The 576,716-nt window shown below is 47.2% G+C and overlaps 4 protein-coding genes across 14 annotated transcripts; 1 reads left to right on the forward strand and 3 right to left on the reverse strand.

Moving 5' to 3' along the window:
* The first annotated feature begins 28,746 nt into the window (after positions 1-28,746).
* Positions 28,747-275,146, forward strand: ATG7 (autophagy related 7). Of its 3 annotated transcripts, none has more exons than XM_065933893.1 (19): positions 28,747-28,881; positions 30,900-31,072; positions 31,536-31,590; positions 39,772-39,889; positions 41,602-41,679; positions 45,438-45,554; positions 46,792-46,941; positions 58,534-58,622; positions 60,202-60,323; positions 65,017-65,107; positions 65,861-66,005; positions 74,187-74,345; positions 79,606-79,800; positions 81,327-81,530; positions 81,970-82,085; positions 87,094-87,169; positions 104,068-104,148; positions 150,120-150,242; positions 273,764-275,146. In XM_065933893.1, the coding sequence occupies exons 1-19, from the start codon at positions 28,766-28,768 to the stop codon at positions 273,794-273,796; spliced, it is 2,241 nt and encodes a 746-aa protein (XP_065789965.1). In that variant the 5' UTR covers positions 28,747-28,765; the 3' UTR covers positions 273,797-275,146. The 3 variants fall into 3 exon arrangements, with proteins under 3 accessions (XP_065789965.1, XP_065789967.1, XP_065789966.1); XM_065933895.1 differs by lacking the exon at positions 273,764-275,146 and adding an exon at positions 252,490-252,526; XM_065933894.1 differs by lacking the exon at positions 273,764-275,146 and adding an exon at positions 155,768-155,806.
* A 1,166-nt stretch (positions 275,147-276,312) lies between these two features.
* Positions 276,313-426,980, reverse strand: VGLL4 (vestigial like family member 4). 6 transcript variants are annotated; one of them, XM_065933902.1, is made up of 6 exons: positions 426,630-426,980; positions 413,441-413,517; positions 310,432-310,621; positions 280,417-280,639; positions 277,527-277,647; positions 276,313-277,247 (listed from the first exon to the last, which is right to left on the reverse strand). In XM_065933902.1, the coding sequence occupies exons 2-6, from the start codon at positions 413,502-413,504 to the stop codon at positions 276,982-276,984; spliced, it is 864 nt and encodes a 287-aa protein (XP_065789974.1). In that variant the 5' UTR covers positions 413,505-413,517; positions 426,630-426,980; the 3' UTR covers positions 276,313-276,981. The 6 variants fall into 6 exon arrangements, with proteins under 6 accessions (XP_065789974.1, XP_065789975.1, XP_065789971.1 ...); XM_065933903.1 differs by lacking the exon at positions 426,630-426,980 and adding an exon at positions 425,561-425,737; XM_065933899.1 differs by lacking the exons at positions 413,441-413,517; positions 426,630-426,980 and adding an exon at positions 347,307-348,072.
* A 58,412-nt stretch (positions 426,981-485,392) lies between these two features.
* Positions 485,393-534,776, reverse strand: LOC136166919 (phosphatidate cytidylyltransferase, mitochondrial). 4 transcript variants are annotated; one of them, XM_065933906.1, is made up of 9 exons: positions 534,383-534,776; positions 531,587-531,769; positions 528,770-528,862; positions 519,257-519,407; positions 504,221-504,366; positions 494,973-495,138; positions 493,653-493,715; positions 493,454-493,573; positions 485,422-485,524 (listed from the first exon to the last, which is right to left on the reverse strand). In XM_065933906.1, the coding sequence occupies exons 1-8, from the start codon at positions 534,515-534,517 to the stop codon at positions 493,482-493,484; spliced, it is 1,029 nt and encodes a 342-aa protein (XP_065789978.1). In that variant the 5' UTR covers positions 534,518-534,776; the 3' UTR covers positions 485,422-485,524; positions 493,454-493,481. The 4 variants fall into 4 exon arrangements, with proteins under 4 accessions (XP_065789980.1, XP_065789979.1, XP_065789981.1 ...); XM_065933907.1 differs by lacking the exon at positions 493,454-493,573 and having other exon boundaries at positions 485,398-485,524; XM_065933909.1 differs by lacking the exon at positions 519,257-519,407 and having other exon boundaries at positions 485,411-485,524; positions 528,766-528,862.
* A 39,044-nt stretch (positions 534,777-573,820) lies between these two features.
* TRH (thyrotropin releasing hormone) lies at positions 573,821-575,382 on the reverse strand. Its single transcript, XM_065932321.1, has 2 exons — positions 575,175-575,382; positions 573,821-574,341 (listed from the first exon to the last, which is right to left on the reverse strand). Exons 1-2 carry the CDS (start codon positions 575,380-575,382, stop codon positions 573,821-573,823), a joined length of 729 nt encoding a protein of 242 aa, XP_065788393.1.
* Positions 575,383-576,716: the final 1,334 nt, after the last annotated feature.

A 576,716-nucleotide genomic window follows, 5' to 3' on the forward strand; every position in this document is an offset into this window, starting at 1 on the left:
CTCTACTTTGCACCTCCCAAAGCTCTTCTCCCTCAAAATTGGAGGGAGCCAAAGAGACTTTTATCCTGCTTTGGGTTATCCTGGTCTGTTTCCATGTCAGAAACCAGGAAGAGTTGCTTCCTGGGTCCCCTCCAGACCAAGGAGCACTTTTAAGTCTTTCTAAAGACCACCCACACAGGCAAATGGCTAAGTGCCCATTACTGATATTGATGAACAGTTGAAGCAACTAGTGAAGCCAAGTGGTTACAAGCTCAGACCTTGGTCAGCGAGATCTGGATTTGAATCTGACAAGAACAAAAATGGTCAGTATAATTTGCCAGAGCATAACAAACAAGATTCCACGCATTGTTGTGCATGGTGTTTATGGGGCTTGCGGAGTAAATGGTACCCAGTGGGGACTCGGAGCTTTAAAGTATACTGAGCATATACTTCGTGCTTTACCACTTTTATCTGATCTTTACAACAACCTTGTGAGGCAGATTTCTGTGGTTTTACAAATAGGTAAACCATAGCACAGAGGAGTTAATAAGAACTGAGTCTAAGACCTGATTCTGGAATGGGCTTCCTTTCCACAGTATCAACCTGTTCTTCCTCCAACTCTCTGTATGATTGAATTAACTGTTGAATTCATGAAAGGCAGTGGACTAGGGTGCAGATGTAACTTAGCCCTAGCCCACTCAAGAAAGAATTAGTGGCTGATGACTTAGACAAAATCCAGTGGAAACCAGGCTCCCTGCTCCAAATACGAAAATGTCTTCTTGGAAAAGGCTATTAGAGACCTTGATTACAGATTAAAACTTGATTACACACTTTAGATTAAAAAGAAGCCACCCCCTTGGGTTTCTCTTTATGGACTTAAAGCTGATGAGCTTGAAGTCAATTCCTCCACTGACCAGTGTGTGAAGCTTACCAAATATTGGCTTCTTTTTAACAACTTACAAGGTTTACAACAATGCATGTTGGATGAGCTTTTTAAGGGCAGTTTTCTCCAAGTTGTTAAGTTAGAGTAACAGAAGCTTGTTTTTCTTCACTGCTGCATGTTGAGGAAGGTTCAATATGCTTTGTCCCCAGATCACTGCTATTCCAGGGAAAGGCCAAGTGGCAGAGAGGGGACCGCAGGTGAGGTGGGGAAAACAATGGGTCAAAACAAGAGGAAACCAGGGGAGGTGGGCATGTTACCGAGTCCAAGCTCCTGCATGACAGGCCAGTAAATCAAGAGTTGAGTTGTTGGAGCAAAGAATACTGACTTTACTTTGAAAGCCAATGGACCAAAAAGAAGGTGGATTAGTGTCCCAAAGAATTGTCTTCCTGAGTTAGAATTCAGGCTTATTTTAGACTAAAAAGGGAGGGGATACAAGAATATATTCTTCACTAATGTGTTCATAGCTTAAATATATTCAAAGGAAGAATAAACCCATCTTTAGCATTTATTTTCATCCTTCAGTTCAATTCGGTTCAGTCACTCAGTCATATCCGACTCTTTGCGACCCCATGGACTGCAGTGCACCAGGCTTCCCTGTCCATCACCAGCTCACAGAGCTTATTCAAACTCATGTCCATCGAATTGGTGATGCCACCCAACCATCTCATCCTCTGTTGTCCCCTTCTCCTCCCACCTTCAATCTTTCCCAGCATCAGGGTCTTTTCCAATGAGTAAGTTCTTTGCATCAGGTGGCCAAAATATTGGAGTTTCAGCTTTAGTATCAGTCCTTCCAATGAATATTCAGGACTGATTTCCTTTAGGATGGACTGGTTGGATCTCCTTGCAGCCCAAGGGACTCTCAAGAGTCTTCACCAGCATCACAGTTCAAAAACATCAATTCTTTGGTGCTCAGCTTTCTTTGTAATCTGAAGGCAATATGAAAACCATCAATTACATCATCATATAAATCTATAAAAGCTTACAAAGCCATTCCATCCGGTAGAAATTGCCATAGATTTTCGACATTGCTAAGTTAATGTTACTGCAAAAGCTGGGTTTGCCTCTTGGTGCATGTTGAGCCAAAAGACACAAGCAAACCCAAGAGCAGGAGAAGGAAGAATTTATTCTCTGCAGAATAAGTATTTATTCCTTGTTGTAAGGAGAACACCAGAGATCTTTCCCAAGGCAGTGTCTCCCAACAGCAAAATTGGGGAAGATTTAAGCTACGGTCGTTTGCATATTCATGAAGGAGCTTGGGTGTTGATTGAGGTCACAAGAATCAGAAAAGGTCAACATCATCATCCTTCAGGTTGCAATTGATCTGGTGGCTGAGCTCCTGGGGCAGGGGGGTGGGGGGTGCAAATTAAATTCTGCAAAGCAGCTCAAGAAAGTGCTTCAGGCTAGTATTTACCATTGAAACAGATCTGGGAATCTTTACAACAGATATTATTTTTGCTTATCATTACTTCTCTTGCTTGATAATAGTCAAGGTGTTCCTGCAGGGGTTGTTGTTGTTGTTGTTGTTCCCTTAAGATCATTAATTACTGAGACCTGTTCAATGATAAGCACTGTGGCTGGGCTCAGATCACAAAATGACTAAGGCCAAAAATAGCTTCTCTTATGTCAAGAAACCCATGCCTGGTTCTCTTTCCCTGGGGACCCCCTACCCTATCTGTTTACACTTACAAAATGTCTGTTCAGAGTAATCCATGAGTCTCCCGATTGGCCATTTGATAGATTGGTCATTAGGTTACTTAGCTGGCAGAAAACAGCTTGTCTCTCTTTTGAAGATGGGTCTCCTAGGACAGAAATGTAAGTCTCAAGGGAAAGGCGAAGAAGATTATGGGCTCTCCTGGCTGTGATGCACTAGAAGAGCTGTAAAGAAACAATGCTGCTAAGACCTACATTGCCAACACTTCATGCCACAATTTCTTGGGCTTACAAAACCTAGGTTGTGAACGGTTCCCATTGTGCAGGGATGTGTGATGTCCTCAGCTGAGCTGTAAGAGAAGTGATGAAGGTACCCTGACTTGGATCGCTGGTCTTGAATAAGTGTGATGCGCCTCCCTGCCCCACTATGTCTGAGGATGTTCTCTGTCTTTTTATGGCGCCTGGTCATGCATCTTCCTTGAGGCTCACCATCTTGGTGCCCCAGGGGTCTGCCTCCCCAATATTGGGCAGCTGGGGGTGATCTGCTCTGAGCCTCACCCCAATTCCCTGCTAACATGGAGGCCACATTTGTGACCTAGGTGACCATCTGCTCGGGATGCCCAGACCTCATCTAATAATTTAACAAATGCTTTTGAGCACTTCTTGGGCCAGTCCTTGGGATCAGGCCTTAGGAGACAATAGAGGTCATGTCAGATATGGTTTCCACCCCATGGATCTACTACAGGCTTGCAAGTGACAGAAACAAACTTTGTGAATGGCTACTGGCATGTTTTGTGGAATCCAGGAACACTTTGGATGACCTCACTTCTGAAAGGCTTAAGCCAAGTCAGTTTTTGGAACCTCATCAACCAGAATCTGAGGACATTCCCACTAGAATGTTGCCATTGATCTATATGAATCATTCCTATCTCTACTTGCTATGAGCATCAGTTCAAAAGCCCAAAGCTAGGGTGAAGAATCGTCTTAGATCCACCTCTGCTGCAATCAGCTTTAAAGGGAGGTGGGGGCCAGTTGGCATAACACGGGCAGAGGACCAACAGTTTCCAGAGGAGCAGGAATCACAGTGAGCAGAGAAGAAACTCTAAAAAAAAAAAAAAAAAAGGATGCATTACAAGGATCTTGCAGTCCAGCAGAGGAAATCTTATAAAGAACTACATTCAACTCAGCCTCATAGATGCTTAATTAACTGAAACTCAGGGGTAGGTGGGTGTTAGGCACATTTTCACTTAGGAGGTGACATCTCCACTTATCTTTTTTAAAATCAAGTTTATTATATTCAATATATATAGTAATGCATGTGTGCTCAGTCATTTCAATCGCGTCCAACTCTTTGCAACCCCATGAACTGTAGCCCATCAGACTCCTCTGTCCATGGAGTTCTCCAGGCAAGAATACTGGAGTGGCTTGCTGTTTCCTACTCCAGGGGATCTTCCCCACCCAGGGATCGAACCCAAGTCTCCTGTGGCTCCTGCATTGCAGGTGAATTCTTTACCGCTGAGCCACTGGGGAAGCCCAATGTATACAGTAAAATGCACCTATTTTAAATGCAGAGCTCCATAAGTTTTGACAGATGTGTACACCCATGTCTTCTCCATCTCAATCAAGATATAGAAGACTTCTATCACCTTAGAAAGAATCTCACGCCCCTTTGCAGATAATGCTCTCCTTTACGCCCCAGGCAACCACTGAAGTGACTTCTGTCACTATAGATTAGTTTTTCTGATTCTAGAGCTTTCTGCAAGTGGAATTGTACAGTATGGACTCTTTTTCCGTCAACATTTTGCCTAAGATTCAACCACATTTCAAAACTGTGTTTTGGAGACGAAGAGAAAGAGAGAGGATGTTGTCGGGATGGAGACATGAAAGCAGAGTGTGCTTTAAACACCAGAATTAGTTTAGTGTGACTGATACATGCAGTCTGATGGGCAGTGGCAGAACAGCAGCCTGATAAAGTGGAAAGAGATGACAACGTTGAATTCTACCTGAGCCCTGCACTCTTGAAAAAAATGGATGGTGAAGAAATCTCCCAACTCTTTTGTCCTCTGGCAATGGTTTACTGCAAAGAAACACCTCGTCCGGTAGGACCTACATAAGATTCCTGATTGCTTCACTAGAGTACTTGGGGTAAGGCGACACACCATCCTTCTGAATTCCTATTCTTTACCATATAAAAGATTCCCTGAACTACTGGTTTCCACTGATCAATAGAACAAAATGCTGGTCAACAAAATTTTAAGCTTCTCTCATTTTTCCAGTCTCCTTAATTTTGACACACACTAGGCCTGAGTCTGTGCAGTCAAAGCTATGGTTTTTCTAGTAGTCATGTAGGGATACGAGAGTCGGATCTCGAAGAAGGCTGAGTGCTGAAGAATGGATGCTTTCAAACTGTGGTGTTGGAGAAGACTCTTGAGAGTCCTCTGGACCAGAAGGAGATCAAACCAGTCAATCCTAAAGAAAATTAATTTTAAATATTCATTGCAAGGACGGATGCTGAAGGTGAAGCTCCAGTACTGTGGCCACCTGATGCAAAGAGTCAGCTCATTGGAAAAGACCCTGATGCTGGGAAAGATTGAGGGCAGAAGTTCTGAGAAGGGGGTGACAGAGGATGAGACGGTTTGATGGCATCACCGTCTCAGTGGACATGAGTTTGAGCAAATTCTGGGAGATAGTGAATGACAAGGAAGCCTGGCATCCCGCAGCCCATGGGGTCACAAAGAGTCAGACATGACTTAGTGACTGAACAACTGAACAAGAGCCCAAGGTGAGCTTCCCAGGTGGCTGAGTGGTAAAGAATCTGCCTGACAGTGCAGGAGACATAAGAGACGTGGGCTTGATCCCTGGGTTGGGAAGATCCACTGGAGGAGGTCATGGCAGGCCACTCCAGTGTTCTTGCTGGAGAATCCCGTGGGCAGAGGAGCCTGGTGGGCTACAGTCCATGGGGTCACCAAGAGTTGGACACAACTGAAGCAATGTAGCACACACACACAGCCTGAGTCAGCATATGACTCCTTCTGAGAACATGGAGAAGCTCTACACAGTCAGCAAAAACAAGACCGGGGGCTGACTGTGGCTCAGATGATGAACTCCTTATTGCCAAATTCAGACTTAAATAGAAGAAAGTAGGGAAAACCACTAGACCATTCAGGTATGACCTAAATCAAATCCCTTACAATTATACAGTGGAAGTGACAAGTAGATTCAAGGAATTAGATCTGATAGATAGAGTGCCTGATGAATTATGGACGGAGGTTCGTAACATTGTGCAGGAGGTGATGTTCAAAACCATACCCAAGAAAAAGAAATGCAGAAAGTCAAAATGGTTGTCTGAGGAAGGCTTACAAATAGCTGAGAAAATAAGAGAAGTGAAAAACAAAGGAGAAAAGGAAAGATATATCCATTTGAATACAGAGTTCCAAAGAATAGCAAGGTGAGATCAGAAACCCTTCCTGTGAAAGAAATAGAGGAAAATAACAGAATTGGAAAGACTAGAGATCTCTTCAAGAAAATTAGAGATATCAAAGGAATATTTCATGTAAAGATGGGTTCAATAAAGGACAGAATCAGTATGGACCTAACAGAAGCAGAAGATACTAAGAATAGGTGGCAAGAATACACAGAAGGACTATTCAAAAAAGATCTTAATGACCCAGATAACCACGATGGTATGATCACTCACCTAGAACCAGACATCCTGGAATGTGAACTCAAGTGGGCCTTAGGAAGCATCACTATGAAAAAAGTTAGTGGAACTGATGGAATTCCAGTTGAGCTATTTCAAATCCTAAAAGTTGTTGCTGAGAAAGTGTTGCACTCAATATGTCAGCAAATTTGGAAAACTCAGCATTGGCCACAGGACTGGAAAAGATCAATTTTCATTCCAATTCCAAAGAAAGGTAATGCCAAAGAAAGTTCAAGCTACCACACAATTGCACCCATCTCACATGCTAGCAAAGTTATGCTCAAAATTCTCTAAGCCAGGCTTCAACAGTACATGAACGAAGAACTTCCAGATATTCAAGCTGGATTTAGAAAAGACAGAGAAACCAGAGATCAAATTGCCAACATCCGTCGAGTTATAGAAAAAGCAAGAGAATTCCAGAAAAATATCTACTTCTAGTTCATTGACTATGCTAAAGCCTTTGACTGTGTGGATCACAACAAACTGTGGAAAATTCTTAAAGAGACGGGAATACCAGACCACCTTATCTGCCTCCTGAGAAATCTGTATGCAGGGCAAGAAGCAACAGTTAGAACTGGACATGGAACAACAAACTGGTTCCAAATCGGGAAAGGGGTATGTCAAGGCTGCATATTGTCACCCTGCTTATTTAACTTATAAGCAGAATACATCATGAGAAATGCTGGACTGGATGAAGCACAAGCTGGAATCAAGATTGCCAGGAGAAAGATCAATAACCTCAGATATGCAGATGACACCACCCTTATGGCAGAAAGTGAAGAGGAGCTAAAAAGCCTCTTGATGAAAGTGAAAGAGAAGAGTGAAAATGCTGGTTTAAAACTCAACATTCAAAAAATGAAGATCATGGCATCTGGTCCCATCACTTCATGGCAAATAGATGGGAAAACAATAGAAACAGTGATAGACTTTATTTTCTTGGGCTCGAAAATCACTGCAGAGGTTATTGCAGCCATGAAATTAAAAGATGCTTGCTCCTTGGAAGAAAAACTATGACCAACCTAGACAGCATATTAAAAAGCAGAGACATTACTTTACTGACAAAGATTCATATAGTCAAAACTACGATTTTTCCAGTAGTCATGTATGGATGTGAGAGTTGGACCATACAGAAAGTTGAGCACTGAAGAACTGAAGCTTTTGAACTGTGGTGCTGGAGAAGACTTGAGCATCCTTTGTACTCCAAGGAGATCAAACCAGCCAATCCTCAAGGAAATCAGTCCAAAATATTCATTGGAAGAACTGATGCTGAAGCTGAAGCTCCAATACTTTGGTCATCTGATGCAAAGAACTGACTCATTGGAAAAGACCCTGATGCTCAAATGATTGAAGGCAGGAGGAGAAGGGGATGACAGAGGATGAAATGATTGAATGCTATTACTGACTTGATGGACGTGGGTTTGAGCAGGCTCTGGGAGCTGGTAATGGACAGGGAAGCCTGGCATACTGCAGTCCATGGGGTCGCAGAGAGTCAGACATGACTGAGCGACTAAACGGAATGAGACAGCTTTTGGTTGGAGTTGTCTCCACACTGCTGTAGTCCTCCACTCTCCCACCCTCTGCAATAAATCTTCCGAATAAAGTATCTCCTTAATAAGTCTTGGAGAAGAAAATGACAACCTACTCCATTCTTGCCTGGAGAATCCCATGGACAGAGGAGCCATGCAGGCTGCAATTGGAAAGAGTCAGATATGACTGAGTGACTGAGCACATTAATAAGTCTGGATTTATTTTCTTATTTGGCAGTCAAATATGTTTCCATTAGAATCATAGCCCCAAAGCTCTTTAACCTTCAAAAAGTCAAAACTTTTCCTATCCTCTGTTCTTTCGTGTGTAAAATGGGGATGATATAATTTTTACCTTGTAGGACCTTTGTGATGATTAGAGACGGGAAACCATGGAAATATGATGTATAATCAATAAATAGTATTCTATAGAGTTACATTAGAGTCCTGGCCTTATATGTCAGATTAAGTTTACACTCACTGCTGTGTCTTTAACACTGTCCAGTGCTTAGAACATAATATACCCTCAATAAACAATTTGGAATGAACAACTTTATCTCTTCATACCAGGAAGCTGTAAGAAAAATACCTGGTTTAGAAAGAAGAGGTTGGTCACTATTGACTTTCATCGGGCCCTAAATGGCTTTCCTGGTAGCTCAGCTGGTAAAGAATCCACCTGCAATGCAGGAGACCCCGGTTCGATTCCTGGGTCGGGAAGATCCGCTGGAGAAGGGACAGGCCACCCACTCCGGTCTTCTTGGGCTTCCCTGGTGGCTCAGCTGGTAGAGAATCCACCTGCAACGTGGGAGACATGGGTTGGATCCCTGGATTGGGAAGATCCCCTGGAGAAGGGAAAGGCTATCCACTCCAGTATTCTGGCCTGGAGAATTCCATGGACTGTATATCATCCATGGGGTCGCCAAGAGTCGGATACCAACTGAGCGACTTTCACTTCACTTAATGCACTAAAAAGGGCCTGTCTCTCCACACGTGACTCCCTAAGGGTCCCTGTCATACAAAATGAAATGCTGCCTGGAAAATGGAAGTGATAATTCCTGTCATCCTCAAATCACCAGAGGGGCGGAGGGACACTTTTAACAGCCTGGGGGACATATATACACATTGCCAACCCTGATAAAGAGAAAGGCTCTCCCTCGGGCTCTACTAAGGGGGCGTGACCAGCCTCCTGATGACCCGCCTTCCCCAGGGCCCGAGTTCCTCCCATTTCGCCAGGTGCTAGGGGCTCCTTCACTGGGTCAGCGGACCCTTGTGCGCATGCGCGCACCACCCCCCCCCCGCCGGCGGGGGCGGGGCCACTGCGTCATCGGGACGCGCGCCGCGGACAGCGCCGCGGTTGCCGGAAGTTGAGCGGCGGTAAGTGAGCCGCGCCGTTGAGGAGGACAGGGGTCCTGCGAGGTCGGTTTCTGTAGCCCTGGGACTGAGGGGTGAGCTCGGCGGTGAGGTCGAGGGTCACGGCGGGTCTGAGGAGCCTCGTTCAAGAGGCGGGCCTCCCTCCTCTCGGGAGACACACCGACTCTGGCTCTCGCCTTCTGTCTCCGGTCACGTCCACCTCAGGCTGGTTCAGCCCGGGGTCTTCTGACTAGGAAGCACTTTTTGCTAATTAACGAAGTAATTCCCGCCTGTCCGCTGGCAGCGAGTGCTCTGAACATCCTGTGTGGAAACACGGGGGCCAGGACGCCTGGGCTCTCTCCCTCCTGGCTTTGCCCCGTTTCGCTGTGACGGGCGCGTCTTTTCTGGCCAGCTCTTCTCCTCCCTTCATGTGACATGATGTTGAAACCCTTTAAGGAGCTGAGTACAGGGCTCACATGCAACCGCAGGGTCCCTTTTCTGTTCGAGCCAGTTTCTCGTGGTAGAGAATAAGTATAAGTACTGGTCGAGCTGCTGCTGCACACCCAGCGCTGCTCTGCAAGCTGGGGACACCAAAGTGAGTAAGGTAGACATCCCTGTCCTCGAGTTAATTTGTTTTTTTTTTTTCAAAGTCAAGGAGATAGCAGCACTACAGTATGAAACCGTTGTAGGGGTTTGCTGACGGACTTAGGGTGCTCGCAGGTCAGGCTGAGGCATCAGTAGGCTTCGGTCCTAAAGGATGAGCAGGATTAGTCAGGTGAAGAGGGCAGGGAGGTGGGACGATATTCCAGACATTGGGAGTGTCATGAACAGAAGGCTGTCCAGTGAGTGACCTGCAAGTAGTTCACTCAAGCTGGAAGGCCCAGTTGTGGAAGAGGCGACTCTGGAAAGCCGGGTCATGAAGGATCGTGTGGGCGACAGTGTGAGGAGCGCAGACTTTGGAAGCTGAGGTCCTTGTGTGCCATGTCTGGCTTTGCTACTGAGCTAGTTTGTGAGCTTGGGCTGGTCACTCCCTTTCTTGGCTTCAGTTTCCTCATCTGTAAAAGGAGCAAATAGGGAGTTCCCTGGGGGCCTAGTGGTTAGGATTCTGGGCTTTCACTGCCTTGGACCGGGGTTCAATCCCTGGTCAGGGAACTGAGATCCTATAAGCCGCATGATGTAGCCAAACATCCCGCCCCCCCCCCCCAAAAAAAAAAACCAGAACAAAAATAAAGGGCAGACATTAACCCACCTTCTAGGGTCGCTGTGAGAAGTGAATTAGAGGATGTTAGCACTTGGCACTGCTGCTGCTGCTGCTGCCAAGTCACTTCATTCGTGCCCGACTCTGCGACCCCATAGACGGCAGCCCACCAGGCTCTGCCGTCCCTGGGATTCTCCAGGCAAGAACACTGCAGTGGGGTGCCATTGCCTTCTCCGCCACTTGGCACTAGGAGATAGTCAGCAGTAAACTGTTGCAGTTACTATTTCCATGTTAAGACATGTTAAGAAGCTTTGTTTGGAAGTGTGGGTGTGAAGAGCAGAGCCCTGAGGAATGTGAAGCAGGGTTGTGACGTGGTTTCATCTCTTTTAAATTAGCCAGCCAGTGATGTGCTGATCAGAGTGGGCAGGAAGGACCGGCAGGTAGACTGGTCAGGGCACTGTTGCGGAGGAGGGGGCCCTGCACCAAGGGAGCACCTGTGGGGATGGAGAGGGGTGTGTGGATTCAAGAGACAAGGAAGTGAGATTCGCTGGACTGGTTAACTGGTTGGATGATGCTGGGGGAATCAGGATTTTGGGGTTCGAGGAGGGAGAATGAACCCTCTACGTGGAAATAAAAATGATTAAGTTGTTTGATTAGTATCCTTGACCTCAGAGATTCTATTTGGAAGTCAGAATGACCTCTGTCTTCCTCTTTTGCCCATTGAAATAAGATTCTCTGATGCCTTTCTCCTCTCTTTCTTCCGGTCCTGCCTGCTTTTTCTAGGGTAAGTAACGCCCCACAGTGTTCAATTCAGTTGCTCAGTTGTGTCCACCTCTTTGTGACCCCACGGACTTCAGCACGCCAGGTTTTCCTGTCCATCACCAACTCCTGGAGCTTGCTCAAAGTCATGTCCATTGAGTCAGTGATACCATCCAACCATCTCATCTTCTGTCATCCCCTTCTCCTCCTGCCTTGAATCTTTCCCAGCATCAGAGTCTTTTCCAGTGAGTCAGTTCTTTGCATCAGGTGGCCAAAGTATTGGAGTTTCAGCTTCAGCATCAGTCCTTCCAATGAATATTCAGGACTGATCTCCTTTAGGATTGACTGGTTTGATCTCCTTGTGGTCCAAGGGACTCTCAAGAATCTTCTCCAACACCTCAGTTCAGAAGCATCAATTCTTCAGCATTCAGCCTTTATGGTTCAGCTCTCACATTCATATGTGACTACTGGAAAAATCATAGCTTTGAGTATAGGAACCTTTGTCAGTAAAGTAATATCTGCTTTTTATTATGCTGTCTAGGTTAGTCATAGTTTTCCTTCCAAGGAGCAAGCATCTTTTAATTTCATGGCTGCAGTCACCATCTGCAGTGATTTTGGAGACCAAGAAAATAAAGTCTCACTGTTTCCATTGTTTCCCCATCTATTTGCCATGAAGTGATGGGATCAGATGCCATGATCTTCATTTTTTGAATGGTGAGCTTTAAGCCAACTTTTTCACTCTCCTCTTTTACTTTCATCAAGAGGCTCTTTAGTTCTTCGCTTTCTGCCATAAGGGTGGTATCATCTGCATATATGAGGTTATTGATCTTTCTCCTGGCAGTCTTGATTCCAGCTTGTGCTTCATCCAGCCCAGCATTTCACATGATGCACTCTGCATATTAAGTTAAATAAACAGAGCGACAGTATACAGTCTTGATGTACTGCTTTCCCAGTTTGGACCCAGTCTGTTGTTCTATGCTCAGTTCTAATTGTTGCTTCCTGACCTGCATACAGATTTCTCAAGAAGCAGGTCAGGTGTCTGGTATTCCCACCTATTAAGAATTTTCCACAGTTTGTGGTGATCCACACAGTCAAAGCCTTTGGCATAGTCAGTAAAGCAGTAGATGTTTTTCTGGAACTCTCTTGCTTTTTCTATAACCCAGCGGATGTTGGCAATTTGACTTCTGGTTGCTCTGCCTTTTCTAAATCCATCTTGAACATCTGGAAGTTCTCAGTTCACGTACTGTTGAAACCTGGCTTGGAGAATTTTGAGCATTACTTTGCTAGCATGTGAGATGAGTGCAGTTGTGCGGTAGTTTGAGCATTCTTTGGCTTTGCCTTTCTTTCTTTGGGATTGGAATGAAAACTGACCTTTTCCAGTCCTGTGGCCACAGGGTGTTCAAGGGTGAACCAACAGGTGCTGCTCCGTCACCAGGCTGGCAACGGGCATCTCCATGGTCGTGGTGGGCTGCGTGTCAGCCGGTCCACCTGGTCTCAGAATGATCACCTCTGGGGCTTTCACACCTTCTTTCTGCTTACCCTCCTTTGAACTTGTCCCTATGTGTCAATCTCTCCGTGAGTGTGTGGCATGGAAAGCAAGTCCTTTTTCCTCCAGGAGTCTGGCCATGTGGAGCAACACTGTACTTACTGTCCTTGCCGTAACCCAAGACCTCACACGACTGTGCTCGGCTTCGTCGTGGACACTTCATGCTGTTGACACAATCACACTATCTGAGAGTCAGTGTGATGCTGTCTACGCATCCCTCCTTATCTCTCACGTATTCCTCCCTCTCCCAGCCGCCTGTGTTGCTTTTGACTTCACTGCATTGCAGCCACCAGTCAAGGCTCCTCAGCTTGTATCATTACAAACTTAAATCCAGCCAACCCTATCGCTTTGCCTTTTATTCTAATTCCGTGGGGAAAAAATGGTGTTTGTTCTAAGATTAATTTCTTTACTTGTGCCAGATCCCTTTATCACTTCCTTTTCCTCAAGACCTGGTTCCCATCATTGTTCCCTCTTCTCTCCTGTTTAACTAACCCGTCTTAATACTATCCATCCCCCCGTTTATGCTTTCATCTTTGCAAAAACAAAACACCCCCCATTAACCTCTGCTCCACCCTGTCACAGCCACGTTTCTCAGACAAGTTGCTGCCTCTGCTGCTTGAAGTCAGCATTCACTGAAATTCTACTTCTGCAGCAGCCCTCCCCGCAAACCATCTCCTCAGAGTCACCAGGCCTCGGTGGCACCAGAACCCCTGAACTCTTTTCCCTTCCTTCTCTTTTTTGCATTCTCAGTACGCCTGACATTGATACTACCCCTTCACTTGTGAAAAAGCACTCCTGGTTTAAACTCTTGTCTCTGGCCATTTCCCCTCAGTTTTCATTGCAGGCTCTTTTCTTCCTTTTGTCCCTTAAATGCTGGTTTTCTCCAAGGCCCTGTCTCATACTCACGCTCATCTCATGCACAGCGTAAACTCTAATCCCTGGGCCAGTGACCTCTGCTCAGGCTCTTGAGTCCAGATCTCTCCTGAGCCCTCCATCTCAGCGAGTCCCAAGCTAAGGCCATCATCTTCTCTCCAAACCTGCGACTCTTCCTGTCTGTTCTCTCGCTCATTCCCCTTCTGTATTTATTCATTCCAGGCAGAGCCCTGCGCGTCCTCTTGGACTTCTCCCACTCACACCATGCCTCCCGTCCTCCTTCCCAGCCTGGCAGTCGTCAGAGTTCCACAGCTTCTCCTCCCTCCATACCGACTGGACACGTTTTCATCATTTGCGTTTCCTCTCCCCCTGCCTCAGATCAGGCCCCTTCTCACTTCCTGCCTGTGTTCCTGCCCGGCCTCTGAGCTGGTTGCCTGGCCTCAGCAGCCTGGCCCTGACTGTTTGGAGTGTCCTTTCTGAAAATACAGGTCTTTGCGGTTCTTCCCTGGCAGTGCAGTAGTTAAGACTCTGTGCTCCCACCTCAGTGGGGGCGGGTTCAGTCCCTGGTCGGGGAACTAAGATCCTATATGCTGTGTGCTCCCAAAATGTACAAAGCAAACAAAACCCCCCAGTATTTGCTAATTACAAGTCAGTAGCTTCTCATGGAAGGCCTGTGATTTGGCATTTGCCTACTTTACAGGCGTGGTTTCCAGCTCCCGTGGCACACGAACCTTGCCTTCTCACCACACAGAACTCTCGGTGTGTTCTGAAATGGACTGTGCTGTTTCCTTTGTTCGTAGACTCAGTCATCAGGAAGTATTTATTGGGCACCTTTCTGGGGCTAGGACCGAGGCAGGCGCTGGGGAAACAGCGATGGATGGAGGAGAATGAGAAGCTGACACAGTGCCTTTCTCAAAGAGCTTTTCTTCTAGCAGGGAAGATCGACGTTCACACTGCGTGTGTGCTCTGGAGGGGAGGTGGTGGTGCCCTTTGTGAGGCGGATACAGAAATATTGACCTGAGTAGGAGTTGAGGGAGTCAGGGAAGGCTCCTCTCTCATGATGGTTGAGCTGAGATCTGAAGGGAAAAGAGGAATTAAGCAGACAGTGGGCACGTGGATGGATAAGAACATTCTCAGCTTGTGCAGAGACTGTTAAGTGTTACCAGAATTGCAGATGTGGAACTGAGACAAGCTTTCTCCTTTTGCCTGGAGTGTCCCCACTCCCCAGCATAACCTTCCTCATCCAACGGGACTGGCTTGGGCTGCTGCCACCGACCACTCCCCTCTCCTAGTCATCCAGAGGATGTTTGGAAGAGGGGGGAGCTGTTTTACTTTGTGATATAGCCACAGGCGCGACTGTGTTTAAGAGGGTGCCGTGGCTGATAGGCACTCTGCAATGTGTGATGGTGGTGGTCATTCAGTTGCTAAGTTGTGTCTGATCCTGTGACCCCATGGACTGCAGCACATCAGGCTTCCCTGTCCTTCACCATCTCCCGGAATTTGCTCAAACTCTTGTCCGTTGAGTCAGCGATGCCATCCAACCATCTCATCCTCTGTCGCCCCCTTCTCCTCCTGCCCTCAACCTTTCCCAGCATCAGGGTCTTTTCCAACGAGTTGGCTCTTCGCATCAGGTGGCCAAAGTATTGGAGCTTCAACTTCAGTCTTCCCAGTGCATATTCAGGACTGATTTCCTTCAGGACTGACTGGCTTGATTTCCTTGCTGTCCAGGAGACTCTCAAGAGTCTTCTCCAACACCAAAGTTCAAAAGCATCAATTCTTTGGCACTCAGCCTTCTTTATGATTCAACTCTCACACCCATACATGATTACTGGAAAAACTATAGCTTTGGCTATACGGACCTTTGTCAGCAAAGTGAGGTCTGTCTTTTAATATGCTGTCTAGATTTGTCATAGCTTTCCTCCAAGGAGCAAGTGTCTTAATCTCATGGCTGCGCTCATGGCAACCTACTCCAGTATGCTTGCCTCTAGAACCCCAGACAGTAGGGAAAGACAGTGTGTGGGGCCAGCACCAAATGAGAAAGAGCTGTCCCACCCAGCATGTCAAGTGGTGCCCTTGTTGAGAATCCACTGCCAGTTCTCTTAAAAGCCTGGGCCCGAGGGTTTTATGGGAAACACCCCTGCCTCTTTAGGCTAATTTAGCTGTCCCTCCCTCCTCCTCCCATTACATCCGGTGCAAATGCTTACACCAGACACCGGTGCTCGTTTTACCTGTAACCTGCTGTATTGTCATTCCTGGTCTTTCTTACCCTTGAGATTGTTAGCTCCTTAAACTCAAGGACCATGGCTTTTTGCTGTTGAGTCCTGAAATTCAGCACAGGGTCTGGTACATCAGGACTTTCCTGGTGGCCCAGACGGTAAAGTCTGCCTGCAACGTGGGAGACCTGGGTTCTATCCCTGGGTCGGGAAGATCCCCTGGAGAAGGAAATGGCAACCCACTCCAGCATTCTTGCCTGGAGAATCCCATGGACAGAGGATCCTGGCAGGCTATAGTCTGTGGGGTTGCAAAGAGTTGGACACGACTGAAGTGACTATGCAGCAGCAGCTGGTACATCCTACCAGTGTCTACTGAAGGAACAATGAAATGGAAAACATGGAAACCCCATGTTTTGGGTGTGTGTTTTATTGATGGTATGTTCTTTTTGAGTGCCTCCTATGTGTCAGATTCATGCACTTTCTAGTTGAATCCTCTCAATAATTCTGCACCGCAAATGGTTTCCCATCTTACAGATGAGGAAGGCTCATAGAAGATAAATGACTTGCCCAAGGTTGTGTGGCTGGAAGTTTCAAAGGTGGGATTTGAACTTACGTCTCTCTGGATCATGAAGCTACACCTGTCTACCATATATCTGTCTCCAGTGTATCATCAGATTGCATGGTTGTCCAGGTGTTTTTGTGGACTGAGACTGAAGACCCTAGATATGAAAATTGTGTTGTTGTTCAGTCACCCAGTCATGTCTGACTCTTTGTGACTCCATGGACTGCAGCATGCCAGGCCTCCCTGTCCCTCACCATCTCCCAGAGTTTGCCCAAGTTCAGGTTTGTTGCATCATTGATGCTGTCCAGCCATCTCATCCTCTGACGCCCTCTTCTCCTTCTGCCCTCAGTCTTTCCCAGCATCAGAGACTTTGCCAGTGAGTCGTCTGTTTGCATCAGATGACCAAACTCCTGGAGCTTCAGCTTCAGCATCAGTCCTTTCAGCGAATATTCAGGGTTGATCTCCCATAAGATTGACTGAATTGATGTCCTTGCTATCTGAGGGACAGTTCAAAGGCATCAGTTCTTTGGCATTCTGCTTTCTTTAAGGTCCAGCTCTCACAACCATAGGTGACCACTGGGAAGACCAGAGCCTTGACTATACAGACCTTTGTTAGCAGAATAATGTCTGCTTTTCAGCACACTATCTAGGTTTGTCATCACTTTGCTGCCAAGAAGCAATCATCCTCTGATTTCATGGCTACAGTCACCATCCACAGTGATTTTGGAGCCCAAGAGGAAATCTGTCACTACTTCCACCTTTTCCCCTTCTATTTGCCATGCAGTAATGGGCGTGGATGGCATTATCTTAGTTTTTTTTTAGTATTTAGTCTTAACCACTCTTTCACTCTCCTCCTTCACCCTCATCAAGATGCTCTTTAGCCTCTTCACTTTCTGCCATTTAACAACCGGAAAATTGTAATCTTGATAAATAGGCTTGTCATTCCAGGTGGTCAGAATCTTTTATTCTAAATTTCTGTTATGTGTCATTGCCTCTTCCTATTCCTGTCATGTGTAGAATTTTTTTTTTTTAAATTTTGGTTGGGGTGGGTCTTGGTTGCTGTTCACAAGATTTCTCTAGTTGCCCTGAGTGGGGACCACTCTAGTTGTGGTACTTCGGCTTCATACTGTGCTTCTCTTATTGCAGAGCACAGGCTCTAGAGCATGCCGGCTCAGTAGTTGTGGTACATGGACTTGGTTGTTCCGTGGCATGTGGAATCTTCTCAGGCCAGGGATCAAACCCATGTCCCCAGGATTGGCAGGCAGATTCTTAACCACTGGCCCACCAGGGAAGCCCCAGTGTAGAATTAATAAGCAAACCTGTATAGTTATCTTAGTCCCTGGTGAGATGTGATTATAATAATCAAAAGTGGGTCTTCTGCATTGCAGGCAGATTCTTTACCATCTGAGCCGCCAGGGAGTTCCCTTGCTCTAGCAAGGTTTGGTTCAGTTCAGTCGCTCAGTCGTGTCTGACTATTTGTGACCCCGTGGACTGCAGCATGCCAGGCTTCCCTGTCCATCACCAACTCCTGGAGCTTACTCAAACTCATGTGCATCGAGACAGTGATGCCACCCAACCATCTCATCCTCTATCGTCCTCTTCTCCTGCCTTCAGTCTTTCCCAGCATCAGGGTCTTTTCCAGTGAGTCAGTTCTTCACATCCAGTGGCCAAGGTATCGGAGTTTCAGCTTCAGCATCAGCCCTTCCCACGAATATTCAGGACTGATTTCCTTTAGGATATAGACTGGTTGGATCTCCTTGCAGTCCAAGGGACTCTCAAGAGTCTTCTCCAACACCACAGTTCAAAAGCATCAGTTCTTTGGTGTTCAGTTTTCTTTATGGTCCAACTCTCACATCCATACATGACTACTGGAAAAACCATAGCTTTGACTAGATGGACCTTTGTTGGCAAAGTAATATCTCTACTTTTTAATATGCTGTCTAGGTTGGCCATAGCTTTTCTTCCAAGGAGCAAGCCTCTTTTAATTTCATGGCTGCAGTCACTATCTGCAGTGATTTTGGAGCAAAAATAAAAGTAAAGTCTCTCACTGTTTCCATTTTTTCCCCATCTGTTTGCCATGAAGTGATGGGACCGGATGCCATGATTTTAGTTTTCTGAATGTTGAGTTTTAAGCCGACTGATTCACTCTCCTCTTTCACTTTCATCAAGAGGCTCTTTGATTCTTCTTTGCTTTCTGCCATAAGGATGGTGTCGTCTGCATATCTGAGGTTATTGATATTTCTCCCAGCAATCTTGATTCCAGCTTGTGCTTCATCCAATCTGGTGTTTCTCATGATGTACTCTGCATATAAGTTAAATAGGCAGGGTGATGATATACAACTTTGACGTACTCCCTTCCCGATTTGGAACTAGTCTGTTGTTCCATGTCCAGTTCTAACTGTTGCTTCTTGCCCTGCATGCAGATTTCTCAGGAGGCAGATAAGGTAGTCTAGTATTCCCATCTCTTTAAGAATTTTCCACAGTTTGTTGTGATCTACACAGTCATAGGCTTTGGCAGTCAATAAAACAGAAGTAGATGTTTTTCTGGAACTCTCTTGCCTTTTTGAATATCCAGTGGATATTGGCAATTTGATCCCTGGTTCCACTTCCTTTTTCTAAATCCAGCTTAAACATCTGGAAGTTCACACTTCATGTACTGTTGAAGCCTGGCTTGGAGAATTTTGAGCATCACTTTGCTAGTGTGTGAGATGAGTACAGTTGTGCGGTAGTTTGAACATTGTCTGGCATTGCCTTTCTTTGGGATTGGAATGAAAACTGACCTTTTCCAGTCCTGTGGCCACTGCTGAATTTTCCAAATTTGCTGGCATATTGAGTGCAACACTTTCACAGTATCATCTTTTGGGATTTGAAATAGCTCAGCTGGAATTCCATCACCTCTACTAGCTTTATTCATAGTGATGCTTCCTAAGGCCCACTTGACTTCACTTTCCAGGATGTTTGGTTCTAGGTGAGCGATCACACCATCGTGGTTATCTGGGTCATTAAGATCTTTTTTGTACAGTTCTTCTGTGTATTCTTGCCACCTCTTAATATCTTCTGCTTCTGTCAGGTCCATACCATTTCTGTCCTTTTGAGCCCATCTTTGCATGAAATGTTCCCTTGGTAGCTCTAATTTTCTTGAAGATACTTCTAGTCTTTCGCACTCTATCATTTTCCTCTATTTCTTTGCATTGATCACTGAGGAAGGCTTTCTTATCTCTCTGTGCTATTCTTTGGAACTCTGCATTCAGATGGGTGTATCTTTCCTTCTCTCCTTTGCCTTTAGCTTCTCTTCTTTTCTCAGCTATTTGTAAGGCCTCCTCAGACAGCAGTTTTGCGTTTCTTTTTCTTGGGGATGGTCTTGATCACTGCCTCCTGTACAATGTCAGGAACGTCTGTCCATAGTTCTTCAGGCACGCTGTCTATCCGATCTAGTCCCTTAAATCTGTCACTTCCACTGTATAATTATGAGGGATTTTATTTAGCTCATACCTGAATGATGTAGTGGTTTTCCCTACTTTCTTTAATTTAAATCTGAATTTGGCAATAAGGAGTTCATGATCTGAGCCACAGTCAGCTCCGGGTCTTGTTTTTGCTAACTGTATAGAGCTTTTCCATCTTTGGCTACAAGGAATGTAGTCTGATTTTAGTATTGACCATCTGGTGATGTCCATGTGTAGAGTCTTCTCTTGTGCTGTTGGAAGAAGGTGTTTCCTGTGACCAGTGCATTCCCTTGGCAAAACTCTATTAGCCTTTGCCCTGCTTCATTCTGTACTCCAAGGCCAAATTTGCCTGTTACTCCAGGTATCTCTTGACTTCCTACTTTTGCATTATAGTCCCCTATGATGAAAAGGATATCTTTTTTTGGTGTTAGTTCTAGAAGGTCTTGTAGGTCATCATTGAACTGTTCAACTTCAGCTTCTTCAACGTTACTGGTCGGAGCATAGACTTGGATTACTGTGATATTGAATGGTTTGCCTTGGAAACGAACAGAGAGCACTCTGTCATTTTTGAGAGTGCACCCAAGGTCTGCATTTCGAACTCTTTTGTTGACCATGTGGGCTACTCCATTTCTTCTAAGGGATTCTTGCCCACGGTAGTAGATACAATGGTCATCTAAGTTAAGTTTACACGTTCCAGTCCATTTTAGTTCCCTGATTCCTAGAATGTTGACATTCACTCTTGCTATCTCCTGTTTGACCACTTCGAATTTACCTTGATTCATGGACCTAACATTCCAGGTTCCTGTGCAGTATTGCTCTTTACAGCATCGGACTTGACTTCCATCACCAGTCACATCTACAACAGGTGTTGTTTTTGCTTTGGCTCTGACTCTTCATTCTTTCTGGAGTTATTTCTCCACTGATCTCCAGTAGCATATTGGGCACCTACTGACCTGGGGAGTTCGTCTTTCGTGTCCTATCTTTTTGCCTTTTCATACTGTTCATGGGGTTCTCAAGGCAAGAATACTGAAGTGGTTTGCCATTCCCTTCTCCAGGGTGGCCCTACAAGGCATGACTCATAGTTTCATTGAGTTAGACAAGACTGTGGTCCATGTGATCAGTTTGGTTAGTTTTCTGTGATTGTGGTTTTCATTCTGCCTGACCTCTGAGGGATAAGGATAAGAGGTTTATGGAAGCCTCCTAATGGGAGAGCCTGATTGAGGGGGAAACTGGGTCTTGTTCTGTGGGTGGAGCCATGCTCAGTAAATCTTTAATCCTATTTTCTGTTGATGGGTGGGCTGTGTTCCCTCCCTGTTGTTTGACCTGAGGCTGAACTATGGTGGAGGTAATGCAGATAATGGGGACCTCCTTCAAAAGGTCCCATGTACGCACTGCCGTACTCAGTGCCGCTGACCCTGCAGCAGGCCACCGCCACCCACATCTCCGCCCGAGACCCCTGGACACTCACGGGCAGGTCTGGGTCAGTCTCTTATGGGGTCACTGCTCCTTACTCCTGGGTCCTGGTGCACACAGGTTCTGTTTGTGCCCTCCAAGAGTCTGTTTCCCCAGTCCTGTGTAAGCTCTGGCAGCTCGATGGTGGGGTTAACGGCGACCTCCTCCAAGCGGGCTTGTGCCACACCCAGGTCTGCTGTGCCTAGCGCCCCGCCCCTGAGGCAGGCCGCTGCTGACCCGGACCTCTTCAGGAGATGCTCAGGCAGGAGACGCTCAGACACCGTTCTGGCTCAGTCTCTGTGAGCTCTCTGGGGCCTGGTGCACACAGAGTTTGTTTGAGCCCTTTGAGTGTCTCTGGCGAGTATGGGGTTTGATTCTGAGTGTGATATCGCCCCTCCTACTGTCTTGCTGGGGCTTCTCATCTGCCCTTGTACGTGGGGTATCTTTTCTTTGTGGGATCCAACATTCTCCTCTCGACGATTGTCCAGCAGCGAGTTGTAATTTTGGAGTTCTCGCAGACAACATGAGCGCATGTCCTTCTACTCTGCCGTACTGGTAGAGCACACGAGATTCAGCACACATGAAACACTTTGTAAACGTGATGAATATTCATTCACATAGATAATAAAATACAGATTCAACAGGCCCCGAGACTGAACCAAAGACATCCCTGTTAGCTCCTCTCTGATTGACATCAGTTCAGTGCTTAACCAGCATCCTTTGAATAAGAGTATTTTACCAGTTTTAAGTCCTTCTAATTGTGTCAGTTCTTACATCTCCATCTTGTCTACTCTGCTGTCTGGAGACGCCTTGTCAGAGACCTTGCTGAGGCCCCCATAACCTGCTGCCTCTGTCTGTGGTTCTTCCATAACCACAGCAGAAGTGCAGTAACTCTGTCATGACTTGTTCTTGGAGAAACCATGGTGGCCTTTGTGAATACTCAGGGTGGCTGCATACAGTTGAGCAGGTTGTACACTGCACATGGGGCCACATCTGAGAGGGTTCTGTTTAGATCATAGGCGTCATGGGTGTATTTTGTAATGACGGTTTTCTGGCAGAGAAGGGCAAAGATGTCTTGAGCTAACTTAATGTATTACAATGGTTTTCTCAGGAAAGGAGGTAAAATGTTTTGAGGAAGTGGTGCAGTTTTCTTATTGTACAGAGGTGCCATGTGAACAGGAATGGCTGTGTGACGCCTCCCCTGGGAGCAGAGTCTCTCTCTGGTGGGCTACAGAATCCATCTATATTTTCATCTTTGAAAATTATTTTCAAAAGCTGAAGTCAAGTAATAGCTTGGTCCAGTTTTTCAGCACCTCTCATTTTCCAGGACTTTTTAAAGATCACCAGAAATGAAAACAAAAAGACTGTTACTCAGACGCAATCGTTCATACCTCAGCCAGCTTTTAGGAAACCATCACGGATTTTGGCTGTTGGCTGACCTGAGGGCTCCTCTGTGGTTTAGGTAAATCCAGTGACTGTCACTCAGGTAAAGATGGAACAGGTTGACACTACTGATGGGCGGATGTAGCGCAGAGGCCTCAAAAGTGGGCATGGTGTTCACCCCCTTCCTCGTATGATCTCTTTGTCTCTCGCTCCCTCCCTGCCTGTGTTTTCTCAGCCTCCACTCTCTCATGGGCTCGCCATACCCCACATTACTGGTATCCAGGGCATCCGTTCTCAAATCTGAGACCAAACAAGAGAGCAGGTCGCATGTGAAGTTTGAGGTTATTACAGCAGGAAGAACAAGTCCCAGAAGTAACTGTGGAGACTGAAGGTTACAGTCTGCAGCCTGTGGAGGTGATTGCCAGTTCCCTGGTTGACCTCCGGAAGAAGCAAATCACGTGGGTCCTTCCAGGGCAGAGGTGACCCAAGGAGGCGAGAGGGACAACCTGACCTTCCTAGCAGTTATCCTGTCTGCTCACATCAGCTATCAGTGCCTAATAGTACTGTCGCCAAAAAAGCCATTTGGGGTGACTTAGTGTCTTGTGGAGACATCATCAGTTTGGCTCAGGGAACATCTTGACTCTGATGCTGTTTTTAAAAGAAATCGAGGCTTCTGTACCAGCTGGTTCCCCTGTAGGTGTCCCGAGTTTTCATCTTCTGGTAAAACCTACTCTTTCTTCTAAGTTTGGAACTTTGTGCCCGCCTCCTTTTTGGAAGGGAGAGCTTTTTAAACACTTTCTTCTTTAACAGCCTGGCAGATGACTTCCGTACCTCATGAAGTTGCAGCAGCATCGTTACCCAGCAAGATGGGCATCGGCCCCATATGCCAGAGGGGCCCCTCCCCGCTCCAGTGGTCCGCACTGCCTTCTTACCCGTCAGCAGCTAAGCGCATACTCGGCTTGTCAGTGGGGCTTGCTCGTGTGCCTCGTTGCTTATTTTAATGACTGCCAGAGCTCGCAAGCCCCGCAGCTGGGAACCTGAGAAGTCTGCTCCCTTTTTTTGGCGCAGAGGTGGTGCCTCAGGGCCAAGTTGCGGTGGTGGCGGCAATTCTGCTAAGTGAATGGCCCCGTGTGGCCTCGGAGAAACTGAACACAGAGCGCTCCCGACCTCTGAGCACTCACCTCTCTGAACTTCCCCCGGATGACCTATAGCCGGAGACCATCGTTTCCTTGTAATTAAACCTCTGCCCCGGTGAGGGAGGGAGGCTTAGCGAGGGCTGCTCGAGGCGCGGGAGGATCTGGTGGTGAGTGCCTGAGGAAGGGCGACTGCATCTGGCTGGTGGCGGGGGAGGGGGAGGCGACAAGGAAGACGAGGAGCGGCTGCCCTGTGTGGGCTGCTGACTCTCAGCCAGACACCCATTTAGCCCTCCCTGCAGCCTCGTGGGCTGGGTATGATTATCTGCAGATGACGAAGCAGAGGCACGGGGCACGATGTTACCCACCCTGGGCCGCGCCGCCAGTGAGACGTGGGGCCAGAACTCCCAACGTCGGTTAATCTGACTGAGGACCCAGCTCCCAGCTACCTTAGCTTTCAGCATCCTTTCTCCGAAACGTTAAAAACCAAAAAAAAAAAAAAACAATAACAAAATCTTCCCTGCCTTCCCAAAGCAAACAAACAAAACCCCAAGAACACACAGGTGAAAAATCCTAGCGAGAGATGTTTACATAGTCAGGCTGGTCTGTTTTTCTATTCTCCCCCCACCAAGGGGGGCCTAGTGTCCCTAGAGGTAGGTCTGTTTGTTTTTTTAATCTCTATGATTGTTGTTGTCCTCCACCAGTTTTACTCCTTCCTTTTCCAGAAATCCTATACTGACTTGCTGTTTGCTGTGTCTAGTCCTCTCGGCACGCGCTGAGGGAGAAGGGCTGGGCAGACTCATTCCAGGAAAACGCCTCTGCTCCAGTTAACTTGATAAGCAGCGAAGCCAAAATACATCCATCTTGAGCATCTTGAATAACCAAATGCCAGAGCGTCTGTGGAAATGATATTTCATTTTCAGGGCTTATTCAGAGGGACCCACAGCACTCGCCGTCGAGGGGGCCGCGGGGTAGCGGTGTTCACTGTGGCCGATGGAGGGGTGCGGGGGAGGGTGGCGTGAGCAGCAGCTCCAGGAAGGCCTTCCGGAGCGTGTCACCTCGTGCAGGGACACAGGGCAGAGCGCCTTTCAGACAGGGCGCTGAGGCAGGTCGGCAGGCAAGTTAGCCAAGCACCGAGCAGCTTGGTTTTCTGCAGCGTCGGTGGAGGTGCGGAGGGGCAGGCCCCCCAGGGTGGCACTGGAGAAGCTGGGAGGCAGTTGCAAGTGTCCAGGAGATGGCGTGGAGGAGCCTGCCAGCGGTGTGGCTGTGTGTCGGCTGAGGACGCGGAGTCCTGCTATTGCCGCGGGCTTTCCCGTGTGTGATGAGCCTGGGTGAAGACCAAATGCGCCTTGTCTTGGCTTAGATGCTCCCATCTGTGTGAGACTGGTCTATGGAGGCTGCGTTCGCCAGTCCCTCAAGATAGATTGGTGCCGTAGATGGCTCCCGTGGCCTAGGACTCCAGCCCTGTCATCTACCTTACCCTCAGCACATCTCTCCTGCCCTCTGAGAAGATTCTGCCCCAAATCTCAGTCACCCGAGAAACAAAATGCCTTACCGGCACCTTCCAAGGATCAAAACAACAACAGGTTTTGAAGATCATCTAGTCCAGGGTTGACCAACTACGGCCCACAGGGCACACCCAGCCCAAGGCCTTTCTTTGTGCAGTCCATGAGCTAAAGATTTTTTTAACGTTTTTCAAGAGTTGTGAAAAAAGAAGAAAATAGGACAGAAACTGTTTCGGCCTGCAGTGCCTAAAGTATTTACTATTTGGCTCTGTTCAGAAAAAGCTTGCCAACCCGTGTTCTTGTCTGGCCACCTCTGTGCAAAATGGCTTGGCTAATGATTGCCTGATGCGTGCTCGAGTACTTCCACCAATGGAAAATGCATCACCTTTCTGGTCAGCCTGCTTCCTGTTTGGACAAGTCAGGTTATAACTGTTAAACTCTGCCCAAATCTTGCCTCCTGTTTGTTGTTCAGTTGCTCAGTCGTATCCGACTCTGCGACCCCATGGACTGCCAGGCTTCCCGGTCCTTCCCTATCTTCTGGAGTTTGCTCAGACTCATGTCCATTGAGTCAGTGATGCCATCCAACCATCTTGCTTTCTGTTGCCCGCTTCTCCTACCTTCAGTCTTTCCCAGCATCAGGGTTTTTTCCAATGAGTCGGTTCTCCACATCAGGTGGCCAAAGTATTGGAGCTTCAGCTTCAGCATCAGTCCTTCCAATGAACATTCAGGGTTGATTTTCTTGAGGATTGACTGGCTTGATCTTCTTGGTAGTACAAGGGACTCTCAAGAGTCTTCTCCAACACCACAGTTCAAAAGCATCAGTTCTTCAGTGCTCAGCCTTGTTTATGGTCCAACTCTCACATCCATACATGACTACTGGAAAAACCATAGCCTTGACTAGACAGACCATTGTTGGTGAAGTAATATCTCTGCTTTTTAATATGCTATCTAGGTCAGTCATAGCTTTTCTTCCAAGGAGCAAGCATCTTTTAATTTCATGGCTGCAATCACCATCTGCAGTGGATTTGTAGCTCAAGAAAATAAAGTCTGTCACTGTTTCCATCGTTTCCCCATCTATTTGCCATGAAGTGATGGGACTGGATGCCATTATCCTCATTTTTTGAATGTTGAATTTTAAGCCAGCATCCATCCTTTGGCTCTTTCGGGGAGAAGAAAGCTGTTATTTCACGTCAGCAGGTTCTGGGTGCCTAATCTATCCTAGGCACTGTGCTGAGTGCTGGAGAAAGATAAGTAGGACAAGGTTCTTGCATTAGGGTTTTCCAGGAGTTATTTCTGTGAACCAAAACAGTTGAACTGGTCTTCTCAGCTGTCTCTCATTCCCGCTCTTCTTGCCATTGGGTCAGGGCTTTTCTCTTTCCTTGTTTTACTTATTTCTGTGTTACTGTTTCACATTAGACAGTACAAAACTCAAAAGGCGAAAAGGACATACAATGAAAATAAGCCAGTCCACAGCCCTGTCTCTGACCCCTGGAACTTCTTTCCTGGGAGGCAGCCACTATTCCACATGTCCTGTGGGGGTTTCATGGTGAAGAACAGCACTGACACAATGCTTAGGTCCATTTGGACAGGAACTTCTGAAAAGTACCACAGGGTAGTGTTTTTTGAGCTCTTGTTTAAGTTGATGAGTGTGGCTTAGTTTTATTTCTAGAAAAGCCTAAAATTGGTAAGTTTGGGTGATAGATGCAGAGGGTTCATATTGCTTGACATGCATCTGCATTATTTCAGGTAACTCCTCACTGGATATTTTGGTTACCACTGGGTTTCTTCTGCTGCTGGAGTTCTTGTTCATTACAGTCTCAAGTCCTCAAAGCCTTTCCTCTTCCACCGGAAGTGATGCAGTCCCATCTTGTGTGAAACTCTTAGGTTTCACATCCTGAATGAAACGTTGAAAATCAATGGAAATAAGCTTTCAGCTTTGTAAGCTGAGCCGAAGCCTGAAGTCTCTCCTGCACCATTTGGGGTTACATGGGCAAGCCTCACTTTTCAGGACGCAGGTACTGTTTGTGTCTAGGTTGGTTACATATGAATGACTTTGTTCCTGGGACTCACGTCCTCCCCCTCCAGGATTCCCTCCTGATCGTTACCTCTTAGATCTTCCCTTCTAGTTTAGGGACAAAGTGACACAGATGTATAGGTTGTTAGGCAATACCTTTTTACTCTAGTATCCTGTTTAGATGTTTCCAGCAGCTTCCTAATCACCCGTTGCTGGCGTTGCTTAAGACCGTTCCGTCGCCCTAGCCAGTAAGGCGGCACTTCAGCGGCTGGACACCAACCACATCCTCTTGTGAAATGGGCTCTTGGCTTCTGTTCAGAATTTCTCAAAGACCAAATATGTCAGAAATGAAGCCTGGGCCTCTGATTTGTTTTAATATTATTTATTTGGCTGTGCTGGATCTCATTTGTGGTGTGTGGGATCTCGTTCCTGGACCCATTCCCCACAGGCCGCCTGCGCTGGGAGCTCTGAGTCTTAGCCACTGGTCCACCAGGTAAACCCCGAGGATGTGCCTCTCATGCAGATTACTTTCTAGTCCATACTCTTCTACGGTCCTCCTGTTTTTCCTGGTGCTCAAGTGCTGTGTGGAATAGAGTTTTCTCTTTTGCCTTTGGCCCTGGTAAAATTTCATCTTGGTGACCTTTGATGCCCTGGAGAAGGGGCTGACTGCCCACTCCAGTATTCTTTCCTGGAGAATTCCATGGACAGGGGAGCTTGGCCGGCTACATTCTGTGGTTCTTCAACATCTCGGTGACCTTAGCAGGTCATCAAAATGATGATGAGTTACTGTCGACTTTTAAGACTAACTTGCGGTTGATGGTGAAGCATGTGTAGGGGTCTGATGCCCTCCCACGGAGGATTTCGGATGAGATCTGTTTGTACTGCTCTTCTGCGGTGGTGTTGAGTTTTTACCTCTCTGAACCTCAGTGTTGTCCTCTGTGAAACCAGAACTGTCACGTCTTAGGGCTTTGGGGAGGAGCTAGTTCAGGCGCCCACCCCTGCTGCAGTGCTGGCCCTGGCCAATACCTCATAACTACCACTTCCGTCTCGTGGCGGAGGACTGTTGATCCTCTAGCCTGTAGTAGTTTATTGTATGTGAGCAAGAGAAGAATTGAAGGTGACTTTGAGGTTTCTTCGTGGCTATATGATGGTGCTGTTTAATAAACTAGGACATATAGGAAAATAGACAGAATTTTAGTGAAAGGGACATTCAGTTTTCAATTTGTCAAGCTGAAGATGCCTGTGAGAAATTCAATTCCAGCCTTTAAAAGACTTTAATATACGGTTGGAGGTTAGCGCTAGAAATACCATCCTGGGATTCATCGGCATCTAAATGGAAATGGGTGTATAAAATGAAAAATTTGCTTTGGGGAAAGCTTGTAGACGAAGGAGAGGGCTGAGCACGGAAGCTTTCAAAAGCCAGCAGCAGAAGGAGAATACCAGCTGTGTTGGGGGGGGAGAGAGGAGAAAGGAGTGATGGAAAAACCTGTGAAACCAAGCAGGAGACTGTGAGGGTGATCTGCTCCAGCGTTTCTCATCATGTGTGCCCCAGGCCACCAACCTGAGGGTCTGTTTCTCCACTGGGCCCTGAAGGCACAGTGCGTAGGATCCACACGCTTTTCTGGGGCCTGTGAACACAGGAGTGACCCAAAAAGGTGAGCATTCTGCAAGCGCAAAGCTATAAAGAGCCTTTCAAAGAAAAACCAGAAATTGTTTAATATGGGCCAAGGGTTCATTTAAATCTGTTTGAAACGGTTTAGAGGTCGGTGTGTCCGCATGTGTGTGCACGCTCAATCGTGTCCGCCTCTTTGTGACCCCATGGTCTGTAGCCCACCAGGCTCCTCTGTCTGTGAGGATTCTCCAGGCAAGAATACTGCAGTGGATTGCCATTTCCTTCTCCAGGGGATCTTCCTGACCAGGGGATCGAACCCATGTCTCTTGCATTTGGCAGGCAAATTCTGACTCCAAAAGTAAGAGTGCCGGTGTCCCAAAGGCTTCTAGATAGCGTCAAACCCGAATCAGAATCCCCTGGGGCACCAGTCCCCGCCACCCTCTCTGTCCTTTCTCCCTATCCCACCCCCCCCCACCCCCCCGCCTCCCCAGCAAGTGGATCCGAGGCATCTTCATTTTTTAATAAGCCCACAAGGAGCTGGAAACACTTGTTCAGTGCTGGCTGATGTGTGATGTTGCGAATTCATGCCAAGGCCGCAACGTGCCCAGGCTCTGTTCAGAACTTTCACCCTGCTCTGACCCACCCTCACCTCCTCTTCCTTGATTTTCACCAGGTTTAGGTAGTGCTCACTTGCTTTTTACCATATAATTACTATTGGACCAAAGCTCCTTGTCTCTCTGATATCCAACACGTTTAGAAAACTGAAAGGTTTTAAAAAAAAGAAAACTGAAAGGTTTTAAAAAATCTTTGCACGAAACTCACTCAAAACTTCACTGAGTAGACATGACCTGTCTTCTTTTATTTGTCCCCTCTTGTGTGACTGTTCATACATCCCACTGCAGACATACTCATCTCTCTCGGGGTAGTTGGAGACTCAAGTGACCTCATCAGCGTATGCCTTTGAACTACAAGTTCCTTTAGGATTTTGCCTCCCTGACCACCACCACCCCATCACCCCAGGGTCTGTGTCCCCTCCTCGCCCACCCCCGAGAGCGTGCAGGGGACATAGGGAATTTGAATGTATGCCTGCTGGCTGGAATGGTTAAATTTATTTGATGATTTGAATCAGTGATGCCATCCAACCATCTCTTTCTCTCCTGCCCCCTTCTCCTGCTCTCAATTTTTTCCAGCATCAGGGTCTTTTCCAGTGAGTCAGCTCTTCACATCAGGTGGCCAAAATATTGAAGCTTCAGCTTCAGCATCAGTCCTTCCAATGAATATTCAGGGTTGATTTCCTTCCAGATTGACTGGTTTGATCTCCTTGCTGTCTGAGGGACTCTCAAGGGTCTTCTCCAGCACTACAGTTTGAAAGCATCAATTCTTCTGCGCTCAGCTTTCTTTATGGTCCAGCTGTCACATCCGTACACGACTGCTGTAAAGACCATAGGCTTGACTATATGAACCTTTGTCACCAAACTCATGTCTTTGCTTTTTAACACACTGTCTAGGTCTGTCAGCTATACCCTAATACAAAGTAAAAAGTCTATAGTAAAAAAATTAAAAAAATAAAATACATAGAGTAAAGTGCAAATCTCCCTCATTTGTTGGATAAAATGTGAGACTTCAAAGCAGCTCTGATACTGTGGTTTGGGTAGGGGAACTTCTTCATCCTTCTTGGCTGGGGTGCTCAAGTGCTGCCTCACTCAGAACCCTGACAGTTGGCGTTGCTACGTTGCTCACTGGCTGGACTTCGGGTTTTTGTGCTTGTAAAGTTCCCTGGGGCCACACAGGATGGCTCGAAGAAGGGATAACACTAGCATCAGTCAGACTGGCTCGAGAGAAAGAAAGATGCCCCGAAGTGAAGGCCAGAAGGTCAGTTGTGTCGCCCAGAGGCTGAATGTGGCAACGGAGCCAGGATCCCCGGGTTGCTTTCCAAAGCTGTGTCTTCAGGCAGCTTGTCGACCTCTCATCACTTTCTGTTGCTCTGCCTGTTTGGAGTAAGTGTGGTTACCGATGTCCTTTCTCACCCTACTCTGCATTGTTGCCGTGTTTTGTTTCCAGCAGGCGACAAGGAATGGCGGCAGCTATGGGGGACCCCAGCCTCTCCAGACTGCAGTTCGCCCCCTTCAGCAGCGCCTTGGATGTTGGCTTCTGGCATGAGTTGACCCAGAAGAAGCTGAATGAGTACCGGCTAGACGAAGCTCCCAAGGACATTAAGGGTTATTACTACAATGGTAGGCGATAGGAAACTCCATTCTTCTCTCACCTTCTCTGCCCAGTGTAGGGTCAGCTGTCCTTCAGAATGGGATGTCCTTGACTTTTACCATTAATGCTGTCCCCTGGTTTCTACTTTACTTCCTGACTTTTTAACCCATGTTCACTTCTTTTCTCCTTATTGGGAAAAGAAAGGGAGAAGCCAGTGTATTAATCGAAAGAGTTAATACCCTTTACTGAGTATTGCTGGGGGAGGGGATTGGAAACATTCTCCCCAGTGAATCTTTGCTTCAGTATTCTTGGCAAATACCTTGGATTCAAGGAAGCCGTCATCTGCTGCTGAGTCCTTGCTCAGCTTGGGTGGCCGGAAATTGGATGGAGCCCTTTGGGCTTCCCCAGAAGAGAGAAGTGACCCACAGATGTTTTTGTTGCAAAGGCTGCCATGACTGACTCATGACTGAGTGTGTAAATGCCTCCTTCCAGGTGACTCTGCGGGGCTGCCAGCTCGCCTAACGTTGGAGTTCAGTGCTTTCGACATGTGAGTGTTTTCTTATCGAAGTCTCAAATAGAGAACACTGATTTTTGCAAGGAATGAGGGTTCTTAACTTTCGTCGTAGGTGGGCCGCAGGGTGATCCACAGAGGCTTCCAGTGAGCAGGGCTAGCGTCTCGTGGTTCTCTTGTACCTCCCGTGGCACAGAGACAAGTTTGGGTGCTCAGGACTGTCTGGTTCATTTTTTCAGCACGTATTTGTCAGAGCCTATTAGGTGCAGCAGTGAGCATTTGTTAGACTACTTCTGTATACAAGTTACTGTGCAGGGCGTTGTAGGGATGTACAAAGAAATGCGACATGATGTCCTCACAGAGGTCTCTTTAACTAGCTGGGGACCATGGGGAGTTTCTGGAGAGAAGAAACACATTTATTGACTTAATTACTGACTTATTTTCTAGACATAATCCTTTCAGACCTGCCAGGCCTGGTTTTCTTCCCTTCCACAGGTGAGGAAACCACGAGTGCAAAGGTGAAGTGACTCACCCAAGTCATTTAGACAAGGCTCAATTTAGGAAGCAAGGGTGAGAGAAAAGTGACCAGTGTTTCTGAGCTTGTGGTCTGAGTAGCTGGGGGCAATTTCTTATTTTCTGTAGAAACCGAGAAGCCAGGAGGTCGCTGCAGTTTGGGGAGGGGGTAAATTTGGTTTAGGACATGTTGAGTCAGAGATGACAGAGTCCAGTAGAAACGTCTGGGAGGCACTGGCCCCCGGGAGGGTGGGTCGTCCACATAGATCCTGAGGCTGTGAGAGAGGAAGAGACTGTAGCAGAAGGAGAAGGAAGGGCAGTGACAGGGACCAGACCTGATCAGGGAGGGCAGAGACTCAGAACTCGCCAAAGAGACGTGACTTGCTGGAGAAGAAGAACCAGAGGTGATGTTTTCAGGAAGGAAAGAGGGTCAACAGTGACAGAATCAGAAAGGTTAGAGTTCAGGGCTGGAGTCACCGGAATTGTTGATTGGGTTGTGTGAGAAACTAAATTCTGTGCCTGGGGGCAGAGCAGAATCCATGTCAAAAACTGAAGGATTGAAGGCTGCCGGGAGGGAGGCATCTTTTTCTGCTCCCTCATGTGTTTGCTGTGTGAGGGTGGGGGATAAGGGGAACATGAAGAGGTATTTGTAAAGACTACCTGAAAATGGAGATAATCAGAGAATCGTTGTTCAGTCAGTCATGTCCGACTCTTTGCGAACCCTTGGACTGCAGTATGCCAGGCTTCCCTGTCCTTCAGCATCTCCCAGAGCTTGCTCAAACTCATGTCTTTTGAGTTGGTGATGCCATCCAACCATGTCATCCTCTGTCATCTCCTTCTCCTCCTGCCCTTAGTCTTTCCCAGCATCAGGGTCTTTTCTAATGAGTCAGGTCTTCGCATCAAGTGGCCAAAGTACTGGGACTTCAGCATCAGCATTAGTCCTTCCAGTGAATATTCAGGGTTCATTTCCTTGAGGATTGACTGGTTTGATTTCCTTACTGTTCAATCGACTCTCAAGAGTCTTCTCCAACACCACAGTTCAAAAGCATCAATTTCTTCATCACTTAGCCTTTGTTATGGTTCAACTCTCACACCCATACATGACTACTGGAAAAGCCATAGCTTTGACTAGATGGACCTTTGTCGGCAAAGTAATGTCTCTGCTTTTTAATATGCTGCTTAGGTTGGTCATAGCTTTTCTTATGAGGAGCAAACGTCTTTTAATATGAAATTAAGATGGCTGCAGTCACCATCAACAGTGAGTTTGGAGGCCAAGAAAATAAAGTCTGTCCCTGTTTCTATTGTTTCCCCATCTATTTGCCATGAAGTGATGGGACTGGTTAGTCAAAGATTAGGGTATTTCAAATGAAGTTTCCCTGGAATTTGAAAACAAAAAATCTCTTGAAAAGTCAATACATTTTATTCCTCTGTCACAATCAAATTGTGAAACTAAATTGCACAACTTGAATTGAAAATGATGTTAGTCTTTGCACCTTTAAAAGATGTGTTTTGATGTTTCTTGTTCCCTTCAGAGCTTTCTTGCTCCATAATAAATCCTTGTGATTGCGCGTCAAAGCAAAAAATCCTAGTCATCTCTCTCCTGCATCGGCAAAGACTGACTGACTTTGGAGCAATCACAAAATAATGAGGAAAATGCATTCAGTGTACAGTCGTAAATTACCTGAGGCTCATAAATGGGGTAGTGTAGTTCTAGTATAACCTGGAGGGTCCAACATTCCTCAGAAGCTGCCCTCACTCCCATCTATTCTTTTTTTTTTTTTTAATGTATAATTTGATTTATTTATTTATGGCTGTGCTGGGTCTTCGTCACCGTGTGGGCTTTTCACTAGTTGTGGTGAGTGGGGGCTCCTCTCTAGTTGTGGCGAGTGGGCTTCTCACTTCGGGGGCTTTTCTTGTTGCGGAGCACAGGGTATAGGGCGCATGGGCTTCAGTAGTTTCTGCCCTGGGCTCTGGAGCACAGGCTCCATCGCTGTGGTGCACGGGCTTAGGGCTCAGTTGCTCTGCAGCAGATTGGGGGTCAGACCTGTGTCTCCTGCGTTCGCAGGTGGGTTCTTATCCACTGAGCCACCGGGGAAGCCTGCTCCTGTCTCTTCTGACACTAGTTGAAAGGTTATTATTTTTTTGAGTTTCAATAATTTTATTCTTCGGCAAAACTAATTATAGGGAAAAAACTATTCACAGAAGTTAGGCTTGATTTTGTTGCAAAATCCAGGTTTCTTAAACCTTACAATCCAGAAATTTTAGCTGAAGGAGATTAAGTCTATGATCCTGTGGCTGTGGTCTTCTCCCAGATGGCCTGATTTTCTTGGTCATCGTTTGTCAGTTAGCTGTTGAATAGTCACCGCGTGTATAGGCTCCGTAGTAGGCCCTGGGGGAAGTGACTAAGAATTAAGACATGGGAGTCCTGGATTGGAAGCTTGACGGCTTGGAATGTACCCCTGATTAACTGCCCTACCTGGAATGAGTCTTTTTCATTTTCTCAGCTTCAGTTTTCCTCATCTGCAGCTTCCAGCTTCTAAATGTTCCTTTCAGTTTTAAAAGTCTGATTTTCTTCCTTTTTTTTTTTTTTAATTCAACTTTTTTTGTAAAAGTCTGTGATTTTCTGACTCCCCCTTTCTTAGGATTGTTGGTACCATGGTCTAAATGGTGTTCTTCAAAAGCACATATGTTGAAAACCCAGGGCCCAAGGTTATGGTCTGAAGAAGTGGGCCTTTGGGAGGTGGTGAGGGCAGGGCCCTCATGAATGGGGTTAGTGACAGGGACCCCAGAGACCTAGCTCACCCCCTCCACCCTGCGAGGACACAGCTGAAGCGGAAGAAGCTCTTTGCCAGGAGCTGGCGCTTTGATCTTGGACTTCCAGCTTCCAGAGCCGTGAGGGAAAAACGTCTGTTGTTTGGCAGCCCCCCAGTCTGTGGTGTGGTACAACCTCTGCTCAGGCAGACTGAGACAGTCAGTATGTTTACTGAAAGCCCTTGGAGCTCCTCCGAAGAAACGAGGTCTTTGTATCCAAATTGTTTTGGTCATGATTGTTCTTTGCGTTTATTGCTGAGCATGTGTGTGGGTTTGTAGGGAAAATCTCCCTGCATTTATTCATCAAACACTGAATGTTTCTTGTGTGCAGACATGTAGGTGGTAGGAATACAAAGCCTTAAGCCAACAGGGGACTCTGGAGGAGCTCTGCATGGAGGTGGGAGACACGTATTAGCATCACAGGGTATGCAGTAAGCATGGGGGGGCTGATGGTTGGTTCAGAAATGCTTGTTGATTGCTTCCGCTGGGTCCTGATGATAGAATGTGCCGGGCCCCAGGCATACAGAGAAGCACAAGATGCCGTTTGGAGAGCTAACAGCCTGAGTCCTCCTCTGTAGATGCCAGGTGTAACTCAACTTTGCACAGCGCCAGTGAAACCCCTCTCACTCTGAGATCCCGGAAGCCAGATGAATCTCGGCCAACAGTTGGCATCACAGGGTCCCGTTTTCTGCCTTGTTTCGGCTGAATTATCGGTCACACTTGGCTGATTTGACCCGGCACCGACTGTCCTGCGCTGGAGCAAGCTGTCTAAGTCTGGCGCGCCGATGAACCAGACCCCGGTGCGTAATGGCCCTAACACAGAGGGCTCTGTTTCTTACCCGCTTAGTACTCCAGGCGGGGGCCGGGGGGCGGCGGCGGTCCAGTCTTTCTGTCTCGTGCCTCCGTCGTCCTGCAGGGCTTGCCTCTGTGTGCTGCTGAGAACGGAATTGTCACCTTCCGGTGGCAAGAGAGAGGAGGCGCCAAGAGAACCAAAGTGGAAATCTGAGGAGACAGCCCCAACTCTCTTGAAGACCCTTAACAGCCGGGGTGAGCGTGCGGTGGGGGCATGTGGCACCCCACTCACGTTCCGTCAGGCAGAGCCAAGGCCTCACCATCCTGCAGGGGAGGCTGAGACATGGGGCCGAGCTACCGGCATCAGAGCATTCCTTCTGCATAAAGAGAGAGAAATAGACTTCGGTGGACAATCTCTGTACAAGTTTAAAGCTAGTGAAAAAAAAAATCCTTTGAGGAACATTTACCTAGATTTTTATTTTTAAAATATACAGCATCTTTTCAGAATGGTTTTTAATGAGTTAACTTTTTATTTTTGGCGTGCTGAGTCTCTGCTGCCGCACGGACTTTCTCTAGTGGTGACGAGTGGGGGGCTGCTCTCTGGATGTGGTACGCAGGCTCATCATTGTTGTGGAGCATGGACTGCAGGACTTGTGGACTCAGGAGTTGTGATACACAGGCTTTATTGCTCCGTGGTATGTGGGATCTTCCTGGACCAGGGATTGAATGGTTGTCTCCTGCATTGCAAGGCAGATTCTTAATCACTGGACCACTAGGGAATCCCAACATTTACCTAATTAGTGATGAGACATATTTTCCTTTTCTAAGCTTCAGGTTGGGCTTAATAAGACAAATAGAAGGCATAACCCTTGCGTTCAGAGACCTTAAATAGTGACTGAGGAAATATGGCTCATTTGCTAGATCATCTGTGCAGGACACAGGCCCTCTTATTTTCCACCATCTTACCAGCACCTGACACAGGTCCGACATGGACTGGCCACTCAGATAGCCGTTGGCATCAATTGCAAGAAGTCTGAGGGCCTGGCTGTCAAAATGGGAAGTGGCATGGCTGGTGGAAAGGCACCCATGGACCCCATTAGAGGACGCAATGACCAGAAGCTCAGAGATGGTTACAGAAAGCAGGAGATCATGCAGTCGGGTCCCTGGACTGAGTGTGACTTGGATTCCAGAGCTCCCTGCGGGCAGGTGAGACTGTGCACATGTGATAAAGGCTTCTCCAGATTCATTCCATCCCGGCCACCTTCACCACCTGTCTGTCCTCGAGAATCTGGCCATGTGTCTGCCTTTGCCCAGGAAGTTCCATAACCGCCCTCGTACTTTCCTGAGTCCTCATCACTGTGAGGCTGAGTGATGTTGGAGCCTGGGGTCCAGCGAAAACATGCCCGGCTTCAGGCCTTTGTAGGATCTGATCTTTTCCCCGACTCGGGTTAGTGTGTTCACCAGCTAGCTAGAGTGCACTGTAGGCTGTAGCGTATGGGGCAGACGTCTGACGCTAGTTTTCTAAAACAGCTCTATTGAGGTTTACTTCACGTACCGTGTGAACTCCCCTGGTGGCTCAGAAGGCAAAGCGTCTGCCTGCAGTGCAGGGGACCCGTGTTCTGTTCCTGGGTCGGAAAGATCTCCTGGGAAAGGAAATGGCAACCCAATCCGGTACTCTTGCCTGGAAAATCCCATGGGCGGAGGAGCCTGGTAGGATACAGTCCATGGGGTTGCGAAGAGTCGGACATGACTGAGCGACTTCACTTCACTTTACGTACCATACAGTTTACCCATTTAAAATGTACAGTTCAGCACTTAGTATATTCATGAGGTGCAGGCGCCACCACTGCACACTTTCGTCACCCCAAAGAGAAGCCCTGTACCCTTAGCAGTCACTCCCCATCCCTCCCTTCTGCCTTCCCCTCACGCTAGGCAACCACGACTCTGCTGTCTGTCTCTATGGATTTGGCTGCTCTGGACTTTTCACAGCAGTGGCATCACACCAACCTAAACTCATACATGTCCAGGTGCAGGATTTGGACTAAGCTCTCTAGTTTCCAAATCTAGGACTGTTTCCAGTCCTCCTCTGAGCCACCTCTTTCTGCAACAAGTGGAACTTGAATCTGGAGAAACTACTGGAATGACTTTCCCTCCCACTGTCACATTTTAAGTTCTTTCCTCTGGCCACCTCTCCAGGTGGAAGTTTAGCCTTGAAAAATGCTTCTCCTCTGAAACTCTCCTCTGAAACTCACTAATGAGGTCACACAAGGGCTGACGTCCTAGCAGCTGCTTGACTTCTCATGCTTTAGTTTCCTCCGCTCTCAGCTCTTACAGCAAGGCTTCGGCCTGGCATCCAGGGCATCTGGACGCTAGGAGGGCGGGTACCAGATTCGATCAGAGCATCCTTCTCTGTTTCTCTAGTCATTTCATGAAGCCATGTCTGCGTGTAGAACCATGTCTGCCTGTAGAAGCCTGGTTTGCCAGCTGCTCAGCTTCCTTTTTCTTCCCTCTCAGTCTGGTCTTGTCCTTTTCTGATTTCTTTTTTCTCCTCAAGTCTATCCTTGATGTCCTCATCTCACCTAAGTGAAGAATATTCTTCTATTGTGGTAGAGTGGTGACACATACAGCCTGTGAGCCACTGACTCATCAGCCCCCAGAGGCAAGCTCTGGCCTTTGAAAGTTGCTTCTCCCAGGACTTGGCATTTGAGCCTTAGAGACAGCATTTGGCAGAACCTCCTCACCCGTCACACCCCTCCACACCTGCTGCAGGTTTAGATCTCTCTAAACCTGCAGCCCCACCCTCCTTCCCGAACCCCATTTTACTTACTCAAAAGGGAGAAGCGCTAGGTCTGAAGAGCTGCCATCAGTGTAAGCAGTGAGCATACTCTGCGCTGGTTGTGACCACAGTATGCATCTTGTCATAAGATGAGTACTGTTTTCAGTAAACATCTGTGACCTCTGAAGGGCTTCCCAGGTGGTCAGTGGTAGAGAACCCTCCTGCAAATGCAGGAGACGCGTGTTCAATCCCTGGGTCGGGAAGATCCCCTGGAGAAGGAAATGGCACCCTAGTCCAGTATTCTTGCCTGGAGAATCCCATGGACAGAGGAGCCTGGCGGGTACAGTCAATAGGGTCACAAGGAGTCAAACACGGACTGAGCAACTGAACCCACACACACAACCTCTGAAATGCAAATTAATCATTTCGGTGGCGAGACCAAGTTTTCCCACATCAGGGTTGTGTTCAGAGTCATCTCATCTTTCTCCTCTCCTGACCTGGATTACTCTGGGCCTGGGGGGACAGTGTAGAATGCGACACCCAGGAGGCACGACATGGCCACACAGGTGTCCGGGGTGCGGTGCGGGGCGTCGCGTGGCTCACACGCTCTCAGGGACGCGCTCTGTGGCGGCTGCACGCGCAGCCTGTGTGCGGTGGTGAGGTCAGCGCCGGCAGGAGGAGGAGGCACACCCCTGCCTTTGGAGAGCTTCCTGTCCTCCAGGGTGTGTGAGTGTTGGTCTTGAAAACACTCTAAAATACTGTGCTCATGATCAGAGAAGGGGGGATGGATGGATGGCCTCCTGGAAGAGGAGGATTTGCAGCAGGGCGCTGAAGCCTGGAGTGCTTGGGTGGGGAGTGGGCAACACAGACCCTTACAGTCAACAATTCTGAGTTGAGATGCCAGCTCTGCCTGTTATGTGACCTTAAGCAAGTTACTTAATCCTTCAAGTGGGAGAACAAACTCCTTTCAGAACCGAACTCTTATATCCAGGTTCAGTAGAAGCTCAGTAAATAACGTCTCCCTTTCAGTTTAAAGATGGGAAAGAATTTTTTTGAATAGGGAAAGAGCTCATATCTGGGGGGCGGTGGAAAGACAGCATGCAGAGACATTAGGGGATGGGGAGTAGAGAGGCTTTTACGGGGTGGAGTGCCTGGTTTTGCTTCTTATGCAGTGATATTCGTCGTTTTCCAAAGAGACGTAAGCCAGTCTTCTCTTTGCCCTGCAGAGCGCGGTCCTTGTGTCTGACTGTCTTCTGGCCTGTCTGTAGTCAGCTGCCTCTCCGAGTCCCAGCTGTGCCCATTAACCACGTTTCTCTCGTACCCAGGAGTGCGCCCACCCCAGCCCGCTGCTGCCCGGCGGTCGGCACACTGTATAATACCAACACCCTGGAGGCTTTCAAGGCTGCAGATAAGAAGCTACTTCTGGAAGAAGCAGCAAACGAGGTTAGCTGGGAAATGCGATGTACCCATTGTCTTGTCCACGGTCCCACGGGCACGCAGTCGCAGACCAAGTGCCTGACTCTGACGGAAGCTAGCGTGTACCCGGCACTCAAGCGCACTCAGGCCTTCTGCAGTGGTGGGTGGGTCAGGGAGGAGCCAGCCAGGCTCTTGCCTGAGGAGGAGGTCACAGCAGAGAAGAGAAGCGCTCGCCTGCTGGCCTCCAGTTAGCATTCTGCAGCAGCTCAGCCTGAGTGTGCCAGCTCCGTGCCCGTACCTCATGCACTCGGGTTCTCTGTTCCCAGTGCCCCCCGAAGAGGCCTTCTAGTCCTGAGTGCTGTCACGCTGTCAGAGCCCATCATGTCTCTTCCACGTCCTCAGGGCTGAACAGAAAGGCTCTGTGGGACTTCCTGGGGCCCCCGTGACCCGGCCTCTGCGGCCCCATGGCCTTCCGTCCCGTCACTCTTGCTCTCGCCGTCTCTGACCATTCAGGGCAGATCAGGGAGCATTCCTCCCTTCACTGCTTTCTGCAGCCCCCTCTCTGTCTGGGACACATTGGTTTTCCCTGCCTGGAATGTCTCTCCTTTCCTTCTTCACGTCTGAGTTAGTGTGAGGAATAAGTGGGGACCGGTTTATCCCGGCCCTCTCTACCACCTACTTCATCGATGAGCTTCACCCCGGTGAGTCTTACGTACAACGGGACCATGATCAGAGAGGGGTGTCCCCTGCCTCGGGCCTGGGGAAGGCGTCCCTCCCACCCCTCGTAATGGGGGGCGATGGTTGTCTTCCTCGGCCTGCGGCGTGACGGCTCGTGGGCTCCTGCGTGTTTCAGAGCCCGTCTCGAGAGAGTGGGTCGGCTCATAGGCTGTCATTGGAAACAGCAGGCTGCTCCCCAGGAATCCCAGCCCCGTCCCGTGTCCGGGCTCAGCCTCCCCTCCGGTTTGTCGGGAGTGGGGCCGGCTCTCCTGGGCTCCAGCTCCTCCAAGCTCGGTGTTTCCACAGCAGGACCTTCTCTCTGCTTGTTCCGTCTTCCGCTCACGTGTGTGCCGGGGTTTCTGGTGGCCCAGCTGTCAGTTTCCTCAGTGGCCCAAGGTTTAGCCTCCAGTCTTAGTTCCTGAAACGTCTGACCGGGACCCGCTTCTGCTCCCGGTCACAGTCCTTCCTGAGTATCCATAAACTTGATTTTTCCTTTTTTCTCTTCAGGGAAAGATTATACCAAATAAGACTTTTAGAAAATGCCCTGTACATAGTTCAGATCACGGCCTCTGGAGCCCGTCCCTGGCTGTGTCCCCTCCGCTGTCCTTAGCCGAGGTCAGGGTTCCCCCCCAGTACTGTCCGCCCATCTGTGAGATCCCCTGCTGTCTGGCGGCATACAGACACGGGTGCCCGGCTCTCTCCCAGGCTGTTAGCTTCTGAAGGGCGGGGACTGTGCCTCTTTCTTCTGTATCCCTGATGTGCTTGCTCTGTAGTTGACATTAAGTAAACATCTGTGGAAGGCAGTAACCAAGGCACGAACGGGCCGGGTTTCCTCCTTGACACTGAGACCCAGCAAGAGAGAGGATGCTTCTGGACTTTCCTGTGTCTCTGCAGGGGGCCCGGGATGAGTGTGCTGGGCCTGTGGGCAGGAAGGCTCGCTGCCCTGCAGCTCCGCATGCTCCTGGGAGGGAGGCGGGAGGAGACCCTGGAACCTGCCTTGACGCTCTTCCTCCTCCTGGCAGATCTGGGAATCCATCAAATCGGGGGCTGCCCTGGACAACCCTGTGCTCCTCAACAAGTTCCTCCTCTTGACGTTCGCGGTAAGTCCACGGGCTCGGCGGGGTCTGGACTGTGGACTGCCCTGGCCGAGCCCAGGGTGCTGGTGGGACAGTCAGCTCTCTTCTCTCAAGTCACGTCTGTTGAACAAATCCTTGGGTGGTTAGTGACCTGGTATGGCTGGCATTTCTCACTGATGCAAGATTATTTCATTCTCACCGACCGTACTGGTGGTGGTTGCCTGGTTTATGTGACAGGGAGACACAATTGTCGTCATTTGAGGACATGACGAAGTCCGTTTCCAGGAGCTGGGTCCATTGCTGCTAACGTCTTTGTTTAGTTCAGCGCCGCAGAGTTCAGTTGCTGGGTCCATCGACGTAAGGAACAGGTGACGACTCGAGGATCTAAGCCATCCCCAGGTGACTTCTAGACGAGAGGGGGTCACCCTGCATAGCTTGTCCACACAGCTGTGTTTTGTTTTGTTTTTTAACAAAGAAAATATTTTATTTAAGTGAGAGCTAATTAAAATGAACTTTAAGGGCAGCTTTGAAGAGGAGAAGAAATCACATTAGGGGAACAGCTGCTGCCCAGGGAAGCAGGGGGAGGGAGCGTCAGTGATGGGGCACATGGGGAGACGGTGAGGGCTGGTTTTAATAGAAGTGCCAGGCCACCCCACGCGTGTGCATGTGTATACACACATACGCGTGCGTGTGTGTAGCTCCACAGAACGCTCATTTACCTTTATAATTATGGGCATTATAGTATTCTGTCAAATATATGTTCTGTAGACCTTTTTATATCTAAGTTGTTTTCAGTATTCACTATTTTATTTTACTTCTGACTGCACCACGCAGCATGTGGGATCTTAGTTCCCTAACCAGGGGTCGAACCCACGACCCCTGCACTGGAAGCAGTCTTAACTACTGAACTGCAAGGCAAGTCCCCAGTTTTCACTATCATTAAAAAAAAGTTTCAGTGAACATTGTCATCCACACTGATTTTATTTTCCCGCTTATTTCTTTAGAAGATAGCCCGTTGGAGTGGGCATGTAAATGTACTGATGTTGACACGTGTTAAGCACGCTGGTTGTTCACCCCAGCTTTATCAGCTTCGGATGTTAAATCCTCTTCCCTACATTTTTCTTCTCTTTTTTTGGTTTGCCAAGTTAACAGGTCTTGCCTGCCTTCCTCCCCCACGAACTCGTCCTCCATTTCTTCCTCCTGCTGCCTCTCTGATACACCACCGGAGGCAGAGGGGAGAGAGAAAGGATTCAAACTGGGGGTGGTACCCAGAGTCGGGGGCGATGGGCATGGGGGCCCTACAAGGAGCACATTTCTTAACAAGTTAAATTGTTTTCTGTGTCTCAGTGGTGAGATGGAAAAGCACCAGATGCTTCAGGGGATTACTAGACACAATTTGGCTTTGATTTTGTAAATTTGAGTAATTTTGTAAGGATAAATAAAGGCAATGCTAATTAAAGTGTTTTTTTTTTTAACTTTACCGTCTATACATCTTCTGTATTAAGAGTTCTGGCTAGAAAATCTAATAGACAACTTGTGTTTAATGAGAAAACAGCACTGGGTCTCACTTAAAGCTTTAAGGCATCTCCCAGAGTCATTATGTGAGTTGGCCATGTTGCCCTTTCTGCTGAATGTTCTTAGCCTGCGTTTAAAAAAATTAAAAGTCTCTGTCTTCAGAAACCTGTCAGACACAAAGGGCTTTGTGTTTGATGTAATCGAGGTCTCTTGTATCCTGAAAAGCATCCTAAGAAATTCAAGCCTTTTGACTCTTGAAGATGACCTGATAAGAGCTCTTAGAAGCAGCCAAGGCCTTCATCTTGAATCGTTTAACCTTTTGCTAAAGATCAGTTACGACAAATCATTTAAGCATATGGAAGAGAGAAAAATCTCTAGAGGTGTTTTTCTTTCCTTTCTGCTCTTTCTAGGATTCCAAGGTACAGACACTTTATTAATTTCCATTTTGCAGTTTGCTTTGCTGTTGTTAAAGGGAATTTGTCCTTAGTTGATCAGTTAGTGGCAGAAATAAAAACTGTGGAAGCTATAATGACTAGTCTTCTTCATCTGGACATGTGTTTATGTGTAAGTTTGTTTTTAAAAAGTCACCTAGTATGACTCCATTTGTTTGGAAAGTCCAGAATAGGCAAAGCTATAGTGACTGGACATAGGCTAGGGGTTTCCAGGGGATGAGAGTGAGGTGAATGAAGAGTTTCTGTGAATGGTATTTCTAACTAATAAACCAGTGGGGAGTTTCTGCTATTGGGGTTTCTTTTCGGGGGCGATTAATACTTTCTGAAATTGGTAGGGAAGGTGGTACAGCCTTGTCAGTGTGCTAGAAAACCACTTAATATGCTTTAACATCTTTAACATGGTGACTTCTTTTTTCTGGCTTCATTGCCTTGTGTGGGCTCCCTCTAGTTGCAGCGAACGGAGGCTCCTCTCTAGCTGAGGTGCCTGGGCTTCTCACCGCAGTGGCTTCTCTTGTCGGAGCACACGCTCCAGGGCGTGTGGTCTCAGTAGTCGCGGCTCCCGGGCTCTAAAAGCACAGTCCAGTAGTGTGGCGCTCCGGCCCTTGGGATCTTCCCAGACCAGAGGCCAAACCTGGGTCCCCTGCATTGGCAGGCAGATTCTCACCCACTACGCCACCAGGTGAGTCCAACATGGTGGCCTTTATGGTACATGACTCATACCTCAATGAAGGGTGGTCAAGCATCCATCCCCTCCTGATTCCTAGCAAGATTCAAGAGGAAATGTCAAGAAGTGAAATAAACTACAAAGTGGTCCATGGTAACAGGCTGGTGGGGAAGCTGGCAGGTACCCACATGACCATAGGATCCTCCCACATGAGTGACTCAGGCCACACCTGCTGCAGAAATTCAGAGACGAGAACATTGGACCTGAGTGGGGACAGCCTCACAAGTCACTGGCCCATTATCACCTCCCCTGGTTGGGGAGCAGTCACATACACCCCTGAAGGCACAGCCTCTTCTATCTTCCGTGCACCTTAGTTCTTGGAACCTCTTCTGTGACTCATCCAGCTACTCAAGTGCTTGTTTCATCTCTGTTCCCTGCAGTGACTGAGCTACCTGAGCACTGGGCTGAATTTTCTTCATCTTCTTACTGCCGGAGTATCTAACATTTTGCCTTGTACACAGCAAGTGCTTAGTTAGTAACTTGAATTTCACCAATACGACATTTCTGAAAACCCTGTTATATTATCTCAGGTTATGTGTAGCATGTTCTAATAACTTTAGTAGCATGCTTAGTTCATTCAGTTGTGACAAGAGTGGTAACTGGAAGTCGTACCTCCACAGATGGCATGCTGGGTACGCCTGGTACCATGGACAAGAGCTTACATTTTGGAAGTAGAATTCTACTCTCTTCTCTGCCACTTAGTATCTATGTTCAAGCATTCCACCCCTCTCTAAGCTTCAGTTTTCTGTCTATGAAATCTGCTGATAATAGTTACCTCCCGTGGTAATTTTATATGTTAAACAATGATGACAATAACATCAGTTACTTATTGAATACTTTCTATTAGCAAGTGGTCGATAAAATATATTATGTCTATCCTGATACATTAATGTTAATGTGTGGGAACATTTCAGATAAACATGGAGGTTCTGTTGTCTGTCATGAGTTCTGTTGGGAGATTTCTGAGAAGCTGGTCCTTTCTCGTGTGCATTAGTTTTTCTTCTTATGTAGCTCTTGGGAAGTTAACGTTAGTAGGCTCATTTCCGTGTGATCACCGGTGCTATTCTGATATGTTGTATTGTTTCTTCCAGGATCTAAAGAAGTACCACTTCTACTACTGGTTCTGCTCCCCCGCTCTCTGCCTTCCAGAGAGTATACCCCTCATTCAGGGGCCAGTGGGCTTGGATCAATGGTTTTTGCCAAAACAGGTATCAACAAATAAAATGCAGATCAAACTGGGTTTCAGTGTGTATCTGGCTCATTCTAAAGACAGACCTGCACTTGTCTGGATGAGGAGGCAGTCTCTGGAATCCTCCAAAGATGGCACTAGGAGCAGACTTACTTGCAGTGTTTTGTAAACGCGTTTGAAGCGTGGTCAGCAGCACTTGTCCAGGTCCTCGTGACCTGTGTTGAGATGCTGAGCCAGTAGGGAGGAATTACAGAAACACTTTGAAAGACTGTGGGGATTTGCCAAAGCGTGATCTCCACTCTCAGTGGAGAGAGTCTTTGCAACCAAAGAGAAGACTTCTTCCTTCCTTTGTGCCAAGTTGCAGAACTTCTACATTAAGGATGGTCCCTACAGAGCTAGTCGTTGCAGTTTAAGGAAGATAATAAGGTCATTAGACGTGGTTCCCAGAAGAGCAGTGAAAACCATCAAGTTGGTAGAAGACAGATCCTCAGCCCCCAAATTCTGATTGTTATCGAGGCAAATACTGAGTGTCAAGATGACTTGAATTCACGAAGCATGTCACTCATTAAAGCCCAGAAATCCAAAGCCAGGAAGAGCCCTTGTTAATTAAAAAGCTCATTTGCTAAGATAAATCAAAGGTTGTGGTTCTGTGGATTGAATTTTCTAAGGAGAAATGCAAGTGGGAACAAAAGCATAGGCCTGGGGATTGAGTGCTGATGGGTTGGAGGTTTCTCTTAATGGGGACAAAATGTTCTCAAATTATTGTGACCAATTCCTGTGAATGAGCTACAAACAGCCTTGAATTGTGCTTTGTGAATGAGTCAGTTGTATGATAAGTAAGAGAAAGCGTGTCTCAAGGGAGCTATTGAAGATTATAGAAGGGGTCAGGGCAAAATCCATCCATGGTAGACTCATGCTTGTTTATCACAGGTGAGGCTTAGTGTCTGGATGCCTCGCTAAACCTTCGTGGTGGCATCTTAGGGAACTGGGAGCCATCATTGCTAAGGGTCCTGTAAAGTATTTGTGTATGCTCCTGTCTGAGACACTCCAGCATGCACATGGGAAGCATTATCTCAAAGTGAGGTGGTATGATTTGGGGCACTCTTAGGTTTGGTTGCTGCAAAAGAGGAACAGGGGTATGGTCAATCACTTCCGGTCTTCTGGCCTGAAAGTATCTTTTATCGTATGTTTTTTTTCTCAATTCAGAGCTAGGTAAGTAGTTGTCTGGAGAATAACTCAGTGTTTCCTGATTTCAGATTCAAGCCCTGGAACACGCGTATGATGACCTTTGTCAGACAGAAGGAGTCCCCGCGCTGCCTTACTTCCTAATCAAGTATGATGAGACCACGGTGCTGGTTTCCTCGCTCAAACACTACAGCGATTTCTTCCCAGGTCAAAGGACAAAGGTCAGAGAAACTTTGAGGAGCGTTTTATTATCCAATAAGAAAATCTGATGTTCATGTTATGAGAGACCACTGTGAAATTCCAGCTCATTTAGGTTTCTTAAGCCTTCCAGAGAAGGTTTCAGGACATCTCCTCATCTTCACCGGCCCCCACCCCTTCACTTCCCAAATCAGGACCTCCTCCAGGCTTTCTTAGCTCTGTGGCGCCTCAGAGTACTTGTGGATTCCTCGCGTCCTCAGTTTTTCTTTCTGATACACTTTCTATCTATGTTTTAATCATTGCCAGAGCTACGGCGGCAGTGCAGACTCTGGTCCTCTCGCTCCTGGTCGGTGACGGTCTCCACCCCGCAGGGGTCTCCCTCGGCCCCGTCTCGTTCCCTGTGCCGCTCACTGAGCAAGAGCTCAAGACGCCTGCCCTCGGCCCCCGGGCCAGCTTTCCTGCCTCGTCTTCCCCTGTTGTCCTCATGAACCACTGCTCCCGCTAAGCTCCTCTGTTTTCACCACAGCCCCCTAAGCTAACAGACCCAGAGGTGTCCCCGTGTCTGTCTTTGCCCTCGTGTAGTTTGGTCCCTGAAGTAGGTCCTGCCTGTGGGGCTGCTAAGAGACTGTCCCGTTGTCAAAGCCCTGCGTTCATGGAGAGGCCCTCTCGTGTTCAGGTGTGACCTGTCCCCTCAGCTCACCGCCCTGGCCCCGGCCTGCCCCACCTCACTCCCCTTCTCACTCCCTTGCACGCACTGCCTTTCGTGCTGTTGGACTCTGCGCTGCCAGAGGGCAGGGACCGAGTCCCACAGCATCTGCCTCAATGTAGTGGCCAGCCCTCGCCTCGGGCCCTCAGTAAAACTCTTTTGAATGAGGGAAGGAGTACTGTAAGTGTCTTTTAGATGTGATGAGATAGATAGGAAGCTGTCCTTGCCATATTAAGACACTGAAAATTAAAAATAAAATATTGATGATGAGTATCATGCAGGTTTGAAAGCAAGTGGGAGAATTTCAGTCACCGTGCAGGGACGTCAGAGCTGAGACGAGACAGGCCTCTCGCTGGTGCCTCTTCCTTGGCCTGAACTTCAGGTGCCTTTTTTTTTTTTAAGTAGATTTTTTCTTTCTCACCTACACTAGCATTTTCTTTGTCAGAGGGAGCCCTCTTTAGATTGATGACTGAGGGTTGGGTTTTTATTATAATCCTTGCCCCTGGCCCCACACCAGTCAGGTTCACAGACCTGTAGCTAACTTAGCAGCAGCGAAACCATTCATTGGTGCTTCAAGGCCCCACCATTGTGACAGCAGATGGGGCAAATCAGCCTGGCTTTGAACGCGGCTGGACTTCAGATTGTGCGTGGTGAAGACATGGTCTTCCCCCAGAGGGCGGCTCTGCCAGAGCAGCAGTTGGCAGAGCACTTGGCAGTTTGAAGGGGGCTTTCACGTGCTCTGTCGTGGAATAACGTCGTGGCATAGGTATTCTCAGTACCTGCGTTTCCTGTTTTTATTTAGTTTTGGCTGTGCCGGGTCTTTCGTTGCTGTGTGCCTGCTGTGTCTGGTTGAGCTTGCAGGGGCCGCTCTCTAGTTGTGGTGGGCAGGCTTCTCCTTGCACTGGGCTTCTTTTGTTTTTGGAGCACCAGCTCGAGGGTCCGTGGGCTCCATAGTCATGGCACATGGGCTTAGTTGCCCCGAGGCATGGGGGATCTTCCCAGACCGGGGGTCGAACCCATGTTCTCTGCCTTGGCAGATAGATTCTTAATCACTGGATCACCAAGGAAGTCCTGCATTTTCTCTGACAAAAATGAGACTCAAACGGCTGAATTGTCTGGTTCCGAAGCCCATGCACTTTCTTCCAGTTCGTTCTCATGTCACTGGGGGAGAGGTGGACCCTGCGTGCCATTTGGAATCAAGTAGGTCTGGCTTCCAGTGTTGCCACCTCGTAGGTCTGTGACCTTGGGGAATGCGCACACCCTTGCGTCGCCAAGGTCTCACTGTCCATGGTGACGCTACTGCCTGTGTGTGCATCCTTGCTCAGTGGTGTCTTACTCTTTGAGACCCCGTGGACTGTATAGTCTGCCAGGCTCCTCTCTACCCCGACACTGCTGACAAGGAAGAAATGCGATGACGTGGATAATGTGCCCAGCGTGCTGCAGGTGGGCAGTGCGTGTCCACTTCCTTTCCTTCTCAGCAGCAGCCGGTTTTTAAAGCCTGAACAGCTCTCTGGCGTCTCCTGTGAAGTGGTCTGGGCGAGTTGGCGAGGCTCCTGACCCAGAGGCCAACCACCACCCAATTTGGACACGGCATCCTTCACTGGGTTAAGGTCGTATCTCAGGAAAGCCTGACATGGCTCAGCGCATATCGTGAGCACCTCCTGTGAGTCAGAAATTGTGAAGTATGATTGCACCTGTTCTTGTGGGATCCGAGCCCTTGTAGGAGCAATGAGACATCGACTTGTGGAAAGTTCACTAGAAGTTCAAGTCACGGAAGAGAAGGGCCAGCGAAGTGACACGGATACTTGGTGGTTTATCTGTGCCTCTGTGTCCAGTCTTGCTCTAGGAAGGGTTACCAGAAGCTGCACAGACTGGTGGGCCCTCAGGAGCTTCGTGGCCTCGCGGCCGACCTCCCTTGGGTGGTCCTGGGTCCCGTCCACCCACGCCGTGTTGTCGTGTTGTCGGATGCATTTTCTCACGTAGCGATTGGATCGTGTCCCTCTGCTACCTGAAACCCTGCCGTGGCTCCTGTGGTCTTCAAGACAGAGTTAGAAAGGCTTAGCGTTCAGGGCCTCCTCAGACCTGGTGCCTGCCGATCCCTCCCACCTCACCTTCGATTGCTCCCCAAGCTGTGCCCTCCAGACGCCCCTGCCCGCCTCTCCTTCTCCCTGTCTTCCCGCCCTAGATCATGCCCAGCCGGTGTTCCTCCTGCCGCTGGCCAGTGCCTCACCCCCGCCTTCCCAGTTCACACCCTGGAAGCGCTGGCGGGTCCCGGCACTGGTTGACACCTCTCTTCTGGGTGCTGGTCGCGGTCCCTCTCCGGGCACCTGCTGGGCTCGCGTGCCATCGCTGGTTTGCCACAGGTCGTCTCAGCTGGGATCCCTGACCAGCCCGTGAGCAGCTGTCACACCGAGACCGTGTTACACCCCACAGCACAGGCCCCACATGTAGCGTGATGCCAGACACTTGACGGGCACACGGTGTGTGCGTGAATTTAGAGAGGAGACAGCTGCTGATCATTGTGGACAAGCGCGAGGCTGGTGAGCATGGAGACTTCCCAGGAAAGCAGGACTGGAGCAGAGCCCTGAAGACATGAGGGGTTCCCAGGTGGCTCAACTGGTAAAGAATTCAGTGCGGAAGACCGGGTTCGATCCCTGGGTTGGGAAGATCCCCTGGAGAAGGGAGAGCCTACCCACTCCAGGACTCTGGCCTGGAGAATTCCAGGGACTGTCCATGGGGTCGCAAAGAGTTGGACCTGACTGAGTGACTATTTCTTTCTTTCTGGAGATGTGGTGTCTGTGAAACCTAGCTCTCACTTCACTCAAGCCTGTTCCTGCCTCATGGTGTGAACCCTGCTCACTTGCTTTCACATAATTCCACTTTCTCTTTCGTGTTCCTTGAGTCATAAACTTTCCTTGAAATTTTTTATCCTGTCCTTTGAGAAATAGGCATTCTTTTCTACATGAATTCCTGCCTTTGTGCTCCAGCTTCCTGTTTTACTCTATTTCGTGCCTCCTCCTCTTACCAGGGACTTTGACCCTCGAGAAGCCACTGCTCCTCTGTCAGCCCTGCCGTGGTATCTTCACACAGAAGCTGGAGAACTGTTGGAATCCCTCTAGGTTTCTCTCCTTTTAGTCTGCTTTCTCTTCTGGGAAACCTGGTGCCCACAACCCTACTGACCACCTTCTCCAGCCTGAACTTCCCTCTGGACCCTGGCCTGCGTTATCCAACCCCCTGCCTGCCTTCTCCAGCACCTCGAATTCAATATGTCTGAGTTGAACTCAAGGTCTTCACCCCAAGTCTGGTCCCCTCCTGGGCATCGCTGTCTTGTAGCGACACGGTCATCTATCCGGTCACGAGGGCTGGGAATCTGGGCAGCCAGCTGGACACCTCTCTGTCCTCTACCAGCACCATATCCGTGGGTTTCACCTCCTAAACTTCTCTCTGTCTGCCGCCTCTGCTATTCTTCTGCCACCTTCCCGGCCTGAGCTTTGCGACCTTTCATCTGCTTTCCTGCAGTCGCTTCCCAGGGGGCTCTGTGTGCCTGCTCAGGCCTCCCCCCAGTCCGTCCCCATATCATCCCAGGAAGTCCCTGAAAAGCAGATCTGATCATGTCACTCTCCAAACGAGGCAGATCAATGCTGTCTCTCCTGTGCTCTAAGAACCCAAGTCCCCCATGTGACGTGCAGAACCCCACGTGGCCCGGGCCCTGTGCGGATCTGTCCCCGGGTCCCCCATGCAGAGGACCCCACGTGGCCCGGGCCCTGTGCGGATCTGTCCCCAGATCCCCCATGCAGAGGACCCCACGTGGCCAGGCCCTGTGCGGATCTGTCCCCGGGTCCCCCATGCAGAGGACCCCACGTGGCCCGGGCCCTGTGCGGATCTGTCCCCGGTTCCCCCATGCAGAGGACCCCACGTGGCCCGGGCCCTGTGTGGATCCGGCCCTGGCTCCCTTGGTGCTCCCCTCGGAGGTGCTGACTGCCCTCCGCCTGTAGGCTTGTGCCTGGAACTCCCGTCTCCTTTCCCTCCTTCTGCCTCCTCTCTTCTCAGTTTCTTCAGAGTGAAACCTACTCATGATTCTTTGAAGAAACCCGCCCCCAACTTCCGTAAAATGGTTTATTCTGCCCACAGTGGGCACTCATAGCGCTCCATTTACTGAAAATCGTTTAATCTCCTGTGCAGTTTCTAATGACTCAGATTATACTACCTTCTGTTTTATTTTAGCATAATATTAAACTGTGCATCAACATCTTTTTTAACAAATACGTATCATTGTGAATTTCTCAAGTTTCGGACATTTAGGTTTCCCGTAATTCTTCACTATTAGGAGCTTCTTTATGCCTGAAATCCCACCCTCCCTGCCCTCCTCTTTGTACTTTGAATTATTTGTTTCCTTAGGAAAGATTTCTAGATGTGGAATTTCTCGGTTAAGGAGCTGGGCATGTTAAGGTTTATCCTCAGTCGTGCGCTGGCCGATGTCCGATCAGGCTCTCGGGGTGGGGTGCTGTGCTTTCGTGATGTCTGCTTACTTCCGTGGCCTCAGCTCTCTCACCGTGCCCCCCGCCCCCCGCCACTCTTGGGCTTCCAGTGCGTGGAGTCACGGGCTATGGAGCCGGGAAGGGCCAGTACCCGGTGGCCTCCCCCTGGGGGGCCAGCTCCCGCACCGCTGCTTCTGGTGACTCTGCCCGCAGACTGCCGATCTCCCTCAAGCTCGCAGTGTTCCCTGAGCAGCACTGAGTATTATATGCACTGGGCTGGCTGAGAATGGGCTTTGTCTAAGCTCTTTTTGCCCTCCAGTGTGGGTCCTGGTGGTGGCGCTGCTGCAGCTCTTCTGGGGTTCATGCTGATACAGCCCCTGACGCTGGCCCACCGCCCATCGTCAGGGAAAGCTTGCTTGATTGAGTCTCATTCTTTCTTCAGGACAGCTATTCGAGATTGAATGTTTGGGAAACATTTTGTCATTTTGGCAGCGTGAGCCTTCAGTTCTCGGGCTGTGAAATCTTAGGACGAGAGCACTAGCAAAGGAGCAGTAATTGGTCTACTGTGAGTTAGGGGCTGTTTCTTCATTCAGCGGTCTCCACATCATGGCCTCCATCGGTGACATCGCCACGCATGAGATCTCGGAACTTTTTTCCTATACTTTTAAAACACATGATCCCCTTTGTGCATTTCCTGTTACATTGAGCGTGTGGGTAATAGACAGCCATTTGTCAGATAAGCCTGTTTTATGGCATCAGTGTGGAAATTTCTCCAGACGCTCAAGTTGGCAATTTTGCCCTCTTTCTTTTCTCTCGTTGTACTTTTTTCGGCAAATTTCTGGGTGGATGGTAGCCAGATTATTACTGAACAACTTCAATGAATTGTATGCTCTCAGCCAAGGAGAAAGGAGTGTTTATTTCATAAACCTTCTAAACAGATTTTTTTTTTTTTTGCAATTACATTTTCTTTCTGCTGATTTCTCTTGTAAAAGGAAGTGATTTGCCCAAGTTCACACAATGAATTTGTGGCGAAGCCAGTTCTAGAATCCAGATCTCCTAGCCAATGGTTATTTCTGACTGCCATTTACAAAGTCTGTTTACCAAAATAGTTAAACTGGCTTGCTCAGCCTCATTTGGACTGAATCCTATAGTGATTAAGCTTGCAGGTTTGATTCCTAAAGCACTGAAAGATTTTGGGGTCACTTTTGAATCATCAGAGGACTATTTCATTGTGCTCAGCGTGGCGTCAAATGGATTCTGTCATCTTCCTCTCTGGACGCTTGCTCTTTGTACTTATGCGTGCCTCCTGTGGGTAGAGGAGTTCCTTTAAAACAGATTTGAGCTAACCTCTCTTTATAAATAAGTGGTAAATTTCTCTTTAGTGGTTTATTCCTTCTCTATAGCTCATTTTTAGGTCAGGTTGCTCTAAGAAACTTCTTCCTGGTCTTATCTAAAAGGATTTTTTTTTCTTACTACCTTCCTGCCTGGTTGCCTTTGTATTTAGTGTCAGAAATATGCTCATTTTTTGAAATTAAGCATCCACTTGTACTATCTAATGTCACATGCTAATTTATATAATTTAAATATCATTTAGTCTCAGCTCTACAGTTTCAGATGATGAAACCTAGACCCAGAGAATATTTGATTAAACTAGAACTTACCCTCCTTTTTCTCTGCCAGCTAAGAATTGATAACTTTGAAGCTGAAGGTAGGTGACCAACGGTGATAGACTGAACTGAACAAAGAGGTCGATGAATTTACTACCGTGGAATTTTTGTGGTTATAGTTATCGTTGGTTGAGTGCTTATCTTGTTCTTGGTCTCTGTGCCAAGTGCAGGTGAGTGTGACCCTATAGATGAGAATTTAAGGCGTAGAGAGGTGTAGGAAATTGCTGAAGATCAAAAGAGAGTAACTCAGAACATTTGATAACAGCCCAGGTTTATGGAGTTGTATTTGAAAATTGAAATGCAACATCTCTGTATGAATGGTATTTTCTGGATTGACATGTCTGGGTTCTTCCCAAATAAAAATTAAAGAGCCTTTAGACACCAGGTAAAATTGAACCTTAATATAGTCTGTGTTGTTTTGTAACCTATATAAGTTTTTTTTTTCTCCCCTCTTTAATGGCCTATAAAGCTTTATAATTCTGGAGTTAGAAGGACTCCTTTGAGATGGAATGATTTTACCACTTCATTTTACAGGCGAGGGAAGACCTTCCCCAAGGTCTTAGAATCAATTAGCGGCAGGATTAGAACCATACCCACTGGGGCTATAGCCAGCACTTTTTTTTTCCGCCCACCATCAGGCCATTCTCTTCTCTAAGCTCTTTCCAATGGTACAGTCGTTGAATGCCAGCTTCTCCCTTCTCCCCATTTTCTTGCTGGATAACAAAGTGATTAATGCCTTTGGTAAATTTTTTTAAGTGTGAAGTTGAAGCGATGATGACTTATTAAATGTAGTCAGCCTGACAGATGCCGTCTATCGCCGTCTATATGGGGGAACAAAACAAAAAGCTGCCCCCCATGTTGGTGATGGCCAGCTGGACCAGGAAAACTCCCGGAAGGTAGCGTGTCCATTCAGAGAGAGCGCGAGGCGGGGGCCTCCTCGGAGTGCTCGTGCTTGTCATAGGAAACGGTCTCTCAGACCATGCCCTCACCGTCTCACCCAGGAGAATCCCAGGGTTAAAACATCGCTGAGTGGAGAACCTGTAGTGTTGAGAAAGGAAAGAGTGGGGGCATCAGGGAGGAACTAGCCAGGTACTAGTTGTTGTTCATTTGCTCAGGCATGCCTGACTCTTTTTTGACCCCATGGACTGCAGCACACCAGGGTTCCCTGTCCATCATCATCTCCCAGAGCTTGCTCAAAGTCATGTCCATCGAGTCGGTGATGCCATCCTCTGTTGCCCTTTATCCTCCTCCCCTCCATCTTTCCCAGCATCAGGGTCTTTTCCAATGAGTCAGTTCTTCACATTAGGTGGCCAAAGTATTCAGCTTCAGCATCAGTCCTTCTAATGAATATTCAGGACTGATCTCCTTTGGGATGGACTGTGTGGATCTCCTTGCAGTCCAAGGGACTGTCAAGAGTCTCCTCCAACACTGCAGTTCAAAAGCATCAATTCTTAGGCGTTCAGCCTTCTTTATGGTCCATCTCTCACATCCATACATCCTCTAGCCTGGTACTAGGGGTGGAAAATTGAATACAGTTGATGCTAATAAGTTAATGGGTTTCTGCCAGCCACCGTCCTTCCCACCCTTTCACCACCCTTTCCCCCTCCCCCTGCTCCCTCTCTTCTTCCTCTCTTTTCACCGTTCATTTGCCTTCATTTGGTATATGCTGTGTATCTGTGAACTCATCATGGAGACCTGGAAGCTACTCCCTGCTCTGTAGATGCTCGCTCTCTTCTCTTTTTCTAATGACCTTGGAATAATTTTAGATTTACAGAAAAGCTGAAGTATGGTGCAGAGGCTACCCTCACCCATTTTAGTTTTCTCTGGTGTTGTCACCTTACATTATCACAGTACATTTGTCGGAAGTGAGAAACCAACGTTAATCCATAACCATTAACTGCACTCTGGAGTTCGTTCAGATTTCACCAGTGTTTCCATTCGCATCCTCCTTCGTGCCAGGATCCCATCCAGGAGACTGCATTCTGTTGTCATGTCTCCTCCTCTGGTCTCTAACTGTTCCTCAGACTTCTGTTGTTTTTAGTGACCGTCACAATTTTGAAGAGTATTGGTTCAGTTATTTTGGTCAAATGCCTCTTGGTTTGGGTTTGCCTGATGTTTACTTATGATTAAATGGGGTTATAGCAGTTGGGATTATTTTTGGAAAGAGTGCCCCAAAGGGAAGTGCCCTTGTCGTCACATCATGTATTAGCTACCTGAAACTCACATGACATTCCTGGTGGTGGTAAACATGATCACTTGTTTAAGGTAGAATTGGCCAGGTTTCTCCACTGCAAAATTATTCAGTCACTAAGGCATGTCTGATTCTTTGTGACCCCATGGACTGCAGCATGCCAGGCTCCCCTGTCCTTCACTATCTCCTGGAGTTTGCACAAACTCATGTCCATTGAGTCAGTGTTACCATTCAACCAGTTCATCCTCCGTTCCCCCCTTCTCCTCCTGCCCTCAATCTTTCCCAGCATCAGGGTCTTTTCCAGTGAGTTGGCTCTTCGAATCAGGTGGCCAAAGTATTGGAGCTTCAGCATTAGTCCTTCCAATGAATATTCAGTACTGATTTCCTTTAGGATTGGCTGGTTGGATCTCCTTGCTGTCCAATGAACTCTCAAGAATCTTCTCCAGCACCTCAGTTCAAAAGCATCAATTTTTCAGTGCTCAGCCTTCTTTATGGTCCAGTTCTCACAACTGTACATGACTCCCGGAAAAACCATAACTTTGGCTATACAGTTCTTAGTTGGCAAAATGATGTCTTAGCTTTTTAATACACTGTCTAGGTTTGTCATAGCTTTTTTTCTAAGGAAGAAGTGTCTTTTAATTTCATGGCTGCAGTCACCATCTGCAGTGATTTTAGAGCCCAGAAAATAAAAGCTGCCACTGTTTGCATTGTTTCCCCATCTATTTGCCATGAAGTGATGGGACCAAATGCCATGATCTTCGTTTTTTGAATGTTGAGTTTTAAGTCACCTTTTTCAGTCTCCTGTTTCACCTTCATCAAAAGGCTCTTTTTAGGTCCTTTTCACTTTCTGCCATTAGAGTGGTATCATCTTCTTATCTGAGGTTGTAGATATTTCTCCTGGCAATCTTGATTCCAGCTTGTGATTCGTTTAGCTGGGCACTTCACATGATGTACTCTGCTTATAAATTAAATAAGCAGGGTAACAATATACAGCCTTGATGTACTCCTTCCCCAATTTGAAACTAGTCCATTGTTCCTTGTCCAGTTCTAACTATTGCCTCTTGACCTGCATACAGGTTTCTCAGGAGACCTGTAGGTGGTCTGGTATTCCTATCTCTTTAAGAATTTTCCAGTTTGTTGTGGTCCATAAAGTCAAAGGCTTTTGTATAGTCAATGAAGCAGAAATAGATATTTTTCTGGAATTCCCTTGTTTTTCTAATATTGCAAAATTATCCCTACTGTTTTTTCTCTGGGAAAGAGTCACCAAGTCAAGCCCACACTCAGGGTGAAGAAGGATTAAGCTCTGTCCCTGGGGGGTCTGTATCTACATATATTGCTTGGAAACCTTCTGTAAGGAAGACTTGTCCCTTCCCCTTCAAATATTCGTCTCTTCATTTATGTCATTATGGACTCATAGGTATTTATTTTATATGTTGGGTTATAATCTAATACTGCATTCTTTATTCCGTTTCTCACCTTGTTCCAGCCTTGGGCACTGAGAGCTCTTTTCAGGTGTCTCTGGTGCCCCTTGAATGCCCCTGGCATTCTGTTTATTCAGCACTTTCTGGTGTACGCTCTGCTCCAGGCTCGTCTTCTGTTTTCCCTGCTGTGCTTGCTTGCTCACTCAGTCGTGTCCGACTCTTTGTGACCCCACGGACAGTAGCCCACCAGACTCCTCTGTCCATGGGATTTCCCAGGCAAGAACCCTGGAGTGGGTTGCCATTTCCTCCTCCATCCCTCCCCCACGCAGGGATTGAACTTGCTTCTCCTTTGTCCCCTGCATTGCCGGTGGATTCTGTACAACTGAGCCATCGAGGAAGCCCTTTTTTTCCCCTGCTCTAGCCGTAGGGTTACCCATGCGTCCAAAGAGCCCTGATTCCTTTTACTGGAGAACGGTATTTAGAAATGAAGGCCTCATTGTCTTTTGAGAGGAAGGAGACAGAAAAAGTGAAAGCTGTCCTGTATGATGTACAGAGGGATCAGGAAGCAGAGAAGACAGAGTGACGGCCTCCACTGGGGACAGTCTTCCTTAAAAAACACGGCGTTTGAAGTTCAGGCAGTGTTTCCAGATGGAGAGCAGGGCTGGGGGAGCTGGAAGGGGGAGGAGTGGGAGGAGGTGCAGGTGAGCAGTATCGAAGGCTCACCTTTTGAGTTTGGTCTGACTGTACGCTTCCTTACAGTGGTAGTGGCCCCTCTTTGACTTTTCTCATTACATGAAAATTAGCAATTTTCACAGACCGTATCTCTTTGAGACAGGATCTTCTCTGTGTGAGCCCTGACGATTGGCTGCCCTCCCACCCTCCCTCCCTGTCTTCCTTTCAGCCTTCCTTCTAAATGTGTCTAGTTCCTCACAGGGGGTGAAGGGAAGAATTTGACAACCCGAGCCATCAGGACTTTCTTTCGTCAGGTGTGAGGTCCTTTTGCTTTCTTCTCTTTCCTCCAGCCCTTCACCAAGTGTCTAATAGTTGATGCTTTTGCACACCCGGATTAATCGGAGAGGGGAGGGATTAGCAGGGTTTGTGCCGTGACCCTGACGCGGTCCCTGCCTCACTCGGAGTCCTTTCTGTTCGCAGATAACGGTTGGCGTGTACGACCCCTGTACCTTGGCGCAGCACCCCGGATGGCCTTTGAGGAACTTCTTGGTCCTGGCCGCCCACAGATGGTACTTATGTGTGTGTGTGTCCGTCTGCCCGCCTGTCTCTGTCAGTCTTTGACTATATGTTTTTGACCTTGCGTCTGACTCTGTCTATATTTCTGTTTTCCCAAATGGATTTTTTTTCATTGCTGATGTAGAAACCAGGTAACAAATCAGTACATTGTCATGACCCAGTTTCCATTGGTGGTGACCCTCTAAGCAGGTCTGTTACGGCGCTTCAGATTCCAATCGTATTGCGCTGAAGACGAGTAGGGTGGGTCAGGACCCACAGCCAGGGGATCCCCATCCTGAGCTTCTCTAGCCCCCACTCCAGCTGAGTTGTGTTCAGGAAGGGTTTTCTTATTGCTACCGTCCTCCCTTTCCCCCGAACCTAAACTGAATAAAACAGAGGGTAGTGCACATTTGAAAAGATGCCCAACATCGTTAGTCATCCAGGAAATAAAATATAACAAGACAGTACTCGTTAATAAAGATAGTAAGATGCTGTTATGAAAGATACTACCACACACTCACCAGATAATGAGATACTCACCAGACTGAGTTTAAAAAGATGACAATATCAAGTGTTGTTGGCGATGTGGATGAATTGGAACCCTCAGACATCGCTGGGTATGTGTTTGGAACTATCTCCCAAAGTTAGAAATTGTCTACAGCTCAGCAGTTTCCCTCTCAGGTGCATAAAGCACAGAAATGCACCCTCAGATGCAAGCAAGACACCTATACGGGAATGCCGATAGCAGCGTTGTTCTTTATAACCTAACACTGGAAATAACCCAGATCTCCTTGAACAATGAAATGGATAATACAGTGGGGTGTATTCACTGCCATGGGATGCAGTGTTGTAGTCAGCCTGAGTGAATTACTGGTACACTTATCAACACGGATGAGTTTAAAAAGCATAGTGTTGACTGAAAGAGGCTGGACCTTTTAAGTTAAAACTTAAGTTCCTACTTAGAAGTTAGAGTAGGACTTAGAGGTTAGAGTAGGAGTTACTGGTGAAAGGGCTGTTTAAGGACTGGGAGGAAGCATGAGACAAGCTCCTGTGGGTTTAGGATTTGGGTATTTACATCTGTGTGTGCTTTACTTAGATAACCATGTCCACTGGGAGATAGCTAGATCGTAGAGCTTCCCCAGAAGGAGAGGGTTACACGTGCTTATCCTGGTGGTGAGTCTGTGTAGGCTTGGGCTTCCTCACCACGGCCCGCTCTGTAAGCTCCTGTGGGAGAAGGGGGACCGGAGGAACTCATGCTTGTCTTGTTGTAATGTCTTGTGAGCTTCTTTCCCCCTGCATTCAAGATTCATTTGTCAGAATTATTTCTGTGCAATATGAAATCGTTATGTAAAACTCACCTAGAAAGAAATCAGAGCCCGTTCCACACCCAGGCTCTAGACGCTTGGACAAAGGGAGCATATGTGGATGTGCTCAGAATCTCAGAGGTGAAGGCTGTTTCCCCCAAGGATGTCAGGGCGGTGTACTTACAGTGACTTGAATCCTCTCCAGCTGGGTTTGCCGAAGCTCTTACGTGAGCTCTCTCTTTTCCTTCCTTGAAAAAACCGAAACATAAACATCCGGGGCCGACACCAGGAGTGGCAGTTTCCAGTCCGTGGAAGTGGTCTGCTTCCGGGACCGCACCCTGCAGGGGGTGAGAGACGTCGCTCACAGCATTGTCTTCGAAGTGAAGCTCCCAGAGATGGCATTCAGCCCAGGTAATTTGCCACCTTGGAGGACGCACATAATTACCATTTATCAGAAACCCAGTCAGTTCAGGTCAGTTCAGTCGCTCAGTTGTATCCAACTCTTTGTGACCCCATGGACTGCAGCACGCCAGGCGTCCCTCTCGGTCACCAACTCACAGAGCTTGTTCAAACCCATGTCCTTCGAGTCAGTGATGCCATCCAACCATCTCATCCTCTGTCATCCCCTTTTCCGCCCACCTTCGATCTTTCCCAGCATCAGGGTCTTTTCAAATGTGTCAACTCTTCGTATCAGGTGGCCAAAGCATTGAAGCTTCAGCTTCAGCATCAGTCTTTCCAATGAATATTCAGGACTGATTGCCTTTAGGATGGACTGCTTGGATCTCCTTGCAGTCTAAGGGACTCTCAAGAGTCTTCTCCAACATCACAGTTCAAAAGCATCAATTCTTTGGCTCTCAGCTTTCTTTATGGTTCAACTCTCACATCCATATATGACTACTGAAAAAGCCATAGCTTTGTCTAGATGGACCTTTTTTGGCAAAGCGATGTCTCTGCTCTTTAATATGCTGTCTAGGTTGGTCATAGCTTTTCTTCCAAGGAGCAAGCGTCCTTTAATTTCCTGGGTGCAGTCACTGCCTGCAATGATTTTAGATCCCAAAAAACCAATCAGGCCTCGCTTTTCTTCCCTCCGTTTACAATGACAGTGGAGGTGAACCACAGCTCCTGCCTCTTTGTCATTGGGAATGTGTCCCTGGAACGAAGGGCAGAGATTCCCATCCGTTGTACAGATGGGAACAAAGGCAGAGATTCTCCCCGGGAAATTCCCTCAAGGCAGTTTTTTCAGCCCTGAGGATTTTTTTTCCTTTATTTTTTGTTTTTGGTTAACAAAAGTATCTTTATTCCTTGCCCTTCTTACAGGAAGAATGAAGTATTAATGCACCTACATTTTTATTTGTTACAAAATATGTGTGTGATCTTATTCTCCATAAACTAGTCAGCAAAAGTGCCATTTCTCCTTCCACATTTAATGTTCTTCATCTTATCCCCATGTCATAAGTTAGGAAATGCAGGCTCACAGATATGTTTTTTATATATATATATATATATATATATATATATATATATATAGAGAGAGAGAGAGAGAGAGAGAGAGAGAGAGAGATGTGTTTATGTATAGATGGTCCTGCATTTATCTCTATGTCTACCTTGAGGTACACATCACAAAGACAGAATAACATACTCAAATTTGAGTGGAAGTAAAGGAAGTGATAGCCATCTCGTGGAGCACCCCTCAGGAGGAATCTGACTCCTGTGTAAATGATGGATGCTGTGAGGGCATACTGTAGTTGCTTCATAAATGCTAATTTATGGTAAGTTCCTATCTTACCCAAAGTTCAGAACTCTTTCCAAGATGACCCCTTCAGCTTTCTTTGTATGGCGAACTCTTCAGAGTACTTTTATATACTTAGATGGTTTAATTTGCTCCTGTGTTATAGCATCTGCATTGTCCCAAGGCACACTGCTTTCTTCAGTCCGTGAGTCATGTGCCTTACTGTGGGTGTGTGTTTTGGGGATGAGGAGTGTTAAAATCTCTGCTTGGTCAGGCAAAAGAAGAAGCTGTTTACTCTTGAGTTTGGAGCCTTAAGGTATCTTTTGTCTTTCCACTGTCTTTTCTTGTTGCTGTTTAGTCGCTCAGTCGTGTCTGACTCAGTCCTGGCGACCCCATGGACTGACGCACGCCAGGCTTCCCTGTCCTTCACCAACACCCAGAGCTTGCTCAAACTCATGTCCATCTAGTCGGTGTTGCCATTCAACCATCTCATCCTCTGTTGCCCCCTTCTCCTCCTGCCCTCGGTCCTTCCCAGCATTAGGGTCGCTTCTAGTGCGTCGTCTTTGGACGTTTGCATTTGATTTAGCACCCTCTCCTGCGTACCACCTTTGGGGAGAGGCACTTTGCTTTCCATTTTTAAGATGAAGTCACTGAATGGCTCTCTGATCCCCGCGATATCACGGATGCTTGGTGAAGCTGGCAAACCCAGGATACCCATGCACTTCCACTTGAGAAAGCGGTTTTCTGTAGCACAGTGGTGCCTCCAAGTCTTTACACTTGATACCAAGCGTAGATGGTTTAGTTTAAGAAAGGCAAATGTTCCTGATGCAGATTGATGTTCTCCGGCTTAGCTGCAAATAAAACTTTATAATAAATAAAATCCTGTATTGTAATGTGAACTGAAGGTATTAGCACGGTAGTATCTTTTAACATTTCTGAGACATCCCATAGCTACAGTGACAGGGTCGTAAGAAATACAGTTTTGAACATCCTGTAGCTTCTGCTGCTGTCCGGGTGCCGCCAGGCTCTCTGGCCTTTGCTGACCCAGAGTATTCCTGCAGCTGGCTGGGCAGGGCGGACACGGCTCAGAGTGGGGGCCCCTCCTTTCAGTTCCTGTCCTTGATGTGCAACTTTGGCCAGCTCTCCTCTTTGTCCAACTAGGGGAGAACACGGCCTTATTTTCCCCTAAAAATTTTTTTTCTCATCAGTTTGGGGTATGTCTTATGGATGTAGATTAGATGGAAGCAGGGGGCTTCCCTGGTGGCACAGATGGTAAAGAGTCCGCCTGCAGTGCAGGAGACCTGGGTTTGATCCCTGGGTGGGGAAGACCCCCTGGAGGGGGGCATGGCAACTCACTCCAGTATTCTCGCCTCGAGAATCCTATGGACAGAAGAGCCTGGCGGGCTACAGTCCGTGGGGTCGAGAAGAGTCAGACAGGACTGAGCACAGCACATGGTATTTTTAAAAAATCATCAATAAGTTTAAAGTACATCTGATTTCATTAAAATGGCTGTAACATCTTGAGTACAGAGAGGTTTTAATTTGCGATGACATTTTGTTTTTGTTTTATGCTTTCTTATCTGTAATAGGAGCAAGCTTAGATTGGAGTTATTAATCATAGTACTAGACTGTGTTTCTAAAGTTCCTGTCAAATTTCTGTGCCATGTGTTAAAGAAACATTTTTTAATTTAATGTAAGAACAGTAAGGAAATCAAACAAAATGTGAATCAGTAACAGGTTTGAACTTTTTTTTTCCCCCAGAAGAATAATTCTGGAGTTCTTCTTCTCTTTAAGATCTCAAATCTATTATTTCAGCTTTAATTTTTTTGTGATGTAAAAAAAGGACCAGGCCATAGTACCTGAGCTAGAATAGGAAGGGGCGTTTGTCTTCTGGCTTCCTGCTGTGAAAGATGCCCCCAGCCAAGTAGCTTTTGAAGCTACTTGATTTTCCACTGGTCATCCTAGCCCAGAAATAAAAAATTGTGTAAAGGAAATTAATACCCTTGGCCCCATAATTAAATTGAGCAATATTATTTTGAGAAACAAAGGTTAAAAGCTAATAGGTCCAAGGAAAGGAAAACAGGGTGTTGATAGAAATATAAAATTAGGAGAATTTCCAAAGAAAGCCAGTGTACAATTAGTGACAAATGTAAAATTCCTGCCAGTTGTCCTAAAATACCTCCGAACCTTAAATCCAGGAGCTCCCGTCTCTTCAGAGACTGTTAGTTAAAGCAGATACTGGAGATGGTGCTGGAAGGGTAGCTGGCTGGGTGAACTCCCTGAGAAGGAGTTGAGACTGTCTTCTGAACTTGGGGGATTCAGTGAGGAAGGGAAAGTGGCTGAGGTCCCCAGGTGCGGGGAGTATAGGCGTGGGTGGCCCCCTTGCGCAGGAGTTACAAGGCCATATTTCCACCAAGGAAGCCAGGATTCCACTGAGGTATTCCACAGAGCACTTGGGATTTTTTTTTTTTTTTTTTTTGAGAGGATTTTGCAGTAGTGGAATAGAGCAGCAGTTCCCTGAATGTGTCCCGTGGGGCTTTAATCAGTGTTACGAGGTGAGGGAGTTACGGAGAGCTCCTTTCCTGCAGGTCTCTCTGAGCTTCATCTCCACCACGTGGGAGGGACTGTCCAGGTGGGGGCGGGGCAGACGGAGCCGCAGGTAGGGTGGGAAGCATTTCCCAGGCCAGCTGGCCACAGGATCTTCATCCTCGCAGAGCTTTGCATGGGGGAGGCATTTTGAGAACGGCTGGAATTGGAGTTGCAGAATACCACCCCCCACCCCCCCCCCCACCCCCGGCAGCAGAGGTTAAAAGAGATCAGCAGAGAAGGGAAAAGTCAGAGGAGAGGAGAGTCTTAGGGGAGAGGACAGCTTGGCAGAGGAGCAGTCCCTGGACTGAGGTCTGTAGACAGGTAGACGCGCCATGGTGGACAGGGTCACAGAGCAACTGGGTGACGTAGGATGAGGAGCGGAAGGGGCACGCTGACCTGGATGGGAAGGTGTGCTGCAGGCACACTGCCGGGGCTTCCTCAGGTGAAGACCCCTCCACAGGCTTAGACCCGCTCCAAGTATAGTTTTTTTTTTTGAGCAGCTTCCAGTAGCTGCAGAAGTTGAGGCAACTCAGGGCAGAGTCAGGGCTCTTTCAGAAGCCCCTGTGTAGGAAGACCGTGCTTGGGTCTGGGGGTCTCTAAACAAGACTCCTCGTGGCCCAGGGACACGAGGAGGCAGCCAAGGCCAGTGGATGCAAATTCAGGCCTGCAGGCCTCCTTGAAAAAGACGCGGACTGAGAGCCCATCCAGGTGTGAGCCATCTTGCTGCTTGGACTCATTCTCTAGCCTTCTTTCCTTCGCTGAAATCATTGTTTTATCTGTCTGCAGATTGTCCCAAGGCAGTCGGATGGGAGAAGAACCAAAAGGGAGGCATGGGCCCGAGGATGGTGAACCTCAGCGAGTGCATGGACCCTAAAAGGTACAGCTTGGAAGCTGCTCCCGCTGAGCGCATCGCCCAGTTCAGGCGGAGTTGGGGGGCTTGCAGGGGGGAAGGGGCACATCAGTAAGTGTGTTCATTCGCTCTTGGCCGCCTCCTGATTTGAGTTTGGTTGTGAGAATGAATATCAATGATGGATATCTGAAGGGCAGACAGCGTCTGTTTTTCTGGACATCCTAAATGTTGTTCTGGCTTCAAGCCCACCCTCTCAGACCTGTGCACCTACTCCACCTGTTGTCCTTTATTCACTCCCCTTCACTTGTGTTCCATTAGCCTACAGGGAAGGCCATGGTGAGAAATATTTCACAGAAACCAGTTTTGTGCTGAAGGGACGATGTAAGTACTCCCTCTACTGAGGGGACAGAAATTTCTCTGTGTTCAGTATTAGAAAAACGTTTCCTCTTAAGCGGCTGGTGTGGTTTTAGCCCTGGACATGATAACCCCTGTAACCAGTCAGGCTTCCCATTTCACCTGGGCTCCTGGGAGCTCCGGATCAGACGGGGGCCCGTCACGGTGCAGTTGCTGAGGACTGTGGAGGCGTGCACCACTCTGTGTGGTCACCGCTGGCCCCCTCGCTTACCCTCCAGCCTCGTCTTACTTGTCCTTTGATCCTGATTCCCTCCGTTACTTGTTTCTTATCTTCTCACACAAGCTACTTTCTTTCTAAAAAAGGACAAGATTGGGGGCCTACGAGGGTGACTGGCTACATAAATAAATGATTCCCTCCTTTTCTAGGTTAGCTGAGTCATCGGTAGATCTCAACCTCAAGCTGATGTGTTGGAGATTGGTCCCCACTCTGGACTTAGACAAGGTGGTGTCTGCCAAGTGTCTGCTGCTTGGAGCCGGCACCTTGGGTTGTAACGTAGCCCGGACGTTGATGGTGAGTTTGCAGGGGTCGAATGGCGCCTCTCAAGCTGTGGCTTCTCTTCTTTCACTACACAGTCTACCCTCCGGACTTGTGGGTTTCGCATCCAAGGAAGGCATTTTTGTTTTTTAAGAAAAAAAAAAAGAAAGGCACCCAAACCAAAAATTAACCAACTAAACAACCCCAACAGCCAAGCATGCATCTCTATTTTTTTTTTTTTGTCTTTTTGTTGTATTTCCCCTTCCTTTTTTCCCTTTTCTCCCCCCTGGGTTATTGCTCAGTTTTGACTGAAGTTTACGGTTAAAAAAAAAAAAAATTGTTTTCCAGCCTGCCTTGATCTTCAATCAGGAGTTCATTGACTCAAAAAAAAAAAATAAAAAGAATCTCTGGCTGGTTCCAGGGGCTCCTGGAACCCACCCCCCTTGGATATCAGGAACGACAGACTGTGCCTGAGTGCCTTTCTCCTCCTTGTCTCCCTCCCTCCCTCCCTCCTTTCTTTTCTCAGTGTCTCTTTCAGTATAAAAGGAACACATGCTTTTGTTATAAGGTGGAAGCAAGATATCTGCCTCCACTCTCCTCCCAAGTCACTTCCCAGACTTCGTCGAGTGCTATGGAGCATCTTTCCCTGTAATTTTCATAGGCGTGTGCTAATACAGAGAGGCACTGGTCATCTTTGCTCTTATTTAGTTATTTCTATTTGCAAAGCTTGGATCATTGCAACCTGTCTATAGCAAGTTTCTTTTTTTAACTCAATAGAACAATAATTGTGGTTCTCTTTCTATTTATTCCATTTTATGTTTATGTAGAATTTTGTTATGTGCTGTGCTATGCTTAGTCACCCACTCATGTCTTGACTCTTCAACCCCATGGGTTGTAGCCCACCAGGCTCCCCTGTCCATGGAAATTCTCCAGGCAAGAATCCTGGAGTGGGTTGCCATGCCCTCCTCCAGGGAATCTTCCCAACCCAGGGATCAAACACAGGTCTCCCGCATTGCAGGCGGATTCTTCACTGTCTGAGCCACCAGGGAAGCCCATTGTTAATATGACTTGTCTTCAGTTCATTTAATCAATTTCAACATATTTTTCTTTTAGAGATGCTGTTGAAATGAACATTCTTATACCTTTACATGTCCATGGGATTATTTCTTTAGGAAAAAAACTCTAGAAATAGAACTACTATGTTAGAGAGAATGTAAAACAGCTTTTTTGTTTGCATTTCTTTAATTACTGAGGGTTAGTCTTTAGTTTGATTTCATTTGTGAATTTTGTTTGTTCTGTTCATGTCCTTTAGGCTGTTTCTTGTATCTTGACTTGGAGTACTTTTTTTTATGGGTTTCTCGGTTGCTAAGTCACATCTGATTTTTTGAGACCCCATGGACTGCAGCATGCCAGGCTCCTCTTGTCCTCCACTGTGTCCTGGAGTTTGCTCAGATTCATGTCCATTGAGTCAGTGATGCTATCCAACCGTCTCATCTTCTGCCAAACCCTTTTCCTTTTTTATGGATATTAACCGTTTTTCTGTAATATAATGCAAGTATTTTTCTCCATTTATTTATCTTTAGCCATGTAAAGGTTTTTAAAAATTTAATGTTATTGAATACATTAATCTTTTCCTTCATGGTTTATAGAACTCTTATTTTTATGTTTAGATCTTTATTAATGTGGAATTTATTTTTTGTTTTATGAAATTTAACAATAACATTTTTTAATAGTCATTTATTTTAATGTCATTCATTCACTAATACAAATCTCATTTTTACACCTTTATTAAACTCTAAATTCCTTTATACCTGAGTCTCTTTTTGGAGTCTATTTTTATTCCACCATTCTCTTTGTTTATTCCTGCATTATTACTCATAGCTTTCACTCAAATTGCAATGAATTTATAGATAAATTGGAAGAGATTAACATCTTTACAATATTGATCCTTCGTTTCAGAAGCATTGTATATCTCTTAAATTATTTAAATCATCTTTGTAGCATTTTATTTATTTAGGTTTCCCACATGCCTCATTTAGTTAGTTTTCACATATTTAACTTCTTTTTCTTTTAAAGATACGTTCCTCCCACTAAATTTTCCAATTGACTCTTACTGGGATGAATATATAAGAAAGATAGTGAGTTTTGAATGTTTATCTTCTGTCTAGTCATCTTTCTAAACTTTCTTGGCTATGACAGTTTTTTGTTTGATTCTTTTGAATTTTCTAGGTTGATAAGTGCTCCTCACCAATATCTATATTGGTTTCTTTTCCTTGTCTTATAGGATTGACTAGGACTCTATAGCAGTGGTGAGGAACAGTGATGAGAGTTAGCACACTCATTTGGTTACTGATTTCAGTGAGAAACTTCTTGTTTTTTCCTTTAGTTTTGATACATGATATTGGTTTCTGCTAATATTCTTTTGTAAGTTAAGGAGACAGATTTTTCTTTCTAGTTTACTGTGAGTTTGTATCAGAAATGATTGTTGAGCTTCATTATCAAATACATCTATCAAGATAATCTAAGTATTTTAATGCTGAGCATTCCTGGGAAAAACTCTATTTGTTCATAGTTTGTTATTCTTCTAATATACAGTGGAGTTCAGCTGGTAATGTCTTACTGCTAAGCTTTCCATATGTATTAATAAGTCAGATTGGTTTATAGTAATGTTTTTCTTTTCCTTTCTGGTGTCATTGTTTATCTTATAGCTGAATTACACTACTTTTATAAAATAAAACTTTCTGCCTACTATTTTCTATGCGGCAGGACAGATTTAGTGTATGAAGTATCAGTTCCTTGATGGTTTGGTGAAATTCAGTTATAAATCCAGCTCAGCGTGATGCCTTTGGAATTTTGTTAGCGATGAGAGCAGGGAATCTGTGGGAACTTTTAGAAATGTTTCTATGGTCACTGACCTTTTAGATTTTATACCTCTTTTGAGTCAGTTTAGTCATGTTGTTTTCCTAGAAAATCATTCATTTCATCTCAATTTGAAAATTAATTGATATAAAATACATATAGTATTCTCTTGCCATCTTTTCCATCTTTTATTTATCTTATTTATTATCTATTTATTTATGTTTGGCTGTGCTGCACATATGTGTGGGATATTAGTTCCCTGACCAGGGATTGAGTGGGATCCCTGTAGTGGAAGCTCAGAGTCTTAAGTACTGACCCCCAGGGAAGTTCCTGTCTTCTCTTTAGTAGTGGTAGTGTTAGTGGCTCAGTCTTGTCCAACTCTTTGTGACCCCATGGGCTGTAGCCAGTCAGGATCCTCTGTTTATGGGATTCTCAGGCAAGAATACTGGGGTGGGTTGCCATTCCCTTCTCTAGGGGATCTTCCCAGCCCAGGGATCGAGCCAGGTCTCCTGTATTGCAGGCAGATTCTTTACCACCTGAGCTGTATTCCTAATGTTGAATATTTTTGTTTTCTCTTTTTTCCTGTTATTCAGACTTTTCAGATAGGCTTGTCTTTCCAGAAAATTAAATCCTTGGTCTCTTTTTTTCTGTAATTTTTGTTTTGGTTTGTTTCCAGATTCACTACTATCCACTTTTTATTAATTTCTTCATCTTTTTATAGGAATTTATTTCATTCTTTCCCTAACTTCCAAAATTAGGTACATAGGTTTTCCCAGCACTTTTTAAATTATGAAGTCAGTATAGATCTAGATCCATTATAGAAAATTTCTACAGTGTAAGAGTTATGTGGCAGAAAAAGAAGACCCATTTTTCTACTACTTTATCACTTGTTTCCTTTCAGTGTTTAACATATATTTAAATTTTTTATTTGATATGTAAAAATGTCCCTTGTTTTTATCAGTTACACAAAACACTTTCTAATATTGTTAAAAAGAATACCTAAAAATCTTTTTTAATGGCTGTAGAATCAGTTCAGTTCAGTTTCTCAGTCGTGTCCAACTCTTTGTGGTCCCATGAACCACAGCATGCCAGGCCTCCCTGTCCATCATCAACTCCGAGAGCTTGTTCAAACTCATGTCCATCGAGTCAGTGATGCCACCCAACCATCTCATCCTCTGTCATCCCCTTCTTCTCCTGTCTTCCATCTTTCCCAGCATCAGGATCTTTTCAGATGAGTTGACTCTTTGTATCAGGTGGCCAAAGTATTCAAGTTTCAGCTTCAGCATCAGCCCTTCCAATGAATATTCAGGACTGATTTCCTTTAGGATGTTGGCTGGTTGGATCTCCATGCAGTCCAAGGGACTCTCAAGAGTCTTCTCCAACACCACAGTTCAAAAGCATCAGTTCTTCAGTGTTCAGCTTTCTTTATGGTCCAACTCTCACATCCATACACGATTACTAGAAAAACCATAGCTTTGACTAGACGGACCTTTGTCGGCAAAGTAATGTTTCTGCTTTTTTAATATGCTGTCTAGTTTGGTCATAACTCTTCTTCCAAGGAGCAAGCGTCTTTTTAATTTCATGGCTGCAGTCACCATCTGCAGTGATTTTGGAGTCCCCCAAAATAAAGTCTGTCACTACTTTCATCGTTTCCCCATGTATTTGCCATGGAGTGATGGGACTGGATGCCATGATCTTTGTTTTTGAACGTTGAGTTTTAAGCCAACTTTTTCACTCTCCTCTTTCACTTTCATCAAGAGGTTCTTTAGTTTCTCTTTATTTTCTGCCATAAGGGTGGTGTCATCTGCGTATCTGAGGTTATTGATATTTCTCCTGGCAGTCTTGATTCCAGGATGTGCTTTATCCACCTTGGCATTTCGCATGATCTACTCTGCACAGAAGTTAAATAATCAGGGTGACAATATACAGCCTTGACATACTCCCTTCCCAATTTGGAACCAGTCTATTGTTCCATGTCCAGTTCTAACTGTTGCTTCTTGACCTGCATACAGATTTCTCAGGAGGCAGATAAGATGGTCTGGTATTTCCATCTCTTTAAGAATTTTCCATAGTTTGTTGTGATTCACACAGTCAAAAGCTTTGGCGTAGTCAGTAAAGCATAAGTAAATGTTTTTCTGGAACTCTCTTGCTTTTCTATGATTCATTAGATGTTGGTTGGCAACAGGAAGTTGGCTGTAGAATATGCCTTCTTATATGATGAAACATGATTTACTGATACATTCTTCTATTTTTAGGCATTAACATTGCTTTCAATCTTTTACAACTATAAATTATTTTATAGAGAACATCTTGGTGATTTCATTTTTGTCAATATTTTTAATTGTTTCCTAAGGTAGATTGCTGGAAATAGATTGATATGATTGATATGAGCATGTAAAAAATTCTAGAATCATATTGCCAGATTGCTTTCCAGAAGAGTGATACCAGTTTACATTCTCAGTCAATGAAATCTCAGTGAAATAAAATACCAGTATTACATTCTCAATCATTAAAACCCCATCCTCACTAGCATTGAGTATTGTAATTTTCTTTAATCTTTGCCAATTAGCCATTACACCGAATGTGCTTAGCCCGCTGGAGAAGGGATAGGCTACCCTCTCCAGTATTCTTGGGCTTCCCTTGTGGCTCAGCTGGTAAAGAATCCCCCTGCAGTGCGTAGACCTGGGTTCAGTCCCTGGGTTGGGAAGATCCCCTGCAGAAGGGAAAGCCTAGCCACTTCAATATTCTGGCCTGGTGAATTCCATGAACGGTATAGTGCATGGGGTTGCAAGGAGTCGGACACGACTGAGCGACTTTCACTTCACTTCTTATTCTATATGTGCTCAGTCTCTCAGCCCAACTCTCTGTGATCCCATGGACTGTAGCCCACCAGGCACCTCTGTCCATGGGGATTCTCCAGGCACGAGTACTGGAGTGGCTTGCCGTCCCTCCTCCAGGGGGTCTTCCCAACCCAGGGATTGAACCAGGGTCTCCTGCACTGCAGGTGGATTCTTTGCCAGCTGATCTACCAGGGAAGGCCCATTAAACTGTATAGCATTCCAAGAAACTGAAAGTTAAGTGTGCAAGTCCACGTGCCTGTGACTCACCTGCAGCATGCTTGTAATTTATGTAGCTTTCTTCTACTGTAGCAGTTTCCAGACTGCCTTCCTTGCTATCCACTCAGCACTGCTTTAAGGAATGCAAAAATACTCCCGAAATAAACATCCCCTAGCCAAGCACAAATGACCTTTGGATTTTCCAGTTTTTTTCCCCCTACATGGTGGTTTGCTCAGCTGGTAAAAGTCATTTATGAAACAGGGTGAGTAGACTAGAGTTACCTGTGGGCTTCAAAACACACAGCCAATCTAAACTACGCTTCCGAAAGGATGAATTCTGGCCCATCATCTTCAACCCCAACAGCGAATCTTGAATTCTCTTGACTTTGCCCCGCAATTGTCAGACTAACTGAATTTCAGTATCCCTGATGGAGGGAACAACAGATTGGTTCCAAACTGGGAAAGGAGTACATCAAGGCTATATATTGTCATCCTGCTTATTTAACTTAAAGTAAGTTGCAGAGTACATCATGTGAAATGCCAAGCTAGATGAAGCACAAGCTGGAATCAAGGTTGCTGGGAGACATATCAATAACCTCAGATATGCAGATGACACCACCCTATGGCAGAAACTGAAGAAGAACTAAAGAACCTCTTTACAAAAGTGAAAGAGGACAGTGAAAAAGTTGGCTTAAAACTCAACATTCAAAAAACGAAGATCATGGCATTCGGTCCCATCACTTCATGGCAAATAGATGGGGAAACAATGGAAGTAGTGACAGACTTTATTATTTTGGGCTCCAGAATCACTGCAGTTGGTGACTTTAGCCATGAGATTAAAAGACACTTGCTCCTTGGAAGAAAAGTTATGACCAACCTAGACAGCATATTAAAAAACAGAGACATTCCTTTGCCAGCAAAGGTCCATCTAGTCAAAGCTGTGGTTTTTCCAGCAGTCATGTATCTTGTTCCAAAGATGTGAGAGCTGGACCATAAAGGAAGCTGAACACCAAAGAATTGATGCTTTTGAACTGTAGTGTTGGAGAAGACTCTTGAGAGTCCCTTGGACAGCAAGGAGATCAAACGAGTCAATCCTAAAGGAAATCAGTAGTCCTGAATATTCGTTGGAAAGACTGATGCTGAAACTGAAACTCCAGTATTTTGGCCACCTGATGTGAAGAGCTGACTCACTGGAAAAGACCCTGATGCTGGGAAAGAGTGAAGGCGGGAGGAGAAAGGGACGACAGAGGAAGAGATGGTTGGATGGCATCACCGACTCTATGGAAATAAGTTTGAGCAAGCTCCAAGAATTGATGAGCGACAGGGAAGCCTGGCGTGCTGCAGTCCATGGGGTGGCAAAGAGTCAGACACGACTGAGCAATTGAACTGACTGAACCAGTGGAAGGATATTGAAATAAGACAGAGATCAGTCTCTTAGTCAGACTCTGCAGTCAGTCCTAGCAGGGCTTCTCTTAAGCCACTGTTTCTGATTTGCTGACATACACATATCCCACCTCATCCCCCAGAAAGGAAGCATCTTCTTTCCTGCACCCTGGGCATCTCATTTCCTCCTCACCATTAACCAGATTTATGACCCACGGTGAGTCACGTATCTTTTCTGGGCTCCGGTTTCTGTATCTGTGAAATAAAATAATGGAGCTAAAGATTTTCGGGAGCCTATCTGACTTTAAAATTGTTCAGTTCTGAGATTCAGTTGAGATGTATGAAGTCATGAAAGCTATTTCTGAGAACGTAGAGCTGTCCCCTACATTCCAGAATATTCATAAGGGCTTTGCCTCATTGAGAAATAGTACAAAATCTTCTATGGTGTTATACAATTGGAAATAACTTATAAGTCACTTTTATTAATACATGGAGCTATTTTAGGCTTTGAGTGAATTTTAGGATGAGCTGTTACATATGCTCACTTACTCATTCAGGGAAAGCGAGGTCACTGGGCGGCCCTTGACAGTCCTCTGAAGACAGCAGCAGGGACTCACCTTCCTAAGCTTCCTCTGGTGCCACTGTCAAAAATAGTGAAGTATTAGTCAGACCAGCAGCGACATATCTCTTAGTCTCATTGCTGTAGGAAGCGAGGCACCGGGTGTATAATTATTTCGTCTTTTAAAGGAAGTTGACATTCTATCTGTCAGAAATGGACTCTGCACAATTCAATTTCCAGCATTTCCTGTGTTTCAGTGTTCCCAAGCTGCCCCAGAGCCAAACACCTAGAGATTTGCAGAGAGACACCCTGTGCAATGTCCTTCAGAAACCCACCAGGATCTCCGGTTTTTCCATGCAGGGCTGGGGCGTCAGACGCATCACGTTCGTGGACAATGCCAAGATCTCCTACTCTAACCCCGTGAGGCAGCCTCTGTATGAATTTGAAGATTGCCTGGCGGGCGGGAAGCCCAAGGCCCTGGCGGCAGCAGACCGGCTGCAGAAGATATTCCCCGGAGTGGTACGTTGGTGCTGGGTGCTGAGAACATCAGGGCTTTTTGCCAGGGCCTGTCCATGTTTAAGTGTTAATCACATAGGAGTCAGGCCCTACGGGATGGAGGGAACAGAGTCAGACATCGGTCACTTACTGCCAGGGCCTCATCGTGTGTTTCTTTAGGAACCTCTGTTTCCTCACCTCAGAAGTGGGGATTACAAGAACAAAATAAAACCCTCATATATTATTGTGAAACCAACATGGAGGCTATATGACAGAGTCTTTTATAAGTTACAAAGCACGGAGTTGAGGAATTTGGGGGTCCGCATGGTGTTAGATACTGCCTTGTTCCAAAGGGATTTATCCACTTTGGATATTGGATCCACTGTAGGATATGATCTCCCTCATGGCCAGGATGCCTGATGGTTAGTACAGGTTTATGAAATTATATATAGTCTGCATAAGAAAGATCTGGTGAAATGTTCAGCCTTTCACTCTAGCCGCTGCTTGTCCTTGACGTCTGTCATTTACTTTGAAAACAGTGACAGGCAAGTCGTTCAGCTCATTTGGTTAAACATCTGGCCATGTTTTTGAGGTTATCCAGCAGAACAGATTCTGCATCTTGCATGCTTCGTTGATTTGTGTGACAGAGGTTAGCTCAGGTGTCCCCAAAGCATCTGCTTCTACTGAAAGTGCCACAAGAGGCTCTCAGCGATGGCTTAAAAATAGAAGAAGAAAAAAAAAGCCTGCTTTCTTAAGGTTTCTCTGTTTAGTCACTGAGCATCAGATTCATTCATTTTCAGCCTTTGCTTTAAAAGCGACTTTGGCCCTTTTGTCCGTTTCACCAGAAGAATGTCATCTCTTGGGTTTAATTCAATGGGACTGACTGAGTCCTCTGTACCCAGCTAGGTGCTGGATGACAAGAGGGAGAAGAATAAGTTACACCCCGTCGCTGAGGAGACCACTTAGTTACGTTTCTGCTGTGACAACATTACACATCACACACTGCCAGCATCCAAGTGGCTTACAATCACGAACCCTGATTTCATGTTCACAGGTCTGCAGGTTCGTCGTGGCTTAGTGGCTGGGCTGGACTGGACTCTGACTTTGAGTCCTGTTCCAGTCTGCTCTGTACGTCATAATTCCAGAGTCTAGGCTCCAGGAGCAGTGGTCAGCTGGTCCTGCTCTCGTTATGATAGAAGGTGGAAGTGTAAAGGAGTTGGTCAGCCTACCAGCACTTCCCGTGTCTCTTAAAGTCTCAGCACTGTCCTCTGTCGCCGTCGCCAGAGCAGGTCACAGGTCCAGGCCCCAAGTCAGTGGGGTTGGTCCGGATACCCTGCCTACCTGGTGGGAGGTCCTGCAAAGCCATGTGGCTAAGGGCGTGGACACATAATTCTATTAGAGGTGGGCAGTGCATAGTCAGGAAGAATAATCCATTCTATCACTGGAGACAGACCTGGCTTTGAATCTAGCTCTGCCTGAGATTTTTGCTCACTCAAATCCTAGCCATGGTCTGTGACCCAATGCAGTTCCCCCTATTTTATTTGTTCAGTTATCCTATGACTTACTCATTCATCATACGTTTATTTAAGGCCTGCTATGTGCTAGGGGCTGGGGAGCAAGGCAGACGAACTTCCCTCTTCCTTGCCTGGAACTGAGAGTCTAATGGGGGATGTGGTCAAGAAACTAATTTCATGAATGGCTACACTTGTAATAAGTGCACGAAGCGGGAGCTCAGTGGCTGTGGGAATGTTTAACAGGTACACCTGACCTAGAACAGACTTCCTTGAGGAAGCTGAGCCCTGAAACGCGGGTGAGAGTCAGCTAGACCAGGGCGGACAGAGCAGCCTGTGCAGACGTCTGAGGCAGGACACAGCCTGTGCCCCGTGGACGGAAAGGAAGTCGGGCTGGCCGCAGCACGGGGTCAAGAAAGAGACTCGGAGCTAGGGCCTCAGCGAGGGCCAGGTCATGCTGGGCCTTAGAGTTCAGGTTCCCCTTTTCTTGAAAGCATCAGCCCACCAGGACCCTTCGTACGTTCAGTTTAGTACAGTTTTTCATTCAACAGATACTGCCTCATCACCTTCCTTACACCAGGCCCCAGACAGGAGGCTAGTCTAAGTGAAGAAGGCATGAAAAGATGTGAAAAGAACTCAGCCACAAATAATACTCGTAATCCTAGGGTGGAATTCATTGAATAGGGAAACAGCTGACCTTGAATCAATCAAGTAACCACTTGAGGTCACCTTTTCCCCCGCAAAGGTGAGGCAAAAAAATGTAGGGTTGTAGAGCCACACTGAGGGTTTTAAAACCCATCTCTGGACATCTGTTTCCAACCCTGATGAGTGACTGATGGACCGGCTCTCCTGCCATGATGCATCTACCGGTTCTGCACCTGAGTAGACTGTGTAAGATGACTTGGCAGACGCTGACCAGCAGGCAGTGAGAGACTGTGGGCTCAGAAAGACGTGTTTGTCCCAATCTATTGCACGGAGGCACTTTTTAGCCCTTGTCAAAGCCTGCAGGGAGCCCAAGGAGGTATTGTTGGCCTTGATGAGCTGAGGAAACAGAGATGAGAATTCAGAGCAGCCAGGCAGCTGAAACTTTAGGACAGAATATCAGACCTGTGCGAGCCGTGCAGGGAAGAGTGTCTGGGCAGCAGCACCTTGAGGCTTCGCACGTTCTCAGGGCAGGACTCCGTAATCTGGGCAGGAAGCACCGTGAGCCTGCTGTGGGCAGAATGGGGTTCCAGAGCCCCTACAGGCTGCAAGGCACTGGAGTCCCAGCCATCCAGAAGGGAGAGACCTCTCTGGCCACTCTGGGCCCTTAGGTGACACCCCAGTGAGGCTACAGAACTAAACATAAAAGTTGGAACTGGAGCGCTTCTACAAGAGAGAAAGAAGCCTGGTGATTCTGTGATGGCAGAGATTCCTAGCACCATGGAAATACTGATCATAAGTGAAAAAATAGATGAGTAGAACTTCATCGAAATTTTTAAGTATCTGCTTCTCGAAAGAAAGTTGATAAGAGAACACAAAGGCTGACCCAAACTAAAACTACTCACAGTACACGTATTTGGCAAACAACCTATATCCAAGATACATGAACAACTCCTGCTACCCAATAAAAAGACAGGCAAACCTTTTTTTTTGTAAGGGACTGAAGGGTTGGGCCAGCATGGCTTCCTAGGGAAGGTGTGTGCGTGGCCAGTGAACACATGTCATGCTCAACACCATCAGTAGTCATCATGGGATGTGAGTCAGGCCCACGAAGACATATCCCTGCACATGCACTGAAATGACTAAAATTAGAAGACTGATAATGCTAAATGGTGGGAGGGTGAGGGGCATCCACAGCTCTCACACTCTGGGGATAGAGGTCCTGGGGATTGACTGCGAAAGGGTAGAAGAGCGTTGCCTGGGATAGCAGTCGATGCCCTGAGGGGCGTGTGCAGTGGTTAATCTGCAGCTTGTCAAAACACATCAAACTGGACACGCGAGGTCCGTCCGTGTACCTCACTTGCTGTAAATTATCGCTCGCCCCGGCAGCACGTTTGAGTCATCTGGAGAGTTTTAGAACATATCCATCCCTGGGCCCACTCTCAGAGACTGCAGTTGAAATGGTCCGGGGAAAAGCCTGGGCATTAGGAATTTAAGCAACTCTCTAGGTGGTTCTGATGTGCAGCCAAGGCTGAACACTACTGTGCTGGCAGCTTGCTGAATTCCAGCCTCAGGCTTGTGGGCCTCAGTGGCGGGCCGGGAGCCAGTGCTCCTCTGTAGACTCAGTGGCTGGAGCTTTAGCAAGCAGAGGTTCATTAAGGTTAGCCAAGTAGATGGGGGTGAGGGTCTGAATTATTCAGAAGGTCAGAATTGGGGTTGAGTAATGAGGCTTTAATCTTGGTGGTGTTAAAATTCACAGGCAATAACTTTGTGAATCGAGCAACCATCACTTAAAACACGTTGTCTATTGTGAATACGACAGTAAGGTATTATTGTTGTTATTATGGTGGCTGTTGCTTTTCTTACTGTTCATTACAGTATTAGGTATGCAGAAGATACACTGTACTTAATGAATGAATGAATGAGTGAATTATGAGGTCCTGAGAGTTATCTTTGTGGTGTCCTTGTTAAGATGGACTTGTTTTGAACCTTCCTTCTTACTGAAGTTCTTTCTGCCTGGCATCTTTTGCTGCAACCTTTTTTTCCCCCCTGCTCAATTCTTTTTGAAATTTTTGCTATTATTACTACTGTGCCTTTCTTGAATTCCAGATATTAGGTTTGAAGAAGAAAATAGCATCCACTTCCAAAATAGATTTTACTTTGTAAAGGGAGGACCTACTGCTGTGTCCTCTGAGCTGTTTTTGCAGGATGTGAGGGGTTTTGACAAATAAAAAAGCTGGTGTTTTCACACGCTTCCCCTGTGGCAGGTGCTATGCAGGGGATTGAGTGTGCAGTTTGTGATTGTAGAACACTTTCTTTTCTGGGGAAAGTCAATGTCCCTGGCTTCACTGGCATGCATGTGTGACTCACAGTTCATCTGCCAACACATTGTGGAGCCAGCAGGGGACAAAAGGTAAGTTACAGACCTCTTCTAAAGGCCCCATGATAAGTCTTGAGCCTTGAGAACCCAGGTTACTCTACCAGCCCCTCCACCCCTCAGACTAATATCTTCACATTCCTAAGTCTGGTTTTCTGGTTAGTGAGCAACGAGAGTCTTTCAGTGTTGAGGGTTTGTTTGTTTTTAATGCACATGGCCCCTGAGAAAATTAAGGCAAGACTCTCAGCCATCCTAATCTTAGGTGAATTTGTTAAATTATTTCTGATTGTGACATCCCTTTTGGAGGTGTTCCATACTAAGAAAGCGGAGTGAAGGGCAATCTGGGGACAAGTGGAGAGACAGTCCGGCTGGACCGAGGGCCTTGGGGAAGCCGAGGGCATTGTGATGACATGCCTTGGCCCCAGGTTGTAGGAAAGAGACAGTTCTGTCCAGTGTCTGCTTTGTCCACACGGGAAGTGCCTCCCCCCACGCCTGCCGCTTTGGAGCTAGATCCGTGTGTCTCTGCTGCCCTGTCCAGCCTTAGGGACCTGAGATGCCAGGACAGGTGGTCTGGGTCGCAGAGGTGAAGAAGGTGGGGAGCTCAGCTGGCGGAAGGCTGAGGCAGTGTGGTCGTGATGGGGAGATGTCAGGTTGTAAGTGGCCCTGCATGCTCAAGGTGACGGGGAGATGCTGGCTCTGGGATCCCACCCGTCGCTTTGCCTCAGAAGCCCCCCCTCTCTGGGTGTGTCCCCAGAACGCCAGAGGGTTCAACATGAGCATCCCCATGCCGGGGCACCCCGTGAACTTCTCCAGCGTCACCCTGGAGCAGGCCCGCAGGGACGTGGACCAGCTGGAGCAACTCATCGACGACCATGACGTCATCTTCCTGTTGATGGACACTCGGGAGAGCCGGTGGCTGCCTGCCGTCATTGCCGCGAGCAAGAGAAAGGTAGGGTGTGGGCCCCATCTCCCAGGGCAGAGTGCCCCCCATTCTGCCCCCACCTCCGGAGTGGAGGGGTGTTTGTGTGGCCTGCTGACCCAAGGCCAAGGGCTTCCTCCACAGACTGCGTGCCTCACGCACCATCATGTAGCCCAGATGGTACCCTGTGAGCCCCGTGTCCTGGCGGGGCCACTCTGCTTACGGTGGAATGTGAGCTCCCAGAAGACGCAGACTCCGGCTCATTCAGCATGGTCAGGCCAGTGACAACTTGAAGGGCCGCAAGAATGAATGGTTCAGGAAGTCAGGGTGCATACACATGATAGAATAGTATCTAATATGTATCTAGTATCTAGTATGTATCCATAGTATCTAGTATGTAACCGCTCACAGTTATGCTGTCAAAGAATTTTAATATAATGGAAAATACTACGTAGTTAAATATATATATATATATATATATATATATATATATATATCTTACGTCAGCTATGTTTATGTATATGAAGATACCCATGTCTGTTTATCAGAGAATGGGGGTGGCAAGAGAAAGGGAGAAAGAGAGGAGGGGGATGGGCGAGAGAGAAAATAAAAGTACCTTGGACTCTTATTATAACTGTTGGGGCTGTGAGATTCTGAGTGAGTTTTGTCGTCTTTTCTGGTGTGGTTTTCTTTGATTTTTTCAGTGTTCTATGTAAACAGAAATTTGGGAGAATAAGTCAATTTATGACTAACAAGTTATTATAGTATTAAATGAAAAGAAGCTTTCCTTGAAAACCTGTGTGAGGGGTGAATTATATAACATGAAAAAAATCTATGAAATTTATGAAAAAAAAATCTCTGTAGAAATGACAAATGACAGCATAATGCTGCAAAGAATGGCTTTGAGAACTCTGGAAACTTAGTTTTATATACCTTCCTTCTTATCAGCTAAGCGACCTTGGGCAAGTTGTAGAAATAACCTTTCTGACTTTCATCATCTTCTTCTATAAGTAAGAAATGTTTGCTGGGAGTTTTAAATGAAACCAAGAAAGATAATTTATGTTAACCACTTGTCAAGTCTTTTGCACTTAGTAAGCCCTCAGTCTTGGGTGGCTGTTACCAACATTGTTGTTGTTGTTGCGTTGCTAAGCTGTGTCTAACTCTTTGTGACCACATGGACTGCATGATGCCAGGCTTCCCTGTCTTTCACTGTCTCCCAGAGTTTGCTCAATTTCATGTCCACTGAGTCAGCAGTGTTACCTACCCGTCTCATCCTTTGTCATCCCCTTCTCCTCCTGCCTTCAATCTTTCCCAGCATCAGGGTCTTTTCTGATGAGTCGGCTCTTTGCATCAGGTGGCCAAAGTATTGGAGCTTCAGCATCAGTCCTTCCAATGAATATTCAAGGTTGAATACCAACATTAGCTTATAGAATCTAATTACAATCGAACAGAAACACCACGAAACAAGTTTTTTAAGTTGACCCAATATGCAGTTAGCCATGGCCTAAAATGTAAGCGTCTCTTACCTCTGGTCTTTTGCTCCTTGGAACTCACAGCTGGTCATCAACGCTGCCTTGGGCTTTGACACCTTCGTCGTCATGAGACACGGCCTGAAGAAGCCCAGGCATCAGGGAGCCGGGGACTTGTGTCCCAGCTACCCCGTGGCGTCTGCCGACCTCCTGGGCTCGTCGCTGTTTGCCAACATCCCTGGCTACAAACTTGGCTGCTACTTCTGCAATGATGTGGTGGCCCCAGGGGATGTAAGTGGATTTCTTTGTTGTTGCAGGTATCTCCTACAGTCGTCTTGCCCACTAGGGCAAAGAGACCCAGCTCTTTCCTTTAAGACTGTTTAAAATACTGTCTTTTAACCAAGAGAAAAATCCTCTTATTTGGGGAGGTGGCATTATCCCTCGTGAGCCTTGCTTGGCATCATAGACTGTACAGCTGTGCCCTGCTCACCAGTGTCTCCGGGGCAGGCAAGGGTTTTTAGAGTATTACCTCATTTAGTTACCTAACAGGTATATTTTGTTTTTCTTGGTACTCGCAAGACATGGTATTATGTGAGGCCAACTGATCTCTGCCAACAGTGAGTGTCTGGCTGTGTCATAGAGCTTTATCATGGAGGAGTTGCATGCCCCTGACAACTTGCCTTGGGTGGAAAAGAACTTTGCGTTCACGTCCATGACTGTTCCTCCATAGTCAACCAGGGACCGGACCTTGGACCAGCAGTGCACTGTGAGTCGTCCGGGACTAGCCGTGATCGCAGGGGCCCTGGCGGTGGAGTTGATGGTTTCCGTCTTGCAGCATCCAGAAGGGTGAGTTTCCCGTTTAGAGATGGCTGTTGAGACAAAGACAGCTTCTGTATGTCCCTTGACCTTTTCTCAATCTGACTTTTTTCTGAGAATTGTGTTGTTCTTTGCGCTCTCAAAAAAACAAGATTTTAAAAAAAACAACCTGGTTTGATCCTTTGGGCTGGTACTTGTCATGTGATGTTTGGAGCTGTGTCTCTGCGTCCTTGTAGAACTGAACTCTCCTAGGGTTATTTGGTAATGGATGATAAGGAAGGATAAAAATTTTCATAGGGGCTTTAGGACCTTCCTGCTTTCATTCTGTTATATATTATTTTTGATCTTCTTAGCATTTGAAAGGCAGTACATGAATCACATATGATAGGACTTGGATTTGGCTGTATGTAACAGATCCATCTTCAGTGACTTGGTCAGACGGGCAAGGTTTTATTTTTCTCATGCAGCAAGAAGCTCAGATGCAGACCCCCCAGACCTTACTGTCAGACACTGTTTTTCTTGATCATTCACCCAGCCACTCTTGGCTTTCTTCCTTATGCTTGTCCTGTTGTGGTCACAGGATGAGTGCTCTGCCTTCAGGGTTGCTTCTGTGTTACAGTTAAGAAGAAAGGAGTGACCAAAGGATGCAAGTTGTGCTCAGCTGAGGCTGCCCCCCACCACCCTGCTTTTTTTGGCCATGTTCTGCAGCATGTGGGATCTTAGTTCCTAACCAGGAATTGAACCTGTGCCTCCTGCAGTGGAAGCATGGAGTCTTAACCACTGGACCTCCAGGGAACTCCCCAAGGCTGACCCCCTTTAAATGGCTCTCCAGGAAGACTTATGCATTGATTCTACAACTCGTATATAACTTGACCTTGCCATTATAACTGCAAGGAAGACGGACAAATGTAGTTCTTTGGCTGGGCACATTGCCTCTGAATGAAACTATGATGAGATAGGAAAGGAGAATGGACGTTGGGCAGGCACCCAGCAGTGTCTACACACTCATTAAAAAAAATTTTGTATATATTGAAACCCTAGAAGATACTGTTATTGTTACATAGTTGGGTTCATTTAATTTTGTTATTATTTTCCATTTTTTGACTTTGCTTTCTATGTCCGTGAGCTTCTATCTTAGGTCATTTTCCTTCTGCTGAAAGAACACCCTTTATCATTTCCTTTAGAAATGTCAGTGGCAAAGATGTTTTAGTTTTTGTTTGTCTAAAAAATGCCTTTGTTTTATGTTTGTACTGAAAAATATTTTTGCCATGTACAGAATTCTAGACTGGTTCAGTTCAGTTCAGTCGCTCAGTCTTGTCCGACTTTTTGTGACTCCATGAACTGCAGCAGACCAGGCCTCCCTGTCCATCACCAACTCCCAGAATTCACCCAAACTCATATCCAATGAGTCGGTGATGCCATCCAACCATCTCATCTTCTGTTGTCCCCTTCTCATCCTGCCTTCAATCTTTCCCAGCATCAGGGTTTTTTCCAGTGAGTCAGTTCTTCACGTCAGGTGGCCAAAGTATTGGAGTTTTAGCTTCAGCATCAGTCCTTCCAATGAACACCGAGGACTGATCTCCTTTAGGATGGACTGGTTGGATCTCCTCGCAGTCCAAGGGACTCTCAAGAGTCTTCTCCAACACCACAGTTCAAAAGCATCAGTTCTTCAGTGCTCAGCTTTCTTTATAGTCCAACTCTCACATCCATACATGACCACCGGAAAAACCATAGCCTTGACTAGATGGACCTTTGTTGGCAAAGTGATGTCTCTGCTTTTAACATGCTGTCTAGGTTGGTCACGACTTGTCTTTTAGCATGTTGGGAAAATAATCCTGTTGTCTCTGGATGCCGTTATTCTTGTTGAGGAGCCAGGTGTTTATCTCATTGCCGCTCCTTTGGTACAGTTGGGTTTTCTCCCTCTTCCCCTGCCCTCAGTTGCTTTTAAGATTTTCTCAATATTTCATTGGAAATATTTACTTAATTCTGTATTTATTATTATATACTTATTTCTGTGTTTATTCTGATTGTGCTTTCTAGTGCCTCTTGAATCCATGACTTGATGTTTTTCAGCCATGGTGGAAAATTTTCTGCCATTATCTCCTAAAGCATTGCTTCTGCCTCTTTTTTGATTCTTTCCTTTTGAGTCCCCAGCTGCATATTAGAATCCAATGATGCTCTTTTTTGTGTTTTCCATCATTATGTCTTTCCTTGCTTCAGTCTGGCTGTTTGCTTTTTGGCTTATCTTCCGGTTTACTCATTCTCTCTTCTCTCTTCTATGTCTATTTGTTAAACTATCCACTGAGTTTTAAATTTCATTATTATATGTTTCAGTTCTAGAATTTCTAGAAATAATTTGATCTTATTTTACACATTTCCTGTTCTCTGCTGAAATTGTGATTCTTTTTTATTCTTTGGAAACATTTAATCATGTTTTCCTTTTAATTTTTATCAGATATGCCCATTAATGTGAGATCTCCTATGAGTATGCTCCTCTTGTCTATAGCTTTTATCTCCTCATATATCTGTTTTTTTTAAACAAAGCCTTTTTATTATAGAAAAAGAAAACATATATGAAAAAAGGTATATATTATGTGTTACACACACACCATTTGTATATATATAAAGGCTCCTTTGTATGCACCATCCATTTTCAATAATTACCAACACATGACCGGTCATCGTTTATCTGTACTACTGTCCATGTTTTTTCTTCTTCCACTGACTTTAAAGCAAATCCCAAGACATGGTACTTCAGTCATAAAAATGTATCTATTTGGTATGTATCTCCACTATTTTTACATATAAAAACAAAGGCAGTTCCCTAATATTATCACACATCCAGTAAGTATTTAAATTTCCTTAATTCCTGAATTTGCTTGGTGACTGAGTACTGGCCATTATGTGAAAAATTATATAGATGTTGTGATTTCCATTTCCTCCTGGCAAACTGCTGGGCCAAGTGGAGTGCCATCTTAGACCATCTTAGTCAGTTAGCACTGGTCTGTTTTCAGGTCCTCCCTTAGTCTAAGGATCTATCCCCGCCATGATCCCAACTCAAAGCCTGGGATATTCTCCAAGGTTCCTCCCTACGGGCAGACCTCAGCTCTAGACTGTACCATCAGCCCCATGAGTCAGTCAGGATCACTGTTCAGCTTCTGATCCTATGGCCACTGCTTTTGGAGACTGGCAGTCGCTTTCCCTGGGAACCTCTCCTCGCAAATGCCTAGGTACCTCTGTGGGCTTCCCTCCTCTCACATAGCTTGGCTCTGTAATTCTCCCTTACCTTGGGAACTCTGATGCTTCAAACACAGAGTTTTTTTATACTTCGTCTAGCTTTGCTCTGTCTTCTCTATGGGAGGCCTGGTCTTAACTACCTGGTCTACCAAGCCACACCAGTTAAAAAACAGTTTTCAGTTTATTCAGCTTTGTAATTTATTAAGCACCTATAGCATTAGGCTTGCGTGTGAGAGGAAGGAAAGGAGTAGGCTGATGTGTCTTGATTTGACTTGACCTTGGCCCTTTTGGTAGGCTCCGTATTCAACACATTGTGTATATGTTATATCATGGATGTGAAAACTAGCACCGCTATGGTCCAGAGACCCTGCTTCTCCAGGCAAGGAAGATCTTACTTCATGACTTATAAACAATAGAAGTAATTCATCTTTCATCTAGCAAAGAAAAGTGAGACAAAAATTAAATTAGTTCAAAAAGAGTCAGTAATTAAAAAAAAAAAGAAAAAAGGAAAGGAAAGACAACAAAGGAAAGAAAAAGAAGATTAACAATTTAAGAGTCAATATCTGCTAGAGACAGTGCTGTCAAGGTTGTATGGTAAAGTCAGACTGGAGCCAAACACGTTTACATCTGACTGTGTGACAGATACACTGTGATTTAGCTTATGTATTTTCAGCGCTGGCCTAGTACTTACGTTGTGTTACGCTTTATTCTAAGCCCTTTACAAATATTAACTCATTTAATCCTCCTAGCAAACATCTTAGGAAAGAACTGTTATCTGTCCCATTTACCTTCTTCCTCTCTTTCTTTTTTTGTCCCATTTTTGATGGGGAAACAGAGGCATAGCCAAGATAACCATGTTGCTGAAATTCACGTAGCTGGTGAGCAGTAACCCTGGGATTTAGCTCAGCCCAGTTTGGCTGCAAACTCTGTCTTTAAGCACTCTGCTAAGATATGCTATTTGTAATACTGACATGGAAGAAGTGAATTTTTGAAAGGTTTGTTTTTCCAGCTGTTAGAAATCGACATATATTTACCATATAACTCAGAGTCCTTCTGCATGCTTGGAGAGATGGCTGCTGTAGCGTCGGTAGCATATGTAACTAGTATGGCTGCTTCAGTGTTGAATGGAAACAAACAACTCTTTTGTCTTCCTCTTATCTTTCTCATCTCCCTGGCACCTGCGTTTTCTTGTGGCCCCTGGACAGGAAGCATTGGGGATAAAATCTTTCAGAGCTGACTCCTAGTCCTTGACACCAACCCCACATCGGCCACTCGGCCACCTTTGCCATGGTCACGGGCTGGAACCAGGGCCCGTGTCGCCTGCCTTCTGTGTTGTAAGGAGACTCCACACTGTGGTTTGGGGTGGAGCACATCATTCTGCCCCATTAATTCCTCACTTTTCTTTCTCCTTCCTTCATGCAGTAGCAGGTACATCACCTCAAGAAGTCAAGGTCGGAAAGTTTTCTGTTTCAAAACATCAGCAGTGTGCCGTGGTGTTTTACAAGACTCTTTCAGAGAATGAGAACTAATGTTTATCGGCAAACAGCCTGTGGCCACAGGCTCTGGTCTTTCTAACTTCAAAACACAGGCCTGTTTTTTTAAAAAAACTATTCTTCTACCTTCCTCCCAGGAAAATTAGTTTTTTTATGTGTGTTTTTTTGTTTCCCTGGCTTGTGCTGCCTAGCAAAGTGTATTTCAGTTATCCTTATAAATCTTCTGCGGACCTCATCTAGATCATCCTCACTGGAATTAAACATAAACTTCTCTGGAATGAACAGTTCTCACCATTTCCCTTCCTCAGGGGCTACGCCGTTGCCAGCAGCAGTGACGACCGCATGAATGAGCCGCCAACGTCCCTCGGCCTCGTGCCTCACCAGGTGAGTGAGTGGAAATGAAGTCGCAACTCCAGGCCCCCTCCCGGCGGTGCAGCAGGAAAGTATTTGGGCGTCACCTTACCCTGCCATCCTCCTGGCCCACCTCTCCCCCACACTCCTGGCACTCCTGCTCCCTTGGAATTTATGAGCTTTATGAGCACCCAGAGGGGATCCCAGGCTGCAGAATGGTGACGAGAAGAAACCCTGAACGAACAGTACTATCCAGGCTCGATTTAGCATTTTTCATGTTGACTCAAGGCTTCAGGATGGAGTAGAACGAGAGAGAACGGGCTCTGGAGCCAACCAGACAGCTTCGTCAATCCCATCCCTGCGGTTATTAAGGTGGCCTTCCTTGGCCATGTCGCCAAACTCGGAGCCTTAGTTTCCTTCTCTATAAAATGTGGGCAGGAACACCGACCTCGGCTGGTAGCGGCAGAGATGAGAGGTGGGGTATAGAAAGGCCTCGGCGACAGCGCCTAGAGTGTCACAGCCCTCAGTAAAGGATGCTGCCAGCTGTGTTGCTGTTGCTTGTTACTATCATCGACTCCTCAGCCAAAGAGCAACCTTTCCGGGCATGCACGGTAAGACCATTAGAAGTGCACAGTGTCACCAAAAAGTGGGGCGTCTTTTCAGAAAAAGAATCTGAGGCTTCCTAAGGAAGGCCCATGCCATAGGGAGTGAAAGAGAATGACAAAGTTAAGTTTGTGCTCCCTCTGCACCAGTTTTTGTGACCATGCTTTTGGAGGTTTTCTGGTCTTGGAAGTCATCTGAGTTCTGTGCGTGTGTGTATTTCATTCTGTAGAGGAGGGCCATCTCATGAAAGCAGCAGTGAGAGTGCCCGACAGCCCTGTCTGGGGGGCCGTGAGGACAGACCCCCAGATGGGTGCAGAGAGCAGGGTGATTCACGCCAACCTTATTCGCCTTTCTCTCTGCCTCTGCACACCTGCCCTGTCGTTTTCTGGTTGAGGGTCTACATCAGAAGACAGGAAATTACTTGTCCCCTTTCATAGAGAGAAGTAGTGGGTATGCTGAAATCCAAACCTCAGCATGGCACTCTGATCAGGGCTGGGTCTGAGGTTTTCGAGTGGAAGCGACCCTGGCCTGCACATGGGGAGTTGTCGTTCAGTCACTAAGTCATGTCTGACTCTTTGCGACCCCATGAATTGCAGCACACTGCCTCCTCTGTCCTCTGCTGTATCCAGCTGTCTGCTCAGATTCGTGTTCATTGATTCAGTGATGCCGTCCAATCATCTCGTCATCTGTCGCCCCCTTCCCCTGCCTTCCGTCTTTCTCAACATCAGGGTCTTTTTCAATGAGCTGGCTACTTGCATTATGTAGCAAAAGTATTGGAGCTTCAGCATCAGTCCTTCCAGTGAATGAATATTCAGGGTTGATTTCCTTTAAGACTGACTGGTTTGATCTTGCAGTCTAAGGGACTCTCAGAGTCTTCTCCCTTCACTTCAAGTCACCACTCTGGGCCACTTGCACAAGTCGCCCGTCACAGCCTCATGTTAGGTCATTCACCTCCCCGAGCCTCAGTGTCCACACCAGGTGCTCGACCTCGTGTCCAGAACTGTCTAAAATGGTGAGGCTTTGTGAACCATGAAACATCATGCAAATGGGACTTTTCCAGCCTCCCTCGTTCAGGAGGGCATTTGTATGACACAAATGGGTTAACCTTTTCTGCAGAAGCACCTCAAGTAGGACCCAGCAGACCCTGCGCTGAGCCCCATGATGAGGAAGCAACCTTCCAGAGCCGGCCTCTGCTGGGGACGCGCTCACGTGAATCCCCACCCTCGCCTCTCTTCACAAGTCGCTGACCTTGAGGTGTGCCTCCCCTCCTTCACAGATTTCATGCTAAGAAGGGCCTTAATTAAATTCTCAGTCATGCACCCGCACCAGTTTCCGTCTTGAAGTCCTTGATGTTAAATTACCACAGCTGTGGTTTTCTCGGTGCTGAGGCCAGAGGGCAAAACAAGAGTCTTTATAGAAGGGGTCCCGTGTCAAGATGCGTGCCCGTGTTTTTCAAGTACTATGGCAACTAATCCTCCTTGGTGTTACTCACCCCCGTGGGGCCTGGCGATTGTTTGTCAGTCACCCACTCTCCCACTTCTTTCTCCTCGTTTTCCAGTGTCTTAAGGATTATTTTGGTTGTTGGCCATCTCTTCATTTGGCCTTTCCAAAGGCTGAAGGGTAATGCAGCCATATATGGGAAAGGCCCAGTGCATGCGGGTGACTGCTTGCTTACATTATTTCAAGTGTCAAGCCTTTATTTTTAGCCACTTTCTAAAAAAGACAGTGGGGAAAGAACTTTACGATTATTCAGGGTTGTGTGGTCCCTATTTAGAGGCTTTAAATTTCTTCCCTCTTTTTTTTTTTATTTTTGAAGTGGAGTGAGTCCATGTAAGCAACCGTGCTTTGACTAGGAGACGTGGCATTTCCATGAACACGCTGGGCTATGTTGCAGTGCAGACTCAGCACCAGCACCGTCCCCTTCCCGGCTCTCCCCGACAAATGACTTCCTGTCGGGGAGGAGCTCCCGAGCCCCTCTGTGTGCGCTGTATACAGAGGGTGGCCCAGGACGTCCCCAGGCTTGGTTTTCTCCATTTCCCGAAGGAAGGCATTCATTAATTGGCCCCCGTGGAATGAGATATAGTAGAAAAGTGATAGTCCTTGAATGGAGAATCCCAAAGCCGCCCACTCACCAGCCAGTCTGTCGTATAATCTGGGGAAGCTTGCTTCACTTCCTGCTCTCATGTCTCTGCTTTCCCCAGGGTCAGACCTGGGAGGCCTGGGGGTGACTTAGTCTATCTCTCTATGGGCCCACAGGCAGGCTTTGTCTCATCCAGAGACAGGCCAAGTGCAGGAAAAGTCTTCATGAAGGCCCTGAAATTCAGTGATACCCAGCCTGGGTGGGGGGGAACCCCAAAACCTCTTACTGCATTTGAAAACCGTGAAGAAACCATTTGAAGGTGAGAAAATAGGCTTATGGGTTTGTGCTTTTTAAAAAGCCTCCAGCCCATTGTATGTAACCAGGATTCTACAAGCAGACGGCCATGAGTATAAGCCCCTTTCCGTCTGTAATGTGCTTTTAATTTGTCACTTTTATCCACATATAAAATGCACACTGTCACACAGATCATTGTCACACAGATCATGAAATGTGCAACTTGGATTATCACAGAATGAATACCACGTGTGCACCCAGCACACACATCAAGATGAAATCTTGTCAAGCACCCCACAGCCCCTTTCGTGCTTCTTCCAGTTATCGTGGCCTTCTTTCCAGTCAGACAAGCCTCGCTTGACTCTGAACACCTCAGGAAACTTCTGTCTCATTTTGAACTCTCTGTAAATGAAATGAGATGGTACATGCTCTTTGGAGTCTGGCTTCTTTTGTAGAGAGAACTTTGTCACCTGTCGATCTTAGCATACTGTCGTTCCCTCTGCTGCTCGACGAGTGGGATCTTTTATTTATTTAATTTTATTTTTGACTCAGTCGTGACCCCAGGAGCCAGGAAAAAGACAAGCTTCTTTAAAAAATAAAATTAAATAAATAAAAGATCCCCACTCATCAATCTTTTATTTATTTAATTTTATTTTTTAAAGAAGCTTGTCTTTTTCCTGGCTCCTGGGGTCACAACTGAGTGCTGTGAGGCCAGACCCCTCGTTTTCTGGTTCTTTGGTGGGAGGTGCAGTTCAGGAGTTAGCAAAAAACTGCCACTCCTGACGTCGCCGGGCAGTTGGTGTGCAGACTGGTGAGACAGATGTGATGGAAATTTGCAGCCGATATAGCTCCTGGACATCCCTCAGAGAAGGAAAAGCGTCGTGGCGATTCAGTAGCCATCCGAACACCACAGTCGTGAATCTAGCATTCCTGCTTTCATCCCACTGTGGACAAGGCCGTCCACCTTTTTAGTCTTTGTGTGAAGGTACTCTCGGTCCTCAAGCACTTCTCAACGAAGACCCTTGATGGGTATGCCCCTCCTAGGGGTTTGGTCTTGCCAACCGCATGGTTCTTTTGGGCTCTTGAGTTCTTTCTTTTAGTTAATTTCAGAAAAATAGGACAAAGCGCAAACTAGGGCAGGACCTGTGGAGGGACCAGCCTGGGAAATCTCCCCACCGAGATGAAAGCTGAGCTGGAGCTGTGGGCTCCAGCCGCGCCTCGGCCTGTCTGCACACGCTGTGCCCCACTAATTCTCAGGCCATTACTTTTTAAAAAGGTGTCTGTTTTTGTTTTTTTTTAATTTTTTAAAACTTATTTTATATTTGGCTGTGCTTGGTCTTCGTTGCTGCAAGGTCTGCTCTCCAGTTGCAGTATATGGGCTTCTCTTGTTGCGAGCTTTAGGGCCTGTGGGCTCCATAGTTGTGGCTCCTGGGCTCTAGAACACAGAGTCAGTAGCTGAGGTGCTTGGGCCTAGTTGCCCCATGGCATGTGGGATCTTCCTGGACCAGCGATCGAACCCTCATCCCCTGTGTTGGAAGGCAGATTCTTCACCACTGGGACCAGCAGGGAAGTTCCAGCTTGGGTATAATTTCATCAGTTGAAGGAGGTCACTCATGCCCCATAAGTTTTGCTCACCTGATAAGGCTGTCCTGTGTGGGAGGCCCACATGGCAGGGAACCTGAAGGCTCTATGATCATACAGAGCCAATTAGAATCCCAACTTTGCCTCTTCATTTCATTTTCATCAGCTCATTTGACAAAAGGGGTTTGAGGAGGTTCTTGCCACTTGTCAGTGTGACCTTGGGCATCTTACTGATCCTTTCTGAACTTCATGTTTTAAATTACTGGAATGGGCATAATAATACGCTGGGATTAATGTACAGGTTAAATTACAGTTTCTAAATACTAGCATACCCAAGAAGGGCATGGCAACCTTCTCCAGTACTCTTGCCTGGAGAATCCCCATGGACAGAGGAGCCTGGTGGGCTATATATATAGTTCATGGAGTCACAAAGAGTCAGGCACACACATGTAAAGAATCTTAGTTCCCTGACCAGGGACTGAACCCACTTTCCCCTACATTGCAAGGTGGATTCTTAACCACTGGACCACCAGGAAAAGTCCCTTCTTCTTTCACTTTTCATTAAAATGGTAAAGTGGGAGCTTATCTACCCTCCTAAAAAGGAGGTTACAAGAAATCTCATAAAACTCCAGAAGCAGTGAGTGTGTAGGGAAGGGCTGAAGGGATTAGTCCCATCCTGCAGTGTTTTTCCAAGGACGATGCTGGCTCATTTCCAGCTTGCTGCTTCTGCACCTCGGTGGCCTCTCTTTGAGAGTGAGTGGTGGCTCAGTGGTGGTAGTTGGAGCCATTGTCCAAAACAAAGACCTCTGTGGTGCACCTAGGGTTTTGAAATTGCTAAACTCTGTTTTGGCATTGAATTTGGTTAAGATTCGTTTCAACATCCAAGAGCCTCGCGGAGTTTGGACTTAGTTCTTACTTACGCAAACTCCAAGCTCCAGAAGTATTGCCAGGCCTGCTGGAAACCAGTGTGAGGTTAGAGCAGGAGGTCCCCACTGTGGCTGCAGCTGTTTCTGTTTGTTTCTGACCTTGGATCTTCACTTCCCATCCAGGCGAGGTGGACTCGGGGCTCCACGCTGCTTTTAACTCAGCTTGGGTGTAAATACCACCAGGGGTGGCCCAGTGGATGGAACCCCTTCCTATTCCTGATCTATTTATTTTGTGGCCAGTTAGGCATAAATGACCAAAGATAGTTTAGTCCACTCAGGCCCTGATAGCAGCCATCTTCATCTTGAGTTTCTGGTTTTGGGAGGGTGTCTGTTTCTTTGTTTCTTAGTTCCTCTGGTCTTTTTCTTTCTTCCTTCTTTTCTTTCTACCTTCTTGCTTTTCAGCATTCCCCCTACACTTTGGAGAGGAAGAAGAGAGCTCAGATTCCTGGCTTTGCTACGTGGTGGTTGTGGAATCTTGGGCAAGCCAAGCCACCCCCTGGCCTCAATTTCTTTGTCTGGAACGCGAGGGAGGTCACAGGATGGTAGTGAGACCACTGCGAGAGGAGTATGTGAAGACACTCCACAGAGCCAGACACACGGATGTTGTTATCTAGTCACTCAGTCGTGTCTGACTCTTTGTGACCCCATGGACTGCAGCCCACCAGGCTCTTCTGTCCATGGGATTTCCCAGGCAAGAGCACTGGAGTGGGGTGCCATTTCCTTCTCCAGGGGGTCTTCCCCACCCAGGGATCAGACTTGCCTCTCCTGCATTGGCAGGCGGATTCTTTGCTGCCGAGCCCCCAGGGATGTCACAGGGAGGGCATGTAATAAATGCTGGTCCTCGGCTCAGCCCCCCCGCCACCGTTTCCACGTGAGGCCGGGACAGGCCCTCCTACACCATCTCCTAGGCTGGGAGGGAGCTGTCATTTCTGCGGAGGGATTGGGGGTAGCAGGGGAGGCAGGACCTCACAGGCCATGTACCCAGGGGCTGCAGAAAGCCCTTGAAAAGTCATAAGCTGAGCCGGGACGTGGTCAGGTTTCAGGTTTGGCTGCTGCACAGAAAATAGACCGGAGGAGGTGTTAGTGGATCTGGGTACAGAGTTGGAGCGCTTGAGCCTTTAAGTGGAAGACAGCCTAATCCAGGGGCTCCCCCATCTGGTGCATCGGACTCTCCTTGGGAGCCATGTCAGAATCCCCAGCCCCATTCCAGGTCCACTGCATGACAACCTCCAGGGACCTTCGGCATTTCAGAACGAAGACTCGGCTTCAGTCTGTAAAAATGGCTTCTTGATGGCATCCTATGGGACAAAGTACATAGTCTGTCAAGTTAACACAAGCCAAATCCTGGTCTTTGAACATACTTTTTAAGTTTTGTACTCCCATGGACACTCTCTCTCCTTCCGAAAGGGCCCTTGACTCCTGGTCCCAGGCAGACCCCCGCCCCCAGCCAGCAGGGCTAATTAGACACGCACAGGTGCGCCTAATGGGTGGGCCACCCCCACTGTCCTGGGACCCACCCGCTCTGCGGCTTTTTGCTTTTTACGTCACCTCTGAGCGCACCTTTACTCCTCCTGAGGACAGGAGCGTAAGGCCCTGTTCAGTTCAGTCACTCCGTCATGTCCGACTCTGCAACCCCACTGACTGCAGCACTCCGGGCTTCCCTGTCCGTCACCAACTCCCGGAGCTTGCTCAAACTCTCGTCCATTGAGTCGGTGAGGCCGTTCAACCATCTCATCCTCTGTCGTCCCCCTCTCCTCCCACCTTCAATCATTCTCAGCATCAGGGTCTTTTCAAATGAGTCAGTTCTTTGCATCAGGCCCTGTTAGCCAAACCCTAATACGACCTAGCGCCTCGTCTCACTGCTGTTTGACAATGGGGATTTCAAAGCAAGCTGCTTCTGCCCTTTGTGGGGCCTGGGGGTGACAGAGGGCACGGGGCCAGGAAGCTGCAGGTAATTGTACACACATCGTTCCCGTGTGGGGGTTTTAAATACTCAGGGGGTAGCAAAGAGATGGGCTTCCCTGGTAGCTCAGAGGGTCAAGAATCCGCCCCCAATGCAGGAGACCTTCGATCCCTGGGTTGGGAAGATGCCCTGGAGGAGGGCATGGTAACCCACTCCAGCATTCTTGCCTGGAGAACCACCATGGACAGAGGAGCCTGGCAGCCTGTTGTCCGTGGGGTCATAAAGAGTCAGACGTGACTGCACGACTAAGCACAGCACAGCAGAGGCCCATATAATAAAGCTGGTTTTTTCATAAAGTGGTTTTTTTCCCTCTAGAAGGCTACACAGGAAACTAATGCTGAAGGTTTCATTTGTTTTGTTTTGTTTTGTTTTGAGGCAGAGGGGTTGGGAGCAATAGGGACTTGATGGTTTTCATTTTGTACCTTTCTGTAATGTTTGGAACCTGTTAATAAGGTTATTAGCTTTTTTTTTCCTCATCTTTTCTGGAGGTACAATATATATATAGTCAAATACACTCATTTAAATGTGCACCTTAATGAGTTTTGACAGGTGTGTTCTCTTGTATATGACCATCACTGCCACAGACAAGACCTGGAGCATCTCCTTCACCCCCAAAGTTGACTTTGTGCCTTTTCCAGGGTCATATCCCCACTGGTCTGATTTTCATATGGACCACTTTAATATTTTCTTTGTTCTTTTCAGTATTAAAGGGAAATAAAAATGTCATCAGTGTAAATTAAAAAAATAAAACATGCAGGGATGCAGGCAACGTTTGTCAGTGCTAAAGAATACCTCTTATTAGCCACAAAACTAGGTAGATCGGGGTGGAGGGGTGTGTGTGTGTGTGTGTTTGTGAAATTGGCAGTTTCCCCCCTCTCTGGGGAGGGAGAATAATGAGAAGCCAGTATTATTCAGGGGAGGCTGTTTAAAATGAAGCTAAGTATGTAAATACTGTATTTTAAAAACTTAGGAAAATGGGTGTTAAGTATGCTATGGGAGGACCGATGGTTTTTTTGTTTGTGCTTTTGTTTTCTGTCATATGCTTATTTTTATTATGGGTTGAATCAGATTTTTAAAAATAGCTGTTTAACACAGTCTCCTGTAGGAAAAGATTGACAGCAGATATTAGTAATCAATTAAGAGTTTAGAGTAAGCTGTGTGCAGTCCCCAAAGTGGAAGTCTGTGTCTTTTTTTTTTTTTTAAAGTCTGTGTCTTGAGCAGTGTCAGGAGGCCTTTGTGTGGATGGAGAGATCACTTTGTCAAGCCTTGTCATTTAGGCATTAGGTTAGACGTGGCTAAAGTAGCTGGATGTGATGGGGTTGTGCACAGAAACCGTGGAAAGAACTAGAGGCTTGCTGACGGAGTCCCTAGGTCTTCTGACGTCTTACAGGTGATGGTGAGTGTATAGAGCAAACTTCTTATGCTTTTTGTGTTAAACCTTTATTTATTTAGCTGCCCAGGCTCTTCATTGCAATGCATAGACTTAGTTGCCCTACCCTGTGGCATGTAGGATCTTAGTTTCCTGGCCAGGGCTCAAACCCCTGTCCCCTGCGTTGGAAGGCAGATTCTTAACAGCTGGACCATCAAGGACATCCCCTTGTAACTTGTTTGGCTGTGAATTGGTGCCTGGCCTCTCTCAACAGGTGTAATATGTTTATTCGGGTTTTGCATCAGGTGCCTGGATTTTAGATTGCTCTGAGATTTCAATGCCTGTCTAAGGAAGGTGCTAAAATTTTAAGCGGCAACCTCCAGTTTTTAAATTCTAAGCATTTCTTGTAAGATATTAGGGAATACAGAGCATGTTGTGTGAGCTCAGTGCATTTGTAATACTATGAATTTAAAGCGTTGTTGATGGAGATGGGTTTCAAATTACTTGGAAAATGTGAATGATGGGAAGGTGGGGTGTTTTTTTGGTTCATTTGGGATGAAAGTGAAATTCTCTTAGATGTGTCTGACTCTTTGTGACCCCATGGACTGTAGCCCCCCAGGATCCTTTTTCCATGGAATTCTGCGGGCCAGAATACTGGAGTGAGTAGCTAATCCCTTTTCCAGGGGATCTTCCCACCCAGGGATTGAACCCAGGTGTCCTGCATTGCAGGCAGTTTCTTTACCGTCTGAGCCACCAGGGAAGCCCAATAATACTAGAGTGGGTAGCCTATCCCTTCTCCAGCGGATCTTCCCCACCCAGGAATTAAACTGGGTCTCCTGCATTGCAGGTAGATTCTTTACCAGCTGAGCCACCAGGGCTATAGTTTTCTCCGGATATTTCAGACATGAATAACGTGGTTGGCTTTTGGATGTTTGTGTTTGCTCATTCTTATTTTTTCATAATTAATAATCAGTATCTGTTATGTGCACATCACTGTGCTATGGACGAATGCAAATAGTTAGACTTGTATCTTGCCCTGTAAAAGCAAGTGAGATAAAGAATAAAATTTTAGGTAATTATACTACACAAGCTGATTTTAAAATTCATATGGCAAGGCACAGGACCCAGAATAGTGAAAATCACCTTGAAGATGAACAAAGCTGAAAGAATCTCACTTGCTGGTTTCAAAACTTACTACAAAGCTACCATAATCAAGACAGTCTAGGGACTTCCCTGGTGGTCCAGTGGTTAAGACTTTGGTTTCCAAAGCAGGGAGTGTGGGTTCGATCCCCAGTCAGGGTTTCCACATGCCTCCTGGCCAAAAAAAAAACATCAAAATATAAAACAGAAACATTATGGTAACAAATTCAAAAGACTTTTAAAACGGCCCACATTTTTTAAAAGTGTAGTACTTACATAAGGATAGATATATAGATCAACAAAACAGAAATGAGAGCCCAGAAACGAACTCTTTTACCTTTATGGTCGTTTCTAGAGTGCACTTGGGGGAAGAAGAGTCTTTTCAACAAAGTATTGGAACAACTGGATTTCCACATGGGAAGAATGAACTTGGACCCTTACCCCACACCACATGCAAAAATCACCTCAGTCACCTCACAGTGGATCATAGACCTAAATGGAAGGGCTAAAACTATCAAACTAGAAGAAAACATAATCAGTCTTCATGACATTGAGGAGTGATTTGTTATATATGATTTTATCAGAATAAACCTGTTATTTTCTCCACAGAATGCGAGAAAATATTTGCAGAATTATATATCTGTAAGAAACTTAAATCCAGAATATATAAAGAACTCTGAACAGCTCAACAATAAAAAGAAAAATAACCCAATTTAAAATGTGGCCAGGACTTTCCAGTGGTTCACTGGTTAAGAAGCTGCCTTGCAATGCAGGGGTCTCGGCGTCTATCCGTGATTGGGGAACTAGAAGCCCCCATACGGCAGAGCAGCTGAAACTGTGTGCCTCAGTTACTGAGCCCGTGCTCCACAGCTAGGGAGTCCATGTGCCACAACAGAAGATCCCACACCCCAGTGCAGTGAAGGTTGCACATGCAGCAACTAAGACCCAGCGCAGCCCCAAAAAATGAGTATTTAAAGAAAAATTTTTCTGCCAACAGGACTTCCCTGGAGGTCCAGTGGTTAAGACTTCGCCTTCCAGTGTGTGTGTGTTGGGGGGTGTGGGTGTGGGGGTGGTGAGGGTTTGATCCCTGATCAGGGAGCTAAGACCTCACAGTTACTTGCAGCCAAAAAACCAAAACATAAAGCAGAATTAATATTGTAGCAAATTCAACAAAGACTTTAAAAATGGTCCACATCAAAGAAACGCTAATAAAATTTGGCTAAGAATTTGAATCAATATTTCTCCAAAGAAAGATAGTATGAATGGTCAAGAAGCACATGAAAAGAATGCTCAACACCACTAGTTATTAGAGAGATACAAATCAAAAGCACAGTGAGATACCACTTCACATTCGTTAGAACAATGGCTATCCTCAAAAGACAAGAGGTGGAAAAATAACCCTGTTGCAGAAAAGAAATATGGTGCAGTCACTTGGGTCCTCAAACTGTTAAACATGTATTATAGTTACCTTGTGATTCATTGATTCCACTCTGTTTATACCCAACAGAAATGCTCTTCAGCTTATGAATGGACAGACAAAATATGGTATATCCATGTAACCAAATGGTATTTAGCAATGAAAAGGAATGATGTACAGATACATGACACAATATGCCAAGTGAAGCCAGTCATGTATGATTCCATTTATAGTCAATAGGCAAATTAGCCAAATCAGTAGAAATAGAAAGAGGATTTCTATTTTCTAGAAATAGAAAACAGACTGAACAACAAAGGCCAGCGATGGCAGATTGTCTGGGGGGAAAGTTGGCTTTGAGCTTCGTAGTTGTATACATGAAGGCTGTGAAAAGACTGAATGCAAGACATAATTGGAAAGGCAGGATGGGCCTGAGCCACCAGGGAAGCCCAGAAAGTGGATTAGTTGTTGCCAGCGTCTGGGAAAAGTAGAGAATGGGGGCTAATTTCTTATGGGTTCCAAGTTTCTTTTGAGGGTGATGAAAGTGTTCTGAAGTTGGATATTGCTGATGGTTATGAAATTCCATGAATATTCTAAAAGCCCCTGAATCGTATACTCTAAAAAGATGAAGTTTATGGTACGTGAATTTTAATCTCAATACCCCTGTTATTTTATTTTAAAGAAATAACTATTGCACAAGGTATTTTGGTGATAAATACCCAAAAGAAGAATTTCACATATTGAAGGCATAATCTCTAAGTCAAGGGATGCATTCAGTCCAGTCGCTCAGTCGTGTCTGACTCTTCGAGACCCCATGGACCACAGCAAGACAGGCCTCCCTGTCCATCACCAACTCCAGGAGTTTACTCAAACTCATCTCCATTGAGTCTCTGATGCCATCCAACCATCTCATCCTCTGTCATCCCCTTCTCCCGCCTTCAATCTTTCCCACCATCAGGGTCTTTTCAAATGTGTCAGCTCTTCACATCAGGTGGCCAAAGTATTGGAGTTTGAGCTTCAACATCAGTCCTTCCAATGAACACTCAGGACTGATCTCCTCTAGGATGGACTGGCTGGATCTCCTTGCAGTCCAAGGGACTCTCAAGAGTCTTCTCCAACACCACAGTTCAAAAGCATCAATTCTTTGGCACCAGTTTTCTTCACAGTCCAGCTCTCACATCCATACATGACTACTGGATAAACCATAGCCTTGACGAGACGGACCTTAGCTGGCAAAGTAGTGTCTCTGCTTTTTAGGATTTATGAAAGGGATGTGTTTGACCTTGAGTGGCTTTTATGGAAGCTGGAGATTTGGATATATAACTGCTTCCAAAAGGAAGAGCTCTGAGTCACAGAGTTTGGCATGAGATAAGGCCAGCAATCAATCCTAAAGGAAATCAATCCTGAATATATCCATTGGAGGGACTGATGCCGAGGCTGAAGCTCCAATACTTCGGCCACCTGATGTGAAGAGACGACTCATTGGAAAAAGACCCTGATGCTGGGAAAGATTGAAGGCAGGAGGAGGAGGAGATGACAGAGAATGCGGTGGTTGGATGGTATCACTCACTCAAGGGACATGAGTTTGAGCAAGCTTTGGGAGATAATGAAGGACAGGGAAACCTGGCATGCTGCAGTCCATGGGGTCATAAAGAGTTGGACACGCCTGAGTGAATGAACAACAAAGGCCAGCGATGGCAGATTGTCTGGGGTGAAGTTAGCTTTGAGCTTAGTAGTTGTGTATATGAAGCCTGTGAAAAGATTGAATGCAAGACATAATCGGAAAGGCAGGATGGACCCAGATTAGGGGCCCTTGAGTGCCAGTATGAGGAATTCTCTGCTGTATTTGGTCACTCTAGGAAGCTGATGGGCTTCCCTGGTGGCTTAGATGGCAAAGTGTCTGCCTGCAACGTGGAAGACCAGGGTTCGATCTCTGGGTTGGGAAGATCCCCTGGAGAAGGAAAAGGCAACCGACTCCAGTACTCTTGCCTGGAAAATCCTATAGACGGAGGAGCTTGGTAGGCTACAATCCATGGGGTCGCAAAGAGTTGGGCATGACTGAGTGACTTCACGTCACAGGAAGCTGATGGGGCTTCCCAGGTGGCACCAGTGGTGAAGAATCCACCTGCCAATGTAGGAAACGAAAGAGACAGGGGTTTGAACCCTGGCTCTGGAAAATCCCTTGAAGTAGGAAATGGCAACCCACTCCAGTATTCTTGCCTGGGAAATCCTATGGACAGAGGAGCCTGGCAGGCTGCAGTCCGTGGGGTCACAGGAGTGGGACACAGCTGAGCAACTGAGCATGCACAGGAGGCTGAGAGAAAGGGGCCCCCTCGGAGCCGAGTCCGCAGCCTCAGTCCACCCCAGAGTGCCGGGAGCGCGCGCTCCTGCCGAGGGCCCTGTTAGGAGTCTGTCGCAGCCGGTGTGAGAAGAGGCTTTCGTCTCTTACATCTCCTGAAACTGGAATTAGTTTGGCGTTCTGAGCCTTCTGGTACCAGCATAGGCAATTTGCAAGGCCTCACACACAGATGATATTCTACGTCGTTTCCTGGGAAAGTGAGTCACAGCTTCCTGGTAGAGAGCTGTCTGGGTGCTAAACAAGGGTGTGGGGACCCCGCTCAGTCACTCCGTTCCCCGCGGCTCCTTTCTGTCGCTCGCCATCTATGCTGTTTGTTTACATTTCCTCTCTCCTTCCTTCCTTCCTCTCCTTTTTTCTCCCTCCCTTTCTGCTCCTGATTGGTTCTACTGTCTCCCTTCCCGTGACCTGTATCACCCCACCTCCAATCGCCTAGCAGATTGCCACTGTTCCTTTGCTCAACATGAAGTTTGATCCTAGCAATATGAAAGAAAAGACAGGAAACCTTTTCATGAAGCGTATATGGGGCCATTGACATGTAGTCTACGTCAGTGAATATTTTCATGGAAAATAGACTACCTATGATGAATGTTTTTCTAGGTAAATTTAATGTGAGAGCACTGAGATTTGAGGAGACTCGGTCTGAGAATTTTTTCAGTCCTGTCACTTCAAGGACTCACGAGGACGTCAGCATGCCCGTTTGTGGTCTGCCGTTAAAGTTTTTCCTGCCGGTTTGCCGCCTCCAGTCTTGGTGAACCAGAGAGCAGACTCGGGGCCCTGCTTGTGCCTCAAGCACTGGCCGAGGAGATGGTCACCACCTTCCCAAGACACAGGAAACTCACGATTGTGCCATTTTCAAAGGTTCACCGTGAGGCCAGCTAGTTATCCCAGCTGTATAATTCATCGTTTCTACCAAACACTCTTTCCATCTTGCTTTACACTGAAATCTCATCACATATAGATGACGACATTTAAAAGATTGCTGTGGGCATTTCCTTTAAGGGGAAGTTTTCCCTTGATAAGTGTGCAAATGCAGCTAGATTGTTGGCTTAATAGAGTTACCCACACTGTGAAGGAGGTCTGTCCCCAGAAAGTTTGCCAGGTTTTGTTGGGATTTGGGGGGGGGGGGGGGGCGGTGGCGGGTAGCAGAGAATTGCTAAGGTGGCTAAAGGCAGCAAGAGATAGGGGTGGGATGGTGAGGGGGATTGGTTGTTGTGCTGTGTTCAAGTGAGGCTGTTAAATGTGAGGTGAGCCCTCATATGGAAGATGAAAGCTGTGCTGTCCTGAGGGAGGGACGGGGGGGAGCCCAGGCAGGTTTGGAGTTGGGGACCTACCTCTGAATCTTAGCGCAGTCACTCTCTGCTTGCCTGAGCCAACATTCTTCACCCTCCTCAGAGTCCCATCAACAGGACAGTTGTCAAGGTCAAATAAATTAACTGGGGAGAAGATTCGTGTTGTTTGGCTTCTTGTAAATGTTGAGTCCTCTGTAGTCTCTAGAGATTTCACCAGATGTATTTTTAATAATATGACAAATATAAAGGACAGGAAAGCCTGGCGTGCTACAGTCCGTAGGGTTGCAAAGAGTCTGACATGACTGAGCAACTGAACAGCAATAATAAATGATAAAGTTTCAACTCTTCTTTTGGTACAAGTGTAGTTCTGGAGGTATAATATCTGAACAAATTACCTAAATCATAGTTTGTAAAACTGGACTATATCTTATTGTTGTATAGCCACTAAGTCGTGTTCCACTGTTTGCGAACCCATGGGCTGCAGCCAAGCTCCTCTGTCTTCCACTGTCTCCCGGAGTTTGCCCAAATTGATGTCCATTGTGTTGGTGATGCTGTCTAACCATCTCATCCTCTGTCAACCCCCTTCTCCTTTTGCCTTCAGTCTTTCCCAGCTTCAGAGCCTTTTCCAATGAGTTGGCTCTTCACATCAGGTGGCCAAAGTGTTGGAGCTTCAGCATCAGTCCTTCCAATGAAGAGTCAGGGTTGATTTCCTTTAGGATTGACCTGTTTGATCTCCTTGCAGCTCATTTGATATGGTTTGATCAGACCAAACTGGTTTGCTCTCCAGCACCTAAATTCGAAAGCATCAGTTCTACAGTGCTCAGCTTTCTTTTTGGTCCAGCTCTCTATCTGTACATGACTTCTGGAAAAACCATAGCTTTGACTTTACAGACATTTGTCAGCAAAGTGATGTCTCTACTTTTCAGTACGCTGTCTAGGTTAATACTGCTTTCCTTTTCAAGGAGAAGGCGTGTTTTTATTTCATGGCTGCAGTCACTGTCTGCAGTGATTTTGGAACCCAAGATCTGTCACTTCCCCCTTTATTTGCCATCTAGTGATTATAGCTGGAAGTGAAAATCTATCACCTTGTGTCCGACTCTTTGTGACCCCCATATACTGTGTGGCCCACCAGGCTCCTTTGTCCATGGGATTTCCCAGGCTTAGTTCAGTTCAGTCGCTCAGTCATGTCCGACTCTTTGTGACCCCATGGACTGCAGCACGCCAAGTTTCCCTGTCCATCATCCTGGAGTTTGCTCAAACTCATGTCCATTGAGTCAGTGATGACATCCAATCATCTTATCCCCTTTCCCAGGCTGTTCCCTTTAAGTGGAAATCAGATGTAGTTCAGAATTTTATGCTCAGGGTGGCGCTGTTTTCCCATACTTTTGGTAATGTTTGCATTTTATCTCTGTGGGTTCCAAGTCAGGCAAATAACTCAATAAACATTTAGGACCATTTCTACCTTCTATTGTTCACAGACCTTCTTACCTTGTGAGGCCCCATCCAATGCCATATCCTAAAGTGCACATTTCTCCTATATTCACTGTAACATATGTGAGAATTGCCATAATAAACTAGTTGGCTGATTATATATATGAAGACATTTATTAAAACAACAGATTTTTCAGCTTGTTTTTTATGTTTTGGAGTCAGTTTGTGTTTAGGTCTCAAGTTATGTGCAAAGCTTGTGTGCCAGTTCTTAATGGAATAAAGGACCTAGTATAGTTCTTCAAAACTGATTTATTTAGCACAAGTACTAAAGTACATTGAACTCCATTTTCATTAGTAATCTGTTCATAATCTGTGTCAAGAGCACAGGTGAATTGTTCCCCACTTCTTGTCAGAAACTACACATGTCCTTTGCAGGTCTGTCATCCGGGGCTTGACGTGAATTTTTGTTTGTTTGTTTCTAGATACGAGGATTTCTGTCACGGTTTGATAATGTCCTTCCCGTCAGCCTGGCCTTTGACAAATGCACAGCTTGTTCTTCCAAAGTAAGTCGTTCTACATTGGCGGGGCTTGTTTTTTAATATGAGCCCCGTCAGCCTTCCCAGCCAGAGGCACCCAAACCAGCCAAGGGCTTTTCGTGGGGGAGGTCGAGGGTCTGAAAAAAAAAACCAAACCAGAAGGGGTTACGTTTTCATTTATCTGTGTTCATTCTCACAGGGAAGCCTGCCTGAGAAAGTTGGGTTTGTAGAATAGCGAGAGAGACAATTAGACCATTATAGCTCTGTGTCAGTCCTTGCAGCAGGCTGATGTGGGCTCAGATTTGAACTTTCTCATCTTTGTTCCTCCCCGGAGGGCTCCCCGCTCACGCAGACCATCACAGAGCAGTTTTTTAAGTGTTGCTCAGAGGATGAGGGAGACCAGGCAGTCCTCATGGTGTTGTCTTTTGGAGTTCCACATAACGACAAAGAAAAAGTAGACAGAGATTAGGGGCCTGGCTGGGGAGCCAATAAAAGGGCCCGTTCAGCTTTGATCTTTCCAGGGGCTCTAAAAACAGAGTTGGTATGTCCCCCATTGTAACGGAACCGGCTGACGTATCTCAGACCTACAGTGATGGCATCTCATTTTTTTTTTAATAGGCCTTGAGATAGTCTTGAGTTATTTTTGCACATACACTGTGTGTTCTAACTGACTTCCTTTTGGAAACCTCTGTAAGCCTTCTAACGCCCAGTGATTTAACCTGGCTTTTAAAACTCAAGATTCTTGGTAAGGCTTCCATGTTCAAGTGTTAGGTATTGGGGTCATTAATCCCAAACGTTGGGGTCGTTATAATTTGGGACTTCTTTGCTGCATAGTCTACATCAGTCTGAACAGGACTGAATTCTGGGTAAAGTCTGTGCACTCTGAGATGACAAGCTGTCTTTGAAAATTTTACTTGGGTCTTGGGTCTTACTTGGGATGGTGCTTAGGAGAAGCACCATCTTGACCAGTTTCTCTAAAAAGTTAACTCAGATTTGACCAACAGTGTTGATAAATTTGGTTAATTTTAGGTGCTCAAAAACTTCGAGTGATATTTTCTTTCTTTCTCCTTCCAAAGCAAACTCAGCTCTGGTTTTATCACTCTGCATCCCAAGTGTCCGTGTTGAGAGTTAAACTTTACCATTTGTAGGCAGTTATCCACAAGCTCATACTTCCTGTGGGTTCTCTAGGGCGTCTTACATCTATGTGCCTGAGCCAAGGCCTCAAGGATGTCTACGTGCACTTTCGTCTTCAGAAATGCAGGTTTTAGGATTATGTGCTTTTCAGCACAGTACCTTTTTTTTTCCCCCTTTGAATGTCTGAGCTAATTGGTCTCAAAATAACTTAGCAGTATTAATTTTCATATTGAAATTGTTTGACACAAGTGTCAGAGACTTCTCTGTGGCTTTATCTAGGTCTAGTTAGTCAAATGAGGTGAAGATAATTAGGTTCTCTAAGTGAAATGCAAACACTCATTTTTTTCCTTGTTCTATTTCTAATTAAATTAGCCCCGGAGATACTGTTTATAAAAGGATCACAAGCACATCCGCTAGCTGCCGTCCCTTATATTCTTTGAAAGAGCATAGCTTTGCATTTTTCTTTCACACTTATTGTAAGCCTTAAATGTAGATAGTACTTTTTTGCTAGCAAAGTATTTCCTCTTAGTGGTCATTCTGAGAGTCCTGCTTTACATAAACACGCCGGAGGACTTAATACAAACTGACTTGCATTTTAACAGCTGTGTTATTCCCAGAGCGATCACTTTTCATGTGGTCCGGGTATTAAATTTCTTTTGTGCTGAAAAGTTTGCTTCATGGGTGCATGTATTTCCTTACAGTAGAAGCCCAGCATTTACTTACTTGGCTACCTTACTTATTTGCTTAGGAGACTGTCATTCTGTATTATCTGCAGACCCAGCATTGATACTTTGAAATGACAAATGCAGTTATATTTTCATCTCTGCATATGAATTTTTCTTAATGCATACTTTTTTTATACTGAGTTGTATCATAGTTGTTTTTGTTTCAAAAAGATTCTTCGGGGCTAAAAATGACTTAAAAATTTCTCCTTTGACATCTATGAAGTAATTTTTTCCTTTGGTACTTTTCAGTATTTTTGCTTCCCCCCCACCACCTCTACCCACCCCCCCGTAGGACTAAGGCCATACTTGCGTCTTGATATTACTTCCATGAAGTACTGTTACGATTTTAAAAAGCAAAGTACTAAATAGAATGGGCTTCCCAGGTGGCGCAGTGGTAAAGAATCTGCCTGCCAACACATGACATGTGGGTTTGATCCCTGAATCGGGAAGAATGGCAACCTGCTCCAGTGTTCTTGCCTGGAAAATTCCATGGACCGAGGAGCCTGGTCCAGGGCTGCGGTCCATGGGGTTGCAAAGAGTCGGACACGACTGAGCGCGCGCACGCGCGCGCGCACGCGCACGCGCACGCACACACGCACACGCACACGCACACACACACACACACGCACACGCACACGCACACACACACACACACACACACACACACACACACACACACACACACACACACACACACACACACACACACACACACCCCGCCAGGCCATTCTTGTGTCTTGATTTAACCATAAGTACAGATAGATTGAGGAGGTAGGATAATCTGTGCTGAGTACTAATGCCTTCATTACCTTATTTATGTAAATAAAACATAGACCTTTTATAAGGCTTGAGCTGGAGAAGAGTACAGTTCTCTACGTAGGTGTCAGGGAAGCTAGATCATCTACATTCACATTGTTCCTTATCCTAGTCGATTTCAGCTTGGCATGCAGCCAGGTGAATTGTTCCATCTTCCAGAAAAAATATTGGAAGATCTGGAGGGAGGAGGGCAGTGAGGAGTTGCTTTCATTCCGATTTCCGCCATCGCCTTGTAAGACTTTCTAACATGATAGGTAGTATCTGTCACTGGAATTTCAAAAAACCCTATTTCAAGGTTGGAACTGCTACCAAAGGGAAAAGTATAATTTTGAAACCAATATTCTTGAATTTCTCGTAATACTTTGAATTAATTTGTTGTTTTTAGATTTTCCACCTAGATAATTTGGGGGAAGTTAGGGTATTTGGAGGGGTACCTTTCTGTTTTGATATAATTTTTAACTTGCAGGCAAGTTGTGGGAATAGTACAAGGAACTCTTTTACCCAGATCTCCCAGTTTTTTGTTTATATTTTTCCCCGTTTGTGTATATGTGATCTTCTCCCTCCCTGCCCCTCCTCTTTTTCTTTCTGTTTTTTTCCCCCTATGCTGGGTCTTCATTGCTGTGCTCTGGCTTTCTCTAGTTGCAGCGAGCAGGGACTACTTTTCAACGCAGGGCTTCTCATTGTGGTGGCTTCTCTGGTTGCGGAGCTTGGGCTTTGGGGCTCGTAGGCTCAGCAGTTGTGGCTCATGGACTGAGTTGCCCTGCAACATGTGGGATCTTAGTTCCCAGAACAGGGATTGAACCTGTGTCCCCTGCATCAGCAGGCAGATTCTTAACCACTGGACCACCAGGGAAGTCCCCCTCCTCTTTTTCTTGAGACTCAGAATGAGTTGGAGACACTGTGATTGTTTACAGCTAAATACATCAGTGTATGTTTCCTCAGAAAAAGATTCTTGTCTTGCTTAAGCAGAATGCATTTATCAAATGCAGGCAGGTAAATATTTGCATAATACTGTTACCTGACGCACAGTCTATGTTTCAGGTGTTGTTGCTTGTACCAGTAATGTTCTTCATAAGCGTTTTCTCCAGACCAGAATCCAAGTCAGGAGGATCAGGCGTTTAGTTGTCATGTCTGTTTGGCTTCCTTCAGTCTGGAAATGTTCCTTAGCTTTTCTTTATCTTTTCTTAACTTGAACACTTTGACGTTGTGCCAGTTATCTTGTAGAATTTCCCTCTGTTTGGCTCTGTCTGCTGTTTCCTTATGACTAGATTCAGTTGATGAATTTTTGGCAGAGAGATGAGATGAAAGAAGAGATGATGTGTCCTCATGTCAGGAGGCACATGGTGTATGTTACCCGCCTTTGGTAGTGAGAATCTCCCCCTTCCTATGCGTGTGACTACCTTCCCCTGAGCTGAGAAACCTGGCCCCCATTACGCCGGCTGATTCACTAGACTCCACAGAAGCAGTTCCAAAATCGCCAGTCCATACCATCGCAGATAGTAAGCCTATCGCCTGGCATTTGATCATTGTGCGCGGTTCTTATTTCTAGCTACAGTTTGCGTAGAGCACAATGCAGAAGCCTTAAGAGGCCTAATTCTGTACTTTGGACAAACACATACACCCATGTAACCTGCCTCTCAGTCAAGGTCCAGAGTGCTTCCCTTACCCTGGAAAGTCTCCTTGCGCCCCTTCCCAGATAGTCTTGGGGGAGGCGAGCAGTATGCTGAGTTCTGTGACCATTCTCTTTCCCAAGCAGTAAAACTAGGTCCCCTCTGGGCTCGATGTAACTGTAGCCTTGTTCCTGGACCCAGCAGTTGGCCGGAACCTTCTCTCGGACCTTCAGAGTCAGGAGCAGGGCCGTGCCCAAGGAGACTGCAGGCAGGGGCCTCTTGCTGCGGTTGCAAGATTCTGTCACTCCCCGCCGTGGCAGTGTTGCAGGGACAGCCTGTTCTGAGGAAGCAGGCCCCAGACTCAGTTCTCACACCGTCTGGGAGTGCCTGGTGCTCAGGTGTAGCAAGGTGTGCCCAGAAACCCGGTCTTCAGATTTTAGTTAGCCATTAGCAACCCTAGTAATGTACGCGTTCTTCTGTTTACAGTACGATGGGCCCTTCTGTTGATGGGCTGTGATTAAACTTCCCAAAGTGACTTCTTATTAGCTTTTCATGTGCACCTGTGTGTGTGCGTCTTGAGGACAGAGAGCTGGTGTAAGAAGAGTATGTCAGCTGTGGTGTCATCATATGGTAAACTGTGCTTCCATTCTGCCTTCGGCAGAGGCAAGCTGTCATTTTCCTTTTGATATTGTATAATCCTACCTTTCTTCTGTCATTTCTCTTTTCTTTGTTAATTGAAGAAGCATGAAACGTCACCATTAAACTCAAGTATTTAAAATTCTTTTAAGCAAAACCTCTACCCCAGAGCAACCTGTTTCCTAAAAGTTCCGCTGATGCTCTGTTGAGGACAAAAAGACAGAGGGTAGGTTTGAAAGGAGAAATGGAACTCTCACTGTCTGTCAGCGACATTCGTCTACTCAGCTGACGTGTGAGTCCCCGCCGTGTGCCAGAGAGGCAGAGATGATTAAAACAGCCACTGCCTTCAAAGAACGCTAACAAGAGAGCAGTTTAGTCACTAAGTTGCATCCCACTCTTGTGACCCCATGGACTGTCGCCCACCAGGCTCCTCTGTCCATGGGATTCTCCAGGCAAGAATCCTGGAGTGGGTTGCCATTTCCTTCTTCAGGGGAATCTTCCCGACCCAGGGATCGAACTCAGGTCTCCTGCATTGCAGGCAGATTCTTTACTGACTGAGCCAAGAGTGAGGGAGACCTGTAAAGCAGTACTAATCTTCCCGAACGCTGTGATGTGCTTCAGAGGCAAGGCACACCCCCTTCTTTTCTTGGTTCTCTTTGCTGTGCCATGCGGGTTGCAGGTATCCTCTCGTGGGGCTGTCCTGGTACCAGGACAGCTTTATAAATGGGGGAGACCCGGGGAGGCGTCTCAGCAGCTTCTAAGCTGACGTTAGAGGATAAGGAGGAATGTGTGGAGATCCATGGGAGAGAGGACACGGGGGAGACATTCCAGGCCCAGGGATTCACACGGGCGACAGCCAGGGGCCAGAGAACACGGCACGTTTCTGGAGGTGTTCTGGGGAGCGGCGCACCTCATTCCCTCGTGGCCCTTGTCTTGGTGAGTTGTTTCCACCTCGGTTGTTCCTAAGTGGAATCTGGCTGTACTTCCTCTGGCCCTTGCTCTTTCTCACCTAGCCCAGGTCTAGAGAGTTTCCTAGCCTGAGGAGTCCAGCTGCTGCAGCCCCGGCGTGGGGGTAGGGACCCAGGGGGGCAGGCGGGGGCTTTCCAGGTCCTGGCTCTCCATCCCGCGCCCGCCAGCCGAGGGACCACAAGCACGGTGCTCCCCAATTCCCTTTCTTCAGTTACATGAGTCAGTCGGATGAGATAAGCTCTGGCTCTCTGTTGACCCTCGACGTTGCTAGCTTTTATATTTCCTTTTCTTGCTTTTATTTTCATTCTTTAGTCCCAAAGCAGTGCGTTTTCTTTGCAGAAAAATCAACAAGTATATTTAAGGATAAAGAAGCAATTAACTATATCCCAGCCATGCACATCTTTGTCAAGTGTTGATGTCTACCCTCTGGACTTCAGAATCGCCTGTATTTTAGGATGAAGTGAAAGTGTTAGTCACTCAGTCGTGTCCGACTTTTTGCAGCCCTGTGGACAGTAGCCCACCAGGCTCCTCTGTCCATGAGATTTCCCAGGCAAGCATACCGAAGTGGGTAGCTGTTCCCTTCTCCAAGGGATCTTCCCAACCCGGGGATGGATCCGGGTCTTCTCCATTGCCGGCAGATTCTTGAACGATCTGAGCCACCAGGGAAGCCTGTATTTTATGGGTATGTGCAGGTAATTTTTCTCTCTGAGCACTCCTCTTATAAGCCTGAAATCAGCTTTAAAGAGAGGAATTTGTGCAGCTGCATCAAGCATGCTCTCGGCCTCTGATCTGATACAGAGTTTTAAATCTCAATCACTTACAAGAACTGGCCGGAGCCCAATCGGAAGAGCTCTCCGCAACGCAGGCCAGGAATTTTTGCATGCAGCCTCAGTGGCAAATACACTCAAAACTGGATGGCAGCCAGGTTTTCCTTCTCCTTTCCAAAAGGGACGTAAATCTCTGATTTGGGAAATGATGAGTAACCCCCAGGTTCCCTTCTTCTATTGCATTTACCCAGCGAGGCCCCGAGTCTTCTGTTTTAATGTGTGATGGATTCCATATGTATGGCTGCGTTGTGTAAAACTGTATCGCACATCTCGTCCTTAGCAACCAGGATTTCCCCAACCCACCAGAACTGCTCAGTTCCCAAAAGGAGGCGAAATATCCAGCCCGAGCCAGTATGGAGTGTTTTAGCTGCAGGGCCCTAACCTCAGAGCTCTTGGCTCTTCACCTCCTTGAAAAGCCTTGGACGTTTCTCCCTTTGCTTCAATTTCCTCATCCATAGAGCGGGGAAAATATTTTCTGTCTCCCAGGGAAATCGCAATGGCTGACGCATATCCAGTTCCCTGTGACCAAGTAGCAAGGCCTCTGCCTGCGCCTGGGACTGATGTTGACATCAGAAACAGGAGGAGAACACAGACTACTATGATCGCGCTAGGTCTCCCCGGGTTTGTGGCTCCCCTCCTGGACTCACTGTTGACCAGCAGGTACAGTGAAAGGCCTGGTTGAAAGTGCAGGCTGCCTTGGCTTTGAGAGGCCGCAGAAACCTTCTGTCATGATCCATGACGACTGTTGATGCCAAAACCTCCCCTGTGATTCCAGAGAACTCAGCCTTGCTGGTTACGTCTAACCTGTGGTCTTCTGAGACCACCCAATCAGTGCTTACTGCTTTCCCTGTCACTTGAGGTCAAAGACCTGCCTTGCCTGTCCAAACACATTTTTTTTTTCCCATCACAGGATTTCTTTTAACATCCAGATCAGAAAATTTAGGGCTGTGTTCTCCTTAGAAAGTTCCAGTTTCTGCCTGGCTCAAGCGTAGTCTTCATGTTACTGAAAATCTGGGTTCCTTTCAGTTTGGAATTAATCTCGCTTGCTTTTAGCCTTTCCCACTCCCCCAGCTCTTGATACAGTGGTTCTGGGCCTCATTCAGGCTGATGAAGGCAGTAGACCCTGCTCCTGTGATACACGGGAGCCACGCACAGTTTTGTAGACGATTTCATTGGCTTCGTGAAGCCCCTCAAACATACCCGGGGATCATAGGAAGGCACCCCTGCTCTGAGTCTTTTGGGTGACATCCCCAGCCCCCTGACGAGACTGCAGGGCATGGGTGCAGCCAGCCGCAGCCCCGCCGTGACCTCTCTGCGCGGCTCGGGAAAGCGGCCCCCTCTCTCTGGGGAGTCCTTTTCGTCACCTGTGGTCAAGGGAGATGCCTGAGCTGACCTACCACTGAGTATTGTTCCACGACCCGGAGATTGTGGCCTCTCTTGATCAGCTACTTTCTTTAGGCTGAGCTGCACCCAGGTTGGGGAGGGAGGAGACCCTGACCCTGCTCAGCTCTAGGAGTTAGTTGCCACTACTCTAGTGGTGCATTGATTTGTTTTCTGATGGGCAAAGAGCCCCAGCTGCCATCTGCTCATGTTCCTTGTTTCTGTAATACATTCATCATCTTCCCTCCTCCCTGTATCCCTCACACCTTTGGGAGGGAGGGAGGGAAGAACATGGGAGTAACTGCTGTTTTTTGAAATAAGAGAGCTTCACTAGTAGCTCAGCTGGTAAAGAATCTGCCTGCAATGCAGGATACCCCGGGTTGATTCCTGGGTTGGAAAGATCCGCTGGAGAATGGATAGGTTCCCACTCCAAGAAATAAGGACATCATCAGCTTGAATTGGGAAACCATTTATGAACATTCATACTTGTATTGTACAGACACAGTTGGAATAAAATAATATATATATTAAGCTGTTTATATTGAGTACTTAAACTCATGTAAATATATATTTGGGTGTTTATTTTCACAACCATTATTCAACAAATGTTGGGAGCTTTTGTTTCATGAAACATTTTGGGATGATACGGAGGTCAGGAAGATAGCCTCTGAAGCTTCTGATGGTATCTTTCTGGACAAGGTAGGAAAATGACACCACACAATTACGTACATCAGGCATATCAACTTATTTAAACGTGTTTTCCCAAGAGATGTTCCTGAGCTTGCAAGGGTTAACCATTGCATAGCAAGTGGTAGGAACTGATGAAATATGCTTTGAATGGTGAGAAAGATGAATGAGTGATTTGTAGTTGAGTAAACGAACAGCACAACAGGGAGGGACGGGAAGGTACGCTGTGCCCTCCAGAGCTGAGTCGGGCGGGCAGCTGAGGTGTGGTGGCAGACGCCCTCTGCCTGCCAGTGCGTAGGCATGATCTGTCATGAAGCTATATGTGGTAGCTGGAATCAAATCTTACATCTCAGTGCTCTGGACATTTGTTCAGCTGAGCCACTTTCCAGCTTTTACTACCTCATTCGCTTGAGTTGATGCTTTCGATGATTTGTTATTGTGTTGGAAGACCATTTCCAAAGTATATTAAACCAAAGAGCCTTTGGGATTCATCAAAGATGACTTAACATTTTGTGAAAGGACGTATTCTGGCAGTGAGCTCTTTGCAGGCTTTTGCTTGCTCTCTTGCAGGCTTCTTCAAAGTCTCCACTTTATTATTTTCTGAAAGGTCTTCTGATATCCTGTCCAGGTATTTCTAAAAGTGCTTATCACTGCAGCCTTTCTTGCCATAGAATATGTGAAAGAACCATTTGAGAACATCCTATTCCCGAAGTTACTGATGTTATAACTTGTTTATATCACATGTATGTGATCACAGTGATAAATTTTACAGTGTCCGGCCTTTCCTAGTTCTCAGTAATTCTTCCAGCGTAAAAGTTTTATTAAGGTTTTTTTATTTTTCTTAACATGGAAGAAAAGACTGTGTGTTCCTGTTTCCTGGAGTATCTTAAGGGCTGGCTAAAGCACACACTGAAGTTAGACATCTTAAATTTACAGCAGTCAGACTAAAACTGGGGAAATATCTGCTCTGTGGTCCTGGCAGGGCTGTAGGCATGCCGAAGGTGAACAGCCGATGGGAGAGCAGGCACGGCAAAGTTTTTTAAGTTAGAAGAACCGTCTTGACACTGAGTGGGCAGACTCCCCTTGGAATCTTAAGGAATAGCAGCATCCCTGGGACACGCGCTCATTCCCCGCAAGGACTGCTTTGCCGGCCATGATGAATGTCACAGCCTGCACTCAGAACTCCAGGCAGCCTGGGTGTCTTGGCAGTTGACTTGAGTCCCTGAAGCACACGGATATTTTTAAGACCTTTATTGGCACTCCAGCTTCGAACAGAAGTCCAGGCGAAAGTACATTTTCATGTTGTTTGCAAAGGCAGGAGAGAGAATATGGGTTTTCCCCCAGCTCTAGGTTGAACTTCACATTTCCCTTTTGTTTTATGTCAACGTTTACATGAAGGACCCCGAAAGGGAGATGATGGAAAAAGTGGAAGTTTGAAGCGAGTGGCAGTGATTCACTGTCGTATTAAAAACCCCTCTCCCATCCCGAGCATGAACATGAACTCCACGTTGGTCTTTCTTCGAGAAGGAAGCCTGAGCAGAAAACCGGCCATGGGCTTGCCACTCTGCCCACATCCAGATTTTCTATTAGTTCAGTCTGACCTGATGAACTTGACTTCAATCACAATGCAAGTGGATTTAAAAACTAAATGAGAGCAAAAATGCTTTCCTGGTAGAGCAGTGTATATAAATGTGTGTGTGAGTTGCTTGGTTGTGTCTGACTCTTTGCGACCCTATGGACTGTGGCCCACCAGGCTCCTCCGTCCATGAAATTCTCCAGGCACGAATACTGGGGTGGGTTGCTGTAAGAACAGAATCACACGCGTGCCACTTGGCTCTGCTGGAGGAATATGAGTTTTATTTCACAACATCTGGTGTTCTTTGCCTAATCACTCACTGCTCCCTATTACTGAGAATATTCCAATAGGCGCTTACTTCATACCTGAAAGATGAGACCTGCGTCACCCTGTCGAGCTCTCTGCAAAACGACTGAAAGTCCCATGGGCTCTTTCAGGGGCCCCTGGGGAGGTGGGGAGGGGCGCGGCACAGGGGGTGTGTGTACTTGGTTCATTTCTGTTGTGGTAACTCAAAACAGTTGACAAACTCTTCTTGGGAAATTGCTTCAGATCTCCCAGTGTTTTCCTCCTCATAGCCTCAGCAGTGGCAAATTCTTGACCTTTGAGGGTGGGTTTGATTTTTTGGAAAAGGGCAAAAGCAGCTTGAAGCCGTGTGTCGTGAATGAAGGGAACGAGCCATCTGCAAGAACAAGTGTTTCAAGTTGTTGCTGTTGTTGAGTCGCTCAGTCGTGTCCGACTCTGCGACCCCGTGGACTGCAGCGCGCCAGGCTTCCCTGACCTTCAGCATCTCCCAGAGTTTGCTCAGACTCATGTCCACTGAGTCGGTGATGTTTAAAGAACGGCAAAGGCTTCAAACGGCTTGCGGGTCTGAACACGTGCGAGCCCCTGTTCCAGGGAACTCAGGGCATACAAGCCTGGCAGAAAGGTAACAGGCCATTTGGACGGGGTTCGTGCACTAGAAATGAGCACTGGCCCTTGAGACAGTGCCGCCTAGTAGCCACGTGACCTGCGGCAAGTGTCTGGAGGTTTCTGCGGTTCGGTTTCCTCAGGGGGAGAAGAGCTGTGACTGTTCCTTGGTGACAGTGCGGGTTAAAGAAGAGCAGGTGTGCTGAGCGTCATGGATGAGGCACCACCCTACATGTCTCCCCCACCCCGCTTTATTTTTCTTACGTATCTGGCTGTGTTGGGTCTTAGTTGTGATATACAGGATGTTGCATTGTGGCTCATGGGCTCTCTAGTTGTACGGAGGGCTCAATAGTTGTGCTGTGCAAGCTTAGTTGCCCCAAGGCCTGTGGGATCTCAGTTCCCAGACCAGGGATCGAACCCACATCCCCTGCATTGCAAGGTGGGTTCTTAACCACTGGACCACCAGGCACATCCTTCTGTAAATGTTTTTGATCACTCCTTTGTGCAAGCAGAGATTAGGTGCCATTCCCATTGTCCTTTACAAATGCACTCACTTTGTAATTTACAGCCATAACAAACTTTCCGTCTTCAGAAGTTGACCAAAAAAAAAAAAAAAAAAAAAAAAACGATGGAAAAAAAAAAAGAGTAATTTTTATAAAAAGGGCATGGCCTCAGGAGGTCAGCAAATAATAAACGTGCAGGCTATTAGATTCTTTGTCTTTTTCTTTCCTTTTCTTTTCCAGTAGTCTATTCACCCAGGGCCCTATTTATTAACCAAAATGAAATGAGGTTTAATGTTCCCAGGATTGTGCACTTGGGGCAGGGGTGAATCCTCTCATTTCCTGGAGATCTCTGCAGGTATATGTGGCCAGGTTTGGGCCCACAGCTTGAGAGCAGCTGATGCGAACCTTGGGGAAAGGCTTCTGCCTGTGTTCCCTCTAAACTCGGCGTCTCCCTGTGCTCTTAGAGGCAAGGCCCTGAGAGTCTGGAGGGCAGTTCTGTGCCAGCGCCAGGCTGCTGCCTGTCTGTGCGTTCTCGTCTCTGCCCCTCACTGCTGCTCATGGGCCCATCTCCTGCCTCTTGCTGGAGCTGTGAGTGGGTTGGAGGTCAGTGCAACAGGAGCTGAGTGCATCAGCTGCCTGGGCGGTGGCATTTCTGCCCGCCTTGACCTCCCCTGATGGATGTCTTCCCAGTCTCCCTTTCAAGTTTCCTGTGAAGAGGCTAGCAAGGGGGCTTCCCGGTCTATCAGGTGGAGAGATCACTGGACTCGGAGAAGTCGCACGAAAGTCCAGGATTCCCAGTTCGTTTGCCTACTGTATTAAACAGCTCTCAGACAGTGAGGTGGAAGGATTAACTCACACTCAGAGTATTCCAGTGTACTCATCTGGGGTCAGAGGGGAAGAGTCCACTTTACATTTTCAACAGTTTCAAGGGTGGATGGGGACCGCACTGGTGGTGCAGCGCAGGGGTCACAGGTTCCATCCCTAGTCCAGGAAGACTCCACGTGCTGCGGAGCAGCTGAGACCACGTACCATAACTACGGAGCCCCTGGGCCTAGAGACTGTGCCATGCCACAGCGGAGGCCGCAGCAAGGAGAAGCCCGTGCTCACTGCAACTAGGTAAAAGCCAGCACCGAAGACCCAGTGCAGCCAAAAAAAGAAAATAATAATAACAAATAAATTTTTTTAAAAAAGAACAGATTGGTTAAGCTCCTTGATGAACCAGTTGGTCGACTACCCTTGGGGAACTTGTCTTTTTACAGGGGAGTTCTGATAGCCAGAGGAGCGTGCTGAACGTGCTTCTCGGGGCCGCGACTTCAGAAGGTGTCGTCGGGAATGTCGTGTGGGCTGGAGCAATGGCTAGTGCTGCCTCTCTCCAGCAGCCCAGATGCAGGGTGGGAGAGGGAGTGAGAATTTCAGAGGTTTTCCTCAAGAAACTGTTCATGGCAAGCATAGTTCACTCTCCTATTTTGGTAAATTTTCAGCTTCAGTTAAAAAAAAGAAAAAAAAACACACATTTGAAGGGAAGGGACATGCAGCTGTTAGGAATCCAAAGCAAGTGCTGTTTTGAAAGTACAGATGCTTCTGCTTTGCATTTACTTAAGGAAGTAGGAGAGTTGCTTCCCGTGTATACCTTTGAATACAGTTACTGTCTAAGTGACATCATTTAGAGCAGAGCACTGAATCTAGGTGGTTTAGGGGAATTCCTGGAGGCAAAAAAAGAAAAAAAAAAAAGGCTTGGTTATCATTGCGTGCTAGGGGCCAGAAATGGAATGATGGTGTTTTTGGCAGGCTCCCAGGCCCAGAAAAACCCACACCCCAAGGCCATCTCTGGAGCTTCCTGTAGCTTTCCCACTGAAGAGGAACAGCTTTTCTCTTAGAGTGTCCAGGCTGGCAAGTTAGTGCGTCAGCTCGATCAGCACGATGGTCCTGCTTTGAGCTTCTGTTCCAACAGGCTTCATTTGGGGAATCGGAGGCATCGGTAATTGTTGCAGAGTGAACTGAGCCGACGGTCTTCCCGCTCCTGACAGTGCAGATCTGTCTGGTAGAAGTCGATGTCTTCCAGCGATTGGAGGATATCATGCTACCATTTGATCTATAACAGTAAAGTCAAGTCTCAGACCGAATTTTGCCATAGATAAGAACATTCACTGGGCTTCCCTGGTGGTTCCAGTGGTAGAGAACCCGCCTGCCAGTGCAGCAGACCCAGGTTCGATCCCTGGGTCGGGAAGATTCCCTGGAGAGGGAAACAGCAACCCACTCCAGTACTCTTGCCTGGAAAACTCCATGGACAGAGGAGCCTGGCGGGCTGCAGCCTGTGGGGTTGCAAAGAGCCAGACTCGACTGAGCTGACATACATGCACGCAGACACGGAAGTTAGTCATTCAGCCTCTTCTTAGAGACAGAAACCCCAGGCCTTTTGCTTTCACTGTGAGTTCCATGTCAGAAGTCCGGTAGAGACAGATGCAGACTGACTGTCATCACGGGACATGTCTAGCCTTTCCATCAGATCAGGTGATGGGATTCTCTGTGAAATGTCCAGAACCAGGCCCAGAGTGCTGCTGCAGGAGTGTTTGGTTGCCTGGTTTGCCAGATTCTTAACAACCCACTTGTATATACAAGGCTGACTGCCCCTCTACAACTGTTCCAGCCAACCTTATGTGTATTGAATGCTCTTAATCAGAGAAGTTATTTTCATCCTTCTTTATTCTCATTGGGAACCCTCTCCTGTAGATTTAGACAGCTGTAATGGACATACTTGTGATAACCTGACTCTGAAGGTTGGGTATTTACTAGTCTTTCGAATGTGAACCACACCTGGAGTAGGCACTTTTTAATTAAGGAACCTGAAATACTATCCACCTCCAGTATTTAAGTGTGTGTGTATACATCATATGTGTCCACAGTCAGTATACAGAAGTTTTAATAATATAGATAGTATAACAACAGGTAGCTCTTGATTGGCACCTGAAATGCTGCATCTTCTGGAATGTTGCCGGCCAGTGATGACTGACCTGAGTTATGAGTTGAGCACTAGCCTGCTGTGATGAATTAGCTAGGCCGTGCATGAGTGGTTCATCCACAGGGCAGAGCAAAGAAGGAAGAGAATTGTAGTTTTCGTTGGTTTTATAGATTTTTTCTAGTTCTTTTGTGTTCTTTGACCTGATCTTCTGCCTTCCCCGATGGCTCAGTGAGTAAAGAATCCACCTGCAATGCAGGGGACCCAGGAGACCCCAGTTTGATCCTTGGGTGGGGAATATCCAGTACTCCAGCATTCTTGCCTATATAATCCCTGGGACAGAGGAGCTCGGGAGGCTATAGTCTGTGGGGTTGCAAAGAGTCAGACATCATTGAGCAACTAAGCCCTCACTCAGCACTCTGATACGTAAGGTAGTAGTATTTCCTCTACCCAGTTTTGCAGACAGATCTTTGTCCAGGGTCATAGAGTGAACACATTACAGGAACTATAACTTTTTTGGAAGAACAGTTGATTTATAATATTGTGTTAGTTTTAGCTGTACATTACAGTGATTTGGTAATACATTTATTTGTATATATCTATATTCTCTTTAAAAATTCTTTTCCATTATTGGTTATTATTATATACTATGTGTAGTTCCCTGGGCTATACAGTAAATCCTTCTTGTTTACCTGCTTTATATATGATAGTTTGTGTCTATTAATCCCAAACTCCCAATTTATTCCTCCCCACATTCCACCCTGGTAGCCAGGTTTGTTTTCCATGTCTGTGAGCCTGTTTTGTAAATAAGTTTGTTTGTACTATTTTTCAAATTCCACATGTTAGTGATATATGATATTTGTCTTTCTGCTTTGACTTACTTCATTTAGTATGATAATCTCTGGGTTCTAACCGTGTATTAATAGCTATATATGGCGTGATTTCATTTCCTTATGGCTGAGTAATATTCCATTGTATACACACAAATACATATAAACACCTTCTTTATCCATTCATCTGTTGATGGAAGGAAACTGTAACTTGAAATCTCATCCTTCATAGTTCCTCTGCCTTATAGGGGTAAGTTGCTACCAAGAGGAACTGTCACTGCTCTTCAAAGAATATCACAGGACTTTTCACCTTGGAGTAGGTGTTGTCAAGCGAAGGCCATGCTATTGCTGCTACTGTTGTTCGGTCACCCAGTCGTGTCTGACTCTTTGTGACCCCATGGACTGCAGCACGCCAGGCCTCCCTGTCCCTCACCATCTCCTGGAGTCTGCCCAAGTTCATGTTCATTGCATCAGTGATGCTGTCCAGCCATCGCATCCTCTGATGCCCTCTTCTCATTCTACCCTCAATCTTTCCCAGCATCAGAATCTTTTCCAAAGAGTCATCTGTTCACATCAGGTGACCAAAATACTACAGCATCCAGCCTCCCAGTGAATATTCAGGGTTGATCTCCCTTAAGAGTGACTGGTTTGATCTAACGGACTTTCAGGAGCTTCCTCCAGCACTACAGTTCGAAGTCATCAATTTTTGGCATTCTGCCTTCTTTACAGCTCTCACAACCATACGTGACCACCGGAAAGACCATAGCCTTGACTATACGGACCTTTGTCGACAGAGTAACGTCTCTGCTTTTCAACACGCAGTCTAGGTTTGTCATCGCTTTCCTGCCAAGAAACAGTCGTCTTCTGATTTCATCATGGCTGCAGTCACCATATGCAGTGATCTTGGAGCCCAAGAGGGAATCTGCCACTACTTCCACCTTTTCTCCTTCTATTTGCCATGCAGTAATAGGGCTGGAAACCATGATCGTAGTTTTTTTTAATATTTAGTCTTAAGCCAGCTCTTTCATTCCCGTCCTTCACCCTCATCAAAAGGCTCTCTAGTTTCCTCTTTGCTTTCTGTAGTTAGAGTGGTATCATCCACATGTCTGAGGTTGTTGATGTTCTCCTGCCTATCTTGATTCCAGCTTGTGACTCATCCAGCCCAGCATTTTTCATGATGTGCTCAGCATATAAGTTCAACAAACAGGGTGACAGCAGCCAGCCCTGTCGTACTCCTTTCTTGATCTTAAACCAGTCAGTTGTTCCACACGGGGTTCTAACTGTTGCTTCTTGACCCACATCCAGGTTTCTCAGGAGACAGATAAGATAGTCTGGTATTCCCATAGAGCTAAGAGCTTTCCACAATTTGTCATGTTCCACACAGTCAAAGGCTTTAGCATAGTAAATGGAACAGAGATAGATGTTTTTCTGAGATTCCCTTGCTTTCTCTATAATGCAGTGAATGTTGACAATTTGGTCTCTAGTTCCTCTTCCTTTTCTAAACCCAGCTTGGATATCTGGAAGTTCTTGGTTCGAATAACACTGAAGCCTAGCAGAACACTGAAGGCATGTACCAAGGTTATAATATGTAACAGAATGCTAGGAGGTTTTTACTTTAGTTAATGGTCAGGCATATAATTCAATCATCTCTCTTATTGAAGTCACCTAAAGAGGCTAGTGTGGAACCCAACAAACCCTGGAAAATTCTTAAAGAGATGAGAATACCAGACCACCTGACCTGCCTCCTAAGAAACCTGTATGCAGGTCAGGAAGCAACGGTTAGAACTGCACATGGAACAACAGACTGGTTCCAAATAGGGAAAGGAGTACGTCAAGGCTGTATATTGTCACCCTGCTTATTTAACTTATATGCGGAGGACATCATGAGAAACACTGGGCTGGATGAAGTACAAGAATCATGATTTCTCCCGGAATCAAGACTGCTGGGAGAAATATCAAAAACCTCAGATATGCAGATGACATCACCCTTATGGCAGAAAGTGAAGAAGAACTAAAGAGCCTCTTGATGAAAGTGAAAGAGAAGAGTGAAAAGGTTGGCTTAAAACTCAACATTCAAAAAAATAAGATCATGGCATCTAGTCCCATCACTTCATGGCAAATTGATGTGGAAACAGTGACAGACTTGATTTTCTTGGGCTCCAAAATCACTGTAGATGGTGACTGCAGCCATGAAATTAAGAGACTTGCTCCTTGGAAGAAAAGTTATGACCAACCTAGACAGCATATTAAAAAGCAGAGACATTACTTTGCCAACAAAAGTCTGTCTAGTCAAGACTATGGTTTTTCCATATGGTAGTCACGTATGGATGTGAGAGTTGGACTATAAAGAAAGCTGAGTGCTGAAGAATTGATGCTTCTGAACTATGTTGTTGGTGAAGACTCTTGAGAATCCCTTGGACTACAAGGAGGTCGAATCAGTCCATCCTAAAGGAGATCAGTACTTAATATTCATTAGAAGAACTGATGCTGAAGCTGAAACTCCAATATTTTGGCCACCTGATGCGAAGAACTGATTCATTTGAAAAGACCCTGATGCTGGGAAAGATTGAAGATGGGAGGAGAAGGGGACGGCAGAGGATGAGTTGGTTGGATGGCATCACCGACTCAATGGACATGAGTTTGAGTAAACTCCAGGAATTGGCAATGGACAGGGAGGCCTGGCATGCTGAGGTCCATAGGGTTGCAAAGTCAGACACAACTGAGCGACTGAACTGAACTGAACTGAAAGAGGCTGGATAAAAACATATTTAATGTTAAACATTTAAGAAGTAGTAAGTTGTATGGATTTGAGTTAAGATTTGGGAGATAATATAAACAGAGAGAAGTTTATTCCTCATCAGGCTTATCCCTGATGCCACTTTTGTCCTGTGGGCATTTGCTAATCAGGAAAAGGAAATTGAGAGTCTGAGCTCAACTTTGGAGTCCTTTCAGAGTTAGGGAGATAAAAATTGTAGTCTGAGTCTCTGAAACCTGAGAAACCTGGTGAAATATTCTTTACTTTGGGTTGGGACCCCCTGAGGAGATGTCTGACAATAAGGGTGAACTAGTAGTAAACCAACTCTCACATTGACTGCAGCTCAATTTCACGTTATTTGAGTAGCCCAGAAACCATAACGCTTACTTGGAATAAGATGATTCCATTTAGCTAATTCCCATAGGTACCAGGCAAAAGCAATGAAACGTTCTCAGAGAAAGGCATAATAATTCTAGTTCTCAAATTATTTCTACAAATAAATTTTCAATTGCAGCACCTGGCCACAATTACAGGTAAATAGGCACCCAAAAAGAGAAGACACCATAGGTGAGAATCAGCAAAAGCAACAGACAACAGAAATAGACTCAGAGTTCTAGATATTGGGCTTATCAGATGCGGAGTGTAAAATACTATGCTTACAGTATTCAAGGAAATAAAAGTTTATTTTCAGCAAGGACGGAAAACTCTAAATTGTGGCTTTGCAGATTACAAAATTCCAGACCTGAATATGTAAAAGAAAATGAACAAGTTTACAGACAGTTGGACCCAGCTGAAGAGCAAATAGTGAGTAGAAGAGTTGATCAGAAGAAACTATTTGAAGAGAAGCACAGAAAGAGAAGAAATATATATATATATAAAAGCAAAGGTAGGAGAGGATAGAGGAAGGCCTGTCGTATAGTTGGAGTCTTAGAAGAAGGAAGAGTGAGATAGTGAAAGGATCATTGCTTAACGTTTATGAAACAGATGAATGGCCTCAAGCTTAAGATCCAAGAAGCCCAATAAAGCCGAAATAGTATAAATGAAATTAAGTCGACACCTAGACTCATCATAATGAAACTTCTGGAAGCAAAATGCAAAGATAAATCTTAAAGCAGTAAGGAGGGGAAGTGTCATGAAGTTTAGAAGAGTGATGGTTAGATGACAGTTGACTTTTCTGTTGTAGAACATAAACCAGGGTCAGTGAAATAATGTTTTCCGTGTGCTGAAAGAAAGAACTGCCAGCCCCAAGTTTTAAACCCAGCAGAAAATAGTGTTCAGGAATGAGAAGAAAGAGATAGAAGTGAAGGTTAAAGCTATTTTATATAGACAGAACTGAGTCTCCCACCAGTTGTTTGCCCAAAAGGAGATCCTAATGGGTAGTCTTCAAGTTGTTGTAATTGTAATTTGCCAACTCGTTCCTCACTCTTCATGACCCCATGGACTGCAGCACTCCAGGCTTCCCTGTTCTTGACTATCTCCTGGAGTTTATTCAAACTCATGTTCATTGAGTCAGCGATGCCATCTAACCATCTCATCCTCTGTCACCCCTTTCTCCTCCTGCCCTTAATCTTTCCTAGCATCCGGGTCTTCAAGTCGGAGAAAATAAATCCAAATGGGTGGTCAGAAGTGTAGTAAAAAAAAAAAAAAAAACAAGAGTGGTAAATATGTGGGTGACTCTCAGTGAACACTGGCTGTGTAACACAATACTGTGGTGCATTTTTTAAAATACAGGGCAAACACAGCATAAGAATTTGGGAGAGGTCAGTGGGATCAGCGTATTCTGAGGTTTATACATTGTCTTGGAGAAGGGTAGTAAGGTGTCAATTAACATTTCACCTGGATAAGTCAAAGATATGTGTTATAATACAAAAAGCATTAAACAAATAGAAACTTTTGTAACTTGTAACTAACAAAGGGAACACTAATGAGAAAAGAGTTTAAAGGAAGAGAAAAGGAACATAGAATAAGTGAAATCTATAAAACACAAACAGAGATGGTAGACAAATTCAAATCAGTAATTAAGTACTGTCCAAGTTGCTCAGTCGTGTCTGACTCTTTGCAACCCCATGGACTATAAAGTCTCTAGACCAGTATTCTCTAGACCAGAATACTGGAGTGGGTAACCTTTCCCTTCTCCAGGGGATTTTCCCAACCCAGGGATCAAACCCAGGTCTCCCACATTGCAGGCAGATTCTTTACCAGCTGAGCCACAACGGAAGCCCAAGAATACTGGAGTGGGTAGCCTATCCCTTCTCCAGTGGATCTTCCTGACTCAGGAATTGAACCGGGGTCTCCTGCATTGCAGGTGAATTCTTTACCAACTGAGCTATTAGGGAATCCATTGAACATAAATTGACTATTGTGCTTAAAAGACAAAGATTTTTCAGTCTAGATTTTATTAATTATACAAACAGTGTATCTTAAATCTGTGGATACAGAATGATTGGAAATAAAAAGATGTAAAAATGTGTATTATATGAGTGCTGATCACAAGAAAGCTGGTGTAGCTATGTTAATATCAGATAAAATAGACTTCAAGCCAGGAAGCATTATTGTGTATTATATTACTTTTTTATGATCAGTTTTAATTCACCAAGAAGGTAGAATTTTAAATTTGTCTGTACCTAATAGACACACTTGCTTTCTGGATGTCTCAGAGATAAAGAATCCGCCTGCCAGTGTAGAAGACGCAGATTTGATCCCTGGGTTGGGAAGACCCCCTGGAAAAAGAAATGGCAACCTACTCCAGGATTCTTGCTTGGGAAATCCCATGGACAGAGAAGCCTGGCAGGCACGACTTAGCAACTCAACAATAACAAATAACATGTTTGCAAAGTATATAAAGCAAAATTTTACAGGACTATAGGAGAAATAGATAGCATTATACATAATCACAGTGGAAATTTTTAACAGGCCTTTCTCAGTAACTGATGAAAGAAGCATATGAAAAAAATCTGTAAAGTTTATTGAAAATTTGATCAGCATAATTACTAAACACATTCTGGTGAACCAAACTGGACCAAACTGAAGTACATTTTCTTTTTAAGTGGACACATCATATTTTATAAGAATTTATGACACTGCATTGTTAAGCCTCAGCAGATTTCAAAGAGTGATATGATACCTAATATGTACTCTGATTTCAATGTAATTATGCTAGAAATCAGTAATAAATAGAATCATGTTTGGAAATTGAAATATATAACCTTAAATAACTAATAAATTAAAGACACAATGGAAATTAAGAAAAATAAATGATAAATATTTCATTTAAAATTTATAGCATACAGGTAAGCAGTACTTAGTAGAAAAATGTATGGCTTAAAAGAAAAAAGGCCCCAAATTAACTAGAAAATATTATCCCAGGAAGTCAGAAAAGCAGCACCACCCAGGGATTGACCCCACGCCTCCCGCATTGCAGGCAGATTCTTTACCACTGATCCACCAGGGAAGGCCTTACAAGTCAGTGTTTACCTCAGAAAGGCAAATCGGGTGTTGTGTTTAGGAGGCGGCTTTGTAGGGAATTCTGATGTTCTTGACTGGGTAGTGGTTATACAGGGGTTTAGTGTGTGTGTGTGTGTGTGTGTGTGTTAGTTGCTCAAGTCGTGTCCAGCTCTTTGCAACCCCATGGACTGTAGCCTGCCAGGCTTCTCTGTCCATGGGGATTCTCCAGGCAAGAATAATAGAGTGGGTTGCCATTTCCTTCTCCAGGGGATCCTCCCAGCCCAGAGATGGAACCTGTGTCTCCTGCATTACAGGCAGATTCTTTACCATCTCAGCCACCAGGGAAGCTCATATAGAGGTTTACTCTACAGTATTGTAAGCTGTGTATTCCATTTCACTTTTCTGTGTTATTTCACATGAAAAAGGGTTAAGGTGATAAATAGGCATTCTGAGCAACTAAGTTCCAATAACTTTTTTTTAAAAAATGATGAAAAAATAGGCCTTCTGCATGCAGGTTTTTGCAGACACACCCATCATTTACACTGTTCTTTCTGCCACCTAGGAAGGTTCTCAGCCTGACACATTGCTTTTCAGAGACTGCTCTTCCTAGCCTGCAGGTTCCTAAGAATTCCCAGAGAATAGAGGTAGGCTGCCCGTAGACCCCTCTGCTCAACAGCCTCAGGCCATGAGAGACTGAGACCAGAGGAGCTACCTACACCACACCGAATTTGAGCCAGTTTATATGTGTATTTTTTGAAGTTGAGACTTACTATGTGTTTCCTCTTATGCCCAGCACTCAATTACACTTGCCTGTGAGATCCCACAGACAGAGGAGCCTGGCTTGCTACAGTCCATGGGGTCACAAAGAGTCGGATACAACTGAGTGACTGAACAACAGAGGCTAGGCTGATAAATACAGTGGAGATGACGACAGGAAATGAATGCAGACTGTGGCCAGCTAGAGCTCGAATTCTCTGTGAAGGGCACCTGTGGCTCAACTCTGGATGATTATTTACTTGCAAAATTGGAAATAACGTTACCAGATCTTGTTTTTTTTTTTTTAATTTTAAGAATGGAGGAAATCTAAATTTTAATGTGAAAGCACCTGATTTTTAAGTATTGGATCAAGTATAATTTCCCCTTGCCCCAGGTATTCCATGTATCAAACCAAATCTGTGTGTGGGCTCTTTCCATCCAACGCCTGTTGGTTTATGGCAATAAGCTCAAGGGCCATGCAGATGGAGATAGAGAAAAATGTGTAAAATAATTTAATATAATCAAGTACCTAATTTTTCACAGTGGAGCTTGCATGCCAAATATGTGCTAGTATAATTATCAGCCTCCAAATTAAAAGAAATTCGCTGAACCAGAATTCACACATTACAAAAGTCACTTGGGATAGTAAGTTCTTTTAATGAGACCTGGCTCTCTGTGAAAGGGTACTAAAAACTTTGTACCATAGAATTTATTAAAGGGATTGACCAAAACTGCTAACTAAACAGTACTATCACACAGAGTAATTTCTTTTTGGAGGAACAGCTAAAGGTGACTTTTCAAGGTTAGTTCAAAGGGAACGTGCATGCTTCTTGAGTCTCAAGAGAATGTGCTCCTATTTGGATATAGCAGGTTTTTTCAAAGGACTCCACAGCATCCCTGTGATCTGAGAACTCACTAGAAATGCAGATTCTTACATGCCACCCATGTAGTTGTCCTGCATTTTATAAGTCGTGTCCAACTCTTTGTGACCCTGTGGTTCTGCAGCACTCCAGGCTTCCCTGTCCATCACCAACTCCCGGAGCTTGCTCAAACTCACATCCATCGAGTTGGTGATGCCATCCAACATCTCATCCCCTGTCACCCCTTCTCCTTCTGCCTTCAATCTTTCTCAGCATCTTTTCCAATGAGCTGGCTCTTCCCATCAGAAAGCTGAAGTATTGGAGCTTTAGTATCAGCATCAGTCCTTCCAATGAATATTCAGGGTTGATTTCCTTTAGGAGTGACTGGTTCAACCCCACCCTAGACCTAATTAATCACAGACTCTGGGGGTGGACCCCAGCTCTGTGTTTTAACAAGCCCTCCAGGGGATTCTGATGCAGGCTCCAGAATGAGAATCTCTACTCTGTAGTTTTTGTGCTTTGTGACTTATTTTGAAGAATGTCTTTAGAAAGTTATTCTTTGTTATATTGTTTTCCATGTATTTTAAGTCTTGGAATCCTCCAAATGATCCTTTAAAGAATATATCCAGGATGTTAGAATCAGGTAAAACATAAACACACACACATATTTGGTCTAAAAAGATAACTGAGAAAGAAAAATTACATCCCTAAAAATTCCATTTTAAAGTGAGATTTGTAGACAAAAGATGCAGTTATACCCCCTTTCTGCCTTTCTCCTCCGCTCCTCATATGCTGAAACAGATGCATTTCTCAAGGATATTTTTTACTGTTAAAGACATTGGGGGAAGGTAGTAAGAGAGAGGTAGTTGAGAGGATTTTTGTCTGTTTTTGAAATGATAGGCATTTCAGCTTGTTTGTGTTCAGAAGAAAATGTTGAAAAAGGACAGTTCTTGTCCGATTCCTCTGTTTAGATATTGAAGGATAAAAAGTCATTTAAGAAATACAACTTGTACCTAATGTGAACTTTTATACAGTTAAAAATATTTTTCCACCTATAAATTACTTGCTTTTAATTGGGGGAAAATCTTCCTTTACTAAGTAAAGTGAAGGTTGTTCAGTCGTGTCTGACTCTTTGCAGCCAGGCCAGAATACTAGAGTGAAGTAGACAGCCGTTCCCTTCTTCAGGGGATCTTCCCAACCCAGGGATCCAACCCAGATCTCCTGCATTGCAGGCGGATTCTTTACCAGCTGAGCCACAAGGGAAGCCCAAGAATACTGGAGTGGGTAGCCTATCCCTTCTCCAGCAGGTCTTCCTGACCCAGGAATTGAACCAGGGTCACCTGCATTGCAGGTGGATTCTTTACTAGCTGAGCTACCAGGGAAGCCTTGCTTTGATATGTTATTGTTAATTAATACTTAAGTTTGTAAGTTAGCCTGGTTCCTTTTCCCTGAGTTAATTTTAGAAATTAAAGAGTGCTAATGATATAACAAAGAAAATTAGAAATAAAAACAAACAAACAAAATGTTACTGTATAAGCAAACCTGAGACCAAAGAATGAATATCACAAGTTCAGAAATAGTTCTGTGTGCACTGTGTGTTAGGGCAGATGTTAGATTATCTCCTTGACGAGAGATGGCACACCTGAACGTCCTTGTTAGCAGCATTGCTCACAAAAGCTAAAACCCAGAAGCAGTCCAGGTGTTCATCAACAGCTGAACGGATAAACGTGGTCTGTACATACAACAGAATATTACTAAGCCTTAAAAAAAGGAAGGAAATTCCGATGTGCTACAACAGGAGTAAAGAAAGGACATTAGGCTAAGTGAAATAAGCCAGTTACAAAAAGACAAATACTGTATGACTTCCCTGAATCAGGTACTTAGAGTAGTCAGACTCATAAAGTGGAGTGGTGGTTGCCAGGGGCCAGGCAGGGGGCAATGAGAAATTTAATGCATATAGCTTTTCAGTTTTTCAAAATAGAGTTCCGGAGATGGATGGTGGTGATGATTACACAACAGTGTGAATGTATTTGACGCTACTGAACTGTGCACTAAGATGGTAAATTTATGTCATGTACATTTTACCCCAATAAAAACAAGCCCTCCTCAAACTTATGACCTTTACAAGAGTAGATTAATTGGTCAGAGCATCCATTTGTAAATATTTTGTTCATTATAATATCCTGTTCACTAGCCAGCTCAATGTTTTTTTTTTTAACCAGCTCAAGTTAGTGAAGTCAAATCATTTGAGAAAATCTCATTTCATTTTTATGTTAGAATTAAAAAGAGTTAGTTTATAGATTTGGATAAAGTTGCTCATGGCACATTTTCTTTTTTTTTTTTTTTTCCATTTTTGGGGGAGTGGGGGCCAGATTAACTTTTCTACAAAAGCTCTCTGGAAGTTCTTTGATCCTCTTCTAGTCTCTGAAACTTGAAGGTTATGAAACCTCCTCAAGTGAACTTACTCTTTCTGTTTCTCTCGCTTTCTGTTCACCATATGTGTTTCTTTATTTTCCCAAGAACCTTCAGAAGCATTGTTAATCTTTTAAAATGATGAATTAGACTTGGTGCTTATTTAGCTTCGAAAAACTCTAATTGGAAATGACGCATGTTGGGTAAGCATGCCCTAGCAGTCCAAGGATTAATGGGGGCAGGGTTAAGTTCATCCCATTTTCCCTCCCTTCCACCAGCCATCCAGGTAGTGTTTTTAATTACTCTGGTTGCTTTATAGATACCCTGTCACACTAACAGCTGATTGTCTTTATTTTTTTTTAAATTAAGATAAAATTCTTATGCCCTAAAATTCACTATTTTAAAATGTAAAATTCATTGGCTTTTTTAGTATATTTACAAGTTTGTGCAAACATCACACGTTGTTAATTCCAGAACAAATTCACCACCAAAACAAAGGTCTGTCCCCAGTCACAACCTTTCCCCAGACCATGGCAAGCACTTTGTATCTCTATGGATTTTCCTATTTTGGACATTTCATATGAAGAGGATTATACACATGGTCTTTTGTGAATGGCTTCTTTCACTTAGCATAACGTTTTCAAGGTTCCTCCACATTGTAGCTTGTGTCAGCACTCCGTCCCTTTTCTTGGGTGAATAATATTCCATTGTACAAATATACCATATTTTTATCCATTTAGCAACTGCTGAATACTTGGCTGTTACAGATTTTTTGGCTATTGTGAATAACGCTACTATAAACCTTTGTATACAAGTTTTAGTGTGAACAGATGTTCTCAGTTCTCCTGGTTGTGTACCTAGGAGTATAATTATTGGCTCATATGGTAACTCTATGTTTAACGTTTTGTGAAACTGCCAAAACTGCTTCCAACAACAGCTGCACTGTTTTAAGTTCCCATCAGCAGTGTGGGAAGGCTCTGATTCTCCATTCTTCCTTGCCAACACTTATTATTGTCTCCTTTTTAGTATAACGATCCTACTGAGCATGAAGTGGTATCTCCGAGTGGTCTTGATTTACATTTCCCTAAAAACCAGTGATGTTGAGCACCTTTTCATGTGCTTGTTGGCTATTTTTATACCTTCTTTTTTTTGGAGGAATGCCTATTGAATTCCTTTGCCTATTTTTAAATTGAGTTGTCTTTTTATTGATATGTTAATGAGAGTTTTTGATATATTCTGAACACCAAAGTTGTCAGATTTATAATTTATAAATATTTTCTCATGTAGCTTGTATTTTCACTTTGTTAACCTATGCTTTGAAGCACAATAGTTTTTAATTTTGATGAAGTCCTTATTTTTTTTCCTTTGATTGCCTATGGTCTTGTTGTCATAACTGAGAAACCTGTGTTCCACCCAAGATCATGAAGATTTACTATGATTTATTCTGAGTGTATTTGTTTTAGTTCTTACCTTTAGGCCGATAACCCATTTTCAGTTAATTTTTGTATGTGGTCTATGCTATGGTTCTAACTTCAAGCCTTTGCAGGTAGATACTCAATTGTTCCAGCTCTACTTGATGAAAAGATGACTCTTTCCTCCATTAAATTGTCTTTTAAAAGAAAAAATGAAGGGTTTATATTTGGACTTTCAATTCTATTCTGTTGATCTGTGTGTTGATCCTTATGTCCATCCAATAACCCATAGTATCAATTACTGTATCTTTCTAGTAAGTTTTGAAATCATGTAGTGTGAGATCTCCAACTTTGTTCTTTTTAAGGGTTATTTTGGCTATTCTAGGTCACTTACATTACTATATGAATTTTAGGATCAGTTTGTCGATACCTACCACCGCTACTAAAAGCCATCTGAGATTACACTGAATATTAGATCAACTTGAGGAGTACTGCCGTCTTAACCGGTACTAAGTTTTGTGATTTGTGAAGTCGGGATGTCTTTGTATTTATTTTGTTTTTTAATCTTTTTCAATGGAGCTTTTTATTTTCTAGTGTACATGCGTTACACTTATTTTGTTAGTTATTCCTACATATTTTAATGTTTCTTTGAGTTTTTAATTTTTAATTGAAAGTTAATTGCTTTACAATATTGTCTTGGCTTCTACCATACATTAAAGTACACCAGCAATAAGTGTATCTATGTCCCTTCCCTCTTGAGCCTTCCTCCCACCTGTTGCTTTTTGATACTGTTGAAAATGGAGCTTTCTTAATTTCTGCTTAGAATTGTTCATTACTGGCATATAGAAATAACAGTTGATTTTTTTTTTTTATATGGCTCTTGTATCCTGCAGCCATGCTGTACTTATTTTGTTCTAAGGTGGTTTTTTAATTTATTTTGGTTTCCTTTGGCCTTTCTATGTATAAGATCATGTCATCTGCAAATGGAGATAGTTTTATTTTTCCCTTCCAAATCTAGATTCAGTGGGTTTTGTTTGTTTTTGCCACGTTGTACACAGCATGCACATAGGGATTGAACTCCAGCCACAGCAGTAAAATAGGCGAGGCCTAACCATTGGACTGCCAGAAAATTTCCCTGAGTCAGTCAAGATAGATGTTTTTTATTTCTCTTTCTTGCTTATTACCCTGAGTCAAACCTCCAATACAATGTTGAATGGAGTTGATGAAAGTGGGCATCCTTGTCTTGTTCCTGATATTAGTAAGTAAGCTATGAGTCTTCCACCATTAAGTGTGATATTAATGACTACTGATGCTCTTAAGCAGATTGAGGAAATTCTCTTCTGTTCTTCATTTGAGTGTTTATTGTCATGAAAAGGTTTTGGAATTTGTTAAATGCTTTTTGTGTGTCTATTCAGATGATCATGTGGTTTTTGTTCCTTATTATCATAATATGGTATAGTACATTAGTTCATTTTTATATGTTGAACCAGCCTTGCTTTCCAGGAGTAAATCCCACTTTCTCAAGGTGTGTAATTCTTTTTATGTTGCTGAATTCATTTAGCTAGTACTTCACTCAAGACTTTTGCATTTATATTCATAAGGAACTTTTCTTTGTGATGTCTTTTCTCATTCATCAGGATACTACTGGCCTCAGAGAGTGAGTTGAGACATGTTTCCTGCTTTTCTATTTTTCTATTTTCTATTTTTTGGGAGTTTGTGAAAGTTTGGTTAATTCTTTAAATGTGTAGTAAAATTCACCAACTAAACCACTTGGTCCGTTTTTCTCCGTGGGAAGTTCTTTGGTCGCTAATTTGCTCTTTTTACCTCCCATAAGTCTGTTCAGATTTTCTGTTTAAGTCAATTTTGGTTCTTTGTATCTTTCTGTAAATTTGTCCATTTCATCTAGGCATACAGTTGTTCATGGTGTTGTAATCATTTTTATTTCTCTAATATTGATAGTATTGTCCCCTCTGTCACCTTTAATATTAGTAATTTGAATCTTCAGATTTTTGGTCAGTCCAGATAAAGAGTTGTCGATTTTGTTGATGTTTCAAGAAACCAACATTTTACTTATGCTTAATTTTTTATATTTCCTTCCTTGTGCTTGCTTCATATTTAGCTAGATTTCTGCTTTGTTTTGTTCCTAGGGCAAAAGATAAAATTGATGATTTGAAACTGTTCTTTATTATAGACATTTATTATTATACATTTCTCTCTAAGCAATGCATTCATTATATCTCATACATTTTGGTATGTTGTGTTAATTTTTTTGTTCATCTCAAAGTATTTTCTAATTTCCCGTGTGGTTTTTCACTTCAATTCACTGCTTTTGGGGAGTGTATTTTTTAATATTCGCTTATTTGTGAGTTTCCCAGATTCTTTCCGTTATTGATAATAAATTTCATTCCATTGTAGCTGGAGAAATATAGTGTATGACTTCATTTTTTTATGGTCCAACACATTGTGTATCCTGGAGAATGCTCCATGTACATTTGAGGAGAATATGTGTTCTGCTATCACTGGATAGAGTATTCTATAGATGTCTGCTAGATGTAGGTGGTATATAGTTCTGTTCAAGTCTTCTATTTCCTTGCTGATCTTCTCTCTAGTTATATTCATTACTGAAAGTATAGTATTGACTTCTCTAACTGTTGTTTACTTATATTTTTCCCTTCAGTTCTGTCAATTTTTGTTTATTTTGGGGCTGTTTGATAGGTACATGTATGTTTATAATTATTATACATTTTTGATAGACTGACCCTTTTATCATTAATAATGTTCTTCTTTGTCTCTATTAGCAATTTTAAAGTCTATTTTGTCTGATATTATTATAGCCTCTCCAACTCTCTCTTGGCTACCATTTGCATGTGATATCTTTTTAAAAAAATAACTTTAGGAAATTCCCTGGTGGTCCAGTAGTTAAGACGGTGCTTTCACTGCTGGGGCCAAGGTTCAGTCCCTGATTGGGGGAACTAGGATCCCACAAGTCACACTGCATGGCCCCAAAAGCAAAACAACTTTATTGAGATATCATTGACATGTAAAATTATATGTATTTAAGGTATATAAATTAATGTCTTGAAATATGTATGTATTGTGAAATTATCACCACAGTCAAGCTAATTAACATATCCATCACCTCCAACAAGCGCAGTTATTGTGTGTGTGTATGTGTGTGAGAAGTTTAATTTCAAATCTGTCCTACTAGCAGATCTCAAGTAAACAATATAGTATTGTTTACTATCATTAACATGTCATTAGGTCTCTAGAACTTATTAATAATACTTGTCTTGCATAATTGAAAGTGCATGGAATACCTTTTTCTGTTCTTTTATTTTCAGCTTATTTGGGTCTTTGAATCTAAAATGCATCTCAAGTAGACAACATTTAGTTGGATATGCTTTTTTATGCATTTTGCTATGTCTGCCTTTTAGTTGAAGTGTTTAATTCATTTACATTTAATGTAATTACTGATAGGATTTACATTTGCAGTATTGCTGTTTGTTTTCTGTGTGTCTTATGTCTTCTTTTCTTTCTGTATTTCTCTATTACCTCCTTCTTTTGTGTTAACTAGATATTTTCTAACATGCCACATTACTTTTCTTGTATTTCATGCCTTGTGTTTTATAATAAATTTTTTCAGTTATTTTCTCAGTGGCTGTCCTGAAAATCGCAATTAAAATCTTAATTTATAACAATGTAATTTTATTTAACATCAATTTAATTTCATTAGTATACAAAAACTTTGCTCCTGTATATATGTTTCTCTTTCCTTCCTTTGTGCTTGCTGTCACACAAATTACATCTTTATATATTTTACGACAACATAGATTTATAATTATTGCAGTACGCATTTGTATTTTAAATCACATAGGAAAAAAATTACAACAGAAATATATTTAGTCTTCTGTATTTATCTATACAGTTATTTTTCCCTGTAATGTCTTCTTCATGTGGATTTGAGTTATTGTCCTGTATCCTTTCATTTCAGTCAGAAGAATTCCCTTTAGTTTTTCTGACAGGGCAGGTTTTCTAGTGATTAATTCTGTTTTCTCTTTACCTTGGAATGTGTTAATTTCTCCATCACTCTTTTAATTTTTTAATTTATTTTTTAATTGAAGGATAATTGCTTTACAGAATTTTGTTGTTTTCTGTCAAACATCAACATGAATCAGCCATAGGTATACATAGGCCCCCTCCTTCTTAAATCTCCCTCCCCATCTCCCTCCTCTAGGTTGGTACAGAGCCCCTGTTTGAGTTCCCTGAGCCATACAGCAAATTCCCATTGGCTGTGTATTTTACATACGGTAATGTAAGTTTCCATGTCACGCTCTCCATACATCTCATCCTCTCCTTGCGTGCCCCCTGCCATGTCTACAAGTCTGTGTTCCATGTCAGTTTCTCCATTGCTGCCCTGCAGGTAAATCCATCATTGTCACCTTTCCCAGATGCCGTGTGTATGAGTGGCTGTGTGTGCTCAGTTGCTCAGTCGTGTCTGACTCTTTGTGACCCCATGGACTGTAGCCCACCAGGCTCCTCTGTCATTGAGGATTCTCCAGGCAAGACACTGGAGTGAGTGGTCACACCCTGCTCCAGGGGATCTTCCCAACCCAGGGATGGAACCCAGATCTCCCACATTGCAGAAAGATTCTTTACCCATTGACTTACCATATGTGTGTTAGTATACGATATTTATCTTTGTTTTTCTGACTTACTTCATTCTGTATAGTAGGTTCTAGGTTCATCCATATCATTAGAACTGATGCAAATGTGTTCCTTTCTATGGCTGAGTAATATTCCATTGCATATATGTACCACAGCTTCTTTACCCATTCATCAGTCAATGGACATCTAAGTTGCTTCCGTGTTCTAGCTATTGTAAGTACTGCTGCAGTGAACATTGGGGTTCATGTGTCTTTTTCAATTTTGATTTTCTCAGGGTATATGCCTGGGAGTGGGATTGCTGGGTCATATGGTGGTTTTATTCCTAGTTCTTTAAGGAATCTCCATACTGTCTTCCACAGTGGCTGTGCACCAGCAGTGCATGAGCGTTGCCTTTTCTCCACACCCTCTCCAGAATTTATTGTTTGTAGACTCTTTGATGATGGCCATTTTGACCAGTGTGAGGTGATATCTCGTTGTAGTTTTGATTTGCATTTCTCTAATAATACGCAGTGTTGAGCATATTTTCATGTGTGTGTTAGCCATCTGTATGTCTTCTTTGGAGAAATGTCTGTTTAGGTCTTTTTCCCACTTTTTGATTGGGTTGTTTGTTTTTCTGGTATTGAATTGTATGAGCTACTTGTATGTTTTGGAAATTAATCCTTTGTCAGTTGTTTCATTTGCTATTATTTTCTCCCATTCTGAAGGTTGTCTTTTCACCTTGTTTATAGTTTGCTTTGCTGTGCAAAAGCTTTTAAGTTTAATTAGGTCCCACTTGTTTATTTGTGTGTTTATTTCCACTACTCTAGGAGGTGGGTCTTGGAGGATCTTGCTCTGATTTATGTCATCGAGTATTCTGTGTTTTCCTCTATGAGTTTTACAGTATCTGGTCCTACATTTAAGTCTATAATCCATTTTGAGTTTATCTTTGTGTGTGGTGTTAAGAAGTGTTCTAATTTCATTCTTTTACATGTAGCTGACCAGTTTTCCCAGCACCACTTACTGAAGAGGCTATCTTTGCCTCTTTTATATTGTTATTATTCTCGCCTCCTTTGTCAAAATAAGGTACCCACAGGTGCATGGGTTTATTTCTGGGCTCTCTATCTCGTTCCATGGGTCTATGTTTCTGTTTTTGTGCCAGTGCTAGAGATCTTGATGACTGTAGCTTTGTAGGATAATCTGAAGTCAGGAGGGTTGGTTCCTCCACTTCCATTCGTCTTTTTCAAAACTGCTTTGGCTGCTCAAGAAATTTTGTGTTTCCATATGAATTTTGAAATTTTATGTTCTAGTTCTGTGAAAAATGCCGTTGGTAGTTTGACAGGAATTGCATTGAATCTGTAGACTGCATTTCGTAGTATAGTCATTTTCACAATATTGATTCTTCTAACCCAGGAACATGGAATATCTCTCTGTTTGTGTCATCTTTGATTTCTTTCATCAGTGCCTTACAATTTTCTGTATACACTTCTTTTGTCTCCTTATGTAGATTCATTCCTAGATATTTTGTTCTTTTTGTTGCAGTGGTAAATGGGGTTGATGCCTTAATTTCTCTTTCTGAGTTTTCATTGTTAGTATATAGGAATTCAAGTGATTTCTGTGTATTGATTTTGTATCACACAACTTTGCTAAATTCACCGATTAGCTCTAGTAATTTTCTGATAGTATCTCTAGGATTTTCTGTGTATGGTATGTCATCTGCAAACAGTGAGAGCTTTATTTCTTTTTTTCTCAATCTGGATTCCTTTTTTATATTTCTTCTCTGATTGCTCTAGCTAGGACTTCCAAAACTATGTTGAATAATATTGGTGAGAGTGGGCACCCTTGCTTTGTTCCTGATCTTACAGGGAATGCTTTCAGTTTTTCAGCACTGAGAATACTGTTTGCTGTGGGCTTACCATAAATGGACTTAACTGTGTTGAGGTAGGTTCCTTCTGTGCCTATTTTTTGAAGAATTTTGTTCATAAATGGGTGCTGAATTTGGTCAAAGGCTTTTTCTGCATCTCTTGAGGTTATTATATGGTTTTTATCTTTCAGTTTGTTAATATGGTGTGTTACATTGATTATTTGTGTATATGGAAGAATCCTTGCATCCCTGGAATAAACCCAGCTGATCATGATGTTTGAACTTTTTAATGTGTTGTTGAATTCTGTTTGCTAGAATTTTGTTGATGATTTTTGCATCTATGTTCATCAGTGATGTTTGCCTATAGTTTTCTTTTTTTGTGTTGTCCTTGTTGGTTTTGGTATCAGGGTGATGGTGGCCTCAGAATGAGTTTAGAAGTGTTCCTTCCTCTGCAATTTTTTGAAAGAGTTTTGGAAGGATAGGCACTAGCTCTTCTCTAAATGTTTGATAGAATTCACCTGTCAAGCCATCGCATCCTGGGCTTTTGTTTTTGGGGAGATTTTTGATCACAGTTTCAATTTCAGTGCTGATAATTGGGTTGTTCATAATTTCTATTTCTTCCTGGTTCAGTCTTGGAAGATTGAGCTATTCTAGGAATCTATCCATTTCTTCCAGGTTATCCATTTTACTGCCATACAGTTGCTTATAATAATCTCTTATAATCTGTTGTATTTCAACATGGTCTGTTGCAACCTCTCCTTTTTCATTTCATTTCTAATTTTGTTGATTCGATTCTTCTCTCTTTTGTTCTTGATGAGTCTGGCTAAAGGTTTGTCAATTTTATCTTCTCAAAGAACCATCTTTTAGTTTTATTAATTTTTACTATTCTTTTCATTTCTTTTTCATGTATGAAAATACGTGCTCTGCTCTTTATGATTTATTTCCCTCTGCTAACTTGGGGGTATTTTTGTTCTTTTTCCAGTTGTTTTAGGTGCAAAATTAGGTTGTCTATTCGATGTTTTTCTTATTTCTTGAGGTATTGCTTGAGGTATTTCTTGATTGTATTGCTATAAACTTTCCTCTTAGAACTGCTTTTACTGCATCCTGTATGTCTTGAATTGTCATGTTTTCATTGTCATTTGTTTCTAGGAATTTTTTTTATCTCCCTTTTGATTTCTTCAGTAACCTGTTCATTATTTAGAAATCTATTGTTTAATCTCCATGTGTTTGTGGGTTTTATGAGTTTTTTCTTATAATTTATATCTAGTCTCATAGTGTTGTGGTCAGAAAAGATGCTTGATACAATTTCAATTTTCTTAAACTTACTGAGGTTTGATTTGTGATCCAAGCTGTGGTCTATCCTGGAAAATGTTCCATGTGTACTTGAGAAGAATGTATATTCTTCTGCATTTGGATGACATGTCCTGAAGATATCCATGAGATCTATCTGGTCTAATGTGTCATTTAATACTTATGTTTCCTTTTTAATTTTCTGTTTTGATGATCTGTCCATTGGTGTGATTGGGGTGTTAGAGTCTCCTACTATTATTGTGTTACTGTCAGTTTCTCCTTTTATATCTGTTAGTGTTTGTTTTATGTATTAAGGTGCTCCTATGTTGGGTGCCTAGATATTTACAATTTTTTTGTCTTCCTCTTGAATTGATCCCTTGATCATTATGTGGTATCCTTCGTTATCTCTTGTAATATTCTTTATTTTAAAGTCTCCATCATTTTTGAAGGTAAGTTTTGCTGGACATGAAATTCTTAGTTGAGAATCTTTTTCTTTCAGGACTTTGAGTATTTCATTCCATTACTTCTGGTCCCTATGGTTTCTGGTGAGAAATTGGCTAATCATACTTCCTTTTACACGATAGGTTGTTTTTCTCTTGTACTTACAAGATTCTTCTCCCTTTGTCTCTTTACAATTTGATTATGTTATATGTAGGCATGGATCTCTTTTGAGTTTACTGTACTTGGAGTTGAGCTTCTTGGATGTATGCGGTGGCTTCCCTGGTGGCTTAGATGGTAAAGCGTCTACCTGCAACGTGGGAGACCCAGGTTCAATCCTTGGGTCGGGAAGATCCCCTGGAGAAGGAAACGGCAACCCACTCCAGTACTCTTGCCTGGGAAAGTCCATGGACAGAGGAGCCTGGTGGGCTACAGTCCATGGAGTCCCAAAGAGTTGGACATGACTGAGCAACTTTACTTTCTTGGATATGTAGATATTTTTATCATCAAATTGGGGGAGCTTCCTCTCATTATTTCCTCAAGTATTCTTTCTGCCCTTTTCTGTCTCTCCTGTTTTCTGAAACTGTCGTTATGCGTAGGTTTGTATGCTTGATGGGCATCTGATACTCTCTTCATTTTTCTTCATTCTGCTGCTGAAACTGGATAGTCTCAGTTGACCTCTCTTCGTGTTCAGTAATTCTTTCTTCAGCTAACCCTGTTGAGAGTCATGAATTTTTCAGTTGTGGTTTTCAATTCCAGAATGTCTCTTGGGTGCTTTTTTTTTTTTTTTTTTAATGGTTTCCCTTTATTGGTATTCTGTATTTTGGTGAGGTGTCATTCTCATATTTTCCTCCAGTTACTTATACATGATTTTTTTTAGCTCTTTGAACATACTTAAAATAGCTGTTTTCAAGTCTTTGTCTAGTAGGTTCCTCAGGAACAGTTTCTATAGACTGATTTCATTTTTGTTTTGTGTGGGGAACATACTTTCCTGTTTCTTTATATAACTGGTAATTTTCTGTTGAGAGCTGGACATTTTCAACAGTATAATGCAGAAGTTCTGGGAATCAGATTTTCTTCCTTCACTAAGGTTTATTGTCATTCCTTGCTGCTCCTGTTGTTTGTTACTTAGTGACTTCTCTAAACTAATTTCGTTAAGTTTGTAGTCTTTGTCCTGTGTGGCCCTTTCTGCTCAGTTAACTTAGCAGTCATCTAATGACTGGACAAAGATTTCCTTAAATGCCTGGAACCAGTAAGTCCTCCATTCTTTGTTGGGGGCTCTATGTGTGTAGTGGGGCATGCCTTCAGTGCCCTCCTGGGCAGTTAGGAACTCTGCCTTACCCTTCATCTCCTACTTGCCCAGATCCTCCTCATCAGCTAGATGGGGGGAGCTTAAGGCCTTCTCAGATCTTTCCTGAGCTCGTGTGTGACTTAGGGCATGCACCTAGCTCTATGCTCATGTGTAGTCTTCTAGATTCCCAAGATTGTGGGATTCACCAGATTTTCCTTTTAAGCTTTTTGGTCAACTTATCATTTCTTTAACTGTTACTTACCACCTCAGCAGATCACAGTGTTAAACAGTTGCTCCTGATACTTTTCAGCAACTGGTCCCTGGAAAAAGGCTTCCACATAGGGTGATTTCTGAGTCAAGTCAAATAAAAACAGCAAGTAAGTGGGGTCTTCCTTACAAACAGGTGGCAGTTTTCTGAACATGGGGTCACAGCTCCTTCAGAGCTCCAATATGCCTCCTCCGGTGGCTACCAGCCTAGTTTTCACTGTGATCTTGTGTTGGTTTTCAAGGCTACAGTCAAGCTAGAAGGGGAAAACGGGTGGGAATTGGTCAAGTAAAAATGCCACAAACCTTATTTTTACAGCTGCTTTTCTTAAATAAATACGCCTCAGAGTTTGTTAGTATTCTCTTTTGTGGAAGAGAGCATTTTCAGAGAGCATTACTCTGACAGTTTCTCTAATGTCACTGTGTGTCATTTTGTAATGTATTTTCTGTATGTATCACACCCTATTAGGTAATAATAATTGTATCATGAGAATAAGTGCAAAAAAGGTAATAAAGGAATAGTATTTTTATTGTCCTTTGTAAACCATTCTTAGTCAGTGATTGAAGTTATAAGCTCTTTTTTTTTTTTTTTTAATCTAAGTGGACAGATAGGCTTGGAGTTTCTTCCCCATTGTAGGTTTTCCCCAGTGGTTCAGTGGTAAAGAACCCTCCTGCCAATGTAGGAGACGCAGGTTCAGTTGCTGAGTCAGGAAGATCCCCTGTAGGAGGAGATGGCAACCCACTCCAGTATTCTTCCCATGAACAGAGGAGCCTGGTGGGCTACAGTCCATGGGATCACCACGAGTCGGACATGATTTAGCAACTAAGCAACAAACAAACCCACTGTAGAGATGAGCAAGCAGCCTCAGAGAGATGAGGTTTTGCCCACCGTTGGCACATTACTGCCCATTGCATGTTGTCTCCCAATCTTTAGTTTCTTTCCTTCTGCTCAATTAACCTCAGTAGATTTCTGAGTTTGGTATGTGACAACACTAAGATACAATATTATTTGATTTTTTTTTTTTAGTAGTGTGTTGCACTGTAAGAAGTTCAGTTAAAAATCCTAAAGTGTTTGGAACTCTTGTTCCATTGTTGAAATTTGAAAGCTATTCAACATTTTAATTTAAAATCTCCCATACCCTCTAAATTACCATTGTACCCATTTTACATTTGGATACCTAAGAAAAATGTACACTGTACAGTGACATTAGGGAAAGAACAAGAGACTTATCTGAACTGTGTTTTTGACATGCCAGTAATTATCCTGATTAATGCTATAGTTTTTGACATACTGGTGTGTTTTCTAAACTTTGTTTCTGTTTTTATTTACATTATGAAATTAGATCAGTTTACAGGAAAGAACTAGTTAACCTTAAAATCTCATTTATATCTTTTCAGACTCACTTTTAAAAATTTTTATACATTTTTGAAAGGTTATACTCTATTTGCAATTATTGCAAAATATTGGCGGTATCCCCCATGTTGTATAATATGTCTTTGTAACCTGTCTTGTACTGAGTCGTTTGTACCTCCCACTCTTCCACCCATGAATCACCCCCTGCTATTATGTATCTTGAACTCAGAACTGTCCTTTTTAAAAATTTGATGTTGTAAATCCTGCCTGTGTCTAAACAGAGGAAGTTAACAGCAACTGATTTAGTTAAGGTGATAGCTGCATTCCCATAGGAAGCTGTTTTCTTATCCGTTATGTGGTTTACATCACTGATATATACAGAAATAGAAACAAAGTTACCGAGCATCTGGTTGATATTTAAAAATGATCAACTCCCGATTACCGGGACAGTGAGGCAGTGTCGCCTTCAATCCCCGTGGCAATTCAGCGTCCCATGGAGAGTGGCAGAGCCCTGTTGTTGCTCAGTCGTGTCCGACTCTTGGTGACCCCATTGATTGTAGCCCACCAGGCTCCTCTGTCCAGGAGATTTCCCAGCAAGAATACTGGGGTGGGTTGCCATAGTTAAGTAAGGAAAATTGTGCCCATCAGGAAAGGATCCATATCTTTAAAGGAGTTATTATTTCTCTACTTAGCAAACTCTCCTAGTATCTGTAGACTACTTATAACCTTCCAAAATGTGATGTGTATGAGACCACATATTATGTAATTTACTTAAGAGGTATTAAATGTTTTATATTTTATGACAGATCGTTGCAGTGCTCAAATTCATTGTGATAGTTTTTTCTTTTTTTGGATAATTTAAAACACATTTTTTTCTCCTTTAAGGTTGAGCTGTTTGTAGAGGGGGAAAAAAAAATCCTCCTACGTTTTATAAGCTGCTTATACTCGTAACACAGATTAACTTCCCAGCACATAAAGGGAATACTGGAAAACTCTTGCATGATTAAATATGCCCCTGGAGGGTGAAGTTTTTCCACATATTTTTCAAGCCAGAGCTATTAATAATGTTTCAACATCAAACTTTCTTTACATCCTGATTATGGGGAAGGCCTTCACTCATTCTACCCTGGCCATTAGTTTTTTCCACTTCTTCTAGATTTGTAGCACTGCAAAATTATCTGTGGAAACACAGGCTTGAAATTGAAATCTCCAGGTTTAATTAAGGTCCAACAAAGAGTCATCTCTGGAGTTACTCCAATTTTTTTTTTCAAGATTTTTATCCATTTTTCATTCCCATGTCTTTTTTCTTTTTTTTTTTTTTCCCTTACTGGAAACCTGGCACAAAGAAGCTGTTTAATGAGTTGAATAGTTCACTCAGAAATAAGTGATCACTGGATGGACCTAGAGATTATCATACTAAGCGAAGTGAGACAGAGAAAGACAAATATCATATGATATTGTGTATATGTGGAATCTAAAAAAAAAAAGATACAATTGAACTTATTTACAAAACAGACTTCCACAGACAGAGAAAACATGATTAACAAAGGTTTATGGTAAAGGGGGTACGAATAAATTAGGAGTTTTAGGTTAACATACACAAGCTACTATATATAAAATAGATGACCAACAAGGACCTACTGTATATAGCACAGGGAATTCTACTCAGTATTCTAGAATAACCTATAAACGAAAAGAAGAAGAATAGATATATATGTGTGTAACTGAACCACTCTGCTGTACATTTGAAATTAATACAACATTGTAAATGAACTATATGTCAATTAAAAAATAAAAAATAGCAATATTAATGTCATCTGTCTTTTTAAAAAATGGGATGATCACTAAACACAGAGCTCTTGGCATTTTGAAAAGAGTCACCTAATTTCTATGCACATTTTTCCTGAGATAACATTCTGGTTTGTAAGGAATCTCGTAATTACTGAGGAATTCGGTTATTAAGTGCTTTTTTATCCAGGCATTGGGTTGTCAAATTAATTTACTGTGGCTAATCGGCCAAAAACTGTACTTTGTTGATGCCTTGGCATGTAACAGTCACCCCCTGCTCCTCCAGCTCTCCAGGATTCCACTTCTCTGTGCCTCCAGCCTGCAGGTCTGTCCTCAACAACCTCAGGTCCCTTCGTGGCTACTCACTTTTGTTGTTCAGTCGTGTCCAGCTCTTTGCGACCCCATGGACTGCAGCAAGCCAGGCTTCCCTATCCTTCACCATTTCCCAGAGTTTGCTCAAACTCATTTCCATTAAGTTGGTGTTGCCATCCAACCATCTCATCCTCTGTCATCCCCTTCTCCTCCTGCCCTCAATCTTTGCCAGTACCAGGGTGTTTTCTAATGAGTCAGCTCTTCGCATCAGGTGGCCAAAGTATTAGAGCTTCAGCTTCAGCATCAGTCCTTCCAGTGAATATTCAGGGTTGATTTCTTGTAGGATTGACTGGTTTGATCTCCTTGTTGTCCAAGATACTGTCAAGAGTCTTCTTAAGCACCACAGTTCAAAAGCATCAGTTCTTCAATACTCAAACTTCTTTAGGTTCAACTCTCACATCTGTATATAACTACTGGAAAAACTACACCTTTGACTATACAAATTTTGTTGGCAAAGTGATGTCTCTGCTTTTTAATATGCTATCTAGGTTTGTCAAAGCTTTCCTTCCAAGGAGCAACTGTCTTTTAATTACCCACCAGTGCCTCAGATTATTTGACCCTTTCTGGCCAGTCCCGAAGCTTCCATGGAATGTTAAATATCTTTCTCCCCAAACTCATATTTTTTGTCCCAAACGGGGATTTTAGATTTTCCAGCACTTTTGTGCACCACTAACCATCGCTACCCTCCTCAAGCTCCATGGCCCACCATGACCCCTTCTCTGGCAGCAGATGACCTCACCGCCTGACTCCAAGCTGACTGGTCCTCACTGGACCGCCCTGTCCAGACCCTAGAGCTCCCCAGCACCCAGCTCCCTATTCTCGTTAACTTGGCACTGCAGCCACTTCCCTGGTGCCTTCCTACACACTTCCTGTGCCCACGAGGAGCCACTGCTCCCCTCAGCTCCAGCTTCCTCATTAGGACGTTAGAGTCCTTCATCCTTTTCTTTTAAGACCTTTCTCTGGTACCAAAGCGGGGGGAATAATTTGAGATTATGATATTATATGAATAGGTAATATGTGCATGTGGTTTAAAAACACCCAAGTAATGTAAAAGAATATTCAAAGGCAACTACTTGTTGTCAGGCGTGCGTGCGTGTGTGTGTGTGTGTGTGTGTGTGTGTTCTTCCAGGGATACTATGTGCAAAAACAAGCCCATGCGTATGTGCATTTCCCTTTCTTCCTCTCCTCCACCTTTATTTTGAAAGCATTAGTACTAGATTCATGGTCTGGATATTGCTTTTTAATACATCTCTGTCTTGGAAATCAGTTTATATCAGTACTGTAGAAATGCCTCATTCTTTTAATGCATCATGATTATGTCTTTGACTGTAAATATACTGCAGTCAGCACCCTTTAAAGGAGTGGTTGCTTATTTGGAATCTTTTGTTGTTGCAAATGGTGTTGCTGTGAGCTTCCTTGCACATCAGCCTTTGTGCCCATGCAGACGAGATATTGGAGAAGGAAATGGCAACCCACTCTAGTATTCTTGGTTGGGAAATCTCATGGACAGAGGAGCCTGGCGGGCTACCGTCCATGGGGCTGGAAAGAGTCGGACACAACTGAGCGACTGAACAACAAGAAGCAGGATTTCAGTGGGGGTGGGGTGGGCATGCCACTGAAGAGTCAACATGCTCATCGTCAGATTTTCTTTAAAATGTTCACCTTATAAAAGAAAAAATAGCTGAATACTGAAAGGTTGTTGCTGAACCATGAAAGATGCCAGGATTCTTGGCCTCCAGAGGAGAGGAATTCAGTCCGGGGCCAGTGACGAGACTTGATCACTCAGAGCTTTTGTGTAATAGTTTTATTAAAGTATGAAAGAGTTAGAGAAAGCTTCTGACATAGACATCAGAAGGGGACAGAAAGAGTGCCCCCCTGCTAGTCTTTGGTCAGATGTTATATAGCTACTAGCAGTCTGCTAACTAGAGAAAGGAAATGTCTCAAAACTCAGAGAGTGGCACCAGACCCCTCACCCACAACATGCATTTTGAGATAACATTGGCACAAGATGAGTTGTCCTGGGCCATAAAATGATTGACATGAATCTTGAAGAAAGGTAGGTTTCCAAGCAAATACAGTCTCATTAACATAGCTTAAGAGAACATTTGCATGAATAAAACATATTGGTTTGTCAAAATCTATTTGAAGACAGAGTCTAGGGTAAATACATAGTTCGTTAACATAGCTTAAGACAAACATTTCCATAAGAAAAATACATTGGTTAGCTCGAGGTTTGAAAAGAGCTCAGGTGGAACCAGGTGTCATCATGGCAACACAGAATTTTGAAAGAAACCTCTTTTTAAATTTGTATAGTGAAGGGGAAAAAAATATAACACTAGTAGTTTGTTTCCTCCTGCCACTTAAGAGAGAGAGGAAAAAATGTCTGACACTTGTAGCCTGTTTCCTCTGTTTGGAGAACCCTGGCCTTCCTGCCTGTTACCCTCTCAATATTAAAGAATATTGGGAAGGAGGAGGGAATCACAATTCCGCAAGCCTCAACAACAAAAATTCTTTGAAAAGTCTTTGAAGTGGAATTGCTGGAGTGAAGGACTTATACATTTTCATTTCTGCATGGAGAAATTTTTTTTAAATTCTTTTTTCTGTATTTTGTGTCATTGCTTTTCCAACCTTTGCGTTCATGTGTTGACTGCTGGGATGTATCATCAGTGTCTGCTATGTATTTGAAGCAGTCATCTCTTTATTTCCTCTGAGTTTTGAGAGAATTTCCAAGACATTCTGGTTCACTGTGTGCCTTCTGTAGTTCACAGTTTCTGTGATCATTGAATTCCTAAGTGTGGTAATCATTCTTAAGTAGTCATGTTCTTATATTCTTCTTCTCAAAAGACTACCAGTCTCATATCTTTTGCTATTTTTTAAAATTAATTAACTTCTTTGCTTTTGGCTGCGCTGGGTCTTGATGGCTCTGTGTGAACTTTCGCTAGTTGCAGCGAACGGGGGCTACTCTTAGATGTGGTGCTCGGGCTTCTCATTGTGCTGGCTTCTCGTTGCAGAGGCTCTAGGGCACAAGGGCTCAGCAGTTGGGGCACGCAGGTTCACAGCTGTGGTGCACAGGCTTAGCTGCTCTGTGTCATGTGGAACCTTCTTGGACCAGGGATCAAACCCTCGTCCCCTGCACGGTAGGCAGGTCACCAGGGAAGTCCCTCTTTTGATCTTTGATCAAAGGACAATGTATATATGAAAAAGTGCCTGATAGTTTTTCAGCAGGTGTACCTTTGTAACCAGAACCCAGATAAAAGAGAAAAAGTTACCAGCACCTCAGACCCTCCCCTGTGCCCTATTCCAATTACAGTCCTTCAGTGCATAACCACACTCCTGACTTCTAACAGCACAGGTTCATTTTTTTAAAACTTTATATTGTTGTAATCCTGTAGTATATACTGCTTCTCCCTTCTTTTGTTTAATGTTGTTTGTGAGAATTATCTATATTGTTGTTTGTAGTTGTCATATGTTTTCATGTCTGCGTGTTACTCCATTGCATGAATAAGCCACAGTTTGTTAATTCAGTCTACTGTTGATGGACACTTGGGTAGTTCCTCGTTGGGGCTGTCATGAATGATGCTGCTGTGGGCACTTTTGTTCAGGTCTTCTGATGCACCTCTGTGCATGTTTTTTTTGTTTGTTGGTGTTGTTCAGTCGCTCAGTCCTGTCCGACTCTTTGCAGCCTCATGGACACACCAGGCTTCCCTGTCCTTCACCATCTCCCAGAGCTTGCTCAAACTCATGTCCATTGAGTCTGTGATGCCATCCAACCATCTGTCATCCCCTTCTCCTCCTGCCCTCAATCTTTCCCAGCATCAGGGTCTTTTCAAATGAGTCAGCTCTTTGCTTCAGGTGGCCAGAGTATTGGAACTTCAGCTTCAGCATCAGTCCTTCCAATGAATATTCAGGACTGATTTCCTTTAGGATGGACTGGTTGGACCTTGCAGTCCAAGGGACTCTCAAGAGTGTTCTCCAACACTACAGTTCAAAAGCACTGATTCTTTGGCACTCAGCCTTCTTTAAGAATCTCTTGATCACACGGCATATAAATATTAAACATCTAAGATGGTTATCTTATTTTGTCTTCCCATGAGAATAGTGGTTGTTCTATATCCTTGTGAGTACTTCGTATTTTCTGTCTTATTCATCTCAGCCACTCTGGTAGGTATGAAGTAGTCGTTCATTGTGGTTTTTAGTTGTCACTTGTAATGTTGAGCAACTTTTCATATGCTTATTGGCTGTTTGGGCAACTTTTTTGTGATATGCCTGGTGAAATTCATTTTTACATTAAAAAAAAATCATTTTTAATGCATTTGACTAACTGGTGGGTCTCATTTCCCACCTTTTGTCCCTTCCTTTCCCTTTATCCTTAAAAAATTTTTTCCTTGGCTCTTCTCTTGCCTATAATTTTGTTTGCTTGTTCTTTTATTAATTTATTTCTAATTGGAGGCTAGTTGCTTTACAGTGTTGTGTTTCTGCCACGCAACCACGTGAATCAGCTATAGATACACATGTATCACCTCTCTCTGGAGCCTCCCTCTCACCAGCACCCTCCTCCCACCGCTCTGGGCCATCCCAGAGCACCAGCTAGACTTGTGCAGCAGCCCCCACTGGCTGCCTGTCGGACACACGGAAGTGTGCATATGGCAGCACTGCGCTCTCAGCGTGTCATACCCTCGCCTTCCCCGCTGTGTCCACGAGCCACTCTTGACGTCTGCGTCTCTACTCCTGCTCTGCACACAGGTTCATCAGTGCCGTTTCTCTGGCGTTCATGTGCACACCTTAATATCCAGTGTTTGTTTTTCTCACTCACTCCACCCTGTGTAACAAGCTCTGGGTTCATCCGCCCAACCTCAGCCGATTCACACTCGTACCTTTTCATGGCTGGTATCACAGGGTATGTCTGTACCACAGTCTCTTTATCCATCTGTCCGTCAATGCACCAGGAAATAATTGCCTGTTACTTTTCTCCTGAAAAGTGAACCTTAGGATCAGCAACCTCTAGTCTTCTACTAGAATTTTTAGTGCATTTGCTTGTAACTTATTTTGTCTGATAACTACTGTCATCTGAATTGGAAGATGGTATTGTCGTTCTTTCTAAGAAAGAGAAAATTATAAATACTAAACCCTCACTGTTTTTGGCCTAACAGATTGAGTTTTCCCATATTTAATTTTTAATTCTTGTTTTAGTTCCATTTTTGGCAGGTGATTTTTAGAAGTAAAAATCTTTTAATATGCATTTAAATCCCACCTCCCCCTTAACATATATATAATATATTTCCATGGTGGCCTTAACAGTAAAGAATCCACATGCAGTGCAGGAGACCCCGGTTCAATCCCTAGGTCAGGAAGATCTCCTGGAGAAGGGAATGGCTACTCACTCCAGTATTCTTACTTGGAGAATTTCATGGACAGAGGAGCCTGGAAAGCTATGGTCCATGGGGTAAAAAGAGTTGGAAACATCTGAGTGAGTAACACTTTCACTCATAAATGTCTTTACAGGTTCTTGATCAGTATGAACGAGAAGGATTTAATTTCCTGGCGAAGGTGTTTAATTCTTCACATTCCTTCTTAGAGGACTTGACCGGTCTTACGTTGCTGCATCAAGAGACCCAAGCTGCTGAGGTAAGACTTAAGACAACCATCTTGTTCAGAAGACAGATGTGTCTAAAACCTGTTTGGTATTCAGATTTACAGAAAAGGAAGGAAGCGGTTAATTATGAATGTTTTCCTTAGAACCAAACTGCTCAGTCAGTCTGCTAGTCATCAGTAAATGAGCCTTTTGCAGTTGTTGGATTCTGCTGTGTGCAGGTTGTTGTGTGGTGGGTGCCAAATGCACAAAACTGCTGATGAAGAAACTGCGGGTGATCGACTTCCAAGCACCCCGGTTCTTTCTATCAAGCAGCATGCCTGTGGCCGTTGCAGAGTTGGCTGTGATGTCCATACATCAAAATGCAAGTCAGGGAAGACACTGGACTCTGGCCATGTTCAGCAAGAACATGCCTGGTTTTTATTTCACAAGTGAATCTGTCCTCTTGGGCCCCTGAAGCCCACCATGAAGTGGCTTCCTCAGTTAACAACCTAAGAGAGTTTTGTTTTGCTTGCCATTTAGAATATTTTGCAAATCTTAATTTCCTGGGTTGCTACAATCATGGTTTGTTTGTTTTTTAAAGACTGGGATTACAGGGTAGATGATCATTTTGCTTTTCCAAATGCTCGCTGTTCTCGGCAAAGAGCATGCTGCATATGTGTGGCGCCGCCCAGTCACTTAGCGAGACAGTTCCTCGAGGGGGGTGCTTAGTCGCTCAGTCGTGTCTGACTCTGTGAGCCCATAGACTGTAGCCCGCCAGGCTCCTCTGTCCATGGGATTCTCCAGGCAAGAATACTGAAATGGGTTGCCATTCCCTTCTCCAGGGGGTCTTCCCGACACAGGGACCGAACCCAGGTCTCCTGCATTGCAGGCGGATTCTTTACCATCTGAGCCACCAGGGAAGCCCTCAAAATGGATGAATGAGATTAAATCAACACATCCCCCCAACCCAGCCCTCTCCCTGGGTAAAGAAGCTCTTAGGAAAACGTGGCCCGTCATAGCGCTTCCCCAAGCCACACAAAAGCCTGGGTCCCTGTGTCCTTCCGTTGTAGGACACTTGCAGAGTTACCTTCAACCCCCTAGTCCTGTTCATTGATTACCGTCTGGGGTTGTGTATCCTCACTACTGGGGGAGGCCCCAGGGATCAGTGAGTGGTGGTCAGGCCGAACACCAGACTAGCTGGTGGTGAAAAGACTGCTGTTGATAAGAGTGGACCTAGCCCTGGGTATAGGAAAACCACACAGAAATACAGCAGTGAAATCTTCCGAAGCTCTCAGCAGATGGAAGTAAGAGTGTTCACCTCGCCACAGAGGCATGATGGCACTTCTCTCGTGCTTGTCCTAGAACCAAAAGCAACTCTGCCTTGTCTTGCCCCGGTGTCCTCTGGACATCCGGCAGATGCAGTCTTCCACTTGTGACTGTGATCAGGCCCACACAGAATCTCTTAGCCTTGTTCTCAGCAGATAACTGGCATCTCTTCAGGCCTTTAAGAGACGGTGAGATTTCCCCCAGAGCTGTGATTGGCTCCCTGGAGAAGGTTCAATATGTTACGTTGATCAAGGCTGCATTTTGTCTCCTGAGCAGGGCTGATGGTGAAGGACAAAAACTTACAGGTCTTTTGAACCACGCAGGCATTTGACTAGTTGGCAGGGGGAATTTTTCCACCTACCTAGAAATAATTCACATACTTCTCTTTGGTTGCCTAGAAGAATTGCAACTTGATATTGACCCCATCGCCTCTTGCCTACCATGTTTCACTCTTAAAACAGACCGGATGCTAGGATAAAGGGTAGATTCGTTCATCAAACATGGCTTGTTTTGCATTTTAGTTGGTCAAACATTAGTTGCCTTTTCAAAGACCCAGAAGAAGGGGCAGTTTAAGAAAGCAAGAGCAGTGAGATGGTAGGGCAGGAAGGGGGAGTGATCTCATCCACAAGTCTTGAGTTTTCTTTTTGAAGTTTTCCTCCATTAAAGTACATTTATAGTTCTGCAATCATAAGCCACACATAGGTTTTAGATTAGAGATGGTAAATTGGTTGGGCTGTGACCAGATATGACTTACACGTGTGTTTTGTTTGGCCGCCCATGTGTTAAATCCTGAATGAAGCCAACGTTTTAAAAATTATGAGTTTTACATAAAAATGTGAGTTTTCCCATTTCCAACTTCTTTGAAAGATCCCATCTGGCAACCCCAGGCCTGCATTCCTTAATAGTGATAGTTAGCTGGAGCCAAAAAGCCAATTTTATAGATTAAATAGTGTGCTTGATACAAGGTTTTAAAGGCATAAAAACACTGTGTGGACAGGAACCCTTCCTTCTACACCTGTCCCTTACCACCCAGCTCCCTTCCTGCAGACACACACTGCTGTTGCTTTTTTGCCTCTTAAGTGACAGTGCTCTGTTTTGAGGATGCTTTTCAGTTGATGACTCATTGGTATTGGGGTTTGCAACCCCTATCTTAGAAAAGGGTTACTCTTTTTCTTCAAAAGACTTGAAATAGGACTATGTTTTTAAAAAAGAATGCCTATCAGCAGACCTCCTAGCAACAAAAATCATTGTCTTGCCTGTTATTTTACTTTACTGTGAAAAGTGTGTGTGTGAATAAATATGAATATCAAAGGATATCCACATACCTGCATAAAGGTCGTGTGCTGATTTGCACAGTTGATTCTCAGTACATTTACAGATGTTCAGTAATAAAGATACAAACTTCTACATCCCATATGGAAAAGTCCCAACTTGTTTTAGCGATGCAATGAAAAAAAGAAAGTGAAGTCTCTCAGTCGTGTCCCGACTCTTTGCGACCCCATGGACTGTAGCCTACCAGGCTTCTCCATCCGTGGGATTTTCCAGGCAAAAATACTGAAGTGGGTTGCCATTTCCTTTTCCAGGGGATCTTCCCGACCCAGGGATTGAACCTGGGTCTCCCTCATTGCAGGCAGATGCTTTACCCTCTGAGCCACCAGGGAAGCAATGTGATGAGGAATGCCCAATTAATTCTCTTCTTGGACTCACTGGTTTTATTCATCAACATCGCAGTTGCAAAAGATTCAACCAGATAGTTATATGTGACAGTATCATTTTATACATTGTTTATAAAATATTTGTACAAATGCTGGTTTTGCAAAAAAGAAAGCCTTTACTGAACATCTTTTGGGAGCTCGCTAGCAGGGCAGTGTGCTCATAACTGAATACAAAACTTAGCGAGATGAGCTCACGGCGTGTGCAGTAGAGACGTGACTACTGAACTCTAGTATCAGCCAAAATGTTTTAGACGTTTATATATTAGGTGCTGAGAGAACAGTTACTCCTGCCTGGAGGAGTAAGTATGTCAACAAAAAACTTTCCTTGGAAGGGACCAGATTTTCCAGTTAGGATAGGATAAGTAGGCTGTCTCTGAAAAGAAGATTTGGGCAGGCAAAGTGTGGGAAAGGAGTGGGACAGGAGAGGAGGGCCAGGGTGTCCTTGGAATAAAGGTCTCAGAGGCCAGGAGTCTAAAGTGTGTTACTCAGATTTTGAGCGTTTAGTTGAAGTTACCTGGTATCAGAGCCTGTTTGTTTCTGTTTGGCTACATGGGGTCTTTGATACTTCGCACAGGCTTTCTCTAGTTGTGGCGAGGGGGGCTGTTCTTCATGGCGGTGCGCGGGCTTCTCACTGCGGTGGCATCTCTTGTTGCAGAGCACAGGCTCCAGGGCACACGGGTCCCCGGCTCTATAGTACAGGCTCAGTAGCACATGGGCTTAGCGGCCCCCACGGCATGTGGGATCTTCCCGAATCAGGGATTGAACCCATGTCTCCTGCTTTGGCAGACAGATTCTTTACCACTGAGCCACCAGGGAAGCCCCGAACGTACTTTTCAATAATAGCTTCATTGACTTATAAGTCACATACCGTGAAGCTTTTGCCCTTTGAGCATGTCCAGTTTGGTGGCTTTTAGTACATTCACAGTCCTGCTACTGTCACTGTCGAGCTTGGTACCTTTTCATCCCCACAAAAAGGAGCTTTGTGCCCACCGAGCTGGCACTCCTCACTCCTGCCGCCTCCTCGCAGTCCTGGTGTCTCTGGATTTTCCGATCCTGCATACGTCACGTGTTGTTGCTGTTTGGTCCCTTGGTCGTGTCTGACTCTGCAACCCCATGGACTGCAGCACGTCAGGCTTCCCTGTCTGTCACCATCTCCCGGAGCTTGCTCAAACTCATGTCCACTGACTCAGTGATACTGCCCAACCATCTCATCCTCTGCTGCCCCCTTCTTCATTTGCTTTCAGTTTCTTCTGTCATCAAGGTCTTTTCCAATGAGCTGTATCTTCAGGTCACATGACCAAAGTATTACAGCTTCAGCTTCAACATCAGTCCTTCTAATGAATATTCAGAGTTGATCTCCTTTAGGATGGACTGGGTTGTTCTCCTTGCAGTCCAAGGGACTCTCAAGAGTCTTCTCCAGCACCACAGCTCAAAAGCAGACGAGGCTTGATCGCTCAGAGGTTTTGTGTAATAAAGTTTTATAAAAGAGACAGAGAAAGCTTCTGACATAGACATCAGAAGCAGGCAGAAAGAGCGCCCCCCTGCTAGCCTTTAGCAGGAAGTTACATACCTACTAGCAGGATGCTAATTAGAGAAAGGAAGTGTCTCAAAACTCAGACAGTGGCGCCAGGCCCCTCACCCACAACATGCATTTTGAGATAGCCTGGGCACAAGGTGAGTCATCCTGGGCCATAAAACGATTAATTTGTGTCTTGGAGAAAGGCAGATTTCCAAGGAATAACATAGTCTCATTAACACAGCCTAAGAGAACATTTGCATGAGCAAAACATACTGGTTTGTTGAGTAAAGCAGACTGGTTTGTCAAGTCGGTTCTTAAGCAAACTGACCTGGAGAAAGACAGAGTCTCAGGTAAATATATGGACAGGAAGGCCTGGGGGAAGAGCCAGACGCGACTGAGGACTGGCCTGACTGAAGGTAAATCCTCAGGTCATTAAGATAGCTTACGAAAAGCTCTTCCACAAGAAAATGCATTGGCTAGCTCACGGTTTGAGAAAAGTTAAGTTCAGGTAGAACCAGGTGTCGTCATGGCAGCACAGAATTTTAAAAGAAACCTCCTTTTAATTTGGTATAGAGAAGGGAAAAAATCTTGATACTTGTAGTTTGTTTCCTCCTGCTACTTAAAAGAGAGATACAGAAAAAATGTCTGATATTTGCAGCCTGTTTCCTCCATTTGGGGGCCCCAGCCTTCCTGCCTGTACCCTCTCATTACATGACAACTGGAAAAAACAGCTTTGACTACACAGACCTTTGTCAACAAAGTGATGTCTCTGCTTTTTAACACACTGTCTAGGTTTGTCATATCTTTTCTTCCAAGGAGCAAGTGTCTTTTAATTTCATGGCTGCAGTCACTATCCACAGTGATTTTGTAGACAAAGAAAATAAAGTCTGTCACTGCTTCCACTTTTGCCCCCCTCCTATTTTACTGCAAAGCAATAGGACTGGATGCCATGATCTTAGCTTTTTTAGTGTTGAATTTTAAGCCAGCTTTTTCACTCTGCTCTTTGCCCTTCATCAAGAGGCTGAATGAGCTTCCGTTGTGACTCAGACAGTAAAGAGTCTGCCTGCAATGTGGGAGACCCATGTTCGATCCCTGGGTCGGGAAGATCCGCTAGAGAAGGAAATAGAAACCCACTCCAGTACTCTTGCGTGGAAAATCCCATGGATGGAGGAGCCTGGCAGGGTACAGTCCATGGGGTCGCAAAGAGTTGGACACGACTGAGCGGCTTCACTTTCAAGAGCCTGAAACCAAACAAAGTTAAGGCCTTTGTGTCTGATATCTGTTACTTAGCATGATGTTTTCTAGGTTCATCCATTTTGTAGCAAAGTAATTCCTTTCAATTTAAAGAAAGAAAATGTTTCGTTGTTACTAAACTTTTTCATCTCCCTTAACATTTGTGGTCTCTCTCCCCAGATATGGCCCCTTTATGAAGGAGGAATACAAAACTGATCCCAATAGAGACTGCAGATCCCTTTATTTTCGTAGAAAGGGGCACAGAGAGAATGGATTGAGAGAGAGATTCAAGACAGAATCAACCACGTTTAGTGAGATTGACCCATGGAGTTTTTTGCACCCATCTCCCTCCCATCATCGAGTATCCAAGAATGATTGCCTTTGTACTAGTTTAATGATAGTGCTGTTGAGACAAACAGACAAATCGCCAGGTTGGGTCTGTTGGAAGAGGAGTGAGGAGCAAGGTGCGAAAAGGGGACTGGCAGTTGGGGGAGCGGGTGCCAGACTCACAGAGGTCAATCCATCTTGGGATGTGATGATTTTGAGTTAGTGGGATAAATGAGTGAAAATGACTGATGGTATTAGAGACAGGGTGGAGATACAGCTTGGAGAAAAAGAACAGAACTTGTAGCTTGGCTTAGCAGATAAAGTCCTCCTATTTCATTTAGTGCACTGAAGAGAAGCTGTAGACCAAGGATGCAGTAAAAATACTTACGTGAAAAATATGTGTTGATGTATTAATTTTATCTCAAGTTGTAGATTGAAAATTTTAAAACACCCACCTCATAAATTTTTCATAAGGAAGGAGTCTTGGGCAGAGATTGCTAGGTTCTTTGTAGCCGGTTTAGCTCTTGGTAAGTGCACTTTGCCCATGAGGTATTAGGAGGCCCCACTCAGATGTACACCCTCTTAAAGTGTTGCTCTCTGAACAGGGAATTTTGCACAGAGTTCAGACCTTTACTTTCAAGACCCTGTTGAGAATGGTCTCACATATTTGAAGATGGACCCCAGTCCCCCCGCCAGTGGCTCCTAGCTGACTGTTTATCCCAATTGGAACCAAAGGAAATGACCCTAAAGTTGATGAAACACAAGACATCCAAGTCACGGAGCCATTGACGTGCTCACCACATACTCTTTAAATTGCCGAGTTTGTTGAAAAAGGCCGAGTCTAATCAAACTTGTGAATGACTTAGCCATCTTTTCATAAAATTTGCTTTAACTTTCCTTCTTAGGGTTATTTTTCATCAAGTATCAGTTCACATGTACTGCTTTAGTTCCAACTGTGAGTTCAACATTGTGCTGTGGGAAATGCCAAATAAGTTTCAAACTCTATCTAACCAGAGAGAGAAAACACTGATTTATAGGAGTTAATAAAACAAGCTATATTGGTATATCCTTGAGATGTACAAATTCCAAAATTCCATAACCCAACTTGCCTGAAATAGTTCATTCTCATTTTTGAAAGTTGGCAAGTTTCATGATTCCAGCATTAATTTTAGGCTACATTTTACTTGGCTTCCCTGGTGACTCAGACGGTAAAGAATCTGCCCACAATGCAAGAGATGTGGGTTTGATCCCTGGGTTGGGAAGATCCCCAGGAGGGGAAAATGGCAACCCACTCCAGTATTCTTGCCTGGAGAATCCCATGAACAGAGGCGCCTGGCAGGCTGCAGTCCATGGGGTCACAAAGAGTCAGACACGACTGAGCGACTAACACACACTCACACGTTTTATTTGATGCTGTGTCATACAGTTATTTTTTAGGATTGCAATTACAGCGCTCCTTTAAAAGAACTGTGTTTTTGCTGAGCACAACTTTCTTTCTGCAGCATTAGGGATTAATGAATGATCATTTAAAAAGTAAGTTTAGCACACCAACTATATACCACAGAATGTAAAATCATAATTTTTTTTTTTTTTTTTTTTTTTTTTTTATGACTGGCAATGAACAGGCCTGGGCTGACGAGTTGATTCTGAATTAAAACTCAGATTCTGACTCATCCACTGCAGAATCCAGAATTCTAGAAAATAAAATGCCCATTTCTCCCATCGCTGGAGAGTCATATGAAAGACACTGCAGTCATGTGATATGACTTCATTGGCATGACCGTTTACTATTCAGCAAAGTAAATAGCACAATTAACAAGTGTTTCTGCCGAGCCTTTTGCACTGACACTGAGTTTTTGGCCTCTCCCCCTCACAGCTGGTTTTGATTTGGTTCCCGTGGAATATTTTTGTTTTGTTTTGTTTTGTATTTAACAACAGTCAGATATTTATGTACAGCTTCATCAAGAGCCTCCGATGACAAATATGCCTTTGGAGGCTGGTAGAAGCTGTGGGAAACCCCCGTGTCAGCACTTAAACCTGTTTGCAGTGGAGGGAGATGGCTCTGGGGCCTGACCTAACCCGCTCACGAAGCAGCATCTCTTCTCCCAAGCCTTCTGCTAGCCCACTTCCAACCTGCCCTGGCCCATCTGACACCGTACCCTGCGTCGATTTTTCCTTATGAAGCAGTCCCTCGAGGCTCAGCTTTGGCCTTCTTTCCTAAGTGAGAGGGGAAAGGCAGAGACAGCAGGCAGAAAGCCGTCTAATTCTTAGACTGGAAACTGGAGCCTGGCTTTTGAAATAAGGCTTGGCAGTATCCTTCAGAACTCACTTCATAAAATGAGCCCCTTTTATTTGCTGTCAGAATTATCTACGTGGACTTGAGATGTTTAAGTAAGTTGGTATTAGGGACGATCCGGTTGGAGGATGGACAGTGAACCTCGGGCACAGTTCCACACCCTTTAGAAGAGGCGCCTTGGATGGCACAACCCACTTGGAGGTCTGTGGGGGAAAGAGGGGAAGAACCATAAATGCTAAAAGCAGAGTTCAAACAGCTAATAATAAGAACTAGAACATGGAAACTGCATCCTCCTTAAATTTTAGTCCCTGTTCTGCTAGTGTTCTCGTGAGGACTCGAGTCAACAGTTGGTGCATCAGTTACATCACTTAAATTTAAGATTGGACGAAATGTGAAATCCTTTCTAGCTCCAGTAATTCAGTGATTTTGATTCAACCTACTGGTGTGACTGAGAAGTACAGAGATGGCCAGTTTTTATATCAGCATGTCTTCCAATTATCAGTGTGATTCCTTTTCATAGAATGTATCGATGCCCTCTGGGATCTCATATCTGGCTGCCATTGCTAGAAACAGTTCTGAGACTTCGATCTGCCTTTAAGTCTTAAATGACTTCTCATACTTTGTATTGGTTGGCGTGTGTGTCACCATTTATTTAAATCCTAAAAGCGCAATCCAGCCAAATAACTTACCTCCTTTTCCAGACTTGGGTACCCAGGACTTTTGGCTTCGTCATAAACTCAAATCTCCCCTCGTTACAATTGGGTATGTTTATAAAACACGCCCAACTCACTACCTGTTCCTATAACTTCCAAAGACAGATTCCCCAAATCCCCTTATTTTAAGCAATGGCAGCATCCTTAGATGTTAAATGTGTAGTATCTGAGGAGTCTGTTTAAAAATCGACCATATTACACAGTAACACTCCCAGAGTATATGAAGGCCTGAACCTGGCCTGGTCAGAAGGCCTGCATCCATGGCCCAGCTCCAAGCAGTGGCTACACGGCCCTGTTCACTCGTGTGGCAGGAGAGGGCCACGTGCAGTGGCCCCTGTGCGACCTTGGGTCATTTGCTCCACTGGGCTTCCTTTTCCGTATTTGCTGAACGGGATCAGAAATTTCCACTCTGCACAATTACTGTGAGCATTAAGTAAGAGAGCACCTAACAGAGCAAAAGGTAGATTAGCTGGGAATCGAGCTCCGTCAAAATTTGCAACTTTGTGCTTCAAAGGACACTGTCAAGACAGGAAAAGAATTAGAGAATAAAGGTGTTTTTGTTTTTGCAATTCATTTTTCTGATTAGGAGCCAGTATCCAGAATATTTATATAGGGATTTCTTATAGCTCAATAATAAAAAATCACTAATCCAATTTAAAAATGGCCAGTGGATTTAAATTGGCATTTTTTGAAGATATACAGATGTCCAATAAGTCCATTAAAAAAAGGGTGCTTGGCATCATTAACCGTCAGAGAAATGCAAATCAAAACCACTGTGAGATACCACTGCAGGCCCACTAAGATGACTATAAAAGATGAGAGTAATAAGTGTTGGTGAGGCATGGAGAAATTGGAACCCTCACACACTGTTGCTTGGAGTGTAAAATGGTGCAGTCACTTTGGAAAACAGTCTGGCAGTTCCTCACAAAGTTAAATAGAATTACCATATGGCTCTGTTCTTCCCCTTCTAGGTGTATAAGCAAGAGAAATGAAAACTAATGTTCACACAGAAACTTGTACACACGTGATTATAACAGCATTCTTTATCATAATTTCCAGAAAGTAGAAACCACCCACAGGCCCATCACCTGGTGAACAGATCAATCAAATGTGGATATTACGCTTGGAATAATAATGGAATATTATTTGGTAATAGAAAAGAAAGGCACATGTTATAATGTGGATGAAGGATGAACCTTGAAATCATTGTGCTGAGTGAAGCAGGCCAGTCACAAAAGGCCATGTATTACAGTATTTCATTTGTACGAAATGTCCAGAATTAAAAAGTCCATAGAGTCAAAGCAGATTAGGGGTTCCTGAGAAGTGGGGTGTGTGTGGAGACTTGGGGGGAAATGAGGAGTGACTGCTTCTGGGTAAGGGTTTCTTTCTGATTGTGTTCCATTTCTGATAAGTGTTCCATTCTTGGATTGTGATGATGATTGCACCTTGTGAATGTGCTAAAACCTTTGAATAATTCACATCAACGGGTGAATTGTGTGGCGTGTGGATTTTTTCTCCATAAAATATTTTTTAAAAGAAAGGAAGCACATAGCCCCGAGGCACATGCTTGGCCCTCCCGGCTTCTGTCTCCTCCTTTCTCCGTCTGGGTCCTGGTGGTTGTGGGGATTTTCTGTTTGTGACAACGAGCTCATTCGGAGAGTAAACTTGGTGTAGATGTGACAATGATTTCTTCCATTTTTACTGTGCCTTCATTTTCAAAGCAGTGGTCTCTGCACACCTCATTGAACCCTTTCTCCTACCACCGGGAGCCAGTGATACTTTGCTGAGTTGTCGTTCAGTTGCTGAGTTGTGTCTGACTCTTTGCGAACCCACGACCTGCAGCATGCCAGGCTTCCCTGTCCTTCACTGTCTCCCCGGGTTTGCTTAAACTGCCACTCAGCCATCTCATCCTCTGTCGCCTCCTCCTCCTCTTGCCTTCAGCCTTTCCCAGCATCAGGGTCTTTGCCAGTGAGTCGGCTGTTCGCATCAGGTGGCCAAAGTACTGGAGCTTCAGCTTCAGCATCAGTGTTTCCAATGAATATTCAGGACTGATCTCCTTTAGGATGGACTGGTTTGATCTCCTTGCAGTGCAAGGGACTCTCAAGAGTCTTCTCTAGTACCACAGAGCCCACTGGTGAACTGCCTCCCTTGTGGGCCCCTTAGGAGGAGAAAGTCAGGGTCACCCTGATGGAGGGGTGAAGGGAAGACAAGCGTGCCCTGCAGTCTGTTGTTGTTTAAGCTAAAGTGTGCATCTGAAAGATCCAAATCCCAGCCTGGCTCTGAATCTTTAAAATTTCACTCCTTGTTACAGGATTTTATCTTCTCCCCAAGATATTTGTGTGTGTGTGTGAGAAGTCTCAAACATACATTAAAGTTTACAGAAAAGTGAAATGAATACCCGGTACCTTCCTCTTGGATTCGTCTGTTCATGTTTTGCCGCACCTGCTTATCTCTTGCTTCCTTCACACATCACATACACATTCACACGTTTTCTCTTTTCCTGAACTGTTTGAAAGCAAGTTCCGTATACAGTGACACTCCCTCCCCTATATATATTTTTTAATCTGATAAACATACAGATACTCTTCTATGTAAATGGAATACTGTTGTCATCACAGAATAAGGAACAATAATTCCGTGCCACCACCTGAAATCCAACATGAACTCAAATGTCCCAATAGTTCGCAGGGTTTTAAAGGCACCTTTTAAGCCATTGTTTGCTTTCTCCTTAAGTTTGTATCTTTATACATAAGCAGTTTTTGAAATAATAATTAGGCATCAGTCCCTTGGTGTGGAAGCTTGAGCATATCTGTTGCGCTGTCTTCGCACCCTCACCTCTGCAGGAGGAGACACACTTCTCCCGCTAGGCTGTGTCCCCTCTGTCCTGCTGTCCCACACAGGCCTCTTCCCCTCGCGGTTATCTCCTGGGCATGCTGGTCTGACCGAAGCAGTCCTGAAGGCCGGCCCACCCCTCCACAGAGTCCCCAGCGCCTGAGGCTTTGAAGGAGGCAGGAATGGGACTCCGGGACTGACTTCTGATGTTTCCAAAAGCCAAGTGGGAATACAACATTTAAACTGTTGAGATGACATTGACCAGCTAAGCCATCAGGCTGTTCCCCCACCACCATCGCCACCCCCCGAATTCCGTCATCTCCCAGTGGAATGGCATGCTGAACAGCCTGACCCGTCCTAAAGCTCTCCCCCTCGGCAGCTTGTGTGTGACTTTGAATCATAAACGCATTGAGATAAAGGAGTGCATTTTGTCAGGTGGGAGGGACTTTTCAGCCTGTGATAGAGAAAGTGGGGATGAGGAAGTGGAGCGCCGCTGGCCCAGACTTGCTGACTGCAGCGGAGGGGCCTGGGGGCCTGCGAGGTGGTTCGCCGTTTGGCCCATGACCCCAGTCCTAGGGGCTATATTTTTACAGCTGACCCCTCTCACTTGCAAACATAACAGCTGCGCTGTGTTGTACTTGGGGGGTTTCCATGTTTTCATACTGTGAAATTAAATTGATTCTCGGTTCTGAAATCTTCATTTTGATCCATCTTGCTTCTCACCTTAGCTCTGGCAGAGCACGGAGGGACAGGGATGGGAAATATTCTATGGTGTATATTTTTAGTAATATTGTTCATATTGAAGCCTGGCTCCTGTTGGTCAGCAAATATTTATTGATCCCTTTCCAGTTTCATGGCTAGGTGGGGATTCAGTGAGGTACAGGCCAGGCCTTCCCGAGACTGGTAACGCATACCTGGGCACATGTTCAGAAGCCCATCCCAAGTCCACCCTGCTCTTAATTCCTCCGTCTGTTCTCATCCCTCCTAAAGAGTTCTGCTTTCCTCTGAGGTCTTCATTGTAAACCTGGACATTCCAGTCACCAGATTTCTGCCCCCCAAGCTTGACATACTCTGCTTTCTTGATTTCCACCGTCTTCTCACCTAACTACAGGTTCATATAAAAGAACTCTACTCAGCGAGTCCTCCAGCAAACAACTAGCTGCTCGGCTTCCCTCACCACCACCACCCGCTAAGGAAGAAAGAGTTTTGTCTGAGGTGGGAGCTTGGGCTGCTCCTTTCTCCACAGCACACCCGTTTCTTGTTGTCGGTCAGGGCTCAGCTCTCCCTTCTCTCAAGCGTCCGTGCAGCATCGTGAGGCCACACCTCGTGGGGCTGGGAAGGGGACTGCTCAGGCCATCTGTGCTGGCCAAGTGTGGGGCCAGAGGCCGGTGTGAGGCCGCCTCTTTCAGCCCAGATGGGGCGGCCAGCCCGTGTTGCTGCCTCGGGACACGAGCCCTCAGTCTCCACTGCAGTCTAAAAAAATCATCCTTGCTGTGCACCCAGACCTGTAATTAGGAACATAAACGACGTGGTACAGGCCTCACACAAATGAACAGTTGTTGAGCATTACGGGCCCCTGTGGATTGTTTGACTTGAAGAGAAGGACAGGACTGGGGGGTGGGGGGAAAGCTGGTTGCTGTTGGACAGATTGCTACCAGATGTCGATTTCCATAAACACCACACTGCTGCTCCCTCTGGCTCGAAGGTGCTGTGAGTTTCTCGAGGCAAAAGAGCAATCAGTAAACTGGCGACTGTCCCACTGCGAGGAGTCTCCTGGTGTCGCTGGCCCCGGCCGCTCGTCCGGGGTACAAGAGTACAGGACAGACCCCGGGGCCTCTCTCCCTCACCTGGCATGTTAGAGGAGACTAATACACTTAAAATGCAGCAGCCAGATCCCACGGGACCTAAAGGAAGTCTGGAACTGTGGTTCGAATGTCACAAAAAGAAAGTGTCACTAGAGAGTGGAGATGGTGCTTTAAGAGATGACAGGGGGTTTTCTTACATATGCTGATTGTAATAGCCTTGCGTGAACCTACTTCAGTCAGTGAATATTAATATTAATAATATTAATAACCTCCTGGGGTCACATGAAGAAAGCCCACTTTCCTTCTCCCCCATTGGGTCTACAGATGAGAGGAAGGGGGCACCAGAGCAGTCTTTATGGTGGCCCAGATGGTAAAGAATGTGCCTGCAATGTGGGAGATCCAGGTTGGAGACCCGGGTTCGATCCTTGGGTTGGGAAGATCCCCCAGAGAAGGGAATGGCAGCCCACTCCAGTATTCTTGTCTGGCGAATTCCATGGACAGAGGAGCCTGGTGGGCTACAGTCCATGGCGTCACAGAGAGAAAGACACAACTGAGCGACTAACATTTTAACTTTACAAGTAAAAAGCGGGCAGCCTTTGCTGTCCTGGGAAGTCGAAGCGCAGACGCTGCATGTCTGCCTTCACCAGTGCTGCCGCGGTCCAGCCAGCACTGCCTGGGAATCTGAGGTTGAAAGGTCACAGAGCCATCACACTCTTTTGCTGTACCTTGAAGGGAGTGGAAAGAGACTGGATTGAGCGAGGGAGGGAGAGACAATGTGACTGGTCTCAGCTTTAGTTTACTAACACACCCCTCGTGTTCCTTAGAGCGATTCTAGACACAGAGACTCCCCTGACCCTCCGATAAAAGGGCCAGCACCAAACGGACAGTCGGCCTGAATCCAGCACACACGTCTGCATCACTGTCTGGTTCTCCCATCTCCTCTTCTCAGTTAGATGTCCAGCTTCTTGAAGGAAAGGACCACCTTTCCCATTCTCATCGACTAACAGGTGCTGTGCACATGAGTACTCAGGAACGTATATGTCGAATGGATGGCAAGAAGAGGTTTTATGTAAAAAACGCATCAACTACTGAGACCACATTCCTGTTTTGAATTGTATGTAAGAGCTTTAGGGGCTTAGAGCTCATTGGAAATCCTGGAGTTGAAGTAAGTTCAACGACGTCAAGTTTTTATTTGGCCCTCAGTTGATAGATCTTTGCCAGTTGAACTCTAGGGGGCTCCCCGTCTCAAAGGGTGGTCTGATTGTCCTTCAGATGATGGTGATGTGATGGCTAACTTCTGAGAGCTTGTTGTGTTTCAGATGTCTCAGTGAGCATTTGTTTGGGTTATCTCATTTAGTCTTCTCAAGCATTTTATTTCACAGATGAGGAAATCAAGGTGCCTAGAGGCTAAGTAAGTTGCCCAAGTTGACGTAGCTAGTATGTGTTGGAGCCAAGTCATTTGGCTCCCAAACCTGTGTTTTTAACTATTACCTTACAATATCTCTATTTGTTGGACTTGCCTTAGAGTTAGTTAAATTCCTGTTCTAAATGGCAGACCTTGTATGTTGGACCATGTTTTAACCTTCCCTAAACCTGTCTTCTCTGGATAGGTGCTTTGGTGGATTGTCATGGTGCTTGGGTCCTACCCTTTTGGGTCAGAAACTCAGTCTTGCCAGAGCTTGAAGACTAAATCCCAATAGCCAAACTCATAAGAAACTGATATATAAAACACATTGTTACAGTTGTTCTGTCTGCCTCGTCCCATCCATACATGGGGAGGCAGTTGGGAGTTGGGAGGTTTCATGATAACCTCACGGACCTGTGATCCCCCAGGAACTGAAGGGTCTTGCTTTCCAGTGAGACCATCTTGCTAACCTCTGGACAAAGGCAGACACATGAACAGATGGTTGCAGAAACTCTGGGCTCCCTTTCTCAGACTCCACGTGGAACCTGATGCCACCTGTGAACAGTCTTCTGGAGTTATGTCGATCGCTTTCTTAGTTACAACGTGTCTCCTGTGTCACTTTGATTGACATGGGAAGCCCCCCGTATCCTCAACTGCTTTTCTATAACCTCTTCAGTAGACTGACTTCCACACATGACCAGGGTCCTCCAGCATGTGTCAGTTCTACTAATTCCATTCTCCGAGGCTCACTTTGTTTTCAGGATCTGCAGGGAGACCTCTGTATACCCACTCTGATATGTGCTAAGGACAGTCATTATCGCAGGGGAACATCTCAAGCACCTTACTAGAAACCCGGGAGAGACATTCCTTTGATCTTAATGGCAGGAAGATGACAAAGTGGGTGTATTTGAAAACAGGCCAAAACTTCTGCGTCATTACCAAGGAGGTGTCTTTTGAAAAGGATAGGTCAAGTCTCTCTGCTTGATCAGCAGCGGCAAAGGGGAGTGTTTGTAGGCCTGATCAGCACCAGTGAGATGGATCCCTGGATAGCGTATACCCAGCAGTGCTGAGCCCAAAGGGAAATGGTGGGCCTTCTGGCCCGAGCGTCCGAGAGGCACACGGGCCTCAGCCAGCTAACGCAAGTGTGGCTGTCGTGGCCGAGAGAGAACCCTGGGAGGTCTGCAAGTGTTTATTCTTGGATTGTGAGCAGCTAGAAGGCAGACACTAGGTTTTACTCCAGTCTGTGATTCCAGCATCTGGCATGGAAGCTAGCATGCCACAGAAAATAACAAGAGTTTTTTCATTGTTTTTTTTTAATGAATGAGATTCCATGTATATGAAATATCCAGCATAAGCAAATCTATAGAGACATAAAATAGATGAGTGATTGTTAGGAGATGGTGAGGGTGAAGGGAGAGTTGGGGGAAATCAGGATGGGTCCTGGGTTTTGGGGGGATGATGCAAATGTCCTGGAATTAAATAGTGGTGATGGTTTCTCAATTCTGTGAAGACATGTAATCCACAGAATTTTACACTTTAAATTGGTGAATCATATGGTCTGTGAATTATGTGGCATGTGAGTTATATCTCAACAAATTTAATTTTAAAATGAATGAGAATTTGTTGCTGGTGGGGATGTAAAATAAAATAGCACAGGCCTTTTTGAAGACAGTTGGGTAACTTCTTACAAAACAAGTCGTCTGTTCTTAGTTTATGATTCAGGATTGTGCTCCTAGGTATTTATTCAAAGGAGTTGGGAACTTATGTCCCCACAAAAACCTGCACATGAGTGTTTAGGGGAGCTGTATAATATAGCCACCCAAACTGAAAGCAACCAAGGTGTCCTTCAGTAGGTGAATGGATTTAAAAAACAAACAAACAGAGATACATTCATACAGTGGAATATTATTCAGCAGTAAAAAGAGATGAACCATGAAATGACAAAAAGACATGGAGGAGCTTTAAATGCATGTTGCTGAGTGAAAGGCCTCAGTCTGAAAAGGCTGCTTACTGTGTAATTACTCAGTGATCTGACTTTCTGGAAAAGGTGAAATTATAGAAATAGTTCAAAGATCAGTGGTTGCCGGAGGCTCAGGAGGAGGAAGGATGTTAAGTAGGTGCGCAAAGGTTTTCATGATGTATTCTGTATAACACTGTAGCGATGGGCACTTGTCTAAACCCATAGAACTATAAAACCAGAGTGAGCCCCAGTGTGAAATACGGGCTGGAGTTTATAATAATGTGTCACGAGTGTTCCCATCAGTTGTAACAAGTGTGCCGCCCTAATGCCAGAGGTTAATAATAAGGAAACTGTGAGGCTTAAGGAGAGAACACGTGGAACTGTACTCAATTTTTTGTAAATCTAAAACTTCCCTTAAAGTCTGTTAACTTGAAAAGTAGCAACAAAAATTAATACGGCAGACACTTAGTTCATGCCATGCATTACTGCCATTGGTATTATTTGCTTCAAGTTTTTCTTTCTTTAAGGTAAAAGAAATGTTACAGATGAAGCCCCCCACTTGACTTCCCTCACCCTTCTGAAGGGAAACCACTACTACTAGTGCATGCCCTCACTTTTATATTTTTATATTGAATGAATTGTATTTTCCAGGTGTTTACAAACAATACCTAAGTTGCATAAGCTATGTTTTGCAACTTGCATTTTTCATGCAACCTGATGCTTTAAAGACCTGTCCATGTTGCTAAATATAGGTCTAATGCTTTTATCTTAAAAAAAATTTTTTTTTTAATTCTAGTATCATATTCTCTTGTAGATATGTTACTTCGTGTTATTTTTCCATTTCTCTGTTGATGGATGTTTAGATTATTTCTGATTTTGTTATTGCCACCAGTGCTGCAATAAAATAGTTTTTGACATAAAAAAATAAAATGAATGAGAAGGCAAAGCCCATGAGAAAGCCCCCTAGACGTTACACAGATGAAAGGGGTAAGACCAGGGCATCCTAAAAGGCAAACTCATTCATGCCGATCTGATCTGTTAGAGTCCCAGCGAGTCAACCCTGGAGGAATAGAGAACCACTTACCAAGCTTGTGTTTACATAATCAGCTAACTAGTTATTACATAGGCTTGAGATCCATAGTAAGGACCATTTTAAAAGCCGAGTCACCTTAGGGTTGAACAGGTGTTAGGGACTGAGGTTTGTAGAGTAAAGCAGAAGAGATGAACACTTTCCTGTAACACAAATATTGCAGATACTAGTGTCCAGACCCGTTCTCTTCAGTATTTTTTATGCACCGTAAGATCTCCAAGTTGCCAACAGTATTCCACAACTCACCAGCATTCACTGAGCACCTACTGTGTGTCCACTGCCAGCCCAAGGGAGGACCACTTCTTGTCTGCTGAAAGTGTCAAGCTTCCTGGGCTCTGGGAAGCACAGAAGTCCCCCCCAGCGGGGGACAGGCCCACTTACCGCTGAACTGAGCAGTCTGTTAAAACCCAGAAAGGATATTGAAAGCAAACAGGTCTTCCTTGCTTACCAAGCATGGAGTACCTACAGCCCATGCCTGAAGAGTTGTTTAGTAACTCAGTTGTGTCCAACTGTTTTGCGACTCCATGGACTATAGTCCATCAGGCTCCTCTGTCCGTGGGATTTCCCAGGCACTGATATTGGAGTGGGTTGCCATTTCCTTCTCCAGGGGATCTGCCTGATCCAAGGATCAAGCCTACGTCTCCTGCATTGCAGGCAGGTTCTTTATCACTGAGCCACCAGGTAAGCCCTGCCTAAAGAGAGCCACGCTCAAACTGGAAGATTCGTACAGCTAAAGGAAGGGTGGTCAGTTTGACATTGAGTGGGGGCTGCAAGTTTTCTGGATTCCAGGAGAAGAGAACAGATTGAGTCATGGACCTTCTTGCCATGTGGCCTGAGCCCTGACAGTCCTTGAAGCTTGAAAAGTCTGGTCCACAACCTTTATTAACTTTTTTTTTCCCCACCTAGAAAAAAGCCAAGAAATTTCAGAGTAGTTCTCAGAGTAATCCAGAATCATCTTCGCAAAAAAAAAAAAAAAGATAATCCCAGAGAGCTCAGAGGGATAAAAAGAAGCGCTTGCTGAAAAGAATATTTCCCAACCTCTGCTAGCCTTCGGAGCCAACAAAAGGAAAACCTCGGCCTGTGTTTAATGAGTGAGAGAGCACAGCTCAAAATGGGTGGAGAAGGAGGCTATTTAAAAGACCCTAAAGTGCTGCAGCTGTTCTGGCTAATTTCTCTCATCTCAGCGATGTTCCAAGCCCTTTGTCTTCTCTGTGGGGCGAATTCATCTGGCTCTCCCATGAGTCATCCTGCCCACAAATAATCTTTCTCGGAGTAGCCCTTATGAAAATAGACAATTCACATTGCATTGTGTGAATTGGCAATGTGTGTCCCTTCCCTGGGTGGGCCGCGCTGCGTCTGCTCCGCCTGCGTCCACACACACAGCAGGACTTTCCGAGGCCCGAGTGCGCCCTGAGCCGGGAGACCGGGGAGCAAAGGGGAGACTTTGGAACCCCGAATCTGAGGCAGGCAAAGCAGGCTGCAGACAGCAGGCCCCTGTCCCTCCTCCTGGCCTCTAGAGCTCATAGGTGGCACCTTGGCCTCACGGGTTCCATGAGAATTATCTACGGAAAAGTAGACAGCATCAGAGGAAATTCTGTGTCATTAAACGTTACTAGCATTTCAACCTAGACCTTGCTAAACTTTTCCTCTTTAGTATTTTCTTCTCTATCTGGCCAGCAGATCTGACCAACCAGCATTCTTATTTAAAATTTCCCAAGAGAGACACTGAGCCCTTTGAGATAGAGACTAGAATGGACCTATGTTGTTTTTGCTCCTTAGCAGAATTCCCTCTTTCCCTATTGATTTTAGTCTAAGAACCCATCCGGAACCTCTGCTCTCATCCCATGTGCTTTTCTGGTGGAGTGGACTCCCCCTTTGGCTCAGGGCTGGAGTCTGTATTTGCGGCCCCAAATAGTCACTCCCTCATATTCCTCTGGTCATGATGATTGGTGCAGAAATGGGTGTATGACCCGGTGACAGCCGTGGGATCCAATGAGACTTGGGCTGGGAGGCGGGGCTAGGACTGGGGGGCGTTGCCAGCATGAGCTCTGGGCCGGGAGCAGCCTTCTAGTGCTCCTGAGTGGAGAGCCAGTTTGCACGTGAAAACCACACATGGAAGAGAGTTGAGTCTCTCTGAGCTAAGAGAATGAGAGGGTGAGGACAGTCACAGCCTTATCCTCCGAGACCCAAATTGAGCTGCCCTGGGGGTGCCGTTATCTTGGTCTCTCAGCCTGTGACCAGGTCTCCTGTTGCCTTGAGTAAAGCAAGGTCGGGGGGCCACATAGGATGAGATTGGTTGGATGGCATCATTTCAATGGACATGAGTTTGAGCAAGCTCTGGGAGATGGTAAAGGACAGGGAAGCCTGGCGTGTTGCATGTAGTGCGTGGGGTCGCAGAGAGTCAGACACGATTTAGCGACTGGACAACGGAAGCAAGGCTGAGTTCCCTGTCGCTCACAACAAGAGTTCCAACGCATTCAGGGGCAGCGTCTCAGTCAGCCCAGCACCCGGCAGAGTGCCTGGCATGCAGAGGAAGCTCCGTATGTGTTTCCTGCACAAAGTCTCATTCAGTCGAACAGATGTTTATTGAACACTGATGAGGAACCTAGCCTGGTTCTGGATCTTACAGGACCGCGCTGTCCAATACAGCAGCCTCTAGCCACATGTGGCTCTTTAACTGCACATTTAAATTGGTGAAAATTCAGTTTAAAAAAGCTTCAGATCCCAAGTCATACCCTCCACATCTCAAGTGCTCAGTAGCCACAGGAGGCTGGTGACCACCATCCTGGACAATACAGATAGAGAACATTCTCATCATTGCAGAAGGCTCTTGAGAGCGGTGCTACTGCAGAGATACAGACATGCACAAGACTCAGAACATGCCTCCAAGAAGCTATATCTTGCCTTCCTTAGGGGATCTAAACCCTTGGGGGCAGAGGGGAAAAATAAGCCCATTTTTCTTGATACTCCCCCCAGTCCCCAACCACCATGTCTGCCCAACCAGAAACACAATCACTACTTGGACGTGAAAATGTAATACAAGGAGGCAGAGACTTGCGAAGTTCCCTTCCTTCTTTAACCCTGATTTTTGTCACCTCTTCCTGTTTATGCTGCTCTGCTCTCTCTTCTGACAGTGTCCGGCCTCTCCAGGCCCCAGTGGTAGAGGGGGGACCCATCTGCAAATGCAGGTCTTTAGTCTACAGCCACCCCAGGTGTGAGCGGCCCGAGGGGGTGTATTTCGGGGCCCTCAGCAGGCTCAGCTTCCACTGCGTCTCCTTCCAGAGGACACTGTGCAAGCGCCCTGTGCTGCGGAGACAGGTCAGCTCTGGGGCATGACCGTACCTCCCCGCGTGGGATTTCCCAGGGCCCTTGCTCACTCATCACCAACAATTACAATGTTTACAGACACAGTAAAAGCCATTAAGAGGAAAAGCCGCCTTCCTGCTCTTCCTCCGCTTCCACAAAGGGGAGGACCGATGCCAGGTTTATAAAACTGAGGCGCTGCAGCTGCCTTTGGGTCCACCTTAAGGCGAGATCAAAAGTTTGTTGGTTTTTTCTTCCCCCAACTCTTCCGCTAGGAAGAACTGTACTGGGGCAGCGGCGTTGTCAGTAACCGGTCCTTCTCTCAGTTGGTAAATCACTGGGCATGATAAACAGCGGCTTTGAAGTGAGTGGCGCGGCACTTCTGTTGATTCTCCCACAGCAGATGGCGGCCGTGGGTGATGATGGGCAGGAGGCAGAGGGCTGAGCTTCCCGGGATGAAAGGGACATTTCACGTGGGAGACAACCGGGGTCTCTCCTTGGGGGTATAATTGGTCCTTCATGCATTGTTATCAAGGGTTCTCCCAGCACCTAGAAGAATTATTCTTCCCAGTTTAATCAGTGCTAAATGTGTGAAACAGTTTACATTCTAATGGAGGGAAATCAGGGTTCCAGCAAATATAATTACCTCACGTTGTGTAGGATTTAATAGACACGTCATGACTTTACTAGTTCAGGGGTGACAGGTAGATTTCAGCTCATGCCCCTCTTACCAATTGTTCTTGGCCACTTGGAGGGTTGGGTCAGGAAGGGTTTTTTGAGGCCAGTTTCAGGGTCAGCAAGGAACATGGTCACAGAAGCAGGAAAGACAGTCATCTGTCATGAGTACCTAAGATACTGAGGATGGCATATGTGTTGAATATTTGTTCTAGGTCTTGAGCTCTATGACGTCAGGGACATTTCTTTTTTTAATTTAAAAAAATATGTATTTTTTAAAATCTCTTGACCACACTGCACATCATGTGCGATCTTAACTCCCCGACCAGGGATCGAACCCGCACCCCCTGTATTGGTAGCACGGAGTCTTAATCATGGACCACCAGGGAAGTCCCCAGGGGCATTTCTTAGTAGTATAGTCTCAGGATCCAGCACATTGCCTCATGTAGTAATTAACCATTAAGTATACACTGGATAAATGAGCGATTCAATTTCCTCGTTTTAGAATGGCCCCATGATTCTAAGTGAATGACGCACATTAAAGGCCTTACCAGTAAAGCCTTTTTGCAACAGAAGTATTTCCCAGAGAACTTTGATTTTTTTTTTTATGGATCTAGTACCTTGATTTTTTTTTATAAAGCCCTCTATTTTGCTATAATAATAAATTTCAAGAGTTTCAAAATTAAAAACTAAGTAAACGTCCTCATTTTCTATTTAAGTTGTGTAGAGAAGAATCTTGGCATCTTAGAACAGAAGCCTGACAGATTTAGATTTTACTTACAGCTCAACCATTAACCCACTATGTGACCTTAAGCTAGTCACTTCTCTCTGGGTCTCAGTGTCCTCTATAAAATGAGAGAATTGCAGTCAGTGAGCTCTTTGATTCTGCGAATCAGGATAGAGGATGAGAAAGAGAACTGGTTTCAGCAACATAATCTGTCTTTGGCATAGCTGATAGCTTCTCTGATTCCAGCCTCACTTTCTGTCAAAGGAGCAGTGATCCTGGGGAAATATAGGGTAGGAGTGTGTGTGTGACATTTTTAATGATGAACCATGACTGTAAATGAGTATTTTTTGGTGTCTCTGCAGAATGTTACATAAGATTTGCCCTTTTTTCCAAGAGGACTGTGGTACATGTAATATATAAAAATGTAATATATCACCTCAAACTCATGTCTTGGCTGGCATTCAGCATGAAGACTCTGACAGTTATGTTTTTTTCTTATATTTGTGCACATTCTACCTGATTCTAAAAAGAATATTTAAGATAGTTATAGTCAAAACCATAGACATAACTAAATCTAAAGCCTTTAGGCTGAGATTAAAAGGACAAGAGCCAAGTTTTGTGTTTTTAGAGTCATTATGTTAGGAAACATAAGCTAAGGGAAACTTCCAAAGTTGAACATGGAGTTTAACTCCGTGTTTCCTGGCAGCCAGAGCGAATAGGGAGGTAACGGGCTGCTTCATCTTCCTTGTCTGATAACAGCCAGGATGATTGGCTGTGGACAGAAACAATGGAGAATGCAGGCACAGTTTGTCAGCCTGCCAGGCCTGTTCGAAGAGCCTCGTATATTACCACGGCAATAGCCATCACTTAATGATCGATAATGGCTATTTTACTCACTGTTTGGAGGGGCTTTCACCAGACCACCACACAAAATAATAGGAGCTGATGCTTACTTTTTTCGTACTTAGGTGCCAAACACTGTTCTAAGCACCTTATCTAGTAGTAACACATCCAGTCCTTGAAACAGCTCTGTGAGGTAGGAACAGCGCGCTGAGGCCTGTGGTCTTACCCACTGCACCGTGCTGCCCTCTCACCTCTGAGATCATGCAGAGATTTCACTTGGCACGAGTCACACAGCTCAACTCCCAGCATCCGAGCCACCTCAGGACAGAACATCTCATTTAAGGGAACCCGGTAGACCGTAGGCAGCTGCCGTAGCCACAGCTACCTAATTGGGCGGGTCTGTTGTTTGCTCACTGAATTAAAGCGGGTTCTTCCCGAGTTGCTTTAAGGTGGCATGTTGCGTTTTAAAGGAACAGTGTGCACTCTGTCTAAGCATCCTTTCCCTCATCTCAGTGTTCGTGAGGCCACATCATACATCTGCCGCCTGCCACCTTGTCCTTGAGTATCTTTCATCTACATCAGGGTGCCAGCCGACTCATTCAAGAGGGTGGCTGCCTGGGAAGCTGTGTTGAGAAAAGGTCTCAGGCCTGGTTCAGATGGGATGAGAGAGGTTCATGGCTGAGTCGTCACATCTGCCGTGGGCAAGCAGGAGTGCGTGTCTTTGCCAGCCATGGTCTAATTCAAGGTCAGGGCTTCCCTCTGCACCCTGTGGCTTCTGAGATGATTTTCCCTTCAAGAGGAGAAGAGAATGGAGTGGTTCACATAATTGACACAGTTCCTTAATTCATTGCACAACAATATATTGAATTCTCTCTTTGTACAAGACACATAATAAAAAGATGAATAAGTCTTAAGTCTCTTTCTCCAGAAATTTTTTTTTGTAGCCACAGACATATAAATTTAACAAATCATTTCCATGCAGTGACGTAATGCTTATGAAGAGCTGTGGTAAGGGCAGACAGGCATCACAGGGATGGTGCCGTGAGCCCAAACCCAGTTCAGTCCTGTCTGTGGACCCTCTGAGGGAGTATGTTTTGACAGCCATTGGGCTTCCCTGATGGCTCGGACGGTGAAGAATCCTCCTGCAATGCAAGAGACCTGGGTTCCATCCCTGGGTCGGGAAGATCCCCTGGAGGAGGTCTTGGCAACCCAAGCCAGTATTCTTGCCTGGAGAATCCCATGGACAGAGGAGCTTGGCAGGCTGCAGTCCGTGGGATCACAAAGAGTAGGACATGACTGAGTGACTTTCACTTTTGGCAGGGCCAACGTCCCTAAGATTTTTGGGCAGCTCTCGTTGTCACCGAGCATACAGCACCATCATGAGCAGGCTGTCTCTTTGGGTCTTGATGCAGTTACTCACCCAGGAACAGAGGATAAAATGGACTCTGTCATGATTGGTCAGCGTTTCTCAAGGTTGGCTCTGAGGAAGAACTTCGAGAAGGATGAAGCCAGGGATCTGGGGAGTCAGTCCCGGGGAGGGGGAGTCCGATGCTAAAAGGGAAAGGCCGAAAGGCCAGAGATGGGCCACCATCTCTGTGTGAACTAGGAAATATGTTCTCTCCAGACGTGTGACAACCGTAGGAGACAGTGATGGGGTCAGAAATGGCACCACTGGGATTGAAGAACCCCAAACAAAGTCATTTTGAAGCTGACCTTTGATTTCAGAGAGAGCTTTGCCCTAATCGTGTCTGGGATTTCCACAGAGTATTTTCCCTTCTCACTGCCTTGTGAAGACTGGCGTCCCAGATTCGCTCCGAGGCAGGTGAGGAGACCCAGTCTGCGGTCTGAGATTGCACAGTGAATAATCGAACAAAGACTCACGAGACAGCACTTCATCTCTCTCACCGCACACTTGCTCTTCAGTTTAACGCTGAGCCTGAGGAGAATTCTTCTCAGTGGTTTTAAGAAAATAACAAAGCCTTATACTGTGTTTAATGACTAAGAAACAAAACATTACAACCGAGAGAACACTTTGGAAATCACCTTGTTCACTGCTCTTGTTCTGAGATGTGGACTCTGAATCCAGGAGTCAGCTCCAAATACCACGGGGGGTTCAGGTGTTAAACCTGCTCAGCCCTCCCTGTGCCTTTTTCTGGGTGGAAGTACCTCCAGGAGAGGTTTAAGAGTCTCTGCTCCTCCTCCCAGGACTCAGTGTAAGACATCTTCCCTGATGGTGCAGTGTTAAAGAATCTGCCTGCAGTGCAGGAGATGCAGGTTCAGTCCTTGGGTCAGGAAGATCCCCTGGAGGAGGAAATGGCAGCCCACTCCAGTGTTCTTGCCTGGAGAATCCCATGGACAGAGGAGCCTGGCGGGCTGGCGGGCTACAGTCCCTGGAGTCACAAAAAGGGAGACACGACTGAGCAACTAAATGGACACAGAGAACTTTGTAAGCCTCTTTCATTCATTCGTTCAGCAAACATTATTGCACAGTTGCAAAGTACCAGGCGTGGACATAGCCTCTGGGAACACAGCAGTGAAGAAAGAGAAGGCTCTGTTGGTGTGGAAGTTAACATTCTACAGATATTTAGCTTCACTGAGACTCATCTAGATGATATATTAATCAGTTCAGTTCAGTCGCTTAGTCATGTCCGACTCTTTGCGACCCCATGAACCTCAGCACGCCAGGCCTCCCTGTCCATCGCCAACTCCCGGAGTCCACCCAAACCCATGTCCATCAAGTCGGTGATGCCATCCAACCATCTCATCCTTTGTCGTCCCCTTTTCCTCCTGCCCTCAATCTTTGCCAGCATCAGGGTCTTTTCCAGTGAGTCAGCTCTTCACAGCAGGTGGCCAAAGTATTGCAGTTGCAATTTCAGCATCAGTCCTTCCAATGAATAGTCAGGACTGATCTCCTTTAGGATGGACTGGTTGGATCTCCTTGCTGTCCAAGGGACTCTCAAGAGTCTTCTCCAACACCACAGTTCAAAAGCATCAATTATTTGGCGCTCAGCTTTCTTTATAGTCCAACTCTCACATCCATACATGACCACTGGAAAAACCATATCCTTGACTAAACAGACTTTGGTTGGCAAAGTAATGTCTCTGCTTTTTAATATGCTGTCTAAGTTGGTCATAACTTTTCTTCCAAGGAGTAAGCGTCTTTTAGTTTCGTGGCTGCAATCACCATCTGCAGAGATTTTGGAGCCCAGAAAAATAAAGTCAGCCACTGTTTCCCCATCTATTTGCCATGAAGTGATGGGACCGGATGCCATGATCTTTGTTTTCTGAATGTTGAGCTTTAAGCCAGCTTTTTCACTCTCCTCTCTCACTTTCATCAAGAGGCTGTTTAGTTCTTCTTCACTTTCTACCATAAGGGTGGTGTCATCTGCATAGCTGAGGTTATTGATATTTCTCCCAGCAATCTTGATTCCAGCTTGTGCTTCCTCTAGCCCAGCGTTTCTCATGATGTACTCTGCATATAAGTTAAATAAGCAGGGTGACAGTATACAGCCTTACCGTACTCCTTTTCCTGTTTGGAACCAGTCTGTTGTTCCATGTCCAGTTCTAACTGTTGCTTCCTGACCTGCATACAGGTTTTTCAAGAGGCAGGTCAGGTGGTCTGGTATGCCCATCTCTTGAAGAATTTTCCACAATTTATTGTGATCCACACAAAGACTTTGGCATAGTCAATAAAGCAAAAATATATGTTTTTCTGGAACTCTCTTGCTTTTTCGATGATCCAGCGAATGTTGGCAATTTGATCTCTGGCTCCTCTGCCTTTTCTAAAATCAGGTTGAACATCTGGAAGTTCACGGTTCACGTATTGCTGAAGCCTGGCTTGGAGAATTTTGAGCATTACTTTACTAGCGTGTGAGATGAGTGCAGTTGTGTGGTAGTTGGAGCATTCTTTGGCACTGCCTTTCTTTGGGATTGGAATGAAAACGGACCTTTTCTTTTTTTTTGGCTCAGTCTAAACCTGCACCTTGTGCTCAGTTGCCCACCACGCGAGCAATCTGCTGGGCCCCAGGCAGTCCCCCACCCTCAGCCTGCACCTGAGTTCCAGGCCTTTAGGAGGGGCCCTGGCTCCCCATCCTCCACCCCGTTTGTAGATTTCTACCCATTTATCCGACTCTTCCATCTCCTGACAGCCACTGACTTGAGTCTGCAGCAGAAAATTCAGTGTCCTCCGTTCTGAAGGACTCAGATGGCTGACCAGAAACAGAAGTGGCCTCCCTTTAGGGTGTTATATGGCAGCTCTGCTGTCCTTGTCTGCTTCCAGGCAAACCGACTGGCACAGAAGCATCTCTTCACTGCCCCTTAGTAATGCTGCAAGAAATGGTGTCTCCCATAATCCATGCCTCCCGAAAGCTCCGAAACCCTCAGCTTTGTTAAACCAGTCATTTTACCATCTTGTAATAGCAATTGTGAGTGAAATTTTTTTTCCCCCCACCCCGGAAGGGGTATTTCTCATCCTTACCTGCATCTAGACTTGGTAGATACAGGTAGGGTCTACATCTAGACTCTTCATGGCTGGTACCCTTTCTAAATTATCCAGAACGCTGTTGACTTCAAGTGACACACACCCACCTTGAGTCATCAGAGGCGAAGGGAAGTCATGGGGCACTGAACACAATGGAAGGAAAGGTGGGTCAAGCAAACCTCGGGCGAAGCTGTAATTTCAGAGCAGCACGAACAGGTGTTCTCCCTGGAGACGGGCATCTTCCTCCAGGCAGGAAGTGTGGCTGCTGGCCACTTCAGGCACCTGACTCGGACCAGCCCCCAACCCAGATCCAGAACTCACGGCCCAGCTTGCATCTGTTCCTTATTTGGGGTCAGCCAGATTGAGCCAGAGAGGCAGGGTTCCTGAAAAGGAACACGGCTGGCATGAGGACAGGAAGATACTGGCCATTACCCGGAGACAGGAGATGCTGGGCAAGCAGAACTGAAAGTGTTGGTACAAACCTGACTGCACCAAGAGGGGGATGACGAAGTGATTTAAGCAGTGAGAGGCGTGATGCGCGTTCGAAAAATAATACATATTCAGTGAGGTTTCCCTCGCCGGCTTTCCCTTCACCGACCCTCCTGATAGATGGACTCCTCACCTGCTTGGTCCAGCACGATCTGGTGCCCGTGGGAGGCGGGATGCTCCCAGCCCACAGGCTGGCTTCCAGGACACCCCACTCTTTTCTGCTTCCGCCGGGTGAGGCATATGCTCTCCAGGAGTCACTTGTGTTTCTTGCCAGACCTGGAAATGCCAAATAGACTTATGATTGTAATTATACCACTTAAGTAAATACCCCCAAAGTGAAAAAAAAAAGCACAAAAGAAAGTTATTTCTATGAAAATCAAGTTTAGTTCAGGAAGATTCAATGACAGTAGCTAGAAGCAACGACTCTTCTGCAGTGGGGAGAGGGTTTGACCTTTTATTCCAAAACAGGTTCTAGAGTCTAATCCCCTCTATACAAATTCTGTGTGTTCAGTCGCTCAGTCATGTCCAACTCTTTTTCGATCCCATGGACTGTAGCCCACCAGGCTCCTCTGTCCATGGGATTCTCCAGGCAAGAATACTGGAGTAGGTTGCCATTCCCTTCTCCAGGGGAATCTTCCCAATGCAGGGATCGAACCCATGTCTCTTCCATCTCCTGCATTGGCAGGTGGATTCTTTATCACTGCGCCACCTGGGAAGCCAAATTCTAGCTCACCACGAACAAACTGTGCAACCTTGGGCGAGTGGTGGGACCTTCCTGAGATGGAGACCCTGCCCTGTAAAATGGAAATAGTGATAGCTCTGTCAGGGGATTCTGAACACTAAGGTGATGTGTTCACAGCACTGAACACCGTCCCTGGCACATAGTAAGCACTCAGAAATGGGACCACTGTCACCGTCGTAGTTACCACTCACAGTCTGAAGTGAGACGTGTGTGTTTACACACATGTATGTGTGTTTACATACATGTTTACATGTATGATCCACACCGCCCATGTCAGGTGGTCTAATGAGAGGATGTCATTTCCATTAAAGAATTTAATAAATGTCTTTCTGGTAGTAACAGAAGTAAATGTTTGACCATAGAGATCAATTATCCATTGCTTATCAAATCAGCTTGTGAAAGTTTAAATAATATCATTAATGTAAAAGCTACCTCTCATTCCCTTTGCTATACAGCAGAAACTAACACAACATTGTAAATCAACTATACACCAATAAAAACATTTTTTTAATAGCAAAGTAAATTTAAAAAAGAAAAGGCTGCCTCCATGAAATGTGGTTTACTAGGATGAATCTGTAATATATCCTTCTTCTCCAATGTGTGTCCCGTGAGTGCTTAGTCGCTCAGTCGTGTCTGACTCTGCGACCCCATGGACTGTAGCCCACCAGGCTCCTCTGTCCATGGGATTCTCCAGGCACGAATACTGGAGAGGGTTGCCACGACCTCCTCCAGGGGGTCTTCCTGACCCAGGGATTGAACCCACATCTCCTGCATTGCAGGCATATTCTTTACCCTCTGAGCCATCTGGGAAACCCCCTTCCCTAATATGAGGCTTTTGTAAAAGTTACAAAGCCAAGGATGTGAAGCAGGGGAGATTTGGAAAATCTCCAAGTGCATAAGAAACCTGTTGTCGGCCCTACTCATGGCTTTGCTTTCTGAATCCATATTCTAGAAGCTGCAATATTCTTTTCATTTGTGCCTTTCACAGAGGGCAGTAAAATTTAGTTCTAATTATATTTAGGGCATCTGGATCCTAGTCAGCGTTTCTGGCTCCGTTTTAGAACCTAAAGTCTGCGGCTTATTCCTAATGTGGAAAATGGAATAATCCCCCAGGCCTGAGAAGAAGAGCTCCAGCATCCAAGCTGCCGTTACTATAGCAAGACGCTGCCTCAGACATCACAAGACTTGTTAAACAAGGAAACATGATTACAGTGGATTAGAGAAACTTGCCAGGGCCTTGAAGGATTTATTACTTTTTGAATTCTGAATGAGACATAAATGTGCTTTTCCCCTTTTAATTTTGGACCCCATACGGAGAAGGTAGAAAAAAAAAATCCTTAAGCAAATTCTAGAATGCTTAGCTGCTCGCGCTGGGTTGGATGTCATATCCTAGTCATATTGCAACGGGCACGCATACTTGGCAGAGACGCAAAGCAGTCACTCCTTTCTCTCTGCACTGCCAAGATCGTTACTGCCCTGTCTCCCAGTGGGAGAAAAATGCGGCTCTTGGGGAGTCTTCTGGAAGGCAACGTGGTGTAATGGAAAAAGCAGTGCACTCGGAGGCATGAGGCCTGGACTGCAGCTTCCGCACTTATAAGCTCTGATTTTTCAACAGGTTACACTCGCTGAGCCTCAGTGTCCTTTTGTGAAACATAAGAACAGTAATTCCCATCTCTGGCTTCCCAGGTGGCTCAGTGGTAACGAATCCATCTGTCAATGCAGGAGACACAGATTGATCCCTGGGGGGAAGATCCCCTGGAAGAGGAAATGGCAACCCACTCCAGTATTCTTACTTGGGGAATCCCATGGACAGAGGGGCCTGGCAGGCTGTAGTCCATGGGATCGCAAAAGAGTTGGACACAACTGAGCAACTAAACACACACACACACACACACACACACACACAATTCCCATCCCAGAGGGTGGCTTTAAGGTTTAAAGTGTGTTAAATATCACATGAAAGTGAAAGTGAAGTCGCTCAGTCGTGTCCGACTCTTTGCGACCCCATGGACAGTAGCCTGCCCCAGGCTCCTCCATCCATGGGATTTTCTAGGCAAGAATACTGAAGTGGGTTGCCATTTCCTTCTCCAGGGAATCTTCCCGACTCAGGGATCGAACCCAGGTCTCCTGCGCTGTAGACAGACGCTTTACCGTCTGAGCCACCAGGGAAGTCAAAATATCGCTTATAGAATCTCAGATATTTTTTAGCACTGCTGTCAAAATGGTGCCAGTAGCCTACTCATATAACTTCATAGATCTTAGAATTTTGCTGATGTCCCCAAGGGAGACACTTATTTAAAAAAATAAAGGTGGTCTCTCACCTCATCTATTCTCCAAATTCTTTGATTTCTCTGGATATTAACGAGATAGCATGGTGTAGCAGTTAGGAACAGCTGAGGAATTAGACAGACCTGAGTTTACATTCACTCCTTACTAGCTGTGAAACCTTGAACAATTTACCCAACCTCTGTTATCCTCAGTTTCCTCATCTGTGTATTTTTCTTTGGATGGGAAAATAGTACCTCAAGCATTCTCTATCCCCTTTACCCTGTTTTATTTTCTATATGGCATTTATCACCTTCTGCAGTCTGTGTTTATTTTCCATCTTCCACTCCAGCACCCACTCGTAAGGGCAAAGACTTTATTATGTCTTGTTTACCATTTATATGTCTTGACAAGGATAGTGAGTGGTACACTACTGTTGTTTATCCTTTTGGCCTTTGACTTCTATTTTTAAAAAATTCCCCCTCCTGGTGTCATGGCTAAATTTATATACAGTAGCCGAGTTAGCAACTGGGCAGAGTTGTTTTCTGTTTGGAAATACCTGTGTGCTTACAGTCGGGCTTCTGTTTCCTGAAGCTGCTTACCCGGCCTTCATGGCACAGTGTGACTTATGATGTCAGAAGATTGACAGGCAGGAGTCTGACTCAGGGATTCAGCAGAGAAAGAGCAAGACTTTTCAGCCCGGCTCGCCCTCTGAGGCAGGGCTGGACAGGACTCAGAAAGGTCTTAGGTTTCGATTTATCTAGGAAGGTATTTAGCAAATTATTTTTAACCATTCAGATTTGATGCAGATCACCCAAGGAGTCCCCCTGCCCAGAGCATCCTCCTTGGCTTTTATCTACTCAGCACGAGGGAAACCACTGAAGATCCCAAGGTTTCCCACGGCCCCTCAGAGTGAGGCAGTGCAGACAAGTAAATGTTCAGACTCTGAGTGTTAGCCCTCTCCCCGCAAGAGGTGGGGTTCATGGCCACAGCCATGTGAACCCCAAGAAGAGGAGCTCTTGACTCTCCAGCCTCATTCTTTCAGGCCCTGTGAACTGGTTCTCCTAAATTCCTGTTGGACTGAGACGGACTTGGAGGGTGAGGTGGGGACTGCTCCTGAACACCCAACCACGGGTTGCATATGGAAGGTTGCGTGTGTGTGTTTTATGGGGGAAGGATTTGTGTCACTAAATCCTGAGGTCTGAAATAGGCCTGGAAGCGCGGCCCTAAGTGGACCTGAGATATTTTCACCGTGTTTGCAGACTCTGCAGCTCTGCCCCCTGGCAGTAAGAGCTCTCTGTGGGTGGGTTGAGGATGGAAAGGCTGAAGCAGTGCACAGCTGCCCAGTCTTGTTGGACTTCTGCATCGCGGCTCGCTCATCTCTTACTGAGTTTGCTCTCTGCACAAACAATTAAGCCAGGCCCATTGGAATCCAAGTCCTGACTTGTCAGCAGAGGGCTTGGTTGAAGAAGTTCTGCAAACAAGATATGTCCACGGATTTGGCTTTAAGGATACAGTAAAACCACATCACCATCAAACCTATCTGTTCATCAAGAGTTCCTTCCTTCAGTCACAAAGCCCACCATAGCCATTCCCACACTCTCAGACGAGGAACCAGGATCCATTTGACCTTTTCACCCCAGAACTGCAGGGCAAGAGCTGCATTTCCGCCCCCGGCAGTACCAACATCCCTCTTCTCCGCCCCTTTCTCAGCAACCTGACTGGAGTCCTTAGGGGCCTTCAGAGGTTGTGTCCACATGCTTTAACTACCACAAAAAGTGTTTCTGCCTCGTTCTTCCAACAAAAGTCTATTGACTGTAAGCTCTGGAAATCCCTGGCGAGTGAGAAGCCGCTGCTTGGCATGAGGATGTCTTTGTGTCATTGTAGCGCGTAGTGAAGTCGGCTTCGTCTTCCATAAGAGTGTAGCAGCTTCTGCGTGCTGTTTATCACATGCCAGTTCTGTGCAGAGCACTCTGAAGCTTGCCGTATTTAATCCTTCTGTTGTTCTTATTCTTGTTCAGTCACTAAGTCGTGTCTGACTCTTTGTGACCCCATGGACTGCAGCACACCAGGTTCTTGTCCCTCACCATCTCCCAGAGTTTGCTCAGATTCATGTCCATGGAGTCAGTGATGCTATCCAACCATCTCATCCTCTGCTGCCACCTTTCCTTTCGCCGTCAGTCTTTTCCAGCCTCAGGCTCTTCTCCAATGAGTAACTCTTTGCATCAGGTGGCCAGAATATTAGAGCTTCAGCTTCAGCCCTTCCAATGAATATTTGGGACTGATTTCCTTTAGGATTGACTGGTTTGATCTCTTTGCAGCCTAAGGGACTCTCAAGAGTCTTCTCCAACACCACAGGTCAAAGGCATCATTTCTTCAGTGCTCAGTCCTCTTTATGGTCCAACTCTCACATCAGCACATGACTACTGGAAAAACCATAGCTTTGACTATGCAGACCTTTGTCGGCAAAGTAATGTCTCTGCTTTTAATATGCGGTCTAGATTGTTCATAGGTTTTCTTCCAAGGAGTAAGCGTCTTAATTTCATGGCTGCAGTCACCATCTTCAGTGATTTTGGAGCCCAAGAAAATAAATCTGTCACTGCTTCCACTTTTTCCCCATCTATTTACCATGAAGTGATGGGGCCGGATGCCATGATTTTCATTTTAATACTGAGTTTCAAACCAGTTTCTTCACTCTTCTCTTTCACCCTCATCAAGAGGCTCTTTAGTTCCTCTTCACTTTCTGCCATTAGAGTGGTATCATTTGCATATCTGAGGTTGTTGATATTTCTCCCAGCAATCTTGATTCCAGCTTGTGTTTCATCTAGCCTGGCATTTTGCATGATGTACTCTGCCTATAGGTTAAATAGTCAGGGAGACAATAGAACGCCTTGTTGTACTCCTTTCCCAGTTTTGAACCTGTCTGTTCCATGTCTGGTTCTAACTGTTACTTCTTGACCTGCATACAGATTTCTCAGGACACAGGTAAGGTAGTCTGGTATCCCCGCCTCTTTAAGAATTTTGCATAGTTTGTTGTGATCCACACAGTCAGTGAAGTGTGATCAATGAAGCAGAGCTAGACATTTCCTGGAATTTCCCAGCTTTCTCCATAATCCAACAAATATTGGCAATTTGATCTCTGGTTCCTCTGCCTTTTTTAAACTGAGCCTATACATCTGGAAGTTCTTGGTTCATGTACTATTGAAGCCTAGCTTGAAGGATTTTGAGCATGACCTTGCTAGCATATGAGATGACTGCAGTTGTACGGTAGTTAGAACATTCTTTGGCATTGCCCTTCTTTGGGACGGGAATGAAAACTGAGCTTTTCCAGTCCTGTAGCCACTGCTGAGTTTTCCACATTTGCTAATATTGAGTGCAGCACTTTTAACTCCATTGTCTTTTAGGATTTTAAATAGCTCAGCTGGAATTCCATCACCTCACTAGCTTTGTTCATCGTAATGCTTCCTAAGGTCTGCTTGACTTCATGTTCCAGGATGTCTGGCTCTAGATAAGTGACCACACCACTGTGGTCATCCAGGTCATTAAGACCTTTCTTGTATAATTCTTCTGAGTTTTCTTGCCACCTCTTCTTAATCTCTTCTGCTTCTGTTAGGTCCATACCGTTGCTGTCCTTTATTGTGCCCATCCTTGCATGAAATGTTCCCTTGGTATCTCCAATGTTCTTGATGAGATCTCTAGTCTTTCCCATTCTGTTGTTTTCCTCTGTTTCTTCTCATTACAAAGGCCTTCTTATTTCTCCATGCTTTTCTCTGAAACTCTGCATTCAATTGGGTATATCGTTCCCTTTCTCTCTTGCCTTTTGCTTCTCTTATTTTCTCAGCTATTGTAAAGCCTTCTCAGACAAACACTTTGCCTTCTATCATTTCTTTTTCTTGGGGATGGTTTTGATCACTCCCTCCGGTACAGTGTTTTGAACCTCCATCCATGGTTCTTCAGGCACTCTACCAGGTCTAATCCCTTGAATCTATTCATCATCTCCACAGTATAATCGTAAAGAATCTGGTTTAGGTCATACCTGAACGTCCTAGTGATTTTCCCTACTTCCTTCAATTTAAGCCTGAATTTTGCAGTAAGAGTTTATGCTGAGGTAAACGGCAGTGTTCCCATTTTGAAGAGGAAGAAGTCGGGGTTCAGAGAAATGTCGTGAGTAATCAGGTCTAAAATCCAGGTGTAGGATTCTGCAGCGAGGGGGCACCTGGCGAGCTGCTAGCGGGTCCAGACCAGGGCCCTCCCTGAAGCCGAGCCCCGTGGGCGGATGGGATTTAAGGGTGGGGAGGGAACTTTGGATGGAGCTGCTGGGATCCAGAGTCTGAGGAAGCACAGGCATTTATGACTTCTCCCCAAATTCCTCTGACTCAATCTTTGTCCTCTAAGATGCAGACGATCCCCTGGAGCAGCGTTTTTCTCACGTCATCTGAGCGCCGTTGGTTTTCAGTGCTGTCTGATTTAGGATTGTAGACTCTTGCCTTCTCTTCCAGCCTGGCTCTTCTCCATCAGAGTCCACACGGTCATTTCCCATGAATGACCACAGGCTTCAGTCTCTGTCCCCTCCAGTCTGCCCTCCACACAGGTCACCCCGCCTTGAGGGGCACACACTTACTCAGGGACCCCCAGAGACTCAGCTTCGGCTCCAGGATCCAGTCAGCCCCTCAGGGCAGACGAGCCCAGCTCCAGCCTGCCTCCCCAGCTCCGTGCTCCCGCCCTGGGCCACCCGTGCTCCCCGCCTGGCAAGCACCTGCTGACCCTTTCCGGGGTCCCTTCTCACCCTCGTCACCCTGGATCGTAATTGTTCACTAGCTTCCTGAGAATGAGACCCATGACTTCAGCATCTCCATGTCCTCAGTGCCTCCCATAATCCCTGGCACAGACTAGAAGCGCTTTTGAAAGCACGAGTGAATTTTTGACTCTGGCGGGAGGTGAGGGTGGAGGATCAGGGACATGGTCAGCAGCAGGTCCCCCTCCGTCCACAGCGACCTCACAGTGCACGTCTCATTGCTGTTCCGTCTGTGTTTGGTCAAGTGCAGTTGCTGGCTCGAGAAGAGCCGGTATTCCCCCCAGCACCTCACGTGTGCTACTCTTTTTTTGAAGAGAACTCAGAAGAGTGCTTCGCCGGCTGCCTCTTTAGAGAAGTCCTTTAGGATCAAAGTCTACAAGATTACTTCCTACATCAGTCAGGCCTCCTTGGTTGAAAGTTAGACACTTACTCAAAGAGACTTAAGCAAACATGGGGATTTATTTGTTCAACTAATTGAAAAATTTCATGGATAGTTCTAGCCTTAGGCACTACTAGATCTGAGTTTTCAAAAAATGTCAGCCATGACCTTTCTGCCTCCTCCCTTGCCTGGCTGGTCTCTGCACTGTTTGGTTCTCAGGCAGGCTGTCTCCGCAGGAGGGCAAGTTGACACCGGGAGCCCCACGTGTAGTGACTTCATGGAAAGGGGGCCTTGTTCCCGGCGACGCTAGCTCCTGTCCTACTTCACTGGTCACTGGTGGCCCGCTCACCGCAGTGGCACAGGGGGTGGCTCTCCCTGCCCAGGTCCAGGATGTGTTCTCATCACTGTGACCCGGGGGGTGAGTGACCCACTCAGATCACGTGAGCTGAGAGTCAGGGAGAGCTCAGAAAGAAATTAGAAACCTGGCCTGACTATCACAGAGATGGTGATGCAGGCTGAGCCGGGGCAGGGGTATCTGTCTGCTGTGGTTACTTTCCCTTTCTTTTCTGTCACTGATATTGCTAATATTTCTCTTATTTCCAAGAGCTAGATGATGTGATGGACCCCAGGCAGGTGGCTTCTCTTCTCCCTTTTTTTGGGTAAATATCCGTCCCTTGGGATTAAAAGGATAGCCAGGCGACTGCTGCCTTTGACTGACTTCTCACCCTAGCCTCTGTGACGGTCCGGCAGCCCCCAGGTCTGTGTCGGGGCCTTGGAGTGCCCGACGGAGAGGTGTGAATACAGCATGCTGCGTGAGGTCGTGTGTCTCTTGGTGAGATCACGGAATACTCACGTGCCAAGTGGTTTTGAAACTGGACTCCTGCTGTGCGCTCTCTGATATGGGGTAGATTTAAAGTAAACAGTTTGGGAGTTCCCCCGAAGTCAGTGCTTAGGACTCAGCAATCTCACTGCTGCGGCCCTGGGTTTAGTCCCTGGTCAGGGAACTAAGATCCCGCAAGCTGCATAACCAAAACAAAACCATAAAAAGTAAATAAATACTCTTCTCAGGAGCACACTTTCTTTCTGCAGTTAACCCGTGATTTCTCATATTCACTGATTTTCCTACCGATACTCAGCTCTGAGTACCACGTGTCATTGTGATCAGGCCGTGAAGCACGCGTATCGGCAGGTCCTTCTTACGTGAGGCGTAATCACAAACCATCATGGCCCAGAGCATGGCTTTGTTCCGTGTCTCCCGTTCGCTGACTCGCCTTTTCCCTGCCACTCTTCATGTGTTGGTTGCCTGGCATGCTTCCCACCTCAGGTTGCTTGTCACCTGGAAAGTGTTTTCTGAGCTCCTACCACCCACCCAGATGGAGATTTTTTTTTTTTTTTTTGAGTACCTCCTTTCTGTTCAGTCCATCAGTAGACCTCCTTTGCAAATCATCTTATTTATTTCTCACAGCAACCCTTTGAGGGATGGGTATCATTCTCATCACTTAAAAGATGTGGGATTTAAGGTAAAGAGAGGTTGAGAATTTAAGGTTATATGCCAGTTAGGTTCCTTCTTTCTGAAACCAACTGGCAAGTATATAATTGTTAAATCAAGGCTTTGTTTCAGATGTGACCTTTGCCCCGGTTTCACAGTGTGCTGATCCGCTATTTAATCTATTCTGTGCTGTAAATTGAGACATTTGTATGTCCTCACATTTCTTTTGAACCCAGAAACATTGATGAGCCCCAGGTATCTTTACAAGCATGTTCACCCTCAGGTCCACTGCCTTTTGGGTCCTGTGAACTCACTGATAAGCACTTGTCCCAGTTACAAGCCCTTCATGGTACTTTTGATCTGGTAAGACAGTGGCCAAGGCTCAGTTTTCATCTGCGCCCCAGTCATCTGCCCCTTGGTTGAATTCAGTGCAGGGCGGCTCAGCTGCAGCTGAGTGGCCTGTGGGTGATGCTCTGGGGGGAGACAGTGTGTTCACTCAGCATCTGCTACGTGCTGGGTTCCTTCCAAGCCCTGGGGGTGCACTAGTAGTCCAGGCAGACATGTTTTCCCAAGGCTTGCATCTAGTTTCACAAACAAGCAAAAAAAGAAGCTTTCAGTTGGCGGTGAACACAAAGGTGAGAAACAGGGTGCTGTTGAGTTAGTGAATTGGAGTGGGGAGGGGAGAGGAGGCATAGAGTCAGGAGTTAGACTCAGCTTAGAGTGGCGGGCGGGCGATGGTCCCCATGCTGAGGTGGCTTCTGAGCTGAGACCTGAACCCAGAGGAGGCGGCCAGACCTGGGAGCACCCGGGGGAGGAGCGGGAGGCTGAGTGATCACCCCGGGCAGAGACCTAGGTTGGGAACAAGTTCCTTCAGTCTGAGAAATAGGGGGCATGGGGGGCAATGTGACCAGCCTAGCAAAAGTACCGTGAGAGTGGTAGGAAGTGAGGGGGGCGCGGTGGGGAGCAAGTGACTTGGCCTCTCAGGGGCTGTGAGAAAGAGCCGGCGTCAATCAAGAGGTGACAGGGAGGGTTGGACGTTTCCCTCTGTCTCGGCTGCGGTGTGGGGACTGGACCCGGTGTAGGAGGCTGAAGCAAGCACGTTAGGGTGTGAGTGGCCGGGCGAGGTATGTTGTGTTGTTTGAATCACTGGCATTATCGCAGACCTGGCTACAGGATCTGGCTCTGGATTTTCTCCTAAAGACAGTGGTGTGCCAATAATAACCCCACGTATGGAGCTCTCAGCAGTGCCAGTCACACTGCATTTCCCATCAAGTCCTCACAGGTTCACAAAACCCTCCAATGCTGGTGTTTCATTACTGAAGCCAGCTTTTATAGAGGACGAGGGGCAGTGGAGAGAACTGAGATACTGACCAGGGGCTAGAAGGGGAAGGGAACAGGAGGGCCTGCCTGCCAGGCGCCCCACTCCCAGAAGCGACCCGGGAGACTTGGGGAGCACGTGGAAGGCCGCTGGAGTTTGGCAGGGTGACTTTGAGGTGTGGAGGAGAAGACTCGCCCTCGTGGCTTGGGAAGAGCCTGCATTCGGAGGACGCGTCAAAGGGCAGCCCGCACTGGGTACACCACCGAGGTGAATGCTGCAGGCGACGCTGGTGCTCTCGGCTGCTCCCCGGGCTCCAGACAGGCGGTCAGATAGACCCTGGCCGCAGACTGCGACTCAGGGACTCCTTTCTCTCCAGTTTATTTATCTACTGAAGTATAGTTGATTTACAATGATGTGTTAGCTTCTGCTGCATAGCAGAGTGATTGAGTTGTGCGTGTATATATATATTCTTTTTCATATTTCCCACTATGGTTCATCACAGGTTATTGAATATAGTTCCCTGTGCTATACAAGTAGGACCTTATTGCTTATTCATCTTCTACATAATAGTTTATATCTGCTAATCCCAAACTCCTAGCTCTTCCCTCTCTCCCCCCAACCCCTCAAAGCAACCACAGGTCCGTTCTCTATGTCCCTGAGCCTGTTTCTGTTTCAGAGGTAAGTTTGTATGTGTCGTATCTTAGGTTCCACATATAAGTGATATTATATGGAATTTGCCTTTTCTCTGTCTGACTTATTTCACTTAGTATGATAATCTCTAGGTCCATCCATGTTGCTGCAAATCATAGCATTTCATTCTTTTTTATGGCTGAGTAATAGTCCATTGTGTATATACACCATGTCTGTATCCATTCATCTGTTGATGGACATCTAGGTTGTCCCCAGGTCTTGGCTACTGTGAATAGTGTGAATATGCACATGGAGGTGCGCACATCTTTTTGAATTATAGCTGTGTCCAGATGTACGTCCAAGGGTGTGACTGCTGGGTCATTTTGTTGTTCAGTTGTGCCTGAGTCTCTCACTCCATGGACTGCAGCATGCCAGGCTCCTCTGTCCTCCACTATCACCTGGAGTTTACTCAAGTTCATGTCGAGAGAGTCGGTGATGCCATCCAACCATCTTATCCTCTGCTGCCCTCTTCTTTTGCCCTCAATCTTTCCCAGCATCAGGGTCTTTTCCAGTGAGTCGACTCTTCACATCAGGTGGCCAAAGTATTGGTGCTTCAGTTTCAGCATCAGTCCTTCCAATGAATATTCAGGGTTGATTTCCCTTAGGATTGGCTGGTTTGATCTCCTTGCTATCCGAAGGACTCTCAAGAGTCTTCTCCAGCATCACAGTTTGAAAGCATCAATTCTTCCGTGCTCAGCCTTCTTTATGGTCCAACTCTCACATCCGTAGGTGACTCCTGGAAAAACCATGGCTTTGACTATATGAACCTGTGTCAGCAAAGTGACATCTTACTTGCCAACTCTATTTTTAGTTTTCTATGGAACCTCCATAACTGTTCTCCACTGAGGCTGCATCAGCTTCCATTCCCACCAACAGTGTAGGCGAGTTCAAAACGGAGGACTTCTTGAAGGAGAATTTGTCAATATCCTTAGCTAAGAATGTCGGGAAAATCCTGATGTCAAAACTAAAATCCTACACCTTCTCCTCAGTCAGTCTTCAGCTGAAGTGATCTTAGGAAATCTGTCCTGGCCTGTGTCCTTGACCCCAGGCAGGCCGTCCGGCGGGCCTCTTTCCCGTCCCCATTTCCTAGCCCTGGTTCCTGTCTCTGTCACACACACAGCCAAGAACCTGGGCAGGTTGGGGCCCCTCAGGAGCTCCAGGGCAGTGTGTTCTGTCCTGAACATCCACCCTGGGACAAGAAGGATCCCAGATGTGGTGTGTTTCCCTCCGGCTCTGGCTCTCGGGGTCTTCCCACAGCCCCAAGCCATCATCAGAATTTCCTGGGGGCTGGGATGTTCTATGGGCCCCTCACCAGGGTCAAGTGCCGCTCCTGTATCCTGGGCTCAGCATTGGTGGACAGCTGTTGGAGCCCAGATCTGGCCTACAGCTATTTATATCTCTAGAAACTGTTTTGGTTTGGTTTTTGCTTTCTCCTCTTATTCCTCCTTGAGAGAACTGATGTTGCTTTTAGTTCTCTCCCAGCAGTCAACTCTAGCAAAATCTGGAGGCTCTGGTGTTTATCGTTGGCCAGGCTGCATATCAGTTCGTAGAGAATGACTGCAATTCTAGGAATCGCAGCCTTAATTTGTTAGTCAAATACTCCTGCATCAGCAGTAGTGGTAGCTGCCAGTGGATCTGAGTTTTATGTGGTGAGATTTTTGGTTTTGTTTTCTTTTTCCCCCCTCCGATGAGAACTACTGTTTGCTAGAGCTGAGATCATCAAAACCATTTCAATTAGGACTTTGTGTGAGAATGTAATTACACCTCCCAAAGATGCAGGCCTGGCCTAGGAAAGTGAGGGTAAAAAATAGATTCAGTAGGAGAATGATTACTGGTACAAGGGAGCCTGAATGGCAGCTCCCTTATTTTCAGTGATATTATACAAATCAAATAAAATCCTATTCCCTTTTATTTTACTTGAGCTTAGTATTCTTGTCCAAAATGAAAATCAGATGTTTTTCCTTTTCATTTTTTTATCCCCAAAGCAAATGGTTATGAACACTTCCTCAATATAATTTACTGGAGCCTTTTTTTATTTTTAATTCCTAAAAGAACATTTACATTGCTTTCTTTTATGCCTGCAGTAACTTTTGATCAAAACAGGACTCCACTCCCTTGTTTAATGTTGAGCATATGGATTAAAGGCTTCTTTTAATCTTAAGTACAGATTATGGCTCTCTCTCCCTTTAAGCAAACCGCCATAAAACCCTGGCCCCTCTCCAGATTTCTTCATTAAAGCTCTCTATTATTACAGTGTTTGCGGATGGCAGTCATTAAATGATTGTTATGCACAATGGCCACTTGATTGTAATTATTTAGCTGGCAATCAGTTATTGCAGCAATTTGGTGGTATAATTAAAAGGGAGCGTGTTTGTACCTGCCAGTGTCTCTGAGACGTTCAGCCCTGGATCAGGGGAAGCGTTGAATCTAAACACACGGACAGGAAGCTTCAGGCTCTCCTGTGAATGGAAGCTTTTCTTCTGTTCTTCCCCATTCTGGATCTTGGCCTCTTTTGTTCCACAAGGAGATGAACAGTCATGACAAAATAAGATGTGCCTAAGAATTTTTGTGCCGTAAACTCCTGAATCAGTAAACACATTGAGTAATGAATGTTTCCCCATGTGCTGAGAAATGGGTAGAAGTATATTAATATAATTCTGCTTTTATTTTTAAAACAAGCTTCCCCTCCGACACACCACAAGTTTCAGCATTTCTTTCTTGATATGAGATGCCACTAACAAAAAGTTGGCAGAGAAGATAAGTGGCTTTCATTAACAGTCAACTGGGAAGCCATTAATCACTTTAATCACTTGAAGAAGTTAGTCACAGTGTGATCTCCAAGTTAAGAAGGGCCCCTGTATTATTCAGAACTCTTTGAGTTGTGTCAAAGCCCTAATCCTAACCAGCCTAGCAAAGAGGAAATTTCCTGGCTTATAGAGTTGGAACGTTATTGGAACAGCTCATGGAATTAAAAGGAAGAGCTACTGGAACCAGACTCATTCATTCATGTCAATGTATGGCAAAACCACTACAATATTGTAAAGTAATTAGCCAATTAAAATAAATAATTTTTTTTAAAAAAAGGACTAAAAGGAAGAGCTGCAGGAACCAGGCTCAAGGTTAGGAACTGGGTTTCAGTCCCTCTGAGACTTTCTCTCCATCTCTCAGCCTGAATATGGGCTTCCAGCTTCTCCCTGTGGCAGGAACCATGGCCCTCAGTAGCCCCAGATTTCCCAGCTTCCAAGCTGAGCAACTGCAGTAGAAAGCAGCATATGTCTTCCATCATTTGTAAAGTAGTCATTCTCAGGGAAGGATTCTGATTGGTCCTACCCTGAGTCATACACCCACCGCCTGGACTAATTACTGTTGCCAAGGAAATGGCACCATGTGATTGGCCAAACCTGGGTCATATGTTATCCCCGGGTGAGTTGTGGTTAACAGTACTGTCAGAGACATCAGTTTGTCCCCATAGGTAGTACCCAGTGTCTAAGAAAAACAAAGATTATTTTAGAAAGTGAATATGAAAATCTGAAGGATCCAAACTTTTCTCTACATGTTTTCCCAAAGTATGGGTCTCCATCTTTCTTTTAGAAATATTCCACCTCTGTGAGACCACGTTGTCGGAGTTTCAGATGATTGTCCCACCTTACCTGTAGTCATTCTTGAGCCCCAAAGACCCCAATAGTGTGATCTGTGGGCAGGGCTTGAGGAGAAAGAAGGGACAGGCACGGCCGCCACCGCTGCGTTGTCACGGGTGCCTCCAGGTCCTCCAGGTCCAGGGTTTCAGGGAGCACCGTTTTCAACTACCTTGTTGTATTCAACCACTTACCACAGCTCTGGATGATGAAATTTTCCATTTCTCTCCTGGTTTAGTTCCATATTTGAATCTCTGAGTGCAGAGGCAAAACAAGCTGCAAAATAGCACACTTTAATAGAAAAAAAAAAAAAAACGCCTTTAAAGAAAAAACTGAATTGAAAATTTTTTTTAAAGTGTCCCTCCTACCCTCGTCTCTCCCCTCCCCCCTCCAAACCTGATCGAATCAGTCTTCCTTAAGGGAAAAGTGTGAATCATCCTATTTATTAAACAAGTAAGGAAGATAGTTGAAATGGGCAACCTCATACTTGAATAAAGTAAATTCTCAATTTTCTCTTTATCTTAATCAGTGCAGTTGTTGTTGTTGTTATGTATTTATTTGTACAACTGTGGTATTTAAGCTGAGGGTACCGTAAACCACCAGTAGGACACTACCTGAACTCTGAGGAAGGGCAGCGGCTTCTTTCAGCCGAGTGAGCATGTGTGTATTTGCACACACACTTTTTTAGTTTGTGGATGTTGGATGCTGCTAGAGAAGTTTCTTGGGAATCTAATCTTCTCAATGGCAAGCCCCAGCATCGCCTTTGCCAGCGGTTTAGTTCATATGGACTCGATGCCAACTTTCTTTTCACATATGTGAAATAACAGTTTGGCACACGGCAAACAAAACAGTGACAACCTAGAGAGAGGACTGGGTGCTCTTTTAAGAAGTAAAACGGGTAGATTCAGAACTCTTTTTTTTTTTCTTTAGGTGAACCAAGTTTAAATTAAATTAAATGTTACGCGAGATGACAGTATTTGCGTGACTCTCATGAAGTCAAAGGCCATGGCAATAACGTATTTTGATTTTATAGAGTTTTGCTTGGAAAGGCTGCACACCGTATGACAACACAGTACTTAAACCCCAGAGGCTGGTGCCGGCCGAGAATCCAAACATCTCGAAGTTGCTTCCAAAGCCCAGATACTTATCGGTTCCTTCTCTTGGAACCGAGCATCTCTGAATCAGTCCAAGTCCACCAGCTCAGAATCGCCTTCCCCAGCCCAGGGTTTCGAGTCTGAAGCACCGGGTGAGGCGTCTCCCTCCTGGAAGCAAAGGAGAAGCTGTGGAACAGCAGTTGTTTCAGATGAGTCACAAACCCACAGAGAGCAGATCCGAGTGGGTAATTTCTTCTCCAGCAAAATTTGTTTCTTGAATTATTCTTTAGCCAGAGAAGGTCAAGGGAGGCGAGCCAGTGGCGCAGTGGTCATTGCTGTATGCGTGGCTGCCCGGTCCCTTGGTCAGTTTTTGAAAACCCAGCTAACCTCCTTCCAACAAACAGCCTCCCTCCCAGCCCTTTCCTCTCAGGGCTGTGTGACTCTACTGAATTAGGAAGCTCGGCAGCGAAGGGGCCCGTGTTCAGGCTTTTCCATGCTTCTGCTGCACCAGGGTCAGTAAGAGGCCCGGTAAGCTTGCTTTTCTGCTTCTCCAGCTTCACCCAAACAGGACTGGGAATCCCTGCCTTCTCTCCAGGCTGCGTTCCTGCAGAAGACCTCTGAAAGCCCTGCTCAGCAGGAGTTGAAAGCTGGCTCCTCGGTGAATTTCCATCACAGGGTCCCTGCCAAGTCACACAAATCTGTCAGAGGAGGCTTGCCTAGATGAGCACCGGGTGCCAGCCCACTCGGTGACAGCTCAGCAACCAGCCCCAGGTGCCGGCTGGCCAGGCGTCCTGTCCCTGCCTGCCCGCCCCCATCGTTAGATGTTGCCGTCGCCTGCTAGCGCGACAGAGAGCAGAAGGTCCCGGTCACAATAGACGATTAGAGCCGATGCCAGAAGTGTAAACAAGTCGTAAATTACTCCTAATGCTTCTTGGCTACACTGCTCTCAGTCTTTAGTTATGGAAAAAAATATTCCCTTTAATCTCTTTTATTTGTAGAATATAGTAGTCAGTCTTCTTGTGCGCCTGTAAGTCTCACTTTTCTTCAACAAGCATTTCCTAAGCTTGTGCTCTGGGCAGAGTCCTGGAAGCCACTACCTGAGGACAGGCAATGGGAGTCCTTGTGAAAACGGTGCAGGGGTTCAGTTTGGGATGATGAGAAGGTTCTGGAGAGGGTAGTGGTGATGGTTGTACTATAGTGCAAAATACTTAATGTCACTTTCAAATGGCACAAATGGTAGCTTTTGTTATAGGTACTGTACCATTCGTTATAAAAAAAACTATTTGCTGTAAGTTACAAGTTTTCATATCTCTGTTGTTCAGTCACTAAGGCATGTCTGACTCTTCGTGACCCCGTGGGCTGCAGCACTCCCGCCTTCCCTGTCCTCCACTATCTCCTAGAGTTTGCTCAGGTTCATGTGCATTGAGTCACTGTTGCTATCCAACAATCTCATCCTCTTCCACCCTCTTTTCCTCTTGTCTTCAGTCTTTCCCAGCATCATGGTCTTTTCCAGTGAGTCTGCTCTTCCCACCAGCTGGCCAAAGTATTAGAGCTTCAGCTTTAGCATTGAGGCTTTCGAATTGTGGTGCTGGAGAAGACTCTTCAGGGTCCCTTGGACAGCAAAGAGATCAAACGAGTCAATCCTACAGGAAATCAATCCTGAATATTCATTGCAAGGACTGATGCTAAAGTTTTCATATATACTGTATCAAAATACGTGTGTGTGACAGCACAGAAACCTAGAATTGCACATGTCTTGTATTTCACATAGCAAGTACTGATTTCTCCTATTGTCAGAATACTTTACCAGGTCTTAGTTAATAAATGATTATCCTCTAAAGCAGGAGCAAAAACCAAGTCTCAGCTAATGAGCCTTAAACGCGCTCCTGAGTTAGGCCTTGGACTTCACGTGCGTACTGCAGTGCCCGAATGTGACAGGAGCTCTGCTGAGCCTGGAGGACAGAGATTCAGATCCTGTTCTAGGGTCTGCAAAAATGGTGACAGGTCTTCGCAAATGGCCTGCAGGCTCCGGCTCCGGACTCTGTCTTCGGCCGGTGGTGTGACGGGGTCAGTGGTCTCCTCTCTGCAGGCTGCCACGTCTTTATCTGCAAAATGGGAATGAAGATGCCCACCTTGCAGGGTTGCCGGGCCAAACGTGCAGACATCTGTGAGGCTTTTATGACAATCCCAGGACCATAACACAGCGGATGTCCGAGCCAGACTCCAGTGAGCCCTTCCTCCTACGTGTGTGGGAGTCTGCGAGCTGCCTCCTGAAACCCTCCCCTCCTTCTCCTGCTGCCCAGGTCCTCCTTCGTGTCACTCTCTAGACTGTTTTCCGCTCTGCCGGCCTTTGCACTGGGCTGGGCAGTTGATGATGTGAATATAGGGATGTTGTGTGAGAGGAAACGGCCCGCCCTGAGCCCCCGGCCGTGTGCCAGCGGCAGCTATGGGAATACAGCGATGCTCAGTGGCCAGCGTTCGGGCCTCTCGCTCTCTCAGAACCCAAGGCCCGTCAGGGTCTCGCTTCTCAGACCTCCCACCTCTCCCCTGGGTTACTCTCTTTACCTTGATCCCCTTTGATTTGACGTCTGTGTCCCTCAGTCTAGAGCCAGCAGCAAAGAAAGACCTGTCTTTTCAGCCCAGCAGGCCGCCCTCCCCGAGGTCTGAAAAACTGTGTCTGGCGACGATCACCCTCTTCCCTCTGAGTCCGTGCTTATCCTCTGGCTCCAGGGGACAGCCTGGCCTTGCATTGGGCCTCACCAAGAGCTGACATCCAGCTTGTTGGAAGGTTCCTTTGATTGGTGGTAGTTTCTCAGCCTCCCAAGTTAATAATGTCCTTTTACATCTTATAAACATGCTTCCATGAGTTAATGCCAGCTAATAGCTAATGCCAGCACTGCTCAACCCTTCTATTATTTTTTAAACCTTTTTATTGAGAATTATGTAATTTCTGTACAATTAAATCTTGGTTATGTATAAATCTTAGGTGTACCACTCAAGGAATTTTTATCATCTGTCCACCTGTGCAAATACCACCCAAGATGAGATTCAGAACATTTCTGGTTACTCCAGAATGTCCCTTCGACCCTGTCCAGCCAACCCCCCCCCCCCCGCCCACCCTGAGGTGACTAATCCGACTAGTCACCTTACTTTGGGTTCTCAACTTTTTTCCACCTATGCCTCCCCTTCAGGCCTACTTCCCTTCCTCTTTCACTTATTGTTCTTCAGTCTGTAAGTCATGTCTGGCTCTTTGCGACCCATGGACTGCAGCTTGCCCGGCTCTTCTGTCCTCCTCTGTCTCCCAGAGTTTGCTTGATTCATGTCCACTGAGTTGGTGATGCTTCCTAACCACCTCATCCTCTGTCGTCCCCTTCTCCCCCTGCCCTCAATCTTTCCCAGCATCAGGGTCTTTTCCGGTGAGTCGGCTCTTCACATCAGGTGGCCAAAGTGTTGAAGCTTCAGCGTCAGTCCTTCCAATGAATATTCAGGGTTGATTTCCTTCAGCATGGACTGGTTTGGTCTCCTTGGAGTCCAAGGGACTCACACGAGTCTTCTCCAGCACCACAGTTTGAAAGCATCAGTTCTTCAGAGCTCAGTCTTCTTTATGGTCCAACTCTCACAACCTCCTTAATATCATTTAAGAATTCAAAATTAATTACTGCCTATTATAACCAAAGAGAAAGTAGAGATCCTCTTAGAAATGCTTCTCCTGCTGTCTCCTCCCACACACGTTCCATACACCCTCTGCCCCCTTCCTGGTACCTGTCTTCCCCTTTCTGGTCATTCATGCTCAATCCCAGAATCTGGAAGAGAAGAAAGACAGTCGCCCCCTGCCTCCGTCCCCCCCGGGACCTGAGTCCTATTTTTGTGGAGCTTAAACCTCACGGTGGGCTGTTCTCTGAGCCAGGTAAGACCGTGGTTCTTAGAATCGTCCAGTGTCCACTGAGCTCCCCACGTGCAGATGTCAGCTTTCCGTTTTCTATCGGAGCAGCATTTTTCTTTCCTCTGCTTATGTTTTGTATTTTCTTGGGGGTGAGAAGTGCATTTGACGAGGACTAGTAACATCGCATGCCCCTTTCAGCATGTTGCCGTTGTCCATCTTGAGGAATACAATGGGATTATTTTACGGGAGGTGCACAAAAACCCCCACTTCAGCATGCCCTGCCACACTCAAGTCCTCATGTTTAAAAGTGGAACTTAGTTTGTTTATCCTATACGGTAAAGATATCTGCAAGAAGCTGTTATTTTATTGACATTGGAGCCACACAGGAAACCAGAGGATCCACAGATGTTATCTGGTTTAAGACAGTAGGTTCTCTACGGATTGGCTATGAAGCCAGTCGGGTTAGACTCCACAGAAGGACTGAAGGACCTTGTTGTGGACACAGTGTTTATTCCTTGGGCTTTGCAGGCCTCCTGATGTTCGCAGATTTCCAAGGGCTGGGGGTGGGGGGGCGCTTAGAGAAAGAAAGCGAAGGTGAAACCAGCAAGGAAGAATGAAGATAGAGTGCATCCTTACCATGGAAGTAAGTTATAATATTCTTTGCTATGGAGCAGAATTGGTTCGACAGTTACATGTAATCATTTGTGATATCACATGCACAGTATTGGACAAAGTGCAGTTCACGGCCTAAAGGGAAGGTGATATGCCAAAAGGTTCAGTCCTCAAAACTGTCTCTTTCAGCATTTTTATCCATGACTTAGATTGGGATGACATTGGTACATCCACCAAATCCATGGGTGATGCTAAACCAGGGAAGAACACTGAAATCAGGATCTAAAGATACCGTGACAGACATGAGGTTGCAGCTAAAACACTAAAACACAGTAGGCACAAGTCTAAGTCCCTAAATCTTAGGGGAAAAGGAAGTTTCCACGAGCATAGGATGGGGAGATCCAATAAGTGGCCCCCACGGAAAGAGGTTTTCAGTGCTCAGGAGCACAGCTCTAGTGGAGCAGCGCGAGGGGTGTGGCAGATGACAGACAGCTTCTGCACCATGAGGCTCCGTCCCTAGGAACCCACTGCCAGAACCTACACCTAAAGAAGCCAAGGGTCGTGGAGGACCGGGGTTGAGGACTGTGTTACTGGGAGCATCCTCCGATAGAAGCATGAGCGGTTAGGTGGAGGAGGGAACCAGAGGATGCCTGGTCCCGCCCCCGGATACCTGACGGCTGTCCCCCATGTTGGGGGGTGGTGTGGTTTATGCCCCAGGGGCCAAGCCAGGAGTAGAGAGAATTACAGAGAAGGGTCTGTCATTCCCTAGCCCACCCTTCAGGTTGTCGGGGAGGATGGAGTAGGTGGGCTCGTGACCGTGCAGGGGGGAAGGACTTTCTGTGTGCAGTGAACCACAGTCCAAGCTCTGGTTCACTGGCCTGGGCTGGGCTGCCCGGGAAGGGGGCCGGGATCATCCTGGATCTTGACATGTGGACAGAGTTAAGGAGCACCGGATGACTGAAGGCTCAGAGGTAGACATGCATGGGGTGAGGCGAGGGGTGGGAAATAATGAGAGGGAAGTTTGCATTGATAACAGGGGGGTGGGGGCAACAGGAAGCCCCGGGCTGGAGAGGCCGCCAGGTTTGCTGCTGCAGGCCTTCCACCGTGCGCTTCGGAGGGTTTTATGGGGACGAGGTGAGGTGCATGATCCTGAGGGCAGATGGGTGCTGAAGTCCTCGGACACCAAGCTCCCATGTGGTCTCATACAGGCAGGCTGGTGGCGGACACCCCAACCCCGCAGCTGCTCTGCCAGACCACACCTCTCAGTAGCTGCTTCTGCTGCAGAGAGGCGAGTTCCCGAAGACGGGGGAAGAGGCGCCTCCTTAGGACCGGAGGAACTAGGCTCACTCTTGCGGCCGCGGCCGCATGTGGCCTCGGGGTTTCTACTAACGCTAGCCCTCTGAACTCCCTGCAGCTTTCAGTTCTCGCTCCTTCTGGCTGCTCTTCTAACAGCCCTGGGTGCCTGTTGTCCTTCCTGCTGTTGTTCATACGTGTGGTGTGGTGTGTGCGTGCTCAGTCATGTCTGACTCTTTTGCGACCCTGTAGACAGTAGCCCAGCAGGCTCCTCTGACCATGGGATTTCCCAGGCAAGAATCAGTTGCTATTTCCTTCTCCAGGAGATCTTGCCCACCCAGGGTTCAAACCTGGGCCTGTTTGTCTCCTGTACTGGAGAATGCTTCCTTCGTTCCAGCCACCTCACACTCTTCGTCTGGCTTAATTTAACTTCCCACATTCATTCTTCATTTTCCCTTAACTGAACAACAGCATGGGGTGGTTGGGTGGCATCCCCGCCTCGACGGACATGAGTTTGAGCAACTCTGGGAGTTGGTGAGGACAGAGAAGCCTGGCGTGCTGCAGCCCCTGGGGTCACAAAGAGTCGGGCACGACTGAGCGTCTGGATGGAGCTGAATGAGCTCCAGCGAGATGCGGGGTGCACGCCGCGGACGCCGCCTGCGAGTCCAACCCTGTGTATCACGCTTGTGCTTCCAGGCGACCCGCACAGGGCGGCCCTGAGATGCAAGTCCGTCAGGGCCGCCTCCCTGTCCGGCGGGCGAGGCCGAGTGATGGGAGCATGTTTTCACAAGAATGGAGAATAGCCCATTTTGTGAGAGCGGAAGCTGCTGGAAGGAGGACGTTATCGCTCTTTTCACTAAAGAAACTTTCACAGGGAAAGGGCTTGGCATCAGCAAGGCCAAGTTAAACAGGATACAGCCTTCTCTCCCAGCGTTTCCCCCGCCGCACCCCTGTCCTCACCCGGGCGCGCGCGGGTCACTTCCTAATCCGTGAATGGGTTCGCTGACCTGAGGGCAGGGGCAAGAGGGGGAGGTTTTGCTTGCGTAGACTCTCGGAGGGAAGTCAGTCTGCAAGCATCCCAAGGATGAGAGCATGTGTTCTCTTCCTCCCCCTCCTCTTCCTCCTCCGTGAGACAGCCGCAGACTCCCTGCTGCAGTGAAAGTCTGCCACCGCTGCATCTGGGGGCTCCCTGTGGCCGTGTTTGCCCTGGCCTTCCCTGGGGATGGCGGAGGCCAGGTTTCATGCCCTCCCCCGCCCAGACCAGTGCCTCTGAAAGGGTGTTTCCAGGCTGTCAGAGGGACTGGGGTGCCTGGGGGCTATTTAAAAAGCCGGACACTGCCTCTGTGACTTCTCGCCGAGTCCTGACCTTTGATGATCCCCTCACCGTAAGGGTCCCAAGCCCCGTCCCCTTGGGTCTCTACCCAGTTTGAGCAAAGAATCCGGAGAGCTTTGCAGGCTAGTTCTTTAAGACTGGGTTACCAGTCCTCCTAAAGCTAGAAAGGAAAATAAAGTTACTACTCAAATTAAACAAAAAGCCACAGAACTTTCCTAACGTCCTTTCCAGTGTGGCCCTGGTGGCTCAGATGGTAAAGAATCTGTCTGCGATGTAGGAGACTTGGGTTCTATCCCTGGGTTGGGAAGATCCCCTGGAGAAGGGAATGGCAACCCACTCCAGTATCCTTGCCTGAAGAATCCTGTGGACAGAGGAGCCTGGCGGGCTGCAGTCTATGGGGTCACAAAGAGTCAGATACGACTGACCGACTAACACTTTATTTCTTATGTTCATAATTATTCAAGCTCTGAGTTTTTCTATCACCTGATTTTCCATAGTCTTCACCCCATTGTACCTGGATATATTCCTATTCTGTCTTAATGCAGGTCGAACAGAGCATGCTTCTCCCTCCAGACACCGAGCAGATTGGTGGCTTAATTTTTATTTCAAATGTGGTCTGTGAGTCATCATCACGGGGCCGCTTTGGCCCTTGAGACTGATATTGTTCCCCAGAAGTTTCTGCCAGTGTTCCAGGCTGTTGTATATATTCACAGGTTTCCCAGTGCTAAAGAACCCGCCTGCCAATGCAGGAGACATAGGAGACACAGATTTAATCCATGGGTCAGGGAAGATCCCCTGGAGAGGGAAATGGCAACCCACTCCAGTATTCTTGCCTGGAGAACCCCGTAGACAGGGGAGCCTGGCGGGCTATAGGCCGTGGAATCACATAGAGTTGAACACGACTAAAACGACTTTGCATGCACGTATATATGTTCACTGCTACTACAGCAATAATAGTTTACAGGAGCCCAGATTATGACTTTTCAATAATATAGAGCCCTTTGTGGATATAAACGCTTTATGCAAATTGGAATGAAGTATTAAAACCGAAGTCTTTGGCTCTACTTGCTGCTACACAGAAAAGTTGAACCTCAGTCATCAGGTGGACATGAGTCCTCTTTGGCAATTCAGTATTTTCTCTGCATTTCAAGTCAGAGATCCCTCATTTAAAGAGTAAAGAAGCCAAGATCTAGGCCTAGTCTTTAATGTGTTTGTGTCAAATCAAGACTCGATTCCAAATCTCTATCCAGTAGTTTTTTCCTCCATTCGATGTTTACTCCCTCTTTTTAGCTGCTTTCCTAGAAGTAAGGCGTAAGGCGGTGGTCTCCAAGCAGACATTTCTAAAAACTTGATTCCAGCATCCCCCAGCTAGAGAGGATCCTGAAACCGCAGCTCTCCAAGCACACAATCAAGGATCGTAGTTCCTATGACCAGGAGCGTGTTACCCGTGCCGTGCTGAGGTTGAAGGAAGGGACTGCCCCCTGCTCTGTATTAGGTCAGGCGTGGGCCGTGTCGGAGAATCACTTTTTCAGGTGACAGATTTTCATGCCTTCCCATCCCGCCAGTACATCCACTACAACCCTGGGACTGATGTTCCTGAAACACTGGTTTTTTGCTGTATCACTCCTGTGACCAAACTCCATCCCACTGTTCTCCCCCCCAGATCAGAGTTCCCAACTCCTACAAGGCACAGCATCTTCACCGTCTCCAGGGCAGGCCACCTTCATTCCCAGTGCTCTTTGCTCTTGTAGAGGCCGGTCTCCTGTCTGTGTTCAGCCCTTCCCTTCGCTCAGGGGGCAGGCCTGTCCCGCTGGTTGGACTCTGTGCCAAGCTGTGCTCTCCCCAGTCTAACTCCTGAAGTGTCTGCTGGGTCTGTGAGCGGAGAAGCCTGACTCTTCACATGCTGGTTGCATCACTGGCGTGACTCCTGGTCTCTGAAACTCAGCCATGAACCGCCAGAGTTCTCCAGCTTTCTTGGTTCATGGTGCTTTCAGAGTCTCGGGAATTATTTCACAGAGCCCCCAGGCCAAAAGAAAAGCATAACAGTTCCAATTATTAAGTAGTTAGGACCAGACAAGTTAATGAGCAGCTATGTCCAAACAACTGAGTAACTATTTGGGAGGAAAAAAAATTACTGCACAGTAAATTGCACAAAACCTGAAAACAAAAGTTGCACATAAATTGAAAGACAATATCATTTTATTCTGAAATACCCAGTTATTTACTAACAGGATGTACACTCCTATTGGGCACTGCACAGCTTCCCAAACCTTGGAGATGGGATGTTGCCAGACTTTTTTGATGTTCTGTGTGGATTTTCACATAATACTTGCTGCCAAACCCTCTAGTTTTACAAAGATATGAGATCATCAAAATGATTGTAGCACAAACTAATGTGGAAGCTGTAAACTACTTTGACCTGGTAGTTTGCGCAGGGCCCAACAGATGTTGTGTATCATGTTTCAAAAATTTTAAATACCCCATGGTGGAAATTCACTGCAGGGCCCAAAGGCACAGTTTGGGAACCACAGCTCCTAGAGCACAAGTATCATGTCTTCCTTCTCTGGTGTGTCCCCAAAGTGCGCTGGGTAATGCGGTCCTCATGGTAGGTAGCCAGTTAGTACCATTTTTACCCTCGAGTGACTGACGGAGGCCACACATGCCGCGGTCTCAGCAGTGTGCTGAGTTCCGCGGCGTGGCAGTTGTTGTTTAGTCGCTCAGTCGTGTCTGACTCTCTCTGACCCCGTGGACTGCAGCCCACCAGGCTCCTCTGTCTATGGGATTTCCCAGGCAAGAATACTAGAGCAGGTTGCCATTTTCTTCTCCAGGGGATCCTCCCAACCCAGGGATCAAACCTACATCTCTTGCTTGGCAGGTGGATTCTTTACCACTAAGCCACCTGGCAATAATTCAGGTTAAACGCATTTGAACATCTTTTGCAGATTCTGTGAAGGAAATTCCTATACTGCGTGGAGGTTGGCTTAGTTGCCTTTTAAATTCCCTTTCATTGCTAAGCCAAGCCTCTTTCATTCATTAACAATGACATGCCATGTAGGACGAATATGGACACAATTGCATGGCAGTGGTGAGGATGAAATGTCTCAAACCCCCATGCCAAAAATAGAAAAACGTTTGATTTTTCACATGACTTGATGTGGAGGAAGGAGTTAGAGAAACTGCTCTTCCTTCATTAATAAGGTAGATTAATTTGATAAGCATCCTTCTCTTCAGTTGTCACACAGACTGACCACATAGTAGGACACGGAGAAAACCACAGTGCTCACTAAAAAAGGAGAAGTAGCACAAAGAACAATAATCAGATCACCGTGTACTATAAAGGAAATTATAAATTAAAAATACATGTATAATTTTTTTTTAAATCACAGGAAAATTTAAAAACTCTCCTTGGGTCAATGAGGAAATCAGAATCAGAACTCTAGACTCTTTGGAGAATAATGTGAGAATTCAACACACAAATACTCTTTTGACACAGTGACCCCATGGATGCAGCACGCCAGGCTTCCTCGTCCTTCACTGTCTCCCGGAGTTTGCTCAAACTCATGTCTGTTGAGTCAGTGATGCCATCCAGCCATCTCCTCCTCTGTCACCCGCTTCTCCTCTTGCCCTCCATCTTTCCCAGCATCAGGACCTTTTCCAGTGAGTTGGCTCTTGGCATCACATGGCCAGAGTATTGGAGCTTCAGCTTCAGCATCAGTCCTTCCAGTGAATATTCAGGGTTGATTCCTTTAGGATGGACTGGTTAGGTCTCCTTGCTGTCCAAGGGACTCACAAGAGTCTTCTCCAGCACCACAGTTTGGTAGCATCAATTCTTTGGCACTCAGCCTTCTTTATGGTCCAACGCTCATATCCATACAGGACTACTGGAAAAACCATGGCTTTGACTATATGGACCTCCACCTGAGTTCTTATATGAGTAACAAAATGAATGAAAATGAAAGAAATTATGCACTGAGTTTATGAAGTTATAAAAAGAACAATAAAATTAACCCTGGGATACCAGAAGAAAAATCTTTTTAAAAGTGCCTGACACACAGTAAGCACTTTAGATGTTAATCTTCTTTTTTTTTTTAATATTGATTTACTTATTTAGCTGTGCCGGGTCTTAGTTATGGCATGTGGGATCTAGTTTCCTGACCCGGGCTCAAACCTGGGCCCTCTATATTCAGAGCACAGAGTCTTAGCCAATGGACCACTGAGATGTTACTCTTTTTAATTATTTAATTATTAAAAATATTGAGGAGTCTTTATTTCAATGATACAGAAAAAATCTCCAGGGAATAGGGCTAACTTTAAAAAGCAAGTTTCATTTTTGAGACAGGAGGGGAAGTTTGAATATAGAGTCCATGTTAGGTGATATTATTGAATTAATGTTAATTTTCATTAGTGTGATCATGTTATTATGGTCTGCAGGAGGTGGAGGGCTTCCCTTATAACTCAGTTGGTAAAGAATCAGCCTGCAATGCAGGAGACCCCAGTTCCATTCCTGGGTCAAGAAGATGCCCTGGAGAAGGGATAGGCTACCCACTCCAGTATTCTTGGGCTTCTCTTGTGTCTCAGCTGGTAAAGAATCCGCCTGCAATGCGGGAGACCCGGGTTTGATCCCTGGGTTGGGAAGATCCCCTGGAGAAGGAAAGGCTACCCACTCTAGAATTCTGGCCTGGAGAATCCCATGGACTGTAGAGTGCATGGGGTCACAAAGAGTCGGACACGACTGAGCGACTTTCACTTTGCAGGAGGTAGCCCTTATTCTTAGAGGTTCTATCCTGATGTATTCAGAAGATGAGTGTCATGATGCCAGCAGTATACTTTTCAGAGGCTCAAGGGGGAAAAAAAAACTTCTATTAAGAGAAAACTGCCGGAAAATATTAGCATATTTAGGTAAATTGTATATAGGTGCTCGTTGAAATTTTCTCTAACTTTGAAACTTTTCAAAAGTGAAAGAACAAATTTTATTACAAAAAAAGCCCAGGTACAGAACATGTAGAGTCCGCTTTTGAAATCACATGTGTGAAGGTGTGTGTGGTCCTCCGCGCACAGGCTTGTCCGCGTGTGAATTGTCTGTAACGGACATGCTGGGGGCTGAGAGCAGTGATTGCCCCTGGGGACGGAGCTGGACGCCTGGGCACAGTGACTGGAGGACTTAGCTGTGGAGTCTTCCTCTGTGTGGTTACATTTTAATCTTTAAAAAAACAAAAACTAGTAACAAATGAAAAAACGTTTTAACTCTATGTCCGGTGCTCAGTTTCACTGTTGTACTGTAAGTGAAGTAAGCGTGCCGGAGGTCTAGGGTGCCAGAAACCGCTGAGGAGATGTCTCCTCCCGGGCAGGGCTCTCAGATGGCCTCCTGTTTTGCTCTGAGCAGCTTCCCTGCTTCCTGCCCCGCCACGCGGAGCAGCCTGCCGGCCTTGGCCCCGCGGGGTTTCCAAAAGGCGTTTGTACAGCTGGTAGAAGGTGGTGGGCACATGGGACGGTCCTCAGAAGAAAAAGGTGTGGGCTTCCTGTTTTCACTGTGACTCAGGCGTGTGGGAGAGCGTTCCTTTGGAATACTCTTAATAAATAGCTTGTTTACCCCGACACCAGGAGACGCCCCAGTGTCAGAGTCCACGTTCGGGGGAGAGGCACTGACCCTGCAGTCGCCCCCAGGGAGAGAGGCGCCCTTCTCGGACGTGGCTGGTGGTGCCAGCGATTTCAGAGCCGGAAGACACAGAGGCCGGTCCTTCTGCTCAGATGAAGACACTCGGGTCAGCAGGGGTCTTTGGCTGAGCAGCACAGCTAGTGCCCCCACTCCTCTGCATCATCTCGGGGTGCTTCCACGACCCTGCGGCAGCCTGGGAAGCCCTCAGCGAGCCCAGGCTCCAGGGCCTGCCCAGGCCATGGAGAGGTGACCCTGGACCGTTGGTGCTGCCACTGATGTGTGATTGTCTGCTTCCACCAGAAAAGGGCGGAGTGCAACTTAAAGCCGAGGAGGCGGGAAGGAGAGCGCCACGGGAAGGGAGGCAGGGTTCATGAAAAAATCTTATTTTGTCCATGCAAGGGCTGGCAAGGAACCTGATTCACCTCCTTCCAGGAAAAGCCTGATAAATTCGTGAGGGATACAATCCTGGCACTGAAGATGGCTTGAGAGCTTTCTCGTAACCAGGAACTTTTTCAGTTTTTTTCTTTATTTATTTATGACTACGCTGGGTTCGTTGCCGTACGCAGGTTTTTTCTAGTTGCCACGCACAGACTTCTCTTTGCAGTGGTTTCTCTTGCTGCAGAGCGTGGGCTCCAGGCACATCGGCCTCAGTATTTGCAACTTCGGGGCTCTAGAGCATGATCACAGTAGCTGTGGTGTAGGGGCTTAGTTGCTCTGCGGCCTGTGGGATCTTCCCAGATCAGGGATCAAACACGTGTCTCCTGCGTTGGCAGGCAGATTCTTTATCACTGAGCCACCAAGGAAGCCCTCTTAACCACTAACTTTATCCTAGGGTATTTCTTCAGAGATGCATAAGGACTTAGTGAAGATCCTCAAAGCCTGCATACTATACCCTCAGCCACAGAACGAAGGGAGGGGTTTAGTGGAAGCCCCACCCACCATGGCCCTCCCCTGCCCTCCTCCCAGAGGGAAGCCCCGCCCTGAATCTGGTGCTGACCTCCTCTGTGCTGGCTTCCTAACCTGACCCCAGGGGTGCTGTCTCCTTGGACAGTGTAGCACCTTGCTTTCCACGTTTTAATGCTTTATCTAGATGGTGTCAGATAAACCTTCCACAGCTTAACTTTTTTTTTTTTTTTCTCCATTCAAGAGCTTGTTTTTTGAGATATTTGCATGTTGCTGCAAACACCAGGAGATGGTGGAGGACAGGAACCTGGCAGGCAGCAGTCCCCGGGGTTGCAAAGAGTCCAACACGATTTAACAACTGAACAGCAACGACAAACATGCTGTTGTTGTATCAGTAGCTCCAGTTCTGCCGTTGCCACCACGTGAATTTGTATGGAAACCCATCCATTCTTCTGTTGAAAAACACTGAGGTCATTCCCAAGCTTTGGATGAAAATAACGCCCCAACGAGCATCCTGGTGCACACAGCTCCTGTCCTAGTGGGTCTGAATCTTTTCTGCTTAGTCACCTACCCTTCATTGATCAACACGCCAAACGACTGGTTTAGGTCTCCGTTCCAGAAACTCGTGATTCATTAAAGTGGGAGCTTGTCTGAGACGTGGCATGTTGGTTTCCCTCAGGGTTTTTAACTTAGAGAGTGGTACATTACAGTCACTTGGGAAGCTCTTTTCTTCCCCCTTGAAAATAAACTCAAGACTTGACCTGGAACCTAGAGAAGTCGGTGTTTCTTGGGGGGAGGAGGCGGGCCTCCTGGAGAGCATCTTAGTGTGATTTCCCGCCCGGGGTGGACTCGGGTCGGCTGTCCTCTGTACAGCCGAGGCGGCGGGTCACACCCGGCCCGGACGGTGCCTCACTGACTGCAGTCACGGCCCCCTGGACGGGACACGCCCCAGGGGAGGAAGGGGCCTTTCAGTAGCGGATCTCACGGACGCGGACACCACTGCGGTGCGGTCCTGCCCTGCTGGCTTGCTTCGCTGGCCTCCCTAGAAGGCACCTGAACCAATGGAGGTTGGATGTGTTTCTTCCTTCTGGGTTAGACAAGGCGTATCCTCTTTAACTCCAGCTGCTAGGCCAGTCACCTTATTCCAATATCACGCTGAATAGGAAGGTTACAACCTGCCTTCAGTGAGCTCCTGTTTTGGTGCTGACGACTGCATTTATAACTGTGCCGATCATCTAAAGGCCACCAGATACGTGTACACGAGGAGTATAGTGTCAAACGGGGGATGATTGCAGTCTGGGGGCTGGGGAAGACCTCACAGATGGTAGGACTTTAGCAGAGAGGACGAACAATGAGAACAGCAGGTTCAGACGCACAGGTTTTGCCTTTGTCAGGTAACCGCGGAATCGGGTGCATATGGGGTGAAGCATAGAGATGAGCCGGAAAGATTGGAAGGTAGGCGGGTTGAGGTTAGGCCGAGGAGCATTTTTAATGGAATTTATCCTGAAGATGTGCGTGGCTCCTGAGAGGCTGGGTGGGGACTGTGAGAAAATGCCTTTGGCAGTCAGGAAAGGCACCAGTTGTAAAGGGAGAGCTGGAGGCCTGTCTCGGAGACCAGAGGAGACGACAGCAGCAGCAAAGAGCAAAGGAAAGGGTAAATTTGAAGGAAGCTACCCTGTCGGGGGGGCTTCCCTAGTGGCTCAGCGGTTAAAGAATTCGCCTGCCACGCAGGAGCCACAGGAAACACAGGTTCAATTTCTGGGTCAGGGATATCCTCTGGAGAAGGAAATGGCAACCCACTCCAATATTCTTGCCTGGAGAATCGCATGGACAGAGGAGCCTGGCGGGCTACAGTCTGTGCAGTCGCAAGAGTTGGACCTGACTTAGCGACCAAACCACCACCACCACTCCGTCAGGGAGGAAGCAAAATGCAGATCGACAGTCAGAGGGCAGCTTTGGTCATTTACTCTTTCTCTGTTTCTATTCACTTTGTCAACTGGTATCAGACGAAAGGTGAATAGCCGCAGTGTTTGTATCAATACGTAATTGTTGAGTCGCTCAGTTGTGTCTGACTTTTTGCAGCCCCACGGACCGCAGCACTCCAGGCTCCCCTGTCCTTCAGCATCTCTCCGGAGTTTGCTCAAACTCATGTCCATTCAGTTGACGGATGTTGCCATCCAACCGTCTCATCCTTTGCTGCCCCCTTCTCCTCCTGCCCTCAATCTTTTCCAGCATCAGAGTCTTTTCCAGTGAGTCATCTCTTCACATCAGGTGGCCAAAAATCGGAGCTTCACTTTCAGCATCAGTCTTTCCAAGAGTATTCAGGACTGATTTCCCTTAGGATTGACTGGTTTGATCTCCTTGCTGTCCAAGGGACTCTACAAAGAGTCTTCTCCAGCACCATAGCTCAAAAGCATCAGTTCTTTGGCACTCAGCTTTCTTTATGGTCCAACTCCCACATCTGTACATGACTACTGGAAAAACCATAGCTTGACTATACAGATCTTTGTTGGCTAAGTAGTGTCTCTGCTTTTTAATATGCTGTCTAGGTTGGTTATAGCTTTTTTTTTCCAAGGAGCAAGCGTCTTTTAATTTTATGACTGCAGTACCATCTGCAGTAATTTTGGAGCCCAAAAACATAAAGTCTGTCACTGTTTCCATTGTTTCTCCACCTATTTGCCATGAAGTGATGGGATTGGATGCTATGATCTTAGTTTTTTGAAAGTTGAATTTTAAGCCAATTTTTTTACTCTTCTCTTTCACCTTCATCAAGAGGCACTTTAGTTCCTCTTCACTTTCTGCCATAAGGGTGGTGTCATCTGCATTTCTGAGGTTATTGATATTTCTCCCAGCAGTCTTGATTCCAGCTTGTGCTTCTTGCAGCCCAGCATTTCTCATGATGTACTCTGCATATAAGTTAAATAAGCAGGGTGACAGTATATAGCATTGACGTACTCCTTTCCCAATTTGGAACCAGTCTATTGTTCCATGTCCGGTTCTAACTGTTGCTTCTTGACCTACATGCAGGTTTCTCAGATGGCAGATAAGGTGGTCTGGTATTCCCATCTCTTTAAGAATTTTCCAGTTTGTTATGATCCACACAGTCAAAGACTTTAGCATAGTCAATGAAGCAGAAGTAGATGTTTTTATGGAATTCCCTTGCTTTTTCTATGATCCAGTGGATGTTGGCAATTTGATCTCTGGTTCTTCTGCCTTTTCTAAATCCAGCTTGAACATCTGAAAGTTCTCAGTTCACATACTGTTGAAGCCTAGCTTGGAGAATTTTGAGCATTACTTCACTAGCATGTGAAATGACTGCAGTTGTGTGGTAGTCTGAGCATTCTTTGGCATTCCCTTTCTTTGGGAATGGAATGAAAACTGACCTTTTCCAGTTCTGTGGCCACTGCTGAGTTTTCCAAATTTCCTGGCATACTGAGTGCAGCACTTTAATAGCATCATCTTTTAGGATTTGAAATAGCTCAGCTGGAATTCCATCACCTCTACTAGCTCTGTTCACAGTGATGCTTCCCTAAGGCCCACTCAACTTCGTATTCCAGGATGTCTGGCTCTAAGTGAGTGATCACACCATCGTGGTTATCTGAGTCATTAAAGTCTTTTTGTACAGTCCTTCTGTGTGTTCTTGCCACCTCTTCTTAATTTTTTCTTCTTCTGTTAGGTCCATATTGTTTCTGTCCTTTATTATGCCATCTTTACATGAAATGTTCCCTTGGTATCTCTAACTTCCTTAAAAAGATCTCTAGTCTTTCCCATTCTATTGTTTCCCTCTGTTTCTTTGCATTGATAACTTAGGAAGGCTTTCGTATCTCTCCTTGCTGTTCTTTGGAACTCTGTGTTCAGATGGGTATCTTTCCTTTTCCTTTGCCTTTCGCGTCTCTTCTTTTCTCAGAGCTAATACAAAGAGCCAGTGAGCTCTGAAGAGGGATTATGCTTAACTGGGATTAATCTATAGAAGTGGGACAGGCGGAACGTTACAGGACACCTTTGGTTGCCTGCTTCAGCTGCTGCCCTGCCCTTGAAGAATCCAGTCGTGTTACAGACGTGATGAGAGAGAGGTTTCTCAGGCTGCCAGCGGACTGCTCATCTTGGTTTCAAGCTGGGCAGTTTCAAGCATGGATCAAGGTCTGACTCTCAATTATGAAGGCCCAGAAACATGGTTTTTGCAGAGTATCCAGAGCTGATACATTTGAACTTACTGGAGAATAACAGAACTGTGATAGTCTTTTCATCAAAACCCTCTGGTTGGCACATTCTCCATAGAAAGCCAAGTTAAAGTCAAGTAATTTACTGGTCATGCATCAGAACTAGTTGGATGATCTTGAATGTCAGGGTTCCCTCTCCACTGTAGAGACGCAATGCCGGAAAGGTAATCCATCTTAAACATCTCTAGACAGGGACTCCGCTGGTGGCCCCGTGGTTAACATTTGCACTGCCACTGCAGGCGGCACAGGTTCGATCCCTGGTCAGGGAACTAAGATCCCACAGGCTGTGCTGCGCAAAAAAAAACCCGAAAGCTCTAGAAACAGTAGAGCTCCTGGAGAAATAACTATAGATCTAGAGTGACATTCTATGCCCGAAAACATAAATTAAACTCTCAAAACTAACAAGTCACATCCAAAGGACAGGGGCCCAGGGCAGTCAGGCAAGAAGAAGAAACAAAAATTATCCATATTGGAAAGAAAGAGTGAAACTGTCTGTGCTCATAATATTATTTATAGAATATCCTAAGGACCCACGTAATAAATGAGTTCAGCAAAGTTGCAAGATACAGGGAAAATATACAAAACTCAATTCTGATTCTATACACTTGGCATGAACAATCTAAAAATGAAATTTAATAAGTAATTCAATATGCAATAGCATCAAAAAAGAATGCAGTGTCATAAATGAATTTAATAAAAGCAGTATAACTCAGTATACTGAAAACTATAAAATATTGTTGAAAGTACTTAAGGCATAAGTAAGTGGCATCCATGGATATCTCTTGTTCATAGATTGGAATAATTAATATTATTAAGGTGGCAGTGCCCCCTAAATTGATCTGCAAATTCAACATATTCTCTATTAAAATTTCAGCTGCGTTTTTTTTTTAAACAGAAATTGACACCTGATTTTTAGAATCATAAAAAAATACAAGGATTCAGAACGGTTAAAAGAAAGTTGGAGGTCTCACACCTCATTTCTAAGCTTATTACAATGCACTAGTATTAATAACTGACATTTGTTGTTGTTCAGTTGCTCAGTCATGTCCGACTCTTTGCGACCCCATGGACTGCAGCACACCAGTCTTCCCTGTTCCTTCCCGTCTCCCAGAGCTTGCTTAAAGTCATGTCCGTTGAGTCAGTGATGCCATCCAACCATCCTGCCCTCTGTTGTCCCCTTCTCCTCCTATCTTCAGTTTTTCCCAGCATCAGGGTCTTTGCTAATGAGTTGGCTCTTCAGCACCAGGTCGCCAAAGTATTGAAGCTTCACCTTCAGCCTGTGGTACTAACAGATGTGTAGATCAATAGATTAGAATTGAAAGTCCAGAAATAACCCCATACATTTGTGATCAATTGATTTTTGACAGAAGTGTAAGACAATGTAATGGATGATAAATTGTCTTTTCAACAAATGACACTGGGAAAACTGGATATCCCCCATGCAAAAGAATAAAGTTGGACCCCTACTTCATACCATATACAAAAATTAACTTTATATGGATCCTAATATAAGAGCTAAAACAGCAATAAAACAGGTGTAAATCTTCATGACCTTGGATTAGGCAGTGATTTCTACATATGGCACCAAAGCATAACAAACAAAGGACAAGAATGAATGAATGAACAAATAAATTAATTAAATAAATAAATTGTATCAAAATTAAAATTTTTGTTCTTTGAAGAGCACTATTAAGAATGTGAAAGGACAACCCACAGCATGGGAAAAAAGTATTTATAAATCATTTATCTGTCTGATTAGGGTCCCAAATCCATAATGTATAAATCTTCAGTTCAGTTGTGTTAATTGCTCATTCATGTCCAACTCTTTGCAACCCCATGGACTGCAGCATGCCAGGCTTCCCTGTCTATCACCAACTCCCAGACCTTGCTCACACTCATGTCCATTGAGTCGGTGATGCCATCCAGCCATCTCATCCTCTGTCGTCCCCTTCTTCTCCTGCCATCAGTCTTTCCCAGCATCAGGGTGTTTTCCAGTGAGTCGGTTCTTCGCATCAGGTGGCCGAAGTATTGGAGTTTCAGCTTCAGCATCAGTCCTTCCAGTGAATATAAGCTGTATAAATGTTACAATTTACCAATAAAAACTTGAATAGAATATAAGTAAATGATTAGAATATATTTTTCCAAAGAAGATACACCAGTGGTCAGTAAGCAACTTTTCATATACCCAACACTGTTAGTCATTAGGCAGACAGAAGTCGAAGCCACAGTGAGAAACCGTCGCACACCGACCCGGCTGGCTGCAATGAGACAGACGATAGCAAGTGGTAGTGAAGATGTAGCACAGTTACAGCTCTCACGTGTCATTTGTACACTGTGAAATGGTGCAGCCACTCAGAAAAATATCACAATTTTAAACACATGGATTGTTAAAAAACGTGAGTTGTGGCTGAGTCCACTTATTGAGCTAACTTTTTATTCAGTCTTGACTATGTAGCAGGTATTGTGCCAGTCATTTGGGGTTATAGACATTTCTCAATCTAACAAGAGAGGAGTCTCAGAAGAGAAATGTAGGGGAATAGAGAGGAGAAAACAGAGGAGGTGGCCTTGAAGTAATGTCTTTAGGGAGTCTCCCTTCTTCACATCTGACCCCTTGTCATATGTGTCTACTTACTTACATCAGAGGACTTCCCTGGTAGCTCATATGGTAAGAATCTGCCTGCAATGCAGAAGATCTGGGTTTCATCCCTGGGTTGGATACTTACACCAGAAGACTATGGGCTTTGTCGATCATACAAACCTGAACCCCAGGCCTGACTGCTGCTTGTGAGCTGCGTAATCTTGGTCAAGGCCCACACCTCTAGGTCTCTGGTAACTCATCTGTAAAATGAAGTTAATGATGCCCACCTCTCAGAGTTGTTTGGAGATTCAGTAAAGAAAACCACATGTGTAAAGGGTTTTGTACAGTATCTGGCAAGATGATTCATGCTTGTTAAATGAGAACTGCTATTAGTTACAACAGAAAAGTTTCTCTTATATATAGCACTTTTTAAAATTGATATTCCTGTTGTTTATTGCAAGAATATAGAAGTACAGTTAATTTTTGCATGTTGACTTAGTATCCAGGAATTTACCAAATTCACTTATATATTCCAGTTATTTATCAGTTCTTTTAGATTTTCAGTGTCTGCAATTTGTCATGTTGAATACAGACTAATTTACTACTTTTCCAGTGTTTACATCTTTTAAGATACATCTTCATTGAGGTACAATTAGCATGCAATAAAATTCACTTAAGTATACAATGTGATGAATTTTATATCTTAATTTTTTTCAGCAACATATTTTGTAGTTTTCATTGTAGAGCAGGTCTTTCACTGCCTTGATTAAATTTATTCCGAAGTACTTTTTTTTTAATGCTATTGTAAATGGAATTGTTTTCTTAATTTTCTTTTTGGATTATTCATTTTTTAGTATATAGAAATGCTGCTAGTTCCGGGGTATTGATTTTGTATCCTGCAACTTTGTTGAATTAATGATATTTTAGAATAACTTATTTTGGTCTTTCTTCATTTTCTGTTATTTCTGTGTTCTCTTGTTGATATCTGCTCCTATATTTATATTTATCTTCCTTTTTCAGTTTGATTCTTTTTCTAGTTTCATGTATTAGAAGTCAGACCATAGATTTTTTTAGTTTTCTCAGAGCAGTCCATTTTATTTTAGTGATTTTAAGAATTTTTTTCTTTTAGAAATTATATGTTATTCAAGTGATTTAAAAGTGGGTATGTGTTCAGGCTACTTTCTTCATTTAGTCTTCCAGCATATTCTTCTATGAGATTATTAGACTAAAAACTCCCCAAATGATGAGAAATTTGAAATTTGGCAATACATATTTTTAAACTTTCTTCTCTTCTGCTACATGCATTGCATACAAAGCTATTAATTCCCTCTCAGTACTGCTTTGCTGCATCCCACAAGTTTTGATACATCCTAGTTTCATTATTATCCATTGTGACTCCATATTTGACCTGTGAGTTTCTTAGAAGTGTATCGCATAATATCCAATCATTTGGAGATGTTCTCGTCTTTCTGTTGTTACACACTTTCATTCATTCATTTAATGCATTTGATTCACAGTGGTCAGAAAGCATTGATTTTAATCTTTTGAGATTTGTTGAGATCTACTTTATGAATAAGACTATAATCTATTTTGGTAAATGTGCCACATGTACTTGAAAAGAATCTAAGTTCTGCTGTTATTGCATATGGTATACTATGTATGTAAGTTAGATCTCAAGTTGATTAGTCATTTCACATCCTGTATATGCCCTTACTGATTTCTCATGTCTTACCCTGTTAGTTAGGTGTGTTACAATCTCCAGACTGTAAATTTATCTATATCTTTTTTTTTATTCTCAACTTTATTTCTCTCAAAGCTATATTATTTGATGCATGTGTATTTAGATAGTGATACCTTTCTGTTGCATTGACCCTTTAATTATTGAGAAATGTTTCCAGTTATCTCTCATAATACCTCTTACTTAAACATCTATTTACCTAATACTTACATAACAACAAAAACTGTTTGCCTGGTATAAATCATTTACTTTCAACTTGTATTAAATGTGTATTTTTAGTTGCAATTGTTTATTTTAATTGGATTGTTTACTGTTTCCACTTAATGTAATTGCTACTATAATTGGGTGTAATTTTCTTATCATTTGTTTTATATTTGTTCATTCTATACTTTCTTCCTTTATTCCTTTTTCTCTGGCTTCATTTTAACTAGTCATGAATTTTAAAATTATATTTTATCTCTTCTATTGACATTTTTGTTATACCTTTTAGATGTCAATCTTTTACTGGTTATTGTAGAAATTTCCAAATTAATCTATTGCAGTTTACCATTTTTCAAACAGTGCAAGAAACTTGAACTAGTGTATTTTGTTTACTTTTCACCAGGTTTCTTTTGCTATAATTGCCAAATATTCTATTTCCCTGTAAGTAATAAAACCCACAAGGCTTTATCATTGTTGCTTTTATCAATCAATAGTCTTTGTATTCATCTATATAGTTACCATTTTAGAGCTGATGATTCCTTCTTGTAATTGTATCCTTCCGTATCAGATCACTTGCCTTTGAGCCTGAAGAAGTGCCTATAATACACTCACCATATTAAATATCTGTGATATTACTTGTAGAGCAGTTTTCTGCAAGAAATGCTGAATACTGCTTTTTCTGAAAGGATCTTTATTTTGCATTTCTTTTTAAAGGACATTCTCCTTGGATATAGAATTTTTATCTTTGCTAAAATTTTTATCACTTGGTAGTGTACCTCAGTTTGGTTCTCTTTTAATTTATCTTGCCTGAGGATCACTCAGCTTGAATCTGTGGGGTAGATATGTTTCTTCAGCCTTGGAATATTATTTGCCATTGTTTTTTCAAATTTGTTTTCTTTCCTATTCTCTCTTTTTTTTGTATAGAAGTCTACTTACATGAATATTAGATCATTTGACCATGCCTCAAATCTATATTACTTTCTTTTTTTAATGGTTGACATTTTACTGTGCCTTATTCAAATATAATAGCCTCAAAAACCATTGTAATACTATATCAGTATATATTAAAACAATAAAGTCCATCTTAAAAATTCTTAGCAAAACAATTCATTTTTTGTTTCACTTAATTTGTTATTTCATGTGTTATCCAATGAAAAGTAGATGCTACTAATTGATTTTATTATCACTGTTGCATTTTGATCAGTTTCACATCCTTCTGGCTTTCAAAAGTGTAGAATCTCCATATTTTAGCATAACTAGCTATTTTCTTGAAACTTGATTATGAATAGAGATTTTTTAAAAAAAATAATAGATTATAACATAAAATGTGTATGATAAAATTCAAATATATATAGTTTTTTTAATTGAAGTATAGTTTGCTTACAATATTAGTTTCAGGTATACAACATAGTGATTTAATATTTTTATACATTGTACACCATACAAAGTTTTTACAATATTTTTGACTATTTTCCCTGTGCTGTACTTGACATCTTCATGACTTACTTGTAACTGGTAGTTTGTGCCTCTTAATCCCTTTCACTTCCTTTTTCCTGTCTTCCCACCCCCTCACCTCTGGCAACCCCTAGATTGTCCTCTGTATCTATGAGTCTGTTTTTGTTTTATTTGTTTTTTTCCTCAGATTCCAAATATAAGCCAAAACATACACAGTATCTTTTGTCCTCTTTCTAACTTGTTTCACTTATCCTAATACCCTCTACGTCCATCCATCTTGTCACACATGGCAAAATTTCACTCGTGTTTTTTTTTTTTTTTTTTTTTTTTTTTTTTTTTTATTAGTTGGAGGCCAATCACTTTACAACATTTCAGTGGGTTTTGTCATACATTGACATGAATCAGCCATATAGTTACACGTATTCCCCATCCTGATCCCCGCTCCCACCTCCCTCTCCACCCGACTCCTCAGGGTCCTCCCAGTGCACCAGGCCCGAGCACTTGACTCATGCATCCCACCTGGGCTGGTGGTCTGTTTCACCATAGATAATAAACATGCTGTTCTTTCAAAACATCCCACCCTCACGTTCTCCCCCAGAGTTCAAAAGTCTGTTCTGTACTTCTGTGTCTCTTTTTCTGTTTTGCATATAGGGTTATCGCTACCATCTATCTAAATTCGGTATATATGTGTTAGTATACTGTAATGTTCTTTATCTTTCTGGCTTACTTCACTCTGTATAATGGGCTCCAGTTTCATCCATCTCATTAGAACTTATTCAAATGAATTCTTTTTAACGGCTGAGTAATATTCCATGGTGTATATGTACCACAGCTTCTTTATCCATTCATCTGCTGATGGGCATCTAGATTGCTTCCATGTCCTGGCTATTATAAACAGTGCTGCGATGAACATTGGGGTGCATGTGTCTCTTTCAGATCTGGATTCCTCAGTGTGTATGCCCAGAAGTGGTATTGCTGGGTCATATGGCAGTTCTATTTCCAGTTTTTTAAGAAATCTCCACACTGTTTTCCATAGTGGCTGTACTAGTTTGCATTCCCACCAACAGTGTAAGAGGGTTCCCTTTTCTCCACACCCTCTCCAGCATTTATTGCTTGTAGACTTTTGGATAGCAGCCATCCTGACTGGCGTGTAATGGTGCAAAATTTCACTCGTTTTTATACCTGAAAAATATTCCATTGTGTGTGTGTGTGTGGACCACATCGTCTTTATCCATTCATCTGTTGATGGACACTTAGGTTGCTTCCATATCCTGTCTGTTGTAATTAACGCTGCAATGAATATCGGAATATGTGCATCTTTTTGAGTTAGTGTTTTGTTTTCTTTGGATAAGTATCTGGAAGTGTGATTTCTGGATTGGATAGTAGTTCTATTTTTAATATTTTGAGAAACCGCCATACTGTTTTCCATACTGTATCAACTTACGTTTCCACTAACAATGCATGAGTTTCCTATTCTCTACATTTTCACCAACACTTGTTGTTTCTTGTCTTTCTGATAGCCATTCTAACTGGCCTGAGGTGGTAGCTCATGTGATTTTGATTTGTGTTTCCCTGATGATTAGTAACATTGAGAATCTTTTCATGTGTCTGTTGGCCATTTCTGTGTCTTTGGAAAACAGTCTATTCAGGTCCATTTTTTAATCAAATAGTTTGTATAATTTACATTGAGTTGTATGAGTTATTTATATATTTTGGATATTAATCCCTTATCAGACGTCTGATTTACAAATGCTTTCTCCCATTCAGCAGGTTACCCTTTTGGTTTGTTGATGGTTTCTTTTGCTATAAAGAAGCTTTTTAGTCTTTTATTGTCCTACTTGTTTATTTTTGCCTGTTTCCATTGCCTAAGGAGATAGATTCAAAAATATATTGCTAAAAGAAAACAATGTTGAGGATAATACAGGCTGTTTTCTTCTAGGAGCTTTATGGTTTCAGGTCTTATATTTAAATCCTTAATCCATTTTAACTTTATTTTTTATGTGGTGTAAGCAAGTGGTATAGTTTCATTCACTACCTGTAACTGTCCTGATTTCCCAGCACCATTTTTTGAAGAAACGTTCCTTTCCCCGTCTTATGTTCTTGCCTCCTGTGCTGCAGACTCACTGGCCACACGTGCATGGGTTTATATCCGGGCTCTTGTATGTTCCACTGACCTTTGTGTCTGTCCCTGTGCCACAGCACAGCATTCGTGTAGCTTTGTAGTGTCGTTTGAAGTCAGTGAGTGTGGTGCTCCCAGCTCTGTTCTTTTTTCTCAAGCTTGCTTTTGTTATTCTGGGGTCTTCTGTAGTTTCCTGAAAATTTTTGGATTATTTGTTCTACTTCTATGAAAAATATCATGGGTATTTTGATAGGGGGGCTGTTGATAGGGGCCAGACTGAATCTGTAGATTGCTTTAGGTAGTTTGGAAATTCTGACTGTATTAATTCTTCCAATCTGTGAGCTTGGTATCTTTCCATTTCTTTGTGATGTCTTCAGTTTCCGGTCATCAGTGTCCTGTAGTTTTCAAAGTGTAAGTTTTTCCTTTAGATGCAGTTGTAATTCTGTTTTTTTTTTTTCCTTTGTGATTTATTTTGGATACTTAATACTGAGTTATCTACTGGCTCACTATTCCTTTCTGCTGCTATATCCAGTCCACTTTTAATTCATTCAGTGAGTTCTTAATTTCAGTTATTGTTTTAGGAAGTTCTGGAAAGGATTTTTTTTGTAAATTCTCAGTTCAAATATTCTATCTTTTCATCCAGCTTTTCTGTCTTTTTTTAGCATATTAATTATGTTATTTTGAGGTCCTTGTCTGCTAAATCAAATATATGGATTATCTCTAATCTACTTCTAATCACTGGATTATCCCTTGATTATTGGTCATTTTTTATAGTTGTTTTTTTTTTTGCAGAGAGTATACTTAGTAATTTTTTAGTATATGTCACACGTTGTAAATATAGGTTTACTCTAGATTAAGATATAGTATTTCAAAGAGTTGTTAAATTTGTTCATACAGTTGTTAAATTTGTTCTAGTAACTTCTAAGTTACTAGAAGTTCACTTTAGTTTTATTAAGGTCTACTTGTTAGGGAAGATCTATTTTAGCATTCCCCTTAAATCCTCAGTATGGCTGATAGTCTTACGCTGCTGCTGCTGCTAAGGCGCTTCAGTCGTGTCCGACTCTGTGCAACCCCATAGACGGCAGCCCAGCAGGCTCCGCCAGCCCTGGGATTCTCCAGGCAAGAGCACTGTCTAGGTCTGAATAAATGTCTGGTGTGTTCACCTACGTCTTCCACTCTGACTTGGGCCAGAAACCAGCATCTCTCTGGTATGTTTAGCATCTGGCATTTTCACTCTGTCTCAGCTTCCCAGCATGTACTTTCTCCCAGATTTTTAGGGGTCTCACCCTTCACTTTGCAGCCCAAGTGAACCAAGGATCAAGGGAAGTTTCCATGCATATTTCTGGGTTCCTTTTCTAAGTTCCGTGGATCCCTGCTCTCCAAATCCCAGTCTCCTTAACAACGTCAAACTTTACCTTTCGCCTTGTCCCTCCATCACAACATCGCTCTCTGCTGGTCCTGTGTTGGTTGCTCTCTGAGCCTGGTAACAATTATCTTATGTATTTGTCAAGTTTTTATTATGGCAAGAAAGTAAGTCTGATACCATCTACTTTATTATAGTTGAGCTGGAAGTCAGCATTTTGCTTCTTGGTTTAGGGTATGTGTCTTTATACTCATTTTGAAAGACACAATCTGTAGATTATTTTGATTTAATTTTACTTTAAGGTAATTTTGTTATTCAGTAATGTTTCACATTATCATTTACATGGAAAATGATTATTATTTAGCATTAATGTAAGAAAGTTTAAAGCACTTCCCAGGTGGCACAGTGGCAGGGAACCCTCCTGCAATGAAGGAGATGCAGGTGTGATCCTGGGTCAAGAAGATCCCTTGGAGGAGGAGATGGCAACCCACTCCAGTATTCTTGCCTGGGAAATTCCATGGACAGAGGAGCCTGGCAGGCTACAGTCCATGGGGTTGCAAAAGAGTCAAATATGACTTAGCAACTAAATAGCAACAATAGCAACATGAAAGTTTAACTTAGCCTGTTGAGCTGTGTTGCTCACAGTATTAGGAGACAGCCTCTTTGGCGTTTGCCTGGCTTAACATTGCCTAGTATTGAGTCCACTCTGGCTTAACCTCATTTTCCTGGTAAGCATAGTCCTGGTAACAGCACGTCTTGGCAAAACTGGCTTGTTGTCTTGGGCAAGTTTTGAAATGGCAGCTGCTGGAGTTTGATTCCTTTGCCCTTACGTTTTATCTCCTCTGAAAATTTGGCCACTTTGGGGAAGATTGGCGGAGTAGGCTGTATTAGTCATTCACATAACAACAGTTTATCAGGTCCTTTCTTGTAGAGCTAGTTTAATAATAGCTGGGGAGAAGCTTCTGTGATTGCTTCTTAGTGTCAGAGGTAGTGAACTGGGCCATAAAAGGCGGGGGGAGAATGTACAAAAAGTGGAAGGAACTAGAAAGATAAACTTCATCATTGTTCTAATCCTCCTCCCAGGAGCTAGACTTGTTATATTTTTTTTCCTCAAGAAGTTCTTAGTGTATTGTGAAAAGTACTTTAGTAACAAGGCAGAGTCTAAAGTGATACCTATTATGCTGATAATACAGAGCAGGATCTAAAATGATAAAGTAGGCTGAAGGACAGCAGAAATCGGTAACATTGGTTTCTTCCTAAGAGGGGGCTCTTGGGTGGCTGGTCCCTAAGGGTGGGAGGGAGACATAATTATATATGCTTTTTTCCTTCTGAAACATGAATCATCTTCTGAATACTAAAAAAAAAAAAAAAAAGTCGATTAAGCGTATTCATTTATTTATTTTTCCTCCTATAACTTCCTAAAATCACAGTAAAAGGAATATCTTTTAAAACGTGCAGAGATATGGAAGAGCAAACGACAGCAACAAATAATTTGGAATCTGGAAAGATAGTGCTGTAGACAGACTGTCCCCCCAGAATTGATATAACAGTCCCCAGCGTGAGAATATTCGGAGGTGGGGCCTTTCGGAGGTGATTAGGTCATGAGGGTGAGGCTTTCACAAATGGGCTTAGTCCCTTCTAAAGGGGCACCCCAGAGGGCTCCCTTGCCCATTCTATATGTGAGGGCCAAGTGAGAAGGGGGAGGCAGGCCATCACCAGACACCAAGTTTGCTGGTACCTTGATCTTGGATTTCACAGCCTCTAGGTCTATGAGAAATAAATGTGTGTTGGTTAAGCCCCCACATCTGTAGTTTGTTTTTTCCTCCTGACCGTGCTGGGTCTTTGTTGCTGTGCAGGCTTCTCTCTAGTTGTGGCCAGCGGGGCTGCTGTCTAGCTGCAGTGCGTGGGCTTCTCACTGCAGCGACGCCTCTCATTGTGGAGCACACGCTCTAGGGCACTTGCTCAGTAGTTGCGGTGCATGGGCTTCATTGCTCCGCGTCATGTGGAATCTTCCCGGACCGGGGATCAAACCCATGTCTCCCACATTGACAAGTGAATTCTTTACCACTGAGCCACCAGGGAAGCCCCCAAATCGTGGTTTTGACATAGCAGCCTGAACTGACCAAAACAGATGGACCAAAAGAAGGTTAAGTTCTAAGTCAGCCAGCCAATAGAGAAAGCCAGTATTTCCCTCAGAACCACCCAGAGACAGGATATGGGGACAGTAGACACATCAGAAAGAAAGGTAAATAAGAGACTTAAAACAGGAGAATGAGTTAAAGGTCTGTCTGAAGAAGCAGTTAGATCCCCACCCTAGCTCTGCACAACTTTGTTTAAGAAACTGAAAGTTTACTGTCTGGTCAGAGTAAAACAAGATTTCTAGACTAGGATGCCTCAATCCAAGTTGAAAATAAGATGTATCACGGCAAAGATGCGGTTAAATGAATGCTTACACATCAAATACAGAAAGGTCAGACTTCATCCTCACCCTGGGCTCCCACTTCACAGCCCTCCAGTTTAAATGCCTTCCAGACAGGAGCATGGGTGATCTCCCGGGAATCTGACCAACACTAAAGAGAAAATGTAAGGAGCTCTGTGTCATGACAGACAGCTCAGCCAGATGGCCCTGTGGTGAGGTCCGCGGAGGGCTGCACGCTGAGTACCTCCTTAAACAGAAGCACAAACCGAGTGCTCCTTGCCATCTGACTTGAAAGACAGAGATTAAACTAAATTGGAAGGAGATAAGACTATGCCTCGGGATGATAATTTTATGTATTACTAAAAATTCCACTGTCATTTAGGTTTTCAGTGAGATAAAAGAGGTACTATATTCATGAAACAAGAATAAAAAGTTATAAAAATGGATATTCAGATAATTAAAAAGAGCTATCAAATTAAAAATATACGTTTAAAACTCAATAGAAGAATTTGATAATGAAATTCAGAATATATTCCAGAAGTTAAAAGGAGAAAGAAATGGAAAATAGGGGAGCAAATTAGTGGATCAGGCCAGGAGGGCCAAAATCAGAGTAATAGAGGTTCCAGAAGGCAAGAGGAAACAGACCAGACGAAATAAATAAAGAATTAAATAAAATTTCTGAAAATTGAAGGACACAGCATCTTGACTGGAAGCCAACTGACTGCCCGGAACAGAGAATAACTAGAGATCAACCCCAAGGCCCATCATGGTGAAATTTCAGAACAGCTGGGTCAAAAAATATGTACATTTTAAAGAAAGAAACGGTCACATAGAAAGAATTTTAAAAATCTCAATAGTTTTTGCCCCCTCAGCACTACAATGGAAACCAGAGATCCAGTGTTTTCTAACCATGAAGGAGAATTATTTCTAACCTACAATCCTATATCCTGCCCAGTTGTTAATTGAGTGTGAAGGTAGATTAAAGATATTTGCAAATACCTAAGATCTAGAAAATTTTACCTTCCATTTACCCTTTCTGAGGAGACCACTGAAGGATGAACTCCAGGAAAACAAAGGAGTAAACCAAGGAAGAAGACGACATGGCATGTAGAGAGTGGGGAATGGCAGGCAGTAGAGTGAACGGAATCCCAGAATAAAGGTAGAGGGAAGGCTCGCGATGACAGCTGTGCCTGAAGCATTGAGGGAGACGAGAACAGACCAGATCAGGTTGCAAGCCTCCAGCGCAGATTCTGTTAAGGAAATGAAATCGCTTGCATACCTAAATGTGTCTGAGCATATAGGGATTTAGATAATTGGCAGATAGCTTGGGATTAAATTATGGATAAACACTTATGAACAAAGTGAAACAAACAAATAGAAAAGACAGTTGTTAACTCTAGAGAAAACTATGATGTAGAAGGGGAAAAAAAGTAATCCTACCATATTACACAGTTCACCTAGATATAGCAATGAGATATTGATCTCATCGGAATTATAATTATGCTGTAAGAATGAGAGGACAGGAAGGTAAGGGTTTGTGATCACAGGGGTAAGGGAGTGCTTAAGAGCAGAAGAGAGCTAAATCCTCATTTACCTAAAAGAGAAATAAGAGCGAGGCATTGGTGGTTCAGTGGTAGAATTCTCGCCTCCCAAAAAGAGAAATAGTTGCAAAGAATCGGACATGACTTAGGGACTGAACAACAATGCTTAAACCTAAAAAAAAAAAAAAAAATCAAGAAGCCAAGAAATATCAATACAGACATTAAAGATTTTGTGCCCAATACTAATACGGGGTGATAGTTTCCCCACACTAAGCAATTCTCCACTGCCCACTGGGTGTCCTGCAGTTAACTCGGTTCTCATGATACTCACACAGGTTAAGGGCTTGGTCAGGTTGGTACAGAGGTAAAGAATCTGCCTGCCAATGCAGAAGACCGAGGGTTCCATCCCTGAGTCAGGAAGATGTCCTGGAGTAGAAAATGGCAACCTGCTCCAGTATTCTTGCCTGGGAAATCCCATGGACAGAGGAGCCTGGTGGGCTACGATTCATGGGGTCGCAAAGAGTCGGACGCAACTGAGCATGCACGCACATATAAGACCGCCCTCTGTTTCTGATGCCAGTCACAAGCCCACTTCTCACTGACTGGCCGCAGATCAGCGGTTTCCCCAGCACTCTCCTTGGGTTCAATTAATTTGCTAGAGCTGCTCACAGGACTCAAGAAACCAGCTTTCTAGCTTACCAGTTTATTACAAAGGATATTAAAGGGTATGAATCAACAGCCAGATGAAGAGATACATAGAACGAGGTCCTAAACAAAGGAGCTCTGTCCTTGTGGAGTTTGGGGCCCGTACAGTGGCACATGGAAGCAGTCTTATGTACCAACCATGGAAGCTGTGCACGCCGCCTCCTCCTGCGTTTTCACAGAGCCTTCATTACATAGGCATGGCTGATTAAATCGTTAGCCATCGGTGAGTGGTTCAGCCTCCAGCCCCCTTTCCCCTGCTGGAAATGAGGGGGTGGAACTGAAAATTACAGTCTTCTATCTATGGTTAGTTCTCCTGGCAGCCAGTCCCCTGACCCCATCTTAAGGAGATTTCCTAAAGTCACCTTATTGATGCGAGCCAGTCAGAGTGGAAAGGGACTTGTTATGAGTAAACAGACGCCCGTTTCACCTTTATGGTTCTCAAGAGTTTTCAGAAACTGAGGACAAGGGATCTGATATTTTAAGATCCTCCCATTGCTCTCATCACTCAGTAAATTCCAAGGTTTTGGGAAGCTGTGAACCAGGATGAAGCCAAATAGGTATGAGAAATAGATTTCAGTCATCTGAGTGACCAAATATATATTTCTTATGTCCCAGTATTGTAGACATATTATTTTCACATATAGAGGTAAAACATTACTTGTATAGTATCAGGTGACTCACCACAAAGAGTGGAAGATGGAGGCCTGCTACTTTTTCTAACAAGCCTTGGAACTTCGGCTTTTTAAACTTTGCTCATATATATTTATGACTTGTAATCAAATGAAAAGTTTTTAAAAACAACAAAACAATGTGGTTGTTGTTGTTCAGTTGCTAAGTCATGTCTGACTCTTTGTGACCCCATGGACTGCAGCACACCAGGCTCTCCTGCTTTTCACCATCTCCTGGAGTTTGCTCAGTTTCGTGTCCAGTGAGTCGGTGATGCTATCTAACTATCTCATCTTCTGTTGCCCCTTTCTCCTTTTGCATCCAATCTTGTCCAGCATCAGGGTCTTTTCCAGTGAGTCAGTTCTTCCCATCAGGTGGCCAAAGCATTGCAGCTTCAGCATTAGTCCTTCCGATGAATATTCAGGGTTGATTTCCTTGAGGATTGACTGGTTTCATCTCCTTGCAGTCCAAGAGACTCTCAAGAGTCTTCTCCAGCACCACAGTTCTAAAGCATCAATTCTTCAGTGCTCAACCTTCTTTAGTCCAATTCTCACAGCTGTACACGACTACTGGAAAAACCATAGCCTTGACTATATGGACCTTTGTTGGCAAGGTGATGTGGAAGAAGTGATCATGAGAGTGGACAGACTGGTTTTTTTGAAGGATACATAGGAGTTCTATAGGCTAGGGAATAGACGGGTGTGCTGGCAGGTAGAGAGAACCAAGGCTGGCCAAAGGCAGAGCGGGTATAGCCTAGCCTCCGAATGGAAGCTTGAGTTGTGGGGTGTTGTCACACCTCACTATTGGCTTTTCTCCTTTTGGTGTCTTTGTTGTTTAGAATTTAAGACTTGGCCCTTTTGTTAACTGATAAAATTATAACCTGTTATTATGTTTGGTTAGTGCTCTAAAACAATAGTGTTCTTTGAACTAATTTCAAAAGGAAGAAAGTGAGCTGTCATTGAATTGACCCTGGCAGTAAGGTTTGCTGAAAAGGCAGTGTCATTTCCAAGTCCTTTCCTGGGCTTGAGAAGAGTATTTCAACCACCGTTCCCAGAACTCAGAAGTCCTTGCAAGATAGTAGACTCCAAAGGAAACGGGCTGTTTGCCAGGAATTTGGGAAATTCAGATGCCTGCAGCATCTCAAAGCTCACAGGGCCAGAAAAAGGGCTTGGCAGCTGTGTGTGCCCTAAAGGCAAATGGACATCTAGGAGCGGGCCGGGGTGGCCAAGTTCTGGCTGTAGGTCTTTTGCAGCTGCTAGGCCACTTCTGATGGCGGACTACCATCTAGAGGCATTTGAAATGGCAGAAGGCATGAGGTGTAGTAGGAGGATCTGGAGTTGTGGTTCTACCATCTTTGTAATGTCAACAAAGTCCCCTGACCCTTCAAGAGTAAGATAGATGCAGTAATAAACACTGGGTGGTTAGAGGTGTCAGCTGAAGTAAGGTGCATGCGACTGCTTTGTAAATAGAAGATTCTTACTGTAGATCTTGGTTTCAGTTAGTGAGTTTCTTTACCTGTTGAGTTTGTGTCTGCACGTGTGCCTTCTGTCCCTAGTATATTTATTATTATTGACTCCAGGTGAGCTTATCTATTAGTTGAGATATATCTTAAGCTTAGTACTGTAACAGGGAGTCCCCACAATGTCACAGTTCAAGGCAAACAGAAATACGTTTCTCTCTCATGTAACAGTCTAGAGCTGTGTTAATCCAGTGTGGTAGCCGCTAGGTACAAGTGTCTGTTTGCATTTATTTTTTTTTTTCTGTTTGCATTTAAATGAATTAAAAATAAGATAAAATTTAGTTCCTCAGTTGTACTGGTCTCCTTTCAAGCACTTTAGCTACTTGACTGTAGGCTGTTGTATTGAACAGCACGTATAGAACATTGCTGTGATCATTCTTCTGTGCAGCCCTGCTCTAGAGGAGTGCTCCACAACTTGAAGGGTGGCTCTGCTGCAAAGGTCATCCATGGGCCTGAGTTCCTTAGATAGTCCTCAGAAACTCAGGTCCCTAGACTCTGCCAGTCTCTAGGTAAGGCTTCATGGCATGCTTTGGTGCGCCATGAATCCTTCTGACAGTGTGGCAAAGCCTACAGACCACTTCACAGAGTAGTATTTTTAAATGTGTAAGATAAAATACATAGAATTACAAAGGAAAGCAGTTGTGTTGACATACAATTACCAAAGTAATTTTAAAAATGAAACAAGCTCATATAATGCGTGCAGTCAGTCACTCAGTCATGTCTGACTCTCTGCAGCTTCATGGACGGTAGCCTGCTAGGTTCCTCTGTCCATGGAGTTCTCCAGGCAAGACTACTGGAGTGGTTTACTGTTCCCTACTCCAGGGGATCTTCCTGACTCGGGGATTGAACCCACATCTCTTGCATTCCTGTTCTTTACCACTAGCACCACCTGGGAAGCCCCATAATATAGCAGTATCTGCTTTATTAAGACATCAAGTAATGATCTAGGGGCAAGTATAATGATGACTAATTTAAAAATATTTATGAGTTTATATAATATTTTATGATAATCCGTAACAAGTATAATGTGTTATGAGGTTATCTGTAAATGTCTGTTGCTGACAGAGTCCTAGATCTTGCTAATACTTCTGTGTTTTTTTTCCCCTACCTGATACTTGAAAGAACTAATTAACTTCAGATAGAAGTTAGTGTATAAAGTTATATAGCATTTTCCCCATTCAAATTTATAGACCAACAGTTCTATGTAAATAGACCCCTTTGCCACCTGTGGACTTCAAAATTAAGAAACCCTGCTAGGTCTTGTCAAAACTGGCTTGGCATTGTCAGGTCCACACTCCAGAATATGGAAAGGGGGGAAGAGAGGAAGCTGAGGGCAAGTGATTTCCCTTTTAAGGGCATGACCCAGGAGTTACTTGCCTCCCATTGGCCGACTGTTAGTCTCGTGGTCATCCGCATTTTAAGGCAGGCTGGGAGATGTAGTCTCCAGGGCAGCCATGTATCTTGCTAGTGAGAAACTGGCAGGAGGAACTCTGTCTGCAAAAGGAAGAAGGAAGGAATGGATGTTAGAACCAGAAAGGAAGTCTATCTGTAAAAGTGTGAGGCGCTCAGCTGTATCCTGCTCTTTGCGACCCGTGGACTGTAGCTCTCCAGGCTTCTCTGCACATGGGATTCTCCAGGCAAGAATACCGGAGTGGGTTGCCATGCCCTCCTCCAGGGGATCTTCCCGACTCAGGGATCGAACCCAGGTCTGCTGCATCGCAGGCAGAAAGAATGGATTTTAGGAGAACCAGCAGTCTCTGCCACAGCTTCACTGATAATCATGAAACAAGAAGTGTTTCTTCAAAAAAAAAAAAAAAAAGTGTACTGTTTATTCTGTACACTTTCAGGTCTAAGTCAGAAGTGCCAGGAGGAGTTCCACCATTACTAGCAGGCCCCTGGTGTGGCACCAGCTCCCGGGGCACAGTGTCTGGGGGTGTAGCACAGTTTGAGCTCCTGTTCCCCGGTCCTGATCACATGGCGGTAAGCTGCTGGCGGCGTTGTCATCATTAGCCCAGAGACGTTTTTGTTGGTGCCAGTAGTGTGTTGTCCCTTGCTTAACACAAACCCAGGATGCCCCCGATCTGCAGCTATGCAGCTAACAACTGGTTAGGTGTTTGTTCTTGTCACCAGTGTTGTATGTGCAGGAGAGCATCGAGTAGGAGGAGGCAGGCCTTTTCCAAACAAACAGATCCCTGAGCAAATGCCCTTTAGAGTTTAAAATAACAACCCCTTAGGTTGTTCAGGCCTTTGACTTCTCAGAGAGCTATTAAGTACCCTAACTCTTCTTATTTGTAAAATGGCCAGATTGTTGTTTTTTGTTTGTTTGTTTCTTCTTCTTGCTTTTCTTTTTTTCAAGTTAAATAAATAGCAGTTATGACACAGCACCACATGACCAGCAGCCTTTAACTTATAAATGGAGGGTTTGAAAAGACATATTTAGAGGCGAGCTTGGTCGGCTTCTCCTGGCAGGATGGAGACAGAGCTGTTCCAAGGTCAGAGAGCACTTAAAGGGCCAGGCGACCCCTCACACACCCCTTGTCTCCATCCAGGGGGAGATAACGTGAATATTTAGTATCACTTCCCTTACAGCCCCAGATTGTGAGCGAGCTCCCAAGGGGCAGGCCCTGGAGTCTTTGGAGCCCTGCCCCGCCCCCAAAGCCTGGTGCAGTGTGTCAGAGGCACTGGGCATATGTTTGCCGACAAATCGTTTGTGTTTTATGAGCATTTATAATGACTTTTTAAGTGAGTGCCGTTTTCAAGTTTGCTGAACGAAGGATGGCTTTTGTTTGGTCTTAGGGTCACCGCTGTTTTGTTTGTTTATTTGGCCACCCCTTCCCTAATCCATCTCTAGTTTTAAAATGTGCTTCACTAGGAAAATATGACTCCCGTTAGTTGAGTTCATGTTCAGGCCAACTTTTCAGGAACCTATCTATTTCTGTAGAGTGAGACCCACTTGCAAGTGCCCCGTGTGATGCCAGCACTCACATTGTCCCTGACTCAGTTGCCCCACCGCCCTTTCAGACACCCTCCGTAAATCAGGCAGCCAGCGCTCCACACTAGGGAGGGTTTTTCACTGGATCTTGTGATGCAGGCCTGGGTCCCGATAGCGATCTCAGGCGGGTGATATAAATAGGCTAGGATGGGGCAGTGGCTATTTTTATAAAGGAAGCTTTCTAAGTTGATTTCTTTGAACCTAGAATGTCTCCCCCTCCCTCTGACTTCCCCTGTTTCCCTCCACCGCTGGGAAGATCTCTTGGTTTTTCCTGCCTTCCTTTCCCCTCCCCCCAGCCAGCTGGCATCCACAGAAATCAGAAGGAAGGTACGTGCCTGAGGCAGAGTTGCCTGAAATCTTATATCTTCTCCCCACCCCCCACCCCCCACCCCCCCCCCGCCACTTTCAGGATCATCTTTCATCCGGCCCCCGAATGGCACCTATCCCGCCCGTCGGCCTCCAGCATCTCGGGGACTGGCTGCTTTGTCTGAAATAGACATCCGCCAGCTCTCAAGCAGATCACTTCCCCCCATTTCATGCCTGAACATCTATTTTACAGTATTGTCTCTTGTTTGTCTTTGTACGTTCAGCCCTGCCCCAAGTTTATGAACTACACTGCCTCCCCCAAGGTCCCCTACTTTTCTCCCTGCCCCAGCCTGGCATGCCCACACCAAGTGAGGCAGAGGTCGTGGGGTCTAGTCAGGCCTTCCAGGAGGACATCTTGGCCTTAAGAACTCTCTTTTCCCTCCTTGTGGGCCCCCCACCCCCTGCCCCCCACGTCCACCACAGTAAGTTTCGCCATCAGCTGGGAGAAGCTTGCCTTTCTTTGCATCCTTTTCCCAGGTTTTCATGCTGAAAACAGCACATTCTCCACATGAAACAAAAACTGATTCTGCTCTCTTTTCAACTTGTGTTTCTGACCATGCTGTTCTTGGCAGCACAGCTTCCAGGCTTGGGGGTAGAATTGATAGCTTACATGTAGACGTTAAATCGGTTGGCAAAATGCCATCTGGAGTCAGCTCTCCCTTGGATCATTTGCCAGCATCTGTGACTTCCACCACCCAGTGGCCTTGAGCGTCTTCTCAACTTTACAGCCAGCTTCCCTCTTGGAGCGCCCCCCTCCCAACTCTTCCACAACCCCCCTCCCAGCCAGCCCTAAGTGTTGGGCCCCATTTCCCTTCCCAGGCCAAGTGCTGGAAGTAAAGAGACTGTTTTCAATTTCTGATCTCCACCCCAGATTTCACAGGCCCCAGAGCCTGGCGTTGCAGTCTGGCCAAAGGGACCACAAAACCAAGTCACCAGTGATGTTCTGAGCTTTGGTTCTGCCTTGGCACGGGATTAATGTTCTATAGCAGAATAACTGTGAAGATCAAGTGAAGCAACGTATTAATGCTTTAAATGCCTTGTGAAAGGTAGCGAGCACCAGAGTAAGAATACACATCATATAGCTCCTCTTTTAGAAGCACCGACTGTGTTCTGTGTTTAGTCCTTCACAGGATCTATCTATCTTAATCTTGGCAGCCACTCTCTTAGAAGGATTACTATGCCCGCTTTGGGCTTCCCTCATAGTTCAGTTGATAAAGAATCCGCCTGCAATGCGGGAGGCCTGGGTTTGATCCCTGGATTTGGAAGATCCCCTGGAGAAGGGAAAAGGCTACCCACTCCAGTATTCTGGCCTGGAGAATTCCGTGGACTGTACAGTCTGTGGGGTTGCAAAGAGTCAGACACAACTATGTAACCTTCACTGATCTCTGATGCCCGCTTTACAGAGAGGAACATGAGACTCCAAAAGATGAAGTTGTTGGTCAGGCTCCCACACCTAGGGAAAGTGACGGAGTCAAAATTTGAGTCTGGGCAAGTCAAGCATGACTTTACAGCCTACACTTTCAGCTCTTTAGCAGAAGTTTTCCCTTCCCATTTCAGAATTCGAGCTTCCCTGGTGGCTCAGATGGTGAAGAATCTGCCTGCAATGTGGGAGACCTAGGTTCAATCCCTGGGTTGGGACGATCCCTTGGAGAAGAGAACAGTTACCTACTCCAGTATTCTTGCCTGGAGAATCCCCATGGACAGAAGAGCCTGGTGGACTGCAGTTCATTGGGTCGCAGAAAGTTAGGCATGACTGAGCAACTTTCCCTTCCCATTTCAGAACTGGTAAGAGAAGCAAGATGAACTTTAAAGATGGGCATTTATAGTCCTTTTCCTTGAGATGCCTATTTTTACCCTCCATTTTCAGATCAATAAGCAGTTCCTAGTGCTCAATTCGTAATCCCTTCAACAGAAGAGACTCAGTGATTTTCCCAGGGGGAGAGGGAGGTTGGAGATGGACTGCCTGCTGCAGAAAATGCCCCTTGCTCTTGTCGCTGGCACCGACCTCCCGTGCACCGCCTGCACCTCAGGCACTCTCTGCTGTGTAAGCCGCTGGCTGTCAGAAGGGCTCAGGCTCCACAAGTGCCGCTGCGTGTCTGTCCCTGGCAGGACAAGGGCCTGAGTCGGCATGTCGAACCGCTCTGCTTGTAAGCGTCTCAGGGCAGGTGTGCACTCCTCAAGCCTCTGGTGTAGCATGTGGCCAGCCACACAGAGAAATACGGAGCCCCCGTCCTGCAGGAAAGACTGAACAGGCATGGTGACTAGTCAGCGTGTGTGTGCACACGCGTGTGTGCATGTGTGTGCGCAAGTGCGTGTGTGTGTGCGTGTGTGTGGTGTTCAGCAGTAAAGGACTAAGGGTGTCAGTGGAGAATTCTGAGAGGGGAGAGGTTGATACAGGCTCTGGGGGAGCCCCCATGAGAGAGAGCGTGATCTGGGAGCTGACGTGTCTGGGTGGAATGGTGAGGAGAGGACTCCACTAGTGAGAGACAGCTAAGTGTCTCTGGTCAGCGTTCCTGAGAGGACTTGATAGAAACTGCATTTTAATCTTAATTCATGTATACGCGATACAACAGACCACTTTTCTGACTGTCCACGTCTTAGGTGAGACACGGTGCAGTTTTCTTCAATGTCTGAACTACAGTTGCAGGAGGGAATCGAAAGTGAACAAGATTGTGGTGGAGGTGGTGACAGAGACACGTGTGTGTTAATACTCATCCACCAAAAAGTCAGTTGGTTTTTATTTTTCTGTTGTTCAGTCGCTCAGTTGTATCCAACTCTTTGCATCCCCATGGACTGCAGCACACCTGGCTGTCCGTCACCCTGTCCATCACTCCCAGAGCTTGCTCAAACTCATGTCCATTGAATCAGTTATGCCACCTAACCATCTTGTCTTGTGTCATCCCCTTCTCCTCCTTCAATCTTTCCCAGCATCAGGGTCTTTTCAAATGAGTCAGCTCTTCACCTCAGGTGGCCAAAGTATTGGAGTTTCAGCTTCAGCATCAGTCCTTCCAGTGAATATTCAGGACTGATTTCCTTTAAGATTGACTGGTTTGATCTCCTTGCAGCCCAAGGGACTATGTAAGCTTCAAAAATAGTTATTTCTTTAAGGAGATGGATGCTCCTGCTCATAGAGCTTACGGCTTCATGGTAGATTAGCCAATAAACTGTCTTGTGTACTTAAATACAGTTTGCTCAGTCATGTCCAACTCTTTGCGACGCCCATGGACTTCTCTAGGCCAGAATACTGGAGTGGGTAACCTTTTCCTTCTCCAGGGGATCTTCCCAATCCGGGGATCGAACCCAGGTTTCCTGCATTGCAGGCAGATTCTTTGCCAGCTGAGCCACAAGGGAAGCTCCAGAATATTGGAGTGGGTAGCCTATCCCTTCTCCAGCGGATCTGCCTGACCCATACTTAAATACCATGTTTGCCATAAGAGAGGTTGGACAAAAGGATGTTGGTGGGGGGTCTTGAAGTCAGCATGGGGCAGTGCCAGCCATGGGAAACCTCACGTGTCCTGACGGCCGGGTGGCCCGTCATGCAGTGTGATCCTGCACAGTGTGTTGTGGGGACAGCTCACAGTCCTTTTTTGTTTTTTTTTCAACATAAGATGTACTTCCTAAGCTGATGTTGTTGAGCCCTGGCTCTGTACCAACCAGTGTCAGGTGCTGGGGTTCTGAGATGACTCCCCCCTACACCCCACCTCACGAAATAAAATATACACATGAAAAGACACCCCACCTCATCTGTCATGGGAGAATTGTAAATTACAGCAATAATGAAATACTGTTACACACCTACGTAGTGTAGCGTCCATGCCCAGTCGTGTCCAACTCTTTGTCACCCCATGGGCCGTAGCCCACCAGACTCCTCTGTCCATGCGACTTCCCAGGCAAGAATACTGGAGACGGTTGCCATTTCCTGCTCCAAGGGATCTTCCCGACCCAGGGATCAAACCACTGTCCCCGGCGTCTCCTGCATCGGCAGGCGGACTCTTTCCCACTGATCCCTGAGGATGGCCCAGGTCGTAAATCCTGGCAGCCCCTAATGCTGGCAGGGTGTGGGACGACAGGGGCTGTCCTTCCCTGCTGGCGGGAATGGCAGTCTGCACGACAGCTTGGCCGTTTCTTACACAACTGGGCATGCTCTTATCCTCCACCCAGCAGCCGCACTCCTTGGGGTCTGCCCAGATGGTTTTGAAAGTTGTGTCCATGCAAAGCCCCACAGAACTTGGAGGCACCAAGATGCCCTTCATTCACTAGGTGAATGAGTTAGCAAACTGTGATACATCCAGGTAACAGAATATTATTCAGTGCTAAAAGGAGTAAGCTATCAAGCCGTGAAAAAGACATGGAGGAGAAATACCTGTTTAGGTTTTCTGCCCTTTCTTTTTTTGATTGGGTTGTTTGTTTATTTGCTGCTGAGCTGCATAAACTATTTATTTAGGAGACTAATCCTTTGCCAGTTGCTTTGTTTGCAAATATTTTCTCCCATTCTCAAGGTTGTCTTTCCATTTCATTTATGTTTTCTTTGTTATACAAAAACTTTTAAGTTTAATTAGGTCCCATTTGTTAATTTCTATTTTTATTTTCATTACTCTTAAGAGGTGGGTCAAAAAAGATTTTGCTGTGATTTATGTCAAAGAATGTTCTGCCTGTGTTTTCCTCTGAGAGTTTTATACTGTCTGGCCTTACATTCAGGTCTTTACTCCATTTTGAGTTTATTTTGTATATGGCAGTAGGGAGTGTTCTAACTTCGTTCTTTTTCGTGTAGCTATCTAGTATCCAGTTTTCCCAGCATCACTACTGAAGAGACTGTCTTTTCTGCATTGTATATCCTTGCCTCCTCTGTCATGGTTTAGGTGACCGTGGGTACATAGATTTGCCTTTGTGCTTTCTACCCTGCTCCACTGGTCTGTATTTCAGTTTTTGTGCCAGCACCATACCATCTTGATGACTGTAGCTTTGTAGTGTAGTCTGAAGTCCGGGAACCTGATTCCTCCAGCTCTGTTTTTCTTTCTCAAGATTGCTTTGGCTATTTGGGCTATTTGGTGTTTGCATACAAATTGTAAATTTTGTTCTAGTTCTGTGAAAATTACGGTTGGTAATTTGATGGGGATTGCAGAAGGGCCATCATAAAAAAAAAATCTTCAAATAATACATGCTGAAGAAGGTGTGGAGAAAAGGGAACCTCATGGTGGGAGTGTGAACTGATAACAGCCACTATGGAGAATAGTATGGAGGCTCCTTAAAAAACTAAAAATAGAACTACCATATGACCCAGCAGTCCCACTACTGGGCATACACCCAGAGAAAACTGTAATTCAAAAAGATATGTGTACCCCAGTGTTCATAGCAGTGCCATTTATCAGAGCCAGGACATGGAAGCAACCTAAAGGTCCATCAGCAGAGGAACAGATGAAGATGTGGCACATATATATAATGGATTATTACTCGGCCACAAAAAGGAGTGAAGTTGGGTCATTTGTAGAGATGTGGATGGAGCTAGAGACTGTCATACACAGTGAAGTCAGTCAGAGAGAAACAGATATCACATGTTAACACGTGGAATCTAGAAGAATAGCATGAATGATCCCATTTGCCAAGCAGAGATGGAGACACATGTAGAGAACAGAGGAGGAAGGGGGAGGGTGGGAGGAATTGGGAGTCTGGGGTTGACGCATACGCCCCATTGATACATACGCACTGTTGATGGTATGCACAAAATCGATGACTGACGAGACCATACAGCGGAGCGCAGGGAACGCTACCTAATGCCCCGCGGTGAGCTGAGAGGGGAGAAAGCCCAGAAGGCGGGGGTTTATATGTCTGGGCGGCCTGTGCATCTTGCAGAAACTAACACAACATTGCGAAGCAACCATACTCCAATAAAGAATTTTTCAAAATTTAAAAATACATCCTCCCCAAAAAGACAGGGAGAAAACTTAAGTGCATGTTACCAAGTAAAAGAAGCCAGTGTGAAAAGGCTACATACTGTATGATTTCAACAATATTACAGTCTGGAGAAGGCAAAACTGTGGAGGCAGTAAAAGGCTCAGTGGTTGCCAAGTGCTGGGGGGCAGACAGGTTGAATAGGTAGGCAGAGCACAGAGGATTTTTAGGGCCGTGGAGAACATACAGACTCCATGCCTGTCTTTGAGGACATCTGCCTGGCCGAGCAGGCAGAGCCAGTGCTCAAGGAGGAGGAGGAACTAGGATTCTTCCTCTGTTCCCAGAAGAAGTCCAAGGAGGGAACTGACTGGACTTGGGGGCTTCCAGCGGCTTCTTGAGGAAGAGACACATCTAAGATGTGACCAGAAAGAGCTGCAAACAGAAAGAAAGCCAGAAGACCGTTGCAGGCCCCAGACCGCACATGGAAAGGCCCAGACTCCGTGAGAGAGAGGAGGACCGACCTCGTGTGACTTGGCCCAGGAGAGCTCGGAGCCGGGCTGGGACGGCTGGGCCACACAGACCTCGGTCAACTGCACCACGGCGACTCGGGGATGTCGCATGGAGAGCTATGGGGGGGGCCGAAGGGTTCTGAGCAGGGTGACGTGATCAGCTCCCTGCTTCAGAGCAGTGACCCAAGAGTGCAGGACAGACTGGAGATGACGGACTGGCCCAAGGGGGATGGCAGCTTGGCTAAGAGAGGACCGGAAAGAAGTGGGTGACGTGAGAGGGTAGAATGTCCAGGCCCCGGTGACTGGGTTGGGGTGATGAAGGGGAAGGACTGTGGGGGTGAGGGTCTTGCTCAGATAGCAGGTGGGGGTGCACCAACAGGGGAGGATCTGCGAGAGGAAGCGGAGGACTGAAGCTGGCTTGGTTGGTTACCTACAGCTGTGCTGTGACGGAGCTGAATGTCAGCACAGAGTTTGTGTCAAAAACCCAGGGAAGGTGCAGTCTTCCTGCAAGTCACTGTTTTGTTACCACTGTTTCCTTTGACGCTTCAGACTTCAGCCAGACCTGGAATATAGATGGCCATGGGAGTCGTTAGATCCTGGAGTAAACATTTGACAGCCTTCGCGTTCCCAAAGTGGTCTGAACCCCAGATGACAGCTGAGCGCTTGCTTCCTGCAGCATGGGGAAAAACTTGACGTGAGCCTCAAAGCCAGAGCACTTAGCTCAAAGACAGAGCTTTGGTTGAATTCTAACAATTACTCCTTAAAATAAGTAAATTTAAACAGTAAGATCAACAATAGAAACACTCTCTCTTGACCCCAGCGTTCTCATCTGGTAATCGAAGGAAGACCTGTTGAGCTCACAGTTCCCTTCCAACTCTGAAGTTCCGTTGCTGTTCAGTCGCTCAGTTATGTCCCGCTCTTGGATTGTGACCTCATGGACCGCAGCACACCAGGCTTCCCTGTCCTTCACTATCTCCCGGAGTTTGCTCAAATTCATGTCTACTGAGTCGATGATGCCATCCAACCATCTCATCTTCTGTTGCTCCTTCTCCTTCTGCCCTCAGTCTTTCCCAGCATCAGGGTCTTTTCCAGTGAGTTGACTGTTCGCATCAGGTGGCCAAAGTATTGAAGCTGAAACTTCAGCATCAGTCCTTCCAGTGAATATTCAGGGTTGATTTCCTTTAGGGTTGACTGGTTTGATCTTGCTGTTCACGGGACTCTCAAGGGTCTTTTCCAGCACCACGATGTGAAAGCATTGGGGCACTTATTTGTTTACTTATTTTTGGCTGTGCTGGGTCTTCGTTGCTGCGGGCAGGCTCTTCTCTACTTGTGGGCAGGTGGGGGCCGCTCTTCGTTGCAGTGCACGGGCATCTCAGCGCGGCGGCTTCTCTTGCTGTGGAGCAAAGGCCTAGGTGGACCGGCTTCAGTAGTTGCAGCATGCGGGCACAGCTGCAGTGGTGCACGGGCTCAGTGGCCCCATGGCACGGGGAATCTTCCCAGAGCAGGAATTGGACCCTTGTCCTCTGCATTGGCAGGCAGATTCCTATCCACTGTAGCACCAGGGAAGTCCTGAGGGCATTTTACAGCAGAAATAGTTTAGGGGCCACATTCGTATAGCTTGAGGCTGCGCTGGACTTGCAGTGAGTAAGGGAAGGAGGGAGCCCACCAGATGCCTACAGGCAGCTCTGTGCTGGAGGCTTCTGCATGTAAATTTATCCTAAGAGTCTTGTGAGATCAGGAACCGAGGCATCAGCTAGTAAGCAGCCAAGCAGGTTCCACGAAGACCTGTCTGTCCCCAGAACACAAGCCCGTCACCCGGCAGTGCCGCTCACCCTGTCCCCCGCCAGCACCCCCTGCTTCCTTCCGTCTGGCTCTCCTGAGTGTGGGGACGTTCCTGTGGAGACGGGCACGTGTCCTCGGTGCGACGCCTGGGAGCCCTGACAGCCCCAGGCTAGGAGCCCTGTCTTTTGGGAACACCCATGCTTCTGTGTCCCCACTGCTCTTCCTAACTACTCTGTAAAGAGGTGGCTTCACAGTAACGTGGAAGATGACGCTATGCTGGGAGACCTGAACAAGCCCAGGACTTACTGACCCCCCAGACCACCCCTGAGAGTCACAGAGTCCACAGCCTGGCCCCGTGAGGCAGCCGGGCAGCTGCGGGGTGCCGAGAGGGGCTGGGGCAGAGCAGTCACGCCCCCGGGTGACGGGCATCCTTCTTGATGTTGTTGTTGACTCGCTCAGTCGTGTCAGACTCTTTGCGACCCCTTGGACTACAGCGTGCCAGGCTTCATAGTGGAGGACATCTAGTGGGGTGTAAACTCGACTACTGTTCTTTTACATCAGAGTGCTGTGGGCAGTTTTGGTAGTGTTTACTGGGCAGTTCATTGTGATCTGGGAATGAAAGATTCAGACAAGCCCCAGTCTGCGGACTAGACTGTTGAATGGCCACTGTTGACCTCTACGTTGAGCCCGACCTGCCCACACTGAAGCATGGCCACATTGTGGTGAGACTCCTGGGAGACTCAGGCTGTGAATCTCCACACGGTTCGATTCAGTGTTTGAAGGTGCCTTTTCACAACATAACAGATACCTCTGGGTCTGCGGCCACGCAGGGCAGAGGTCCCGTCCACTTGGCCACCCCCACAGCCACGTGGCCTCCAGCCGCTCGCTTGTCCTCGGTCACCTTTGTTTCGTCATCTTAAAGTGGACACATGTTTTGGGCTCCTCAGAGGATCAGGCTTCTCTGGTGGCTCAAACGGTAAAGAATACGTCTGCAATGCAGAAGACCTGGGTTCGATCCCTGGGTCAGGAAGATCCCCTGGAGAGGGGCATGGCAACCCACTCCAGTATTCGTGCCTGGAGAATTCCATGGACAGAGGAGCCTGGCGGGCTACAGTCCATGGGGTCACAAAGAGCCGGACACGACTGAGCAAGTGACACTTTCACTTACAGAGGGGTTAATGAAATTGTGTGGCCCCGTTTTGTGAAGTACCTTGTAAATGTTGGCAGCAATTTTGTGTCGTATAGGACAGGAGTCCCCAGACCCCTGGGATTAGGGTGCGGAACGGGGCCACACAGCAGGTCGTGAGCAATGGGCAAGAGCCCGAAGCTTTATCTGTGTTTGTTCCATCGTCCCCTTTACCACCTGAGCCCCGCCTCCTGTCAGATCAGCAGTGGCATTAGATCCGAGCCAGAGCCTGAACCCCACTGTGAACCGTGCTTGTGAGGGGTCTAGGTTACACCTTCCTTATAAGAATCTCAGAATTCTGATGACCTGGGGGGGAGCTGAGGCAGTAATGCTAGCACTGGGGAGCCTCTGTCTCCCATCACTGCCAACTGGGACCGTCCGGTCACAGGATTGCAAGCTCAAGGCTCCCACTGAATCCGTACTACGGTGAGTCGCATATTTATTTCATTATACACCACCATGTAATAAGAAGAGAAATAGAGTGTGCAATAAATGCAATGCACTTGAATCATTGAGAAACCACTCCCCACCCCCACCCCGCTGCAGTCCATGGAAACTTGTCTGCCACAAAACTGGTCCCAGGTACCAAAAAGGTCGGGGTCCGCTGGCTAGGAAATGATTCCTTGGTGTTTGTAACATCGAATGTAAGTCCTTTCCGACAGCGTCCCTGAGTTGTGAGGATGGGCCAGGAGCTGTGATGGTCATTTCATACGTGTTCGACCTGTAGAATAAAATCAGCACCTTTCCCTTCTCCTTTTGAGGTGTGTGCTGGTACGTGTCCATTTATGTTACCGTAATCTTCAGAAAATTCTTTCCTGAACATCATCTTCCCTTCCGTCCCGGTGACCCACCCCGAACGAGGCCCATCCATCTCGCCCAACTCCAGGCCTTGAGAGGGGAGGGGAGGATGCTTGTTAATTGTTACCGTATGCATGGCCCGTTCCCAGTCCACCTCTGGGCAGAGGTGCATGCTCCGGTGTTGGATTTCCATCGTCCTCGGGGAGCCCCAAGCGTTGCTTCGCCTTTGGGAGGGCGGGGATCCCGGCGCAGTCTGATTTACGGCATGGGCCTGGCACCGATTTCCTTTCACACGCTCCGAAGGAAGTGCTCTGGTGATGTTGGCACCCGGCGAGTGACAGAGGGATCGCACAGTACCTTGTGATGTGGCGGTGGCCGGGCCGCACTCGGCCTCTGATTACAGCTAAAACAACAGTTGCTAAATCCAGCTAACATGGAAAAACCGGGAGAGAAGAGGGAGATCAGCCAGGGCCGTGGAGGGGGCCGTGGTGGGACAGGCCTGTGTGTGCACTTGCTGGGCGCAGGGCCCCAGGCGGCCCCCTCGTGTGGACGCTGACCGTGGAGACTGGGATCTAAAGCTGGGCTGAGAGAGCTGCTTTTATCATTTCCAGCGTGCAGCCCCAGGCCAAAACAGAGAAAACAGTTGTTACAAGTCTCCGTCCAAAGGCTGTTGAAACATTCTCTCCCTCTCTCACATGAGTATCTTCACCACAAGGGCAACACACGCACACACACTCACACACTCCCCACCCCACCGCTCCCACCCGTTAACCGTGGCTCAGGTAACCCGAAGCAGGTGAAACAAAGGAAGGCATTTCCTCCCAGCCGCCGACAGCACAGCGCCCTCACACAGGAAACCCGAGCTGGAGCGCTGCAGACGGGGGCCTGGGGGCTCCCTGCAGCTGCGGCGGGGTATAGACCAGAGGAGCGCCCTGCGAAATGGTGGCAGCTGCTCCCTGTCTCTCAGAAAGGCAGAAGAACGTATGGTCTCTCTTCTTAACGCTCCCTAATAAATACCACGCCTGCCGAGTCTGTAGCAGACGCCCATTACCCTGGCGTCCTCCAGGTAGGGCGTCTGTAACTCTGCAAATCGTTAAGACCACGAAGGTCTGTCAGCAAGCAGATACTTCAGATGACAACGCAGAAGCCAGCTCCACGTATCCTGTGTTTTCCCTGGCTGCCTTGGGGCTGCGGTGGCGAGGCGGGGCCTTTACCCCTCTGCTCACGTCTCACGCGAGTTATTCGACGAGGAGGAGACAGGGTCCTCTCCTCGCCAGCCTCAGTGACTGACTTCCGGAGGGTCATAGGAAATCCTGGGTGGATTTTGTTCTCCTCTGTCTCTGTACTGAATAGATACTCACTCGGTTGTTGGTGGGTTGAGCATTCTTTTACTCAGCAGGTATGAATATGCAGGTATAGCCGTTTTTGTTTTTGTTTGGAACCAGATGACCAGGTACTGAGAAATTTTGTACCGTATTTCCTTGTGTATGGAGATCCTGCCTCTATCACAAGACTGTTTGGAGGATCTAAAATGCTGTTGTGGTCGCAGACTAGACCCAGTGAAAGGGAAAACTCCTGTTTCTGCTCTGTTGCTGCTCAGTCACTGAGTCCTGGGTACCTCTCTGCAGTCACATGGACAGCCGCACCCCAGGCCCCTCTGTCCTCCACTGTCTCCCGGAGTTTGCTCAGATTCGTGTCTGTTGAGCCGATGATGCCATCAGAAGACTCCGGTACTCCAAACCTGTAGGCTTTTCCCCCCACACCAAGCAGTTCTCTAATTCTCCACAGACACCAGCCGGGCGTCCTGCAGTTCAGTTCCGTTCTCACACCCCATCTACCTGGAGGTAGCATCAGATCCCACTGGTAAGGGTTCAGGTCTGTAGGCCTCTCCCCGCTCCTACAAGACTGTCTCTTCAGGTGGCCCACGACTTCTGTCTGGCTCGGCAAGGAACTGAGAGTTCCCTCGACTCCCCTCCTCGGCCTCACAATTTGCTAGAATGGCTCGTAGAACTCAGGGCGCCAGGACACAGCTCAGAAACACCAGAGTGGAAGGGATGTGTGGGGCACGGTTTGGGGAAGGGGGCTCCTGCCCCCTCCCACCTTCCCAGCACCACCAGCTCCAAAGAGTTCCAAGTACCTTACTTCTGAGATTTTTATGGAGGTTTTATCATGTAGACTTGATCTGTTTTTTAATTATTCATTTATTTATTTGACTGGGCTGGGTCCTAGTCGCAGCACTAGAATCTTTCAGTTGTGGCACATGGGATCTAGTTCCGTGATGGGGGGTTGAACCCACACCCAGAGCCTCCAGTGAACTTGCTACAATATTGCTTCTGTTCCATGTCTTGGCTTTTCCTCCAGGAGGCACGGCCCATGGGATCCTAGTAGCTCCCTGACCATGGATCAGACCCATACCCCCCACATTGGAAGGCAAAGTCATAACCACTGGACCACCAGACCACCAGGGAAGTCCCCCATGATCAGTCCCTCTCCCTTCCCAGAGGATGAGGGCAGGGCTGGAAGGTCCAAGCTTCTGATCGTGGCATGGGCTTTCTGGGGACCAGCCCCCATCTTGAAGCCGTCCAGGAGGACACCACCAGTCACCCCATTAGGATGAAAGATGCTCCTATCACCCAGGCAATTACAAGGAAGTTAGGAGCTATGTCAGGAACCTGGGTCAAGGACCAAATACGAGAACAAAAGATGCTTCTAGTGCCTGTACCACTTAGGAAATTCCTTTCTTATTTGTTCACTTAGTCACCCACTTGTTCATTTATGCAATAAAGAAGTATTTATTGACCCCTTCTTTGGGCTAGACTCTGCCTAGTTACTGGAGGCCAAAGATGAAAGAGAATTCTTGCCTGAATTCAGGGAGTTTGCCACCTAACCATCGCATTCACTTTTTTCCTTCTTTAATAAAGCTGTCAACTTTTATCCTCCAGTACTGTTTCTTCCTTGAGATTCCTCACTTTCTAGAGCATGCAAGAGTCAGCTCCATGGAGGTTCCACAGGCCAACCTAAGTGCTGTGTTTCAATTTCTCCAACTCTAAAATAAAGCCCAAAGGGAGCTGACAATATTGCCAAAGATCACTATGAGGTTAAAGCAGAAAAGAAAAAAAAAGGACTGTAAACCTTTAGGAAAAATGTACTAAGCAGGTGACATTTTACTGTCAGTTCTAAGATGTGTTTGCCTAGAGAAACTCTTTTTTTTTTTACTTTTTATTGTTGTTGTTTTCTAATATTTATGTTTTATTTATTTATCTGGCTGCACTGGGTCTTAGTTCCCCTACCAGGGATGGAACCCAGGCCCCCTGCATCAAGAGCACACAGTCTCTTAGCCACTGGACCAGATAGGAAAGTCCCTGTTTGTTGTTGTTGTTGTTGTTTTAATAACAACAGCTTTATTGAAATATTATTCATATACCTTACAGTTTACCCACTTCCTGTGTACAAGTCAGGGGTTTTTAGTATTTTCACAGAGTTGTACAACCATTGCCACAGTCAATCTGAAAGATTTTCGTCACCCTCAGGAAAGAAATGCCGCTCGCATCCGCAGTCACTCAGCCCTTCCTGCTCGCCCTCAGCGTATGTCTCGTTCTGCCCAGAGTCAGGCTCGGGGTTCCGTAAGGCGCCGTCGTCGTCGGACACGACCTAGCACTGAGCAACCGCCGCAGGAGCAATGCTGAAGCGGCCGGTGCTGGTCTAAGCGTGGTTCCGCTGCCCCGGCTCCCAGATTCACAGGCGGACTGGGAGCTTCTTGGGCCATGACCTGCACTCAGGAGGTCCTTGATGGGCGAGTTTCACCTACATTTGAAGTTACTGATTTATAAACGATACGATTGCTGGTAACGCCCCTGACTCTTTGGGTTACATTTTTTTTTTCAAAGTGCTAATTATTATCGGTACACCGCAAAATTGATTTTTGTATGTTGATTATATATCTAACAACACAGTGGGTGTCTCATATTAGTTTTAATAGTTTGAGAATTCTTTCAGAGTTTCTATGTAGATCATCATATCTTTTGCAAACAGCAATAGTCTAGGCTGTTGTCTTCCAATTTGTATGCCTCATTTCTTTTTCTTGTTTCCCACCCCCCCCCCCTTTGGCCAAGGCTGCCAAAATAAAGTTGATTTAAAGCCCTAATAGCAGATTCATTGAATTGTTCCTGACTACTGAGAATGCTTCCAAAGTGTTACATTTATCATAATGTTCCCTGTAGCTTTTTAGATTAAGGAACCTCCTTTTGGTTATAGCTTTGTAGTTTTATTCAAATTATGAGTGCATGTTAGACTCATTTCCTGCATCTATTGAGATGTTTAATGGTTGGATCTCCTTCCAGTCGAAGGGACTCTCAACAGTCATCTCCAACAGCACAGTTTAAAAGCATCAATTCTTTGGCGCTCAGCCTTCATTATGGCCCAACTCTCACATCCATACGTGACTCATGGAAAAACCATAGCTTGGACTATATGGACTTTGCCAGCAAAGTGATGTCTCCGCTTTACTGTCAATCATTTATTAGGTCCAGTATCGGGAGCTGGACAGGAGGGCCCGTGAGCAGGGATGGAAGGAAGGATGAGGAGTCGAGAGCCGGCCTGGGCGAGGCAGCGTGTCCAGCAGGCGTGCTAGGCACGGGCGGCTGTGTGCCCGGCAGCCAGCCCCAGGCCCGCCCGCTCCTGTTCTTCCCCAGCAGTGCCCGTCCTCCACCACCTGCTCTTCGCCGGCTTCCCTCTGGCGTACTCCTTTTGAGGTGGGAGGCGCTGGCCGGCGGGGGACCCTCTGGCCCTGGCTAGAGGGAGTGAGACAGAGCGGGCTTGAGGCCCAGATGACCCACGGAGACGGAGTGAGAACAGGTGTGTTGTAATGTCCTTCCTGCCTCAGCAGACATGACGAAACAGACTGTTTGCCCTGAACAGTTCACTCATTTGTCAGAGCTGCTCACAGGGCGAGCGAGGCCTTGCAGGCAGCAACACGTCCTGAGCAGGGAGAGTCCCGGCTGGGCGTCCTTCGCCGACCGGCTTGCCCGTCAATGTGCTGAGCATCTTAAGAGGAGCTTTTGAGGAAGTGCGGCCTTTTGAATTTAAAGGTTCATAGTGGCCCGAGCCCCAGCTGGGCCCAGGAGTCGCTTCCAGACCTCCTCTCATCGGCTTTCTGAGGAACTTGGATCCTGAATTGTGAAGTAATGATTTGCCTTAGCTGTAAACAGAAATGCAGGAAACATCCAAAATATTTCCAACTGGTGTGCAAGCTGGACCGCATGATGAAATGTGTCCCCGCTCCCTGCCATCACCCCCTCCATGTGTGACCCCGTCCTGCCGCTACCTTGGTCTCTCTGCTTCTTCTTGATAATGGACAGGAACTCGGCACATCTGTGTTACTCGTGATGAGAGCTGCCTCCCCTGCCCTGCGCCCCCCGGTGAGCACACCCCGTCGCCGCGGGGCAGGGCTGGCTTCCCCTTCCCGGGCTAGTGCTCTCAGCTAGTAGGTTACAGCCTGTCTAGACCAAAACCTCGTCATCCCGGCACCCAGGGACCAGGGCGGCTGGGCGAGGGGCCTGTTGAGTGCAGTGGGGTGAGGGGAAGGGCGAGCATGAGGGTGGGGAGCCTGGACTCCCGCCCTGTCGGCCTGAGAGGTGGGGGGCGCTCAGCCGGCCGCAGGAGGTGCCTTACTGTGACTGGGCACTTGGCGCCTCCTTTCAGCCTGCGTGTGAAGGGCCGGGGCGCAGCCCACCTGGGGAGGCAAAGCCATTCCTCACAGGGACGCCGCTCCTCTCGCCCCGGTCCTTTGCTGGAGCCACCAGCAGTGCTCATTCATTTGTGAACGGGTGCTTGAGCCTGTTCGTCAGCTTTCAAGAAGCTCCGCCCTGACGACAAAGCATTTTGAAGTTTTATCAAATGGTTTTCAGTGGTCTAATAAGAACAGCAGCTAACATTTACCTAGTGCTTGCTGTTCGCCAAACACACAGATACTTTGTTGTCGTTCAGTCACTCAGTCGTGTCTGACTCTTTGCAGTCCCGTGGACTGCAGCACACCCGGCTTCCCTGTCCTTCACTCTCTCCTGGAGTTTGCTCAAACTCATGCCCGTTGAGTTGATGATGCCATCCAACCGTCTCATCCTCTGTCGCCCCCTTCTCCTGCCTTCTGTTTACCAGAATCAGGGTCTTTTCCTATGAGTCAGCTTTTCTCATCAGGTGGCCAACGTATTGGAGCTTCAGCATCAGTCCTTCCAATGAATATTCAGGACTGATTTCCTTTAGGAATGACTGGTTTGATCTTGCTGTCCAAGGGACTCTCAAGAGTCTTCTCCAACACCACAGTTCAAAAGCATCAATTCTTCAGCGCTCAGCCTTCTTTATGGTCCACCTCTCACATCTGTACATGACTACTGGAAAAACCATAGCTTTGACTAGACGGACCTTTGTTGCCAAAGTCATGTCTCTGCTTTTTAATACACTGTCTAGGTTGGTCATAGCTTTTCTTCCAAGGAGCAAGCATCTTTTAATTTCATGGCCGCAGCCACCATCCATAGTGATTTTGGAGCCCAAGAAAATAAAGTCTGTCATTGTTTCCATTGTTTACCCATCTATTTGCCATCAAGTGATGGGACTGGATACCATGATCTTAGTTTTTTGAATGCTGAATTTTGAGCCAGCTTTTTCACTCTCCTCTTTCACCTTCATCAAGAGTCTCTTTAGTTCCTCTTTGCTTTCTGCCCTTAGAGTGGTGTCATCTGCATATCTGAGGTTATTGATATTTCTCCCAGCAAACTTGATTCCAGCTTGTGCTAGAATCCAGCCCAGCATTTCACATGATGTACTCTGCATATAAGTTAAATAAGCAGGGTGACAATGTACAGCCTTGACATAGTCCTTTACCAATTTTAAACCAATCCATTGTCCCATGTCCGGTTCTAACTGTTTGTTCTTGACCTGCATACAGGTTTTGCAGGAGGAAGGTAAGGTGGTCTGGTATTCCCCGTCTCTTTGTTGACGGCATTTAAATTTAGTCCTCAGAATTAAATTTAATCAAAGTTAATTACTTGATCTTCCCCAGAATCATCACTTTAGAGAGGGATCCTTGGGCCTTCCCTGGCGGTCCACTGATTAAGACGCCCCTCTTCCCAGGCAGGGGGCACAGATTCAGTCCCTAGTCCGCAAATTAAGACCCCACGTGCCATGCAGCACAGCCATGAAAACAGTAATAGGAAATGATCACCGAAGGCTTAGGGAAACAGAAAGGTGCCATTCCACACCATCAGACAGAGCAGTGCCTCACCCAGCCTGGTGCTGTGCGGGACGCAGAGACTGCAGGGGGCGGCGAGTGCCTGCCCTCCAGGTGCTTGAGAGTCAGGGTGGTAAGAAGAGTGTACCTCGCTGATCTGCTGCCAAGAATAGGCTTGTTCTTTTATTCCCTCATTCAGCAGCGCTTATTGAGCCTGATGGTTGATTCATGGCTGGTTTGTGATGTATTGGTGCCGAGCGCCGTGTGCAGTCCTGCAGACACTGGTCTTTTTGTTTTTTTTTTTTTTTAATTTTTTTTTTTTTTATTAGTTGGAGGCTAATTACTTCACAACATTTCAGTGGGTTTTGTCATACATTGACATGAATCAGCCATAGAGTTACACGTATTCCCCATCCCGATGCCCCCTCCCACCTCCCTCTCCACCCGACTCCTCTGGGCCACCCCAGTGCACCAGGCCCGAGCACTTGACTCATGCCTCCCACCTGGGCTGGTGATCTGTTTCACCATAGATAATATATATGCTGTTCTTTCTAAACATCCCACCCTCACGTTCTCCCCCAGAGTTCAAAAGTCTGTTCTGTACTTCAGTGTCTCTTTTTCTGTTTTGCATATAGGGTTATCGTTACCATCTTTCCAAATTGCGTTTATATGTGTTAGTATGCTGTAATGTTCTTTATCTTTCTGGCTTACTTGACTCTGTATAATGGGCTCCAGTTTCATCCATCTCATTAGAACTGATTCAAATGAATTCTTCTTAACGGCTGAGTAATATTCCATGGTGTATATGTACCACAGCTTCCTTATCCATTCGTCTGCTGATGGGCATCTAGGTTGCTTCCATGTCCTGGCTATTATAAACAGTGCTGCGATGAACATTGGGGTGCACGAGACACTGGTCTTAAAGGAGCGTGTCGTCTACAGCAAATACGCTGGGAAGTTCAGGGTGGGGGGGTGGGGGGCGAGAGAGAGGAGGAGGAGGACGTGGCAGGGCTCATTTCAAAGCTCAAGCAGGGGGTACAAGGGGGACGTGAGCTGGTGATGAAGGACAGGCTTCTCGCCCGCGGTTAATGACAGTCTCCCCATGGGCGGGGCACCGACCTGGTTACGTGAGGCAGGTTCAGCAGCAGCGTCTGACGGGCAGGCAGGGAGGCGTGCGCTCTCTGTGTGTAGGGTGAGAGAGCTTCCGAGGAGCCCGAGTTGGTCGGTTCATCTGCCTGCCCCACCCCCACCCCCCGTGTCAGTGCTGGCTCGCACACCCAGCTCGGTACCAGACGCTCACCTGGACCGTCTCCCAGAGGGTGGACGAGGGGTGCAGGCCCCGGGCCAGGGGAGGACTGGAGGAAGGGGCCCAGGACAGGCAGAGCCCGGAACGTGCCCTTCACCTGGGGCCCCTGGACTCTTGGGGTTCCTGGGTCTGGAAGCAGCTCAGCGCCCACAGCGCCGCGTGCGGGGGGACGAGGCAGGCTGGACCAGACCAGCTGAGCCGATCCCTGCCCCCGGAGCCCTCCTCCTCAGCGCCTCTCATCACCGCCGTGCATGTTCATTGAAGCCTAGTAAGACCCACGCCAACAAAAACGAAGAAAATGATCTCTTGCGGTTATTTATATTGTCAGCCTCCTCTGGAGTGCTTTTTTTTTTTTTCCCTTCCCCCAGTCCAGCTTGCAATAATTTATTAAGAAAGATAAAGCGATTTTTAAGTGTGATTTTTAAGGAGTTAGGACCACACATGAGCTTGCTTTCTGTTATTCTTCTGCTTGGGTTTGATGTTGTTCCCAACATGAACTTAGATTTACCTTCTTCTCCTGGTAGTTTGGGACCACGGAGGAGAAAATCCCCGATCTGTAATAGTAGCCCCTGCGCACACAGGCTGGGGCAGAAACGCTAAAATGACTGAACACCGTCACCACACAGACTCCTTTCTGAGAAGAGGGGTGTCACGGGAGGGACATCACAGGGGAGCCGACTCTTTGGAGATGTTCCCTTCCTCTGCCACCCTCGTCTTGCTTCTCCGTTAAGCAAAACTCAGCTTTCTGAACATAGCGCCTGTTCATCACTGGGCCAAGGAAGAGAAGAGAGAAATAAATGGAAGAGGCTGGAAAACTCTGAACACGGTTTATGAAGTGGGTTTAAAAAAAAAAAAAGTAGGGAATGAACCACTCTTTCTTTTTCTCTCTGCACCCTCTAAGCTCTTTCAGGTTACGGCCAATTAGAAAAAACTTGGAGCGCGTCTCAAGGCCCAGATTTTCCACCATCAGAAATGCGCAGCCGCCAAGGAAAGGTCGGGAATCGGCCCGTGGAGCTGAGAGGGCTGGAAAAGTACTGACGGCCCAGAGAGGAGCCTGGAGCAGGGGGGCGCCGCAGGGCAGGAGGGGACCCCAGGCCTCGGTTTCCTCAAGCCCCTCGGCCGGCAGGCAGGTGGGCTCTTGGCTTCCCCCGCCTCCGAGGATGGTCAGGCCGCAGAAGGAAGGAACCTGAGGTTCCGGCGACCCTCCGGGAAAGGCCCCTAGAGCCTGGACGCCCGAGCCCTTCTGCTGGGAGTCGAGCCGGGCCGGGCCGGCGCCCCGGCAGCCGCCGCACAGGCGTCTATATTTAGGTGAGGGCAGGCCGCTGCCAAGGTAAAGAAAGGCATGGTCCCTGTCGCCTCGCACGCTGTTTGTCTTGGCACAGAGGCCCCGCCTGTGCCCGCGTCCTCTGCTCACAGCAGACCCCGTGCTGCCCCGAGGCCTGGATGCCCTCACAGAGGAGGAGGCACCTCCCGGAGCCCAGCGGCTGGTGTGGGGGGGCAAGCTCAGCCCTCCTGAATGGCGCCCTTCATGCCCGCGGCGACGTGCCGCCTGGCAGGCACTGGCCTCCGTGTCCCGTGCACCCCCTTCGCAGGCCGTGTGGTCGTGCCCCGAGTGACCCGGCATGCCCAGGGGCTCGTCGCCTCTCCAGAGCAGCAGGTCCCCAGCCTGCAGCGGGCAGCTGCCCTCCCCGGGGCCCGGCCTCTGGGCCTGCTGAGCACCTGGGGACACAGAGGCCCCCAGCCGCGGAAGGGCGGCCCAGCTTGGCAGACCTTAACCCGCAAGCCACCCAGAAGCTTCTCCAGCCTCAAGCCCCACCCAGAAGCCCTCCTTGCCTCCCCGCCCCCGCTTCCTTCAGGAGCCTCACCCCTGGCCTCCCTTCCTTGCCCCCCACTCCTCACCCCCCAGCCGTGCTTCCAGTTAACACAGTTAAAAACCCCACCCCCCCCTTCACTTGTGAATCACCTCTTCCAGGAAGCCTTCTGTAAAGGGTCTATTGACTTCTCCCTTAAGGTCACGCTGGCCTGCCTTCCGAAATGTTCCATCCTTCAGGGCTTAGATCAGTATCATCCAGTGCAGGGCCTTAGCGGACTGCCCAGCCTGCTGCCCCTCAGCTCGGGCAGCTGCCCTGGGCCGCCTGTCAGACAGCCCGCCTGCCGTGCCCTACCATCCTGGCCAGACCAGAGGCTGGGGAAGGGGCCGTCCCCGCTCGGCCGTCTCCTTGGCCCCAGTGGCACCTCGCCCAGTACCCTGAGGTGCAGCTCCGGCTTCCGTCACCCTAACTCTCCCCCGCCCCGGCCTCCCCAGAGCTAGTGGAGGGGTAAGCACACGGAGAGGAGAGGCTCTCCCAGGCCCCCGGACAGGCTGGGGGAGGTGGCGATGGGACGGCACCCTGCGGGGCCCACGGGCCCACAGATGAGGGGACAGCTGTTCACCCAGCGCGAGGACCCAGCTCCCCAGCCGGCTCTAACGTCTGAGGACCGCTGACTCCCCCTGCGGAGGGCTCAGGTCTCTTGGTTTTCGAATTCACATGGGGCGAGGTCCTTGGCGCAGACATGGTGGGACCTGGAATGAAGCGCTGTTCGTTCTGACTCCGGGGGAGCCGTGTGGCCGTTCTCGAGCTGACCTTCCCAGGGCCTTCTAGAACCTAGAGCAGCTCAGAACCACCCCCCTCCAACTCCAGACCAGGGCCCCCACCTGCCTCACTCCCTTGGAAAAAATGAGCCCAACGCTTATCCTCCTCTGCAGAGAAGAGGCGGTTCTGTGTGCAAGGCGCAGAGACCCCCAACCCCCACCCACCTAGACAGGCCCAAACTGGCCGCTGGGGCAGGGAGACCCCCCCCCCTCTGAGCAGGTCCGCCCGGCTGGGTCTCTAAGGGACTCTCAGACCTCGTCCGGGTTCGGGGGACTGTTCCCAGGGGCCAGGCGCGCAGGACCAGAGGGGAACTGCGCACCTTCTGCTGAGTTGGAAGTAGCTCATCAGGGAAAGTCAGGTAGCGAGAGAAACATCTTTACGGATGGCTGTTAGCAACCAGAGCCAGCTCTGGCTCATCGTACACCTATAGACCTCGGGGAGCCGGGCAGCCAGCAGCCCGAGACTGCAGGGCCGGGGGGCCCACGGTGCCCACCCCTCGCCCCAGCAGCAGCGACCCTCAGCACAGGAGTTCCATCTTGGCCACGGAGCCCAGGGTTCAGGCAGGGCTGTGCCTTCCAGGACCGTTCCCGGGGCCGCAGGGGGGGAAGCCAGACCCCTGTTCCGCAGGAGACGCAGAGTCTCAGGGGCGCGGGAAGGGCGTTTGTGTTCCGCAGAGGCCACCCTCGTTCTCAGGGTAAACATTTGTGTGAGCTTACTTGGCGGGGGGCAGCCGGGGAGGCGGACCCCTCACCTCTCCTTCCTCCAGCGTGGACCAGGCCTGCGGCTAGACCCAGGACCACCCCGGTAGCCTAGGGCTCCACGCCCAGCTCCGCCTGTGACCTCCGTTAGGCCTTGGTCTCCCTCCCATGACTGGGGGTGAGGCTGGGGGGACCTGACGCGTGTGAGATCGTCTCCAGCTCTGGAATTTTAGGACTCCGATCTTATACTCACTCAAAGCCTGCTGGGTCTCCCTCCAGACGAGACCTCAGATACACACCCTGCTCTCTGCTCCTGGCGGCCTGTGTGACCATGCTGCTTGGCACTGAAGCTCACCAGCTTAGAGCAGAGCCAGACTCCTTACCATGGACCCCCCTCCTCATGGAGCCTCTGCCTTGAGCTCCTCCCACCCTGACCACAGGCGCCGCTGTCAGTCCCTGGAGCACGCACGCCTTCAGGTCTCTGCACCTCCCGTTCCCGCCACCCGGAGCCCCCTTCTCTCCACCCCGTGGAATTCCCAGTTCTCAGATCTCAGCCTGAATGTTGCCTCACGGGGCCTCCGGAGAATCCCTGTCTACGGCAAGTGCTCCTCTGCTGCTCTGCCTCACTCCGTGTTTACTTACCGCGCCTTCGTGGCAGTCACGTGTCTTGGGGCTATTTTCTTAGTTCCCATCATGTCTCAGTGTCCTGTCGCCTCCACTAGGATGGGAGTGTCACACATGCGGAGGCCTGCACACACACAGCCCAGCAGAGGGCCCGGGACACGGAGGGTGTTCCGTGTTTGTAGAATGGATGAGTGGATGGACGGATTGTTATTGTCATCATTGGTTAGTCGCTAAGTCGTGTCTGACTCTCTGCAGCCCCATAGACTGCAGCATGCCAGGCTTCCCTGTCCTTCACCATCTCCCAGATTTTGTTCAACTTGAGCATCATCGAGTCGGTGATGCCATCCAACCATCTATCGTCCCCTTCTCCTCCCGCCTTCAGTCTTTCCCAGCATCAGGGTCTTTGCCAACGAGTCGGCTCTTCACATCAGGTGGCCAAAGTATTGGAGCTTCAGCTTCAGCATTAGTCCGTCCAGTGAATATTCAGGGCTGATCTCCTTTAGGATGGACCGGTTGGATCTCTTGCAGTTCAAGGTCTCTCAAGAGTCTTCTCCAGCACCACAGTTTGAAAGCATCAATTCCTTGGTGCTCAACCTTCTTTATGGTCCAGCTCTCACATCCATACATACTTCCTCCATAGAGAGCATCGGTTTCTTTCCTGATTTCTGAGTCTCAGGCCCCATTCTCCCTCAAGGACCTGAATGCAGCAATGAAGGACGTGTTACATAAATCCCATGTCCGTTAGGAAATCCTCAGCCAGGAGCCGAAAGAGCCCGTGTTCCCGTGGCCTCAGCACGGCTGGTTTCTTAAGGGCCCGCTTGACGCCAGGTCCTGGGTGAGTGCTCTCCACCCGCGGCTTGTTTGCCCTTGAGAGCTCTTGTGAGGATAACTCTGCACCTGAGTCTCATACACAGTAGGAAACTTTGCCTGAGGTCACAGAGCTCTTGAGTGGGAGAGTCCGGATCTGAACTCGGGAGCACTAACTCTAACTCTGTAGAGTTAGATCTAACTCATAATTCTTGTGAGTGAGCAGGTGAAGGAGTGACATCTCAGGAGGAAGCAGCTTTGAGATATTTTCAGCAGGAAAAGCTTTATTTAGACTCTTCTATGAGATCAATTACTCACAATTTCTAAGAGCTGACCAGGAAATGCTCATGATGTGAACGGGGATTTTTTTTTTCCTCCAGATTGTTAATTTGTGTTCCCAATAATTTCAGACAAATAACAGCATATGCCATGTTACCTGATGTTGGGTACTGTTCTGCGCACTTTAAATTCTTTGTCACACAGCCCTATGAAGAAGATGCAGTTTCTGTCTTCATTTTCCAGATGAGAAAACAGTCACAGAGAGAGATCAGGTAAATCGCCCAAGGTCACCCAACTAGTAAGTGGGATGTGGTCCCGCAAGTCTGGCGACAGAGACCAGGCTCGTTAGCCCTGGGCTAACATGCAGGATGTTGATTGGTGACTAAAGGGGAAATCCTAGCCAGGCTAAGAGAAGGGCTGCCAACCAGCTGTGGAAGCAAGGACACTGGACTGAAGTGATTCTGTTACAGTCAGAGTGGCTGGAAAGTTACACTCTGGGTCAGGTGGTTGGGAGACAGTCTGGGTGCTGAAAAGGTGGGAGCCTTTCGCCCGCTGCTTTCTTGGCCATTTTAGAAAAGCCACAGTGTTCCTCTTAAATTGTGTGTCTTGGCAAATTATTATAAACATTGGGCTTTCCTGGTGACTCAGATGGTAAAGAATCTGCCTGCAATACAGGAGACCTGGGTTCAATCCTTGGGTCGGGAAGATTCCCTTGGAGGAGGGCATGGCAGCCCACTCCAGCATTCTTGCCTGGAGAATCCTATAGACAGAGGAGCCTGGTGGGCTACAGTCCGTGGGATTGCAAAGAGTCAGACAACGACTGAATGACTAAGACAGAATAGCATATATTTATATTCTGTGAATGTCCCACCTTTTAGCTTTTTTTGCTGAATTTTAAAATATAAAATGTATTGAGGTTGAATGTACACATAGTGAAATGCATGTAAAAGTATACTTCCCTATGATTTCTGACAAACTTACATGTGTAACTACCACCACAGTCAAAATACGGACCATGTCTAATCACCCCAAAAGGTAAAGATTTCCTCAGGGTCCTTAACACTGAGATCCTACACCACCCACCCCCAGGCAGTCAAGGGTCCGATTTCCGTCAGTCAGTACAGATTCCATTTGTATTTCCTGAGATTTCATATAAATGCAACCACATTTTTTGTTTTTTGTTTTTTTAATTTATTTTTGCTGAGACATAATCGACATGAAACATTGTATAAGTTTGTGTACAACGTGTTGATTTGATGTATTTACTTCTTACAATGTTAGTGTTAGCTAAACATCATGTCCCATAATTTTCATTTGTTTGTGTTGAGAACAATTATGATCTAGTCTCTTAGCAACTTCAAAGTTCATAACACTACCATTTTGTATCATGACTATGCTGTGCGTTAGCTATTCAGGACCTATTTATCAACTAGTTGCACGTTTGTACCCTTAAACACCATCTCCCCAGTTGCTCCAACCCCTCAGCCTCTGGTAACCACCACCCCATTCTCTGTTCCTACAAGTTTGACTTTTAGATTCCACCTATATGACACCATGCAATGTTTGCCTTTCTCCATGTGACCTACATTCCTTAGCACAGTGCCCCCAGGTCCATCCTTGCTGAAAATGGCAGGGTTTCCTTCTTTCTCTTGGCTGACTAGTATTCCACTGTGTGTATGTCTTCTTTATCTGTTCATCTCTTGACAGACACATAGCTTGTTTTCGTATCTTGGTTGTTGTGAATAACACTGCAGTAAACACAGCATTGCATGTATCTTTTTGATATCCTGTTTTCATTTCCTTTGGATAGATACCCAGGAGTGGAATCAGTGGGTCAGAAAGTAGTTCTCTTCTTACTTTTTTTTTTTTTTTGAGGAACTACCATACTGTTTTCCATACTGAACTGAACCAATTTGTATTCCCACCAACAGTGTACAAGGATTCCCTTTTTTTCCACATCCTCAGCAACATTGGTTACTTGTCTCTTTGATGTTAACCATTCTAACGGGTGTGAGGTAATACCTCATGGTGGTTTTGATTTGCATTTCCCTGATGACCAGTGATGTTAAGCATCTTTTCATGTACCTGTTGGCCATCCGCATATCTTTGGACAGATGTCTGTTTAGTTCCTCTGCTCATTTTTTAACCAGATTGCTTAGATTATTGTTTGGTTTGGTGGTGGTGGTAGTGCTTGTTACTGAGTTGTGTGAGTTCCTTATGTATTTCAGATACTAACCCCTCATCTCATATATGGTTTGCAAGTATTTTCTTCCATTCTTGGGCTTCCCTGCTGGCTCAGACAGGAAAGAATCTGCCTGCAGTGAGGGAGACCCAGGTTCAACAGCTGGGTCGGGAAGATCCCCTGGAGTAGGAAATGGTAACCCACTCCAGCATTCTTGCCTGGAGAATTCCTTGGACAGAGGAGCCTGGTGGGCTGCAGTCCATGGGGCCCAAAGAGTCGGACGTGACTGAGTGACTAATGCTCTTTCTCCCATTCTGTAAATTTTCTATTTCACAGTTTCTTCAGCTGTGCCAAGTCTTTTTAGCTTGATGTGGTCCCCTTGTTGATTTTTGCTTTTGTTACTTGTGCCTGGTATCATATAGAGGACCATTGCCAAGACCAGTGTCAGGAGTCTCTTCCATATCAGGTTTTTAGTATCAGGTCTTAAGTATAGGTGTTTAATCCCTTTTGGGTTAATTTTTGTGAGTGGTACAAGAGAAGGATCCCGGCTCATTTTTCTGCATGTGGTTTACTGGTTTTCCTAACGCCGTTTACGGAAAACACCATCCTTCCTGTCGAATATTCTTGGCTCCTTTGTCAAGCAGTGATTGACCATAAACACAGGGGCTTATTTCTGAGCCGTCTGTTCTGCTCCATTGGCCTGTGTGTCTGTGTTGATGCTGGTACCGTACTGGTTTAATTACTGTAGTTTGTACTGTAGTTTGAAATCAGGGAGTGTGATGGTTCCAGCTCTGTTCTTCCTCAAGATTGCTTTGGCTGTCTGGGGCCTTTTGTGGTTCCATACGAATTTGAGGATCGTGTTTTGGAATCGTATTGAATACTCTTGTGTAGCTGCTTCTGTTCAGTAAATTTTTGAGATTCTTCCATTTCATTGCATGGGTTAGTAGTTTGTCCTTTCTTTCTAATTGCTGAAGAGTATCCCATTTTATATCATAATTGTTTATCACTTCTCTATCGATGACTATTTGTTTCCAATTTGAGACTATTAAAAATAAAGCTCCGACTAATAACAATAAAGTGTGATTGTTAAACAGATCTCCGTGTGGACATGTGTTTTCATTCGTCTGAGTGATTGCCTAGGACTGGAATTCCTGGGTTATCGTTCTAAGTTCATATTTAAGTTTTTGTCAGCACACAGGAGTTTATTTAATTGATATCTGAGTTTAGTTCTGTCTTGTGGAGCACATATTTAATTTTTTAGAAGCTGTTGAGCTGTGTATGAAAGGTGTGTGCCGTCTCTTCCATCAGCAGAATGTGAGAATTCTGTTGTTCTCAACTCTTAGAGCTGGTCGTCCCTTTAATTTTGGCCATTTAGGGGGATACATGGGCTTTATTTCAGTTTTCTGATGACTGTGGATGTTGACCATCTTCTCGTGTATTTAATTGCTGTCTGTCTGCTTTCGTGACACTTCTCTCAAATCTTGTGACCATGTTTCCACTGGGTGATTTATCTTCCTATGATTGAGTCGTAAGAGTTCTTTATAGTTTCAGGACAGAGGTCCTCTGTCACTGATCTGTCGGCATTGCACGTGTTTTCTCAGTATCTTTGGCTTGCCTCTTCATTTCCTTAGCATTGTCTTTAAAAGACAATGAATTTTAAATTCACTGGCTTTGAATTTTGATGAAATCCAGTCTATTTTTTATCTTATGGTCCATACTTTTGGTATCTTAGGAATTCTTTGCCTACATCTATGTCTCATCAATTAAAGAGGATGCCTTTTGCTTTTACATATATGTCCATGATTCATTTCAAATTCATTTCTGTGTGTAAAGCTCAGGGTTCATTTTTCTCCATGTGGAGACCTAATTTGTTAGAGCAGCATGTGTTGGAAAGGCTCTCCTTTCCCCATCACATTACTTTGGCAGCTTGGCTGAAGGTCGTTCGACCCGTGTTTGTAGGGGGAGGTCTGTTTCTCGGCCAGGATCCACCCCATCTCCGGACCACACTCGGGTTCCTGTATTTCTGCGCCGAGTCTCATCCTGTGGCCTCTGCTGGTCCGACCCAGAGGCCAGCACTCAGGAGACTCCTGCAGGAGTTGCACCTGGTCCTCTACTGATGCCCGGGGCACCTGCGTTTGCAGATTTAAAGTTTCTTCTCCTGCATCTGTTTAGATGCTGCATTCACTTCACGCTGGAGCTCTGAGCTCACATGCTTGCCTCCCGCCCGCCTCCCCCTTCTCCAGCTTTTGACCCCGAAAGCCCTCTGAGGTAGAGAACAGAAATGCCAGAGCGCCCGCCTTTTTATGGGGCACTCTTCAGAAAGTCTTCTGAGGCACTGAAAAGAAGAACTACATAATGGAAACCATTTTGCAGCCTCCAGCACGGCCATTTATCTCAATAATCATTTCATTTAAAATGTGGGTCAAACATATAAATCATATCTTGAAAGAAAGTATGTTGGTGCCACAGAAATCGCCCTGTGTTCTTACCACCTAATTTGAAAAATGTGTTTTGAAGCCAGGAAGAAAGCAAACAACCCTGGGGCCTGGCCGCTTTCCCCACATGCCCCCTTCCTTCATGTTGTCCCCAAAATAAGTCCCAGCTCCTGCCCAAATGCAGCGGGAGTCCACACCCTGCAGTTAGTCACTCCCTGCTATTTTAGTCTCCATCCTTCTAGACGAGGGCTTGGGAACCCGAGCCCGCCGCTCCTCACCCGTCCTCATCCCTGGACCCCACCGGCCCCCACAACAGTGCTCGGTTACGGCCCCCGTCTTTATGCCATAACCCCTTCAGGGCCCTTAGATGCTTATTTAAGGAGATGCCGGAGGGAGGGAGCCTCCTCTTCCAGACTGTCTCCCTTCACTTCTCAGCACTTCCTGGGAGTGAAAAACACACGAGAGCAACAACCGCTAGTCCTGGCGCCCAGAACCACGCCCTCACCTCCACACACCGGGCGGGGGAGAGGGGGTGTCAGGATCCCCACCTTTACACCACACTTTTTCCCGATCACAGAGGTCACAGGTCGGCATCATAAAGTGAAAGTGTGAGTCTCAGTCGTGTCTGACCCCATGGGCTGTAGCCCACCAGGCTCCTCTGTCCATGGGATTCTCCAGGCAAGAACACTGGAGTGGGTAGCCATGCCCTTCTCCAGGGGATCTTCCGAACCCAGGGATCCAACCCAGGTCTCCCACATTGCAGGTGAACTCTTTACCATTTGAGCTACCTGAGTATTATTAAAAAAAAAAAAAAAATGCTCAAATCAAGAACAAAACTCATACCCGTGGTTTTCACCACTCAATCTGCTTTCCGCTTCTGACGGTTTTTTTTTTGCTGCAAGGCCCGGGGTCAGACTAAGCACACGGTGTTATTTTCTCTTTTCATTTCAGACACTTCTGATCATTTTCTCGTACCATTAAAACTTGCCTGAAAGCATGTTTAACGCCTGCCTGACCCTCCCTCCGGTGCTGAACCAGGCTGTCTGGATGCCCTCCTCCCCCGGGAGGGTGTGTGTGAGCGGGAAGGACAAGGACAGCAGCCTGAGCCAGCAGTTTCTCTTTTCTGGCCCAAAGGGTGGCTTGCGCCCCTTGCCCACCGTGGGCTGTACCTTCTCCCCGCCCACCCAAGTCCCTCTGCCCCCGACGCCGGAGCAGCTCCGGGAAGGTGGACACAAGCCTGGGGGACTGTCAGCGGGTGGTGGCGTTGAGGTCTGTGCCTCCAGCCTGGGTACCACTCACAGCAGCCTCTCCTGTCCAGTTCCCTCCCGTGCCTCCTTAGAGATGACGGGCCCCCGGCCCCCCTCCAGGGCCTCCTCCTGTCCGTTGTCCGTGTCCCACCTCAGCTGTGTTCTCGGTACCTGGAGCAGGGAGGTGAGGGCCAGCCAGGCGACCCCGGCACACTCGAGGGCCGGCCTGGCGTGCTGGCCGTTTTCTCTGGATCTATTCTCATCCCCTCTTGTCACCTGGAGCCCAGAGCATCTGTGTGGGGGTCGGGGGGAGGGAGGGGGGAACAGAGGCCCCCGAAGGTGCCGTGCAGCCCAGCCTTGTGCCCAAGCCCTGCCTCGCCCCTCCATGGGCTTTGGTCAGCTGTGGGGGCTGCGGCCGGACAGAATGATCCCCCCACCCCAGGAGAGGCCGCTCCTGCCGCCACTGCAGCCAACTCTGTTGGGTTTCCTTCCCGTTTAGCTCACCCCACAGCATGGGGCTTCCATGCTGGCTCAGACAATAAAGCGTCTGCCTGCAATGCGGGAGACAGGGTTCCATCCCTGGATGGAGGAGCCTGGTAGACTACAGTCCGTGGGGTCCCAGAGAGCCGGACACAACTGAGTGACTTCACTTTCACTTTCACAGCGTGGAATAGTTCCCTGAGCTGTATGGTAGGCTCTCACTGAAAGAGAAAGTCAGCGCAAGTCATGTCTGACTCTCTGTGACCCCATGGACTACACAGTCCATGGAATTCTCCAGGCCAGAATACTGGAGTGGGTAGCCTTTCCCTTCTCCAGGGGATCTTCCCAACCCAGGGATTGAACCCAGGTGTCCCACATTGCAGGCGGATTCTTTACCAGCTGAGCCACAAGGGAAGCCCAAGGGGGTAGCCTGTCCCTTCTCCAGCGGATCTTCCTGACCCAGGAATCGAGCCGACGTCTCCTGCATTGCAGGCGGACTCTTTCCCAGCTGAGCCACCAGGGAAGCCCTCGGTTCTCATTAGTATCTATTTTATACACAGTATCAGTCCTTTGACCGGTGGCCTGCCAGTGTCTGCTGTGAAGGCCTTATTTGCGTCCTACCAGCTGCCTTGGCCACCACAGTTTCTTTCTAGGAAGACCTTAGTCTCCTTCCTGGAACCGGGGGACAGTGCACACGGGGCCCCTGAATCTGGCGCCCGTGGGGATGGCAAAGGGGGAGGCTGGTGAGACGTTTAGCCCCAGACACTCCCGAGTTCCGCGAGTTCTAGCCGCGCCTCCTCCAGCCCGCAGCTGCCTCCTGTCTGGGGGACTGAGTTTGGGGCTGGGGTTCGCGGGGAAGAGGCTTGGGCCTTAATTCCTCCCCCACATCTGGCGCCCAGCTGAGGCCAGGCGGAAGGAGGTTTGACTGTTTCAGCCTGAGTTGGAGTGGGGAAGCGGGTGTCTTTCAGAAGGGGAGGCACCAGGGTGGGGTGCCCCCCGGGCCTGCGGGGTCACCTCATCTCCCCTGAAGGAGGGTGAAAGGCAGGTGGACGGAGGTGGGCGAGGGGCTGGACCGGCCGTCCCGCGCGGACTTGGGCTCTCCTGCGGGGGCCCTCCCTCTCCGCCCCGGCCTCCCGCCGGGACCCGCGGCCCTCTGTCTCCCATCTCTCATCCCTGAGGGCGTCGGCCGCTCCACCAGCGGCCCAGGCGGTCCCCTCCAGCCGCCCCTGTCTGAGGGGCGGACGGGTCTTGACCCGGGGACACTGCGCGTGCGCGCTGTGCGCTCAGATGCTGGGCTGACTGAGAGAGGCGGCAGGTTAGCCCTTGGTGTGACCGGAGCGCGGGCTGGGAACCCGGGACCTGCCTGAGCCTCCACCGGGCGGCGCCTCCCGCTGCCCTCCCCAGGGGCGTGTGCGGACAGACAGGTGAGCCCCGCAGGGCTCACACACAGCCTTGTCTCCGGCCAGAGCTGAGCCCACCTCCAGGCCTCTGGGAGCCCACAGGCAAGAGCTGCCCACCCCTCCGCACCCCCAGGGCCTGGCATGGAGCCCGCCGGGGCCTCCCAGGGAGGAGGATGGGGCGTCAGTGCTCTGGACTCATCAAAGATGGCTCCACAGCCCTGCCCCCCGTCCTGCGGACCTGGAAGCCAAGGGCTTGACCTGCCAGGATGCCCAGCAAAGCAGGTGGGCTGAGGGACTCAAAAAAGAGCTTGTATATCTGCGAGGAGCCGGTTAACAAGGCTGTGATAATCTCAGGTGCGTAGCAGAGCGACTCAGCCATACACATACACTAGCCACTCTCCCCCAGACTCCGCTCCCATCCAGGCTGCCGCAGAACATTGAGCGGAGTTCCGGGTGCCATGCCGCAGGCCCTTGCTGGCTGTCCATTGTAAATGCAGCCGTGTGCAGTGTCCACCCCAAGCTCCCCAACTGCCCCTTCCCTCCAGCCCTCCCCCAGGCAACCGTAAGTCTGTTCTCTGTGAGTGTGCTTTTTTTTTGTAGATAAACTCATCTGTGTCACTTCCTTTTAGATTTCATGTGTAAGGGGTGTCTATGTCTCCTCTGTCTGGCTGACTCCACTCAGTGTGACGCTCTCCAGGCCCATCCATGTCGCTACAGGCGGCATTATTTCATTGTTAATGCTGAGTAGTATTCCACTGTATACAGGTACGGCTTCCTTCTCCACTCCTCTGCCAGTGGACATTTAGTTTGCTTCCATGCCTTGGCTGTTGTAAACTGCGCCGCTGTGAACTTGGGGTGCATGTATCCTTTTGGACCGAGTTTTCCTCCAGGTAGATGCCCAGGAATGGGATTGCAGGGTCATAAGGGTAGCTCTGTCTGTGAGTGGTTTTTTTCTTTTTTTTTTTTTCAGGAACCTCCATACCGTTCTCCTTAGTGGCCACACCAACTTTACATTCCTACCAACCATGTAGGAGGCTTGACGGACCCTTTCTTTACCACTTGAATCTTGGGTGTTCTGTTCACACCCAAAATTCCCGTCTCCGTTCTCCACTGTGGAAGAGTGGTTCTGTTCCCCGAGCAGATGGTTCTGAATCTTGTTCATTCAGAAGCAGGGCTGGGAGCTCAGGGGTTCCAGAGACCGGGCCCGCCCTCAGGAGCTCCCAGTCCTCTGGGGAGTCGGGCAGAGGCACAGACCAAGACGCAGAGTTGAGAATGGGGGGTGCTGAGGCTGCTCAACAGGGAACCCTGGTCCCAGTGATCCCCTGGGCTCCCTGACCCCCCAGCCCGCCCCCCCCCCCAGTTTCCACAGGTCTCCCGAGAGAAGTCCTGACCACTTGAACAGGCAGAGAACGAGGGACCCTCTGCCCTCCCCCCATCTCACGCAGCACCACCTCGTAAGTGCCTCTGAGTCAGCGCTCTCTAGGGGATGAATGAATGGCTGTTAGTGGGAGCCACGTGGGGCCACGATGGGACCTTCCTTCTTCCCCCAAGTGGACAGAACCCTGGCTCAAACCCTGCTGGGGAAGCGCAAAACCCCCAAACCCCCCCATCTTCCCATTGGGAAGACTCCTGCCTCCAAGGGTGCCGGCCAGGGGGTGTGGGGAGCGGGCCTGCTCAGAGAGAGCCGCAGGTTTTTATTTTTAATCTTAAAAAAATAGAAACGCTAAAACTAGGTTTCAAAAATTGTGGCGTATTTTAAATGTTTACATTGAACAAATGAACACTTTTAACACACGCACAAATATAATTGTGCCATTTACGGGATAATTACAGTGTTTACCAAAGAAAAACCTTAGTCCACGGTAGGCTCCAGGCAGTGTGGTCCAGAAATGGGACACAAATTTGAAACCGCATGACGAACGGCCCCTTGAAACGCGTCCGTCTCTCCGGGAGAGTGGATCGGGAGACCCAGAGCCCTCTGGTGCGTGGGGTCCAGCGCTCGCGCCCTGATGGTTGGACGGCTCCCCTTCCCGGTAATGGGTGCCCCCCTCCCGCACCCCTCCACTCGCCTGAAGTGGCACCTCCTCTGGGCAGGCTGTCCCTGAGGCAGGGACCAGTCAGGACCCCCAGCCAGCCCTCTCCCGGAGAGCCTTCTGAGCAGGGTCGGGGGATGGAGCGGGGGGCCCGGCCCGGCCTTTCCCCGGCCCTGGGCTGGCCACGCTTCCTGTGTGTGCTGTCAGCCGTGGGGCTTCTCACTGCGTGCCCGCCTAACAGGACGGGAGTCCAGGCACACGCCTCTGTCCCTTTCTGTAGAAGGGATTTCACTCGGCAGTAAGGACATGGTGAGACAAAGCAGGAAGAGCCTCCACTCTGCCCCTTCCTGGCTCGGCCTCCGTGGCAGGTTACAGAAGTCCCTCTGCACTTGAGGGGCCTCTGTCTGAAAGGGGACGTTCACCCCAACGTCCTCAGGCACTCAAGAAGTGGAGTGTAGGAGCTGTTTGGCCAAATAACACTCCACTGCAGGGAGGGACCACGTTTTCCGCTCATCACTCAGTGGGCATTCGGGCAGTTTCCTTCCTTTTTTTTTTTTTTTACTATTATGAATAGTGCTGTGGACATTCATGTACTACTACTGTTTGTGTGGATGTGGACCTTCATTTCTCTTGGGTTATACACCCAGGAGTGGAGTTTGTGGGTGACTTGGGAACTCTGTCTTTTAAACTGTTTGATGAGCTGCCAAACTGCTTTCCAAAGAAGCCTCACTGTCTTACGGTCCCAGTGGCAACATTCATGAGGGTTCCAGTTGCCCCAGACCTTCGCTGGTTACTGCCTGGCTTTTTGGTTAAAGTCATCCTAATGGGTGCAGTGTTACCTTGATGATCACGTGTCTTTTCGTGTGCTTCTCGGCCATTTGTCCGTTTTGGAGAAACATGTGTTCAACTCCTTAGCCCATCTTTTGTGTGTGTGCGCTGTCATGTGCGGCTCTTTGTGACTTCACGGACTATGTACACAGCCCGCCAGGCCCCTCTGTCCATGGGATTTCCCAGGCAAGAATACTGGAGTGGCCCGCCATGTCCTTCTCCAGGGCATCTTCCCCACCTAGGGATCGAAACTGTGTCTCTGGGTTTTCTGCCTGTCTTTTCGGTTATTTTTCTTTTTGGTTTTTTAAATATGCAAAACATTTACTTGATTCTAAAGTGAAAAAGATATGTTCAAAGCAGCCTCACGTTCATTCCACCCACGCCTAAGAAGTAGCCGTCTACTCTGATTCCCGGTTTATCACCCGTTAACACTGCTGCATTCTCATCTGCGGCTCTGGAGGCTTCGGTCCTAGCAGTGGTCCAGGACAGCAGGGTTTTCCCGCACCACTCGCAGTGTTAAGCTTTGGGGGTTTTGCCAATCTGAGTGATGAGAAATGGTCTGTGTGGCTTTTTTTTTTTTAAGTCGCTTTTATTACAGTGCAGTTTACATGTAGTAAAACACACCTGTTTCAAGTGTATAGTTTGGTGAGTGTGGCAAATGATCTCCTTTCTGTCGCCACAGATGAGTCTTGCCCTTTCCAGAATCTCCTGTGAATGGATTTATGGAGCGTGCAGTCTTGTGTCCGGAGGCTTCCTTGGCTCAGCAGAGCGATCCTGAGATGTGTGCACACAGCTCCAAGCCTTGGAGGCGGGTTCCTTCGATGGTGGGCAGCGTTCGCTGTATGGCGTCCCTGTTTGCCTCTTGATGCCTCTCGATGGGTTGGGTCTAGGCTGTGCCTGTTACGAACCAAGCCCGCCGTGAACCTTCTGGCACAATCCTTTTGCAAGCCCGTGTTTGTGTTCCTCTGGGGGCACAGGTGAGGTGTGTGTGTGGCCTTCCCAAGTCTCCAGGCGTCCCCCGGAGCGGCCGTGCCCCTCCCCTCCCACCGGCAGCCCTGAGTGAGCTCCGGCCGCCCCGTTCCCACCGACCTGCATGTTGCCAGCCACAGGCTTTAACCTTGGCCGTTGCAGAAGGCGAGGGGAGCTGTCCCTTCGTGGCATACTGCTTCGTTTTTTAAAAGGTGCTTGCTGGAATGTAGTTGATTTACGTGGTCCTATTAGCTTCAGGAGCCCAGTGATGTGAATGATTTTAGACTCTTGCCCATACAGACCACGGCCGAGCGCGGAGCAGAGTCCCCTGTGCTATGGAGGCCTCGTTAGTTACCTTCCACACGAGGCAGTGCGATGCGTCAGTCCTGCTCTCCGAATTCATCCTTCCCACGCCCGCTCCCCTCTGCTAACCGTAGGTTTGCTTACTTACTTGTGAAAGTAGGTCACTCACTCGTGACTCTTTCTTCTGTTTTGTAAGTAAGTTCATCTGGACGGTTTGCTTTAGATCGCACATATTTTAATAGGTGTTATGATATTCGCCCTTCTCTGACTTCACTCAGTATGACAGTCTCTAGGTCCATTCATGTTGCTGTAAGTGGCATTATTTCATTTTTTATGACTAACAGTCCATGGCATACATGTACCGTATCTTCTTTACACATTCCTCCATCAGTGGACATTTAGGTTGCTTCCATGTTTTGGCTGTTGTAAATAATGCTGCTGTGGACACTGGGGTGTGGGTATCTTTTCGAATTACAGTTTTCTCCAGATGGATGCCCAGGAGCTGGATTGTTCGATCATAAGTTTCTGTATTTAGGTTTTTTTTAATTATAATTGCTTGACAATATTGCGTCCATGTCTGCTGCACAAGGAAGTGAACCAGCTTTCTGTGTACACCCCCCCTTCCTCTCAAGCCCCCCCACCTCCCCGAGTCGTCATGAGCACGGAGCTGAGCCCCCCGCGGGCGGCGGCGTCCGACAGCGCTCTATTTCACACGTGCTCGCGCGTGGGCATCTGGCTGCTCTGCCTGCCCAGCAACCCCCACGGTGCCCACAAGTCTGTTCCCTACATCTGTGTCTCCTTTCCTGCCCTGCAGATAGATTCATACCATTCCTCTGTGTGTGTGAGTCCACGTGTGTGTGCACACTCAGTAATGTCTGACGCTTTGCAACCCCATGGACTGTAGCCTGCCAGCCTCCTCTGTCCATGGAATTTTCCAGGCAAGAAATACTAGAGGGTAGCCGCCTCCTACTCTAGGGGATCTTCCTGACCCAGGAATCAAACCCGTCTCCTGCATCTCCTGGATTGGCAGGTGGGTTATTCACCAGCGCGCCACCTGCAAAGATTCCATATGTATGCATGAATATATATTTTTCTCTTTCTGACTCATTTCACTCCGTATGACAGACTCTAGGTTCGTTCCTGTCACTACGAGTGATCCAGTCTCATTCCCCTTTCACGACTCAGTAATATCCATTGCCTTTAAGTACCACGTCTTCTTTATCCACGCATCTGTCGATGGACATTTCGGTCGCTTCCACGTCCTGGCGATTGTCAGTAGCGCTGCAGTGAACGGTGGCGTGCGTGCATCTTCTGGAAGTGTGGTCCTCCCAGGGTGTGTATGCCCAGGAGTGGGACTGCTGGGTCACATGGTAACGCAGTGTTTAGTGTCCTAGGGAAGCTCCACACTGTTCCCCATAGCGGCGGCAGCAGTCCCATTGCCACCAGCAGTACCAGAGGCCCTTTTCCCTACACCCTCCAGTGTGGTTCGTAGTTTCTGACAGCGGCTGTGCTGACCAGTCAGGGGACACTTCACTGTAGTTTGATCTGCGTGTCTCTGATAGTGAGGTCGAGCATCTCTGCGTGTGCTCTTCAGCTGTCTCGTCGTGGTTTAGTTTTGCATTTCCCTGAAGACTGAGGATGCGGAGCATCTTTTCAGGTTCTTACTAGTGCTGTATTTCCTCTGCTGTTAAATATCTGTTCAAATCTTTACCCCATGTTAAAAAAGAAATCAGATTATTTGTCCCTTTATCATTGAGCTGGGAGAGTTTGTATATTTTGATACAGTTCCTCGTTATGTACAGCGTGGCTGTTTTCCTGTGGCCTGTGGTATGCCATTTCAGTTTCATGGTGGTATCTTTCAGAGACAGACATTCTGAAAACTGTGTCATACAAAGCTTTAGCATTTGTTTTACTCCAAGTAAGGCTGAACACCTTCTCTTACATATCAAAGCTATTTACAAGTCTTTTTCTGTAAACTGCCCATGTCTTTGGTCTGTTTTTTTTTTTTTTAATCAGTTTATTGGTTTTTATCTCCTTGATTTTAAAAGAGCTTTTTATATGCTAGGGTATGGTACAAGGTTGTGTTTTCACCCAGTGTGTGTCATTTGTCTTTTCAACTCTGCTTACAGAGCTTTTTCCATGCAGAATTCCTCCTGTGTGTTTACATAATCCAGTGTATCTATTTTTCTTGTTTATAGACTTTCATTATAGGCTGCCCACTCCCAGGTTATAAAGAAATTTACCCACGTTTGCATCTAGTATTTGAATAGTTTATGTTTTTTACCTTCAAGAAATGTAAAAAAAAAAATTTAATCTCTGCTCCGTTTGGAGTTGATTTGGATGTACAGTGCTCAATCTTATCTTTTTGGAAATGACTCTCCAGTTGTCCTTATATCATTTAAAAGCTCATATTTTTCTAATGACTTGAGATCACACTTCCCAGACCTTTATTGTTAAAACAGTAGATTTCCATATGTCTTTGGACACTCTGTCCTGTTCTGTTGCTCGACCATTTGGTTCCCCTGGCCCCATCTGCCTGTGGTTCTGCTACCACTGCCTCTAAATTACAGATTTGATGATGTTTAAATACGATGTAGGGGAACCTCCTCACTGTTCTTTTCATACTCAAAGCTTCCCTTGTGTTTTTTTTTTTTTTCCACATAAACTTTAAAACCAGCTTGTCTAGCTCCAGGAAAGATACTTGATTTTTTTAAAAAATGGGGATTGTGTTAAATTTATGCTTACTCGGGAAAGTGGACATGTTCACTGATGTTGAATTGGCCTGGGCAAAGACACAGGGTGTGTCCCCACTTCTCCCAGGGTACTTTTCACACAGGGGTTTTTCCACAGACACGTTGTCAATTTTATGTTAGGTTTACTTCCTAGTACTTTCTCTCTCTCACTGCTCTTATACTGGGTTCCTCTCTCTCATTGTTTCCTACCTGGATGTTGTTTGTATACAGGGAAGGCTGTAATTGAGTCGTTAATTTGGTATCTTCCTATGTTACTGAAAACTCATTATTGTCTGTATTCATCGAAGCATTTTCTTGGGTTTTCTCAGTAAACTTGCATTATCTGACAAAAAGATCATTTATCTCTTCCTTAGGCTACAAGGATTTTTAAAGCTTTGTGTTACATATTGCCAAATCTCTGGCACCAATTTATACTCCTCTTGGAAGTGTTTATTCACACCCTTGCCAGCATTGAGTGTTAAAATTTTTTAAATCTTTGTCAATTTCTTACCACGTTTATTCATTAAGAGCACATTCATGGGCCCCTTCTGACTCCAGGCAGAGTGGTCTGCAGACTACAATCAGGACAAATCTACCGGTCTACTCTGACTACCGTCCGTGGAAACTAAGTGCTGGTCTTGGAGACTATAGGCAGAGACGGCTCTGGACAGACTGGTCTGCAGTCTACGGGCAGAGTGCTCTGCACACAATGGGCAGAGTGGCCTACAGAGTATCGGCAGAGTGCTTTGTCAGACAACAGGCAGAGTGGCCTACAGGCAGTAGGCAGTGGTGCTCAGCCTACAGGCAGTCTTTCTGCAGAGCGCGGGCAGTGTGCTCCTGTGTACTCTAGAGAGTGGGCAGAGTGGTCAAGGAGACTAGTCGGAACCACTCTGACCCAGATCTGCCAGTCCACAGGCTGTAGCCCAGGCAGAGTGGTCCTAAGACTACGTTTGTCCTCGGGATTTGTGCTGCTCGTGCCCTGACCATCTCCCCTTTTCTCCAGGCCCTGCCATCCGTTGTTTAGCCTCTGGTTCTGTGAGTTTGGCTTTTTTTGAGTCTATATGTTAAGTCTTATGATACTGTTTGTTGATCCTGACATTTCTTGGGGTTCACAATTCAGACTCCCTCCAGAGAGCAGCCAACGGCAAAGGATGGGCTGCCCTCTCGTAGAAACCCCATCTTGGGCCTAGAGAAGGACGCCTAATGCCACTTCCCCTGCAGCACAGTCCCAGCGTAGTAAGTCCCTTGGATGCCTTACTTGTACCCCTGAACCTTCTGGACAGGGCCTGGACCTGTCCCCACCACCCATGCTCAGGCCAGCTGTCTCCCCTCTAGTTGCAGGCACCCTTCCCCACTAGGCCACACAGTAGGGCGACAGAGTGGGCCGTGTCCCCCTCCCCGTACCTCCTCCCCATCCCCGGAGCCTGGGCAGGGGTGGAGCGTCCTGACCCGCCAGGCTTTCTGGCCCCATCACCCACGCAGCCGTCCCCGCACCCTCTTTATTCTCCTAACCCCGCTCCCCTGTGCTCCCAGCTCCGCACCTTTCTTGCTGTGTGACCCGGGGCTAGCTGACGCCCCTCTCTGAGCCAGTTTCCAGCTGTATCTCACGGGCTGTAGGGAGTCGTGGAGGAGGGAGCCTCTGGCCTCACGTGGCACGGGGAGGAATCCACAGGCATGTGTCCACAGGATGAGAGTGGAGAGTAAGTGCGCAGCTCGCCCTCTGAGCGTGGGGGCAGCCTCTGTGGGAATGCACCCGCGCCCGGCATCCCCCAGTCCCACCCAGGCGGGCCCAGGACTGCCCCGAGCCGGGGGAGCCCAGTCTGTGCGCGCAGGCCTCGCGCCTTCAGACAGCGGGGCGTCGTGGTCTCACCCCCACGTGCTCGGGCAGCAGGGGGTGTGCACCAGGGACGGGGTGCGTGTGAGGCACCCACCCCCAGCGCTGCCCCCGGGCGGCTGGTCCTCGGGGGGAAATGCCCCTCTCCCAGTGTGTCCCCCGCGGCCCCCACGCTGCGGGCCAGGCCGCTGTGGACGCTGGTGTTTACCTTGGCCGCGCCTCCCTGCCTCCAGGGCCAGCCTCCCGTAAACACCATGCTCCTCCTCAGAGAGCTCTCAGCTCTCTGAGCACGGAGGCCGCCTTTTGCAACCAATTCTAGGAATTTGGAAAGTCTGTGGGCCTAAGGTCAGGGACCAGCCCGCCCCCCGCCCCTGGTGTGGGAAGCCCCCGGGGCCCCCATGCTGGCCTCGGCCTTCTTTCTCTGGGGTTCACGCCGAGGGGGCCAAGGGAGCGGGGCCAGCGGCGAGGGCCGCCTCGGGAAGGCCGGCAGGATCAGTGCCGCAGAAACGGCCTGGGTGCTCCCCGGCGGGGCCTGGGGCCTGCGGCTCCTTCCGCGAGAAGCAGGGCGGCGCTTCTGTGGAGACGGGGGCCGGGGGCGCAACGGGCTTCTCCTCTGCTGGCCGCCGCACCCACGCGGCTCAGACGGCCCCGCGGGCGGGCGGACACTGAGCGTCTCCCCTTCTCCACGCAGATCTGGGACATGAGTGACGACGAGACCGTCTGACACGCGCCTCGCGCTCCAAGGCCGCTGCCCCAGGACTGCGACTCGGCCCCGCGTCCCCACAGCTGGAGCAGTGGAGGCCCGGCCTCCCTCCGCTCCGGGAGCTGCTGGCGTCCTCCGTTTCTGACAGCTCCTCATCCCACCGGTTCTGAGCTCAATAATAACCTTGGCTTCGGCACTGCCGGCGACCTGGGACTTGGTCCCCTCCACGAGCGCTTCTTTCTTCTGTGGTCACACGTGTTGGGGGGGTGCCCTCCTGGCCGGGACCTCCGTGGGGGGAGTGACGGCGGGAGGAGGTGGCCCAGGCCCGTGGGGAGCAAGAAGCCGGCTCCTTCCAGTGGCTGCGGCCCCAGCCTAGCTGGCCGGAGGGGAGACGGAACCCAAGGGGCCACGCCGGCCCAGGGAAGTGGACCTCCCCGGAACCACAGTCTGCCGCCCGGGCGGCTCCCCACCTCTGCCTCCTGCTCCATGGAGGGAAGATGGGCCTGCGCCGCTGCACTGGGGGAAGGAGACGGGGCTCGGGGCTCGACACTCAGAGCTGCCCGAGCGCGGACAGGGGGAGACGCCCTGCCGGGGTCACTCTTCATCCTGGGGGTGCAGGTCTGTGGCCTCCGCCGAGCAGGGCATGGAAATCAGCAGGGGGGGCAGTCACCCCATGTGTGTGTGCACGCGGTCGTCTTTCTCCGGCAAGGAAGCAAAGTCAATGAGGAGTCTTGGGTTGGATTGCTGTAGGTTTTAAAATTAATTTTCCAGGCTATGTGGGGCTTAAACCAGAGGCCACTGAACACCAGGCACTGCCCCCACCCAGCCTGGACCCAAGGATCACACCAACACTTCATGGTTTAAGAGCACTTTATTATTGTTCTTAAGGCTACTTTTAAGTACAAAAAAAAGATGGCCTGCCAAACCTTTTTTTTTTTTCTTCTTCTTCCAGGAAAAACAGGCCACAGAGAATGGTATATTACAGATTTACAAACACGGAGAGAATGGTCTGAACGCACTGCGGATGGCCTGGCTCTGTGGAGAACCCCTCTGTGCCCCCGAGGCCGGGGCGTGTCCCCCTTCCCCTTGGCGCTTGGTTTTCTGCCCGGGGCTCCTCCGCCCAGGTGGGTCCCTGCGCCCTCGGCACGCCCGTCCCCCTCCCCAGCGCGGAGCCCGTTCCGCACAGAGCCGCCAGCAGCGGGTCGTTTTCCTGGGCGCCGCTCAGTAGCCTGTGGCAATAACAAACTAGTGGCTATTAAGGCAGATGCAGTGTTCTCATAGAATAACTGTGCTCCTGCACTTTTACAGACAAGTCTACGACGAAAAAAAAAAAGATCAACTTTTTTTTCCAAACCAAAAAAAAAAAAAGAATGATTACAATAGGAAAAGGGAAAAATTAAATAGCTACATATCATTAACAAATTAATTGTTCTTCAAAAAATACCTACAAATTTCTCTGTACATTCTTTACGCACAGCGTAATGATGGTCTTAAAGTTACCTATATAAAAAAAGTGTTCTCAATGATTTTTTTTTCCTACAGAAAATATAGGGGCCTGGATGCAAAAAGCCTGGAAGCCCAGTGAAGTGGGAGGGAAATGCGTGCGGGGGGTGGGGGAGACGCCTTCCTCCCGCCTCTTCAAAGACCTGCAGCCCCAGGAGCCCAGCCGCCTGGTCACCAATGCCAACTCTAAAATTTAGTCACCAGCAAACCTGCATCTTTCTCCTACCGATGACCAGGCCAGGGGCCGCGCCAGAGCCCCGGTGGGGGGGCCGGGAGGGGCGGGGCCCAAGGAAAGGTGCCCAGAAACAAAAGCAGCTGTCGAACATCCACAGCTGGGTCTGTCATGCTTGCTTCTTCACCTAATTCCTAGTTAGTAGCTAAGACTATAGCAAACGATAATAAATGCAGTAATAACTGTATAAAGTCAGAGGAATGTATACTGCCTTGGCCCCAGCGTACGAGGAAGCACACAAAAACACCGCGTCAGATTGTCGGGAACCTGCTGTCCCGCCAAGGGAGCAGAGCAGTTTCTGCATCGAGAGGGAAGCTGGGCGACACCAGTCCCAACTCCCCTGGGAGCGAGGGAGCAGGCAGGGAGGCAGAAAATAGCCGATGCTGTCAGCCTGCGGCCACCGCTCCAGCATCCGACTCGGCAGCTGACCAGCCACTCGCCCGCCCGCGTCCAGGGCCTGCCAGGGAGTAACATGGATATCAAATACAAATCTTAGAGTACAACTGTACCAGCAGTAAGTATATCTAGGACTGTAACTGACAAAAATAAAACGCATTCTGAGAAGAAGCTAGTTAAGTATTAAGGATTTTTTGTTTACTGTCTATACAGTTAATAGAAACCAGCTATTTTTATCCATTAAAACATGCATCACTGTTTAAAGCACTACACACTCCTCCAACTTCAGCTCTAGCCTAACAAACTGCAGTGTTCAGAAAAGGTAAAATGCCCGTGATTGGTGAGAGTCTGCAGTCCAGTTGCAAGCACCTGAAATCTAGACAGAGAAAGACCTATAACCTGCATGAGACTTCCCCTTTCCAAAGCGGTTTTGTCTAAGTTAAAAACAACAACAACAAAAAAAACACAAATGGTCACACATGTCATCCTGAAACCCTCTGTTTCTCAGCAGTTTGCCCTCGGAGCACCAGCGTCTCGCACAAAGCTGTCAGGCAGGCCACTCGAGTCCTCCTCCCATAGTGCAAATCAGACACGACAGTCCTGTTCTCTTCAAGTAGACGCACGCACACAAGCACGCACACACACGCACACACGCAGGCTGGAAGCGGGGCCGCACACGCCCGGGCCTCGAGAAGCGAACGAAAAAGCACAGAGCGTCTGGGTCGCCAGTGGCCTGGCCTGTGACTGAGAAAGCGCGAGCCGTGGCGACCGGGCCTCGCGGGGCGCTGACCTGGTCCAGGCGTCTTTGGTAACCGAGGCGGGCGTGCGGGCGCCCGCAGACAGAGGTGTCCCGCGCGGCGCCGCCAGCATGTCTGAGGGCCCCGAGGACGAAGACCAAGCAAGTAGGAAACACAACAGAAAGCCCCACCACGTGGTTTTTGCGAATAAACCATCCCTCCCTCTTCCCACCATTTTTTTTTTTTTCCCAATTTTTCCATTTTTTTTTTAAGCACTGACTGTTCAAAGCTCAGGCAAACCATGCAGATGGACGTGGTGTCGGAGGGCGGCGCTCCCTTCAGGAGACCACGGACGGGGAGTGGCTGTGGCTGACCATGTGGGCCGAGGGGCTGGCTGGCTGGCCCCGGCGCGAGGCCGACTCGGGGCTGCTGGACGCGCCGTCCTTGGCCGCCTTGATCTGGAGCCACGTGTCGCCCAGGGCCTTGGCGAAGTGGTCGTCCACGGAGCCCGTGATGGACACGGAGTTGGGGGCCGGCTCCGGCTCCTTGTAGTTCTTGCCCAGGCTCCGGCGGAAGTGCTCCTCCACCACGGGGTCGCAGGTGGCTGGGGGCAGGGGGACAGCACTCAGAGCGGGGACCGCAGAGGGCCACCCCGGTGCGGGTCCCGTCTCTGCGCCTGCTGCCCGGGGCCGCGCGCGCGCGCACACAGGGCGGCCCGAGGCCGGACTCGAGGGGGGCCTGGAGGGCGGGGCCCACGGGCTGCCCGCCCCTGCCCGCCCGCTGGCCCAGGGCGAGCACCCGCCCAGCCCCGGGGCCTCTGTGCTGGGACGAGGCCTCCGGGAACAGGAAGGGAAGGGGCGTGGGGGCACGCGCGGGCACTCACAGCTCGGGGTCCGCCGGTAGCTGGCCGGGCCGGCCGCGCAGCCGCTGTGCGCCACGGGGCAGTGTGAGAGGTTGCAGTTGCGGGCGCTGGCGGAGGCGCACGTGATCACCGAGGGCCGGTTCTGCGGGGGGAAGCTGGCATGAGAGCCGCGCGAGCACACGGCGGGCAGTGCGGCCCCCACCCGGCCACCCTGCCCTCGCGTTCCTCCCCAGCTCCGAAGCAGCGCGGCCACCCCCGTGCCCCTCAGCCTGGCCGGGCACCCACTGAACCGGGAGACCCCCATCAGTGCGCGCGGGGCCTTCTCCCCGGCTCCCCTTTCTCGCCGAGCACCCCCCCTAGACCTCTCCCGGCCCAAAGGCAGATCTGGTCAAGCCCCTCCTCCGCCTCGTAGCTCCCACTCGGAAGCTCAAGGCCCCAAATCCACAGTGAACAAGCCCCGAGGGAGTGTGCCGGCCCCCTCTGAGCAGCGGCCCTGTGAGTCGCTGAGCCCGGGGGACAGAGGCTCGGCTGCTGGGCTGAAATGAGGCCATCACCGGTGCGGGGACCAGGGGGACGATGACAGGGGGAGGGCCCCCTGCAACGGGACCACAGGCCCCACCGCCACAGTCCCCTGAGCATGTCCCGTGGACTCCCGAGCTTCTCTGAGCCATTCAAGGACCTTCCAAGATACTCCCGCTTCTGCTCCTGTTTCTGTTCTGACCATGCAAGTGACGATGGAGACGGAGACAGAGGAACCTCTCCCAGCACGTGAGTCACACACACACTAACCAGCGCTACCCCTTCTGCCTTCCCCAAGACCACCACGCTGTGGGCCTGGCAACCTCCACCCACCCTTCAAAACCCTGTTCAGCTACCTCCTCTGTGAAGCCTGAAGCCACCCCCAAGCAGGCACCCTGCCGGACATCCCTCGACCTGGATGAAAACACCCGTGAACCAACCATGCCCTCAGGCTGCAGCCAGGAAGGGTCCTGATAGCCCCAGAGGACACGGAGCAGGACCAGACAGCTCCCAGGAGCTGCGCGTGGCAGCAGCCCAGAGGCTGAGAGACGGCAGCAGGTCAGCAAGGGGATCGGGGCTTGTCCACCCCCAGCCATTCCTGTAGAGCCAAGGTCGGTAGCCTCTGCGGAGGCCTGCAGAGCAGACCTTCCCGGGATGGGTAGTGGGCAGGTCTGTGATGCAGATCTGGCTCTGTGTGAGAGAGCAGGCATGTGCTCAAGTCTAAGGAGGAACCACAGACTCCGGAGCTGGGGGAAGGTGAGGCTGAGCAGCAGCAGCCTGAGAACAAAGACCTCGGGCTTTACTGACAGTTCCACACGTCGGCAACGGAGCAGGGCCACCGGGAGCCAGTGTGACACCTTGCCGTGGGGACAGAAACGGTGGAGAGGAAGGAGGGAACGTGGCTCTGAGACTCGGCAGGCCTCGGAGAACCAGCTGCCCGCACGTTAGGCAGGACCTTCATTCACCCTCTAAGCTCGTTTTGTGAAACGGGAAGAATCGGACCTGAGGGGCTTGGAGCTCAGCCTGAGACGGGTCTGGGGGCCTGGCCGGGGTCAGGTCCAGGTGTCCTGCCACTTCTGGAGGGTCTGTTCAAACCCCTGAGCCCGTGCTCTCCCCACGTGCCCTCGCTGGGTAACCCGCCCTCCACCCTCCAGATGGGGCTGCGTCCCCACGTTCCTAAGTGACCTCGCCCCTGGCCAGGCTGAGGCAGGAGGAGACTTGGGGGGAACTCGGGAGCTGGGGGACAGCACGCCGAGCTGGCCGTGCGATCCACATGCAGCGAGAGAAAAGGATGCAGAGACAGGCCCGGAGCCAGGGGAGGAAGGGGCCCAGCCCGGCCCTTCCTTCCGAAGCCTGGCTGCACCCACGGCTCCGGGAGACGCCCGGGGCCTCTCGGTATAACTTCCTTCCTTCCTGCAGCTCCGGTGAGTGTTCCCTACCTGGGAGCTCCCCCTGGCTCCCCCAGCGGACACATGAACAGTCTGGCGCACTCGATTACCTGGCTCCTCCAGACTCGAACTGTGTGCGCGCCCGCATCTTGCTGGACCAGCTTCTAACACACTCCCTACACAAAGCATCTGTCTCTACCCAGCTTTGTTAAAGAGGAAACAAACAGGGTCGTGATCTGGGGCTTTAAGGCAGGAAGTGCGACTGCTCGTCGGCCTTCCTGGAAGCCACAGCGAAACTTCACCAAACACCCCGGGGCGCCCACGAGCAGGGTGTACAGACGGGTCAGAAGCAGGCCTGGGCAGGGGCTGCGCTGGCAGCCTGGAGGCTGAGCTCGGCTCCGGCACCTCCTCGTGCTCGTGCTCGCGTCCAGGCGTCTCAAGCAAACTCTGACTGAGGATCTGCTGGCTCCGGGCCCCGGAGGTTCAGAGCGAGGAACCAGGGTCCACGCCGTGCTTCTGAGCCTCACAGTCAGTGCCTCCCTTTATTAGCTATTCCCCTGGGAACCCCATTTTTTAAGTCTCCATTCCTACCAAACAACCTCTGTTTATTGACAACTTAATTCCCTTATTTTCCTTAAAAAAAAAAAAAAAAAAAAAATCCCAGTCTGCCAATCATAGGTTTCTGAGCACTGACTTCCTAGGATTGCAGCCTGAAGCAGAGCAGCCTGGCGCTGAACTCCAGCGTGTGGCCTCGTGAGGGGTTCAGTCGGGAGTCCCCCTGGGAGCATCACAGTGATCCTGAAAGGGCTGCCAAGGAAGACGGCGAGAAACACGGCTAGTCCTGGCCACTCCCTCGTCATGCGCAGAAACAGCCCCCCAGGCCCGGCCGCTTCTCTGAGGCCACTCAGCCCAAGGAGCGGGGCCCACACACGGAGTCACCCACGTGGCTGGTGGTCCCGGCACAGGCCCGCCGATGGGGTCCCGACCCCTGGACAGAGGCGTACCTGCTGCCGCTCCACCGGGGCCAGGGTGGGCGAGAGGCCGGCCGGCCTGCCGGCGTCCAGGCTGTTCTTGGTCAGTGCGAGGGGCTGCTCCATGCTCAGGCTGGGCAGGGACGCGTACAGGGGGCCGCCGTGCAGGCTCATGGTGGGGGCCACGGCCCGCTCGACGGGGCTGCGGCTCCGCTCCCGGGGGTCTTTCCGGCAGTCCCCGTTGGCCGTCTTGTTCCTGAAAAGAGAGCGGCGCGCGCTCAGACGGGAACACCGTCATCACCCCGCCTTGGGGCGCCTCCACCAAACAGCCCGCGGGGAACTGGGGGCCAGCATGCTAGCTTGGGTGGGCGCTGGGGAGCGGTGCCCTCGCAGGATCTAAGGTCCGCTCCGTGGCACCAGCAGGAAGGAATGCACCCCCCACCACCCGCAGCCTCCCTGCAGCCTCTCCGACACACCCCACCCACTCGGGGCCAGAGGCCTCACCCCGCGCTCCAGGCCTGCGTGCTCTACCCGGGACCTGCCTGCAGGAGGACGAAAGCGGTTAGGATGCCGCAACAAACCAGCATCTCCCACACGCCGGGTCCCGTCCTGAGGCGGGGACACGGTGAGCCTCCCAGGTGCGGGGACCGAGACCCCACGCCGTCTCGTCTCCGACCGACCGAGGCGTCTGGCTCATGGTGCGGTGCTCAGGCTGCTGCGGAGCCCTGACTCCGGCGGCAGGGCCTTGCCCGGGGAATTCCGCCCGCAGGCACGGGGGGCCATGCTGGGGGGCCCGCCGGGGGGAGGCAGTCCGGCAGGGCTTGTCTGAGGTGGGGTCACCCGTGGCATTCCAGGAGGCTGAGGCCGCGGAAGTGGGCTGGCCGGGGCAGGTGCCCAGGATGGCCCCCCGAGGGCCGGTCCGCTGTGGCCCTGACCCCCGTCCATCCAGCGTCCAGGCATCCGTCCGCCCTTCCCCGGCTCAGTCACACCGCCCGTGTGGGGACCGTCCACACACCTGGGCTGCTGACACCCCGCAACTGCTGAGCCTGGCTCTGGCCCTGGACCCCGCCAAGGTGCCCCTTGCGAGAGAGACGGCCTCCCCTCACCCCGCCAGCGAGCCAGCCTTCCTCTGTGTCCCTGGAGCCCCCCAGGGCGCCTGAGTGCCCACTCGGCCCGGCCGCACCCGCTGAGGACCTGTGCGGGCGAGGGCGAGGCCCCGCGGCCTGAGATGCAGCCTGTGTCCATCGGGACGGCACTGGGGCCGGCGTAGGGGTGACGCAGGAGACCAGCCTGGCTCTGCCTCCACGTCCCCGGTGTCCTCACCCGCCGTGTGGGCACGGGGCCCCCTGGGAGGGTCTCGAACGGGGATGAAGGCTACACAGGTGCGGAATCGTGCAGGCACATGGCAGGACGCGGGCGGAACAGACCGCCTGGGAGCGCAGCTCACCAGCTGCAGCGTGACCGACCACACACCGCGCGGCGCTCACTTCGGGGGTGTCCCCGCCATCCCCCCATCCCCTGCTGGACTCCACAGAGTGACTTAGACGCGATTAGAAGATACACTTCCAGCCCATGAAGACAATCACAGACAAGTAAGACAGTCCGGATGAGATGCTCCGTACACACCACACAGATCCCGGCAACTTCCAAAGAATGACGAGACCAGAAAAAGAAAACGGAAAAAAAACCCTGAATTCTGAAACCAGCCTGTCCGTAGCGTCTTCCTGTGATGATTCAGAGGACGTTACCAGCCTTTATGCAGAAGGCTCCGCAGTCATAACCGCTAACGCCAGCATTCCGACAGAACATCACAGAGCAGGGACTTCAGCCCTCCGACCTGAGATGAGTGCGCTTCTCCTCAACAGGCTGTCTTTTCCCTCAAGGTACAGGCTATCAGGCTTCCCTGTGGCTTAGACAGTAAAGAGCCCGCCTGCCAATGCAGGAGACAGGAGTTTGATCCCTGCATCGGGAAGATCCCTTTGGAGAAGGAAATGGCAACCCGCTCCAGTGTTCTTGCCTGGAGAATCCCACGGACAGAGGAGCCTGGCGGGCTACAGTCCAGGGGGTCGCACTTTTCCTCTACTATCTGATGATCTATATAAATTGCCTCCCTGACACAATCTCCCTGAAAAATGAGGTTTCTAGATGGCACATCACAAGCCGTGAGAGGTCTCGGGCTGGACCGGTCCCTGGGACATGCCCGCGCCCAGTTCAGGCCCCGTGCCAGGCCGCCAACGGTAACCAAGCCCCTATTTCGCGATGGTCACAGGAGGATGACCCAGCCCTGCTCAGGGGCTCACGATCCGGGCACGGGAGAGGAGGTGTGGGCAGAAGGGGCTCACACAGGCCCGGCCCCCCGAGGCCCTGGACACCTCACGGCACAGCCGGGCCGCCACTCCGGAGGCGCGGGGACTGAAGCCTCGTTCCGGGGAGGGCGCCCGAGCAGCGGTGGGTCTCTCCCGCGCCACCCCGGGGGGGGGCGGGGGGAGTGAACAGGGGAGACGGGCCCCTGCAGGCAGGGCGCAGCGGGCATCGGGGACCAGAAGAGACACCGAAAACACCCAGAAACCGTCTGAAGAAGTCGCTGGTTAATTTTAGTAAATTACACATTACTCACACTTCCAAGCTCCTCTTCCCGGTTCCCGGAGCTTGGACACAGACGTCGTTTTCCTTCCCCCAGTGACTCAGCCCCGGGCTCCGCCGCTTCCCGGGGCGTCATGTGCCCTCGGACCCAAACCACACACTTCCTGCCCGCGACCCGCGGCGCCTCCGCCCTCGTTAGGGACACGTCTGCTCGGCGAGGGGCCCAGAGGCCTCCCGGGGGGTGGGTGCCGGGGACCGCCCGAGGGTCCCGGGTCCCCCCCAGGGGCGGTGCTGCCACAGAGAAGATGGCAAGGGGCTCGCGAGGAGGAAGGGGACCCTGTCCTCCGGGACGGAGCATCCGGGCCGGGTCCCACGAGCTGCTGCCCTGCCTTCCGCCCCCGGGGGAAACGCACACTCAACCCCAGGCAGTGGGACCGTGCGGGACGCCCTCCACGTGCACCCTCGTGAACGTGGGGTTCCCTGCCCTTCACCAAGGGGGCTCAGAGCTGCAGGAAGCCCCTGGGAAGGTCTGTCTTCCGATTCTCAGCTGGATTCCTGACGGCAGTTAGCTAAACCAACAGGCTCCGACTTCTTAGGCTGAGAAGGGAAGCCGGATGAGGCACTTTAGTACTTTTGAGGAAATGTTCTGGGGTCCCGGGGTCCCCAGGCTGCAGCTCCTGGACCCAGTTCAGTGCCCCCCATGTTCCCCACCCCATCCTGGGCTCCTGTAATTCAGGAACACCCCTGAGCTGGCGGGGTGGCCACGGGGTGAAGCCTCCCCTTGCTGGCTGACGTGCTGGGTTTAGGACAGGGATCAGGCCGGCAGCAGGTGCCAGCGTCTCAGAGAAGAGGCCCGAGGTGGAGCCGATGAACACCCAGCCTGAGAGGCTGAGAGACAGAGGCAGGGGGGCAACCGGGCACTCAGCGGGCCCTGGGCAGCCCCCGCCTCACCCCATCTCCATCCTCAGCTCCGGAAGGCCCCCCGACCCCCACACCATGGGGCTGGAGGACACAGCGGGGACCTGTGCATGCGGGAGGGGTCACGGCAGCCTCCCCAGCTGGACCAGAGATCCTCACCCTCCATGCCCTGCCCGCTCCCCGGGGCTGAGCAGAGCGCAGAGATTTTAAAGGACCATTCACTGACTAGATGAACTGGTAAAGGACACGTATCGTGTGATGCATCTTGTGAGAACTGGACCATAAAGAAAGCTGAGCACCAAAGAACTGATGCTTTTGAACTGTGGTGTTACAGAAGACTCTTGAGAGTCCCTTGGACTGCAAGGAGATCCAACCAGTCCATCCTGAAGGAGATCAGTCCTGGGTGTTCACTGGAAGGACTGATATTGAAGCTGAAGCTCCAATACTTTGGCCACCTCATGTGAAGAGTTGACTCATTGGAAAAGACCCTGATGCTGGGAGGGATTGGGGGCAGGAGGAGAAGGGGACGACAGAGGATGAGATGGCTGGATGGCATCACCGATTCGATGGACACGAGTTTGAATAAACTCCGGGAGTTGGTGATGGACAGGGAGGCCTGGCGTGCTGCAGTCCATGGGGTCGCAGAGATTCGGACACGACTGAGTGACTGAACTGGATCATGTGTGATCCAGTTAACAGGGTCTGTGATGAATGAAAGGGAATTAAGGAAATTTCAGAGGAAATGGCCAGCAGGAAAAGACTTTTTTTCTGAAAAAGCAGAGTTTAAGGAGCATTTACACACCGGGCAGAAAGAGCTGCGAAGCGGTCTTCCCCATTACCGCCCCCATCTTTAGTCCTCCTCCCCCAGCCCACCGTCTGCTTATAAACGCCACCCACCCACCCAGACCTCGCGCGTCACCCTCCTTCCTCGTGAGGGAGCCGTGACCAGGACGTCCTAGTGGGCTGTCGGCACCCCTCACCAGCTTCAGACGGGAAGCAGGGAGGTGTGGGGGCGACGCCCCCCCAGGGCACAGGGCTCGGAGGAAAGGCGTCGGCGCCGCGGGGCTGGGGGGTGAGGCAGAGACGCCGTCCCGGGTGCTCGGCGGTGAGCCGGGTGTCACGGGCCGGACACAGCTGAGAAGTAACTGGCGTTCAGAGCCCCGCTCCCGCAGGACACAGAGGAACCCGCCGCTGCCTCTGACCGAGGGGGAATACGGTGTCGTCCATGACACCCGCCACCAGGGACACCCAAGGGGTCGCGGGGCCAGGCCGCCAGCTGCCCACGCGCCGCAGCCCCGAGAACAGGGCCGGTGCTCAGACAGCTGCTTCACTCGGGGAGCTGGGGCTCCCCGACCGGCTGCCCGGAGGCTGAAACCCGCGACGTGGGACCACGGCCCGGAGCGCCTCTCCTAACAGGCTGTGCTCAGCCGTGTCCGACTCTCTGCGACCCCATGGCCTGCGGCCCGCCTGGCTCCTCCGTCATGGGGTTTCCCAGGCAAGCATACCAGAGTGGGTTGCCATTTCCTTCTCCAGGGGATGTTCCCGACCCAGGGATTGAACCCGCGTCTCCTGAGATGGCAGGCAGGTTTTTTTTTACCCCCTGGGAAGCCCTCCTGACAGCTTGATTCAATGTAAATAAGGGACCAGCTTTCCTCGACTGGAACAGCCTGAGCGTTGTGTTCCATCATGAGCTGAGACAGAGGAAAAACCAAAGTTTTAAAAAAGGGGTTCACACCGAGACCCAGACTGCTAAAGCGCCTCGCCCTGCCCACGGGCCTGCAGTGGGAAGGCGGCCTGCACGGGGACCCTGCGCGCCCGGCCTGCCTGCAGCCGACGGCGTCACGTGGGCCCCATGTGTGGGCTCACTCATTTCAAACCAACGCAGACGTTGCTGAGACTAATAAAACACAAATTAACTTAGCATTCCTGCTGCTACTAAATGTGTAAGTGATGTTTGTCATTAGGCATTCTCTCAATGAATAATCCTTAAAAAAAAAAAAAAAGATACACATTCTCGTATTCTTGGCACCGGACAGAGTCCGCGCGCCCGAGGACGATGGAGGCGTCACGTCTCTCCTCCCGCCCGACGGCTGCAGCGTCTGCAGCGCCCGCGGGGCTCGCCTCGCAGGCGGCAGGGCTATGCCCACGGGGCGGCCGGGCAGAGACAGGGGTCCGCCCCGGAGCGGCTGCCTTTTCTTCTTTTCTGCCGGGCGGGGCCCTTGCTGCAGTGCGCGGGCTTTTCTCTAGTTGCGGCGGGTGGACGCCACTCTCCAGGAGAGGCGCGCGGGCTTCAGCAGTTGCTCCGCGGCATGCAGTCTCCCCGTGGAGCGGGGGTCGAACCCGTGCCCCCCACTGCGCTAGCAGGTGGATCCTTAACCCCCGGACCACCAGGGAAGTCTGAGGCGGTTCTTAAAGTGGACAGGCTTTGCTGGGGTCAGGCTGACGCCGAGAGCCCCGGGGAAAGCCTTCCTCGGGCTAGAACATGGTACCCAGTGCCCAGGCCACAGGAAGACGGAAGCCACCTGCCGCCCGGGACTCGGGGCGGAGACATGGCCCTTCCGGACACGCGGGCCTCCTGCACGCTGCCTGCTCAGACGCTCCAAGTCGGCATCTAGAACAGCGCCGGACAACCAGCACCTAATTCATAAGCGGACTGAACAAAAAGCAAATGGATTCTTAGGAAACGCCTGCGCCAACTGGATTGAATAAGACAGGAACCCATGAAGCTCCAGGACGGCGTCTGGCCCAGCGGTCACTGAAGAAGGCATCCCAGGCCCTGCCACCAGGAAGGAGGGTCTGAAAACACCTTCAATGCCATCTCCACTCCCTTCTTCCGGGTGGGAGCCAGGCCCCCCTCTAATTCCATCCCAGCTCTTTGGAAGGCTCACTCAGCTCTGACTGCACACTCGGTGACAAGTCGCTGGAAGACACTGCACACCGTTTACGGTGAAAAGCCTGGCTGCTTCCTCCTGGTCAGAGGAGAGAGCTGTGTGGTGGGGTGGCTGTGGGCAACCCAGGAGAGACGGGTGTGGACCAAAGTGCCCCTGCGTCACCCCCTGTGGCGACCTCTCAGCCGCTCCCAGGGCCGGGGCTTACTCAGTTCACTCAATGGCTGGGAAGCGCTGATGAAAGGCAGCCCCTACGATGAACAAAATCTACATTCCAGTGAAATTCTGTGATTGACAGTCTGCTCTTTGGAAAAACCCAAGGAAGTCTGGTTCTTCTTCCAGCCACCGGAAAACCGCTTCTGCACCCACCCTGTCACGCCCCGGATCCTCTTCAACCAAGAAGAACCCCTCCAAACAGTCCGAACACCATCGGCACCCTGCCAGCCTGCACCACACCAGGCCCACCTGCGTGTGCTTTCAGAGTGGGACCCAGATCTAGACTCCCCATGGACTGTAGCCCGCCAGGCTCCTCCGCCCAGGGGGGTTTATCCAGGCAAGAATACTGGAGTGGGTCACCATGCCCTCCTCTAGGCGATCCTCCCAACCCACGGATCAAACCTGCGTCTGCTGCACTGGCGGCCGGATTCTTTCCTCCCTGAGCCACCAGGGAAGCCCTTCAACTTTAAGTGTGGTACCCAGAACTAGACAGAACACTCCAGAGAAAGTCGAAAGAACAGGTGACTCCCTTCAATGTGCTCAGCATACTTTGAGCCAAAAATCAAAAGAAAGTAAGAACCGAGGCCAACAGAACTGAACACTGAAATCAGGACAACTCCAAGACCTGGAGTCAACTGGAACTCCGCCTACAGCAGGACCCAAGATGCAACGGTTCTCCTCCAACAGCCTGGTCCCGCAGTAATGCCTAATCTCCTAAAATCCTTCCGCTCTTTTCTTCCTCTTTAACTCAGCTACATTCTGACATACTGGCCAAAGAGAGAAACTATAAACGAGCTACTGCATCACGTGCACACGCCCGTCAAGGACAGACCCGCGCGTGTCCTCCTGTGCTGTCTGGCTTGCGGCACTTCCCTCCCGCCCTCACGACCCACACAGCCGCGCTCCTGCCCCTGAACGCGAGCGCGTTCCCAGCATCCCGCTCCCACGCTGGCAGTGCGCGCGCACGTGCTCAGTCCTGTCCGACTCCTTGTGACCCCATGGGCTGTAGCCCGCCGGGCTCCTCTGTCCCTGGGATTCTCCAGGCAAGAACACTGGAGTGGGTTGTCACTTCCTTCTCCAGGGGATCTTCCGACCCAGGGACTGAACCCAGGTCTCTTGCATCTCCTGCACTGGCAGGCAGGTTCTTTACCAGCTGGGCCACCGGGGGGCCCTGATGCTGGCGGTAACCAGTTCCAAACGATCCCGTGGACGTCCTTCTCTTTTACTTCAGTATAGGTGACTTACGATGCCGTGTCACTGTCAGGTATATAGCAGCGTGACTCAGCTGTACACACTCTCATTCTCTTTTAGACTCTTTTCTCACAGAAGTTATCACAGAACATGAGTAGAGTTCCCTGCACTACACAGCAGGTCCTTGTTGGCTTACCCGTCTTATACAGAGCAGTGGGTGTGTGTCCATCCCAAGCTCCTGATTTATCCCTGCCCTGCCTCCCTGTTAGTAAGCCTACCTTTGTTTCAGATATCTATAAGTCTGTTTCCGTTTTGTAAATCAGCTCATTTGTATCAATTTTAAGAAAACCAGATTCCACGTGTGAGGGGTTCCCTGTTTCTGCCTGTGACTTCACTCAGGATGATCATCTCTAGGTTCATCCACGTCGCTGCTCACGGCATTATTTTGTTATGTTATGGCTGAGTAGTATTCCATCGCATACAAGTACCGCATCTCCTTTATCCATTCATCTGTCGATGGACACTCGGTTGCTCCAGTATTTTGCTCTCTGTAAACAGAGGTGCAATGAACTCTGCACCGCCAAGTTTCGCTAAGAAACCTCAGGTTTCTTGAGGACCTATGTCCAGCGGCGGTACTGCTGGAGCATATGGTAGCTCTCTTTCTGGTTTTGTAACCATCCTCCATCCTGTTCTAAGTGGCTCTACCACCTTGCATTTCCCCCAGTAGTGTAGGAGGGACCCTTTCTCTCCATGCTGTCTCCAGGACGTTTTCTTTGGAGATTTCTGATGATGGCCCTTCTGACAGGTGTCAGGGGGGTATCCTGTTGGAGTTTTGATTTGTATTTCTCTGATAAGTACTGAAAGTGAAGCATCTTTTCACCTGCTTTTTGGCCATCTGTGTGTCTTCTTTGGAGAAATGTCTATTCAGATCTGCCCATTTTTTTTATTTTTTATTTTTTTGTTGGCGGCGGGGACATAGAGCTACATGAGCTTTTTGTCTATTTTGGAGCCATGGACTTCTTGACAGTAGAGGATAAGTTCTACAGTAGAGGATAAATTCTAATTCAACACATTCATTCAACACTAAAGAAAAACTTAAAAGCTAGTTTTTCTTTCAAAACCACCCACCAACCCTGACTAACATCAGAAACTCTGCAAGCAAAAATAAATTACTGAATTAAATTATTATAAAACTTTACTAAAAATGCTGGAGAATTTAAGCATTGAGCATATAAAGTGATTAAATGTTCATTTAATAAAAGATTCTGAGGCATCTACCAAATATTCTTTAAAACAGTTGTTATAATTATTAATTATAGAAGTATCATTATTAAAGGGCCTTTGGGACCCTCCATCTGACAGCAAATTATGTAGTGTATTAATTCCAAGCATTTCCTGAATTAATTCCCTCTGAGCAGTCACGTGGGCTCAGCTGAACTCTTATCTTTCTGAAAACCAGAGGAAAAGGATAGCTATTTTTTTTCCTTTATTTCAATTACAGGATAAGAACATGATTTGAATTTCTTTAAGATTATTTCAAGGATTCCTGGACACTAAGAAAGGCTACTAATAAATGGACAACTGACAGGCAAATTACCAATCACCAATCTCCATTCTCTAAGCAAGTCCCCAAGGGATTTGCAGAAAACCGATGTGGATGGCTTACTTCACTTCCCAACTTATTAAACTGTACTTCTTGACAAATATTCTCATTTTCAAACTCTTTAGAGAATTCAGGACTGACTTCCCCCATAGTGTCTGCTTAGTTTTACCCTAACATCAGCAGCATCTGGCTGTTAAAAATCAAATATTTAATCCCAAACCTGGCACCCAGAAGAGGAACCCAGGAGAACCATGCCTGTTCAACCCTGAAATGGCATCACGCCCCCGCCCCAACTCTTGAGTTAATGATGCTAAAAATGTCTTCAGAGAACCCAGCACAGCCATCGCCCAATACCCCGAGTGACACACCTCTTTCCTTTTCACAAGGCCCTCCCACAACGCATGGGAATGGTGACTCCCAATCACCCTTTAAATTAGAAAAAAAAAAAAACCATACCCCCCGCTCAGGTCCTCACATGACGACCACTCCCTACCATGAAGCTCCAAACGTCCTAGCCTGAGAGTTGACCATCTGTCCTCCGAGTTCTTTACACTCTTCAACCCAGCTGAGCACGGAATACAAAGGCTGAACACATAATAAATTCATTCCTGTTTATCCACTCGAACCAAAGTTAATCATTAGTCTCTGGAAGGTTTTCTTTTAATCTTTTTTTTCTTTAAACTGTGGCAAAATACACATAAGATTCACTATTTTAGTCATTTAAAAAGATACAGTTCGGTGGCATTAAATATATGTGCACTGTTTTTTTTGGCACCTCATCTTAATTGTGGCACTTGGGGTCTGCAATCTTCACTGCAGCACACAGTCTTCTTTTAGTTGGGACATGCGGGCCCTCAGCTGCGGCGTGTGGGATCTAATTCCCTGAGCAGGGATTGAACCCAGAGCCCCTACACGGGGAGCAGGGAGTCTTAGCCGCTGGACCACCAGGCACGTCCCCACTCACACTGTTGTATAACCATCCCTGTCACCCACATCCAGGAATTCTCCATCTTTCTGAAGTGAGACTCTGTACCTCTTAAATATGAACGCAGCCCTCTCTCCTCAACCACGTGGCAATCACCCTTCTCTTCGCTTCAGTACACGTGGGTCCCCACTGAAGAACATCACACACTAGCTGGGTTTGGTGGCCGGCACGTTTCACTTTGTATGAGGTCTTCAAGGTACATGCATGGGGTAGCAGGTGCCAGAACTGGGTTCTTTTTTAAGGCCGAGTAATATTCCACTGCACGGACCCACTCATTCCTTGACGGACGCTGGGTTGCTCTGGTGGCCGTGAACACAGGTGTACGGATAACCGGTTTGAGGTTCCTGCCTTCACTCCTTTCGCATCTATACTCGCTCGAGGACTTGCTGGATCACATGGCACTCTGGGTTTAACTCTCGGTCCTTAGACGTTTTGACTAATTGTTGGTAGTAAGTGTCCCTCACTATGAGACAAAAATCATGGGTTTCCAGAACCATACGTCTGGCCCACAACAACAACACAAACACACATCTCTGTAAACACAGTCCAAGTAGTTCACAAGACAAATGCTGGCAAATAATGTAAGCATTTGACATAAGAACTAAATAAACAGAGACCATCCATCACCAGCTCACCGAAGCCCACCGCCCCAGGGACACACACACACGGGGACTGCAGCCGGGTGAGTGAGTGGAGACTCACAAAATAACCTATTTGTGGTTCTCATCTTTCACTATGGGCCTTTAAAAATGACTTCAAGTCATCCAAGGATGGCGAGTGTTAGTAATAACGACCATTCGTGTAACATCACTGAGCAGCTGACAGAGTGCCCTGCACACACGAACGTTAACAGATCTGCCTCGATCCACAGCCTCAACCCTCTGCCCCGCAAACGTGATCGTCAAATGACCAGACAGAAACCCGGCCCCGAGGGCCCTGCCGTGCTGCGGCCAGCACAGGTGAGAGCCCCTGGAGGCGGGCTCCGTGCCTGCGACCTCCTCATCTCCATCTGAACCTCAGCTTCCTTCCGGGGCCGGGGGGAGGGTGCTGCTCGAGGAGTTACGAGATGAGAGCCCCGCGTCCTGTGGCCTCTGGAGGGGCCTCCTCTCCAATGGATCCCCGGGCCTTCTATCCACTCACAGAGGAGGGCCTCCTCTCCCTCCCCGCGGAGGGAAGTGGTCATATAGCTGAGGTCAGAGCCTCCAGACTTCAGTTGTGGCCAAGTGCTTTTATTTGCCTTGTAATTTTCTTTAAGAATACATGCTAAACCGAAAACATACCCCCCCCCTCCTTTTGGAGGCGATCCTAGCAGCAGAACTAGAGTGGGAAGGACAAGCACCCCGTCCTCCCCAGAGCTGCGGGCTGCAGCCGGTCACGTGACAGCCGGCCTGAAACACGTCAGCCGTCACCTGAAGCCTGCCTGCTTCCACGGCAGGACGGCAGCTCCTGCAACCACTCCCCATGTGCCTTCACCCTTCGGCTCGCGTGTGCGCGCGTGCTGTCGTTGGCAGGGCCGCGGCCCCTTTAAGAGCCCCAGCCGCCCGGTGGGGATGTGACTCTGGGACGAGGGGCCGCCTGGCGAGGCCAGAGGGATGAGCAGGAGGAGGGGGCAGAGACGGGGCCGCCTCGCCCGGCCTCGCTGCCTTCGGAGTTTAAATTAATTACAGCTGAAAATACAGGGTTGCCATCTGGTTTGCAAAAGCAAGGATAAGGGAATAAAATGAAAGGGCTTTTTTGGTACTAACCTCACTTTAATCATTGCCAAAGAGCATGAAGACAGCCCAGCGTCCTCCCACAAGAAAGCCGTGGGCCTCCCAAACTTGGCAGGCGGTCCGCGCAGGACGGGCTGGGCGGGAGGCCCGTCAGAATAAAAGTCCCCGCCGGGGAGGCGGCGCGCTGTGTGTCGGGGGTGGGGGCGGGGGGCAGCAGCGGGGCCGGGGCTCCGGGCGCTTTCTGCATGGAGGGCCTTCTGCCAGAAGGTGACCCGCATCTTGACCACCCCGATCGCGAGAAAAGAGCGCGGTCGTCAGGATGACAGCAAGCCATTTCCTCCTCCTTTGTCTCCTCGGTCTTCCAGAACATCGGCCTTCTACAAAACTTCTCTAAAAAAGGCGGCTGAATGGAACCCAGGAGAGGCCTGCGGGCTGCTGGGGGGCTCGGGGTGGGGGTGGGGGGTGCTCAGAGCAGCAGCGTGGCCTGCACGGGCCCCTCTGAGCAGGAAGGTCAGGATGGCCCCGAGTTCCCTGCGCCGGGCTCTGTGGGAACGACTTCCTCCTGCAGAATCCGGTCTGGGGTGGGTGCAGAGGATGCACAGGCCTGCAGCACCCTCACCCACACCGCGCGTAACCGACCGCCTGCGCCCCCCATCCCCGACACACACACCCCCCCACGCCCAGTCCCCTGGCCAGGCCGGGCCAGACCTTCACCCGCCCCCCACCTGAGTCCTTTCTGCCCCAGGTGAGTTTTACAGACAAAACCAAGGCATGCCTGGGTCCAGCTTGCAGAAGGAACAGCCCAGGGCAGCACCGCGGTGTTTATGGGAATAAAGGTGATCAGCCCGTTGTGGCCTTTTATAAACCGGAGACCACAACTGTAACAGATGATGTGATGATGATGAAGACAGCATTTGTGTTCTGGGGAAAAACACATCTTTGACCTGAAAATGATGTGAAAGCGTGTTCCAAATCTGGCCCCGACAGAATCAGTCTATAGCAACAGTGTCCATAACATTACAGATCTCAGGAGTGCGAACTTTCGAGTAAATGGTACCTCTGTCAAACCACAGGAAACATCTGGTAAAATGGTTAAATAAAAACAGAATTTAAATGTCTGACTTCAGAGCGTGCTTATGGTACCAACGAGAGACCATTAGAACAAATGCCGAATGAAAAAAAATAAAATAAAAAAAAAATAGAACAAATGCCGAAAGCCCGCTGCCCACTCGCAGTGCTCAACACTCAGGGCCCTTGAGTGGCGGGTGGACAGGCAGACAGTCCGGAACCCTGGCCAGGATCCTGTTTCCTCCGCGGGGTGGCGGTACCACGATGCCACCCCTGAAATGTCCTCAGGCCCTGAGCAGACTCCTCCACACACTCCCAAGCCCCCCAGTCCTACCAGCAAAGCAGGCGCCCAGAAAGTGCTGGGCAAGGAAACAAATAAGGAAATGTACCATGATACGTGCCTCTTGGTCCCACCACTAACAGGTAGCAAGCACACGCAATTGTCCCCACCAGCCAACACACAGCCCAGGCACTTGACAAAGCATTCTGGTCCCTTCTAAAACACTTTTAAAGGCTTTTCCATTAAAATAAACAAACAAAAAAAGATTCAATGACTTGACCATTTCTCAATTTAAAAAAAATCTGTATTTCAAAAACGTAAGTAAAGTTGAAAAGCAAAATTAACTTAGGAAAGCAGTTATTCTCCTAACTCATTTGATGGAGGGTCCCTAATATGAAGTTGTAACATCGTCAATAGAAAGATGAATATGCTACTTTAAAAAAAAGAAATCACAAAAGAAATCCAAATGGCCAATAAAAATATGAAAAGATTAGTCAGGTTTTCTAGTAGCAGAAAGAAAGGAAGAAAAAAAAAAGTAAAGTTAGAACAATGATTCTCCCATGAAACCTGGAAAAATTAACAGTTAACGGTCACCTCTGGGATGCCGGGGGTGACACATGCAGACAGCTGCCCATGGGAATGTCAGTCAGCAAAGCTAGTAGAGATGAGCTGGCAGGATGCACGGAAGCAGAAATGGGCGCCATCCAACCCAGAAACTCCACTTCTAGAGACATGGGCCACGTGAGATGTGAGCAAGAATGGAAGCACAGAGACAGCCGCGGAAAGATCACAAATAATCTGTAAAACAACTCCAGTGTCTGCATTTGTTAACAAGTTTTTTTTTTGGTCACAAGCAACATCAAACAAGGCTTGCTAGCTGAGGCGCAGTGGGGAGTTTACTGGAAGGATACTCTGCTACATTTCTTGGAAAGGAAACAAGAGGCAAACCACCAGTGCTCAATAAGGAGAAAAGGAGGCAGCCCTGGGATCGGGGGCACCCGGAGGAGGAAGGCCCCCACCAGGGGAAGCTGCCCTCCTGGGGACACCCCGCCACCCCCCCGCCCCGGGCCCACCAAGTTCAGTGAGAGAACCCAGTCACCAGTCCAGTCCCACATCCTCGCCCGCCTCCGTCACAGCACCACCACGGAGCTGACAGCTGGGTTCAGAAATTCAGAAATTAGACCTCCAATGGACTTCCCAGGTGGTACCAGTAGTAAAGGACCCGCCTGCCAACACAGGAGACGTTGCCTTGAGATCTAAGATCTTGGGTTCAATCCCTGGGTCGGGAAGATCCCCTGGAGGAAGGCATGGCAACCCACTCCAATCTTCTAGCCTGGAGAATCCCATGGACAGAGCAGCCTGGCGGGCTGCAGTCCATGGGGTCGCAGAGTCAGATACGACTGAAGTGACTTAGCAGGAGCACCATGCCGCTGAAAAGTCAAAGACCAACCCCTCCCTCCAGCTCCCCTGCTCCCCCAAACGCTACGAGTTCCCACAGTCACTAAACTCCACCTGAGCCTTGCGTCATTTCTAAGAGACTGAGGGTCTCACGGGAAAGTGGTCTCTTAGAGTTCTGCAGGTTTAGGGAGGAGAGGGCGAGGGCGATGCTCCTCCTCTGCTGTGAATGACGGAAGGTGCTGGGTTGTTGGGTTTTTTTAATTCTTTTTTTTTTTTTTTTAATTAAGAGTGTAGGAATTGTTGGCTAGAAATAGAAATGAGCCTTTGGGCAGCAACAGAAGGGTCGGAAAAGGAGCTGAGTTTTATTTTGGAGCTCGCAGGGGGATTTAAGTCTGTTTCTGACTGCTCAGCCATGTCCTATTCCTGATAGACCCTGATGCTGGGAAGGACTGAGGGCAGGAGGAGAAGGGAGCGACAGAGGACGAGATGGTTGGATGGCATCACCGACTCGATGGACATGAGTTTGAGCAAACTCTGGGAGTTGGTGATGGGCAGGGAAGCCTGGTGTGCTGCAGTCCACGGGGTCGCAAAGAGTCCAACGCGACCGAACAAGTGTCCTGTTCCAACTGCTTCGCCTCCTCCTCCAACTTGACTTCCCTCCCCCATCATTTCTGAACTCACGCTCCCCCTCCAACCCCTGCTCTGTATCAGCCACGCGCATCCTCAAACATGGTTCATTTATCACACAGGACGTCATCGCTCCCAGTGTGGACAGAGAGGCTCCCTGCCGTGGGTCCAGCTGGTTCCAGACGTGATCTCCCAAGGAGAGGCCATCCAGGGCCGAGCCAGCCGTTCGCTTCCCTCGCTCCCCAACCCCACAACCACCCACCCTGGAACACAGGGAAAGTATCCTCGATCAAAGCTCACTGGAAGGCACGACAAAACGCTATCTCACTGCAGCCTGAATTTAAAAGAACACCTACGGGGGCATTGCTGAAGGCGAACGCATGTCGGATGTTAGACGGCATCACTGTCTACGGTACACACCAGAGAGAAAGCAAACGGGGCAGCAGAAGAGTCACACCTAGTGAAGCGAGTGGAAGACACGTGCGTTTTCACGGTAGGTTGTTTTTGGTCTTTGTGGATCCCAACTCTTCCCAAAGTTGGCGGGAGGGGTGCCGGGAGGACGGCAGGTCACATGACCACCAGATCTGCTGGCGCGCTTAGGATGATCAAAGTTACAGCACAGGCGGCCAGGGGCGCGAAGGGCAGCCTGGGAGATGGTGGCGAGGGCCCCGCCACACCCGCTAAGATGCCCCGGGCAGTGGCAGTGCTGGTTTCAAGACGGACGTTTCGAGGCGGGAGGACCACCCAGGCTGCCCACCGTGAGGCTGGGGAGGTCTCTTCCCACACCGTGTGGAGCTGGCTCAAAGGCATGTATTAGCGGGGATTCGGGTATCTTCCTGACATAACCACGGTCAAGGAGGCTTGTGAGGACTGACAGTCCAAGGAAGCCAGCTAAGGAGGAGAATTCTGGGCAAGGGAGTTTAGGACAGATCACCGGAGTCCCTGCAGGTCACCCTGGAGAGGCTGGGTTTTATCTCACTGTCAAAGAGGAGCTAGGGCCACCGCCCACCCATAAACATGGCCACGCCCTCCATGGAGGCGCTCAAGACACACAGGCTGGTCATGGAGCCACGTGGCCATCACCCCGTTCACCAGCGTCTCTACTGCCAAGGTCGCTCCTGCGTCACGGGGAAGAGGGAGCCTCCGCGTGAGTTCCCTGCTCTGGGGCTAACACACCCGAAGTTGTTCAGTCGTGTCTGACTCTTTGCGATCCCATGGACTGTAACCCGCCTGGCTCCTCTGCCCATGGGATTCTCCAGGCAAGAATACTGGAGTGGGTCGCCACTTCCTTCTCTGGGCGATCTTCCCAACCCAGGGATCGAACCTGTGTCTGCAGCATTGGCAGGTGGGTTCTTTCCCACTGATCCTGGGAAGCCCAATACCCAAAGTGTTCTCCCACAAATGAACACCACAGTTCTACTGTAAGATAGCTGAAAAACATTTTAGCTTTGAGAACCTTTTAGGTAGACCTGGAAACACTCCAGGAGCAAACACCTGGGCAGAGGTCTGCTTGCTTCTCTAGTGTGGACAGAACTCCTCTCTCCACTGAGAAGAAGGGTCTGGCCATCCCTCTGACCTGCGAGAGGCACCCACCTGAACTGGACCTCTCCCTTCCAAATATCTCACCTGATGCCCACTCGGGTATCTAGGCAGGGTGCATAGGCAGAAATAGAAACAGAGGAGCGGGGGGATTCATTCACACAGTAAACTCCGGAGGCTTATTACTCACAGTCAGCAACTGGGATAAGAGTATTTGATCCCAAACTGCATCTCAAGCAGAGGCAGTGACCCAGATTATATAGAGGGTGTATGTGCCGATACTAGGGACCTGCATGTTTCTGTCTGGGGGGGCGGGGACTGGGGGGAGACGGCGGGGAGGAGGGGTAAGGAAGGCAGGGAAGCAGCGGGAGTGTGAGTCTGTCCCGGGGCGGGGGAAGTGGGGGGGAAACACAGGCAGAAGTGCCGCTCAGGGCTTATTACGTGTTTGAGTGATTCTCACCTTCCCTTCCAAAGAGCAGGATGTCACACTGCACTCAGAGTGACGTTTCCTGTGAACCTGAGCGCCTGGAAGGCCTGGGGCCCATGCTGGGTGTGGGTGGGACAGACCTGGGTCAGGAGCAGCAAAGCGTCGCTCTGTACACAGAAGCGTCCGCAGCGACGCAGCAGGAACCTGCCTTTGCTGAAGGAGGCACCAGAAGGGACCGAGGACAGGGGTGGGTGCACCCCGGCAGCGGGTCAGAAGCTCCTGCAGGCGGGGGTCTGCTCAGAGTTCCCTGGGGCTGCCTGGGGGCCCCGGCAGAGTTCCGAACAGAGAGGAAAGCTCCAGAAACTTTCCTGTGCACCGAGGTGCCAGACCAGAAAGGAGGGCGCTGCCGTGGGAAAGGGGATCTGAGCCACGGCCGCGGCCAGGAGCCTCCCGGAGGACATCCAGGGCAACCGGATCTCACCAGGGGCAGCGACGATCACACGTGGGAAAGCAGACAGAAGAGATGGCGCTGACTCCAGGGCAAGTGGAATCACCCCGCCATAGAGACGGGGGCAGGCCTGCGTAAGTGGTGGCGGAGACAGGAACGTCTACGGTCGACACTGGTGGGGCAGCTCCGCAGGTGGGGGGAGCAGGGACACACAGCTCCGTGGGCGCGGAGGGTGAGCCCCGGCCGGGCACAAAGGCCTGGGAGCCCTCCGCCCCAGTGGGTATCACGCCAGGAGCTGGCCCGTGTGTTCCATCCAGGGCTCCGTGCAGTGGAAAGGATGGGGCCCAGAACACGCGGTGACGACGAGCCTCTGAGAGTGCCTAGGTGCAGGAGCGAGAAGCAGGAGGGGGACCAGAGAGAGGAAGAGAGGGGCAAGGAAGCCGGACGAGGAGTCGCAGGGTCCCCCCGGGCCCGGGGTCGTGAGGGCGCCAGGGAGGGGCAGATGGAAGCTCCATGACCACTGAAGTTGGGATCACAGCCTGGTCTGGGGTGCGGATGCAGAAGAGGAGATGCTCTGTTCCCTGGAAGCAGCTCAGAGTGAAGAAGCCAGAATCGAGAAGGAAGTGGGGGGCACACCGTCAGGGAGAAGGAGGCTGGGCTCCCCCCATCTCTCTGGCCTCAGTGACTCTCCCTGAAAGACCCAGCATGGAAGCTGGCACCCAGCAACCCCAAATCAGGGATCGTGTCGTCACCAATCTAAGCCGTATGGCGCCAGAGCCTTGCGCGTGTGCACGTCTGTAACGTCACTTCGAGACCAGATAAGATGCCCACGTGGCCTAGCAAGCATGCTCCCTAGAGTGTTGCCTACAGGGCTCACGACAAAGGACTCGAGGATCCCACGGCAAGTCACGCTGGAGATTCCCTGCACCCCAGACTCTCAGGGTCAGCCTCACGCCAACCACATGGGCAGACCCCGGGAGCCCGAGTCGGGTGCTTCCCGAACTCTGGCCAGGGAACACTCTCCATCCTTTGAGCATCGAGGCAAGATGGTCCTCGATGGGCATCGGTGCTCCAAGTCCCCGAGTGGTCCTGATGAGACAGAAAAGCCCAAACCCTCCCTGGACAGGCTCAACCACGGGGACAGGTTGGGGGAGCAAAGAGGGTGGAGCCTCCGACAGGCCCACTAGTAAGTGCCCGGACCCACTAGGAGCTGGTCTGCCGCTTGCCCCATCCGGATCCTCTGTGCATCCAGTCGTTGTATTCTTGGGTCTTGTCGAGGGAAGGAAGGTGGGAGGTAGAGAAGTTAGAGGAGAGAGTGCAGGGGGAGCGAAGCCCGCTTCCGGGCTTCCGGTGCAGCCACAGAGGCGCAGGTCCAAAATCTGGATCCACTGGTTGGCGGTTCCGAGCTACATCCCTAACCCACCCCTTGACTGCAACACGGAGCTCTTTAATCATGCTTTGGAGACAATCTGGGGAGAAATTTCAAGAGAGAGAGAGACAGAGGAGTGGGAAGACAACTGCGGGTGGAGGGGAGGCAGAGAGAGCGTGCCCAAATCCAAAGCTGTAGCAAAGATGCTCCGGGACCGCGCACTGCTGTTTATGAAACAGGAATCGCCCCACACGCAGAACTCAGCGCTCGGACGCCGCCTCGCCGAGCTCCAGCCGCAGGGATGCAGGACACGACGGGCCTCTAGGCCAGATCCTAGCGGAGAGTCCAAGAACCACCCCGACTCTGACGCGGGGCCCACTTCTGAGCAGTCCTCCTCCTGGTCCTCAGGCTGACCCGCTGACGTGCCAGGCCCTGACCTCAGGACAAGCTGGCTCTGCAGCCTCACAGAGCAGCAGGCTGATCCTGCGCTGCCGTCGGGGTCCCCAGCTCAGAGGCATCTTCATGCAAAACCGGGAGAGTCAGGGCAGGAGGGGAAATCAAACCCTGTGTGGTTGTTTCCTCAACCTCTCAACAAACGCCCTTGACTGAATCCATCCACCTAAAAACACTCCCCCCAGCCCCATCTTGAAACAGTGTCTTTACACATGCTAATAAGGCTTCTCCAACAGGCCCCAAAGGTTCTTTAACGCCTCTCTAGGAAATCAGTCCTCGTTTCTCAAGGTTCTCGGCCCACTGGTCACAAGTTCTATGAAACGGAGGTGCCCAGAGGTCCCCGGAACAGATGAGAAGGGACCCATGACGACAGCGCTTGGTTCTGCTGCCCTGACTTTGGCACGCTTGGCATTTCTTCACCCTGCGTGCCATCCGGCCAGAAGAGACCCAGTGCAGGACGGCGATCGGCCTGCCCAGCTCTCGGCAAAGACTCTTAAGGCAGAAACGCTGCCTGCTGGGAAAAGGCTGATGTCAGCTTTTAAGAGCACTGCTCCCAGCTCGGATAAGGAGGTCTTTGTTTTCGGCTGAACTGTGAAAATGAGAAAATGCCTCCAGCCTGACAAACAAGAAACCCACACAACACAGGTCAGGCCCGTGACCTTTCTTTAAAGGTACCACACTTCATTAGCAAAACACTCCCAGGCGGCACACAGCTGGGCCTTTAAGGGCCTGCGGAGCAGCGGGAAAACCACCTCTGCTTCCACCCCGGGCAGGCAGCAAACCCCACCCCACCCCGGGGCAGGGCGAGTCAGCCCCACAGAAGCACTGCTTGGGCTCCACCTCCCTGAACCAAAGCGTTCATTACAGATCTCACGTTCCTTTCAAAAAGAATACACACACTTGTATTCTAGATGCTAAGGAGGATTTCAGAGTTAGTTATTTAGGATAACTGAAACTAAAGGCCATAAAATATCCTCTTAAATCCCAGAACACTTGTGGGAAGACATGCACGCCAGCGTGTTGAAAGCGCAGAAGAAGACAGAATCTGGGGGCTAAAACTTCCCAAGTTCAGACGATGCCAAGAAAGATGTGGGAGACAGAGAGAGCGCACATAGTTTGAGGGATTCTATTTCAAGAATTCTTGATTTATGGAATCTGGAGAGGGGAAAGAAAAAGTGTCTTCATGTATTTAAAGCAAATTATAAAATGCCCCGGCCTGAATGTTTCAGACTAAGGCTGGAAAGATGCCCTGGAGAAGGGAAAGGCTACCCACTCCAGCATTCTGGCCTGGAGAATTCCATGGACTGTGTAGTCCATGGGGTCACAAAGAGTCGGACACTGAGCGACTTTCATTTACTATTGGTCTGACTTAATGTTGGTGATGGTTCGGCAGATTCCCTGGGGGCTCAGACGGTAAAGCATCTACAAAGCAGGAGACCCAGGTTCGATCCCCAGGTCAGGAAGATCCCCTGGAGAAGGAAATGGCAACCCACTCCAAGCACTCTTGCCTAGAAAATTCCATGGATGGAGAAGCCTGGTAGGCTACAGTCCATGGGGTCGCAAAGAGTTGGACACGACTGAGCGACTTCACTTCAGCAAGTAAGGGCTCCCCTGGTAGCTCAGCTGGTAAAGAACCCGCCTGCAACGCAGGAGACCCTGGTTCAATCCCTGGGTCGGGAAGATCCGCTGGAGAAGGGATAGGCCACCCACTCCAGTATTCTGGCCTGAAGAATTCCATGGACTATATATATCCCATGGGGTGACAGACAGTCAGACACGACTGAGCAACTTTCACTAAGTAAAGAATCTACCTGCAATGCAGAAGACACAGGAGATGTAGGTTTCATCCCTGGGTCAGGAAGATCCCCTGGAGGAGAAAAAGGCAACCCACTCCAGTATCCTTGCCTGGAGAATCCCATGGACAGAGGAGCCTGGTGGGGCACAGTCCACGGGTTCGCAGAGAGTCGGACACAACTGAGCGACTCGGCACACAGAGGGACCTTAAACAAGAACACGGTTCCAAAAGCACTTTCCGAAGCATGAAGGCAGAAACCCTTCTCTGCTCGCGTGGGCCTCTCCCCTGCAGGGACCCCGTTCCGTTCGGCGTCTCCAGGGGCCGGTGAGCAGCAGCACCCCCGAAGGGAAGCCTCGCGTGCAGGGCGGATGGACCCGCCTCGCTCTCTCAGTTACCAACGAGCCCTTCCTCGCCGAGGCCCCTGCCCCCCGCCACCGCTGCCCCTTGGATTGAGAACGCGCACACAGCAGACCATCCAAAACCACAAGGCATTAAGGTTCTGAATCAAACGATTCACAGCTGCCGGACACGCGCGCCTTTCAGTATGGCTCTAAGATGGTTCCTAAGAGTGCCGGCTGCAGGAACAGCCAGCCTGGGTTTTGATTCCTGGCTGTGTTACCGACCAGCTAGCCTGGTGACCTCGAACAAGTTACAACCTCTCAGTTTTACCACCTGCAAAGGAGGGACAATCACAGCATCTCAGGGCTGAGATGACGCACGGAGGGATCACGCCCACGGAGCATTCAGCACAGTGCTTAGTACACAATCAGGCTTGACAGACAGTCACGGTCATGACCGAGCCCTAACACAAAGGCTCTCGTGATTCTCTGGATGCTGGGAATCCTGATCTACCACCACTCTCAGGAATGAAAAGTCTGACCCTCTCCAAGGCTCATGTAGACATGGACACAGCAATAACACGCTCTGCCTGTAAATATACATTACTGTTTATGTAATAAATATATAGGACTGCTTACCTTTCAAAGCCCTAGTTGCTAGTATGTCAAGGTACAAAAATAGCCCCAACTTTTCAATTTCCTCTAGGTCTAGGTGGTTTTTTGGGTTTTTTCTTCTAATTGCACTATAGTTGATTTTGGGCTTCCCTCATAGCTCAGTTGATAAAGAACTGGCCTGCAATGCAGAAGATCCCGGTTCGATCCGCGGGTCGGGAAGATCCCCTGGAGAAGGAAATGGCAACCCACTCCAGTATTCTTGTCTGGACAGAGGAGCCTAGCAGGCTAAAGTCCATGGCGGTGGCAAAGAGTCGGACACGACTGAGCAACTCACACACACATACATACTGTTCTCCACAGTGGCTGCAGCAGTTTCCATTCCCTCCAGGTCTAGTTTTAAACTGAAATGAGGAATTCCTTCCTCTACTTTCACAAAGTTTGTGGAATGAACAGTCCCTTGGTAAAGCATGTCCATACACATCCCCACTAAAGGTGCTAAAGAGATACAAGGAATGGGAGACTCAAAGGAAGCATGGTGATGCTGCCAAGGAATATGGAGATACTGGACAGATCAGACGCTCCTAAACACCGAGGTGCCGTCTACACCATCAACTCTACTGCGGGGGACACGCTCATTCTAGTCAGTGAGCAGCGGGGCTTCTTCGTTTTAGCAGAGCTGCTATTACTACACGCCCAGAACCTGATTTCAAAGGGCTTCCTCCAACTTGCCTGTCACTCTGTAGGAATTACTGGCTTTGAGTCTGGTTTTTCCCTCTTTTTCTGTTCATTCCTATGGGGTCAGAGGGGAAGTGAATAAGGCCAAGGGAGGAAAAAAAAAAAAAAAAGAGGACAGACAGCAGAGAAGCCGATCCTGGAGAATGCGCTCCTGGACACGCGGGCTCGGCTCCCAGGCTCCAGGGACACCTTGAAGGCACGGCCGCGGCGGAGAGACAGCCTCGGGGGCCATGGGTCACCCCGACAGGAGCTCAGAGCAGCAGCAGCAGCCGGGGGCCCTGCCTCCCTCAGCGTGAGCTGCTCCCAGCGCAGCCGTCACCGCACCGGCCTTCTGCCCCGTCCCGAGGCCAGCGGGGACTGCTCTGCACGCGCGCACACCACGGACCAGAGAGCGCTCCTCCTCCCACGGGGGTGTGAGCTCAGGAGCACACTCCCTGCACGGGGGTCTCATTGTCACTTCAACACAGAGATGATGCGGCAGCTGTCACACGCCACACACGGGAAAGCTCAGCTGTCGCCCTGACGATGTGATGCCTGTCTTTCAGCGGCAGGTCACCCCGGCTCAGGGGAGATGCAGGCGTGACATGATCACGCGGCGGCTGGCTTCAGTGCCATGCACAGTAGGGTCAATCCCAGCTCGATCACTGTCACTTTGGACACATCACCCTCTCAATGTCTGCCTCACACACACCCCGTCTTAAAGGGGCACATTGACTGTGAGGGTTGAATGAGATAACACACACAGTGTCTGGCATAGGGAGGGTCAGCACGGAGGAAGCACTCAGGATCTGCGTTCCCCTCCTCTCACAGGTAACCCAGTGAACAGTCCCCACGCCCGTCACTCACACACACGGGAGAACCGAGGAGACGGTACTCTCCAGCACACAGTTCTCAGCAGGCTCTGCCAGCCAAGCAGCCTACGCCAAGTCTCAAAGCCAGGACAGATGCAGCACGCATCCACCGTCAGCCCTCAAGAGTTTTAAACTGTATCACAAGTACACAAGATGTCACAAACGGACAACATTACCCACTGCAACAGTATTAGTATAAAAAATTGTCTAAACATCTGAACAAAGGGGATTGGCTGGACCAACCTTGGCACATGCACGCATTAGACTGCCATGCAGCTGTAAACAAGAATGAGGAACCAGCATGAAGAGATATCCATGATATATCCTTGACTGAAAATATCTGCGCTCAAGTGGATATATAAAATATGACACTGTGTGTGTTAGGAATACAGGGACTGAGAAAATATTCATATACCTGCTTATTTTAACAAACACGCACACGCACACACACACGAAGGGTAATCACCTTCAGGGGGAGGGAACACAAGTGGTGAAAGACACAGGGAAGGGAGTGATACTTCTCTAGTACTTTTCAGTATGGTTTTGACTTTTTCTTCTTTCAGTCTTATTGAGATATAATTGACGAGACATCACTGTGAATGTTCAAGGTATACAGCAGAATGACTTACATATATGGTGATATGATTACACAGTCTTGGCTTCTAGAAGCCTGTTAATATTCACATATTCAAAAAGTAAAACCAACAAGGATGGAAAAAAATCTCTAATTGAGTGCCAACAAATGAAGAGATTGTAATGCACACAGCACTGAAAGGGGTGGGAAAGTAACTTTTGAAGTTGGTGTTACTGCTTCAAAGAGGCTGCTATTACACCCTCAGCACCGTCAGTTCAGTCACTCAGTCGTGTCTGACTCTTTGCAACCTCAAGGACTGCAGCACGCCAGGCCTCCCTGTCCATCACCAATGCCCAGAGCTTGCTCAAACTCATGTTCATCGAGTCGGTGATGCCATCCAACCATCTCATCATCCGTTGTCCCCTTCTTCTCCTGCCTTCAATCTTTCCCAGCATCAGGGTCTTTTCTAATGAGTCAGTTCTTCACATCAGGAGGTCAAAGTATTGGAGTTGCAGCTTCAGCATCAGTCCTTCCAATAAATACTCAGGACTTATTTCCTTTAGGATGAACTGGTTGGATCTCTTGGCAGTCCAAGGGACTCTCTCAAGAGTCTTCTCCAACACCACGGTTCAAAAGCATCAATTCTTCAGCGCTCGGTTTTCTATATAGTCCAACTCTCACATCCATAGATGACCAATGGAAAAACCACAGCTTTGACTTTTGTTGGCAAAGTAATGTCTCTGCTTTTTAATATGCTGTCTAGGTTGGTTATAGTTTTTCTTCCAAGGAGTAAGCATCTTTTAATTTCATGGCTGCAATCACCATCTGCAGCGATTTTGAAGCCCAAGAAAATAAAGTCTGTCACTGTTTCCATTGTCTCCCCATCTATTTGCCATGAAGTGATGGGACCAGATGCCATGATCTTAGTTTTTTTTGAATGTTGAGTTTTAAGCCAACTTTTTCACTCACCTCTTTCACTTTAATCAAGAGGCTCTCTTTAGTTTTTCTTCTGTTTCTGCCATAAGGGTGGTGTCATCTGCATATCTGAGGTTATTGGTATTTCTCCCAGCAATCTTGATTCCAGTTTAAGCTTCATCCAGCCCAGCATTTCGCATAATGTACTCTGCATAGAAGATAAATAAGCAGGGTGACAATATACAGCCTTGACATACTCCTTTCCCTATTTGGAACCAGTCTGTTGTTCCATGTCCAGTTCTAACTGTGGTTTCTTGACCAGCATATAGATTTCTCAGGAGGCAGGTCAGGTGGTCTGGTATTCCCATCTCTTGAAGAATTTTCCAATTTGTTGTGATCCACATAGTCAAAGACTTTGGCGTAGTCAATAAGGCAAAAGTAGATGTTTTTCTGGAACTCTCTTGCTTTGTCGATGATCCAACGGATGTTGGCAATTTGATCTCTGGTTCCTCTGCCTTTTCTAAATCCAGCTTGAACATCTGAAAGGTCACAGTTCACATACTGTTGAAGCCTGGCTTGGAGAATTTTGGGGCATTACTTTACTAGCATGTGAGATGAGTGCAATTGTGTGGTAGTTTGAGCATTCTTTGGCATTGCCTTTCTTTGGGATTGGAATGAAAACTGACCTTTTCCAGTCCTGTGGCTACTGAGTTTTCCAAATTTGCTGGCATATGGAGTGCAGCGCTTTCACAGCATCATTTTTTTAGGATCTGAAATAGCTCAACTGGAATTCCACCACCTCCAGGAGCTCTGTTCATAGTGACGCTTCCTAAGGCCCATTTGACTTCGCATTCCAGGATGTCTGACTCTAGGTGAGTGATCCCACCATCATGGTTATCTGGGTCAGGAAGATCTTTTTTGTATAGTTCCTTCTATACAAAAAGAGTTCCTCAGCACAGGGTGGGGGAAAAAACCTACAGATCTTAAATTCTTTTTAGCAGGTTTGTTTTTCAGAATGCTAAGGGCACAGCAACTCTGCCACTCTGATGTGTACTGTAGGACAGAACACTAAAGGAGTTGATGTTGCTGTAACCGTGGAGATAAGAAGATGCAGTGGGATGGGTGAGGAAGAGCTCTGTGGGGCTGAATTAAAACTGCAGTATTAAAGTGAACCCATGACTCCCTAGCTCCTTCCACTGAGTATAGAAACCAAGCTTCCGGTGATGCCAGAAATGTGTGTGTGTGTGCTGTCCAATGTGGTAGCCACGTGTGGCTACAGGGCTGAAAATGGGGCTAGTGTGACTAAGGAACTGAGCTTTTAACTTTATTTGAAGTGAAATGTGAACGGCCACACGCAACCATGTCTACTATTAATACACGAGACAACTCAAGTCTAGAGGCGGTGACACCACAGTTAACACTTAGCACCCAGATCTTGGCTTCTAAAGACCACTCCCCACTGAAAGGGATCAGATGCAGAAAGCTTACAAGATAAGCAGGTGGTCTGCCAGACAGCAAGAAAGGGCTTCATGTAGGAAGGACACAGGAGTCAGCTGAAGGGGCTCTTATCTGCCAAAATCAGGGACAGTTAAACTCACCTAATTAAAGAGGAGCCCTGCAGTCCATACGAATGACAGACAGGTGACAGGAGAGCTCTTCCACGTCGGCTCACGCTTGAAAACCAGGGTCACAGATGAAATGACTTCTGAAATTCGTTCCGGTAAGGTGAATCTCACCCTAACCCTTGCCTCATACCTTAGTCCACTTTCTTTCTAAGTGCCAGAGTACTTTTCAATTCCCAAACAAGACATTCATGTTCTTAACACTTTTCTTAGGCAATAAAAAAATCAGAACAAACAAGCCAAAAAAACACAAAAATTCCTCAGGGTCACCCTTTCAATAAGCAGTTCAAATGACCTGGAATTCTCAATTTCCAAATTCTGGAGAAATCACTAGGGGAACCTCTGCTCTCTCCCCTTCCTTCCCTAAAGAAATCAGAAGACAGTCATACTCTGTAGCTTCCTACCCTGCCTCAATCTTATCCTCGCTCTAGTGGAAAATAACTCAATATGATGGTTTTGTGAAATGCAGCCAAAGCATACATCTTTGAGACCCCCCCCTCCTCTCCACATGTCTGGAGGAGGAAATGGCAACCCACTGCAGTGCTCTTGCCCAGAAAATCCCATGAACAGAGGAGCCTGGCGGGCTATAGTCCGTGGGGTGGCAAAGAGTCAGATGCGGCTGAGCACAAGTCCTCTTCACACGAATCTGTAGTTTAGTATGGAAAACTTTCAGGCACCTTAAATGAAAAGGAGGGGATGCACTACAGTTTAAATGGCAAACATTTCATCAAATCAAGCAACGCACTTACTAAGCATCCTACCTCATGAAGTCGTAAGAGGAAAAGTATCTTTTAAATCTGCCTCCAAAACTAATCATCCGGCTCTTGGAAAACTCACATGGCAAACTTTTCACCAAATCAAGCAACGCACTTACAAGCTACCCTACCCCATGGAGTCATAAGAGGAGAAGTATCTTTCACACTTGCCTGTAAAACTAGTCATTCAGCTCTTAGAAGACACACACCGAAACCTCAGTAATGTTACTGAGATGAGGAGCTACCCCTCGGCAACAAGTGACATCTTTCATCTCTAAGTCCAGGCGGTTGGCCTGGGGGGGGCGCTGCTGTTTCTGTTCTAAACCTGTCTGAGGACAGCGATTGTGAGTTGCATATGAACTCCCCAATTCTCTATTACCGGCACTTTATAGAGTACTTACAGTGTCGTCAGAGAACCTGTGCATCAAGGTCATATTTGCAACCACAAGATCATTTTCTAAATGCTTTGACATTCTAATGATATCAGTAATGATGGAAGCTCTGCTTACTATCTGCCAGGCACTGCGCTCAGCACTCATCCTTCGCGGAAGAACCTACTACCACTGAGAAATAAGCAAGCTGGGATGAATCTGAACCCGTAATCCAGTTATGACTTTCAAACATCACATTCACTGTTAACAGTGCTCTGGTTTCCTATCATCACCGATATCTGAGTCATGGACTCTGTGATAATAAAAGCAGTAACTCTCATCAACTGACTATGTGTGCCCAGCTCCGTGTTTATCTCCACTCCATACTGCTCACAACAGTTCTACACACGAACTCTCTGCAGTGCCACCGTAGAGAAGGATATAGGGCCCATGTAAATGAAGTGATTTGGTAAGTAGCAGAACCTGGGATTTCAACTAAGGCACGTCTGATCACAAAACACACCTTCTCACAGCCAGCTCCCAATTCCTTCCCTTTTTTTTTTCCTTAAAAAAAAAAGACCAAATGTCTCTTATTTGGGTTTGGGGAAAGACAGAGATTCCTAGTGACAAAAGAAGGAACTGCAAACAGTTGGACGCCCAGCATCTAAGTTATGAGCCTCCCCTGTTTGCGAGAGGTCATTGTTGTGCAGAGCCTTACTGCTAGATTCCTGATTGTAGCAAATTCCAGGGCTCCAGACTGCAGGCTCAGCCTCTGACTAACACCACAGTGATTTACCGAGGATAAATACCACTGTCAGGGTGTCTTATGACTGCACACACAGTCCAGCGCGCTGGAATGCCGGAGATGCCGAGGGCTGCTGGCGCACTCGGCGCCCTCGGACCACGCGGCGCCCTCGGACCACGCGAGGTCCCCGCCTCCAGACTCTGAGCTCCACGCTCCTGCCAGAAAACAGCGGCATCCTTGGAAGAACTGGGGAAGCCGAGCATCCTGAATGATCACTGCACGCTAACTCACACGTGGGGAGGGGAAAGGAACAGGGCCGTTCATCCCCGCTCTCTGCCGAGACCCCAGACTCTGACCACGCCCACCTGCGCAAGCCGGCCAGAGCAGCCTCCCTGCAGGGTGGGGGGTCTCCGAGTCCAACACAAGCGTGGTGATGTCACCCAGACTCCAGCTCTCATCTCACTGAGGCAACTCGCGTGCAGGCTGCAGGGGGGAGCATCCCCCCACACCAGCCCCAAGACCACTTCTCGGAGGGCAGGAGCCGGCGTGCTCAGACCCAAACATGAAAACCACCCTCCGCCGTGGGAAAGTCTCAGCTGTGTGCCACAAACACACTGGTGTGCCCGCGTGCCTACATCTCAGGCAGCCGGCGTTTCCCAGCCAGGATCCAGGGGCGCTGGCCCCTCCGGTCACTGCCCCGGCCCCTAAGGACACTCAGCGGGGATCAGTCCCCACCAAGAAGCAGCTGGCAGGGACCAGGCAAGGGAGGCAAGTCTCCCCGATCACCTCCCGAAGCCGCTTGAGCCAAGTTACCCCGGTGGGGAGTGCACGCGAATGGCGGACACGTGGGGCGGAGGTCACCTCCCTGAAGTTATTAAAACTGGCTAAATGGCCCCTCCGGGCAGGGAGTGGGGCCGGGGGGACTAGCAGGCACCTTCTCCCTTCGGAGTCAGCACAGAGCAGCCGGAGAAGCGCGGCCCCGCAGGCCCCCACGAGCTGGGCCGGCTGCGGAGAGGGGGACACTTACAGGTGGGGGGCGAAGATGCGACTCATCTTGGAAGCATGGTCGGCGTCACAGTCCAGGTCGTCGTCACCGGGGTCCACGCTGAACTTCCTCTTGCTGGGACTGATGGGCGGGGGCCCCGTGCGGTGAGCGGTGAGGGCCGAGGCCACCGGGAGGGTCTGCAGCCGCGGCTCCCCTCGGAGAGCAGCTTCACCTGCGCGGAGACAGAGGTATGTCAGTGTGGTCACCAGGCAGGACAGATGCGCGCGCCCGCCCGCCCCCACGACTCCCGGGGGAAAGTCACTGCCAACGTGATGGGCTGCCCCGGCATGCTCAGAACGGGCCCAGGCCCGCGGTGAGCTGCCGGGCATGAGACTTTCTACATAAACGTGGTTTCCCAGCACGATCGCTCTCGTCTCCCCCAGCTTTACTGAGATATAACTGACATATAACGTTGCACGGGTTCACGGTGAACCACGTGTTCATCTGTTACAAACTGCAAAAACGTCACCCCAGAGCGAACTCCATCATCACATCACACAACCATCCTCTCCCCTTCACCAACGTTTTAGGGTCTAGGTTAAAATAAAAACTTGCAGTAAAGTAACGGGGGGAGTGCGGGCCATGAACCGCCTCAGGAGTTAACTGAAAACGTGAAAGGTCTTTTGACTTGTGGGTGATTCAACTGCTGATCTGGACAAGGATGACCTAACCGTGGCTTCATTAAACCACTCACCTCGCTTCCCTTGCTTGTTACATTTTTATTATGTTTTTGGTATGTTATTTTTTAAAGAATGAGGAAATTGTCTGGGCTCATAGTTCACGTATTTGCCCCCAGTGTTAAACAAAAACACATGCTTTAATGGGAAATACGCGTTTTTTTCCTCAGACTACACTGAAAACCTGCATGTTACAAACATCATGGCTATGATCAGCATCACATTTCTGTGAGTAATTTGTCACAAGCTGATGCACAGGGGCAGCTCTCAAAATACCTTCAAAGCCGGACACTCACATCAGAGTTCACATTCTGATCGGATTTGACATTTGGGTGTTTTTCACTCCTGTTTCAGAAAGGCTTTGAGCGAAGAGCTAACTTTGGGCCTCCTTATGAAGTAAAATAATCATAACCTTTTTTTTTTTTCATAACCTTTATTTTAAGAATGGTTATGTACCTTCTAATATTTATAAGCAAGAGTAATATTTACTTTTAAGAGCAAATTTCATTTTCTAAGTCATGGAACAGGGTGGGGGTTGGTGGTTTACCTAAAATTCTCACAAATAATAACCCCTTTGTGGTGCTTCTGATATTTGGCCTCAAAGGCCTGACCATTTCTGTTTCCACTTGGGTCCCCATTTGAGAGTCACACTGGGATAAAGGCCTGTGGAACCTGAGAGAGGCGACCTTCATCTGCCGCACTAATGTTCCTATCATCACAGATGCGTGGGCTGTTCTAACAGTCGCTCGCTTCACACACACACACAACAAATATGATCCTGTTAGGAGGGGTGAGGGGAATTTAAAAAAAAACAGAACACCTTCTTCATGTTTACCAGGGAAAATAAGAAATTTGCCAATTTAGTCAGCAGGATACAAACTAGCAAACATACGGTCACCCATAAGCCACCTCCAGTCAGGATTTCTTTTAAGGGCTCTGGTCCCAAAGCAAACTGGAACTTTCCATCTTAAATAAAATACCTAAAAAAACAAGCCCCGTGCTGGCCAGCTACCCTCAGAAATGCAGCAGGATTTTGGTTGACCCTCTACTTCCTATGAAGTCATTTCTAGTTTAAACAAACAAACAGCACTGCTGATATCTGTATCTTGATAAATCAGAAAATACCCCAAGTCGGCCCCTCCTCCACAGAGCATCAGCAGCGCGATTAACTTCTGGAGGAGCCCCGTAAGACCCCCAGAAATTCAGCAACTGCAGAGGAAGCCTCATCCACAAGGCCCAGCGCCAGCGCGCGCTCCACCCAGCATTTCTCCATGTCCTTGGCAGGATACGTGGGGTGAGGAGGACTCCGTGTGGACCCCTGGGCTTTGGGAGCCATTTCGTAAAGATGCCAGATGTGTGGCAACAGCTTCCAGTTGCCATGGAAAACTGCCACTATAGCAACAAAGGAAGAGTCGCTCCCAAAAAAAGGAAGAGTCACTCATTACACAAACGTTCGCCGTTATGTGAAAAGCACAACCCTTGGGGTAAGAATTACATTCCCGCTCCACACCCCAACTCCCATCCTTGTACAAGTTCTCGGGCTTGTTTGCGTTTAAGTTCATCAAACGCAGGCGCTGGTGTGTGCCCCGGTTCACAGGAGTGAATCTTTTGACAACACTGGAGATGGGGGACCTGGGGGGTAGAGGACCCACAGAGGAAGCACGGGTGGTCCTGCCCCCCCTGGGGGTCCTCCAGAGACGATGGGAACGTGCCTGCCCCCAGGGGCAGGGGACTGGACTCCTCTGAGTGACCGATGTGACCCACTCAGGGTCACACGTGGCTGGGTTAACAGTAGCAAGAGGCATGCCCGCTGCCTATCAGACTAACATTCCCCTCCCTGGGCCTCCATGCAACCAGGGGGTGGACCAGCTAACCCCTCACATTCCTTCACACCCAATTCTGTGGTCCACAATCCCCTAATCTATTAGGTAACCAACCAGCCAGCATTTACTGAGAACTTGTACTGTGTGTGAAGTCGCTTCGGTCGTGTCTGACTCTTTGCGACCCCATGGACTGCAGTCCACCAGGCCCCTGTGTCCATGGGATTCTCCAGGCAAGAATACTGGAGTGGCTCGGGGGCCATTTCCTCCTCCAGGGGATCTTCCAGACTCAGGAATCCAACTCCGTCTTCTTACATCTCCTGCGCTGGCAGGCGGGTCCTTTACCAATTAGTTGTGAAATACTGAACTAAGACATCAAAACCCAAAGTATGGACCTCCGATCTTAGATGGTTAAAAAAAAAAAAAAAGTGAAGCTATGGTCAAATACATTTGGAAACCATGAGATTAAACAATTCTCCCAGGAGTTCCTTCCTAGCTTCCTAAAGCACGCATCAGCCTCTAAGAGGCAATCGCAGCAGCGGAGCCTTCCGTGACCCCGCCCCAAGGCACCCTACACCTCCGTAGATCGGCCTTCCCCGCGGCCCCAGCCTCACCCAGACAGCCGGAGCTCTCCAGCCGCTGGCAAAACACGATCCAGGCTGCTCCAGCCTTCACACGCAACATCTGGTCCCAACTGGGTTTCCCACCTGTGTCCCCAGTATTCCTCTTTCTAGGCTTTGAAAATCTCAGCCCTAAAGTTAACCGGTCACCACACAACACAGAGAACTCACAATCTTTACTCGGGTTCTCCCCCTAACCTTCTGGTATTCAATCCTATACATAAGGCCAAATAAAAATGCCACCTCCTTCAGGCTGCCTTCCTTGATTCCTCAATCTGAAAGTCATCTCTTTTCCTGACGCTCATAGAAATGTATCACTAGGGCCCTTCCCACTTAGTATTGTGCCCCTTGAAGGAAGGGACACTGTATTCATTTCCTATCCTTGGAGCAGAGACCCCAGTGTATTCCACACAGCAGAGGGTCACGATATACTGACAATGTGTGTATAAGGCCAGGATGCCCAGGAACAGAGTTTGGGGATATGTTAAAGATTAAAAAATAGTAGAATAAGGATTTTTTAAAGATCAATTTGAGTATATATTTATATGAAGAACTCTTTAAAACTCAACAACAGAAAGATAACCCAAATTAAATAGAGGAAAGGATCTGAATAGAACTTTCTCCAAAGAAGGTCTACAGATGACCAGTAACCAAGCAGGAGGAAATATCTTCAACATAATTAGTCGTGCGTGTATGCGTGCTTAGTCATGTCCAACTCTGGGCGACCCTATGGACAGTAGCCCCTCAGGCTCCTCTGTCTTTGGGATTCTCCAGGCAAGAATACTACAGTGGGTTGCCATGTCCCCCTCCAGGGGATCTTCCCAAACAAGGGATCAAACCTGCATCTCTTAGGTATGCGTCCATTGGCAGGTAGGTTCCTTACCACTAGCACCACTTGGGAAGTCCAGCTAGCCGTCAGGGAAACAAGAAAACCACAGTGAGACACCAGCTCACAGCCACTAGGAGGGCCAGGCTAAAGAGACACAGGACGCATGCTGATGAGGACGTGGACGGGTTAGAACCCTCGTGTCTTCCTGACGTGAATGTAAAATGGTGCAGGGGCTAGGAAAAACCACGGGGGGCAGCTTCTCAAATGGTTAAGCACAGATCCAGCCAGCCCCCTCCAAGGCAGAGAGATACAAGAGAAACGGGAACACACGATCACACAAGACCGAGCCACGAATGTTCACGGCAGCTGTGTTCTTCACAGCCCCAAGCCCACACACCCAGCGCGGAGCAGACGCAGGAAACGCAGTCTATCCACACGCGGGAGAGTCGTTATTCGGCCACGAGAAGGACTGAAGCCCTGATTCGTGCTCCATCACCAGCGAACCTAGCGGACAGGATGCCGAGTGAAAGCAGCCAATCCGAAAGGCCACGTGCTGTCTGGCTCCATTTTACGCCATGTCCACAACAGGCAAATGCGTGGAGACAGAAAGTAGATTCGTTTTAAAATAAAGGAAAGTAGATCGGTGGCGGCTGGGAGTTGGGAGAAGTCGGGGGTGGGACATGATTGCTAGGGAGGGCAGGGTTTCCCTTGGGAATGATAAGAAAATGTTCCTAAACGTGATGAAGGCTGCAAAGCCCTGTGAATACACTAAAATCCACTGTCTCGTGTGCTTCAAGTGGGCCAACGGTACGATAATGTGAATTACACTTCCCTAAAGCTGTATTTATAAGTAGGTGAAAGAAGATCCCACTGTGACGAGATCCTTGTCTCCACAATTAACTGTTAAATAAGAACAAGCACCCATTAATTGTCCCTGAAATAAAAATAAACCTCCTGTTATTATAGCTATCTCTCTCTATTATGTCATGGTCAGATAACTTTCTAAATATTTATCAAGGGTAAAAAAAAAAATCAGAGCAGAAGAGCTTGAGGTTATGCAGGCACTTGGGTTCATCAGAATCCTATTAAGCTCCGGCTCAGCTTTTAATCAGACCGTGTTTGAGTGTCTATTACACGCCGAAGGCTGTGTGAAGTGCTGTCAGAAAAAAACAGATGACGAAATTTTTATACAGACTCTGACCACAAGCAGGGAAGGGAAAGAATACACACCAAAAGGAATTTATCTTGGGGTATAAAAGGCTTTTTTCTTTTGAGCTAATGGGTATGCTAAATCTCACAATGGTTTGGTAATTTGAAAAAGGAGAAATGATCTTTCTTTGTCAAGAACAAACAAGAGAAGGGCATTTGAGCTGTCTGAGGAACCCGGTATTTTAAGTTTCTGAGTTGGCTTAGCTACAATTGTCAATTTAACCTTTTTTTTTTTTTTAAGAGGTTACAATTATAACTAAAGGAGCTGGACTCAAACTGTGTCTGGCCCGTTAAATAGAAGATAATTTCATCCAGGTATCTGTTACCGAAGAACAGTGCCTAATGGATACAAAAATTAGTTCTTGTTTCCAGTCATGATAGCAGTTTTAGTAAATGGATCAAAAGTGTTCCTTAATTATTTTTCCAAATTTTGAAGATGAGCAAGGATTTTGGCCCAAGATTTCACAAGAGTCAGCATATACTAATTTCAAATTAAAAAAAAAAAGTTTCACAGAGTGAAAGAAAAAAGAAAACCACTTAGGTTTATGATGTGCTATATAATGATTCTGGTGAGATATTAGAGGAAAATCCTGCTTTCCAAGTCAGAATGGGGACGAAGGGAAGAGAGATCAAGGAAGAGAGATGAGCCCCAGGAATCCACAGCTTCGATTCAGAGTCATGTTCCTGCCACAACTAAAGCTTCTAGGACTCCAGACTTCCTACACTGTAATGAAACTGACCCTGTCCTTCATCAGGTGGCATCTTTGGATGAGAGGTGTGTCTCTTTCTTTGGGGGACGTGACACAATGGTCCATCTTAGACCAGACCCAATGCAGAGCCTCCCTGGAGGGCCTTCAAAACGGCGCCTGTCTCTTTAACCCTGGGTGCCCGCGTGCCTCGCTGCTCAGTCGTGGCCGACTCTCTGCGACCCCACGGGCTCCTCCGTCCATGTCCATGGGCTCCTCCAGGCGAGAACACTGCAGCGGGTTACCATTTCCTCCTCCAGGGGATCTTCCCGACCCAGGGATCAAACCCGGGTCCTCTGGGACTGCAGGCAGGTTCTTTACCACTGCGCCCTCTGGGAGGCCCCTTGAGCTCATGCTGAGGGCCTGCCTCTGGCCCTCATCTCCTCTCATCTCTACACGCTCCTTAACGTGGATCTTCCAGAGGTGGCTGACGGAGAAGCCCTCACCTGTTACCGGACACGCTGGACAAGGGGCGGGGAGAAAAAGCTGCAACTGAGAACCCCTGACCGCTGACCTCACAGCTGAAGGAGATTTGGTTAAAAACCAAGAACCCTTCGCAGGCTCGGCCTTCCAGCTTCATTTCCTTATTTCAGCGCTGCAAGAAAGCTGATGTTCGTCAACCGAGGCCTGGGAGAAAGGCGGTCTAGTCCACAAAAACACAGACCTTCACCACGGAGAGGAGGCCACGGGGCTGGCTCAGAGAGGTAAAGAGACCCCAGGACAAGGCGGGGGGCGGGCGCCAGACCCGGGTCAGCTCCCCGCCACGCCTCCTCCTCACCAGCCCTGTGGCCGCACTGAAGACTGTGGCGTGATGCAGGGGAGATGAACCAGAATCACGGCACTGACTGTGGCTGTGTGGGGACCAGTCAGGCGGCGCAAGGCTGAAATGACTGCGTGTTTAAGGAGTCTCTTGCTGTAACGTCTCCCGCCTGGACACTTTCATGGACAGAGGAGCCTGGCTGGCTACACACAGTCCTCGGGGTGGCGAAGAGTCAGACATGACTGAGCAACTAACACGTGCTATAGCTTCTACGGATTTTTCATGGACCGCTATGCCTCGCTCATCAGAGTTTCCTGCCACAATTTACATCTTGGCTGTGTCCAAGATTTTATGTTCTCCTCTCCTCCTCATCTCTTTTACCGTGTCGGAACCTAAATCAAAGAGGTATGAAGACCACGGCCCGGTCCCCCAAGCCGGCCGCTCAGCAGTGGGCTCCGTCCCCCGTCTGACCGCAGCCTCAGCAACCAGCTGACGTCACCCTGCTGGCAGGAAAACACCCGATAAAACAAACGCGCTTCACATGTCCCAACCCATCTCCCACCTCACGGCCCGGCAGCCGGGGCGTGCGCCTCTTCTCTCAAAGAATACTGCTTTGTCTCAGGGGCCCGCAGCTGGGGAGGAGACAGCGAAGCCAGCCGCTCTCCAACGGTTCACTTGTGGCTATTCTTGACTGCTCTCTGTGATGGAGGGCTGTTGGGCAACACGATGAAACCGGGTGAGCCAGCGGAGATAAAGGTGTGACGTAGCGTCTGCCAGCAGCACAGAGATTGCATGCGGCTCTACAACCCGGGGACGAGGCTCGCGCACCCCCACCCTCCCGCTTCGCCAGAGGTGTCCCACCAAGGGCCTTTTCCACCGTCACTCGAGACGCACGGCTCTGACCCTGCAGCCCAAGCACACGTCTGGAGGCCAGACCTCGGCTAAAGGCCGCTCCCGCCCCGTCGGTCAGGACGTGGGCATGGGGGAGGTCTCTGCCAGACGCCCGACGGAGCCTGGCTTGAGCTGTTCTTGCCTCGTCTTTAGGGCAACAGTGAGAATGCTGCTGGGGGTGGACTAAACCTACAACCCGCAAGACTGACTGCTAATGATATATATTAAGGATAACAACACCATTGTAAAACTTGCAGACTTGAAACACATACTGTTTTCATTAGAATTCAACGCACTCCAAATAATCTTGCAGACGTGTCTACAAGACACTTTGTCAGGACCTTCTTATATCTTAAGGGAATGGCGAACCACTTCGGTACATATCCTATTTTAAAATCATTTAAAAATCTGAGCTCTTATTCGGGGTTCTCCTGACTATAGTCCTGTAAGGGAAGAGGGAAGGAAGGAGAGCTCACATCCTGCAGCCAAGGAAATCAATGTTTCAGGAATGGGTGAACATGGACTTCCCCGGCGGCCCAGAGGTTAAGACCCTGCATGTCCACCGCAGGAGGCACGGGTTCAATGCAAGGCTGGGGAACTAAGAGCCTTCCTGCTAGACCGTGCCACACGCCACACAGCGCAGAAAAAAAAAAAAGAAAAAAGAATGGGTAAATAATTCAAGTCACAAAGCAGATTAATAGAAGGGCTGAAAGGAGAAACCGGGCATTTAGATTTCTCAGCTTTCATGGTCCTTCTAGCTGCGCAGGATGCTTTACAGGTCAAGGTGAAGGCAGGAAGTCGGAAAGAGAGTGGAAGGGCGGTGGGGTGAGGGCAGGAAGGGGGCCTGATGGGCTGAACCGTGCCCCCGGGATTCATATGTCGCAGTCCTAACACCCAGTACTCAGAATGCGACTTACGTGGGGATAGGGTCATTCGGGTGGGCACCCAGACCAAACAACTGATGTCCTTATGGGAGGAGATGAGGACACGGACACACAGAGAGGAAAGACCACGTGAACGTGAAGACAGACATCCACCAGCCAAGAGACGAGGCCTCGTGTAAAACCGACCCTGCCGACACTTTGATCTCAAAGTCCGGCCTCCAAAACTGTGAGAAGCAGCTGTCTTCTGTGGAGGCCCCCTGTCTGGGGTACCCTGATCCAGGAGCCCAAGCTAACTAAGGTAAGGAGGGCAGGAGGAGGGAATAAAAGGAGGAAGAAGCAGGGAAGGTGAGGACAGAGCTGAGACCTGGGTCTGAGGCAAAGACGGAACAGCTTTGGGACAGAACAGCTTCCACCACTTGGTCTATCCCAACTGACCTAACCTAGTGGGACTGGTCAAGATGCAAGCGATATAACTCCCGAAGGCCACCTGCCCGCAGAGGGGAGGAGACGGATGGCTTCACAGAAAGCAAGGGGGTTTCCTGGCTCACGACCAGCAAAAGTGCAGACACAGCCTGAGCTGCGTCTCAGCAAGAATATTCGCAAAGGGGAGACCACGGCTCTCTCTAAAGAGCGTAAGTAAAGGGGAGGGTCCTGGAGATGTGGCTGGGGGCCAGTGGGAGCGGGGGAGGTCTCACTCAGACTGCTGGTGCACCAGGGGTAGACAGTGTAGACAGCTTCCAATGGTTTCAAACATCTGTCATTCTTCAGAGGCAAGAGGAGAAGTGGTAAAAAGAAAATCCCAAAGAAAGGGCAAGAATTCTGTAATTCCCAAATATCCATTCTAAATACACACTCGGATGCTTTAGTAAGGTAAAGAGAAAGAATAACCTGATATCACAAAGCACTCACTGGGATCTCCCTGGTGGTACACTGGATAATCTGCCTGCCAATCCAGAGGACATGGGTTCAGCCCCCGGTCCAGGAAGATCCCCTGTGCGGCAGGGCAACTGAGCCCATGCACCTCAACTACTGAGCCCACGTGTCCCAGAGCTTGTGCTCGGCAACAAGAGGAGCCACAGTGGGACGCCCAAGCACCCCAAGAGTCTCACCCCCACTCGCTGCAACCAGGGAAAGCCCGTGTCCAGCACAGACCCATCGCAACACCCACCGCCCGCCCCCAAATAAAAAAGCACTGACTGAAAAGAGTGTGAATCACTCAGTCACATCCAACTCTTTACGACCCATGGACTGTATGTAGCCCAACAGGCTCCTCTGTCCAAGGAATCCTCCAGGCAAGAATACTGGAGCGGGTAGTCCTGCCCTTCTCCAGGAGACCATCCCGACCCAGGATCTTCTGCATTGCAGGCAAATTCTTTTACTGTCTGGGCCACCAGGGGAGCCCTGAAAATGTTGTAAAGTAAATTTTTTAAAAATTGCTATATTTGCATTCCTATGTTGCTGTTCATTTACCTAGCAGGTTCTACATCATTTAAAATAACCGTGTGGCAACACGGTAAAGCAATTATACTCCAAATAAATAAATCAATCAAAAAAAAAATGTTAAAACTTTATGTCCAGAGATTAATACTTTTCCAAATCAGCTTGCAATCTACTCGATTATATGAAAACTTGAAGGTTCCTCTCCCACTTAATTTGCATGAGAATTGATGGCCTATTTTAAAATAAGTATAAATGGAGTGCAACCTTTCAAAAGGTGTAATCTTGCGACTTCCCCGGTGGTCCAGTGGCTAAGACCCCACGCTCCAAATGAAGGGGGCTGGGGTTCGATCTCTGGTCGGGGAACTGGATCCCACGTGAGACAATGGGTTCACATGCTGCAACTCAAGACCCTGTGTGACAGCAAAGATCGAGGCTCCCGTGTGCCGGAGTCAAGACCTGGTATGCCCAAATAAACAAACACACACTTAAAAAAAAATAAGTATAAAGGTGTGATCTCGGCAAAGTCTCTCCACCTCTCTCGCACCTCTGTCCTCAGCTACCTTGAGAGATCACAGTGAGAATCAGTGGAAATTTGCAGGAAGTTTCCGGCCCAGAACAGCCACCTGTTCCGTTCCATCCTTTGCTACGACTCCCACAGAGAGGACGAAAGGGGACTCCAGCGTCGCTCCCGCTGGTGGCCAGAGGTCAGCGGTGAGCTGTGTCCAGCCACCTAAATGGCAAATCAGTGCCCCAGAGGATGGGTCAGTGAGGTGCCCCCCCTGACCACCGGGAGCCGGCAGGCCATCTCGGGGCAGCTACCTGACTGCCTGGACTGACGCCACGTGTGTTAAAAGGACATGAACCCACGCGGCGGCCCCGGCCTGTCTCTAGGATTACACGGGAAAGTTGGCACAGCACCCGGGGCTCCGGGACCCCTCCGCCCAGGCACACCCTCCACGCCTTCACTGGTTCCGGACACCTTCCCTGCTCCCCCAGAATGCACTCAGAATTCCTCGTGACCAGTGCAGTCATCCCCACTTTCCAAACCGAAACCCAAAGTGGCCTGCCGCCCCAGAAGCATCTCCTGTGAGATGGCCCAGTGGAAGCTCCCAAACTACAGATATTTTGATCAACACCATTGTGCTTGCTATGGTCTCTCGAGAGGCAAATAGGTACAGTCTCGTTCCCTGAAATGTATTCTAGTCCAGACCTGAAAGAAGACGAGGCTCCCAGGAACCAATGCAGAATTCACAGGTGAACCGCCGTGTGCTCTCCTGAAGGCCAGGCTGGGGCCGCCGACCCCCAACACGGGGTCTCACGCCAGCTTCGAACCCCCACCACAAGTTGCTGAGGTGCGGCAGACATCCCAAGTCCAGCATCTCAGCAAGCCCTTCTGCCGCCCAAAGAGAGGCGGCCACCCACCGGATTCCTTATCGTTGCTCCACGGGCTGGGTTCGGAGGCCAGAGTGAATTTTCCAAGGATTAAAACAAGGCACAGAGTTCAAAGACTCCACGAGGCAGAGTAAGCGCACCCCGGGGAACTCGGGCATCCACGTGATCGCAGCGGCCAATCCCCGTGAAGACCGGTAAAATGAGCAATTTAAAGGAAGATCTTTGTCTGCGTTATCACCCAAGGATCCAAGTGCCCAAGGACATAATTCTATTTTCTCCAACTCTTTCTGTCAAAACCATCTTAAAGCTACTGGAAAGTTTAATGAAAAGTGAATATCCCATTCCCTTTACCTTGATTCATTTTGTCTGTCTACACATATCCAGCTTTTTTTTAACTATAATTGCTATAATTTGTAAGGTAACTTGCAGACATCATACTCTAAGCACTTCAACTGTCTTCTCAGAGTGAGAAGAGTCTCCTTCATAGACACAGAACCATCATCACACCCAAGAAAGCTAAAGCTGGCATAACATCGTATCTAATATCCAGTCCAGATTCAAATTTCCCCAACAGGACTGTCCCTTTTCTGGGGGGGATGAAGTAGACAGAATCCAGGATCCAATCAAGAATCAGACACTGGGCGACAGAGCTGCCGCGTCTCTAATTTCCTTGCAACTTTTTCTCCCTCCCTCTTCTGTGTCAATGATATATTTAAATGTGTGTGTGCATGCTCAGTCGTGTCCAGCTCCTTGCGACCCCATGGACTGTCTCCCATTAGGCTCCTCTGTCCGTGGGATTTCCCAGGAAACAACACTGGAGCAGGCTGCCATTTCCTCCTCCGGGGGATCCAGACCAATGAACTGCCCTACAGTTTCCCGTGGTCTGATCATTTCCCCATGAAGCAATTCAAGGAGAACGTTTCCAGCAGGAAAATGAGAGGAGGTGTGCACAGCATGTGGCCTCACGTGGGAGGCACCTGATGTCACCCTGTCCCATCGCGGGTGACAGTAAGCGCCAATGCTTGGTTAGGGTGATGCTCATAGCATTTCTCTACCCTAAAAAAGTAACCTTTCACACTAGTGTGGGCATGAGCACCCTGCCGAGTTTCCCAGGTGGCTCAGTGGTAAAGAACCTGCCTGCTGATGCAAGAGACACACAGGAGATGTGGGTTTGATCCCTGGGTTGGGAAGATCCCCTGGAGAAGGAAATGGCAACCCACTCCAGTATTCTGGCCTGGAGAATCCCATGGAGAGAGGAGCCTGGAGGGTTATAGTTCATGACGTCGCAAGAGTCGGACACGGCTGAGCACCACAACACACAACACATCCTGTCCCTCTCAATCTCCTTCCGTTCAGTTCAGTCGCTCAGTCATGTCCGACTCTTTGTGACCCCATGGACTGCAGCACACCAGGCCTCCCTGTCCATCACCAACTCCCGGAGTTTACTCAAACTCATGTCCATTGAGTTGGTGATGCCATCCAACCATCTCATCCGCTATTGTCCTCTTCTCTTCCTGCCTTCAATCTTTCCCAGCGTCAGGGTCTTTTCAAATGAGTCAATTCTTCACATCAGGTGGCCAAAGTATTGGAGTTTCAGCTTCAGTATCAGTCCTTCCAATGAATATTCAGGACTGATTTCCTTTAGGATGGACTGGTTGGATCTTCTTGCAGTCCAAGAGACTCTCAGGAGTCTTCTTCAACACCACAGTTCAAAAGCATCAATTCTTCGGTGCTCAACTTTCTTTACAGTCCAACTCTCACATCCATACTCATGTATCAATCACCTTTTCTTTGCTCTGCAAGAGACCTCCTGACCCCCGATTACAAATCAGCACAAATCTGATATAGGACACGAAATTTTTTACATAAAAGACAGTGAAAGAAACATATAAGGAAACGCCCGGCACGATCAGGGACTGGCTTACGCTCTTCTAGGAAAACAATAGGTGCTCAATAAACATTTGCTGCGTTAGAAGCCTGTATGGTTCAGGCAGATGAAAGCTATCGGCACAAACTTAGTCCTCTCATTTATTCCTCTTGCATCACCTTAAACTTGGCAGAAGAAAGTCCTTCAACATGGTCGCCTGGTCTCCCACCAAGAGAGTGTATAGTCCCTGATGGATCAGATTGTTGAAATCAAGTCTGAAACCTCCCAGCGCGGTGATGACCTCCACAGCCCATCCCTCCAGCCTTCCCCTTCTCTTCCCTTTCATCTCTACTCCTCCCAGACTTCGCCGCTCAATCTGTTCACTCACACAAGGGGCGCTCTTCCACCTCACCATCACCTGGCAAGTTCAAGAAGACGACCCTAGTGCGTTCGTTAGCCTTCACTCTCAGAGCTGCCGCCCAAGCCCTCTTCCTGAATGGCACTTGAGTGAAACCTGCAAACCTGCCAACTCCCCCTGGAAACTAACACCCAGAGCCCTCATTTTAAAGGCTAATTTGCTGTTGTTATTTAGTGGCTAAATCACATCTGGCTGTGACCTCACAGACAGCAGCACGCCAGGCTTCCCTGTCCTTCACTATGTCCCAGAGTTTGCTCAAACGCATGTCCATGGAGTCGATGATGCCATCCAACCATCTCATTCTCTGCTGCCCCGTTCTCTTGCCCTCAACCTTTCAAGCGTCTCTTTCCATCTCTTCCCATCAGATGGCCCAAGCACTGGAGCTTCTAACTGCGAAGCAGTTTTGAATCCAGCCCCTCCTAAAGAAAGTATGGGATGAAGAACTGGCAGAAGAAAAGAAGAAATGTGGTTCTTTCGAAAGAACCTTAGTGCCTGCTATGTTCAGATCAAGCACTATGCCCCACTAAGGAAAACACAAAGATGTTTGAGATCTGGTCTTTGCCTCAAGGAACAGCAGTTCTCGCAGGAGCGATAAGTCATGGAGATAAATAACAGGTAAGGAAGAACTAAATGCAGAAACAAAAGAGATGCCCTGGACATGAATGAATCGTATGGTATACGAATCACGTCTCAATAAAACTGTTACCCCCAAAATTGCTGAGGACCACAGATGACTTTTGCTACAACGTTTATGTCAACGATCACCATATTAGGAAGTAAAATGGAGCAAGTTTTCAAAGAGTAATTTGAAGATAAAAATACACTCATTACAGGTAAAAAGAAAATTTGAGAATATGGGTACTTCATATGAGGAAGACATCAATTCTAGCTCTAATAAATATACTCAGGAGTGGAATTCGCAAAGCAGGTAGGATTTCGACACTTGGAAACTATGAAAACGGGCATTCCAGGTGGGCTCAGCGGTGGGAATAAAGGCAGAAAGCAGGAATGGTGTCCTGTGTGTGAGAGGTCCATCTAAGGAGAAGAAAGGGCCTGCTTCATCTGCTGGTGAAGAGGTAAGGCTACCGAGATCAGCGGAGCAGATAGCTCTGGCTCTGAGCACAGTCAGAGTGCAGATCTCACGGCAGACAAGGGCGGGCCCACAGGAGAGGAGACACGGCTGAGGAGGAGCTGCAGATGAGGGGGTCTGAGGACGCCGTGACGGGCTCAACCGAGCCAGGGCACGGGCAGTCATGGAGGGCCCCAGCGTTCCTACATCCACAACGGGCAGGAGGGGGCCCGTTCGAGGGACAGTTTACGGGAAGATGAGAGAACTGGACGGTGTTTTAACTAGTACCTTCGCCTGATCCTTTCAAAACAGGCTGCCCTCATCCTGTTCCCAAATCATTCCCTCAACACTCTTGCTGATCTTGATTTCTTTATGTGTTGAGAAACTAGAACAAAGTGAAAAGGCCAGAGAAAAAGCTGTTTTCTGGCTTATGGATTTATGAGTGGGGAAAAAAAAAAAAAGACAGTATAACTCCATATGTTAAGCTACACAGGTTGGTCTAACAAAGTCTAATTCATCTTCTACATCCACATTTCTGTTATGTCAGTGGATACTTTTAATATTCCCATAAGGTGATTTTTAATTGTTGGAGGAAAAAAAACAGTATGCCAAATTTTCTTGAAGTAAAATAATATTGATGTCCATTGTTTTAGTGGCAGGGACTATGCTGCTGCTGCTAAGTCACTTCAGTCGTGTCCGACCCTAAGCGACCCCACAGACGGCAGCCCACCAGGCTCCCCCATCCCTGGGATTCTCCAGGCAAGAACACTGGAGTGGGCTGCCATTTCCTTCTCCAATGCATGAAAGTGAAAAGTGAAAGTGAAGTCGCTCAGTCGTGTCCGACTCTTCCCGAACCCATGGACTGCAGCCCACCAGGCTCCTCTGTCCATGGGATTCTCCAGGCAAGAGGACTGGAGTGGGGTGCCATCGCCTTCTCCAAGGGACTATGATAAGGGAGTCCAACTATGATTAATCAACATTCATTCAGTAGCTACTTGTGGGCATCACCTGATTTATGAAGAACAAACATCAAACACCTCAAATAGTGATCCATATTTATAAAAGAAAAATTTGTAACAGTGCTTTAAAACAGACTCAAATGAAATGTTAAGTTCTGTTAAAATAGACCAATCTTATTATAACATGCCATCATTCATAAATTGTCAAGCTAATACACAATTATGTTGTTTATTTTCACAGTACACAGTATATTCTGGAGTCCTTTTACGGATAAATTTATTTCAATAATTACAGTTTGCATAAGCTATTATTAAAAGATGCCTACATGCCCCAACCAAAAACTAAGAGGCTATTGAAACTGAAGTCTGAAAGTAGACTGACCAGCTTGAGACAGCATTTAAACACACTTAGTGGGGACTTACTGGTGAGGCACACAGCTAATTTAATACGTAGAGAAGAAGAATGCTTAATATCAAAACATTTTTATTCCCTATTAAGAAAAATGCAGCAAAACCAAAGAATACAGGGATCTGTGAGTTGCTTTTTGCAGGGACTATTGCGCATTCATCCCCTAGATTTTCATATTAACTAGAAATCTTTCAGATGTCCTTATAAAATCTTATAAGATCCTTATAAAAATTACATCCAACCAAGGAGAACTTCTTGTATCACCAAGTTCCAAGAGACTGTTAGACCATAATCTAAAGAGCCATAAAAGTTAATCTGAGAACAAATATATCCCACCAGCATGGAGAATTGACTGTGCTTCCAAAACCTGAAAGGCCCACATGCTGCTGAGAGGGGGAGGGGGGCTCCCCTAAATGAGACAGCTTCAAATGTGTGTGTGGGGGGGGGTCCTATGGACATTTCCCTTTGCTTCTCATTCCCTCCCCACCCCCACCTCTCCTTTCATGTTAATGTCAGTTATCGGGTGAGGGAATTTTATCAATGAGAGGCCGAGAAGGGCTGACTCCCTCGGGCATGTTTGCTCAAGATATGAAGGTCAAACAACCACGGTGCTCATAAAAGTTGTGGCCTTTGGGGGCGGACCTTCAGGTCGCTGCTCCTCACCTCCAAGTGACTCAATATGAAGCAAAAAAAAGAGAGAGAGAGAGAGAGAGAAAATGGTGCCGATCAAAGACCAGGCTGTCATTAAGTAAAAATGAAGGGGATGAAAGGCCTGCCCTCACTTCAAAGGGCAGCTCAGCTCAGGTGTGCTAGCAGCGGGAGGCCGCAGGCCGGCCAGGCCCCAGGGCGGGAGGCGGCCTCCAGAGGGCCAGCACCCCAGGGTGGGTTGTGCAAAGCAGAAATGTGACAAAGGACGCAGATGCAAACGCTTTCTTCCCGCAGGGACAGAGGAGGAGGTAATCCCCAGATTATCAGGTGGAGGCGGTGCACCTCAGGTCTGCACGCCCACAGATGAAAAATGTTCAGTGTAACGAGGGTCAAGGACCATGGAAGAAACGAGTGTCTAAAGCCGTTGTACAATTATATTTGAACAGCTCTTCCTTATGCCCTGAGGTGTGTCCTGAAACAAACCTTCCTTCTGAGGGACCTTGGCCGTGGTAGGAAGTCTGGCTTCCCAGGACTTGAACGCGGGACCCTTACTTAGCGCGCTGAGGCAGAAGGGCCCCCCGCCCTCCCCAGACTTGCTAGAGACCCCTGAGCAGAGGAAGAGCAGGGCCAGCGGGTCCACTTCTGAAACCACGACGGTGCCCTCAGCTCACCCCCTCTGCTCCGTCTCCCACGCCTGGCACCTGGACAGACCAGACAGATGCTGCTGTGGGCAAGAAAGGAAGGACCTACATTCTCAGGGGCCCTTAAGTCACTCAGCCTAACCTCCTTCCTCAGACAGACTCCGCGGAGTGACTATTAAAAGAGGTGACTGTGAATCACCCCCGACACACACACTCCCTGTAACACAGGAACAACCTTATCTGTACAGCTTTGGCCACACGGCAGACTTTTCAGGGAATTTACAAGTCTCCCCTAGAACGTACTGTTAGTGACGGACACGCGTGCGTGCTAATGCCCTGGAAGCAGAGAGTGCAGCCACGGCCTCCGCCTGAGATTAGTAATCGGAAGATGGGCAACCACTCAGGAGCAAATACTTACTTAGGGGGGCAAGAGGGATTCCAAAAGCTTTATGTATGTGAATTTCATTCCACCTTTCTAATTTCCTACGGAGCAGGTACTATACTAATAATCTCATCCTTCAGAAGAGGAAAAGGGCAGCAGAAAGTGGCTTGGCAACTTGGCCTAGGTCACAGGACTCCAGAGAGGCTTAATGGAGACGAGCGTGCACCATCTGGGTTTCGAATGATGAGCAGGAGTTCGCCAGCGGGCACGGGACGCCGGGACACAGAACGGTGGCACTGAGCCTCCGGAGCGCAAGAGACCCAGAGGAAGCACGGAGGCGACAGGAAGGAGAAAAGCAAGCCCACGGACGGTGGTGCTGGGGGGCGGCCTCTCCAAAGCCCCCTGAAATCGATCACCATGGGTAAAAAAACTTGGGTTGGCTTCGCAGGCAGCTGCCCATCACGCCCGTGAGCCCCCCCCTCTGCCCACTTCCAATCAGGCTGGCCCCACGGGAACAGCCCGGCATGCAGGTCCCGGAGCGGCCTCTTCCGCTGGCCGGAGGATGGACTTCACCCCACGGGCCCAAAGTGTGGCCAAGCTTGAGCCAGAACGCAGCACCTGCAGCGGACATGTGGCCGGGTGCTCACCTGCCCTGGCTGACCTGGAATTCCACCCCTCCTCTCCCTTCCCCCGGGCTGCAAACACCAGACCCCAACACGCACACCATTCATTCTCCGTGAGGATCCTCGTGCAAGACGTCAATTTGCTGCTTCTAAGATAGCTAGTAGTGATTTAAGGAAGGCACTGTAGTCGACTGTCAGCTCCATAAGAAGACCTGCATCACGCTCAGCACAGAAGGTCCCCGGAGAGCCGGACACCCACCCAGTGGACTGCGGGTCCCGGTGAGGCTCAGATTCCAGCTAACGCTACTTTGCACAATGTTTTCATGTGAGCAAATGCCCACCCACAGAACTTTGCTAAGAATCAAATGAATAGAGTAACAGCAACGAACAACGTGCTCCACTCCAAACCTCCAAGTCTTACAAAGTCTTTGCTGAGATATAATTCATACACCATAAAAGCACTCATTTAAAGCTGCCCGCTTCTATGCGTTTTAGCGTATTCATAGGGTTGTACAACCATCCCCACAATCTGAGGGGGGAAATAGTTCATCCTTCCCTTCTCCGCCAAAAAAAATAAATAAATAAACTTACAGCCCTTAGCAATCACTCCCCACGCTGTCCCCCACCCTCCAGCCTCTGGCAACCATTCACCTCCTTTCTGTCTCCAGAGATTTGCCTATTTGGGACATATTTCTTAGAACTGAAATCTCAGACGAAGACTTCTTTCACTTTCACTCAGCATAACATTTCCAAGGTTCATCCATGTTGTAATAATATATGCCAATACGTTCGTTTTACTGCCAAATAATATTTCATCATATGTGATATGCCACATTCTATTTACCCATTCATCGGGGGATGGGCACTTGGACTGCGTCTGCCTTCTGGTTAAGATAATGCAGCTATGGGGGTAAAATCTGCGGACGGATTTTCGTGAGGCCCTGTTTTCAATTCTCTTGGCTGTATACCTCAGAACTGAACTGCTGGGTCAAGTGGCAACTCTGTCTGTAACATTTTGGGGAACCAGCAAACTGTTTTCTAAAGAGCTTATACCATTTAAAATTCCTACCAGTGACAGCGAGGGTTTCAACTCCCCCAGATCCTCAACAACACCTGTCATTTTCTACTCTGATGTCAGTGGGTATGAAGTTGTACCTCACTGTAGTTTTAACTTGTGGTTTTCTAATGACTAATGATGTTGAGCATCTTCTCATGTGCCTATTGGCCATCTGTATATCTTTGGAGAAGTGCCTGTTCAAATCCTCTATTCATTTTTTTTAATACAGCAAATTCCCATTGGCTACCTACTTTACATACAGTAATGTAAGTTTCCATGTTACTCTCTCCATACAGGTCACCCTCTCCTCCCCTCTGACCAAATCCTCTATTCATTTTTTAATTGGGTTACCGGTCTGGGTATTGTTGAGGTACAAGAGTTTTTTTATACACTCTACACTCAAGTCCACTACCAGATATTTGATGTGTGAAGTGTCCTCTGATTCTGTGGTCCTCCTGTCTTTTTATTCACATCTATTTTTACACTTATCCTATAAGGTATGGCAGCTTTTATTACAAATGCTCTCTTAAAAGCCACTATCTTTCCCTCTTGCTTTTTGATAGGCCAGCCTAGGTACAACGAGGCCCCAGCCATTGCTAAATACCCACCAGATACACTCGGGTAGCAAACTCCTAAATAACAGTGATATTCACCACAGACATTCTGGCATTTCAGAAATTCAAGCCATCTCCCAGAGCCTTATTTTAATGGTTTCACAAAACAAAGAAACACAATGTCACACTATTAATAGATTTAAGAACCTACATGTGTTTTTGCCAACCTATTTTCTTTAAAACCGTGCTGACAACAGTCATTAAAACTGAGCCCACGCTAGTATGCTTCTAAATTGTTTCAGCCTTAAAATAAAATAAATTGTTTCAGCCTTGACACAAGGTCAATGGGAATTAGACTAATGAAGAAATAAAGCAATACTGAAACATTTTCATTTGGGGTCTACTAGACCATATTAACTTCCAGCAAATTAAATGGATGAGTGGTTTGCAACCACTGACATTTGTATTTCACTGTTAGTTCTCCAGGCCTCTTATTCTCTCTGTGCCATTAACCTTGAGGGTCTAGCTCTTTGTCAATCTCACTTCAACCACGCTTTCCAGGGATTTCAGAATCGGTAATTCCACAGTATACTGTAGCACAGACCCAGTCAAGTCAGAGAGACAGGTGTGAGCTCATGTAATTGAGACGTTCCCATCTGCTGCCTTGAGAGCCGAGGGCTGAGGGACATGCCTTTTCTTTCTTACACTCACTCTGGGGTGTGCAGGCTTCAATGACTCGTTTCATGTAAGCGCTTGATATTTCAGCAAATAACTTAAATGGCTAATGCGTCAACCTTCCTTGGAAATCAGCAGGATAGACGGTCACTAAAGATTCTCACATCACACATATTCTGACTCCCAAAGGTGCTCAAACTCCAGAGACCGTAATCTGGGATGGAGAAAGGGAAGTCACCTCCTCCACATCCAAATCCTTGCTTCTACACTCACCCCCATAGTATCGGCGTACTTCACTGAGACCACGCATCATTAACTGGGACACTGTCCAGGCACTGGAGCCTTGCTGGAAGGAATAAGAGGAAGGATCGAGGAACTTGAAGCAGTAAGGGATCTTATTTTAGTCAAGAGTTAAAAATAGGTGCTGTGTAAGGAGGAGTTACACTCTCTTTCACAGGGTTTTCTGTCCAAGTTGCTGATCCTGAATACTTACCAGGTGAAACTGATTTCATGTGACAAATGTATTCCTGAAGATCTGGGAGTAAATTAACTTTTGATTAAGTCTGATCGTGAGCTACCAATGTAAACCAGGCTCCTACGTAAACCAGAAGTGGTTCTCAGTTTATTGCCACTGATCCCTGGAAACCGTCCTTACTGCCTCCCATTCCGGCGCTCCTACCCGCCACTGCGGTATAAGGTTTTCCCAAGTGTGGTCCTGGACCACCTATCTCAGAATCACCGGGAATGCTTGTTTAAAACACGAAGCTCTAACGAAAGGGTTGTCCAGGGGCCCCAAAAATCTGTCATTTAAGCACCACTCCCCCCACTCCCCGACGTCTCCAAGCACACTGGCACGTATCTCCAACTTGTCCTTCTTCCACTTTCAAAACTGATCAGTACTACAGTCAACCAGTATTCTGATCAGTCAAACGTTTGAACTAGTTAAGGGGTATCTGGATGTGTGATGTGGACGGTGGAAGAGAAGAACTAAGGACCGGGCATCTCCAGGCTCAAGTGTCTGGTGAGGAAATGCCCAGAGAACAAGACTCAGGCTCATCCTGGTTCCTCCAGCCAACGATCACAGGTCAAACATTTAAAACCACCTTCAGGAGACCCTGTTTTCAAACTGGGATGTACTTCTCTACCAATTTCTTTGACCGTTGACCTTTTCAGCGGTCAGAACCTTAGTGAGGGGACCTTCACCGGCGCCTCGGTTTTCCCGTAAGGAGCACGGGGACACATCTGTGGCCCTATGTCCCCCGTGATGCATGTACTGACATCCTTCTAACAGGACCGAGAGATGGCCCATAAAAGCTCTGCTGATGGGAGTCCGCAGCTACCGATTTATTCATAAACCTCTCCAAGTTGAGAAAACTGAGAGGGACAGGGAAGGGAGCTGAGAGACACTGCAGACACCAGCCTCAGCTCGCTAAGTAAGTTCTCCCGGCTGGCTCCCCAGGACGAAATGGAGGCCACAGGGCCTGGGCGATCACCCTCGGGCTAGCTGTGGATGCATCTGCGAACAGCCCTGGGGGAACTGGTGTCAGAGGAAGGAGATCAAAACCTCCAGGATCTGCCTTTTAAGACATCTCATTTCAGTCTTGTGATACTCATACATTAAGAAATAAAACAGATAATTTATAAAGAATCAGATGCTGCCTTCCAAAGGTTTCACTCTCCAAAAACCCCGCAGTTGCCAGAGGCTTTTTCTTTTGCCCCAGACTGCTTTTCAAAGGCCACCTCAAGATAGAGGGGCGGCCCCTGACCTCTGGCAGAGAAATTCTCTTACCCTGTAATTAGGCCTCCGAGAGTCAGTCTATCTGATCTGACCCCTGACAAGAAAACCAGAGGAGACCAAGCTGCTTATCTATTACGGTCGAGGTTGAAAGACATTTGGTTCTGAAGTCTTTGAAAGTGCCATGGACCTTCCTTCTATCTATCTATATATATGTAGAAAACTTTACACAGAAATGTTCTAAACATATATGGATACATCTACCGACAGACATCCATGTAAAATTAAGAGATCCAAAATAGAAAATCCAGTTTCACTGTCATACACACACACACACACACACACACACACACGGATGGTGGACAAATAAAACACCACGTCTGAAGTGCAAATTATTTGACAGCAAGGAATCTACCTCCCTCCTCCAGAACCATTTATATAACATCGTCGTTTAGTCGCTCAGTCCTGTCTGACTTTTTTGCCACCCCATAGACTACAGTCCTCCAGGCTCCTCTCTCCATGGAATTCTCTAGGCAAGAATAATAGAGTGGGTTGCTATTTTCTTCTCCAGGGGGGTCTTCGACCCAGGGGTCTAAGCTGCGTCTTCTGTATTGGCAGGCAGTCTTTCTCTACCACTGAGCCACCAGGGAAGCCCTATGCAATGTATAAGTGAGCAAAACTGAACAGAAAAACAACAAAGGCAGAGACTGTTGGTCTTCCTGTGAGCAGAAAGCATCAGTCAGACACTGAAAATAAACCATGCTATTGCTCCAGGGGGCTATCCCATAGGACTGGGACCAGGACATTTTGCTGGTGTTCGAGTGAAGATCAGCAGACAAAACAGCATGTTTTTCTTCTGCTTTTTCAGAGCCAAAGGAGACATGCTAGTCCGAATAACTTCTCAGCCCAACCTTCATCCAGGAACTATTACCACTTCTTAAAATACAGTATCTTTTGTATGAACAAAATGTGGTCTATCCATCCAAGGGACTATTATGCAACCATAAAAAGGAATGAAGTTCTGGCCCCTCCTACAAGAGTGAGCCTCTCATTATGCTAAGTGCAAGAAGCCAGTCACAAAAGACAATGCTATAGAATTCCATTTTTATGAAAGTCTGTGAATATTCTAAAAAGCACTGAATTGTGTACTTCAAACAGGTAAAGTTTATGGCATGTAAATTATATCTCAGTAATAAAGCTGTGAAAAAAACTACTAGATTTAAAAACAAAAAGAAACTATCATCTTTAAAAAGCTACATAAGAAACAGGGCTGACACGGAGGACAGTCAACACGGCGGCGTTCTACCTTTTTAAGGTAACGGCCGATGAACTCTGGGCGTTGGGAGGATTAGTCAAGCAACTGGCACAGCTGCGGCGTAACCAAGGTGAGATGAAGCAAATGCAGAAGGGGAATATGCCACACCCGAAGTAATAAACCATGTGAAACACACACGCGCGCGCACACAGGCCACAAAACCAAAACAACACGAGTTCCCACATGAGACGTGTGTCCCAGCGTCACCAGAAGTTTCTTTTATTCTCGTGTTACCTAAAAGATAAGCCCTGGGAAGGGCAGAACTTTTCTTTTTTGCTCATGACCATAAGACTTAGCACAGCCGGAGACATCATAGCCTTTAAAGGCAGCAATAAGCCTGTTAAGACGCCACGAACACTCCATGAGCTGTGCTCCGTACACCACTGTGGCCCCTGGAGCTCTGACCATGCCCGTCTGCGATGGCGATGCGGGAGTTGCTCTGCAGAAAATCCCTCCCAGGCAAACCAGGTGGCATTCAAATCTTCCCTCAAGTGAGCCGAAGAGCAGGTTGCTAGAGCTTCACCAACATTCAAATGAGTGCACGCAGCTCACCAGTACCCAGATGAAGCCAGAAGACTGTCACTCCACCCAGCGTTAACAGCCAAGTTATCTCAGCCCTCTAAAATAAGGGCTGTGTGAGCGCAAGTCACCGCGTGCTCACCCAGGGCTGGCCACGATCACCACGAGAGGTGCTGCCCGCAGAGAGACGCTCGAATAAAACCGAATTGCAAAAATTTCTGGTAAGCATGCAAATGAGTGTTGTCATTTTCAAAGCAGTCATTCTGGAATGACTTGAGCCTACTTATTCCAAAGAAAGTTGTCACTGATTAAAAGATTATTTTCAAACTCCACTTGTGAAACTGGCTTTAGAACAACAAAGGAAAAACCAGCTCGTCATTTTATAGGCACATTAACATCGAACTGAGCGTTGCAGGCAGGAAGAGTCCTCTACGAGTGTCTGCTGCGTGTATTTAATTACTGGCCACTGCTCAAAATGTTCCAAAGCTGCCTTTGTGGCCTATGCATCTCAAGCCCACGAAGGCAACTTCTAAAACACCAACAATGATCTGGGAATGAGATCATCACAGTGTTAAGAGTGGTAATTTTCCAAGGTAACTATTTTGCAGACAAGCTTCAACACCTTACTTATTTAGATGGAAGCTGTAACGTTTGTTTGCTTTCAATGTCACACTTTGTTTACATTAAAGATAACAAAATACAAGGTGATATAACTGCTAAATGAATATTACAGGCTGTAAACGCCATGGATATTCGAAGGGGAAGAATATAAACATTCCACGCATTGAAAGAGGGCAAGGCATCTTGCCAAGAATTGAGAATTAAACAGGTTACAGTACAATTTCTGCCTATAAAAAGTTCCAGGTAAAGTTTTTATAAAGGGAGGCTGGAAGGTGAACAGAATCCACATTGCTGGAAAGCAGCAGGGAGGACAATCTAAAGCGGGAGGAGGGAGGGCTGGGGGGCGGGGAGGACAGTGGATTGAAAGAGCCTAAAGGGGATGGTAGGCAAATCATGAATCAAACTGGAGCTGCGAGAGCTTAAACCCTGGGCTTTCTCTCAACGGGCCAGTGGGTGGATGAATCACTACCCAACAGGAGCTAAGGCCAAGCAGCACCAGACTAGGGCACGTGTTCCCAGAGAGAGTCCTCTGTGCCACGCTGGTGTTTGCGCCCATCTCTGGATCTGGCTGCCCGCTCGTTTCCAAGGCTGCGGATTTACCCACTTGGAAAAACAAGCCCTCCTTTGAACAATACCAACATCACTACCTCTGACCTGAAATTAGACAACAAATGTACCTACTCCAGCCTCTGAGACCATCGATGCTTCAAACGCAGAGACTGTGTATTGCATACAGCACAGCGGCCCAATGAGCAGAGTCACAGCGGGTATTCCAGTTAAGTAACGGATGCTACAGGTAACACTAAAAACCACTGAAACTTTATTGTCCTAGACCCCCAGCAGGGCTAAAGTTTAAGACTGGCAACACCACCTTCTGCGGAGGACGCAGAGTTCCTGGAGCCCTTCTGCGCCGCCGGTGCGAGCGTCAGATGGTACAACCACTCCGGAAAACAGTGGAGCAGTTTCTAAAAAAAACTTAAGCTTACCCGATGACCCGACAATTAAACCCGGAAGTATTTACCCAAGAGAAAGGAGCACGTGAGTTCACAAAAAGGCTTGTATCAAACTGTTTGGAGGCTCAGCCACAAAGTGAATATGCTGAAAACCACTGAACTGTACCCTAAAAATGGCTAAAATAACAGATTTCATGTTATGTATCTTTTTACCATAGGGGGAAAAAAGTGTTTAGAGCATCTTTATTCATAATGGTGAAAACCTGGAAACAAGGCAAATGTCCCCTCAACCTTAGAAGACAGAAGCGAACTGTGATACACTCATGTAACAGACCACAGCAGGGCAATCTGAAAGAAGAGACCCCTGATCTGGGCAAGGACGTGGCTGAATCTCAGAAATACCATGCTGAGCACAAGAAGCTGGAATCAAATGATTCTATTTACATGAAGCCAAAGAGCAGGCAAAACTATCAATAATTTATAACCACCCAGTCAAAACAGTGGTTACCTCCAGCGGGGGGTTGGGGGCTGGGTACTGCCTGGCAAGGAGGCAAGAAGGGACTTCCTGTGATGATGGAAATGTTCTGTCTCTTCATCTGGGTGGTGATTACAAAAGGTATAAACATAAGGGAAAAATTCGTGAAGCCATGCCCTCAAAATTTCACCATAATTAATTATGTCTCAATGTCAACAAAAGCAAGAAGAAAGAAAACCAAAGAGGTGGGACCCTCCAAGTCCATGGCCCATATTTATTAAGTCCAAGACCAGCCTTTTGTCTAGCGCTCCCCAAACACTCTATCACAAAATAAGAGCTCATAATAAAAATTCCCCTGGGGTCTTGTAGGGCCTATCCCAGACAGGGCAATATCTTTCAAGGTATGACTAGAGAGGTTTAAAGAAAAACACACAACTAATCCATTGATTATCCAAGACCAGCCTTTTGTCTAGCGCTCCCCACTCTATCACAAAATAAGAGCTCATAATAAAAATTCCCCTGGGGTCTTGTAGGGCCTATCCCAGACAGGGCAATATCTTTCAAGGTATGACTAGAGAGGTTTAAAGAAAAACATACAACTAATCCATTGATTACCTAGGCTTTTTTTTTTTTTAATTCACTGAATTTTTGTCATTCTAAATACATATTTTATTCCTATTAGGACCCAAATGAACCATCTAACCATTTGGGGTTTAAGTTGATAATGCTACAATAAATGCTAGTTCCCAATATAATAGGTACGACAGAGCAAAGACAGTCCGACTATGACCGCAGGTAACAGATCAGGTAGAAGGCCTCACACTTCTAGGATCCCAAAGGAAATCATTTTCAAGTTTCTTCAACATACCTTTAAGTCCCGCACAAGAAAATGAGAGAAACATCATCCACTCAAAGTCTGAAAATGAAACCAGTCACTTTTTTTTTTTTAAACCAGTCACTTTTAAAGAATGGATAAAACTATCATAAACCATTAAGTCAGCTAAGAGACATCAACCTGTTAGCAATCACAGTTTTTCATAATCTGTAATTATCTTCTTTCTTTATTTACATCTTCATTGTTTGCCTCTCATCTCCATGGTTAAGCTCCAAAATCTCAGGGATCTTGCTGTCTATTTTGCTGACAGCTATGTCCCCAGTACATAAAACGGGGCCTGGCAGGTAACTGTATTAAGTATTTTCCCCAGAAATGATCAGTTCACCTCATAGACCAAAGTGAAGTAACTAGAAAACAAGATGAGTTGAGGAAGTCATTTTCAAGCAACCAGCCCACTTCAAAATGTTTCTCTAAAGAAACTGAGTCTTAAAGATTTCCCCTCAGCCAAACCTTCATACCCCCGCTTCTTTTCCCTGGTATCTGTCCTTCCCCTAAGAGTAACTCGATAGGAATTGACAAACTCATTTGTCTCAGCCATTAACCGAGCATCCCAGGGCTTATCACACAGCTCCAAGTTCTCTTGATCTTTAACGAAAAGTCAAGTCGGTAGAGTTGATTCTCACCAAAGCAGACACCACAGCGGTTGGTGCTGAGAACAAAGAGATAAAAGACAAAAGGCCTGGAGCAGGTGGAATTTCATAGAGAGGCAACAGCTCACTCAAAGGATGGGGTTGCGTATATCTGGACCACAGGTGTGGGTTGGGGGTTGGTGGCAGAAAGGATACGGGCAACAGATGAGTGGAAGACGAGGCTGGAGGGCAGAGTGAGGAATCACGGATGCGGGTCCAGAGGGAACGCAGTCATAGGTGGGGTCGGTGATGCCGTTTTCTTAGTGATAAGGCAGTAAACCGTCAGCTGAGGGAAGGGTTCCCAGCCTGCTGCAACTTCTCCCTTCAGTCCTTCTTCCTCAGTGACCACTCTTACTCTCTATCCCAAGTCTCAGTCCTCCGCAGCGGCCCGCTCCTCTGAGATCTAGGCCATACACTCATTTCAAAGTCCTTCAAACTAAACATACTTGACACTACGTTCGGGAAACTCAGAGTCTCGCCCCAGAACCCAGCGTTTGCCCGGGGTTCCCTCTCTCTGCAAGTGGCGGCACCGTCCCTCCAGCTGCAAGTGCCAGGGGCAGAGAGCGGGGCGGGGGCTCCCCTGCTCCCATCCAGAACCACATCCCCTCAGGCTTCTCCCCAAATCCAAGATCCACCCCCGCGCCCCGGCTTGATCCCCGCAGTGACTCGGGTTACCACCACCCCTTGCCCGAACCGCTGCAGGTTCACGCCCTCTCCCATTTCTCCTGTTTCCTCCCAATTCGTCCTCAAGCTACAGACAAACCCTTCTCAGCCCGCCTCCTCTCATCCACCCTCCTCCCCACGCCCAGGAGCACAGAAGCCCTGCTGATGCCGCGCCCAGAACCCCATTCCTGAGGGAGTGGGGACGTGGTAGTCTTTGAGCCAAGGGATGAAAAGATGTAAAGGCTATGGAAGGACTCAGCGCCACAGGCACAGGCTCAGCCAAGGACGAAAAGGCGTCCACGGGACGTGCCTCCAGGACGGCGCCACGTGCCCTTGTCCAGCAGGACTTCAGCGGAGTGGTGGGAACAGAGATCAGACGTCAGCGGGCCGAGGAGCAGATGGACAGAACACCGACCTTCTCCCCCGTAACGTGGACGGCAAGGAGGTCTAGTGGTGAGGAAGAAAACACAAGGTTGGGGCTTCTTGTTTTAAAATTGGGAGACCTGAGTGTGAGCAGATGACGAAGAGGGAGACCCCGGAGAGGAAGAAAGAAAGGGGAATCAGGAAAGACACCCATCACGGAGACGTCCCCAAGGCCAGAAGGGGGGGACTCGTGAGCAGGAACAGACGGATGGAGCTGGATCCCGACGAGCCTGTGGGTGGGAAAGCCAAGGAGTCGTGTTGCTCCCTCTACTTTCTCCTTAAGTGGGTCTAGGGGTTCCTCCACCTCGACAGGAAAGCTCTCCCCCATTCTGTTAGACACAATATAAAATCGCGTACAGTACGCACACGTGTGTGTGTGTGTGTGTGTGTGTATTTATATATATGTTTTACACAGGCTTCCCTGGTGGCTCAGGCGGTAAATCGTCTGCCTAAAATACGGGAGTCCCGGCTTCGACCCCTGGGTAGGGAAGATCCCCTGGAGAAGAGCATGGCTACCCACTCCAGCATTCCTGCCTGGAGAACCCCAAGGACAGAGGAGCCTGGTGAGCTCCACGGGGTCTCATGGAGACAGACTTTTGAGACAGTCCATGGGGTCTCAAAAAGAGTTGGACATGACTGAGCGACTTTCACTCACGTTTTATACATATACACACACACATATCTATATAAGTAATGTGTTGCATTTATTATTGGACACCAGGAGTAATACTTGGTGTCTCCTGCTAATCCTGGGATTCTATTTCTCTCCACCCCTTCTCCCCTCTCCCCCTCTGTATTGATATAAAGCCTCTAACAGAAAAACGGTTCCCCCATCATCTCCAGTACCTGGCTGTAACTGTTCCCAGTTGGGAATTCTGCAGGGTAGGGCTTGAAAACCCCACACAGGTTTTAGACGGACAACGACTGCTGTTTCCCGCCCCTCTCACCCTCCACTCAACAGAACGTCAAGCCTGGCACAGCTATTCCATATTCCTCTAAGAAGCTGCCCGAGTCACTCCTGGGTGATTGTAGGCACTGGCAAAGAGGTCAGCGCTTTTCAGCAGGGAAATAAAACAAGGGTTCTCTGCGGGGTCAGCCAATCGGTGTTACCAGTGGCTCATCGGAAAAACAGCAGCTTAAAAGGACAGACTGTCAGAAAGGGAGGCGACAGGCGTCCAGGAGAAAGCTGCGGACAATGAATCAAAGTTTAGGTTAGTCCCCCGTCACTTTAATCAGGCTGCCGCCTCAGGGAAGATGTGCCCGTTTCCAGAGGGGAGGCGGCGAACATCCAGAGACGGGCACTCATCAGCGGTCCTCGGGGAGGCGGCAGGCTGGGTCCAGCTCGGGTGGGGGGGCAGTGTAAACACCGCTCCAGCGCTTGGCAGCACACATCTGCATCGGGCCATTAAATTCTGGAATTCGCTCTATTAAAATCAAATCATTAGCCAAGAAGAATTAACAGGCAACCATTTTCATGCAAAGCAGACACAGACCGAACACCAAGAGTGATCCATATGGGTGATCCTTCTCCATTCACCGTTTCAGACGGTGCGTAAGGCCGACCCACGGCTGTTTGGGCCCTTGGCTGCTCGCTGGCAGCCCGTCTATACAATGTTGCACATTGTCTGAGCGCTGGAACAATGTAAGCTTTTCGCTGTTTATCTGAAACTCCCTGGATCACCATCCCAAGAAACTTGGCTCGGAGTCAAAGCTGACTTGTGACAGGTCTCAGCCCTTTAAGCAAATTGCTTATTAATTAACGCAGGACCGAAGTTTCTGTTTGGGTCCTAATTAAGCTACGTACCTTGAGAAGGGTCCCTCCCTGCTCTGCGCTCTCTGAAACTGGGCAGAATTTTTCTGACATGCAGTTTTCCATGACACATGGATGGTGGAGGGTTTTAACAGGTGGTGAAGACTGTGACCAAAATACTGGCTGGAAAAAAAAAACAGTTCAGGCCAAAGCGTCACCAGGCCTATTAACAGCAGGGAAACAGGGCAGTGAGGAGGGCAGAGGGAACCTCTGTGGATATTCCAGGGTGAGGCGAGGCACCCCTCGCCCGCCTGGGGAGCAGGCTTCATTCACACGGAGAAGAAAACCTCTTAGGACGTGGCCACTACTTTAGAAGACCTCATACACAGACACGAGAGAAGAATTACAGGATAGTACTGGGGAAAAAAAAAAAAAAACAGACAAAACTAAGCTAATCTGTTTTGAATGGCGCACATAGGTAGTTAAAAGTACAAAGTAAAGCCAGTTACAATTGTGATGACCTCTAGGGGTCGGGAGAAATTGTGCCTGGGAGAGAACTTGGAGGAGGCGACTGACTGTTTCTTCACCTGGTGATCATGACAAGGTTGGTTATTTTTTTTAACTATAAACTACACACGTGTTTTACGCACGTTCAGGTGTATATATGTTTCATGATAAAAAGTGTTAAGACAGAGAAGCACAGAGAGAGGCAGAGACAGAGAGCGATACAGAGGGACAGAGAGAGACAGCCACACACACAGAGAAAGATCAGCCCAGAGACCGAACACATTCCTCCGCAGAGTAGAAACATTCCATACATGTTTGGGAGAATGGACGCTGGGTGACAAAGCGCAGCCCTGAGTCTTCTCGACTCACTCACTAAATATACTTGTTTGTTATGTTTACAGACGTCTTTGCAAACAGATGGGGGTGAAATGTTAAGAGTTCGGAAAGATCATATAAATAGCCACAAATTAAAGACAACTTTAAGAAGAGATTTTCTATTTTATTTAGCGTAAATAAACATTCTTTCAATGGGCAGTGATTCACATGGTTAGGATTAAAACATATCCTGTATGCAATACCCTGAAACTAAAACAATCTACAGAACTCTAAGAAAGAAAGAAAGAAAAAGGAAGAAAAAAAAAAGGCAGGATCAGAAAACAAAACTGATTGAAACAACCCCTTAAAACTTAGGAGACCGTGAAACATTTGGGAAGGCAGAGTGGAAGAGAGCAAAAGAGAAAATACAATTTTCAAACTCTGCTTTTCAAATAAAGTGGGTGAAGTTTTTTTTGGAGGGGGGAGGATGATATATGAGTTTATTAAAAAGTAAAAGAGGGAGGGAGGAACTATTTTGTGAGACAAAAGTGCCCTTGCTGAGCAAGACCGCTCAGCCCCAGTGAGAGCTCAGTATATACATAGAGACCACACAGTATAAACGGTCACGGAATAAACACTCAGGTAGGCAGAGATCAAACAGATACGGTCAGAAACAAGCCCTGGTAAGACTGGTTTTATATCCTTGTGTACATGGAGAGGTGCTAAACCTGGATCCGATTTCTTCAGGACACAACCCACTTTTCTACAGCGTCCTCACAATAAAGAGCCGAACTGAGGAGGAGAGCTTTCGAATCTTATCTTCCAGCGCATTACTTTTTTTTTATATCCGCCTTCACTGCCGACGAATCCAAACACCCTGTAGGAACTGAAGGCCTGCAGACAATAGCGAAGGAAGGAGGGAGGAAGGAAGAGAAATCCGCCTTCCAAAACAAAGCTTGTGCGGGTTCCCAGAAACAGCCAAGTACAGTAATCCTTCCAGGAGGAGGCAGGGGAGGGGAGCTGGGAGGAAGAAGGGGTTGTCCCCCCTCCCCCCCAACTGTAACCAGGAGGAGGCCCAACTGGCCACATCCTGGCCAGCCAGCTCTGGGGCTCACCTGGGCTTGCCTCAGGGTTCACCTGGGCTTGCTTCCTTAGCCAAGCTCCTCCCAGCCTCCCCGGCCCTCCCCTCCTCCTCCTCCTCTCCCTCACGTCCCCCCCCTCACTCCTGACCCTCGCCTACGAATTAAAAGCTATGGTAGAACGACTTTCCTCAGCAAAACAGCTGCAGACGTCCCACCTCCGAACACACCCCTGGGTGAAGAGCTGGTCGCCGGATCTTCAGGGCTGGGAACGAGCCCCGCTCCGTGCCCCTTTCCCCCCCGACAGGCACCCCACGCTCCTAAGTTTCCTGATGCCTCTGAGTTCATTAGACAAAGAACAATGGAAGCAGGCCTCCATGAAACTGCCGCTGGCTGGCAGAAAACAAAACAAGTCCGGTGGTCGCCGGCCCTGGGGCCCTGCTCACACCCCCAAGTAGGGGTTCTCACTCGACTCCACCACCTGAGCTGTGTGTGTTTTCCTTTCAATTCCGGAAAATCATCTTAAATGCAGCCTGCGACGAAACCAGGGATAATTATGTTCTGAAACAACGAACAGCTTAAGAAAGTTCAGGAACTTAGAATGCTCTTCTCCTAAGCTTCCAGAATATCTCAAGATGCAATCTAGTCTTACTTTCTCCCAATATAAATCACACCATTAAATTAAAAGGGGGGGGGGAATTCCTCTACCAAATTACACACTAATGGCTCTTAACCCATAATTAAAGTATCACTCACAGCAGCTTAAAGCCACGGCCAACCATGAGCACATTTATTAGGACCTGAGCTTTCAGCGCCGAGTAATTATGTAAATAGAACCACCAGCCATCTTGAGAAGAGTCCATGGTCACCCAGCTCCCTGTTCCCTTGAGGAAACTTTGGGAAGTGGCGTCTACACAGGGCCTCCTTGGCACGGCTGGGAAGCAGAGCGCCATGCCAAGGCAGCAGGCAGGGCTGATGCCGCCGGGGCTCCTCACCCAGAGCCCTGGTTCCCCCCTGCCCTGATCACAGCGACGGGGGGCAGCCCAGAGCAGCAGCCAGTTCTGGAGCAAGGAAGAATCCAGGTCGGACCCAACCTGTGCATCGTGCCCCGGAAGACGCCGTCTGTGTGCAGCGGGCTGGGACGGCCCCGGGACGGAGCACGCGCCCTCACACCCAGGCGGGCACGAGTAACCAAGGGGGAGCGCCACAGACCTGCAGAGCCCCGGGACAGGGGAACAGGCCGTCCAAGGCTCCGCCGGGCCCGCTCCTCACAGCCCCGTGGGGTGGGCCAGGACGGACAGCTGGCCGCTCCGGGCCTCAGCTTCCTCGGCGAAACCGAGGCCAACGGACTAGCAACGTCTAAGGCCCTGGGTAGCCCTGGCAATAATTAGATAAGTAAAGAGCGCGAGACAGCAGACAATCAAGTGCTAAATTATACAGTAGCGACCACAACTGCGGAAGGAGAGATTTCCTCAGTTTTCGGCCCGTCGACTCCTGAGGGCCACGGGCCACCCCAGGCGCGGTGCCAGGACTGGGATCAGGACAGGGTGGCGGAGGCAGAGCCTGCCTTCAGGAGGCTTTCCACCTGCGGGCGGAGCTTTCTCGGGAGCTCAGGGCGGGGGAACAAAGGCTCCTATTCACAGAGCCAGAGGCAAAATGGGAATTCAAACGGATATAATCTGAACAGACAGTAGGAAGGGTGACAAACGATGACCTGGCTAACTGTTGAAGACTTCAGTAATAAACCAGAGTTTTTGAAAAGACACATTAATGCCCAAGCGAAGTGTGCTAACTGGCTTATCACCAACGAAGGTAATTAGTTTCCAGAAGTTAGGCACAAGCAGATTCTCCCTGCCTTATGACAGTCAATGTCTCCCCACACAGACCTACTGTTTGTGGTTCATTTTTTTCCCCTTAATTCTCTTTGAAATTATGCTTGCAGATTTCTATGGTACAAGTCAGGTGCCAAGGAGCAGATCCCAAGCAGAGGGTCCTTATCTAAGCTATTTGGATTCACTCAGACTGTGGGATTTTAGGAAGACCACGTATGCTATGACACAACTGGCTAAAACAGACCTATTTGTGTCTAAGTTGCTAGAGAGGCTGAGGAAAGATGGTGCAGACACATGCTTATTCTGGAGTAAAATGCTACAACTAAAGAAAGGAATACAACGGACGGAGACAATAATGAATGATAAACATTTTTTTTTTTAACTAAAAATTTTAAAAATTGAATCTGTCCAAGTTTCAAGAGACGTGAAACCTGCCTGGGCTCGAAGTGAAATCAAACACTGCCCACCAACTGTACATTCCATTTTCCAAATAACTTCCCTGGAACGCAGATGGGTTTAAAACGAATATTCTCAAAGTGCTGGATTTAGAAGGAACAATACTATTCCAGCTTTTCTTATTCCAAAAAAAAAAAAAAAAAGATCCCTTCAAAGATTTATGCCCATCTTCCAAACACCCTTTTGAGTTCAGAGCAGATGTGTGGAGTGTTTACGCTGAGAAAACCACTAGGACATAAACAACCCACTATAAACACCACTCAGATTTTGCTGTGCTTTTCTTCATTTCCTGTGTATTTATTTTGGTGTTAAAATAATGTTAACTTTCATAATAAGGAAAACAGCAGCAGATGTTTAAACCAAACAGACTATATGGCACATCGTCCCACGTATCTACTCAACTTTCAAAAGCAAAGCTTCTTCCTCCTAATTAAGGAGGGGGCCCAGGAGACCACTCTTGAGTAGGGTGTATCCACTACACCACAGAGCAACCTGGACCCACTTTCTGTACTTTTCCCCACCACCTGCAGATATAAAAAAGATTAATGTGGTATTAGTTTCCTAATAATCCCTATCGTCCTCTCCTAGGCTGATTATCATGCTTTGTATTATTTTGAAAATATCCTGTCCCAAAGACAACCCAACAGAAAGTACCTGTAAAAGTTTTCCATTTCTTGTTCACCAAAAAAAGAAAAAAATTCTTTTACACTGGCTGCAATCTGTTACTTTCATGGGAAACAAGCCCCATCACTTGCTGCTTAGACCACTCTAAACATGTCTGCCTTTTAAATGAGGGACTTTAGAAGCAGGATAATACCTAAAACAGCAAATTCAAAGGAAGCAATTCACCAAAATTCGCTTTCCTTGAACAAGTAGGATTAAAAGAAACCAAAAGCCACAAAAAGAGGCAACTTTAAATATGTTTATCTGATAAAGTAAAAACAAAAACAGAATGAAATTATTTTTTCCTTGAAGGGGAAAGGGTAACTTTTCGAATGCTTTAGGCAAGAGGCCAAAAGTTTTTTTTTTGTTTTTTTTTTTTAACATGGAAAACACAAGTGGATCGGGTCGCCCTCCCAAGTTTCTTCCATGTTTTCTTTTTCCAGAGAAATGCTCAGTTTCACTATAGGACGAAAACATGGAAACTTCTCCTGCTGCATCAGATTTGTATGTGGTTCTTAAAAAAAAAAAAAAAAAAAAAAAACACTTCCCCTGCCGGGCAGAATTCCCCCAGAGTGTCTCCAACTACTCAACACTCAGACCATTACCACATTTTCAAATCGCACGTAGATAATGTTCCAGGAGATTAAGAAATCGCCTTTTCTCTTCTTACTACTAACAGAGACAGCTTGAAATACTACCCAGCAGTGGGGAAATACCTCATGGTTTAGGAGGAGATAATAAACAATAAGAATTCAGAAGGTTTCTTTTTTTTTTTTTTTTTTTTAATTTAGCTTACTGGTTGGAGGGTTGTGCAATCGCTTGCTTCCACAAGGGAATGGAGTGTGGAGGGAACATCCCTCAATGTCAGAACCCTCCCGGAGCTGTACAGGAAATGGGAATTCAGACAAAGAGTCAGTCTGTGCTCCGTGACATGGGTGCCCTTCCGGGCCCCCGAAATGAATAGAAGGAAGAAAAAAAAAAAAGAAACTTCATTGTTTGGGACAATCGCTCCCCAACACAAAAATTCACTGTAACTTTCTGTTCCCCTCTATATGCACATCCGAAGCGCTTATTGGCTATAGGAATACAACAAGAATACTACAGTAGATGGTGTATGTTTAAAAAAAAAAAAAGAGAGAGAGAAAATCCGACATGTTTTAACTCTTTGCTTGGGTCCTAGAAGTTCTTCCTCTAAAGAAAACACCAACAGACATCCCCCCCCCAAAAAAGAAAGAAAGTAAGAAAGAAACAACATCTTTCAAGAGTTTAAAGTGTGAGAGTCGCGAGGATGAAGCCAAGGTTTTAACAATGCATATATCTCGCCGCCTCCCGCCCCCAGCCCTCTCCAGTGTAAGCCCTGAAGCCTGAGAGCCACAAACAACCACTTCCTACGGAGAAAACCACCGCTTGCCTTCCAGAGCGCCCTGAAAGTCCCGAGAAACGAGAACGAAACGCACAGAAGACGATCGGAGCCGGGAGAGGAGCAGCGGCCTTGCCCAAAACCCAACAGGGCGGCAGGTTCTGGAAGGGACGGTCTCTACCTTCGTAGCACAGAATGCCGATATTGTTGTTCATGCTGTCCAAGTACTGGTAGTTCAACAGGTCCATCTTCATAAATAGCATTGATCGGGCTAGCACAGAAAACCAGCTCTTTGCTTGCGCCCCCCGGGAAAAAAAAAAAGAAAAAGTACAGTTTCCAAAGTCAACTATGGCTGAGGAGCTCCCGGCTCCCCTCTTTAAAAAAAAAAACTTCACAGAAGACGGAGGCCCGGCCTCGGATCAAAACAAAGTCAGCAAAAGTCTTAAAAAAAAAAAAAAAAAAAAAAAGAGGCACACCAAATGGAACTTGCAGAAAGAAAACCCTTCGAGGGCTCGTGTGCAGACGGTATGCGTCCTGGATCGTCAATCCAGCATTTAAAAAAAAAACGAAAAGAAAGAAAGAAAAACCGTTTTCAGAAGCCTAACGTACGGGGGTGTCTTGCAGCGGAGAGCCGGGCGAGGAGGGGCAGCCCGCGGCCCATCTCCCAGGACAAAGCCGCGCGCGCGCCGCTCACAGCCCGCTGCGAGTCCGCCGCGCCGACACGCCGGCTATGCCCGGAATGACTCGAGCGCGCACGGCCGGCCTCCTCCCGGCGCGCGGAGCATGCTCACTGGCATCCCCGGGGCGCCGCGAGGGGCAGGATGCTCTCTGCACGGGCTCCGGCGCTAAACGGAGCGAGTGTGTGCAAGGGGGACCGGGAGGAGGGGGGCGCCCGGGGCGGGCGGGGGCGAGGGGGTCCCCGCGCTCGGAGGGGCCCGGGGCCGAGCGGCTCTGGACAGGAAGCCGTCCTGCCGCTTTGCAACACCGGGGGAGGGAAGAGAAAACCCAGGAAGTCGCCTTTTTTTTTTCCCCAGGAGCCGGGTTAAAAAAAAAAAAAAAAGAACTCAGAAATCCATCATGGAAGCAAAACTTCCGTGGAATTTAACCCTGCAGCCGCTGCACGTTTTGGGTTCCCAAACGGCTTTGCTGTGGTGCGCAGACCACCGTTTTGTTTTGTTTTTTCCTTTTTTCTTTCCTTCTCTTTTAAAAGTTGCTTTACAACTTTGCATTTACACTGTACATATAACTTCTCTCATAACCGTCATAACAGCCCACATAAACACGCCAGGGGTGGTATCACCTTTTTACAGCACTGGAAACTGGGGCTCAGAGGGATTAAATAATGGTCTATGGCTCCCAAATTAGTTGGTAGAACTATTTGTAGAGTGTTTTATTCCCTAATATTATAAACTTCTAAAACACAAGGGGGGCGGGGGGAGAGAGAGAGAAAGAGAGTTTAAGGAAGTTAAGACTATAGATCCAAAATAGAAAGTCTAACGGGCATGATGGGTAGGAGGGATGAAAATTATCTTTATTTTGCACATAACAAAGCTGCTCCATCTGTGCATCGGAGGCTCACGGAGTATCACGAGGCCATGTCCTTCTGTCTCGGTAGGACCTGGGCCTTAAATGTCACACTCCAACATCCAGACAAGTGATGCCCAAAAGCTGTTTACTGAATCAGTAAATCACTGAATGTTCAGAATCTTCAGCACATGAAGATCATGCTAGCAAAATAAACGGGGAAAAAAATTTTCTCTCTGGAGATGGCAGCTAGCTTTTGGCACCATGAATAGGCTAGTAAGTCACCATGAGAAGTGTTTCTGTACTAATATTACCGTATGCGTTTGGAGACTTAGAAAATATCAAGGGATATGCTATATTGTAGACCAAGACCTAACATGGTAATACTCTAAAATAAGAACTGAATAAGTAATTTCAACAGCTTGTATGTTAAAAGATTAGCAACAGTTGCACTCTGGGTAACAGGCATGTTTATGACAAGTTATGCTAATTGGATCTTATTTGGAGATAAATTCGACACCCAAGTCGCCATCGCTATTGCAACAGTAACTGGCATAACAGCAGGTGAAGTAAGCAGCAGAGGAATCAACATTTCACAAGCTTTAATTTATAAGGCTATTTATCTATGCTAGATTATATAGTCTAGAATCTGAAAAGTAGGTACATCATCAATTGTAATTAAAACACTTGATGGTACTTGATGGAGAAGGTCAGAAGAAAACTCTTGTAGCCTCTAGTATACAGATCTGATTTATATTATTGTACTTAATAACTTGAGGTACAGAGTCAGGTTCAACTGACAGTTTTTGTTTGGATTCAACTTGATTCTGGAGAACAATTATGGTACTACATTCTTTCACATCAGTTCTCAATCGTGCACCCCACACAAGAGAAAGCTGATGGCACCTGAGAATCAGGGCGGAGCTTTCAAAAGTCCTGATGCTGAGGGTGCAGCCCAAAATAATCTTGAGGAGCTGGGGCCCAGCATTGGGGTCGCTTTTAAAGAGTCCCAGGCAGTCTGTCACGCAGTTGAGAACCACTGCTTTTATCTCAGAGGGAAAAAAAAACAATCACCTGCCTTCAGATACTTCAATTTAGATACTTCATTTACTTATTCTGAGAAGAAAAGTTTTCCTTTTAAACTACGATGATTGAACCAGATTCAAACAATCGGGTGGTAAAGATATGAGTAAAAACATTCAGTAACATCGCTTTAATGACTCAGTGTCACGGACAACGTGGTCTCAGTCTCAGAGAGGCAACCACTCATGTGGACACAGGCCCAAAAGAGCACCTTCCTGTGTTTGGAATAATGAGCCGTGGGGGAAAAAAAATCCCCAGTCCTCATCGTGTCTGTTCCACTGACCTGGATGCCAGTGCGGCCCTGCTCAGAGAAACACAGAAGAGGTGAGTGAACAGGCAGAAACTTCTATAGCAATCTGGCAGTCACCTTACTTCCTGCAAATCTGCCAGACAGACAGACAGTCTGAGAAGCCCCATGCTGGAGGGCGGCGGTCCTACCTGCCGGCTCTGCAGGGCAGTCAGCCCCCTGTGCCTGACCGTGTCCCATCCCAGCTCCCCACATCTTCCACCTTCCGCCTCAAGCCTGGGACTGCCCACAGTGGCGCTCAAAAACCGAGTTATTTCATGTCTCGGTGCACGTGTTGCCTCCTTGTGAAAGGCTCTTCCAGCCCGTCTGCCAGCAAACACCTGTTCTTCCCTCCAGACGTGCACCCACCTCTTCTGTCCTGCAGGACCCCTGTCCTTCCAAGTCCTCACTCCCTGCTCTATGCAATCACTTGCCCACGGACATGCTTCCATCCAAATCAAATCTAGGCTTTAGAAACCAGGGCCATGCCTTCTGCATCAAAGCTCAGCTGGTCCTGCAGGAGTCTGGCACATCGCAGCCCTCAATAAATGCCACATCTCAAAGGCAGACCTCCTTCCTACTCCCTACTCCCCAGCACACACCGGATCATCTAACTCAACAATTCTCAGACTGGAGTCTGTCAGCATCTACTGGGGACATGTCCTCAGATGTGAGGAACACTCACCTAGATTCTGATCAGGCTTCAGGTTACAGTCAACACATCCATTAAGAAATCCGAGCACTGGAAAATGTCGATGCTTCTCAGGTTCATTCACTGACTCATACTGTCATAATTAAAGGGCCAATGGGCTTTCCAGGTGGCTCAGTGGTAAAGAATCTGCCGCCCAAGCAGGAGACATGGGTTCGATCCCTGGGTCAGGAAGATCCCCTGGAGAAGGAAATGACAACCCACTCCAGTATTCTTGCCTGGAAAATCCCCTGGACAGAGGAGCCTGGTGGGTTGCAGTCCACGGGGTCACAGAGTCAGACGTGACTTGGCAGCTACACAACAGCAACAAACAACAGAAGAACCAACAGGACTGTTCCTAAGGAAACTGGAAGGATGGTTCTAAAGTATATCCACAGAAAATCAGGAGGAAGTTTTTTTTTTTTTTTTTTAAAACGATGAAGAAATTTGATCTATCAGATGCTTAAAACATAAAGCTATTGTATAGCAGAGCAAACTATAATCAGTATTTTGTAGTAACCTATATGGCAGAGAACCTGAAAAAGAATATGTGTGTGTGCATATATGTAGGGATCTCCTGGAGGCTCAGCAGCAAAGAACCCACCTGTGAGACAGGAGACGCAGGAGGTGCAGGTTCGGTCCCTGAGTCAGCAGACTACTGTCCACGGGGTCACACACAGCTGGGCACGACTGAGCCCATACACATATATAAATATGCATGCATGCGTATAGCTGCATCACTTTGCTGTACGCCCAAAATGCACCCAAAACTGAACATCAACCGTACTCCAATAAAAATAAACAAACATAAAGGAAAGAACACTTCCAGGGTGGAACTGTATACAGAATCAGAAACATGAAACATACCGTCATAGTGTTTTTACTCGAAAAAAAACTTTAAAAGCTGTCTGAAAAATGTTCAAATGAGATCTACTTTGGAATGGGGAAACATTTTCTATGCCTGAAATAATTAAATCAAAGAAAGAAGTCACAGAGGAAACTACTGAAGAACTTGAATACATAAATTTTGTCTTTTTTTTTTTTTACATCTGAAAATGCCAAAGCCAAATAGAGAGGCAAAGCAGAGAACAGAAAAATGTATCTGTAACATATACCTTGGTGAATGAAGGATACCTATTCTTGATATATAAAGAATGTTTGAAAATAGAAAACCAGAAAAAAATCTAATCTTAAAAATTATTTTTAAACGAGCAAAGAACAGGAGGGCAATATAGTTTTAAAAAGCTTGTTGGCTTTTTTGACCTCAATAAAAAATAGAAAAAAATACCAATTTTAAACAAATAAGTGATTTTCCACCTGCCAAATTAACCACAGCAACAAAGACATCTCAGTCTTACTTAATGCTGGTGAGGTGAGCTGCCCCTGGAATTTGGGTTGGTGCTAGTGAAAATGTAAGCAGCCAGTGACTTTCTACAGAGCAGTCCACAAGAATTACATAAAGCTGCTTATCATGTTCTCATTTACAATAATGAAAGCTTGAAAACCTAAAAGTCCAAAAATCAGGGAATGCATGAAAATTGTGGTATATCAATGACAGAATAGCATGCAACCACTATAATTCCTTCTAAAATACATAATGACAGGAACAGTATACTCAAAACGTGTGATAACAGAGCTACATATATTAACTGAAAACAAGCAAATAAAAACATGATATAAAAACAGTAGGTACACTCAACACCGATTTTGCTTATGTATTCCTAACTATACACACACATACAGAAAAACTAATACACACAGATGTATTTAAAAGATTGGGAAGTGCACCAAAATGTTAGCAGTGGCTATCTTGGAGGTCTGGGCATTTGTTAAATTCTTCTGCATTTCTAAATGACCCACAAAGATTATATTTCTCATATAATCAAAGTGAGGGTGCAGGAAGGTCCTCACTTTTACAAAAGTAAGCACATGATGAGAACATATGCCCTGGTGAAGCAAAAGCAATGGATCAGTTATATCTAATTCTTAACACCATGATATGACCTTTTGATTTAGATGTAACAACTAATGACTAAAAAACTCCAAACATTTAGAACTTCGTAAGATTTAGAGATGTTTATGATGAGGTATCTGTCTAAAGAACAGTCTACAAAGGAACCGGAAACAAAACGACAACTCTCAAAATGGGACAAAATATTTGCAAATGAAGCAACTGACAAGGGATTAATTTCCAAAATAAACAGTTCATGCAACTCAATATAAAAAAAAAATCAAAAGAAAAGGGCAGAGGATCTAAATACACATTTCTCCAAGAAAGACATGAGCGCACATGTGTGTGTATGGGTGTGTATCTGCACTTTCTCAGTGGTGTCTGACGCTTTACGACCCCATGGACTGTAGCCCACCAGGCTCCTCTGTTCAAGGGATTCTCCAGGCAAGAGAATTGGAGTGGGGTGCCATTTCCTCCTCCAGGGGAATCTTCCCAATCCAGGATTCAAACCTGGGTCTCCTGCATTGAAGGCAGATTCTTTACCCTCTGAGCTGTGTGGGATGCCCACAGTACAGTTCAGTCACTCATCCGTGTCCGACTCTTTGCGACCCCATGGACTGCAGCATGCCAGGCCTCCCTGTCCATCATCAACTCCCGAAGTTCACCCAGACTCATGTCCATTGAGTCGGTGATGCCATCCAACCGTCTTCAGCCTCTGTCATCCCCTTCTCCTCCTGCCCTCAATCTTTCCCAGCATCAGGGTCTTTCCCAATGAGTCGGCTGTTTGCATCAGGTGGCCAAAATACTGGAGTTTGTCAATACTCCAACATCAGTCCTTCCAATGAACATCCAGGACTGATCTCCTTTAGGATGCACTGGTTGGATCTCCTTGCAGTCCAAGGGACTCTCAAGAGTCTTCTCCAACACCACAGTTCAAAAGCATCAATTTTTCGGTGCTCAGCTTTCCTTATGGTCCAACTCTTACATCCATACATGACTACAAGAAAAACCATAGCCTTGACTAGACGGACTTTTGTTGGCAAAGTAATCTCTCTGCTTTTTAATATGCTGTCTAGGTTGGTCATAACTTTCCTTCCAAGGAGTAAGCATCTTTTAATTAATTTTATGGCTGCAGTGACTTTTGGAGCTCAAAAAAATAAAGCCAGCCACTGTTTCCACTGTTTCCCCATCTATTTGCCATGAAGTGATGGGACCGGATGCCATGATCTTAGTTTTCTGAATATTGAGCTTTAAGCCAACTTTTTCACTCTCCTCTTTCACTTTCATCAAGAGGCTCTTTAGTTCTTCACTTCACAGTAGAGTGGTGTATGTCAATTATATCTCAGTAAATCTGAGGGGCTGAGGAAAGCAGCCTACAAGGAAAAACTCCCTGTACTTTAAACTTTCAGAGAATGTGGACCTGTACGCATATGCTTTGGTCTTCTATTATTCACTAATTATTTCATGTATTAGTATTGGGAGAAAAGGAAAACCAACCTCCCCACAGCGTAAAATAAGGGCTCCATAAATGTTCATTAAAACAGTGTCTCAGTCTCCTTGTGGAATAATGATGGCACAATGATGACAGAAGGAAGCCCAGGCTAATTACTAGGTTAAGTGGTTCTATTTGCTAGAAACTTGACTACCAGTATAGAATAGCAGCAGCAAAACTGTGAGCTGCCGCATAAAAGCCGAATGATCAAAACCACTCTCCAGACACTTATTAAAAAATAAACTGCTTTCATTAGCACACTTGCTGAGCAGGGAATATTTCAATGTCAAGTCCGGCAATAATTTCTTCAAAGACACCCCAGGAAATGTAAATAACCCAACAGGGCTCCCCCCTGCCCCTGACAGTGGATTCCACTGCTCTCCTCTTTCCAGAATTCTAAGCAACATATTTAACTAATGCTTCCATTTTAAAGTTTATTTTTCTCCTTCCCACACATTTATTTTTTCCAATCACTTCAACCCAATAGGTGGATAATAATCAAAAAGACTCTAACAAATGAACAAACCAAATTGACGGTAATAACTTGATTTACAGTATCGGTTAACCAAAAAGGTGGATGAGCAAAAGCACCATGTTAATAGCATGCCGCTATCCGTGGATATATTCTTCGGTATAATAAGAGCAGTAACAACATGATGGTGATGGTAATGTTTGTTAGACACTTCACTGGTCAAAGTACTGTCACTTCTTATGTTACTATCAGTTAATTCATAAGACAAGGTGCGAGAAGGAAAAGCATAGAAAAGGGTTTAAGTAACAGAGTGAAGTAAGCCAGAAAGATAAAGAACATTACAGCATACTAACACATATATATGGGATTTAGAAAGATGGTAACGATGGCCCTACATGCAAAACAGAAAAAGAGACACAGAAGTACAGAACAGACTTTTGAACTCTGTGGGAGAAGGTGAGGGTGGGATGTTTCAAAAGAACAGCATGTATATTATCTGTGGTGAAACAGATCACCAGCCCAGGTGGGATGCATGAGTCAAGTGCTCGGGCCTGGTGCACTGGGAAGACCCAGAGGAATCGGGTGGAGAGGGAGGTGGGAGGGGGGATCGGGATGGGGAATACGTGTAACTCTATGGCTGATTCATGTCAATGTATGACAAAACCCACTGGGAAAAAAAAAAAAGTTAAATAAGCAAGGTAACAATTAAAAAAAAAAAAAAAGAAAAAGGTTTAAGTAAAAACAAACAGCACTGAGTGGGAAGAAAGAAGAGTTAAGGAACCAGACCTTCTTCTCTTTTAAACACCATTTAGAATGCAAAGTTCTGTGGCCCCTCAAAGGCTCAGCTAAAAAACCCCACCTCCCACAAGAGCCCTGGTTAGCGAGGCTTCATCTCTTTATTCCACTGTTTCTCAGGTTTATCCTTGCACTTAATTCTAAAATAAAGTAGATGATGAGATGATGTTTGCATCTCTCCTCTACCTGATTATAAAGACTGCTTCGCACACAGTGGCTCTTCAACAGTATAGTGTTGAATTAAAACAAAACAAAACACATACACCAATACGAATATATTTTATTTTCAAACAGCTCACACATCAAGGACTTGGACCTGAATATTTATTTTCTGTTAGTAGATTTTCTCTCAAAGAAAGAACTCCTAAAGGTATCACATAACATTGCTTATTTCTCTAACTAGGAGTTGCTCACATTGAAATGATGATGAAAAGTTGGCAATGTTTGTCAAATTCTTCACAGTAGCAAATGCCATGAAGCTGTATGTCTTGACCTTTACTGTTTATAAAATTGTTCTATTTCTAAGCTAAACACTCTCAACTTCTGTTAAGTATAACTAGATAATGTACTGTAATATAATGGGATTTTAACACAAAATTTTTTTTAAAAAGGCTCTTCAAAACCAGGATTTAAACTTTCAATACAACAGCACCCTCTAGGGGTGAGTATTAAATTGCAAAGACAATTTTGGGAAAGCAAACCTCCTGATTTCTGAGTTTAAACACAATCAGCCTCTTATTTAATCTAAAAAGTCAGAGTACATATCTTTTAACAAACAGTTCCACTCTCACTAGACTTTGCAAAAATTAAAATAACATACTAAGAACCAATTCACTTGATATTGAATGAGTGAATAGGCAATCTGCTTGATGAATATTTTCCCAGGCGGCACTAGTGGTAAAGAACCCGCCTGCCAATGCAGGAGATCTGAGAGACGTGGGTTCACTCCCCTGGAGGAGGGAATGGCAACCCACTCCAGCATTCTTGCCTGGAGAGTCCCATGGACAGAGGAGCCTGGCGGGTTACAGTCCATGGGGTCACAAAGAGTCGGACACAATTGAAGTGACATAGTATACAAGATGAAAATAGCATTTAAAAGTGCAGACTGGGACTGATGTTTTAAATAAATCCGACTAAACCAGTACTGAGGAAGGGAATATAACTAATTAGAATTCCCTGTCGGTCCACTGGTTAGGTCTCTGTGCTCTCAACCGCCAAGGGACCCAGTTTTGATTCATTCTGGTCAGAGAACTAAGATTCCACAGGCCGTGTGGCACAAAGAAAATAAATATAAAATTTTAAAAATTAATTAGCATTCTCAAGAAAGGAGAAATCTTTTGAGAAACATTATAAGTTGCTGGTTTTAAACTAGTGCTTTATATGCTTGAAACAAATGTTTCCTTATGAACAAAAATGATTATTTTAGTGGTTTTTCATTATTAAAATTTAGTTCAGTAAATCCCAAAGAACCATCATAAATAAAATATTATTGATATTAACATTCTCACAAATTATAATTATCCACAGACGTATTCTTGCCAGGTTGGGTAGAACTAACTGGTAAAAACAGGAAAAGTCCAATGGAAGAAAAGTCCTAAATATTTAACATCTGAAGGTCAATGTCCATGATAGTTCCAATTACTGATTCAGTCTTCACCTAGCAGTTCAATTTGCCTCCACAGTATTTCATTCCCTGAGAACCTTTTTCTACCTCCAGAATTACCCTTTCAACCAATTAGGATCCAGTCCAGAAGAGATACCATACCTGTTTTTTAAGAGAGAATTTTAGTGCCCCTGCCAGCAACTACCCCATGAGGTAACTTCTATCCTAATATTGAAGAGCATTTGAGCAGCTTGACCACTTAATACAAATAGAATCATATGGTATGTACTTCTGTGTGATTAAATTCTTGCACTCAATTCTATATTTATGAATGGCATCCTTATTTTTACATGAAGGTGAAGAACCATCCTTTTCATGGCTGTGCAGTATTCCAGGGCTCTAATAGACCACACCTCATTCTATATCTGATGAACATTTAGGTAGTTTCTCCGTGGAGGATACTATAAATTGTGCCCCTACAAATATTCTAGTCCCCATCTTTGGTGAGCGTTGACTGCATTTCTGTTGCACATATATCTGGGAGTACATACATCAGGTCTTATAGCAAGCATATGTTCAGTCTAAGTAGATACTGTCAAATAGCTTTCCAAAGCATTTGTACCAACTTAAACGCCTGATTCCCTGGTGGCTCAGTGGTAAAGACTCCACCTGTCAATGCAGAAATCGCAGGAGACACTGATTCGATCCCGACATCAGGAAGATCCCCTGGAGTAGGAAAGGGCAACCACTGCGATATTCTCACCTGGGAAATCCCATGGACAGAGGAGCCTGGTGGTTGCAAAGAGTCAGACACAACTGAGGGATCGAACACGAGCGTGCATTCTGCCGCCAGCAGCGTCTGGGATTTCAGGTTGCTCCACACCCTTACCAGCACCTTTGCATTTTTTCATTCCCACTACTCGGGAAGGTACGGAGCAGCCTCACTGCAGTTCTACTTCACACTTCTCTGACCAAGAGCAAAATCCCTTAAATGCTTGTAAGGGACAGAGCGATAGGATCCATCACGCAGAAGACAGGCGGAGGGTCTAACCCGGTGGCTCTCAGGGAGAGCCATGCTGCATGCTGCAGCCCAGGGGAGCTCTGGCGATGGCTGGCTGGCACAGCTCGACAGGACTCCTGGCATCGAGTGGACAGAGGCCAGGGATGCTGCCAAACACGCTACAATGCACGGGACAGCTTCCCAGAGCCAAGAATCATCTGACCAAAACAGTAGCAATGTCGCTGCCGAGAAACCATGGTCTAGCTCAGCAAACCCTTCCTAGAATCCTTCTCCTCAGTCAGGCAATCAATGTAATCGATGGCTGGTGCAGCTCTAGAGATCCACGGCCTACCGCCTTCAGCTTCCCCAAGCCGAAGGGACAGAAAGACACAGGACTCTTACTACATGCTGGGCGTGGCACGTGGTGGAGCCCTAGGTGCTCACATATCTTGTTTCTTGTTAAAACCTCACAACTATTTAAAGGAATTAAAGAACTTCTTGATGAAGGTGAAAGAGGAGAGTGAAAAAGATGGCTTAAAACTCAACATTCAAAAAACGAAGATCATGGTGTCTGGTCCTATCACTTCATGGCAAGGAGATGGGGAAACAGTGACAAAGTTAATTTTCTTGGGCTAAAAATCACTGTGGACAGTGACTGCAGCCATGAAATTAAAAGACGCTGGCTCCTGGGAAGAAAAGTTAGGACAAGCCTAGACAGCACAAAAATCAGAGCCATTACTTTGCCTACACAGGTCTGTATAGTCAGAGCTAAGGTTTTTCCAGTAGTCATGTACGGATATGAGAGCTGGACCATAAAAAAGGCTGAGCGCCGAAGAATTGATGCCTTTGAACTGTAGTGCTGGAGAAGACTCTTGAGAGTCCCTTGGACAGCAAGGAGATCAAACCGGTCAATCCTAAAGGAAATCAGTCCTGGATATTCATTAGAAGGACTGATACTGAAGCTGAAGTTCCAATACTCTGGCCAACAGCCTACTCACTGGAAAAGACTCTGATGCTGGGAAAGATTGAAGGCAGGAGAAGAAGGGGACGACAGAGGATGAGATGGTTGGATGGCATCACCGACTCAATGGATATGAGTTTGAGCAAACTCTGGGAAACGGTGAAAGACAGGGAAGCCTGGCGTGCTGCAGTCCGTGGGGCCACAGAGAGTCAGCCACGACTGAGCGACAGACAATAACTATCATCGTTTGATGAATGAGGAAACAGGTATCAGGCTGAGAAGTTTGTCCAAACGCACACCAAGAGTGTAGATCTGGAATCAGAAGCAGCGGTTTTCCACTCTACCCAGGGTGTTACTTTTAACCAAAAGTAAGAAGTGTTTTTGAAGTCCACAATGACTGTTAACTTACAAGGGATGAGTTTTACGGTAGATTTGCAAAAAGCAGCTGAATATAAGGTAGGAAACAAGATCCTTTGCAATGTGGAGTTAACATGCATCTGCAAGAAAACTGTACCTTAACAACTGTAAACAAATTCATCTTCTTCACCACACTCATCTCTTTAAAATGAGACCCATGTCTTATTTTTCTCTGGATATGCCTCAGTGCCCATGGGATGCCCCCAATGGCTCAGTGGGTAAACAATCTGCCTGCAATACAGGACACACAGGAGACAGGGGTTCGATCCCTGGGTGGGGAAGATCCCTGGAGGAGGAAATGGGAACCCACTCCAGTATTCTGGCCTGAAAAATCCCATGGACAGAGGAGCCTGGCGGGCTATAGTCCATGGGGTCCCAAAGAGTCAGACATGACTTCACAACTAAGCATGCAGTGCCTACAAGAGTATATATTTAAATTTTCCTGGATGAATTACCGACCTAAAAAACACCAAAGAAGGATGAAAAGGTCTTCAAAAAGCAAGCAGATGGTTCAGATTTTTTCCCCCACAAAGTCAACTCTACTTTGGAAATATGAAATAAAATGAAATGTTTTGGTTGAAGACATTCTATTAAATCAAGTAAAGGTCAATACCATCAAATTCTCTTCACAACACAAGCAATTCAGTTTTTCCAAGGATGGATTTGCCAGCACGGTCCTGCCATCATCCTTTGGATGTCCCCTACTGATGCTCTGTCTGTGAGGACGTCTCGGTCACAGGCTCACCAGAAATCTAGCCACTGGAAGGAAGACGGGGTCTCAGCCCTGGCCGAGCATTAGCGTCACCAGGAAGCCCTGGAAGCTGTGGATGCCAGGCCCCGAATCTGGCAGAGGAAATCTGGGGTGGGGCCCGGATAGACATATTTTGAATTGATACCCAGAAAAGAACTACACTCAGTACAGTCTGAAAATAGGTCCACCCGTCATCCTGACACGCTTCCGGCCCCTGAGGGCCTGGAGCAACGCCCTAGGGGTTCTGAACGGAGCTTCACACCCCCTGCCTTCCACACCTCCCAGAGCTCACCTGCATCCCAGTGAGCTACGTGTGGGCGTGACCAGGGGGCGACGTGAGTCAACCAACCCCAGAAACAGCTCAACTCCCTCCCCGCGGGGAAGTGATTCCCTCACTTAGATTCCTGCTTGATGCAGAAGGGGCGAATGGACCCCTCGTTCTCAGCCTCTCTCCTTAAACTAGGGGTGCTCTGCAATCAGTAAGGACTAAGATTCTGTCCACTAGCAACACTCAAAGAACGCCAGACACGTGCACACCAGGACTCCTCTTTATCCCCAGGTGGGCAGGGACGTGCGGTGTGAGGGCCCTGGGAACAGAGCGCCCCATGGAGGAGCAGAGCAGGCTCCCGGTCCCTGCATCCGGCTCCGGCTGGTGACGGTGGGTTGTCAGGGGCTCGAGGCACCTCCCGCCGGAGGACGCAGAGCACGGGGGCTCCTCTGACCGAGCCCCGCGCCCCCGGTTTTCCGAAGCACTGCTTCCCCAGCGCCTGACACAGTGCCTGGCACCCGGTGGGTGAATGACTTGCCGAAAGAACAACGAGAAGGAAGAACTCTAGAACTTAAGCTGGGCATGGGAAAGCCGGAGGAGTGGGACACCCCAGATTCTGGGTGCAGTCTGGGGGCCTCTGGGGCAGAGAGTGTAGACAGCTGGGCGGCTCTGCAGAACCAGGCTTCTAAGCAGGGCTAGGGGACGCGTGACAGCCCGGCCTCCCAGGGAAGCGCTCACTGCCAACTACCCTGGGGACAGGAACCCCAGGCCTGGGGAGGGAACGGGACCCTAAGGAAGGCGGGGTGCTGGGACCAGCCAAAGCAGGAACGGGCTGCGGGCGGTCGGCCAGGGCCACCTCCAGGTGCAGCCAGCAGTGGTTCCCCTCCGCTAACGGAGGAGACGGAAGGTGGAAGCTGAGGGGGTGGGGCGCCCCAATTTCCTGAGCTCTCGGAACCTCACACGGGTCTCCCAGCATCAGAGAGCACCAAACCCAGGGTCAGAACCGCCAGGGTCTTCTCCTGCTCAGACCCACCATCACGGGGTGGTGATCAAGGAAGTCTCTCTCCCAGCCTCGGTCTCCTCATCTGCAAAAGGGGTAGATGGAAGCTCCCCTGCCCCACACCGGCCCGGCGGTCACCGAGACCCACCACCAAAAGGTGCAAAGTGGGGGTGACAGCCACGACGCTTCCTAAGGATGATGCGCTTCCTCTGGTCCCACGAGAAGCGGGCCTGTTCAGGCTAGACAACACCTTGCCCAGCCCCAAAGAACCTCAAACAGAAACAACATCCATAAAAAAGAAGGGGGAGCAAAGGTCGTTTTATTGCCAGTTGGCCCTTTCCTGCAGCTGAAGGAGGCCGTCCTACGGCCTCTCTGAAAGGAGAAGCCGGTGCTTCCCCCGGCACCTCAGTAATTCAAGCCGGACGGGGACCTGGGTAGGAATCCGCACACACCTTTTCTGTAACTTTTCAAAGGCGATCATAACGCACACTCAGTTAAATGACGCACTCTCACCCTACAAGCTGTCAAATACTGGAAAATCACACAGACTACTCAAGCGCCCATGCATTACTTAAATGAAACAAAAGCAGGGCCTGCAGTCGGCATTACAAACAGGGTCCAGGACTTACTCCACAGCCAGCAGCAAGATGCGCCACGTCTGCCCACACCCGCAACCCCAGGCCTCCCCTCCCCTCTCCCGGCTGCCTGCACCCCACTTCATAAACACACTCCTCTCTTCCACCTCTAACAGTATCTGAGTCAGCCCTAAAGCTCTCAGGTTCTGGACAGTTCCTCTCTTCCCCTTCTCCCCTCACCCCGGCCCAACCGCTTTCATTTGCAATCTCAAAAAGAGTTGCATATTTTATATACTAAATGATGGTGATGATGAGTTAGGTTGTTTACACTGAGCTCATGAGTTTCCTTTGGTTTTTCTTACTGAAGGGATGTGGAGAGTGAATGAGAGCTGTACCTCCAGGGCAAAAAACGGGAAAAAATAAAATAAAAAAAGAGAGAGAGAGAGAGAGAAGGGAGGGGAGCATGCTGAGGACATTTTTCATCACAACAATAGGTATGAAGGATATTTCGTTTAGCTCATTTTCCTGACATGTGAATTAACAACAGCAACAACAGTGAGAGGCCTCAAGTGCCCGTTCTACATTTCTTTGGGGAGAACACTTGGGACTATCTAGAAAAATCTGGCTCTTCTCTACAAAAAGAATGAGAAGAACTAAAATTCCCAGTTGTGTCTATTTCCAGGGGAGGCTAGTTACCCGAGGGTTAAGCTGCATAACCACTTTACCCGTGAGAGTCTCAGGTATAACCCTAATACTTCTGAAAGCTTCTGAGTGTTCTGGGACACTCTGGTCACTCCAGGATGGAAGCGGCAGGCACGGTCCTGCGCCCTGGGCTGCCGAGAAGAGAAATTCTGCGACGCTCGCGGCAGCAGTGCCGATTTGCACTGCATCAATGTCGATCCTCCCTCCTGCTCTCTCTTCCCCGCCTACCCAGCAGAACAAGCTTTAACAAGACAAAGGGAACCATGAGAACGCACGCCGCGGCACCGGCACGTTTAGTGGCGTCCACTCCACAGCACTGGGAAAGACCCACGCCGGGAAGGACTGAGGGCAGGAGAGAAGGCGGCGACAGAGGAGGAGATGGCTGGGTGGCATCACCGACTCAACGGAGAAGAATTAGAGCAACCTCCGGGAGATGGTGAAGGACAGGGAAGCCTGGCGTGCTGCGGTCCATGGGTCACAAAGAGTCGGACACGACTAAGCGGCCGAACAACAGCCCCGCAGCAACACCCGAACACCTTCCTCTCTTTGCAGACCTGCTGAGGGTGCAAGTCCCCAGGGCACAGGCTAAACCACTTCTCGTGTGACCTGCAACCACGAAAGGCAAGCTGCATATCTTCCTCTGCAGGGACGACACGCACCGCAGAAACCTCCCTCCTCTTACTGAAGCGAACCTCCCAGTCACCCTCTGCCAGAGCGCTGCAGTGCGTTTTCTGTTTGATGTCAGGATTAATGAAAGAATCAGTTGCCAGCTTTAACAGGCTGAGGAGGCCACAGCAGAAAAAGAACACGTGAACTTTCGGGACCTTTCCTCGTGTTCATCTGGCACGTGGCCCACTCTTCCTCACAGAAGAGAAATCACACCGTCAGTTCTCACTCGTAAATGCACTGAACGCAAAGGAAACAGCGTCTGAACAAGATGCCCAGCAGGCACTTATGAAGGTTTAAATGCCTACAGTGCACACTCTGTACATGAATGTGAAAATACTTGGAAGACCCCAAAAGTGCTATTTGGCTGTTGATAGAAGACACTACACAAAATGTACCACCCAGAATTCTACTATTATTATTATTACCTCTAGTAAGAAGACGGCTAGTTCTTCTTCTATTACTTCTTCTATTACTATTACTTCCAGTAAGAAGAAAAGAGGGCTGCTGAGCCCCTGAGGCAGAGATGTCTACCAACGTTCTCCATACACACCTGACTCCTACCACCAAGGCTTAGATACAAATTCATCCTGCCCAGGGTCATGAAAGAGGTAAAAATCTGCAAGAGAAACCCAACCCAGATACAATCTTCATGACTGCACGTACTGTGTGCTTGTCTTCAGAACCCTAGATATGCAGATACACAGGAAGCAAGACACCCAAAAAACAGTGTGGACAGAACTTCACATTAACCCAGGTACCACTTCACGGGCCGTGCGGAGGATGGGTCCAGAGATGAAGACCATACAGTCCCTGTCCTTGAAGAGCCCAAAACTAGGGACAGACCACGAGAACTACAGCCAAAAGTAGAAGGCAGAGGAGGGGAAAACCTATTTTCTGAAGAGACTTAGCTGTGAGCTTCATAAAGAGAGTGGCATTTGTCCGGACCTTTAAAAGAACAGAATTCCAAAGCAGGGTTGAAGGGACAAGGCCTTCTAAACACAGTACTTCACTAGATACACACAAAATGCTTGATATAACTCACCGATCATTCCAGAGGCATATGAAGGTAACTTTGATTATTATGGACAAGGTGATTGAAGTGATAAAAAATATTTCACAAGTGCAATCCTGGCAGCCAGGACTTCATCAGAAGCAGGTTCTAATCTTGGTTCTACTAGGAACTACCTCTGTGAACGGAGGCATATAACTGAACCCCTTGGGTCTAGTTCTCCGTCTCTAGAAAAGGCGGGTGATGACAGCACCCCCAAAAGGCGGCTCCTCCCACAGATGCCCGCACTCTTAGCAGGGTACTAACCACAGCCTGCCCTGGTCACGCGTGGCTTTACCTCCCCTGAAGACCTAGAGCTTCCTGGGGTCCCCTGCTCACTCTCAAACACTCGGCACAGTGCTCCTACTAGCAGACATCCCATAAATGCCACGTTCTCCTCCCTCCGCTGAATTTCTATTTACTATGAAAATGCATTCCTTTGTTCTTCAAATTGTGATGGATGCCGCTTTCAAAACCTGAGTTTTACCCGGCTCAGGTGAGCATGCCTCTATCCCATCAGGATTTTTTGTTTGATTAACGTTACAGGTTTAAAATATTTATGTGGTGGTGGTTTAGTCGCTCAGTCATGTCTGTTCAGATCCTGAGCGAGACGGGCTTCCCCGTTGGCTCAGAGGTAAAGAATCCGCCTGCCAGTGCAGGAGGTGTGGGTCCCATCCCTGGGTTTGGAAGATCCCCTGGAGGAGGAAATGCTACCCACTCTAATATTCTTGCCTGGGAGGTCCCATGGACAGAGGAGCCTGGCAGGCTACAGTCCCTGGGGTCACAAAGAGTCAGACACAGCTGAACACGCACACAGTAAGCGAGAAGGACCTGAGCACAGGGATTTCACAGCATCAATTCCTGCCAGGCTGGAAGAGAAGGACCCTCGGGATGGAGGCTGGTAACAAAGTGTTCTAAAGCAGCTGCCTTCAATCTTTCCCGGCATCAGGGTCTTTTCCAATGAGTCAGTTCTTCACATCAGGTGGCCAAAGTATTGGAGTTTCAGCATCAGTCCTTCCAATGAATGTTCAGAACTGATTTCCTTTAGGATGGACTGGTTTGATCTTGCAATATAGCTTTGACTATATGTCAAAGGTCAGTATAGTCAAAGTTATAGACTACATGGACTTTGGAAGACAAAAGAGTTGGACACAATTGAGTGACGGATACCTTCACTTTTTTCACTTTCACAGTCAAAGCTGTGGTTTTTCTAGCAGTCATGTACAGATGTGAGAGCTGATGCTGGGACCCTGATGCTGGGAAAGACTGAGGGCAGGAGGAGAAGAGGGTGACAGAGGATGAGATGGCTCAATGCCATCATCAATTCAGTGGACATGAGTTTGAGCAAACTCCCAGAGAGAGTGAAGAACAGGGAAACCTGGCGTGCTGCAGTCCATGGGGTCACAAAGAGTTGTACATGACTTGCGACTGAACAACATAAGAAAACACACCAGAGAAATCACACTAAAAGAATTTCAAATTTATGAACCAAAATTTCTCTATGAGACTTTAAAAAAAAAATGTATAACCTCTTTGACCGACAAAGGTCCGTCTAGTCAAAGCTATGGTTTTTCCAGTAGTCATGTATGGATGTGGGAGTTGGACTATAAACAAAGTTGAGCGCTGAAGAATTGATGTTTTTGAACTGTGGTGTTGGAGAAGACTCATGAGAGTCCTTAGACTGCAAGGAGATCCAACCAGTCAGTCAATCCTAAAGGAAATCAGTCCTGAATATTCATTGGAAGGACTGATGCTAAAGATCCAATACTTTGGCCACCTAATGCAAAGAACTGACTCATTGGAAAAGACCCTGATGCTGGAAAAGATTGAAGGCGGGAGGATAAGGGGACGACAGAGGATGAGATGGTTGGATGACATCACTGACTCAATGGACATGAGTTTGGGTGAACTCCGGGAGGTGGTGATGGACAGGGAGGCCTGGCCTGCTGCAGTCAATGGGGTCACAGAGTCAGACACGACTGAACTGAACCTCTTTGAGCTTAAAGCGGACACGGTAAGACAACAAGGGAGGTATAGAGCTGGACAAAATTCATGGAAGAGACAGAAAAGGGGAATTAGGCAAGAATGGATACCATACCAAAGGGGCTTCCCAGGTGGTGCTAGTGGTGAAGAATCCACCTGCCAATGCAGGAGACATAAAAGATGTGCATTTGATTCCTGGGTTGGGAAGATCCCCTGGAGAAGGAAATGGAACCTGCTCCAGTATTCCTGCCTGGAGAATCCCATGGACAGAGGAGCCTGGAGGGCTACAGCCCACAGGGTCACAAAGAGTCAGACACGACTGTAGCGACTTGGCACGCCAGCACCATACGAAAAGACAATAACAGAAACAGAGACATGGATGAAAATTCAAGTCGGTCTTTGAAGGACAGGCGTCAGGAAACCGTGGGGGCTGGTTCCAGGGTGAGCAGTTACCGTGCCCAGGTTTTCTGTGGACTTTCTGCAAAGAAGCCGAGGGCAGCTATCAGAAGACACGCTCTTCTCTGGTGCAGGTGGCGCAGCCATCCTGCTACTGGTAAGGAGGTCAGCCAAGGACAAGGCCACACACCAAGAGAGTCTCAGAGAAACGAACCCAGAACCTGGAGACACCAGGATCCTTCAACTCAAGCTGCACCTGGAGCCCGGCCCGCCTTCACAATGTCCCCCTGTGTGATTTAATTCCTCTTGTCTTTAAACTCAAGTTTAAGTTTTCCATTATCTACATTGAAAGCATCTTCATAGAGGAGATTTTTTTTTTAAACAACTAAAATAGAAAAAGGAGTAGTTTTCATCATTTCAAAGTAACATATACCACAAAAACAAAAGACAAACAGCTGAAAAATTATTCAAAACAATAGATGAATACAGCAAAACAACTTGTTATAAAGTTAACGTCTCAAACATCCAACATATAATTAACATTTTATGCATGGTAGACACAATCTGGTGACTAATTCAAAATACACTCCCAAATCCCTTCTTCCTTATTACCTCCAGTGGAAGCACCAAACAGACTAAATATGTACTCTGCGTAACAGAGGTTCTTGTAGGCAGGAGAAGTCCTGTACACAGACAGATCTGGCCAATGAGAGAAACAGAATCTGGGAAAGCTTTTGCTTTATTAAACAAATAAAGTCAGATATGGCGAAGGACATATTGTTTCTCCCTCCCCGAACTGAGTGTCTTAAATGCAAATGTGATGCCTGAAGATAAAGCAGCGATTTTGTGTTCATGAGGGAAAAACATGAGAAGGCTCCAAAGAAACTTACCTTAGAAAAACTAGCAACTTGAGATGGGAGGGACTTACTTCACTGAATTTTTTTTTAACATATTGTATAACAAAAGCTGGTAAACAAAGTTGGGTTTGGGGGGGGTTTTGTTTGCTTTTTTTTTTTTTTTATACAGAAGGAAAGGTTATTTGGGGCCACTGAAAGTATTTAGGAGGTTTTAAAGAGGGGGCCAGTAAAGGTTGGGTAAGCAAAAGAGCAGAGGAAAAGGTGTTCAGGCAATCAAAATGACATGAGCTATGACTTTACTGAAGCAGAGGGTTCCAGGGAGACGAAAGCAACAGAAAATTTAACTGAAAAGATAAAGTCAGCCAGAGGTTGAGGACCAGGAATAAATTAGACGGAAATTAAGCTTGACTCTGCAGTAATGCACAGTAATAAAGAGTCCCATAAGTTCCTTTTGGGAAAAGGGAGGGAATAATACAATAAAAACAATGTTTGAAGGTCAGTCCAGGATATAAAATAAGTTTGGAGAGAAAAAAGCAAAAGAAAAAGTGAAAATCACAACTAATTCATCCAACTCAATTCTCAGGTTTCAAAATTAAATTAGAACTTGAAGCACATGATTTAAAAAAATATCTGGACAGCTGTATTATTACACATTACTTCTTTACATATTATTTCTGAGACCAGCAAAATGACAGACTTAATTTTTCAATGCTGAACCACAGTGTAAGAGAATAAATTTGCTATTTCTTTTTCCACTGCATTTTGGGTATACATTCCAACTGAACAGCCCCAAAAGAATAGTAGTTGGACACAGACCATTCCTTCAAAGGGAGGCAGCCAGGGTCCAATTCACCCCTTCTGCACGGTGAAATAATCAAGTGCACATGATAAGGAGCCTACAGACCTGGTCTGGCTCCTAGTCTCAAGTCTGGGGTCCTGGGCAGTCACCTCCTCTTTCTGCAGCTCAGCACTTTCATCCACTAAATAGAGGAGTTGGACCCAAACTGTCCTTTTCGAGTCTAAGACTCTGCATCTAGTTTAACCCTGGGGCTGGCAGCAACGGCGGCTAACAGAATCTGGACCCAGAGCGGGGGACCGGGCATTGAGACTGTATGGTAACAGGCTACCCGGGACACCTGGGCACACAGCAGTCTGATCACCATGCTTACCACTTCCTGAAAAGTTCACAGGTCCTACACTGAGGAACCTGTACTACCCAACTTCATATTTACCTTGATCAAGGGAATCCTTAACAGCAAGACTAACTATAAAATACATTATATACTATATATATATTTGACCTTATAATCTATATTGACCTTATATACTATATATCTGACATTATATACTATATATATAAATGACCATTCTATGGTCATTTGGCATTTGAAGCAAATTGGAAAGGTGAAAAAGAAAAAACTCAGTAACTGGGTGCCTCAGGAACTAAACACAAATCCAAAAATTGCTGTTTTGAAGTGTTGTCGTTTTGAAGTCTTATTCTACGCAACAACGAACCATTTCTCGATCTGTGGCATGGGATGAGAAGTGGATTTTATACGAAAAGCACTTCCCAGAGCCAAGCCTGCACCAGTAAAAGGTCATGGTCACTGTTTGGTGGTCTGCGACCGGTCTGATCCACTCCAGCTTTCTGAATCTCCACAAAAGCATCATCCCTGAGAAGTGTGCTCAGCAAATCGATGAGATACACCGAAAACTGCAACACCTACAGCCAGCACGGATCAACAGAAAGGGCCCAATCCTTCTCCAGGACAACGCCTGAATGTGTGTCCCACAGCCGATGCTTCAAAAGTCAAACGAACGTGGCTGCAGAGTTCCGCCTCATCCACCGTATCCACTTGCTGTTGTTCGGTCACCCTGCCGTGTCTGACTCTGAGAACCCATGGACTGCAGCACGCCAGGCTTCCCTGTCCCTCACCACCTCCCAAAGTTTGCCCGAGTTCACCTGACCTCTCACCAACCGACTACCACTTCTTTAACCATCTTGACAACCTTTTGCAGGGAAAACACTTCCACAACCAGCGGGAGGCAGAAAGTACTTTCCCAAAGTTTGTCGAATCCCGAAGCAGGCATGTTTATGCTATAGGAACAAACAAACATCTCTCATTGGCAAAAAATGTGTTGATTGTAATGATTCCTATTTTGATTAATAAAGACATGTATGAGCCTAGTTATAATGATTTAAAATTCAGTCTGAAACTGTAATTATGTCTGCACCAATCTAATATATATGGCTTTTGAAACAGTGTATTAGTAATAGCTTAATATACAAGAGTAAAAATTGACCCAGAACACCACCATCTTAATGCATAAATTGAAGAAAGCAGGGAAAACCACTAGCCCATTCAGGTATGACCTAAATCAAATCCCCTATGATTATACAGTGGGAGTGACAAATAGATTCAAGGGATCTTATCAGATAGACAGAGTGCCTGAAGAACTACAGATGGAGGTTCGTAACATTGTACAGGAGGTGGTAATCAAGACCATCCCCAAGGAAATGAAATGCAAAAAGGCAAAATGATTGTCAGAGGAGGCCTTACAAATAGCTCAGAAAAGAAGTGAAAGGCAAAGGAGAAAAGGAAAGATATACCCAGCTGAATGCAGAGTTCCAGAGAACAGCAAGGAGAGATAAGAAAGCCTTCCTAAGTGATCAATGCAAAGAAACAGGACAACAATAGAATGGGCAAGACTAGAGATCTCTTCAAGAAAATTAGAGATACCAAGGGAACATTTCATGCAAAGAGGGGCTCAATAAAGGACAGAAACACTATGAACCTAACAGAAGCAGAAGATACTAAGACGACATGGTAAGAATACACAGAAGAACTGTACAAAAAAGATCTTAGAGACCCAGATAACTACGATGGTGTGATCACTCACCTAGAGCCAGACATCTTGAAGTGTAAAGTCAAGTGGGGCTTAGGAAGTGTTACTTCGAACAAAGCTAGGGGCGATGATGGAATTCCAACTGAGCTATTTCAATTCCTAAAGATGATGCTGTGAAAGTGCTGCACTCAATATGCCAGCAAATTTGGAAAACTCAGCAGTGGCCACAGGACTGGAAAAGGTCCGTTTTCATTCCAATCCCAAAGAAAGGCAATGCCAAAGAATGTTCAAGCTACTGCACAATTGCACTCATTTTACACGCTAGCAAAGTAATGCTCAAAATTCTCCAACCTAGTCTTCAACAGTATATGAATCAAGAACTTCCAGATGTTCAAGCTGGATTTAGAAAAGGCAGAGAAACCAGAGATCAAACTGCCAACATCCACTGGATCATCGAAAAAGTCAAAGAATTCCAGAAGAACATCTACTTCTGCTTTGTTGACTATGCTAAAGCCTTTGACTGTGTTGATCACAACAAACTACGGAAAATTCTTCAAGAGATGGGAATACCAGACCACCTTATCTGCCTCCTGAGAAACCTGTATACAGGTCAAGAAGCAATAGTTAGAACTGGACATGGAACAACGAACTGGTTCAAAACTGGGAAAGGAGTATGTCAAGGCTGTACTTATATTTAACTTATATGCAGAGTATGTCATGCAAAATGCTGGGCTGGATAAAGCACAAGCTGGAATCAAGATTGCCCGGAAAAATATCAATAACCTCATATATGCAGATGACACCACCCTTATGGCAGAAAGTGAAAAGGAACTAGATAGCCTCTTGATGAAGATGAAAGAGAAGAGTGGAAAAGCTGGCTTAAAACTCAACATTCAAAAAACGAAAATCATGGCATCTGGTCCCATCACTTCATGGCAAAGAGATGGGAAAACAATGGAAACAGTGACAGACTATTTTCTTGGGCTCCAAAATCACTGCAGACGGTGACTGCAGCCATGAAATTAAAAGATGCTTGCTCCTTGGAAGAAAAGCTATGATAAACCTAGACAGACTATTTAAAAGCAGTGACATTACTTTGTCAACAAAGGTCCATCTAGTCAAGATTATGGTTTTTCCAGTAGTCATGTACAGTTGTGAGAGTTGGACCATAAACAAGGTCCATTTAAGGATCGAAGAATTGATGCTTTTGAACTGTGGTGCTGGAGAAGACTGTTGAGAGTCCCTTGGACTGTGAGGAGTTCAAACCAGTCAACCCTAAAGAAAATCAACCCTGAATATTCAATGGAAGGACTGATGCTGAAGCTGAAGCTCCAATACTTTGGATACGTAATGCGAAGAGCCAACTCATTAGAAGAGACCCTGATGCTGGGAAAGATTGAAGGCAGAAGGAGAAGGGGATGAAAGAGGATGAGATGGTTGGATGGCATCACTGACTCAAAGGCCATGAGTTTGAGCAAGTTCCAGGAGACTGTGAAGGATAGGGAAGCCGGGCGTGCTGCCGTCCATGGGGTCTCAGAGCCAGACACGACTGAGCGGCTGAACAACAACAGATCCATAAACGGTTTCCAGTTTTTATCCTTGCCTGTTTCCTTCTGCTTCTTTACACAGTAAGAAAATGTGGCACCTACGTACACACGGATTATTATTCAGACTTTCAAAAGGAGAAAACCCTGTCATTTAGAACAATATGGGTGAACCTGGAGGACAGCATGTTAGGTGAAGTAAGCCAGTTACAGGACTTAGATGAGAAATCGAAAACAGCCAAATTCACAGAAACCAAGAGCAGAACGGTAGTTGCGAGGGGACAAGGGAAAAGGGTAGTCGCTTACATGAAGGCTGGGTTAGCAGATGAGTAAGTGCTAGAGATCTACTGTACAACATTTTCCCTACAGTAACAATACTCTCGTGGGCACTGAAAAAGCTGTTAAGAGGGTAAATTTCATGTTAACTGTTCTTTCCAAAATTTAAAAACACCAATAATAAATATTCAAGAACATTACCCACTATCATTTGTGTTTGTTTGTTTCTATACACATTGCTATGATGAATCACTTAATAAATACACCTTTATATCTTCAGGTGAATAAAGCATTTGGGTAAATCACAGAAATCTACTTCCTTTAACCAACTTCTTAAGACATTGCAGTTTTTCATTGTTACTTTAATGTTATGATAGAATTGTCACACTGAGATATTCTCTTTTGTAAATCTACATCCTTAGGTACATTAATAAAGATATTAAATTTTTTTAAAAAAATTTGGGGGGGATGGGAGAATGTTTACAGCATTGGGATGCAACCCAGGCTCAAGTAAACTACTCTGTCATTGCAGGAAGGAACAGAAAAAGCAATCAGAAATTTTATTAGAAAATTCTTTAAATTCCTTTTAACTAAATGACAGGAAACAGACTTTTCTGACTAAGCATTTGGTTTGGGAATTTCACTAGCCAATTATAGAATTCTAACATTTCCAAAGTGGAAGGGACCTGTGGACTTTCCAAATTTCACCTCCTCGTCACAGTTCAAGAAATTGTTGTATTAAGACAAAAGGCAGGTGTGAATTACTAGGGCTGCATCGTCCTTTTTACATTATTCTGTCTTGTTTTATATTTCCTCTTAAGATATCAAATAAAATATTTTTTATTAAAATATATACATAAAACACTTGGCCAGCCATTACATCTTGCTTTATAGAAAGAAACAGAGGAGGATTTATAGCTAAGCTATCTTGAGGACCCTAGGGGTAAGCCAGACTGAAGTGAGGACATTTTATTGATTTATACTTATCTGATACCTTGCCATCATAAAACTGAGACTGGCTGACTTCAACAAAGCTTTCTCCTGGGATTCTACTTGAAATCGGATGATTTACTTATTTGTTTATCTAGGGAGAGCGTATTTCTCTTTAAATGTTTAGAATTTTAATTTCCCCATCTACTTGTAACATTTAGTGTCCTATCACTTTTCAGGTCTTACTAAAATCAGCCTGCTTGCATTAAAAAAAAAAAAAAATCACTGTACAGAAGACCAAGTCCCTCTCAGCTCTAGTTCTGGGGGCTCCCTGTCTCACCTGGGAGCTTGTGATTCCATTGCTGGACCATTCTTCATGTTAGACATTTCTTATTTTCAGAGAATTGAAATCAACTCCTACAATTTCTGCCCGCAGATCCTAGTAGGATCTCCTGGAGCAATACGGATAAACCTAATCCTTTACCTAAAATGAGGAGACCGGTCATTCAGCAGCCAACTCTTACAGGATTTCACAATCTTCACCACCACCCTCCCACCCCCACATCATCTTTCCATTCAATTTCCTTCGTGTGAATTTCAATTGTTACTGACATGCTTTTTTATAAGTAATGAACAACTTTGCACAATATTTCAGGAGAAAACCGGCCAGTAATAGGCGATTTATTGCTTCCTATGATCTGACACTTCTTTACTAGTGATTCTTCAGTCATTTACTTCTTCCTTCTAAGATTACATCCCCTTAACTCTCCTGTAGATTCCTTTGTCCCTCGCTAGCAGGAACAACTGAAATAAACCTAAATAAAACAAACAAAAAACCCACAGAGCACTGATCCTATTTACTAAGTAAATTTCAAAGTGTATTTCAGAAAAATTAGAACTGGTAGGACCTGTCTGAACAGAGAACTCATATGCATCAGAATGCACAGAGTAAACGACCCGATAATTGCAATTCTGTTGGCTTGTGGGATTCTGCCAAGTAAATCTGCATTGGAATCAAGTTTAGAAATAGATTCCTTAAAAACTACTATCAGATCATCAAGATAGTGAATACTATTAATACCTTAACCACATAGCTATTGAAAAAATAAATCTGCTTATTAAATACCAGGTCCAGTTTTGGGTTCATTTTGTATTTAGAAAATGAATTTGAAAAAAATAAATTTTAGATAAATTTTAGATAAAACTTAATAAATTTTAACTTTAAATAGTAAATATTTTATGTTTATATTAAAGTGGAATTTTAAATCACCTAGTCTTGGAGAATTCACAGATGTGTAGCATTTTCTAGTCTCACCCTAGAAAAGATTCATGGTATTTTAAAGCTGAGTATTTCTGATAAGATAATGAAGTGTCTTAAATACCTTGTTTGAGGGAACCCAGAAACCTGTCAGGGGCCCACCCCCTGTGATTTGTGCTGGTGACCAGTTCTAGAGAGGATGTGGAGGCTAGCAGAGGCCAGAGGAGGCCCTGGGCCATTAGTCTACGCTCAGACGGTTGACTCCCCTTTGCAGGCATCGTGGGGAAGGCTTTGGATTGGTACTTACAATCTGAGAAAGTCTTGACCAAGAATCCTAAAGCTCACCAACGCATTCCAGCAAAACAGTGTCAGAGTAATGATGGCCAAGGGCTTCCCTGTGGGCTCAACAGTAAGGAATTCACCTGCCAATGTAGGAGACGCGGGTTCGATCCCTGGAAGACCCCCTGGAGAAGGAAGTAGCAACCCACTCCAGTATTCTTCCCTGGAGAATCCCAGGGACGGAGCTGGTACGCTACAGTCCACGGGGTCGCAAAGGGCCAGGCACAGCTTAGCAACAGAACAGCATTAAGATAAACAGTCTAACTTCTTGTCAATGTACATTACCTGAACATCTAAACTCAGTGATGCAGGCGTACACAGGCTTGACTACCTTGGGTAGTTCGAACATAAGAAGCAACTGCAGAACTCCTGTTTACTTGAAGTTGGGATAAATAAAGAGTATTAAGTAAGTCCTCTGGTTAACTGGTAGTTACCAAGTATAAATAATTTTTGATTTCTTGGAAGACAATCTCAGAACAAATATTTTAACAAACACTCAGATCAAAGCACATATAGAACCATAACTATACAGATAACTTGGCCTGCCTTTGATGTACTGGAATGCTTAGAGCAGGTCATCTCTAGAAGATCAATTACCTTAGCCCAGGACTGTATATAAAGCACCTGCTTTATATACCAATATATACCAATAACTAGTAACCATCTCTCCCAATTTGCTATGACAGTTCCAACTTCAGGTATTTTTCCTCAATATTTGCAATTCTTTTAAAGTATAGCTAAATAGGACTAGATTTCTCTGCCTTAGTCTTTCTTAATACTCAGGTGACATCTTCACAAATCAGAGAAGAAAGTATGTGACCACATGTCTCAGAATTTGATTTGAAGAAAAACGATTATGTTCCCGGAAAGCAAGTCTGTGTGCCAGATGCCCAGTGAGACCAAAATGATACCCAAACTGCCGTCTCAGTTTGGAACAGAGACAGCTGTATCGAGGGCCCTGCGGTGAGATGGGCGGCTCTTGCCTTAAGAACCTCACACTTCCCAAAAGCTTTCACCAAGCCCTTTTCTAGGAAAGGTGGGGACAGAGCGGTGTGGGAAGCTGTTGCAGACTTCTTGGTGTCAGAGCCTTTGTTCCTGAGGTCGGGTCACGATCAGGTAACAGTGTTCCTATAAATCTTCACCAAACAAATGCAATTCTCTGTCCTGAGGAAAAAGGCCAGGTCCGGAGGCATGATTTTTCCCTCTGAGGCCGAAACCCTGGCTGAAGAGGCAGAGCTGAGTTGGCAGCTAACCTGAGGGCTGGGTCCCCCCACCCTGCCCAGCTGTCATCACAGAGGGAGCCAGACGCCAACCCAACCGGCCCTCAGGCTCCTCAGGCCAAAAAGTGAAGGGGCGGGGGTCCTGCAGACCGCGGCCCGCCCTGGGCCAACAGCCAGTGCCAACGGGTCTCAGAGGCGCGGAGAGGGAGAGGCTCCGCCGCCTCAGGCCTGGGGGGGCCTTGGTGAGGGCCCTGGAGCCCTGCAGGACACAGCCCCCCACTGGCCCCCTGGCCCCCGCTGGCCCCAGGCCCGCTGAGCTGGAGGGCCCCAGGGAGAAGGCCAAGCAGGACACCTCTGACCTCGCTCTCCAGGTGAGGACCACCACTGCACCGACCACTGGCTCAAGGACCCCGCTAAGCCTTGCTCACTGGCAGCTGGGAGCTCGCGGGCGGGGCCCACTGCGGCACCAACCAGTGGCGGGGCTCGTTGGACCACAGCTCACGGCCACAGCGGTCCAGCGGTGACCAGCGCCTGGTAACGGGGCCCAGGGGCACTGGGGCACTGCATCTGCCCCTTGCTAGGGGCTGCGCGGGACTGCTCTGTTACAATTACACCTACCACACAGCTAGCAAGCTGCCATAGAAAACACACACAGGGGCTTCCCTGGTGGCTCAGGGGTCAAGAATCTGCCTGCCGATGCAGGAGACGGGAGTTCGATCTCTGGCCCGGGAAGATCCCACAGGCTGCGGAGCAACTAAACCCATGGGCCACAGCTACTGAGCCTGTGCTCCGAGCCCCGAAGCCAGGACTAGAGAATAGCCCTGCTCACGGCAACAAGAAAAAGCCCAGGCACAGCAACAAAGACTCAGCGCAGCCAAAAATAAGCAAATATTTTTTTAAATAATTAAAAAAAAATAATATAGGTCTATATTTAGTGAAATGGAAAGAAGTGTTCACAATAATTCTAAGTGAAAAGAATCAGGCAATATCTGCAACTCCAGTTTTATGTATGTGATTCCATTTTTACTTCATATGCTTACTGTATGAGACTGCATATCTAGTTAACACATAAATAATATGACATAGGATTCTATTTTGGTGATATATTATACACTTGTATGGGAAACTGTTTGAAGCTGGCATGTCAAAACTCAGAGTGACTTGTGAGCAGGAGGGAAGATTCCAGGTGGTTTTTGTGATTGTTTTTTAATGTACCTTCTCATTTTTAATGAATGAGCAACAAGCAAATGACAATAAACTTGCACCATATTTTTAAATCCCTTCTTTTCTGTAATCTGTCTCACCCCTAAGAGACAGAAGTGTGCTGTGTCGCAGTCTCTGAAGACACGTATGTACACGTACACACACACAGCGTCATCTGTAAAAACTCCTCTATGGTTTCTGATATGTCCCGAGGCGAGGCATGCACGCCTGCTAATGAGTTGCCTCAGTTGTGTCTGACTGTGTAACCCCACGGGCTGCAGCCCGCCAGGCTTCTCTGTGCAGGGGAATCTCCCGGCAAGAATACTGGAGTGGGTTGCCATAACCTCCTCCAGGCTTCCCACATAAAAGAGACTCTAGTCTAGACTTAGCAGATAGACACAGGCTTGTCAAGGGTTATTACAGGAAACAATTTCTTCAAAGAGAACATGATTCTTACCAGAAATAAGTAGGAGAGAACAAACATTAATCCCTGAGATTTTTCCAAAGTGTGCTTCTTCTGTGTTTGATCTCTACTGCCCCCAGATCCCTGAGATGCACAGAATTCTCGCTCAGAAAACAAAACTGACCCCAAACACAACAAAGCAATCACAGCCTCAATTAGCCAAAGTGTGTTCCCATTCCGTTTACCCTCAAAGCTCAGCAGCCTCTTCCTGCAACCCTCTCGGGGCACAGGCCCTTTGTAGCAACTGTGGAAAGTTTTCTTGAATGTCTCCTGTTATTTTTTAGAACATCCAACTAATTCCAAAATGAAGTTCCAGACACTGCTTCCCAAAATGACGGAGATCTGAGTGTGCTCATTTTACTCTAAAGTTCCACCATATTCAAATCCCAACATGCCTTCATTTGCCTCTCAAGTTTTGCCAAAGCCAATTTCCAGCACGCTGCCGGCCCAAGGCCGGGAGGATGAGTAACTTCTGAGGGGGCAGGAAGCTGTGGAGGAGGGAGGAGCTGAGGATGCGGCCCCTAGGAGAGCGGCCCCTTCCTGCCCATGCACATCCTCGGGCTCCCACCCATCCACGCGGGCACCTGACCACGGCCACCCCCACTCCCACCCCAGCACAGGCCTGAAGGGAGGAAGAGACCGCATTCCCGCAGTCAGCACGTGCTGTCACCGACCGCCTGCCAGGGGCCAGGCACTGCGCTAGGCCACTAGAGATTCCACACGGAACCCAGGACAACGGAAACCCCTGCTTTCTCCATCGACAACAGCCAGAGCAGAGAAGCAACTCAAGGGCCCATCAATCAACAGATGACTGGCTGAAGATGTGCTACATACATGCAATGGATTGTGACTCAGCCATAAAGAAAACAATGAAATAATGCCATTTGCAGCAATATGGATGGCCCTAGAGAATACCAGGCTTAGTGAAGTCAGGTCAGAGAGAAATACCACGTGGTATCACTTATATGTGCAATCTAAAACATAATACCAATGAATCTCTATATAAAACAGAAACAGACTCACCAACATAGAAAACAAACTTACGGTTACCTATCGGGTGAGGGGGGGCAGAGGACCAAATTGGGAGAAAGCGATTAACAGAGACAAACTACTATACGTAAAACAGATCGGCGATGAGAATTTACTGTATTTACTGTGTATGTCCTGTATAGCACAAGGAATTATACCCAATGTCTTGTACTAACCTGTGATGGAGTATAATCTGCAAAAACAAAATAGGTCACTGCAATTACACCTGAAACTAAACATGATGCTGTAAATCAAGTGTACTTCAATGACAATAGTTTAAAAAAAAATGATGAAATATGAAAGACATTCCTCAAACTGTTAAAAGAAAACAAAAAAAAAACCACCACCAGGTTTCATGGATCATACTTTCAAGTGTATGTGGGAGACAAACAAGATAACTACAGCATAAAAGTGTGGTCAAGTCGTGGATTGCAGCCGCAGGGAGGTGGAGAGGCAAGGACAAGAAAGGCTGTTCTGAGAAGGTGCATCTGAGAGAAGACATGAAGGAAGGTGGGGTGCAGTCCGGGAGGATATCTGAAGGCAGATCATTCCACGCTGAGGCACCAGCCTGTGCAAAGGCCCTGAGGCAGGAGATCAGCAAGCTTCCCAGGAACAGAAAGGAGATCAGTTTGCACAGAGATTACATAAGAACAACAGCTCTTATCTCTGCATGAGAGGGAAGGACTGTGAATAGAGCAGTGAAATGATCAGATTTACATTTTTAGTCTCAGGCCATACCACTCACAATGTCCCCATCTTGTCTGATCCACATATTTAAACTTAAAGGATCACTATTCTGGTTAAGGCTGGAAGGGAACAAGGTTAGAAGCAGTGACAGCAGCTGAGAAGCTTCTGCAATGATCCAGAGAAGAAATGAGTGTTTCTCAAAAAAACTAAACACAGAGCTACCATATGACCCAGCACTTCCGCTCCTGGGTATACATCCAAAAGAAACACAAACACTAATTCAAAAAGAGATACATACCCCAACGTCCACACCATTATTTACAGTTGCCAGGATATGGAAGCAACCTAAGTGCACATCAGTAAAGGAACGAATAAAGAAGTTGATACACACACACACACACACACAGAGAAGAATACTACTCAGTCATGAAGAAGAATGAAATGTGATTTGCAACATGATGGACGTGGAGGTTATATTGCTAAGTGAAATAACTCTGTCAAAGAATGATGAATACTGCATGATGTCACTTATATGTGAAATTTTTAAAAAATACAGCAAACTAGTGAATATAAATAAAAAGAAGCAGATTCACAGATATAGAGAACAAACTCATGGTTACCAGTGTGGAGAGGGAAAGGGAAGGGGTAACGTAGGGCTAGAGGAATAAGAGGTACAAACTATTCGGTATAAAATAAGCTACAAACAACACAGGGAATAAAGCCAATATTTTATAAACTACAAATGGAATATCACCTTGAAAGAGTGTGAATCACTATATTGCATACCTGTAACTTATATAATATTGTGTATCAAGTACACTTCAATTTAAAAAAAATATGGGCTTCCCTGGTGGTTCAGTGGTAAAGAATCTACCTGCCACTGCAGGAGACATGAGTTCAATCCTGGTCCAGGAAGATCCCACATGCCCACTAAAGCACAACTACTAAGCCTGTAGCTCTAGGGCTCGGGAGCTACAACTACTGAGCCCACCTGCCACAGCTACTGAAGCCTGTGCGACCTAGGACCCCGTGCTCGGCACCAAAACCAAGGCTAGCGCCCACTCACTCACCGCAACTAGAGACAGCCTGCACAGCCACAAAGACCCAGCGCAGCCGAAAGCAGAAAAATACGAGCGTCTGTGGACTGGAGTGGCAATAATGGTAGTGAAACGCGGTCAGATTTGGGACACATTAGAAGGGAGAGCCAACAGAATTTGCTGGTAGACAGTTTTTGAGAAAAATAAGAGTCAAAAATGACTCTAAGCTTTTTGGCCTCCTTGCAAGATTTTCAAAATATGTATTTGGGTATGACTACTCACACTGAAAACAGGTTTGGAATCCAGAGCCAAAGAGGTCTCGCAAGCCGTTAATATAAAAGGTCATCAACAGAGACCCTACAAACCTGCAGATTCTAAAGCTCCATGACACCAAACCTACAAAGAAATTCGCTGCAATGCTAGTCACGTACAAAATGTTAACGCTACTATAGTTCTATTTATTCCCACTCTCTTCTTTGTAGAGACTCATATACATTTCCGGGAACTTTATTTACTCCCATAAATCACTAATAACACAGTCTTCAGTTCTCACTTTCTCCTTGACCCCTCTGCGCGGCCAAGACTGCCGGCCCCTCTCCGCAACGACACTCCTCTCGAAGCCTTCGCAGTCTCTCCTGTAGCACCCAAGTCCTCCCGGGTACCACCTTCTCACTCGACGCCCCGAGGCTGATCTTTTCCAAACCGCTATCCTCATCTGACTTCTGTCTGCACATCTTCCACCCAGAGACTGTAATCACTTCTACAACAATCCCTTCCAACGGGACAGCACACAAACGCACATCTCCAGCCTGGCCCTCTGGACCAGAGTTTCCTACTTCACCTGCAAGCTCGACATGCCTGCCCAGTATCCCACAACTTCTCAAAGTCACAAAGCCCTAAACTGAGCACTTCATCTTCACTGTTCTCTTTGGCTAAAGTCAAGGAGTGTGATTTTGAATGACAACGCTGAATATTCATTGCAAGGACTGATGCTGAAGCTGAACTCCAATACTTTGGCCACCTGACGTGAAGAGTCAACTCACTGGAAAAGACCCTGATTCTGGGAAAGGCTGAGGGCAAAAGGAGAAGGGGATGACAGAGGATGAGATGGTTGGATGGCATCACCAACTCAACGAGCATGAGTTTGCACAAACTCTGGGAGATGGTGAAGGACAGGGAAGCCTGATGTGCTGCAGTTCCTAGGGTCACAGAGAGTCAGACATGACTTAGTGACTGAACAACAACAACAAAGCCTTTCAAATTCACCAACTCCTAAACTGAGCATCTCATCCTCACTGTTCTCTGTGGCTAAAGCCAGAAAGTGTGATTTTGAATGACAGAAACCACTGGGCTTCATTCAATGACTAACATGGAGCAAAATGAGATCAATAAGTCTCCTGATAATCTTTCCTCTGAATTTACAAAACACATTATCTATCTTCTTTTTATGGTTCATGTTACTTCTCACCTGACAAAAAGGTAAGTAGTAACAGATACTATATATATATATATATTTTAGAACATGTACATATGCACTCACAATTTATTAATCTGACTGCTCACTCTTCCCCGCTACACTAAACAATCATTTAGGACCTACTGATTCACTTTCTATAAGACTTAGCACCTAAAAGGGCCACAATACATATCTGTGGTATCATAAATAAATGCATAGAAGACAATGGAAAGTGACCAAACATCAAAGCCAGCTCAAAAAAAAATTTTTTTTCGAAGTCAGTTCCTTTAAAACTCTCTAAATAGCATTATCACTTAGCTGCATTTTCTTTACTCTGCAATTAGCAAAGCTTCCTTACCAATTGGGAACCTATCTAGGGCACATTTCACGAGGGTCTCTAGTTTCCATCCCAGAGACACAGGAAGCAATCCATTTCTTCAGGATATAAACAGACAAACGAAAAGGAGCAAACAAACCAAACTGAGGAGTAGTACCTTGAAGGGAGACAGACGCTTAAACATCACAACAGCTGCACTCTCATCTTCTAAGTCCCAGACAGCCCTTTAGGGTAACCACTATTTCTAAAATGCAGCATACCCGCTATCGCTCCTGGACGCTTCCTTAGGGACACGATCCCATCCGTTCTCCTCTTGCTACTAAAAGCAAGGCTGCGGCAGCCTCAGCACCACCTGGGAGCTCACCAGCCCCAGCCCCTCTGCTGCATCAGACCGGCTCTTTATGTAAACACAGTGGAGGAGGACCGCTCTACCCCTGCCTGGCTGGCGGAGTAACATTTTGAAGACACCCCCTAACCTGTCATCTCTCTCATTAGAAAACCTCCAACAGCCAGAGGATAAAGCCCAAACACCTTAGCAAAAAGTGAGGGATCGTCATAACTAAACTGCAGCCATCTTCCCGTTAAATCACTAAACACGTGTTGACCCCCTGCTCTACAGTGGGCGGGCAGCAAGGATGCAGCCAAGGTCCCTGCTCTCAGGCAACTTAGCTTCCAGTGGGGGGACCTGCCCTCAGGACTCAACTCCCAACAGAGACCCCATCACCTGCGACTGGTCACACCACCTCATCCAGCCTTCTCCAAATTCACCCATGCACTGTACTGACTCGATGCCAGGTTACACCTTCCTTTACAGAGAATTTCTTCTGCACCTGTAAAAACTTCCTGCATCTCAAACGTCATTAACAAATGCACTCCCAGCCTCCCCACACCCTGTCCTTGACTCAACACCAACCAGGCTGAAATGATCTCTCCTCTCTTTGCCTCCTTTCATCCTCCAGCAAAGCTGCATCTCTGAATTGTGATGTGTATTTAAACATCTCTTTCTCCTTCACCAGGCAGTGTGCACCTCAAGGGCAGAGCCAAACATGATTCATCTTTGTAGCCTTGGCGTCGAGCACATGGCTTGGAATAAACAGGCATTTAATTAAATGCTTTCTGAAAAGCAAACCAGAGACAGAATTTTTTTTGTTCAAAATGCATCTCTGGAAATCTATGCATTCTCCTCTAGATTCTCTGGCTTTTCTTTTTAATAGCATTCTTTTAAGCGATGGAAAATATCCTTTGAAGGTATAATTAGAATTTTGCTGCTCAGTTGCTCAGTCATGTCCAATTCTTTGCAGCCCCATGGACTGCAGCCCACCAGGCTCCTCTTCACATAGAATTTCCCAGGCAAGAATACTGGAGTGGGGTGCCATTTCCTCCTCCAGGGGACCTTCCTGACTCATGGATCAAACCCAAGTTTCCTGCATTGGCAGGTGGATTCTTTACCACGAATGCTACCTGGGAAGCCCCAAAATTAGAATTATAGGAAATACCTAATCATTTAAGTATTTAAATATAAGTAGTGCAAAAAAATTTTAATTTAAAAAAATGTATATATATATAAGGGCTTCCCAGGTGGCATTAGCGGTAAAGAACCCACTGCCAACGCAGGAGACACAAGAGATGAGGGTTCAATCCCCAGGTCGGGAGGATCCCCCCGAGGAGGGCATGGCAACTCACCCCAGTATTCTTGCCTGGAGAATCCCCACGGACAGAGGACTCTGGCGGGCTAGAGTCACGGGGTGGCAGAGAGTCAGACATAACTGCAGGGACTTGGCACACACACATATATATAACTGAACACACACATATATATAACACACAACTGAGGAGACAGCACACACACATGTAAGTGGTGTGAATGAAAGGTGGGGGTCAGACGGGCAATACAACGGAGAGGGCCAGAGGACTGTAACTGAGGCAGGAGACCCCACCACGGCCACCACCTCCCACCCTTAAGGAGGTTACAGTCTGGCCTCGAGCACAAATGATGTTTGTACAAAGTAATGAGGCTTTAAATGAACATCTGAAACTTTCCTTTTTGCAAGAACCCATTGCAATACCATTTTACCTTGTCAATTAAGAATATATAACCAAAAAAAATTTTTAAGTGGTAACTGAGATAATGGACGTGCTAATCAATGGTGGTCACCATTCCACAATGTATGCAGACACCAAATCATCACCCTGTATACTTTAAATATATACAAATTGGCCAATGATTCCTCACGCTGGGAAAGAGAAAACCGTTGCGTTTCCTCTTCTACTCCCCTCTCCCCAAACAAAGAAAATGTGGAAATAAAGAGAACATTTTACCCTGACGTAGAGCATGCTTGATTGCTCAGTCATCTAACCCCATGGACTGAAGCCCACCAGGCTCCCCTATCCATGAGATTCTCCAGGCAAGAATACTGGAGTGGATGGTCATACCCTCCCTTCAGGGGATCTTCCCCATCCAGGGATTGAACCCAAGTCTCTTATCTCTCCTGCACTGGAGAGATTACTATTAACACCACAGATAAACCCACTGTTTATCTGGTGAGAAGCAGGGCTGTGAGTGTGCACAGGACCCACTCGGGAAAGTGGTCACGATGTCGCCTCTCAACCAGCAGCCCCACTGTGCAGACCACGAGTCTGTGTTTCTCACAAGCTCTCAGGCGACACCGTGGACCAGGATGAAGCAGTGGAAAGGCAGAGAATGTATTCTACACAGCAATAAGCTGCCAAAAGCGTCACATTCTGAAAATACATAATCTAAAAATTCACTTTTCTTTTCAACTTCAACTGGGAAAATTCCATGCAGCTAGACCCTGGCTCAGAGCCCAGGAACCCAGCCACACGCCTCTTAAAAATAGGCTCTCAAAATGCTTAGCATTTTTTAAAAAAAGAATAGGATATTTGCCTAAAATTCTAGCAAAGTTCTTGATTCTCACCAATCCAATCATTTTTTTTTTTTTTAATTAATGTCATCCTTCTTTCAATTTTCACCTCCTGGTCTACCATGTCATTACAGTGTGTTACATAATTGCTGAATCCCTGTTCTTATTTGCCTGGTATATGAAATCCCTTTTGCCATTTGCTTATCTCCTACAAAGCAGAGAAAGATCTTTCCTGGCAACTTTTTTAAATTCTTTATTTTCATTTCAACTTTACTGAGGTATAATGGACACATAAAATTGTATGATATTTAAAGTGTCCATCGTAGTAATTTGATATACGTGTATATTGTGAAAGGATCCCACCCAGCTAATTACCTCATCCATCACCTCACCTCATTTTTAAAATGAGACCATTTAAGGTCTACTCTCTTAGCAAATTTCAACTATGCAATCCAGAGTTATCAATTACCGTCACCACACTTCACATTGAGACATTCAGACCTCATTCATCTTACAGCTGAAAGGTGAAACCCTTTCACCAACCTCTCCTATTGTTCTGAATTCTGTAAGATTCCCAGTGGCCCACTGTATCATGTGGCAGAATTCTGGAATCAGGAAACCAGCAAGAATTTATGTGCATTTTCAAGGTTTGTGATGGCTTCAAATCATCATCCCAGGGGAAGGTGAGCAAGGGTCCTCTTTGCTAAGCAAGAAGGCCACTTAACTACAAAACTAGAATTCAGAAGGTCAACTTCAAAGGGATTTAGGATGCAAAGATCTTTCAGGCATCTGGGTGGTAACTTGATTTTCTAAGACTGTACTCTCAGCATTAAAATAGCTCAAGAAGAAAACATATGCTTCTAGTTAGTGCTTTTTTTTCTTCCTGTTGTAGCTTTTACTGTCCTATTATTTTCTTATTTTTAAAAACATCTCCATTCTCATTCAATATCCTGGAAAATTCTTCAGATTTACCCATGAATTTTCTGCACAGCCGTGGGTCTCCAAGCCAGTCTGTACAGATATCACCTGTATCTTTTGCAATAGAATGACATCTGCATCCTGACCTCTGTCCTCATCCCCTTGCTGAGGCTTTGCTAAAATTCTTAGCAGAGCAAGACTCTTGCAAACAGCCTTCTGCGGCCCCTCCCTTTTACAAGTGAGACCAGAGTACCAAACAGGTTTAAAAGATACACTGCTATAGAAACCAAGTCCCTGGCCTCTTCATTTGTGCATATTTTAATTAACCCACAGACCTGCAGAGACAGCCAATTATGAGAAATAAAAAGTCTCTATTGGACCATAAAGAAAGCTGGGCATCAAAGAACTGATGCTTTTGAACTGTTGGGTTGGAGAAGACTCTTGAGAATCCCTTGGACTTCAAGGAGATCAAACCAGTCAATCCTAAAGAAAATCAACCGTGAATATTATTCATTGGAAGGACTGATGCTAAAACTGAAGCTCCAATCCTTTGGCCACCTGATGCAGAAAGTTCACTCATTGGAAAAGACCCTGAAGCTGGGAAAAATTGAAGGCAGGAGGAAAAGAGGACAACAGAGGATTAGATGGTTGGATGGCATCACCGACTTGATGGACATGAGTCTGAGCAAGCTCTGGACGTTGATGATGGACAGGGAAGCCTGGCGAGCTGCAGTCCATGGGGTCACAGAGAGTCAGACACGACTGAGCCACTGAACTGGCTAATTGCAACTTCCCTGGTGGTCCAGGGGTTAAGAATCGGCCTGCTGATGCAGGTGACACAGGTTTGATCCCTGGTGTCGGAACTAAGACTCCTATAAGCCACTGGGCAACTAAGGTCCTGCTCCGTGCAACTAGAGAAAGCCCTGGAGCAGCAATGAAGACCCATCGCAGCCAAAAATAAATAAAAATTGTTTAAAACTGTAAAAGAAGCTCTCTATTCAAAAACATTTACCAAAGAAGTTACCAATAAAAAAATTCTGTAAGAAAAGAGAGAATGCAGAGCTCTTAATGTAAAATAAAGGGCAAACACCATAGTGAATTCTCGAGCCACTACTCACAGAACTGAATTTATAGCAGCAAATATGCCCTCATCTCTTCTACCAGGTTTCACAGCAAACTTCCACTGTTCAGTAGAGGGAGGAAATTCTTCTTTATCGAATACCAGTGACCCAAGCAGGCCAAAAGAAAATTAGTGGAGGATCACTCAGAAGTCAAAGAATTAATGCTTAATTTTTCAGAAAAATTTATCACATGCAATTAGGTTTTTAAAATATGAACAAGGACCAATAAACTTTTGTCAGGATATTCACGGATTGCCTCATTATATACTTCTATTTTATACTGGAGGCAATTACAAGCGGCATACCAGATGGAAGACAGTCCATGTTTCTACACGAGGACAGGGTTTGGGACTGTTCACTGCTGTCCTGGCACCAGAAGAGTGCCAACATCAGGACAGGTGCTCAACACAAATCTGTGGAAAGAATGACTCGAAAGAGAAAAGGCAAAGAGAGAGAAAAACTGCAGCACCCAGACACTTGCACCGATCACACTGGGGTGGCGGCTCATGGGGAATGGGTGGGAAATGGGCTAAATGTGACAAATAGACTAATCAGAGCTGAGCTTTGTGTGGCTCGGTGACAGATAATAAAACTTGACGTGAGGTTCAACCAAGGGAAAGAGAAAAAGCCCTGAGACCGGAAGAGGTCGGGATGGAGAAGAATGTCTAGTTTCAAGCCCTAGCAGCCAGGTCCTCCATCTTCGAGGTCTGAAAAAACCCAAATTGAGGATTTTCGATTACTGACCAATATTTATCAGTAAGTGTCACTCAATAGGGAGTTCAATTCCAAATAATCTGTTTGGAAAGAAGGAATCTCAGAATCCCATTTACCTATACCCCAATTTTTGTTTAAGTGCACATTTTCAAGTTCACGGGAATCAACCTCAGGTTGAAAATGAAACACTGTAGCCGGCTGTTAGGAGCATCGCAGCGCGGACTCTAGCTGTCACTGAGTCAACTACACAAATAAGGCCACTTAAAAGTTTCTTTTTTTAAAAGGAAACACCCAGAAAATAAACATCATATTCTCCACCCTTTCTAATATCGTGTTAATATTGTCACAATATTCCCTCCATTGCCTGCCCTGATCTCCAGCGAGAGACTGCTGCTCTTCATGAACTCAGCTTGTACACTACTTCCTCTAATTGCCTTCAGGATTCTATTGCCATTAGCAACGCCAGGGGCTTCCTCGGTGGCTCAGTGGTAAAGAAACCCACCTGTCTACAGAGGAGACACGGGTTCCATCCCTGACTCAGGAAGATTCCACACGGGGAACTTGAGCCCGCGCACCACAGCTACTGAGCCTGGAGCCACAACTACTGAAGCCTGCATGCCCGCAGCAAGTGCTCTGCGACAGGAGAAGGCACCGCAGTGAGAAGCCGTGATCTGCAGCTCAAGAGTCGCCCCTGATCACTGCTTCCCTAGAGAAAAGCCCGCAGAGCAACCAAGAGCCAATATATAGCCGAAATACATAAATAAACAAAATTACTTTTTAAAAAAACCGCCAACTTTCAGAAGAGCTTGAAAACAAGTCAACGGGTTTGCCCCTCAGTTTTAAATGCCCTGAGTTGTAACAGCACTGTAGACTTTTTAAAGCATTTTCACAAGGTCAATTCATGGGAAGCAGGCAGAGCAGGTATTGGTCCCACTAAGAAAAATGGAATACAAAAAAAAAAGGTTAAGTAAAACAACACTACTTACTGCCAGAGCAAGCCGTGAAACAGGTCCCTGAAACATATTTAGTCCAAAACTCCATCATTAGTTCAATGTTTTTCTACTTTAGCAAGCAGCCTCCTAATCACTGACCCAAGGTGAGTGTGTGAGAGAGGTTTGGGAAGGGGAGGACGCCTTCCAAGTGGGACTCCGCGTGGTGACACACTCGGTCAGGCGCCTCCACGGACCAGGTCTTGTTCTAGATGCCGGGGCTCGGCCGTGACCACAGCCCCAGCCATTACGCAGCTGGTGTTCCAGGAACAGAGAGAGATAAGCACGTAATGTGATATCTGGGAGTAGTAAGTGCTGGAAAAAGAAATGCAGGTTTTGCTTACATGTGGAATCTAACAAAGCCAAACATAAAAGCAGAAGTAAAGTCGTGGCTACCAGTGGTTGGAGTCGGGGAATAGGAGAGATGGTGTTTAGGGTGCAAATTTGCAACTAGTAGACAGTAAGTCCTAGAGATCAAAGGCACAGCGCAGTGAACAGAGACAGCAGTAATGGATTATAATCACCAAACTTGCTTAGAAGACAGGTCTTCATTATTCCCATCACAAAAACAGAAATGATATTTATGCAATGTGACAGAGGTGCCATTAAACCAGTCAATCCTCAAGGAAATCAACCCTGAATATTCATTCGAAGGACTGATGCTGAAGCTCCAAGACTTCGCCACCTGATGAGAAGAGCCGACTTATCGGAAAAGATCCTGATGCTGGGAAAGATTGGGGGCAGGAGGAGAAGGGGACGGCAGAGGGTGAGATGGTTGGATGGCATCACTGACTCAACGGATGTGAGAAACTCCAGGAGATGGTGAAGGACAGGGAAGCCTGGCGTGCTGTGGTCCGTGGGGTCACAAAGAGTCAGACGCGACTGAGCAACTGAACGACGATGACAGAGGTGCTAGCCTTGCAATGGCAACCACGTCAGAACATGTAAACGCGACAAACGTGCTGTACACTTTAAATGCACACAGTGTTATACATCAAATATATTGATATTTCAGTTTTTAAAAAAGGAAAAAGCGTGTTCAGAGAAAGCGGCAAATGTACAAGTCTGGGAACACACCAACACCGCTGCACTGTACACTTTAAACTGGTCAGTTGTATGGTATCTCGGCATCTCAGCAAGACTGTCCTTAAAAATGCAGAGTAAAGGAATGGTGAACAGCGGGGCTGGGTGGGAAACGTCAGGGTTTCTGCTGCACGATGAGCCCCGAGCCAAGTTCAGCTGGCAGGCCACTTGACACACCCCCCACTCGGCTCCCAGAAGGCCGCCAGCCGGTGGTCCAAACTCTGGGGAGCCCAGGATGAAAAGACCCAGGATACTGAGCTTCTCCTGACAGACAGGTGGCCCCCAGAGACCCCTCTACGGTGGGGCTCAGAGCACAACCCCCGGCTTCCCTCGCCTTTCATTTAACCCTGTACTTTCTTCTCTGACCTTAACCATGAGCAGACATCCAGATGTTTTAGAAAAGCCACTAAAGTGGAGGACAGAGGCCAAATCAAACCCCAAAAGCAAATCGGAATATATGAAGACAATGCAGGAAGGAGAACTTTCGGCAACACTCTGCCAGTTACCTCAGAAATACCTTCAGGGTGGGATTTTTCAGGAGAGCTCTAGAAACTAAGAACATGAGAGCAGAAGTTTTGAAAAATAATTGAAGAACTGAAAAATAAAGTTGAGAAAAGTCCTCCAGAAAAGTAAAATAAACAGTCAAGAAAGAAAAAAGGGAGAGGGGAGTAGGAAAAAAAATAATAATAATAAGAGGACCAGTCCAGGAAGCCCAAAATCTGAAGAGTAAAACTGTCAAAAGAAGGAAAAAAAAAAAAAGCAGCAGTAAGAATTACCAATGAAACTGTTTAAGAAATTTCCCCAAGAATGAGTTTCCAACTATAAAGGGATTGTATATCTCCCATATTAAGGCTCAAAAGATAACCACAGCTAAAACTGATGTGAGCTTCTACCTACATGAGACATATTTCTGGCAGAATCAGTGTCCTAACATATGTGCAGTTTTATTGTTACATATTTAGGTTCGCTTCAATATCACGTGATACCACCATAAGCATCACGCTGCAGGCCTCAGATTACTGTCTTAGAATCAATTTCTAAGCAAAACTACTGATCCCTTTAGTGGCTCTGAGTATGATGAGTTCAATTTTTTTTTTTAAGGTAGACTTTTTTTAAGTGCGATAATGAGCAGAAATGTATATGAGGGAAAGAATACATGAGAAGTCATTTTTTTTTAATTTCACTTAATGTTGAAGCCATACTGCTTACAATTTAAATCGACATTTCTACGGGCTTGCTTCAAGGAAAGCCACTGTTCTCAGATGGTTGTTCTCTAGAGGCTCCTTAAAGATTCACATCAAATAAATGCCTCAGACCCATAGCTAAATCCTTAATATCATGGCATTTTCACTCCAAAGACACACAGTATTAATTCTGATCTAAGTACTAATTATCTTTCCACAGGAATGCCATTCCCGCCGGCAACACTTCTTTCCTCTTAAAGGGGCTTTTTGTTTGGCTGCGATTCTCAACAGCTTCTCCTAATCTGGTTGAAACATCCATGAAGATGTCTCCCCTACTTGTTATGTAGGAAATTTTTCATGATAAAGAATTTTAAGTACTGATATATTCACTAAAAAAAACTGACAGTCAAGGGATACTCCTAAGAAATGCCATCTCATTTTTAAGTGCTCCCTACTGTGTCAACCATGCGCTATCTTCTACAGCAGTATGACAATCAAATATCCCAAAACACTACCAAATTTATACCTACTAAGAGAAACAACCATATTCAAGTTAAAATTTTATTTAAAGTACTAACAAAAATACTCTAGGTGACCATGGTGCCTAGGAGAGACAGCAGACTGCCACGGTGGCAAACCGGATGCAAGGCAGACTATATCCCAAAATGTACTAACAGATCCCACAATATTCTAAGGCTAATTCCAGAAGGGCAGCAGGGAGAACAGTGAGGACACCTCAGACGTGGTGGACACCGTTAAGCAATTTTTTCCCTCATCCGCAGCACTTATACCAAGCTCATCAACCAAGTTTTATACAAAACTTGCAGGATGAACTCCAAGTAGACAATTTAGTAATGTCCACCTACACTGAAAATGAGAAAAAGCTAGCTTGTTAAATGGGCTTCCCAGGGGACATTAGTGATAAAGAACCCACCTGCCAGTGCAGAAGACATAAGAGACACGGGTTCGATCCCTGGGTCAGGAAGATCCCCTAGAGGTGGACACGGCAGCCCACTCCAGTATTCTTGCCTGGAGAATCCCACGGACAGAGGAGCCTGGTGAGCTAAGAGTCCACAGGATCGCAAAGAGTCAGACACGACTGAAGCGACTTAGCAGACACACGCTGGGAACAGCACAGCAGAAAGGAAAGAAGGATATGCGTGACACAATCAGTCCAGTCTGATTTCTCACCCGGTCTCTGCCACCAGCTTGCTGTGAGACAACGCGGCAAAGTCCTGCTCAGATGCAGATGACGCTCTCCATCTCACCACCTGGCACGACATCAGACACGTCACAGCATTCGCTAGAGATGTGCTGGACGAATGGATGGATGGCAGGAATCAGACATGGCAACGCGCACACCATTATCACCACGTTCGGTAGACAGCGGCAGCCTCCTCCCCTCCCCAGGGCAGGTCCCGACCTCAGCCTCGACAGCTGTAGCCTTCCCTTTTTCAGAGATGATCCATTCCCACGGAGCTGATCGGTACTCCTTCTGGAATAAATTCTAAACTCGTATGTCTAGAACTGACAATCTGATCTGATGGCAATAAAACTGTGTCATCTTTCCCCATAACTAGGTCCCTTTCTGAAATTCTCTTTTCTCAACGAATTAGCCAAACTCAATGCCTATTTCTATACTGTGCCAGGCACAAAGAAGGGCTTCCCTGGTGGCTCAGTGGTGAGAATCTGCCCACAACAATGCAGGAGACATGGGTTTCAATCCATGAGTTAGAAGATCTCCTGGAGGAGGAAATGGCAACCCACTCCAGTATTCTTGCCTGGAGAAGTTCATGGACAGAGGAGCCTGTGGGCTACAGTCTGTGGGGTTGCAAAGAGCCGGACACGACTTAGCAACTGAACAACCACCACAAGGCATGATGAAAAACTGAGACATAAAATCCCATTTTCAAAATCATTTACCTTTTTGAAATAATAAGCTAAAACATATGAAACAATGAACTGTAAATAGCAAACTATTAATTCTACCTACTAAAAAGTCATTTAACTGAAAATTCAGTTCTCTTGTGATAAAGCTAGGAACCAGAGAAATGTTTAAAAAAGAAAAAGAAAAGAACCCAGGACAGCCAGGGTAACTTATATGCAGAGTACACCATGCAAAATGCCGGGCTGGATGAAGCACAAGCTGGAATCAAGATTGCCGGGAGAAATATCAATAATGACAGGCAGATGACCCCACCCTTATGGCAGAAAGCAAAGAGGAACTAAAGAGCCTCCTGATGAAAGTGAAAAAGGAGAGTAAAAAGTTGGCTTAAAATTCAACATTCAAAAAACTAAGGTCACGGCATCCGGTCCCATCACTTCCAGGCAAACGGATGGGGAAACAATGGAAACAGTGACAGACTTTATTTTCTTGGGCTCCAAAATCACTGCAGATAGTGAATGCAGCCATGCAATTAAAAGATGCTTGCCCCTTGGAAGAAAAACTATGACCAACCTAGACAGTACATTAAAAAGCAGACATTACTTTGCCAACAAAAGTCTGTCTAGTCAAAGCTATGGTTTTTTCCAGTAGTCATGTATGGATGTGAGAATCAGACCATAAAGAAAGCTGAGCACCGAAGAATTGATGCTTTTGAAGTATGGTGTCGAAGACTTTGAGAGTCCCTTGGACCACAGGGAGATCAAACCAGTATACCCTAAAGGAAATCATTCCTGATACTGTGGCCACCTGATGCAGAAAACTGACTCATCAGAAAAGACCCTGATGCTGGGAAAGATTGAAGGCAGAAGGAAAAGGGGACAACAGAGGATGAGGTGGTTAGATGGCATCATCAACTTGATGAACCAAGCTCCAAGAGCTGGTGATGGACAGGGAAGCCTGGTGTGCTGCAGTCCACGGGGGTCGCAAAAAGTCGGACATGACTGAGCAACTGAACTGAACTGAACTGAACAGCCAGGACAGAAGTAGTGATAACAGCATACATAGATTCTTGGACCTAGTAATTCATGACAGAGAACTTACCATAAAGAAATAACCCTAAAAGGGTGGGGAAAGGATGAAGAAATTGCCTGAATAAATGACATTCATTGCAGCATTATGTATAAAAGGGAAAAATTAGAAATAATTTTAAACTACAACAAAATAGGAGCATCAGTTTTGGCCCATGCACTGGATGATAATATATAACCATTAAAGTATTTGGAAACATTTCCTCACATTAAAAAACAATAAAAAAAGATTCAGAAATTTAACCAAGGATGTAAGAGATCTATACACTGAAAACTGTAAGACACTGAAAAAAAAAAGTTGACAAGACAAAGGGAAAAATATTTCATGTTTATGGATTGGAAGAAACTAACATTATTAAAATGTACACACTATTCACAGCAATTACTCATAGATTCAAAGCAATCTCTATCAAAATTCCAGAGATTTTTCACAGAAATAAAATAATCTTATAATTTGTATAAAAGCACAAGAGGCCCTGAAGAGCCAAAGCCAAATTGAGAAAGAACAAAGCTGGAGGCTCACACTCCTCATTTCAAGCTTTAAACAAAGCTAGAACAATCAAGACAGTGGAGTACTTACTGGCATAAAAACCAACACCAGGACCAGTGGAGCAGAGTGGAGACCCCAGAAATAAACCCATGTGTGTGCAGTTCAATTAACCTATCACAAAGGTGCCAAGGATACCCAGTGGGGAAGGGTAGTCTCTTCAATAACAATGCTGGGAAAACTGACTCTGTACATTCAAAAGAATGAAACCGGACCCTTATACCTTACACAGAAACCGGCTCAGAATGGATTAAAGACTTAAATTCAGATCTGAAACCGTAAAATTCCTAGAAGAAAACAGAGGGATAAGCTCCTTGACATTGGTCCCAGCAATGTTATTTTTTGGATATGACACCAAAAGTACATGCAAACAAAGGCAAAAACAACTGAGTCTATTATCAAACTTTTTTTAAAAGCCTCTGCAGAACAAAGGAAACAATCAACAAAACACAAAGGCAACCCATGGAACAGAAAAAAAAATTCAAACTATATATCTGATAAGGGGTTAATGAGTTAACAATGGTGATTAATGTTCTGTAACTCCTTTTATATAGTATAAAGGGTTAATATTTAGTATTATGATACTCACTAGCAAAAAACAAACCAAAACAAAAAAAACCCACCACCACCAACAACAAAGAAAACAATTTAAAAATGGGCAAAGGAACTGAATAGACATTTTTCCAAAAGATGACATATGAAAGATCAACAGGGGGGCTTCTCTGATGGCTCAGTGATAAAGACTGCCTGACGATGCAAGACACTCAAGTTCCATCCCTTACCCGGGAAGACCCCACATGCCAGAGAAACTTGGCTGGATTTCTTCCACAGCTAAACAAAGCTCACCTGTGACCTGAACACTACACGTCTAGCTCTTAGAAAACAGCTTTGAAAAAGTGTCCGGACAAAACCTATCACACAATTAAAAAAAAAAAAGAAAGAAAGGTCAACAGGTATATAAAAAGCTGTTCAACTACACTTTTTATCAGCAGGGAAATGCAAATCAAAACCACAAAGAGATGTCACCTGCTAGGATGACTATTTTCAAAAAGGTGAGACAACAAGTATTGACAAGATTGTCAAGAAAAGGGAACCCAAGTACACTGTTGATAAGAATGTAAATTGGTACAGCCACTACGGAAAACAGAAGGGAAGTTCCTCAAAAAATTAATAGAACTATCATATGATCCAGCAATTCCACTACTGGGTACATACCCAAAGAAAATGAAACCAGTATCTCAAAGAGACATCCACACTTCCATGTTCAACGCAGCATTGCCTCAATAGCCAAGATACGGAAACAACTTAAGTATCGGAAAACGGATGCAAGGATAAAGAAAATGTGACACATATATATGTATATATACACACACACAAGTATGTATATGTGTATATGATGCTAATGTGAAAAGGTAAGACATATTAATATAACTATGTACTTGTATATATTACTGCAAGACATATGAATATACACAAGTATATACACTAAGGTATTATATTATAGATATGTGAATATTACTCAGCAATAAGAAAGAAAGAAATCCTGCCGCTTGGAACAACATGGTTGAATCTGGGGGACATGATACTAACTGAAATATACCAGACAGGGAAAGACAAACACCATATGATCTTACTTACGTTTGAAATCTAAAATACAAAACAAATAAACAAACCTAAGAACACAGAGAGTCATAGGTACAGAGAACAAGCAGGTGACTGCAGGGGTGGATGAGAGAAATAGGCGAGAGCCTAAGAGGTACCAACTACATATAAAATAAATGAGCTTTAAGGCTACAATGTACAACACAGGGAATAGAGTCAATATTTTTTTTCAATATTTTATAATAATTATAAATGGAGTATAACCCTGCAAAAGAGTGACTCATTCTGTTGTACACCTGAAACTTACATATTATTATACATCAACTATATTTCTCAAAAAAAAAAAAAGAAACACAAAGTTTAAGTTACAAAATAAATGAGTCACAGGTATGAAACAGTGGGGAGAAAAGAGTCAATAAAAATGTGGTATCTTTGTACGGTGACAGATGGTAACTAGACTTATTGTAGTCATCATTTTGTAAACATACAGAAATATCAAACCCCTATGCTGTGCGTCAGGAACTAACACAGGGTCATAGGTCACTTATACTTCAAAAACAAACAGAATAGAAAAAGAGGTCAGATTGGTGATTACCAGAGACAGGGGTGGAAGTGGGGGTAGGAGGAATTAGACGAAGCTGGTCAAAAGGTACAAACTTCCAACTGTAAGACAAATAAGTACTAGGGATATGATGTACAACATGATAAAGTTAACCCTGCCTTATGTTACATGTGTGTGTGTGAGTGTGTGTGCGCATGCACACGCTCAGTTGCTCAGTCGTGTCCGACTCTTTGCAACCTCATGGACTGTAGCCCGCCACGCTCCTCTGTCCGTGGGATTCTCCAGGCAAGAATACTGGAGTGGGTTGCTGTGCCCTCCTCCAGGGGATCTTCCCCACCCAGGGATCCAACCTGCATCTCCTACAGGATTAGAGTGAAAACCTAAAGGGAACGTGATAACTTTCCTCAAATATCTCAAGGATGGAAACTGGAACAATTTCAAGTGTTAAATGTTCTGAGAAGCTGGGAGTAGAAACTTACTCAAGGAATGAAAGTTACAGCCATGTAGATTTCATTTCAACAATAAATCTGTCCAAACCCCCAGAGGTGTTTAACAACTGCCAGTGTAGTGACGTGATGAACTCTCCCTGACATTCAAGCAGGGGATAGCGAGGCACACACCAGGAACATTGCTAGGGCACCTCTGCCTTAGAGGGAGAACTGATCAAGAGGATAACCAAACTTCTACCTGTATTTAAAAAAAAAAAGTCCTGAGGTCCTAAATTAGCATCTGTTTGCACAGAAGTCCTCAAAAGCAGGTAGGGTTTAATGCAAGGTGGTGTTGTTCTGTCACTAAGTCCTGTCCAACTCTTTGCGACCCCATGGACTGCAGCATGCCAGGCTTCCCTGTCCTTCAGTATTTGCCTGGGTTTGCTCAAACTCATGCCTACTGAGTCAGTGATGCTATCTAACATGGTCCACTGTAGAAGGGAATGGCAAATCACTTCAGTATTCTTGCCTCCAGAACCCCATGAACAGTACGAAAGGGCAAAAATGCAAGGTGAGTGCTCCAGAAAGCAGACGGACAGGAGACGGCGCGCAGAAGTTTGCTGGGGAGTCCTCAGGATCACCACTCTGGGGGAAGGAAGGAGATGGGAGCTGAGGGAGAAGCTGGCTTGGGAGGCAGTCACAGCGACCTTCAGAGAGAGAGGGCAAGAGGGCTGGCTGGACCGGTACAGCCCTTCCCCATCAGCCACTGCCGCACCCAGGGAAGGGGCGTGGCTTTGGGAGGGGGCGCCCGCTGGCTGAGAACTGGGGTAACATTTTTCTGCATCAATTACTTTGGTAGAACAACAGGTGTCAAATGCCAAAACAAGACGCTGGCACTTCACAACACCGCGCTGTAAAATATTTAGCGGCTCACTGGTCTCGCTTGGGGGAAAAAAACAGAAGTGCCAAGTGTGAGAGCCACTCACTGGCTCGTCTCTGATCTCATGTACTGTAGCCGCCGGGCTCCTCTGTACACGGGATTCTTCAGGCAAGAACACTGGAGCGGGCTGCCATTCTCTTCTCTTCTTCAACAACATCCATGGTTAACCAGTACTACTCAAATTAAGGGTAAAATCAAAAATTTTAAAACCCCTCTCGTCCAGACATAAACCATTCCTTTACTCTTTGACTATCTTCTAACTGATAAGCTTTCTCTGTGCTATTCTTTCATCCTGTTAATAGTAGGAGGTTAATTTATAAAATTATCTGCACCATACACATGTAATTTCCATAACGTGAACTGAAATGCAAGTTCAATACCATGAAAAATAAACAAATCCATAGAAGAACACAAAATTTGTCTCATTCTCTAGATATGTTCTATGCACACGCTTAAAGGACAATTAATATTTTTTAATTCTATACTCTTGAAAAATAGGTGAATAACATCTAGTCTTGCACAATTACAGCACCTGGGTTCTCAGCAAATCTCAAGACTATTTTACCCTCGTTAAAATGCTACTAATGGAGCAAATGCTCAGCTATGATACACAGATTAACAAGGCTTTCCTTTTGCTCATGAAGCGTGTGTTGACACAAAAAAGTGAAGCGTTGTAGACACAGGCAAGCAGAGTCTACCCTCACACTGAATTATCAGAAAGGTCACCTCTTCAGACTGATCCATTTTTAGATTGAAAAAGCTCAAAATTTAATACAGAAAGATTTTTTTAAACGATCTTTTCACACAAAGGTAAAGCAGCTTCTTGTGATGTGTCTCTGAAACTTCTGAAAGTTCAAAGAAAATAACAAGGAAAAGTGAACCTGCAGTACTACAGTCAAACTCTTAATTCAGGAAGATTTAGAGAAACCTAATTAAGATCAATCAATAGAATAAAATAAACAGGTGGTTTTCTGAGCTGCTAAGTTTGCACTGATCGCCACAGCAGCAAGTGAAAACTAACACAACTGTTTATTAACATCGATCACGCTAGCTTTTAAGCAAACACTGTGTCTTGTGCATTTCAATGTATTCTATTCAAGTCTAGCACATCTTTCTATACAAACCTGGCCCTCGATAATATTTTTTGAAAGAATGAATTCTTGTAAATCTCCGCACTGCTTTCACTGGAGGAAGAATTATATTAGAACCGCCTAGACCAAATTTCTTTACTTGGGCTCTCTATCAGAGTCCAGGAGCTGACAGACCTTCACAGGTTTTTGACTCTTATTATTCACTGATCTTAGGCTGACCTCTCTAAATGTTTCTCAAATACATAAACAAGACTGTTTCTTTTAAAGGATGACTAGTTTTCTCATAACAAACATGTTCAGTATATAACTGAATCCCTTTGCTGCTCCCTTGAAACTGAAACATTGGACAGAAATGACAAGGAGCTAACAGAAGCAGATGAGATTAAGAAGAGGCTGCAAAAATACACAGAAGAACTGTACAGAAAAGGTCTTAATGACCCAGATAACCATGATGGTGTGGTCACTCACCTAGAGCCAGACATCCTGGAGTATAAAGTCAAGTGGGCCTTAGGAAGCATCACTTCGAGCAAAGCTAGTGGAGGTGATGCAGTTGCAATTGAGCTACTTAAAATCCTAAAAGAGGATGCTGTGAAAGCGCTACACTCAGTATGTCAGCAAATATGTCAGAAAACTCACAATGGCCACAAGACTGGAAAAGGCCAGTTTTCATTCCAATCCCAAAATGGGCAATGTCAAGGAATGTTCAAACTACCAAACAACTGAATTCATTTCACATGCTAACAAGGTGATGCCCAAAATCCCTCAAGCTAGTCTTCAACAACCAAGACCTTCTAGATGTTCAAGCTGTATTTAGAAAAGGCAGAGAAGCAGAGATCAAATTGCCAACATCTGCTGGATCATAGAAAAAGCAAGAGAACACCAGAAAAAGACCTACTTCTGCTTTGTTGAGACTATGCTAAAGCCTTTGACTGTGTGGACCACAACAAACTGTGAAAACTCTTAAGGAGATGGGAATACCAGACTACCTTATCTGCCTCCTGAAAAACCTATATACAGGTCAAGAAGCAACAGTTAGAACTGGACATGGAACATGGACTGGTTCAAAACTGGGAAAGCAATATGTCAAGGCTGTATATTGTCACCCTGCTTACTTGACTTAAATGCAGAGTACATCAGGCAAAATGCCAGGCTGGATGAATCACAAGCTGGAATCAAGATTGCCGGGATAAATGTCAACAACCTCAGATATACAGATGATACCACCTTAATGGCAGAGTGAAAAAGCTGGCCTAAAACTCAACATTCGAAAAATGACAATCATGGCATCTGATCCCATCACTTCATGGCAAAGAGATGGGGAAACAATGGAAACAGTGGAAGATTTTATTTTCTTGGGTTCCAAAATCACTGCAAATGGTGACTGCAGCTATAATATTAAAAGACACTTGCTCCTTGGAAGAAAAACTATGACAAACCTAGACAGCGTATTAAAAAGCTGAGACATCACTTTGCAAACAAAGGTCTGTCTAGTCAAAGCTGTGGTTTTTCCAGTGGTCATGTTCAGAGGCGAGCACTGGACCATAAACAAGGCTGAGCACAGAAGAAGTGATGAACTGCGGTGCTGGAAAAGACTTGAGAGTCCTTGGACTGCAAGGAAATCAAGCCAGTCCATCCTAAAGGAAATCCACCCGGAATATTCATTGGAAGGACTGAAGCTGACGCTCCAACACTTTGGCCTCCTGATGCAGAGAGCCAACTCACTGGAAAAGATCCTGACTGCGGGAAAGATTGGGGGGCAGGAAGAGAACATGGTGACAAAGCATGAGATGGTGAGTTTGAGAAAGCTCCAGGAGATACTGAAGGACAGGGAAGCCTGGCGTGCTGCAGTCCTTGAGGTTGCAGAGTCGGACATGACTTGGTGACTAAACAACATTAAAGAAAAAAAAGTTTGGGGTTTTACTGTTTCTGTTTGCTGGTTCGTTTTCATAAAGAACAGATATCAGTTTTTCTGCTGTCATTGTTTTGGTTGTCCATTTGACTCACTTATTTCCTATTTTCCTAATAAACACTCTCTTCTCAATACTGCTTTGGCCTCACCCCACCAGAACTTCAACCTGGCACATGTGTAAGATCCTGGTATCTTTGCCTAACTCTACAACATTTTGTTGCCAGTCTTCCAGATCACGAACTTTGTCTTTAATCCTATCTATTTGATTATCTAGCTGATCTTTTTAATCTTTCAAATTCAATCATCATAGCTTTACTTTCCATAAACTTTGTTGTTCTAAATCATCTTTTTCATAGCAGACTACTTTTATTTAATGTGGGCGTGCATGCTAAGTCGCTTCAGTCGTGTCCGACTCTTTGTGACCCCAGAGACTGTCGCCCACCAGGCTCCTCTGTCCATGGGATTCTCTAGGCAAGAATACTGGAGTGGGTTGCCATGCTCAGCTCCATCGGATCTTCCCAACCCAGAGCAGAGTCTCAGGGATCGAACCTGCATCTCTTACATCTCCATACCATTGGCAGGCGGGTTCTGTACCAATAGTGCCACCTAAGAAGTCCTTATTTGATATATTTACACATCTCCTAAATTCCCCTGAGTGTGCTGACTCATGTCTTTTCTTTCATCCTATTTGTTTTACTCACATGTCCAATGATCCCTTGATATTCATTCATACTTAAGATAAAAGACAGAGCCAATCCACAAGCGCACGTGAAGCAGGCTTCCTCTCTGGCATGAGGTCGCTCACGGAGAGGCTCAACCTTAGGGCTCTAGGTGAGAGTACAGTGAAGTGAAGTGAGTGAAGTCGCTCAGTCGTGTCCGACTCTTTGGGACCCTGTGGACTGTAGCCAACCAGGCTCCTCCGTCCATGGGATTCTCCAGGCAAGAGTACTGGAGTGGGTTGCCATTTCCTTCTTCAGGGGATCTTCCCGACCCAGGGATTGAACCCAGGTCTCCCGCATTCTGGGCAGACGCTTTAACCTCTGAGCCACCATAGGATGCATCAAACGATGGGCTTTCCTCCAGGGTAAGGGAGTGAGGACCAAGCAGCAGGCAGGTGGGGAGACAAAAACAAACCTGCCAAAAACAAGTCAGTCTTGCCTCTGGTGTGAAGCATTTTAGCAGACACCGCCTATAGAAGGCTTGGGCTTCCTTCCCCAGCACCCTGTGTGTTGTGGGCGCCCCGGGTGATTTTAGGCTCTGCTCTGCTCCTCGCTCAGGTCTCTAAACCCACGTGGGGAACCCTCCCCAAAAGGATGTTGACTTTCCCGAGAGCACAGCCTCAGTGCCTGGCTGGGGTGGGGTCACTGTTATAAATAGAATACTTTAATTTCCTGAATTTTGCTCCAGGGCACCTTCCCACTGGCAGTTGCTTGTCACTGTTAAGTTCTGCTTTTAATTCAGCTTTGCACCTGTGTCTTGTGTTATGATTTTTTGTTTTTGCTTCCTTTTGTCAACCTACTCCCACCTGTTTTCAGTTTTCCAGGAATTCCTTATAACTTTTGGAGTAATGAAGGTAGACACCCATGCTAGTTTTCCAGCAGCGGTATAGAATTTTCTTAATGTCTATTTTGTCATCATCTTACAGGGTTTTTTGTAAGAGAGGAGCCTGATACATGTGTTCAGGCTGCATTGTACTCCAAAAATCCAGTTTGTCCTCCTGAATTCCTAAATGAAACATTCCTATGTAATTTAATTTTATTCAGAGCACCCTAAAGCTATCACTTCGCTGGGAACTGAAAAAAAATCGTCGTTCTCAACTCCTACTTATTGGTGGGGGGGGTGGGGGGAGGACAGATTTCTGCCTTGTCTAGTTCATTAATAAAAACTGATTAAAGCCCAGTTAAACAAGTTAAGCTCCATAAAAGAAGGGACATTTAAGCAATATTTTTCACAGGGGAAAAAAACAAATGTACGTAAAAAGTGTGAAGAAAAAGGCAGTCCTAGAGAACAAAATGCTAACTTCCCCAGATTTCAAATGCAAAGAAGATCTACTCATTTCATTTACAAGGAATCTAGAGCGTGATCCAATCAAAAAGCAGTTACAATAGATCGAAAAGCCACTGAGGAGGTAACAGTTTGATTTTTCAAACTGGATTTGATTTCTCTAAAAGTGTAAATCCCATACGCATTGCTTCTACAAATTGTATCCACATAAAATGTCAAGTCAACAAGCATTTTGTAAGTATGCTACCTAAATCTTTAAGAAAACAAAAGATGAAGAAAAGATACAGCCATTTTTCTTTTAAAAATAGAAAGTCTGGATGAGAAGAAAAATATACACATATGCAAATTCATTTCCACATCAAGATCATGAAAGATCCCAGGAGCTGTTTTAATATTAAATATTTCCCTTTTGAGTTCGTAAAGAATTGCTACGGGAATTCACAACTACAAAGTGGGAGGGAAGAGAAGCTGACGCAAGCTGCTTTTAAAAAAAAAATCTGTTCTTCAGTTGTATTAATAGAAGTATTGGGACTAGACCAGAAAGCACACACTAGCTACATACTTATTGGTTCCCTCTTGGCAAGGGAACTCCTGATGGCCTCATATGGAATTTTAAATATCTAGAAATTTTACATAAAAATCCAGGCTTCACTTGTCTAGAACAATCAGGGCTCCATATTCGCGTGTTAAAGTAGTCAGCTGGAGCCAGTGGTAAGGACTGGCTCTGCAGGGAGAGAAAACAGAAAAGCCATGGTCTGGGGTAAGCACTCCCACCAGGGCTGATTTCAAGCTCCCACTGTGACAATGAGGCTGGAGGAAGACACCAGGCGAGCCCCAGGAACCAGCTCTGGCACAGCCGCGGCAGAACGGGGTGCGGGGCTGCCCCCCAAAAGGGAGGAAGAGCTCCGACCTCCAGGGGTCCCGTGCCCCTGCCCGCTCACACCTGGCTGCTTCAGGCCTCCGCGCTCTTCTGCCCCTTCACCCCCAAGAACTCACCACCAAGTCAAAGCTGGTGGTGGTCCTGGGCGCACTGCAGCAGCTCACACACACACAGAGAGAGCATTGTTTAGGTCTGCTTACAGGAAGGACACCGATGAATCGGGGTGTGTGGAGAAGACAGCCACTTCACGTGATGCTTTGGAAGACATCCAACAAAGAAGGGGTGCTAGTGCTGCGGATGTTTGCACCAGACGCTGATTGGGGCAAGGATTTGCAAGGCACAGGAAGGGGAAGAGAGGATGGAGACGGAAGAACCAGGTAGGTATCAAGTAAAAAAAAGGTCAGTGTTTATTTCAGCTAAGGATTTTTGACTCTGATATTTTCGATTTAATTGCAAATGACATTAAAATAGCTCAAAACGTTTTTATGTGTATTGAGAAAAAGCAAGGATCTCTAAAGGTTGAAAAATATTCATTTAAAGTTAACATAATAAAGCATTCTCAAGTGTCTAAAGAGCTATTAAGTGGAAGAATCTACTTCCAACAACCATTATGCTAGTTAACAGGCCATTATTTCCACCAGTGAGATCCATTTCTAACATTTCATATGCTAATTTGATCAGATATAAAACCACAAGAATAGCAGAGACACTTGTAATCTGTTTTTGGAGGGCAGCCCTCTGATTAAATGCCAGGTGCCCACCCTAGGAGGCACTTTGATGAAAGCTTCTGACCACACCTAGAGAGTGTCTTCAATAAGCTCCTAATATATCCTGCCTAATGTTTCATGCAGCTTTTTAAAGTATAATGAAATGGGCTACTGAGGGATGACCTTTTCACTGCCACTATTCATGAAAGGTAAATAAGTGAACACACAAAACAGGAGTAACTCCAACCTTTAGTGAAGTCAAGTCAGAGAAAGAGAAGTGTCGTATGATATCCCTTATGTAGGGTTTCCCTTGTGGCTCAGATGGTAAAGAATCTGCCTGCAATGCAGGAGACCCAAATTCGATCCTTGGGTCAGAAACATCCCTTGGAGAAGGGAATGGCTACCCAATCCTTTATATGGGGACGCTAAAAAGAAATGATAGATATGAACTTATTCACAAAACAGAAACAGACTCCCAAACTTAGAGAAGGCACTTATGGTTACCGGCGGGGCGGGGGGATAGTTGGGGAGTTTGGAATCGGCAGGTTCACACTGCTGTATTTAAACAGATAACCAACAAGGACCTGCTTGAGCACAGAGAACTGTGCTCAATGTTGTGTGGGAGCCCCCGGAAGGGAGGGGAGTCCGGGGGAGAATGGATACATGGCCGGGCAGCTCTGCTGTGTGCCAGGAAGCATCACAACATCATTAATCGGCTGGACTCCAATATAAAACTGAAAGCTTACTAAAAAACAAAAGGCAGTAAACTCAGTCTCCTTATTTTGAAAATCAAAAGGCGTGGGAACATAAAGCCAGAGAAGACGACAGCTCCCCAGGACCTGTGGTTTCATCCCCTGGAGGACTATGCACCACCCAGCAACAGCTGACCCCCAGTTATTAAGTGCCGGGGTGGGGGGCCACAGTCCACAGGCCCCAAAGAGTCGGACAGCTTAGCGATTAAACAAAACAACAGCGTTCTGAAGATCACGGCGGCATGTGACTGCGCATGAAGGTACTGAGGCAGGGAGGCGGGAGAAGCACCTCAAGCTTTTTTTTTAAACTTTAATCTTGATTTAGGCATCCAAAGTCTTAAAGCTTCATTTCCCCCTCTGACACCTCCTACTCAGCTTACTGCAAATGTTCTGCAAAGTCTAAAGTATTATTGAGAGGGACACGGTACTCCGTTGACTCAGTACATTTTGGGCAGTAATGGTGATAATTAGAGCAAAATCACTTTTGCTAGTGTTCAGTAACTTAATTCCTTAGAGATGAGCCTTCACTCCCATGGTTACTTTATTACCTACAGATGCTTATTACAGGCTGATCATAAGCACCAAATGGCCCGTGCTTGGCACATGAAGCAGAATGGAGCAGAATCTTTGCCTTGAACAAGTCTGGGGACTCACACAGACCCACAGAACCTTAGGTTCTGAAGTCCAGCCTATTCCCTTACACAGCGCGTCTGGACAGCAGTCACCTCGTCTCTGCCTGGCACCTCGGCAGTGAGGCATCGCGTTTCTCTGCAAGCAGACCATGTCAGCAAGAGCTGAGATCCCCTCCGTGAGCAGACCGCGGTACTCACAGGTAAAGAAAGCGCATTGTACAGAGAGGTTCTGGGGCCGTCACCCAGCCTCCACGTGTGGCTGATCACAGCTACTAACATTCGGGAAATGCTGGTTCACTGGCTGGGAAGCCTTTTCCAAATGAAAACCTTCTTGCTGACTTATTGGTAGAGGGCGCATGCACAGTTTTACTTTTAATCTACAGCTATGTCTTCAACGCCTTCCATCTCAGGACACCCAAATAGAGGAACGAGGATTTAGACTTCAGAGTCAGGCTCCCGAATTCAAACCTCAGCAGCGCCAGGACCAGCTAAGCATCCTTAGGCAAGCTATTTAGGCGCTGTATGCCTCTGTTTCCTTGTCCATAAAATGGGACTGGTCACAGTAACTCCTGAACAGGACTCTTGTGAGAATTATAGTGCAGTGACCCTGAAACTGAGGTCCATGGGCAAATGCTGAGGGGTCTGGGAGGAGCTTTCACCTGAGCTGGTATTTCACTGAGAACACTTTAAAAAAAAAAATCTGACATATGCATATCCTGAACCGGACACCTACCGTTTATATAACCATAGTATTGGCACATGATTTTGGTGACTGTGTTTGCATCCCCCCCTGCCCCCGCCCCAGTCTCATAAGAAAAGGACAGAAACAAACCTAGTATGAAATGGAGGTATCTGCACTAAAAGAAAACCAGTTTATGCCACCATAATGCATGCAATGAAATACGTTACAAGAGTTTGCAGAGATAAAGTGGTGGGGGAACTGTGTCAAGGACACACGGCAGGACGAGCAGGGTGACGTCAACGGAATCAACCGCAGCTCGGCAGTGCCGGGCGCCAAACGCTAGCGGAGCAGGATTTATCGTCATCTGCTGGATCGTGGCGAACTTTTACGGGCTACGTTTAAATTGTAGGTTCAAGCTCTGGCTATGAAGTTGTAAAAGAACTATACGTGTAAAGATTTTATGCCCAGTTTTATGCTTATGTATATTTAAGTAACACTGTAATAAAGATAACCAAACTGTGGTTAATGCAAGAGAATGTTCTTGTTCGTAGGAGATATGTAAGTACTCAGGAGTAAAGAGGCATGATATCTGCCATTTGCTCTCAAATGTTTCAGTAAAAATAATCCACATATGTGTGTGTATACACATGTACAAACACTACATACATACATATATAATAGAGAGAGAGAGAAGGAAATAGGACGAAATATAAACAACCTGGGGGCTCCCCAGGTGGTGCTTCTGGTAAAGAACCCGCCTGTCAATGAAGGAGATGGAAGAGACCCAGGTTCCATCCCTGAGTTGGGAAGATCCCCTGGAGGAGGAAGTGGCAATCCATTCCAGTATTCTCGCCTGGGAAATCGCAAAGCAGAACCTGGCCGGTTACAGTCCAGGGGGCTGGAAAGAGTCAGACACAACTCTGTACACATCCATAAACAACCATAGAACCTGGTTAAAGGATCCTGATAGCAAAGAATTACCTCATCTCATACCTAGAAGCATCCATCCCCTCCTGGTTAAAGAGGCAGATCCAGAAGTCCCCGAGGAGGATTACTGGACCAATGACTCAGTAACTCACACATGCGGGAAGGGACTCACGCTGGGCAGGTGACTGTAGAATGCTTACCAATGCTCCTTCCTCCTCTCTCTGGAATTTGTGGCCACAGAAAGTCCAGGTCTTGGATACATGGTGTCTCTACAGGTGGTAGGATATAAAGAATGCACAGCACAAATGCAGTGACCAAAGCCATCACATTAGGCCGCCAAGGATCTGATTGGTGTGCTCCCCATCAGGGTCTACTGGGCAGTCTCAACGGAGCATGCTTTGGGAGAAGCAGAGGGACCTAAACAGGCTTAACCAAAGGGGAGTGACCGCTTTCTCGAGCACTGACTTTAAATCAGGAACAGTACAGCCTTAGGCTACAGCAGAACTCCTTCTAAAGGGGCAGTCCCGTTCGCTCCCAGTGGGCGTGCCAAGTCCTAGGGCTCTTGACCGAGAACAATGTGATGACGTCACCCCGTCCAGCCACCCATGGATTCCAACTGCACACCCTTCATGCCCCAGCGGTTAGTCAAAGCTCCCCAGGACATAAACAGAGGAGCCAGAAGCAAGTTTATCCAACAAAGGAGATAAAAAACCAAATCATGTTTTTTCACCTACAGGTCCCACCCAGTTCACTTGCAGATCCTCAAGTCAACTTTATGAGTCATGACCCAACTTTTACTCAAAGTAAAATGCAAAGAAATAGAGACAACTCAAGCTATAACTGTGCAAAAGGGAGGAGAAGAACTGTTTCATGAAGTTGCTGTATCAGTGATGTCAGTATGAGTTTGAGGGTCACAAGGTAAAAGCTTTTCTTCTTCTGGGCCGTGGCCAAAATGTTCGAAAGCCATGGTGTCAGGGGCTGGGAGGAAAGACAAGAGGACGGGAAGAATGGAGAGAAAGGAATGCGGAGCACCCCAGCTGGTCCGGTCACAGGAAGGCGCTGGCTATGGCACCAGGACCTACACACACAGTGACCTCACTGGCAGGCAGCGCCGGCCACCCAGGAGGACAGACGTCCACCGGAGAAGGCAGTGTGTGAGCGCGACTCCTCTTCATAATTAAGTCCATAGGTTTCTTTTTTCCCTTTTTAAGGCAAAACAGAACCCGCACCATGCTCAGGCACTTTAGTTGTGTCTGGCTCTTGCCCTCCAGGCTCCTCTGTCCGTGAGATCCTCCAGGCAAGAACACTGGAGTGGGTAGCCACTTCCTCCTCCAGGGGATCTTCCCCACCCAGGATCAAACCAGAGTCTCATGTCTCCTGCGATGCAGACAGATTCTTTACGGCTGAGCCACCGGGGAAGCCCCAAACAGAACCCTGTTTGTTGTTTAGTCACTCAGTCTGACTCTTTGTGACCCCATGGACTGCAGCCTGCCAGGCTCCTCGGTCCATGGGATTCCCCGGGCAAGAATACTGGAGTGGATTGCCATTTCCTTCTCAAAACAGAATCTATATACATGCAAATGTCCACACATCTGGGGCATCAGTCCCCATGATAACAAAAAGCCAGTGCTCCCAGGAATGCTTTCCCTGGAAGGAGGGCGGTAATTTATGCTTCATCAATTAGTTAGTGTTCAGTGACCGTCACCACACAAGGAGTCAGTGCATTTCTAGGAGCAGATGCAATAGCAACACTGTGAAAGCCACCTTTTTTCCCTACCGCTCTCTGTGCATCACTCACGCTGACCTCATCTGGGTTGTTCAGATCATATGAGCATTCTTTAGATGAAACAAAGGTACTGTCCCCACTGCCAGAATCCTCAAAAAGAAAGCTACATGCTCCTTACAATTATTCCAGCCTAACTGAGGAAGTCAACAGATAAAAGAACTCATAATCAAGAGACATAAGAACAAAATTACCAAAAAGAATTATTCTATACATATCGCGGTGAAGTGCAGTCATGGTACAGACATATCCAGGTGTTGTTATTAATATAAACATCGGTGCCTATGTGTCCTGTCCTCAAATTTTGACTTCTAAAAAATAGGCTTGGTAAAAGGTTAAGGTCCAGGTGGTGCTACCGGTAAAGAACCCGCCAGCCAATGCAGGAGATGCAAGTTTGATCCCTGCGTCAGGAAGACCCTCTGGAGGAGGAAATGGCAACCCACTCCAGTCTTTTTGCCTGGGAAATCGCTGCAGTCCATGGGGTCGCAAAGAGTAGGATACAACCGGGCACACACTATTGTAAGGTCCTCCCAGCACCAGTATTAATGATCCCTGCAAAGAGAGATTCTTCAAGCACACGGAAAGATGGCCATCGTATTGCATTTTCATTAAGTACCTTCCAGGATTACCCAGGGTGCTGATTCAATCAATGTCTCCTGAGCAGTGGAATGATTATTTTAAGTAAGCTATTCCTTCTAGGCCATCCAGATAAGTAGCTATTGTGTTTCCACAAAACCACCATTTCACTATTGCCTTTATCTCTGCGGCAGTACTGTTAGGGTATTTCTTTGATTCTTCACTGGTAGGCATAATGAAGCCTTAAGGCTATCAGGTATTAAGTACTCAGCTCCTAACAAATACTGTTCTCCTCCAAATGCTAAAACAATAGCATCTTCAAAAATGCCCACGTCTCTGGCTCTCCAGCAGCAGAAGGAAAGAGAACCATTGAGCTGGAAACCTGATCTCTAGTAGTAGAACATTTTTCTGCTTGTAATAAGACACCCACATCAGATTACGTACACAAGACTTTTTTTTAAAGTTGAGGAGAATGTGAAGTGTAAGAGCAACTTACAACAGAAGCTAAAACAGAATTAATCTAGGGCACAGAGCGCTGAATCAGACTGAAAAAGCTCCAATGGGCCTGAAGAAATCCACAGAAAGGCTGTGACCTTAATGCTCAGCTCTGTCTATAAACCGCCTGAATTTTCATGTCCTTACACTGCTAGGTCACAGAAAATACGGTGAATTTCTGCTTCCTGGGCTCTGTTCTCTTGTGGGTGAAGGGCAGAGCACCACAGCAAAACCGTTTCTTAAAAATGCTGCCCCTGTGTGAATAATAATGATTACAGACATTTTTGGACTTTTTTTTCCCCCCCAGTTATCTTTAAATGTCAAAAGTGGCCCAGGGATGCTGAAACCTTTACAGAGAGGGCTCCAGAATTATGCCGGCCCATTGTTAAACCAACTGGAGCCCAGAATAAAGTCTACCCTGTGACCCCTCTGACCTTACACAGGTATCTGTCCTTCCTCTTAAAGCACTGATCCTGTGTTCCTCGCAGAAGGAGGGTAAGAACTCCTCTCTCTCTCGGCAGTGTCCTTTGCTTTCTGTGAAAACAGCTCTCCCACGCTGTAGGCACCACAGACCTGGCAGCTATGTCACAAGCATGCCCAGTCTCCCCTGCTGAACATTTTACAGCCACAAGAGTCGAAGCAGAAATCGGTTCATAAGCTCCATGAGAAGGGACTGGCTACCCACTCCAGTATTCTTGCCTGGAGAATCCCATGGACAGAGGAGCCTGGTGGGCTACAGACCAGGGGGTCACAGAGAGTTGGACACGACTAGTGACCAATGCCAGCTCCATGAAGGCAGGACTGCCCTTGCCCGCCCAGAAAAGCCCCTTATCCACAAGCACTGCTCACACAACCGTAACTATTCAGGCCTCCAGCCTGAGCAGTCGGATTCTGAAGCTGGGCTCCGGGAGGGAACCCGAGAATGTAGTAGAGAAAGAGAAGAAACTCGCCCTCTCTGAATAGCATTGAAACATGTATATTATCAATTGTGAAACAAATCGCTAGCCCAGGCTGGATGCATGAGACAAGTGCTCGGGGCTGGTGCACTAGGATGACCCAGAGGGATGGGATGGGGAGGGAGGTGAGAGGGGGGTTCAGGGTGGGGAACACATGTAAATCCATGGCTGATTCATGTCAGTGTATGGCAAAAACCACTACAATATTGTAAAGTAATTAGCCTCCAACTAATAAAAATAAATGAAAAAAAAAAAAAAGAAAGAAAGAAACTCACCCTCTCTACACTCAGGACACAAAAGCCACTCTGAGGTCATTACTTATTTTTCATTTGCACAAACACGATGTTGTTTTACTGATCCGAACTGAATATCGCAAAACAGAGAAACTCAAAATGTTGTCTTATATTTTTTTTTAAAAAAGCTTCTAAATTGGCTATAGTAATGTTTAAAGAAATCTGTGACCAGTTATTCAAGTCAGTAACACTTGCTGCCATCTTAGCGACATAAAGGGGTTTTTGTTGTTGTTGTTTCGATAAAAAGTCTACAACCTGGGCTGCCGCTGTGGAGCTCAATGTCCTTGGGAATGAGGCTTAACATCCCTGAGCTTCAGTTACTTAGGAAGGGATAATTACAGCTGTACATTACGTGAGAGGCTGGGGGGAAAAAACAAACTTCAACGGCTATTTCATGTCATCACGCACCTAAAGATGGTCGTGCGTGAGTGGCGGACTCTGTAGAAACACAGAGGAGGAGATAAGGTCCCAGCAGAGCGCCCACAGGACAGCGCAAGGCAGCGGCCCCAGGAGCTGAGACTACGGGAAGCTTTACACACACAGGGGCCCAGGGCATCTCCTCAAAGGCTGCGGAAGCAGCTCTTGCTATCCCCTGTGACTGATGAGAGAGCTGAGGCTTGGACACACAAAAGTCCTACCAGCCAGTGAAAAAGCAGACCTCATGTCTCAAGGAACGTGAGCTCCGGCTGCCAGGTTTGTCAAGAACTAACCCAGAAAGCTGCTCCTCCTTCCGGAACTTACCATGTATGACAGCTCCACCTCAATAAATCTTTTGTTAGCAGCGCTGCAGGGCTTAGAGAAAAGAACCCTCGACCTGACTTCCACAGAAAGCGGTCGTTGCTGCAAATATCAGCGGTGAACGGTAACATTTAAAAACAACAGTGTCTGAGGAGCAACAGGAAAATCGCACGCACACAACGGCAAGCGACCTTCAGCTTCGGGGTTCTCGCCTCTTCCTCCCCCTCCCACCGCATCAGGGCATACCCCCCCACCCCGAGTATGTGTCCTCTCTCAGCTGGACGGGTGGGACTCGAACGACTATTCCCCATTTTACACACACTTCCAATGACACAGATGATTTTGGATGAGTCTTCGCGTCTCTAGTTCTCCGCTGGTCAATCAGTCTATCGACAAACACCTACTTATCGAAAGTTCTGGAGACACACGGAAGGAGCATCTCTACTCCACATCCCACTTAAGAGAATCTTTCGGAGGACAGGACTTCCTGAGGTTAACAGCTGAAGCCCTAGCATCCAGAGATATCATTTACAAGACTGACATGTTCTGGCTCTTGAAAACAAAAATAAGGATGCCAAGCTGTTATCTCCAAAGAAAACAAGCCAGGTTCACAGCGTACAGCCCCAAAACCACGTGGAGAAACACCCGATGTTATGACAATGCAGGAGTCAAGGGGGGGAGAGGTACAGAGCACTTAGGATGGATTCCTGACTTACGTTTTTCGTCATCAGCGTGTACCAGCGATGCTGCCCTTGACAAGACATCCAATGGGGTCTCCATTCCTGGTTGGAGCCTAGAAGGGAAAAGAAGAATTTAAAAGGAATTCAAAAGACTCTTCTAGAATTCTGGCAGTCACCCATGAGACGGTGACTCCTCCACTAAATGCAGATCCCAATGCTGAAGGTGAAACTCTTTCCGGCCAGGGCTGAAAGCCAATGGACGCGGTTCGGGAACAGAGAGAGAAAAGGGTTAAATTCCACTCTGTCCACTAAGCCAAACCGTGCCAATTCCAGGAAGCAGCTCAAGTCAGGACTAAAGGAAGCGATGTTGTGAATATTCATGCCCCTGTTATTTGTGCTTATAAATGTTTATGTGTATGCATAACAGCACGCCTGTCCAGACGTACCCAGTAAAATCACTTCTCAGAACAAAGGCTACTCTATGAGCATGGCATGACACCAGCAACACTTTTGCTGTGGTGGTGGTGGTTGTTGGTTTGTTAGTTTTAACAAAAATTACTACGACTGAATCGCTCTGTTCTTTTGCCTCCTGAGCTAAGAGATTCTACAAAGCTGTGGAGCTTAAAATATGCAATAGATTCATGAGAATTGTGTGAATCCCACTGGTGAGTTAAATGGCATTTTCAGTCCAATAGGGATCTTTATTCTAATTTGTCATTATTTTGTAGCGATCACTGTTACCTATGTATTTTAATAAAACTTGGATTTTTATTTTTAATTCTGTTTTCTTAAATTACAGCACACCTATAAAAGCAAACACTGAAGAAGAGCTAAAGGTGGTGGAAAACCTAGAAAAATTCCTGTTTGGGATTATTTTAAAATATATACACACACATGCATGCACTCACAAACAGTTATTAGGAAAATAGACCCTCCAACTAAAAAAAAAAAAAAAAAAGGAAAATAGATCCTGTCAGTTCAACTGAGAAAAAATACATTCTTAAGTGCACCCTTTAGATACCTTCAGCATTTATTCAGCATTCCTCAGCCTTCACTGAGTACCTACTGCATATGTAGCCATGTGCAGATATGAGAGTTGGACCATAAAGAAGGCTGAGTGCCAAAGAATTGATGCTTTTGAACTGTGGTGTTGGAGAAGACTCTTGAGAGTCCCTCAGACAGCAAGGAGATCAAACCAGTCCATCCTAAAGGAAACCAACCCTGAATATTCATTGAAAGGACTGAAGCTGCAGCTCCAATACTTTGGCCACCTGATGCGAAGAACCAACTCATTGGAAAAGACCCCGATGCTGGGAAAGAATGAAGGCAAAAGAAGCGGGCAGCAGAGGATGAGATGGTTAGATAGCATCACTGATTCAACAGATATGAATTTGAGCAAACTCTGGGAGATGGTGAAGGACAGGGAAGCCTGACGGGCTGCAGTTCATGGGGTCAAAAAGAGCCAGACGCGACTTCAAGACTGAACAACAACTGTGTGTGTGCTAGTTACTAGACACAGCAGAGCAGCTTCGCTTTACAGTATTCACACGTCAGGGCTCAAAAAAAACATACGCTCTTGATCCTGCACTGTGATTTCATTCAATAAACATTATCGACTACGTACCAAGGCAGGAAAAATAAACAGAGCCCAGCAGTTGGCTTCAAAGAGCGTATTTCAATTTATACCGTAGACATGCCAACAAGAAATCTAGTTTAAGGCAGTGTTTTTCCCCAAGTGTTTCACTGGATGTTCGCATTTTGTGAGAAAAAAATTTTTTCTATGATAAATACGTTTGGGAAACACCAGAATAAACCACATCAAGCGATTTCTTTTCCTTCGTGGGCTTTTGATGGGTTGCTGTGTCTTCTGCAGCGGGTGGAGGTGGTAGGGAGGGCAATCCTATATACTTGAAATCTCTCAAATTTCACTGGCCCTTCTTTTAACCTGAAACCTCTCTTAGGGGACACTTAGGGAAGTCAAGGATTAAGGAGAAATGCTAAGTGCCAAAACAGGGCTATTTAAAAAAAAAAAAAATCCTGTAGAAATACCAACAAATTTTGAAAGGCTGTGGGGAGAAAACAGAAGGTGAGCTGAGCCTCTGAAGAATGAATGTACAAGCACAGAAGAATGCACTCAGGAACCAGAGCCCACATCAGCAAGATGAGTGAGCGATGAGGATGGGAATCTGGACTGATGCCACGTCACCGGAGGACAGAGGGCTTTCACGGGATCTGGGCTGGATTTTGTGTGAATTAAGGACCCACTGAACTCTCTGAGCCAAGCAATGAGCTGGCCATCGATGTGCTGTTCCAGGAAAGTCATCCTGGGAGCAGCCTATAGTCACAATCTGCGGAACAGGAAGCTGACGGCAGGGGATGATCTGATGTGATGGGCAGAAGGCAGTGAATGGAGATTCCCCGGTGGCTCAGATGGTAAAGACTCTGCCTGCAATTCAGGAGACTCAGGTTCGATTCCTGGGTCAGGAAGATCCCCTAGATGGAGGAAATGGCAACCTACTCCAGTGTCAACGTGAAAGAGGAGAGTCCAAGAAGGCTCTGAGTGGCAGGGAGGACACGTAAATAGTAAATTTCTTCTTTTTCAGAGACAAGGAGGGAGCAAGTAAACTCAGAGGCACTCAAGAGAAAAATCAATGACACGCACAGTCCTCATCTTTCTTATACGATAGAAAAGATCACCTCCAGAGTTAAGACTCGGGAACTTGCTCAAAGGTGGAGAAAATGAAAGTTTGGGACAGACTGACAGGAAAAGGCTTGCTGAACTCACGAGAACTCAGTTACTCTGTTCACCCAAGCCAGTTTCCTATTCAGGAAAGATGTGAGTTTCATGTCTTTTATTTTGATTAAGTAAATGCTGATAAGCAGTCTACTCAGTAGGTCGGTATTTAGGCTCACAATTCCTAAATTAATTGCTTCATTAAGCTGAAGGACAACTCTTTCAAAACTCTAAACACCCAAAGATACATGTTAACACATGCCTCTTGCGCAAATATTTGCCCAGAAGCAAAATATCAAAGCATAAAGATACAAAAGGACACATAGAAGTAAGTCCAGAATTCAAACATGTGGAAGATCAGATATTTAAGTTTATTCTTCCCAAGCGATTTAGGTTCAAAGTAGGTAGATAAGAGATTAGGTGCTTTAAAGTTCCCCTACGAAGCACCTGCCATCTGCTGCAATCTTATTAATGCCACCAACCAACTTTTATTACACAACTGTTGAGTTCCACAAAATATTTGGGACAGGTCACAGAGGAACAGAAGATATCACGCCTGCTTTTAAGACATTGCAGCCTCGTTGGTGAAGCTGAAGTACACAGAACGGGATAACAAAAGGCAAAATGTAACACTAAAATGTGTAGTGTGGGATAAAAGAGAGATCAGTGTCAGCTGAAGTGTTTACCCTGTGAACGTGTTTGTGTGTGTGTGTGTGTGTTTTAAAAAGCCACTTCAAAGGTTCCCTTCCCATCCTCTTCCCTTGGGCGATCTCTCATCGCAGACCTCTCCCAGGCACCTGGATCACACGGTCTGAATGCTTCCTGAGTGTGAGTACCCTGATCCTTACGTGTACAGTCCTGTTGGACCCACAGCCTGAGGGAAGGCACAGCGGAGCAATGAGAATCAGGGAGGGAGACGATCAGCCCGGTCAGGACTGGGAGGCTCGTCGTCGGGGAGCAGCAGCAGCAAAGTTTGGGAAGCACGATGTGGGTGGAGGCCCAGGAGGGAGTCCACGGCGGGCCAGACCGGTTTCCACTCACTGAGCAGGCAAGCAGCGGGCAGTGGGGAGCCCCTGAGGGGCTGGGGGAGTGGGGTCAGGGATGCTCTGGTTTGGCAGGTGAGGGGAGGATGGCGTGGCCGGAAGGGGTGCAGTCAGGGGTCACCGGCGGGCCAGGGGGCAGGCTTCTGTGGGAACCAGGTGTGAAATAAGGACAACAGGGGACACAGGGGGAGATGAGGACCGAGGACCAGGCGTTATGCAGGCACAGGAGACCTCAGCAAATAAAGGCAGAGGATAACAGTCAAACAAAACAGACGCCTGAAATTTACATCTCAAACAATATCACAGCCCAGGACACCCAGTGAAACATGTGAGTAATGTGGGGCGGGGGGAACTATAGCTGCAGTATTTGACAGAGGGTCACAGCCCACTGGAGATGAGCATGCTGGCACCATGGTGATTGGAGAGGGGACTCTGGGGGGCGGGGGGTGGTCACTAACGCTGTAGTCGGCATGGGCTCAGCCACTTCCTACCTGTGTGACCTGGGAAGTCACTCTATGTCTGTGACCTCACCTGTACAATGGGGACGCTGATATTTGCTGCCTCGCAGAGTGTTAGGAGAAGTGAAAGGGCTTTTCCTGTGTTAAGGTAACTATTTGTCAAAACATACGTGAACAGGGGACTTCCTTGACGGTCCAGGGGTTAAGAATCCGCTGAGCGATGCAGGCAACGCTGACTCAGTCCTGGTCGGGCAACCAAGCCCGCATGCCTGAACTCAAGCGCCGCAACTAGAGAGTCCACGCGCCTCAACGGGAGATCCCCCTCGATGCAACTAAGACCCGACGAAGCCAAACAAGCAATTTTTAAAAGACTGCATGTGTATTAAAAATATATATATGAGCATAATAAACTGCAAATAGTGGTAAACGTACCAGAAAGGGGGCACTGGCCACTCCTTGAGATACAGAAGATTTCTCTGGGATGAGAAACCCACAGGATGGGAGGGATTAGGCTTGTGACGGGGACGCGGGGGCCTGCTGGGACCACAGCCAAGGAGACGGGGGCGACGCGGGGCGTTGGCACGGGCCAGGTCACTCATCCTCTGTGGGGCATGACGAAGCTGAGATCTTATTCTTAGGGAAAAGTCCTTGAATGGTCCGAATGGTTTTCAACAGTGGAGAGACGAGTCTGGTTTATTTTATATCCTTTATGAACCCATAAATCATCTACGAGCTTTTGCAAAAGATTACGCAGCATCCGGAAAATTAATCTAAGTACCCACCAGTGAAGTGTTCGCATTTCCAGGATAGGTTTTACAGTATCATGGTCACCAAAAACATAATCACTGGAAATGCTGACACCCAGAACCCAGTAATAACCCCATTAAAGGGAGAAGAATGTCCTTCTATATAAAGACATGAACTCCATCTACAAGGGATCTACTGCTCTGCAACCCAGTTCTGGTCCATTCCGTTCACCCTTTTTATGTGTGTGTGGTTGTTGTTAATTATGAACATACCTCATCACGAGGAGAATACTTTTTTTTTTCCCCCAGGCAATGGTATTTTCTATGCCAGTCCATATTCCTTCTCTGAGACCTCCTTATCCCCAATAATACATTCTTTCAGCTTATTGTGAAGAATTAAGAAAAGGTATCAACGAGGGGCTTCCCACATGGCGCGGTGGTAAAGAATCCGCCTGCCAAATCAGGAGATGCGGGTTTGACCCCTGGGTCAGGAAGATCCCCTGGAGGAGGAAACGGCAACCCACTCCAGTATTCTTGCCTGGAGATCCCACGGACAGAGGAGTCGAGGGGGCTACAGTCCACAGGGTCACAAAGAGTCAAATATGACGGAGCCACTAAGCAGACAGACACAGGTATCCATGATAAAGCCGCTAAAATTTAGGGATATTCAGTGCTGATGAAAAGCTCAGCTCTCAATGTGAACACCATTATTCTGGGCTTTCACCAAGGAAGCTTTTTTTTTTTTTTTGGACCAACAAGAGGACATGAGCCCCATCTTGGAAACAGAATTTTGGGGTGGGTGTATTCGTTTTTTTTTTTTTTTTCCAGGCAAGGGAACAGAAGTTCAAGATATGTCATGGAAGTCTTCCAAGGAGATTTCCAAGATAAAAAAAAATCCAGGCTTGGCTCGCTGCACGGCTCATAGGAAAGAGGGTGAGTCTCAGCTTCCCCGGTGGCTCGGTCAGTAGAGCATCTGCCTGCAATGCGGGAGACCTGAGTTCGGCCCCTCGGTTGGGAAAATGCCCTAGAGAAGGAAATGGCAACCCACTCCAGTATTCCTGCGTGGGAAATTCCATGAACAGAGGAGCCCGGGGGGTCCAGGGGGTTGTCAGAGTTGGACGTGACTTGGCGACTACACCGCCGCCACCACCCGTCTCGGCTAAAGGTGGAACCTGATGAAGGTGGGGAGAGGCTCGGTCAGACCCCCTGACATTCCTGCCATGCTGGTCACTTGGCCAAAAACCCGAAACAGGAAGACATCACTCTCCGGGGATCCTGATGGCACGTCTAGCCCCTAGATGCACTCTCTTCAGTATCCCAAAGCCCTGCTGGCCCTGTCCCATCCTCACTCCATAGGACCACTTCCTGAGCTCATCGAGCTCAGCCCCAGCTAATCAACACAACGGTAGGACAAGCCTACAGTATGAAGTATCTCATCACGGCAGCGAGTGTGCGGCCCCTGGGGCCCTCCGGAAATCGAGGCTTTCACTGGGTGTCTCCAGTCTGGGAAACACTGTGTAGAGACTTTCCAGAAAAGGCAACATGAACCCACTGCCCAGGCAGCAACCTACACCGAAAGCAGATCACTCTGTGGTCGATGGGGCTAGCCGTGCATCTCAGCGATTCTGAATGAAATGAACTTCCAGACCGCATCGCCACCAGATTCAGGTGACCACACACAGGCAGAGGTTCAGGCACGCCAAGTAGACGTGAATCCACCTCCTGGCTGTTTTCTCCACCACAGCGTGTCCAACTGGTGCCCCAGTAACTTCCAGCAACACATACATTGCTTCTGTTAACATTCAATTTGCAGATCTGTGCCTCTCTGTTCTTCTCGCTAAAACCCTCTCTCGTTCATGTAACGCTTTTTGCTTCTTGCGCTTTCCCATCTATTAAATGAGTGGAACAGGGACTTCAGCATCAGAAAACCTACGTTTCATACGTTTACTTACTCAGCCTAGAGATGTTCCAAACTTCAAATACCTAACACCAATTGCGGGGGGTCATTTAACCTCTCTGGATCCACCTTTGCTCACCTAAAGAAAACTGAAGAAGGCTGCCTGCTTCATAAGGTCACAAGCATGTGACCTTGGCATATGAGTTAGACAATACAACACAACTGAAAATGCCCACTGAATGGAACTAAATGATAACAACGCAACTGAAAATGCCCGGTGAATGGAGTGAAATGATGCAACCGCATAACTGAAAACGCCCAGTACAGGCAAGTGAGCACTGTCTGGCACTGTCACAGGCGACGCCTCAGAGCTCTGCGGCTTTGCTCCTCACGACACGCTCACCTCACTGGTTCTCACCGTGAGTCGGCCAAAGAGGATTATCATAGCTTTCCACAGATGAAAAACCAGGGCGCCGAGAAGGTAAGCTGACTTCCTAAAGAAGCTAACTCTAAAATCCACGTCTCCTGACTCACCATCCAATGCTTTTGCTACTAATTCTTCAGCTAATGTTCGTCAAGACCTTTTGGAGAGAAAGCAGTGTTTGAGCTTAAGTTATCTGCCAAAACACACAATCAAAACCAAAAAATAAAGAATACCTTCTGGCAAGCCTTCTAGTCCCGTGATCTTTCCCTCATACCTTGAGATATATATGAGGGAACCATCTGATAATTTCTGGAGAAAGCAAAGGAAGGCAAGCCCTCCCCTCCTGGGAACATGAAAACCAGGACGTATTTCTCTTCCTCTGAATAGAGAGAAGCAGAGTCCCATGAACAGTAACCAAGGCAGGTAAGAAGATTCTCGTCCCACGTCGGTCGGGCAGAGTGGGGCAGATGACCTGGCAGCAATGCCAACGGGTTCTCGGGGCCCCAGCCGCACAGGAGTTAACATAAGCCCTGAGGACTTCAAACTCCAAGAACAGGTTCAGTATCAGAAATGTCGGTTTCCACTTAGTCATGCTCAACACAACCTGCTATTAAACTCCAGGGGATAACTCTGAAGGTTCAGTAAATGAGATCTGAAAAATTTCACCTTGCTGTTCATAGTTCTTACAACCTTAAATTGTATGCCACACTCCCAAACAGAAACCAGTCTTTATTCATAATACTCTTTCAATGGTCATACTTTCAAAGACAGGAGTATAAATAGATGGATCCTTTGCTTGTCCGGCTTCTCTTATCGGGACATGTCCTAGGCCTGAGTTTCGGACCTGTCTTCCTTAAATGTACACATCTACAATGTGAGAAGGACTTGCCTCACTTCCCCTTGTATCCAATTCCTTACTTCTACACAGAATGATTTCTGAAAATTCATTTGACGGTCGAATGTCTGAAATAACAAACAATACTTCTACGAGTTCTATGCTTATTTCCAGGGAATTAAAAACATATTTGTTTAAGGTCCCTAGGAAAGCTTCTTTCAGGGGATTGTCAACTGCCAGCACAAGCCCCAGGATGAGAAACAGCTCTCTTGGTGCTGCTCCCCTTGTTCTAGAAAACTAAGTCGGTACAGGTGTATACACCTCCTGTAAAGCTTTAACGTGCCCCCCACCCCGTGAAAGCTCAGTAGGGCAGATCCACAGGCTGGGCGGCCTCCGATCTCTTTCTCCCCACGTGGGACATATCCACTATCAGGAACCAGGATCAGGTGCCTGCCATCAACTCAGTTCTGTCTCCTGCTCGTCCGTACCTCCCATCACATCAACACAGTCAGCTGGGCTGAATCACAGGCACCACTCTGGATGGAAATCTTTGCACGAGCACTCAACTCAACCATCTTGGCTTTTCTGACACTAAAGTGGTCCGAGGCTTGCGTCTATGGACACGCTCAGCAACCACCGCCCCCCGGTGTGAAGTTTTGTCATCGTGATGATGCTGGTGACAGAAACTGCCCAACAATAACGAAAATCCTTGGCAAACACGCGGACAGTATGAAAGTGATCATGTGCATGTTGAGGGCCACCCATATAGACTTACAGCTGCAAAACCAAACTCAGGTTATTGAGTATTTCACACCCTTTAGGTGAAGCTGCTCAATGCCAGTGCAAAATTCTTACTGCTGGCTGAAGTTCACCCAGCTCCACAAAATACCCACTGGAAGATGCCTGTATGGAGGGGCCCACATTGACACCACCGTGTCCAAGGAGAGAAAATAAAATTTCAAATCTGGGCTTTTCGAGTAAACTACCAATTACCATGATTTTCAACATGGTTGTCAAATAAAACCAGGGATTATCTTTTCTCTTCTCATATTCAGGCTACTGTGAACCTATTTTTGACACCTCGGCCTTCCACAGCACCTCACAGGCATTTTCAGTTTACTCTGGACATGCCTGTTCTTGTCATTCATTTTCCTCGGATACTGAGAATCTCCTATTCAGAAGAACTGACAGGTCCTCTTAGGGATCTGTTACCCCCAGGAATGAGTGACATGACCTACATTACAGCCCAAGTTGGCAAACTTCCCACGATACCCAGGTCGAGCTCCCCACTGCGCCGAAACTTCCACTCCCCGCCTATCAGCAGCCTACAAAAGTCTGACCCATGACACGTTGCATCACTAGGAAGGCCTTTCCTTATCTGCATCATTAAATATGGTCATTTCTCATCATTTGCCATCGACATGTTCTGTAAAGCCTCTGAGAACTCTTAAGTTAGTGAATGCTGAACCCCTGTGCCTAGGCAGAAACTGCCTCAAGTACTGATTTGGGGCTGCAGATCAATTTCACTGAGGAGATAAATTCACAAATATAGGAATCCACAAATAGTGAGGATCAACTGTATCCAGTTATCAGGCCTCAGACACCTGCAAACACTGATTTTTCTGATTTCAGCACCACCTGCAAACGCTCCTTCCTTCCATACCGTGCCAGTTTGTATTATAAAATTTGGCAGTCTGATTTCTAAGTTGTTGGGTTTTTATCGGTTTTAATGTGGACAGATCTAAACGGCTAGAGACTGATTGGTAGTATCCCCTTTTCTCTTAAGCTCCCACATATAGACTTGACTAACTTCAGAGAGACTCCCGAAAAGAATCACAAACGTGCCTCAGTCGACATACCTGGCAGAAGCTTAACCAAAAAAACAAACCACAAAACAACACTCTTTCACCAGGTTCTCATAGCAGCAACAGCCTGTCTAACACAAGCAAGGAACAGACAACTTGGTATGTTAACCCTGCCACACAGTGTCACGATTTTAGTTACATTAGCATTTTCCCAGTGTATTTGACTTTTACCTCCTAAACTTACGGCGACTCATTTTTAAGTCATACTCAAGGCTGGAAAGCAGCTCTTATTATGATTATTTTACTTACGATTTAATTAAGGCAAACTGAAAGCAGTCCGGCAAAACTATGGAAGAGAGACACCTGGAACAAACACAAAGCATAATCTTCCTTAGGATTTGTTTTGGCAGCCACCAGAGGATGATGACAAGGCCGGCTCCCTAAGGAGTGAAAAGGAATTTCCCACTATGGAGCTCTTACCGAACAAACCATCTGAAAGGGAAAGTGTTCACTCCAAAGTTAGCTTTTGTAAGAAGGGTTAAAATCTTTCCAAGGTAGAGGGGCAGTTCTAAATTAGCTGGGATAAGTTGCAACAGCGGGTGTTTATGAAGCTCTTTCAAGTCTTCAAAGACTTTTATAAATAGCATAACACAAAATATTTTTCAAAGCACACTATTCCTTGTAATTCCTGAAACTGATATATCAGAACAGATTTTATCACGCTCTTACAGAGGAAAATGAAGCACAAACTATTAACTAGCAGGAAATTTTTCTGGTCACAAAGTGAGTAGGTGACAAGGATAAGACTTGAACTCAAGTCTCCAGAAGTATGCCTGGGGAGTTGTTTTTACTACAACATTCACAGTTTTGGAATGCAGTTCATGGTTATTTATAGCAGAATTATCTTCTTAATTGTATTGTGTTTTGGTCAACATAAAATTAGTTTGCATTCTCTTCCAAACGGAAAGCAAAGGCTGGCTGCCCAGAAGTGTGAGAAAACAGTGGCGGGGGAAATCAGCCTGGGATTAAACCACTGCCAAAGTCAAAGAACAAATTGAGGGGTTTACATCATTTCTACTAGGAGGGAGATGACTTTTCAGCCAGATGCAACAGTTAACACACATACACACAACTGTCCCGAGTACAGACAACAAACTTGTAAGTATTTCCTAACCCATTATTTAAATGAAAGCACTGAGATTGAGAGATAGACGATAGCTTGTTCCAAGAACACGCCCCCCGAGTACAGCCTTGAGACGCTGACACGCTCTTTAAACGACCCACGCTACTCCCCGCAGGCTCAAGCGCAGGCTTCATCAGTTGCAAGCAGGAAACAATGAACATTACGAGTCTGTGGACCCTGACGCTAGAGAAAGAGTTAAAGTTTTTGGTATGCTAAATTGGAACGCAAAACTGACCTTCCAATACTAATAGGAGAAGTAACACTTGTTGCTTTTGTCTTTGAATATTCAGCGGAAACAAATACGAGCCTTCGTTTTCATCAAAGTAGGCTTGGGTTTGAAAAAAGAAACTACAGGAAGACAGCACCTTTCAAATACAGGGGGCAACCAGCGGCTGGAAGAAACTAGAAGACCCGCCTCCGCCCCCCAGGCTCCTGGTTCTTATTAACCGCAGAGAAGGAACTACAACTAGCAAAACAACACAGCACCAATGATCAAAGTGAAACTGATTAAAAAATCGACTGGTTTAAACAGACGAACACTTGCCATTAGCGCGCGTAAAGACTAATAGCCCCAGCAAATACTGTCATCCTAAGCTAAGATATTTAAAGGTCTCCGTGTGATGAATAAAAGGAGACTTTACCCAAAACAGAAAAGAAAAAGACCTTGCTTTGCAGCGAGGCCTGCACTCGCTGCAGGAAGAGTGTGCCGTCTAGTTTTGGGGAGGGGGCAGGAAGTATACAGAGAGGAAGAGCCGGTCCCGGCTGCTCCGCTCTGCGATCCCGCCCCACAGCCGTCCTTAGCCGCCGGCCACGACCAAAGGGCTGCGGGGCGCTGGCCGCCGCCTCGCCGCCGCCTCCCAAGACACCTTCCACTCCAGACGCTAGAGCTCTCCCTCCGGGAGCCTCGAGGTGCTCCGCAAGAACAAGCCGCCTCGTCCTTCCAGGAGGACGCCCCCGTCCCGCTCCGCGTCAGCCCACCCCTGAGTTCCCCGCAGGCCAGCCCTCGCCCGGCCCGGTTCTCCCGCACTCACCGCCGGGCAGCTCCCGGCGCGCCCACCTCGGGCCGGCCGGGCCCCGCTGGGGGCAGAGGCAGGGGCGCGACCGCGGGGCACAAGGGGCCGGGCGCACTCCGGGGGGGCGCCCACGCGCAGGCGCCTTCGCGCCCGCGCCCCGCACCGATCCCCGCCGCTCCGCACACCCACACGCACACGCGGGCGGCGCGCGCCCAGAGCCGGCTCGGCGGCGGACGCGAGCGCGGGAGCGCGAGGAATCCCTGGAATGAGGCTCCGCCCGCCCTCGGCCGGGCTCAGCCGGGCTCCACCGGGCCCGCCAAGGCCACGCCCCCGGGCCCGCCCCCAGCGCCCGGCAGGTGGGACGCCGGCCCAGGTGAGCCGGCCGGGAGGCGGGGGCGGGGCCTGCGCGCCCGGGAGAGGCTCCCCTCCCCTCCCCCCTCCGCCGCGCGCCCCGAGGCTGCAGGCACCTCCCCGGCCGGTGCCCACGCGCTCGGGCGGCCAACGTCCGCCTGGGGCCCGGGCGGCGCTCGACCCCAGGTAGCGCGTGGAGCCGGCGCGCCGTGCGCGCCGGGCACCAGCCTCTGACACACACCGGACTCCAAAGGCCCAGACAGCGAGAACGCAGACGAGCCTCCCGTGGGCGCCCAGGTGCCCGCCACTGCGGGCCAGCAACCCCCCCACACACAGTAGAGTCTCCCACCTGGTGGACACAGCACTCGTGACCACGACGACCACAGTGGAGGCCGACTCCGCACCCGCCGCCCCTTAACCTCCCAGCCGCACCACCGCCCTGCAGCCGGCCGAGTGCCCGCGGACTCGGGCCGGACCTGAGGCACCTCCGCCGCCCTCGGCTCCAGACCCGCGCGCGTCCCCGCCTCTCGCGCCGACCCGCTCGCCGGGCTGCCCGCGCGCAAGGGCGCCCGGGGGTAGGCGTCCACGCCGGCTCAGCCGCCCGAGCGCCAGGCACGCCGGCGCCTCCCGGGCTCCGCGCTCCGCCGGCCGCCGACCTGGGGCGCTGCTCGCCGGCTCGTTACCCGCACACACACACCCAGCCGCTCAGCCCGGACGGGCCGGCGGCCGCGCGTACCTGAAGGGAGAGCTCGCCCTCGCTCGGGGAGGCGCGTGCTCAGGTGCTCCGGCGATCAGAACGGCCGCTGCAGTCCAGGGCTCCCTGACGCCGCTCGGCTCCCTCCCATCACAGCATGTTACACCGCACACTCCACACACACACTCACACACACCCCGGCGCACTGCAGCGTCTTTCCTCCCCCTCCCTCGCCCGGAGAAGGAAGTCCAAGAAAATGAAAACAGTGTGAAAGGGAGGGAACCGAGGAGGAAGGCAGAGAGGTCCGAGGCCGAGCCCCCTCCGGCCGCTCACGCCCCAGTGTTTGCTGTGGTTGGCAAACTCCCCGGAGTCCTCCACCGGGTCGGCTCCGAAACACGCCGGGGGAGGGGCGGGGAGGAGGAGGAGGCGAGACGTTTCCAATTGGTGCAGGTTCTGGCAGCGGCGCAGACATGTGACCGCGAAAAGAAAAGCCCTGTCTTTAATTTTTTCCTGTCATTCTCCGGAGATGTCGGGGTGGGGGGTAGGAGTGGTGAAGGCCTGAGCCTCCCCGGGCGCCTCCCCCCCACCCCGGGCTGTCCTTGCCCCATTGTTTTCGCGGACTGCCACAATGAAGAAAACATTTGCTTAACGTATCCAGCCGTTAACTTCATAAAATAAATAGTCAGGGACTGGACTTCCTCTGGTTTGCTTTAAATGGCTTCGTGGTTGCCCGTGCCTCCCGGCGCTTCTCAAACCTCAGTCATTATGAGGAGTTCCTACTATAGAGCTTGCCCTGGGAAGAGGCCTCCGCTACAAATACCAGCTTACATTAACGCTGGAGGGAAATGCTTTGCAGGTTTCAAACTGTTTTTCCATCTATTACCTCATCCAGCTATATCAGGCCCCAGCCTAGTATCTCATTCGATCTTAGCCCCCGTTGGGGAGGCAGGACAGGTATTAATAGCTCCATGTTACAGTGAGATTGCCCCGGTGCTTATGCGCTCAGTCCTGTGGGACTCTTTGCGACCCTTTGGGCTGTAGCCCGCCAAGCTCCTCTGTCCATGGACTTTTTCAGGCAAGAATACTGGAGTGGGTTGCAGTTTCCTTCAGGGGATCTTCCTAACCAAGGGATCCAACCCATGTCTCCTGTGTCTCCTGCACTGCAGGCAGATTCTTAATCGACTGAGCCATCAGGGACCTAAACAGTGTGGAAATATTGCCTGCACCAGAGTCAGGTTCTTGCATCCCCCTGTGAAATGCACTCTTCTCCTGTCCACACAGAGCTGGTGGACATAGGATCACCCAGGTGACAGTCTGACCCAAGCATTGCTATGTCTGTTTTCCTTGTTTCCATGTGTAAATGCACAGATTAAAGCTTGGGAAGGCTCCGGTCTTCCCAAAGATTTTTTGTTTGTTTGTTTTCTTGAAGACTCCATTTTAGTTCATCAGTAGTCTCAGACAAGGAAGGCATAAGATCTTGAGAAAGATCGTAAAGAGAAGATTTTCATCCTGCCAAATTAGGAAGGGTGAGGACTGCTGGAGCAGATTTGGGGAAGTGTGACAGTGAAGAGGGGCTTTGGATTTGAAGAGACCCGGATTTGAACCCAAACCCCACCTCTGTTAGTTCTAGAACTCTGAGCATGTCGTCTAGCCCAGTTTTCTCGTCTATAAAAGAGACAGTTCTTAACTTCAAGAGCTGTTGCAGAGACTAAAGAGCAGGCAGATTCGGTGAACATTCACATCTCTCCCTGGCTCTCTTCCTTAAATCTAGTCTTGCTAGGGTGCCGCAGTCGTGGAGGAAGAGGGCAATGATTTGTCCAGATAATGCACATGAGTAATGGCAACAGTCACAATGCAACTGCACATGTATAAAACAGCTCTGGGGCTTACAGAGTGCCCCCACATATCATTAGCTCATTTGATCTGTATGACAACTCTGCCATTTGTGTGCTGCTAAATGATTTCTGCTTTGGGTCAGTGTGGAGGTCCTAAAGCTGCCTCTTTAATTTCCATCACTGCTCGGAGTGAGCCTTACTCTGCAGATAAAGCATGGGGACAGAAGGCCTTTTCTCACGGAGGCAGCCAGTCTTCGACCTTCCCAAGGATTAATCTCACAGCCTGCCTTACATCAGTGTTCGGGCGACTACACCCTGGCCGTGTCTCAGCAGGGCGGTTTCAGTCTGAATGTCTCAGTCGTGCGGATGAGTGACACACTCAAGGTTCCGTCAGACAGGGAGAAGGACGTGCACTGCAGGTGCAAAGTGTCAGACGCGGACTATCCGCACATGGGGACGTAGACAGCGCCTGCAGCGATAGAGACAAATCCTGACGGTGGTCGGTGAAAAAGGCAAGTTCCCAAAGATTACACACTGCATAACATCCTGCTTGTAATGTTACAAATAGCATGAAGAATAATTACAGTCGTGCCTTCGCCTGTAATAAACTACATAAAACAGAAGTGAGGGGAGGATGATGAGAAGATTCAGAATGATGGATACCAGGAGAGGAGACCTGTGAGGGGTGGATGGTGGGAGGGAACCAGTGGTTAGATACAGGTCATTGTCAAAGTCTTAGTGTTTGGTTGGTGGGTTCACAGGTTCACCATTAAAATTAACTACTTAAAAAGAATAACCACTATAAAAAAAATAAAAAAAAAAAAAAAAAAAAAAGAATAACCACTTACTTAAGTGACAGTTGCACAAGAACAGAGATGCCACTGAACTATACACTTAACATGGTTAAAATAGCAAATTTACATCCTGCATATTTTACTACAATAAAAAATACATATAAGGAGTTAAAAGAAAATTTGGGCAAATTTCTTGAAACAAAAACAAAAAACTACTTAAGTATCTAAAAAATAAAATAAGTTCAGCTGTGCATGGATCTCTGATAAGAATGTGTTTCACAGCAAAGATTTTATAAATGCACCAGAAGTTTATTAAAGGTAAATAATCAAGAAGGTGAGTGAGGAGAGACAGAGAAGAGACAAGATGGGCCCTGAGTTGATGATGGTTGAAGCCGAGTGGTGGGTAGAGGGGGGGGGGAAGGAGGGTGGTTATGTTGTTCTCCCTTACATAGATTTGAAATTTTCCAGGTTAATAAACTTAAAGGAAAAGAAAGTGCAGGAGAAGGTTGCTCTAGGAACCACGATTCTGCCTCCTCCAAGGGCCACAGAGTCGTTCCCTAGACTCCCTTTTGGTTCCTCTGTGCCTCCTCCCTGTTTACTTCTTCCTTCTCTACCTACCAAGGAGCCTCCTCATCATGTTGGCTCCCTTATTCCTGTCCCTACTAGCCCTTTTGGCTTTTGCCCCCTGACCCCCAAAACTGGCTTCTTTCATACTTTTATAGGTCAAATTGCTCAAAGAACCTGATTCCTATCTTCCTACCAATCCACAAAAATGGCCACAGTTGGATCTCCCTTGAGGATGTGTGTCCACGAGGGTTCGTGAAGTCATGCACGGTCCAGTGATGAGAAATGAGAGTGGGAAGAGGCAGAGTTGCAGGGTGGAGCACACAGCCACCTCATCAAGACTGGGATGCTGGCGGCAAGACTGATAGAACTCAAATAACACTGGGGAGGCAGGCCCTCAGGAGTTCAGTTAAGTGCGAGTAAGGCCTCTGCCTTACCGTTTTCTCCTTTTGACTTTTTAAGGCTCCCCAGTTAGTACTGTGGGCTTTCCAGGTGGCGCTAATGGTAAAGAACCCACCTGCCAACGCAGAAGACACAGGAGACCTGAGTTTGATCCCTGGGTCGGGAAGACCCCCTGGAGGAGGAAATGGCAACCCACTCCAGTATTCTTGCCTGGAGAATCCCATGGACAGAGGAGCCTGGCGGGCTACAGCATATGGGGCTGCAAAGAGTCAGACATGACTGAGCAACTTAGCAAGCAGCGTTAGTATTGTAAAGACAGCTTTCGTTTCCACACTACATTCCCAATAAGTAGTTCATTTTCTCACTGTGTCCTCCAACGTCATACTTTATGGGGGCAGCAAGGGAAACGCCAGTGGCTGCCAGTCTGAAATGGTCGCAGGGCACAGAGGCTCTTACGGCTCTTCTCCATGCACTGACCTGTCTATGAGGAAAGTCTTTCTCACCCGTGGTCGCCTTGCCTCTCCTGTGCCCTCATGATCTCTCCTGGTCTTCCTTTCTTGTCTTCACTCCATCTTGTTCTGCCAACAGCCCGGATGTGGGTTCTAGTTCAGACTTGTCTCTAGGTGACAGTGTGAGCCCTTGGAAGTCAGGTTGTAGCCCTGGGGCTAAACCTCCACTCCTGGGAGGAGATTAGACCACAGCAGTTTTGGCAAACAGGTTTCATCTTGAGCACCAACTATGCCGGGAGCCCTCTTTTAAGAAGGCCTCTGAAGCTGTTGTTGGGGTTCAATGAAAAAAGAATGTCAAGATTGATTAGTAATGTCTGCTGTGGGTAGGGAAGGAAAACTCGTGAATCAGACATTTATCATTTTTGGTCTAGAAGAGCTCTACCAATCCCTTCTAGCAATATCTTCTCTTTTCTCACAGAGAATAGATAAATTTCTACTTTTCTGGGGGCCTAAGTAACCAGTGGAAAAACTCAAATCATCTTATTTCAATGAAGAGAGTATAGAATAAGAAAGAATCTAAGATGATAATGATGCTACGATGCTACATGCTAAGTTGTTTTAGCCATGTCAACTTTTTGCAACCTCTGTCAATGGGATTCTCCATGCAAGAAAACTGGAGTGAGTTGCCATGCCCTACTTCAGGAGATCTTCCCGAACCAGGGATCAAACCCGCGTCTCTTACACCTCCTGCACTGGCAGGCAGGTGCTTTACCAATAGTGCCATTTGGAAAGCCACAAAATGATAATGATACTAACACTTCACGAGCACTTGCTATGGCCCAGGCTCTGTTCTAAGTGCTTCAAGACCATTTCTAATTTAAGCTTCACAACAATCCTATGAGGTAGGGATCATAAATACCCACATGAAGTAAAAGAAGAAACCCAAGCATAGACAGGTTAAATAACTTGTCTGAGGTCCTAAAGATAATAAAGGTGCCACTAGAATTCAACCCTGGCAGTCTGATTCTGGGGGCTTCCCGGGTGGATCAGCAGTAAAGAATCTGCCTGCAATGCAAGAGACACAGGTTTGCGCCTCGGGTCAGGAGGATGGATCCCCGAGAGAAGGAAATGGCACCCCACTCCAGTATTCTTGCCTGAAGAACCCCAGGGACAGAGGAGCCTGGTGGGCTGCAGTCCATGGGGTCGTAGAGATCTGGACACGACTGAACAACTAAAGAGCAACGGTCTGAACGCTGGAGTCCACATGCTCAGCCAGTCACCCCAGCAGACTCCCCCAGGGAGGTGACTGGTAACACAGATTCTCAGGCTCACTCAGACCCGCTGAGTCAAAATCTGCACCTCAACAGGTAGCCCCTATGATTCGTATTCACGTCATGCTTTGAGCAGCCCTGGTTATCCTGTTGTCTCCTAGAACCATCATCAAACATTTATGGGAAGCACGTCCTCTGCTAAACATGATGCCTACAGAGTTGCACTTAATCCATGTGAAAATCCTAGAAGGGAAATCCTTTGGGATCAGTGGGTTGATCAATGTCGACATCCTGGTTGTGACATTGTGCTGTCTCTTTGCAAGGCACTACCACCTGGGGAGATGACTCATGGAGTCTCTACATGTTATTTCTTACAACCATATCTGCATCTACAGCAATCTCACAACGTAAAGTATAACTGAAAACCCTATGATCTAGGTTTTATTTTTCCTACCTTTACTGAAGAGGAGACAGAAGCCTTAAAGAGGCTAAGTAAGTGGCGCAGGGGTAATTCAACTTAACAAACATGTACCGAGATCCTCCTGCGTGTGAAGAGGCAGGGTTGGAGGCACTGGGGCCGCAGTAGTGGACACACTGCTCTCACTGCACCATCATTCCAGGGCGGGCAGTCAGAACTCAGACCCAGAGCTGCTTGCCCAGATTTCAGAGCTGTGGTCTTAGGATTGGTACACGGGAAATCACAGAGCTGTGAATGGTTAAAACACTTGCGTATTTTCTAGGCAGATGTATGTGAAGGCTCCTAACGGTGCCGGCCACAAGATCAGCACTCAGTCCCCTTTCTTCTGTTCCTTCTCAGAGCCCCTCAGGAGTGAGCCTCACCTCCACCAACAGGGATTTTACCCCCCACGCACCTGGACGGAGTCCAGTGGTGGGGCCATTGTGAGTGGTAGGAACCTGAGCCCCGAGCCCCACGTGATATTTGAGGGAGAGTCATGTTCCAGGGTCGGGAGAGGTACTCTGTGAAACCTGTCAAGGAGTCAGTGGTGAGCTATCTTCTGGTGTCACTTGTTTTCAGAGCATGGATCCCCTTAAGCAAGACCAGATTTATGGCCAGAACAATTGCTCAGACCTTGATCGCTGAATGAGGTTTAACACTGATCCAAAGATTGGATTTGTCCTCACACGGCGAATTTTCCTTCCAGTACTATAAGAACAATTCTGCTTGGCAATCTATTCTTGCTGTCTTGCTTCGAGAGAGACTTTAGTTGCCTGGGGCCAGACATAATAAGAGCTATTTTCCATAGAAAAGAATGTTGCAGATGCTGGGTTCGAGGCCAGCCAGAGCTTGGCCACAGTTAACTACCTACCTCTCAGATGGGGAATCATCTGAGTTGAGAAGCTTCACCAAAAAGAAGCCTGGGTTTTTCTTCTGAGAGTAGACACACTCAGAGGACAATATCTCAGAGAGAAATTCTTCAAACCAAGATTGCCATGTCCCTCTTAAAAACTCCAATTTCTTCTTTTTTAAAACATTTACTTCTTTGGCTGCATCGGGTCCCAGTTGCATCAGGAGGGATCTTCATCGAGGCGCACGAGCTATCTCGATGTGGCTCACAGGCTCAGTAGTCGCAGCACACAGGCTTAGTTACTCCCTGGCATGTGGGATCCTAGTTCCCCAACCAGGGATCAAACGCGTGTTTCCTGCACTGTAAGGCAGACCAGGGACCACCAGGGAAGTCCTTCCAATGTCTCCTTTTGCATTCAACTCTTACAAGCTTGTGCTGGACATATATTCAGTTGCTCAGTCATGTCCGACTCTTTGCGACCCCATAGACTGCAGCACCCCAGGCTTCTCTATCCTTCATCATTTCCCAGAGCTTGCTCAGACACATGTCCATTGAGTCTGCGATGCCATCCAACCATCTTGTCCTCTGCTGTCCCCTTCTCCTCCTGCCCCTAACCTTTCCCAGCATCAGGGTCTTTGCCAGTGAATCATGTCTTCGCATCAGGTGGCCAAAGGATTGGAGCTTCAGCGTCAGCATCAGTCCCTCCAGTGAATATTCAGGGTTGATTTTCTTTAGGATTGACCAGTTTGATCTCCTTGCAGTCCAAGGGACTCTCAAGAGTCTTCTCCAGCACCACACTTGGAAAGCATCAATTCTTCGGTGCTCAGCCTTCTTTATGGTCCAACTGTCACAACCATACTTCAGCACTGCTGGGTGCCAACTGTGTGCACGGCACTGAGCATCCTCATCTAATCCAGTGTGATCCTGTAAGGAAGCACGGATGACCCCATTCAACAGATGAGGCAACCGGGGCTCAGCACGGGTGGGACATCTGCCTTGGTGCCACAAACCAGGATTCCAACCAGCTGGCCTGACTCCTCCTTCAGCCATCTTTCAACAGTATCACCAGGTTCATCTGGAAAAGACCCCTTGGATGATCTCTAAGTAAATCATTGAATCTACTCTCTTAGACTGATACTTCAATTCTGAAGGGAACTGTCTTCTCCTGGTTTCCCATTTCCTGTGGATTACCATGTGCAATTGGAATTTACTAGGGTCTTAACATCAGGTTCAACATTGTCAGAGGATGGGGAATCCCTTGGCACTCGAGAATTGCTGAGACTGAGGCATCAGACAGACCAGAGTTCACACCTTGACTCTATTGTTCTAGCTGCGTGATATTGAACACGAACATGGACCCTGCTTACCCTTTCATTTCCTCACCTATATATCAGGGAGCAGTCCTACTAAGAAGATTCTTGTGAGATGTACATGGACAGACAGATACAAAGATAGATACGGTATGAAATCCCTCATATGGGGAATCTTCTTTAAAAAGGAAGAAGAAAGAAAGAAAGACACCAAGCTCATAAAAAAGAGATCAGATGTGTGGTTAGCAGAGGTGGGGGGGGGGAGGGGGAGGGGGGCCCTGGATGAAGGTTCAAAAGGTACAAACTCCGAGTTATGAGACCTGTGAGTTCTAGCGCGGCAATGCACGCAGCATGATCAGCATAATGCACGTGGCTGCGTGGTGTATTTGAGAGTTGTCAAGGGAGTCAGTCCCAAGAGTTCTCATCGTGAGTCAAAAGAAACCCACACTTTTTTCCTTTGTGAAAAATCTATTCGAGATGATGGATGTTAACCACATTCGTTGTGGTAATCATTTCACAGTATATGTAAATCAAGTCGTTCTGCTCTACACCGGAGATCTAGTGCCCTAGGTCAATTACATCTCAGTAAAAGCAGCAAAAGAGAAAAAGCCCTAACAACAACAAAAAAGAGTCAGGATTTTGAAAGTTACGAAGTACTTTAAAAACACTAAAAATCCTTTAATGACACTCTTCCACATCCTCAGTCATCTGATCAGCCCTTCAAGTTGATTACTTTCTTGTTCTTGTTTAGTCGCTAAGTTATGTCTGACTCTTTGCAACCCCGTGGACTATAGCCCGCCGGGCTCCTCTGTCCAAGGGATTCTCCAGGCAAGAATACTGGAGTGGGTTGCCATTTCCTTCTCCAGGGGATCTTCCCAACTCAGGGATGGAACTTGTGTTTCCTGCATTGGCAGACGGATTATTTACTGAACTGAGCCAGCAGGGAAGCCCCTACAGTTGATTACTTAGAACAGCTTTAAAAATCCAAGTCAAACTTGCTTGGGCTGGTGAATTTGTATTAGCTTGTTTGTTTATTTGTTTTAAGTATCTGTATACATTGGGACAGTCACATAATCAATAACAGTGGGTCCTGTTTCAAAGCCCAAAGTGCCACCACTGCATGCAGCCCTGGAACACCCAGGAAGCAGACTGTGTTGGTGTTTAGGTCACCACAATGTACAAAACTATTTCTGAAGACTTTGATTCGTATAAATAACTAGTCATCTTGGACAAAGTGCATCTTCTTTATACTATAGTTACAATTTCATATCCTTCTAAATTACATGGACGAGGAGGCACTATAACCTTCCCAGTACTTATTGGAAGCAGGGGAAGTGGGTTTGGGTCCAAAATAAATGAGGTTTCTGTGCAGAGAGAGAAAAAAAAGGGCAAGGGTATTTTTTTTCCTTCCAAAGGGGGAGAGAGCGTCCCAGGAACGAGAAGAGGACGGCCGGGTTGGTAGGCGGTGTCATTTCTGCACCTTTGAGCCTGCTTCCGGAAGGCTGCCCAGGCCTGTACCTCCTCAGCCCACCTCCTCGCTAGCAGCTTTGTGTGGATCTGGGGTTGCGCTGTGAGGAGCCTTGATCGGATCAGGGCAAACCTTCCTCTCTCCCTTCCATCTCCCCGCCTTCCCTCCTTTCTTCCCTTGCTTCATTCTAGAGCACCTTCCGTTTCCCATTTACTGTTCGAGACACTGAAGATTCGACTGCCAATAACACGGACAAGATCCCATTCCCATGGAGCTTATACTCTAATGGGGAGGTGCTGGGGAGGAGGTGGGGAGAGGACAGTTAGCCAGGAAACTCGAGCTGAGTCATGTAAGTTAACCCAAAAGAGATCATTTAAAATAATGATGAGGTCAATGAAGAAAATAAAACAGGGAACAAGATAGAGAACGACCTGCTGTGGCAGCAGAATGGCAACAAGCCAATGGTGTGATCAGGGTGGACTTCCCTGAGGAGGTGACATGTGAGTTGAGACCTAAATGATGACATGAAGCCAGTCATGCCACGATCTAAGGGGAACATTTCCAAGTGGAAGAAATATCAAGTGCAGAGGCTCTGGGGCAGGAGAACGTGTGCCCTGCTTGAAGGACTGAGTGAAGGCCTGGCTGGAAAATAATAAGTGGAGGAGAAGACAGGTTTGAGATAAACCTGGGGAAGTGGACAGGCTGTGGTAAGGAGTTCATACTTTATCTCATATGCAAAGGGAAGCTATTTGATAGGAGTGACATCATTTGGGTTCTTAAAAAGTCTCTCTGATGGCTGTGTGGAGAGTAAACTATAGGGAGGGGCTGTCTTAGTCCTTCCAGGCGGGGTGGTTTAAATGACAAACATTGATTTCTCACAGTGCTGGAGGCTGGGAAGTCCAAAGTCAAGGCATTGGCATATTTGGTGTCTGGCAAAGTCTGGCTTTTATATCAACAAAGGTTCGTATAGTCAAAGCTATGGTTTTTCCAGTAGTCATGTATGGATGGGAGAGTTGGATCATAAAGAAGGCTTAGCGCCAAAGAATTGATGCTTTTGAACTGTGGTGCTGGAGAAGACTCTTGAGAGTCCCTTGGACTGCAAGGAGATCAAACCTGTCAATCCTCAAGGAAATCAATCCTGAATATTCACTGGAAGGACTGATGCTGAAGCTGAAGCTCCAATCCTTTGGCCACCAGATGTGGAGAACTGACTCTTTGGCAAAGACCCTGATGCTGGGAAAGATTGAGGGCAGGAGGAAAAGCGGGTGACAGAGGATGAGACGGTTAGATGGCATCACCGACTCAGTGGACATGAGTATGCGCAGACGCTGGGAGATGGTGAAGCACAGAGAAGCCTGGTGTGTTGCAATGCATCGGTTCACAAAGAGTCAGACGTGACTGAGCAGCTGAGCGACAATGAGCAACACTGGCTTCTCGTTTCTTAGATGGGCTTCTTTTTGCGGTACCCTTACGTGGAAGAAAGGGCAGGGGAGCTCCCGAGGGTCTCACACATGAGCTCTAACCCCATGAATGAAGGCTCCCGCTCAGAACCTAATCACCTCCGGAAGGCCCCCGCTCTAAATGCCCTCACGCTGGGGAGCAGTCTCAACACATGTATCAGGCAGGGGAGCACAGTCCGTAGCAGGCAGGGGCGGAAGCGAGGGGCTGGGTTAGGACAGGTCTGCAGTCTTTCTAATGAGAGAGGATGGAGGTTACAAATAAAATAAGAGATTGATGAAGACAGGCGGGCAGGTTTGAGATATAGTTTGGAGACAGATGCACTAGTTAAGGTAATGCCAGCTACTAAATCAAACGAGCCCAAAAACTTGGTGGTTTTTCACGTGAAGTCTGAACAGTGAGCTGTTCTAGGAGAGCAAGTGGCTTCTCCTCCAGGTGGTGACTTGGGGACCCAGGATGCTCACCCTGAGACTCTGCCAACCCCTGGGGCCCCAGAATCCTTTCAGGGTGCTCCTCCTCCAGTGGACAGATGGAGCCGGGAGGCAGAGAGAAGGACGCAGGGGCATGGCCACGGCTTGAATCATTCTGCTTGTATTCCATAGTGAGAGCCACGTGGCCTCCCCCGAATGACGGAAGCTAGGAAATGTCCTGGTGTGCGCAGCCTCTCCCCATCAAGGGCCCTACACTGCAGAAGGGGACACAAGTTTGTCGCCAACTGGTCATTTCTGTCATGTTCCAGTGGGTTGCATGTAGGGGCTAGAGGGAAGCCAGGTACCCAAAGTGATGCCTTGGTTTTTGCCCTGAGCAAGGTGAAGGGTGGTCATTAATTGAACCGAGAAGTTCTGGAAGGAGTAGATTGATACCAGCAGCAGGAGGAATCAAGAATTCCACTTGGGATGTATGTAGTGTGAGCTAAGACATCCAAAAGGGACTGTCTGAAAGGCCGCTGGGTACGTGAGCTGGAACTGCAGAGGGGGAGTCATGGATAAAGATTTAAATGCTGTATTTCCCCTTCACCCAGTGGCTTTTGATCCTGGTACGAGCCCCTAGCTGCAGTAACTGCATCGGCATAAATTCACTCCCCTTAGAGATGATGTTTATAATTCTGCTACTTGTGAAATGATAGCTTTTACTATTTCCTGCATCCACTCATCCAACACAGTTTATTGTGTGTCTCCTATGCACTGACCACTAGCGATTAGCAAGGAAGGAGACATACTCTCTGCCTCATGAAGACAGATTCTCATAGAAGATAGGTAATAAAGAAAGAAATAAGAGTAGTGTGTCCGGTACATTGGGGAGAAACAGGGCAGGGTGAGTGAGGAAAATACCAAAGAAGGTGAGGGTGGGATCTGCCAGAAGCAGGAAGACTTCCGTAGTAAGAAATACATGATCAGAAACTGGAAGGAAGTTGAGAAGCAAATCCTGTGTCCCTACTGATGCTGAAGCGACTGAAGCTGAAGCTCCGATACTTTGGCCACCTGATGCGAACAGCCGCCTCATCGGAAAAGACCCTGATGCTGGGAAAGATTGAAGGTGGGGGGAGAAGGTGACAGAAGATGAGATGGTTGGATGGCATCACTGATTCAATGGACATGAGTTTGAACAAGCTCTGGGAGATAGCAGAGGACAGGGAAGCCTGGCATGGGGTCTTCCGTGGGGTTGCAAAGAGTCCAAGGGGTCGCAGAGAGTCAGACACAACTGGGGGACTGAACACGAGGGGAGGATGTGCAGGGGAACGACCAAGCAGCTACAAAGACTCAGAGGCGGAAGAGTGCCTGGTGTGTTCCAGGCCCAGCCAGGAGGCCAGTGTGGGCAGAGTGGGGTAGGAGCGGGACTAGTGGAGATGAGGTCAGAGAGGTGGGTGGCAGGGGCGGGGGGGGGGGGGGGGCGCACAGATCAAGCAGTAGCTAAAATACAGGTTCCCCACCGCCCGCCCCACAACACCATCATGTAACTGGAGAAGGAAGGACAAAAACACTCCTATTTCCGGGGGCAGAAATCTTTGCCAAGAGAGTAACATACAATCAAGGACTTCCTGCGCAGTTCCCCAAATGAAACACCTTCAAAGTGAAGGATTTGCAACTGAGATGAGAAAGGGCCACAGCTTCCTGCCGTGAAACACAGGCCGTTCAGTTTCTCCTGCAGTAGCTCTGCCGCGCAGCTAATTGCAGCCACATGTGAAGCGCTGCGGGGGAGCGTTTGAAGCCAGCGCCTCCAGGGGCCCAGACAAACACTGCCCAGAGCTCCCGCTCCCAGCAAAACCAGTTGTGTGATCAGCCCGGGAGGACTGGAACAGAAAAGTGCTTCCATGATAAACACGATGTTTTCTGAATTTCAACTCCAAAATCCGAGCCAGAGACCTTTTATGGGCTTGTTTGTATAAACATCAGAAAAACGTTTTCATTTTTTTAGAAGAAAAAAACTTATTTTTTTTTTCCCCAGGGAGACACGGTTTCTCTGTTCAATTACCATGCATGGCTCCCTCCTGATCTGCCCACTGCAGTGAGGCCATGAAACGGAAATAGCCATGGTGGAAGCTGGGTGTTTTATCTCTGCTCTTGATCACAGGGACCTCGCCGGACGGACCCTGCTGGCAGTGATTGCAAACATGTGGGCAGGGCGTTCCAGCTGATGTTCCTGAGGTTGTCCTATTTAATGCGGACATCCTGGCCCATGTCCTCTGGTCTGTGGGGGAGTATGTGCACTGCACTGGGCTTTGGCTCCCCGGCACCTAGAGGTGTATCCTATTTGGGGGAGAATCTCCATTGGCGTTGAAAAGAATCCACCTGTAATGCAGGAGTCTCCGGTTGGATTCCTGGGTCGGGAAGATCCCCTGGAGAATGGACAGGCTACCCACTCCAGTATTCTTGGGCTTCCCTTTGTGGCTCAGCTGGTAAAGAATCCGCCTGCAATGAGGGAGACCTGGGTTCCATCCCTGGGTTGGGAAGATGCCCTAGAGAAGGGAAATGCTACCCCCTCCCGTATTCGGGCCTGGAGAATCCATGGGGTCACAAAGAGTAGGACGCAACTGAGTGACTTTCACTTTTTACTTTTTTTTTTTCTCCATTGGCTGGGTCTACAGAAGCCAAACAGAGCCACATGACCCCTCCCTGGCAGCCAGGAGGTGGGGGAATGAGCGATGTTCCTGCCTGGAATCTTTACCTTTGGGAGAGTGATGTGAAGGCTGGTGGTGGCAGCCGCATCAAGAGTCCTGGGATGAGAGCGCCTGTGCTGAAGTGGTGAGTGCAGTGCCGGGACAACCAGGGTTTCTTCCCCTCCCGAGCTCCTGACCACATTCTGACTCTGAATTTCTAGCCTCCCGTCTCTTCTTTGGCCACAAAGACCCACCCAGTAAACTCTGTTTCTGCTTATATTAACCAGAGCCGTTTTTCTGTTGGTTCTAGCCAAGAATCCTGGCCTAGTCTTAAGTCATCTGTGGACCCCCACTGATGAACGAAAATTCCCCTGGGCTCTCAGGGTTGACTTTCAATGTCTTTGTTCTCCTGTCACTCAGATATGGTGGTGGTGGTGATTTGGGCACCAAGTCATGTCTGACTCTTTTGCGACCCCATGAGCTGTAGCCCGCCGGGCTCCTCTGTCCATGGGATTTCCCAGGCAAGAACACTGGAGTGGGTTGCCATCTCCTTCTGCAGGGGGTCTTCCTGACCCAGGGAGCTGCTGTATCTGAGGGACTGACACTGCAGGACGTCACTTGGTCCCTGGGTTAGTTCCACTGAAGAGCCTTCTAAAGAAAACTGATCATACGATTCCCCTGCTTGAAAACTTCTGTCCCTATTCCTGACACGTGTGTCTCTCCACCTGGGGTTCCCGCATCAGTAGGAAGAAACTCAAAATTCTCAGGCCCCATCCCAGACAGACTCAGTCAGGAAGTCTGGTGGTGGGGCCCAGCAGTCAGGGTTTTAACAAGACCCCCAGATGATTACTACTGCTTTAGAGGACCAAGTCCAGACTTCTTAGCGTGACATTCAAGGCTTTTCCTGTTCTGGTCTCAGTCCATTTTACTAGCTTTTTCTCCCAACCCTCTGAAAACACTTTTATGCTCCAACGTCATTAGGTTTTCCTTTCTGTCTTACACATGACAGGCACTTTTCCCAGGCTTAGTACCTGCAATGCAGGTCCTCCACGAGCATGTCTTCAAAAGCTCTCTTTCTGGGACATCCCTAGTGATCCAGTGGCTAACGCTGCTGCTCCCAGTGCAGGGGTCCAGGTTCAATCCCTGGTCAGGGAACGAGATTCCATACGCCACAACCAAGAGTTCACACACAACAACTATAAGTCCCTCAAGCCTCAGCTAAAGATCTTGATGTTGTACCGAAGATTGAAGGTCCCGTAGCTAAAGGTCCTCACACAGCCAAATAAACATGTAAATATTTTGGCGGGGGGCGGTGGGGGAAAGACCTCCTTTTCTGTGAAGTCTTTTCTAATTGCCTCAAGGCTGAATTTGCAGCTCTGCAGGCCATGGTCATATGTCCATCACACACATGAGCAGATGACACTAGTTAGTTGTCACTAAATATGGCTGTCTGAGGAGGCCTTACAAATAGCTGAGAAAAGAAGAGAAGTAAAAGGCAAAGGAGAAAAGAAAAGATATACCTATCTGAATGCAAAGTTCCAGAGAACAGCAAGGAGAGATAGAAAGACCTCCTAAGGGAACAGTGCAAAAAAATAGGGGAAAACTATAGAATGGGAAAGACTAGAGATATCTTCAAGAAAATGAGAGATACCAAGGGAATATTTCATGCAAAGATGGGCATAATAAACGACAGAAATGGTATGGACTTAACAGAAGCAGAAGATATTAAAAAGAGGTGGCAAGAATACACAGTAAAACTGTACAAAAAAGATCTTCATGACCCAGATAACCACGATGGTGTGATTACTCACCTAGAGCCAGACATCCTGAAGTCTGAAGTCACGTGGGCCTTAGGAAGCATCACTATGAACAAAGCTAGTGGAGGTGATGGAATTCCAGCTGAGCTATTTCAAATCCTAAAAGATGATGCTGTGAAAGTGCTGCACTCCATATGCCAGGAAATTTGGAAAACTCAGCAGTGGCCACAGGACTGGAAAAGGTCAGTTTTCATTCCAGTTCCAAAGAAGGGCAATGCCAAAGAATGCTCAAACTACCGCATAATTGCACTTATCTCACACGCTAGTAAAGTAATGCTTAAAATTCTCCAAGCCAGGCTTCAGTAATACGTGAACTGAGAACTTCCAGATGTTCAAGCTGGATTTAGAAAAGGCAGAGGAACCAGAGATCAAATTGTCAACATCGATTGAATCATTGAAAAAGCAAGAGTTCCAGAAAAACATCTATTTCTGCTTTATTGACTATGCCAAAGCCATTGACTGTGTGGATCACAATAAACTGTGGAAAATTCTTCAAGAGATGGGAATACCAGACCACCTGACCTGCATCCTGAGAAACCTGTATGCAGGTCAAGAAGCCACAGTTAGAACCGGACATGGAACAATGGACTGGTTCCAAAATGGGAAAGGAGTATGTCAAGGCTGTATATTGTCACCCTGCTTATTTAACTTTCATGCAGAGTACATAATGTGAAAAGCTAGGCTGGATGAATCACAAGCTGGAATCAAGATTGTCGGGAGAAATATCAATAACCTCAGATATGCAGATTACACTATTCTTATGGCAGAAAGCGAAGAGGAACTAGAGAGCCTCTTGATGAAGGTGAAAGAAGAGAGTGAAAAAACTGGCTCAAAACTCAATGTTCAAAATGCTAAGATCACGGCATCCAGTCCCATAACTTCTTGCAAATAGATGGGGAAACAATGGAAACGGTGAGAGACTTTATATTTTAGGGCTCCAAAATCACAGCAGATGGCGACTGCAGCCATGAAATTAAAAGATGCTTGCTTTTAGGAAAAAAAAAAAAAAAAAAAAAACTGTAACAAACCTAAGACAGCATAAAGTAGAGACATTACTTTCCCGACAAAGGTCCATATAATCAAAGCTATGGTTTTTCCAGTAGTCATGTATGGATGTGAGAATTGGACCATAAAGAAGGTTGAGTGCTGAAGTATAGATGCTTTCTGAACTGTGGTGTTGGAGAAGACTCTTGACAGTCCCTTGGACAGCAAGGAGATCAAACCAGTCCATCCTAAAGGAGATCAACCCTGAATATTCATTGGTAGGACTGATGCTGAAGCTGAAGCTCCAATACTTGGGCCACCTGATCGAAGAGCCAACTCATTGGAAAAGACCCTGATGCTGGGAAGGATTGAAGGCAAGAGGAGAAGGGGATGACAGAGGGTGAGATGGTTGGATGGCCCCACCGACTCTATGGACAGGAGTTTGAGCAAGCTCCGGGAGATGGCGATAGACAGGGAAGCCTGGCGTGCTGCGGTCCGTGGGGCCGCAGAGTCGGACACGGCTGAGCGACCGAACAACAATAGCAACATCCATTCTCTCATTGTGCCTCGTTTTCCCGGCTCCCTTCTAGATGGAAGGGGTCAGTGAGATGGGAACAGAAGCTTATGGGTACAGCTCTGGGGTTGGGGGGGGGGCATTCCCGGGGGAATTGAGGAGTTTGCTGATTCAGCTCCTCATCCTTCCTGGAGACACTTGCCAAGGATGGTGGAGCGGAAAGACAGTAGGAGTTTGGGACGTAAGTGATGCTATGAAGCCACTGCTCCCTCTCTGGACCTTTGTCCCCAGCTTTCAGGTTACATAATTTTCACATAAGTCCATTTCTTATTTGAGCCATTGTTTTTTTCCCCCAGGGTCTAACAGTGCAATCTGACAAAGGCAGAGCTATCTTACTCATCACAGAATCTGAAGGGCCTGGCTCAGTGCCTGACCCATAGGACGTGCTTAAGAAATGCTTGTGGAAGGAATGAGAGAATGAATTCTTATTTTTTTCTGGATGAGGAATCACAGTTCACATATTGAGCCTAAAATTGCCTTCTTGGAGACTCTGGGAAACCACATCAGGTTTTGGTTTTTTTTTAAGATCTTTTAAATTTTATTTTAAAGTAAACAGTCACAGTTGTAACTTAAACCAGGACAACATTATCCTACCATTGGATAGAAAATAGGTGCTAAATGAAGACATGTCACTGCTGCTTAAAATTCCTCAATAGTTCCCCACAGCTCTTAAAATAAACTCCCAAATGCCTGGTGTTTTCTGGCTTCCCACTGCTAATTTTTTTCTTAATGTTTTTATAGTGATAATTGTAAGTTACATGTAGCTGTACTAAATGATACACAGAGACCCCATGTACCCTCTGCCCAGTTCCTTCCAATGCCAACATCTTATGAAACTACAGCACAGTAACGGAACCAGGATTCCAGCATGGACACAACACACCCATCTCACCCAGATTTCCCAGTTCACCTTGTACTCATGGGTGTGTGAGAGGGTGAGTGAGTGAGTGAAGTCGCTCAGTCATGTCCGTGAGTCCATGTATACACCTCCACAGTCAAGACACAGAACAGCCTATCCATCATTATAACCACCCCTATCTCCCTCCCACTGAGCCCTTTTCACATACCTGACCCCTGGCCATCACCAATCTGCTTTCCAAGATTTTCTCATTCAAAATGTTACATCAGGACATCCCTGGCGGTCTGGTGGCCAAGACGCCACTCTCCCAAAGCAGGGGGCCCGAGATCGAAAATCCCGATTGCTGCAACTCAGACCTTGTGCAGCCAAATAAATACAGATTAAAAATGCCATATCAATGGAGTAACCCAGTGTGCAGCCCTCGGGGACTGGCTTCTTTCACTCAGGGTCATTCCCTGGAGAGTCATCCCGGCTGTTGCGTGTATTAATAGCCCGTTCCTCTCACTGCTAAGGAATACTCCATGAACTGGACCAACCAGACTTGGTTTAACCATTAAACACCTGCTGAAGGACATCTGGACTCTCTCCAGTTATTGGCTGGTACAAATAAAGTTGCTGTGAATGTTCTTATAGAAGTGTTTGTGTGAACCTGCCCACTGCTTTTTCAACCCTGTCTATGACTGGGGAGATCCCCCCCCCCCACCTCCAGAGTCCTGCCTAACGAAGACAGAAGCCAGAAACACTCCTTTTCCCAACTTGCATCTGAGCTCAGGTTCTGTCCATCAGACACAGCCACGCAACATTTCATTCACCAGTGAGCAGTGTGAGGAAGCAGGCACTCTGGGGAATCATATGAAGACTGGGATGGGAGCAGAGGCAAGCAGCTTTGGGGGGCAGCACTGGTGGGCGCTGGGTGTCTCTGCCACCACAGTCAGGGAGCTTCGGTGACTATATTGGCAGGGTAGTCTTTGCTGAAAGCCCCGTGGAGGTGTTTTTGGCATTGTTTCTAGCTCTGTGACCTCTAAGCCACATTCTCTGGTCCTCTTGGGGATGTTCTAATATTCTTTTACAAATTTATTTTCTGCTTAAACAAGCTTGAGAGGACTCTGTTGTTTACAACTAGGAACTGTGACCAATCTCCATTTCCAGCCTCATTGCCAGCCACTCCTATGCGTAGTCCTCCAGCTCTGCTAAACTCTTTCCAATTTCCCAAGTATTCAGAGCAGAATGTACCTCCCCGGTCATGGTGCTCATCACAGTGTACTAACATTGCCTGCTTACTTATCTGTCTCCCTCCAGGAACTTGTAAACCTGTATCCCCAGCCCGTGTCACACTTCTATTGCCTTTACTATGTGTTCAATCAATCTTCAAATGATTATCAAATGATCGCTCATTTTTATCTTTGATGAGATGAGAACAACGCCTGTGACTAGTACCTTTGTGGCCACTTTGCCACTCTGAACTAGTTTCCTCATCTATAAAATGAAATTACATCACTAAGAGAGGGACAGTTGAAAAATTAGTGGCAACAACAACAGAAAACCAACATCCTGATGTTAAAAATTGGCCAAGGAATTGAACAGATATTTTTCCAAAGAAGATAAAGAAGTGGTCAATAAGCACATGAAAAATGCTCAACATTACTAGCCATTAAGAAAATGTAAATCAAAATCACAGTGAGCTGTATCTCACACTTATTAGGATGACTGTTTTGTTTTTTTTTTAAAGAAGAAGAAAAATGGAAAATAGAAAACAACAAGTGTTGGTGGAGAAATGGGAACTCTGTGCACTGACAGTGGAAACATAATGTGGAGCAACCTCTATGCGAGATGGTATGGTGAATCCACAAAGGTTTCAAATAGAACTACCCTCTATGTCTGTTTCTCCATTGCTGCCTTGTAAATAAATTCTTCAGTATCATGTTTCTAGATTCCATATATATGCATTAGAATATGATATTTATCTTTCTCTTTCTGACTTTCGTCACTCTGTAAAATAGGTTCTATGTTCATCCACCTCATTATAACTGACTCAAATGCATTCCTTTTTATGGCTGAGGAATATTCCATTGTGTATATGTACCACAACTTCTTTATCCATTCATCTGTCGATGGACATCTAGGTTGCTTCCATGTTCTAGCTATTGGGGAGGTGAGGGTGAGATGTATAGAAAGAGTAACATGGAAGCTTACAGTACCATATGTAAAATAGATAGCCAACGGGAATTTGCTATATGGCTCGGGAAACTCAAACGGGGGCTCTGTATCAACCTAGACAGGTGGGGTGGGGAGGGAGATGGGAGGGAGGTTCAAAAGGAAGGGGATATGTGTATACCTATGGCTGATCCATGCTGACGTTTGACAGAAAACAATAAAAATCTGTAAAGCAATTATCCTTCAATAAAAAAATAAAGAAAGAAAAAAAAAATAGAACTACTGTAAGATCCTGTAATCCCCCTTCTGGATACTTACCCAAAAGAATCGAAAGGAAGGCGGTTCTCACACATGCTACAACATGGAGAAACTGAGGACTTTATGCTAAGTGAAACAAGTCAGCCACAAAAGGACCAACACTGTACCGTTCCACCATATGAGGTACTAGAGTGCTAGTCAAGTTCACAAAGACAGACGGTACTCCGGTGGTTGCCAAGGGCTGGGGGAAGGGGGAATGAGGAGATAATAATGAGGAGGATTTAATGGGGGCAGAGTTTCAGTTGCATAAGATGAAAGTTCTAGAGATGGATGGCGGTAAGGGTTACACAAAATGTGACTGTACTTAATGCCACTGAACTGTGTACTTATGGTGAAGTTTATGTTATATGTATTTTCCCACCAACTTTTTTAAAAAGTTAGTAACAAACCACAATGTTACCACTTCATTTCCACTGGAATGGCTAAGAGTATCAAGTGTCAGCAAAGACTGAAGCAGCTGGAATGCTCACACACTGTTGGGCACTTTTTAGAAACATTTAAAAATTTAAACATAACTGAAGTTCTACAGCTAGAGAGATGCCCCAGAGAAATGAAATGTTACTGAAAGACTTGCACACAAAGAGCAGCTTTATTTATAATAGCAAAAAAGCTGGAAACAAGTGTCCCTCAACTAAGAGTCGGTAGCTGTTCCCTTCTCCAGGGGATCTTTCCAACCCAGGAATCAAACCCACGTCTCCTGCATTGCAGGTGGATTCTTTACCAGCTGAGCCACGAGGGAAGCCCAGGAATATTGGAGTGGGCCACCATCTGATTATCTCTGCTTTTGTTTATTTCAAGTTAAGTGCATCATTTTGAGTAAAGTCTTTATTTTGCTTATTTACTTTGATTTTGTGGACTAATCTTTTGCTCTTCTCATGATATTAACTTACTCTCTGAGTCTGTGAAGAACTGATACTGATGCTGCCTTTGTGTTGAGGTCTTACTTCTGTCCTCCTGACAGGGACCTCATTTCAACAGACCTACCACATAAGCCTAATATCTACCAGTATTCTACATGATGAATACTTAGACAGTGATGCTTTCGATTTTCACACAAAGGCACACACATATACGACAGCCAAGTTTGTAACTGTACAGCATGATCTTTCCAACCCAGGGATCAAACCCAGGTCTCCTGCATTGCAGGTGGATTCTTTGCCAGCTGAGCCACGAGGGAAGCCCAGGAATACTGGAGTGGGTAGCCTATCCCTTCTCCATCGGATCTTCCTGACCCAGGAATCGAACCAGGGTCTCCTGCATTGCAGGCGGATTCTTTACCAAGTGAGCCATCAGGGAAGCCAAGTAAATCGGTAGACAAATTGCGACACGATGGATTAGTTCTTAGCAGTAAAGGGAACAACCTACTGACACATGCAACAATAGGGATGAATCCCAGAAACATGATGGTGAGAAAAAGAAACCAGATACAAAAGACCACATGTGTGATTTCATCTATACAAAATTCGAGAGAAGACACATCTAATTTCTGATGGTGGAGGTCCGGTCAGTGGTTACCTGGGTTAGGGCTTAGGAGGGACTGACTGCAAAGAGCCATGAGGGAACTTTTGGCGGAAATCATGTATACCTTGATCGGTGGTTACACATGTGCATACATTTGTCAAAAGTCCCTGAGCTGTGCACCTAAATCAGATCTAATTTATATGTCAGTAAAGTTGAAAGAATGTTAGTGGACACAGATGAGAACGTGTATTCAGTATTAACATTTCACACATTAGAGTTCAGTCTTCAGCCCCAAAGTAATTAGAATGTCTCATATTGAAGTTATGAATGTTTTGGGTATTCTTATAGCAGTAGTAGTAGTTTAATTGCTAAGTCGTGTCTGCCTCTTGTGACCCCATGGACTGTAGCCTGCCAGGCTCCTCTGTCCATGGGATTCTCCAGGCAAGAATACTGGAGTGGGTTGCCATTTCCCTCTCCAGGGGATCTTCCCGACCCAGGAATCGAACCCGGGTCTCCTGCACTGCAGGCAGATTCTTTACCGTTATACTGAGCAGTGAAATGAGAGAGAAAGAAAAGGAGCAGAAATTGACATTTTTGAGAGTTTTCTCTTTGTGGGGAGCTACTATAGGGGTCACTTGGATGGCATGGTGGACAGCCTGAGATTTGACCCTGTGGCTGTTATTTGGCATTACAAAAATCTGAGATCCCAGAGGGGGCCTGCTGGGCACCTTCAAATGATGCTTATTACCATTTGACCCTCTATACCCAAGAAGTAGGTTTGATCATATTCATGTTTGCAATTGTTAAGTAACTTCCTTGTGGTGGAACTGGGGTTTGAACTCAAGTCTGTCTCCAAAGTCCATGCTCTGCTGACCACAAACCTAGAGACTGGAATCCTGTGGTCATATACTGCAGGTCCCACCACCGAAGCCTGTTTCCTTGGCCTTGCAGTGATGAGGGTCCCCAAGAGAGGCCCTTGAATTCTATGCAGCTTCAAGCTACACAGGGCAGACAGTCCCACTGTTACAACAGTTGGTCAGGATCTGCTGGCAGGCTGTCTTTCTTCTTCAGACTCTTATTTCTCTTTATTGACAGTGGTGTTCAGTGCAAATCAATTCCATAACACGGGAAGTTGCTGAGAATCAAAGCACAGACACACAATGTACAATCTGAAACAGATGTACAGCTTTCGGGCAATGAAGGGAAAGGCCGTGTCCATCCAGACCCGCCGTAGCTCGAGCCCTGCCGGCTCTGCTTGTTCCCAGGTTGGTTTCTAAACATGGCAAGACCTGACTTCCGTTGGGAAAATTATGGAGGCTGTCTTGGATCCTGGAACATCTTGACGTTGGTGTGTGACCACAGACAAAAGACTTCCTGGAGTGTCTATGTCTAAATAGGTTTCTCAGTACGGACTGTAAAAGGTCGACTTCCCAGAACCAGGCCCACGTGAGGCTCCGACCCTCTGAGACCTGGGTTCTAACCCTCCAAATACGCAGACAGGTTGTGATGGTGGCTGAGACGCCCATCCCGCTTCAATAAAACCTGTTGAAGGGCCTGGGCGTCAAACAGAGGCCTGGTTCACTGTCAGCTCGGGCGATGCGCAGGCTAACATCCCGGTTGCCCCAGTCAGGCTCCCTCTCGTGTACTGAGCCGTAGGACTGAAGTTTCAGCAGGGACAGGCTCCACATGGGGCCCAGTTTCCTGCACCCCCAGCTCGCCCTCCCGGGGACCTAATTTGTCTGCTGGTTCCAAGCTCTGCCCCTGTGGCAGTGAAATGGCCACCGCAGGTCTGGGTCACACCACTCTCACACCAGAGGAAGAGAAAGAGCCTTTTCCAGGAGTTTCCAGAGGAGACTTGCTTGGGGGAAGGATTCTTGATTGATCTCAGCTGGCCATTAAGACCTCTCCTGGGGACTTGCCTGGTGGCCCAGTGGTTATGAATCTGCCTGCCAGTGCGGGGGACACGGGTTCAGTTCCTGGCCTGGGAAGATCACATGTGCTGCAGAGCAATTATGCCCGAGCACCACAACGACAGAACCTGAGTGCCTAGAGCCTGTGCCCCATCCACAAGAGAAGCCACTGCAATGAGATGCCTGTGCACCCCAGCTAGAGACTAGCCTGCACTCGAGGCAGCTAGAGAAAGTCCGTGTGCAGCAACCAATAAATACACACATACATTCAAAAAAAAAAAAAAGGCTCTCGTGGGTTTCACACTCATGAATCAGATGCACTAGACCCCCATCTATCCCTGGTGTTCCTCAAACTTGTGCAAAGCCCTTGGGCAGCCTCCCCTTCAACTGGCTCCACCCCCATCTCTTCAGCAGGTAACCAGGCTCCCTGCTACCCAGACATCCGGCCTAGAGACCAGAGTGTCCTCTGGAGTCCCTCCCCACTATCTCACCTCTCACAGCCAATCAGTGACCGATTTATTCCAACCTTCTAAGGGTGTCTCACATCTCTCTCTTCCTTACTCTCCTACCTCGTGACAGCCCACGACCAGAGGACCACAACTCTCCCTGGGCAGCTGCAGTGACCCCTCAGCGTCCCCCTACCCGAGTCCCGTTCCCTCAACTCTGCTCGGCACTCTGAACTTGCCTCGGGATGAACCGGGAAAAGTCCGGCTTCCCCCCAGTGGGGCTGGTGGGAGCCACTTCTACTCCCTCCCCCCACTCTCCAGCCCTGCTCTTCCTGACCTTGGCAGATGCCTAAGCCAGGAAAACGAAAGGAAGCCTTGGGGCTTGGCCTTCAAGGTTGAGGGAGAGACTGGAGATATGCAAAGAGGCGGCTATCTGGGTAGTGAGGAAAGGCGTGTGAGCTCCCCGAGCGCCCCAGGTGGGAGTCCAGCTTCAACCTGCAGAGGAGGCGCCTTTCTCGAGCTGTGTGACCAGAGGCCCTCACTGACCAGCCCTGACCCCGTGCCCTCCTCTCGCTGCCACGCAGGACTTTCCACGGTCCCTTCTCCCACACCCTTCTCCCACCTCCTCCATCACCTCCTGGAGAGGACTGGACCCCCCCACCCAGAGCTTCTGCTGCTCCAGCTTCTCCCTGCAGTGCTCACACCTGCAGTGACTTCCCCCCTGCCCACCTCCTGGCCATGCCCTCTTCACCCTTACAACTGCTGTTCCATGCCTGGGTATTCCGTAAAGGTATTCGGTAAGGTGTTCTGTAATATCCATGCCTGGGTATTCTGTAAGGATAAGGAAAGCCGCGTCTCAGGCGTCGCACAGTTCTGGGGTAGACCTCCAGCCATGCTGTTCACTCACTGTGAGACCTGAGCAAACATTCTGTCTGCCTTTTTACCCAGAAACTAGACAATCCCTTCCTTGCAAGTCTGAGAATCAAATGGACTTATTTACAGTGTCTGGCACACAGTAGGTGCTCAATAAATGTTAGCTCTCTTTCCCAATAATGCAGGGGGAGGTGGCTTCCCAGTGGCTCAGACGGTAAAGAATCTGCCTGCAATGCAGAGACCCAGGTTCGATCTCTGGGTGGGGAAGACCCCCTGGAGAAGGAATGGCAACCCACTCCAGTATTCTTGCCTGGAGAATCCATGGAGAGAGGAACCTGGTGGGCTACGGTCCATGGGGTTGCAAAGAGTCAGACATGATTGAGCAACTTTCACTTTTCTTCTCTTTCCCAATAAATGTTATCGGGCTTCCCCGGTGGCTTAGACAGCAAAGCATCGCCTGCAATGCAGGAGACCTGGGTTCCATCCCTGGGTTTGGAAGATCCCCTAGAGAAGGAAATGGCAACCCACTCCATATTCCTGCCTGAAGAATCCCATGGCCAGAGGAGCCTGGTGGGCTACAGTCCGTGGAGTTGCAAAGAGCCAGACACTTCTGAGTGACTACCGCACACACACTCTTTCCCAGACACTAATACACGTCGGTCCTAATGCTAGAGCCACTGAGCAGCTAGCTGGTCTGTGGGCTGCCCCCTGCCTTTCCCTCCTTCCCTGACCGCCCGTGACAGGTAATGTGAGCGCGATCCCCATTTATCATGTATTGGAAATGAGCTATCACTTACTGGGTGTCTACTCTGTGTCTGACCTTCCCCAGGTGTTTTCTAGAAGTCTCTTAGTGAATATTCACAATGAGTGTTGAGGTCACTAGTAGTCATCTCTATCCTACTCTGATCAAGGGGAGGCTCTAAGTTCAACAACTTCCCTGAAGTCACATAGCCAGTAAGGGACGGAGTCAAGATAGAAAACCAGCTTTCTGGATTCCAAAGCCCGTGTCCTTGTACAGAGACCACATTTCCTCTCACAAGAGATACAGTATAAGAATAAGAGTAGGGACTGCCCTGGTGGGAGAGTGGATGAGAATTCACCTGCCAGTGCAGGGACACAGGTCTGACCCCTGGTCCAGGAAGATCCCACATGTTGCCAAGCAACTAAGCCTGCGCACCACAACTATTGAGCCCCTGTGCTTCAACTACCGAAGTCACAGCGCCCGAGACCCCGTACTCCGCAACAGGAGAAGCCACGGCAGTAAGAAGCCCATGCACTGCAGGGAAGAGCAGCCCGCTCACCGCAACTAGAGAAAGGCCTCATAGAGCAACGAAGGCCCAGCACAGTCCAGAATTTTTTAGAAAGTAATAGAAACAGTTAACACTTAGTGGTTAGCTATTTGCTGGGAATAATTAAAATTCTGAACATCTATTAACTGAAAACGTCTGTAAACACCCTATGAATTATTATTCTGTTTTTTTTTCAAAGAACTGAAGCAACCGAGGTGAAATGGCCACCTAGATCGCTGAGTGCAATCTGTCTCTCTAGCGTGTGGAACACTGCACTCTGCAATCTATGTTTTTTCTTCAGTAAGCATAAGACCCACCACCAAATGAGAGAGGGATGAAGTGGGGAAGTTATACACACTTTGATGTTAGCGGGATGCTGACATCCAAGGGATGGGGGCAAACCTGAGGGTGCTCAGTTTGAAGGCCTGTGTGCAGAGCCGCTGTTTCCCGGGAGCTCTGTGTATGCAGTGGAGGCCACCACCCCGAAGGATGGGCTTGATCACGAGGGTCGTGAGGAGGGTGGAGGAACCGGGAGACTGAAGTTTGTCACCCACCCCTGGAGGCCTCACAGAGTCAGAAGCCGTACAGAGATGACGAGGGGCCCAAGAGAGCAAGGACAGACTCTTCCTGCCAGCGAACAGAGCGGACAGCTTGCACAGTCCCCTGGGCGTACGTCACCATGATGTCACCTTGTTTATTCCCCACGTGGGAATCGGGTCCCACTGGCGCTTGATTAACTGCCAGCTGCAGAGGGGGAAATGACATTGCTCTTAAACTTATTCTTCAGATCGTCGAGAGAACCCCAGCTAAAACTCACTCAGAAGTATATCATAGGGCTGTTTAATCTTTGCTCTGATTCTGCGATTTAGAAGCAATTCCGTGTCACTTCCCTTCAATCACTGGGCGTGTCAGCACTTCAGGGCGGCGTGAGAATCATGCATGCAGCCCAACATGTGTTCACGGGACATCTCTCACATGCCCACTCACTGAGAAGGTGCTCAGGGGAAGCTGGAGAAGAAGGATGGGACAGCCCCTGGGGGCTAGGAAACGAGTCCAGGTGGGGAGAGGGATATTTAAGAAACAGTTAAAGTTGTATTAGGAGTTTCTGAAGGAGGTGAGCAGAGAGCCCTAGGTGCCCACTCAGTCTTGGGTGGACAGAGGGGGCTGCCTTGCAGAGTCCATGTCCAGCTGAGGTTGGGGGTACGGCAGGCAGGTAACAGAAGGAAAGAAGAGCATGTACCAAGGTAGGAGCCAGCCAGGTCTGAGGAACAGAGACAATTCCAGGTGCCTGAAGGGTAGAGAGCTGCACGGAGGGCGCTTCCAGGCGAGCAGGCCTGATCAAGGCAGATGGTGAGGGACTCCGTAGGTCAGTAGGTCACGTTAAGGTGTGAATGGTTTCACGGCTTTTTGTTTTCAGGGTGATGGAAACGTGCAAGGATTTTAACAGGGAGGGACAATGGTATCTGCAGTGTGGGGATGGACGGAGGGGAGACGCACCGTGGGGGTGAGGAACCAAGGCGTCTCTGCGGGGATGGAGGTGGTAGGGGTGGAGAGGACTCTACGGTGTGAGAGAGATCTAACAGTGAGGATTAGCGGGCTTGGGTGAGATTAAAGAGCCTAATGATGGCAAAGCAACCACTTTTCATCTTTCCCACAGCAGACATGCATCAGGGATCCACCAGCCTGTGCGTGGATTCAGTCTGCTCCCGCCTGTCCTGTTTAGTGGAAGGAGGGATCGCCCACAAGGAGCTTGCGGGTTGATCGACGGGCTTCCCTTCTTTGGGCCAACACTTACTGAGCATCTTTCACGTGCCCTACACTGTGCTAGGTGCCAGGAGTACAAAGATGTCACCAGTCTCTGTTTTTAAGTGGAAAGAGCCTTAGAACAGCCAGACACGGGTTCAAATTCCGACCCCACCACCTCCTGGGCTCCAGGGGAAATAAATGCAACTGAAGTCCTTTTGGAGCCTCAGCTGGTAGCCCTGGGCTGAGAACACCCGGCTTCCAGAGTTGGGGTGTGGGTTACTGAGAAAGTGTGTGGGAAACAAGAGCAGTGCATAACTCAAAAAACATTCATCCCTCCACCTCCACTCCCGCGCCTCCTCTCTCCAGGGTTAAGTATCTAGACTAAAACCGACTGCTATAAATCAGGTCTGAGAAAACATTCCCCAGGAGAAAACCCGCATGATGGGCCTAAGGACAATATTTCCACAACACACAACGGCAGTCATTCTGGACAGGCAAGTCACTGCCCTCCCCGGAAGCTTCGCAGCAGAAGGAACTGTATTTTGCTTGGCTCTGTGTCTTAGCGTCGACTTTCCTTATAGACTCTGGGACTCTGGTTCGCGTGCTCAGTTTGCGGCCGCATTTCCCCTCCTGACCCCGCACCCCCCACCCCAGGCTCTCTGCTTCACTCCTTCCTTCTTCCCTGTATAGATAGGTTCCTTGTGGCCTCCACCCAGGTGTTGGGCTCCTAGTCCAGAATCAAGTATTGTGGAGGTGGCTTGGGTCCCCGAGCCGGGCTCTCCACCCACCTGGGGGGCATGCACGTCCAGGCTCAAGTCGCTGGAAAGGCTGGCCTTGGCCTCAGCCCCTCCGCCTCTCAGGGAACACCCCTTCACAAGCCACATGTCCAAAGAGCTGCGGATCTCTCAGCCACCTTTCACAGGTGTGTGTGTGTGTGTGTGTGTGTGTGTGTGTGCGCGTGTGTGTGTGCGCGTGCACCTGCATGAACAAAGAGAACACTCTTTCTTCCCCAGGGGCTCTGGGCTGGCCTTTCCCCTTGCCTCTCCTGTCACTCCACAAAAGGCTAATTCCTGGTCGTCTCTGCCCGCTCCTTCACTCAGCCCTGCCGGCCCATCTATCACTGTGTTCCATTTATGCTCCACAGAGAGTATTTATTATGTTCTCTCATGTGGCTCTGCTTTTTCTCTTTCTTTTCATGCTTTATCTGCCGTTTCATATGTCTGGAGCAGGGGAGAGCCTCAGAGCATGACCTTACAACATCAGCTTGACCAGGGGCTTCCCATGACCATCAGCCCACTTGTTATCTGGTATTAAAAGGGTTAACACGGCTGATTCCACTGCTTGCCTGAAGCCACAGATCAAGCAGCAGAGCCAGGATTTAAACCTCAGTCTACTGACTCCCCGATAGCTCAGCTGGTAAAGAATCCGCCTGCAATGCAGGAGACGCCGGTTCAATTACTGGGTCAGGAAGATCCGGTGGAGAAGGGAGAAGGGAAGATCCCCTGGAGAAGGAAAGGCTACCCACTCCAGTGTTCTGGCCTGGAGAATTCCACGGGCTGTACAGTCCATGGGGTCGCAGAGTCAGACACAACTGAGCAACTTTCACTGCTGACTCCAAGGCCTGTTGTTGAGAACACTGAGAAATAAGCAACAGGCACAAAACAGGGGCTCACTTAACGTTTGCCGAGCGGCTTGCCGTTAGCCTCCTATTGCCATCTCGTAGATTTATCATAATCCACCTTCGATTTTTCTTCCCTGAGCTAACACGGTATCCCCATCTCTTTAGACATGCAAGGCCAGTGAACACCTAAGCCCTGACTGCCCTTTCTCTGCCCAGAGCAAACACCACAGTGCGTCAAACTCTCCTGCCACACAACCCTCCTAACGCAGTAAGTCAGACGTTCACTGTTAGAGGATGAACATTTGCCCTCCCAGTGGAGACACACTCTCCTTTTACCAACTGAATGTCCTAAATCTCTTGAAAAACAAAACAGGAAAAGTTTATAAAGTAGGTTCATGCAGTGGTCTCCTTCTACTGCTCCGGAATTTTTACTTCATGCTCTAACTTTGGCCTAAAACCTGAAAATCAAACACATTTTGGAAATGATACAACTCTGTGGTCCTGGTTATCTGTCAACAGCCTACAACTGAGAACATTTTCTAACATTCTCTAATTTCCTACAATGTTACTTATACGCGAAAAAAGATTCCATCCACCTACCAATGCAGGGGACACAGGTTCAACCCTGATCCAGGAAGATCTTACATGTCAGGGAGCAACTAAGCCCATGTGCCTCAGCTACTGAGCCCACGTGCTGCAACTACTGAAGCTCCAAGCCACAGACCCTATGCTCCACAAGAAGAGAAGCCACCGTCATAATAAGAAATCGACACACCACAGCAGAGTCACCCCCGCTTGCTGCAACTAGAGAAAAACCAGAAAATAGCAACAAAGACCCAGCACAGCCAAAAATGAGTGAATGAATGAATAAGATTCCATTTCTCTGACATAATTTCACACCAAACCAGTGAGATGGCTATTATTGTTCATTTTTGTTTGTTTGTTTTACCAATAAGGAAACTGAAGTCCACAGAGGTTAAGGGACTTGGCTAAAGTTGCACAGTAGGTAAGTGGCAGAGCCTGTAATGCAACCCCGATCTTTTCACTTCTGATCTCCGTATTGCCTTATATATAAGCGCATTTCTACTGTTCTATTGTTTTTCTAAAACAATACTTTTCAAGAGCTGGAAACAAGAATATGACCTTCATGATCATTTTTCTTGCAACATTATCACTGACTAACAAGATAAAACATTCAGAGGATCACGGATGTTTATTCATTGAAGATGTCCAGTTTTTTCTGTTCTGTGTTTTGTTTTGCTTTATCACTGTTTGTCTTTTACATGTATATGTCTGGTCCTGTGAGTGTCGGAGCTGCTGTTCTATGTCCTTGGTGCTCAGTGAGGTGTCAGCCCCTGACAAATGTTTGCAGAGTTGTCACAAACAGTGATCCCAGAGGTGATGCAACATTAAAGCCCAGCCTTGCTTTAAGGCCATGGTGGGGTCCCAAGGCACATAATCTTACTCTTTTCAATAAAGACGACTGAATAAATGTATCACCATGTTTGACTTAAGTTGTATGCAAGCCTTTTTACAGGTCAGACACCACAAATCACAGACTTCTAAAAATAACTTTTAAAGGACAGGTATCCTGTGCAGAGTTCCAAAGAATAGCAAGGAAAGATAAGAAAGCCTTCCTCAGTGATCAATGCAAAGAAACAGAGGAAATCAACAGAATGGGAAAGACTAGTGATCTCTTCAAGAAAATTAGAGATAGCAAGGGAACATTTCATGCAAAGATAGGCTCAATAAAGGACAGAAATGGTATGGACCTAACAGAAGCAGAAGATATTAAGAAGAGGTGGCAAGAACACACAGTAAAACTGTACAAAAAAGATCTTCACGACCCAGATAATCAGGATGGTGTGATCACTCACCTAGAGCCAGACATCCTGGAATGTGAAGTCATATGGGCCTCAGAAAGCATCACCATGAACAAAGCCAATGGAGGTGATGGAATTCCAGTTGAGCTATTTCAAATCCTAAAAGATGATGCTGTGAAAGTGCTGCACTCAATATGCCAGGAAATTTGGAAAACTCAGCAGTGGCCACAGGACTGGAAAAGGTCAGTTTTCATTCCAATCCTAAAGAAAGGCAATCCCAAAGAATGCTCAAACTGCCGCACAATTGCACTCATCTCACATGCTAGCAAAGTAATGCTCAAAATTCTCCAAGTCAGGCTTCAGCAATACATGAACCATGAACTTCCAGATGTTCAAGCTGGATTTAGAAAAGGCAGAGGAACCAGAGATCAAATTGCCAACATCTGCTGGATCATCAAAAAAGCAAGAGAGTTCCAGAAAAACATCTATTTCTGCTTTATTGACTATGCCAAAGCCTTTGACTGCGTGAATCACAATAAACTGTGGAAAATACTTCAAGAGATGGGAATACCAGACCACCTGACCTGCCTCTTGAGAAACCTATATGCAGGTCAGGAAGCAACAGTTAGAACTGGACATGGAACAGACTGGTTCCAAATAGGAAAAGGAGTACGTCAAGGCTGTGTATTGTCACCCTGCTTATTTAACTTATATGCAGAGTACATCATGAGAAACGCTGGGCTGGAAGACACACAAGCTGGAATCAAGATTGCTGGGAGAAATATCAATAACCTTAGATATGCAGATGATACCACCCTTATGGCAGAAAGTAAAGAGGAACTAAAAAGCCTTTTGATGAAAGTGAAAGAGGAGAGTGGAAAAGTTGGCTTAAAGCTCAACATTCAGAAAACTAAGATCATGGCATCTGGTCCCATCACTTCATGGCAAATAGATTGGGAAACAGTGGAAACTGTCAGATTTTTTTATTTTTGGGCTCCAAAATCACTGCAGATGGTGATTGCAACCATGAAATTAAAGACACTTACTCCTTGGAAGGAAAGTTAGGACCAACCTAGATAGCATATTAAAAAGCAGAGACATTACTTTGCCAACAAAGGTCCATCTGGTCAAGGCTATGGTTTTTCCAGTGGTCATGTATGGATGTGAGAGTTGGACTGTGAGGAAAGCTGAGCACCGAAAAATTGACGCTTTTGAACTGTGGTGTTGGAGAAGACTCTTGAGAATCCCTTAGACTGTGAGATCCAACCAGTCCATCCTAAAAGAGATCAGTCCTGGGTGTTCATTGGGAGGACTAATGTTGAAGCTGAAACTCCAACACTCTGGCCACCTCATGCAAAGAGGTGACTCATTGGAAAAGACCCTGATGCTGGGAGAGATTGGGGACAGGAGAAGAAGGGGACGACAGAGGATGAGATGGCTGGATGGCATCACCGACTCGATGGACATGAGTTTGAGTAAACTCCGGGAGTTGGTGATGGACAGGGAGGCCTCGCGTGCTGTGATTCATAGGGTCGCAAAGAGTCAGACACGCTTGAGTGACTGAACTGAACTGATCCTGTGTTTCAGCAGGGAAAACCACAGTCGTTGTCAGATCATGATTTGTATGAAACACTTTGTGACTCAGTCAACCACCAGCTGACCTCAGGATGCAAATCTTAGCTGGCTCCACCCCTCGTGTGGTTTTTCCACACTGTTTTTGTCCTTTTCATAAAACAATGTTAGCTGGAGCCTCCACTGTTACCAGGAGCCTCCACTGTTACCAGGCATTGTTCTCTTGCTTCAGCTGTTCCTCTAGCAGGGCCAACAACAGAAGCGGTCCCTCTGGCTCTGGTTAAGCACAAAGCCATTGTCAAGTGGGAACCAAGGACCTACTGGGCTCGAGGCTTTTAGCATCAGCCCCAGTGACCTACAAATAGTTGTCAGGGAACAACAGGGTGTCTTCAGCATCCCGGGTGTTACCGTAACAACTGCCTTACTATGGGGCACGTGCCCCACTGAGGCTTTCACATGAACTAGTTACACATGTGATTTTAATCTTCACAACACCTTTGTGGAGCAGATTCTGTAAACTTTCTTCTCACAGATAATGAGGTCGAGACTCCAAGAAGTCAAGAAATGTAGCCAAAGCCACAGAGCTGCAAGAGGTAAAGATGGGATTCTAAACCAGGTCACCTGTGGGTTTCAAGTCCTCATGATACCTCACATAAAATATTCAGGATGTATGATACACACACACACACACACGCAGAAGGACACAAGTTGAGTTGAGTTACAGCTGATGTTTGATGTAAGATCATAGTTTGTAGACATCTAAACATTTGTCAATGATTTTGTGGTTTTCTTTCCACCTTTTGGAGTCAATAAACATTTTTGGTGCATCCAATACTTTGGTCAGCTCCTAAAAAATTCATAGTGTCAGTGAATTAGGCCTGTGGTTTCCAACAAGTGAGAGATGCCACCAAATAGCAACATCATTGAAAGAACAGGGACATGGTGCTCCTGGGACATTCTTATTTTGGGAAGAGAGGAACAGGAAAAAGATCCAGTATGCTTTTAAATTAAACTTTGTATTTTTAGATCACTGTAGATTCCATGCAGTTGTAATAAATAAAAGAGAGAGACCTCGTGTAACTTTTACCCAGTGGTAACACCTTGCAAAACTACAGTTCAAGCTAGAAGAGATAATTTTACAATTTGTATGGAAACATAATAGATCTCCAAATAGCCAAAACAATCTTGAGAAAGAAGTGCAGTGCTGGAGGAATCAAGCTCCTTCTCCTCAGACTCTACTACAAAGCGACAGTGATCGAAATAGTATGGCACTGGCACAAAAACAGACATATAGATCAGTGGAATAGGATAGAAATCCTGTAAATAAACCCACAAACTTATGGTCAATTAATCTTGATAAGGGAAGAAATATACAATGGAGAAAAGACAATTTCTTCAATAAATGATGTTGGGAAAACTAGACATCGACAAGTAAAAGAATGAAATTAGAATATTCTCTAACCATAAGCAAAAATAAACTCAAAATAGATGAAAGACCCAAAAGTAAGAACAGAAGCCATAAAATTTCTAGATGAAAACATAGGCAGAACACTCTTTGACATAAATCAAAATTTTTACATTGACATATAGCAATTGTTTTTGATGTGTTTCCTAAAGCAAAGGATATAAAAGCAAAAAGAAACAAACGAGACCTAATTAGATTTAAAAGCTTTTGTATAGCAAAGGAAACCACCCACAAAATGAAAAGACACTCTACAGAATGGGAGAACATATTTGCAAATGATATGATGAATAAGGGGTTAATATCCAATATATCCATACAGCTCATACAACTCAACATCACAAAAATAAATAAATAAATGAACAATCTGAGTAAAAACTGGGCAGAAGACCTAAATAGATGTTTTTCCAAAGAGGACGTGCAGATGGATAACAGGCAGATGAAAAAGTGCTTAACACCACTAATTATTAGAGAAATTCAAATCAAAACCACAATGGGAGATTACCTCACACAGTCAAAATAGCCATCATAAAAAAGAATACAAATAACAAATGTTGGCAAGGATGGGGAGAAGAGGGAATCCTCTTATATTACTATTAGAGGGACAGCAAATTGGTGGTGAGTGTAGAAACGGTATGAATGTCTCTCAGAAAACTAAAAATAGAACTATCATATGACCCAATAATTCCACTCCTGGGTATATACCTGAAGGAAACAAAAACACTACATTGAAAAGATACTTGTACCCCAATGTCATAGCAGCACTGTTTACAATAGCCAAGACATGGGAGCAACCTGCGTGTCCATCAATGAATGAATGAATAAAGAAGATGTCACACACATACACACGCACCCTGGAATATTACACAGCCATAAGAAAGAATGAAACCTTCCCATCTGCAACAACATGGATGGACTTGGAGGGTATTACGCTAAGTGAAGTAAGTCAGACAGAGAAAGACAAATACTTAATATAAAAAATACAATAGACTAGTAAATATAGCAACAACAACAAAAAAGAAACACACTTACAGATACAGAGAACAAATTAGTGGTTACCAGTGAGGAGAGGGAAGGGAGGAGGGGCAACAGGGGGAAGGGGATTCAAAGGTATGAACTACTCTATATGAAATAAGCTACAAGGATATACTGTACAACACCGGGGGAAAGCCACTATTTTATAGTAACTATCTAAGGAGTATAACCTTTAAAATTGTGAATCACTATGTTATACACCCAAAACTTATGTAATATTGTACATCAACTATAGTAAAATGAAAAAAAATTACAGTACAATTTCCCAACCAGGATAATGAATTGGTAGAATTCACCAATTTTAGTTCTATTCAACAAGAATACTTAAAACACACATATATGCTTATAATCCACTGCCATAAAATAAGCCCATTTAAATTGTATATTTCAATTATTTTAGCATATTCACGAAGCAGTACAACTATCACCACCATCTGATTCCATAACATTTTCATCAACCCCCAAAAGAATCTCCCTGTTCATCAGCAATTACTGCTGATCTCTTCTCCCAAACTCTATCCCCACTAACCGTAGGCCAACACTTGTCTACTTTCTGTCTCTATGGATTTACCTATTCTGAATATTTCATATAAATACAATCCTACACTATGCGGCCATTTGTGACCGGTTCCTTTCACTTAGTATAATGTTTCAAGGGTCACCCATCTCATAGCACATATTAGAATTTCATTCCTTTTTAAGGCTGTATAATATTTCTTTGTAAGGGAGACACCACATTTATCCATTTTTCAGTTGATGGACATTTATCCATTTTTCAGTCAATGCACATTTACGGCATTTCTACTTTTTTGCTATCATGAATAATGCTGCTGTGAATATTGCTGTGTGTGTTTTTGTGTCGAGGTGTGTTTTCATCCCTCCTGAGCACATAGTCAGGAATGGGACTACTAGGTCATTTGGTAACTCGACGGACTACCAAACTGTTTTCTACAGCATCTGTACCATGGTTCATTCCTACCGGAATGTACAAGGGTTCCAATTACTCCACATCACACCAACACTTACTACCTGTCTTTTTGATTATGGCCATCCTAGTGGGTGTGAAGTGTCTCGTTGTAGTTTTGATTTGCCATTTCCTTAATGGTTAATAATATTGAGCATCTTTTCATGTGCTATTGGCCATTTGTATATCTTTGGGTAGAGACAGACTACTTTTCAAAGTCCTGAAGGTACTTGATGATAAAGGAAATGCAACAATGTGTTTACTGCATTTTGATGTTAGACTAGAAGAAAAAAATATATATATATATATATTTACACACTCACTCATTAAGACATTTTCTGGAGCACCTGTGATATCCCAGTTACCAGAGATAGGAAAGAACCCTACCATCAACCGTGAGAAGCGACCTGGATAAGGTGTTGCAGTCAGGTTCCTGGCGCTTTTGTGAAGTTCTGTTTCTGACTTATCATCTGGATGATTCATCTTGGTTCCTGGCAGGGGCAGAAAGGCAATGCAACAGGGTCCCTGATCTCTAGCGGCTCACTGTCTTTTGTGGGGGAGACAACCACATAAAGACATCATTGCCATCCCATATGGTCAGCACAGTGGCGGCTGTCTGTCCAAAGAGCACAGAGCAGGGAGCCATTAATTCTGCTGGGCATCCAGGAAGGGTGCATAGGGGAGATGAAATGTGAGTTGGGTGTCAAAGGATGTCTAGAGGCCTGACAGATGGAGAAAGCACAAGGGTGTTGTAGGCTGGGCAAAGGCGTGACATCAGAGCTGATCGTGTGCAGAGGCGGAGGGTGAGAAGTCCAGAGGGGTGGGGGTGAGAGCCTGGTTGTGCGGAGCTGCCCGAGGGAGCTTCTGTCTACACAGTGTAAAGCGGGAGACATATTTTTTGTTTAAACAAAAGAATGGTGCAATCGACTCTCAGCTTTAAGAGATCCGCTGCAGTGGTGGGGGTGGGGGTAGTCTGCTAGATGACTTAAGAGGTTGGCAAAATCTCTGCAGGGTCAAATCATAAACATTTTTGGCCTTCCCCAAACATGATCTTTATCCCAGCTTCTCGTCTCCACTGCTGTAGCGTGAGCAGCCACAGACAATACTTAAATTGTATACTAAAATATACTTAAATTGTGTACTAACACGGCCACGAGACTGGCTATGTCCGAACACAGCTTTATTTACAAGACCAGGCGGAGCCTGTTTGTCTGGAGGGCCATGGTTTACAGACTGCTAGGTCAGACCAGGGGAAGAATGAAAGCAAGTAGACCCCTGAGTATCCGGAAGTTCTCTCATTAGTGGTGAAAATCAAAACCAATCAAGGGGAGTTTTATTTGAGGCAGAGGCTACCGTCAGGGTTCCAGAAGAGTTAGGTCCTCAGCGTGGGCTGGGCTAGAGAGCTGAACTCGGCTTCCCACCCCAGTCCAGCCCCAGTCAGCGAGTGGCACAAGGCAAGGCAGAACCCCGAGACTGCAGACGCACAGCATTGCTTCAGGCCACTGGAGCTCCCCCGCTGGCCACTGTGTTAGCCATGTGGGACACACGGAGCCTGAGCCAGGGACAGTGCTGCCAAGGGAAGGAGGAGCCTGGACGACAAGGTAGGAAGTCCTGGCAGAGCATAACCTGGTCTGGGACAGAAGGGCCTAGTCTGGGTGATTTAGAGAAGCATGTGGCCCCGGGCACCGCCTGGGACCCGGAGGTGGGACGCACAGGTGGTCCTGGACCAGCGCTGGGAGCTGCACAGTAGGAAGCAGGGGCGGCACTCCTTCTCTGCTGCAGGCTTTGCAAACCAGCTTTCCGCCTTGGTGTGCGGAGGTGTCAGCCGGGGCCGGAGATGCGGGGAAGGTTTGTAAGTGGCCCTAGAAGAACATGCAGGCTTTCAGAAAGCCATTTAAAAGGCTCAGTCTGCTGACGAAAACTGTCAAGCTTCTTTGGTCTTGGCCGGGATTAAGTCAACCCACGGGGCAGTAACCCTGGAATCGCACACTCAACAGCCTCTCTGATTGGCTGCTGGTGACATAAGAGAGGCTCAGGGAGGTGATTGGCGGCCGGCCTCGGCTGGTGAGCTGTGAACCCAGAAGGGAAACAGAAGTGCGGTGGGAGGGGGAGCACCCGCCGACATCTTTTAAAGCTTAGGGCGTGTGTTTTACATAACAAAGATGGTGTTCAAGATAGTGGTGTCTCTGTATGGTCCCAAAGGTGCGCCTGGGCTCCTCTGCGCTGCTTCTGCCTGCCCTGTGCAGGTGTCTCTCTCTCCCTGGAGGCTTGCAGGCAAGTGCCAACAGGTCTCCCTCCACCCCCACCCCCTGCCCTCTGCCCAGACCTGCAGTCTGCAGCCCCAGGCGGGCAGCCGGCTCCCACCTGCAGCCCGGCCCCGAAGGCAGCGTCTTGAGCCGTGCCCTGGCGCCGGGGCAGGCAGCCTCCTTGACAAACTCTCCAAACAGAGCGAAGCCGCAGTGGGAGGAATAAACAGGACGAGATGCACGAACGTGTGGGCACGGCCTGGAGAGCAGTGTTTTCTTCAACAGGCACGGTCACCAGGAGCTGGGGAGCGGGGGTGGGTCTCGGGTCCCCTGGGGAATCACTGCGTATCCTCTGCCCTTGGCAGGTGGCCAGAGGAGAAGAAGATGCAGGCAATAGCTGGTGGCCTTGAGGGGCAGTAAGGGCTGCTCTCAAAAGGCGAAAGGCGCTGGGTTTGCAGAAGGGACCCACGCAACATGGTGGGGGAAGTGGCTGAGGTTGGGATTCTACGCCTGATGTGCTGCGAACTTGCTGCGTGACCGTGGGGCTACTCTCTCAGTCTCTGTTGCCTCCTCTGGCGGGGGTTGGGGGATAGAATTCATTCTCCTCGAGGCCTTTTCCAGCTCAGCCTTTCCCTCCTAATGGAACACTGGTGTTTCAGGAGCTGAACAGTGTTCCGGTGCCAAGAGTATAAACAATACCTGGCATTTGTTAAGCCTCATGCAATGGGGCAGGTGCTGTGCTGGGGGCTTTATAGACACTGACGCTAAACTGGAGACTAGCCCTGCCAAGAAGGTATTATCTCCATCTCAAAGAACAGGGAGTGGGTTCCAAGGGATTGACCAACTTGCCCACTGTCCCAACAGCGAATACGCTTGATTTAAACCCAGGTCTTTCTGACTGCAAAGTCCCCCAAATGTAATATTTTTTCTTTCTGATTTGCTAAAAAAAAAAAAAAAAAAAAAAAAGCTAACGACTAGTAAGTTAGTCAATTTTAAGTTTTTCCTGACATTTTTCTTTGATGACTACTATCAAATACTAGCAGAGCATCCAAACCTCTTGGCAAATGAATACTGGAAATGAAATGAATGCAGTGGAGACTCTTGGAAACTGGGTCCTGGGGAAACTTGTCTGGAGCCTCAGCAGCTCGTCTCCTCCGTGAGCCAGCCTGCTTGAGGCTGTGGTTTGGTTGTTTCACGTAAGTGTGCATGTTCAATCAAGCAGAATGTTTCTGGCCCAACTACACGAGAAGTACATTGGTGTACTCTGGATCCAACCACAGTCCTTATGAGACATAGAAATGCAGGTGTTTCATCACCTCCTGCAGAGGAAGCTGACTTTCAGGTGTTCTGTCACTGAAAACAGGTTTGAGCACCCTGGTTCCAATGCCACGGAGGCTCAGCTTACAGGCAGGAAAACTTCCTGGACAAACAGAACGAGGGAGAGTTCTCTCAGCACCTTAGAAATCCCAGCCGGGGGAGGGGTCTGTTTCTCTTCCCTGGGAGCCAGAGGATGTTCCTTCCCTTTAAATGTGCACCCGGAAAGTTCTCTATCACACCAGGCTGACACAGGCAGGCCCTCCACCCCCAACAACGACTGCAGTCATTGAGTTGCAGGGTGGTTGTTGACCAGCTGGCCGGGAGAGCACAGGGCAGACCAGCTGGGCCATGGGCAGAGCGGGGCAGACACCTGCTGTGAAGGGACCACACGCCACTGGCCCAGGGGATGGATCCTGTGACCTCCCGACTCCCATGGCTGCCCGTGGACCTCACCTCTCTCCTTTTGAGGTTCAGGCCATGAGCCAGAATACTTCTCTTCTTGCTGTCTCCGAACGACCTCGGACATTTGACATCAGGATCACAATTCCTGCCACCATCCTGGCGATTTCTGCCATCGATGTGTACAACTTACTCTTCAACTGTGTTTTTCAAGCAGCATTGCCATTTCAGCAAGGTGGCCAGGATCTGGCCGTTCTGTGGTCCCGTCTCCACTGTGTAAACTGCTACAGATTTTCAGAGATGTGTGGGCTAAGTCATTTCAGTCGGGTCGGACTCTGTGTGACCCCCATGGACTGCAGCCAGGCAGACTCTTCTGTTCATGGGATTCTCCAAGCAAGAATACTGGAGTGGGCTGCCACTTCCTTCTCCGGGGAATCTTCCTGACCCAGGGATTGAGCCCATATCTCTTATGTCTCCTGCATTGTCAGGAGAGTTCTTTAGATGTGTGTGCTGAGAAGCTTTAAAACAAAGTCAAGCCAGTGTGCTGGTGCAAGTGACTTAATTCACACCCAGGTGTCTTTACTCAACTCCTCCTGAGAGCAAGGTGTTACTATGCACATTATCCCCCTGGATCCGAAAGGTAACCATTTGAACGTACACTTTTTAATTTTTGGTCTGTCTGGCTCTCAGAAGGCTTTTGCTGTTGGTGTTCCAGCTGCTAAGTCATGTCCAACTCTTTGCTAACTGCAGCACGCCAGGCTTCCCTGTCCCTCACTCTCTCCCAGAGTTTGCTCAAGTTCATGTCCATTGAACCGGAGATACTATCCAACCATCTCATTCTCTGTCTCCCGCTTCTCCCCCTGCCCTCAATCCCTCCCAGCATCAGGGTCTTTTCCAATGAATCGGCTCTTTGCATCAGGTGGCCAAAGTGTTGAAGCTGCTGGGTTTGGGTGTCTCCAAAAAAGCGGTTGAGGTGCTGCTATGCGATGTCGGGATTAATATCACCGCAGTTTCACAGATTAAAAAGCAACAGCAATAACAACACTGAGACTTAGAGTAAATGTTGGCCCAAGGCCACCTAGTAACTGGCAAAATGGAAACTTGAACTTAAATCTAAGAGGTGTAAAGAACAGAGTGCAAGGGGGGGACATTAACACTTACCTGGCAGGATTACTGCAAGGCCAACAGCGCAGCTTCTGTGACGTGCATGGCCAGGAGAGCAGCGGGGGCTCAAGCAGCGCCGTCTTCCTTCCTCTCCCGTCTTCCTTCCTCTCCCGTCTTCCTTCCTCTCCCGTCTTCCTTCCTCTCCCGTCTTCAGATGCTGAGCTCTTTCCACGACTCCAGTCTGCCTCCTCGTCATTGCAGCTCACCAGAGAGGATGTTATACATCAACTTTACGATGGATGAACCACCACCACCGTCGGTAATTTGAGCCTCACGATGAGCCTTGCAAAGTAGGCGTTATCCCTATTTCCCAGAAGAGGAAACCCAACTTTCTAGAGGATAAATGATCTCCTAGGGCCAGTTAGCTCACAAGAAGCAGGGGTGGGATTTGAATCGAGGTTTGATGACCACCCAGAGGTCACATCTTTCCTGTTAAGCCACACAGTCACTTTGAGTCAATAATTAAGCTTCTGACAGCAATAGGCATAGAAAGTGTAGATATTCTCTTTAGATGAAAGCTGAAAGTGTTAGTCATTCAGTCGTGTCCAACTCTTTGTGACCCCGTGGACTGTAGCCCGCCAGGGTCCTCCGTCCATGGGACTTCCCACACAAGAATACTAGAGTGGGTCGCCATTTCCTTCTCCAGGGGATCTTCCCGACCCAGGGATCGAACCCACATCTCCTATATGGCAGGTGGATTCTTTACAGTCTCAGTCACCAGGGAAGCTCCTTTCTTTAGATAAGTTAATATTATGTGGAAATATCATTTGAAAATTGGAAAGTATAAATGCTTTCTCTCCTGTGAGTAAAAAGGAAAAAAAACTGAGAAGAGTATTAGCTACATAATCGTACATAATCGTGTAAAATAATCCTGTAGTTTAAAGCGCACATGCAAACCTGATGGAAACATCATAAAAATATTTTAAAAATAAAGCATAAAAATATTCTGATGGAAACATCATAAAATATGCTTACTGCATATTTTGAAAATAAAAGTATTTTACATTTAGAAAATGAGTTAAACATTTCGAAAACTCTCATTCTTTTACTGGAAAAAAATCTGCTTTTTTTGGTCTTGAATAAAAATATCTGGAAAACATATGTTTGCTGTTCTAGTTAAGAAAAACCACTGACAGCTCTACATTTGTGCTGGCTGTGGCTGTGCTCCTAATAAAAATACTGAAAATATTACCCCAGGCCCCTCCCTCACCTGCTCAATTGGAAAATAGGTCACCTCCCAGTGAATTCAGTTACGTGCTTCGATTAGCTTCAGGTTCTGGAAGAGCTCCAAGGTTTGAAAAACAAACGGCTTTCAGCATCTGGTCCTCCCAAAAAGGAAACCTTAAAATTATGTTTGAGTTATGAAGGATGCATAAAAAGGTGGTGTCAAACAACTAGAGTGTGGTTACAAAAGAAACTGAAATGGAGTCTCCTGTACTAGGGATCGAATCAAATCTAAATAAATATTTAGCTCACAATATAAATGCATTTGGTTAAAAATTTCAATCAAGGTTTTTGGGCTAAAACATAGACTGGACCCTACTCTTTTGGTTTCCATCAATTTTTCAATATAAAGTTATGTAATTGGCCAAGGAACGGGGGTGGGGTGGGGATCAAAACCTCAGATCCCTCAGGGCTAGGCAGGTGATCTAAACCAGAGAGACTTGGCTGTGAGCAGTCAACTGTCAGATGAGAGATGAGAGTTCCCTCACCTGCAAATGAGAATAATATACATCTCACGGCACTGTTATGAGGCTTAAGTTAGACAATGCCCGTGAAAAAGCTTTCAGAGACGTGTTTATAGCTGTTAAGCCTCTGCACAAAGAGCAGCCATTGTGTTTGGATGATCTTTACTCAACTGCTTTCCTTGAATGACATCACAACGTTCCAGCAAGCTACTCTTTCTTTCACACACTCGATGCACCCACAACCTCTCTTCTTTCCCATCTGTGATGAAGCTGATCAACAAAATGGCACAGCAACGTCTGAAAGAGGGAATTCAGGCAAAGAGGGGTGTTCCTGCTTCAACCTTTTCCTCAACGAACCGCTGTGAGGGCTTCCTACCAGTGATTAGAGTGAGCAGCATTCTTATTGGTCATCCTATGAAGAGAGAACAGCCTTCATCCCAATTCAGAAAGAAACCAGGGTGTGCCAGCTAAGGAGTCCAAAATATTACCATCTCAGTAGACAATAAATATTAATCAATATTAAACATTATTCATGAGACATTCTACATTCTTTTTTTTTTCCACACTAAGTCTTTCAAATCTGGCATGAATTCAACACTCACATCACATCTCGCTTCGGAGCAGATTAATGTCAAGGGCACTGTGGCCATGTGTCTAGTGGCCACCAGGCTGAGTTGCACAGGCCTGTGAGATCTTTGGAGAAAAGTGCTAAAGAGACTCGTTAAAAGTATAGACAGTGGATATTTGAACGTCTGTTCTGTATTACGGGGGCTCTGAAGTTTTACAGTGGAAAAGGAGAAGCCAGCACCATTCAGATCTCTCTTCAGAAACATTCCCTCCAGTGGGAATGCAAACTAATACAGACACTATGGAGAACAGTGTGGAAATTCCTTAAGAAACTGGAAATAGAAATACCAAATGACCCAGCAATCCCACTGCTGGGCATACACACTGAGGAAACCAGAATTAAAAGAAACACGTATATCCCAATGTTCATCACAGCACTGTTTACAATAGCTAGGACGTGGAATCAACCTAGATGTCCCTTGGCAGATGAATGGATAAGAAAGTTGTGGTACATATACACAGTGGGATATTAGTCAGTTATTAAAAAGAATGCATTTGAATCAGTTCTAAGCGGTGGATGAAACTGGAACCTATTACACAGAGTGAAGTAAGTTAGAAAGAAAAACACCAATACAGTATATTAACACATATATATGGAATTTAGAAAGATGGTAATGATGACCCTATATGCGAGACAGCAAAAGAGACACAGATATAAAGAACAGAGTTTGGACTCTGGGAGAAGGCGAGGGTGGAATGATTTGAGAAGAGCATTGAAACATATATATTACCATATGTGAAATAGATGACCAGTCCAAGTTTGATGCATGAAAGAGGGCACTCAAAGCCGGTGCACTGGGAAAACCCAGAGGGGTGGGATGGGGAGGGAGGTGGGGGGCGGGGTTCGGGATGGGGGACACATGTACAACCGTGGCTGATTCATGTCAATGAATGGCAAAAACCACCACAATATTGTAAAGTAATTAACTTCCAAATAAAATAAATAAATTAAAAAAAAAAAAGGAACATCTCTCCAACTGTGGAACTGCTCACGGCTGAGTCTTTCTGTTGGACCTGCCATGTGGGAGCACTCTGCAAGGCCAGCCGGCCCCAGAGCATCCCTGGAGGACCAGCTGAGGCCTCTACTGCGGCCGCGTCCCAGTCCGGCTTCTCCCTCTGCCTGCCACCTCCCCACTTCCTTCCGGGGGTGTCCCTGACAGCAGCCCCACCTCCACCTCCTGCAGACTGATCCCTTTCTCCAGGTCTGTTCCCCAGGGCACCACCCCCCACCCCCAGGGCTTATATCCCCAATGTGACATCCTTCTTCTCCACGGAGGCAGCTGCATCCACAGACTGAGACTTCCATCTGTCATACTGGCCCGAGGACTGGAGGCCTGGGGCCCTCAAGCCGGATGATTATCTGCAGCAAAGGAGGAAAATATGTCGTCCCTGCAAATTCTCTCTTAAAAGTCCCTCCAGTCTCAGGATCATACTGGCTTCTCCAACTTCTGTAAGAGATTTGAGAAACCTGGCTCTCAGTCTACGACTGTGGTAAGACTGGATGTCGCTGGATGTCACGATGGGCCATTGTGTTGGTCTCACTTCTTCACGTGGTGAGGTGTGTAGGCACTCAACTCAAAGGTCCCAGCAGCCTCTCCGAGGACAACGCAGGCTCCAGGACAGGCTGAGGAATCCTATCTTCCAGCAGAGAGCTGGAAGTGGTATAGCTTGTCGTATCCAGGCACTTCTTGGCATCACACTGGAGGGCAAGCAAATGCAAAAGACCCCTTTGGAGTTGTCTCTGTGTCCTAAAATCTGGCTTGCTTGGCTTAGAGGTGAGAGGCACCTCTGGTTTGAGACCCTCAAACAAATCTCCAAATTCTCAGGAGAAAAAAAGAAAGCCAAAATCCTGTTTGCTGTCAGCTCCTTAACTCTTCTGGTCTTTCTGCCCTGTCTCCCTTGTTGTTTCTCTTCGTAACCCCCACCATTCCTCTGAGGCTATCTCAAGGGCCTTCTCCATGAGACCAACCTTTCTTTTGTTTTTAAAAGCTTTACTGAGATGTAATTCACATACCATACACTTCACTGTTTAATGAACTTAAACCATTGAACTTAAGTATAATTCAATATTCAAAATATTCAGAGTTGTGCACCATAACCATGATCAATTTTAGAACATTTTCTTTTTTTTTTTTAAGTTTTATTCATTTGGCTGCACTGGGTCTTAGTTGTGGCACTTGGGATCTCTGATCTTCATTGCAGGATCTTTAGTTGTGGCACTTGGGATCTCTGATCTTCACTGCAGGATCTTTAGTTGTGGCATGTGGGATCTTAGTTCCCTATCTAGGGGTTGAACCCAGGCCCCCTGCATTGACGGCACGGAGTCTTAGCCTCTGGACCACCAGGGAAGTTCCTAGAACATTTTCAATAACCCCAAAAGAAACCCCTCACCTCTTAGCTGTCACTCCCAAATCCCCTCCCTTCCCAAAGACCCTCCCTCCCCAAAGACCCACCTCCAGCCCCAGATAACTCACCAACTTCCGTCTCTATACATTTCTTTATTTTCAGTTCAGTTCAGTTGCTCAGTCGTGTCCAACTCTTTGCGACCCCATGAACCGCAGCATGCCAGGCCTCCCTGTCCATTACCAACTCCTGGAGTTTACTTAAACCCATGTCCATTGAGTCAGTGATGCCATCCAACCATCTCATCCTCTGTGATCCCCTTCTCCTCCTGTCCTCAATCTTTCCCAGCATCAGGATCTTTTCCAATGAGTCAACTTTTCTCATCAGGTGGCCAAAGTATTGGAGTTTCAGCTTCAACATCAGTCCTTCCAATGAACACCCAGGACTGATCTCCTCTAGGATGGACTGGCTGGATCTCCTTGCAGTCCAAGGGACTCTCAAGAGTCTTCTCCAACACCACAGTTCAAAAGCATCAATTCTTCGGCACTCAGCTTTTGTTATTTTCCAACTCTCACATCCATACATGACTACTGGAAAAACCATAGCCTTGACTAGACGGATCTTTGTTGACAAAGTAATGTCTCTGCTTTTTAATATGCTGTCTAGGTTGGTCACAACTTTCCTTCCAAGGAGTAAACATCTTTTATATAGTATATATATTATACATATAATTATTACATTATATATTTATAAATTATTATATATTATAAAATAATATACTATTTTATATTTATAACATTATATTATATATTACTATATATTATATTATAATTTATATTATTATATATTATCTGATATATAACATGTTATATTATAATATATAATATATAAATTATTATATATTATATATAATTATACTATTATACTATTATATATAAATATTATATAAAATTAATTTTTTTCATTTATTTTTATTCATTGGAGGCTAATTACTTTACACTATTGTAGTGGTTTTTGTCATACATTGACATGAATATATATTCTATATTAATATTAATAATTAATAATATTAATAAATTATTGTTTATTTAATTGTATTTATTTCTATTTTATTATTAATTATTATCAATTATAATAACTAATAAAATTAATAATATCAATCATATATTCTATATATTAATATCAAGATATCAATATATAATATATTGATATATTAAAATGTAACTATAATTATATATTACATATAATTATATATATCACATATAATTATATATGATATATTATATTATACTATATGTTATATAGTATATTATAAATTATATTTATATATTATATATTTATAAATTAGACTATATATTTATATTATAGTTATAAATATATTTATAATATACTATATATTTATAATATATATTATATATATTTATAATATGTATAACTATAAACAAAAATATATTTATAAATATATAATATATAAATAATACAAAATACATAAATTTATATAATTATATATAATATATAATATACATATTATATAAAATTATAATTATATAAATTATATATATTATATAAATTTAATTTATATATGAATTGTATATATTATATATAAATATATTACATATTATAATATAATATGTAATATAATATAAATTATATAAATGTTATATATTTATATATTTATTTATATTTATTTATATATATTTATATATTTTATATATTTTATTTATATATATTTATATATATTTTATATATTTTATTTATATGTATTTATTTTTAAATATTTTAAAATATTTATTTTATTTATATATGTTTATATATATTTATATTATATATATATTTATTTATATATGTTTATATTTATATATATATAATTATATATATTTATAAATATATATAATAATATATATTATATATAATATAAATTATATAAATATGTTATATATGAATAATTTATTTATAAATTATATAAATTAAAATTTATAATATATACATAAGTTATACATTACATATTATAATATGATATATGATATACAATAAGCTGAACCACACAATGCGTGGTCTTTTGTGTGTGGCTTCTCTCACTGAGCGCAATGCGCTCAAGGTTTACCCATATCGTAGTGTTAGCCCTTCATTCTTTCTTATCGCCGAAGCATCCTCCATGCTTAGGGATGTACCATGTTCTATGTACCCCCTCATCATGATGGACAGGGGGATGTCTCCACTTTCTTGGCTACTGTGGATCATGGTGCTGTGATTACTCATGTACCCGTTTGTGTGGGCATATGTTTTCATTTCTCCTGGGTGTGTAGCTCCAAGTGTAGTGGTGAGATGCGGTGGTAACTCTATGTTTAACCATTTGAGGAACCGCCGCCTGGTTTTGCACAGCAGCTTCACCCTTACATTCCCACAAGCAGTGCATGAGGGTTCCGACTTCTCCACATCTTCACAGTGCTTGGTATTTTCTTTTTTGATTAAAGCCAGCTTGGTGGTGGTGGTTTAGTTGCCAAGTTGTGTCTGACTCTTGCGACCCCATGGACTGCAGCCCGCTAGTCTCCTCTGTCCATGGGATTCTCCAGGCAAGAAACTAGATGGATAGCCATGCCATCCTCCAGCCTCACTTTTGCATGGAATCTGCCTGGCGTTTTATTGCTCTTCAGCTAACTTTAGTTCCCCAAAGGCATGGTGATTTCACTCAGGACTTTTATCCCCATGTGTGGGTTACTGTTCCTCCTCTTCTGGTTAACTCATACTTGTTCTTAAAGTAACAGACTGGATATCCCTTGCTCCCTCCTTCAGACGAGGTGATCACTAAGTGATGCGGAGATGGTTTGGCTAAGAGGTTAAGAGGGAGGGTTCTGGAACCTGACAAACCAGTTTTGAACCCTGGCTATGATCTGCAAGCTGTGAAATAGGGTGAGGCATCACTTCACTGGGCCTGCATGTCCATGGGCATAAAACAGGGGATATTAAGAGTCTCTATTACATAAGGCTATAATGAATAAATGCAGAGTGCTGAGAACAGCACCTGACATACTGTGAGGACTCAACCAAAACTTGCCTTTACTTTTATGTATCTTCAGAGCAGCCTATAGTGACTCCTATAACTTAGCATTTATCAGACAAATGTAATTCCCAATTTACTGAACTGACTACTTCTCTGCATTGTAGGATCCTAAGAGTTGGGACAACGCCTTTCTGTTCTGTCAGTTCAATTCAGTCGCTCAGTTATGTTTCACTCTTTGCCACCCCATGGACCACAGCATTCTAGGCTTCCCTGTCCATCACCAACCCCCAGAGAATGCTCAAACTCATGTCCATCGAATCAGTGATGCCATCCAACCGTCTTACCCTCTGTTGTTCCCTTCCCCTCCTGACTTCAATCTTGCCCAGCATCAGGGTCTTTTCCAGTGAGTCAGCTCTTCACATCAGGTGGCTGAAGTATTGGAGCCTCAGCTTCAGCATCACTCCTTCCAGTGAATATTCAGGGTTGACTTCATTTAGGCTTGACTGGTTTCATCTCCTTGCAGTCCAAGGGACTCTCAAGAGTCTTCTCTAACACCACAGTTCAAAAGCATCAATTCTTCGGCACTCAACTTTCTTTATAGCCCAACTTTCACATCCATACATGACTACTGGGAAACAATAGCCTTGACTAGATGGACCTTTGTCAGCAAAGTAATGTCTCTGCTTTTTAATATGCTGTCTAGGTTGGTCATAGCTTTTCTTCTAAGAAGTCTTTTAATTTCATGGCTGCAGTCACCATCTACAGTGATTTTGGAGCACCCCCCCCAAAAAAAATCTGTCACTGTTTCCATTTTTTCCTCATCTATTTGCCATGAAGTGATGGGACCAGATGCCATAATCTTAGTTTTTGAATGTTGAGTTTTAAGCCAGCTTTTTCATTCTCCTTTCACTTTCATCAAGGGGCTCTTTAGTTACTCTTCACTTTCTACCATAAGGGTAGTGTCATCTGCATATCTGAGGTTATTGATATTTCTCCCAGCCAATCTTGATTTCAGCTTGTGCTTCATCCAGCCTGGCATTTCACATGATGTACTCTGCATATAAGTTAAATAAGCAGGGTGACAATATACAGCCTTGATGTACTCCTTTCCCAATTTGGAACCAGTCTGTTGTTCCATGTCTGGTTGTTTCTTAACCTGCATACAGATTTCTCAAGAGGCAGGTCAGGAGGTCTGGTATTCCCATCTCTTGAAGAATTTTCCATAGTTTTTGTGATCCACACAGTCAAAAGCTTTGGCATAGTCAATAAAGCAGAAGTAGATGGTTTCCTGGAATTCGCTTGCTTTTTCTATGATCCAACAGATGTTGGCAATTTGATCTCTGGTTCCTCTGCCTTTTCTAAATCCAGCTTGAACATCTGAAGTATTCGATTCACATACTGTTGAAGCTTCACTTGGAGAATTTTCAACAATACTTTGCTAGCGTGTGAAAAAAAATACAATTGTGTGGTAGTTTGAACATTCTTTGGCATTGCCTTTCTTTGGGATTGGAATGAAAACTGACCTTCTCTAGTCCTGTGACCACTGCTGCATTTTCCAAATTTGCTGTCATATTGAGTACAACACTTTTAACTTTCAAATCTTTTCAGATTTGAAATAGCTCAACTGGAATTCCATCACCTCCACTAGCTTTGTTTGTAGTGATGTTTCCTAAGACCTACCTCATCTCAGACTCCAGGGTGGGGTGTCTGGCTCTAGGTGAGTGATCACACCATTGTGGTTATCTGGGTCATGAAGATCTTTTTTGTATAGTTTTTCTGTGTATTCTTGCCATCTCTTCTTAATATCTTCTGCTTCTGTTAGGTCCACACCATTTCTGTCTTTTATGGAGCCCATCTTTGCATGAAATGTTCCCTTGGTATCTCTCATTTTCTTTAAGAGATCTCTAGTCTTTCCCATTCTATTGTTTTTCTCTATTTCTTTGCATTGATCACTTCTGAAGCCTTTCAAATAGCAATCTCTCCTTGCTATTCTTTGGAACTCTGCATTCAGATGGGTGTATCTTTCCTCTTCTCCTTTGCCTTTCACTTTTCTTCTCAGCTACTTATAAGGCCTCCTCACACAACCATTTTGCCTTTTTGCATTTCTTTTTCTTGGGAATGGTCTTCATCACCACCTCCTGTACAATGTCACGAACCTCCGACCATAGTTCTTCAGGCACTCTATCAAATCTAATTCCTTGAATCTATTTGTCACTTCTACTGTATAATCAAAGGGATTTGATTTAGATCACTCCTGAATGGTCTAGTGGTTTGCCCCACTTTCTTCAATTTAAGTCTGAAGTTTGCATTAAGGAGTTCATGATCTGAGCCACAGGCAGCCGTATTGTTGTCCTGTAGTAAGCATTTATTAAATATTTAAGTACTAAATCAATGGTCCTTCCTCATCTTGTATCATGATATGGGGAAGAACTCTGTCCTCCCTACTTGCTAACCTTACGGAGGGCAGGGCCCCGTCTCCCCCACAAAGCCACCTCGCTAAGCAACACTGAATTCCTACCAACTGAGTTTCATTCTCCTGAGAGTCTTTCGCCTTTTCCTGCTTGTTCACATACTATAGCCCGATGTACTTCCACACAACCCGTGGGAACTTGGAATCTCAGGAACTTTCTTTTACCTGTAGCCTGTTGTCACAGTAGGTCAGTCACATAAGAAGGGGTTAAGGATGATGAAACTCAAGTCAAGAGTTAGAAGTTTTATTTCGGTGGGGTGTGCTGTAATTTTCGTAAAGAATATGAGCCTAGAGACTTTCTTCATCCTGTAAAAGCTCCTGAAACCGTAGACACTGTTACACTGAACCTACTTCCTACCTGCTGGGTGGGCAGGATAATAGGCTGGAGGATTAATAAACGGAGGATTAAGCAGGATGTAAAAGCTGCCGTCTTTATAAACTGGGAGATTGGGGTTGACATATGCATACTACTATATATGTAAGAGATAATGAAGACCTACTGTACAGCACAGGGAGCTCTGCTCAAGACTGCAAAGGCCTATGTGGGCAAAGAATGAAAAAAAGGAGTACATACGTGTATATGGGCAACTGATTCACTTTGCCGTGCCCCTGAAACACAACACTGAGGATTGCGTTTACACCACTATACTTCAGTAAAAATTTAAAAAAAAAAAAAAGCTGCAGGCTTTAGTTTAGGCTGTCAACAAATACACATTACCCTGGAAGTCACAATCTGTCTGTGATCTCCTCATCCTACCTGGAGAGTGAAGGAGGGTAAACGGTGTCTGGGCTTCCCAGAGTCTGACGTTTCCTGAATCATCTCAGCAGAAGTAGCTCATTCTGGGAAGGAATGTTTTTATCATTCCACTTGATGTCACAAGAAACAGAAACAGTGCAGGAGAAACCACACACCAGCAGACTTTAGGCCCATGACAAGTCACGGCTGATAATGACCGCAGGAGGGCTCAAATGGATGAATATGGGATTATCCAGCTCTTACAGGCAAGGATCAGAGTGGGGTGTGATTCTGGACAATGGGTGGACTGTTGAGTCGCACAGACCAGAATTCAAACCCCAGACTTGCCATGTACTAGTTGTCGGGTGGGGGACCTGCTATGGAGCCTCTTTAATCCTGAGTTTCCTCGGTTATCAGAAAAAAAAAAAAACAACCCAGGGATCATATTGATGCTGCAGAAGCAGGAGGATTAAAAGGAGTGGTTTATGGATGACCTCTGGTGTTCACTGGCCTTCTGTAACTGCTGGGTCACTTCCCCGGCTCCGTTCCATCCTCCACTAGTTAAAGGACCTGAGATGCTCGCCAGTGTCTGCGACACTCGATGTGTTGACTCCTCAGCACAGGCTGGCGGTGGGCATTTCTGTGGGTTAGAGGAGCTTGGGGGCTTTTTGCTCAGAACCAGACAGAGTGCCTGCGTGGATGAGCATCTTGCCTTAGTCAGAATACAGCACGTCTGATCAAATTCACACTCCTGCTTCTCACTGTTCACTGGGGGTGTCTGGTAGTTGAGGGGACTGGAGGGCAAGGCTCGGGGCCGGGGCAGACACAGGGCCACGCAGACCCCCAAACGAGTAGGAACCCATGCTTCAGCTGGAGCCGCAATTCAGGACGGTAGCCATGGAGACGTCTTAGAACGACAGGACTACCTCTGACTTCCAGCAAGTTCTGCTCACGTGACAGATTACAAAAGGCCTGTCTCAGCGCCCGGCTCTTCTGACGCTCACCTGGGGATCACGTGGACACCTGCGCCTGGGCAATATACCGCCCTCAGCACTGCGCTGTCTTGTATTTGTCTTCTTGCCATTTTCCTTTGGTCCCATCTCCTGAAGACTGCTCGTCCTGGAGCCACGTAAGGGAACTTGGCCAACGCCTCCCTCGGGTAGGCCCAACGTCTCCCGGCTGGTCTGGGGCAGAGCTGACCTGCGATCTGCTCATCAGTCTTTAGTCACTGACACCAAAGCTTTCTCTGAGGTCGCCCAGCTGATGCAGAGAGGTGTTATGACTGGAAGCCATGACTCAACCATAGCGAATCAGGCTTTGCCTTAGACAGTTGTGAACTCTCAAACACTGGTCTAAGGAATTCTGGCCAGGAACCAGGGAGATTTCTTTACTGAGGCTTTCTTCAGTCACCTGGTCATTTTCACAGGGCGGTGAGTCAAAGATTCTCCAAGTATCAGTCAAATGGAAGCAACATCAATAGTAACAGTTAGCGCTGACGGTGTACTATGTTCCATGTCCCGAGCTGTGGATGAACACAGTGGTTACAGACACTGAGACTTGGTTCAGACCACTCAAACCATGTGTGTGGGGGGCGGCGCGCATCTTGGCTCTACCACTAAACTAGCTGTGTGACTTTGGGCAAATTACTTAACCTCTCTGAGTCTCAATTTCCTCATTTGTACGACAATTACAGTACCTACCTTATACGGCTGCTGTGAGGGTGAGATGAGTTAATACGTGACACATTCCTTAGCACAGTAAGCGCTATCAAATTCTCACTACTTGACACACAAAGCCTGGAACCGTATTCAATAGTGAAAGTTAATAAGAGACTAGATCGACCCAGTGAAGACAGGTCCACTAAGGATGCGGGTCCCGCAGGAATGAAGATCTGGGTCACCCCAGCAGGTGAGGAGCTCTGAGCAGCTGAAGCGCCGGCTCAGGACAGCAGAAACGCAGAATCAGTGATGGAAGGGAGATGCCAGATGTGTTCAGAAAAATGAGGTGGGTGTCCTTCCTTCCTTGCTTGATAACGTGTATGTATACACACTCGCAGACACACAGACTCACACGTAGCCAGTCACTCAATCACCGACAGGCACGTATGTATTTCTCACCCCTTTCACTCTCCTCTACGATTTTCTGTAAGAAGTGGTAGGAAACTTCACAGGTTAGTTTCTAGGTTACATGGTAGCCAGGTGAAACTGTGATTACAAGAGGAATTATCATCACCCGGAGATGGCGTGCTGGCAGTCCATGGGGTCACACAGAGTCGGACACAGTTTACCAAATGAACAACAAAACAAGAGATGGATGTAAAGCTCTTTTCTGCCAGAAAGCAAGGGCATTTTCTCCTATACCAAGGACAGCGCCTGGTGCCGCAGGGAGCTGGAGGTGCTGCTGCTGGAAGGCCGTGTATGGGTTAAAGGGTACACGTGGATGCCCGGTCACCAGAGCGGACCTGGCAGATATTATCTTGTGGGCCTCAGCCACAAGATGAACGCGGCTCTACACTCCACTCTGGACTGTAACTTTGCAGGCTTTTTGGCCTGGTGACTTTCTATCAGGTTTTGCCAGTTGGGGATGGTGGCGGGAGGTCGGAGGGTGAGGAAGGTTCTGGCTTTGCCTCCAAAAGCAGTGGCCGTGATGTCTGTGGCATCTGGGCAGTGGTGGCACCGTTTCAGCAGCTCCCCCAGTGGCAGGGGCATCGGGCCAATTATCTAATGCCGCAACCCTCTCCCAACCTAGGGGCCTTTAACAACGATCATCGTTTTGTGATTCCCCCTCAGAGTTCTGGGGGTTGACTGGGGTCCCACGCCTGGTTGTGGTCACTCACTCGTCTGGAGGCTGGTGCTGTCTGCTGGGGCGGCTACACGTCCTCTCCATGGGGTTGGCCTGTGCTTCCTCACAACCTGGCGGCTGGCCCCTAGGAGCCAGTGTCCTGAGAGCTGGGGGACGGTGTGGCACGATTCAGGACCTCACCGCTAAGTGAGGCTGTCTTGTCCTCTGCATCCTGTTCAAAATGCAGAGAGGCCGCTGAAGCCAGTCCATATTCAAGGAGGGGGAGATGAGAGTCCACCGTGATTGGGAAGATGCCCACAGAATTTGCAAACATATTCTGGAACCACCACAGGCAGCATCTCTGGTCACACGAAACAGGTCAGCTTGGAGATTCTATTCCAGGGATGTCAGCCACTCCCTGATTCCGGGAGTCATCCCTTCTGCCTTCTTTCTTTTATAACTAATTCCCTGGGTTAAATCCCCTCTATTTGATATACCAAAGACTGTTTCTCTTTCCCTGATGCTTTCTGTGGGCTATTCCCTAGCTATCCAAACTCACCATCTGGATAGCAGAGAGGCTTACAGAAAGCATGAACCACTGTCACCTACCAAAAGCCATGTTAGGTGCTCTGCGTGCGTCCTCATTAAAATTTAATGCCAGCCCTGCCAGAGAGGTATGAGAGAGTGTACTGACCTCATACCACACACACTGAAGCTCAGAAAGGCTAAATAACTTGCCCAAAAACACAGTTGGGAGGAAGTCTGACTCTCAAGTACATTTATTTTTTGGGTTTTCTAGTGTATGAAAAGAGCTACTTCCTGCCAAAGAATTCCTTTTCCTCAGAGGAAGTCTCACGCTTCCATCCTAAGATACCTGTTTGATTAATCCCAACTTAGATACTTCAAAATGCATGGAGGAAAAGGAAGATAAGACTACGTCTCGAGGAAGTGGGACACAAAGACTCAAGTATTCATCAATTACGAAAGCTACGGGGTGTGGGGGAAAGGCACCAGACCAGTTTGCAGGCCTGGGTTGGTCTCAGTCACGATGCTCCTGTGTGTTCTGACCCTCGGCCGTCACTGCCTCTCCCGTGGAGTCAGATATCCTCACTGGAACATGACTCTGACATTAACTACTGAGTATCTACCGTGCAAACTAGTTCAGGACATTTTGTTGCTGCTGTTTAGTCGCTAAATCATATCCAACTCTTTTGTGACCCCATGGACGGTAGCCCACCAGGCTCCTCTGTCCATGGGACTTCCCAGGCAATACTGGACTGGGTAGCCATTTCCTTCTACAGGGGGCCTCCCCTACCCAGGGGTTGAACCTGTTTCTCTGCATCGGCAGAAGGATTCTTTTAACGCTGAGCCACTAGGGAAGCGTGATCTAATGAAAAGCTCTATCAGATACAGGGGGCACAAGTTACAGTCAAAATAAAGCCAGCTTACAGGTCCTGAACAGGCTTGTTATGGATGGAATGCTTGTGTCTTGGTCCTCCATGTGATGATGGTTCAGAGGTGGGGCCTTTGGGAGGTAATATGATCACAAGGGTGGAGCTCTCATGAATGGGATTAGCGTCTTTATAAGAAGAGAGCTTTGCTGCCAGCTCCTGCGTGAGAAGAGACGCTGGGCAAACAGCCCTCTGTCACCAGGAAGCTCGCGCTACAAACCCGCCACACCAGCATGCTCGTCTCAGACTTCCCGGCTCCAGAACTGTGAACAATCAACTTCTGCTGTTTATAATAAGTCAACTGTGGTATCTGACCAAGGCCGACGAGAAATATTTTATCCGATAAACAACAGGAAATCATGTTCGCTTCTTGAGGAACCTGACCCAAAGAAACAAAGGTGTGCAGAAGAAAACCGTAACAAAGGCAGAGGAACGATGACTGAAGGCTACCAGGCGTGTCCTAGTACGCAGGACAGGCAGCCTGCCGGATCTTCACTACGGCGACCGTATTCCCTCTTCAGACGTGGCCAAACTGTTCAGAGACGCTAAATCACTTCCTAAAGACAGCTAGTCAGCAATGGCATGGAGATTCCACCCAGCTTACTCATGTCCCAAGCCTGAGAGCTCTTTGGGGTTGGAAGGAGCAAAACCCAAAGGTAAAAAAAAAAAAAAAAGCAGAAAGCTATTGTCCTGATTCTCAAAGGAACCTAAGTGTCTGCGATAGGGCACTGGATGATGGAAACAGCGTGAGGTGGGGACGGTGTGAGAAGAGAAAGACAAAACCAGAGCCTGGACTGAAGAGAGGACCTGCCGGGTGAGGGGACAGGCCCTGCCCCCCAGCACCCTCCCCTTGCCGTTTCCAGCGGGCTCCCCGCTCCTCCCGCATAAGCGCGAGGGAGGTGACTCTTCAGGGCTTCCGCCTGGCTCCCCCTCGTTACAAGCACAGGACCAGGTTACCATTAGGGCCCAGGAGCCCAGACAGAGGCTCGCTGGAGTTTCCCTGCTTTTGTAAGAGGGCTTCTGAAGGGAACCCCCGCCCCTCACCGTCTCCCCAAACCGGGATAGGGGCACACACAGCCTTTGAGGTTGTTGTCAGGGGTCTGAGTTAAGAGGCTCAGGAGTTGGCCTTCGTGGGATGTCAACATGGCAAAGGGCAGGGAGAGGCCGGAAGCTGGCCTGTCAACCTGCTGATTCAAGCCAACACTGACGCCCACCAGCCTCTGACTTCCCAGTTCGCCGACCTAGTGAGTCCTGTTGTTTCCCCCTCCCCAAACACGCCCGTTACATGGGGAGAGCTCTGCACCGGTCTGTTGCAGGCTCCTCACTTGAGTCACCTCCACGCACCCTCATGGAGAATCAGGAGAATGTAAGACACCCGGCTCCAGGAAGAAGCTGATGGGGACTCTCACCGGAGAAAACCGAGTGGGCGAGACGGAGCTGAGGCAGACAGAGCCAAACCTCCCGCCCTGACGAGGGGTCGCCGGCCCGCAGCGCACACACCACCTCTCAGGCCTCTGAGCCTCGGGGACCGAACAGACCGCGGCTGAAGCTCTCAGGACAGCAGGGCCCAGTGGCTCTTCTCATGCTGGGTCCTCAAACATACTGGGTCCCCCTGGATAAACATACGGCACATACACTTCCAAAATCTGGGAAATCACATCCTACAAACCGAAACATCTTCAAATTCAAGCAACGGGTCAAAGTAAAAGAAACTGTTCTGTCAAAAAGGACCATTTTATTCAGCTAAACATAAAATAGATAAAAGCCAGCAAAGTCAGGACGTTTTTCTCAGCCATCCTTTCCACATTTTATGCAGTTTGAGTGAGCTATAAACCACTGATTTCTTCAAACCTAAAAGAGAAAAGAAGAGAGAGTGAGAACACCGAGGCTCACTGAGCGGACGCTCACTGGAGGTGCCAGGATGCTGGGACCGGAGGGGTGTCTTCCGAGTGGAGACCAGTGGCGCTGACTGAGGGGTCTAGGAGACCCCAGGGACTGCCCTGATTTCGACATCTGCTGAAGCAGAGATGCAGAGGCAAAGGCCCCCGAGCCCGGGGCTGAGGGAGTCCTTTCAGTTAAGCGTGTGTTGCAGCCTTTGAGTTCAGCATCACATTCCCATCACACTCTGCCTGCAGATGCTGGGTCCCCAGGCCTGACTCCCCAGTGGTTAAGATGCTGCTCCTCCTGGTCTCACGGTGCCTGTGCTGACGCCCAGCCCAAGACTCGTCACGCTGCGCAGTGCTCACCGGTCCTGCCCAGCCCTGGAGCTCCCGGAGGACAGGGACCTGTCCTATTCACCGTGTCCCCATCGCCTAGTGCGGCTCCAGCACAGGGCAAGTGCTCAGGAAAGTCTTGCCATGATGGTGCAGATGCACCAGGATCAGCCGTCTGCCCCCAGCTACGGAGTCACAAGCGCCTGAGGAAACCGGAGGAAGGCGCTCTGGGGTTTGCAGCCGACCACGCGGGGCGCTCTTGCCCATCAGCCCTCCCAGGATCCTATCTGCAGACAGTGAGATCATGCTGTCTGTTTCAGGGCGTGGCCCAGAGATCCCAACGGTCTTTCTCACCCTGAGATCCAGACCGTGTGTGCGCGGCAGGTGTGACACGCCACGTGGGCACTGCTGACGAGGTCACAGGACCGGTTCCCCAGACTCTGCGCCCTGGGGTGTGAGCGCTCTAGAAACACCCGGCCGTGTTGGCTGGAGGCGGTCGAATGCTCTCAGGATCTTTTACGAGGCGACTGCAGGCAGGGGCAGGTAAAATCATTCCCGAACGCTTCTAGAAACCCTGGCCTCGCTGTGCACTGAGCAATGACCAGCCTCCTCACGGAACTCGCAGCCCCTCTCCCCGCCCCCACCCCTCCTCCCCGCAGCAGATGCTCTGGTAAACCTCACCCACTCAAGCGCCAGGACGGGAAACACATCATGTAAGGTCGTTTCAGAATTCCAGCCAGAGCGGATCAAGTCAGTCCCGCAGCTGCACACAGGCTCGCGGCAGCACCCAAGGCAGGCCGGACAAGGAGACGCCGACACGAGGGTCCCGGCTCAGCTTCGCCAGCCTTCCGCGCAGACTCCCGGGAGCCTCACCCCTAACTAAGGTGAACGCACCACCGCCCACGAGCGGCACCAGGCAGCCGCTGTCTGCTGCTAGTGGAGAGAAACCTCCCTTAATTACAGAGTCCCTCCCTCCGACGGTTCTGCCAGAGACGTTCTCAGGGAATGGCTGGAAAGAGCCCTGCAGTGGGAGTGGAGAGAACGGGGTGCTAGTCCCAGCTGGGCACGGTGACTCCCCCTCTCCAGGGGTCGACTTCCTGGTCTGCCAAGTGACAGGGCTGGACTCCGTGGGGGTTCTCCAGCAAGGCGCCCACAGACAGGCTTCGAGGCCAGTCTGAGAACTCTCTGAAGTCACAGGGAGGTGTCTCTGTATGCCTGTCTGTGCAGACAGCCTGGAGTTTTAGTCAGATTCTCCCAGGGAGCCAGGCTGTGCAGATGGGTAAGATCCAAGAGATCAGTGTGAGGGATCTTTTTCGCCTTAATATTCCAGTTGCCACCTAGGTGACGGACTAAGCTTCATGAACCTGGAGGGGCAACATTTCCTAAACACGATGTCAAAGGCTGCCAACCTTAAAGGACAAAGCTGAAAAACTGGGCCGAGTAAGATTAAGGACTGCTCATCAAAGGACACCAGTGAGACAGGGAGATGACAGGCCCCACAGTGGGCCAGTCTAGCATTCCATGTGTCCAGGGAAGGACCTGTACCCAGACTATGCAGAGAATTCAGTGCAGAGAAGGAAAGGCAGACAACTCAACAGAAAAATGCACAAAAGCAGAACAGATACTTCACAAAAGAGGACATCCATGTAAGCATGCGAACACACACCCAGACTTACTGGTCATCAGGAAAGTATAAGTGAAAACTCCAATACGACCCATCCACTCACCTCCCAGAGGGCCGAGCACGAACAGGGGTTCTGAGGCAGGACTCTGCAGCCGGGAGGGTCACTGGACACTGGTTAGCCAGTATCTACCACCACTGGACATCCTCACACTTTATGACCCAGTAATTCCACCTCTGGTGGCCCACGTGGTGAGGAATCTGCCTGCAATGCAGGAGACCCGGGTTCGATCCCTAGGTCAGGAAGACCCTCTGGAGAAGAAACCAGCAACCCACTGCAGTATTCTGGCCTGGAGAATCCCGCTGACAGAGGAGCCTGGCAGGCTACAGTCCATGGGGCCACAAGAGGCAGACACGACTGAGCGACTGACACTTTCATTCTTTCAATTCCACCCCTAAGAAGAAGGCTAACAGAAAGCCACACCTCTGCTCACCTGAAGACAGGTGCCAAAACATGCCAAGCAGGACTCCTTGAAAACAGCCCCAAACTGGAAACACCCCGACTCTGCTCCCTCCCCAGGGGATAGAGATGCAGGCCTCCCCAGTCACCTCCTCTAAATCAGGCAGCTCCTTATTCCCCTAAAGCTGGTCATAATAAACTTGGATTAGGATCCGATGTCATGATTTAGTTTTGAAAGTCAACAGAAATCTACCCCAACATACGGCTCCTAAGGTTTTCCTTCTGTTGACTTCCGGCCTGCTTCATGTGACCTACAGCAAACTCACCACACGTGTAAGACTATGAATTTCCTACACAACCTTAAACTGACGAGTCCAGCGACCGACAAAATTCTCCAGGAAACAACGTGAGGCAGAGATGAGACCGGGTTGTGAGAGGGGTCCACCTTCCTATAATTCTGTATTTCAGATCTACAGGAGAGAAAATCAGCAGGCCCTCAACATTCTTGCAATTAATTTCCAAACACAGTCACCTACATCTACCCAAAAAAAAAAAAACTCTTCTGAGGTGGTTTTATTTCTAAAACGTTCAGGTTTAAATGATAAATACATCACCAGAAAACCTTCATTCTTATTCTTTTTATTGAAATAATAAGTTCTTCTTATTGAGATATGGAGGCACCAAAATATGGGGATAAAATGTTTAGTTATAAGACATGGGCAGGAGAGCAGAGTCAGCGATCCTTCCATCACGTTCAGGAAAGGGCTGGTGAGGACAAACGAGGGGCACGTTGGAATCCTTTTAGGAACAAGACTAAACCTGTTTCGTGAAAGCTGAATCTTTTGAAGCTACAGAGGTTAAGTAGGTATTTGACCCCCAAATGAGTTCTGATAGATCAGAAAATCAGACGGGGGGACAATAAAGCAAGAGGTTCTGAAAATTAAACTTGGCATGCTCTCCCGTGTTCCCTGACCTCCAGGAAGGGCGCCACCATCTCCCACTGCCCGAGTCACAAGCCCAGGAGCTGGGCCCCCTCCCGATGCCGTCTAGGCCCTGCCTCTCTGCCTCTCCCCGCAGCCCCGGGTCAGGGCCTGCCTCCTCGCCGGGCTGGCTGCGGCTGGGCTGACCGCTTTCCCAAGCAACAGCGGCACATCCCTCCGAGCTGCTCTCCAGTCTCCTGCTGCAGCAGTCTTCCGACGATCCTTCAGCAGCCTCCCTCCGCCTTCACTGAAACTCTGGATTCCCTTTCAGACTTTTAAGGGATTTCCGCTGTCTGGCTCCAGCTTGCTTCTCAGTCAAAACTACTAACCCCAGACCCATTTCTCTCCAAGCCCCCAACTCCAGCCCAAACAGTTCCACCTCCCTCTACGCAGATTAGAAACATGAGCGGCTACGGCTCTTGTTAGCAGGTTGAGCTGCGATACCATCTCCTGCTGCGGTGAAGGGAGGAGCCGGCCAGGAGCAGGGGACTCAACAGTGTCCACTGCCCTAAGCTGCTGCCCTGAGACCTTGAAGAGAATCGGGCCACTCCACTAACAGCACAGTTTAAGAAGTCAGCGTTACTTCCGTAGTAACCAACTCCCAGGCTAAAGGGGAAGAAAGTGTTTGGTTTTGTAAGTAGTTCTGTGCTCACCCTGGAGCATGGAGGTATCTGATGGTAGGGGAATTTCAGAGCACTAACACAGACAGAGGGCCAGACGACACGGGATACCTGCCATGTCACCCATCAAAGCCCACTGGAAAGGGTGCCCTCCCTGCTGCCATGGACGCCTGGCTTTTTTCCACCTTGTCTAGGAAGAGAGTGATACTTGGATCCAGACTTACTCAAGTTTATACAGCACCTACTAATGCTTTATAAAGGACATATTGGGTGCTCCCAGAACACCGTGAGCTGCATATTAGCATCCCCTCCATTTCAAGGAAGAAGGGCTGGTTAATATCCCAAGGTTACAGAGCAAAGGCATGAACCACAACTTCAAGCCAACGTCTTCTGATTGCAACCTTAGCTTAGCTCTCCTTGACTTTAACAGTACCGGAATACAGAAGTTCTTCAAGAGCTAGGGAGACCCTTCCTTCTTACTTGCAGAGGGGAGGAGTGGTAACGGCTACAAAGGAAGGTGACAGATCCACTGGCTGAAGACTGCACAGAGGCAGGATTCCAGAGGGTTCCGGATGAGGGACCCAGAAAAGCCAGGTGGAATGACAGACGTGATGATGACAGCAAGAAGACTTCTAAGAGCGGCGCTGGGGCTGGGGGTTCTGCAGCTTGCTGTGAAGTCAGAGGACAGGGAAAGAGCAAATCGGCCACTAGGGGCCTAAGGCTGCTAGTTTGCTCCAACTGGGGACCTGGGAAGGGACGAATGCTAGCTGAACGTGACAGTGCGATAGGGCTCGTTCTAAACAGAGGTCAGGGAACTTCTGGGTAATGAGACCAAAGGGGAAAGCCCAGCAGCCATGATAAGACGCTTTTATGTCCTAAGAGTTTTCACAACCCAGTGAGACAAGAATAATTGTCCCTATGAAATGAAAACTCAGAAAAATGAGCAACTTAGCCAAGTCACAGCAGTTAAGCTGGAATTTGAACCCCAGTCTCTGGGGCTCACAAAGCCCTGCCCTTGGCCCGGGCCGCCTTCAGCACAGCCCTCCACCACCATAAACCAAAGGAGCAGGGCCCAGGGGACGCAAACCTGGAGAGTGTGAAGAAGCGTACACCACGTCTCACAGTGCCGGCGGCCTCAGTGCAGGCTGCAGACGTGCTGTCACTCTGCTTCCACAACCCAAGCAGCCGCCTTCAGAGGGAGAGGCAGGCAAGCAGCGAGCCCGGGGAGTTGGGGAGTTGTCGGGGAGCAGCACTGAGCACTCCGCCAGTGGCCATCTGGGTTCCGGAAGCCGTGAGGGGATACCTACTGCCCTCTGCTGGCGACCAGGAAGAACAGGCAGAAAGAGGACCCAAGAGTCATTTCAGGCTGACGGGTCAAGAGATGATGAGGATGGACTTTTTAAAACCTTTTATTAGAGATAAATTCAAGACAGCATAATAAGCTCACAGGTATCTTCACCCAACTTCAACAACGTACCAACTCATGGCCAATCTCGAGTTACCACCCGCCCATGCGTACTTCCTTCCGACGTGTTTTCTTTCTTTTTTCCTTCTTTCACCTTTTCGTTTTATAGTTGAGCACAGCCGATTAATTAACAAGGTTGTGGGAGTTTCAGGTGGACAGCAATGGGACTCAGCCCAAACATGCTTTCTTCTGAAGCGAACCTCAGACATTGTCATTTTATCTGCAAATATTTTAGTATGCATTTCTTTTCTTAAGAAAGATTTGTGTATTTGGCTGCACAGGAGCCTCAGTTGTGGCATGCAGAATCTTTAGTTGCAGCATGTGGGATCTAGTTCCCTAAGAAGCGAACCTGGGCCTCTGGCATTGGGAGCACAGAGTCTCAGCCACTAGACCACCAGGGGAGTCCCTTAGTATGTATTCCTAAAGAAAATGATTGTTTAACCCCATAACACCATCATTATCATCACTAAAAAAAAAAAAAAAAAGAGTAAATCCAGTAGTTCCTTATAGCACAGGAAGCCAAAAACAAAGAGCCAAAGCACCCAGTCTCACCCAAGGAGGACCACGGTGAGGGAGCTGCAATCACGCAAAACACAGAGTGATGGCCTGAGCCACCCACACAAAGGAAAGCACCTCCACTCCAGCCCGGCCAGGATGAATCAGCAAGAAAACAGATCAAGTAAATATTCTGATTGGAAACGCAAAGCCACGCACCCCTGCGTGGCAGGAAGGTCTTCAGCTGAGTGGATCTGGCACCTGAGATACTAAACCTCTGCTGAGGGACTGAACCTTCCCGAAGACTCAGGAGGATGGAGCTTGGCTGTGTCCCCAGGCTGCTGGGGTGAGGCGTGAGGAGGCGTGAGCGTGCCCGCCTGGCAATCCCCACCCAGGGGTGAGGCTCAGGCTGGACGGTCACGCCTCCTGCAGGCTCCCTCCGTGCACTTCTCCCCTGCACTGTGGGCCCCACTTCTCCCCTGCACTGTGGGCCCGACGCGTGTCTGTCTCCTCTTAGAGGGCGAAGCCCCTGAAGGCAGGACGCTGTCGTGTTCACCTTGGAGTATCCTGCGTGGTGAGCCCCTGAGGGACGCTAGGTGGATGGCTGCATAAAGAGAGACTGAGTGAGAAAAGTCTGGCATCTGACAACACAAAGTGTCAGAAAGAATGGGGAAAGAAAAGAATTTTCATTTACCGCAGTGTGAAGGTTAACTGGTAAACCACTTTGGCAATCTGACAATATCCAAAGATACGTTCAAATGCTTAAGCCCATAAAGCAAAAACAGGATGTTTTAAATTTTAAAAAAAGGAATATTCAGAGAACAAAAAAAAAGTAGAGATACTAGAAATTAAAATAGCAAAAATAAAACAAGAATAGAAAAGCTGGAAACTATAGTTGAGAAAGCAAAGCAACAGAACAAACAGATTAAAAAAAGAAAAAACCCAAAGGACTCGTCTCAGAGGTCCAATATTTGAGTAAAAGGAGTTCCAGCAAGAGAAGAGAGAAAACAGATGGGAAGAAAGCATACAATACATTTTTTCCTATATTCTTATACTCTGAGTTTCCAAACTGGGCAAGAAGTATCCAGTATAACAGATAAAAACAGACTCACATCAAAATATGCCACTGAAAAACCTCAGAGTCCTGGGGGAAAAAGAAAACCTAAAAGGCTTCAAGAAAGAGCAAACACAAAGGATTAAGAATCAGAATGGCTGTGGACCTCAACAGCAGTCGGAGAAGTGAGATAACCAGAGCAGTGATACCAGAATTCTAAAGGACAATCACTTCTAGTCACCTGCCAAAGTCTCAGCCAGCCAGGTGGGAGGGTGACTAAAGACAGACCTGGCCACACACTGGCTCCAAATCTGCGTCCCCGGCACCCCGTCCCAGAAAGTGCCTGCATGGTGTGCTTCACCAAAGTGAGGCTATGCACCACGAGAATCAGGGGCGTGAGACACAAGGGTCTCTCCCACGAGACAGGTGATGACAACTCCACGGGAGAAGAAAGTTGTGCAGGGAAGGAGAAGTGTATCAGGCAGCTCAGCGATGAATCACAGTAACACAGCCAACAATGGCAACAGGAAGCCTTGGTCAGAGCTACGACACGACCACTGAGCAGAGAGAGAGGGATGGATGGATGGATGGACGGACATACCGATGTACAGACGTGTACGTGTGTCTCTGTGTGTGGTGGGGTAGCTGAATTCATAGACGCTGCCTAAAATTAAAAAGGAGAAGCAGCAATACCAGCTCATTATCCAGAGAACCAGCAGTGAAAACATAAATAAACCAGCAGGAGAGTCCGCAGGGGTTGTCTTTGGAGAGGAACAGCAGGGGCAGGGCAAAGTACTGCTGTTTTTGAAACAACGTCATGAGTAACTTTCAGAGACATAACAACTCCAGGGAAACCCTGCACTGTGGAGTACCTGGGCAGCCAAGGCTTCCCGCAGCACCTCAGGCCCCTAGGTTACAGCAGCGTCTGCCTGTCTGTATGTTCCTGCCGGGTCCTAGGCTAGGACCAGCAAAATTCAGCGTCTGACAAGTACCTGAAGGATGCAGATAAAACGTTACACTTTGGCCCGGAGCACAGGCCAGCAGGTGTGAGGTGTGCATTAAAACCCTTACCGGCAGTGAGAACGCCTTTGGTGCTCTGTCTGATGCTGGAAGGTCGCACGATGGCTGCGAGCCCTGCGAGGAAAAACCAGCAACGATGCCAAAAAGGCCAGATGTTAGTCATCTTAACACTGTGAAAACTCAAAACTAAGTATTCATTCCAGCTATCCAGTAACACCAGCAACTCGACCTCTGTCCCGGTGTCGAGCGGCGAAGGAAAAGGTTATCAGGACGGCCAGCCAGGAGGCCCGAGCTGTGTGTGAACCCAAGCAAACGAGCGCCCCTCTGGGTCTGGGCCGCCTCATCCTACAACCCACAGGGAGGACGGCTAGGTGACCCTCGAAGGGCGTTTTTTCACTTTAAACCTGCTTAAGCCTGCTGGCTCTCAACTCCAAGATGTGAGAAGATTGGGGGGAAAAACAAACACCAAACACCACACGTTTCTGTGTAGGAGGCAGCTCATCCTGCAACCAAGCAGAGCACTCCCCGGTGAGGACAGCGAGGGGTCCTTCAGGCCCTCAGAAAGGCAGGAGAGCCCACTCTGTGACGAGCACCACGTTAGAAAGAAAAACAACTGGGGTCGGGCCTCCACGTGTATCTTCAAGAGAGGCACCTGGTACCCTAAGCACATTCTGCCCGCGGGCGGGCCTCGCCTCGCAGCACCGCCATGGTGACCCGCGTCCTGCCAGGGCCGGCTACTCCCTGGGGAAGCTCCCTGGAAAAGGGTGAGCCAATTCCCATAACCATTTCCTTACTGTCTGAACCTGTAAATACCTGTAACACCTCAAACACCTCAAAAGTCAGTGAACCTCTGAGGCTCAGGCTCAGATCTGGGGCTCACCCTCGGGAGGATTTGGGGACATACTGGGGATAACGTGTGGAAAGTTTTGGGTGCTGGATCGAGAGCATCCACACGAGACACACCGAGGGGGCATGGGCCCAGGAGAGCAGTGTTCTTGATGTTACAAGAGCATTAAAAACGTCACCAGTCTCCTCCTTCCTCAGACCACCATGGAGAACAAAGCCACGTCTTTGCAGTAACTCCTGAAAGTTATGGTTTTGGACCAAAAGAAGTATTGTTTTCCTCTCTGACAGTGATTTAGGACCCAGGGGTCTGAAAATAGAAGGAATTTCAGCACCCTACTTCAAACAAATGAGAATTTAGGCTGGGAAAACCCCCAGACTGTCAGCGCTTTCTTTTTCCTAGAGGCAGTCTCTCTCTCCATCTCTAGGCTAGAAAGAAAGAACGGACCCATCTCAGCCACAAAGTTTGCGTCCCTCCTCTCCCGACCCCCAGTCAGCACTTCCTCCCTATCAGATTCAAGCACGTACCTAGACGCACCACGTCGCCACAGTCGGGGTCATGAGCAACTTGGAATAAAGTCTCTTCCACATCTCTGTTTTTTCCAGGAGGGTCCATAATATGATTTATTTGCTGCTGTAAGGTTTTGGGCAATGTCATTAGCTGAGTGAATTGTCCTTCTGGGCTTTTATCGATCTAAGGGAAAAAAAAAAGTTTATGTCTATGGAAGTGCTTTGATTGCTATAAACAGTCAAAAACACAAGGCTTCTCCTTAAAACCACACAAAGCGAATATGAACTCACGTTCCAGACTAGCCAGTGTGCTAAGGAGACTTTCTCCTTTCTGAAACCGAATGCCTAAATGTTTAGGAGTCTCAGTTCCTTCAAACAAGCCAATCCTTTTCCTATAATATTCTGTTTGTACCTAAGAATAGAAATTTCTTTCAAGAATCGATTTGTGACTCTCAGTTCAAAAAATTTTTTCTATTTGTCCTAAATCCAGTAGTTAAGGAAAGTGAAGATTCAGGTAAAACTGACACCCCAGCAAATCAAGCACTCATTTTAAACACAGGGACACAGAGTAACATGGCCAGGATCACACAGCCAGTCAGAGAGTGGGATCTGAACTTGTGTCTCCTGTCTGAACTGTAGGAACAAACTGATGACAGAGACCAACCTTTATTCACCTTTAATCCCTTGGCACATAGTAGGTACTGAAAAAACAGTGGCTGAATAAGGGAATGAATAACTGTACCAATAAATCTTAGTTGTCTTTATTTCTCAAACAACAGTAAGTTACACCAACGGTTTTTGTTCCTAAAGTATTCTACAATATATCAAGTTTAAAGATAAACACAGAAATAAAACATAGGTAAAACTATGCATTAGACTTTACTTGGACACCTTCAGATCAAAATTTAGCCACAAAGCTGGGTCCACACCCAGCTTCCCTAACTCCTAGTCTAATATACTTCATGGAACTAAATTTTTCCAAAATCGCATAAACATCGACTGCCTGCCAAGGTGAGAAGCCTTATCAGCGCCCTCAACAGCTCATCACATTATTCTCCCAGTAACAATGTCTTATATTCTTTTAACAAGTGTTTAGGTTTCAACTTGAAGAGAATGGTAAGAAACAATATTAGACAAAAGAATGTATTCAGTTTTAGATTCAGATTTTTCAGATATAACCATCCTTCTTAATAATCAGAATTCATGCATTCTACCATTTTTTTCATTAAACAAATATTTATTGAGCACATGTCTAATGTCTGGATTTTCTAGTTTTATCTATAAAGTCTTTGCAGAAAAGAATAAAATGCTATTAATTAGAGGCTCCACTAAGGTGAAGGGTTTCTTTAACCTAAATGTTTTATCTTAATCATTGAAATGTTCCTAAATTCACAGGATTCAATCTCCACTTATCTTGAGCTAGATAAATGACCCAAAAATGTGAATATTCTGTAAAATATGCTAGAAATGACATTTATAGACTCATATTTTGGGGCCGACTATTGATTAGTCAATAGGATCTTACATTTCTGTAAGTCTTTACCTATGAAACTTCCAGGAATTTTAGAGATGCCAAAATGGCTTGAATAATATGAGGAATCAGGAAAATAGTATTTGCCACTGCTTTCTCTTGAAGAAACAAATGCACTGGAGTTTTTGTTTGAAAGTATGTTTAAAAACAAAATATTAGGTGACACGTTCAAAGAAGTTGCAAAATTCTAATCACTCTTACTCTTTAGTTCTCATTAAAACACGAATGTGAAAGCATTCAGTTAAATTATGAGTCACAATGCATTTTAACAGAAGATGTGGAAAAGACCACCTGTTGTATCACGCCCTTTACAGAAGAGTCTGGAACAGGCAAATCCATGGAGCAGAGAGTAGCTCAGTGGCTGCCTGGGGGAGGGGAAGCTAGGGACTGCTAGTGGCAATGGAGCTTCTTTTCGGAGTGATGAAAATATTCTAAAATCAGATAGTAGTGGTGGTTGCACCCCTCTGTGAAGAGACTAAAAACCACCAAATTTTATGCTATGTAAATTATATCTCAACAAGGCTGTGGTTTTAAAAAGCAGATACCGTCATATGACAACGGCTGCTGTGCTGCACCAATCAGATCCTGCTTCAGGGCCAAGGTACTCATTCTGCTACCTGCTGGTTTGGCTGACTCCCTCTCTCAGAGTCCCTCCCAGGACTGGATACAGGAGCTGTAGCCAGGGGAGCTGTCTGTTTCCAAAGACTGGAAAATGCAGGGATATGAAGGCCTGGCCTTCCTCCGAGTAGGGACGGCTCAGAAGGGCCACCAAGTTCCACAGTGCCAGCACCTGATCAGTCAGATGATGTCTTTGTTTCAAAACTCCCCAATCCTGATCCTACACAATTGGCACCAAGAGCAGTTCTGGAAAGCATACTCTTCAGATGGCACACTGAAGTCGTCCCGATGAAGAAGGCCAGGTGGAAGCCTCTGAAGCTGCCATTTTCACCCTCTGGCCAAAAGAGCAATGAAGAAATAAAACCATGCCCCAGGAGAAATGGCAGAGGCTGATGTCACATGTAGACCTAAAGGATGCAAGGTGTGATGTTTCACTGTATACGTCAACTTGGCTGGGCTATAGGGCCCAGTTGCTTGGTCAAACTTTAGTCCAGATGCTACTGTAAAGGCATCTTTTTAGATGTAATTCACATTTAAGCCAGTAGACACTGAATAGCAGAAGACCCCTTTTAATGTGGACACAGTTCATCCTGTCAGTTGAAGACCTTGTGAAGAAAGACTAGAGTTTCCTGAGGCAGAAGAAGGTCTGCCTCCAGACTGCCCTTGGACTCAAGAGAACAGGAGGCTCCTCCCTGGGTCTCCAGCTTGACCTGCAAATTTCAAAGCTGCCGACCCTCGCCATGGAGTGAGCTCATTATTTTGTGTAACCTCATGTTGGTCCACTGCATCAACGACATGTCGCTCTGTCACCTGGAGAGCAGTAGGGGCAAGGACATGGGCGGCCTTGGTAGATGTATGCACTCCAGACGGTAAAAGAAAAACTCCATGAAGTCTGAAGAGCCCAACGCAGCAGGGAGGCTTTTAGGAATCAAGAGATCTGGAGCATGCTGGGACATCCTCTCCAAAGTAAAGATCAACTGAGGAAATCTCTACCTCTCACCACGAAGAAAGAATTGTGCTGACAGGCCTCTTCAGGTTTCGAGGAAAGATAATGCAGACATACAACGAACAGGATGCGCGCGCGCACTCTTTCTCTCTCTCTCTATATATATATGTATAAATATATATACATGAAAAAACATTTAGAGGGAAATAAAAATTCCACAGATGTGTTGGAGGATCAATTTAAAAAATTATTCTGGAAAGCAGAACAAAAAAACTAAAGAAACAGGAATGAGGGGGAAAAAACAACCAAACAAGGAGGTCCAACAACTAATAGGAATTCTAGGAAAAAAAATGAAAACAATGGATATGAAGGAATGGTAGAAAAGAATTTCTAGAATGATTTTCTAGAATTGAACATCGTGTGTGTCTGCAACAGAGCCACGAAGTGCCAGAATAACATATAAAAACCACGGGAGTTTCCCGATGGCTCAGTGGCGAGTACACCCCACTGCAGGGGCACAGGTCCCACCCCTGGCCAGGGAACACGCCCGTAAGATGCATGGCGTGACAATGGCAGCAATAATGATGAAAAAACATACACAAGGCAAAGGCAAGCCATCATGAAATTTAAGAATACTGGGAAAAAAGGAAAAAATACTGAGCAACAACAGAGAGATAAAAAAGGTCACAACCAAAGGATAGGGGATCTGCACACTGTTGGACCTTTCTTTCTTTCTTTCTTTTCTTAATATTTTGGCTGTGCCCCACAGCGTGTGGAACCCTAGTTCCCCAACCAGGGGTCAAATCCATGTAGGGTCAAATCTCTGCATTGCAAGGTGATTTTTAACCAGGGGACCACCAGGGAAGTCCCTGTTGGATTTTTTAGTGCAACAGAAGAAACTAGAAGAAATAAAGACATAACTTAAAAAAACTTCTAAGGGAAAATTACTTCCAGCCTAGAATCTGATGTCTAACCTAAACCCAACCATCAGTTTAAGGGTAGAATTTGCAGATGTACAGGATCTCAAAAAATTTACCTCCTTCACCAAGTACACATTTTAGTACTTATAAGTATACACTGTGAAAGAGGAAAAGTTCAAGAAAACCAAAAATTAGCCAAAGGAGAGGGGAAGAAATTCTCAGGTGACAATGAAACAAAGCTCCGGAGAAGAGCTGTGCAGCATGTCTAGAAAACAGCCAGTCACGAAAGGGAACAGGGCACACAGGTCTCCAGGAAGAATGCCCCCAGGAAAAGTAAGAAACAGAGAGAGCACCCGATATGTTTGTCTACAACATAAGGTGTTTCATAGATTTGTAGGAGAGTTTGAGGGTGAATTAGTTACAGGTATGTACAAAATACGAGACCTTTTAGAACCAACACCAAAAGAAGATGTCCTTTCCATCACAGGGGACTGGAATGCAAAAGTAGAAAGGCAGGAGACAGTTGGAGTAACAGGCAAGTCTGGCCTTGGAGTACAAAATGAAGCAGGGCAAAGGCTAACAGAGTTCTGCCAAAGAACGTACTGGTCATGGCAAACACCCTCTTCCAACAAACAAAAGACGACTCTACACATGGACATCACCAGACCGTCAATACTGAAGTCAGATGGATTATATTCTTTGTAGCCAAAGTTGAAGAAGCTCTATACAGTCAGCAAAAACAAGACCTGGAGCTGACTATGGCTCAGATTATCAACTCGTTATTGCAAAATTCAGATTTAAATTGAAGAAAGTAGGTAAAACCACTAGGCCATTCAGGTATGACCTAAATCAAATCATTTTATGATTATACAGTGGAAGTGAGAAATGGATTTAAGGGACTACATCTGATAGACAGAGTGCCTGAAGAACCAAAACTATCCCCAAGAAAAATAAATGCAACAGAGCAAGATGGTTGTCTGAGGAGGGCTTACAAATAGCTGAGAAAAGAAGAGAAGCGAAAGGCAAAAGATAAAGGGAAAGATATACCCATCTGAATGCATGGTTCCAAAGAATAGCAAGGAGAGGTAAGAAAGCCTTCTGCAGTGATCAATGCAAAGAAACAGGAAAACAACAGAATGGGAAAGACCAGAAATCTCTTCAAGAAAATCAGAGATACCAAGGGAACATTGCATGCAAAAATGGGCACAATAAAGGACAGAAATGGTAAGGAACTAGAAGAAGCAGAAGAGATTAAGGAGAGGTGGCAAGAATACATGGAAGAACTGTACAAGAAAGGTTTTAATGACCAAGATAATCCAGATAACCCAGACCATGGTGTGGTCACTCACCTAGAGTCAGACATCCTGGATGTGAAGTCAAGTGGGCCTTAGGACGCATTATAACAAAGCTAGTGAAGGTGATGAAATTCCAGCTGAGCTATTTCAAATCCTAAAAGGTGATGCTCGTGAAGTGCTACACTCAATATGCCAGCAAATTTGGAAAACTCAGAAGTGGCCACAGGACTGGAAAAGGTCAGTTATCATTCCAATCCCAAAGAAAGGCAATGCCAAAGAATGCTCAAACTATCACACAATTGTATTCATTTCACACAAAAGCAAAGTAATGCTCGAAATTCTCCAAGTGAGGCTTCAACAGTATCTGAACCAAGAACTCCCAGATGTCCAAGCTGCATTTAAAAAAGGCAGAAGAACCAGATATCAAATTGTCAACATCTGTTGGAGCATAGAAAAAGCAAGAGAGTTCCAGAAAAACATCTACTTCTGCTCTATTGACTATACTAAAGCCTCTGACTGTATGGATCACAACAAACTGTGGAAAATTCTTACACACGGAAATACCAGACCACCTTACCTGCCTCCTGAGAAATCTGTATGCAGGTCAAGAAGCAACAGTTAGAACCAGACATGGACCAATGGATTGGTTCACAATTGGGAAAGGAGTACGTCAAGGCTGTATATTGTCACCCTGCTTATTTAACTTATATGCAGAGTACATCATGCGAAATACTGGGCTGGATTAATCATAGCTGGAATCAAGATTTCGGGGAGAAATATTACTAACCTCAGATATGCAGATGACACCACCCTTATGGCAGAAAGCAAAGAGGAACTAAAGAGTCTTTTGATGAAAGTCAAAGAGGAGAGTGAAAAAGCTGAGTTAAAATTCAACATTCAAAGCACTAAGATCATGGTATCCCATCTCATCACTTTCTGGTAAATAGGGAAACAATGGAAACAGTGACAGACTTTTATTTTCTTGGGCTCCAAAATCACTGCAGATGGTGACTGTAGCCATGAGATTAAAAGACGCTTGCTCCTTGGAAGAAAAGCTATGACAAAACCTAGACAGCATATTAAAAAGCAGAGACATTACTTTGCCAACAAAGGTTCATCTAGTCAAAGCTATGACTTTTTCAGTAGTCATGTAGAGATGTGAGAGTTTCACCATAAAGAAGGCTGAGCACCAAAGAACTGATGCTTTTGAGCTGTGGTGCTGGCAAAGACTCTTGACAGTCCCTTGGACCGCAAGGAGATCAAACTAGTCCATCCTAAAGGAAATCAGTCCTGAATATTCATTGGAAGGACTGATGCTGAAGCTAGAGCTTTAATACTTTCATCATGTGATGCAAACAGCCAGCTCATTGGAATAGACTCTGATGCTGGGAAAGAGTGAGGGCAGGAGGAGAAGGGGGTCAGCAGAGGATGAAATGGTTGGATGGCATCACTGACTCAATGCATGTGAGCTTGAATACACTCAAGGAAACTCACAGTGAAGGGCAGGGAAGCCTGGAGTGCTGTGGTCCATGGGGTTGCAAAGAGTCAGACATGACTTAGCGACTGAACAACAAGGCAGAAACCAAGGAAGTCGGAAAAAATGGAATGATTAACTCCAAGAAAAACAAAGTTGTACTGGAAACTAAATTTCACAGTAGTGTATCTCAGCAATGAAGAAAGCCAGTTGTCCTAATAAAGTAAATATTGACTATTAATTTAAAATTATATAATAATTATGCATACATGCATGCTCAGTCACTTCAGTTGTGTCCAACTCTTTTCAATTCCATGGACTAGAGCTGTCTAGGCTCCTCTGTCCATGGGATTCTCCAGGGAAGAGTGCTGGAGTGGGTTGCCATGCCCTCCTCCAGGGGATCTTCCTGATCCAGGGCTCGAACTCGGGTCTCCAGTATTGCAGGTGGATGGATTCATTTTCCCAGATGAACCATCTGGGAAGCCCATGTAATAACTATGTATGGAGCACAGGTGAGTGGTGGTGGGGAGAGACAGGGAGAAAAAGAGACAGAGCATGAAAGAGTGTGTGTGTGTGGATGGAATGCATGACAGTAAAAAATCCTCATGTTCCATAAACAACAGCAAAAAAAGTACAAAACTTTTTAAAAAATCAAGAAATAACAGTCAAATCATGTTACTTGTAAATACGGAAGTAAACACCAGGAGAATCAGTGAAGGAGGTGAAAGCAGTTGCTCTGGGAAGTAGCACAGACAAGCAGGAAGGTGTGCAGGACAGACTGCTGTTTTTTGTTCAAAACCTTGGGGTATCATCTGGTTTTTAAAGTGTGCAGGCATCACTTTGAGAAAAGTAAAAATTAAAAACAAAAAATCTCAATCTAAAGGAAACACGGCAAAATCTGTTAAACAGAGTGGTGGGTTTTCTGGGCATTCATGGTATTCTCCAATGTTACATTTAAAATAATCCTATTTTTTAAAGTTTCCTTTCACGCTGCTGGGCATACACACTGAGGAAACCAGATCTGAAAGAGACACGTGTACCCCAGTGTTCATCGCAGCACTGTTTATAATAGCCAGGACATGGAAGCAACCTAGATGTCCATCGGCAGACGAATGGATAAGAAAGCTGTGGTACATATACACAATGGAATATTACTCAGCCATTAAAAAGAAAACATTTGAATCAGTTCTAATGAGGTAGATGAAACTGGAGCCCATTATACAGAGTGAAGTAAGCCAGAAAGAAAAACACCAATACAGTATACTAATGCATATATATAGAATTAAGAAAGATGGTAACGATAACCCTGTATGTGAGACAGCAAAAGAGACACAGATGTACTGAACAGTCTTTTGGACTCTGTGGGAGAGGGCGAGGGTGGGATGATATGGGAGAATGGCACTGAAACATGTAAATTATCATACGTGAAATGAATCACCAGCCCAGGTTCTATGCATGATACAGGGTGCTTGGAGCTGGTGCACTGGGATGACCCACAGGGATGGGAGGGGAGGGAGGTGGGAGGGGGGTTCAGGAAGGGGAACACATGTACACCCATGGTGGATTCAAGTCAACGTATGGCAAAACCAATACAATGTTGTAAAGTAAAATAAATAAATTAAAAAAAAGATATACAGTTGGTCAAATGGCACATAAAAAAAAAATAAAGTTTCCTTTCAGTTCTAGAAATACCATTAATTTGTTATTCAACATGGTATTAATTGCCCATATTATGTGGAAAAGAAAGAGCATTTAAAAAGTAGAATGGAGTTATCTTAAAGATAAAAAACCATGATTCTTATAGTTTAAAAAGTCTTAAATCCAAGTTACATTTCTCAAAGGAGGGGCTCTTTTTTATTTTCAAAAAACTTAGTATTTTTTTGAAAAGTGCCTTGAAAGAAAGTTTTGTCTGCTATGTCAAAAGTCCCAAGACACAGTACATGTAACAAGTGGGGGAAAAACAAGCTTCAGAATAACATATATGAATACATTTATGTAAAATAAAACCAAATGAAAAAGATCAAACTGCTTCATACATGTGTATACATGTACAAATACACATAGAAGTACGTGCAATGAGATCTGGAAGCAAACACACCAACCTGTTAATAAGACTACCTCTAGGAGGCAGATGGGTTTGGAGGCAAAAAGAAGGTAATTTCAGAGTCTGTTTTCATTTGTGTCTGATTAATAATTAATATACGTAGCAATTAGTTCAAATGGCACAAAAGACACACATGGTGAAGACCGGTCCCCACCCCCGGCCTCATGTCAGCCCCAGTCCCCTTCTCCAGAGGCATCCTCCTGTCACCAGTTTCTTATGTTACCTTTTAGCCTTATTTCAAATACACAGAGAACATGTTTACACACAAAACGCACTTTCTATGAATACATCACGTCACTGGTCATACTGCTCACCCTACTTTCCCCCTAAACGGGCTCCTGCCTCAGGACGGACCATGCTGTCCCTCCCACCGCTCACCTCCAGGCTGCCCTGCTGGGCCTTGTACACCACCTGGGGGCTCTCCTGCAGAATGCTGCCGTACAGCTCCCGGAAGTGGGCCATGTTGGGCTTCACGATATTCAACACTTTTGCCTTATCCTCTCCAACCACCATCCGAAAGTCACCTGGTTAAAACAAATACAAAGCCAGTTTTGCACTGCGACTCCAGACTCTGCCCCGTGGACTGCAGGCCCCCAAAGGACCTGTGAACCAAAGCCCCCCTGGGACACGCACCAGTTCAACCTGGCGGGATCTCGCTCTCGAAACAGTGGCTTTTTCACCTTCAGGACGTGAACACAGCACCCAGGAACGCAGGCACTTGCTTGGGGGAAAACAGAGCCTCTCAAATCACAAAGCCGGCGCGCCAGTTAAAATATACTGACGTACAGAAGGAAGTCACCCTGAGAGTATATGCACTTGTTTTTCCGATGCTGAAGCTTCTCTATTTATAAACTTTCATCTTGTTAACAAAACCCGGCCTGTGACCAATCAGAGACGGGAGCTGTGTGTATCTCGTCCTCGGTGCTCACTCAGCTTGGCCCTGCCTGCTGCGTTTGTATGAGGGCTTTTGAGGTGCTCTGTGAATATAAATAACCTTATTATATGTGATAAGGCAAAGTTTACATTTAGGACAAACTTTAAAGCTGATATAACTTTAAAAAGTTGCAAGTGGTGAACTGCCGATCTAGAGAAGCTAGAGGCAGCAAGGCCTCCTCCTGGGGACAGAGGCGCTGATGGCCGCCCTCCTGAGGAGCTCACTCCACCCGCGACTACTCCGCTGCTGGCCAGGGCCATCTTGGCGTCCTCCGTCCAGCCCGTCAGCACCAGCCTGCTATCCAGTGGTCCGGAACCGCCACAGGCCCTGCAGCCAGTCACCCGTGGACAAGCCCCCACCACCGGCAGGCCAGCAGCCACCGCACAGGCAGCTGCGCATGCCCAGAAGCGAGTCCTGCTTATGCGCATGCCCAAAGCCAGCCCCGCCTACACACGTGCCCAGAAGCCAGCCCCCGTCTACGCGCTTGCCCAGAAGTCAGCCCCGCCTAAACACGTGCCCAGAAGCCAGCCCCGCCTACGCGCATGCCCAGAAGCCAGCCCCGCCCCAACAGAAGGGCCCTCGTCGCCGATACAGGGACCCCCCTGGAGCAGGGAGCTCTGGTGAGCGAAGGGGCCCGCCGCTGGGCCCACAGGGCAGCTCCGACATTAGGCCATAATTGTTGGAAAAATTAACAGATACCCAACAGTAAGTATGTACCTCTGTGAGGAGTAAAATGCACTGGATTTTTAGGCTTCAAAGGACCAACACGCCCTGCAATTCAGTAGAAGGCGTGTGGGGAGTACACACTTTGGAGAAGACCCACAGGCAGCCTCTGGACTGACCTGTGAGACGAGGCGGGGACTGGTTAGGGCAGTGAGCTCGAGTGCGTCCTGTCCGAACAAGAGACAGCGTTTTCCCACTGTTTACACAGTTACACACGAGGACGACTGCGAGTGAGAGGGTAGAGAAACTGGTTCTCTCAGGTAATGCCCTTGACTTTGCACACTGCTACAGTCCTTCTGGAAGCTCTGACTGACGAAGCCTCATCTCTGGAGAGAGAGCCCCAAGCCCCAAACCCACACCGAGGCCAGGAGGTGAAGCTCACTGAAGGTCTGGGTCATCGTCCTACCTCGTCTGTCCACACGGCCGTCCCCTCAGGTAGGCACTGCCCCTCCCCCTGTGGCAGGAAGGGGACGGGGACATGGGGACGACGGAACCAGCCTGAGGCCTCCCAGGAAGCCAGTGAACACCCTCCACACACACACGACTGTTCACTAAAGCATGATTTACAGCGCCGAAATCCTGGCAGCAACCAAATGTCCCTCAGCAGGGGAGCAGTGCACCCACACCGACCACGGACCACGGACCACCCACACCGACCACGGACCACCCACACCGACCACGGACCACAGACCACGGACCACCCACACCGACCACGGACCACGCACACCAACCACGGACCACAGACAACCCACATTGACCACGGACCACCCACACTGACCACGGACCACCCACACTAACCACGGACCACCCACACCAACCACGAACCAGGGCATGCCCACACCAACCACAGACCACAGACAACCCACATTGACCACGGACCACCCACACTGACCACGGACCACCCACACCGACCACGGACCACCCACACCGACCACGGACCACCCACACCGACCACAGAGCACCCACACCAACCATGGACCACCCACACCAACCACAAACCAGGGCATGCCCACACCAACCACGGACCACCCACACCGACCACGAACCAGGGCATGCCCACACCAACCACGGACCACGGAGCACCCACACCAACCACAGACCACAAACACCAACCACGGACCACGGACCACCCACACCAACCACGAACCACCCACACAAACCACAGACCACCCACACCGACCACGGACCACCCACACGGACCACGGACCACCCACACCAACCACGAACCAGGGCATGCCCACACTGACCACGGAGCACCCACACCAACCACGAACCAGGGCATGCCCACACCAACCACAGACCACAGACAACCCACATTGACCACGGACCACCCACACTGACCACGGACCACCCACACCGACCACGGACCACCCACACCGACCACGGACCACCCACACCGACCACAGAGCACCCACACCAACCATGGACCACCCACACCAACCACAAACCAGGGCATGCCCACACCAACCACGGACCACCCACACCGACCACGAACCAGGGCATGCCCACACCAACCACGGACCACGGAGCACCCACACCAACCATAGACCACAAACACCAACCACGGACCACGGACCACCCACACCAACCACGAACCACCCACACAAACCACAGACCACCCACACCGACCACGGACCACCCACACGGACCACGGACCACCCACACCAACCACGAACCAGGGCATGCCCACACTGACCACGGAGCACCCACACCAAACAGACCACCCACACCAACCACAGACCGGGGGCACACCCACACTGACCATGGATCAGGGCTCACCCACTAAGAGTTACAGGAACCACACACCGAGATAGAAAATGACCACGGAATAATGTGCAGCTGAGAAGACAGGACACAAAAGTACCAGAAGGAAACAACTGTTTAAAAAAAAAAAAGACAAAAGACTGTTTTAAATGGCTATGCTTGCTCTAATGAGAGACACATTTGCTGCGGGCTCTTTAAAGGCACGTGCTCCGCATCTGCCGTCTCGTTTACGGCTGCCAAGCCTCACGAGGAAGGTGCAGATTACCCTCAGCCTCACGGACGAGGACAAGGAGCGACCACCTGCCCCAGGCCCGGCCACCTCTCAGGTCAGGGCAGTGACATTTCAGGTGCCAGCCTCACTTCACTCTGTAATTCTCCCCTGTGATTCCCCCGCTCCCTCACTTCTGTAACGCTGGCTCACTGCCTCTAGCGTTCTGAAGTAAGTTCATGGATGCACAGACATGCTGTCCCAGCAAATGTGAATGGAGAGGCAGTTGGGTTGACTTTCAATGGTGTATATACCCTCATGCTTTCATTCACAGCCTATAAATGTTTTCTGTTTCTCCCTGAAGGGATGGAATGTCATCAAACTCTGAGTCTCACACAGCTGGCTCAGAACTGAAGGATCAGTCTGCACCACTGTCGAGTTCTAAATGTTTATGGCACCGCCTCACCTCCTGTCCGTTTAACAAACAAAAGCTCTTACATTTTAGACAGTAACTTTCTGAGAGAGGGAGTATATTTTACCAAAATTTAAAGGCAAATGATCCAAACCTTCCCCAAACAACAACTGCCGGCCACCATGGAAGGAGCTGGGAAACATTAAGGAATTTCTGGGGACAGGGACCAAGGCATGTTCGTCCCTGTGACCCCAGCTCTTCTCCCGCTGCCTGGCACATGAAGGTAGATCCATAAATGTCTGCTGAACTGGATTTCTCCAACTGCTGTGCAGCAGAACCAGCTCAGCCACGGGGAACAGAAAGCAAGTGGGCTTATCGCCTGCTGCTTCAGAACAAAGTGAATAAAATTGTGGACACAGCATGAACCAGCATCTGATCCTAAGAATCAATTTTTCTTACCTCCGCAGATGCACTCGCAACAAAACACAGAGACTGAGAAAAACTGACTGCTGACTCATACTTTATGGGAGTTTAACTCTTAACTGCCCAAGCCAGAGAACAGCCTGTCTAATGCAATGGCTAGACAAAAGGGAATCTCTCCTTGACCTGGAATAAAACAAACTCAGAGGTTCCGTCTGGACCTGGCCTGCTCTATGATTCCAGCACGTCCCCAGCGGTCAGGGCCCTTATTACGAACATAGGGGTGTTGAGTGGAAAGGCCCTGGCTCTCCGGTCTGGACATATCCCTGGGTGGCTGGGGGGTGAGTTACTTAACCTTTCTCAATCAGTTTCCTTCTCTGCAAAATGGCTGTAACAGTCACGCTAACCTCCCAAGACTGCCTTTAGGTTTCCGTGATTAAGGTATTAGAGGATGCTCTGTCCACAGTGAGGCAGACATCACTGCTGTCATGATGTGTATGGGAGGGGCAGGGCAGAGGGTGCAGGAAGCCCTGGGTCTCTACGACACCGGGCTAACTTTCCCTCCTAGACTAACTGCCATACTCCTGTCATCTCAGTTCAATAAATACCTGGGTGGCTTCTAAGTGCCAGGAGCTGTGTGGGACTCAGGGTGTACAAAGATACAGACTCTGCCTCAAGCAGCAAGGGACATGAAAACAGGGCATTTCAGAGGAGGTTACTGCCCGGGACTCCTGATGTGGAAGTGGTCAGGAACAGCAGCTCACACTGGAAGTTGGTATGTGCAATGTAATATTCATTTTAAACAGGTCTTCCTTTTTTTGAGATATAATTCACACACCATATAATTCTTATGTAAAGCACATAATTCTATTTTTTTAAAGTGTATTTATAGGGTTATGCAACCATCTAACTTTAGACCATTTCAGCCTCCCTAAAAGAAACCCTCTACCATCAGCAGTCACTTTCCTTCCCTGCTTCCACCCTCAGTCCCACACAGAGACTAATCCACTTTCTCTCTATATATAGATTTTCCTATCCTGAACACTTTATATGAATGGAACTGCACAATACAAGGTCTCTTTTGATTAGCATGTTTTCAGAGTTCATCATGTTGGAGAACCTATCAGTACTTATTCCTGTTTATGGCTAAATAATATTCCACTGGGTGGATGTACCACATTTTATATACCCATCTCTTAGTTGATGGGCATTTGGGTTGCTCTTACTTTGGGGCCTTTTTTTTTTTTTTTAAATGAATAACCTTGCCCTGAACATTTGCATATGAGTTTTTGTGTGGATATATATTTTCATTTCTCTTGGGTAGATACCCAGGAGCAGAACTGTTGGGTCACATAGTTGCTTTAAGTTTAATATTCTGAGGAACCGCCAGACTGTTTTTTTCCAAAGTGGCTGTATTATTTACATTCCTTCAGCAATGTATGCAGGTCAGTTTCTCCACAGCCTCAGCAACACCTGTTCTCGTCTGTATTCTGATCATAGGCTTTGGGTGTGAACTGGGGTCTCATGACGAATGCTGCTGAGCACCTTTCCGTGTGCTTATCTGCTATTTGTTTGTAAAGTGGTGCTTCCCTGGTAGCTCAGTTGGTAAAGAATCTGCCTGCAATGCAGGAGACCCTAGTTCGATTCCTGGGTCGGGAAGATGCACTGGAGAAAGGATGGGCTACCCACTCCAGTATTTTTGGGCTTCCCTTGTGGCTCAGCTGGTAAAGAATCCACCTGCAATGCGGGAGACCTGGGTTCGTTTGATCCCTGGGTTGGGAGGATCCTCTGGAGAAGAGAAAGGCTACCCACTCCGGTATTCTGGCCTGGAGAATTCCATTGACGGAAGAGTCCATAGGGTCGCAAAGAAATGACGGATTATGCTAAGCACCTTTCATGTGCTTATCTGTATACTTCCTCTCAAAAAACTGTCCATTCAAATCCTTTGCCCATTTCCATATTGGGTTACTTGTCTTTTTACTCTGTTCTAAAAATTCTTTAAATATTCCAGACACAAGTTCCTTATCAGATAAATGGTTTGCAAGTATTTCTTTTCATTTCATAGGCTGTCTTTTCACTTTCTTGACAGTTTTGTTTGCAGCACAGAAGTTTTAATTTTTATGCAGTTCCATCTATTTCTTCTTTTGTTGCTTTTGCTTTGTATTTAAGAAAACACTGCATAACTCAAACTGACTCTTCTAAAAGTCTTACGGCTTTAGCTCTTACATCCATAATCTGTGTGTGCTCAGTCACTCAGTCGCGTCTGACTCTTTGCAGCCCCAGAGGCTATAGCCTGCTAGGCTCCTCTGCCCATGGGATTATCCAGGCAAGAGTCCTGGAGTGTGGTGCCATCTCCTGCTCCAGGGGACCTTCCCAACCCGTGTCTCTCGCATCTCCTGCACTGGCAGGTGGATTCTTTACCACTAGTGACTCCTGGAAAGACCCATCCATGATCTATTTTGTGTCAGGTGTGTTAGGGGTCCAACTTCATTCTTTTCCATGTGGAAAAATAATTATTATTTCAACAAAGATGACTAAGGCAGTATTTCTAGGCCTAACAGACCATTCAAAATACATCCTCAAAAATATCTCCATGGCTGCAGAAACTATACCATCACTGCACTAACTCACACATGGAAGAGTATGAGGTAAGAACAAATAGCTGATGCACTGGTGATATACATTTGAATCATATATAAATTATTCTCTCGCACACTTTAGAGAACACATAATAGAGAGGTGTAGGAAGCATCAGGTTTACGATACTGATTCAGGAAGGAACCAATACCACCATCCATCCCCTAAGTATTTACTGAGCACCCGGTATGTGTCAGGCACCACTGTGATCACTGATGGAGGGAACAAAGCAAGAAAACACGCCTGCCTCCCGCATCCTAGTGGTGGAACAGAGGCCAGAGACGATAAACCCGACAGATACATAGTCCCTCAGAGGTGGAGAGTGCAAAGGAGGAAACACAAGCAGAGGAAGACGGCCAGGAATGGGGAGGAGACCCACGGGGCCCTACAGTCCCTTCCCTAGTCCCCTGCGTGACCTCTGCAGGACGGGGAGGGAGGAGCGAGCATCCTGGACCAGAGCGCCCGCGTGCATCCGCACTCTGGACCAGAAGTCACAGGGACGAGCTCCCTCCTGCTCTGGGCTTCGGGATCTTCACACATGTTACAGTATGGAGCAGCAGGACAGCGAGTCCATAAGTTTCCAGGATTAAATGAGTTAATACACGTAAAGCACTTAGAACACTCCCAGACACACGGTAAGTAACCCGGAGGTGTCAGATATGGTTGGTGACTGAAACCCTCTCAGGAGTGCGGCATGCTCAACAATCAGCTAGTGACTCAGTAGAGAAGCGTTCCGAGCGAGGCTTCAGCAAGAGCTCGGGCGGGCCAGGCCTGTGGAAATCCGTTTCCAAATGACTGCAGGAGTCAGTGCCAACACCCACATCACCAGGGACGCTGCTGGCGCGGGCACAGAGGCGTGACTGTCATGGGAGAAATCACAATCGCAGGAGCTCTCACCCAGAGGAAACGTCTCTCCACTGGCTTCTACCAGGATCTGGAAATGGGGATGTTCACTCACGCTGGAGAGGGCTGGCACTCATGCCTGATTTTACCAGGATCCAGAAATGGGATGTTCACTAGCGCTGGAGGGGGCTGGCACTCATGCCTGATTTTACCGGGATCCGGAAATGGGATGTTCACTAGCGCTGGAGGGGGCTGGCACTCATGCCTGATTTTACCGGGATCCGGAAATGGGATGTTCACTCGCGCTGGAGGGGGCTGGCACTCATGCCTGATTTTACCGGGATCCAGAAATGGGATGTTCACTAGCGCTGGAGGGGGCTGGCACTCATGCCTGATTTTACCGGGATCCAGAAATGGGATGTTCACTAGCGCTGGAGGGGGCTGGCACTCATGCCTGATTTTACCAGGATCCAGAAATGGGATGTTCACTCGCGCTGGAGGGGGCTGGCACTCATGCCTGATTTTACCAGGATCCAGAAATGGAATGTTCACTCGCGCTGGAGGGGGCTGGCACTCATGCCTGATTTTACCAGGATCCAGAAATGGGATGTTCACTCGCGCTGGAGGGGGCTGGCACTCATGCCTGATTTTTTCTCTAAGAATCACTCAGTTGGCACTTCCTCGCTGCTTTGTCTTGTTCCTAGAAGTAGCTGAGCCTGCGATCAGACAGTCTGGCATCAAAAAGAAACCCACTCTCTCTCTCGCACACGTCAGCCATTGAAGGTGTTTTTCGTTCGTCAAGGACTGGGAAGGGCCAAGTCACTCGACCTGACTTAAGTCCTCTGCTAACTGACAGGCATCATTTGTCAACATGCACTAGTTTAGTGGTTAGTATATCAGACGACATAATCCCCGTTTGGCGAACGTGTCCAAGGAAGCCAGTGCCCCCTCTGCCCTCTTCCCTAGCAAACAGGTTTGGCAGAAGTGAACCATAGTCACGTCGTTAGTAAAACAATGCCAGATGAAGGCGGCCTGAGCGCCCACCAATCACTGAATCACTGGGCGGATCAGGGTGTCTCAGCCTGAGGAAAACCTCTGCAGCCAGAATGATACGCGGTAACAGTGATAAGTAATGATAGGAGTCATCTTCTGAGCACCAACCATCAGTGAGCTGTGATACTGGGGGCTTTTATACATACTATCTCATGGAAAATCTTTTCAGGAAATAGTTATTTCCACTTTACAAAGGAGAATACAGGCTCAGAAAGGTTCCAGCACCTCCACGAGGCTAGTGTTCAAACTCAGGTCTGACTGCAGCCTTGCCTTTCTGTCTACAGCAAGTGGTTGTGTTGTGTGTGTGTGTGTTAGTCAGTCATGTCCAACTCTTTGTGACCCCAGGACTGTAGACTGACAGGCTCCTCTGTCCATGGAATTCTCCAGGCAAGAATACTAGAGTAGATTGCCATTTCCTCCTCCAGGGGATCTTCCCGACCCCAGGATCAAACCCAGGTTTCCCACATTGCAGGCAGATTCTTTACTGTCTGAGCCACCAAGGAAGCCCTATGTTAATACAAGCAAACATGGATCTAGAATAATATGGGACATTTACTGACCATTTACGATGTGACAGGCACATACGATTTAATCTACATGTATGATTTAATTTCATCTGTATAAAAATCTTTAGAGAGAAAGAAACTGAGTCACAAGGAGATAAGAAACTTGCCCAAAGACAGAAAGCTAATTAAGGTTAGAGCTAAGAGATGAACCCAGGAGTCTGACTACAGAGCCCCAGCTTATAAACTCTGTACTAATGCTGCCTTCCATGAAGTAATATAATGATTAAAAAAGCAAAGTACTAAATAGAATGGGCTTCCTGGGTGGCTCAGTGGTGAAGAATCCACCTGCCAATGCAGGAGATGTGGGTTCGATCCCTGGGTCGGGAAGATCCCCTGGAGAAGGAAATGGAACCCACTCCAGTATTCTTGCCTGGGAAATCCCATGGACAGAGGAACCTGGTGGGCCACAGTCCACGGGATCGCAGAAGAGCTGGACACAACTTAGTGACTAAACGGAACAACCAGCTGTTTCCACGTGAGGCTGTCCACGGTCCTGAGGCCCTGCCTGAGCCCTCATCGTGGTCCAGACTGGCTGCGCTCTGTCCATCCACCCACATGCACGCGGAGGGGCCTGCCATGCGCCACGGGGGGTTCTGGAGGCAACCCAACACAGGCCGGGTCCCAACTGTCCTCCCTGCAGGGCCTCTCTGCCTGGTCAGCTCTCCCGGGGTTCTCTTCACGGGTGCTCAGACGTTGGTGCTCAGTTCCCACCTCGGGGGAGGCCGTCTCTGGTTGCACTAAAGTGACACCTGCGCCCCCACCCCATTCTGTGCTGCCACGTGTCTGCTGGCTGACTTTCCAACCGCAGAGAGAGCCCCACGAGGGCCGCGACCGTGCCCGCCTCATCCCCAGAGCTTAGATGGCGTCCAGCAGAGGAAACCCTCGTGACCATGTGCTAAGAGAAAAAACATTCTCATTCTCAGTCTTTCTCCCTCCTGCACACTGCTGGCAAAATTATCTTTCCACAACCACAAATCCTGGACCAACCTGCAATGCCTGAAAACTTCTGTGGCTCTTAGTTGTCAAATTCCCATCTGCTCACTTTGTCTTCAACACCCTGCCCAATCCAGGTCTAACCTCTTTTCCGAAACACCAGAGAGGCAGTGAATTTCAGTGGTTAAGAATGAGGGCTAACATGGAACTCCGCTCAATGTTAGGGGACAGCCTGGATGGGTGGAGAGTCTGGGGGAGGATGGATACATGCATATGGCTGAGTTGCTCTGCTCTGCACCTGAAACTATTGCAACATGTTAATCAGCTATGTGCCGACACAAAATGAAAAGTTAAAAAAAGAGTGTGGGCTAAGATTCCAGCTCTACCACCTACTAATCTCCCAGACAACTGGCCTGAGACAGATCTGGGCCTTGGTGTTCTCATCTGTTAAATGGTGCGATAATATAGCACCCTATCAAAGGACTGTGTGTGAGGATGAAAGGATGAAACGAGTTATTGGATCAAAAGTCCTGAGAGTCATTCCTGACATATGACAAAGAATGCGACCTTCTCCTGCCACCAGCATGGACCTCCATCACAGCTGTCTGCTCCTCCCTCCCCGAACGGGACATGCACTTACACACGCCTGCCTTTTCCACATGGGCTGCTCTTAAGTCTGCCACGGACTCACTGTGACTGCATGTTTGTGAATGTGAAGCTCCTCAGAGCAGACATTGCATCCTTAATTCATTATAAGGTATGGGACACTGATTCACTTGATAAATGCTAAACCAGAGACCATTACCTAAAACTGGTCACTTTATAATTTGTTCTTTCACGAGAATGTGAAAGGCGGCCCTTTAAAGTTCATTCGGTCTCCTTCCTGTTTACTTAAACGCTGAGCTCTAAGAATAACTGAAGGATTAGAAGGCTTTCTCCTCCCCAGTTCTGTAGGCTCCCATCTTCCACCCACTCCTTTCTCACCATCACTTATAACAATAATGCCATAAATACTGACCCTGGGGCAGTTAAAGTGATCCTCAAATACTACACAGAATACAGGGATTATTATTATTATTATTGCTAGTAATACTGACGGATCCTGCCTCCACCAGCAACTACTGGAAAGAACTTGTCCAATGACACGGATACCACTGTTTTCTCCACGTCCCCCAGACTCCGCCAGGGAGAAGAGGGACTTTGCAGGTTAGGGAAGACATATCAACTCTCTCAACTGAAAACAGGTGTAAAGTAGATGTCCAAGTTGTAAATAAAAATGAGGTTGGTGGGTAATTTGAAATCTGGAATATTCTAAGGGCTTGGGAGGTTTGGGTGGTTTCCAGAAGGGATTAGAATCTGATCAATTCAAGGATACTGGGTTCTCAGAAGCCTACGAAAGGCAGGTAGAAAAGCTGATGTTTCAACACATCACCTGGGGCAAGTCTCACATCTACAGAAGACACCTGCCTGCAGGGTCTAGATCCTTCCTATCTGCACCATCCCAGTCTAGTTCCATCATATCACGGGCTAGTTAACCATTAATTACACTGTGTCCTGGTTTACCAACAACCATCATATATTATGCTGTTTCACTGGGAAAATATATTCCCAATCTAAACAACTGACTTACAGAAGACTTTGGAAAAGGTCTTATTCACAAGATAGGGACCACACAGAGTGGGAATCAGCCCCCTCTGGGGAGGATTTGTAAAGCATCCTGTCCTAAGTGTTGCAGGAAAAAGAAGCCAACCTCTTTGACATGAGTAATGGAGGCTACTTGGCCAAAGTCACAGACCCTAGGCTGATTAAGCAATGACAAATATAACTGCAAGAAAACAGGACGAGGCGAGATGAGGTATGGGAGTGACCAGAGGCCGAGGGGCTGGGGTCAGACACAGCAAGCTGTGAGACCAGGCTCCGGGGAGCAACCCACTCGTTGGTCATTTCTTCCCCAGCAGCCCCGGGCCGGCTCGTAGACACCGTTCCCTGCCTCGGAGGGCCTTCCTGAACTACCCCCTGAGAAACAGCCCACCCTCAACCTGAAGCATTTTCTTCTCCTCATGGCACTCACCACTGTCTGAAACCACCCACTGCTGCTTTACTGTCTGTCTCTCCCTGAAAGAACACAACCTCCACGAGGAGTTTCATTTGTATCTCGCTGGTGAGCGGGCACCCGGCCTGGTGCAGTGTGTGGCCTAGGGAGACATAGGACACACACATTTGCTGAAGGGACAGGGCTGCACTGTGAGGATTCTGTGACGGAATAAAGGAATAATGCTCCATCCACCTACCCACGCATCCACCCACCTACCTACTCACTGACCTACTGATTATGGAACAGCATCGCTATACAGCAGCTCTTAATGAACATTCTAGAAGAAGCGGAACAGAGGATGATACTGCTATGAGTCAGCAAGTGTTTACTGAACAACAAGAGAAACCAGGAGCATGTGACATGGTCCTTTCAGGAGGCGGAACAAAAATCAGCTCAAGATTGAGAGCAGCTTGAATGCTTACTTAAAGTTTGTAAGTAAATGTCTTCAGTCAATGTTTGGAATTTATGGAGAACTCCTAGTGTCATGAAATTAAAAGAGTCTGCTCCTTGGAACGAAAGCTATGATGAACCTAGACAGCACATTAAAAAGCAGAGACATCATTTTGCGGACGAAGGTCTGTACAGTCAAAGCTATGGTTTTTCCAGTAGTCATGTATGGATGTGAGAGTTGGACCAGGAAGAAAGCTGAGCACTTAAGAATTGATGCTTTTGAACTGTGGTGTTGGAGAAGTCCCTTGGACTGCAACGAGATCAAACCAGCCAATCCTCAAGGAAATCAGTCCTGAATATTCACTGGAAGGACTGATGCTAAAGCTGAAATTCCAATACTTTGGCCACTTGATGAGAAGAGCTGACTCACTGGAAAAGACCCTGATGCTGGGAAAGACTGAAGGCAGGAGAAGAAGGGGGCGACAGAGGATGAGATGGTTGGATGGCATCACCGACTCAATGGACATGAGTTTGAGCAAACCCCGGGAGATGGTGAAGGACAGAGGAGCCTGGCGTGCTGCAGTCCCTAGGGCCACAAAGAGTCGGACACGACTGAGCAACTGAACAGCAACAGCAACCTGGCGTCCGCCTGACACTAAGCTGATGCTGACGCCGCGGTCAGAGCAGAGGACGGCTCTGCATCTTCTCCCACAAAGTCAACCAAAGGTTCAGGTCCACCTTTCCTCACAGGGGAGCGGGGTGGGGGAGGTACCCAGACAGAGGGCCCCTCCCCACACGTTCCTCCTGGATGCAGCCCCACCATGCTGGCCCCTTGGCCTTTGCTGACAGGCAGGGAGGCTGCCGTGAGATGCTGGAGGCAACCAAGACCACGGCGATTTCACCTGCCTTCTCACCCGTGCTGCCATGACAGCTGTGGTCCCAGCACACACATCTGGGGACAAGACTGAAGAGCCAGATCCTTCGTGTCTCTGTGAGCGCAGCGTCTCCACGCAGTCTTATCTGTGCAGGGATTCAGAGGATGAGTCAGCTGCTTCTGCAGTATTTGAGCACAGAGTTCTCTGACTCATACTTAAAAGCTGGGAAAGAGCGATATTTAAGATAGTGGTTTTCAAACTATGGTTTAAAAGACAGACTACTTTTCTGAAAATGGAGTTATACACAAATCCTTAACACGTTAAACAGATCTCTGGGGGACTCTTGGGCGGAGGCTATGGTGAGGGGCCAGGCTCTGCCCTCTCGGCCTCCCCCTCCCCCTGATACCTCTGAGGAGCACAGCTTAAGGGGAAAGGAAGTTAGTATTTAGATAAATCAATAGATGAATGGAGGAGGAGGGAGAAAGGTTTCCTTAAGATGAGGAAAGGTGGAGTGGCCAAGTCACCACTGTGCACCCATCACAGTAAAGACTATTCCAGCAAGAATCGCCAGTGGAGACTCACCCTCAGAGGGAAAGATTGCTAAGAAACAGGATATTGGCCTGACCTTCAAATGTCTCCCCAGTTTGGTTAGAAGGGAGAAAACACTGCTTACTAGGCACCAACGTCACTGGTGTGCAGACTGCAAATATGTGAGTGTCGTACGAGACAAAAGAAAGGCTGAGGAAACGTTACAAATTAAAAGATAAAAGAGATGGCATCTAAATACATTATGCGATCCCTGGCGGGGTCATGTACTTGAGGGTAAAATGTTAGAAAGGGCATTACTGGGACAACCGACAACATTAGAAATGAAGATTATCAGTTTGATAGAAGTGATGTATCACTGTTATCTGGTGCCTGCACTGTGGTTCTGTGAGAGGATGCCCTGTTCTCAGGAAACACGCACTGAAGCAATGGGCCTAACCGGGACGTGACACGTGTGCCCTGCTCCCTAACAGCTCAGAAGAACATACATCATACGGCGTATTTACACACAGAGAGGGAGCAGTGGTTCTCAAAGTGGGCTCCCTGGAGGAGCATCAGCATCACCAGGAAGGGGAGAGAAACACAGACTTTGGGGACCCGCCCCAGACCTCCCAAATCGGCGGTCTTGTCTGTTCTGACAGGCCCTCCAAAGGGTCTGCTGCCAACTTCTGAACATCACTGATACAGACAGAATGATAAAAGAAGTGTGGTGAGATGTTTCTGGGGAAAGGGCATATATGGTAGCTTCCTGGATGATTACTGAAACTTACCTGTACTCTGAAACTGTTTCAAAATAAAAATGAACAATAACAACAACAGAAGGGTTACCCTATGTAGAGATGTGAAAAGGAAGAGACCCTGGGGAAGGAGGCAGATCGCCGGGTTCCTGCAGAGACCCTGACAGAGGTGCTGGGACCAGAACCTCAGTGGCCAGTGAGGGGCGGGGGGCGGGCCTGCTCCATCTCCCAGCAGGGAATCTCCTTCCGGCAGGAAGCGCAGCATGAAGCCCACTAACCTGAGTAGGAGAGCCCAGCGATCTCTGTAAACAGGTCTTCTTCAGAAAAGCTTTCCGGGAGCATGAGGAAAGCCGCGGTCACAGCGCTCTTCAGGTTTTGATCCAGGGCTGAGCGCAGAGCCACATCCTCATTCATCGCCACAATCTTCACCTGGAAAAGCAGGACGTTCAGAGGAAGACGTCCTGAAGTGGAGCAGGGCCCAACCTGGGTGTTACTACGTGCACTGGAACTGTCCTACACCCTCAGCCCTGAAGATGCTGCAGCATTAGGCAGGTTGACATGAAACAGTTACTAATCTAATAAGCAATTCTGGAGTCTCCTGTTTTAAGCCCAAACCAGACAACTCATGACATAGGAAAGAAAACAAAATAAACATTTTTCTTAAGTGAGGAAACTCCACATGAATTTTGAAGAAGTTAGTACAAAATGGAATAAATGACCTTTGAGAAATTGAGAATTTTATTTTTTAATCTCTTTGTTCTTCACTTAATTTTATGGTGGACAAAAGCATTTTACTTCTTTATTCAGAACTCATCTCTGTTCTTATCTAACCTGAGCAGGCCATGCTCTATTTTGAACTGATTCTGAACCTGACTAAGGAAAAAGAAAGGAAAACTAGCTGGTAGGAGCTACCATCTTTGACGTTCCCCTCCCATCAAGATACAAACTGCTCCGGTGTGTTTGGCTGGTTGTAAAGACTGCGCTGGAGTCAACAGGATGAGCCCAAGTCCCATCTCTCTTACTACCTCTGTGATGGGGTTAAGAACTGAACCAGGCTTCTGAGGTTGCTGGGAAGATTGAGTGAGAGCCCGCATCCGAACCCACAGCTGAAGGCAGCTTCCCCGCGTGTCTCTTGGTGCACAGTGCACGTGTCTCTCTGAGCCGGGGATTCTCCCCTTCAGGGAGATCAGAGTCTCCTGCGGGCTTGTTAAAACACCCAGTATTAGGCCCATCCCCAGAGATTCTGGCTCAGCAGGCCTGGGTACATTTCTGCCAGGCTCCCAGGTAACGCTGATGCCGCTCCAGGGACCGCGTGAGCCCCACTGCTCTAAGGCGCGTGCTCGGAGCCCGAACGGCCAAGGTGCCCTTTGTGCGGTTGTGCCAGTGTGCGCTCCCGACACGACTGTAGACCATCGTGCTGCTTCTGACAGATTTTCTAAACAAGCAGTGCGTCTAGAAATCCCTACTGAGGACACTCATGTATCTGAAACGTAGCCACTGTCTCTAACCATTTAGTCCTGTAACCAAACTCTTCTCATGTTCCAGAAAGTAGGGTTTAAACTGCCTTTTATTTATCAAACAAGGATAATTTCTGGCAAAATTCAGATGACACATAAAAGACACATACAGTATGAGAAACTCCAAATTAAAACTGTTTTAGATAGCAAGGAAAGACGGGAGTGACGTACATCCCAAAGGAATAGTTTCTTCTCTGTTTTTTCATTAATTGTGAAAAGCAATATCAGAAAACAACCATTTTATAAATCAGGCTTAAGAACCTGAGTGAAGAAAGATTGAAGGTAGGAGGAGAAAAGGACAACAGAGGATGAGATGGTTGGATGGCATCACCAACCGACTCGATGGACGTGAGTTTGAGCAAGCTCCGGGAGTCAGTGATGGACAGGGAAGCCTGGCATGCTGCAGTCCATGGGATGCAAAGAATCGGACACAACTGAGCAACTGAACTGAAGAAACTGAATTCTACCTTTTACCTTTTGTCCCTTTTTAAAATGGAATATTTATAACATATAAAGCTTCATATGGTATGTAAGCTACTTAATTCCATACTGTCTCCTCCTTCCTCATAATTACAAGGACTTAATGGCCCTGAATTAAGCCTTGGAGCACTTAGGTAAGTTTGGAATTACCAAAAACATCTGCAGAAATCAAAGCAAGGAGCAGTCCAGGAGCATGGCCTGCCCAAGGTTGCATAATAAGCTGATGGCAAAGACCAGGGTAACACCCTTGTACTTGGCAAAGCCAGCTCTGAATACTCAGATGTACCCTCACGCATTCTGTCCTGCTTAACTTTCAATCTTGGAAGATGATTAAGACAAAAGTGAAGGTCCTACAGTAACTCCTCTGTCTGGTCCTTGAATAACTTTCCCAAGCCATACACTCCACATGGACCGGGGATCTAGGACGGCAGCCTCCTCATCTCGCTAATGGGGAGACTGAGACCCAGAGGGTTAAAAGAGCTCCCTGCGATGAGCAGGCGGCACCCCAGGCCAGGACCTGTCCAGAGAGCCTGTGAAGCCTCTTTGTAATCTCCTATTCCTCATCCTCATTCACCACGTCCTGCTCAATAACTATTCACCCTCTTTTTTTTTTGGCAGGGGGGTGGGGAGGTGAACTTTCACAGAAACTCAACGAAAATAGAAGCTATTTTGAGATACTAACAAATCAAAGGTGCAAAGGAAAGAGTAAGTTTGGGAAAATTTTTCCTATTCGAAGAAAAATACTCCTGTTCTCTAGGAAAGTTTCTACTTAGGTGTTTGCTACTTAAGGTTCAGTGCAGTTCAGTCGCTCAGTCGTGTCCGACTCTTCGAGACCCCATGAATTGCAGCACGCCAGGCCTCCCTGTCCATCACCAACTCCCGGAGTCCACTCAAACCCATGTCCATCGAGTCGGTGATGCCATCCAACCATCTCATTCTCTGTCACCCCCTTCTCCTCCTGCCCCCAATCTGTCCCAGCATCAGGGTCTTTTCCAATGAGTCAACTCTTCACATGAGGTGGCCAAAGTACTGGAGTTTCAGCTTCAGCATCAGTCCTTCCAATGAATACCCAGGACTGATCTGCTTTAGGATAGACCAGTTGGATCTCCTTGCAGTCCAAGGGACTCTCAAGAGTCTTCTCCGACACCACAGTTCAAAAGCATCAATTTTTCGGCACTCAGCTTTCTTCACAGTCCAACTCTCACATTCACACATGACCACTGGAAAAACCATAGCCTTGACCAGACAGACCTTTGTTGGCAAAGTAATGTCTCTGCTTTAAGAGAACGAAAATAAAAACATCCTAACTCAAAGGAAAAACGTGACTTCAGGAGACTCTGCTCATCTGGTTCTCCAGAGGAAGGTGAACCAGGAACTTGTCTTGGCAGCACTGTTCCTTGCTGTTCAGAGTGAAAAGCCGGTGAACTCTTGGGACACTGCCAGAGAAGCTCCGGAAGAAAAGGGAAGTCTTCAGATTTGTGAATAGCTGTCTGTATCTTACTGGGAATGCCCCGACCTGAATCACAGATTGCGCGTCAGCACGACTGCCAAGGGTAATATCCTCACTGGAGAGAGAGGAAGGCCTAACACTCGAAGGGACTTTCAAAAGCCCAACTGGAGAGATTTGTGAGTACCTTTCAAGACAGAAAAAAGGACAAAGTCACGCATGGTCTCCTCTATAATAGTCACATGGAGACAGAGCTTGAATTGCAAAGAGTGAAGTTATAGTCACAAAGAACACAGCCCTCCCTCCCGTTCAAATACTCGACCATTAACCCAATGACACTTCCCAGAGCAGCTTTCCGTTCCAAATGAACAGAAAGGTGGATTTTTCTAAATGGACTCGCTTGAGGACCAAAAAGAAACAGTGGACATTTGAGCTGGATTAAAAAAAAACCTTATTTATCTACCTACTGGACCATAGGCGCTTGAGGCTAGAAATGTGGTTGTCTTTTTTTTTTAATTCTTCTGACACACACAGAGAAAAAACTTAGTCTTTTGAATAAGTAAATGAATGGCTCAATCTTTCATTTCAAAGGCTACAGGCCCAAAGATTTGCTCTCAGCCAGGCAGAGCCAAGACTAGTGAGTCAGGCCTTCCAAGTCTCATTCAGGGAACTTTTCTACCACTGGGGGAGGTTTTCTACTACAAAAAAGTAAGTCAGTGAAGTTACAATATGGTGACGCCTGCAAACTGTGACTATACTAAAAAACCACTGAGTCATACACTTTTTTAAAGGGGTGAAGTGTGTGTGATTATGTTTCAATAAATCTATTATTCAAAAAGCTATGACTAGCGAATAAAAGAAAAAAAATATTGAAATGAATACATTAATGTAAATTAAAATTCTCTTAACAAGGTGGCAAAATACCATTGTTTGTCCATGTGAATGCTTTAAATATTTAAGCCAAATTATCCATACACTAAAAAAAAAAATGCAATACAAAAATTGAACTTACATTAAATAAATTAGAGGAATAAATACTAATATAACTTTAGACTTCTTGGACCTGAAGACTGGCCACAACGAGATTCTATTAAATACTTTACATGGAAAATGGCTTGTTGACAATGCAAACTTACAGTTGCACTAGAAGTAAAACCGGGTTGTCTCCTCAATGATAAGGTAAGGTAACTGTAAAGTATAATAGAAATGCAACTTGTACTCAATTTTTTCCAGAAATGTCCATCTTTTTAAGGAATGTACTCCTCTATATTCTTTCCTATTTTCTTAATAATAAACTATTCTTTTTTAAACTTTATCTTTTAAAGTAGGTTTAGGTTCACAGCAAAGGCAAATGAGAAGCACAGAGAGTTCCCACATGCCCTCTGCGTATTCCTTTTAAAGACTTAAACTGCTAGTGATTGAGAAATCCTATTCCATTTGTAACATGGAGAATAATTTTAGAGCTTCAGACAACATAATTTAATGTAATTCCTTTTAAGACACATAAAAACAAAAAATCCACACTCATTCTCACAATTCTTTCTTAAGATACTCACCCATTATCTTCATCCAAAGGCTTCCAACTCTATCAGGTTTGTTCCTTTGGTTAATATTTGCTGCCACCTAGAGGTGCTCTTGCCTGGAAAATCCCATGAACGGAGGAGCCTGGTAGGCTGCGGTCCATGGGGTTGCTAAGAGTAGGACATGACTGAGCGACTTCACTTTCACTTTTCACTTTCTTGCATTGGAGAAGCAAATGGCAACCCACTCCAGTGTTCTTGCCTGGAGAATCCCAGGGAAGGCAGAGCCTGGTGGGCTGCCGTTTATGGAGTCGCATAGAGTCGGACACGACTGAAATGACTTAGCAGCAGCAGTAGCAGAGGTTAAAAAAAAAAAAAAACAAAAACCCTGTATTTGGCTCAGACAGTAACAAAGCCACCTGCAAGAGTCCCAGGTTCAATCCCTGGGCTGGGAAGATCTCCTGGAGAAGGGAATGACTATCTACTCCAATATTCTTGCCGGGATAATTCCATGAACAGAGGAGCCTGGCAGGATACTGATCATGGGGTTGCAAAGAGTTGGACACGACTGAGCAACTAACACTTTCAAGGGTAAAAATAGTTTAAAGATAGCTATCCTAAGAATTCTCCAGTTAACAGTGATCTACTTCTGCAGAAAAGAGAAATTGGAGACAGGTGTAGGTGGAAGAGTTGAATTATCCATTTATGATTTTTAATTTCATGTGATATGTTCAAAACCTCAACTGGTTCTTAAGATAGCTTAATCTTCTTGTGCTAGAAGCTTCTTTCCTGATGCTGGGAAGATTGAAGGCAGAAGGAGAATGGAACGACAGAGGATGAGATGGTTGGATGGCATCATCGACTCAATAGAAATGAGTTTGAGCAAACTCCGGGAGTTGGTAATGGACAGGGAAGTCTGGCGTGCTGCAGTCCATGGGGTCGCAAAGAATCAGACACGGCTGAGCAACTGAACTCAACTGAGAAGCTTCTTAATAAGCCTGTGCACATGTGCTAAGTCACTTCAGTCACATCTGACTCTTTGCAACCCCAGGCTCCTCTGCCCATGGTATTCTCCAGGCAAGAATACAGGAGTGAGTCGCCATGCCCTCCTCCAGGGGATGTTCCCAACACGGGGTTCAAATCCCAGTCTCTTATGTTTCCTGCATTGGCAGGCGGGTTCTTTACCACTAGCGCCACCTGGAAAGCCCACTAAGCCTGAGGGACTGTCATTGTTATCAAGAACATTGTCTTCTCCAAGTAAGCTGAGAAATGCAGTTTTAAATGAACTGAGTGTATCTGAGTGTTGCTTGGAACTGATGTTTTTATCAGGATACTTAACATTTAGGTGAAATCTAGCTCATTTCCAGTGATTACATTCTGAGATTTCATGGCACATGTGTTTTCTGCAGTCTATTTGTACAAGCTGGATTTAGAAAAGGCAGAGGAACCAGAGATCAAGTTGCCAACATCTGTTGGATCATACAAAAAGCAAGGGAATTCCAAAAAATATCCACTTCTGCTTCATTGACTATGCTAAAGCCTTCAACTGTGTGGATCACAACAAATTGTGGAAAGTTCTTAAAGGGATGGGAATACCAGACCACCTTACCATCTCCTGAGAAACCTGTATGCAGGACAAGAAGCAACAGTTAGAACCGGACATGGAACAACAGATTGGTTCCAAAAGGGGAAAGAAGTACTTCAAGGCTGTTTACTGTCACCCTGCTTATTTAACTTATATGCAGAGCACATCATGTGAAATGCTGGGCTGGATGAATCATAGCTGGAATTAAGATTTGGGGGAGAAATATCACTAACCTCAAATATGCAGATGATACCACTTTAATGGCAGAAAATGAAGAGTAACTAAAGAGTCTCTTGATTGGGGTGAAAGAGGAGAGTGATAAAAACTGGCTTAAAATTCAACATTCAAAAAACTAAGATCACAGCATCCAGTCCCATCCCTCCACGGCAAATAGATGAGGAAAAAGTAGAAACAGTAACAGATTTTATTTCCTTGGGCTCCAAAATCACTGCAGATGGTGACTGCAGCCATGAAATTAAGATGCTTGCTCCTTGGAAGAAAAGCTATGACAAACCTAGACAGCATATTAAAAAGCAGAGATGTTACTTTGCTGACAAAGGTTCGTCTAGTCAAAGCTATGGGTTTTCCCAGTAGTCATGTGTGGATGTGAGAGTTGGGTCATAAAGAAGGCTGAGCACTGAAGAATTGATGCTTTTGAACTGTGGTGTTGGAGAAGACTCTTGAGAGACACTTGGGCTGCAAGGAGATCAAACCAGTTACTCCTAAAGGAAATCAACCCTGAATATTCACTGGAAGGACTGAGGCTGAAGCTGCAGCTCCAATACTTTGGCCACCTGATGTGAAGAGCCAACTCACTGGAAAAGATCCTGATGATGGGAAAGATTGAGGGCAGGAAGAGAAGGGGATGACAGAGGACAAGATGGTCACATGGCATCATCGACTCAATAGACATGAGTTTGAGCAAACTCTGAAAGATAGTGAAGGACAGGGAAGCCTGGCATGCCACAGTTCATGGGGTTGCAAAGAGTTGGGCATGACTTAGTGACTGAATAATACCAACAATGCCAAGCTGTGCTGGGTAGATTTAAAAAAAAAAAAAAAAAAAAACTTGAAATATTGCAAGAACAAAACATAGTACAGAGAATACATTTTCACATTCAACACCTCATTTTACCTCAAAATGACTGAGACAGGTGAAGACATAAAGAAGTGAATGATGGCTTCCTGAACGTCTGCTAGGTGCCAGGCACCTTAGATCCAGGCATTTCTCAAATGCCTTTTGAGGACAGCGTCATCACTCTCAGCCACAGGTGAGCGAGTCCCAAGACCCAGGCAGATTCAGTCCCTGGTGCCAGTTTACACGGCTGGGGGTGTCAGAGCTGGACTCAAACCCTAGAACTGCCTGACTTGAAAACACCTGTGTTCTTTCCAGTATTAGCATCCTGCTTCCACCTTTCACCACTTTTGTGAAGAGGGCAGGGCAAGGATTGCTATTCCCATTCTATATGGCACTAGTGGTCATCAGCCTGCCAATGTAGGAGATGCAAGAGACTGGGGTTCAATCTCTGGGTCGGGATGATACCCTGGAGAAGCAAATGGTGACCCGCTTCTGTATTCTTGCCTGGGAAAATCCATGGACAGAGGAGCCCGGTGGGGTGTGGTCCCTGGGGTTGGACACAACTGAGCACAGAGAAGCATAAAACAAGCTGCCTAACATCATATAAAGAGTTAATAAGTAGCAGGAATGAGTAAGACCCAAGGATTCTAATTCGACATTCATTAATCTTCCTATCAAGCTACATATTTTGTGTATTTAGAAAGAAATTTGGAAAGAAAAGGAACATTTACAAATATCCAATTACATTTATTTCCTCAATTATGAGGAGGGCATGGTAACCCACTCCAGTATTCTTGCCTGGAGAATCCCATGGACAGAGAAGCCTGGCAGGCTACAGTCCACAGGGTCACACAGAGTTGGACGTGATTGAAGCAACTAAGCAGGAACACAAGCATTGTTTCCGGACTTAAAAGTTTTTACTTAAATAAAATTGTATACAGTAAAGCAGAGTAAGCTACCCAGCACAGCTTGGCAGACTGTTACATATGGATGTACCCACGCTTTCTGGCTAAGATCAGGTACAGTATGGGGGATTCCCAGATGGCACAGTGGTAAAGCATCCACCTGCTGATGGACAAAGGTTTCATCGCTGGGCGGGGAAGATCCCCAGGAGCAGGAAATGGCAACCCGCTCCAGTATTCTTGCCTGAAAAATTCCACGGACAGGGGAGCCTGCTGGGCTACAGTCCACGGGGTCGCCCAGAGTTGGACGTGACCGAGCCACTGGGTGCAGAACACTGTACCCATGTAACTGTCGCCCTGACTGTATCCATGTAACTGTCGCCCTGATCAAATGTTTCTGCATGCTTTAATGAGCTACACTGTTAAATTTTAAGCCTAAACACAAAGAAAGAGAATCTGGTCCTCCCACACACATCAGTAGAGATTTTATCACACAACCAAGTGAGCTCAGACTGTATAAAACCCTCTGATCTCTTGCCAAAGCTGACAAAGAATGAGCAGTACAGTCACCCACGAGAGGTGTCTGAGAACACTCTGTGAGCCCTCTTTGGGGCTGCAGACCCTCTGACAGTTCGAGAAAAATTAATCCTTGTTGGGAGATTAGCAATTGTGACAACTTCGTCTAGATCTTAAACTATGAAGATGTCCTTCTCAGATACAGACTACACGTCTGCAGAAAGAAGCAAGCTGGTATTTGTGACCGCGTGTCAGAGGCTTAGGCCCTCTGCACTCTTCTGTTTGTTCCCACTTCTAGTAAAGTCCGGGGAGAAGCCTGCCCCTGTGGCTTCCTCCAACAACCTTCCAAACAAGGAGGGCGCTGAGGCAGGATCCCAGGCGCTGTCGGGACAGACTGCTGGACAAGCAGTGCCCTGTGGCACTAGCACTCTAGAAGCGGTGATCTGGGGGGTGGGGGGTGGGGGGTGGACGTGGCTTGCTGACAGAGGCTCTGTGCGGCCTGGGCACCTCCCCTGTCATCCTCCCGACTCAAACGGACTGACTCTGAGTCTGAATCCATTCAGACACTGGAGAATCTTGAGAGAGAGGGAAGCAGCAGTGTGAGTAATACCTGGATACTGTTTGGCGGCAGATTCTGTACACAGGAAAAGGAGTGTGAAGCTCATTTCTATGCCAATGCAATCACAAAGGTCAAAGTAAGGTCAGGTTTGGAGAGAAGAGACATCCCTAACAGAACACTCACTCACTGGTTTTTGGAGTCGACCAGCAATGTATAGGTTATTCCAGTTGAGGAGATCTTCGATCAAAACACTGGTGCTAATAACTCCGTATTTGATAAGCTGGAAAAGAAAAGAAATGTGCATGAAAAAGAGCAAAATACCATCCTGACCTTTGTGCAAGTGAAAAATATAAAGAACTAAATTTCTGACCAAGGCAGAAGCTTGATTTCCAAAGTCACTCAAAAAACCACTAGCTTGTAAAAACACACATCTCCACAAAATCTTTGCAAAGGGTTAGCTTCCAAGACTGTCTGTTGCCTAAGGTATTCATGGTACGATGACCACAGCCTTAAATCTGGCACTTGTGATGTCAGAGGCAGAATGGCTCTTAGAGGCTGTCTGGTCTTGGTCCTCAATGGACTGGAAATATCAATACAAACACTGGTCCTGACAGACCCGTGGTACAGTTCATTCTCCTCATGTGAGAAATAAGAAACCTGACGCTCAGAGAGAATAAACGATGTGCCCAAGGTGGCACCCAGAGGAGCAGAGCTAAACCAGGTCCCTGAATTTCAGGCTGGGCTTCCAGTGTTTGTTCATCACAGAGAATGAGAAATTTTCCTCAAAGTTTTCACTGACATCCTTGACATGCTGAATTTCTCTTTCACGTTTGACTATTTGAAACACTTCTGTAATTACAATGCAACATGCAAACATAAAACCTCTTTATCAGCCCTAAACACATGGAATTATGGTCAAGCTCATTTCAGTAACAATTTGCACAACACCCTGAATGCAGTTGTTTCCGGTTACAAAATCCCATTTGCTTCAACAGATATCTTCAGACTCACTTCACTGAACAGTATCCAAGCAGTCTTCTCAGGCTGCAAATATCTAAAAAGTAGCTAAAGAATTTCAATTAAAAAGTACAGTCCCTTTGGCACACAATTATGCCCAAACATTTGGTTACTGGAGCCTGCAATGCTGTTTGAAACTACTAATTAGAGGTCGGCTCAGCATAACATTAACCCTGGAGAAAGCACAGAACTCCGAGCTCCATGACTAGTGCGGATGTGCGGGGCTGGGCTGAGTGACCGCCTCCCACCACTCCGGCTACCACACCGCAGAGCCCATCTTGCTGCAGGCGCCTAACAGCCAGGAGGCAGGATGGACGGCAACCAGAAAAGTAAACGCCGGGCCCAAAGGCGATGCAGACATCACCACCCACAGCGCTCATCCCTGCCTCGCACAGATAGGCCTGCAAAATCCTTCTCAGGTCAGTACCCCAGCCTCCTGCCTTTCAAAGTGTGGTCCACCGCCCAGAAGCATCATTGTCACAGACCAAGTGAATCAGAATCTGCATGCCAACAAGATCCTCAGGTGACTGTCTGCCCGCAGAAGGGTGACAGCCCTGAGCCATCGGGAGCCTGGCGCAGCGCAGGCATGGCCAACATCCTCCGCCCAGCCGACTCTAGGAGGCCCCTGACTCAGCTCCCACTGGTCCTCACACTGGGGTCACGCTGGGTTCCTGGCCGTCCTCTTAGAGCCTGGACCCCTCATCGGAATGACCACTGGGCAGGGTCCCCGCAGTCAGACAGCCCTCTGCCGGGATCCGGGGTGCTCACCTGCCCGCCAACGCCCATCATCAAATTCTGCCCAACAGAGGGGTTCCTCCCACCAGGCACCACATGCTCCCAATGACCTACGATCCCCTCTTCACTTCCAACTTCTCCCTGGGCGTGTGCGCCTCTCCGTACAGACAAGATTAACTTCCACCCTGATCCAAAATGGTCTGCCCGTTCCTCCCACTGACCAAACCAGTGGTTCCCAAGGTGTGTTCCAGACGGGCAGCATCAGCATTGTTTGAAAGCTTGTTAGAAATACAAATCCAGGGGGCAGGAGAAGGCGGGACAAATGGAGAGAGAAGCCCTGAAATATACACCACCATGTGTACAAGAGACAAATAACAGGTCTGTACAACACAGGGAGCTCACCTAATGCTCGGAGACAGCTTAGGGGGTGGGATGGGCTGGGAGGTATGTTCAAGATGGAGGGGACGGATGTACACCTCTGGCTAACTCATGCTGACGTATGGCAGAATCCAACACACTGGTGTAAAGCAATTATCCTCCAATTAAAAATAAATAAATTTTAAAAAAGAAATGTAAATCCTTGGGGCTGAGAGAGTAAACCTTAAAAGTTCTCATCACCAGAAAAAGAAAACCAACTATGTATGGTGATGGATGTTAACTAGACTTACTGCGGTAATCATCTCACAGTAAGATCAATCGTTACGCTACACACCTAAAACTAGCAGTGTTACAGGACAATCACCTCTCAATGTGTAAAAAATGCAAACCCTCAAACCCCACCCCTGACTTTCTGATTCTGGAACTCTGGGGGTGGGACACACCATTCGTGCACCCGATAGGCACTCCGGGTGCCGCTGAGGCACGCTAAGTTGACACCAAGAAACATTTGTTGTTGTTCACTCTCTAAGTTATGTCCAACTCTTTGCCACCCCATGGACCACAGCACATCAGGCTTCCCTGTCCTTCACTATCTTCTGGAGTCAAACTCATCTCCCGGAGTCAAACTCATGTTCATCAAATCGGTGATGCTATCTAACCATCTCATCTTCTGTCACCCCCTGCTCCTCTTGCCCCCAATCTTTCCCAGCCAAAAAACATTTGGCCAAAGGCAAAAAAAAAAGTCGTATTCACCACCTTCATCCAGCAAAAGTGTGAACATTACCTGACCATAAGAACACATGTATTTAGCTGGGATTCTAAGAACAACGGTTAGTATCCACCCAAGTTAAGACAGAGGCCCGAAGTCACTCACCCTCCCGTCACATGTGATCAACGGGTTGTAGTAAACCCCAGCACCGTAGTTATTCTGGACAGCAGTGATAATCCTGGGCCCCAGCACTTTTAGGAAAGAGTAGTGGTTCCAGTTTTTCTTCAGGTTCTTTGAATGCCATGCGACGGGGTCATCAACTGTGAACACGAAGTCCAGCATTGCATTCTGGGAGGTGAAGAAAAGAGATGGATTTTAGTTTTAACTCCTAGAAAGACACCGAGACAGAGTGGAAAGCTCTAAGACTCGATGTAGCTTTGATTAACAGCAGACCTGGGGTCAGAAACTTAAGTAAACCTCTGGAACCAGGCTGAGCTTTGTTTTTTGTCCACTCACGTAACAGTAATGTTTACTGAAGTAATGTTTTAGCCCTCTTTTAAACACTCTCTGTATTATACAGAACTTCTTATCCTCAAAACAATCCTACAAGGTAGACACCATTATTATCATGTTTCTGTAGGAAAGGAAACCACGGCACAGAGTAAGCTCCGACAGACACAGTCCAGTTCCAGAGTCTGGGCGAGACCACTTTGCTACACTGTCTTCCACCTAAATCTAGTTGAATGTGTTCCACTTTTCTTCCAGATCAGATAATACCATGTGGGCAAGCTCTATTAAGCATTATGCAAAGGAAAATAAGTTATCTTAACTTCACCCATTCACCAACCTCCTCTGATCATCTATGAGGAGTTCTGATGGGTCCTGAGATAAAGAGCTCAGTCACCTGGGGAGAATAGGCAGATTATTAGCAAAAGGACTTGCTAGGGGAATTTCACTCAGAATGGGGTCACAGAGGAAGGAGGAATTTTCCTATAAGATGACACTCTTAAAGACTCTGGTGAGTCTGAGTCTTCCAGAATGCACAAGAGTTAAGCAGATTTGGTGAAGTGTTAGAAGAAGCCTGAGTAAGGGGGTCAGGGGAGTCCTGTTGGATGAAAACGCTCTTGAGGAGACTGGGCATGTTCTGGGTGCTGTGCCTAGGTTAGTAGGGCTGGGATGGGATGCAGGTATAGAGTGGTGGGAGATGGGACCAAAGAGAGACGCTGGCTGCCAGGGTAAGAGATGTTCCTGCAGCAGAAAGGGAGGGCGGACTAAAGGCTGCACCACCGCACACGAGGCTGCCTGCCAGTAACCAGGGCGCCGCGGCAGGGACTCATTGGGGACAGACTCAGGTGCTGGAGTCTATTTGTGAACTTGCAGGGAACGAGGGTGAGGGAAAAAAACCTTTTCTTGGAGGGAATTCCAGGTCTGCTCAAAGGAAAATCTTCACAGGAAAATGAAGAGATGATTACAGGATCAGGACGCTCTGAGTTTCCTACAAACTAGTGGTGATAGTTAAGATTTTGAGTGGACATGCTTTTAACAATTTTATGTTAACATATGTTGGGGAAAAAAATAGCCTATTATAATCTATAATTCCCTGTATGCCCCAAATTTATCATTTCTCATATGCTGCCAAATCAAAGTACTATTTAAATTAGGGGGCTTTGCAGGTGGCTCAGTGGTAAAGAATCCACCTGCCAAGGCAGGAGACACGGGAACAAGGCTTCAGTCCCTACATCAGGAAGATCATCTGGAGGAAGAAACGGCAACCCACTCTAGTACCCTTGCCTGGAGAGTCCAATGGATAGAGGAGCCTAGGGGGCTACAGCTCATGAAGGTGCAGAGTTGGAAACGACTGAGCAACTGAGCACACTAAAATACAAAATAAGCACATTACTTAAGTACTAGTACAGGTGGGAACCAGGAAATTCAAGCCACGGTATAGATGGCCTAACCAGGAAGTGAACAGGCAAAGATTAACTGAAAGATTACAGCCAGGTAATCTAGTGAGGCCCTAGTGCAGACTGCACCAGACCATTTCCTTCCTTTATTAAAGAAACCCAGTCCAGAACACGAGCTACACATACAGAAAACATCTCTACCTAGACTCCTGCTCCTTCAACCTTAATTCAGCAAGGGCGCAAAGACCCCCGTCAGTCAAAGCCAATTAAAAGTCTCGTTAAATGGAAAATAACTGCCTGCCACTCTTGGATCTCTTGAATCTTGTCTCCAACTTGGAAGCAACCCCCGCCCAAACACAGAAGAAAAAAAAATCTACAATCATAAGGAAACCTATACCCTCACTGCTCTGGTGCCCCAGCAACTTTGAAGAGTAACAATGCTTAGTCCTAAACAGACACTCGGTAAATGTCCTGGGCAGGAGCAAATATACTGCTCACTCGCTAACTCCCTTCCTGCAAATGCCCGAACCCTACCATCCGTCCGTCAGCCTCCCAAAGTCAGGAGAATCACTTTTTCTCCTACAGCCAGAGACGGAATTCTCAAGCTTGGCTGCGTAGTAGAATCACCTGGGAAGTTTTTTAAATTCCTAATGCCCAGACCAATTAAACCTGAATCTCTGCAACTGGGACACAGATTTTCAGTATTTTTTTAAAAGCTTTCCAGAAACCTCCAATGTTCAGCCAAGGCTGAGAAGACTGAACGAGGACCTGGCAAGTTTTTTAGTGGTTTTTTTTTTTTTCCCCGTCTTGTCCTGGCACCAGCTCTTCCCTCCACATAATTGCATCTCCCGCTCTTAGACCCAAGCGGACTCCTACGTGTCCTGGAAGCGCGGCTCACGCTGCCGCTCTAAGAGCCCTTTCACAGAGTTTATTATCAGGTCTTCGCGAGTTGATACGGGGATGCGCAGAGCGGCCCGGCAGCTCCAGGGCTCGGGAGGGACCGAGGGCAAAGCGACCTCGGAAGCACGTTCCCGGCGCGGGGCTGGCCCGGGCTCACCTTCTGGTCTGAGCTGGGCCCCGCCTGGCGGTACACCCCCGAGCCGTAGGCGAAAGCCAGGCTCAGCTCCTCGGGGAAGTGAGACAGGATCTTGCGGAAGGCCACCCCCGAGCTCTGCAGCGCCTGCAGCGCCATGGGGCCGGGGCTCACCCAGGGCCCCCCGGAGGACGGCGGGCGGGGGACGCGAACCCGCCGGTGGGAGATGGAAGCCGGGGACCCGCCCGGACGGAAGAGGGCTGGGGCCGGGGGGCGAGGAGAGGGGGGCCCGCAAGGACCCGGGGCGGCAGGTCAGTCAGACACGAAGTCTGTCAGACATGAAGTCAGTCACGCCGTAGGCACCCGGGACACAACCGAGTGGGCGACGTCCTGCCGCACAGGCGGCCACGCAGGCCACGCCCCCCGCGCGCACACGTGCTCCGAAGGCGCCAGAGCAAGAGCGGGCGCCCTCCCGCGCGTGGGGACGCCAGGCCTCCGCAGCGCCCCCTGGTGGTCGGAGGAGCGCGCTGCAGGCTGGCCGCCTGGGATTAAGACTTGGACATGGGAGGGGGAGCGTGACTGCTGATTGAACTGCCTTTGAGCCGTAAAAGTCCTTGCTGGTTCTCGCCTCAAACCTCATTTTCATAAATGACTGTGAAATCACGTGTGTAGTATTGCAGGAGATCTTTTGGATGAGGTGAAATTCACATAATGTAAAATTGTGCACTTTACAATTTAGTGCATTTATTGCATTCACAATATTATGCAACCACTGTTTCTATTCAGCTCCAAAACTATGGAAGATTTTGAAGGTTTAGGAAAACACAAGTAAAGTTAAAATCACCCCAAGTCCCACCATCCAGAGACTATCACTGTTAAGATTTAGCTGTGCTTTCTTCTCATTAAAATCCTCTCCAAATTCTATGATGGGCAGGAAAGCGCTTCATAAATGGTGATAAAAAAAGGAAGAAGAATGCACCAAGGTTCTCTGTATTGTATTAATTAATTAATTAATTAAATTGTATTTAATTTTAAGGATGGGAAAGAGTCTCTTCCCTTTTCCCTTATGGACTGGGCTCACAAAGGGGCACATGAAATGCAGTTTCTGATGGAAATGGGCCCCCAGGTAAGAGCTCACCTCTTCATGAATAACCAGAGAAACTTGTGGGGCTTCCCTAGTGGCTCAGTGGCAAGGAATCCGCCTGCCAATGCAAGAGATGCAAGAGAGGCAGATTCGACCTCTGGGTCAGGAAGATCCCCTAGAGAAGGAAACGGCAACCCGCTCCAGTATTCTTGCCTGGAAAATTCCATGGACAGAGGAGCCTGGTGAGCTACAGTCCACGGGGTCTCAAAGAGTCGGACACGACTGAGCAACTGAATAACACACACACACACACAGAAACTTGCTCCGGGTCACCGGGCCCTTCAGGATGTAGTCTGAATTCCTGGACGGGGACTTTTCAGCTATGCTTCCCTTCTCCCCTGAAGAGCCCGGCCTCTCAAGGATAACAGAAGTAGTAATAGCTAAATTTGGGTTTGGCTAAATGCCGTTGATGCGTTTCACATGCATTTTTCATTGCATTCCTTCTACAACCTTGTGGGAGGAGGTGATGCCTTCATTTCCCAGATGAAGCAGCCAAGCGTTGGAGAAAGCAATGTGCTGGGCATCACGTCAGCCTTAGCAAACCGGAATGAAAATCCGACTCCGTGTCCTCCAGTCCTACTCTGCCCTTGAAGGGCTTTGGGCGGGGACCGTCAGGCTCAAACGTCAGCCTGGACCGGAATGGAGGGAGAAGAGGCAGGGAGGCCCCTTAGGAAGCTGTTACCAGAGCTCCGCTGTGCATTAAGTTGCCTGGCCTGGGGTGAGAGAGGCAAGAATAGGGTGAATTCAGTTAGAAAAAAGGTGACTGGGATTCAAACACAGCCTCAGCCCTGGGGTGAGTGCTGAGGCTGTGAGGTGACCAAACAGGGCTGCCGCCTTGCAGGGACTCAGGGGGGTGGAGGAGACGGAGGAGCAAGCCCGGGCTAGACCCTAGACCGTGCAGGGGCGAGGCTGGCTGCCCAGGGCCCGCAGGACCGGAGGAGGAGCCCGCGTCAGCTCTGCCTGCGCCGCAGAGACCAGGGAGACCGTCGGCGATGGCCCGTGAGCCGGTCCAGAAGGATGGGAAGTTCATCCTGAAGACGACGGAAGGGAGAGTCTACCAAGGAAGGACCCGCAGGACAGTAATAATCGGTGACCCCGTTTCTGGCTGTTCTCAGGCTCTCTCTGGTTTTCTCTTCCTTACAAAGACCCCTGGGGCAGGTTCTCTTAGAGCATCGTTGCTCCCAAGAGGGGCCAGGCCACCTGGGAGGAGAAGCAAAGCTCCCCAGGCCCAGGGCGAGGCGGCGAGGCGTGCGGCCACGCCGGGATCTGAGCCCAGGGCTCCCGAGCGCCACGGCCGAGCTCTTTACCGCCTTGAGCCAGGGGCTTCTGGAGGGGGCGGCCTGGGAGGCAATGGACACGGGAAGCCAGCGGTTTTCCTCCGTCAAGCAAGGCTGAGGCGCAGCGGCCGTGGCACCCGGAGGCCAGCGAGCGGGCGCGGAGGAAGCCCCCGCGCCTCAGGCCCTCCGTGGGCTCGCGGGCGCCGGGCTTCGTTCTGCCGACACCGCCCCTGCCCGCACGGCCAGGCTGGGAGACCACTCAGCACGGGATCAGCCCGAAACGCAACGTGGGGGTCGCTCAGGCGTGTCCCTCTCTCTGCGACCCCGTGGACTGTAGCCCGCCGGCTCCTCTGTCCGTGGGATTCTCCAGGCAAGAACACTGGAGTGGGTTGCGGCTTCCTTCTCCAGGGGGTCCTCCCGACCCGGGGATGGAACCCGGGTCTCCTGCCATGGCAGGTGGATTCTTTACCATCTGAGCCACCTTTCACCAAAGCACAGTGAATAAATCTCTGCCAGCAAATCTCCTTTTTTCTCCTTTCTTCCCTTGAAGGAACAATTCAGCTTTCTATTTTCCCCTTCTCTTTGCCAAAGCAATCTATACTCTATAATAATATATAATCTATACATAAAAATGTCAACATTAGAAAAGTATGTATATCAACCCCAAGAGATCGCCACTGGCAATCCTTGGTACATACTCCTCTACATATTTTTCTATGAATATATTAACATTAAACGGTGGCACAGTGGTAAAGAATCTGCCTGCCAATGAAGAAGACGCAGGAGATGGGGGTTCGATCCCAGGGTCAGGAAGATCCCCCGGAGTAAGAAATGGTAACCCACTCCAGTATTCTTGCCTGGAGAATCCCATGGACAGGAGAGCCTGGTGGGCTACAGTCCACGGGGTCCCACAGAGTTGGAAAAGACAGCACACACACATTCCATTATTAACATTAAAAACACTTTAAAATGAAAGCATATAATAGATACTCTTTTGCAATTTGCTTTTTTTTTTTTTCACTGAAAACATCAGGGACAACTTTCCATGTCAGAATATCTAGATCTCTCTCATTCAGGAAAATTTTCTAAAATATGGCTATGCCACCATTTGTTTAAACGTTTTCATGTTGATGACAATAGATTATTTCTACTTTTTGTATGTGCAAACTACACTACAGTGAATATCCTTGTACACAGACCTTGGATATGTGTTGTCTTGCTAAAAAGTAGATTTTCAGACTGGACCTTGCCGGGTCAAAGTGTCAGGACATTAGCAAGTCCCCTCCAAAGACTGGACCAATTCACACTCCCACCAAACGGGCTTCAGCTCTGGATATAAATAAAGATTCTGCAATGTTTCTGCATTTTTCTCTCTTGCAGGCTCTCATACAGAATTATCAGTAATTTTCATTTTCAGAAACACTTTCCTTCCTGATAATGCAAAATCACCAGCTGGAAAGTTCCATCACGTTCCTATGTGCATTTCGCCTCTCTCCAGAAAGAGGCAGAAGCAATGGAACCAGAACCCCTTCGTTTTCTTCAGCAGAAATCTCCCTCCTCATAGCAGCTCATCCACTTCTCTTTAAATTACCGTGGCTTGCTAAGTTAGAAGCTATTGAAAAGCCCCAGTGTTCTATACAATCACTTTAGGGTTCTATTGGAACTCTTATACCAAGGAAATAAAAGCATTAGTGAGCCATTTTAAAATACAGATAAATGCCACTTGATCTGGCTGAATGTTGGGCCTCGTTTTTCTGATTCATCCAGCTGTTGGCTTTGGACTCCTTGACGGTGATCTTGTCAGGCTAGGTTCCACCAGGAGGATATTCGCCTATTTCATTTTCTAAAAAGCCCTGTGAAATCTCTATAACTTTCATGCCTTGGCTTTTCTTGTAATCAGTGTTTAAGTAAAGGACATAAAATGTTTGGGAAAAGAAAAACCGAGTTCTGTGATCCTTATGATTAATCCTACTTTCAGCTGATCTACTGATGGAGCTGGGGGAGAGGGGTCTTGATGACTGTGTCCTCAGAGGCGGTCACCCTGCCACATCCATCCCTTCTCAGCTGGCTGACGTGTCCTAAGCGGGCCAGGCTAACGTCATCTTTAATGCATCTTTAGTCTCTGATCAGGGGTGCTGAGCTACCATCTGGGGCCCCAGTAGTTAAGAGCTGTGTGACCTGAGCAAGGCAGCTGACGCTCTCTATGCCTTCTTTTCCTCATCTGGAGAATGGGCATATGGATACGACCCACCTTGTAGGATTGTTGGGAAGGCCAATGAAACAGTATCCAGGAAGTACAGAGAATGGTGTCTGCCTCTGAACAAGCTCTCAGTAATGTTCTGCTTTGTATTGAATTCTTAAGAGACGAGGTACAAGAGAAATTAGGAAGCATAATTATACCTAATATCTTGTGGCACTTAGCATTTCAAGCAAAGAACTTTTCCAGACATAGCTTTATTTAAGTCTTAAAAGAAATCCCGGGAAATGAGTGGTTACTAGTCCAATTTTACAGATGGATAAACTGCTGTGCAGAAAAATGATTTACTTGAAGTTGCAGGACTAATGCCAGTCCCTGTGAATACAGTGCCAAGTCTAATTCTTTTCATTTTTGTACCATAAAAATAACACAAACCATTTCTTTTCCTAAGGAATTCATTCATTCACTCTCCTATTGAAATCTTCCTTTACCCTCAGCTCACATATCACCGTCTTCTAATCAGAAGTAATTGTTCTGTCCTCTGTACTCACATATAACCCTTTGCTCTTAGAGCTTTAAGCTTGTAGCTCTCCAGCCCTGGTATTAAATTTCAAATGTGTCTATCAAGAATAGTTACAAAAGCCTCGGGGACTCTCCGAGCTCTGGGACCATATCTCATTCACATGCCTGTCATTTAATGCCCAGCACAGTGCCTGAAACAAAGTTTCTGCAATTGAGAATGTCATAGATGCGTATGCAAAGCGATTACAGCAAAACGCGAGGTGGTCTCGACCATACCTGTGTTAAGACAGCTCTTCAAGATTTCTGGGAAAGCTTCTTGGCCCTGAGTTTTCCAATGAAGTTCTGGAAGAGCACAGTCTCCTATAATACTGAAGAAATGAATGAATAATAGTAGAATTTCAGGGAACCAAAGCAACTCTCTCATCTGAGAGGGAGTATAATATGGTGGTCAAGAGTCTGGACCCTGGATACAGATCGCCTGGTTCGAATCCTAGCTCAGCCACTATCTGTGTGACCTCGAGCAAGTAGCTCTGAGCCTCAGTTTCCATGTTTATAAAATGGGCATAATAGTAGTTCTTACCTCACAGGGTAGTCATGATGACTAAACTGGTTAATGTACAAAAACTTAGAAAAATACTTGACATGTGTTGATGACTGTGTATGCATTTGTCGATATCCTCATCATCTACTGTTCCTGAATTTCAAGCAAATCAGCAACTGTCTACTTTAACTCCTGTAAAACCAGCCCTGAATTTTGGGAGAAATTAAATGGGCAACTAAGATCACATCTGGTCCTATCACTTCATGGCAAATAAATAGGGAACAATGAAAACAGTGAGAGACTTTATTTTGGGGGGCTCCAAAATCACTGCAGATGGTGACTGCAGTCATGAAATTAAAAGATGTTTGCTCCTTGGAAGAAAAGCTATGACCAACCTAGACAGCATGTTAAAAAGTAGAGACATTACTTTAACAACAAAGGTCTGTCTAGTCAAAGCTGTGGTTTTTCCAGTAGTCATGTATGGATGTGAGAGTTGGACCATAAAGAAAGCTGAGCGCCGAAGAATTGTTGCTTTTGAACTGTGGTGTTGGTGAAGACTCTTTTACTGCAAGGAGATCAAATCAGTCTATGCTAAAGGAAATCCATCCTGAATATTCATTGGAAAGAGTGATGCTGAAGCTGAAACTCCAATACTTTGGCCACCTGATGCAAAGAACCGACTCATTGGAAAAGATCCTAATGATGGGAAAGACTGAAGGCAGGAGGAGAAGGGGATGACAGAGGATGAGATGGTTGGATGGCATCACTGACTCAATGGACATGAGTTTGAGTAAGCTCCAGGAGTTGGTGATGAACAGGGAAGCCTGGCATGCTGCAGTCCATGGGGATGCAAAGAATCAGACATGACTGAGTGACTGAACTGAACTGAAATGGGCAAAGAACTCAGTAGGAGAAGAAAGCATTAATTAGAGCATTCCTAGACTATTTTCAGGCACCAGAATCTGTAGTCTAGACTTGGTGTAGAGCAGGATGTCTCAAAGTGGGTTTCATTGAATTATCATTTGGAGTGACATGGAAAAAAATTCCATGGGCACCCACGTTTGTGAAATCAGATTAAGCAGATGCAAACAGATTGCTTTGCGGTGGGATTTCTCAGAGCCTTAGTATATTAATATGCCTTGTGCAGCCAAGACGGGGAAGCAACCTAAACGGTCATTGACAGATGAATGGATGAAGGTGTGCTACAGATATACAATGGAATATTACTCAGCCATAAAAAGGATGAAATAATGCCATGTGCAGCGACACGGATGGACCTAGAGATGATTATACCAAGTGTAGTCAGTCAGAGATGGACAGACAGCCTGTGATACCGCTTACAGGTGGAATCGAAGTATCGATACCCATGCACCCATTTACAAAACAGACTCACAGACTTAGAAAAGAAACTCCTGGTTCCCAAAGGGGAAAGGCGGGGGTAGGGGGCAGGAATAAACTAGGAGGTTGGGATTAAAGTAAACACAGTAATATGCATGAAATCGATAATCAACAAGCACCTACTGCATTGTGCAGGGAACTCTACTCAACACTCTGTAATAACCTATAGGGGAGAAGAATCTGAAAAGTTAGCTATGTGAGTATGTATACGTGAGTCAGGTTCTTGCACACTCAAAAGAAACACCGCATGATAAAGTACTATATTCCAACTTAAAAAGACAAATTAAATCTAAAAAGAAAAGAAAATATATTACAAGGACTCCTCAATGACCAGGCTTTTGTGACGTTCCTGGGGCCCGAGCAGCCTGGGGCCCTGAGGATGGACTCTGGGCCAGCTGAGAGAGCTGGGGGGACGGGTCAGCAAACGAGCCCCCCTGAGTCCGGGAGTGTCTGGTCCCCTGCGGACGGGACCACGATCTCCCGATCCAGGCGCACCTCCTGAAGGCTCCATGAAACCTCCTGCCTCCAGAGACCAGCGCACGCTCTGGGCTGGAAGAGCTTGGCAAAGTCACCTGGTGTGCAACTCTCACCCGGTGGAATCCCCGCTGCAGCCTCCTCGCACGGAGCCGTCGCCCCACCTGGGAACCACAGCGTCCTCAGCGGAGCGGTCTGCCAGGGCTCGGCATGGGCCGGGGGTGGGACACGTCCGGGGAAACAGCAAGGAGCACAGGCCCTGGCTGTGTCTTCTCAGCCTGCCCACCCTCCTCTCCCCCCCAGGAAAGCCTCTCTTAAGGCTCTGCTTGCCGCCCACCCAGCCTGGAAACGGAGACGTGCTGCCGCCTTGTGGACACGGCCTGTAACAACACCTTGAAAACGACCGCTTCTGGCACTGGGTACTCATCTGGGGCCCTGGAAATGACCCCCCGCCTCCAGAAATGTCCAGAGCTGGTCATCAGAAACAGTTCAATAAAGAACCCCGCTCACGAAGCAAATTTAAAGAGGTGGACGGTCGAAAGAGGTGTTGCTGAGATGGTGATTTTGCTTAAGCACAAGAAAAGCAGTCATTAGGGAGAGGCAGATGAAATCTCAACCAGATGCCATTTCACAGCCATTAAAGAGGAGATCAGGAAAAACGGGGACAGAGAATCAAAGCAGGATAGGGCCCGGGGGAAAGGGACCCATCCAAGGGTTGTTTGGGGAAGGTAAGTGCAGGAGCCACGATGGAGAAAGGCCTAAAGGTCGCTTCCGCGAGATAAAGTAAAATACAAATACAAATCGATCTCTACCAATGGGCCTGGCAATGACACTCCTGAAACTATACGCAAAGAAAAACCTGGATTGCCAAACCAAAGGCTCAACCAACGGTCGCTGCAGAGTCATTTGCAATCACCAGGACCGGCAGGCAACAAAAATACCCAAGGACAGATGAATGCGTCAAAAAGACATGGCACCCGGATGCAATGGACTCTCAGTCAGCCAAAAAGAGAAATAAAACACTGCCTTCTGCAACAAGACGGATGAACCTGACTTTGATCATACTCAGTGAAGGATCTCAGTCACAGAACAACAAATAACCTGTGATGTCGATTGGATAGGCCTTGGAAAATGGATACAAATGGATCCCTTGACCGAGGAGAAACCAAAGTCCAGGCCCAGGAAAAAAACCCACCACCAACAAAAACTAACAGAAGGAAACAGCTGGTAGGAGAGATGAATTAGGAGTTTGGGACTGACAAATCTCCACCAGCATATATAAAGTAGTCAGGAGGACCAACTGTCCAGCATCAGGGACTCCGATCAACCTTCTCTAACGACCTGTATGGAAAAAGAAACCTGAAAAGCAATACATCTAGGTACATGGGTAACAGAATTAGGGTGCCTGACACCCCAAAGAAGCACAATATTGGAAACGAACTCTATTCCCACCGGAAAATACGTAAACTTCAAATGAAGAGGGGAAATTACAACGAAAAGACATGCCACAGCTCTTCCCCTGAGTCCTCGGTGACCTGGGCTTCTGTCACAGCCCTGGAGCCTGACCAGACTTGAGCCCCGAGGCCTGGGGGACAGTACAAGTCCCCAGAGACCCAGATGCAGTTAAATCTGGGTATACAGATTTTAACTATATCCAGGGATGTAGTTAAAAACAATTCAAAACACAGTCGCTTTACGTAAAGCAAAGGTTGAAGAGGCGATTGGACGCCCACTGTGTGTTTTCGATTTTTGCACGAAAGCCACTGGCTTGCCCTTATCAATTACTGTGAGAGGGAAATCAAATCACCACCAGGTATCAACTCACACCAGTTAGGAAGCAGATCAACCAAGGTCAAAGAATACATTCCAGGGAGGGCACGGGGGAGAGGGAACCCCTCTTCACCATTTTCTCCAACGTCAATTGCTAAGAGCCACGATGGAGAACCGGAGGAAGGGCCCCTTCAAAATTAAAAAGGCACCTACCAGTGAAGTCCGCGATCACACTCCTGGGCCTCTACACGAAAAAATAACAATTAAAAAGAAACCTTCATTCAAAAAGACACATTCACCCAATCAGCATGCAGCATCATTTACAAGGTAAGACCTGGAAGCAACAAAAAAGTCCGTCAGCATATAGATGCTTCAAGAAGATCTGGTTCATCCACACACTGGGATATTACTCTGCCAAAATCAGGAAAGAAACACTGCCTTCCACAGAAAACACAGAAAAATGCGTGGACCTGGAGGGGGTCACACAAAGTGAAGGGCCACTGGCACAGACCCACAAACACCTTCTGATGTCACTTAGAGACGGAATCCAAAGACTGATACAAATGAACTCATTTAGGAAAGAAAAACCTACTCCCGGGCCCAGAACCCAAAGGGATGTCTACTGAAGCACAAAGGGCGGGGGGAAGCATACAGGAGGTGTCTGAGGGTAAGAGGTGTGCACTAAGAGACCCATAGACGATCAGAAAGGACCCCCTCCACTGCAGAGGCTGCTCTAGCCCACACACTCCAGTAACCCGAAGGGAGAAAGAAATCAACACGGAATGCATCCATGTTTAGGTGTCACGGAATCGGGTGGCTGGAAGCCCCAAAGTTCATCGTTGTAAATGAACTCCATTCCAATCTAACATAAACTCTTCAGACTAGAAAGAAGTGGGGTTAAAAAGAAAACAAAACAACCCAAAACAAAACCAACAAAAATGTCGTTATCTCCCTGAAGCCCCTTTGAGCAGGCTTGTGTCACCTCTCTGGGGCCTGAGCAGCCTGGGGCCCTGAGGATGGTCTCTGGGCCAGGTGGGAGAGCTGGGGAGGACGGGTCAGTAAATGAGCCCCCCTGAGTCCGGGAGTGTCTGGTCCCCTGCGGACGGGACCACGATCTCCCGATCCAGGCGCACCTCCTGAAGGCTCCATGAAACCTCCTGCCTCCAGAGACCAGCGCACGCTCTGGGCTGGAAGAGCTTGGCAAAGTCACCTGGTGTGCAACTCTCACCCGGTGGAATCCCCGCTGCAGCCTCCTCGCACGGAGCCGTCGCCCCACCTGGGAACCACAGCGTCCTCAGCGGAGCGGTCTGCCAGGGCTCGGCATGGGCCGGGGGTGGGACACGTCCGGGGAAACAGCAAGGAGCACAGGCCCTGGCTGTGTCTTCTCAGCCTGCCCACCCTCCTCTCCCCCCCAGGAAAGCCTCTCTTAAGGCTCTGCTTGCCGCCCACCCAGCCTGGAAACGGAAACGTGCTGCCGCCTTGTGGACACGGCCTGTATCAACACCTTGAAAACGACCGCTTCTGGCACTGGATACTCATCTGGGGCCCTGGAAATGACACCCCGCCTCCAGAAATGTCCAGAGCTGGTCATCAGAAACAGTTCAATAAAGAACCCCGCTCACGAAGCAGGGGTTTCAGGAGCTGAGCGTAGGCAGAATGTGTTTGCGGCGTTGATGATTTTGCTGAAACACAAGAAAAGCAATCATTAGTGAGAGGCAATTCAAAATAATTTGCGATGGGGGAATGAGAAATGGAAAGGTAGACCCATCTGAACGCAGAGTTCCAAGGAATAACAAGGAGAAATAACAATGCCTTCTTAAATAAACAATCCGTAGAAATAGAGGAAAACAAAGGTGTGGGAAGACTAGAGTTCTCTTTAAGAAACTTATATTCCATGGGCACATTTCGGGCAAAGAGGGGCACAGTATAGGATAGCGATAGTATGGACCTAACAAAGCAGAAGATGGAGGGAACATGCTCTGCACGGGCCTGGACTGTAATCAACGGGGCTTCTTTGAAAAATAAGAATGACTTTCTCATCACCCCCAGGTGAAGGGCTGGGAGCAGTAAAAAGTACATTGTGGAAACACATCTTGGAAACAAGATGTTGAAGTACTGATGTGACTGATGGAAAACCGTCAGTGACTGTTCCCTTAACCAGAGCCTTGAGGGAGTTGCTGAGAAAGGGTGTCACTAGCCAAAAGGCTAAACAAAGTCATGAAAGGCCTGAAGGCTTGACATTGAGGACTGTGCATTGTATATCTTTATCCCTGATCTGAGATTGTAAAGAACAGTTATCTCTAGAGCACTTAACAATGAAAGGCATGCAAGGATTAGGATCTGGGCTTTTGCCTGCAAATGGCATCAGCCCCCTGATCCCCACTTTATTTCTGAGTCTTATTTTTCCTTATTCTTCTGCGGCACCGCTCCCTCGGGTCGGTTCATTGTTGGGTTGGTCCCGACAGAAGAGATTAAGAAGAGGTGCCAGGAATACAAAAAAGGTCTATATAAGCTGGATAGCCACAATGGTGTGATCACTCACCTAGAGCCAGTCATCTTGGAGTGTGAAGTCCAGTGGGTCATAGGAAGCTTTACTGGGAGCAAAGTAATGGAAGTGATGGAATTGCTCAGCTATTTCAAATCCTAAAAAATGATTCTGTGAAAGTGCTGCACTAAATATCCCAGGATACGTTGGAAATTCAGCAGTGGCCACAGGACTGGAAAAGTTATTTTCATTCCCATCTCAAAGAAGGGCATTGCGAAAGAATGTTCAAACTACCTCACAATTGTGCTCATTTCATACGGTAGCAAAGTCATGCTCAAAATCCTTTAAGCTCGGCTTTAATAGTACATAAACCAAGAACTTCTAGATGTAGAAGCTAGATTTAGCAAAGGCAGATGCTAACATCTGTTCGATCATAGAAAAAGGAAGGGAATGCCAATAAAACATCTACTTCTGCTTCATTGACTACACTAAAGCCATTGACTGGGTGGATCACAACAAACTGTTGAAATTTCTTAAAGAGATGGGAATACCAGACCACCTGACCTGCCTCCTGAGAAATCCATATGCAGACAAAGAAGCAACAGTTAGAACCAGAGATGGAACAACAGACTGGTTCAAAATTGGGAAAGGAGTATGTCAAGGCTGTATATTGTCACCCTGTTTATTTAACTTAGATGCAGAGTACCTCATGTGAAATGCCAAGCTGGATGAATCACCAGCTGGAAACAAGATTGCCGAGAAATATCAACAACCTCAGATATGCAAATGATACCACTCTAATGGCAGAAAACAAAGAGGAACTAAAGAGCCTCTTGAAGGTAAAAGAGGAAAGTGAAAAAAACTGGCTTAAAACTTATCATTCAAAAAAATAAGATCATGGTATCTGGTCCTATAACTTCATGGCAAATAGATGTGGAAACAGTTTCAGACTTTATTTTCTTGAGCTCCAAAATCACTGTAGATGGTGACTGCAGCCATGAAATTAAAAGACATTTGCTCCTTGAAAGAAAAGTTATGATGAACCTAAACAGTGTATTCTAAAGCAGAGACATCACTTTACTGACAAAAGTCCATGTGGGCAAAGCTATGGTTTTCCCAGTGGTCATGTATGGATGTGAGAGTTGCCCCATAAAGAAGGCTTCAGGGCTCAGCCGCTCAGTCATGTCCGACTCTTTGTGACCCCAGAGACTGTAGCCCACCAGGCTCCTCTGCCATGGGGATTCTCCAGGCAAGAACACTTTGGGTTGGCATTCCCTTCTCCAGGGGATCTTCCCAACTCAGGGTTCAAACCCAGGTCTCAGACATTGCAGGCGGATTCTTTATCATCTGAGTCACCAGGAAGGCCAAATGCGGAAGAACTGATGCTTTCAAACTGTGGTGCTAGAGAAGACTCTTCAGAGTCTATTGAAGAGCAAGGAGATCAAACCAGTCCATCCTAAATGAATTCAACCCTGAAGATTCATTAGAAGGACTGTTGCTGAAGCTGAAGCTGCAATATTTTGGCCACCTGATGAGAAGAGCCGACTCACTGGAAAAGACCCTGATGCTGGGAAAGACTGAGGGTAGGAGGAGAAGGGGATGGCCACCTGATGAGAAGAGCCGACTCACTGGAAAAGACCCTGATGCTGGGAAAGACTGAGGGTAGGAGGAGAAGGGGATGACAGAGGATGAGATGGTTGGATGGCATCACTGACTCAAAGGATATGAGTCTGAGCACACTCAGTGAGATAGTGAAGGACAGATGAAGCCTGGCATGCGGCAATCCATGGGGTCGCAAAGTGTCGACATGACTTAGCGACTGAATACCACCACCCCAGTGACAGCGGAGTAAGCTAGGTGTCTAGAGACCTGGGAACTAGCCCTGACTGCATCTTACTTTGTGACTTGGAGCGAGTTCCATCCCCTTTCTTGGTCTCGGTTTTCCCATCTGTACAGATAAAAAGGGTTCCAAACCTCTTTTATGTTTTCAACCTCAAGGCCACATTTTTATTTATTTATTTTTTTGCACGAGGCATGGACAGGGACTCTCCCCCCTGTACCCACACGGACCGGGAAGAGACCTGCCAGGGGGTCAGAAGCAGAGCAAGAGACCCAGACCTGCGCGTGTCACTGGCCTCTCCCTTAGATCCTGGCAGCCAGCACTGGGGAAGGAAAACACCTCATTTCATGTCCAGCGGTCACGGGAGTCCCAGCGCAAGCCATGCCCCCAGGCAGGATTGTGTCTGGGGTCAGGCGGTGAACCTGTTTTTCAACCATCGTGATTTTTGCGGGCCACTCTATCATTTAGACAGGGTGATACTCACAAGAGCGGCGGGGCCCTACTGTCGAAGCGCCTCCCCGGGGGCAGAGGCTGACTTGGCGTCACAGCGAAGCCTCTGAGCGGGGCACGGAGCTCACGGGGCGGGCATCGGACGTCAGGGGCGGGCGTGGGCACGTCACGCAGCTCCCCACAGGCCTGGCTTCCCTCCAGGCTGGCCCCGGCCCCGGCTCCCGGGCCTCTGCCACCCGCCTCTGCGAGGCGGAGCGGGCGGGAGGCGGGGTGCGGGCTGGCACTCCCCATCCGCTGGCACCGGGAGCCGGCCGTGATGACGGAGGAACTGGTAGAGGCTGTGCCAGGCTGGGTGGTGTCCAGGGGAGGCAGATGGCAGCTGCTCGGGGTCAGGAAGGAAGGAAACAGAGGCAAGGAAGGGGCAGAAAGGGGGGAAGCAAGTCAAAGAAAGGCAGGAAAAAACTGGCACTTTCGGGGTGGCCCGTGGCTAAGACTGCGCTCCCAACGCCGGGGGCCGGGCTCACTTCCCGGTCAGGGAACTCGACCCCACGTGCTGCCACTGAGATCAGGCACAGCCAAATAAATAAATTTAATTAAATTTAAAAAAATTTTTTTTAAGTAAAGGTAGAGTGAAGCATTGTGATTACCCACTGCCGGAACCAGGGGACCCACGTTTGAATCCCAGTCCAGGAGCTGTTTAATCTCAGGTGGGTCGCGTAGATTCTCCGGACTTTTAAGTTTTTCTCATCATTAAAATGGGACCATGGTCGTACCTCCCTCCTTGGTTGGAGGATTAAAGAGGTCAGCATTTGGAAAGTGCTGGAAGAGTGCCCAGCGCTTAAGAAGGACTGAGTAAATGTTTGTTCAATAAAGAGGAAGGGAAGCTGCCAGTCAAATGCCTTGGCAGTTGGCGTCAGGCTGAGTCAGATCCTGCCACGGGAGGTATGAGTCCAAGCTGGTTCATGAAAATATTGTTGGGTGTCACGGCCCTGCCAGGCGGGAGCTCAGAACTGAATCAGATAGGAACCACACTTCGGTGAATGTGATGGGGGTGCAGGGGGGTGGGGGTGGGGAGCAGCAGCCTCTGCGGTCCTGAAAAATAGAAAATAAGGAATTGACCTGAGGGCAGGTGAGCTGCAAGGCTGCCCGATTTGCAGGTCACGGACTGGCATCGCCTTTGACCAGGCAAGGCTACCACCCACCCAGAGGCCAGAGGGACCTTCAGTGAATGAGAAAGACCCACCCCCCCAACCCCTGCTCACTCAGCAGATGGAGCCCTGTGCCAGCACTCAAGCCCTGGATTTGGCCAAAGGGGCTGGCCGCCCACCCAACCCCTGTTCCCACTCGACCCCTCGATGGTGATATACACAGCCTGAGCTGTGTTCCCAGGGACAGAGGAGAGAATCAAAGTCAACACACTGCTCGGATTCGGAGAAAAATTCACGCCGGTCATCTGCAGATTCAGAGCTCACTCCTCTGACCTGCTTCTCCGGAGATACATGTGCTCGGCCAGTTGAGAAGTTAATCCTAATTTCAGCCCAGAATTGAAGCAATCCGTATAACATGTGGTATCTGAAGTATTTGAGGCATTTAAGAGTTTGGAGTGCAAAGCATCTAACAAGACTTGTGCCTCCAGTTTAAAATGTTTAACTCAGAATTGACTTAGGGTTGCAATTTTAAGTTCATTCAATAAACTGTGTATGCGTGTATTGCCCGAGATACACCAAACTGACCCTGGTTCTCGCCCTCCTGGAGCTGGAGAGACATAGACTCTAGACAATACGTATATACTAAGTAAGTATATTATGTGATATGTTGGAAAGTGGTGAATGCTATAGAAAAAAGATAAAGGAGGTGGGGAGGGCCAGGTCACAGGATTTAGTAGGGGGCTGGGAGTAGGCTGACTATAGGCACAGTTTGAAGAAAGACCTGAAGGCAGTGAGGAATGAGCTATGTGGATCCCCTGGGGTAAAACAGTCCAGGCAAAGAAAACAGTCTGTGCCAAGTCCTTAAGGCAGGGTATGCCTGGCAGGTGGGAAAAAGAGGGATGAGGCCAACACCTGTGTTCATAGCAGCATTGTGCCCAGAAACCAAAAAAGTGGGAACTACCCAAGTGTCTATCAGGGGTTGTCTGGACAAACAAAGTGTGTTCTAGACGTGTGGTGGAATATTATTTGGTCATGAAAAGGAACAGAATTTTGACATTTGCTGTAACATGGGTGGACCATTTTCATCATGCTAAATGAAGTAAGCTGGACACGAAAGGACAAATACTCTATGATTGCACTTGCAAGCAAATTTACAGACAGAAAGTTGGATAGACGTTACCAGAGAAGGAGGGGGGAGTTTCATGAGGGCAGATTTGTGGAGGGGTGGTGAAAAAGTTTGGGCATAGGTAGTGGTGCTAGTTACCCTAAATTGTGACTGTATTTAATGCCACCGAATTGTACACTTAAAAAGGGTCAAAATAATAAATATAATGTATATGCTTACCATAGTTTAAAAAATTTAAAGAGACTGGTCCCTGGAGAAGGAAATGGTAACCCACTCCAATTTTCTTGCCGGGAAAATCCCATGGACAGAGGAGCCTGGAGGGCTACGGCCCATGGAGTCGCAGAGTCAGACATGACTTAGCAACTAAACACCACACAACAAAGAGGCCAGTGGGGCTGAAACGGGGAGCGAGGGAGTTATAGGAATTAGATCCTCGGGCCCAAGGGGAGAGGGCACATCATGGCTGTTACGGCGGCTCCTGCCTTTACTCTGAGTGAGGTGGGGGGAAGGGGGAAGGATTGCAGGAACAGGATTTGACTTTCGGCTTCTGTGTTGGGAAGAGAGGCGGAGGACAAAGACGCCACGTGTGCTTGGCACAGAGTGAATCCTTGGTCAGTGTCGCTGTGAGGGATGCATGCGGAGTCTCTGGAAGGAAACAAATTCTAGCTGCAGTTGCCTCTGGGGAGGGGGAGCTGGGTTGAAGGGAGGTCTTTTCACAGCATATACTCTTTTTGTTGTGAGAACTGGGCCATAAGGAAGGCTGAGCACCAAAGAATGGATGCTTTTGAACTGTGGTGTTGGAGAAGACTCTTGAGAGTCCCTTGGACTGCAGGGAGATCAAACCTTTCCATCCTAAAGGAAATCACACCTTCATTGGAAGGAGTGATGCTGAAGCTGAAGCTCCAATACTTTGGCCACCTGATGAGAAGACCTGACTCACTGGAAAAGACCCTGACGCTGGGTAAGATCGAGGATAGGAGGAGAAGGGGACGACAGAGGATGAGATGGTTGGATGGCATCACAGACTCAATGGACATGAATCTGAGCAAAATCTGGGACACAGTAAAGGACAGACGAGCCTGGCGTGCTGCAGTCTATGGGGTCGCAAAACGTAGGACAGGACTCAGTGACTGAACAACTCTTGGTGCGGGCTGTGCGCGCAGGGTGAGCAGAGGGGTGCGAGGAGCCTATCCAGCCACCAGGCGGCGCCATACGACCACATAAGAGCCTTGCAGCCCTCCTGGGTTGCCAGTGAGGCTCCGCGGGTCCCCATCCTTTGCTTTCCGGGGCCGCCCCTTGCTGTCCATCAGAGGCGGGTGAGCAGCCCAGCGACCTGGGGCGGGAGAGTCAGCCCCCTTCGCGCTCCCGGAACCAAGCCCCTGCACTGCTGAACGTGAGCCCCCTTTCTCTCGTGGGGGCTCAGCTGAGCAGCTGATGAGCGCAGAACGGCAGGACGCACAGCGCCTTCTGGACCAGCCCTGCGCCTCAGCGGAGCTCACGGGTTCGGTTCTCTCGGAGACCCCCGCCCCCAAACCGGCCCTGACCGCAGCCTGTCCGTGGCGGCCCACGGTACTTCCATTCACCAGGTGTTCCAGCCCAAAGCCTTGAGGTCGTGACCCCTCTCTCTGACACCTCACTCCCAACCCACCAGTAAGTCCGGCTGGCTTCTGCCTCCCAGTGGATCTAGAATGCGCCCGCTTCTCCCCTCCGCTGCCGGAAGGGGTTGGGGGGCGGGGGTGCCGCAGCTCCTCCCCTCACAGGGGGAGGGTGCTCCCCCCAGGAAGCTGCCCTTGCTGGTCCCAGTCGGGAAACAGTCCTCTCCCGGATCCCTAAGCGCCCGGCCCTCACCTCCTTCACCCCCGCACTAGCATCGCCTCACCCTGACCACACCATCACAGCCGCACTTCCCAGACCACGGCCAGGAGCCGGCTTGGCGGGGGAGGTGGGGGGGCACCCACACGGTGCAGAGTTGAAGCGGGTGCTCACCCCAGACCGGGCCCCGCTGGCCTCCTCTCTGCACCCAGGGAGCCTCGGCCGTCTCCCCTGTTGCTGGCTGTTCACGCGCACCCTGACCCCCTGGCCGCTGCCTGTGCCTGGCGCTCGCTTCCTTCATCTCCTCTGAATATGCGCGTGTTTACTGCCGGCCTCCCTCCCTCTCGGATGCCAGCCAGCCGCATCCCAGCCCCCAACCATGCTCAAAGCGGGCCTCAGTAAGTGTTTGTTGCAGGACTCAGCGATTGAATGTGTGGCCTGAAGTGGCCCTTCCCTTTTCTCCCACCCGCCGTCAATCTAGCCGACTCCTACTCAGACCTCCCAGGTGGCGCAGCGGGAAAGAACCCAGTGGCCAATGCAGGAGATGCAAGAGACGCAGGTTCAATCCCTGCGTGGGGAAGATCCCCTGCAGTAGGAAATGGCAGTTCACTCCAGTATTCTTGCCTGGAGAGTCCCATGGACAGGACAGCCTGGCGGGCTACAGGCCGCGGGGTCACAGAGCGTCAGAGACAACTGAGTAACTAGCACTTTCAGGTAGGATTGATTGTACGAGGATCAAATGAGTTAATATGTGCAAAGCACGTAGAACAGTTCCTGACTCAAAGTAAGCGCTCAATATGTGTGGCTATTATTATATTTGCAAAGGGCCTGGCCCAGGAGACATTTGTAGAATGGGTGAATCGCTGAATTATGCGTGACCTTCAACTTCATATGCAGAAATGCCAGAGCACAGGAATGGGTAAGCTTTTAGCCGGGAGAAAAATTAACTATCATCAAGTGTATTAAGCACTTTAATTAGAGCCTCCTCCACGCCCCCGTGCTGTCTGGCCTCTGCCTTCCGCTCCTATTTTTGTTTGGCCTTTGTGGCACATTGAGGATCAGAATTTGGGGCATGTCTTTTGCCTGCGTCCTGAGCCTGTGCACCAGACCTAGTGGCCTTCCACGTGCCTCCCAGCCTCCTGCTTTAAATAGCATCCTCTAGCTAACTGTGAAAAGGCAGCCCGGAGCACAGCTTACATAAACGGGACCAATCTCTCCCCCATGTAGCTGAGACCCCAGTCTCCCAGCAAATCCCACCAGGGTGGGAGAATGCAGCTCCTCCCGCCAGCAGGGAGCGCCCAACATCCTTTTCTCCTGAGAGGCTCAGGGATGCTCTAGGAACCGCACACCTGTCCCTGGTGCGGCTTAAAGAATTCTAACGCTGGGTCTGCACCCTCAGGTTGATCTGGAACGCAGCCTGGACACTGGGGCTTTTAACACTTCTCATGCGATTCCAGTTTTCAACCAAGATTGAGACTCGCAGCTCAGGAACCCAGCCTTCCTCTACCAGCCTCTGGGTGGGCTCATTCTAGGCTCAAACACGGGTCTCACTGTCTTGATCCGCCTATTAATCAGTTCAGTTCAGTTCAGTTGCTCAGGCTTGTCCAACTCTTCGGGACCCCATGGACTGCAGCTTGCCAGGCCTCGCTGTCCACCAACTCCCGGAGCTTGCTCAAACTCACGTCCATCGAGTCAGTGATGCCATCCAACCATCTCGTCTTCTGTCGTCTCCTTCTCCTCCCGCCTTCAATCTTCCCCAGCATCAGGGTCTTTCCCAATGAGTCAGTTCTTCGCATCAGGTGGTCAAGGTATTGGAGTTTCAGCTTCAGCATCAGTCCTTCCACTAAATATTCATGACTGATCTCCTTTAGGATGGACTGGTTGGATCTCCTTGCAGTCTAAGGAACTCTCAAGAGTCTTCTCCAACACCACAGTTCAAAAGCATCAATTCTTTGGCATTCAGCTTTCTTTATTGTCCAACTCTCACATCCATACATGACTACTGGAAAAATCATAGCTTTGGCTAGACGGACTTTGTTGGCAAAGTAATGTCTCTGCTTTTTAATATGCTGTCTAGGTTGGTCGTGTTAATAGCCACAAGTATTTCCAAGCTTCCAAGCTGTCCCTCCGCCTCCTGTACAGTTTCACCCTTTTTACAGATTACCCATTATTTACCTTGAACACAGCGCACTTTAAAATTTTAATCTCATTTTAGGCAGATGGGAAATTCTATGTGGGATGTACTGGTCTGCTTTCTTTAGGACACATTTAAATAGAAGTTGAACTATTAAAACTTTAAGCCATGCTCTACTCCAGATCGTTTTGTGCAGACCCAGGGGCGCACTCACCACACCTGGGAGGTCACGTGGGGTCTGGGGTTAGAGGCTGCCTTTCAGGGTTGCAGAGAATAGGAATAGAAGGGGTTAATTCTAAGTAAAGGACAGCACATGGATGCTGAAAATGCTTAAAATATCTCTAGAGGGACTCACAAGAACCTAGTAAAAGTAGCTACCTCTAGGTCTTCTGGACTTTTTTTTTTTCTTTCACTTTTTAAAAATAAATCTCCTTTTTTGTCTTTTTTTCTGTTTTGGCTGCACTGCCGGGCAGTTGGGATGTTAGTTCCCCGACCAGGGATTGAACCTGTGCCTCCTTGCATTGGCAGCCTGGAGTTTTAACCCCTGGACCTGACAGGGAAGGCCCCCAAATAAATCGATTTTGAAAAGAGACAGAACAGGTTAACAGAAGGAAGGGTCCGAGATGGAGGCACCAGTGCCAGAGCCCCAGCTATGGCTGAGAATGCCCAGCCTGGTCCAGGCAGGAGAGGCAGAGAATCAGGGCGGGGGCTGCTGGTGTCCTGGCCCCCAGACACCCTCTGCCCTCTGTGTGGGCAGTTAGCCCTCCTCACACCTCAGCCAGGGCACGACTGCACCCACGAAGGGACGGGGGAGTCACCAGACTGAAGCAACAAAAAGTACGGGACACTGAGTCGAATTTGAGTGTCAGAATGTCAGATGAACAATGAATCATTTTATAGTGTAAGTTCTATGCGCTAGGTCCCATGCATTTGTCTATTTAAAAATGGTTCAGTGTACCCGACATTTAACCGAGCACCCTCTACTTCATCTGGAGGCACCTGGGAGAGGCATCCAACCACAGGCCTGGCTCCCACGGGCAGGAGGGGAAAAGAGGGAAGGTGGGCAGTCCGCTAGGCTGATAATGGCCCCCCCAAGATGCACAGAACCTGTGACTGTTACCGTGCCTGTTGGAAGGACTTTGCCGATGGGATTGAGTTAAGGATCTCGAGATGGGGAGATGATGCTTGATTATCCAGATGGGCCCTAAGTGTAATCAAAAGTGTCCTTGTAGAGGCGAGGCCAGAGAGTCAGAGAAGGAAGTCAAAGGTGTGACTTCCGGGCCCAGGGGGTGTCCTGTCCCTGGGGAAGCGCTGGTGCTCTTGGTCACCAGCTGGGAGCAGCCCGTGGGAGCCTGGTCTCCGCGGGAATGTCGTGCGTTCTTCCATACAGGCGGTTGAGGCAGTCAGTGATGCTGCCCATCCTTGGAGACCTCAGAGGGGCATCTTTATGGCTACCGTATGCCACAGCCTTCTTTGTCTCTTCCCATCGCACAGAAACCGACGCACAGAGAAGCTAAGAAACTTGCCAAGGTCACACAGCCTTGGAATTTGAACCAAAGTGGTCTGACTCTGGAGTCTACACCACTTATGTACGATTCTAGAATGCTTCCTTCACATATCTTTGAGTAATAGCTATCTCGAACCACATGGGGGATCAAGTAGAATATATATTATAAATATTAATAGGTTAATTTCAGGACTCCCCTGGCAGTACAGTGACTAAGACTGTGAGCTTCCACTGCGGGGGGGTGGGGGGGGGTGCAGGTTCAATTCCTGGTCAGGGAACTAAGATTCTGCAGGCTGCAAGGTGTGGCCAAAAAAAAAAAAAAAAGAAATAGGTTAATTTCAAAAATACTACAAACTGATAATATCCAGTGTTGGGAATGGCATGGGGAAATGAGCATGCACAAATCTCATTCACTCTGGTGGGAGTATAAATTGCGTACAGACTTTTGTAGAACAATTGGCAGGATTTACAAAAATTGTGTCTCTCCATTTTTTGTCCTAGCAGTTTCACTTCTGGGGCTTCCCTTATGGTTCAGCTGGTGAAGAATCCGCCAGCAATGCAGGATACCTGAGTTCGATCCCTGGGTTGGGAAGATCCCCTGGAGAAGGGAAAGGCTACCCACTCCAGTATTCTGGCCTAGAGAATTCCATGGACTGTATAGTCCATGGGGTCACAAAGAGTCGGACATGACTGAACGACTTTCACTTTCATTTCAATTTCACTTCTGGGGCTTTCCTTGTGGCTCAGTCGGTAAAGAATCTGCCTGCAGTGCAGGAGACTTGGGTTCAATTCCCGGGTCGGGAAGATCCCCTGGAGAAGGAAATGATAACCCGCTCCAGTTTTCTTGCCTGGAGAATCCCCATGGACAGAGGAGCCTGGCAGGCTAGAGTCTGTGGGGTCACAAGAGTCAGACATGACTTAGCGACTAAATCACCACCACCAATTTCACCTCTAGGGGTTCTATCCCACAGAATGTCTCATGTCTGCACAAGGCCACTCATCATGGCATGGTTTGTAATGGAGAAGCACTGAAAATAGCCTAGATATCCAGCACCAGGGAACCTAGATGTGAAAGTGAATGATGGCGCTCTAACGGCACAGTCTTGTGATGCTAAAGCGACTTAGTACAAGGAGTAGAGGGATGATGGTATTTATATCAAATAATAGGAGACAAGGCGTCAGAGTGTGTGTGTGCCCCCACGACGCATGAAAATATGCAAAAGCAGAGACCACCCTTGCTAGCATTTATGCTTCCTTCTGGAGACTCAGCCTGCATCCTCTCAGCTGACACCAAGGCTTCACCTTGGTGAAGGTGCCCAGCACATCTGGCATTTTGCCCTCGGCCATCTCTCCTCAACACGCAGCCAGAGGTCAGGTCCTGTCCCTTCCACCCCTCTCATGAGGTCACAGACAGCAGATCCTGGTGCGGGACCCTCCCCCTTGGCCTGCCAGCCCCAGACCCAGAGTTTCTGGCTCCTCCTTGTATTAACTGAATCTTTTACCTTTTTTTTTTTTTTTAAACAATGCCAGGTAGCACGTGGGAATCTTAGCTCCCCAACCAGGGATCAAACCCACGCCTCCTGCATTGGAAGCACGGATTCCTAACCACTGGACCATCAGGAAAGTCCCCTACCTTCCCTTGTTTCTGATGCCACCTACTCTGGGGCTTGCAGACTCCAGAGAGGCTGTCCTTCCAGGGTAGGCAGTTACTAGGGACAGAAAGGATTACCTGGGAGAGTGCCTCTTAGACACAAACTAAGCCATCCAGAGGAGTTCTTACACCCTGAACCCCCACCCCCACCCCCCACACCCCAGGGCCAGGCCCCAGCCGGCTAGGGACAGCCCCTGCTCCCCAGAGGCCACTGGAATTATTCAGCTCCGCTTACCTTCTTCCCTCGCCTGTTCCTTCCTACAGAGCCCACAGTAAAGGCTCCAGCCCACGTTTTCCACCTCCCTGCCTCCCAGCAACCCTGGTGCATCCCCCCTACCACGCCCGCCCGCTCTCCTCTGGAGTGTGGGACCCTCTCCTCACAGAAACTGAGACTCAAAGTGTCTTTTCTTTCTTTCTCTCTCTCTCTATCTCCATCTCTCTCTTTCCCAGAACCTTAGCTTCATGCCCTCGGCAGTGAAAAGCTCAGAGTCCTAGCCACTGGACTGCCCAGGAATTCCTAAGCTGCCTTTTCAATGGCAGTCGTCTCCAGGCAGAATAGCAAACTCTACACTGAAAATGTAGGATACTGGAGTGGGTTGCCATTTCCTTCTCCAGGGGAACTTCCGGATCCAGGGATAGAACTCAGGTCTCCCAAATCGCAGGCAGTCTCTTTACCATCTGAGCCACCAGGAAATCCACACCGAAAAACCCTCCCGCACCTCCCTGCCTGAACGGCCACCCCTCGGGGGCGTGTGCGCTGTGCTGACCCCCAGACTCCTCCGGACCCTTCCGGTTCCTAGTCTGTCTGGAGATGTTCCACGTGAAATAGATGCACCTGTGAGCCATGTGCAAGGATTACCACGAGGCCACACGGTAACACGCCCTCCTCCTTACCTCCCTGGGCTCCACCCCTTCCTGGGAGCAAGGTCCCTGGGGGCAGCTACCTCCAAACCCTGGGGAAGCAGGAGGTGGCGAGTTACAAAAGGAGGCTCTGAGTTTTGCTCTGCAGATCCGTGTGTACGCACATTTTTAAACAATAACGTATTACTTCATGCCCGCTGAAGAAAGGCGCTTGCCCTCCGGGTCTGCAAGGGCTAGGTCACAAGGCACTGCAGTTCCTGACCTTTAGAACAGCCTGCGAGGGTTCAGGGTGGAGATCGGGAATTGAGGCACTCACTCTGTGCTCCGGGAGAGCTGGCAGAACAGGCCTTCAGGCAGTTAGATATTGGCAGGAGAGACTTTCCTGAAACCAAACTCTTGCATCTTCCCATATTCTGAAAAATCATGGGGACTTACCTTGGTGGTGCAGTGGCTAAGACTCTGATCTCCCAATCCAGGGGCCCTGGGTTCGATCCCTGCTCAGGGAACTAGATCCCACATGCCACAACTAAGATCCTGTGCGGCGAAATAAATGTTTCATTTAAAAAAAAAAAAAGAAAGAAGGCAGTAAAACCATTTTCTAAGCTGTCTGTTCCTCGTACCAAGGTGGGGGCTTGGTGGCCGGTACCCACTTCCCCGAAATCACACACACACTGACCTCACCTCTTACCTCTCTGGAACAGTTGCTCAGCCTGAGAGATTGCCCCCTGGGCTGTGGTCCCAATGAGATAGTGAATAAACTCAACTCAACAGCTTTCACGTTATGCGGTTTTTCTTTACAACGACATCTGTTACTTGAGTGAATGAGGGTGGGTTTGGGGGCAAAGAAAGAAGGCACTTTACGTCAACAGCTGTGTTCCTCGGCAGGGTGTGTGGGGGGGAGTGTTAGGGGAGGCTTGCTCTGCCTTTGCGGCTTGTCACTGGTCCTGAAGGTTTGCTCTATAAGAAGCCCCAGCCGGGGGTGAGGAAAGGGGTGTCTTACTCAGATCTGTTGGCACTTGCTGTCTCAGTGGCAGCCTCTCCACCGCAGCTGGCTCCTGACAGCATCTTCCGCCGCCTCCTCCTGCCAGCTTCAGAAGCCCTTCATCAGAGGACACGAACGGGCCTCATTTGTTTCTGCCTCGAGCCTTGCTCCCACACGTCCGAAATCTCCAGGGACTGGGTGCCTCTCGAGGCAGCTGCCCCCCACACCCCAACAACACTCCCGGGACCATCCAGGAAGTGAGCCCCCAGTGTTCTCCTGGGTTCACATACCAGATCGGTTGCAAAATTGCCGTGTGACCTCACACACATTGCTTCATCTCTCCAAGCCTCAGTTTCCTCACATGTAAAAGATACTATCTACCTCGTAAAGCTGTTGGCTCTTTGAATGGATCTGAGATATTTAATGGTATGCTCAGAGTAAATGTTCATTTTCAATTGTCAAAGTTTATTCTTAATCCCCCCATTTCCTAACCTCCCTCCCCACTATTTCTAAGTGAATAAACCATTTCCTGAGTGCCTGCTGTGTGCCTGGCCCTTTTTTTGGCTAGTTTTCAGAGAAAAAGTGGAAGTGGTGATAGATTTTGTTTCCTTGGGCTCCAAAATCACTGCGGACAGTGACAGCAACCGTGAATTCAAAAAGGTGCTTGCTTCTTGGAAGGAAAGCTGTGACAAACCTAAACAGTATATTAAAAAGCAGAGACATCACTTTGCCGACAAAGGTCTGTATAGTCAAAGCTATGGTTTTTCCACTACTCATGTACAGATGTGAGAGTTGGACCATAAAGAAGGCTGAGGACTGAAGAATTGATGCCTTAGAACTGTGGTGATGGAGAAAACCCTTGAGAGTCCTTTGGATGGCAAGGAGATCAAACCAGGCAATGCTAAAGGAAATCAGACCTGAATATTCTTTGGAAGGACTGATGCTGAAGTTCCAATACTTCGACCGTCTGATGTGAAGCGCCAACTCATTGGAAAAGACACTGATGCTAGGAAAGATGGAAGGCAAAAGGAGAAGGGGACGACAGAGGATGAGATGGTTGGATGGCATCACTGACTCAATGGACATGAGTTTGAGCAAACTCCAGGAAATAGTGAGGGACAGAGAGGTCTGGCGTGTTGTAGTCCATGGAGTTGCAGAGTCAGACATGAATTAGCTACTGAACAACAACAAAAAACAGAGATAAAACCGCTTGTTTCTTATAAATCACAGACTGGTTTGGAGCCAGTGACAGCAAGAAAGAGTGCGGTTAGACACCAAGAAGAACTTCCTGGTACAAGAGGTTAGCAGATTCCAGGAGTGCAGGGAGGGGATTAGACTGAGGGAAGTGACTCTTCTGAAAATGTTTGAGACCTTCCCAGCTTTCTGAGCCACATTGGTGAGGTGCTGGGCAAGAGAAGAGGAGAAAAGAAGTATTTTTCCAGACAACATTTGGTGTATCTGAGGGGAGCCACACGAAATTGACAATGTTTTCCTGAAGAGGCAGCTGACTGGCGTTTTGATTCTCTAACTCAGCAGGTCCCAGCCTGGCAGGATTGGGATGGAAGAGAAACTGATGAGAAATAAATGAGACTGTTGCTGAAATTTCTTCTTTGCCAATAAAAGAAAGTTACAATTCAAAATTGGTTGAGTGTCTCCAGGAAGTGGGAGAAGGGGACGTGTTGGAGACAGTTCTCGTCTGTAACAACTCTGTTAGCTGTTGGCACCCAGGGGAGGCAACCTCACGGGCTGGATCCCTCCCTCTCCAGCAGCTGCTGGAGTGGGACCAGGTTATTAGGCAGTTCAAATGCAGAAAATGCAGCTGCTTGCAGAGGCCTGCATTAGACTGGCAATTCTCAAACTTGAACTTCAGAGTCCCATGGGGGGCTTTTTACAACTCAGATTGCTGGGCCATGCTCCCAGTTTTGATTCAGAAGGTCTGGGGTGGAGGCTGAGAAGTCACGTTTCTCACAAGTTTCTGGATGATGCTGGACCATACTTTGAGATGGGCTGTTCTAGACGGATCCTCAGGATCCTGGGCCCAGATCTGTCCAGCTCTGGCAGATGGGATCCCTGAGGAGTTGCCTGATGCAACGCTAGGAGGAGGTCACGGAAGGCTTCCTGGAGGAGGAGGTGCCCGATTGAGCCTGAAGTCGGGATTTTCCAACTTCCAAAAGAGAGGCTGGAAGAATTCCAGGCCAAGTGGTAGTACTGCGTGGGTGAAGGAGAGAAATCGTTTCGTCTGTTCAGAGTGATCGGGTAAGGTGGGTGACTGGGTGGTTGCTGACACAGGAGCAGTGGGCAGGGCCTGGCTCACAAAGGACCTTGAACGGCGGGCCTTGAACCCGCCTGTGTCTGAGTACGGGGGTCAGCGGAGCTCAGGGACGTCAGCAGGACAGAAACGCAAGCAGAGCTGACTTGTGAAACGAGTTCTCTGCAGGGTAGCGGTTCAGGTACGATTCTTCATCCCCTCCTTACAGGTGAGGACATGGGGGTGCAGACAGCAGAAATGGCTTGCCTATCACCAAGGCTGGAGAGTGGCACAGCAGAGGACCCCCCTGTCTGACGGACATCAAGTCTGCCCCCCAACTGCCGTCTGTCCCCACTCGACCCCCCAACTCTCCACTGCAAGGGTTTGGAGCAAGGACAAGGCATCTGAATCCTGGCTCTGTCTCCCTCACTGAGCCCTCGCGTTCTGATTCAGCCCCTCTTGTCCAAACCAGGAGGACCAAGGAGTAAATACCTAGTTTATCACATCAGTAAATGCCAGCTGCAGTGCTGGGCCCTGGGGCTGGAGAATCGTGGGAGTGGGAGTGAGGCTCAGTGCCACGGCTCCGTGCTGCATTCTCTGAGTCATCGGGCCCAGACACAAAGGGACCGCCGGCCCTGGCTGCCCCACTGTCCGATGAGACGCTTCCTTCTGCTCTAATGAGGGGCGTGCTCCATGGAGGCCAGAGGCAGCCCCACTTGCTGGCTCTGCTCTCTCCAGGCACTAATGAGGCATTTTGAGAGCTTTGAGGTCACAGGGACTTGGGGCCAAGGGGAAGGATGAGAAGCCGGGGCGGTGGGGGGGCTCATCCTGGCTAGGGTGAGCATCCTGACCCCCACAGAGGCAATCACAGGGCGCCATCCTGGCAGACTTTGCAAAGGCAAGACGTGATCATTTACCATAATATCCGACCTACGCTCCTCGGATTCCCAAACCTACGGTTCTTGACCTTCTGGGATCGTAGACCCCTTTGAGAATTGTATGACAGCTCAAAACTCTTCCTCCAACAAAAATTAAATGCAAATGAATAGTGATTGTCCCAAGAGCCGGCGTTTGTAGATAATTTACAATGAGTCAGTTCCCAAATTAAATGATTCACATGCTGCATCTCATTCAATATTCACAACACCCAAGACCGAGTTCAATCCCTGGTCAGGGAATTAGATCCCACATGCCGCAACTAAGAGTTCACATGCTGCAACTATGACCTGGCACAGCTAAAGAAATAAATAAGAGGGTGACATGTACAGATGATGTTAAACTTGTGTTATATTTAAAGAAACACACACGACTTGAGAGAAAACGGAATTCATTGGCTCATGTCACTGAAAAGGCCAAGGGTATAAGGCAGCGCTGGATCTGGGTCTCAGAGGCGCTGGACATCTGTCTGTCTCTCCATCACTTGTCTGTCTTCTGATCGGTGAGCATTCTCAGCCAGGTTCTTGCTTTGCACCGGCCAAGTGGCCCCCAGCATCTCCAGGGTAACCTTCTACCAGTTCGGCAACCTGTGAGGGGAAAAAGAGCCTCCGGACAAATGTCCCCACTGAAGCTCTGAAGCCGGCTCTCATCAGCTAGGCATGGCCCATCCCTGAGTCAGTCGGTCAGTGTTGAGGGCGGTGAGAAGGTGGTCCCCGGGGTCTGGCTCAGAGCTGAGGAGTAAGGAGACCTCTCCTGGCTGTGTGATCCAGCAAAAGCGCTGTATCTCTCGGTGCAGAAATGTACTGGGAAACTTACACTGATGCCATTAAACCCCGTAAGCCCTAAGCCCTGTGCAGCCCGACCCCACCTCCTCTCCTCCGCCCCGCACCAGGGTACATGCTGCTTGGAAGCAGAGTGCAGAGGCCTGGCCAAGAGCTCAGAGTCGGAGCCTGGAGGCCTGGGTTGGCAGCGGGGCTCCGCCCTGTTCTTAATGTGTGGCCTTGGGTAAAGACTGAGCTGCTCTGTGCCTCAGTTTCCCCGTGTGGATAATTGTAATAGTTACCTCCTGGGTATGAAGACTAACGAGTTCAAAACACATAAAGTCCTTACAATAGAATGGAACACACAGGACTGCTAAGTCTAGCTCTTCTTAAGATAGTGTGTGTATTTGTCTCAATCAAGTTTCTCTCAGCACCCCTTTATGCACTTAAAAATTATTGAGACCCCCCTCAGAACTTTGGATTATATCTATTGATGTTTCCGGTATGAGAAATCCAAGTCAGAATATTTTGAAACAACTAATGCATGGTGAGTTAACCAAAATATTTTTAAGGAAATAATAGAGCTTCCAAAACAAAATAAAAATTCATGAGAGAAGTGGCATTGGTGTACAATTTTACAAATTTTTTAATTGTCCAACTTAATGGAAGGCAACTGGATTCTCTTGTCCGCTTTTGTGTTACTCACCAGATTAAATTTTGATGGAAACACATGAAGACAACCTGGACTTACACAGATGCACAGTTAGGAAAGTGAAAACTCTGTGGACCCCCTTAAAGGATTTTTGGACCTGAGGGGTCGTCTGAGCCCCATCGCCTAAGAGCCAGCACTCCACCCACAGCTGTTCAACTGGGAAACAGACTGGCTGGTTGGAAAAAGATGTGAGGCAAATCGCTTCACCTCTCTGAGCCTCAGTTTTCTCTTTGAGAGGGTTGAATGTCCTACTTCCTGTGAGGTGGTTGGAGCAGGGCCAGGCACACATGTCAGCTCAGGTCAGTCGTGTCCGACTCTTTGTGACCCCATGGACTGCAGCACGCCATGCCTCCGTGTCCATCACCAACTCCTGGAACCTACTCAAACTCACGTCCGTTGCGTCGGTGATACCATCCAACCATCTTATCCTCTGTCGTCCTCTTCTCCTCCCACCTTCAATCTTTCCCAGCTTCAGGGTCTTTTTCAATGAGTTGTTTCTTTGCATCAGGTAACTTAAGTATTGGAGTTTCAGCTTCAGCATCAGTCCTTCCAACGAATATTCAGGACTGATTTCCTTTAGGATTGACTGGTTGAATCTCCACAGTTCAAAAACATCAATTTTTCGGCACTCAATTAAAGAGCTCAATTAACACTGACTATTATGATTATTAAACTGTGGTGCTGGAGAAGACTCTTGAGAGTCCCTTGGACAGCAAGGAGATCAAACCAGTCAATCCTCAAGGAAATCAATGCTGAATATTCATCGGAAGGACTGATGCTGAAGCTGAAGCTCCAATACTTTGGCCACCTGATGCCAAGAGCTGACTCAGGAAAAGATCCTGATGCTGGGAAAGATTTAGGGCAGGAGAAGAGGGAGATAGAAAAAGAGCTGGTTGGATGGCATCACCGACTCAATGGACTTGAGTTCGAGCAAACTCAGAGAGATGGTGAAGAACAGGGAGACCTGGCATGCTGCAGTCCGTGGGGTCGCAAAGAGTCGGACATGATTTAGCGACTGAACATCAAAAACAGTTATGATTATCAGCTCAGAGCCTGGCATTAGCAGGGGCTCTCTTTTTTCTTTAGGTTGGGTGTCTCCTTGGAGACAATGTTTATCCTCCCAAGGATGGCCTGGGCCTCCATGTTCTCCAGGGCCACCCCGAGACCCCATACTCCTCCCAGGGGAGACCAGGCTGAGCCCAGCATGAGTCCTCTGTCGTCTCTCTGGCCACTGGCCTAATGTGGCCGCCCCCGGACGTGCGCCTGCCCGCCTCCGTCTGGCACGTTGGACGGGGTGTACCTGCGTCTGTGCCGGGAAGCTCGCCTCCTCAGCAGCTGGCAATTAGGAATTCACTCTCCTCCATGGACAGGGTCTAATCAGACTGCCGATAATCAACAGCCCCAGAACATGGCCGCAATTCAGGAAAGATGATCCCTGAAGACTAGAGCCACTTAAATCCTGGCATTGACCACAGGTCCCCTTGGAAACCCGTAACTCTCAGTGCAGTTTAGCCACTGAGCTAATTGATGTTCTCCAAGGCAGTCAGCTCATACCCGGGTGATCGAAATGGGCTCTAATTGCCAACATCCTTCAGGTTAGAAGCCCCACGTGTTCCCCCACCCCACCCCACACCCCGAGAGGCCCGAGCAGGAACTGAGTCTCATGGCAAAGCGGTCCTATGATTGCATCTAATTAATCGAAATAAGGTTCGCAGAAGGAATTAATTCAAGAACATATATCAGAGGAAGTCGTGACATGGGGATGGCTCACAGCAAAGCAGGTCAGGCGGCCTCGCTGGATTCTGTGAGAGGCAGCTCCTTGAAGGGATGCTCCCCAGCTTTGTAAAATATATATATATTATTTATTTATTTATTTTTGGCTGTGCTGGTTCTTCGCTGCTGTATGGGCTTTTTCTATTTGTGGAGAGCAGGGGCTACTCTCTACTTGCGGTGGGCAGGCTTCTCACTGCGGGGGCATCTCTTGCTGTGGAGCACGGGTGGGCTCTGGGGCATACGGGCTTCAATAGTTGCAGACTTTAGAGCTCCCGGACTTTAGAGCAGGCTCAGGAGTGCAGCGTGTGGACTTAGCTACGTGTGGGATCTTCCCGGACCAGGGATCAAACCCGCGTCTCCTGAATTGGCAGGTGGATATCTTACCACTGAGCCACCAAGGAAGTCCCGTTCCTCCGCTTTCAAAGCCGCGTGCATGAGGATGACAGGGGTAGAAAGGAAAAACCACGGGCCTTGACGTCTTTAGAACTGGGGTGAGCCTGGTGGTACCACCCATGGGAGACGTATGGCCTTGGGCAAGTTGCTGCACCTCTCTAAACCAGGCATTTCTCACCCATAAAGTGGGGTGTGAATTGTAAGTGGAAAGTCCCTGCACAGAGGAGGTTCTTGGTGTCCCAGTGTGGAGGTAAAAACTACCCCCCGCAGAGGGCTCTTTGACGACCTTCAAGGCTCTTTGAAAGGCAGAGTCACTGGGCAAGTGTGACACTGGGCCGTAACACAAGCTCTCAGCTCCGGGGCCACCCTTGAGGCCAGGCTCACAGGTCTGTAGTGACTGTAGCGCCCTGCAACATCTGGGTTTGCCCCATCGGCTCTCTCTCAGGCATCATGCATGCCAAGTCCCTTCAGTCGTGTCCGACTCTCTGCAACCCCATGGACCGTAGCCCACCAGGCTCCTCTGTCCGGGGGTTTCCCAGGCAAGAGCACTGGAGTGGGTTGCCATGCCCTCCTCCCTCCCCGAGTTCTTCCCCACCCAGGGATCAAACCTGCCTCTCTTATGTCTCCTGCATTGGCCGTTGAGTTCTTTACCACTGCGCCACCTGGTGAGTGAGTCAAAGTCCCTCAGTACAGTCCATGGAATTCTCCAGGTCAGAATACTGGAGTGGGTAGCCTTTCCCTTCTTCAGGGGATCTTCCCAACCCAGGGATAGAACCCAGATGTCCCACATTGCTGGGGGATTCTTTACCAGCTGGGCTATAAAGGGAAGCCCAAGAATACTGGAGTGGGTAGTCTATCCCTTTTCCAGGGGATCTTCCCGACCCAGGGATAGAACCCAGATGTCCCACATTGCTGGGGGATTCTTTACCAGCTGGGCTATAAAGGGAAGCCCAAGAATACTGGAGTGGGTAGTCTATCCCTTTTCCAGGGGATCTTCCCGACCCAGGGATAGAACCCAGATGTCCCACATTGCTGGGGGATTCTTTACCAGCTGGGCTATAAAGGGAAGCCCAAGAATACTGGAGTGGGTAGTCTATCCCTTTTCCAGGATATCTTCCCGACCCAGGAATCGAACCGGGGTCTCCTGCATTGCAGGCGGATTCTTTACCAACTGAGCTATGAGGGAAGAAGGAAGCCCTCCCCTCCCATCTCCACCTTTGTTTTCATATTTAACAAATGTTTGCTGAGCACTTGCGCTGCGTTGGCACTGTCCTTGGTGCTGGGGGTACCAGAGTGACCCCTGCCTCATGGAGCACAGAGTTTGCTGACAAAGGAGGCATTTATGAAAAAATCACCTGAGAAGACTGGCAGATTCTGCGGGTCCCTCATTCCATCCCGTCAGCACTCACCTTTGCAGTGATACACAATAGCGCCCTAAGATTCTCCACCTCGGGGCCCCCAGTGGTCAGCGCTTGTGGCAAGCTTAAAATGCCAGGGTGTTAACATCCCTAGGAGCCACCTTCGACTCCTGATCAATGAGAGTCAGGAGAAAATCTCCAGCTACCTCACTCTGTCGAGTGGGACCCTCTGAGTCCTGTCCTCCAGTTTCTCAAGGGTAATCTGTTCACTACTGCATCTGCATTCATTGCCTTCTCTTCCCCAAATCCCTCCCCCACTCTGAGGCCATGGCTTCCTGGGATCACCCTCCAAGTAAGCTGTTTGCACTCTAATCCTGTCTTAGGCTACAGATATAAAAACAAACTGTGACAGCTGCAAGCAAACCCGATGAAGGGTTGTCTGAAATGACAGCCAAGGAGGAGGAAGAATTGCCTAGTGTGAATCAGGAGTGAACACAGCAAACACTTTGCTCTGGGGATGTTAAGTGGAAAAGTTGATCTAACACAGCAGGGCTGGCATTCAGCAAGTTGTATCAGTACTGCTGCGGCCTCACAGGCGTGTCAGAATCCGTCTACTCTGATTGGACATGTGCCCTGATTGATTGATGCCTGTCTGGTACCAGAATATCTGGAATATCATCCTCGGAATAAAGTGCTTATGAAATTGTCAAAGGGCTGGGGGAGCTGTCCTGCAGAAAAATACCACAGAAGCACCCTGCCAAGGAAGCTGTTTTCTCTGTTTCTAATCAGGAAAATGAGGAGACCACCGAGGGAATCACTCAGCTTAAGAACCTGCTACCAGTCCGTCCTAAAGGAAATCAACCCTGAATATTCATTGGAAGGACTGATGCTGACGCTGAAGCTCCAATACTTTGGCCACCTGATGCAAAGAGCTGACTCATACGAAGAGACCCTGTTGTTGGGAAAGATGGAAAGTAAGAGGAAAAGGGGCTGAGAGAGGAGGAGATGTTTAGATAGCATCTCCAACTCAATGGACGTGAATATGAGCAAACTCCAGAAGATAATGGAGGACAGGGAAGCCTGGTGTGCTGCAGTCCATCGGGTCACAGAGAGCTGGACATGACTTAGCAACTGAACAACAACAACAACTTGGAATATTATTCTGCAATCAAAAAGAGCAAAGTAACAAGACATGCTATATCATGGATGGACTTCAAAGGCATTGTGCCAATTGGCAAAAGCCAGGCATAAGAGATCACATGTTATAGATTCTATTTATAGAAAATATCCAGAAAACACAAATGTATGGAGAAGAAGTATATGAGTGGTTGCCTGTGGCTAAGAGTAGGGAAAGAGATTAATTGTAAGTGGGCACGGGGATTTTATTGGGGGTCTGAAAATGTTCTAAAACTGATTTATGATGGTAGTTGTACCACTAGGTAAATTCACCAAAAATCATTGAAGTATTTCATGCAATAAATCAATCTTAGGATATGTAAAATATACCACCAATAAAGTTGCTTATAAGGGAAAGGAACATACTATGATAGCTGTGAAGATGGCCAGAAAGGTGCTATCAACAACCGACTCTAGATGCGCTCAGAGCTGGAGTTTGGAGAACAGGAAGGTGCTGCTGAAACAGATCACTCTTGCCTTGCTTTCCAGCAGGAATCATCAGAGCCACCTTCCCAATCTCACTTCTTCCCATGGACAACTTCATGTGCTTCCAAAACTATAGCTGCAAGGGAATCTGGGAAATGCAGTTTCTGCTTTCTAACCTCCACAGTTGAGAAAGTACCCTCAGTTCAGTTCAGTTCAGTTCAGTCGCTCAGTCGTGTCCGACTCTTTGAGACCCCATGAATCGCAGCACACCAGGCCTCCCTGTCCATCACCAACTCCCAGAGTTTACTCAAACTCATGCCCATCGAGTCGGTGATGCCATCCAGCTATCTCATCCACTGTCGTCCCCTTCTCCTCCTGCCCTCAATCCCTCCCAGCATCAGGGTCTTTTCCAGTGAGTCAACTCTTTGCATGAGGTGGCCAAAGTACTGGAGTTTCAGCTTCAGCATCAGTCCTTCCAATGAACACCCAGGACTGATCACTTTTAGGATGGACTGGTTGGATCTCCTTGCAGTCCAAGGGACTCTCAAGAGTCTTCTCCAACACCATAGTTCAAAAGCATCAATTTTTCGGCACTCAGCTTTCTTCACAGTCCAACTCTCACATCCACACAAGACCACTGGGAAAACCATAGCCTTGACCAGATGGACCTTTGTTGGCAAAGTAATGTCTCTGCTTTTTAATATGCTATCTAGGTTGGTCATAACTTTCCTTCCAAGGAGTAAGCATCTTTTAATTTCATGGAAATACCCTAGGATACTTCAAAAGTACCCTTGGATACCCTAGGATACTGATCTGGAGAATGTGAGGAATAGGAGAAAAGGGGGCTCCAGATGGAGGGAAAAACATAGACAAAGGTCCTGAAGTGTGTTTAGGAAACAGAAAAGAGGCCGACTGGGTGGGCCGTGGCAAGGATTTTATTCCAGGCAAGTTGGAAGCTACTAAGAGGGCTTAAGCAGTATGGTTTCCATAGCCCTATCTGCCTCTCTCTGGCTGCTGTGTGGATAATGGCCTTTTGGGGACAAGTGTGGAAGCCAGAGACCAGCAAATGATGGTGGCCAGGACCTGGGGGGCGGCAGAGGAACTGGGAGAAAATGCGTGGACTTGAGACACATCCAGGAGGTAAAATTTATAGGACCTGGTAAACACTGGATGCTAGAGGAGGGGTTGGGTAGAGATGAACCCCAAGTTTCAGATTAGCCCTAATCTTACTTCTTTCTTGGTATCCTTTTCTTTGAACTGGAGATGACTATGATGGGTAATTAATTCATTCAGCAGGTATTTACAAATCACCTACTATGTGCTGGGCAGTGGGATAAAAGTGCTTTGCATGATGTCTGGGCCCAGAGTAAAGAGGAAGATTAGGAAGAGCTTTCTTTTTCTTTCATCTTTCAGAGCTCACCTCAAGTGCCCCTTCCCCCAGAAAGGTTTCCTTGATTCCATTCCCAAACCACACGGCTCTCTCACGCTTCTAAGGGGCCGTGATCAGCGCTAGACAACAGGTAGAGAAATGGGCCACATTTCTCCTCGAAGAAAGGAATGGGCCAAAAGACCTCAGATTTCCAGTGTTAGCAACTCTAGGAACATTGATCTTTTCCCCACTGGGCCTTTGCTTATGCTCTTTATTTCTGCCTGAAGTGCCTTCCCTCTTATTTATCCTTTGACTCAGCTTGGGTGTTTCCTCCTCCAGGAAGCCTGCTTTGCTCAGCCAGATGGATTTGCTCTGCCGTCTGTGTCTACCCGGCATGCTTTACTAACTACAACGTGGTCTGATTGCTCTCAGGGGTAGAGGGGAATCATTAAATGACTGGGGAGGTGGGTGCCTCACTCTTCAAGTGGCCCCACCTCTGGAGAGGTAACAACAACCCACGCCGAGCACATTTGGGAGGAGCAGAGGGTAGGGTGCGTTTCTGGGCAAGCCGTTCACTTCTCCACACTCAACTGCCATTCAGGTTCAGAAGGACACAGTGGGGCTTCCCTGGTGGCTCGGTGGTGAAGAAGCCACCTGCCAATGCGGAAGACACGGGTTCGATCCCCGATCCGGGAAGATCCCACAGGCGGCAGAGTAACTGAGCCCATGCACCACAATCACCGAGCCTGTGCTCTAGAGCCGGGGAACTGCAGCTACTGAAGCCTGCGCCCTACAGCCCATGCTTCCAACAAGAGAAGCCACCGCAATGAGAAGCCTATACAACTCGAGAGTAGCCCCCACTCGCCGCGACTAGGGAAAGGCCCTCGGAGCAACAAAGACCTAGAGCAGTCAAAAATAATAAATAATTGTTTTAATCAGCAAAAAAAAAAAACCACACAGCAAAACAGTCCTGTGTATTTTTTTTCAAAAAAGGACATGACAGCCCACCTCTTGGGGCTGCCGTGGGATTAGCTGAGTAAGCAACTGCAGGCCCTGAGCCCCCGGGAAGAGCTCTGTAAGTGGCCCCCATTACCTGTATTAGGGTGTCTGCCATCCAGGCGGGGCTCTGAGCAGAGGGTTTCCTGCTAGGGCCCCGCTTGCCCTGATGGCCCAGCAAAGAAGAGCCAGAGGGTCTAGAGGGGAGGCCAGCCCTACCTTCAGGCATCTCAGGCGCCTAATCTCTGTGCTGGTTCCCTCATCAAAAAATAGAAAAATCCATCAAAGGCTCAGTTGTTCAGCAGACTTCTGCAAATATTAATGGAGATGACAAGTGTGAATGTATAAGCCCTGAGTTCCTCCAACCCCAGCTCACCCAGACTGTGGTTCCTTACTAAGGAGGGGAACTGAGTCTCAGACACCCTTCCAACCCTTCTTTCCCTCTCCCGGAAGCTGACCAAATACTGTCTGCAGAAGAGCTAAATAGCCCATCCACTCACCAAAAAAGAAGGTGTGTAACGCACAGTTGAAGACCCAGGGAAATTTCAGAGTTTAAGTCAGAAGTGGGAAAGTGGCCACGAATAGGCCAAATTCAGCCCGTCACATCACTTGAGCTTTCTATATGTTGGTTTCCTCGTTAGGAAATTTGGCCTAATCATAGTAACACCTAGGATCCTTGTGAAGGTCAAAATTAATATACGTAATGTGCTTAAGAACTGCCTGACACATAGTACATGTAGGGTGTATGTCACTATTATTATCATTATTTGATTCACATGACGTCAAAGTTTTTGGATTGAAGTGCTGTCAGACGGTCTCTTCCATTTTTGCCCAAGTCCCCACCACTCTCTCTTGTCCTACACCCAGCCTGCCTCCCTGCTCAGCCCCAGAAGGCCCCTGGTTTGAATTTGCAAACACAGCCTGGTCCTTTGTCCTCATCATTGCCTGCCAGATGACACATGAACTCTTGGTCCCTGCCAAGAACGATGATGATTAGAAAACTGGGCCAGACCAGACCCGTCATCAATCAGGCAAACTCAAGTCAGGGTCCTGAGCTGCCTCCCACACCCATGGCTCTGCCCCAGCTGGCTGTGTGTCTTCTGGCAAGTCCTTCCTCTTCTCCAGGCCTCAGTCTCCCCAGGTATCAAACGGGCTCCAGAGCTCCCGTCCACCTCCCAAGCTTGTTCTGAGCTGGGGATGGCGGAGAGGAGTTTTCACCCCTGCAAGATCCCTGATTCCCTTCTCAGCAGAGCTGAGGAGCTCTTAGCCTGTCCCCTCTCAATGCTGTAAAGAGAAATCCCACACCAGCTGAGATATAACTGCAACCACCAACATTATCCAGATGCAGGTTTTATTAACACGGATAGGAGAGAGGTGCCTAGAAGGATACACACGAGCCGTGACTTCCAGGGCGACGTTTACAAACTCCTACACCTGTTTATGCTCGCGGCTACCTACAGTGTTTCTCCCAAGCGGAACTCAGCTGTGGGGAGAGGCTCTTCCCACCCACAAAAGGATGCCCAAGAAGAGAACGAGATCCTGGGTGCCGGGGCGAAGTTTATACATGGCAAATCCTGGCACATGGCAAGGGCTGGAAGCCGGATCTGAACATGCTGGCTTCACCTCACCCCCCCTCACTGGTTGCTCACATCAATGGCACCCCGTTCCACTCTGGGGATCCCTTAGAAGATACATGCTTATCTTAGGGCTAGGGAGGGGAGCAGGCCTGCAGGGGTGGGGCGAGAGGGACTCTGGGATCTGTCGCCTCGCCAGAGATGCCGAGTGGGGTGGCACAGGGTTTGAACTCATCGGCTGGCTTTCTCACATCCCTGATGTAGGCAGGCAAGGCCAAGGGTTTGACGTGTGTGTAAACTGGGGGGCTCGGGAGTATGGTCAGGCATCTAAGGAGGAGGGGAAAAGGGGGGCCACAGTGGGTAGGGTGCACAGGGCTCAAGACGCTCCTAGACCACAAACTGAGTTTACAGCCAACGGGGCTCACTCCTCCAGGGGCTCACTGGCCCAGGCTGCTCGCCGCCCAGGGTGCTGCCGCTTCTCTTCAGCCCCCTGCCCCCGGCTCAGGTCATCGAGGAGGCCCAGCAGAAGGCTGGCTTGGCCGCAGGGTCCCCGGGGTCCGCACGGGCTCCCCAGGGCCCTCTTTCCGGGATGCTGGCGTTTCTCGGGCAACAGCTGTCCATCCTCGTCCTCGTCTCCGTCCTCCCCTGCCTCCTCCCAGCTCCTTTGGGCCTTGGAGTCCACCAGTCGTCTGCCTGGGTGCTGCCTCTTGGCAACAGCGTACCCAAGCCAGGAGGCGCGCCGGCCGGGATGCTGCCGCTTCTGCTGACCCCCGTCCACCGCCCAAGCCTCCACGTCGTCCCTCCGGCCAGGGTGCTGCCGTTTGCGGGGTCCCGCGGCCCCTCCTTCTTCCCCTTCTCCTTCTACTCCCTCGTCTGCCTCCTCCTCCCTTTTGCCAGGGTGCTGCCGCTTGGAGAACCAATCAGGTTGAAAGATCTGGGACTCTGGGGAAGGAAAGAGGCCAGTGAGGGACCCCATGACCCCCGGATGCCCCCTCCAGCCTTCCTTCCTTCCAAGCAAGACAGATTCCCACAGCATTCACCCAGATTCATGGCCTTGCACCCGCCTCTCAGGCCTCATAGACCCAGGCACACTCACACGGGTGGTCCAGGGCATGGCCTCTGCTTCCACTCCCTAGCTGTATGACCATAAGCAACTCAACTTCTTTGAGCCTCACTTTCCTTCTGAGTAAAATGGGGTGTGGAAGGGTAATAACAGTACCTATCTGAGGCTTGGTCGTTTAGTCGCTAAGTTGTGTCCGACTCTTTGAGACCCCATGGACTACCAAAGCCCTCTCTCCACAGAATTCTCCAGGCAATACTGGAGTGGGTTGCTATTTCCTTCTCCAGGCGATCTTCCTGACCCAGGGATTGAGCCTGGGCCTTCTGCACTGCACACAGATTTAGGATCTGACGCTTAGGAAGATCACATCCTGCTACCAGGTGTCTGAAGTACTTAGAAGGGTGCCTGGCATTCCGGTGCCTAGTAATTCACGCTGTAACACACAAAGAAACTCTCTCTCCCTGGCATAGACTCTTTCCCACCGAAGGTCTGCTCTCTGAAATATTCCCAGAACTGAGATGGAAAAGGAATCTGATCCCAGGAAGCAGTCAACTCGCCACCTGCCAAAGGTATGGCCAGGGGGAGTTTCTGAAAGGCAAGAGGCTGAATGACTTAAGAAGCTCCCTCCTCTGTGGCCGAGTTTCCCCTAACCCTCTCTAGCCGGTGTCCTTCTCTCAACCTGCCTCTCTGTCAACCACACAGTCCCAGCCCTCACCGGATACACTGTCATCCTGGTCTCGTAGTTGCTGGAGGTCTTCCCGGAGGAGGAGGAGGCGCTCCGCCTGCCGCAGGAGGTCTTCCAGGCCCTGCTGCTCGGACAGGTCCGCCTCCTGCTGGGCCACATCCGGCTGTGCACGGCTTCCGGGGACACCCATCAGGGTCAAGGTCAAAGCCATGGCTAACAGAAACCAAGGGCCAGGCATCTTGGTGTCTAGGGTAGGGAGACAGGACGAGACATAGGTACTCCGCTGCGCTACCCTCCCAGCCTGCTCTATGGCTCCCTTTTCTATCCCCCGGATACCCGAGGCGGGGCGGGGGTAGGGGGGAGTTGCAGGGGTATCAACTGTTCAAATGCCCTCCCGGGAGCAGGACCATCTGGCACGTTAGGGCGAGGTCAGCTGGAGGATCTGCCTTGAGTACTGGGCGTCCTCAGCCCTAAGGATGCTTGGACAGCCTGCCCGCCCCCAGGTCTACCTGTGAGAGTCAGGAAGCCACGGGACCCCATCTCACCACCACTTCTCAATGCCACTCCTGGAAATGACTTTCCAGGAGTGTAACCACCAAGATTGCAGCGCGGGCCCAATGGCCAGGATGCTAACCTGCAGCGTCGCAGGCTAAAATTCTCCCCCAAGGTTCCCAAAGCAACGGTTTTATTCCAACACGCCTTCTACTGCGTTCTGATTGCAACCCTGACTCTATTTCTAACGTTAAGATTCTAGGGCCAGGCTAGGAATCAAACTCTAACACTAAGAAGACACTAAGAGGCTAATTTCAATAGGCTAAAATCCTATTTCTAGCTCCGAGGCTGAGATTCTCAGACTGAGGTCGGTTGCCACCGTGAACATTCTGTCTGTAAGGTCCGGATTCGAATTCTAACTCCCAGGCTCTCCCGCCGGTGCCCTGACTGCCCAGCGGAGCCCTCGGCATCCTGGCGCGGACCTGCAGCTTGGGGAAGCCCGGCAGCGGTGGGATGCGAACCTCCCCGCGATGCGCGGCTCCAGAAGCCCGGACGTGCACGCCGGAGGGACCGCCAGCCCTGTGCCCGCGCCGTGGAAGACCCGGGGGTGCAAGCGCAGCGCCTCTCCCGGGCGCTCCGAGCTCCAAAGCCGCCGCTCTCCGCGGGGCGCATTGGGGGGAGGGCTAAGCGCCCCCCTTTCCCGGGCCCTGGACGCCGCCCGCGGGGAGAAGGGACCGAGAGCGGTTACCTGCCTGGCACGAGCTCCGCGGACCGGTCCGGGGTCCTGGGCTCCGATCCGGAGATTCGGGGTCTGGGGTCGGCGGGTCAGGAGTCGAGGAGCGCTGGTAGGGCCCGGGGCGCCGGTTGCCCTCCTCGCCGCGGGGCCGCTGCTTATATCTGCGCGAGGCGGCGGCGCGGGTGAGGTCAGCGCGGAGGGGTCGCGGCCGCCGGGAAGGGACGCTGACGGCAGCGGGCCCCGTGGGTACCCCGCCCGCCGGCCCGCCTGCCCGCCTGCCCGCCTGCTCCGCCGGAAATCTGGGGCGGGGGCGGCGGGGGCGGCGGGGGCGGCGGGCGGAGGAG

This window comes from Muntiacus reevesi, chromosome 4 (assembly GCF_963930625.1).
Source record: "Muntiacus reevesi chromosome 4, mMunRee1.1, whole genome shotgun sequence".
Classification (NCBI taxonomy): domain Eukaryota; kingdom Metazoa; phylum Chordata; class Mammalia; order Artiodactyla; family Cervidae; genus Muntiacus; species Muntiacus reevesi.

Bases quoted from the DNA above. Each gene is read 5' to 3' on its own strand.
- LOC136166919 (XM_065933906.1), bottom strand. From the start codon at position 534,517: ATGGCGCTGCAGGCGCTGCAGAGCTCGGGGGTGGCCTTCCGCAAGATC. The intron at 528,863-531,586 runs GTGAGTGACTTC...TTTCTTTTCCAG, and splicing joins TGATCACATGTGACGGGAGG to CTTATCAAATACGGAGTTAT. The intron at 495,139-504,220 runs GTGAGCGGTGGG...TTTTTCCCTTAG, and splicing joins CCCAGCAGGGCAGCCTGGAG to ATCGATAAAAGCCCAGAAGG.
- VGLL4 (XM_065933899.1), bottom strand. From the start codon at position 347,472: ATGCTATTTATGAAGATGGACCTGTTGAACTACCAGTACTTGGACAGC. The intron at 277,648-280,416 runs GTACGCCTCTGT...TTCCCCCCGCAG, and splicing joins CCCCGGTGGAGCGGCAGCAG to AACCGGCCCTCGGTGATCAC. The intron at 277,248-277,526 runs GTGAGTGCCCGC...CCCTGCCCCCAG, and splicing joins CTACCGGCGGACCCCGAGCT to CCACCTGCGACCCCGTGGTG.
- ATG7 (XM_065933893.1), top strand. From the start codon at position 28,766: ATGTGTGCCCCAGGCCACCAACCTGAGGGTCTGTTTCTCCACTGGGCC. The intron at 31,591-39,771 runs GTGAGTGTTTTC...TCTCGTACCCAG, and splicing joins GAGTTCAGTGCTTTCGACAT to GAGTGCGCCCACCCCAGCCC. The intron at 58,623-60,201 runs GTACTTATGTGT...GGCCGACACCAG, and splicing joins GTCCTGGCCGCCCACAGATG to GAGTGGCAGTTTCCAGTCCG.
- TRH (XM_065932321.1), bottom strand. From the start codon at position 575,382: ATGCCTGGCCCTTGGTTTCTGTTAGCCATGGCTTTGACCTTGACCCTG. The intron at 574,342-575,174 runs GTGAGGGCTGGG...TTCCTTCCCCAG, and splicing joins CCAGGATGACAGTGTATCCG to AGTCCCAGATCTTTCAACCT.